This window comes from Bombina bombina, chromosome 6, assembly GCF_027579735.1.
Source record: "Bombina bombina isolate aBomBom1 chromosome 6, aBomBom1.pri, whole genome shotgun sequence".
Taxonomy (NCBI): domain Eukaryota; kingdom Metazoa; phylum Chordata; class Amphibia; order Anura; family Bombinatoridae; genus Bombina; species Bombina bombina.
Window position 1 is genome coordinate 501,647,322 of NC_069504.1, and position 576,716 is coordinate 502,224,037.

General features: G+C 40.4%; 3 protein-coding genes and 1 pseudogene across 5 annotated transcripts in view; 2 read left to right on the top strand and 2 right to left on the bottom strand.

Moving 5' to 3' along the window:
- Positions 1-24,353: 24,353 nt before the first annotated feature.
- Positions 24,354-262,412, bottom strand: TRIP4 (thyroid hormone receptor interactor 4). Of its 3 annotated transcripts, none has more exons than XM_053717377.1 (13): positions 262,048-262,412; positions 259,993-260,162; positions 259,039-259,181; positions 258,664-258,882; positions 248,682-248,760; positions 233,227-233,356; positions 232,750-232,965; positions 216,563-216,680; positions 165,423-165,604; positions 126,461-126,585; positions 58,877-58,971; positions 58,541-58,643; positions 24,354-24,707 (listed from the first exon to the last, which is right to left on the bottom strand). In XM_053717377.1, the coding sequence occupies exons 1-13, from the start codon at positions 262,125-262,127 to the stop codon at positions 24,592-24,594; spliced, it is 1,776 nt and encodes a 591-aa protein (XP_053573352.1). In that variant the 5' UTR covers positions 262,128-262,412; the 3' UTR covers positions 24,354-24,591. The 3 variants fall into 3 exon arrangements, with proteins under 3 accessions (XP_053573352.1, XP_053573351.1, XP_053573350.1); XM_053717376.1 differs by having other exon boundaries at positions 58,877-58,968; positions 216,560-216,680; positions 262,048-262,410; XM_053717375.1 differs by having other exon boundaries at positions 216,560-216,680; positions 262,048-262,410.
- A 46,699-nt stretch (positions 262,413-309,111) lies between these two features.
- LOC128664486 (leucine-rich repeat-containing protein 41-like) lies at positions 309,112-316,790 on the bottom strand (annotated as a pseudogene).
- Positions 316,791-364,988: 48,198 nt separating this feature from the next.
- PCLAF (PCNA clamp associated factor) lies at positions 364,989-384,643 on the top strand. The gene is made up of 4 exons (XM_053719882.1): positions 364,989-365,127; positions 383,904-383,990; positions 384,152-384,326; positions 384,425-384,643. Exons 1-4 carry the CDS (start codon positions 365,076-365,078, stop codon positions 384,477-384,479), a joined length of 369 nt encoding a protein of 122 aa, XP_053575857.1. The 5' UTR covers positions 364,989-365,075; the 3' UTR covers positions 384,480-384,643.
- A 150,096-nt stretch (positions 384,644-534,739) lies between these two features.
- The window catches only part of CSNK1G1 (casein kinase 1 gamma 1), a gene marked incomplete in the record, with an annotated part of 566,217 nt that continues 524,240 nt past the window's right edge, over positions 534,740-576,716 (top strand). Inside the window, 1 exon segment of the mRNA XM_053717378.1 lies at positions 534,740-535,443.

The following is a 576,716-nucleotide window of genomic DNA, read 5'->3' on the forward strand; positions in this document are numbered from 1 at the left end:
CACTGGAATTTACTTTTAATTTTCAACTCTTCCAAAATGTACTGTAGTTTTTAAATAGAAACTTCAGCTTCCAAAAGAACATAAAGAACAAAAATATATAAAGGAAAAACATATATAAACTATTTTAAAATTAATCATTAAAGGGTATAGTGGTAGTTATATCTGCCTAATGGTCCTATGTTGTGCTACAGATAACAAAGAAACATAACTTATTCACAAGCTTGTTTGTCTCAATGCTAAAATAAAATAAAGAAAACCACAGACGTTTTCTTAAACCACAATATATAATTTGTTTAAGCTATCATTGGTGTGCTGATTAAACCCATCAGCTTCTGCTCGTGCTATATTTTAATCCAGTTACAGTAGAGAACAACCAGAGGACTGCAAAGGATTGCTATACATTCCACTGTAGCCCTCTGTCATATGAAAGGGGTTAAACAGACAGGAAACCCCTAAACTTTCATTCATCATTTCGATAGAACAAAACAATTTAAAGAACTTTCAAATGTACTTTTATTATCAAATATGCTTCATTCTGTTGTTTCTGAAGAAATAGCATTGCACTACTGACAGCAAGCTGAACACATCTAGTTAGCCAATCACAAGAGACAAATGTGTGCAGGAACCAATAAGCAGCAAGCTCCCACTATTGTGGGATATGTGTGTATTCTTTTTCAATAAGAGATACCAAGAGAACAAAGCACATTTGAAAATAGTGAATTTAAAATGGTCTTAAAATGACATGCTCTATCTGAATCATGCAGGGCCACTAAATGTTTAAATATATATATATATATATATATACAGTATATATATATATATATATATATATATGTGTGTGTGTGTGTCCTATGAAAGTGGTTAAAATGGGCACTCAATGTTTTATTTATATATATATGTAAATGCTGGGTACATCGATGAAGATACTAAAAAACTTAGGGTTAAAAAGCAGTGTTGAGAGGTCCCAACGCTGCTTTTTAACTCCCGCTGGTATTACGAGTCTTAAAATGACAGGCTCACCGCTCACTTTTTTGGCCAGACTCAGAAATACCGCAAATCCACTTACGTCAATTGCGTATCCTATATTTTCAATGGGACTTGCATAACCCCGGTATTACGAGTCTAACCAAAAGTGACCGGTAGACCCTCTCCTGTCAAGACTGGTACCGCATTTTAAAGTCAGTTGTTAAGAGTTTTACACTACAACGCCGTAGCATAAAACTCTTAACTAAAGTGCTGAAAAGTACACTAACACCCATAAACTACCTATTAACCCCTAAACCGAGGCCCCCCACATCGCAAACACTAAAATAAAATTTTTAACCCCTAATCTGCCAAACCGGACATTGCCGCCACTAGAATAAACATATTAACCCCTAAACCGCCACACTCCCGCATCGCAAACACTATTTAAATATTATTAACCCCTAATCTGACGGCCCTAACATCACCGACACCTACCTACATTTATTAACCCCTAATCTGCCGACTCCAACGTCGCTGCCACTATATTAAATGTTTTAACCCCTAAATCTAAGTCTAACCCCCTAACTGAAATATAATTACAATAAATCTAAATAAAATTACTACAATAAACTAAATTATTCCTATTTAAAACTAAATACTTACCTATAAAATAAACCCTAAGATAGCTACAATATAACTAATAGTTACAATGTAGCTATCTTAGGGTTTATTTTTATTTTACAGGCAACTTTGTATTTATTTTAACTAGGTACAATAGTTATTAAATAGTTATTAACTATTTAATAACTACCTAGTTAAAATAAAGACAAATTTATTTGTAAAATAAAACCTAAACTAAGTTACAATTACACCTAACACTACACTATAATTAAATAAATTCCCTAAACTAAATACAATTAATTACAATTTTAAAAAAATATCTAAAGTACAAAACCCCCCCCACTAAATTACAGAAAATAATAAAATAATTACAAGAATTTTAAACTAATTACACCTACTATAATCCCCCTAACAAAATAAAAAAGCCCCCCCAGAATAAAAAACAACAACCTACCCTACACTAAATTACAAATAGCCCTTAAAAGGGCCTTTTGCAGGGCATTGCCCCAAAGTAATCAGCTCTTCTAGGGGTTAATAATATTTAACTAATGTTTGTGATGCGGGAGTGCGGCAGTTTAGGGGTTAATATGTTTATTATAGTGACGGTGATATCCGGAGCGGCAAATTAGGGGTTAATAAGTAGAATGTAGATGTTGACGATGTTGGGGCGGCAGATTAGGGGTTAATAAGTGTAAGATTAGGGGTGTTTAGACTCTGGGTTCATGTTAGGTTGTTAGGTGTGAACATAAAATGTTTCCCCATAGGAATCAATGGGGCTGCGTTACTGTGCTTTACGCTGCTTTATTGCAGGTGTTAGACTTTTTCTCAGCCGGCTCTCCCCATTGATGTCTATGGGGAAATCGTGCACGAGCACGTACGACCAGCTCACCGCTGACTTAAGCAGCGCTGGTATTGGAGTGCGGAATGGAGCACAATTTTGCTCTACGCTCACTTCTTCTCTTTTAACGCCGGGTTTATAAAAACATGTAATACCAGCGCTCTAGGCAAGTGAGCGGTGACAATAACGTGCAAGTTAGTACCGCACCCCTCATAACGCAAAACTCGTAATCTAGCCGTTCGTTGGGGGACAGCTGCCAAACAACCTATCACTATTTTGTACATGGTGTTTTTATATTCAGGATTACAATCAGTGGTTTCTCCCTGAGTGACAAGTATTGGAAAAACTTCCCTCTGAGAAGTGGGTGGTTATGGCCGGTTTTAGCTGGTCCCAGGGGATTTGCACTCGCACTACATATTCAGCCAGCTACCAGGGTGCCAAGTTATACAAAATATAAATAGCAAAACAGAACAACACTCACTGGATTTGTCAAAAAAGAAAAATATTTTTTTACATACGGTGATGTTATGGGGTTCACAAACCCCCTTCCTTAGACCAAGTCACAGAAGGATATCAGAAACTGACTCCTCTATAGATATCAGTGGGGACAGTCACTTTGTTCCATTTTTTTACTTATAATAAAGTATGCAATGATACCCTATATAAGGGTTTGTACAGGCAATTACTGGTAGAGAGCCCTCTACACAATGTTTACACTCCCTCAGACACCTAAATTATCTCTCAGTGTAGAAACAACTACAACCGTTTTGTAAATTAAGTAGCCCTTAAGTACCCTGGGGTGCTAAGGCCACCCCCTCTCCTATTTGGATTACTGTGTTTCCCACCAGTTCCCCTTTGTATGTTACAGTTATTGAACTTTGCCCTGAAAGAGCTGATCGCTACCTCGATTGGCCCCTTTCTGCCTTGCCAAGTCCCAGCTGGAATATTATGGAACTACTTGCCGACTAGGATCGCTACAGATTCCCACTGGACTTTAACCTAGGTCGCTCCCGAAGCCCTTTGCCCCAGAGCTCCGCTCTTTTGGGGACTTGTCATACCTTTGATGGGATATAAGATGGTGTGAGGAGGGACTTAAGCTCATCTTGAGAAAGCCTGTGTCAGCTGAAACGCGTTGGACTGTGTAAATTTCGGTATATTCCCATATTGAACTCCCTACCACAGAGGTGCTCTCTAACACTATTTTGGAGTTAACATAAGTGGTTCTGCAATTCAGTGCCATTTTGCAACATTGCATCATCTTTACTTGTCACATTGTATCCAGAAAACTAAGAGACTCACTTCCACTCAAAGCACCTGGTAATCCAGCTTCTAGAATGGTCAAGGACCCGTCATGTGACCCAGAAATAGCTACTGCACATTCCAAGGTACACACTACAATGCTGTAATTGCTTGAGATGTACAATTGGAGGGTCGATACGTGCAGATTGTAGGAGCCGCATTAGAAGTGGAGAAACCTATATCAGGGTGTTTCGTATTCCGGGTGAGTGTTCATTGATTGACGAGTCTTTGAAAAGTTTTTACTTTTGCACTTTCTACCGCAAACCACTGTATACCTCATACCAACGCATTATTTCGACATCTACCTACTGGTCAGTAGATAAACCTATTCTTTGAACGCCAACAAACAATGGACACCATTTATACTCTGAGCATCATGTTTTTATTTACTTAGTTTAATTTTCTCTTTTAGCATTTTTTTTGGCCATTTAGAATTATATGTGGTCTCTTATTTTATATTCTTTGCATTGTTTTTAAATAAATTCAAGTATATATTCACACATGTGTATCAGATCTTTCAATTAAACCTCTCTTTAGCGCGCCTTATTCACTGTGTTTAGATTTATGTTTTAAAGTATTACCTGGGATTATACTTTTCTAGGGCTGCTAAGCTAAGTTTTTACAGGGACTGTGTTTTTGACTTTATACCTTTGATGGGCATGGGTTGGGGTGATTACTAAGGGGGAGCTCACTTGGGAACCTGGGGTTCTGACACCCCCCACCTCAGACTATTCCTGAGTACCCTTTGCCAGGCTACCGCTTGGCCCCCCCAGCCACGGATCATGTTGCTTTTTGGACTGGGACATCTAGGGTCCCGGAGCTCTCCAACAGTGCCCTGAAATAAACGCCACTCCCTCGGATCATCCGAAACTACGTCCTAGCTATTGTGGGATCTATATGCACCTATGGCCCCAATGGAGGCAACAGCCTGTCTGGAGTGGCGATGCTCTCTTGATCAGATAAGGCTCTTATCAGATGGCAAATGTGTATATAAGCTGTGTGTTTTTCCCAATAAACTCTGTTCATGTTTCACCATAATACTGGTCTTGTCTGGTTATTAGGGTGGGCTACTTGCTATAATCACTTAACCGCTATACAGCTACAGATGCCAGGGTAAAGAAGAATCGTCTGGCGGAGATACCCAGTCTGGGTATCCGGAGTCCATCACATACCCGCTGGCAGCTCCTTTAAGGGTATTCACCCCCTTCCTGGGACTGGCAGGCACTTAAATAAAATTTTGGAATCTAGCACAATACAGTACAATTTCTAGCTGAAGAGACTCCGGACTGAAAATAAAAGCCTTGGTGCACTGAGAGTGTGGAGCCACCGTCAAGAGAAAAGCCTGTTGATCAGGGAATAAAAAAACTAAATTTATGCTTACCTGATAAATTACTTTCTTTTACGATATGACGAGCCCACAGATTTCATCCTTACTTGTGGGATATTAACCTCCTGCTAACAGGACGTGGCAAAGAGCACCACAGCAGAGCTGTATATATAGCCCCTCCCTTCCCCTCCACCCTCAGTCATTCGGCCGAAGGTATAGCAAGAGAAAAGGAAAGGCTAAAAAGACTTGTCCTATCGTAAAAGAAAGTAATTTATCAGGTAAGCATACATTTAGTTTTCTTTTACAAAGATATGACAAGTCCACGGATTTCATCCTTACTTGTGGGAAACCAATACCAAAGCAACAGGACACGGATGAAACGGGAGGGACAAGACAGGAACCGAAACGGAAGGCACCACTGCTTGAAGAACCTTTTTCCCAAAAATAGCCTCAGAAGAAGCAAAAGTATCAAATTTGTAAAATTTGGAAAAAGTGTGAAGGGACGACCAAGTCGCAGCCTTACAAATCTGTTCAAAAGATGCATCGTTTTTAAAAGCCCATGTGGAAGCCACAGCCCTAGTAGAATGAGCCGTAATTCTTTCAGGAGGCTTCTGTCCAGCAGTCTCATATGCCAGGCGGATGATACTCCTCAGCCAAAAAGAAAGAGAGGTAGCCGTAGCTTTCTGACCCCTACGCTTTCCAGAATAAACAATGAATAATGAAGATGATTGATGGAAATCCTTAGTTGCCTGTAAGTAAAACTTTAAGGCACGGACGAAGGGTTAGGACATAAGGAAGGAACAACAATTTCCTGATTAATATTCTTATTTGAAACAACCTTAGGAAGGAATCCAGGTTTGGTACGTAACACCACCTTATCAGAATGAAAAATAAGATAAGGGGAATCACACTGTAGTGCTGAAAGTTCAGAAACTCTTTGAGCAGAAGAAATAGCAACTAAAAACAGAAGTTTCCAAGATAACAATTTGATATCCATGGAATGCATAGGTTCAAACGGAACCCCTTGAAGAACTCGAAGAACTAAATTCAAACTCCAGGGAGGAGTAATGGGTCTATATACAGGCTTAATTCTAGATAGAGCCTGACAAAAAGACTGAACGTCTGGCACATTTGCCAAACGTTTGTGAAACAGAATTCACAAAGCTGAAATTTGTCTCTTTAAGGAACTCGCTGATAACCCTTTCTCCAATCCTTCTTGGAGAAAAGACAGAATCCTAGGAATCCTAACTTTACTCCATGAGTAACCCTTGGATTCACACCAATAAAGATATTTACGCCATATCTTATGATAGATTTTTCTAGTGACAGGTTTTCTGGCCTGTATCAAAGTATTGATGACCGAATCAGAGAATCCTAGCTTCGATAAAATCAAGCGTTCAATCTCCACGCAGTCAGCTGCAGAGAAATTGGATGTTGGAAAGGACCTTGAATGAGAAGGTCCTGTCTCAATGGAAGTTTCCACGGTGGCAGAGTGGACATGTCCACTAGATCCGCATACCGAGTCCTGCGTGGCCACGCAGGCGCTATCAGGATCACTGAAGCTCTCTCCTATTTGATTCGAGCAATCATGCGTGGGAGGAGAGGAAACGGCGGAAACACATAAGCTAGGCTGAACAACCAACGCACTGCCAAGGCATCTATCAGTTTGGCCTGAGGATCCCTTGACCGGGATCCGTATCTTGGAAGCTTGGCATTCTGTCGAGATGCCATCAAATCCGATTCCGGTCTGCCCCATCTGAGAATCAATGAGACAAATACCTCCGGATGAAGTTCCCACTCCCCCGGATGAAAAGTCTGTCGACTTAGAAAATCTGCTTCCCAGTTCTCTACTCCTGGGATGTAGATCGCTGACAGATGACAAGAGTGGGCCTCCGCCCAACTGATTATCTTGGATACCTCTATCATCGCTAAGGAACTCCTTGTTCCCCCCTGATGATTAATATATGCCACAGTCGTGATGTTGTTCGACTGGAATCTGATGAATTTGGCCGAAGCCAACTGAGGCCATGCCGGAAGCGCATTGAATATTGCTCTCAGTTCCAGAATATTGATTGGAAGTAGAGACTCCACTTGAGTCCAAACACCCTGAGCCTTCAGGGAGTTCCAAACTGCACCCCAGCCCAGAAGGCTGGCATCTGTTGTCACTATCACACACGAGGGTCTGTGGAAACAAGTACCTTGGGACAGATGATCTGGCGACAACCACCAAAGAAGAGAGTTTCTGGTCTCTTGATCCAGATTTATCTGAGGAGATAAATCTGCATAATCCCCATTCCACTGTCCGAGCATGCACAGTTGCAGATAAAAGCGAGCAAACGGAACAATGTCCATTGCCGCTACCATTAATCCAATTACCTCCATACACTGAGCCACTGATGGCCGAGGAATGGACTGAAGTACTCGGCAAGTATTTAGAATCTTTGATTTTCTGACCTCCGTCAGAAATATTTTCATTGCTACCGAGTCTATCAGAGTTCCCAAGAAAGGAACCCTTGTCTGTGGGACAAGTGAACTCTTCTCTATGTTCACCTTCCAGCCGTGGGTTCTCAGAAAAGACAACACTATGTCCGTGTGAGATTTTGTCAGATGATATGTTGACGCTTGAATCAGAATATCGTCCAGATAAGGCGCCACCGCTATTTCTCACGGTCTGAGAACCGCCAAAAGAGACCCTAGAACCTTTGTGAAGATTCTGGGTGCTGTGGCCAACCCGAAAGGAAGAGCCACAAACTGATGTTTGTCCAAGAAGGCAAACCTTAGAAACTGATGATTATCCTTGTGGATTGGATATGAAGGTAAGCATCCTTTAAATCCACGGTAGTCATATATTGACCCTCCTGGATCATTGGTAAAATTGTTCGTATTGTCTCCATCTTGAATGATTGAACTCTTAGAAATTTGTTTAGACACTTGAGATCTAAGATGGGTCTGAAAGTTCCCTCTTTTTTTGGAACCACAAATAGGTTTGAGTAAAACCTCTGTCCCTGTTCCAATTTTGGAACTGGACAAATTACGCCCAGAGTAGAAAGGTCTTTTACACAGCGTAAGAACGTCTCTCTTTTTATCTGGTTGCAGATAACTTTGAAAGATGAAATCTCCCTCTTGGAAGAAAGTCCTTGAATTCCAATTGATAACCGTGGGTCACTATTTCTAGTGCCCAGGGATCCTGAACATCTCTTGCCCAAGCCTAAGCAAAGAAAGAGGGTCTGCCCCCTACTAGATCCAGTCCCGGATCGGGGGCCGCCCCTTCATGCTGTCTTAGGAGCAGCAGCGGGCTTTTTGGATTGTTTACCCTTATTCCAGTTCTGATTAGGTCTCCAGACTGACTTGGATTGGGTAAAATTCCCTTCCTGCTTTAAGGAAGAAGAAGAAGCACCAGGGGGTCCTCCTTTAAATTTCCGAAAGGTACGAAAATTATTCTGTTTACTCCTCATTTTAACCGATTTATCCTGAGGTAGGGCATGGCCTTTACCTCCTGTAATATCAGAAATGATTTCCTTCAATTCTGGCCCGAAAAGGGTCTTACCTTTAAAGGGAATAGCTAAAAGCTTATGTTTTGATGACACATCAGCAGACCAAGATTTGAGCCACAATGCCCTACGTGCTAAAATAGCAAATCCTGCATTTTTTGCCACTAATTTAGCAATTTGAAAAGCGGCATCAGTAATAAAAGAATTAGTTAGCTTGAGAGCCTTAATTCTATCTAAGATGTCATCTAATGGAGTCTCAACCTTAAGAGACTCTTCTAGAGCCTCAAACCAAAAAGCTGCTGCAGTAGGTACTGGAACAATGCAAGCTGTAGGTTGTAAAAGAAACCCCTGATTAACAAATAATTTCTTTAGTAGACCCTCTAATTTCTTATCCATAGGATCTTTGAAAGCACAACTATCCTCAATGGGTATAGTAGTACGCTTAGCTAGGGTAGATATAGCTCCCTCTACCTTAGGGACCGTTTGCCATGAATCCCGAATGGTATCTGATATGGGAAACATTTTCTTAAAATTAGGAGGGGGAGAAAACGGTATACCTGGTCTATCCCATTCCTTTCTAATAATTTCCGAAATTCTCTTAGGAACCGGAAAAACATCAGTGTAAGTAGGTACTTCCAAATATTTATCCATTTTACACAATTTCTCTGGAGGAATCACAATAGGATCACAATCATCCAGAATAGCTAAAACAGTAAAAAAGTAACAGGCGGAGGTTTTCAAGCTTAAATTTAAATGACATAGCATCTGAATCTGTCTGAGGTAAAAGATTCCCTGAATCTGAAATTTCACCCTCAGACAGTAATTCCCTGATCCCCAACTCAGAACACTGTGAGGGAACATCGGAAATAGCTAATAAAGCATCACAGGATTCAGTATTTACATTAATACCTGACCTACTGCGTTTACCCTGTAACACTGGTAATTTAGACAATACCTCTGTAAGGGTAGTTGACATAACTGCAGCCATCTCCTGCAGAGTAAAAGAATTAGACGCACTAGATGTACTTGGCGTTGCTTGTGTGGGCGTTAAAGGTTGTGACACTTGGGGAGAATTGGATGGCATATCCTGATTCTCTTCAGATTGAGAATCATCCTTAGGCACACTTTCTTTATTTAAAATATGCTTTTTACATTGTAAGGCCCTTTCAGTACAAGAGTTACACAATGTTAGAGGGGGTTGCACAATAGCTTCTAAACACATAGAACAATGAGAATCCTCAATGTCAGACATGTTGAACAGACTAGTAATACCACAAAAGTCGTTTAAACAGTTATTTATTGCATAAAATAAAAAAAATTCAAAAATGATCAAATAGCGTTAAATTATCTCAAAATTTAACCTAAGATTGTTGGTTTATCCAAAAATTACTGCACCCTGAAACAAGGGCAAAAATAAGGCTCTAAAGTACTAATATCAACATTTAGCCAATTTATAGACAAAAATACCCTCTGCACCTCCCTGCCCCCAGGGTACTTTGAAATAACTTTCCAACACTTCAGACCAGCTTGCACAGTCCAGGAGCCACTGGAATCACTGCTTGCTGCTGCCTAGCCTGAAGGAAGTGCGCACCTGAGCGCGCGAAAATAGGCCACGCCCCTTAAGGTCGATGCCGAAGTAGGCCCAAACACAACCGCATGGAAAGCGGTTTCACACCTAAGTATAATCAGCTAGTGCCATACAACCCCTCAAATGCACCAGTAAATATATAAATATTTGAAAAAAACGTTATGTATCGTTTTTTATAATGCCCAGTGTCACACAATGCCCATAAGTCAACCATTAAATAAAATTAGGGATTCCAGTAATACCCTTTATATAACATAGGAATACTGCTTACCCCATTCCCATACAGGGAAATAAATGCCAGCCAGTTCTGATATATCAAGTCTCCTCAGAAAAAAAGGCTGGACATACCTTAATGGTGCTTGTAGCATGAAACCGGTCTCCACACTGAAGATGTCTCATGGTTACCTTCAGAAGTCTTGTAGGAACCAGTGTGGATCTTAGTTACAACTGCTAAGATCATAAACCTCAGGGCAGAAATCTTCTTTCATATCCCCCTGAGGAAAACAGTACTCACCGATACCATTTAAAATAAAAAAACTTCTTGATTGAAGAAACTAAAACTAACACCTCACTTTACCATGTCTTCCTAGTATAACACAGGTAAAGAGAATGACTGAGGGCGAAGGGGAAGGGAGGGGCTATATATACAGCTCTGCTGTGGTGCTCTTTGCCACTTCCTGTTAGCAGGAGGTTAATATCCCACAAGTAAGGATGAAGACTGTGGACTAGTCATATCTTTGTAAAAGAAAAACATAATTTATGTAAGAACTTATCTGATAAATACATTTCTTTCATATTGGCAAGAGCCCATGAGCTAGTGACGTATGGGATATACAATCATACCAGGAGGGGCAAAGTTTCCCAAACCTCAAAATGCCTATAAATACACCCCTCACCACACCCACAATTCAGTTTAACGAATAGCCAAGTATTGGGGTGATAAAGAAAGGAGTAAAAAGCATCAACAAAGGAATTTGGAAATAATTGTGCTTTATACAAAAAATATCCTAACCACCATAAAAAAGGTGGGCCTCATGCCAATATGAAAGAAATGAATTTATCAGGTAAGTTCTTACATAAATTATGTTTTCTTTCATGTAATTGGCAAGAGTCCATGAGCTAGTGACGTATGGGATAGCAATACCCAAGATGTGTAACTCCACACAAGAGTCACTAGAGAGGGATAAAATAAAAACAGCCATTTTTCACTGAAAAAAATTATTCCACACCCCAAAATATAAGTTTATTCTCATAAATGAAAAACTTAAAACATAAGCAGAAGAATCAAAGTGAAACAGCTGCATGAAGAACTTTTCTACCAAAAACTGCTTCCGAAGAGGCAAATACAACAAAACGGTAGAATTTAGTAAATGTATGCAAAGAAAACCAAGTTGCTGCTTTGCAAATCTGATCAACTGAAGCTTCAATCTTAAAAGCCCACAAAGTGGAGACTGATCTAGTGGAATGAGCTGTAATTCTCTGAGACGGGGCTTGACCCTATGTGCAGAATTATATAACATTATTTTTTAAAAACAAGAGAAAACAGAATTTATGCTTACCTGATAAATTACTTTCTCCAACGGTGTGTCCGGTCCACGGCGTCATCCTTACTTGTGGGAATATCTCTTCCCCAACAGGAAATGGCAAAGAGTCCCAGCAAAGCTGGCCATATAGTCCCTCCTAGGCTCCGCCCACCCCAGTCATTCGACCGACGGACAGGAGGAAAAATATAGGAGAAACCATATGGTACCGTGGTGACTGTAGTTAGAGAAAATAATTCATCAGACCTGATTAAAAAACCAGGGCGGGCCGTGGACCGGACACACCCTTGGAGAAAGTAATTTATCAGGTAAGCATAAATTCTGTTTTCTCCAACATTGGTGTGTCCGGTCCACGGCGTCATCCTTACTTGTGGGAACCAATACCAAAGCTTTAGGACACGGATGAAGGGAGGGAGCAAATCAGGTTACCTAAACGGAAGGCACCACGGCTTGCAAAACCTTTCTCCCAAAAATAGCCTCCGAAGAAGCAAAAGTATCAAATTTGTAAAATTTGGCAAAAGTGTGCAGTGAAGACCAAGTCGCTGCCTTACATATCTGATCAACAGAAGCCTCGTTCTCGAAGGCCCATGTGGAAGCCACAGCCCTAGTGGAGTGAGCTGTGATTCTTTCAGGAGGCTGCGTCCGGCAGTCTCATAAGCAAATCGGATGATGCTTTTAAGCCAAAAGGAAAGAGAGGTAGAAGTTGCTTTTTGACCTCTCCTTTTAGCAGAATAGACGACAAACAGAGAAGATGTTTGTCTGAACTCTTTTGTAGCTTCTAAGTAGAACTTTAGAGCACGGACTACATCTAAATTGTGTAGCAAACATTCCTTCTTTGAAACTGGATTCGGACACAAAGAAGGTACAACTATCTCCTGGTTAATATTCTTGTTGGAAACAACCTTTGGAAGAAAACCAGGCTTAGTACGCAAAACAACCTTATCTGAATGGAACACCACACTGCAGAGCAGATAACTCTGAAACTCTTCTAGCAGAAGAAATAGCAACCAAAAACAAAACTTTCCAAGATAATAACTTAATATCTATGGAATGTAGAGGTTCAAACGGAACCCCTTGAAGAACTGAAAGAACTAGATTTAGACTCCAGGGAGGAGTCAAAGGTCTGTAAACAGGCTTGATCCTAACCAGAGCCTGAACAAATGCTTGAACTCGTTTGTGTAGTAAGACAGATAAAGCAGAAATCTGTCCCTTTAGAGAACTCGCAGATAATCCTTTATCCAAACCTTCTTGCAGAAAGGAAAGAATCTTAGGAATTTTTATCTTATTCCATGGGTATCCCTTGGATTCACACCAACAGATCTATCTTTTCCATATTTTATGGTAAATCTTTCTAGTTACTGGTTTTCTGGCCTGAACCAGAGTATCTATCACAGAATCTGAAAATTCACGCTTTAATAAAATCAAGCGTTCAATCTCCAAGCCATCAGCTGGAGGGAGACCAGATTTGGATGTTCGAATGGACCCTGAACAAGAAGGTCCTGTCTCAAAGGTAGCTTCCATGGTGGAACCGATGACATATTCACCAGGTCTGCATACCAAGTCCTGCGTGGCCATGCAGGAGCTATCAAGATCACCGAGGCCCTCTCCTGTTTGATCCTGGCTACCAGCCTGGGAATGAGAGGAAACGGTGGAAACACATAAGCTAGGTTGAAGGTCCAAGGTGCTACTAGTGCATCCACTAGAGTCGCCTTGGGATCCCTGGATCTGGACCCGTAGCAAGGAACCTTGAAGTTCTGACGAGACGCCATCAGATCCATGTCTGGAATGCCCCATAATTGAGTCAATTGGGCAAAGATCTCCGGGTGGAGTTCCCACTCCCCCGGATGGAATGTCTGACGACTCAGATAATCCGCTTCCCAGTTTTCCACACCTGGGATGTGGATCGCAGATAGATGGCAGGAGTGATCCTCCGCCCATTGTATTATTTTGGTCACTTCTTTCATTGCTAGGGAACTCCTTGTTCCCCCCTGATGATTGATATACGCAACTGTCGTCATGTTGTCTGATTGGAATCTTATGAATCTGGCCTTTGCAAGCTGAGGCCAAGCCCTGAGAGCATTGAATATCGCTCTTAGTTCCAGAATGTTTATCGGGAGAAGAGACTCTTCCCGAGACCATAGTCCCTGAGCTTTCAGGGATTCCCAGACCGCGCCCCAGCCCACTACACTGGCGTCGGTCGTGACAATGACCCACTCTGGTCTACGGAAGCTCATTCCCTGGGATAGATGGTCCAGGGTCAGCCACCAACGAAGTGAATCTCTGGTCTTCTGATCTACTTGGATCACTGTATAGTCCCCATTCCACTGTTTGAGCATGCACAGTTGTAATGGTCTTAGATGAATTCGTGCAAAAGGAACTATGTCCATTGCTGCAACCATCAACCCTACTACTTCCATGCACTGAGCTATGGAAGGACGTGGAACAGAGTGAAGAACTTGACAAGTGCTTAGAAGTTTTGACTTTCTGACATCTGTCAGAAAAATTATCATTTCTAAGGAATCTATTATTGTTCCCAAGAAGGGAACTCTTGTTGACGGAGACAGAGAACTTTTTTCTATGTTCACCTTCCATCCGTGAGATCTGAGAAAGGCCAGAACGATGTCTGTATGAGCCTTTGCTTTTGAAAGGGACGACGCTTGTATTAGAATGTCGTCCAAGTACGGTACTACTGCAATGCCCCTCTTAGAACCGCTAGAAGGGACCCGAGTACCTTTGTGAAAATCCTTGGAGCAGTGGCTAACCCAAATGGGAGGGCCACAAACTGGTAATGTTTGTCCAGAAAGGCGAACCTTAGGAACTGATGATGTTCTTTGTGGATAGGAATATGTAGGTACGCATCCTTTAGATCCACGGTAGTCATAAATTGACCTTCCTGGATAGTGGGCAGAATCGTTCGAATGGTTTTCCATTTTGAACGATGGAACCCTGAGAAATTTGTTTAGGATCTTTAAATCCAGAATTGGTCTGAAGGTTCCCTCTTTTTTGGGAACTACGAACAGATTTGAGTAAAATCCCCTTCCTTGTCCTGTCATTGGAACAGGGTGTATCACTCCCATCTTTAACAGGTCTTCTACACAATGTAAGAACGCCTGTCTCTTTATTTGGTTTAAGGATAAGTGAGACATGTGCAACCTTCCCCTTGGGGGTAGTTCCCTGATTCCAGAAGATAACCCTGAGAAACTATTTCTAGTGCCCAGGGATCCTGAACATCTCTTGCCCAAGCCTGAGCAAAGAGAGAGAGTCCTGCCCCCTACTAGATCCGGTCCCGGATCGGGGGCTACTCCTTCATGCTGTTTTGTTAGCAGCAGCAGGCTTCTTGGCCTGCTTACCCTTGTTCCAGCCTTGCATAGGTTTCCAGGCTGGTTTGGGCTGTGAGGCATTACCCTCTTGCTTAGAGGATGCAGAACTAGAGGCCGGTCCGTTCCTGAAATTGCGAAAGGAACGAAAATTAGACTTATTCTTGGCCTTGAAAGGCCTATCTTGTGGAAGGGCGTGGCCCTTTCCCCCAGTGATGTCTGAGATAATCTCTTTCAATTCTGGCCCAAAGAGAGTTTTACCTTTGAAAGGGATGTTAAGCAATTTTGTCTTGGATGATACATCTGCTGACCAAGACTTCAGCCAAAGCGCTCTGCGCGCCACAATTGCAAACCCTGAATTTTTCGCCGCTAATCTAGCTAATTGCAAAGCGGCATCTAAAATAAAAGAGTTAGCCAACTTAAGTGCGTGAACTCTGTCCATAACCTCCTCATATGGAGTCTCTCTACTGAGCGACTTTTCTAGTTCCTCGAACCAGAACCACGCTGCTGTAGTGACAGGAACAATGCACGAAATGGGTTGTATAAGGTAACCTTGCTGTACAAAAATCTTTTTAAGCAAACCTTCCAATTTTTTATCCATAGGATCTTTGAAAGCACAACTATCCTCGATAGGAATAGTAGTTCGCTTGTTTAGAGTAGAAACTGCCCCCTCGACCTTAGGAACTGTCTGCCATAAGTCCTTTCTGGGGTCGACCATAGGAAATAATTTCTTAAATATAGGGGGGGGGGAACAAAAGGTATGCCGGGCTTCTCCCACTCCTTATTCACTATGTCCGCCACCCACTTGGGTATAGGAAAAGCGTCGGGGTGCACCGGAACCTCTAGAAACTTCTTTCATCCAGAGTAGATAACACCTCCTTAAGCAGTGCGCGGAGATGTTCTAATTTAAATTTAAATGTCACAACATCAGGTTCAGCTTGTTGAGAAATTTTTCCTGAATCTGAAATTTCCCCATCTGACAAAACCTTCCTCATGTCCACTTCAGATTGGTGTGAGGGTATGACAGAACAATTATCATCAGCGCCCTCCTGCTCTTCAGTGTTTAAAACAGAGCAATCGCGCTTTCTCTGATATGCAGGCATTTTGGATAAAATATTTGCTATGGAGATATCCATTACAGCCGTCAATTGTTGCATGGTAATAAGCATTGGCGCGCTAGATGTACTAGGGGCCTCCTGCGTGGGCAAAACTGGTGTAGACACAGTAGGAGATGATGTAGTATCATGTCTACTCCCCTCATCTGAGGAATCATCTTGGGCAATTTCATTATCTGTGGCAGTACTGTCCTTACTTTGTTTAGACGCTGTGGCACAATTATCACACAATTTTGAATGGGGAGACACATTGGCTTTCATACATATAGAACATAGCTTATCCGAATGCACAGACATGTTAAACAGGCTTGAACTTGTCAATAAAGCACAAAAACCGTTTTAAAACAAAACCGTTACTGTCTCTTTAAATTTTAAACAGAGCACACTTTATTACTGAATATGTGAAAAAGTATGAAGGAATCGTTCAAAATTTACCAAATTTTCACCAGTGTCTTAAAGCATTAAAAGTATTGCATACCAATTTTCAGAACTTTAACCCTTAAAATAACGGAACCGGAGCCGTTTATAAATTTAACCCCTATACAGTCCCAGTTACAGCCTTTGCTGTGACCTAACCAAGCCCAGAGGGGAATACGATACCAAATGACGCCTTCTAGAAACTTTTCCAAGCACTTTCAGGTCCTCACACATGCATCTGCATGTCTTGCTCTCAAAAACAACTGCGCAGTAATGGCGCGAAAATGAGGCTCAGCCTACAACTGGGAAGGCCCTCCCTGACTGGAAAAGGTGTCTAACATAGTGCCTGACGTTAAAAAACGTTCCCCAAGTTTATAAGTGTGAATTATCAGCATAAACATGTATAAAATGTCCAAATAAAGCAATCGATTTAGCCCATAAAAAGTGTCTACCAGTTTTATAGCCCATATTAAGCAATTTATTCTGTTTGAAACTAAGAAAATGGCTTACCGGTCCCCATGAGGGGAAATGACAGCCTTCCAGCATTACACAGTCTTGTTAGAAATATGGCTAGTCATACCTTAAGCAGAAAAGTCTGCTAACTGTTTCCCCCAACTGAAGTTACTTCATCTCAACAGTCTATGTGGAAACAGCAATCGATTTTAGTTACTGTCTGCTAAAATCATCTTCCTCTCACAAACAGAAATCTTCATCCTTTTCTGTTTCAGAGTAAATAGTACATACCAGCACTATTTTAAAATAACAAACTCTTGATAGTAGAATAAAAAAACTACATTTAAACACCACATACTCTTAACCATCTCCGTGGAGATGTTGCCTGTGCAACGGCAAAGAGAATGACTGGGGTGGGCGGAGCCTAGGAGGGACTATATGGCCAGCTTTGCTGGGACTCTTTGCCATTTCCTGTTGGGGAAGAGATATTCCCACAAGTAAGGATGACACTGTGGACCGGACACACCAATGTTGGAGAAAAGACAGATGCGCCACATGGCACAATATTGTTTGTTCCAGAAGGTATATGTAATGGTAATGTGTTGAGTTACACTCACGTGTATAGAAGCACTCCAAATAGTGCTGTGGGAGCAGTCTGGGATCTATAACAGTCACCCAGCAGACCGACCTCTTGGGAAAGGCAGATAATCTGTGATGTAAGGATATAAAAAGACAAAAAGGTGCCTATATGGCCTAGTACAGTTTGGACCCAGGAGTAGATAATAAAGATGGTATAATATATACTCAACTATAATAGTTGTAGCATCTCAATTGATGCTAGTGAGGCAGGAAGGGATCAATATAGTCACCCTACAGACTTAAGCAGGGCAATCAGCTAAGACCAATAATCCCAGAGCTCCAAATGAATGGATGTTGTTTCAAAAATACACAGTGCAGCAAGTGTTTTTGTAAAAAATAACAAACTTTACTTAAAAATGATTAAAAAGAAGCGACGCGTTTCTCAGCACTAGGCTGTTTCATCAGGCTTATCATTAACATTATTTTTTAGGTTTACTGACACTTTAAGGATCTCTTCAAAGAATTCTTAGGATTAGGACACAAGGAAGGGACAACAATTTCTCTATTAATGTTGTTAGAATTCACAACCTTAGGTAAGAATTTAAATGAAGTCCGCAAAACCGCCTAATCCTGATGGAAAATCAGAAAAGGAGATTCACAAGAAAGAGCAGATAATTCAGAAACTATTCTAGCAGAAGAGATGGCAAAAAGGAACAACACTTTCCAAGAAAGTAGTTTAATGTCCAAAGAATGCATAGGCTCAAAAGGAGGAGCCTGTAAGGCCTCCAAAACCAAATTAAGACTCCAAGGAGGAGAGATTGATTTAATGACAGGCTTGATACGAACCAAAGCCTGTACAAAACAGTGAATATCAGGAAGCTTTGCTCTTTTTGTTTTATTTCACAGAAAGATTGCTGAGATTTGTCCCTTCAAGGAACTTGCAGACAAACCCTTATCCAAACCATCCTGAAGAAACTGTAAAATTCTAGGAATTCTGAAAGAATGCAAAGAGAATTTATGAGAACACCATGAAATATAAGTCTTCCAAACTCGATAATAAATCTTTCTAGAAACAGATTTACGAGCCTGTAACATAGTATTAATCACTGAGTCAGAGAAACCTCTATAACTAAGCACTAGGCGTTCAATTTCCATAACTTCAAAATTTAATGATTTAAGATCCTGATGGAAAGACGGACCTTGAGACAGAAGGTCCGGCCTTAATGAAAGTGGCCAAGGTTGGCAACTGGACATCCGCATACCAAAACCTGTGAGGCCATGCTGGAGCCACCAGCAACGCAAACGATTGCTCCATGATGATTTTGGAGATCACTCTTGGAAGAAGAACTAGAGGCGGGAAAATATAAGCAGGTTGATAACACCAAGGAAGTGTCAACACATCCACTGCTTCTGCCTGAGGATCCCTGGACAGGTACCTGGGAAGTTTCTTGTTTAGATGAGAAGCCATCAGATCTATTTCTGGAAGACCCCACATCTGAACAACCTGAGAAAATACATCTGGATGGAGGGACCACTCCTCCGGATGTAAAGTCTGATGGAAGAGATAATCCACCTCTTAATTGTTTATACCTGAGATATGAACCGCAGAAATTAGACAGGAGCTGGATTCCGCCCAAGCAAGTATCCAAGATACGTCTTTCATAGCTTGGGGACTGTGAATCCCACCCTGATGATTGACATATGCCACAGTTGTTATATTGTCTGTCTGAAAACAAATGAACAGTTCTTTCTTCAACAGAGGCCAAATCTGAAGAGCCCTGAAAAATATTGATTGGTAATCTTGCCTCTTGAGATTTCCAAACCCCTTGTGCTGTCAAATATCCCCTAACAGCTCCCAAACCTGAAAGACTCACATCTGTTGTGATCACAGTCCCGGTTGGACAAACAAAAGAGGCCCCTTGAACTATACGATGGTGATCTAACCACCAAGTCAGAGATAGTCGAACATTGGGATTTAAGGCTATAAATTGTGATATCCTTGTATAATCTCTGCACCATTGGTTCAGCATACAATGCTGCAGTCATAAGGCCTAAAACTTCCATGCACATAGCTACTGAAGGGAATGACTGAGACTGAAGGTTCCGATAGGCTGAAACCAATTTTAAACGTCTCTTGTCTGTTAGAGACAGAGTCATGGACACTGAATCTATCTGGAAACCTAAAAAGGAGACCCTTGTCAGAGGAATCAAAGAACTTTTTGGTAAATTGATCCTCCAACCATGTTTTCGAAGAAACAACACTAGTTGATTTGTGTGAGATTCTGCAGAATGAAAAGACTGAGCTAGTACCAAGATATCGTCCAAATAAGGAAACACTGCAATACTCCGCTCTCTGATTACAGAGAGTAGGGCAACGAGAACCTTAGAAAAGATTCTTGGAGCTGTCGTTAGGCCAAAAGGAAGAGCGAGAAAATTGGTAATGCTTGTATAGAAATGAGAATCTCAGAAACTGATAATGATCTGGATGAATCGGAATATGAAGATATGCATCCTGTAAGTCTATTGTGGACATATAATGCCCGTGCTGAACAAAAAGGCAGAATAGTCCTTATAGTCACCATTTTGAAAGTTAGTACACTTACATAACGATTCAAAATTTTCAGATCCAGAACTGGTCTGAATGAATTTCTCTCTTTGGGACAATGAATAGATTTGAATAAAACCCCAAACCCTGTTCCTGAAACGGAACTGGCATGATAACCCCTGAAAACTCCAGGTCTGAAACACACTTCAGGAAATCCTGAGCCTTTACTGGATTTGCTGGGATGTGTGAGAGAAAATATCTTCTCACAGGACTCTTACTCTGAATCCTATTAGGTACCCCTGAGAGACAATAGTCAGAATCCATTGATTTTGGACAGAATTTGTCCAAACATCTTTGAAAAATCTTAATCTGCCCCCTACCAGCAGAGCTGGAATGAAGGCCGCACCTACATGCGGACTTGGGGGCTGGCTTTGGTTTCTTAAATGGCTTGGATTTATTCCAATTTGAAGAAGGTTTCCAACTGGAAACAGATTCCTTGGGGGAAGGATTAGGTTTCTGTTCCTTAATTTGTTGAAGGGAACGAAAACGGCAACAGGCAATGTACTATTACTGATGGACACATTCTTTGCATGTAAAAGTTTATCATGACAACTATTACAAACCACAGCTGAAGAAATAATAATCTCCACAAGTTTACAACAAATGTACTTAGCTTTGGTAGAACTGTTATCAGGCAGTAGGGTTCCAACAGTGATTTCTGAGACAGGATCAAATTTTGACATCTTGCAAATGTAAGAGAAAAAAACAACATTTTAAAGCAAAATGATCAATTTCGTTATATGGCAGTTTCAGGAATGAGAATAAAATGCAAACAGCATAGCCCACTGATAGAGAAAAAAAGGCAAGAGGCATATAGGAATGGGGTTTTAAATAATGAAAATATTTGGCGTCAAGTATGATGCACAACCAACAGAATTTCTTTTTTTTGGCGTTAACAACATCCGGAAATGACACACTCGCGTAATTGAAGTTGCAACACTATGAAAGGACTCGGCGTCGACTAAGACGCCAGAAATGACGAATTTGCGTCATCGAATGTAACTTCGCGCCAAAAATGACGCAATATACTTAGGCTTGCAAGGGCGCAAAATGACAAATTCTGCCCGCGAATTTACAATGACAGTCAATTGAAAAAAAAGACTATACCCCAGGTAAGAAATACATTTTTCCTAAAAAATGCATTCCCAGATATGAAACTGACAGTCTGCAAAAGGAAATATACTGAAACCTGAATCATGGCAAATATAAGTACAATACATATATTTAGAACTTTATATAAATACATAAAGTGCCAAACCATAGCTAAGCGTGTCTTAAGTAATGAAAACATACTACCAAAGACATCCATCCACATATAGCAGATAGCCAAACCAGTACTGAAACGGTTATCAGTAGAGGTAATGGAATATGAGAGTATATGGTCGATCTGAAAAGGGAGGTAGGAGATGAATCTCTATGACCGATAACAGAGAACCTATGAAATAGATCTCCCGTGAGGAAAACCATTGCATTCAATAGGTGATACTCCCCCTTCACATCCCTCTGACATTCACTGTTCTCCGAGAGGAATTGGGCTTCAAAATTCTGAAGCGCATATCAACATAGAAATCTTAGCACAAACTTACTTCACCACCTCCATAGGAGGCAAAGTTTTTATTAAACTGAATTGTGGGTGTGGTGAGGGGTGTTATTTATAGGCATTTTGAGGTTTGGGAAACTTTGCCCCTCCTGGTACGATTGTATATCCCATACGTCACTAGCTCATGGACTCTTGCCAATTTCATGAAAGAAATATCACTTTTTGTTCCTTAATAAAATAAGAATGCACCAAGCATCAAATATCCCATAAATTAATAAAATACTGTTCCCCTGCTGGAACACCTTACATGTGTCTTTAAGGAGGTATGGCCTATTGTCAACAGCCTTATATAACTCCTCCTCTACCAATTCACTTTGCTTAGTATTTGGTATAGGTGCTTACTCAGCATCTTAAGACTGTCCTACTCAAGACTTACCTAGTGGTGCTAATCCAGCACATACTCGTTGCCTGCCTAGAGCCTCTCCATCCTATTCCCGTTAAGGGTCTTTCGTGGTTTCTACAGGCTGATTCTGTCTCCTGCTCCTCACTGCAGTTTTCCTCCATCATTGCCTGTCAGCCAGCACACTGCCGGCTCAGATTGGCGGCTGATGTCATCAGTTATTGCCAGGCTCTCCTGTCTCAGTCGTCCTGCACTCCACTGCAGCGTCCTGCCTTGCAACCACCTCTACTGATCTGCTGTTCGCTTGCTACTCTCTCCACCAGCTGTCAGAGCTGTAGTTACCGGATTCTCCTTACCGCTAAAGTCTGCTTGCCATCTCTATCTCCTGCAAGCCTTATCGGACCAGTTTTCCTACAGCATCACCGTATCCATCAGGGACCAGGGAGTCTGACTAAGTCTTGCAGCACACATTATCTGTCCTGATATATCGGAGGGATTCTAGTAAAGTTTTACCTTTCTATACCTGTATATATATATATATATATAATATGTTATACCCACAATTATATCATAGTGTTAACTAAACCTGTCTAGTTATACACTAGATATAGTGGCATACCAATACTGTGTTCCTGACTGGATTCATTATTAGAGATTTTGTATTCACCGAGTTCACTGTTACACAAACTACTTACAGCTATTTCATCTAATCTATTCAAAGAGGTTCAGTAAATTGAGATCCACAGATCCTAGTTCATACCTATTACACAATAGTTTCAAGGAATATCTGAACAGGTTATTACACCTGCCTAACCAGAGACTACTCTTTTTTTAAAGGGCCATACACCTCATTTTAAAAAAAAAGTCCCCAAAAGTATCCCCAGAGTTGCCAGCGGGCTGCATAGGGTCATAGGCTTTCCTATGTCCTTGATAATGATAGGACATGTAGGGACCTGAAAAGGAGAAAAAAAGTGTCACAAGGAGAGTAGGTTAAGACCCCTGGCTATGCTGTACCTGTGTCAGAGTACCTACAAAAAGCCTCTGGGCTGTATGTGTGCTGTGTAAAGTCACTTACGTTATGCAGCACCCCTACACTGGCTTAGCAGGCATGTCAGTCCATGTCAATGCAGCTGTAGCAGTATCCAGTAGAGAACCCATCCAGTGTAGGTATCTAGTACCACAGAGGATTACAGTAGGAATACCCGAGTCCCACAGATGGAGGTTAGAGACAAATCCCTGCAAAACCAGAGTGTAGTTATGGCTGAAGTCCAATAGGGAAATACTGCACACATAACAGGTTATTCCTATGTCCCTGTATCATTCAGCTGCTGTGAAGATTATTTTCTGTCTTCTTTGTAAATTATACTCCCCAGGGACTCTGGGTCTCACATAGGTCTGAGCTCCCAATTTGTAATCCATAAGCAAGTAGCTGGAAACACCTCTATTCTAAACCAACTCCTACGATGCCAAGAACAAAACTAAGAGAGAGATGGGAGGGTTTTTTAACTCTGATATGGGTTCTTTATCTCCTCCTAGTGGTGAGAAACATATCCCATATATGGGATGGACTGTGGACCATCATCATTTTACGAAAGAAAACAGTACAAACTGCGCTAACAATATATAATTTTTTTTGATGCACATATAAAATAATACTTTAAAGCCCCTTTACATAGGTTTCTGTGTCTATACATTTATTGAGGACAGAAACAAAAAGGATAGAAACATACATCTTGCATGACCCTTTTAAAATGTGAAAGTGTGTGGTCAGTTATATAGAGGTAAACTGTAAGGGTGATACAAAAAAGTTACTGTTATTGAACAGTGTAATTGGTAAAGGATAAAGCAGATAATTCTATCACTTTAGAATCAAGACAAACCCGGTTATAAATACGCATTATAGATAATGGATTAATTCATTTTCTGATGAGGGATGTTTACATTGTTCATTAGCACAGTGCCTGACAAATATGTTTAAAAATTAGGAGCCAGTAAGAATATTTAGGTGCCAGGCATATTTTTAGGAGCCAGACAGTTAGATTTGTATATAGATATATGTAGAATAACCCAAAAAGTTAGGAGCCAGGGGTAAAATTCTAGAAGCCAGTGGCTCCCAGGCTCCTGGGTTTGTCAAGCCCTGCATTAGCATATTAAATGGGCATAAAGCCAAGAGGAGAACATTAATTCACTTGTGAAAAATCTTTGTACTTTTTTCTATTGTCATACAGAATTGTACATAGGACTAAAATATATAGAATTGTTTTAAAACTTTAATCTGAAGACCTTATTTAAATGCAACAAATAGAATGCTATGAGATTTGCAGTAACAATCTGAGTATATAATTTTCTTTACTTCAATAAATAAGTGACACCAGTTTTTCAACGATTCTTTTCATGTGTTAATAATGACTCGACAATTATGATTTAACAAATGTTTTTGTTTTTTTTATAGACTGATTACTTTAACAGTAGCACATTCTATCAGTTGACAGCATTATCTTAAGTTTCCTGATGGGCTCCGCTTGGCATTTAATGTGTTCTGTCCTGACCCTTCTCTCCTCGTCATTAACCCTTTTTTAGCTCCTTGGTGTATCTTAGAGTCAAGCTTCCCTGTAAAGACATAGACAAAAAACTAATTTCAATCTGTAGTGTTTAATTGGATATCATTTTAACAGCATTTTCTGAAAAGATTTAGTACTTATAAATAAAACATGTGGAGAGAAGAGTACTTATCCTGAACGTCGTAGCTGGAAGGATAAACATGAGGAGAATGTGGCATTGTCACACAAATTCAGAAAGTACCTTTTCAAAAGATATTGTAGAAACAAGTAACCCAGTAAAAGTGGAAAAAGAATGACATTACATCCCTTGCACCTTAGTTATTAACATATAATTTTTACATCAGAAGACCTAAGTATTAAGGGGAGGAGAACTATATCAAAGCTCCAATAAATTTATATTCTAAAATCCTCTAGAGTGAAACAGTATATTTTTTGGATAAAAGGTTAGGATTGATTGCACCTGTAATTTTATGAATAGTACATGCTTTTTCTTAAATCTTTTATAAGTCCATTAGAAGACAAAAAAGACCGTATCACAATCACACTTCAGAAACATATCAATAATACCAGCTTAAAGGGACAGTCTACAATATAATTTTTATTGTTTTAAAAGATAATCTCTTTATTAACTATTCCCCAGTTTTGCATAACAAACACAGTGATATTAATATATGTTTTACCTCTGTAAATACCTTGTATCTAAGCCTCTTCTGACAGCCCCCTGATCACATGGTTTTGTATTTATTATCTATTGACTTGAAGTTAGTACTGTGTTGTGATAAATCTTAAATAACTTCTCAGACATAAACACGTTATCTATATGGCCCACATGAACTAGCAGTCTCCTGTTGTGAAAACTTAAATTATGCTTCCCTGATAATTTTCTTTTCTTCTGAACGGGGAGAGTCCACAGCTGCATTCATTACTTTTGGAAAATACAGAACCTGGCCACCAGGAGGAGGCAAAGACACCCCAGCCAAAGGCTTAAATACCTCCACCACTTCCCTCATCCCCCAGTCATTCTGCCAAGGGAACAAGGAACAGTAGGAGAAATATCAGGGTGAAGAAAGGTGCCAGAACGATGAAGAAAAAAAGAATTTAAGGCCGTCCACAGAAAAAAAAAAAAAAAACGAGCGGGAGCTGTGGACTCTCCCGGTTCAAAAGAAAAGAAAATTATCAGGTAAGCATAATTTAAGTTTTTCTTCTTAAAACGGGGAGAGTCCACAGCTGCATTCATTACTTTTAGGAAAACAATGCCCAAGCTTATAGAGGACACTGAATGCAAACAGGCGGGAACAAAAAGGCGGCACACTCTGAGGGTACCACAGCCTGACACAACCGGATTCCAGATAAAAAACTACTTTAGCAGAAGCAAGAAAAACAAAAATATGGAAGAGGAAAAAGTAACTGCCCATCAATTAGAACCATAAGGATCCCAGTTAGAGATCACTCTAAATTCTGGACTATACTGAGCACAAAATCCTCTAAGGAGACCAAAGTCCCACTCCCTAGAAGCATACAAATAAAAACCTCTCCATGAACAATGGCAAGGGAAACAACAAACCAACTCCCACACCACATTCTCCCTAACTGAAAGAAGGGAAGAATCAGACAAGAAGGTCCGGAAAAAACCCCTCCAGAAACAATCCCCAAATAATCAAGGACAAAACAGAGAGAGAACACCATAGCATAACTCAAAGAAAAAGAAAAAAAAAAAAAAAAAAAAAAGAAGGAGCAGCTACTAGGCAGCAAGAGGACAAAGTCCCGTAGAAAATACTCTACCGACGGAGGAGAGCAAAGAAAGGAAAAAATCCAGATCACCTCCTACATGGATCTAAAAGGAAACCAATGTAAAGCCTTAATTAGACTCGAAGTTCCAGAAGGACAAAAAGTAAAACAAGACTACCTTACCATATCAGCTAACTAGCACAGAGAAAACTGAACACCCGTAGGTCAGAAATAAACCCCGGGAGTAGAACAGGACGGAATAGTAACATCCGTTTACGCCAAAAATGAAAGCCGCAGGCTTCCATCAAATAGGCAGTCAGACTAAAGGTCAAACAATAGTAACTAGCCAACCGAGTAGCTATCAAACTTGCACCAGAACATTCCTGAAAGAACAAGAGAAAAAACTCAGAAAGCAGGGCGGACCAACTCCTTCCTGTAAGAAAACGGAATAAGGTAGGACAACACCCTGACTATAAGGAAGAACCGACTACCCGCTAAGGGAAGGTTCCCGAACCCACTGCAAGGCCTCCCAACCCAAGTAAGGATCCTTCGGGAGACAAAATACGTGGTCGATAACCAAACAGAGCAGTCAGAAATCCTGAACAGTCCTATCACAGAAACGACTGTCAATATCCCAAAGGACAAAGAGATTAAAAAAAATCAGATAACGAATCTCCATCCACGAGTATCTCAGGAAAAGAAACAGGAAGGAGGCACCAACAGCCGGAGAGAATAACTCTGGATCCAGGATACCTATCCTCATTACCCCTCAGAAACCCGAAGGGAGGGTCCCTCGACCCACTCAACTCCTAGAGTTAGATGAGGAAAACTACCTCAGGAGGAGCCAACTGGAGAAACGCAGTAGACCAGATTATTCCAAATAAAAGGAAAAATTAAGAAAACCAGGAATATTCCAGTAAAAAAATTCCCAGGAAAAACTCCTCTCTCTCTCCTAAGAGAGAAAAAAAACTGCCCCATTAGGAACAAGGAGATTTCCCCAGGACAGGGGAAACAAGCCTGCTACTGAACGCCGGACAGTTCCAAGACAATAAAATCCTGAAAATAGAGTATAGAGTAACCAAAATGCCAAGTCAAAGACAAGGAATAGGTTAAAAAACCGGACCCCCAAAACCAGGTGCCGGATCAAGACCAAAAACCCTGCGGAACAACCACAAAGTTATCTAGAAACGAAATTTGAACCAAAGTTGATGCATGCCATACTCTTGAGCTCTGATCTCACATGATGTATCCCAGTGGTAGTCCACTCAGCCCCAAAAAGGCCTTCAAGATAACACCCACAGTCCGAAGATGAAGGAAAGACCCCAAAAGAGATCAGAACTCCAAGATTGAGAGATATGACAGTCTTGAAATATCATGTCTGGATAAACCCTCAGAAAACCTACAGCTCAAGGAATTAACGGTGAACGGTGAAGAGAGACTGCAGAACAATCCCCCAGATCCCCTTCAAAAGGGGATAAAGCAAAGACAAAAAACGGTCCCTAAGAACCTAGTCTCCGCAAGCAAAAGACCGAAGTCCTACCCCAAAAGGCAAGGGGAAACGGAAAGCATAGCCACCTTCTAAAAAGAGGAGAGAAACACTGGCGAAAGAGAACTGAAAATCGGACAATCCAATTCACAAGGAGTACCCCTGGGGGGGGGGGGGATAATCGCCCCTAAACACCAGGTACTGGAGATCTCCATGATCTGATCCTCCCCTCTCGGAAGGGAGGACACTAGTTCCTGTCCAAGGATTTCAGGAACTAGAAACGTACTGCCATAGCAGAATTCTTAAGCCCAGCAAACCACGTAAGTAATGCAGGGACTGGCCAACATCAGACGCTCCACCAAGATGATATAACTTAGGACCAACCTGATTTCAAGGATAGAAGGGCCTCCAATAACTTGTAGTAAACAAGAAAAAAACAACCTCGCAACTAGAGGGAAGCAAACTTAGTATCCAAACAGGGCCAGCCTGTTGTCAAGGATACAAAATATCTGATATAACCTCAACGAAACAGAGTGAACCAGTACCCAACCAGGACCAGCCTGCTGACTAGGGTACAAACTAACTGTTCAAGGGTTAACGGAAAGTCTAAACCTTAGCAGGTCTCAACTAAACAAACAAACAGCAGACAATAAAGGCTCTAAGGCTCAAACATTTGTCTTCTTAACAATTTTATTCAATTATTGTTTTCTTTTTGTGACTCTCCGCCGGAAGCAACAACCATCACGACCATAAATCGCTAGTATCAAAATCCAAGAAAAGAAAAGGTTTCCGTAAAGGAAAGGTACAACAGTCTCGAGCTCTGGAAATAAAAGAAACACATCCTAACCGGATCAAAAGAAGTAAGGCCGCACCCGCAGGTGAATGCCAAGAAAAAGAATAGAAACACTAACAGGGCCAGCCTGTCAGAGACCTGATTCCTCAAGAGCTCGTAACTGGGAATAGATACACAACAAAGACAATTAGGAGTATGATCGACATTCCTCCTCCTCTAGCGCGGTTCGCCATCAGAATCAGAATATTGAGGATCCGGTGGCAAATGAGGACTGAAGTCCTCCAAAGTCTCCAGTACCTGCCTCAGCAGTACACGCAGGCTTGTCAGACTGACTCTAAAGGCAAAACTCATCCTCGGCTTTGGGGGCCCCAATCCTGACGTCCGTACCCCTGAAGCCTCAGAGGGGAACCGCTCCCCCAGAGAAAGGCCCATCTCACTTGGCGCCCCAGTATAAGAGAACACGGATAAGCTCTACGCTGGTCCTCAAGAAGTTGTAAATGCGCTGTCAACAATATGGCTATGCACAACCGAGCAGCAACCTCTGGTAGAAAGAAGAAGAAACCTCCTTCCAGAGAAAGGCTAACGGTATTTGGGGACAACTGAGTGTGTAGGAACAGAAAAAACAGGGAATGCACCTCACGGGACACAGAATCCTCAGAGGCGGACGTCTCAGTGGTCTCTAATCTCTTCCCAGAGGGAGAGAAGAGCACTATATTACAGCATACGATGATTGGGCTGGATTACCCGGGCCTCTGTGCAATCTAAGCAGGGAACAGAATCTGAATCTGAGAAATCCTCCTTAGAAAAAACATAATTTATGTAAGAACTTACCTGATAAATTCATTTCTTTCATATTGGCAAGAGTCCATGAGCTAGTGACGTATGGGATATACAATCCTACCAGGAGGGGCAAAGTTTCCCAAACCTCAAAATGCCTATAAATACACCCCTCACCACACCCACAATTCAGTTTAACGAATAGCCAAGTAGTGGGGAGATAGAAAACGGAGTAAAAAGCATCAACAAAGGAACTGGAAATATAATTGTGCTTTATACAAAAAAAACATAAAAAAGGTGGGTTTCATGGAAAGAAATGAATTTATCAGGTAAGTTCTTATATAAATTATGTTTTCTTTCATGTAATTAGCAAGAGTCCATGAGCTAGTGAAGTATGGGATAGTAATACCCAAGATGTGGAACTCCACAGAAGAGTCACTAGAGAGGGAGGGATAAAATAAAAACAGCCATTTTTCGCTGAAAAAATTAAATCCAAAACCAAAAAATAAGTTTTTCTCATAATTGAAAAGAAAAAACTCAAAACATAAGCAGAGGAATCAAACTGAAACAGCTGCCTGAAGAACTTTTCTACCAAATTTAGTAAATGTATGCAAAGAAGACCAAGTCGCTGCTTTGCAAATCTGATCAACTGAAGCTTCATTCTTAAAAGCCCACGAAGTGGAGACTGATCTAGTAGAATGAGCTGTGATTCTCTGAGGCGGGGCCTGACCCGACTCCAAATAAGCCTTATGAATCAAAAGCTTTAACCAAGATGCCATGGAAATGGCAGATGCTTTCTGACCTTTCCTAGAATCAGAAAAGACAACAAATAGGCTAGAAGTCTTCCTGAAATCTTTAGTAGCTTCAACATAATATTTCAAAGCTCTTACAACATCCAGAGAATGTAAGGCTCTCTCCAAAGAATTCTTAGGATTAGGACACAAAGAGGGGGCAACAATTTCCCTATTAATGTTAGAATTCACAACTTTAGGTAAAAAAAAAAAAAAAATTCTCCTATTTTTGTTTTATTGAGGTTTTTTAGCAAAAGTTACATTACAAAAATAATTTGCCACAATTCAATATAAATAGGTAAAAAAAAAAAAATTTTGTAACATAACAAGAAAATATAATAATCAGTTAAAAATAAACCGAATGAGGAAAAAATACAAATTTGACTAACATTTCCTTTTACGAAAATGTATGAGCCTCCCATTAGAACAGTAGACTACACTTGAGTCTAAGCTAATATAAGCTAATATATATATAGTCAGGTTTTGGTGAGAATATAGTCACCGAGTATCGCAATATAGGTTCACCAATACAAACATTCATACAATGACGTATTATTCGAGGAATGATAGTCAAATACAGCTGAAACCTCCTTTTATATATTTATAGAAACCTCCTATTCTATAGGTAGGCCACTCTTGGACCTACGTGAAATAACTAGTATCAATGGAGGTAAACTAGAATGAGATATAGTTTTATAGCCCTCCCAAGTAATATATGGGCTACTCTTGAACCCATGCAATATACCTTGAATTGCTGGAGGTGGAAGAACTAGAATGGTATACGGTCACTTTTGGACCATGGCACATCCTATATAATAAAAGGCCAAGTGTGTTTGTCCGAAGCTGTCATGAGTAGTAAAGACTGCGCGAGGACAAAAACACCTGGCCTTCCAACTGACCTCCCTGGCGTTGTGTGGTGGAGTGGGCGTGGCCGGGCGGATGTGAAGTGGGCGTGGCCGCGCGCTACATGGCCGGACGGGTGCGACATGGGCGTGGCCGGTCGAGACGGGGTCGGGACCAGATGCAGGGGCGGCTGCAGAGAGACACAGAGAGCTCTAAAGAGGGGGGATAGAGAGAGCAGAAGAGGGTGGATAAAGATAGCAAAAGAGAGAGGGGGAGAGAGACAGCAAAAGAGAGGGGGGAGAGAGCGCAAAAGAGAGGGGGGAGAGAGAGCAAAAGAGAGGGGGGAGAGAGAGCAAAGAGAGGGGGGAGAGAGAGCAAAAGAGAGGGGGGAGAGAGAGCAAAAGGAGAGGGGGGGAGAGAGAGCAAAAGAGAGGGGGGAGAGAGAGCAAAAAGGAGAGGGGGGAGAGAGAGCAAAAGAGAGGGGGGAGAGAGAGCAAAAGAGAGGGGGGAGAGAGAGCAAAAGAGAGGGGGGGGGAGAGAGCAAAAGAGAGGGGGGGGGAGAGAGCAAAAGAGAGGGGGGGGGGAGAGAGCAAAAGAGAGGGGGGAGAGAGAGCGCAAAAGAGAGGGGGGAGAGAGCGCAAAAGAGAGGGGGGAGAGAGCGCAAAAGAGAGGGGGGAGAGAGCGCAAAAGAGAGGGGGGGAGAGAGCGCAAAAGAGGGGGGGGAGAGAGCGCAAAAGAGAGGGGGGAGAGAGCGCAAAAGAGAGGGGGGAGAGAGCACAAAAGAGAGGGGGGAGAGAGCGCAAAAGAGAGGGGGGAGAGAGCGCAAAAGAGAGGAGAGAGAGCAAACAAGAGGAGAGAGAGCAAACAAGAGGAGAGAGAGAGCAAACGAGAGGGGGAAGAGAGAGCAAAAGAGAGGGACAGAGACAGCAAAAGAGAGGGACAGAGAGAGCAAAAGAGGGGGAGAGAGAGAGCAAAAGAGAGGGGGAAGAGAGAGCAAAAGAGAAAGGGGAGAGAGAGCAAAAGAGAGGGGGGAGAGAAAGAGCAAAAGAGAGGGGGAGAGAGAGCAAAAGAGAGGGGGAGAGAGAGCAAAAGAGAGGGGGGAGAGAGAGAGCAAAAGAGAGGGGAAAGAGAGAAAGCAAAAGAGAGGGGGAGAGAGAGAGCAAAAGAGAGGGGGGAGAGAGAGAGAGCAAAAGAGAGGGGGAGAGAGAGAGAGCAAAAGAGAGGGGGGAGAGAGAGCGCAAAAGAGAGGGGGGAGAGAGAGCGCAAAAGAGAGGGGGGAGAGAGAGCGCAAAAGAGAGGGGGGAGAGAGAGTAAAAGAGAGGGGGGAGAGAGAGAGTAAGAGAGAGGGGAGAGAGAGAGCAAAGGAGAGGGGATAAAGAGAGAACAAAAGAGAGGGGAGAAAGAGAGAGCAAAAGAAAGGGGGGATAGAGAGAGAGCAAGGGGTGGGACCGCTGTACTGCAAAAAATGGCCTGTGTACACAGGCTTTAGGACTAGTAATTTATAATCTGATTAACTATCAAATGATATATAGAAAACAATTATACGCCAAGTGGTGAACATAGCACAAGTGATAGGGTTACTGTAAAATCTTAAGAGAGAGCATGGTCTCCTAACTCACATCATGGATTTCTGGAAGCTCATAAAACATATATACTAGTATGACTCATATCAGACTTGTAGGACAAATTATGGGAGAAATAACTGTGAATAAGTACTGGTCTTATATATATGTAGTCTTCAGACCTAGGGCATGAGCTTATCATATTAATACGCTCATTGTCAGCTGACTTCTTAATATCCATTAGTGGGACTTCAGAAGCACAAGGTATAAGCTTCTTACACCTCTAGTTTGTTAATTTTTTAAATTCCACCATCTATTCAAGTGTTACAGTAACCGCAAATACATAAATTGGAAGATATACTAGCGGGACCCCTAGTGCACACAGACTGCAGGTTGAATTTTAGTCTTAGTGAAATGTTCTAAACTGATAACATAACCAAGGAGGGCGTAGAGACAAGATTTAATATATAGGGGTACAAAGTATTAATTATATTTCCCTTTGGTCCTGTCTTGGATAGGCTAGCCGATACAGATTAATGAAAAAGGGCTATTATGATATGCTGGGGTTATCTACTACATGAGGATTAGTGAACCCGAAAGATGGCTCCGCTGTCTTTGCAGTAAGGCTAGTTACCATATACAGTATTTAACATTATTACTTGTCTTATCCATGGTTGAAATTATTAGTGAGAAAAATGTTAATACGCAGTTTATGTAAAAAGCATATACAAGTTGCATAATTGATGTATATATATTATGTAGGTATGGTTATTGTGGCAAGCTACAAAGCTACCAATACACAAATAACATTTGCTAACAGAGACCCCTAGTATAGACAATAAAATGTACCATGCTGTCTCGACCGCTGACAGCACAGCCAGGAGGAATTAATAAGGGGAGTCTCTTTAACCTAACAAGTATACTGGGTCTGTTTCAGTTCTAATAACGTAAATATGGTTAGAATAAGTCAATAAATTCCCCCATGTTTTAGTATAAGCTGTAGGGATAAGTAAAATTACTCTGCAAATAAATAGTAGGTAACCACAAATATAAGAAGTTCTAGTTATAATAATATGCATTTCTAGAGAAAGGGGAAAAGGGAGCATAATAAATGTATCTGTCAACTCTTCTCTTAGCAGAAAATCATATATATAACTTATCTGGATTTTGGACCGCAATATTTGTGAGATATAGTAACATGGTGACATGGTAATGGGGACAAATGTAAACAATATATAAACAGGCACATATCATATAAACTATTATATCTAAGGAGAAAAATAACCAACATAACTGCTAATATCCTAGGCTGCCAAATATCAGGCTCGGTCGCCGTCATTAGGGCAGAAGTTATTCTAGCCTGGAAGCAATTAAGAGTGACTTGATTGTCCTTAAAGAACAAGATATAAACGTAACAGTAAAGAGGTAGCATAGTAGGTAATAGAGTCTTATGTTCATTCGTGCCAGATTTCAGAATGTTTCTATACCATTTATGCTGTTGACATCCGCGTGCTGTGATAACTATTCATCCGATTCCGGCTTTAGACTGAACCTTAGTAGAAAGTCTCTGCAATAACCAGGGACCCTCAGTAGTGTTTCCGATTGTGAAAGAAAATACCAGGAGCCAAGAATCAAATTCCCTGATGATCCTCCATGTTACGTGCCTTTCTAAAAGGAAATCTGTAACTAACTGCTGTGGACAACGCAGCAGAGTGCTTTGCTCTTCTGTTAGAAATACAGAGTGTAAAAGCTCCAGACATTGCATCAGCCCTCCAGGAATATTTACAATTCGGGCGAAAATCAAAAGCCTCTCCTTCTTAGGAGTAGATTGTAGTTCCTATGCGGCTAGAATCTTAGAGCTGGTAGGTGTCCGGGATGAGCGACTTGTCTGGACCGCTTCTGATAGTTGAAGAGAGATCAGCTCCGCATCTTCAGTAAAGTCCCCTTTACAGTTCTTAAGTGCGATCTCTGGGATATGGCTATGAGCAGATGCGGTAGCCTTTTTCTTTTTCGCCAGGTCAGGAAAAGCCTCCTATGTTATTACAGTCAGCTCTTAATCCACATGTGATCCCCATGTACACTCCGGGGCCTCTACAGTCACCGGGTTCTCCTGTCTGCAATCTCTCCTCAGCGGCATGAGACCACCCCCACAATCATCTGCTGGCCAGCATGTTGCTACGGGTAAGGTCCTTTTCATGGGTCTTGTAGCTATGAGGAGATTGTAGAGCTCGAACTGTAAGGCCTGACGGTGGTGTTCCATAAGTTGTATCATTTTGCACTCCCACTTGTCTATGGCTTCCATATTCAGTGCTAGCTCTCAGCTTGAGGTGTATTAATTCTTTGTTGACGAGATGGATGGTTCTCTTCTGAACTTAAGAGAGGTGTTGCCCTAGACACGCGGCAGCTAAGCTAGTGGACTAGGTTTTTACGGGACCATGTGACAATAGGCCCGCGTGGCGTTCTGAAGAGCATAGGTCAGGTATGCAGTCAACTATCAACTCCAAAGCCTCACAAGTATTATGTCCTTGTTATCTATGCTCGTGTGGATAAATATTAGTTAGTTAATTTATTTCAGAATATTATATCAATATAATTGAGGCCAGGAGCTTCACCAAGACGCGTCCTGCCGCTTCAGAAGTTGGCTCCGCCCACAACTTTAGGTAAAAATGTAAATGAAGTCCGCAAAACTGCCTTATCTTGATGAAAAATCAGAAAAGGTGACTCACAAGAAAGAGCAGATAATTCAGAAACTCTTCTAGCAGAAGAGATAGCCAAAAGGAACAAAGCTTTCCAAGAAAGTAGTTTAATATCAAAAGAATGCATAGGCTCAAAAGGAGGAGCCTGTAAAGCTTTCAAAACCAAATTAAGACTCCAAGGAGGAGAGATTGATTTAATGATAGGCTTGATGCGGACCAAAGCCTGAACAAAACAGTGAATATCAGGAAGCTTAGCAATCTTTCTTTGAAATAAAACAGAAAGATCAGAGATTTGTCCCTTCAAGGATCTTGCAGACAAACCTTTATCCAAACCATCCTGAAGAAACTTTAAAATTCTAGGAATTCTAAAAGAATGCCAGGAGAATTTATGAGGAAAACATCATGAAATATAAGTCTTCTAAACTCGATAATAAATCTTCCTAGAAACAGATTTACAAGCCTGTAACATAGTATCAATCACTGAGTCAGAGAAACCTCTATGACTAAGCATTCAATTTCCATACCTTCAAATTTAATTATTTGAGATCCTGATGGAAAAACGGTCCTTGAGACAGAAGGTCTGGTCTTAAAGGAAGTGGCCAAGGTTGACAACTGGACATCCGGACAAGGTCCGCATACCTGAACCTGTAAAGCCATGCTGGTGCTACCAGAAACACAAACAAATGTTCCATGATGCTCTTGGAGATCACTATTGGAAGAAGAACTAGAGGCGGGAAGATATAAGCAGGTTGGCAAAACCAAGGAACTGCTAATGGATCCACCGACTCCGCCCGAGGATCGATCCCTGGACAGGTACCTAGGAAGTTTCTTGTTTAGATGGGAAGCCATCACATCTATTTCTGAACAATCTGAAAAAACACATCTGGATGGAGAGACCACTCCCCCAGGTGTAAAGTCTGACGGCTGAGATAATCCGCTTCCCAACTGTCTACACCTGGGATATGTACTGCAGAAATTAGACAAGAGCTGGATTCCGCCCAAGAAAGTATCCGAGATACTTAGCTAGGGGACTGCGAGTCCCACCATGATGATAGACATATGTCACAGTTGTGATATTGTCTGTCTGAAAACAAATGAATGGTTCTCTCTTCGACAAAGGCCAAACCTGAAGAGCCCTGAAAATAGCACAGAGTTCTAAAATATTGATTGGTAACCTTGCCTCTTGAGATTTCCAAACCCCTTGTGCTGTCAGAGATCCCCAGACAGCTCCCCAACCTGAAAGACTTGCATCTGTTGTGATTACAGAGAAAGATGAACATTAGGATTTAAGGATATTAATTGTAATATCTTTGTATAATCCCTGCACCATTGATTCAGCATACAAAGTCTCATATGAAAATAAACAAAGAGGATCGCGTTTGATGCTGCAGTCATGAGACCTAAAACCTCCATTCACATAGCCACTGAAGGGAATGATAGAGACTGAAGGTTCTGACAAGCTGAAACTAATTTCATTTGTCTCTTTTCTGTTAGAGAGTCATAGACACTGAATCTATCTGGAAACCTAAAAAGGTGACCCTTGTCTGAGGAATCAAGGAACTTTTATGTAAATTGATCCTCCAACCAAGTCTTTGAAGAAACAACGCTAGTTGATTTGTGTGAGATTCAACAAAATGTAAAGACTGAGCTAGTACCAAGATATCGTCCAAATATGGAAACAACACAATACCCTGTTCTCTGATTACAGAGAGTAGGGCACCGAGAACTTTTGATAAAATTCTTGGAGCTGTTGCTAGGCCAAATGGAAGAGGGACAAATTGGTAATGCTGGTCTAGAAAAGAGAATCTCAGAAACCGATAGTGATCTGGATGAATCGGAATATGAAGGTAAGCATCCTGCAAGTCTATTGTAGACATATAAATGTCCCTGCTGAACAAAAGGCATATAGTCCTTATAGTCACCATTTTGAAAGTTGGCACTCTTACAAAACGGTTCACAATTTTCATGAACTGGCCTGAATGAATTTTCTTTCTTTGGGACAATGAATAGATTTGAATAAAACCCCAGACCCTGTTCCTGAAACGGAACTGGTATGATTACCCCCCCCCCCCCCCCCCGAAAGCTCTAGATCTGAAACACACTTCAGAAAGGCCTTTGCTTTCACTGAATTTGCTGGAACATGTGAGAGAAAAAAATCTTCTCACAGGAGGTCTTACTCTGAATCCTATTCAATACCCTTGAGAGACAATGCTCTGAATCCATCGATTTTGGACAGAATCTACCCAAATGTTTTGGAAAAATTTTAATCTGCCCCCCACCAGCTGAGCTGGAATGAGGGCCGCACCTTCATTCAGACGTGGGGGCTGGCTTTGGTTTCTTAAAAGGTTTGGATTTATTCCAACTTGAAGAGGGTTTCCAATTGGAACCAGATTCTGTTGAAAAGAAGGAAAACGATTAGAAGCTTTAGATTTACCCTTAGATCTTTTATCCTGAGGTAAAAAACTCCCTTCCCTCCAGTAACAGTTGAAATAATTTAATCAAACTGAGAACCAAATAAATTGTTACCTTGGAAAGAGATAGTAATCTAGACTTAGATACCATGTCAACATTCCAATATTTGAACCAGAAAGCTCTTCTAGCTAAATAGCTAAAGACATACCTGTAGATTTAACATAATTTTGATATCAAAAATAGCATCACAGATAAAATGATTAACATGTTGAAGAAAACGAACAATGCTAGACAAATCAGGATCTGTTTCATGTTGTGCCAAGCTTTCCAACCAAAAACGTTGATGAAGCTGCAACATCAGCCATAGAAATGGCAGACCTGAGAAGATAGCCAGAATACAGACAAGCTTTCCTTAGATAAGGTTCAAGTTTCTTATCTAAAGGGTCCTTAAATGAAGTACTATCTTCCATAGGAATAGTAGTACGTTTGGCAAAAGTAGAAATAGCCCCATCAACCTTGGGGATTTTTTCACAAAACTCCAATCTAACTGCTGGCAAAGGATACAACTTTTTAAACCTTGAGGAAGGAATACAAGAAGTACCAGGCCTATTGCATTTGTTTGAAATCATATCAGATGGAATCAGGAACTAGAAAAACCCCTGGAGTAACCAAAGGAGGTTTATAAACAGAATTTAAACGTTTACTAGTTTTAGTATCAAGAGGACTAGTTTCCTCAATATCCAGAGTAATCAACACCTCTTTTAACAAGGAACGAATATACTCCATCTTAAAGAGATAAGTAGATTTGTCAGTGTCAATATCTGAGGTAGGATCTTCTGAATCAGATAGATCCTCATCAGAGGAGGATAATTCAGTATATTGTCAGTCATTTGAAATTTCATCAACTTTATGAGGTTTTAAAAGACCTTTTATGTTTATTAGAAGGCGGAATAGCAGACAAAGCCTTCTGAATCGCATCAGCAATAAAATCTTTTATATTCACAGGGATATCATATACATTAGATGTTGAAGGAACAACAGGCATTGTACTAGTACTGATGAATACATTCTCTGCATGCAAAAGCTTATCATGACAACTGTTACATACTACAGCTGGAGATATATTCTCCGCTAACTTACAGATACACTTATCTTTGGTAGAAATGTTATCAGGCAGCAGGGTTCCAACAGTGGTTTCTGAGACAGGATCAGATTGAGACATCTTGCAAATGTAAGAGAAAAAAAACAACATATAAAGTAAAATTTCAATTTCCTTATATGGCAGTTTCAGGAATGGGAAAAAAATGCAAACAGCATAGCCCTCTGAGCATAGAAAAAGGCAAGAGGCATATAGGAAGTGGGGATTAAATAATCAAATAATTTGGCGCCAAGAATGATGCACAACGCAAAATGGAATTTTTGGAGCAAACAAGAATGACGCAATAAATATCAGCATTTTGCGGCCTCGCGAGCCTAATTTGCACGCAAAATTAATGAAAACAGTCAATTTTTAAAGAAAAGACTAAACCCCAGGTAAGAAAAAATAACTTCCTAAATATGTTTTCCCAATTTTGAAACTGATAGTCTGCAAAGGAAATATACATAAACCTGAATCATGGCAAATTTAAGTACAATACATATATTTAGAACTTTATTAATACATAAAGTGCCAAACCATAGCTGAGAGTGGCTTAAGTAATGAAAACATACTTACCCAAAGACACCCATCCACATATAGCAGATAGCCAAACCAGTAGTGAAACAGTTATCAGTAGAGGTAATGGAATATGAGAGTATATCGTCGATCTGAAAAGGGAGGTAGCAGATGAATCTCTACGACCGAAAACAGAGAACCTATGAAAAGATTTCCCGCGAGGAAAACCATAGAATTCAATAGGTGATGGATACTCCCTTCACATCCCTCTGATATTCACTGTACTCTGAGAAGCGCGTATCACAGAAGAAAATTTAGCACAAACTTACTTCACCACCTCCATAGGGAGGCAAAGTTTGTAAAACTGAATTGTGGGTGTGATGAGGGGTGTATTTATAGGCATTTTGAGGTTTGGGAAACTTTGCCCCTCCTGGTAGGATTGTATATCCCATACGTGACTAGCTCATGGACTCTTGCCAATTACATGAAAGAAATCAGAATCCTCCATAACTTGACCGGGCAAATTTGGACAAAAACAAATTATACTTACCTGATAATTTTCTTTTCTTCTGATGGAAAGAGTCCACAGCTGCATTTATTACTTTTGGGAAATAAGAACCTGGCCACCAGGAGGCGGCAAAGACACCCCAGCCAAAGGCTTAAATACTCCTCCCACTCCTCTTAACCCCCAGTCATTCTGCCAAGGAACAAGGAACAGTAGAAGAAATATCAGGGTGAAAAGTGCCAGAAGAATAAAATAAGAACGTCTCACATAAAAAATTATGGGTGGGGAGCTGTGGACTCTTTCCATCAGAAGAAAAGAAAATTATCAGGAAAGCATAATTTATGTTTTTCTTCTTAAATGGAAAGAGTCCACAGCTGCATTCAATACCTTTGGGAAAACAATACCCAAGCTATAGAGGACACTGAATGCCAAGTCTGGAGGGCAACAAGCCTGAAACCACTGCTCACATAAAAACCCAGCTTCGTCCGAAGCTGAGAAAACTTTAAAAGGAAATAACCCAGAGGACACTGACCCGCAGGTAGTCCAGAGCCTAGCAATAGAGACTGCAAAATCGGACTCAACTGAGCCAACAGGCCTCCAGGAGACACCGTTGCCCAACAGTCCCTCACCTCTCACTAAAGAAGGGAACACCAGCCTAAACTCCCAAAGGGATAGGATTAGTAGAACGAAAAGAAAAAAACTGAAAGGTCACAAATCCCCCAGAGCAATCTCAGCTCTTAAGGGTCCCGACAGACAAGGGGAAACTACGCCTAGATTAGGAGAAACCAGCGGTAGAGAACCGAGCATAGGAACAGAGAAAACTTACTCTCAAACGTTGTGCAAAAGCACCAAAAGACAACAGAAGATGGAGTCCTCTCATAGTCTGAACTTGGAACACAGAAGTATTCCGCTACAAAAAAACATGTAACAGACCCAGACGAAAAACCAAGAACACGCCGCCATCCTCAGGATGACCCAGAGAATACATGCTGAGAGCAAAAGCGGCCAGCAAAAGAACAGATTGCAAAAGACAACTCCCAGACAGAGGGCACACTCTAGGCAATCCAAGCCGCCAGACCTACCCACAGGTCTTCCAAAAAAAAAAAGGGGGGGAATCATAACCTCCACGAGGTCCCCCAAGAAAGAGAAGTGACACCCAGAACCCAAGGTGGAGCAATCCTGGACCCTCTGCTTGTAAGCTTAGGGAGCTATCTACTATGCCCACCTAGATCCTGGAGATGACATCTTTCAGAACCCCCTCCCAGCTGGGCCAGCCCCAGAAATTGCAGGTCTGAAACAGGGGAACATAAGAACCCCAAAACCAGCTCAAAAACGAGCGGAAGAATTGCCACAGCCAATCCAACAGAGCACAGGTGCAACCCGATTTATTAGAACAGACAACAGGAACGTAGCAAAAAGGTCCAACCTAGTCTTGACACGGAGCCAGCAAGTCTCCAAATGGAACGTAACAACCCACAGAGAATGTCCCTCTCAGCTAGGGAACTCACAGGTCCCATCTCCTGATCCAGGAGAAGCCTTAAGAAAGGGGCCACATCTCCATAAAAGGGAGACTAAGCTCTCACCTAAAAAGGGAAAAAGGGCTAAAAGGCAGCACCTTTCACAAAGCCACAGGGTAAAGGAGAGATCAATCCCCAACTCAGAAGCCCTGAGAAAGTGATTCCCCGAAAACTAGCCTGCTAACACGCAACCAATGTGCAATAGTAGCAGCAGTGACACTGCAAGTCTATTCACCTGCAGATCAGTGAATTCAATGGATACTACAGCAAGCTGACCAAGGGAAACCGCCTAAGGTACAAAACAAGCCCAACGAGCAACGACACTCAGAAAACCTGGCCAATCAAGACCAGGTCAAGTAATTAATCCGAGTAAAAGGACATAGCCCACGTTTCCAGGAACTGGGGAACCCCGAACCAACCCTGGAGCCTATAGGTCCGGTAACAACCCACAACGGGATCCACAAGCGAAAATGCTGAATGAAACTCAGCAACCGGAAGCCCCAGGGAGAACAGGAGAGTGATGGGAGGGATTTTAAGCTCTGAAGGAGTCTAAGGCATCGGTCCCCGCGACACCTGTAGAAGGTTTGCGACTAACTCCTCACTGGGAGTGATTGTGCCACTGTCCAACACACCAATCTCCCCTCTCTTCTCTGAGGGGGAAAATGGGCCTCGAATAAGTCTGAGGACCCCTTTCAATGAAGGATCTGGACCACCTTAATTCTTCACCTTCCTCCTGTAGATGCAAAGAAAAGACTGGAATATCAGAGAAGTGAGAGGGATTAAGTGCTATAGAGCTTTGGGAATCTTTGCCTTCTTCTAGTGGCCAGGAGTTGAATCAATAAGTACTTGTTTGTGAGGACTCTCACCACCTTATAAAAAAAAAAAAAAAAAAGAATTTATGTTTACCTGATAAATTACTTTCTCCAACGGTGTGTCCGGTCCACGGCGTCATCCGTACTTGTGGGATATTCTCCTTCCCCAACAGAAATGGCAAAGAGCCCAGCAAAGCTGGTCACATGATCCCTCCTAGGCTCCGCCTACCCCAGTCATTTCGACGACGTTAAGGAGGATTATTTGCATAGGAGAAACCATATGATACCGTGGTGACTGTAGTTAAAGAAATTAAATTATCAGACCTGATTAAAAAACCAGGGCGGGCCGTGGAACGGACCACCAGTTGGAGGAATGTAATTTATCAGGTAAACATAATTCTGTTTTCTCCAACATAGGTGTGTCCGGTCCACGGCGTCATCCTTACTTGTGGGAAACCAATACCACAAAGCTTGTAGGACAACGGATGAAGGGAGGGAGCAAATCAGGTCACCCTAAATGGAAGGCACCACGGCTTGCAAACCTTTCTCCCAAAAAACAGCCTCAGAAGAAGCAAAAAGTATCAAACTTTGTAAAATTTGGTAAAAGTGTGCAGTGAATGACCAAGTCGCTGCCCTACATATCTGATCAACAGAAGCCTCGTTCTTGAAGGCCCATGTGGAAGCACAGCCCTAGTGGAATGAGCTGTGATTCTTTCAGGAGGCTGCCGTCCGGCAGTCTCGTAAGCCAATCTGATGATGCATTTAATCCAAAAAGAGAGAGAAGGTAGAAGTTGCTTTTTGACCTCCTCCTTTTACCAGAATAAACAACAAACAAGGAAGATGTTTGTCTAAAATCCTTTGTAGCATCTAAATAGAATTTTAGAGCGCGAACAACATCCAAATTGTGCAAACAAACGTTCCTTCTTCGAAACTGGTTTCGGACACAAAGAAGGCTCGGACTATCATCCTGGTTAATGTTTTTGTTAGAAAAACTTTTGGAAGAATAACAGGTTTAGTACGTAAAACCACCTTATCTGCATGGAACACCAGTTAAGGAGGAGAACACTGCAGAGCAGATAATTCTGAAACTCTTCTAGCAGAAGAAATTGCAACCAAAAACAAAACTTTTCAAAGATAATAACTTAATATCAACGGAATGTAAGGTTCAAACGGAACCCCCTGAAGAACTGAAAGAACTAAGTTGAGACTCCAAGGAAGAGTCAAAGGTTTGTAAACAGGCTTGATTCTAACCAGAGCCTGAACAAAGGCTTGAACATCTGGCACAGCTGCCAGCTTTTTGTGAAAGTAACACAGACAAGGCAGAAATCTGTCCCTTCAAGGAACTTGCAGATAATCCTTTCTCCAATCCTTCTTGGAGAAAGGATAGAATCTTAGGAATCTTTACCTTGTCCCAGGGGAATCCTTTAGATTCACACCAACAGATATATTTTTTCCATATTTTGTGGTAAATTTTTCTAGTTACAGGCTTTCTGGCCTGAACAAGAGTATCAAAAACAGAATCTGAGAACCCTCGTTTTGATAAAATCAAGCGTTCAATCTCCAAGCAGTCAGCTGGAGTGAGACCAGATTCGGATGTTCGAACGGACCTTGAACAAGAAGGTCTCGTCTCAAAGGTAGCTTCCATGGTGGAGCTGATGACATATTCACCAGATCTGCATACCAAGTCCTGCGTGGCCACGCAGGAGCTATCAAGATCACCGACGCCCTCTCCTGATGGATCCTGGCTACCAGCCTGGGGATGAGAGGAAACGGCGGGAATACATAAGCTAGTTTGAAGGTCCAAGGTGCTACTAGTGCATCTACTAGAGTCGCCTTGGGATCCCTGGATCTGGACCCGTAGCAAGGAACCTTGAAGTTCTGACGAGAGGCCATCAGATCCATGTCTGGAATGCCCCACAGTTGAGTGATTTGGGCAAAGATTTCCGATGGAGTTCCCACTCCCCCGGATGCAATGTCTGACGACTCAGAAATTCCGCTTTCCAATTTTCCACTCCTGGGATGTGGATTGCAGACAGGTGGCAGGAGCGAGTCTCCGCCATTGAATGATTTTGGTCACCTTCTTCCATCGCCAGGGAACTCCTTGTTCCCCCCTGATGGTTGATGTACGCATACAGTCGTCATGTTGTCTGATTGAAAACCGTATGAACTTGGCACTTCGCTAGCTGAGGCCCAAGCCTTGAGAGCATTGAATATCGCTCTCAGTTCCAGAATATTTATACGGTAGAAGAGATTCATCCCGAGACCAAAGAACCCTGAGCTTTCAGGGATCCCCAGATCGCGCCACCAGCCCATCAGAACTGGCGTCGGTCGTGACAATGACCCCACTCTGGGTCTGCAGGAAGGTCATCCCTTGTGACAGGTTGTCCAGGGACAGCCACCAACGGAGTGAGTCTTCTGGACCTCTGATTTACCTTGTATCTCGGAGACAAGTCTGTATAGTCCCCATTCCACTGACCTGAGGCATGACACAGTTGTAATGGTCTTAGATGAATGCGCGCAAAAGGAACTATGTCCATTGACGCTACCATCAAACCTATTAACTTCCATGCACTGCGCTATGGAAGGAAGAGGAACGGAATGAAGTGTCCGACAAGAGTCTAGAAGTTTTGTTTTTTTCTGGCCTCTGACAGAAAAATCCTCATTTCTAAGGAGTCTATTATTGTTCCCATGAAGGGAACCCTTGTCGACGGAGATAGAGAACTCTTTTCCACGTTCACCTTTCCATCCGTGAGATCTGAGAAAGGCCCAGGACTATGTCCGTGTGAGCCTTTGCTTGAGGAAGGACGACGCTTGAATCAGAATGTCGTCCAAGTTAAGGTACTACTGCAATGCCCCTTGGTCTTAGCACGCTAGAAGGGACCCTAGTACCTTTGTGAAAATCCTTGGAGCAGTGGCTAATCCGAAAGGAAGCGCCACGAACTGGTAATGCTTGTCCAGGAATGCGAACCTTAGGAACCGATGATGTTCCTTGTGGATAGGAATATGTAGATACGCATCCTTTAAATCCACCGTGGTCATGAATTGACCTTCCTGGATGGAAGGAAGAATTGTTCGAATGGTTTCCATCTTGAACGATGGAACCTTGAGAAACTTGTTTAAGATCTTGAGATCTAAGATTGGTCTGAACGTTCCCTCTTTTTTGGGAACTATGAACAGATTGGAGTAGAACCCCATCCCTTGTTCTCCTAATGGAACAGGATGAATCACTCCCATTTTTAGCAGGTCTTCTACACAATGTAAGAATGCCTGTCTTTTTATGTGGTCTGAAGACAATTGAGACCTGTGGAACCTCCCCCTTGGGGGAAGCCCCTTGAATTCCAGAAGATAACCTTGGGAGACTATTTCTAGTGCCCAAGGATCCAGAACATCCCTCTGCACCACAAGCTCTGAGCGAAGAGAGAGAGTCTGCCCCCCAACCAGATCCGGGTCCCCGGATTCGGGGGCCAACATTCATGCTGTCTTGGTAGCAGTGGCAGGTTCAATTGGCCCTGCATTTCCCTTGTTCCAGCCATTGCATTGGTCCTCCAGGCTGGCTTGGCTTGAGGAGTATTAACCTATTGCCTTAGAGGGAAGTCGCACTTGGGGCTGGTCCGTTTCTCACGAAGGACGAATAATCTAGGTATATTTTTGGCCTTGAAAGGCCTATCATGAGGAAGGGCAGTGGCACCTTACCACATGTGATATCAGAGATAATCTCCTTTCAAGTCAGGGCACCAAAGCGTTTTTCCCCCTTGAAAGGAAATGTTAAGTAGTTTGTTCTTGGTAAGACGCATCCGCTCGACCAAGATTTCAAACCCAAAGCAGCTCTGCGCGCACAATAGCAACCCAGAATTTTTCGCCGCTACCTAGCCAATTGAAAAGTGGCGTCTAGGGTGAAAGAATTAGCCAATTTGAGAGCACGGAATCTGTCCATAATCTCCTCATAAGGAGGAGAATCACTATCGAATGCATTAACTAGTTCATCGAACAGAAACACGCGGCTGTAGTGACAGGGACAATGCAAGAAATTGGTTGTAGAAGGTAACCTTGCTGAACAAACATCTTTTTTAAGCAAACTTCTAATTTTTTATCCATAGGATCTTTGAAAGCACAACTATCTTCTATGGGTATGTGGTGCGTTTGTTTAAAGTAGAAACCGCTCCCCTCGACCTTGGGGACTGTCTGCCATAAGGTCCTTTCTGGGGTCGACCATAGGAAACAATTTTTTAAATATGGGGGGAGGGAACGAAAGGTATACCGGGCCTTTCCCATTCTTTATTTACAATGTCCGCCTACCCCGCCTCTGGGTATAGGAAAAGCTTCTGGAGCCCCGGGACCTCTAGGAACTTGTCCATTTTACATAGTTTCTCTGGGATGATCAAATTCTCACAATCATCCAGAGTGGATAATACCTCCTTAAGCAGAGCGCGGAGATGTTCCAACTTAAATTTAAATGTAATCACATCGGGTTCAGCTTGTTGAGAAATTTTCCCCTGAATCTGAAATTTTCTCCCTCAGACAAAACCTCCCCTGGCCCCCTCAGACTGGTGTAGGGGCATTTCAGAACCATTATCATCAGCATCCTCATGCTCTTCAGTATCTAAAAACAGAGCAGTCGCGCTTACGCTGATAAGTGGGCATTTTGGCTAAAATGTTTTTGATAGAATTATCCATTACAGCCGTTAATTGTTGCATAGTAAGGAGTATTGGCGCGCTAGATGTACTAGGGGCCTCCTGAGTGGGCAAGACTCGTGTAGACGAAGGAGGGAATGATGCAGTACATGCTTACTCCCCCTCACTTGAGGAATCATCTTGGGCATCATTTTCAGTGTCACATAAATCACATTTATTTAAATGAGAAGGAACCCTGCTTCCCCACATTCAGAACACAGGTCTATCTGGTAGTTCAGGACATGTTAAACAGGCATAAACTTGATAACAAAGTACAAAAAACGTTTTAAAATAAAACCGTTACTGTCACTTTAAATTTTAAACTGAACACACTTTATTACTGCAATTGCGAAAAAGTATGAAGTAATTGTTCAAAATTCACCAAAATTTCACCACAGTGTCTTAAAGCCTTAAAAGTATTGCACACCAAATTTGGAAGCTTTTAACCCTTAAAATAACGGAACGGAGCCGTTTTTTAACTTTAACCCCTTTTACAGTCCCTGGTATCTGCTTTGCTGAGACCCAACCAAGCCCAAAGGGGAATACGATACCAAATGATGCCTTCAGAAAGTCTTTTCTATGTATCTAGAGCTCCCTCACCACATGCGACTGCATGTCATGCCTCTCAAAAACAAGTGCGCAATACCGGCGCGAAAATGAGGCTTGCCTATGATTAGGGAAAGCCCTAAAGATAAGGTGTCTAAAACAGTGCCCTGCCGATATTTTACCAAAATACCCAGATTACAATGATTCCTCAAAGGCTAAATATGTGTAATATATGAATCGATTTAGCCCAGAAAAAGTCGTACAGTCTTAATAAGCCCTTGTGAAGCCCTTATTTACTTTCTGAATAAACATGGCTTACCGGATCCATAGGGAAAATGACAGCTTCCAGCATTACATCGTCTTGTTAAGAATGTGTCATACCTTCAAGCAGCAAAAGACTGCTCACTGTTCCCCAACACGAAGTTAATTCCTCTCTGACACTGTCCTGTGTGGAACAGCCATGGATTTTAGTAACGGTTGCTAAATCATTTTCCTACTTACAAACAGAATCTTCATCTCTTTTCTGTTTCAGAGTAAATAGTACATACCAGCACTATTTTAAAATACAAACTCCTTGATTGAATAATAAAACTACAGTTAAACACTAAAAAAAATCTAAGCCCTCTCCGTGGAGATGTTGCCCTGTACAACGGCAAAGAGAATGACTAGGGTAGGCGGAGCTAGGAGGGATCATGTGACCCAGCTTTTGCTGGGCTCTTTGCCTTTCCTGTTGGGAAGAGAATATCCCACAAGTAAGGATGACGCCGTGGACCGGACACACCTATGTTGGAGAAAAGGGATACATGTATCTAATATTTTAATTTTCTTAACTTTTAATTTTTCTTCAATTTTTGTAGTGCATTTTTTATTTCGTTAAACTAGATAAATGGGTTATTAAAATATCTCCTTAACATGACGACTTTCCACTGCTTTGAACTCATTTACCCTTTACCGGTTCAATTCCTTAATCTGCTCCATTCAGTAATGATTTTTGTATAAACTATTCCCTTCCTGTCAAAGTAAGCTCATAAGCAAGACATTGGCAGTTGTAGCCCATAGTCTCCATCCATTATATAATGCCTTCCAAAAACTTTATATTCAGATATATGTGATTGCTAGACAACAACTTACATAATTGAGAATCAAATTACTAACACATTGGGGCCACACAACATTTTAAAAAACAGCAATTTATGTTTACCTGATAAATTTCTTTCTCCAACGGTGTGTCCGGTCCACGGCGTCATCCTTACTTGTGGGATATTCTCTTCCCCAACAGGAAATGGCAAAGAGCCCAGCAAAGCTGGTCACATGATCCCTCCTAGGCTCCGCCTACCCCAGTCATTCGACCGACGTTAAGGAGGAATATTTGCATAGGAGAAACCATATGGTACCGTGGTGACTGTAGTTAAAGAAAATAAAATATCAGACCTGATTAAAAAAACCAGGGCGGGCCGTGGACCGGACACACCGTTGGAGAAAGAAATTTATCAGGTAAACATAAATTCTGTTTTCTCCAACATAGGTGTGTCCGGTCCACGGCGTCATCCTTACTTGTGGGAACCAATACCAAAGCTTTAGGACACGGATGAAGGGAGGGAGCAAATCAGGTCACCTAAATGGAAGGCACCACGGCTTGCAAAACCTTTCTCCCAAAAATAGCCTCAGAAGAAGCAAAAGTATCAAACTTGTAAAATTTGGTAAAAGTGTGCAGTGAAGACCAAGTCGCTGCCCTACATATCTGATCGACAGAAGCCTCGTTCTTGAAGGCCCATGTGGAAGCCACAGCCCTAGTGGAATGAGCTGTGATTCTTTCGGGAGGCTGCCGTCCGGCAGTCTCGTAAGCCAATCTGATGATGCTTTTAATCCAAAAAGAGAGAGAGGTAGAAGTTGCTTTTTGACCTCTCCTTTTACCTGAATAAACAACAAACAAGGAAGATGTTTGTCTAAAATCCTTTGTAGCATCTAAATAGAATTTTAGAGCGCGAACAACATCCAAATTGTGCAACAAACGTTCCTTCTTTGAAACTGGTTTTGGACACAGAGAAGGTACGATAATCTCCTGGTTAATGTTTTTGTTAGAAACAACTTTTGGAAGAAAACCAGGTTTAGTACGTAAAACCACCTTATCTGCATGGAACACCAGATAAGGAGGAGAACACTGCAGAGCAGATAATTCTGAGACTCTTCTAGCAGAAGAAATCGCAACTAAAAACAAAACTTTCCAAGATAATAACTTAATATCAACGGAATGTAAGGGTTCAAACGGAACCCCCTGAAGAACTGAAAGAACTAAATTGAGACTCCAAGGAGGAGTCAAAGGTTTGTAAACAGGCTTGATTCTAACCAGAGCCTGAACAAAGGCTTGAACATCTGGCACAGCTGCCAGCTTTTTGTGAAGTAATACCGACAAGGCAGAAATCTGTCCCTTCAGGGAACTTGCAGATAATCCTTTTTCCAATCCTTCTTGAAGGAAGGATAGAATCCTAGGAATCTTAACCTTGTCCCAAGGGAATCCTTTAGATTCACACCAACAGATATATTTTTTCCAAATTTTGTGGTAAATCTTTCTAGTCACAGGCTTTCTGGCCTGAACAAGAGTATCGATCACAGAATCTGAGAATCCTCGCTTCGATAAAATCAAGCGTTCAATCTCCAAGCAGTCAGCTGGAGTGAAACCAGATTCGGATGTTCGAACGGACCCTGAACAAGAAGGTCTCGTCTCAAAGGTAGCTTCCAAGGTGGAGCCGATGACATATTCACCAGATCTGCATACCAAGTCCTGCGTGGCCACGCAGGAGCTAACAAGATCACCGACGCCCTCTCCTGCTTGATCCTGGCTATCAGCCTGGGGATGAGAGGAAATGGCGGGAACACATAAGCTAGTTTGAAGGTCCAAGGTGCTACTAGTGCATCCACTAGAGCCGCCTTGGGATCCCTGGATCTGGCCCCGTAGCAAGGAACTTTGAAGTTCTGACGAGAGGCCATCAGATCCATGTCTGGAATGCCCCACAGGTGAGTGACTTGGGCAAAGATTTCCGGATGGAGTTCCCACTCCCCCGGATGCAATGTCTGACGACTCAGAAAATCCGCTTCCCAATTTTCCACTCCTGGGATGTGGATAGCAGACAGGTGGCAGGAGTGAGACTCCGCCCAAAGAATAATTTTGGTTACTTCTTCCATCGCTAGGGAACTCCTTGTTCCCCCCTGATGGTTGATGTACGCAACAGTCGTCATGTTGTCTGATTTGAAACGTATGAACCTGGTCCTCGCAAGCTGGGACCAGCCCTGGAGCGCATTGAATATCGCTCTCAGTTCCAGAATATTTATCGGTAGAAAGAGATTCTTCCCGAGACCAAAGACCCTGAGCTTTCATGGGATCCCCAAGACGCGCCCCAGCCCTATCAGACTGGCGTCGGTCGTGACAATGACCACTCTGGTCCTGAGGAACATCATCCCTTGTGACAGATTGTCCAGGGACAGCCACCAACGGAGTAGAGTCTCTGGTCCTCTGTATTTACTTGTATCTTCGGAGACAAGTCTGTATAGTCCCCATTCCACTGACTGAGCATGCACAGTTGTAATGGTCTTAGATGAATGCGCGCAAAGGAACTAGTCCATCGCGCCACCATCAAACCGATCACTTCATGCACTGAGCTATGGAAGGAAGAGGAACGGACTGAAGTACGACAAGAGTCAGAAGCTTTGTTTTTCTGGCCTCTGTCTAGAAAGATCCTCATTTCTAAGGAGTCTATAATTGTTCCCAAGAAGGGAAACCCTTGTTGACGGGGATAGAGAACTCTTTTCCACGTTCACTTTCCAGCCGTGAGATCTGAGAAAGGCAGGACAATGTCCCCCGTGTGAGCCCTTTGCTTGAGGAAGGGACGACGCTTGAATCAGAATGTCGTCCAGGTATGGTACTACTGCAATGCCCCTTGGTCTTAGCACCGCTAGAAGGGACCCTAGTACCTTTGTGAAAATCCTTGGAGCAGTGGCTAATCCGAAAGGAAGCGCCACGAACTGGTATGCTTTGTCCAGGAATGCAAACCATCTAGGAACCGATGATGTTCCTTGTGGATATGGAATATGTAGATACGCATCCCTTTAAATCCACCAGTGGTCATAAATTGACCTTCCTGGATGGAAGAAGGATAGTTTCGAATGGTTTCATCTTGAACGATGGGACCTTGAGAAACTTTGTTTAAGATCTTGAAGATCTAGATTGGTCTGAACAGTTCCCTCTTTTTTGGGAACTATGAACAGATTGGAGTGAACCCATACCTTGTTCTCCTAATGGTACAGGATGAACTACTCCCATTTTTACAGGTCTTCTACACAATGTAAGAACGCCTGTCTGTTTATGTGGTCTGAAGACAATGCGACCTTGTGGAACCTCCCCCTTGGGGGAAGTCCCTTGAATTCCAGAAGATTAACCCTGGGAGACTATTTCTAGCGCCCAAGGATCCAGAACATCTCCTTGCCCAAGCTGAGCGAATGAGAGAGAGTCTGCCCCCCACCAGATCCGGTCCCGGATCGGGGGCCAATATTTCATGCTGTCTTGGTAGCAAGTGGCAGGTTTCTTGGCCTGCTTTCCCTTGTTCCAGCCTTGCATTGTCTCCAAGGCTGCTAGGCTGAGAAGTATTACCCTCTGCTTAGAGGACGTAGCAACTTGGGCTGGTCCGTTTTTTACGAATGGGACGAAATTAGGTATATTTTTTGCATTGAAGGGCCGATCCTGAGGAAGGGCGTGGCCCTTACCCCCAGTGATATCAGAGATAATCTCTTTCAAGTCAGGACCAAACAGCGTTTTCCCCTTGAAAGGAATGTTTAGTAGCTTGTTCTTGGAAGACGCATCAGCCGACCAAGATTTCAACCAAAGCGCTCTGCGCGCCACAATAGCAAACCCAGAGTTCTTAGCCGCTAACTTAGCCAATTGCAAAGAGGCGTCTAGAGTGAAAGAATTAGCCAATTTGAGAGCATTGATTCTGTCCATAATCTCCTCATAAGGAGGAGAGTCACTATCGAGCACCTTAAGCAGTTCATCAAACCAGAAATATGCGGCTGTAGTGACAGGGACAATGCATGAAATGGGTTGTAGAAGGTAACCCTGCTGAACAAACATCTTTTTAAGCAAACCTTCTAATTTTTTATCCATAGGATCTTTGAAAGCACAACTATCCTCTATGGGAATAGTGGTGCGTTTGTTTAAAGTAGAAACCGCTCCCATCGACCTTGGGACTGATCTGCCATAAGTCCTTTCTGGGGTCGACCATAGGAAACAATTTTTTAAATATGGGGGGAGGGACGAAAGGAATACCGGGGCCTTTACCATTCTTTATTAACAATGTCCGCCACCCGCTTGGGTATAGGAAAAGCTTCTGGGAGCCCCGGACCTCTAGGAACTTGTCCATTTTACATAGTTTCTCTGGGATGACTAAATTTCTCACAATCATCCAGAGTGGATAATACCTCCTTAAGACAAATGCGCGAGATGTTCCAACTTTAAATTTAAATGTATTACAATCAGATTCAGCACAATGTGAGAAATTGTTCCCTAATCTGTAATTTCTCCCTCAGACCAAAACCTCCCTGGCCCCCTCAGACTTGGGTTAGCGGGCCCTTCAGAGACCTATTAATTATCAGCGTCCGTCATGCTCTTCAGTACTAAAACAGAGCAGCACGCTTACGCTGACAAGGGTTCCATTTTGGCTAAAATGTTTCTTGACAGAATTATCCATTACTGCCGTTAATTGTTGCATAGTAAGGAGTATTGGCGCGCTAGATGTACTAGGGGCCTCCTGAGTGGGCAAGACTCGTGTAGACGAAGGAGGGAATGATGCTAGTACCATGCTTACTCCCCTCACTTGAGGAATCATCTTGGGCATCATTGTCATTATCACATAAATCACATTTATTTAAATGAATAGGAATTCTGGCTTCCCCACATTCAGAACACAGTCTATCTGGTAGTTCAGACATGTTAAACAGGCATAAACTTGATCAGAAGTACAAAAAAACGTTTTAAAATAAAACCGTTACTGTCACTTTAAATTTTTAAACTGAACACACTTTATTACTGCAATTGCGAAAAAAAATGAAGGAATTGTTCAAAATTCACCAAAATTTTCACCACAGCGTCTTAAAGCCTTGAAAATATTGCACACCAATTTTGGAAGCTTTAACCCTTAAAATAACGGAACCGGAGCCGTTTTAAGCTTTAAACCCCTTTACAGTCCCTGGTATCTGCTTTGCTGAGACCCAACCAACCCAAAGGGGAATACGATACCAAATGACGCCTTCAGAAGTCTTTTATAAGTATCAGAGCTCCTCTCACATGCGACTGCATTGCCATGCCTCTCAAAAACAAGTGCGCAACACCGGCGCGAAAATGAGGACTCTGCCCTATGCTTTGGGAAAGCCCCTAAAGAATAAGGTGTCTAAAACAGTGCCTGCCGATATTATTAACAAATAACTCCCAGAATAAATGATTCCTCAAGGCTAAATAAGTGTTATATATCAATCGATTTAGCCAAAAAAAGTCTACAGTTTAATAAGCCCTTGTGAAGCCCTTATTTCCAATCGTAATAAACATGGTTACCGGATCCCATAGGGAAAATGACAGCTTCCAGCATTACATCGTCTTGTAGAATGTGTCATACCTCAAGCAGCAAGAGACTGCAAACTGTTCCCCAACTGAAGTTAATTGCTCTCAACAGTCCTGTGTGGAACAGCCATGGATTTTAGTTACGGTTGCTAAAATCATTTTCCTCATACAAACACGAATTCTTCATCTCTCTTCTGTTTCTGAGTAAATAGTACGTACCAGCACTATTTGAAAATATAACAAACTCTTGATTGAATAATGAAAAACTACAGTTAAACACTAAAAAACTCTAAAGCCATCTCCGTGGAGATGTTGCCTGTACAACGGCAAAGAGAATGACTGGGTAGGCGGAGCCTAGGAGGGATCATGTGACCAGCCTTTGCTGGGCTCTTTGCATTTCCTGTTGGGGAAGAGATATATCCACAAGTAAGGATGACGCCGTGGACCGGACACACCTATGTTGGAGAAAAAACCTTAAAAGGGACAGTCTAGTCAAAATTAAACTTTCATGATTCAGATAGGACATGCAATTTAGAACAACTTCCCAAATTTTTTTTTTTTTAACATTCTTTTTATTAAAGAGACACAGGTACAAATAGATATTTGTATGCACATACAGGGTAGAATTATAAACATTTTATAATTCAAAATTTGGAATAAAAATTACATACCAAACACCACTGTGTTGTGAGCTGTGATACATTCGTTATTGCGGATTCCAAAGAAAGAGTGTAGATAATAATTATATGCGCTAAAAACAGAGATCAACCATTATAGTCCCTTGATACTGCACAGAACATATAAATCAATGTAATGAGAGGTATGTTAAAGGTAGTCAGGTGCCACCTCATGTTGAACCTGTGCCTCCTAATTTTATAATAATAACCAAAAAAAAAAAAAAAAAAAACAACTAATCTAAACATATAAACTAAGCATATAAAACTAAACAAAGCAAATCTCAGATAGGCCCAGAGGTATGTGAACGGCTTCCGCCATAGGAAAGAATCTAAGTTATACAATCCCCAGCCAAATATGTATGAAATATATTGATATACAGATTAGCACCATAGGAAATTTATGTGGGCTCTCCTTAGATCTATTATGAACTAGCAAAAGTGTTATATAAGAAAATATTCAGTCTGATTACTAGTAGTATAGATGAGATATGTGTGAGTTCCTCTCAGGTTTAGTGTTACTTAACAGGATTTTGATATCACATAACAGGAAATCCACATACAATTAAAACAAAGTAGGAAAAAGAGAAATCAAACAGATACATGAAGAATGTTGAAACCTATGTGTTTGCATACGAATATCAGGCTGTGCATAATCCTAAAATAAGTTGCTGTTAGATCGTATCACTGAACTAAGGTGTGATGTAATACTAAAGTAACCACTAGAGGTCCTCATAGAATAACAATCCATTCATTTTGCGATGAGTTGTAATGTAGAAATTATAATATGATACGTAGCACATTTTACAAGGCTGCCTTCTCAAAGATCCCATAAGAAATGTATATCTGTTGAATAAGGTGAAATCTATCATTGTTAATGAAAGGCTTCTCTAGGTTTCAGATATTTACTGCCTTAGCGTTTTCTACTGTTCTAGATAGTGTTAGAATGGGCTAATAGGGAAAAAGCAGAAACCCCTGTCTTATAATAACCCTAAGAGTGAAGGTCTCCATAAGTTGAACTTTGAGCCTGTCATCTCTGCACAGTGTATTCGCACCCCCAACAGTACCAACAGGAAAACTAACAAGTAACTGAACTAGCTCTTACCTAAATTATAACATTAGATGGATAAGTTTGGGAGGAAGATATGCGGGGAGCAGTCAAACATATCATTTACAAGGTGAATGAGTGATTGAGTCGTGTGGGGCACAGGACTAACACAACAAACCCAAAGCAGCCTCAAAGCAAATATATATATACCCAGAGGAGTTTTCATACGGACGCATCTAATCCACACACTGTTGCAGCGTTGTCAATTCAGGACAAACATATCAAGCATACAGATAATCTTCAATGACCGATAGCCATGAAGTCAAGGATTAATTATTTTGAACAGGCAAAAATAACTAACAACATAAACCAATGAACTTATTTACACACATTAGGGTCAAGAATGTTGCGCTTCATATATGGGTATAACAATCCAAATCAGATTCTCCCTCTGACGCATACTGTCAGCCCACTCCAGCCTTCGGCAGTTCTAGTCCAGCTACTAGTCTGAAGTGAATAACATGTCTGAGGCATTGTCCATTAGTAGCACTGAGGCGCCGTGAGATGTTAATTAATTGTAGGGAGTCTGTGATAAAGCTGTATGGTTCCAAGTTCACGCTGAGTGTCACGGCTCTTGAAAAATGATCAGCCTCCTCTAAAGTATAGTTCCCACTGTCGCCATCTTTTCCGTTTACCACATTATAGGTAGGCTCATGAGGTGTGGTGTCTTTTTTTCTCCATCTGGTTGTGGTATTGTTCAGCCGAGTCGGCTGAGTACAGTGGAAAGTTAACGGTAGGGGAGCAGGGCCAAAAAGGGTTTGGAACATATGCTGTGGAGTCATCAGCGCTCACAGTAATGCTGAGCGGCAAGAATTCTGTGCTCTGGTCTTGGTCCGTGAGGCTAGGTGTGGGGTAATTCTGAGTTATGATGCCAGTACCCAGAGTGTCCGCTCCCAGGGCAGTCAACAAGGTCTGCTGAGGGTAATTGAGACAGGTAGGAGCTGCCCTAGCGCGGTTAGGAGTGCAGTGACCTCGGACCTCACAGAGAAGTTCCCGCATAGTTGCCATAAGGGAATCCAACCGTGGTGTGAGAATTTCTATTAGGGTTTCAGTAACGTGCGCCATCTTGGTTATCAGGGTAAGCACAGCGTCTGTAGGCCCAAAGGCAAAATTTTAGACTATTAAATCCCCAATTTTTCTTTTATCATAAAATTTGCTTTGCTCTTTTGGTTATCTTTGTTGAAAGCCAAACCTAGGAAGGCTCATATGCTAATATCTAAGCCCTTGAAGGCCACCTCTTATCTCAGTACATTTTGACAGTTTTTCACAGTTAGACAGCGCTTGTTCATGTGTGTCATATAGCTAAGATTGTGGAGTTATTTAAGAGTCAGCACTGATTGGCTAAAATGCAAGTCTGTCAAAAGAATTGAAATAAGGGGGCAGTCTGCAGAAGCTTAGATACAAGGTAATCATAGAGGTAAATAGTATATTAATATAACTGTGTTGGTTATGCAAAACACGGGAATGGGTAATAAAGGGATTATCTATATTTTTAAACAATAACAATTCTGGAGTAGACTGTCCCTTCAAGGGCTGCACATATATAATTTCTGCATTTAATAGGCATAAATGTATTTCCTAAAAAATATCCATTAATGTTGCAGGGTACAGTCTATCTGTTGTTTTTCCTTCCAGAGGGAAAACAATGGAACACATTTTTGCTTTTTGTTGGCACTTTTTGCAAGGGGGGGGGGGCTTCACAGACCTACATTGAAGCAAAATTAAAATGATCTAATCAAAAGTAAGAGGCTAGCTATCGGTTTCAATATTGATGATAAATAGCTATATGCGTCTGAACATTTTACCCTCCCCCCTTATCAGGACATTAAACACTTCTTGCTTTTGTATAACATTTGTGCTTGTCCCACATGGAAAAGATAACCCTGTAACCTGCAAATGCAGCAAATCAAATAGTTGGATGAGGCAATTTACAGCATTTTGGAACTGAGGATAGATATTGCTTTTTGGCCTCTCTAGAGAGCATTAGGTAACGGACAGTGTTTACACTCTCTCCCCAACTCAGTCACATAACCTGAATTACTCTATATCCTAACAGAAGTTCTGATAGCTGATTTTTGATTGCTTTTCCTCTGGATTATAATTGATCATGCACAAGTACATCATGGTGATTGTTATGGTTTTACTTCATTACATCTTCGAGACTTCAAACTGTGAAACTGAATTCCAGGCACAAAACTCATAATCTAATAAAAGCCTTAGTGCCTGGACAGCTGATACCAAAGTATATGCCACTGTGAGGTCCCCACGCTGAGTCTGTTAAAATCCACAAATATATTCAGAGGCTAGAGTAGCCGCGGAGGAAGTGAGTGCCTTAATGCCTGCAAGGGTATTCATGATCAGTAATACTGGGCTATAACAATGGTGCCTATGACCCAAGTAGCAGTGTTGTAACAGCTGGGGTCTGCAGAAGCTTACCTGGCTAGTCATAAAGACCAGCACTATGGAGCTGAAAGTATGCTGGTCTGTTGTAATGCAGTCTCTAAAACTGAGCAAATAAACACAAATAGTAGCCAATTTTATGTAATACAAGTTTTTTGCCATTTAGTTAGCATATTGGGTCTATAAATATGTCAAGCTTGTGTGAATTCATTTGTAGTTATTCTAAGAATTGTAACAAAAAAAAGTGAATATATCTTAAGAAGCCGCCCAAACATTTGAGATGTCACTTTAGTGTCTACTTACAAATCTTATGCTGTCCTTTAATAGGAAATTTAATGAGCAATTCTTGCGGATTGGAGCAGACGAAGACAAATGGAGAGGCAGATTCCTGGCTCAGAGATGGATACTACAAAGAAAGAGCACACAATGAATAATGCATTAATTAATCCTAGAAATAATTTACTCAAAAATAAATGTTTATCGAATCAGAAACATTTATTCTAGAAAACATTGACCCATTTGACAAAATAATGAAGCATAAATTTGGCTTTTTATGAAAATAACCGTTACTGAATACAATTATAAATATATGTAATTGAAGATTTTATATATATATGCTTTACACTATCCATTCCTTACCTGTTCTTTAAATTCTTCCTGGGGCAAACAATCAACCACATCCAAACAACCCAGTATACACCCGGTAGGATAATCCTTGGGAAATGGAAGATCTACTAGAAAATGAAAAACGAGAAAATGGTTAAAACAGAGGATCCACTGAATGCTACCATTGGTCTTAACTCACTTTTGAAAGCCATGATTACAACAGAGTTAAAAACAAGATCTGCAACCAGAAAATTAAAAATAATATTGATGACAAAAATAGTCACATAGAATACTAGTTCATGTTCACATAGGAAATATATGCAAATATTTGCAGCAAAGTAAATGTTGTTTGATTATAAGAAAGGGTGCATTAAAACAAAAACAAAATGTATGCTTAACTGATAAATTATTCCCTTTCAGAATGATGATGGTCCACAGTCCTCCATAACATGACACATTTTGCGCCACTAGGAGGAGGACAAGATCCAATACCAATAGAGCTTTAAAACCCTCCCACCTCTCTCTTAGTTTTATGTATAGCCGAGAAGAGAATGGGAAGGAAAGGTAGGAAAGGGAAAGGCAAAGCAGGGTCTATGGAAGTGTCATTAGAACTGTCGCTCAAAAACTAAAAACAGGCAGGGCCTGTGGACCATCATCATGCCAAAAGAAAATAATTTATCATCAGGTAAGCATAAATTTAGTTTTCCTTCGAAAAATAATGATGGTCCACAGTCCTATGTTATGGAAAGAGTGGGACAATTTTTCTGGCAGTTCTTATTTAGCTGACACTGCAGCCTGAAGGACTTTCCTGCCAAAAGCTGCTTGCTAAAAAGCAAAACCTCAAGCAATAAACTCTAATAAAATTATGCAGAATCTGCTCCAAAGATGTAAAATCTTTCAAAAACCCACAATGTTGCAATTGCTCTTGAAGAAAGAGTTTTAATGCTCTTAGAAAGGTGACCTTCCAATCGTCAAGAAAGTCTTGAATCCCTTTCATATGATTTAAGAGGAAAACACTACCTTAGTGCCTTTCTGCCCCTTACTACATTTAGTAGTTAAAAAACAAACTAGAAGTTTGACTGAAAACTATAGTTGCTTGGAGATAGAACTTCAAAGTGTTTATACTATAATCAGGTATGTAATATCCGCTACCTAGAGTTAGCAGGATCTGAACACAATGAAGGAACAACCATCTTTTTATTTTCATTTACAAAGAAAATCATATTTAGTACAAAAGTATAGCCTTCACCTTGTGATCATAGTGAGAAATGTAGAATCACAGACAAGGTTAACGATTTAGAAACCCTTTATGCTAAAGAGATTGCTAAAAGAAAGAGTACTTTCCCAGCTAATAGACAATAGCGATGTAATGCAAAGGTTCAAGAGAAGAACCTTGTAATATATAAAAAGTAAGTCCAGATTCCAGGGTGGAGAAATAGGTTCCATCAGTGGGCTAATTCTAATAAACGCCTGAACAAAAGTCTGAACCTCAGAAAGTTTAGCTAACTTTCTATGAAAGAGAGAAAAGGCAGAAAATAGTGGAGAAACCCTTGACCAGGGCATCATGAAAACTGAAGGATTCTAGGAATTTTAAACGATACCAAGAAAACCCTATAGAAGAACACCATTTAAAGTATGGCTTCCAATCTTGTGTTAAAATATCTTCTGTTATAGGCATTCTGGCCTGCGTCAATGATTAAATGACTAAATCAAATAAATCTCTAATTTTCCATTAAATTAGAGATTTGAGATATTGATAGAAAAGGGAGCCTTGAGACAACAGAGTCTGTCTCAGAGGAAAGCAAAAGAACATATACACTAGATCCGCATACCAAGTCCTGCGGTTCAAGACTGGAGCAACTAATACTCTAAACTCTTAGAATAAAAACAAAGGAAACAGGTATGCTAGATGAAAGTCCCATGGACATACAAAGGTAACTACTTTGTTAACTTAGGATCTTGTGATTTTACACAGTTGCTTGGAAGTATGAGAATTAAGAGAGAGGCCTTTAGAACTATATCCTGTAAGCCCATTGGATCAATAAGCAATAAAAATGCTTAAAACAAAAGAAAGGAAAAAAAACAAAATTTATGCTTACCTGATAAATTTCTTTCTTTTGCGATGTACCGAGTCCACAGTTTCATCCTTACTTGTGGGATATTATCCTTCCTAACAGGAAGTGGCAAAGAGAGCACCACAGCAGAGATGTCTATATAACTCCCCCCTTAACTCCACCCCCCAGTCATTCGACCGAAGGCCAAGGAAGAAAAAAGGAGAAACTATAAGGTGCAGAGGTGACTGAAGTTTTCAATACAAAATACTATCTGTCTTGAATAGACAGGGCGGGCCGTGGACTCGGTACATCGCAAAAGAAAGCTTTAGGACACGGATGAAGGGAGGGACAAGACAGGAGCCTAAACGGAAGGCACCACTGCTTGCAAAACCTTTCTCCCAAAAATAGCCTCCGAAGAAGCAAAAGTATCAAATTTGTAAAATTTGGAAAAGGTATGAAGCGAAGACCAAGTCGCAGCCTTACAAATCTGTTCAACAGAAGCATCATTTTTAAAAGCCCAGGTGGAAGCCACCGCTCTAGTAGAGTGAGCAGTAATTCTTTCAGGAGCCTGCTGTCCAGCAGTCTCATAAGCCAAATGGATGATGCTTTTCAGCCAAAAGGAAAGAGAGGTAGCCGTAGCCTTTTGACCCCTACGTTTTCCAGAATAGACAACAAACAAAGAAGATGTTTGCCGAAAATCTTTGGTTGCCTGCAAATAGAACTTCAAAGCATGAACCACGTCCAGGTTGTGCAATAAACGTTCCTTCTTAGAAGAAGGATTAGGACACAGAGAAGGAACAACAATCTCCTGATTGATATTCCTGTTAGTAACAACCTTAGGGAGGAACCCAGGTTTGGTACGCAAAACCACCTTATCAGCATGGAAAACAAGATAAGGCGAGTCACATTGTAATGCAGATAATTCAGAAACCCTTCGAGCTGAAGATAGATGAGATAGCAACTAGAAACAGAACTTTCCAAGATAGAAGTTTAATATCTATGGAATGCATGGGTTCAAACGGAACCCCCTGAAGAACATTAAGAACTAAATTCAGACTCCATGGCAGAGCAACAGGTTTAAACACAGGCTTGATTCTAACTAAAGCCTGACAAAAAGCCAGAACGTCTGGGACATCTGCCAGACGCTTGTGCAATAGAATAGACAAAGCAGATATCTGTCCTTTTAAGGAACTAGCTGACAATTCTTTCTCCAATCCTTCTTGAAGAAAGGACAAAATCCTAGGAATCCTGATCTTACTCCATGAGTAGCCTTTGGATTCACACAAAATAAGATATTTACGCCATATCTTATGATAGATTTTCCTGGCGACAGGCTTTCGAGCCTGAATCAAGGTATCTATGACCGACTCAGAGAAACCCCGCTTTGATAAAATCAAGCGTTCAATCTCCAAGCAGTCAGTTGCAGAGAAATTAGATTTGGATGCTGTTACAGAAGCATTAGTTATTTTGTTGTGAAGAAACTTATTTCCCAGCAGCAATGCCTGAACCAGCCAAGCCAGCGCCTAAGAAGGGCTCCAAGAAAACTGTAACAAGTATCATTTCATAAAGGGTTAACTCTGTTCAGTTTTGAGAAAACTATTTTCTGAGGCAGGTTTCCTAGCATATTGTGTACTGTAATTAAGTTTGTGATAAGCATTCACTGCTAGGTGATAAGAAGGACTCAATTGTTTTCTTGTGTGTACTTGTTATCTGCGGTGGCCTGTCCAAGGGCTTTGTCTAAATGTGTGATGGGGGATTTTATGCTTCCCCCCCTGGGAGTGCCCTGTGTGCATGTAACCTAAATAAAAAGCAGGCTGGGCATCCCAGTCCTCAGTTCTTGGTTGTCCCTCAATCGCAGCGTTGACTCGTTTTTGTGGGCAGAAGGGTATCCTAGCTGTACTACAGCTAAGGGGGATTATTCTACATTTGCGAGACTCATATAGAATACTATGGAAAGCAGTTTCTCCCCTCTTCAGCAATAGGAATCCAGGCTACTAAGCGGTCCATCTCTCAGCGAGACTAAGGGTAACCGTAACATTTGGCGGCAGCGGTGGGATTTTTCCTGGATTTCCTAGGAGAGGTACAGAACGGATGGAGAGCGCTTACGAAAAATTGAAGCGTACAACCCTAAAGGATTTACTTGAAAGCAGAGGGGGGTACGCCAGCAACCGGCCGAGGAGAGAGCTGATCGCAGAATTGACCGAACTGGATCAGAGCTTCACAATGGCGGAAACACCGACCACGATTAGTGACGAAAAAACCAGGATTGTTCGGGAGAGGCTCTCACTGTACGGGCCGAACCCCTCCATGGAATTGGTACAGCAGTTGATGGCGGAAGCGGACAAGGATATACGAGAGACTCGAGCCCACGAACTCAACCTAGCGAACGCACACCGCAATGCTGAAGCCCCGCAGGTAATCATCCCTGTCGAAAATGCTGGGAGGCCCAAGATACCCTATGCGGCATTTCGACCCTTCCTAGAGAGCGAGACAGGGATTGATGAATATTTGGCGGACTTCGAAAGGCAATGTGCCCTGCACCAGATTCCCAACAGGGAGTGGCCCACGATGTTGTCTGGTAAACTATCCGGTCGAGCCCTGGAAGCCTTTCGTACTCTGGGTGCTGAGGAAGTGACACAGTATGAGCTAGTTAAAGAGACACTGTTGCGACGGTACGCAGTAACTCCGGACGCGTATCGCCGACAGTTTCGGGGCACGAAAAAGAAGCCTAACGATACCCATATGGAATGGGCGCACCGAATGCGGAGAGCGGCAAATCACTGGATGAGCGGAAGTAAAGCGGTGACTGGTGAGGAAATTTTACAATTGTTTCTCTTAGAACATTTTTATAATGGCATGGAACAGCAAGGGAAGGAATGGCTGCGAGACAGGCGACCTTCTACCTTAGAAGAAGCAGCCAAATTGGCCGATGAACATTATGACTCCCGTCTTCACGAACCCAGAGAGGTTTACCGTGCACCCCCTCGTGCTGAATTCCGAGCCCCGGTGCCCGCAGGGCCCGCCCGACACTCAGGACCACCCAATAACAGCTCTGAGCGTCCCAGACCGACTTGCCACCGATGCAAGCAACCAGGGCATTTCATGGCTAGCTGCCCCCTTAATACGCACCAGACACCCAGGAATTACAATTACCCCTCTGGGGCATATCGTCCGGCCCGGACCCTCTGTGTTAACCAAGAGGCCCCTATGGAGGAATATTTGGGGCCGCTTCACGAGGCGGACCCTGTATATGCTGCCTCAGATAACCGCCAGCACCATCAGCAGAAGGTATGGCTCGAGGGGCGATCTACCGAGGGATTGAGAGACACAGGGGCTACTATCACGCTGGTACAGAGTCATTTGGTGCCGGAGCACAAGCGATCTGGACAGACTGTGGCCGTTAGAGTGGCGGGGGGGGATGTGTACAAAATTCCAACAGCTAAAGTGCATCTTGATTGGGGAGCGGGAAAGGGGGCTGTGAACGTGGGCATAATGGATAATTTACCTGCCGAAGTACTACTGGGCAATGATTTGGGCCCCATGACTTCTGCCTATGCTCCAGTATGCAACAACGAGGCGGACCCAGTGACTACACGGGCCCAAGCCCGGACGGAGCGAGAACTCTCACCAGTGCGGGAGACACAGGTAAGACCTACCCCGACCTTGCCTGACATGTTAGGCCCCATACCCTGGGACACCCCAGATGCTTTCGAGACAGAGTCTAAGACTGACCCGACCTTACAAAAGTACCGGGAACGAGCAGAGACCGGAGGGGGCGGGGCAGATAATGAAACATTCTTATGGGAAAAAGGGAAACTATACCGCTGGACAGAGAAAAGGGGACAGCGTAGGCGACAGCTGGTAGTGCCCCACAAATACCGTCAAGAAATCCTCAAGATAGGCCACGACATCCCCTTAGCAGGCCACCTAGCTGTAACCCGTACCCTACACCGCATTACTCACACGTTCTTTTGGCCAGGGGTACACGCTGACGTTAGAACTTACTGTAACACCTGCGATGTGTGTCAACGAGTAGGAAGGCGAGGCGATCACCCTAAAGCCCATCTAGTAAATATGCCCATTGTAGAGGAACCCTTCAGCCGGGTTGCTATTGACCTATTGGGACCACTGGCTACCCCTAGTCCCTCCGGTAAGCGCTACATTCTTACCGTAGTGGACTACGCTACCAGGTACCCAGAGGCTGTCGCCCTATCCAACATACAAGCGGATACGGTAGCGAATGCACTAGTACAGGTGTTCTCCCGGGTAGGATTTCCAAAAGAAATCCTATCCGACCGAGGCACCCAATTTACGGCTGAATTGACCCAACAACTCTGGCAGGTTTGCAAAATTAAGTCCCTCCTGAGCTCCCCATACCACCCCCAGACGAACGGGCTGTGTGAGAGGTTCAATGGGACCCTCAAGCAAATGCTCAAGACGTTCACTCAGGAATACCGAGACTGGGAACGCTTCCTGCCGCACCTCCTTTTTGCTTATCGGGAGGTGCCCCAGGAAACGACAGGGTTCTCTCCCTTCGAGTTGCTCTACGGAAGAAAGGTACGGGGACCCCTAAACCTGATCCGGGAGCACTGGGAGGGAGAGATGGAGACTGACGGTGTCCCCATTGTGCCATACGTGCTGGAACTCAGGGACCGAATGGAGCAATTAGCCAAATCCGTGCGGGCTAATCTCCAGTCGGCCCAGAGAAGACAGAAAGTATGGTACGATCGGGGGGCCCGAAAGAGAATCTTTACCATAGGACAAAAGGTGTTAGTACTTAAGCCGGTGAAGACAGACAAATTGCAGGCGTCCTGGCAGGGCCCCTACCAGATCGTAGAGAAAAGGGGAGACACCACTTATGTGATAGCTAGCTGCCACGACAACAATCTTAGAAAGACATTCCATGTAAACATGCTCAAGGAATATTTTGAGCGACCAGAGAACGTGACGGCCGTATGTTGTTCCCCTCAGGAAGGCCCCGACAGTCTACCCATTCCAGACCTATTAGAAAAGAGTCTCCCCACAGGTATAGTGGCTCAGGTTCAGATAGGAGACCGACTTAGCCCCACTGAAAGGGAGCAGCTCAACCAACTCCTACAGTCCAAACACCTCACCTTCTCCCCGAAGCCAGGGTACACTACTTTAACCACCCACCAGGTAGATACTCCGGGACAAGCTCCCTTGCGCCAGGCTCCATACCGAATCCCCGAAGCAGTTAGGATAGGAATGAAGAAGGAGATCGATGAGATGCTCCAACTCAGGGTAATTGAGCCCTCCGATAGTCCCTGGGCCTCCCCAGTTGTCTTGGTGCCCAAGAAAGATGGGACCACACGGTTCTGCGTAGACTATCGGAGGCTCAATGAAAAGACCGTGACGGACGCTTACCCTATGCCCAGGGTAGACGAGCTACTCGATCGTATAGCCAGGGGAAATTACCTGACCACTATTGACCTCTGCAAAGGTTACTGGCAGATTCCCCTTGCCCCGGAGGCTATCCCCAAGTCGGCATTCGTCACCCCATTCGGCTTATATCAGTTTAGGGTAATGCCGTTTGGGATGAAGAATGCCCCAGCTACATTCCAGCGCTTGGTGGATAGGCTCCTGGATGGCTTCCAGAGTTTTGCTTGCGCCTACCTGGACGACATAGCGATCCACAGTGAGTCATGGGAGGACCACTTAGCTCACATAGGAATGGTTCTGGATCAGATCCGGGCTGCTGGCCTGACTCTGAAGCCAGAAAAATGCCACTTTGGGATGGCCGAGGTACAGTACCTGGGTCACCGGGTGGGGTGTGGAAAGCAGCGACCAGAGCCGGCCAAGATAGAAGCTGTCGCCAATTGGCCCACCCCCATCACTAAGACTCAGGTCCTAGCCTTCCTGGGCACGGCAGGGTACTATAGACGGTTCGTACCAGACTACAGCACACTTGCCAAACCCCTGACTGACTTGACCAAGAAGAACTTACCTCGACAGGTCCTGTGGTCTCCCCACTGTGAAACGGCTTTCCAGGCTCTCAAAAATGCTCTAATTAACGCTCCTGTCTTGGCGGCTCCAGCCCTTAACAAACGTTTTATCGTCCATACAGATGCTTCCATGTTCGGGCTGGGAGCCGTCCTCAGCCAAGTAGGCGAAGATGGAGGGGAGCATCCAGTTGCCTACATCAGCCGGAAGCTCCTGCCCCGCGAAGTCAGCTATGCAGCGGTCGAAAAGGAGTGTTTGGCTTTGGTGTGGGCATTAAAGAAATTGACTCCCTATTTATATGGGCAGGAGTTCACTCTGGTCACCGACCATAACCCGTTGGTGTGGCTGAACCGGGTCTCTGGAGATAATGGCAGGCTATTACGTTGGAGTTTATCGTTGCAACCCTTCAATTTCACCATTACTTACAGACCTGGGAAACAGAATGGCAACGCCGACGGGTTGTCCAAACAAACCGACCTCAGCCCCGCATAACCAGCGGTCTGGACAGCCTTAGTCTGCCCCGAAAAGGGGTCAGACTGTGTCTGCCAGAGTGTTCCACAGAAAGGGAGCACTGTTACAGAAGCATTAGTTATTTTGTTGTGAAGAAACTTATTTCCCAGCAGCAATGCCTGAACCAGCCAAGCCAGCGCCTAAGAAGGGCTCCAAGAAAACTGTAACAAGTATCATTTCATAAAGGGTTAACTCTGTTCAGTTTTGAGAAAACTATTTTCTGAGGCAGGTTTCCTAGCATATTGTGTACTGTAATTAAGTTTGTGATAAGCATTCACTGCTAGGTGATAAGAAGGACTCAATTGTTTTCTTGTGTGTACTTGTTATCTGCGGTGGCCTGTCCAAGGGCTTTGTCTAAATGTGTGATGGGGGATTTTATGCTTCCCCCCCTGGGAGTGCCCTGTGTGCATGTAACCTAAATAAAAAGCAGGCTGGGCATCCCAGTCCTCAGTTCTTGGTTGTCCCTCAATCGCAGCGTTGACTCGTTTTTGTGGGCAGAAGGGTATCCTAGCTGTACTACAGCTAAGGGGGATTATTCTACATTTGCGAGACTCATATAGAATACTATGGAAAGCAGTTTCTCCCCTCTTCAGCAATAGGAATCCAGGCTACTAAGCGGTCCATCTCTCAGCGAGACTAAGGGTAACCGTAACAGATGCTTGAACGGACCTTGAATCAGAAGGTCCCGTCTTAGTGGCAGAGTCCATGGTGGCAGAGATGACATGTCCACCAGGTCTGCATACCAAGTCCTGCGTGGCCACGCAGGTGCTATCAAAATCACCGAAGCTCTCTCCTGTTTGATTCTGGCAATCAGACGCGGAAGGAGAGGGAAAGGTGGAAACACATAAGCCAGGTTGAACGACCAGGGTACTGCTAGAGCATCTATCAGTACTGCCTGAGGATCCCTGGACCTGGATCCGTAACAAGGAAGTTTGGCGTTCTGACGAGACGCCATCAGATCCAATTCTGGTGTGCCCCATAGCTGAACCAGTTGAGCAAACACCTCCGGATTGAGCTCCCACTCCCCCGGATGAAAAGTCTGACGACTTAGAAAATCTGCCTCCCAGTTCTCTACCCCTGGGATATAGATCGCTGATGGCAAGAGTGAGTCTCTGCCCATCGGATTATCCTGGAAACTTCTATCATCGCCAAGGAACTCCTTGTTCCCCCCTGATGATTGATATAAGCTACAGTCGTGATGTTGTCCGACTGAAATCTGATGAATCCGGCCGAAGCCAGCTGAGGCCACGCCTGAAGAGCATTGAATATCGCTCTTAATTCCAGAATATTTATCGGTAGGAGGGCCTCCTCCTGAGTCCACAAACCCTGTGCTTTCAGGGAATTCCAGACTGCACCCCAGCCCAGTAGGCTGGCGTCAGTCGTCACTATAACCCACGCTGGCCTGCGGAAACACATTCCCCGAGACAGGTGATCCTGTGACAACCACCAAAGAAGAGAGTCTCTGGTCTCTTGATCCAGATTTATCTGAGGAGATACATCTGCATAATCCCCATTCCACTGTTTGAGCATGCATAGTTGCAGTGGTCTGAGATGCAGGCGAGCAAATGGAACTATGTCCATTGCCGCTACCATAAGTCCAATTACCTCCATACACTGAGCCACTGACGGCCGAGGAATGGAATGAAGAACTCGGCAGGTGGTTAAAATCTTTGGATTTCCTGACCTCCGTCAGAAATTTTTTTATGTCCACTGAATCTATCAGAGTTCCCAGGAATGGAACTCTTGTGAGGGGAATAAGAGAACTCTTTTTCCCCTTCACCTTCCACCCATGAGATCTTAGAAAGGCCAACACTAAGTCCGTGTGAGACTTGGCTAGTTGGAAAGTCGACGCTTGAATTAGGATGTCGTCTAGATAAGGCGCCACTGCTATGCCCCGCGGCCTTAGGACCGCCAGAAGGGACCCTAGCACCTTTGTGAAGATTCTTGGCGCCGTGGCCAACCCGAAGGGAAGAGCCACAAACTGGTAATGTTTGTCCAGAAAGGCAAACCTGAGGAACTGGTGATGATCTTTGTGGATAGGAATGTGTAGATACGCATCCTTTAAATCCACGGTGGTCATATATTGACCCTCCTGGATCATTGGTAAAATAGTACGAATGGTCTCCATCTTGAAGGATGGAACTCTTAGGAATTGGTTTAGTATCTTGAGATCTAGAATTGGTCTGAAGGTTCCCTCTTTTTTGGGAACCACAGATTGGAGTAGAAACCTTGTCCCTGTTCTGCTTTCGGAACTGGGCAGATCACTCCCATAGTAAAAAGGTCTTCTACACAGCATAAGAACGCCTCTCTCAATTGTCTGTAAACCAGACAAAAAGAAAGATGGAATCTCCCCCTTGGAGGAGAATCTTTTAAATCTAGAAGATACCCCTGGGTTACAATTTCTACGGCCCAGGAGTCCTGAACGTCTCTTGCCCAGGCCTGAGCAAAGAGAGAGCCTGCCCCCTACTAGATCCGGTCCCGGATCGGGGGCTACCCCTTCATGCTGTCTTAGTGGCAGCAGCAGGCTTCTTAGCCTGTTTACCCTTGTTCCAAGCCTGGTTAGGTCTCCAGACTTGCTTGGATTGAGCAAAGTTCCCCTCTTGCTTTGCAGCAGGGGAAGAGGAAGCGGAACCACCCTTGAAGTTTCGAAAGGAACGAAAATTATTTTGTTTGGTCCATGTCTTATTTGACTTATCTTGAGGGAGGGCATGACCCTTCCCCCCAGTGATGTCTGAAATGATCTCTTTCAGTGCAGGCCCGAATAGGGTCTTACCTTTAAAAGGGGTGGTCAAAAGCTTAGATTTTGAGGACACATCAGCCGACCAGGACTTAAGCCATAACGCTCTACGCGCTAAAATGGCAAAACCTGAATTATTTGCCTCTAACTTAGCGAGGTGAAAAGCGGCGTCTGTAATGAAAGAATTAGCTAGCTTAAGAGCCTTAATTCTGTCCAGAATATCCTCTAGTGGGGTCTCCACCTGAAGAGCCTCTTCTAGACCCTCAAACCAAAAGGCAGCCGCAGTGGTTACAGGAACAATGCACGCTATAGGTTGAAGAAGAAAACCTTGATGAACAAAAATTTTCTTTAGGAGACCCTCTAATTTTTTATCCATAGGATCAATGAAAGCACAACTGTCTTCAATAGGTATAGTTGTACGCTTAGCCAGGGTAGAAATAGCTCCCTCCACCTTAGGGACCGTCTGCCATGAGTCCTTTATGGTGTCAGAAATGGGAAACATTTTCTTAAAAACAGGAGGGGGAGAGAACAGAATACCTGGTCTATCCCACTCTTTAGTAACAATGTCCGAAATCCTCTTAGGGACCGGAAAAACATCATTGTAAAAAGGAACCTCTAAATATTTGTCCATTTTACACAATTTCTCTGGAACTACAATAGGGTCACAATCATCCAGAGTCGCTAAAACCTCCCTGAGCAATAAGCGGAGGTGTTCTAGCTTAAATTTAAATGCCGTCATATCTGAATCTGTCTGAGGGAACATCTTTCCTGAATCAGAAATCTCTCCCTCAGACAGCAAATCCCTCATCCCTACTTCAGAACATTGTGAGGGAATATCGGATACGGCCACTAAAGCGTCAGAAGGCTCAGCATTTGTTCTTAACCCAGAGCTACTGCGCTTCCCTTGCAACCCAGGCAGTTTCATAACTGAAGCCATATCTTGCAAGGTGAAAGAATTAGATGCACTAGAAGTACTTGGCGTCGCTTGTGCGGGCGTTACCGGTTGTGACACTTGGGGAGAACTAGATGGCAAAACCTGATTTCCTTCTGTCTGAGAATCATCTAATGGCAAACTTTTATAAGTCAAAATATGCTGTTTGCAATTTATAGACATATCAGTACAAGTGGGACACATTCTAAGAGGGGGTTCCACAATGGCTTCTAAACAAATTGAGCAATGAGTTTCCCCAGTGTCAGACATGTTTAACAGACTAGTAATAAAGCAAGCAAGCTTGGAAAACAGTTTATTTAATGAAAAAAACACAATTTGCAAAAACGGTACTGTGTCTTTAAGAGAAAAAAAGGCATACACAAACTGCAAAACATGTTAATATTGCTTCAATTTATCCGAAATTTTTACAGTGTACCCACTAAGCAATAAACCCTCAAATGAAAAAAAACAGATTGAAATTTGTCTAAAACCGGTTAAAAACCCCTATAAGCACCTTGCCACAGCTCTGCTGTGACCCTACCTGCCCTTAGGAACGATAATATGGGGTTAAAGCTTCAAATAGGCCCTCAGGAGATTAACAGGACCTCAGGAGAAGTTGCTTGCTGCTTGTCTGTAAAATTAAATGTGCAACTGAGGCGCGAAAATAGGCCCCGCACACCTCACTCGATGTTGCTGGGGCCTACACAAATCTAACAAACAGTTTTAAATTGATGTGTTCTCTCACCTTTATTTAATAAAAGATTGTCAAGTTTTTTTCTTCTACAATATTAACATTATTATTCTCATAGTTTTTGCTTAAAGGTTCAAAAAATTAATTTATCAAATCATTTTCTCAACCCATTTTTTCTATAAATATATTTTTTAATATGTCTCTTGATATTTCTTCTCCCAATCCCTTAACAGAGCAGTCTGTACAAAAAATTATAGATAGCTCTCTAGGTAAATTAATGTCCCATATGACTTCTCTCATGTCTAAAACCTCTGCAAAGAAAACAAAAAAAAGGAAAGCCCCTTCTAGTGCTTTTAAAGTAAGCAAAAAACTTGTCAGTAAATCAAAACATACTCTTGCAGAGTCCAACCTTCCTTGCGGCAAAGGAAGTAAAACATCTGCTAAAAAAAACCTTACTCCCAAGGGGAATAAAAAGGGAGTTTCAATGAAAAAATCAAAAATATTTTCCAAAGAAAAGGCTTAAGATTCTTCCACCTCATATAATTCAGACAATTTTTCTGAGGATTCAGATAATTCCTCATCTAACAATTTTGAATCAGACTTTTCCTCTGATTCTGAGCCTAAACGCAAAAAATTTAAAAAGCATACTAAAAAATCCAAACATCTTGACGAAGATGATTTTAATGTCACCGATGCCCTAGGTAACCCCCGCTTTAACGCGGACACTTTACACCACCCTCGGTCCTCCGAGTTGTTTCCCCCCATGGAAATTGCATCCTTTGTAGATTTCCAACTTAAAAAGTCCCTAAAGAAAAGGGCTAGAAACAATATGAGGGCCAAATGTCCCAGACCCCTTCTCCCCAAAACTTTTAATATTATCCCGGATATAGACCTCAAAATTCTCAAGTTTTCCCAAATGGAAGCTTGGAATGGGAGAGCTATTTTTGGGAAATCCCCAGATTTAATCATAGAATCCGATGCCAGTCTTTCGGGCTTGGGTGCCCGCTGCGGTCCATCCATTACCGGAGGGAAATGGTCCGCAGAAGAAAAAGGCCTTCATATAAACTGTTTGGAACTTTTAGCCGGGTCCTTTGCAGTAAAAGGTTTTGTAAAATCTCTAGCCCCTGCTTCTATCCTTCGGATGGACAACATTTCAGCTGTGAGATATCTCAATCGATTAGGTGGTACAAAATCCAGAAATCTGTCCAATATTACCAAGGATTTTATTCATCTTTGTTTAGACAAGAATATCTCTATCAAGGCAGAATATATTCCAGGTCTTTCAAATTCAGCTGCAGATTGGGGTTCTCGGTTTCTCAGGGACTCCAGCGATTGGAAAATTCACAGGAACATTTTCCTTTCCATTCAAACCCATCTGGGTCCTTTTTCTTTGGACATCTTAGCTTCTCGTCTCAACTGTCAACTTCCCCTCTATTTCAGTTGGCGTCCAGATCCCGAAGCATTAGCAATAGATGCTTTCCTTCAAATCTGACCGAAACAAGGAGCTTATGCTTTTCCCCCCTTTTCCCTGATAGCTCGGACGATTTCTGTGGTTCACAGGAACCTTCTATCCCTAACCATCATAACTCGCCTGTGGCCAACTCAAGCTTGGTATCCTTCTCTTCTAGAGATGTCCTTCAAACCCCCAATTCTCCTCCCAATACTTCCAGATCTTCTTCTGGATCCAGAGGACAATCCTCACTCTCTCATCCTCAATCAATCTCTCAGACGAATAACTTGGTCGATTACGGGGAACTCAGAAATCTCCTCAAACTTTCGGACTCAGCTAAAACTCTCATGCGAGATTCATGGGCCCCAGGAACCCACAAATCTTATCTTTCCGCATGGTCCAGATGGTCTGGCTGGTGCATGCTTAGGAATCTGGATTCCTTTTCAACTCCTCTAACCCAAATCCTAAATATCCTTTTTCATCTCTTCGACCTAGGCCTCGCATACAGGACTATCAATCTCTTCATATCTGCCATTTCTGCTAGACACGATTTTATTAATAATCTACCTATCGGAAAACATCCTTTAGTATGTTGTCTTCTCAAATCTATTAGATTAAAAAGACCTCCTACCCCTAAACACAATTCCTTTTGGGATGTAGATTTAATTTTCTCTCTTTTTAAATCTTGGCCTTCTAATGATCTTCTCTCATTAAAACAAATTTCTGCAAAACTTCCTACCCTGCTTTGCCTTATCTCTTTTCGCAGAGTGTCTGATGTCTGGGCTCTAGATTTCAACTCAAAATCTTTTTCGCCTGAAGGTGTCACTTTTCTCATTTCCCGTAGAACTAAGACCTTATCTTCTTCTATCTTCTATCCCTATTTTCCTTCTGAACCCACTCTTTGTGTCGTATCTTGTCTCAAATCTTATGAATCTAGAACTACAACTTTTAGAGATTCTGCTAACAACTAACTCTTACTGTCTTTTGTCCCTACTCACGCTCCTTTTTCTCCTACCTCTATAGCTAGGTGGATTAAATGGGTCATGTCCGAAGCTGGAATTGACCTTTCATTCACAGCTCATTCAGTTAGAGGATCGGCCGCTTCTAAAGCGCTTCTGAAGTCTGCCCCATTGCAAGACATTTTAAGGGCTGCGGACTGGTCCTCCGACTCTACTTTCAAACATTTTTACTTTAAACCCATTCAACATGCATCTCTCAATCTTTTTCAATAATTGCTTTAAACATGCAAATATGAAGTCTCTGGTCTTCTAATAAAATTCCGATTATCCTAGCTTTAGTGAAGGAATAATCTAGATTTTATTAAAGACACAGAGACGAATATTTCCCACCTCTTTTTTCTATCTTATCCCAACCCATACTGTTATTTAATATTATACTAATGTTTTATTATATTTTATTTTAGTTACCAACTTCTCAAATGTCACTAGTTAAATCCGGATTCGCTCCTACAATCACACCACCTATTTCTTCATGGAAGAACAGATGGATCTTCAGGTCTTCACACTCCTCTACTCAGCATTCCTTGAGTCAAAATTCCATAAAGATTGTTCAAATCCTCTGGTCCTGTTTTCTCCTATGTTTATTTCTTGGACTGTTGGGACTATTTTGTTCTATAAAGAGTTTCCTTATTATGAGCATCAAACAAGAAAGAGGAAGATGGGGTGCACATTGGTCGGTTTATGGCCAGTATGGTCATCTGATTGGTCCATTTTCTCCTTTGTCTCTAACCTAGCATTCTCATTGGCTAGCTATATAGACTCTTTTTTCTCTGTTTTATTTTAACTGTTTATGTGTTTTATGTACTTTTAAAGCTGCACACGAGTAGTAAAAGGAAGTAATGCAAATATTTGTCTCTGTGTCTTTAATAAAATCTAGATTATTCCTTCACTAAAGCTCGGATAATCGGAATTAACTGATTGAAAGTATGCACATGGAGTAGCACTTCTGTATCCCACTTGGACTATCACCTATTCTTAGGGGTGTGAAACAATGCTACTAATAAAACATATATTTTATTATAAAATAATATAAAAAGAAGTGTGGAGTTAAAAAACACAAATGTATTCTGTGAGACTCATCTTCAACAGTGATTCAATTAATAAAAAAATAGATATCTGGTCTGAACTCTAAATAAATTGTATTGCCAGTCTATATCCTTAGGGATATGTTTAAAATGACTATATCCCTTTAAATTAGTTTGTGGCGATGTTGGTTAACAACATGTATAGGGAATCATGTATAGTAGAATACTTATTTGATGCAACAAGTGACTATATCCCTTTAGATGTATCTGTTATTGATTCTCAGCACAAATATAAAAACATAATTTATACTTACCTGATAAATTTATTTCTCTTGTAGTGTATCCAGTCCACGGATCATCCATTACTTGTGGGATATTCTCCTTCCCAACAGGAAGTTGCAAGAGGATCACCCACAGCAGAGCTGCTATATAGCTCCTCCCCTCACTGCCATATCCAGTCATTCGACCGAAACAAGCCGAGAAAGGAGAAACCATAGGGTGCAGTGGTGACTGTAGTTTAATTAAAATTTAGACCTGCCTGAAAAGGACAGGGCGGGCCGTGGACTGGATACACTACAAGAGAAATAAATTTATCAGGTAAGCATAAATTATGTTTTCTCTTGTTAAGTGTATCCAGTCCATGGATCATCCATTACTTGTGGAATACCAATACCAAAGCTAAAGTACACGGATGATGGGAGGGACAAGGCAGGAACTTAAACGGAAGGAACCACTGCCTGTAGAACCTTTCTCCCAAAATCAGCCTCTGAAGAAGCAAAAGTATCAAATTTGGAAAATTTGGAAAAAGTATGAAGGGAAGACCAAGTTGCAGCCTTGCAAATCTGTTCAACAGAGTCCTCATTTTTAAAGGCCCAGGTAGAAGCCACAGCTCTAGTAGAATGAGCTGTAATCCTTTCAGGAGGCTGCTGTCCAGCAGTCTCATAGGCTAAACGGATTATACTCCGAAGCCAAAAAGAAAGAGAGGTCGCCGAGGCCTTCTGACCTCTCCTCTGTCCAGAGTAAACAACAAACAGGTTAGATGTTTGGCGAAAATCTTTAGTAGCCTGTAAGTAAAACTTCAAGGCACGGACTACGTCTAGATTATGCAAAAGACGTTCCTTCTTTGAAGAAGGATTAGGACATAATGATGGAACAACAATCTCTTGATTGATATTCTTGTTAGAAACCACCTTAGGTAAAAACCCAGGTTTTGTACGCAGAACAACTTTATCTGAATGAAAGATCAGATAAGGAGAATCACAATGTAAGGCAGATAACTCCGAGACTCTTTGAGCCGAGGAAATAGCCATCAGAAAAAAGAACTTTCCATGAAAGAAGTTTGATATCAATAGAATGAATGGGTTCAAACGGAACCCCTTGAAGAACTTTAAGAACCAAGTTTAAGCTCCATGGAGGAGCAACAGGTTTAAACACAGGCTTAATTCTAACTAAAGCCTGACAAAATGCCTGAACGTCTGGAACTTCTGCCAGACGCTTGTGTAAAAGAATAGACGGAGCAGAAATCTGTCCCTTTAAAGAACTAGCTGATAATCCTTTGTCCAAACCCTCTTGGAGGAAGGACAATATCCTAGGAATCCTAACCCTACTCCATGAGTAATTCTTGAATTCACACCAATGAAGATATTTACGCCATATCTTGTGGTAAATTTTCCTGGTGACAGGCTTTCGTGCCTGTATTAAGGTATCAATTACTGACTCGGAGAAGCCACGCTTTGATAGGATCAAGCGTTCAATCTCCATGCAGTCAGTCTCAGAGAAAGTAGATTTGGATGATTGAAAGGACCTTGTATTAGAAGGTCTTGTCTCAGAGGCAGAGTCCATGGTGGAAAGGATGACATGTCCACTAGGTCTGCATACCAGGTCCTGCGTGGCCACGCAGGCGCTATCAATATCACCGATGCTCTTTCCTGTTTGATTTTGGCAATCAGACGAGGGAGCAGAGGAAACGGTGGAAACACATAAGCCAGGTTGAAGAACCAAGGCGCTGCTAGAGCATCTATCAGTGCCGCTTCTGGGTCCCTGGACCTGGATCCGTAACAAGGAAGCTTGGCGTTCTGGCGAGACGCCATGAGATCCAATTCTGGTTTGCCCCAACGATGAACCAATTGAGCAAACACCTTCGGATGGAGTTCCCATTCCCCCGGATGAAAGGTCTGATGACTTAGAAAATCCGCCTCCCAGTTCTCTACACCTGGAATATGGATCGCTGACAGGTGGCAAGAGTGAGTCTCTGCCCAGCGAATTATCTTGGAGACTTCTGACATCGCTAGGGAACTCCTGGTTCCCCCTTGATGGTTGATGTAAGCCACAGTCGTGATGTTGTCCGACTGAAATCTGATTAACCTCAGTGTTGCTAGCTGAGGCCAAGCCAGAAGAGCATTGAATATTGCTCTTAACTCCAGAATATTTATTGGGAGGAGTTTCTCCTCCTGAGTCCATGAACCCTGAGCCTTCAGGGAGTTCCAGACTGCACCCCAACCTAGAAGGCTGGCATCTGTTGTTACAATTGTCCAATCTGGTCTGCGAAAGGTCATACCCTTGGACAGATGGGCCCGAGATAACCACCAGAGAAGAGAATCTCTGGTTTCCTGATCCAGATTTAGTAGAGGGGACAAATCTGTGTAATCCCCATTCCACTGACTGAGCATGCATAATTGCAGCGGTCTGAGATGCAGGCGCGCGAATGGCACTATGTCCATCGCCGCTACCATTAAGCCAATTACTTCCATGCACTGAGCCACCGTGGGGCGCGGAATGGAGTGAAGAACACGGCAAGCATTTAGAAGTTTTGATAACCTGGACTCCGTCAGGTAAATTTTCATTTCTACAGAATCTATAAGAGTCCCTAGGAAGGAAACCCTCGTGAGAGGAGATATAGAACTCTTTTCTTCGTTCACTTTCCACCCATGCGACCTCAGGAATGCCAGAACTATCTCTGTATGAGATTTGGCAATTTGAAAGCTTGACGCCTGTATCAGGATATCGTCCAGGTAAGGAGCCACCGCTATGCCTCGCGGTCTTAGGACCGCCAGAAGTGAGCCCAGAACCTTTGTAAAAATTCTTGGGGCTGTAGCCAACCCGAATGGAAGAGCTACAAATTGGTAATGCCTGTCTAGAAAGGCAAACCTCAGGAACTGATGATGATTCTTGTGAATCGGAATGTGAAGGTAGGCATCCTTTAAGTCCACTGTGGTCATGTACTGACCCTCTTGGATCATGGGTAAAATGGTTCGAATAGTTTCCATCTTGAATGACGGAACTCTGAGGAATTTGTTTAGGATCTTTAAATCCAAAATTGGTCTGAAGGTTCCCTCTTTTTTGGGAACCACAAACAGATTTGAATAAAACCCCTGTCCTTGTTCCGTCCGCAGAACTGGATGGATCACTCCCATTAGAAGATCATCTTGTACGCAGCTTAGGAATGCCTCTTCCTTTATCTGGTTTGCAGATAATCTTGAAAGGTGAAATCTCCCTTGTGGAGGAGAAGCTTTGAAGTCCAGAAGATATCCCTGAGATATGATCTCCAACGCCCAGGGATCCTGAACATCTCTTGCCCACGCCTGGGCGAAGAGAGAGAGTCCGCCCCCTACTAGATCTGTTGTCGGATAGGGGGCCGCTCCTTCATGCTGTCTTAGAGGCAGCAGCAGGCTTTTTGGCCTGCTTGCCCTTGTTCCAGGACTGGTTAGGTTTCCAGGCCTGCTTGGATTGAGCAAAAGTTCCCTCTTGTTTTGAAGCAGAGGAAGTTGATGCTGCACCTGCCTTGAAATTTCGAAAGGCACGAAAATTAGACTGTTTGGCCTTTGATTTGGCCCTGTCCTGAGGAAGGGTATGACCCTTACCTCCAGTAATGTCAGCAATAATTTCTTTCAAACCAGGCCCGAATAAGGTCTGCCCCTTGAAAGGAATGTTGAGTAATTTAGACTTTGAAGTCACATCAGCTGACCAGGATTTGAGCCATATCGCCCTACGTGTCTGGATGGCGAATCAGGAATTCTTAGCCGTTAGTTTAGTCAAATGAACAATGGCATCAGAAACAAATGAGTTAGCTAGCTTAAGTGTTCTAAGCTTGTCAACAATTTCAGTCAATGGAGCTGTATGGATGGCCTCTTCCAGGGCCTCAAACCAGAATGCCTAAAACCTTGTTGAATAAACATTTTCTTAAGGTAACCCTCTAATTTTTTATCCATTGGATCTGAAAAAGCACAACTGTCCTCAACCGGGATAGTGGTACGCTTTGCTAAAGTAGAAACTGCTCCCTCCACCTTAGGGACAGTCTGCCATAAGTCCCGTGTAGTGGCATCTATTGGAAACATTTTTCTAAATATAGGAGGTGGGGAAAAGGGCACACCGGGCCTATCCCACTCCTTACTAATAATTTCTGTAAGCCTTTTAGGTATTGGAAAAACATCAGTACTCACCGGCACTGCATAGTATTTATCCAGCCTACACAATTTCTCTGGCACTGCAATTGTGTCAATCATTCAGAGCAGCTAATACCTCCCCAAGCAATACACGGAGGTTCTCAAGCTTAAATTTAAAATTAGAAATCTCTGAATCAGGTCTCCCCGATTCAGAGACGTCACCCACAGACTGAAGCTCTCCGTCCTCAGGTTCTGCATATTGTGACGCAGTATAAGACATGGCTCTTACAGCATCTACGCGCTCTGTATCTCGTCTAACCCCAGAGCTATCGCGCTTGCCTCTCAATTCAGGCAATCTGGATAATACCTCTGACAGGGTATTATTCATGATTGCAGCCATGTCCTGCAAAGTAATCGCTATGGGCGTCCATAATGTACTTGGCGCCATATTAGCGTGCGTCCCTTGAGCGGGAGGCGAAGGGTCCGACACGTGGGGAGAGTTAGTCGGCATAACTTCCCCCTCGACAGACCCCTCTGGTGACAATTCTTTTATAGATAAAGACTGATCTTTACTGTTTAAGGTGAAATCAATACATTTAGTACACATTCTCCTATGGGGCTCCACCATGGCTTTTAAACATAATGAACAAGTATCCTCTGTTTCAGACATGTTTGTACAGACTAGCAATGAGACTAGCAAGCTTGGAAAACACTTTAAAGCAAGTTAACAAGCAATATAAAAAACGTTACTGTGCCTTTAAGAGAAACTAATTTTGACAAAATTTGAAATAACAGTGAAAAAAGGCAGTTACACTAACAAAATTTTTACAGTGTATGTAACAAGTCAGCAGAGCATTGCACCCACTTGCAAATGGATGATTAACCCCTTAATAACAAAAACAGAATAATAAATGACAAAAACGGTTTTTAAACACAGTCACAACTGCCGCCACAGACTACTGTGATTGTTACCCTCCTCAAACACGACTTTGAAGCCTTTTGAGCCCTTCAGAGATGTCCTGTATCATGCAGAGGGAAGCTGAATGTCTCTGTCAGTATTTTTATCTGCACAGAAAAGCACTAAAATAGGCCCTTCCCACTCATATTGCAACAGTGGAAAGCTTCAGGAAACTGTTTCTAGGCAAAAATCAAGCCAGCCATGTGGAAAAAAACTAGGCCCCAATAAGTTTTGTCACCAAACATATATAAAAACGATTAACATGCCAGCAAACGTTTTATATTACACTTTTATAAGAGTATGCATCTCTGTTAATAAGCCTGATACCAGTCGCTATCACTGCATTTAAGGCTTAACTTACATTAATCCGGTATCAGCAGCATTTTTCTAGCAAATTCCATCCCTAGAAATATATTAACTGCACATACCTTATTGCAGGAAAACCTGCACGCCATTCCCCCTCTGAAGTTACCTCACTCCTCAGAATATGTGAGAACGGCAGTGGATCTTAGTTACTTCTGCTAAGATCATAGAAATCACAGACAGATTCTTCTTCTAATGCTGCCTGAGATGAAACAGTACACTCCGGTACCATTTAAAAATAACAAACTTTTGATTGAAGTTAAAAAACTAACTATAATACACCACTCTCCTCTTACTACGTCCATCTTTGTTGAGAGTTGCAAGAGAATGACTGGATATGGCAGTGAGGGGAGGAGCTATATAGCAGCTCTGCTGTGGGTGATCCTCTTGCAACTTCCTGTTGGGAAGGAGAATATCCCACAAGTAATGGATGATCCGTGGACTGGATACACTTAACAAGAGAAATATAAATATAGTCTAACATCATTTATTTACATTATGGGCCCTAACTATATATTGGTCCTTTGTGCACAAATTATGTTTATTCCCCCCATTTTGAGGTAATTATACATGTTATTTCAATATTACAGCATAATATGCATAATATATGCCGTGTATAAAACGAAATTTATGCTTACCTGATAAATGTATTTCTTTCTCGACACGGTGAGTCCACAGATCATCATAATTACTATATATGCATAAGAAGAGAGAGTTGATCACACAATTCAGTGGGATCTAAAAGTCAAGGCAAAATAGCACCTATAAGACAATATTCTGTTAAGGTAATGAGGAAGGAGACAATACAAGTGATCTATGCAAAAATAATCAAATACATTTATTAAATATACATATATATGAGCAAATAAATATTAAAACATACAAGTCAGGGGTCCCCATGCGTGATTATGGCCACACTAAAGTGGTGCACCACTTGTGCTAAATAGCAATGAGAGGGATATCCAAAGGTTGCTTGGAACTGATAAGCGAAGCAAAAGGCATTAATGCATAAGTGTTAGCAGGCTCAGCAAAGTAGTCAATGCTAGTAAAAGTTCTCCAAGTTAGGCTGAAAAGCGTGATGCACAAAGCAAGAAATTATCAGCATGAAGCAAAGCAAATCCTCAAGCAGTTGTAAATCTTCAGACAACCTGACATATCCTTGCAAAGTCACAGTTAATAACCCTCAATATGTGGCACAATTCGGACATATATACTTCATTCATTCATTCCAAATGACAAAGGTGCTGCACTTTCAGATGGTGTGTAAACAGAACGCATCCAGCGTTTGCTCCGGTAAGACCGGTAAGGTGAATACTTATCCACATGCAGTATGTCCTCAGTAAAGGATGTCCCACAAGCCACAGAGGGTAAACGAAATAGGGAGGGGATCTCCCAGGCAAGTAGGAAAAGCGACAAACCAACGCGTCCCTGTGCGCGTTTCACTCCGCTCTCGTGGTCGCTTGGAGCTTCATCCGGGTTGTGACGTCACCCCAGCAAAGGTTGCTATTTATTGGATACAGGTGTCACATGGCACTCAGCAAACTGCCGGAATTTTTAAAGAGCCACTACAAAGTCACATCAATGGAACACTTATGCGGTCAATTTATTACAACCTTATAAGTGAGCGTCATACATCAAAAGGGATTACATATTCAACATAACATTACTAAAAATGGTTAGTACATTATTAGCATCCATACTATATATATAAAAGTGATGTTTCAAATGTTTGAAACAACAGGAACAAATTAATTATATTAAACATTCAAAATCAGTTTGTATTATACATTTATTCACCAAGTAATAATTACACGCAGACCGTTGGGATTTCCGAGGGGAAGAGCAGGAATACTGCTCAAAAGATAAAGAGAATGTATCTTTTACAGGATATCAGGTTAAGAATAGGCAAACTCTAATTTTTCATCTAACCCATTAGGTTGTACATCCATCTAGTCTCTTTTTGAAGAAGGATTATATCTATATTTCCTCCTCTTCTACTGACCTTTACTGATTCAATGCCAACAAATGTTACATCTTCTGTTTTTGACCTATGGTGCTGTGCAAAATGTCTTGCAATTGGGCTATTAATATTAAAAATCCTTGATATCGTCTCTATGTTCTTTATACGTGAACGAAATTCCCTATAGGTTTTTCCTATATAAAACAAGGCCCTACCGAGTGAGTCAGCAGATACGTGGACTTTTTCTTGCAGCCTTTTGTTAATTAACTTAGGACCTTTGTCCAAGACTCTACTGATGTAATCAAAAAATTAGATGGAATTACTGTAACCGACAATACTTTCTTTGGATGTTGAGTCTCTATACTCGTCTATCCCACATCCAGTGGGATTAAAGGCAAGTAAATGCTTTTTAGAGACTAGAGGGTCAGGGTATGAGAGACATACTCAATTTGTTATCAATTTGCTTGAATTTGTACTCCAACAACATTTTTCTGTTCAATGGCAAATATTACAGACAAAAATGTGGTACGGCCATGGGGGCCACATGTGCACCCACCTATGCGTGCTTACACCTGGGATGGTGGGAGAACAACATTGTGTTTAGTGAACATGCCGCATGGGTTGATGCACACGTGGCCCTCTGGATTCGCTACGTGGACGATATACTTATCCTATAAGAGGGAACAGAACAGCAGCTTCTAAAGTTTGTGTCTGTCCTCAATCAGAACGATTTAAATATTTTTCTCACATGCAGTTATGATATCAATGAGATCAGCTTTCTGGACCATCTTGTTAGTAAAACAGAGAATGCTATTGTAACTGAGGAATAACGGAAACCTACGGCATCCAACAGCATTTTGTTGGGATCTAGCCATCACACAGAGAACTTCAAAAGAGGTATTCCATATGGGCAATTTGTAAGATTGCGTAGGATTTGCACAAATGATTATACTTTCAACAAGCAGGCTGATGAGATGACCAGTAGGTTCATTTTATGGGGTTACTCCAAAAGATGTGTAAAAAGGGCTCTCTTTAAAGCTAGGAATAAGAATAGAAGGGATCTTCTATTTAAAAATAAAAAACAAAATAATGATGAAGCTGCCACTAAGATTAGATTTATCACCAAATTTAATTCCCACTGGAATAAAATTAAAATCATTTTGCAAAAGAACTGGCACCTGTTGTCCTTGGATCCTGTTTTACAGGAATATGTAGGGGATTATCCCTTTATGACGGCACGAAGAGCTAATAATCTAAAAGATTTTTTAGTTAAAAGCGAATTCAACCAGGTCAAGAATACCAATTGGTTAGAAACACATTCCCAAAAAATGTAGGGTGCTCCCCCTGCAATCATTGTGTTTGCTGTCAATTTGTTAAAAAAAACAAAAACCTTTGAAACCAGTACAAAAAAATGTTTACAAAATTAAATCCTTTATCAATTGTTCTACTACAGGTGTGATATACCTTTTATCATGCTCATGGCCCCTTGTTTTATATAGGAAAAAACTATAGGGAATTTCGTTCACATATAAGAACATATAGACGATATCAAAGATTTTAATATTGATAGCCCAATTGCAAGACATTTTCCACAGCACCATAGGTCAAAAACAGAAGATTTAACATTTGTTGGCATTGAATCAGTAAAGGCCAGTAGGAGAGGAGGAAATATAGATACAATCCTCCTTCAAAAAGAGACTAGATGGATGCACAACCTAAAGACACTGTCCCCTAATGGGTTAATGAAAAAATAGAGTTTGCCTCCTTCTTAACCTGATATCCTGTAAAATATACGTTCGCTTTATCTTTTGAGCAGTATTCCTGCTTTTCCCCTCGGAAATCCCAACGTTCTGCGAGTAATTATTACTTGGTGAATAAATGTATAATACAAACTGATTTTGAATGTTTAATATAATTAATTTGTTCCTGTTGTTTCAAACATTTGAAACATAATTTCAATATATATAGTATGGATGCTAATAATGTACTAACCATTTTTAGTAATGTTATGTTGAATATGTAATCCCTTTGATGTATGAAGCTCAGTTATAAGGTTGCAAATATGCTGTGTTGGATCACTTAATAGCAAAAAGGCGTAATAAATTGACCGCATGAGTGTTGCATTGATGTGACTATGTAGTGGCTCTTTAAAAATTCTGGAAGTTTGCTGAGTGCCATGTGACACCTGTATCCAATAAATAGCACCCTTTGCTGGGGTGATTGTCGCTTTTCCTACTTGCCTGGGAGATCTCCTCCCTATTTCGTTTACCCTCTGTGGCTTGTGGAACATCCTTTACTGAGGACATACTGCTGTGGATAAGTATTCACCTTACCGTTCTTACCGGAGCAAACGCTGGATGCGTTCTGTTTACACACCATCTGAAAGTGCAGCACCTTTGTCATTTGGAATGAATGAAGTATATATGTCTGAATTGTGCCACATATTGAGGGTTATTAACTGTGACTTTGCAAGGATATGTCAGGTTGTCTGAAGATTTACAACTGCTTGAGGATTTGCTTTGCTTCATGCTGATAATTTCTTGCTTTGTGCATCACGCTTTTCAGCTTAACTTGGAGAACTTTACTAGCATTGACTGCTTTGCTGAGCCTGCTAACACTTATGCATTAATGCCTTTTGCTTCGCTTATAAGTTCCAAGCAACCTTCGGATATCCCTCTCATTGGTATTTAGCATAAGTGGTGCACCACTTTAGTTATCCATTTGGCCATATCCTTGTACACAATCACACATGGGGACCCCTGACTTGTATGTTTTAATATTTATTTGTTCATATATATGTATATTTAATAAATGTATTTCATTATTTTTGCATAGATCACTTGTATCCTCTCCTTCCTCATTACCTTAACAGAATATTGTCTTATAGGTGCTATTTTGCATTAACTTTTAGATCCCACTGAATTGTGTGATCAACGCTCTCTTCTTATGCATATATAGAAACTTTCCTTCTAGGTTGCACTATGAGATATATGATATCAATTAATGTAAAGTGAGCATTACAGCCTTTATTTATTTATCATAATTACTGTTGGGAATATCACTCCTGGCCAGCAGGAGGAAGCAAAGGGCACCACAGCAAAGCTGTTAAATACCACTCCCCTACCCACAATCCCCCAGTCATTCGACCAAAGGGAAAGGAGAGAAAGGAAGTAACACAAGGTGCAGAGGTGCCTGAGGTTTATATAAAAAGAAACTGTCTGAAAATACAGGGCGGGCCGTGGACTCACCGTGTCAAGAAAGAAATACATTTATCAGGTAAGCATAAATTTTGTTTTCTTTCTAACGGATCATCATAATTACTGTTGGGAAACAATATTCAAGCTAGAGGACACAGATGATAAGGGAGGGACAAGACAGGTAAACAGAAGGCAGCACAGCTTGAAGAACCTTTCTCCCACAGGAAGCCTCAGCCGAGGCAAAAGTATCGAATTTATAAAATTTGGAAAAAATATGCAAAGATGACAGAGTCATTTGCAGCCTTGCAAATTTGTTCCACAGAAGCTTCATTTTTTAAGGCCCAGGAAGAAGAAATCACCCTCGTGTAATGAGCTGTAATTTTCTCAGGAGGTTGCTGTCCAGCAGTCTCTGCAACAAACGTTCCTTATGAGAAGAAGGGCTAGGACAAAAGGAAGGAACAACGATTTCCTAATTAATATTCTTGACCAAAACAACCTTGGGCAGGAAACCAAACTTAGTACGCAGAACCACCTTATCAGAATGAAAGATACAGAGAATCGCACTGAAGTGCCGAGAGTTCAGAAACTCTTCGAGCAGAAGAAATAGAAACGAGAAACAAAACTTTCCAAGATAATAACTTAATATCTAAGGAATGCATCGGCTCAACGTTGCCTGCTACAATACTTTAAGAACAAGATTAAGACTCCAAGGAGGAGTAACCGATTTAAACACAGGCTAGATTATGACCAAAGCCTGACAAAATGATTGCACACCAGGCACATCCGCCAAGAGCTTATGTAACGAAATAGAGAATGCCGAAATCTGACCCTTCAGAGTACTCGCCGGGAAACCCTTTTCAAGACCATCCTGGAAAAAGGACAAAATCCTAGGAATCTTGACTCTACTCCAAGAGTAACCCTTGGATTCACACCAATACAAGTATTTATGCCAGATCTTATAGTAGATCCTACGAGTCATAGGTTTACGAGCCTGGATCAAGGTCTCAATGACAGACTCAGAAAACCCATGCTTAGATACAATTAAGCGTTCAATCTCCAAGCAGTCCGCTTCAGAGAAACAAGATTTGGATGAAGTAAGGGACCCTGAAGTAGAAGGTCCTTCCTCAGAGGAAGTCTCCAAGGTGGAAAGGATGGCATTTCCACTAGGTCTGCATACCAGATCGTGCAAGGCCACATCGGGGCTATGAGGATTACAGACGCCCTCTCTTGCTTGATCCGTGCAATGACTCTTGGAAGGAGATTGAAAAGGAGGGAATAAGTATGCTAGACTGAAATTTCAAGGAACCACCACAGCATCTATCAGAACTGCCTGCGGATCCCTTGACCTTGAGCCGTACACCTCAGGAGCTTGGCATTCTGTCGAGAAGCCATGAGGTCCAGTTCTGGCTGCCCCCATTTGAGAGTGAAACTGGAAAACACCTCCGGATGAAGTTCCCACTCCCCGGGGTGAAAAGTCTGTCTACTCAGAAAATCCACTTCCCAATTGTCCACTCCTGGGATGTGGATTGCAGAAAGACAGCAGATGTGGGTCTTCGCCCACTGAATAATTCGGGTCACTTGTCATGGCCAAGGAACTCTGAGTTCCCCCCTGGTGGTTGATGTACGTCACCGAGGTTATGTTGTCCGATTGAAACCTGATAAACCGGGCTAAAGCTAATTGAGGCCAGGCCAGCAGAGCATTGAAGATCACTCTCAGCTCTAGAATGTTTATGGGGAGAGCCGACTCCTCCCGAGTCCATAGGCCCTGCGCCTTCAATGAGCCCTAGACTGCTCCCCAACCCAGAAGGCTGGCATACATTGTTACAATCACCCAAGAGGGCCAGCGAAAGCAAGTTCCCTGGGAAAGATGGTCCTGAGACAGCCACCAGATAAGAGAGTCTCTTGTTGCCTGATCCAGATCTATTCGTGGAGATAGATCCACATAGTCCCCGTTCCACTGTCATAGCATGCATAACTGCAGAGGTCTGAGATGGAACCGAGCAAATGGAATGATGTCCATAGAAGCCACCATCAGGCCAATCATCTCCATACATTGGGCCACTGACAGTCGAGGAGAGGCCTGAAGGGCTAGACAAGGGTTGAGGATCTTTAACTTCCTTACTTCTGTCAGAAAGATCTTCATCAGAAGAGAGTCTATTATGGTCCATAAAAACAGCACTCTTGTAGCTGGAGTCAGAGAACCCTTTTCTAGATTCACCTTCCATTCATGGAAGCGAAGAAAAGACAACAAGAACTCCGTATGAGATTTTGCTGGTTGAAAAGACAGCGTCTGAACCAGAATGTCATCCAAATAAAGCGCCAGTGCAATGCCCCGAGACCGGATAACTACCAACAGGGCTCCCAGAACCTTTGAGAAAATTCTAGGGGCTGTGGCAAGGCCGAATGGAAGAGCCACAAATTGAAAGTGATTGTCCAGGAAGGCGAACCTCCGAAACTTGTGATGATCCCCGTGTATGGGAACATGAAGGTACGCATCCTTTAGGACTATGGTTGTCATGAATTTACCCTCTTGAACCAAGGGAAGAATGGAGCGAATAGTCTCCATCTTGAAGGATGGAACCCTGAAGAACTTGTTTAGGCACTTTAGGTCTAAAATTGGTCTGAACATTCCCTCATTTTTGGGAACAACTTACAGATTTGTGGAGGAACAGGAACTATAACCCCCAGAGAGGCAAGGTCTTTGCCACAACGTAAGAACGCCTCTCTTTTTGTCTGATCTACAGATAATCTGGAAAGAAGAAACCTTCCTCTGGGAGGAAAGGTCTTGAAATCTATTCTGTACCCCTGGGATACAATGTCCACCGCCCATGGATCCTGGACATCTCGTATCCAAGCTTGAGCGAAAAAGGAAAGTCTGCCCCCAACTATATCTGCTCCCGGATCGGCGGACGACCCTTCATGCTGACAGAGTCAGCTGCGGGCTTCTTAGTCTGATTCCCCTTATTCCAAGACTGGTTAGGTTTCCAGGAAGACTTGGTTTGATCTTGCTTGGAGGAGGGAGAGGAGGGTTTACCTCAAAAGTTACGAAAGAAACTAAAATTACTCTGACGTCCTTTCTGCTTATTCTTTTCATCTTGAGGAATAAAGAAACCCTTCCCTCTTGTAATGTCTGAGATAATCTCAGACAAACCAGGCCCAAACAAGGTCTTACCCTTGTAGGGAATCGGCGAAAGTTTGGATTGAGATGAAACATCCGCAGACCAGGATTTCAACTATAGGGCACTGTGCGCTAGAACCGCAAAACCAGGTATCTTAGCTCCCAGCTTAATGACCTGTAAGGAAGCATCCAAAATAAAGGAATTGGCTAATTTGAGAGCCTTAATCCTGTCCTGGATCTCCTCAAGAGAAGTATCTGTACAAATAGAATCAGACAACGCATCAAACCAGTAAGCTGCAGCACTGGTGACAGTAACAATACACACTGCAGGCTGCCATTGGAGACCCTGGTGAACGTACATTTTCTTTAATAAGGCCTCCAGTTTCTTATCCATTGGATCTTTAAAAGAACAACTATCCTCTATGGGATTAGTAGTCCTCTTAGCCAAAGTGGAAATCGCCCCTTCCACCTTATGAACCGTTTGCCATGACTCCTTAATAGAGTCCGCTATAGGGAACATTTTCTTGAAAATTAGAGATGGAGAGAAGGGTATACCAGGTCTCTCCCATTCCTTAGCAATAATCTCTGTAGCACGTTCTGGCACAGGAAAAACCTCCACACTGGAGGGATCAAAATACCTGTTCAGTTTACTAGATTTCTTAGGGTTGACTATGACGGTTGTATCAGAGTCGTCCAAGGTAGCCAAAACCTCCTTAAGTAGCATGCAAAGGTGTTCAAGATTAACCCTGAAGGAGATAACTTCAGCATCAGAAGAGGGAATTATACTATCTGAGATTTCACCCTCAGACGCTACCGTGTATTCTTCCTCTGACTTATGTGAAGGAGCATCTTGGATAGCCACAACTTGATTAGATACTTTACTCACTGATTCCTTACATTTCCTTTTACGATTCCCCTGCAACATGGGAAAAGCACATAAGGCCTCATATACCACAGAGGATACCTGGGTAGCAATATCCTGCAAAGAAAATCCTACCGGGTTATTAGAGGAAACGCAGGGCACTGCATGTGGAGACTGAAAGGGATAGGACGCTTGAGGAGAAAGCTGCGGCATATCTAATACAGGAGACACCTGAACAGCATCCGCCTTAGCTAATGGTGGCTCATGGTTAAAAATGCTATCTCTGTAACTCAAAGTTCTCTCAATGCATGAGGAACAAAATGGTATAGGAGGTTCCACTTTAGAATCAAAGCACAGTTTGCAAAGCCTTCCATCTTGCAAAAGAAATGCACAAATAAAAATAAACAGTTTTTAATAAAAACTAAATTGAAAGTACTGTGTCTTTAAATCAATGTTTAATGTAGAAATTAACTCTGCAATAAAAACACCAGGCAACCCCAAACACCTCAGTAGCTTCACTGAGGTGCCTTGTCCTGCAGCCAGAGAACAAGTCTTACATTCAACAGCCGTTTCAGAACTATAACGGCTCAGAAATGATTTCCGCAACACGGAAAAGTCAGATAACTGCGTCACAGCACAGGCCGACAGCCCAACTGAAAGCGCGCCTAAAGGCTAGCCCACCTATCACAAGGACCCTCCTTTTAAGTTTCAGAGCGGTCCTAGTACAGGGAAAGATAAAAACATGGCAGCAATAATAAAGTAAAAGTGCTGCCCGGAATTCTACTGGAGCAAACACACAGCTGAGCCACCAATTTAAAATAAAAAATATCTCCTCAATGTCTCCCAGTGCCTGCCAAGCCGCCAAAAAATTAACCCTTCCTTAGCTGGGTAATATAAAGCGTTCTGTTAAAGCAGTAGTTAACTGCTGAAGTGCCAAATTTTTCCTGCTGTTCTACGGCAGCAGGACATCTCACCCGGTTTGAGAGGCTGTAAAACCTCACATGGACCTGTAGAAAAAGGAAAGAATCTGAGTAAACCTACTCAGGCTTTCTGATCAGGGCAGCAAAAACTATGGGAAAACGCAGAGAGGATTGTACCTCACAAGTTCCCAATTGCTCAAAAGTCACCACTGCCCTTCTGAATAGACTGAAGTGGACTAAGGCTAGACCCCAGAAGCGATCAGAGTAAACCTACTCTGCTCAAAAATAATAAAATCTTGATTGAAGAAAAAATCTTATCAGACACCTAAACTTCACCTCCTCCTTGCACTGTAGGCAAAGAGAATGACTGGGGGATTGTGGGTAGGGGAGTGGTATTTAACAGCTTTGCTGTGGTGCTCTTTGCCTCCTCCTGCTGGCCAGGAGTGATATTCCCAACAGTAATTATGATCCGTGGACTCACTGTGTCATTAGAAAGAAATATGTTTTTTCTATGTTGGTGGTATTCAATTCTAACAACACAGTTTCTTTTTGTTTATAAATTAATAAAAAAATTGTGAATAGCGATTCATAATTTCATGTATTGTTAGTATAAAGATTACTCATTGCAAAGAAAATAAGTATCTATATAGGGAAAAAATGACTATTAAAACACTGGGTTACAGGTTAGATCTCAGTAGTAATAAATGTTTTAAGTCCTGTTGAATTTAGAATGTGTTTCAACTGCTATATTGATACTTTCAAACTTTCATTGGTTAAACTGTATTGTTTTCTGTTTCTTCCAGGCAAATTGCCAGGTTTTGAGTTACTGCTTATGTAAAGGGAAACTAAACCAATTTTTTTATTTCATGATTCAGATAGAGCATGCAATTTTAAGCAACTTTCTAATTTACTCCTATTATCAATTTTTCTTCATTCTCTTGCTATCTTTATTTAAAAAAGCAGGAATGTAAAGCTGAGGAGCCAGCCCATTTTAGGTTCAACACCTTGGATAGCGCTTGCTTATTGGTGACTACGTTCAGCCAACCAATAAGCAAGCGTAACCCAGGTTCTGAACCAAAAATGGTCCGGCTCCTAAGCTTTACTTATATAACAGTATACAATGACAATATATAATAAACAGTACAGAGAAAACCTGTAAGAGAGCCCTCTACACTATAGTAATACTCACTCACACACTTATACAATCTCCCAATGTAATCAGCTTCATAGCCCCCATAAATAAGAAGATGCCGACATAAACCAGAGATAACTTGTGGCATACTGTTCTATATAACTATTTTCTCTCTGTTTAAAAAATATCATATGGAAGAGGAAGAACAGCTGAATCGAAAGATACCAAATGAAGTCATCTTCCCTACTGCTACGAACTATACAGACTACAAGAAGAAAGCGACTCAAATGGCGGCTTAAGGAAAAAAAGGAACATTAACAACACCCCCCCCAGTTCTCTGGGGTCAGCAGGTCTAATCCGCTATGGGTATATTTTATCATCGGGGGCTCTATAGATTCTTATTTGCTTCACGCCGCTGATCATACTGTTGTCGGAGGACAGAGGACTTTAAAAAGATCATACTATGGATGCCTTAGAAGCCGTGGACGCATGGGAGTGCGCAGTAAAGACCGCGATCACGCAATCCTATGAGCAGCTACTAAAGGATCTCAGCATGCTACTTTTCACTGCTGCAACTCACCATACTATTTTACTCACGGAGCCTACGGAATATTACCAATCGCAGGACATGGACATCCCTCTTTTGCAACCGCAAGTAAAGTCTGAGCATTCACACGCTCAAAACTACAGGGCCCATACTGCTACTGCGCCACAGGGTCTTACTGCAGGCCCGTATGATCCGGAGAGGGAGACAGCAGATCTGGCTCACTTACTAGCGGAATCAAGCTCTGAAGTGAAGGCATCAGGTAAAATTCAGCAGCTCAGACCCCTAGACTTGCAGATGCGTGGTCACAAGGATACCATGACAGGCTTTAATATTGTGGGCAATGACTTTAGCCGGCTGTTGAAGGGAAAGGCTCCCTGCACCTTAAAGATGGATAATTTAATTTCCCTAAGAGACTCTGTCTGCAAAGGCCTTTTTTAACTTCATATTCACTTGGGAGCTATAGCGACTTTGATTTCCCAGCTGGACATCTTTCATACCCGCACCAGGTTGGGGGTTGGGTAATATGAACAGCAGATGGGGGATCCAAGACACCCAGCCTAAGAGTTGATAGATCCCAGTATTCATTCTTATCTCACGCTGAAGTCTCATTGTTAAAATGTTTAAAGTTAACCTGTTATTGTATTGTATTGCTCAGTCCCATCTTTTGTCCTCCCCCAAGGTTTTCTATACATAGATATTCAGTGTATAATGCAACTGTGTATGTAGGGGTTCTATATTTTCTATGTTATTTAGCACAATGGGTTCGTGTTTCACTTTATAAATCAAGGGGGGGTCGCCCGATGCCTCATATAATAAACCCGTCTTCTGGCTTCGCTGGGGTTTAAGTTAATAGTCGGGGGTATATTAATTGTATTAGCTCTTAATTTGTTTATAATATGACTGTAATTTATCATAGATAGTCTGTTTGTCATGAATTGGGATACATATATATGGATAGATAATTCATTCCATTCTTAAGACAGTATGAGACTTGGGCTAGGCTCATTACATTGTTTGACCGATGTTAATATAATTCTCTGAGGTTCTTAACAGGGCCCTGGAATTGCTCGGCATCCACCCGCACTGCCTGCGGCCGAGGTGGTGTGGCATGCTGAGAGTTCTAGTCCCGAGTTGAAAGCTAGTACAGACTCCCTGCAGATCCAAGTTAGGTTTACTAGATATACAGAAAAAACATGGGCCCAAAGACCATGAAAGAATACACAAATAGCACTCTTGTAGTCCTCTGTGACACACTATGTGTGTATGTTTAATAGAATGATGGAGTACCAAATGGTGAGGGGAGTACGCTTGAATAATTAAAACATAACTTTTATTAAATACGCAAAAAAACAGGAGATAAAATAAAGGGATGTGCAATTAAAAACAGTAGCTACCTGGGGAGTGATAAATCCTATATCTTTTATCACTATAATGTCAAGATGTGACAGTTCGCGGTTGTTGTATAAATGGGGTATATACAATTAAGTATAAAGTATACTGACCCTCTGCAATTTTAAGGATAACACCTTTACTCCGTGCTTATTGTGTGCACACTAGAGTAGATTATTTAGTTTGTGTTAATCACAAGTTTATTGCAGAATAGGAATCCCAGTTGTTAGTTTGTTACCCCAAAATACCTTGTGAATCTTGGAATTTTTAATAATTATAGAGCATATAATTGAGGGCATGAAATGAATGGTTGGTTCAACAGTCAGTGTGCTTGATGCATACTTGAGTATTCATTTTTGTCTGTATATTATTACCCAGACTGCAACGTAATACCTTGACCAAGGATAGTATATATAACTGATCCTATGTTTATTAGGCGATTGGTTCAGATCACTTTTTCTTCATATGCAGTGATTATCAAATAGAGTTAATAATTCACCATTTGTAATACTTTGTTTAGTAAGGTAAGTATTGATACCTCTGCTGAAACTACTAACAGGATAGATTCATGTTTATACCACCCAGAGCAATTGCCAGCAAGAGTCTTGCAGACAGCTTCAATTAATTACATATATGTTATAGTTGCCACAAAGTTTCATTACTTAAACAAAAGCTTGTGTCTGCTTCTGTTCGCTGAGTATGCTGTCTGCGTGATTATAACACTGACTCTAGCTGTTTGTTTTAGCTGTTATAACGTTAATACTTAAATTCAATCATTGCTATATATATCTAAGGTTATTATTTATACTTATCCTCAGGTTTTAACAGTGTATGCTACAGCTAAATAGGTATACCGTGTATACAGTTATATCTTGCTGTTGTGAACCCTAAGGTTATAACCGTTATAAGAGTTCAGTTAATTGAGTCTGCAGCAGGGGTAATTGTATTGCTAACTCACAGCTGTGTTTCTTGTATCTGTGTGGTTAGTGCAGCAGTTAAGAAGTTTTTATGCAGATTATCTGCAGCGATATTTATCTAATAACTTTGCTTACCCACCAGAATTGAGCATTGCTCTGTTATTAAGTATTCAGTTATTTTATAAGTACAGCCTGTGTGTATAGCTGCGCTGCTGGTATTTAGCTGTTAGAATAATTTGTTGCGGTCACCATGCTATTTGAAACATAGTGTGTCTACAAACACCTAAGTCAAGGTCTCTAGTAGTATAGACAAGCGTATTTGTCTGTTCAAATGTAATCTATGTTGTGCTCCTCATTTATATAAGTCTGTACGATTATTATTAACAAGGTATTGTAATATCATAGTTCTGTAGTACCTAAACAGCGTCTCCTAACAATTCTAAGTAATGGTTGTTTATATATATTCGAGAACGCTAAGGTCTAACAAAGGAATGAATAACACCTATTGCCCCAGGTTGAAAGCTAGCCCTAACAAACACAGGAGCTCCCTGACTCCTCACCAGTTCCCTAACATGTTTCGCCGTGTTAATGGCTTTCTCAAAGGGGGTTGTGCGCGCGTCGCGCTGAAGGTGCCTTCTTATTGCGTGGCAGAAGCTGAGTGTCCGCCCCCTTCATGATGTCATCACTTGTCAAAACATTACACCTAAATGCAAGTAACTCTAGTCAATATTATCAACAAAATGCCATCGGATGGATTATCAATTTGTGTATGTATTTGGCATTGGATGCAATATCAGTCTGTGTATGTATCTAGTAGACATTACTTATGCAAGTAACGGCGAACAGCAGTTCTTATTATGATTCCACTATATATGAATAAGTATTCCTTGGGTTAATAATTAGATATATAAAGATAAACAATTTTACTACATCTTGTGACACGGTTCTAGTATGTCAGCAATATAGATCTTGGGTATCCGTATTGAGGAAAAACAACTTCCTTACTGTGTGCTTAATGTGTAAGTGTAAAGTGGCAATAATATAAGTCTAATCTATGTTATATCATTGATTACCACTATTATTTGCATAAGTGAGTATAAAAATAATAAAAATGGTGTAACAAAGTGCTAAAGAAAATAAGGTGGGGGGGGGGGAATATTTATTAAGTAATTCTCAAAAAAGTTTTGTATTTCAATTGTGACTTATCCTTTATTGGAAAAGTTTTTTTGTCAATCTGACAAAGTTGTGAACCTTAGGATTTCAACCTAAAATGTTATAAGAGACATTGAGTTGTGATGATGTGAAGTGTTCTCTTTGTGAGATTGTTGTGGAGTGTAACATTAACTATAATTTCATAATCATATTTATGAATAATTAGCATGAAGACTGTGTGACTAATAATACTAAGAATTTGGTTTGAGTGTTTGCTTATTCTTATTGGGTGCATAAGTTGTGTAGTTGTTTGTTCTCCATTATTTATGAATTCACAATTTGAATATTTATTTTCTGGATTATTATCGTTCTGACATACTCTCTTGTGTCTGGAGATGGATGGCACTTTAATGATATAAACTAGATGTTTATTCTTTAGTATAAATTTGATGTGTTTTATCCATCTTGATTCTTAGATTTTCATATTTGTGAACTTTTCATATTTGTGGAATTTATGCTGTCCTCACTTTCTGCTACGTAATATGACTTTTAGACTTGCTTTTATAGAAAGTGGGCATAGTTATTTTGTTCATTTAACCCTAGGGGATGAACAGAATTCAACAGAAATATCCACTTTGTTTCTGCTCTTAATAGAGCTTTCTCCTGGTCCCCACCTCTTATACCTAGGTTTATTTTCTGTAAACCAAAGCAATGTAGATCTGATTGTTTAGATCTGTGTACTGTGAGGAAATGTCTGGCGACCAAGGTGATTGTTTTGCCTGAGTTGCTATCTTTTTGAGCATTTTTAATATTTCTCAAATGTTCTTGCAACCTTGTACGTATTTTTCTAGTAGTTATTCCAACATAAAATAGGTTACATTTGCATATTAAAGCATAAACTACCCCTTCTGTGTGGCAATTTATATATGCATTTATTTTATGTGTTTTTCCAAATCTGTCCTTGATGGAATTTCTTTTGAGCATATGATTGCATGTACTGCATGTTCCACATTTGAAGGAACCATGGGTCAGTTTAGTTATTGTTTTTTCCCCGGTAAAATGACTAGGGCTGATCAGGTCTTTGAGATTCTTGGCTCTTTTGTAGCCCACTGATAGTTTGTCATCCAGAATAGTTGCTAGTATAAGATCTGCTTTTAGAATGTGCCAGTTCTTTTGTAATATTTCAATTACTTGATAGGTTTGTGGATTGTATGTAGTAACAAACCTAATTGTTTCTTTGGATTCCACATCTTGTTTCTTGGTTAGCAGTTTTTGTCGAGGTGTATGTCTGGCTCTATATTCAGCTTTTTTAATGGATCGCTTACTGTAGCCCCTTTGTAACAGTCTTTCTGTTACTTCTTTTGCCCGGTGTTTGTAGTTTTCTGCTGTTGAGCAATTGCGTTTCATCCTTAAGAATTCTCCTATTGGCAATGCTTTGGCTGTATTTGGAGCATGAGCGCTAGAGGAGTGTAATATGCTGTTTGTTGCAGTTGCTTTCTATAAACATCAGTGCTAATTTTTCCGTCGGGGTCTTTGTTAATCCGTAGGTCCAGAAATGTGATTTCAGTTAAGCTTGCTTCATATGTCAATTTGATGTTTAGATCATTTTTGTTCAGGTTTAACAAAAATAGATCTAGTTCTTGTTTATTGCCTTCCCATAGAAATAACACATCATCTATATAACGTATCCACAAGGGGATCAAAGATATGTGTTTAGAATTGGAATCTGAAAAGACTACATTGTGCTCCCACCATCCCAGGAACAGATTTGCGTACGTAGGCGCGCATGAGGTCCCCATCGCCGTACCCCTTGTTTGCAAGTAGAATCCATGGTTGAAGGTAAAGTAGTTGTGGTGAAGTACAAAGCTTAATAGTTGTAATATAAATTCATCATGAGAGATATCCTCATTTGAGCCCATTTTTAAGAAACTTTTCACTGCTTTTAAGCCCAGATCATGACTGATACTTGTATACAATGATTCCACGTCTGCCGTCACAAGCCAGGTATTGCTGTCAATTTGAAGATGTTCCAGTTGTTTCAACACATCTGGTGTGTCTTGAACGTATGATGATAGCTGAGATAGATATTCTCTTAGTCGATAATCGACATATTTGCTGGCTTTTTCAGTGAGGCAGTTTATTCCTGAGACAATTGGTCGACCAGGAGGATGGGTTTGGTTTTTGTGTTCCTTTGGGATCATGTAAAACGTTGCTACTGTTGGATTTTTCACTTCAAGGAATTTATATTCTCTCGGTGTAATTATACAGTTGGCCTTTGCAGTGTCAATCATATTCTGATATTTTTCCAGAAAAACATGAGTTGGATTGAAATGGAGTTTCTTGTAACAGCTGTTGTCTTTAAGTTGTTTATCTGCTTCGGATAGATACATCGAGATTGGCCAAATTACAACGTTGCCACCTTTATCCGAATTTCTTATTATTACATCTTTCCACTGTTGTAGGTCAGATAAGGCTTGTTGTTCTTTTGTAGATAGATTGCTGTCTATTTGATAGGTATTAAGATTTATAATTTCATTACATACCATATGATTGAATACTTCTAAATGATGATTGTTACTCATTTTTGGCATGAACTGGGATTTATTTTTTATTTTATTTCTCCACGAACATTCCTGTGGGGGTTCATTTTCTCTTAATAATTCTTCCATAGTTTCTATGGTGGACAATTCTTCCTCAGTCCAGAAATCATTGTCAATTTCATTTAAATTATTGTTAGATCTTGCATTATACAGCTTTTTTAATGCTATTTTCCTTATGAACAATTGCACATCCTTAATGACTTCAAATTTGTCATTTTTTGGAGTAGGGCAAAATGAGAGTCCTTTAGACTAGATACTAGATATACAGGTTCCCGCCGATAGCACAAACTTCTCACGGTTTGAGTTTATATATTTTGAGGGTCAAATAACTATTGTATCCCCTTTATTATTATTACTGAGGGACTCCCAGGGACCTAGCTACGCTCAAGTCTTATTGTAGTTCAATACCTAAAACAGGGACCCCCATAGCATTCCCAGTGTGGTAATCTCGCATAGCCCCTACACTTATGGCTCTAGCTTTAGCCTGCTTTGAGGTAAACAGATATAATAGTCCCCAGAGCGCTCTGTTTTATATATATATATATATATATATATATATATATACCATACGATATTTAACCTGCTATACCATCCCCCCTTTATTTCAAGGTCCAAGAGTGACCGTGAGTTACACTAGAGCACCTCCTATAAATTACTTAGTCTACATGGGTCCATAAGTGGCCTGTTGAAACATTAGAGGTGTATTTTCCTTATCTATAAAAGCAAAATAAAGTTCCATTTTCCAAGGTCCGTAGTGATTTGCTTAACAGATTTCCTCTAGCCTCTTGTTTTGTGACAGCTCTGTATTTTGTTATTCTTACAGACCTGAGTGTAATGACTTACTTAACCTATTATGTATTTGACGTATTTACTACTGATCTTCTGTCTGATGTTCATTATATGTATAACCTTAATAAAAATTATTTTTAAAAAAATAAAAAATAAGAAGAAGCCCTAACTACCCTCTGGCAGCTACTGTATGGGTACTTACCCCTTTCCTGGGTTTGGCAGGCACTAAAAGAAGATTAGAATCTGTTTAGAAGTAGGCCCCAACTGTTGTAGCTGAAATCTAGTCATAAAGGCTCTGAATTGAGAGAGAAAGGCCTGGGGAGTAAAGCTGGTGTCTTTGTATAATGAAAAAAACACTTTTGGCTATCTGTGAATAAAATATAGTGCACCAAGCATAATATGCATATAAACCCTGTCAAAATGTATTCCCCAGCCTAAGCAGAGCATGCACTACTGAACCACATCATGCACTAAGTTATTGCCGATTCTCTTAAAGGGCCATGCACATATTTTTTAAAAGTGCTCAAATAGAAAACCCTAAAGCTGCAAGAGGGTTAAAAAGGGTCAGATGCTTCCCTAATAACGTTCCCAATGCTAGTAGAATTGGGATATGATATTTAGAAAAAATTGTATCATGAGGGGAGCAGGTGAAGTCCCCTGGCTATGCTGTACCTGTGTCAAGAGCGCCTACAAATAGCCTCTGGGCTGTTTCTGAAGCATGTAAAGGCACTTTACCTTATCAAGCGCCCCTCAACTGGCTTACCTGGCATGTCAATGGTAATGCAGCTGCAGCAGTATCCAGTAGAGAGCATATCTAGTGCAGGTATCGAGTACTGCAGAGGATTGCAGTAGGAAATAGAGTCTCTCAGGGGGAGGCTAGGGATGCGTCCCCGCAATGCTTGAGGGTAGTTATGGCTGAAGTCTCCTTAAAGGACCAGTCAACACAGTAGATTTGTATAATCAACAAATGCATGATAAAAAGAAAATGCAATACCACTTAGTCTGAACTTCAAATAATTAGTAGATTTTTTTTCTGACAATTTTAAAAGTTATGTCAATTTCCACTCCCCCTGTACCATGTGACAGCCATCAGCCAATCACAAATGCATACACGTACCATGTGACAGCCATCAATCACAAATGCATATACGCTTATTCTGTGAATTCTTGCACATGCTCAGTGGGAGCTGGTGACTCAAAGTTTAAATATAAAAAGACTGTGCACTTTTTTTTTTTTTAACGGAAGTAAATTAGAAAGCTGTTTAAAATTGCATGCTCTATGTGAATAATGAAAGTTTAATTTTGACTTGAGTGTCCCTTTAAGGAAATGCTGGGACATAACAGGGGGTCAGCTGCTGTGAAGAGTCTTTTATCTCTCCTTTGTAAATGACACTCTCCAGGGACTCTGGGTCTCACATAGGTCTGAGCTCCTAATTTGTAATCGATAAGCAAGTAGCTGGAACAACCTTGATTCTCAACCATCTCCTACAAAGCCAAGGACAAAACTAAGAGAGAGATGGGAGGGTTTTAAAGCTCTTGTATGGGTTCTTGACTTTCCACTAGTAGCGGGAAATATATCTCATATGTTATGGAGGACTGTGGAAAATCATCATTTTACGAAAGAAAAGGACACTAAAACCCCACAAAATATTTAATGATTCAGATATACCATACAATTTTAAACAATTTTCTAATGTACTTCTATTATCAAATTTACTTCATTATATTGGTATCCTTTGTTGGAGAACAAAGCAAATTAGGTAACAGAAGTAAACTGGAAAATTGTTTAAAATTGCATACATCTGAATCCAGAAATTTTACTTTTGTGTTTACTGTTCCCTTAAATAAACACAGAAACAAGCTACTATATACAAGATTAATGGTTCTGTACTGATAGAAAGGGGGACTGTAAATCATTTAAATGTAAATATGAAAAATATTGCAAGAAAATTTGGAAGCAGTGTGCTAGGCTGTATAAAGGATGACTGACCCAATACTATAGATATAGTCTAAGGAATGGTAGCTAGCGGACATGCAGTTTACATGATAAATTGATTAATTTTGAAACTAAAGGAGTTTTAAAACTCAAATCATCACCTCCCTGGATTAAAATGGAAAAAAAAAATCTGCTTCTTCAAATTCTAACAGCATTAGCAAGGGCCCTCATTCCTTTCAATTATCATTAACAAACCCCACTATAAAACATTAAAAGATCATGAGAATCACAGAATCCCCAAAACTTATCTTAACAAAAAAGAGCACACATATATGGGGATTTGTTTCTGATTTCTGAAATATAATATGCAAGATCTAGAAGAAAATAGATAGAGGGCGCCACATGGTGCAGATCAAATGAGATAAGAGCAAAACAACAATATGAACAGAGGAATCCTACTCACAAGTTGTTGCGCACATCAAAGTGCAGTAATCGCAGTCCGGAACCACACGTCGTCCGGTAGACCACAATAGATAGATTTCACTGATGGAGGTCCTCGTCTCGCCAGGGAGAGTCCAGGGATACCCAAGATGATAAAGTGGATGTGGATCAGTACACCAAAGATCCAACAGGCAGTCCGAAAAGGTGCTTGAGAGGAGCCAAATGGAGATATCAGGCCAAAGCCCAACAAGGAAGAAATGTAGTCGGCAGCAAATGGAGAATTTAAAAAATGTAAAAATTTAATAACAATAAAAACAACAGCAACGCGTTTCTCAGTGTGACACACTGTTTCATCAGATCGATCAAGTTCATAGATGTGGCTCAGAGTTTGTCTCAGAACTCTTCCGAGATCAAGTAGTAAGGTGGAAGAGACCCCCACAAGATCATAATGGGGTCCGATAAGCTCGGCAGGTACAAACAAGTCTCCCATGTGAATTCTTGTTCCACCCCAGCTGGAGGCCATGTGAGTGCGGAAAGAATGCGGGTCTGCAGTGTATAATATGTCTTCTGCCCCGCTATCAAATAAAGTCTCAGTGTCTAGTGGCCTAGCGTGGGGGGACTCACCAGTGAGCTCTGAGGTATTCCGGTCACTAGAAGCTTCATCCTCCTGCAGAGCCAGCAGACCCGCGATCTGATGGGAAACCTCCCAGCCTCCGTGCTGTAGGGCTGTTTGTGGGGTTTGTGGAAGAGATCTGGCTAATTCCATAACCGCTAACAGGCTCTGCCGGAGGTCTGTAAAGTGATCATCCCATTGCTGGAGAATTGTTAACTCCCTCTCATCCATGTGCTCCATGTCGCCGGAAAAGCAATTTCGAATATGCTGAGGCCCAGATACCAGCAAGGAGAACAGAAAGGGGGGGGGGGAGGCTAGGGGGGATCAGCAGCTCCGAATGCACGGTACCGGATTTTAAGTGTCCAACAGGTTAAGATGTTAGAAGTGAGATAAGGAGTAGTCCGGTTGCAGGTCCAGATTTTCTCCCATCAGAATGACACCTGTTATTAGTTTTGTAAAGTTATATTCAGATTTGCTACCTTGCTACGTTGCAAAGTGAGGGTTAAAATGGCGTTGTGGTTTTGGGAGCTTCGGAGCTGCTTCATGTAGGAGCGCTGCACCAGATTTATATCTCTTGGGTGTCTGCTTAATGGGCTGAAGTGAGGTCGTACACAGGATATTGTTTTTCCCCTGAAAAAACAGCTTTTTAGTTATTTGGAATAGAACTTGGTCCAGGAGCTCTAAATGAAAGCGTCCATTCCAGTCGGCAGTTGGCTCCGCCCCCTGTTCTTTCTAATTTTAATTTTGTATCTATCAGGAGTGAGGATCTCTATTTTGTTACAAAGTATTGTTGCCTTATATAATTGTATACAGTACTTCATTATCCACAGCATTTACGGTAAATACTTTTCTCTAAATTGTACTATACTCAAGATTTTTATCGTGTCATATCTGCCCTAGGCGCCTCTTAGTAGTACTCTGGTGACGCTGGTGTCTCCAGTTGTACTAATTGTTGTCTTAATAATATGCAAGATATTTTTTTTGGACAAATAGGATTAATTGGATAAATAATAAGAATGATCTATGTTAAATGGTTCTGGTCAAACATTAAAGGGATAATAAACACAATTTTTTTCTTTAATGATTCAGAGCATGCAATTTTCAAGCAACTTTCTAATTTACTCTTATTATCAATTTTTCTTTGTTCTCTTGCTATCTTTATTTAAAAAAGATAGAATGTACAGCTTAGTAGTCGGCCTATTATAGGTTCAGCACCCTGGATAGCACTTGCTTATTGGTGGCTACATTTAGCCACTAATAAGCAAGCGTAACCCAGGTTCTAAACCAAAAATTAGCCGGCTCCTAAGCGTTACATTCCTGCTTTTTAAATAAAGATAGCAAGAGAATGAAGAAAAAATGATATTAGGAGTAAATTAGATTTGTTTTCTATGATGAGCTGAAGTACTCATCACTCAAGGAGCTGGCGGATTAGCATTTTGGATTCATTATTTTTGTATTATATGTGGATTATATATATATGATAGGTAATAAATACTATCGGACTGGTTACACATACTGTATGTAATTAACACAATTATATTTTCACAAAAACTTAAATTATGCTTGCCTGATAATTTTCTTTTCTTCTGACAGAAGGAGTCCACAGCGACATTCATTACTTTTGGGAATTCAGAACCTGGCCACCAGGAGGAGGCAAAGACACCCCAGCCAAAGGCTTAAATACCTCCCCCACTTCCCTCATCCCCCAGTCATTCTGCCGAGGGAACAAGGAACAGTAGGAGAAATATCAGGGTGAAAAAGGTGCTAGAAGAAACAAACAATACAACTGCCCCATATGAACAACGCGGGCAGGGAGCTGTGTACTCTTCCCATCAGAAGAAAATAAAATTATCAAGCAAGTATAATTTAAGTTTTTCTTCTTAAATGGGAAGAGTCCACAGCTGCATTCATTACTTTTGGGAAAACAATACCCAAGCTATAGAGGACACTGAATGCAAAACAGGCGGGTACAAAAGGCGTCCCCCCTTCTGAGGGCACCACAGCCTAAAACTCAAAACTCCCGACAGAAAAAAACTGCTTCACTGGAAGCCAAAGGACAAAAAGAAAAAAGCCTAGTTAACTGCCCAACAGTTAAAACCAGCAAGGCCCTAGCTAGAGACCGCTCAGGTTATTTGACTCAACCGAGCCAAAAACCTCTGAGGAGACTAGTTCCACAGGCACGCAGCCCGCCAAAATAAACTTGCCCCCGATCAAAAGAAAGAGGAACCATCCACATTGCCCCAGCGTGGAAGACGGAGGCTAAGTGAGACCGAAAGGACCCTCAGAACCCAAAGGGACTAGGACCCGAAGGGAACTCCAAAAGAGAGAACCAGGATGAAACAGGGCACCTATATAAAGACCCTGACGACCCAGCAAAGCAAAGTGAGGACTTGTAAAGCCCCCACTACCTAAAACAAAGGACCAAGAAATGTCCTGAGAACTTAAAAAGGAGGAAAGAAAAATCCCTCCCCTCCACAGAGCGCTCACTCGCACCCAAATAGAGCAACCGAAGACAAACCGTCCCCGGGAGCCGCTGAAAAAAACAACAGCATCAAAAATCTGAATAATCTCCTCCAAGCCAAAGGCGTCCTGCTACAAATAAGGACTTAATGACCACCAGTCGCCACCCTAACTATGAAAAAGCACAGAACCTTCTGCAGAAGAATTCCGAAACAGTGCAGGACAGGACCTTCCCAAAAAGGGACAGGAAAGGAGGAACAGAACCTGGTAGAAAAAACTACCTGCCGAGGAGGGATCCACCGCAAAGCCTCTCACTGAAAGAAGGGTCACAATAAGTATGATACGCGGCTAAGATCAACAGATCAGACAGATCCCCGACTCTCGCTCCGGTAACAGACCCAGCAACAAAGGGACTGATAATGTCCGAAAGACTTAGGGGTTAAAAGTACCCCGACTCATAAGATCTGCAGGAAGGAAAAAAGGGAGGGGACCAGCCCCCCCAAGAGCTTGGGTTCCATAACCCAGACACAGCCCCCTTTCTGACGAAGAAAGGTAAATCCAAAGTAGACCCTCTACCGAATTACAGTAAGACATATCACAAAATTCCATCCCTTCACACTGACATCCCGCACACAAGGCCGAGGGGGGCAATCCCACCGACAAAGGCATACAAGGTACCTCCAAACACCAGGCGGACACAGTAAGATGTCAAATCACCCCCAAAAAGAGGGAAAGAGAAACCAGAACTTAACAACATGTTAGCACACCATCCAGGTGCAAATAGTTGCAGCTAATTTTAAATTGTAAACTTTCCACTCACTAGATGGCTAAGTTACCATCAGACTAGAACAGTGGGGCTTTAGCATAAATCTGCTCAAAAGGTCAAATACCGAACGAAAAAACAGAACAGACCCGGCACCCGAAAACTCGGAGCTGGCTTAACTATTTAAAAACCCCTGAGGAACCGCTAGGTTACCCCATCCGGAGTAGACTTGCACCATAGGCGAAGCAATAACTGTCATAACCAAGACCACCTGGACATTGACCTCACACGAAAATGTCCCATACCCAGAGAGCTTAGGACACCCACAGCGGAATACAACTCCTCACAGAAGGGTGATAGGTAATAGTGAAGTCACACAGCCACTCTGGAAGGCCCTAAGGCCCTTGGGGCAACTTCCACTAAATCCAAAGACTAAGAACGTACGAGAAAAACAGAAAACTCTGCTTAGGACAGACTCACAAAACCAGTAACAGGAGCTTTACCTGGGTACAACCCACAACCTCCTGCTTCAGGAGCGGTGGAGCCAACCACTACGCCACATCTCCCATGCAAATCTGGTCACCTGCAAATCATGATTTAGGCGAGGATATATGTCACCCCTCAGTGAAAGGGCACTCGCTGTAAGGAACACCTAAAAACAGCTGGATTCGAACTCTTGACCCTCAGCTATGAAGGCAGCAAGGTTTACCACTAAGCCAACAAGAGGCACCATCTCTGACACCCGAACGGCTCGAGGATGGAAGACGGAACATGATTCCTAACCCCTAGCTGGAGACACCCAAAATGCCTAAGCAGGGGTGACACACTAAAGGTGGGAGACAACCATCTGAGAATCTCCCAAAGATAGGAGCAGACGAGATCCCGGAAGTAGAGAAGCCAAAAGGCGTTAATGGCCAGTAACAGATGACTCGAAGCCAAAAAAGGACAAAAGGCCCCTCACCTCAATCCGAAGGAAGAGGTACCGTCATCAAGGAAAAACAAATTCCAAAAGGGGCACCTCAAATAAGAAAATGAGGACAAATGCCCCGAAGATCCCTAGTAGGATCTGCCCGCACACGAGGAACAGGACAGTTAGGACCGACCCTGATGCCCCAAAAGGCTGAACGAGAACCAGCCTGACGTCAGTAAATGAAAGGCTTCCCCGTGTTCTTTTTTTTATATATATTAGCCTTGCATGGGCAGAGCCTCAAAAAATTATTGGAAGGTTCACTTCACGAAACTCTTAGCAAGAAGCAAAGCATTATTCAAACTGAAAAGACCCCAGAATAATAAACTCCTCATCCGAGTGAGTAACTCACCACCCAGGTCAGCCAGTTACACCGGCACCACGTGGATGATATAGACCGTAAAGAACAGAGATAGCGCCCTATCAGGACCAGCCTGCTACATGGGGCACTCCAAACTGACCCAGGTCACAGAAAATTGGAGACTCCCAACAGGAATCGACAAAAAGGATATAAAGACGTAACGATGTACTAACACCTTAACATGCAACTTCCAAGGAAGCGACCACAAAATAGCTAGTATCAGATTTCAGAGAAGAATATTTCCCAAGAGAAAAATAACAGACATGAGCTTCTTAAGTACAAAATAAAATACATTCTAACCGGATCAAAGAAAAAATAAAGGCAGCACCCACAGGTGAATGCCCAAGAAGAATGGGTACACCAACAGGACCAGCCCATCAGAGACCCCATTCTTCCCAAGCTCAGAACTGGAATAAGATACCCAAAAAAGAAAGGAAAATTGGAGACGACAAGGAGATTACTTCATCCCCACACGTCTAACCCAGCTTGCCGTCTGGAACAGAAGACCGAGGATCCCTCACCCTATTAGTGTACTAGGATCCTCCAGCACCACCAAAACATGCGGTAGTAGGACACAAAGGAGCGTCAGTCTATAACGAAACGCAAGACTATGCCTCCGCCGGGGCAACTGTTGACCACGACCCGAGGGTTGGGCCCCTGAATCTTTAGGAGGCAACCACTTCCCCGGATGGCTGATCCCCAGGCGATCCCTCGTTAGAAAAACACAGACAATGTAACAATGCAGGCCGCCGGTTGTAAAAGAAATCCCTGGTGAACGTAAACCTTCTTAAGAAGACCCTCTAACTTCTTATCCATGGGGTCTTTAAAGGCACAACTATCCTCGATAGGAATAGTAGTTCGCTTGGCCAGGGTAGATATAGCCCCCTCTACCTTAGGGACCGTCTGCCAAGAATCCCTAATAGCGTCGGCTATAGGATACATCTTTTTAAATACAGGCGAAGGAGAAAAAGGAATACCTGGTCTTCTCCATTCCTTTGCAATAATCTCTGAAGTCCTTTTAGGAACTGGAAAGACATCTGAGTAAGAAGGAACTTCCAAATATCTGTCTAACTTACTCAATTTTTCTGGCGGGACTATGATGGAGTCACAGTCATCCAAAGTAACCAAAACCTCTCTCAGTAATAAACGGAAGTGTTCAAGCTTAAACCTGAAGGAAACCACATCAGGATCAGTTAAGGGCAAAGCACTCCCTGCTTCAGAGAGTTCACCCTCAGAGAGTACCTCCGTACTTTCCAACTCCAACTTCCAATCGCCATCATGGAATCAGTGGCATACGTGCCCACATAGGTGTCCCTTATTGTACGCTTGCCATGCAAAATAGGAAGGTTGCATAACGCATCAGAAAGCGCAGAAGACATTACTGCAGCAATATCTTTTAATGTAAATGCTGCAGACACTGGGAAAATACATGACCCTGCTTGCGCGGGCGCTAAGGGCTGTGACGCTTGGGGAGAAAGTTGCGGCATACCTTGCATCTCATCTATAGACTCCTGAGAAGCATCTGTCTTAGGCAAAGGTTTATAGTGTAAGGCTCTCTCAAAACATGAAGGGCAAAGAGGAACTGGAGGTTCCACTTGGACATTCAATCACATAGGACAAGTTACAACTTGGATGTCATCTGAATCCATACTAACAGAAGCAATGTACAACAATAATAATGTAGTTAGAAAGTTGTCAGTAGTTAAAGAGAACTTTATTAAAAGTACACTGTCTCTTTAAGAAATAAACTGACAATTTTTCTTGCAAGCAAAACGATATAATAAAAACTGCAGAAAAAATTGTATTGTCACCAAAGCACCTTGCCTCAACAGCCCTGCTAAGGCGCCTACCTGCCCCCACGGTTCTCTGACCACTACTAGGAACAATCCGGAGCAGAGCCTATAACCCCTTGCTTTAGTCACAAACCATGCGGTCGAGGCGTTACTTGCAATGTGTCTCTATCAGCCGGTGACTTCCGGAGTAAGAGAAACTGCGCGGCAATTACTGGAGAGCGCGCCAAGTCAAAACTCCACCCATCGTGGGCGTCGCCAAATGCCACCATTAAACCCTGGGAAAATACATGTAACCGCCAAAAAAACAAAGTTAATCGGAGTCCAATAATCAGACTCTGGCAACATATCCCAGCGTCAGCCCAAAAAAGAAAAGCATTTAACAGCCGCTCCTGTTGCTTAAAGGGACAGTCTATACCAGAATTGTTATTGTTTTAAAAGATAGATAATCCCTTTTTTACCCATTCCCTAGTTTTGCATAACCAACAGTTATATTTATATATTTTTTACCTCTCTGATTATCTTGTATCTAAGCCTCTTCAGACTGCCCCTTATTTCAGTTCTTTTGACAGACTTGCAGTTTAGCCAATCAGTGATGGCTCCCAGGTAACTTCACGTGCACGAGCACAGTGTTATCTATATGAAAAACATGAACTAACACCCTCTAGTGGTGAAAAACACAATTTATGCTTACCTGATAAATGTATTTCTCTTGTGGTGTATCCAGTCCACGGATCATCCATTACTTGAGGGATATTCTCATACCCAACAGGAAGTTGCAAGAGGACACCCACAGCAGAGCCGTCTATATAGCTCCTCCCCTAACTGCTATATACAGTCATTAAACCGAAAACACGCAGAGAAAGGAGAAACCATAGGGTGCAGTGGTGACTGTAGTTTAAATGAAAAAATTACCTGCCTTAAAATGACAGGGCAGGCCGTGGACTGGATACACCACAAGAGAAATAAATTTATCAGGTAAGCATAAATTGTGTTTTCTCTTGTAAGGTGTATCCAGTCCACGGATCATCCATTACTTGTGGGATACCAATACCAAAGCTAAAGTACACGGATGAAGGGAGGGACAAGGCAGGTACTTAAACGGAAGGTACCACTGCCTGTAAAACCTCTCTCCCAAAAACAGCCTCCGAAGAAGCAAAAGTATCAAATTTGTAGAATTTGGAAAAAGTATGAAGCGAAGACCAAGTCGCCGCCTTGCAAATCTGTTCAACAGAAGCCTCATTTTTAAAGGCCCAAGTGGAAGCCACAGCTCTAGTAGAATGAGCTGTAATCCTTTAAGGAGGCTGTTGTCCAGCAGTCTCATAGGCTAAGCGGATTATGCTTCTTAGCCAAAAAGAAAGAGAGGTTGCCGAAGCCTTTTGACCTCTCCTCTGTCCAGAGTAGACAACAAACAAAGCAGATGTTTGACGAAAATCTTTAGTAGCTTGTAAGTAAAACTTTAAAGCACGAACCACGTCCAGATTGTGTAATAGACGTTCCTTCTTTGAAGAAGGATTAGGACACAAGGATGGAACAACAATCTCTTGATTGATATTCTTGTTAGATACCACCTTAGGTAAAAACCCAGGTTTGGTACGCAGGACTACCTTATCCGTATGGAAGATCCGATAAGGAGAATCACATTGTAAAGCAGATAACTCGGAGACTCTACGAGCCAAGGAAATAGCTACCAAAAAAAGAACTTTCCAAGATAAAAGTTTGATATCTATGGAAGAGGTTCAAACGGAACTCCTTGAAGAACCTTAAGAACCAAATTTAAGCTCCATGGGGGAGCAACAGATTTAAACACAGGCTTGATTCTAACCAAAGCCTGACAAAATGCCTGAACGTCTGGAACATCTGCCAGACGCTTGTGCAAAAGAATAGACAGAGCAGAAATCTGTCCTTTTAAAGAACTAGCTGACAATGCTTTTTCCAAACCATCTTGAAGAAAGGATAATATTCTGGGAATCCTGACCTTACTCCATGAGTAACCTTTGGATTCACACCAATAAAGATATTTACGCCATTATCTTATGGTAAATTTTCCTGGTAACAGGCTTTCATTCCTGTATTAAGGTATCAATGACTGACTCGGAGAAGCCACGCTTTGATAAAATCAAGCGTTCAATCTCCAGGCAGTCAGTCTCAGAGAAATTAGATTTGGATGGTTGAAAGGACCCTGACGTAGAAGGTCCTGTCTCAGAGGCAGAGTCCATGGTGGAAAGGATGACATGTCCACCAGATCTGTATACCAGATCCTGCGTGGCTACGCAGGCGCTATCAAAATCACAGATGCTCTCTCCTGCTTGACCTTGGCAATCAGTCGAGGGAGCAGAGGAAACGGTGGAAACACATAAGCCAGGTTGAAAGACCAGGGCGCTGCTAGAGCATCTATCAGCGTTGCCATGGGATCCCTGGACCTGGATCCGTAACAAGGAAGCTTGGCGCTCTGGCGAGACGCCATGAGATCCAGTTCTGGTTTTCCCCAATGATGAATCAATTGGGCAAACACCTCCAGATGGAGTTCCCACTCTCCCGGATGAAAAGTCTGACGACTTAGAAAATCCGCCTCCCAGTTCTCTACACCTGGGATATGGATAGCTGATAGGTGGCAAGAGTGAATCTCTGCCCAGCGAATTATCTTTGAGACTTCTAACATCGCTAGGGAACTTCTTGTTCCCCCTTGATGGTTGATGTAAGCCACAGTCGTGATGTTGTCCGACTGAAATCTGATGTACCTTAGAGTTGCTAACTGAGGCCAAGCCTGAAGAGCATTGAATATCGCTCTCAGTTCCAGAATATTTATTGGAAGGAGTGTCTCCTCCTGAGTCCACGATCCCTGAGCCTTCAGGGAGTTCCAGACTGCACCCCAACCCAGAAGGCTGGCATCTGTTGTTACAATTGTCCAATCTGGCCTGCGAAAGGTCATACCTTTGGACAGATGGACCCGAGATAGCCACCAGAGAAGAGAATCCCTGGTCTCTTGATCCAGATTTAGTAGAGGGGACAAATCTGTGTAATCCCCGTTCCACTGACTGAGCATGCATAGTTGCAGCGGTCTGAGATGTAGTCGTGCAAACGGCACTATGTCCATTGCCGCTACCATTAAGCCGATTACTTCCATGCACTGAGCCACCGAAGGGCGCGGAATGGAATGAAGAACACGGCAGGAATTTAGAAGCTTTGATAACCTGGACTCCGTCAGGTAAATTTTCATTTCTACAGAATCTATCAGAGTGCCTAGGAAGGAAACTCTTGTGAGTGGGGATAGAGAACTCTTTTCCTCGTTCACTTTCCACCCATGCGATCTCAGAATTGCCAGTACTACGTCCGTATGAGACTTGGCAATTTGGAAGTTTGACGCCTGTATCAGGATGTCGTCTAAATAAGGGGCCACTGATATGCCCCGCGGTCTTAGGACCGCCAGAAGTGACCCCAGAACCTTCGTAAAGATTCTTGGGGCTGTAGCTAATCCAAAGGGAAGGGCTACAAACTGGTAATGCCTGTCTAGAAAGGCAAACCTGAGAAACCGATGATAATCTTTGTGTATCGGAATGTGAAGGTAAGTATCCTTTAAATCCACTGTAGTCATATATTGACCCTCCTGGATCTTAGGTAGGATGGTACGAATAGTTTCCATCTTGAATGATGGAACTCTGAGGAATTTGTTTAAGATCTTTAGATCCAAAATTGGTCTGAAGGTTCCCTCTTTTTTGGGAACCACAAACAGATTTGAGTAAAAACCCTGTCCCTGTTCCTCCTTTGGAACTGGATGGATCACTCCCATAACTAGGAGGTCTCGTACACAGTGTAAGAATGCCTCTCTCTTTATCTGGTTTGCAGATAATTGTGAAAGGTGAAATCTCCCTTTTGGGGGGGAAGCTTTGAAATCCAGAAGATATCCCTAGGATATAATTTCCAGCGCCCAGAGATCCTGGACATCTCTTGCCCACTCCTGGGCAAAGAGTGAAAGTCTGCCCCCTACTAGATCCGTTACCGGATAGGGGGCCGTTCCTTCATGCTGTCTTAGAGGCAGCAGCAGGCTTTTTGGCCTGCTTACCTTTGTTCCAGGTCTGGTTTGGTCTCCAGACCGTCTTGGACTGAGTAAAAGTTCCCTCTTGTTTTGCATTAGAGGAAGTTGATGCCGCACCTGCCTTGAAGTTTCCAAAGGCACGAAAATTAGACTGTTTGGCCCTTGATTTGGACCTGTCCTGAGGAAGGGCATGACCTTTTCCTCCAGTGATATCAGCAATAATCTCCTTCAAACCAGGCCCGAATAGGGTCTGCCCCTTGAAGGGAATGTTAAGTAGCTTAGATTTTGAAGTCACGTCAGCTGACCATGATCTAAGCCATAGCGCCCTGCGCGCCTGTAAAGCAAAACCAGAATTCTTAGCCGTTAGTTTAGTCAAATGAACAATGGCATCAGAAACAAAAGAATTGGCTAGCTTAAGTGCCCTAAGCTTGCCAAGTATGTCATCCAATGGAGTCGCTACCTGTAAAGCCTCTTCCAGAGACTCAAACCAGAACGCCGCAGCAGCAGTGACAGGAGCAATGCATGCAAGGGGATGTAGGATAAAACCTTGTTGAATAAACATTTTCTTAAGGTAACCTTCTAATTTCTTATCCATTGGATCTAAAAAAGCACAACTGTCCTCGACAGGGATAGTAGTACACTTTGCTAGAGTAGAAACTGCTCCCTCCACCTTAGGGACTGTCTGCCATAAGTCCCGTGTGGTGGCGTCTATTGGAAATATTTTTCTAAAAATAGGAGGGGGAGAGAACGGCACACCTGGTCTATCCCATTCCTTAGTAATAATTTCTGTAAACCTTTTAGGTATTGGAAAAACATCAGTACACACCGGCACTGCATAGTATTTATCAAGTCTACACAATTTCTCAGGCACTGCAATTGTATCCCAGTCATTCAGAGCAGCTAAAACCTCTGAGCAGCGCGCGGAGGTGTTCAAGCTTAAATTTAAATGTAGAAATATCAGAATCAGGTATCCTACCTGAGTCAGAAACATCATCCACAGACTGAAGCTCTCCTTCCTCAGCTTCTGCATATTGTGAGGCAGTATCAGACATGGTTCTTAAAGCGTCAGTATGCTCTGCATTTCGTCTAACCCCAGAGCTATCTCGCTTACCTCTAAATTCAGGTAGTCTGGCTAATACCGCTGACAGGGTATTATCCATGACTGCCGCCATGTCTTGTAAAGTAATCGCAATGGGCGCCCTACATGTACTTGGCGCCATTTGAGCGTGAGTCCCTTGAGCGGGAGTCAAAGGATCTGACACGTGGGGAGAGTTAGTCGGCATAACTTCCCCCTCGTCAGATTCCTCTGGTGATAAATTTTTTAAAGACAGAATATGATCTTTATTGCTTAAAGTGAAATCAGTACATTTGGTACACATTCTAAGAGGGGGTTCCACTATGGCTTTTAAACATAATGAACAAGGAGTTTCCTCTATGTCAGACATGTTTACACAGACTAGCAATGAGACTAGCAAGCTTGGAAAACACTTTAAAACAAGTTAACAAGCAAATATAAAAAACGTTACTGTGCCTTTAAGAGAAACAAATTTTGTCAGAATTTGAAAAACAGTGAAAAAAGGCAGTTACACAAACAAAATTTTTACAGTGTGTATAATAAGCTAACAGAGCATTGCACCCACTTGCAAATTTATGATTAACCCCCTTAGTTCAAAAAACGGATCAAAAAACGTTTTTCAACAGTCACAACTAACTGCCACAGCTCTGCTGTGGCCCTACCTTCCCCAATAAACGACTTTGGAAAGCCTTTGAGCCCTTTAGAAATGTCCTATAGCATTCAGGGGACTTCTGAGGAAAGCTGGATGTCTCAGTCTGTAATTTTAACTGCGCAAAAAAGCGCTAAAAAAAAGCCTCAGGAAACTGTTTCTAGGCAAGTTAAGCCAGCCATGTGGAAAAAACTAGGCCCCAATAAAGTTTTATCACCAAAGCATATATAAAAACGATTAAACATGCCAGCAAACGTTTTATATTGCAATTTTATAAGGGTATTACCCCTGAGAGTAAGCATGATACCAGTCGCTATTAAATCACTGTATTCAGGCTTAACTTACATTAATCCGGTATCAGCAGCATTTTCTAGCATTTCCAATTCTAGAAAAAATTGTAACTGCACATACCTCATAGCAGAGTAAACTGCACGCCATTCTCACGCTGAAGTTACCTCTCTCCTCAGACATATGTGAGAACAGCAATGGATCTTAGTTACAACCTGCTAAGATCATAGAAAACTCAGGCAGATTCTTCTTCTATTTACTGCCTGAGATAAAATAGTACAATTCCGGTACTATTTAAAATAACAAATTTTTGATTGAAGATAAAAAACTAACTATATTTCACCACTCTCTCTTACTACCTCCATGCGTGTTGAGAGTTGCAAGAGAATGACTGGATATGGCAGTTAGGGGAGGAGCTATATAACAGCTCTGCTGTGGGTGTCCTCTTGCAACTTCCTGTTGGGAATGAGAATATCCCACAAGTAATGGATGATCCGTGGACTGGATACACCTTACAAGAGAAAACCTGTTAAAATGCATTCTTAAGAGGCGGCCTTCAAGGTCTAAGAAATTAGCATATGAACCTCCTAGGTTAAGCTTTCAACTAAGAATACCAAGAGAACAAAGAAAAATTGGTGATAAAAGTAAATTGGAAAATTGTTTAAAATTACATGCCCTATCTGAATCATGAAATTTTTTTTTGGACTAGACTGTCCCTTTAATAAAGAGTAAGGCTAAATGCTAACAGTGTCCCAAGTGTACTTTTATTAACACAAACACTCTCCGACACAAATAGACGTGTAGGTTAACATCCCCCATGAAACCCACACACTCTGAAAATAGGGAAGCCCTTTACTAAGAGCCCTGGTTCCCCAAATATGAAAGGAGTACAGCCAGTTCTGAGATATGCCTCAAAAGCCCCAGAAATGATGACTGCACTTACCTTAATGCTGAGTACCAGCATGACGAGTCTCACAGTGTAAAGAGGTCCTTTGTTCCCTTCTTCAGCTCTGTGAACACAGAAGGGCTTTAGTTAATATTGCTAAGACCATCAGTATACAAAGGGCAGCACTAGTATGGGAGGCACAGTACGGGTAAAACCCCACCAGTTCCCATTGCTTTAAAGCCACCTGTAGCTCTACTCTAGAGGCTGACAAGGAATACGGCTACACCCTATAGAAAAATAGCACACTTTGGTACAATTTTAAAAATAATAAACTCTTGATTGAAGAATCTTTACTAACACCTCACTTTACCTCTTCCTATCACTAACACAGGCAAAGAGAATGACTGGAGTGGGAGGGAAGGGAGGAGCTATATATACAGCTCTGCTGTGGTGCTCTTTGCCTCCTCCTGCTGACCAGGAGGCGATATCCCACAAGTAAGGATGAAATCCGTGGACTCATCGTATCTTGTAAAAGAAATGGGTACACCAACAGGACCAGCCCATCAGAGACCCCATTCTTCCCAAGCTCAGAACTGGAATAAGATACCCAAAAAAGAAAGGAAAATTGGAGACGACAAGGAGATTATTTCATCCCCACACGTCTAACCCAGCTTGCCGTCTGGAACAGAAGACCGAGGATCCCTCACCCTATTAGTGTACTAGGATTCTCCAGCACCACCAAAACATGCGGTAGTAGGACACGAAGGTGCGTCAGTCTATAACGAAAAGCAAGAATATGCCTCCGCCGGGGCAACTGTTGACCACGACCCCGAGGGTTGGGCCCCTGAATCTTTAGGAGGCAACCACTTCCCCAGATGGCTGATCCCCAAGCAATCCCTCGCCTGAGGAGCCCCGGTTAGAAAAACACGGACAATATCTCAGCAACACCTCCTCTGGAAGATGTAAATGCGCCAGGTCCATAGATATGGCTATGTGGAACCGTGCTGTAACCTTTTGGGAAAAAACAAGCCTTCCGGAGAAGGGGTAACGGCATTAGGGACACCTGCTTGCGTAGCCAAAGAAGGTTCTAGGGGATGCGCCGCGCGGGATATGGGATCCCCAGGGGTGGATGGCTCGGCGGACTCTAAGTTTCCTGTATCGGTAAAAGAGAGCACTCTAGAGCGGCCTTCGGAACATAACTGATGGGCATGAATTACCCGGGCCATTTCATACTCTTCACAAGAGGTAGAATCTGAATCAGACATCCGTCACCAAAAAATCAGAATCCTCCCTAACTTGGTATATAAAAATTATGGACACAAAAATAAAAAATGGCACCTTACATCCCCAATGGCTGGGGCACTCACCACCTCCTGAGACCCACTGAGACCCAAACATCTAGCGAAACAGATATTCTCTCCGTCGCCACACGGTCAGGAATACGGAAATGGAGCACAGAAGCGTGACCACGCCTCATCACAAGGTGCACCGTGCAGGCCATAGAAAGGTGCGCCAAGGCCTAGAAGGGCCGTGCAGCCTGACAAGAAAAGGTTGTTATGTTCCGATATAGCCAGGAGCCAAAGAGACACTACACATTAGCAGACAGAATCACATAACAAACATGATTAAAGTCCAGGTTGAGAGCTTCTCTTTTTTAATTTATGCAAATTATGACTCTTAGGGAAGTCTCCCTAAGTGTGATGCGGGAATCCAGACGTGGATCCGTTGCTCAGTGTGCCTAGAGGGATATGGCTGCACCTCACTGATGAGGCCCATACTAGGCCGAAACGTACGTCTGGGGTTTTGCCGTTTTCCTTGTTCAGAGAGGGATTGCCTGGTATTTCGGGGCTGGACTGTACTGTGAAGTCAGGATCAGACTGATATGCTACAGGAAAGTTCTTCTCTGTGAAAGGCACATGTTGAGCAAAAAGCCTGCTTCTTGGGTGGTAACTAGCCATAGAACAAGCTATTTTGCTATTGTTCGTTCCCAGGTTGAGCGCTTCTCTTTTAATTTATGCAAATTATGACTCTTAAGAAAGTCTCCCTAAGTGTGATGCGGGAATCCAGATGTGGACTCGTTGCTCAGTGTGCCTAGAGGGATATGGCTGCACCTCACTGAAGAGGCCCACAATAGGCCAAAACGTACATCTGGGGTTTTGCCGTTTCTCTCGTTCAGAGAAGGATTGCCTGGTATTTCGGGGGTGGACTGTACTGTTAAGTCAGGATCAGACTGATATGCTGCAGGAAATTTCTTCTCTGTGAAAGGCACATGTTGAGCAAAAAGAGGCTGCTTCTTGGGTTGTAACTAGCCATAGAACAAGCTATTATGCTATTGTTCGTTCCCAGGTTGAGCGCTTCTCTCTAAATTTATTATTAAAGTCCCCCCTGTTCAATAACTCCCCTCAGGAGATATTAACCCTTGATTCCTAACAAAGATAAAGGAGTCCCAATGAGACCCTGACTTCTTTGTTTACATTACTAATTTACTTATCACATCATCAAAGTAAAATGAAACGATCTTACCAGAATCAATGCCGTGGAACAGGAACACGGCCCTTCAAGTGTGACAGATAGTAGCCTCGCTTCTGACATGGACTTGAGAGAAGAAAGCAGGCAGTGAAACTCGTTAACGCTGATTGCTAAGGAGCTGTTAACATGAGTCGGGATGGTTTCGCAGAAAGACTCTCCCTGCATCTCCGGACTCTAACCTTCATCCATGCTCTCACTGAGAGTACCACCCTCCATAAGAGACTATCTAAAATCTTCTGACACTTCTCTGCCAAATTCCTGTGACGAAAGGCAAAGAATGACTGGGGGATGAGGGAAGTGGGGGAGGTATTTAAGCCTTTGGCTGGGGTGTCTTTGCCTCCTCCTGGTGGCCAGGTTTTGAATTCCCAAAAGTAATGAATGCAGCTGTGGACTCTTCCTGTTTAAGAAGAAAAAATGTGTTTGTACACACTGTTTTTATTTATTATAATGCCTCAATAGGTAGAATACATTCAATTTAATTATTTGGAACACCATTATTATCACTTAAGGTTATAGTTTGAGCTCCCCCTAATTTTGGGTAATTTATTTGAAATTTTTTTATATTAGAAAGTTGCTTAAAATTGCATGCTTTATCTGAATCACTAAAGAAAATGTATTGTGTTTAGTATCACTTTAAGTGACTAGTGTGCAATCGTGGACTCGCTCTACACACATAATTGTTTTGGACATATGATGTTAATATCATGTGTATACTGCTAGTAACCTGCATTATATTGCTATGTGTACTAAACAGATTTTTTCCAAGTGATCTGCGAATCACATTTGTAAAAAGCGGATAATGTATGGAACTTGAGTCAGCAATATATATGTTGTTTATTTCTTGATATGGTCTTTTAATAAAATAATACAAAAAAAAAAAAGAATGATCTGTTACACCTGGCTATATGCAGTCTTCAAAATGTATCTTTTTAATATTCCATGTGTAGAGCTTTAGGTTTGCAGAGTGTGAATAAAGAATAGCATTCAAGCCATAGAAGAAACATCTTGCATGTATCAGTGATAACAGCCTACAAAATGAGAAACATGACACACATCTCTAAAGCAAAAGGGGTAGTGTGTTGGATTTTAGGACAAAAACATAATTTATACTTACCTGATAAATGATTTTATTTCCTGGCATGGAGAGTCCACGAATCTATTCAATTACTAGTGGGATTTCAACTCCTGGCCACCAGGTGGAGGCAAAGAACATTATAGCAAAGCTTTAAGTATCCTCCCATTACCCACAATCCCCAGTCATTCAGCCGAGGAATTATGGAAAGAGAAGACACAAAGGGTATAGAGGTGCCTGAGGTTTAGAAAAATTACAAAAAGCTGTCTTAAAATAAGGGTGGGTCGTGGACTCACCATGCCAATAAAGAAAATAATTTATCAGATAAGTATAAATTATGTTTTCTTTCCAATGGCATAGAGAGTCCACGAATCCATTCAATTACTAGTGGGAACCAATACCAAAGCTAGAGTCCACAGAATGGAAGGGAGGGATACAGAAGACAGGGGAACCTAAACAGAAGGCACCACCGCTTGAAGAACTTTGCTCCCAAAAGAAGCCTCATCTGAGGCAAAAACATCAAATTTGGAAAAAGTATGCAATGATGACCAAGTGGCCACCTTGCCAATTTGTTGCATAGAAGCATAATTTTTAAAGGCCCAAGAGGAAGCGAGTCATAATTTTCTCTGGAGGCTGTTGTCCAGCTGTCTCATAAGCCAATCAAATAACACTTCTCAACTAGAAGGAGAGAGTAGAAGAAGTGAGCTTCTGACTGCTCCATTTACCAGAAAAGATAACAAAAAGAGCAGAAGATTGACGAAAATCTTTCGTAGCCTGTAAATAGAACCTTAAAGCACACACAACATCCAGATTGTGCAATAACCACTCCTTCTTAGAGGATGGATTAGGACAAAATGAAAGAACAACCATTTCTTGGTTAATATTGCGTTCCAAAACCAGAAATCCTAATTTAGTACAGAGAACCGCCTTATCCGCATGAAGAATAAGATAAGGAGAATCACACTCTAGAGCCGAAAGCTCAGAAACTCTATAGGCAGAGGAAATTGCCAGCAGAAACAAAACCTTCCAGGACAAAGACTTAATATCAACAGAATGCATAGGTTCAAAAAGGAGCCTGCTGCAGAACTTTAAGAACTAGATTAAGACTCCAAGGAGGAGCAATTGACCTAAACACAGGCCTGATTCTGGCCAAAGCCTGGACAAAAGATTGAACATCTGGCAAAATTGCCAGACGCTTCTGTAAAAGAATCGACAGAGCCGAAATCTGACCCTTTAGGGTACTGACTGATAAACCCTTCTCCAGGCCCTCCTGAAGAAAGGACAGAATACGGGAATTCTCACCTGACTCCAAGAAAAACCCCTAGATCTGCACCAATGAAGGTGTTTACGCCATACCTTATAATAACTTTCACAGAAAAACTTTGTCTGGACAAGACTAAGCGTTTAATCTCCAAGCAGTCAGCTTCAGAGAAACTAAGTTTGGATGGAGGAAGGGACCATAAAGTAGAAGATCCTTCCTCACAGGAAGTTTCCACAGGGGAAATGACAACATCCTCACTAGGTATGCAAACCAAGTTGTGCAAGGCCACGATGGAGCTATTAAAATCACAGAAGCCTGCTCCTGTTTGATACAAGCTCACCCGAGGAAGGAGGGCAACCAGAGGAAAACAGATAAACTAGACTGAAATCCCATGGCACTGCCAGGGCGCCTACCAGAGCTGCTTGAGGATCTCTTGATCTTGCTGCGAATCCTGGAAGCTTAGCATTTAGACGAGATGCCATCAGATTCAGCTCCGGAACTCCCTACTTGAGGGTTAACATCGAGAAAACTTCCGGATGGGGAGTCCATTCCCCTGGATGAAACGTCTGCCTGCTCAGATAATCTGCTTCCCAGTGGGATATGAATGGCAGAGAGATGCCAATTGTGAGACTCTGCCCACTGAAGAATGTGAGTTACCTCCTTCATAGCTAACAAGCTTCAAGTTCTTCCTTGGTGGTTGATATACGCCACCTAAGTGATGTTGTACAATTGAAATCTGAGAAACAGGACTAAACTCAGTTGAGGCCAAGATTGATAGAGCATTGAGAATTGCTCTCAATTCTAGGATATTTATAGGGAGGGCAGACTCCTCCTGAGTCCAAAGTCCCTGAGCTCATAGGGACCCCCAAACTGCTCCCCAGCCTAACAGGCTGGCATCCGTGGTCACAATCTCCAAAGAAGGTCTCAGGAAACAAGTGCCCTGACACAAATGGTCCTGAGAGATCCACCAAGACAAAGACATCCTTGTCTGAGAGTCTAAAACTATCCTATGAGAGAGATCCAAGTGGTCTCCTTTCCATTGATTGAGCATACAAAACTGTAGAGGTCTCAGATGGAAGCGAGCAAACTAAAAAAAATGTCCATGGATGCCACAATGAGACCAATTACTTCCATGTATAAAGCCACCGATGGACGAACAGAGGACTGAAGAGAAATACAGGCCTCCAGAAGCTTGAGTTTTCTGACCTCCGCCAAAAAAATCTTTATAGATACTGAGTCTATGATTGTCCACAGAAAACATACTCTGGTACTTGGCACCAAGTAACTTTTCCCTAGATTCACCTTCCACCCGTGGAGTGGAGAATAGCTAACAGAGAATCTGTATGGGATCGTGCTAACTGAAAAGATGGCACCTGGACTAAGATTTCGTCCAGGTAAGGAATTACTGCAATCCCTAGAGATCTGGCCACAGACAAAAGAGCCCCTATAACCTTCGTAAAGATTCGAGGAGCAGTGGCAAGGCCAAAAGGCAGGGCTACAAATTGGAAATGTTGATCCAAAAAAAGCGAACCTCAGGAACTTAAAATGTTCCCTGTGGATAGGCACATGAAGATATGCATCTTTTAGGTCTATAGTGGTCATAAACTGACCCTCCTGAGGGAGAATAAAACTAATAGTCTCCATTTTGAAGGACGGGACCTTGAGAAACTTGTTGAGAGACTTTAAGTCTAGACTAGGTCAAAAAGTTCCCTCCTTTGTGGGAACCGGGAACTACAAAAAGATTTAAAAAAATCCCTGACCCTATTTTGCTAGAGAAACTGGGATAATCACTCCCAGAGAAGACAAATCCCTTACACAGTTTAAGAAGGCCTCTCCTTTACCTGGCTTACAGATAATCTTGATAATAGGAATCTGTGCCTGGGGGGACAAAACTTGAATACTATCCTGTATCCCTGGGAGACTACATCCACTGCCCAAGGATCTGGAACATCGCAAATTCAAGCCTGCTGAAAAAAGGAAAGCCTGTCCCCTACCTGATCCAGAACTGGATCGGGGGCGGCGCCTTCATGCTGACTTAGCCTCAGCGGAAGTCTTTCTGGTTTGCTTTCCCTTGTTCCAGGGGTGGCTAGCTCTCAAAGAAGTCTTGGCTTGCTCAGATTTAGAAGATTAGGAAGATCTCTGTCCCTTGAAGTTAGGAAAGGAACGAAAATTAGAAGTCTGACGACCCTTGGGTCTATTGATCTTTTCCTGTTGCAAAAAAACTCCCTTCCCACCAGTAACCATGGAAATTATCCCTGCCAGACCAGGACCAAATAAAGTCTTACCCTTAAAAGGTAGAGACAGAAGCTTGGATTTAGAAGTCACATCCGCAGACCAAGACTTTAACCAAAGGGCTCTGCGGGCTAGTATCGTAAAACTAGAAATCTTGGCTCCCAGCCTAACAACTTGCATACTGGCATCACATATAAAAGTATTAGCCAGCTTTAGAGCCTTGATCCTATCCTGGATCTCCTCAATAGTAGTCTCCTCTGAAATTAGATCAGACAAAGAGTCACACCAATAAGAGGCTGCATCAGCAACTGTCGCAATACTAGCAACTGGTTGCCACTGCAAACCCTGATGAAGAAATATCCTTCTTAAATAACCCACCAGTTTCTTATCCATAGGGTCTCTAAAAGAGGAACTATCGTCGAGCGGAATAGTAGTTCTCTTGGCTAAGGTAGATAGAGCGCCCTCTACTCTAGGAACAGTGCGTCACAGATCTCGCACTGAATCAGCCACAGGAAACATTTTTAAACACAGGAGATGGGTTAAAAGGAACACCTGTCTTCTCCCATTCCTGAGATATAAATGTCAGACATGCGACCTACAACAGGAAAAAACTCCATAGATTTAGGTTTGACATCAAAAACTCTATTCAGTTTATTAGCCTTTTTAGGAGCCTCTGCAACAATTTCAGAGTCATCCAAAGTAGCTAAACCCTCCTTCAAAAGTAAACGGAGAAGCTCCAGTTTAAATCTAAAATTAACCTCCTCAGAATCTATTGTACTAGGAACTGCTGATTCTGAATTAGAGATCTCACCCTCAGAAGCTGCAGAGGAATGATCCTCGCTAGATAACTGAGAAAGACTAACCAAATCAGTCTTGGCGGAATCTCAGAATCCATAGAATGTTCTTAGATTTCCTCTTCCCTTTACCAGAACTAGGTAGAGCACATAGGGCTGCAAAAACTGCAGAAGTCAAATGCGTAGCAAAATCTTTAGGCAAACAAACACTCCCAGAAACTGAGAGGAACCACAGGGCACTGCATGTGAATCTGTCAAAGACTGGGACATGTTAACAGAAGGCTAAGACAACCCCTGAACAGCATTATTCTGAGAAAAAGAAGGCTCAGATAAGGATATCCTTATCCTTAGATAATAAAACCTTAATAAGACAAGGGGAACAAAATTGCACAGGAGGTATAACCTGGGCATCTGCACAATAAAGACATTTATCAAATGACAGAGAAAGCTTGGGTTCGGCTTCCATAGTAAATAAAATAGCCCTTTATTTCCCTTAAACTCTAATTTCAATATAAAAAGTTAGAATAAAATTCTTAGCATAGATAAATAATTAATTAAACCGGCACCTCTACACCCCAGCCATGCTGGAGAGACACACCCAACCGGTAACCAGGAATGCAAGTCACACCAGCAAATAAATCTTGTTCAAACTGCAGATCCTAGAAAGCTGCAATATTGCTAGAAAATCCGGTCTGTCTCCTTGAAAATCCGGCTTCCAAACAGCCGACTAGAAACAAACTGTTCAGCACTCAGGAAGTAACAGAGAAGTCACATGATTGCAAATTAAAAGTAAAGTGTGATCCAACAACTTTCTCAAAGAGATATTACTCAAACTAAATAAAAGGTAAACCTGTGCAAACAAATCCCCATAACCAAAATAAAAAAAAGCCTTCATGACAAAACAGTGTCCTGAACTGCTGCCCAATAAATCCCCAACCTTTATAAAGGGATATTCAGTCCCATAAGGATCCACCTTGTTCTCGAAGTATCGTTTATTTCTTTTCTTTTTTTCTCAAAACAAGGAACTCCTAAGTGCTGCATCCTTCTCACCTAGAATGTAAAAGCACTTACCTGTGGATCTGCTGTAGGGCAGGAACAGCAAACAGGTGTGACAGGATACTCACGGACATAGACTTGCAGATAAAGAAAAATCAGAGTAACCAACCCTGGTTTTCTATATAGGGGTAGCAAAAATGTTGGAAGGTAAGCAAAGACCACCTCGCCGTCTTCCAACTGCTAAAAGTCACCATTACTCTTACTAAAGAGAATTACATGGACACAGCATATCCCCAATCCTTGCTTGCAGGGAAAAGTACACAATAAAGGATTAACAACTTTATTTCTTCAGACAACTTCTTCACACATCACCTACGTTACACAGGCAAAGAATGACTGGGGATTGTTGGTAATGGGAAAATACTTAAAGGAACACTGTACCCAAAAATTTTCTTTCGTGATTCAGTTAGAGCATGCAATTTTAAGCAACTTTCTAATTTACTCCTATTATCAATTTTTCTTCGTTCTCTTGCTATCTTTATATGAAAAAGAAGGCATCTAAGCTTTTTTTCTTGGTTCAGCACTCCGGACAGCAGTTTTTGATTGGTGGATGAATTTATCCACCAATCAGCAAGGACAACCTAGGTTGTTCATAAAAATGGGCCGGCATCTAAACTTACATTCTTGCATTTCATATAAAGATAGCAAGAGAACGAAGAAAAATTGATAATAGGAGTAAATTAGAAAGTTGCTTAAAATTGCATGCTCTATCTGAATCACAAAAGAAAATTTTGGGGTACAGTGTCCATTTAAGCTTTGCTGGGGTGTTCTCTGCCTCCCCCTGGTGGCCAGGAGTTGAATTCCCACTAGTAATTTAATGGATTCTTGGACTCTCCATGACATTGGAAAGAAAATGTAAAATCACTTCTATAGGTGAGGGGGTGAGACAGTGCTGGCTTTTACAAAGAAAAGCAGCAGCGACACAGTAAGGAAAGGGGAAATAAAACCCAAACTCTTTCATGATTCAAATAAAGCAATTTTTAACAGCATTTAAATGTACTTCAATAATCAATTTGGATCAGCAATGTACTATTGGGAGCTAACTGAGCAAATGTCAAAGGGCATTTATGTGCAGCCCCCAATCAGCAACTAGCTCAAAGTAGTGCATTCTGCCCCTGAGCCTACCTAGATATGCTATTCACTAAAGGATACCAAGAGAACTACTCAAATTAGATCATCATGCATGCAGTTTTAAACAACTTCCTGTTTACTTCTATCTGAATCGTGAAAGTTTAAATTTTGACTTTACTGTCCCTTTAATGAAAATTAGGTGGGCAGATAAAATAAGAAAAAGCTGCAGACTTAGGTGAGGATAATGTAGTTTAAGAAGATTTCTAGCCAACTCAGAGCTGAACAAGAGGGTTATTATACAAGTACTGATTATTTGTTTTGTCATGCATACAAGATGTGTATTGACCAAATAAGGTCTGAGGTTTTAAAACCAATTAGGTAGACAATATATTCATATTTCAATAAGTAATGGTTGAGACCCCAATGTTATCTTTTTCTTAAACATAAAAATTAAAAGATCAGGGGAACAATGAGGGGGAAAAAAACCTGTGTGGATGTATTTTACATATGGCAGAGAAAAAAGTTACAATGGAGTAAAAAAATATTTCCAAAAAAATAAAATATTTAAAAGAAAGTGAACCATGAGGTAAAAGGTGAAATACAAATATATTAGATTTGTTCATTATGCACTATTTTTCTTATTTCAAAGTCATAAAGACATAAGAATTACAACCTTTCTGAAGCAGTACTTTGTATGAAGTTTCTAGCTCAGAGATCTCCTGCTGGGAAGGTCTTTTTGCAGCCGCTGCTATCCACAGACGTCCTCTGTGAGCGCTGTACCAAGTCCTGCCCTCCACTCTGCATGGAATTAAAATTGTGAAAAGGAATGTGGTAAATTTATGCACCAACAAGCAACCACAAAACATAGAAATGGAAAGCTGATACTCTCTAAAGCGATCAATGTCAGGGGTGGACAAATGTATTTCAGAAGTCAACAAGAACATTGAGAAGCCAGCCACTGACATTTTAGTAGCTAGACAAGGGTTTTGGTGTAAATATATATGTAGAATTTAGCAGAAACTCGGGGGCCAGAAGGCAAATTCTGGAAGAGTTAGCTCCCTGGCTCTTAGGATTTGTCAAACCTTGATCTATATACTTACGGTAAAAACAAAAAAATGTGGAGACTACACTACTATGCCAAGTAGAGGTATAATGCTTACTCTTGCATTTCTTGCTTATTTTTTCTTCTTCGAGAAATTCAGATTACATTGATAATAAATGGATTGCACAAACCACAATCATTGACCTGCTCAACCATAAATCAACCATAAATCCTAAATGAACCACTAGAAAACTTAAATTCTAGAAGAAAAAAACTAATTACCCTTTAAGGGGTACAATAATGTAAAATAACATAATTTACCTGATAAATTCATTTCTTTCATGGTGGCAAGAGTCCATGAGCTAGCGACAATATGGGATATACATTCCTACCAGGAGGGGCAAAGTTTCCCAATCCTCAAATGCCTATAAATACACCTCCCACCTCACTCATACCTCAGTTTAACGTATAGCCAAGTTAGTGAGGTGTAAAAGGAGTAAAAGCATAAAAAAAGAGGAACAGGATAAAGTGCTTTGCAGATTTAATCAACTGAAGCTTCATTCTTGAAAGTCCAAGATGTGGCAACTGATCTTGTAGGATGAGAAGTAATTCTCTGAGGTGGAGACTGCCCCTCCACCAAATAAGCTTTGTGAATCAGAAGTTTCAACCAAGATGCCAAAGAAATGGTAGAGGCTTTCTGACCTTTTCTAGAACCAGAAAAAATAACAAATAGACAAGAAGTCTTTAGTAGCCTCAACATAATAATTCAAAGCTCTTACCTCATCCAAAGAATGTAAATGACCTTTCAAGAGTATTCTTAGAATTAGGACACAAGGAAAGAACAATAATTTCCCTATTGATGTTGTTAGAATTCTCAACTGTAGGAAAAAATTTAAAGGAAGTCCGCAAAACAGCTTTATCTCGATGGAAAATCACATAGAGAGACTCGCAAGAAAGAGTAAACAATTCAGAAACTCTTCTAGCAGAAGAGATAGCCAAGAGAAATAACACTTTCCAAGAAAGTAGTTTAATGTCCAAAGAATGCATAGGCTCAAAAGGAGGAGCCTGCAAAGTCTTTAATACCAAATTATTAGACTCCAAGGAGGAAAGATAGATTTAATATCAGGTTTGATACGAGTCAAAGCCTGTACAAAACAGTGAATATCAGGAAGATTAGCAATCTTTCTGTGAAATAAAACAGAAAGAGCAGAGATTTGTCCTTTCAAAGTATTGGCAGACAAACCTTTATCCAAACCATCCTGAAGAAACTGTAGAATCCTAGGAATTCTAAAAGAATGTCAAGAATAATCATGAGTGGAACACCATGAAATATAGGTTTTCCAAACCTTGTGATATATTTTCCTTGAAACAGGCTTACAAGCCTGTATCATAATGTGAATCACAGAGTCAGAGAAACCTCTATGACTAAGGACTAAGCGTTCAATTTCCATGCCTTAAATTTAGAGATTTGAGATCTGGATGGAATAACGGACTTTGAGACAGAAGGTCTGGTCTTAGAGGAAGTGACAAAGGTTGGTAAACTGGATATTTGGACAAAGTCCGCATACCAGAACCTGTGAGGCCATGCTGGTGCTATCAGAAACACATAAGATTGTTTCATTATGATCTTTGAGATCACTCCCAGATGTGAAAAAATTTAAACAGATTGGTAAAACCATGGAACTGCTAGAACATTCATCAATTCTGCCTGAGGATCCCTGGACCTGGAGAGGTATCTGGGAAGATTCTTGTTTAGACAAAAGGCCATCAGATCTATGTCTGGAAGACCCCACATCTGCACAATAGACCACTCCCCCGGATGTAGAATCTGATGGCTGAGATAATCCGCTTCCAAATTGTCTACACCTGGTATAGGAATCGCAGTGATTAGACAAGAGTTGGATTCAGCCCAAGACAGTATTAGAGACACTTCTTTCATTGCTAGGGGACTGCGAGTCCCCCCTTGATGATTGACATATGCCACTGTTGCAAGACATTGTCTGTTTGAAACCAAATATATGATTCTCTCTTTTTTAGAGGCCAAGCCTGAAGAGCTCTGAAAATAGCACAGAGTTCTAATATTGATTGGTAACCTCACCTCTTGAGGATTTCAAACTCCGATGTCAGAGACCCCCAGATAGCTCCCCAACCTGTGAGACTTGCATCTGTTGTGATCACAGTCCAGGTAGAACGAACAAAGGAGGCCCCTTGAACAATAAGGTGATGGTTTAACCACCAAGTCAGAGAGAGTTGAGTGTTGGGATTTATGTACATCAGTTGTGATATCTGAGTATATCAACATGCAAAGCTGTAGAGGTCTCATATGAAAACAAGCAAAAAGGATCACGTCTGATGCTGCAATCATGAGACCTAAAACTTCCGTGCACATAGCCACTGAAGGGAATGATAAGAGACTGAAGGTTTAGACAAGCTGAAACCAATCTCAAATGTCTCTGATCTGTAAGAAATAGAGTCATGGACACTGAATCTATCTAGAAACCTAAAAAGGTGACCTTTGTCTGAGAAACCAAGAAACTCTTTGGTAAATTGATCATCCAAACTTGTCTTTGAAGAAACAACAGAAATTGTTTTGTGCGAGATTCTCTAAATGAAAAGATTGAGTTAGTACTAATATATTGTCCAAAAAAGGAAACACCGCAACACCCTGCTCTCTGATTACAGATAGAAGGGCACCTAAAACTATTAAGAATATTCTTGGTGCTGTTGCAAGGCCAAAACAAAAGAGCGACAAATTAGTAATGCTTGTTTAGAAAAAGAGAATCTCAGAAAACGATAGTGATCTGGATGAATCGAATTGTGAAGGTAAGCGTCCTGTAAGTCTATTGTGGGCATGATGTGTCCTTGCTGAACAAAAGGCAGAATAGTCCTTATAGTCACCATCTTGAAAACTGGGGCTCTAACAAAACGATTTAAAGTTTTCAGATCCAGAATTTTCCTTCTTTGGTAAAAGGAATAGATTTGAATACAAAAAAACAATCCTTGTTCCTGCTGTGGAACCGGGATAATTACCCCTGAAAGTTCTAGATCTGAAACATATTTCAGAAAGACTTGAGCTTTTACTGGTTTTTTTTTTTGTTACATGGTTAAGAAAGAATCTTCCCAAAGGAAGTCTTATTTTGAATCCTATTCGACACCCCTGAGAAATTATATTCTGAATCAACTGATTTTGGACAGAGTCTGTCCAAACTCTTTGAAATAGCTTTAGTTTGCCCCCTACCAGAAGAACTGGCTTGAGGGCCGCACCTTCATGTAGGTTTAGGGGCAGGATTTGGTTTCTTAGAAGGCTTGGATTTATTCCAATTCGTAGATGGTCTCCAATTAGAGCCAGAGCCTTAGGGCAAGGAGTGTTTTTCTGTTCTCTATTCTGACGAAAGGAACAAAAACGACTGGGAGATTTAAATTTACCCTTAGATTTCTTGTCTTGGGGCAGAAAAAATCCCTTACCCTCAGGAACAGTGGAGATAATAGAATCCTATTGTGAACCAAAAAACATAATTTATGTAAGAACTTACCTGATAAATTAATTTCTTTCATATTGCCAAGAGTCCATGAGCTAGTGGCGTACGGGATATACAATCCTACCAGGAGGGGCAAAGTTTCCCAAACCTCAAAACGCCTATAAATACACCCCTCACCACACCCACAATTCAGTTTAATGAATAGCCAAGTAGTGGGGAGATAGAAAAAGGAGTAAAAAGCATCAACAAAGGAACTGGAAATATAATTGTGCTTTATACAAAAAAACATAACCACCATAAAAAGGGTGGGTCTCATGGACTCTTGCCAATATGAAAGAAATACATTTATCAGGTAAGTTCTTACATAAATTATGTTTTCTTTCATGTAATTGGCAAGAGTCCATGAGCTAGTGACGTATGGGATAGAAATACCCAAGATGTCAAAGTCCAAAGAAGAGTCACTAGAGAGGAAGGGATAAAATAAAAACATCTATTTTCTGCTGAAAAATGAAATCCACAACCAAAAGAATAAGTTTTTCTTATAATTGAAAAAAAAAAAATTAAAACATAAGCAGAGGAATCAAACGGAAACAGCTGCCTGAAGATCTTTTCTAACAAAAACTGTTTCCGAAGAGGCAAATGCATCAAAACGGTAGAATTTAGTAAATGTATGCAAAGAAGACCAAGTCACTGTTTTGGAAATCTGATCAACTGAAGCTTCATTCTTAAAAGCCCACGAAGTGGAGACTGATCTAGTAGAATGAGCTGTGATTCTCTGAGGCGGGGCCTGACCCGACTCCACATAAGCCTTATGAATCAAAAGCTTTAACCAAGATGCCAAGGAAATGGCAGAAGCTTTCTGACCTTTCCTAGAACCAGAAAAGACAACAAATAGACTAGAAATCTTCCTGAAATCTTTAGTAGCTTCAATATAATATTTCAAAGCTCTTACAACATCCAGAGAATGTAAGGATCTCTCCAAAGAATTCTTAGGATTAGGACACAAAGAGGGGACAACAATTTCCCTTTTAATGTTGTTAGAATTCACAACTTTAGGTAAAAATTTAAATGAAGTCCGCAAAACTGCCTTATCTTGATGAAAAATCAGAAAAGGTGACTTACAAGGAATAACAGATAATTCAGAAACTCTTCTAGCAGAAGAGATAGCCAAAAGGAACAACACTTTCCAAGAAAGTAGTTTAATATCCAAAGAATGCATAGGCTCAAAAGTAGGAGCCTGTAAAGCTCTCAGGACCAAATTAAGACTCCAAGGAGGAGAGATTGATTTAATCACAGGCTTGATACAGACCAAAGCCTGAACAAAACAGTGAATATAAGGAAGTTTAGCAAGCTTTCTGTGACATAAAACAGAAAGAGCAGAGATTTGTCCCTTCAAGGAACTTGCAGACAAACCTTTATCCAAACCATCCTGAAGAAACTGTAAAATTCTACGACTTCTAAAAGAATGCCAGGAGAATTTGAGAAGACCACCATGAAATATAAAAGTCTTCCAAACTCGATAATAAAACTTCCTAGAGACAGATTTACGAGCCTGTAACATAGTATCAATCACTGAGTCAGAGAAACCTCTATGACTAAGCACTAAGCGTTCAATTTTCATACCTTCAAATTTGATGATTTGAGATCCTGATGGAAAAACGGTCCTTGAGACAGAAGATCTGTTTTTAAAGGAAGTGGTTGACAACTGGATATCCGGACAAGGTCCGCATACCAGAACTTGTGAGGCCATCCTGGTGCTACCAGAAACACAAACGAATGTTCTATGACGATCTTGGAGATCACTTTTGGAAGAAGAACTAGAGGTGGGAAGATACAAGCAGGTTGGTAAAACCAAGGAACTGCTAACGCATCCACTGACTCCGCCTGAGGATCCCTGGACCTGGACAGGTACCTGGGAAGTTTCTTGTTCAGATGGGAAGCCATCAGATCTATTTCTGGAAGACCCCACCTCTGAACAATCTGGAAAAAAACATCTGGATGGAGTGACCACTCCCTCAGTTGTTAAGTCTGACGGCTGAGATAATCCGCTTCCCGATTGTCTACACCTGGGATATGTATCGCAAAAATTAGACAAGAGCTGGATTCCGCCCAAGCAAGTATCCGAGATGCTTCTTTTATAGCCAGGGTTCTGCGAGTCCCACCCTGATGATTGACATATGCCACAGTTGTGACATTGTCTGTCTAAACACAAATTAATGGTTCTCTCTTCAACAGAGGCCAAACCTGAAGAGCCCTGAAAATAGCACAGAGTTCTAAAATATTGATTGGTAACCTCGCCTCTTGAGATTTCCAAACCCCTTGTGCTGTCAGAGATCCCCAGACAGCTCCCCAACCTGAAAGACTTGCATCTGTTGTGATTACAGTCCAGGTTGGACGAACAAAGGAGGCCCCTTGAACTATACGATGGTGGTCTAACCACCAAGTCAGAGAGAGTCGAACATTTGGATTTAAGGATATTAATTGTGATATATTTGTATAATCTCTGCACCATTGATTCAGCATCAGCTGGAGAGGTCTCATATGAAAATGAGCAAAGGGGATCGTATCCGATGCTGCAGTCATGAGTCCTAAAACTTCCATGCACAAAGCCATTGAAGGGAATGACTGAGACTGAAGGTTCCGACAAGCTTAAACCAATTTTATTTGTCTCTTGTCTGTTAGAGAAAGAGCCATGGACACTGAATCTATCTGGAAACCTAAAAAGGTGACCCTTGTCTGAGGAATCAAGGAACTTTTTGGTAAATTAATCCTCCAACCATGTCTTTGAAGAAACAACACTAGTTGATTCGTGTGAGATTCTGCATGTAAAAGACTGAGCTAGTACCAAGATATCGTCCAAAAAAGGAAACACTGCAATACCCTGCTGTCTGATTACAGAGAGTAGGGCACCGAGAACCTTTGAAAACATTTTTGGAGCTGTTGCTAGGCCAAATGGAAGAGCGACAAATTGGTAATGCTTGTTTAGAAAAGAGAATCTCAGAAACCGATAGTGATCTGGATGAATCGGAATGTGAAGATATGCATCCTGTAAGTCTATCGTGGACATATAATGACCTTGCTGAACAAAAGGCAGAATAGTCCTTAGTCACCATTTTGAAAGTTGGCACTCTTACAAAACGGTTCAAAATTTTCAGATCCAGAACTGGCCTTAATTAATTTTCTTTCTTTGGGACAATGAATAGATTTGAATAAAACCCCAGACCCTGTTCCTGAAACGGAACTGTCACAATTACCCCTGAAAGCTCTAGATCTGAAACACACTTCAGAAAAGCCTGAGCCTTCACTGGATTTGCTGGAACGGGTGAGAAAAAAATCTTCTCACAGGAGGTCTCATTCTGAATCCTATTCGATACCCTTGAGAGACAATGCTCTGAATCCAATGATTTTGGACAGAATCTGCCCAAATGTTCTGGAAACATTTTAATCTGCCCCCCACCAGCTGAACTGGAATGAGGGCCGCACCATCATGCAGACTTGGGGGATGGCTTTGGTTTCTTAAAAGGCTTGGATTTATTCCAACATGAAGGCTTCCAATTGGAACCAGATTCCTTGGGGGAAGGATTTGGTTTCTGTTCCTTATTCTGTCGAAAGGAACGAAAACAATTAGAAGCTTTAAATTTGCCTTTAGACTTTTATCCTGAGGTAAAAAAACTCCCTTCCCCCCAGTGACAGTTGAAATAATGGAATCCAACTGAGAATCAAATAAATTCTTACCTTGGAAAGAAAGAGATAGTAATCTAGACTTAGATACCATGTCAGCATTCTAATATTTGAGCCACAAAGCTCTTCTAGCTAAAATAGCCAAAGACATAGATTTAACATCAAATTTGATGATATCAAAAATAGCATCACAGATAAAATGATTAGCATGTTGAAGCAAGCGAACAATGCTAGAAAAATCAGAATCTGTTTCCTGTTGCGCTAAGCTTTCCAACCAGAAGGTTGATGCAGCTGCAACATCAGCTATAGAAATTGCAGGCCTGAGAAGATATCCAGAAAATAAATAAGCTTTCCTTAGATAAGATTCAAGTTTCCTATCTAAAGGATCCTTAAAAGAAGTACGATCTTCCATAGGGATAGTAGTACGTTTGACAAGAGTAGAAATAGCCCCATCAACTTTGGGGATTTTTTCCCAAAACTCCAATCTGGCTGCTGGCAAAGGATACAACTTTTTAAACCTAGAAGAAGGAATAAAAGAAGTACCAGGCATATTCCATTCCTTTGAAATCATATCAGAAATAGCATCAGGAACTGGAAAAACCTCTGGAGTAACCAAAGGAGGTTTATAACAGAATTTAAACATTTACTAGTTTTAATATCAAGAGGACTAGTTTCCTCAATATCCAAAGTAATTAACACTTCTTTCAACAAGGAACAAATATACTCCATCTTAAAGAGATAAGTAGATTTTTCAGTGTCAATATCTGAGGTAGGATCTTCTAAATCAGATAGATCCTCATCAGAGGAGGATAATTCAGTATGTTTTCGGTCATTTGAAAATTCATCATCTTTATGAGAAGTTTTAAAAGACCTTTAACATTTATTAGAAGGTGGAATGGCAGACAAAGCCTTCTGAATCGCATCAGCAATAAAATCTTTAATATTCACAGGGATATCATGTACATTAGATGTTGAAGGAACAACAGGCATTTTACTAGTATTGATGGATACATTATCTGCATGTAAAAGCTTATCATGACAACTGTTACATACTACAGCTGAAGATATAATCTCCGCTAACTTACAGCAGATACACGTATCTTTGTTAGAACTGTTATCAGGCAGCAGGAATCCAACAGTGGTTTCTGAGACATGATCAGATTGAGACATCTTGCAAATGTAAGAGAAAAAAAACAACATATAAAGCAAAATTATCAATTTCCTTATATGGCAGTTTCAGGAATGGGAAAAAAATGCAAACAGCATACCCCTCTGAGCATAAAAAAAGGCAAGAGGCATATAGGAAGTGGGGTTTAAATAATAAAATGATTTGGCGCCAAGTATGACGTGCAAAGCAAAACAAAATTTTTTGGCGCTAACAACATTCGGAAATGACGCAACTCGCATTACAGCAGACGCAACCTTGTGCAAGGAAACCTGGCGTCAACTAAGACGCCGGAAATTACGAATTTGCGTCACTGAACGTACCTTTGCGACAAAAACATAATTTATGCTTACCTGATAAATTTATTTCTCTTGTGATGTATCGAGTCCACGGATTCATCCATACTTGTGGGATATTCTCCTTCCCTACAGGAAGTGGCAAAGAGAGCACCCACAGCAGAGCTGTCTATATAGCTCCTCCCTTAGCTCCGCCCCCCAGTCATTCTACCGAAGGCTAGGAAGAAAAAGGATAAACTATAGGGTGCAGTGGTGACTGAAGTTTTTTAAATAAAAATATATTGCCTGTCTTAATAAACAGGGCGGGCCGTGGACTCGATACATCACAAGAGAAATAAATTTATCAGGTAAGCATAAATTATGTTTTCTCTTGTAAGATGTATCGAGTCCACGGATTCATCCATACTTGTGGGATACCAATACCAAAGCTTTAGGACACGGATGAAGGGAGGGACAAGACAGGGACCTTAAATGGAAGACACCACTGCATGTAGAACCTTTCTCCCAAAAATAGCCTCCGAAGAAGCAAAAGTATCAAATTTGTAAAATTTGGAAAAAGTAGGAAGTGAAGATCAAGTCGCCGCCTTACAAATCTGTTCAACAGAAGCCTCATTTTTAAAAGCCCATGTGGAAGCCACTGCTCTAGTAGAATGAGCAGTAATTCTTTCAGGAGGCTGCTGGCCAGCAGTCTCATAAGCCAAACGGATGATGCTTTTCAGCCAAAAGGAAAGAGAGGTAGCCGTAGCCTTTTGACCTCTCCGTTTACCAGAATAAACAACAAACAATGAAGATGTTTGACGGAAATCTTTAGTTGCTTGTAAGTAGAACTTTAAAGCACGAACCACATCAAGATTGTGCAACAGATGTTACTTCTTTGATGAAGGATTAGGACACAGTGAAGGAACAAAAATCTCCTGATTGATATTCCTATTAGAAACAACCTTAGGAAGAAACCCAGGTTTGGTACGCAAAACCACCTTATCTGCATGGAAAACAAGGTAAGGTGAGTCACAAGTAGATAACTCAGAAACTCTTCGAGCCAAAGAGATAGCTACCAAAAACAAAACTTTCCAACTTTCCAATGCATAGGTTCAAACGGAACCCCTGGAAGAACTTTAAGAACTAAGTTTAGGTTCCATGGTGAAGCAACAGGTTTAAATACAGGCTTGATTCTGACCAAGGCCTGACTAAATGCTTGAACGTCTGGGACATCTGCCAGACGTTTGTGTAAAAGAATAGACAAAGCAGACATTTGTCCTTTTAAGGAACTAGCTGATAATCCCTTCTCCAATCCTTCTTGGAGAAAGGACAATATTCTAGGAATCCTAATCTTACTCCATGAGTAACCCTTGGATTCACACCAATAAAAATATTTGCGCCAAATCTTATGATAAATCTTCCTGGTGACAGGCTTTCTAGTTTGAATCAGGGTATCAATGACCGACTCAGAGAAACCACACTTTGATAGAATCAGACGTTCAATCTCCAAGCAGTCAGACGCAGAGAAATTAGATTTGGATGCGTGAATGGACCTTGGATTAGAAGGTCCTGCCTCATTGGCAGAGACCACGGTGGAACCGATGACATGTCCACTAGGTCTGCATACCAAGTCCTGCGTGGCCACGCAGGTACTATCAGAATCACCGAAGCCCTCTCCTGCTTGATTCTGGCAACCAGACGTGGGAGGAGAGGAAACGGTGGAAATACATAGGCCAGATTGAAGGACCAGGGCACTGCTAGAGAATCTATCAGTACCGCCTGGGAATCCCGGTACCTGGACCCGTAACAAGGAAGTTTGGCATTCTGTCGGGACGCTATCAGATCCAATTCTGGTGTGCCCCATAGCTGAGTCAGCTGGGCAAATACCTCCGGATGGAGCTCCCACTCCCCCGGATGAAAAGTCTGACGACTTAGGAAATCCGCCTCCCAGTTCTCTACTCCTGGGATGTGGATTGCTGAGAGATGGCAAGAGTGATCCTCTGCCCATCGGATTATTTTGGTTACCTCCATCATCGCTAGAGAACTCCTTGTTCCTCCTTGATGATTGATATAAGCTACAGTCGTGATGTTGTCCGACTGAAATCTGATGAATTTGGCCGCAGCAAGCTGAGGCCACGCCAGAAGCGCCCTGAATATCGCTCTCAGTTCTAGAATGTTTATCGGGAGGAGAGTTTTCTCCAGAGACCATACGCCTTGTGCTTTCAGGAAGTTCCAGACTGCACCCCAGCCTAGCAGGCTGGCATCTGTCGTTACTATGAGCCACTCTGGCCTGCGGAAACACATTCCCTGAGACAGGTGGTCCTGAGACAACCACCAGAGAAGAGAATCTCTGGTCTCCTGGTCCAGATGCAGTTGAGGAGATAAATCTGCATAATCCCCATTCCACTGTTTGAGCATGCATAGTTGCAGTGGTCTGAGGTGTAGGCGGGCAAAAGGAACTATGTCCATTGCCGCTACCATGAGTCCAATTACCTCCATGCACTGAGCCACTGATGGCCGAGGAATGGAATGAAGAGCTCGGCAAGTGGTTAAGAGTTTTGATTTTCTGACCTCCGTCAGAAATATTTTCATTTCTACTGAGTCTATCAGAGTCCTAGGAAGGAAACTCTTGTGAGAGGGAAGAGAGAACTCTTTTTTAAATTCCAATAATTTTTATTAGTTTTCAATTTTTTCAAAACAATAGAACAAGTAGAAAAATACAGTTCACACAAATAACAGAAAACATCTGAGGTATATGGCATTCATATAAATAGCATTTCTAGATTCTCTAGATCCTTTATTTCACAAAATTTTTAAGCCACCACATTATTATCTTCTATCTGTATTGTTCTATCTTTAAGGGTTATAAAGAAAGGCAATAGTATGAGGGGAAGATTGGGGAGGGTGGAAAAGGGAGAGAATAAGAAAGTGTATCCAGTTCTCACCAGTGTATATCTAGTCTGAATGTGTGTTAAGCTAGGGTAGATACACCGTGTTCCCAAATAAAGAGTATATCATTAATAAAGTCGTGTTTGCCGATATAGATGTAGTGATATTTTTCTAGTGTTATAATATGGTCCATCTCAGCTAGCCATTGTGTTTGAGTGGGGATGTCTTTGCTCTTCCATAGACGTGGAATTAATCTTTTTGCACTTGTTAGCATCAATTGGAGAAGTTTTGTGCGGTAGATACAATGTATTGGTGGAAGGATGTTGAGCATAATATGTTTACTATTGAGAGAGATATTTGTTCCTAGTATTTTATTAATACACCTTTCTATATGTGACCAGAATTCCGTCAGAAGTGGGCAATCCCACCATATGTGGGTTAAGCTGCCTGTCCCACCACAGCGCCTCCAGCATGCTGAGGAAGTAGTCGGAAAAATGTATCTAAGACGCTGTGGTGTCAGATACCAGCGAGAGAGTATTTTATAGTTCAACTCGGTTAGTAGCACCGAAGTGGAAGCAGAATGTGTAGCTTTAAAACTGTTTTTCCAGTCCTCATTCGTGATCTCCTCTAGTCCCTCAGTCTCCCACTTCTTTAGAAAAGCAGGACTACGGTCAGGAAAAGACCCTCTCAGTAGCTTATATGTCGAAGAAAGAAGTGATCTTTTGTAGTCGGGATTAATACATATCTTTTCGAATACAGTCAATGGTCTAAATATGTGAGCTTTGTGTGTGTTGTTGTGAAGCGCGTGTCTTATCTGTAGGTATGAGAACCAACCATGAAAGGGTGCTCCTAGTTTGTCGTTTAACTCAGTTCTGTCCTTAAACTTTCCTGATTCCAGTAAAAGATATATTGGCAAGTTACATAAATGTTTCTCAGAGTTCCAATGGGTAAAGGAGACCTTTTCTAAAAATAGCCGGTTGCCTAGTAAGGGAGTGAGAGGCGATACTGGGGTGGAGATTGCAGTATCATGGGCTAAAACCGAATCCCAGATTTCTAGAATGGCCTTGATATAGGCGTTCTGGTATGCCTGTGGTGGTCTGTGAATTTTAGGTAACCAAGCTATATCTCTCATTTGGTCTATTCCAGTAAGGGAACTCTCAACCTGCACCCAAAGGTCTGATTGTCGGGAATGAGTCCAGGAGACCACTCTGGACAGGTGTACCGCCTTGTAGTAGTTTAAGAGGTTTGGCACACTGAGACCGCCATCCTCTTTATGCATGTATAGTGTGTGCTGGGAAACTCTAGGCTTTTTGTAGGACCATATGAATGAATTGATCATTTTCTGTTGCGACCTTAGATATGAGATAGGCAGGGCCATTGGTAGTGTCCGGAAGAGAAATAGATATTTGGGTATTATCATCATTTTAATAGTGTTCACCCGCCCGAACCAGGAAAGATGTCCCTGCCTATGCCATCCCTCCAGAAGGTTTTTGATTGTTTTTTGTAGACTGATATAATTACACCGAAAGAGGTCTGTGTTGTTCTGGGGAAGATTTAAACCTAAGTATTTAAGTTTGTCTGTAACACGAAATGGCGTATGTTTCCGTATAAAGTCTATATCTTGCTGAGGGAGGTTCAATAACATTATGCCTGATTTTTCCATATTTATAGAAAAGTTAGAGACCTGCCCATATTCCTCTAGGGTTTTTACCAGGGCAGGAAGGGTAGTAGTAGGTGACTGGAGAGTGAAGATCACATCATCCGCAAATAATAGGCACTTTTGGTTTACTTGATTATATTGCAAGCCTAGTATATCTTTGTTTTCTCTGATTTTTATTGCTAGGATTTCGATAGTTATTGCAAATAGTAAAGGCGACAGAGGGCAACCCTGACGGGTTCCGTTTGTTATATGAAAAGACTGTGAAAGGGTTCCGTTCACTCGGACTCTAGCTTGGGGGTTTGAGTACAGCGCCTGAATTCTTGTTATGAAAGCTTCAGAGAAGCCGAACTTCGACAGAGCCCCCCACATAAACTGCCAGTTGACCCTGTCGAAGGCCTTCTCAGCGTCAGATGACAGAAGCGCTAGAGGAGTCCCATTTTCTTTTGTGCACTGCAGGGATTGCAACACTCTAATTGTGTTGTCCTTTGCCTCTCTGCCCCTTACGAAGCCAACTTGATCTGGATGTATGATCTTAGGTAAAATTACATTAAGGCGGTTAGCGAGAATTTTTGCATAGATCTTTATATCAGTATTTAGAAGTGATATGGGTCTATAGTTACCCGCCAGGGTCCCCACTCTGTCTGCCTTCGGTATCACTGTAATTATGGCGTCTAGTAAGGAGGTAGAAAATGTCTCTCCACTATCTACAGATGTGAATAATGCATGTAGTGGGGAGCAGAGATGAGCCTGAAATAATTGGTAAAATTTGGCAGGTAACCCGTCGGGTCCAGGAGATTTACCATTTGGGAGTGCCTTAATGGTGTTTGCTATTTCTTGGGTAGTTATTGGGGCGTCTAGCACATGGCAATCTTCCTCTGAGATACAAGGGGTCTCCAGAGAAGCAAGATAATGAGAAATATTTTTAGTAGTCTCCTGGGTGGTGTTGGAGTTGATATTATAGAGCTTTGTATAATAGGAAACAAACGTGTCTGCTATTTCTTCGTGTTTGCTGACCAGCCCTCTAGCGGGATGTATGATAGTCCTAATAAATGAATTAATCTGTCTTCTTTTAAGGGATCTTGCTAACAAGCGCCCCGCTTTATTACTTTCTGCGAAAAACTTGGCTTTGGTTGTTAAAGCCCTCAGGTGGGCTTTTTGGGTTAGATAATTGTTAAGTCCTTCCCGTGCTAGCTTAAGGTCAGTGAGCTTTTGGTCTGAAGTTGGATCTACCTTGTGTGCTTTATCAGCTGCGTTCAAATTGTCAGTCAATGAGGTGAATTGAGCCTTCCCCAATTTCCGCAGTCTAGCGGTATATTTGATTAAGTGTCCTCTTATGAAGCATTTATACGCCTCCCAATTATTGCCTACAGATGTGTCTTCTGGTTTGTTATGTAAAAAAAACTCCTTAGTCGCTTTAGTTACTTCTTTTACTGTTTCTTGATTTGCCAGAATAGTTTCATCTAACCTCCAAGTCATTGTGTTTTTCGGTCTAGTTGTCCAGAGAAAGGTGGAAACGACCATACTGTGGTCTGACCAAGGTGTGTGTGATATAATAGACTGGGTCAGGCTAGTTAAGAGTGTTTGGCTACACATGATATAATCCAGTCTGGAGTAGGAATGTTGGGGGTGAGAAAAAAAGGTGTAATCTTTCTGTGTGGGGTGTGCAATTCTCCAGGTGTCAAAAAGTGAGATGGAGTGTAAGACTTCACAGTTGGCTTTCAGGGCTTTTTTACTAAGATATGATTTCCCTGTGGAGTTGTCTAAAGACGGGTGCATGGTAAAGTTGAAGTCCCCTCCCATTATAATTGGGCCTTTGGAGACGTCGAGAATAGCATTGGTAACCGATTTAAAAAAGTGGGGAGTGGGTCGATTCGGGGCGTATACATTGACAAAGGTGACCAAATTACCGTAGTATAGCCCTACAAGGATCAATAGTCTACCCTCTTTGTCGGTATATTTCTGTGTCAATTCAAAGGGGGTGCCTCGTTTGAACGAAATACCAACACCATTATGCCTACTTGTGCTTGAGCTGAGGAAGTGCTTGTCAAAGTGTCGTGTGGCTAGCTGAGGTTCATTTCTTTTCTTAAAGTGAGTCTCCTGCAGCATAATTACATCAATTCCCTTTTTAAAAAAATCAAAATAGGCAATTGACCGTTTGCCTGCTGACAAGAAACCCTTTACATTCTGGCTTGCTACTCTAATTGTATTCATTTTCAGCCCTAGTTGTAGCTAAAAAGAACGCTGGGTTAGTATTTTACCTTATTAGACTTGTGTGCCGGTGGTCTGGAAAAGAGGAAATAAACAAAGGTGGGGAGAGAAGGGAAGGAAAGATATAGTAGGGGGTAAGTGAACTATTACCTTTTAGATAGAGCAAATCTCGTCGTATTGTGAAGAGATACAGCAAACCGTATTTTAATTAACGAATACAGTACAATTATTTTAAATCTTGAAAAACTTTCAACAAACAAATGAGGCAGGATAACAGACCGGGTAACTATACACTTTACTGCCAATGTTTCAGCTGTTAATATCCTTAGCTATAAAATTCCATGCTAATCAACATAATATATAAGATATCAACTCACCATTTGTCTCCTATTGTTAATCTGAGACACCTCTGTGTAATCAGCCCTATGAACATTAACAACATTGTAAATCAATCTTTAAAGTGAACCTCCTTGTTACTTATGTAAGCTCCTCTCCTCGCTCATTCGGTATCAATGAGCTGTTAATTTACCAAACAAAAATATCTGACTGAGCTATCTGTTTACTTACTCTGGGTCAGTGACTTTCTAAGCCCCGCAACCTCTTTTCGCACCGATTACTGTGTTGTATTTTAGATTTATCTGTATTGGGGCCAGTTATTTTGGAAGTAATACTATGGGGAATACATCTCATTTTCTTTCAGGAGCCCTTATGTACTATTCAAGTCCCATATAGTAGATACTGCATTGAAACATAAACAATGTAATATAACCTAAACTGTTAAAGCGTGCCTAATACATGTAATATACAGTAGACATCTAAAGTACTAACCCTGTATACATTTAACATTCGTTCAGTTTAACTAAACCATTAACTGAAACAATAGAGCTTGATAAATAATATACTTGCCCAACTTATTCAGTATTATCCTCACTCAATATTTCTTCATACTATTGTAAAAATTTCTGATGTTAACTCATCAGCCTGAGAAATAAGCGTGAACAGATACTAGGACATGTATAGTAGACAACGGTCTTCAACAAACAAAGCAATATATCTAGTTCAACCTGGTTGTATAGAGTCTGTGTCCACTGTACTAGCTTGTTTCCTTTTAAGTTGAGCGCTGGTATTAATAGACCATGCTTTCCTCTGCTGTTTTGGAGCCAACTGATCTGGCAAGGCATTATGAGAAGACAGTTCAGCGTCCGGTGTGGGTGTGGGTATTCCTGCCATAGTACAGAATTTGCCAATATCAGATATGGATCTGCATTCAAGTCTATTGCCATTTCTCGAGACGATCACAGAGGTGGGGAAACCCCATCTATATGGAATGTTTTAGTCGTCGTAAATGAAGGGTTAAGATTGAAAAGTCTCTCCGTTTTTGCAAAGTCCTCGAGGAAAGGTCCTGGAAGATCTGTATTCTGCTTCCTTGATACATCACTGCTTGTTTCTTTCTAGCTAGATTGTAGATATCTTCCCTTTGTGGGTAACTTTGAAATCTGACAATAATATCCCTTGGTGGCGATTCCGCATCAGGTTTTGGGCGAAGGGCCCTGTGCGCTCTGTCTAGAGCCACATCTGTTAGCGTTATGCCCTCCTCACCGTTAGCCATTTCTGAGAATAGCCCCCTTAGGAATTCTTTTATTTCATTGTTTTGCACTGTTTCAGGGATCCCTCGAAATCGTAGATTGTTTCGTCTGGTGCGGTTTTCGAGTTCACCCAATTTTTCTTCCAGATCTGCATAGTTATGATGTTGATGTGATACCTTGGAAGAGAGATCTGCCATTTTCTGAGAAAAAACAAACTCATGTTCCTCTAGTGAATCAACTCTGCGACTAAGATCTGTTATATCTTTTTTTTAAATCAGCACATTCATTTTTAATGCATGTTTTAACTTGATCTATTAGCGCCTCCATGGCTCTGTAAGTGATAGGTGGTTCATCTATTGAATCAGTGGCTTCTGGCGTCGTGCATCTAGAATCCTCAGAGTCATCCATTTTTTCTTCTGAGACTGGAGGATGTAGAAGAGTGGATTCGTTTTTATTTTTGTGCTTTTCAGCCTGTTTAAAGAAGGCATTCACTGTCTCCTGGGATTTTTGGGGTGTTTTTGGATGTTTGTCTGCTTTTCCTGCCCTTCTCTGTGACATTGTGATATATTTGTATGGTGGTATGGCAGGAGTGACTTAGCAGCGTATTGAATGAGCCCTATCCCCCCGGGGCTTTGCTCTCACAGAGCGATCACGGGCAAGGGAAGGTGGATATGACCCACTGACACACGGGACAGCGGGAAAAGGGGGGGGGGGGAATAGGCTGTATTTATTGTATTGTTAGGGAGTTCTTCAAGTCACAGACCCAAAAATCCAGATGTGGCCCCCAATTTTCTTCTGTTGTGAGGTGCGATGAAATGCCTATTCTAGAAGTATAGGTGTTGGAATGCAGCAAGACAACCTAGGCATTGTTTCGTCTCTTGGTCTATTATCCTAAATTATGAGTTTGTGAGAAGCTAGTTGGGGAAGGTGTATAAAGTTCACTATTACAGCAAGGAATCCAAAGTAATCTGACCACTTTATGATATTGGATTAATCAAAGTTTCAGGCTCTGTAACAGTGGTGCGCTGATCGTTCAGGGTTTAATCTACTTTTGTTTCTGTGTAACTGCGTCACAACTCATACAAGGATGTCTGAATTAATGTCTCGTTTTAAACAATAGACAGATTCTCTGTGCCGGGGTTGTAATAGGCTTGTGGTATCATTTATGAGTATCTTGCATGGGAAAAGTTAAAGCAAAACAGGTACTAGGAGGCCCCTTTTTCCAAATATTAAAAATTTTTCCTTGGTCTTACAGTTCATTTATGGTTCTCTGCGGTCCAACAGTGAGATACAGCCGTTACTTAGTATCTGCGGTCAATATTACACATAAATCTTTGCATAGCACGTACAAGTATCATTGGGGCTACTTCTGTCTCCTTACCGGAATAAGATGGGTGCTGGTGGCTGGCAATGTCGTAACATTTTTATCGTTAGACGATTTCTCTTACACTTCTCAACGATGTTTTGGTTCTCCGGAGCATTTGCAAGCCGTCTTGAGTTAGAGTTTGAGCTGACTGGTGTTCGCTCGTCAAAGCGTTAAGGGCTTTAGGCAGATATCACCCGGACCTCTCTCTGATCTGCTACGTGACTAGGGTTTCACCCTGCCTTGTGGCGGTGTAACTCCCATGCAACTCCTTGCGGCTTATAGGCCTCCGTCGGTGCTGACTGTCAGTTCTTATGGCAGTACTCCGTGGGGATAGAAAAAGTCATACCAAGTGGTATCTTTGTGATCCGGATTATCTCCCCCAGCAAACTGCAGCTTTAGGATCTCAACAGTGCTGAATAGAATAGTTATATTTTGTATAGCTCCCGGTCCGTCGGAAGAGCTTTAGCTTGTTGCGGCCATCTTAGGAGACCGCACGCTCCGCCCCCATATATTGTGTCGAGAGAACTCTTATGTTCACCTTCCACCCGTGAGATCTCAGAAATGCCAACACGATGTCCGTGTGAGACTTGGCTAGTTGGAAAGTCAACGCCTGAATTAAGATGTCGTCTAGATAAGGCGCCACTGCTATGCCCCGCAGCCTTAGCACTGCCAAAAGGGACCCTAGCACTTTTGTGAAAATTCTGGGAGCCGTGGCAAACCCGAAGGAAAGGGCCACAAACTGGAAATTCTCTGTGAGTAGGGATGTGTAGATACACATCCTGTAAGTCCACGGTAGTCATATATTGACCCTCCTGGATCATTGGTAGAATAGTCCAAATAGTCTCCATCTTGAATGATGGTACTCTGAGGAATTTGTTTAGAATTTTGAGATCCGAGATTGGTCTGAAAGTTCCCTCTTTTTTAGGAATCACAAACAGGTTTGAGTAAAATCCTAGCCCTTGTTCCTCTTTTGGAACTGGGCGGATCACTCCCATGGTATGTAGTTCTTCTACACAGCGTAAGAACGCTTCTCTCTTTGTCTGGTTTGCAGACAATTGAGAAATGTGAAATCTCCCCCTTGGGGGGGAGTCTTTGAAGTCCAGAAGATATCCCTGGGACACAATTTCAGGAATCGTGAACATCTCCTGCCCAAACCTGAGCGAAGAGAGAGAGAGTCTGCCCCCTACTAGATCCGGTCCCGGATCGGGGGCTACCCCTTCATGCTGTCTTAGAGGCAGCTGGAGGCTTCTTGGCCTGTTTACCCTTGTTCAAAGCCTGGTTAGGTCTCCAGACTGACTTGGATTGGGCAAAATTCCCCTCTTGCTTTGCAGCAGAGGAAGCTGAAGCGGGACCACCCTTGAAGTTCCGAAAGGAACGAAAATTATTTTGTTTGGTCCTCATTTTATTTGTTTTATCCTGTGGGAGGGCATGGCCTTTCCCTCCAGTGATGTCTGAAATAATCTCTTTCAGTTCAGGCCCGAATAGGGTCTTTCCTTTGAAAGGGATGTTCATAAGCTTAGATTTTGATAGCACATCAGCAGACCAGGACTTAAGCCATAGCGCCCTGCGTGCTAAAATGGCAAAACCTGAATTCTTTGCCGCTAATTTAGCCAGTTGGAAAGCGGCATCTGTAATGAAAGAATTAGCCAACTTAAGGGCCTTAATTCTGTCCATAATATCCTCTAATGGAGTCTCCATCTGAAAAGCCTCTTCTAGAGCCTCGAACCAGAAAGCAGCTGCAGTAGTTACAGGAACAATGCACGCAATAGGTTGGAGAAGAAAACCTTGATGAACAAAAATTTTCTTCAGGAGACCCTCTAATTATTTATCCATAGGATGTTTGAAAGCACAACTGTCTTCGATAGGTATAGTTGTACACTTAGCAAGAGTAGAAATAGCTCCCTCCACCTTAGGGACCATCTGCCACGAGTCCCCCATGGTGTCAGATATGGGAAACATTTTCTTAAAAACAGGAGGGGGAGCGAACGGAATACCTGGTCTATCCCACTCCTTAGTAACAATATTCACAATCCTCTTAAGGACTGGAAAAACAACAGTTTAGACAGGAACCTCTAAGTATTTGTCCATTTTACACAATTTCTCTGGGACCACTATAGGGTCACAATCATCTAGAGTTGCTAATACCTCCCTGAGCAATAAGTGGAGGTGTTTAAGCTTAAATTTAAAGGCCGTCATATCAGAATCTGTCTGAGGGAGCATCTTTCCTGAATCAGAAATTTCTCCCTCAGATAACAAATCCCTTACCCCTACTTCAGAACATTGTGAGGGTATATACGATACGTCTACTAAAGCGTCAGATGGCTCAGCATTTGTTCTTAACCCAGAGCTGTCACGCTTTCCTTGTAAACCAGGCAGTTTAGATAAAACCTCTGTGAGGGTTGTATTCATAACTGTGGCCATGTCTTGTAAAGTAAATGAATTCGACGCACTAGAGGTACTTGGCATCACTTGTGCGGGCGTTACTGGTTGTGACACTTGGGGAGAGCTAGATGGCAAACCCTCATTCTCTTTTGTCTGAGAATCATCTATTGTAATATTTTTAAGTGCAAAAATATGCTCTTTATAATTTATAGACATATCAGTGCAAGTGGGACACATTCTAAGAGGGGGTTCCACAATGGCTTCTAAACACATTGAACAAGGATTTTCCTTGGTGTCAGACATGTTAAACAGGCTAGTAATGTAACAAGCAAGCTTGGAAAACACTTTAATCAAAGCAAATAACACTTAGAAAAAAATGGTACTGTGCCTTTAAGAGAAAAAAAGCCGCACAAACTCTGCAAAACAGTGTAAAAAAGCAGTAAACTTAACAACATTTTTACAGTAGCATCAGTAACTTTGCACAGCTATGCAAATAACCAATTAACCTCTTAATGTAAAAACCGGATTGACAAACGTCAAAAAACCGGTAAAAAAAACATTCAGCACCTTAACACAGCTCTGCTGTGGCGCCTACCTGCCCTTTAGGAACGATTTGTGGGGAAATAAACTTCTTTACAGCCCTCAAACACAGTAGGAACCTCTGTAGAAGCAGCTGGATGTCTCTGAGGAAAAGAAACTGTGCAACTGAGGCCTGAAAATAGGCCCCTCCCACCTCACTTGATGTTATGGGGCCTAAAAGAAACACACCAGAGTGTTTCTTAAACTAGCCATGTGGGTTAATAACCCTTAAACATGCCACAATGACCCCTTAAAGTCCCTCAAAAAAGGTTATATTTGCATTTTTTATAAATAAATAAAACTAATAAAACTAGTAACTAATGAGCCCTTAATGCAAGCTAGAATTCCTACTAAGTGTCTGAACACAGCTTACCCTTCCCTCATGGGGATATTGCCAGCCTTTTCTAGAATTAACACAGTCTGTCTAGAAAAAAATAGACTGAACATACCTCAATGCAGCTTAGCCTGCAAACCGTTCCCCCAACTGAAATTTTCCTGTACTCTTCAGCCCTTGTGAGAACAGCAGTGGATCTTAGTTACAAAGTGCTAAGATCATCATCCTCCTTGCAGAAATCTTCATCCCTTTTCTGCCAGAGAGTAAATAGTACACACCAGTACCATTTAAAATAACAAACTTTTGCTTGAGAAAATAAAAAACTAACATTTTTGTCACCACACTCACTTTACCCTCCCTAGTTACTTAGAGTAGGCAAAGAGAATGACTGGGGGGGTGGAGCTAAGGGAGGAGCTATATAGACAGCTCTGCTGTAGGTGCTCTCTTTGCCACTTCCTGTAGGGAAGGAGAATATCCCACAAGTATGGATGAATCCGTGGACTCGATACATCTTACAAGAGAAAAAATTATCGTGCCAAGAATGACACAATAAATATCAGCATTTTGCACCTCGCGAGCCTAAATTTTGCCTGCAAAAATTAATGAAAATAGTCAATTTTGAAGAAAAGACTATACCCCAGGTAAGAAAAATAACTTCCTAAATATGTTTTTCCCAATTTTGAAACTGATAGTCTGCAAAAGGAAATATACATAAACCTGACTCTTGGCAAATATAAGTACAATACATATATTTCGAACTTTACATTAATACATAAAGTGCCAAACCATAGCTGAGAGTGACTTTAAGAAATAAAAACATACTTACCGAAAGACAACCATCCACAAATAGCAGAAAGCCAAACCAGTACTGAAACAGTTATCAGTAGAGGTAATGGAATATGAGAGTATATCATTGATCTGAAAAGGGAGGTAGGAGATGAATCTCTTGACCGATAACAGAGAACCTATGAAAAGATTTCCTGTGAGGAAAACCATAGAATTCAATAGGTGATACTCCCTTCACATCCCTCTGACATTCACTGTACTCTGAGAGGAATTGGGCTTCAAAATGCTGAGAAGCGCATATCACAGAAGAAAATAAAGCACAAACTTACTTCACCACCTCAATAGGAGGCAAAGTTTGTAAAACTGAATTGTGGGTGTGGTGAGGGGTGTATTTATAGGCATTTTGAGGTTTGGGAAACTTTGCCCCTCCTGGTAGGATTGTATATCCCATACGTCACTAGCTCATGGACTCTTGCCAATTACATGAAAGAAAGATTTTTACCTTGAAAAGAGAGAGATAATAATCTAGTATTACACATTATGTCAGCATTCCAAGATTTAAGCCATAAAGCTCTTCTAGTTAGAATGGCTAAAGACATGGATTTGACATAGATCTTCCTAACATCAAATATAGCATCACAAATAAAATGATTTGCATGTTGAAGTAAAACAATAATGTTAGATAATTCAGAATCTGAAGACAACTGCTGTGCTAAACAGTCCAACCAAAAAGTAGAAGCAGCAGCATCATCAGCCATAGATATAACAGGTCTAAGAATATAGCCAGTATGTAAATATGCCCTTCTTAGATAAGATTCAAGCTTCCTATCTAAAGGATCCTTGGCTACAGGTAAAGGATACAATTTCTTAAACCTAGAAGAAGGGTTAAAAGAGGTACTAGGCTTAGACCATTCTTTAGCAATCACATTAGAGATAGTGTCAGGAATAGGAAATACGTCAGGAGTAATAACAGTAGTCTTAAATACAGAATTTAGACCAGTGCTTTCCAAACTGTGTGTCGTGACACATTAGTGTGTCGCCGGCAGTGTGTAGGTGTGTCCCTGCTTCAGCACAAATTTTTTTGAATTTACATTTTTGTTTAATTTTTTGGGGAGTTTCTGACATCCTACCTGCCTGCTACACATATCACATGGTTGACACGTGATTGATACCTAGTGGGTCACAGATCATCTTAACCTATTGGTGCAGCTCAGTGGGAACTGAAACTATTCCCATTGGCGGCTTTGGCGGCAGATTGGCTTCTGACTGCACATGTAGTCTAGTCTCCTCAATATGCTCATGACTGCATGTGTAGTCAGTGAGTGGGATAGCAGTCTGTTTGCAGCATGGGCAGTAGTCAGTCGGACTCACAGAGCTCTGAGGGTGGCAGCTTAAACGCTGAGCTGAAGTCAAAGTTTTTTTGTTTTCTTTGCAGCTAGCACCCCAAAGTGCATTGCTGCTCCTGCTCTTTATATATGGATAGGAAGTGGAAGCTTAAAAATTCAAGTTAGTTAACCTCCTGTTTGCTAGTACAACTGAATTACTGTGTCGCATAATGATGTAGGTCTAAAAAGTGTGTCACCAACATGAAAAGTTTGGAAAGCTCTGATTTAGACAATTACTAGCTTTATCATCAGGAGATTTAGACTTCTCAATACCCAAAGTAAACAAAACTTCCTTTAAGAGAGAACGAATATATTCTAACTTAAAAAAACAGAATTTATGCTTAGAGCAAAGAGCACAGCAAAAGCTGTCCATATAGCCCCTCCTCAGGCTCCGCCCCCCAGTCATTCGACAGACGGTTAGGAGAAAAAAAGGAGAAACTATATGGTGCCGTGGTGACTGTAGTGTATAGAGAAAGAAATTTTTCAAACCTGATTAAAAAACCAGGGCGGGCCGTGGACCGGACACACCGTTGGAGAAAGTAATTTATCAGGTAAGCATAAATTCTGTTTTCTCCAACATTGGTGTGTCCGGTCCACGGCGTCATCCATTACTTGTGGGAACCAATACCAAAGCTTTAGGACACGGATGAAGGGAGGGAGCAAATCAGGTTACCTAAACGGAAGGCACCACGGCTTGGAAAACCTCTCTCCCAAAAACAGCCTCCGAAGAAGCAAAAGTATCAAATTTGTAGAATTTGGCAAAAGTGTGCAGAGAAGACCAAGTCGCTGCCTTACATATCTGATCAACAGAAGCCTCGTTCTTGAAGGCCCATGTGGAAGCCACAGCCCTAGTGGAGTGAGCTGTGATTCGTTCAGGAGGCTGCCGTCCGGCAGTCTCATAAGCCAATCGGATAATGCTTTTCAGCCAGAAAGAAAGAGAGGTAGCAATAGCTTTTTGTCCTCTCCTCTTACCAGAGTAAACGACAAACAAAGATGAGGTTTGTCTAAAATCCTTAGTTGCTTCTAAATAGAACTTTAAAGCACGAACTACATCTAAATTGTGTAACAAACGTTCCTTCTTTGAAACTGGATTCGGACACAGAGAAGGAACAACTATTTCCTGGTTAATATTCCTGTTGGAAACAACTTTCGGAAGAAAACCAGGCTTAGTACGCAAAACGACCTTATCTGAATGGAACACCAGATAGGGTGGATTACACTGCAAAGAAGATAATTCAGAAACTCTTCTTGCAGAAGAAATAGCAACCAAAAACAGAACTTTCCAAGATAGTAACTTGATATCTATGGAATGTAAAGGTTCAAATGGAACCCCTTGAAGAACTGAAAGAACTAAATTTAGACTCCAAGGAGGAGTCAAGGGTCTGTAAACAGGCTTGATTCTGACCAAAGCCTGTACAAAAGCTTGTACATCTGGCACAGCTGCCAGTAGTTTGTGTAACAAGACAGATAAAGCAGAAATCTGTCCATTTAGAGAACTCGCTGACAATCCCTTATCCAAACCTTCTTGGAGAAAGGAGAAGATCTTAGGAATTTTAATCTTACTCCAGGAGAATCCCTTGGATTCACACCAACAGATATATTTTTTCCATATTTTATGGTAAATCTTTCTAGTCACAGGTTTTCTGGCTTGGACCAGAGTATCTATCACTGAATCTGAAAACCCACGCTTGGATAAAATCAAGCGTTCAATTTCCAAGCAGTCAGATGCAGAGAAACTAGATTTGAATGTTCGAATGGACCTTGTACTAGAAGATCCTGTCTCAAAGGTAGCTTCCATGGTGGAGCCGATGACATATTCACCAGGTCTGCATACCAAGTCCTGCGCGGCCACGCAGGAGCTATCAGAATCACCGAGGCCTTCTCCTGTTTGATCCTGGCTACGAGCCTGGGAAGGAGAGGGAACGGTGGAAACGCATAAGCTAGGTTGAACGACCAAGGCGCCACTAATGCATCCACTAGAGTTGCCTTGGGATCCCTGGATCTGGACCCGTAGCAAGGAACCTTGAAGTTCTGACGAGACGCCATCAGATCCATGTCTGGAATGCCCCATAATTGAGTCAACTGGGCAAAAACCTCTGGGTGGAGTTCCCACTCCCCCGGATGGAAAGTCTGACGACTCAGATAATCCACCTCCCAGTTGTCTACTCCTGGGATGTGAATTGCAGATAGATGGCAGGAGTGATCCTCCGCCCATTTGATGATCTTGGATACCTCTCTCATCGCCAAGGAACTCTTTGTTCCTCCCTGATGGTTGATGTAAGCTACAGTCGTCATGTTGTCTGTCTGGAATCTTATGAATCCGGCCTTCGCTAGTTGAGGCCAAGCCCGGAGAGCATTGAATATCGCTCTCAGTTCCAGGATGTTTATCGGGAGAAGAGACTCTTCCCGAGACCATAGACCCTGAGCTTTCAGGGAATCCCAGACCGCGCCCCAGCCTAATAGACTGGCGTCGGTCGTGACAATGACCCACTCTGGTCTGCGGAAACTCATTCCCTGAGACAGGTGATCCTGGGACAACCACCAACGGAGTGAGTCTCTGGTCATCTGGTCTACTTGAATCTTTGGAGACAAGTCTGCATAGTCCCCATTCCACTGATTGAGCATGCACAGTTGTAATGGTCTTGGATGAATTCGAGCAAAAGGAACTATGTCCATTGCTGCAACCATCAACCCTACTACTTCCATGCACTGAGCTATGGAAGGCTGCAGAATAGAGTGAAGAACTTGACAAGCGTTTGGAAGCTTTGACTTTCTGACTTCTGTCAGGAATATCTTCATTTCTAAAGAATCTATTATTGTTCCCAAAAAGGGAACTCTTGTTGACGGAGACAGGGAACTCTTTTCTACGTTCACCTTCCACCCGTGAGATCTGAGAAAGGCTAGAACAATGAGAAGACTGTATGAGCCTTTGCCTTGGAAAGAGACGACGCTTGAATTAGAATGTCGTCCAGATAAGGTGCCACTGCAATGCCCCTTGGTCTTAGGACCGCCAGAAGGGACCCAAGCACCTTTGTGAAAATTCTGGGAGCAGTGGCTAGCCCGAATGGAAGAGCCACGAACTGATAATGTTTGTCCAGAAAGGCAAACCTTAGGAACTGATGATGATGATCTTTGTGGATAGGAATATGTAGGTACGCATCCTTTAAATCCACGGTAGTCATATATTGACCCTCCTGGATTGTAGGTAAAATTGTTTGAATGGTGGAGGCGGAGCCAGCGCTCAACAATGGCGGCTGCACTTTAAGTGAGCTCCCGCCTTTGAGCCATGTAATTACGAATTGAAAGGACTTATACCCTATTCCAGCTCTCACAACTATTGCGGACTGTGTGCTGGCTGCGGTCATTACCTCACCGCAAAAGGAAGAAGATCCCAGAAGCCCCGGATTGTCGGCATCTCTAAAACAGGGATTAGGCCGCATATCAATACCGCGAAACCACGGAGCAGCGAGTGCGCAAAGGAAAATAGACGGACCACAGCTAAATTACCTGATCGCACTCAGCTGCAGCATAGGGGCAGATAGGAGACTTCAGAGCATCTTGAGCCTGGACCCGGTTGACCCCGGACACGCACCAGGGAAACAGGTGAGACCGCGCTTCACGCTGACAGCGCAACAAGTAATTCACACACAATTCTGCATAATACCACAGAGCTGGAGGGGTCCTAAATCTAACGATAGCTACATCTTTAAGCCCATAATCATAGCAAAATATATTTGGGGGCAGGCAAGACAAAACAAGAGACTGTCTATATCCCTAACTGCATAGGAAGAGCCTCTAAGGGGGTGAAAACGCAGAATGTCACCAAAGAAGGGAAAGATAAAGGAAATACAGGGGAAAACTGCCCTTACCAAAACACCTTCAGTTAATAATTTTTTTAAATCTCTGGATCAGCCCAACTCCTCTAATAAACAACCAGCTGCTATAAACCTGCAGGACACAGCGTTATCCTCAGAATCTGAGGAGGACAGTGCCCCAGAGGTAATGACCATCCCAAAAGCCCTTTTTAACTCCTTACCATCAAAAAAGGATTTCTCATCCTTAATTTCACAAGTGAAACAGTGCATAAGGGATGAATTACTGGGAATTAAAAAAGATCTCAATGACCTGGGTCACAGGATAGAAAAAATAGAGACTGATCAAGATTCACAGGCCACAACCATTACAGAAGTTCACACCCAAATGCTGAAACAAGGAGATTACATTCAAGACCTTGAAAATCGAATTGATGACATTGAGAATCGCAGTCGGAGGCAAAATATCAGATTTAGAGGGATCCCTGAAAACATTGAGGCTGCAGAACTGGAAAGTTACCTACAGGGCTTATTCACTTTTCTTAGGGGAGAGGAAACAGCTGACATAGTGGAGATTGACAGGGTTCACAGAGCCTTACGCCCTAAACCACTTGACACTCAACCGCCAAGAGATGTTATAGCAAAAATTACAAAGTATGCAGTTAAGGAAGAAATCATGAAGCTGGCGAGGGCAAAACAACCAATTAAATACGATGGCGCCAACCTGCAATTATTCCCAGACCTTTCGGTAAGAACATTACAAAAAAGAAAAGAACTAGCCCCTTTTACAAGTTTGCTTAGAAAGCAGAACATAGTTTACAGGTGGGGATTCCCATTTCACCTGCTGATTAGCTGGAAAGGAACCAGGATAGCATGCAGGTCATGGGAGGAAATCCCGGAAATCTGCAAGACCCTAGATCTTCCAGTACCTCCACCTCCTGAACTTCCTTCTCAGGCAGATCACCGAACGACACAGCGCCTTATGGATCCTCTTCCACAGAGACCGGAATGGCAGAGATCTCAATCAAAAAAACCACGTAGACAAGCCATGACCTCAAATAACACTCCTGGAGAGGGGACTTGAACAAATACGTCACATATCCTTTTCTTTTTCTGATTGTGTGCTGTTTTTTGTATCTCCACGATGCAGTTTGCTATGTGTTTTTTCCTTCTCTTTTAGGTGCAAGTAAGGGTGTCTTGAGATGTGGACACACCCTATCATTCTGAACTGTGCTTGACACCCTACATATTCAACAGGACAATGATATTCTCCCCTCAGGTGGAAATATAAAGGGGTAGTATCTATGTCTAGTTTAAATTACATATTTTGCTATCGTAGTACTACAAGTTTTTACATGGCAAAGAGGAAATGTTTCCTCAGTTCCATAATGTTACGATCTTTTACTGTTCATACTAATATAATTTTTAATAGTTGTGATATGTTTAGTTTTGAAGGTTTGTTTTACTGTTTTGGTTGCAGATACAGGACTCGTCTTAATGAGCAGGTCTTACAAGTGCTATAATATCCCTATCCAAATGCATGATACACAAGGGAAAACAATAACTATAATTTCACAAAACACAAAAGGACTTAACTGCCCGGCCAAGAGGAGGGCGGCTCTGAGGGACATACAAAATAGGGGGGGAAATATAGTAATGCTGCAGGAAACTCACTTCAAACTAGGTAAAATCCCTAAATATTTTTCCTCACATTTTACCCAACATTTTCACTGCCCTAACACAATTAAGAAGACTAACGGTGTGAGCATACTCCTTAGCAAATCCATGCCATTCACACTACTAAACTCAGACAAAGATAAAGAGGGTAGATATCTCTGTCTAGTGGGCCTTTTATTCGGCAAGCCAATCACTTTGGTAAATTTATATGTACCTAACAAAAATCAGGACTCCTTCATACAAAAAATTACCTCCAAACTAATACCTTTGATAAAGGGGCCTCTCATAATAGCTGGGGATCTTAATGTTACTCTTAATCCGCAAATAGACTGTTCCACCTCTGTTTCTAGGGTCCCTCAGGCAGCACTTGCATCTATCTGGCAAAACCTCAAGTTATTAACATTACATGACTCTTGGAGATATTTACACCCGGGGATAAGGGACTTCACATTTTTCTCCCATCCACAAAAAACATACTCCAGGTTGGATTATATACTAGTAGACCACATGGCACTCACATGGGTAGCTGGTGCAGATATCAAACACACTACCTGGTCGGATCACTCTATGACGACCTGTGACCTGCAATGGCCATCAGCGCCCTCTACAGCTTTTCATTGGAAACTAGACGAATCTATCCTTCTCGACTCTGACTCTAAAGAAAAATTATTTCAGCTCCTAGATTCCTATTTCGCTATAAATGATAATAAAGAAGTAGATTTGGGTACGGTATGGGAAGCCCACAAAAGTTACATTAGGGGGGAATTAATAAAATTAAAAGCTCAAAAAAATAAAAAAGACAGACAAGAATATAACTCTATAGCCCAAAGAGTATTAGAACTAGATTACCTCCACAAGACACAGCCGACTAATGAGAGTATTTTAAGTCAACTTAACGAATATAGATCCAAGCTAAACAAACACCTACATATGAGGGCACAAAAACAACACCTCTACTCCCAACAAAGATTTTATAGTGAAGGGAATAAGGCAGGTAAACTATTAGCTAAGGCACTGAAAAAACAAAAGGCTAAATCTTATGTACATTCCCTCACCAACGATACAGGGAAACATATTGAAGACACGGCTGGTATAGCGGATTTATTTAAACAATTCTATCATCACCTATATAATCTATACCCGGGTAGGGATCAAACAATTCATAAGAAGGCATGTGAGGACTTCCTGCAGGGTATTCCGGTGCCCATGGTACCGGAGGACATGCTGGAACCACTTACACTTCCAATTTCGGAATTAGAGGTTAAGGAAGCTATCAAGAACCTAAAAATAAATAAGGCCCCGGGCCCTGATGGTTTCTCGGGTCTATATTACAAGGTTTTCTCTGATCTTCTCTCCCCATATCTGACATGCCTGTTCAATCTCATCCCAGACCAAATTCACTTTCCAAATTCAATGCTACAGGCACATATCTCAGTATTACCCAAGCCAGGGAAAAATCCGGATGTTCCTGCAAACTTCAGGCCGATTTCTTTATTGAACGTCGACCTAAAGCTATATGCAAAGATTCTGGCAACCAGGATGAATCGCATTCTACCTATAATAATAAATCAGGACCAAGTAGGTTTTGTGCCGCAGAGAGAGGCAAAAGACAACACTATTAAAGCACTAGACCTTTTAGAACACATACAGACTAATAATATCCCAGCCATTTACTTATCTACGGATGCCGAAAAAGCCTTTGACCGTTTAGACTGGACATTTCTACAATCCACACTATACCATTTTGGCCTCCCTGACAAATTTATAAAACAAGTTGATGCCCTTTATCAATCACCGACAGCCCAGATCAAAGTCAATGGTTCCCTTTCCGAGCCGTTTGAAATTCGGAACGGTTCTAGACAAGGATGCCCTTTATCCCCCCTACTGTTTATATTATCCCTAGAACCACTGGCCATTAAAATACGACTAAACCCCAAAATTAGTGGAATATCGATAAACAGGGAAGCATATAAATTGGCAATATTCGCGGACGATATCCTAATGACCCTTACTAACCCAACCTTGTCTCTCTCTGCGGTACTAGAGGAACTATCCGGATTTGGGCAGGTATCTAATTTTTTGGTGAACCTTAAGAAATCGGAACTACTCACCCTGAATGTATCCCAGAAGACCATATCCGAAATCTTACAAATTTGTCCATTTAGACTGCAAAAAGAATCCTTAAAATATTTAGGCCTCCACATCTCCCCAGACCCTTCCACACTACGAAAACTAAATTATGGCAAATTGATAGGAGAATTCAAACAGCTCACCTCAAATTGGCTACCTAAACATCTATCCTGGCTGGGGAGAATACAAGCGGTAAAAATGACACTCCTACCAAAAGCACTGTACTTGTTACAAACCTTGCCTCTGAAAGGGGCATTACACGATATTCATACTCTACAAGCCATTATCAATGACTACATATGGAGACGTAGACCCCCCAGGATAAACAAACAAACTTTATACACACCAACTATAGAAGGGGGGTTGGGGGTTCCAGACTTGATAACTTATAAGCAAGCAATATCCTTACAAAAAGTGGTCGAAATGACCTCTAGTGCAGTTAATTGTAAGAAATGGACACTACTGGCAAATGACTTGACAAACACAAATAACTTGGGAGTTCTATGTTGGAACCCAGAGGTAGCACATAAATCTACAGTTTCACGATCTTCTATCATAAACATGACATGGTTAGACTGGACCTACTTGCGCAAAAAAATCCCCACATTGTCAACCAAATACTCTCCTTTATGCACCCTTCTAAACCTTCAGGAATTTTCTGTGGGTGGAGAAGCCCGAAAAGTAACTACAACCGAATTTTCTAGAGCACTTCCCATATATCTTTTAACCCATAATGGGAAACCCCTGCCCAAGGCTCAGATAGAACACTTAGGAGATGGTTTTCTGAAACCATGGATAAGATATCATCAAATGTACCACTTCATACACAGACATAAACATAGCAACAGCTTGACACGTGAGCTCACCACGTTCGAAAAAATCTGCGTTAGTGACACAGTTCCCAAGAGACTCATATCCATTATATATAAATTGCTCTTGAGCTGCAAAAATCCTGCACTACCTGGTTATGTTGCAGGCTGGGATAGGGAACTGGGGTCCCAAACATCAAGTAAAACATGGAAGACAAGATTTAAAGTGTTGGCAAAATCAGCCCACTCTTACAAAGCTCTAGAAACGAACATCAAGATCATGATGCGTTGGTATCTAACCCCCACAAGAATTCAATACATGTTTAGTAAGGCTAATGACAAATGCTGGAGGGGTTGTGGGCAGAAAGGGACTTTCTCACACATCTGGTGGCAGTGCAGCAGGCTAGTACCCTTCTGGGAAAAGATAGAACACAATATCAACTCCATTTTAGGCCTACAACTGTCTCTTAACACAGACATAACACTACTTAATGAAAAACCTCTGATAACATGTAAGGTAAGGAAACACCTCTTCCAAATTTTACTTAACTCAGCAAAACAGCTGATTCCAAGAAAGTGGAAAACGCCCATTATTCCCTCAGAGCAGGAATGGAATACGCTGGTAGATCATTGTTTATTGATGGAACGTTTTTATTATTTTAGGACAGGAAAATTAAACCTTTTCCATGATATGCTGTTCCTGTGGGAGTCCTACACACAGAAGGTAGCGGGTACGTGAAATGTATTATGTATGGTTTACTTGGTACTCCCAATAGATTAGGCGTCCTTATGTTATTAGATATGCAAAACACGTCCTACGACCTGATCCCTGATATGCTGCAACCAATGTTATGTGTTTTTGTTTTTGTACTGTTCATGATTGATTGTTTTGATGTTAAATTACCTTGAAAAGAGACATTTATCTGATTCATATGGGGTCAATGACCAATGAAGAAATGGACATTACTTGTGATAACTCTCCTAGAAGATGAGAGAGTGAGTTAATATCTAAATAATTGCTGGGACCTTCTGTTTGACTGGATAGGATGTCACCTGTCTTTTCATTTTCATTTTTTAATGTACAAACGCTACACATGTTTTCTTATTGATAATTGTCTCAATAATAAATAATAAAAAAAAAAAAAAATAAAAAAAATTGTTTGAATGGTTTCCATTTTGAACGATGGAACTCTGAGAAATTTGTTTAGAATTTTTAAATCCAGAATTGGTCTGAAAGTTCCCTCTTTTTTGGGAACTACAAACAGGTTTGAGTAAAACCCCTGACCTTGTTCCACAGCTGGAACTGAGTGTATCACTCCCATCTTTAACAGGTCTTCTACACAATTTAAGAATGCCTGTCTCTTTATTTGGTTTGAAGATAAGTGAGACATGTGGAACCTTCCCCTTGGGGGTAGTTCCTTGAATTCTAGAAGATAACCCTGAGAGACTATTTCTAGTGCCCAGGGATCCTGAACATCTCTTGCCCAAGCCTGAGCAAAGAGAGAGAGTCTGCCCCCTACTAGATCCGGTCCTGGATCGGGGGCTACCCCTTCATGCTGTCTTGGTAGCAGCAGCAGGCTTCTTGGCCTGTTTACCCTTGTTCCAGCCTTGCATTGGTTTCCAAGCTGGTTTAGTCTGGGAAGCGTTACCCTCTTGTCTAGAGGCTGCAGAGTTAGAAGCCGGTCTGTTCCTGAAATTGCGAAAGGAACGAAAATTGGACTTATTCTTAGCCTTGAAAGGCCTATCCTGTGGGAGGGCATGGCCCTTTCCCCCAGTGATGTCTGAAATAATTTCTTTCAATTCTGGCCCAAAAAGGGTCTTACCTTTGAAAGGGATATTAAGCAATTTTGTCTTGGAAGATACATCCGCCGACCAAGACTTTAGCAAACCCTGAATTTTTCGCCGCTAATCTCGCTAATTGCAAAGCGGCATCTAAAATAAAGGAATTAGCTAACTTAAGTGCGTGAATTCTGTCCATGACTTCCTCATATGGAGTCTCCATATTAAGCGACTTTTCTAGTTCATCGAACCAGAAACACGCTGCCGTAGTGACAGGAATAATGCACGAAATTGGTTGGAGGAGGTAACCTTGCTTAACAAAAATCTTTTTAAGCAAACCCTCCAATTTTTTATCCATAGGATCTTTGAAAGCACAATTGTCCTCAATGGGAATAGTTGTGCGCTTAGCTAGGGTAGAAACTGCCCCCTCAACCTTAGGGACTGTTTGCCATGTGTCCTTCCTTGGGTCGACCATGGGGAACAATTTCTTAAATATAGGAGGTGGGACAAAGGGTATGCCTGGTCTCTCCCACACCTTATTCACTATGTCCGCCACCCTTTTAGGGATCGGGAAAGCATCAGGGTGCACCGGGACCTCTAAGAATTTGTCCATCTTGCACAATTTTTCTGGAATGACCAAAGAGTCACAATCATCCAGAGTAGATAGCAGCTCCTTAAGTAATGCGCAGAGATGCTCTAACTTAAATTTAAATGTCACAACATCAGGTTCTGCCTGTTGAGAGATTCTTCCTGAATTTGAAAGTTCTCCCTCCGACAAACCCTCCCTCACTGCCACTTCTGACTGGTGTGAGGGTATGACAGATAAACTATCGTCAGCGCCTTCTTGCTCCACTGTATTTAAAACTGAGCAATCACACTTTCTCTGAAATGCTGGCATTTTGGATAAAATATTAGCTATGGAATTATCCATTACTGCCGTTAATTGTTGCATAGTAACAAGCATTGGCGCGCTAGATGAACTAGGGGTCGCCTGCGCGGGCATAACTGGTGTTGACACAGAAGGAGAGGATGATGAACTATCCCCACTACCTTCATTTGAGGAATCATCTTGGGCCACCTTATTAAATGTGACAGTACTGTCCTTACTTTGTCTGGACGCTATGGCACAATTATCACATACATTTGAAGGGGGGACCACCTTGGCCTCCATACATACAGAACATGTTCTATCTGAAGGTACAGACATGTTAGACAGGCTTAAAAAGGCTAATAATGCAAAAAAAACGTTTTAAAACAAAACCGTTACTGTCTCTTTAAATGTTAAACAGAGCACACTTTATTTCTGAATGTGTGAAAAACTATGAAGGAAATATCCAATCTTTACCAAATTTTCACCACAGTGTCTTAAAAGTATTGCACCCCAATTTTCAAGCTTTTAACCCCTTAAATGAGGAAACCGGAGCCGTTTAATCAAATAATCTTTAACCCCACTACAGTCCCAGCCACAGCGTTTGCTGCGACTTCACCTGTCCTTAGGAGTTATACGATACCAAATTAAGCCTTCCAGGAACATTTTCAATGATCACCAGACCCTCTCACATGCAGCTGCATGCACTGCATCCAAAACAAACTGCGCAATTATGGCGCGAAAATGAGGCTCTGCCTACTATAGAGAAAGGCCCTTCCTGACTGGAAAGGTGTCTAAACAACTGCCTGGCGTCTAAAAACGTTCCCCCACAATAAAAGTTTTATAAATTACCTCTAGATTTCATAAAAAACTTAAATAAAGCAATCGATTTAGCCCATAAGAGTGTCAACCAGTGTATAGCCTATAATAAGCCTTCATTCTGTTAGGAGTCTAAGAAAATGGCTTACCGATCCCCAAGAGGGAAAATGACAGTCTTCTAGCATTACACAGTCTTGTTAGAAAATGGACTAGTCATACCTTGATCAGAAAAGTCTGCTAACTGTTCCCCCCAACTGAAGTTCTCTGGGCTCAACAGTCCTGCGTGGGAACAGCAATTGATTTTAGTTACTGCTGCTAAAATCATACTCCTCTTTTAAACAGAACTCTTCATCCCTTTCTGTTTTAGAGTAAATAGTACAAACCGGCACTATTTTAAAATAACAAACTCTTGATAGCAGAATAAAAAACTACAATTAAACACCACATACTCTACACCATCTCCGTGGAGATGCTACTTGTTCAGAGCGGCAAAGAGAATGACTGGGGGGGGGGAGCCTGAGGAGGGGCTATATGGACAGCTTTTGCTGCGCTCTTTGCCATTTCCTGTTGGGGAAGAGAATATTCCCACAAGTAATGGATGACGCCGTGGACCGGACACACCAATGTTGGAGAAAAGAAGATTTGTCTATATCAGTCTCTGACGTGGCATCCACTGAATCAGAGGAGACCCCATCAGTAGAGGATACATCAATCAGTATGCTGAAGGTCAGGACAATTCACTAAGTTTAGGAAAATGTTGCAAAAACCTTTTCACATTTATTTTAAGGCAAAATAGCAGTCATAGCTATAGCTGCAGCAATAAAATCTTACATTTCTGCAGCAATGCTATGTACATTAGACTGAAATGGAATAACAGTGGGTGTATTTGTACTCGGATATATTTAACAATTTGTCAAAACAAGAGCCACATAATTGAGCTAAATAATTCAGGTCCGCTTTATTACAACAAACATACTTAGCTTTGGTAAATACGTGTTCAGGCAACTCAAATCCTATGGTAACATCAGAGGCAGGTTCAGTTTGAGACATAATTGCAAAAAAACTAAATTTGAAAAAAATAAATTAATTCTGCAAATTTATATCTATGCTCCTATATATGATATATATAACAATCTTGAGAGAATGGGAAACAGAGCGATTTTTTTTTAAAAAAAAAAAGATTCATAAAATGCTGCATGAAAGCTCTCTAAATGTTTTCAGAGAACACTGAATGAGCTGGGGGCGGAGCTTATAGCAGCAATTTTTGGCGCCAAAAAAAAAAAATGGCACAAAATGATGACATGTCACCCTATGACATAAACAGCATCATCACATGCGCAACATGCAAAGCTGTAGTGGATTTCTAATACACCTATCACTCTAAAAAGCAGGTGAGAATTTTTATTGTATATACAAAAAAACTAAATGTACCTAAATAAAGCCTAATGGATACTTCTATTATAGCTGCATAAAAGGTGATTATCAACATTCCATGAGACTAACATAATACTTAGCATCCCAATTTATAAATAAAATTATTAACTCAAAAAAAAAACCCTGTATGTTTCACAGACTCTACCAACCTTGACAAATATTTAGCCACAAATAAAGTCGCTAGAAAAGAGCACTGAATTACTGACTCAAGGCATGTATACAAACAATATATAACAACTTTAGTTAAAAAGTGCCTAATCCATAGCTGATAGTGTCTTATATAATAAAAGTATATACTTATCGTGTAAGACACCCATCCACATATAGCAGACAGCCAAACCAGTACTGAAACATATCAGCAGAGGTAATGGTACAAAAGTATATTGTCGATCTATAAAGGGAGGCAGCAGATGAATCACTGCGGCCGATTTACAGAGAGCCTTATGAATAGATTTCAAATAGGTGAAAACATGGTATCATCAGGCAATACTCCCTTCACATCCCTCAAACACTGAACTTAGACAGGAACTGGGCTTCACTATGCTTAGAAGCGCATTTCACTGAAGAAATCAAGCACATCATGCTTCCCCACCTCCTAAGGAGGCAACGTTTTTAAAACTGAGGTATGAGTGAGGTTGGAGGTGTATTTATAGGCATTTAAAGTTTGGGAAACTTTGCCCCCTCCTGGTAGGAATGTATATCCCAAACGTCACTAGCTCATGGACTCTTGCCACCTATATGAAAGAAATGTGTATTTTATTATTGCACTATTGCTTGCATACAACTATGTGTTTAAACCATGCAAAACTGTTAAACATATAGTTAATATATCTGCTCCAGAGAAGCAGCACAGAACTGGGAACTACCAGAACACATATAGGGCCTGATGATCAAAAACTCTCCTCCACGGAGAGTAATTAGTGATTTTTTTTAGACTTTGTGTTGTAATGTAGGTGTATTTCCTTCACATACAGAAGCCTACATAGTGACAAATATCTTTCAACATAAAACTTTGACCTCACCAAACTGACAAGACTTCTTAGATCATCCTGAGCAGAGAGCTTTAGCTCATTGGCCCCTAGTGAGCCGTTGACAAGATGCAAAGGCGTGTGGTCACCATAAGCCACGTATGCATGGTGAAAATCAGCCCCTGTAAATCTATAGCAGCAGTGCTATTAATCCATAGTGCTGTCATGCCCAGGGGCCATAAAAATAATACAAGTGTGCTGCTATAGATTTACCTACAGTGCGCAGTCTGTACTGCCCACTTGTCAGAAAAAAAAAAAACTTGCACTGAGGGTGGCTAGTGGCAGAAGCTTTAAGAGGCTTATTAAAAGGGTACAAAATGTGTTTTACAAAATGTTCTCTGCATTTGCATCAGCCTTATGTGCTTATTGGGTATTTTAATGTGGGAACAGATCTGTTTTATAAAACACAGAGGTGCACCAATACCATGATGGTATATAGATTCAATTGTGGTCTCTCCTCACCGTTTGATACCAGCAACTAAAAGGGAAGCCCAGGGTTGGTGCATGCTCAGACACATTCCTTGGTCACTGATCTCCTGAAGCTCCCGGTCCTGTATCCTCAGTCGATTCCGCTCTGTGCATTCCTCTGTATCCTGTAGGGGAGCTCTCCTGTTGTGTGTATGAGCATTGGTTTGATCCACCCACTATCACAAAAGAAAAATGAAATGAGAGGTACAAACTGTATATTACTCCCCTTGATCTAAATTCAAGACTTCCCTAAAATGGATATAAGAAACATATGCTGTAACTAAATGCTTGCTGTAAGTGAAGCACAGAACTAAAATAATTACCTATACAGTTTTTTTTCTTTGTTTGAAAGGAGCAAAATCACCGATACTGCACTCTGAATACTCATTCCTGTGCATGACTTCAATAATGCAAACTGGTAGCTGGGACAATCCCAGCCAATCAAAAAACAGTAAGAGTGTGTATCTGGTGGGCAGTAGAAATTGCAGGAGGCAATAGAATTTGTCACTTTCAACTTCAAAAAAAATAGTTTGCCCTATGTACAGAAGCAGATACTTTTTATACCTCAAATATGCTAAACATAGCAGATCAAGGCAACAGTAGAGTGAAAATGAAATTGTTTTTCATGTTTCACATAAATATTGTCTCACTATTAACAAAGGAAATATGAAATTTTTACAGAGAAAAATGAGAACGTTACTGTCCACAGTTACTAAGTATGATTTCAGGTGGTTGCAGTACAAATGGTAATTACCTGAAAAACTAGCCACATGGAAGGGGTTGATAAGGAACTCCTCCTTTTGAAAAAAGTTCATATGCCCCTAGCATACAGGTGATCACCATAATAATAATGATGATCACTTGAACTACTAGGAGAGGAACTCCTTCATAGCTCATATGAACCATACAGTGGGCATGAGAGCCTATTTTTGGAAGAGGTTAGTAACATTTTCTCCCATGAGTGTTCTTAGAAACTAATTTGACTAGCTTGTCAGTAGAATTTAAGTTTACTGTATTTGCTATATTTGTTAAAACCTCTCCTTGTGTTATAATTAGCTCCACAAATAGGTTATTTAAGCTGATCATATCTTGTTACTACTTAACATATTCTATAAGATAACAGTACAATTATGCTTTTAGAACTATTTACTAAGGCCTAGATTTTGAGTTTGGCGGTAGATGGGTTGTTAACGCTACGCAGGCTTTTTTCTGGCCGCATCATAAATTTAACTCTGGTATCGAGAGTCCAAAAAATGCTGCGTTAGGCTCCAAAAAAGGAGCGTAGAGCATTTTTACCGCAAATGCAACTCTCGATACCAGAGTTGCTTACGGACGCGGCCAGCCTCAAAAACGTGCTCGTGCACGATTCTCCCATAGGAAACAATGGGGCTGTTTGAGCTGAAAAAAAACCTAACACCTGCAAAAAAGCCGCGTTCAGCTCCTAACGCAGCCCCATTGTTTGCTATGGGGAAACAATTTCTAAGTCTGCACCTAACACTCTAACATGTACCCCGAGTCTAAACACCCCTAACCTTACACTTATTAACCCCTAATCTGCCGCTCCCGCTATCGCTGACCCCTGCATATTATTATTAACCCCTAATCTTCCGCTCCGTAAACCGCCGCAACTTACATTATCCCTATGTACCCCTAATCTGCTGCCCCTAACACCGCCGACCCCTATATTATATTTATTAACCCCTAACCTGCCCCCCACAACGTCGCCGCCAGCTACTTACAATAATTAACCCCTAATCTGCCGACCGCAAAGCGCCGCCACCTACGTTATCCTTATGTACCCCTAATCTGCTGCCCCTAACACCGTCGACCCCTATATTATATTTATTAACCCCTAATCTGCCCCCCTCAACGTCGCCGACACCTGCCTACACTTATTAACCCCTAATCTGCCGAGCGGACCTGAGCGCTACTATAATAAAGTTATTAACCCCTAATCCGCCTCACTAACCCTATCATAAATAGTATTAACCCCTAATCTGCCCTCCCTAACATCGTCGACACCTAACTTCAATTATTAATCCCTAATCTGCCGACTGGAGCTCACCGCTACTATAATAAATGGATTAACCCCTAAAGCTAAGTCTAACCCTAACACTAACACCCCCCTAACAAATATAATTTACATCTAACGAAATTAATTAACTCTTATTAAATAAATTATTCCTATTTAAAGATAAATACTTACCTGTAAAATAAATCCTAATATAGCTACAATATAAATTATAATTACATTGTAGCTATTTTAGGATTAATATTTATTTTACAGGCAACTTTGTAATTATTTTAACCAGGTACAATAGATATTAAATAGTTAAGAACTATTTAATAGTTACCTAGTTAAAATAATAACAAAATTACCTGTAAAATAAATCCTAACCTAAGTTATAATTAAACCTAACACTACCCTATCAATAAATTAATTAAATAAACTACCTACAATTACCTACAATTAACCTAACACTACACTATCAATAAATAAATTAAATACAATTCCTACAAATAACTACAATTACATAAACTAACTAAAGTACAAAAATTAAAAAGAACTAAGTTACAAAAAATAAAAAAATATTTACAAACATAAGAAAAATATTACAACAATTTTAAACTAATTACACCTACTCTAAGCCCCCTAATAAAATAACAAAGACCCCCAAAATAAAAAGTGCCCTACCCTATTCTAAATTACTAAAGTTCAAAGCTCTTTTACCTTACCAGCCCTGAACAGGGCCCTTTGCGGGGCATGCCCCAAGAAGTTCAGCTCTTTTGCCTGTAAAAAAAACATACAATACCTCCCCCCAACATTACAACCCACCACCCACATACCCCTAATCTAACCCAAACCCCCCTTAAATAAACCTAACACTAAGCCCCTGAAGCTCTTCCTACCTTGTCTTCACCTCAACAGGTATCACCGATCCGTCCTGGCATCCGGTGCTGAAGAGGTCCAGAAGAGGCTCCAAAGTCTTCCTCCTATCCGGCAAGAAGAGGACATCCGGACCGGCAAACATCTTCATCCAAGCGGCATCTTCGATCTTCTTCCATCCGGTGCGGAGCGGGTCCATGTTGAAGCAGCCGACGCGGATCCATCCTCTTCTTTCTGCGTCTCCCGACGAATGACTGTTCCTTTAAGGGACGTCATCCAAGATGGCGTCCCTCGAATTCCGATTGGCTGATAGGATTCTATCAGCCAATCGGAATTAAGGTAGGAATATTCTGATTGGCTGATGGAATCAGCCAATCAGAATCAAGTTCAATCCGATTGGCTGATCCAATCAGCCAATCAGATTGAGCTCGCATTCTATTGGCTGATCGGAACAGCCAATAGAATGCGAGCTCAATCTGATTGGCTGATTGGATCAGCCAATCGGATTGAACTTGATTCTGATTGGCTGATTCCATCAGCCAATCAGAATATTCCTACCTTAATTCCGATTGGCTGATAGAATCCTATCAGCCAATCGGAATTCGAGGGACGCCATCTTGGATGACGTCCCTTAAAGGAACCGTCATTCGTCGGGAGACGCAGAAAGAAGAGGATGGATCCGCGTCGGCTGCTTCAACATGGACCCGCTCCGCACCGGATGGAAGAAGATCGAAGATGCCGCTTGGATGAAGATGTTTGCCGGTCCGGATGTCCTCTTCTTGCCGGATAGGAGGAAGACTTTGGAGCCTCTTCTGGACCTCTTCAGCACCGGATGCCAGGACGGATCGGTGATACCTGTTGAGGTGAAGACAAGGTAGGAAGATCTTCAGGGGCTTAGTGTTAGGTTTATTTAAGGGGGGTTTGGGTTAGATTAGGGGTATGTGGGTGGTGGGTTGTAATGTTGGGGGGGGGGTATTGTATGTTTTTTTTTACAGGCAAAAGAGCTGATTTTCTTGGGGCATGCCCCGCAAAGGGCCCTGTTCAGGGCTGGTAAGGTAAAAGAGCTTTTAACTCTATTAATTTAGAATAGGGTAGGGCATTTTTTTTATTTTGGGAGTCTTTGTTATTTTATTAGGGGGCTTAGAGTAGGTGTAATTAGTTTAAAATTGTTGTAATATTTTTCTTATGTTTGTAAATATTTTTTTATTTTTTGTAACTTAGTTCTTTTTTATTTTTTGTACTTTAGTTAGTTTATGTAATTGTAGTTATTTGTAGGAATTGTATTTAATTTATTTATTGATAGTGTAGTGTTAGGTTAATTGTAGGTAATTGTAGGTATTTTATTTAATTAATTTATTGATAGGGTAGTGTTAGGTTTAATTATAACTTAGGTTAGGATTTATTTTACAGGTAATTTTGTTATTATTTTAACTAGGTAGCTATTAAATAGTTCTTAACTATTTAATATCTATTGTACCTGGTTAAAATAATTACAAAGTTGCCTGTAAAATAAATATTAATCCTAAAATAGCTACAATGTAATTATAATTTATATTGTAGCTATATTAGGATTTATTTTACAGGTAAGTATTTATCTTTAAATAGGAATAATTTATTTAATAAGAGTTAATTAATTTCGTTAGATGTAAATTATATTTAAGTTAGGGGGGTGTTAGTGTTAGGGTTAGACTTAGCTTTAGGGGTTAATCCATTTATTATAGTAGCGGTGAGCTCCAGTCGGCAGATTAGGGGTTAATAATTGAAGTTAGGCGTCGGCGATGTTAGGGAGGGCAGATTAGGGGTTAATACTATTTATGATAGGGTTAGTGAGGCGGATTAGGGGTTAATAACTTTATTATAGTAGCCCTCAGGTCCGCTCGGCAGATTAGGGGTTAATAAGTGTAGGCAGGTGTCGGCGACGTTGAGGGGGGGGCAGATTAGGGGTTAATAAATATAATATAGGGGTCGGCGGTGTTAGGGGCAGCAGATTAGGGGTACATAAGTATAACGTAGGTGGCGGTCGGCAGATTAGGGGTTAAAAAAATTTAATTGAGTTGCGGCGATGTGGGGGGGCCTCGGTTTAGGGGTACATAGGTAGTTTATGGGTGTTAGTGTACTTTAGGGTACAGTAGTTAAGAGCTTTATGAACCGGCGTTAGCCCAGAAAGCTCTTAACTCCTGCTTTTTTTCTGCGGCTGGAGTTTTGTCGTTAGAGCTCTAACGCTCACTTCAGAAACGACTCTAAATACCGGAGTTAGGAAGATCCCATTGAAAAGATAGGATACGCAATTGACGTAAGGGGATCTGCGGTATGGAAAAGTCGCGGCTGAAAAGTGAGCGTTAGACCCTTTTTTCAGTGACTCCAAATACCGGCGGTAGCCTAAAACCAGCGTTAGGAGCCTCTAACGCTGGTTTTCACGGCTACCGCCAAACTCTAAATCTAGGCCTAAATCTTTTGGTCAAAGGGGGCCCTATTTGCTTTATCCCTGATTAAAAATACCATTTTGAAGTGGGTGGTCCAAGAGAAGCCACTATGCTCCTTTGGGGGACGTCAGTTACTCTCCTCTTTTTATTTAATAATTGCTGTTGGGGACTATTCATAAGTTTTCTATAGATCCATTCCCTCCCACAGTTACAGTGTACTGCATTAAATGAGGTCCAAGAGAAGACTCAATAAGAATTTGGGAGGCTGTTTGTCACATAGGCAGTTGTGCTAATTGAGATGATGTAAGTCTATGTATGTACCATGCCTCTAGGAATCTTATACAAAAGAGTTTTCAAATGGTATCTTTTAGAATATTTTTGATACCTTTCATACAATTGTCTGCTCGTTTTGAGATCTGCGTGAGATTTTTGTGTTTATTAGATGGACAAGATGTTTGTTAATACTTCTCAATGTTCATGTATTTGTAGCTTAAACCTCAGTAAAAAATATGGATTTTAAGACAAAGGGATAATGAGAAACTGGTTGTGAAAATATAGAATTATTAGAAAAAAAGACTAGGCAAATTTTACAAGTAGAAAGTTCCTTACCAGTTAGTAATACCCCCACAATGCCAAACGTCTTTTAAAGTAGAACATAGCCTACATGGTATTGCTGATTTTATTTGAAAAAAAAGACACGTACTGTGTTGTATGTGTTGTTTAACTCAGTGTTTTTCAACCAGTGTGCCATGGCACACTAGTGTGCTGTGAGAGATGATCCTCAGGTGTGCTGCGGCAGACTGACAACCTCTTTCAGATTTTGAAATATTGGGAGGTATGTGACAGGCTCATCAGGTATCATTTACAACCATGACATTCATTCACAGACAATTATTATGATTGTTTGTGAATGAATGTCAATATGTCACGTATAGTTTGTAGGAGGCATGGCATGACAGCACAGTACAGTGTGTGTGTGTATGTGTATATATATACTGTATATATATCCTGTATTAGGCTACAATGTGTGATTTTGTAAAGTTTTGGGATGGTGGTGTGCCGCAGGATTGTTTAATGTAAAAAAGTGTGCCACGACAAAAAAAGGTTGCAAATCACTGGTTTAACTTGTAATTGTTTACTAGCTTAGAGCCTTTTTATAAGCCACTCTATAAGTATATCAAATAATACATTTTAAAATGTGAGACAGTGTGTGAGTAAGTAAGAAGCATTGAGATATAGGTTTGTCCCAAACAAAACAACATGTGGCACTCTATTTACTACACTATGTCCATAGTGTCTGCCATCTACCGGAGGCCAAGTGGGAATTTGAGTTGGATATGATACCACCTAGGGGACTGAACATACATACATACAGATATGGAGTTGCATATACCAGTGTTATCCCCTGGGCCTATTTAGCGGGTGCACCACCCAGCTCATCTTACTGGCCACCCAGCTAAAATTTAAGCCAATGATAAGCTAACATTAGTAAATATTAAATGTTATAATTTTTTACATTTTTCTATTGAGGAAACCTAATACAATAAAGGAATACATAAGAAATTACAAAAAAAGAGTTGCAAAGTTTGTGTAGTGCAAGTACTAAGATCACAAAAACACTATGGAAGATAATTTATGTGCAGAAGACTAGTCATACATACATAAGAATTATTGTACAAAGTGTTTGATACCAATCAAAAAAACATGTTAAGTTTTCTTCAAATACATTATTCAACTAGAAAATAGCAATAGCAATATTGAGCATAATCTATTTTCAATCTATCAAAATTTCCTCATTTTTTTAATTTTATATAAACTAGAATAAAAAAACAAAAACATACTTATAACTAGACCCATTGTCTGGGGAATCACTGAACTGTTAAATATGTACAATCTTTCTAAAGATGTTGCTTACACTGAAGTACTGTAAGAAGTTCTGTAACAGAAACAAAGAAAGAAAAAGAAGAGAGATACATAGAAAGTGGTGAAGCACATCTGTTTCTATACAAATGTCAGGATGAGCATATTCTTATGCTGCTAGAAAGTGAGATGCAATACTACAGTAACCACTAGAGGTCCTCATAGATTAACAATCTGTTTATTTTGTAAGGAGTTGGAAGGCAGAAACCCGTATTTTTCTATTTCCAATTATATCTGATAAAATAAATACTCTTCATCCAGTACAATACAACTCAACAAAAAAGAGAAAAGAAAAACAGTTCTTGTGGAGATGTCTTGTACAATTTATACAGAAGCTATCAAATGCTTATAAATTCTAGTATCCAAAGGGTTGTAAAAAGAAATTAGGCACAACTTACCAATTAGTGGCAAGGCTAGAAATAACTTTGGAAGACTCTATAACGGATCCAAGCCTATTAAATGAAGCCTTTCAAAACTAGCAGCCTCACCTGCCACATGAGCGCACACCATAAGAAAATTCTAAATAGAATAAATTAAAGGGACAGTATACCCAAAATTAAACTTTCATAATTCAGATAGGGCATGACATTTTAAACAACTTTCCAATTGACTTTTATCATTAAATTTGCTTTGTTCCTTGGTGGTATTTTTCAAAAGCTAAACCTAGGTAGGCTCAAATTGATTTCTAAACCGTTGAAAACAGCCTCTTAGCTCCGAGTATTTTGAAAGATTTTCTACAGTTAGACAGTACTTGTTCATGTGTGTCATATAGATAACATTGTTCTCACTACCCGAGGAGTTATTTAGGAGTATGCACTGATTGGCTAAACTGCATGTCTGTCAAAAGCACTTGGATAAGGGGGCAGTCTGCAGAGGCTTAGATACAAGGTAATCACAGAGGTAAAAAGTATATTAATATAACTGTGTTGGTTATGGGGAATGGGAATAAAGGGATTATCTATCTTTTTAAACAATAATAAATCTGGTGTAGACTGTTCCTTTAAGGCATGGCTAATTAAACATTATGCAAACCTGTAAGAAGTAACGACATGCCATCTCACACAGAGCACACAATAACTGCGCTAAATTCAAGTTAAAATTAAAGAACCAGAGTATACTAATTTGTGAAGCTGCACAATTTAGGATAAAACCTTACAAAATAGAGACAGCCAACAAGTGAGAACGAAAGCAAATATGATCAGAATGATAATATTACAAGTAAGTTGTATTAGAATGGGTAATCTTCAATGAGCAGATTACAGAAATTGAAATCAAGCAAGTAAAAGAGCATAATTATTTTGAAACATTCACTTGTTTATTCAAAAAGTGCAGGATTACTCGTTTCTGTTTTGATGTCAGATATGCCATGTTGAACGCTCTTTAACTCATTTATCCAATACCACACCGCTCTGGAGCCAGGGACAATGTCCATGAGGTTAATCCTTGCCAAGGTAAACGTATCTGCAGTGTATTATGCCAGAGTAGAATCAGATCTTCTACGATCGGCATCTTAACCTTATTCAGTGTTGTATTTGGATTTGCAAGAGACGGTGTCTATAACGGTCAGTGCAGCACTATTGCAGTCTAGAGTGTCCAGAGATCAGGGATTGCAGGAAAATCCAGGGTTATATTTCATCTGGCATGTTAACATTGGTACTGGGCTATATACTTGTTTCCTATCCATATGGTCAATCTCAGTTGTTTGCAAGGGAACACACAGCTGTGTTCCATGAAGAGCTGTAGGCTTACACGTGGCAGGAAGCTCTCCCATCGTTTGCTGGTTCGATTGATTCACTTCACACTGGAGAGATCTAAACTGCTGGAGAAGAGAATCAAACAATAGCATCCATTTTGGTCTTTAGTGGATGTAAGGTAGAGCTATTATGCAAAACACCTTTTAGGTGAGGTAGACGAGTAAGTCTCTAAGTTTTCAATATGCCTTCCGGGGTAGAAGAGATAGTTTGTCTTCTGTCTGATTAGGACACAAGGAAGGCACAACAATTTCCTGATTAATATTCTTATTAGAAACAACCTTAGGACGGAAACCAGGTTTGGTACGTAACACCACCTTATCGGAATGGAAAATAAGATAAGGAGAATCACATTGTAAAGCTGAAAGCTCAGAAACTCTGCAAGCAGAAGAAATAGCAACCAAAAATAAAACTTTCCAAGATAATAACTTAATATCTATGGAATGCATGGGTTCAAACGGAACCCCTTGAAGAACTAAATTCAAACTCCAAGGTCTAAACACAGGCTAGATTCTAGTCAGAGCCTGACAAAAAGATTGAACGTCTGGAACATCTGCCAGACGTTTGTGTAGGAAAATAGACAAAGCAGAAATCTGTCCCTTTAAGGAGCTTGCTGACAACCCTTTCTCCAATCCTTCTTGGAGAAAAGATAAAATCCTGGGAATCCTAACCCTACTCCATGAGTAGCCCTTGGATTCGCACCAATAAAGATATTTACGCCATATTTTACGTGCCTGAATCAAGGTATCAATGACCGAATCAGAAAACCCACGCTTAGATAAAATCAAGCGTTCAATCTCCAAGCAGTCAGCTGCAGAGAAACTAGATTCGGATGATGGAAGGGTGCCTGAATGAGATGGTCCTGCCTCAACGGAAGCTTCCACGGTGGCAGAGAGGACATGTCCACTAGATCGGCATACCAAGTCCTGCGAGGCCACGCAGGAGCGATGAGAATCACCGAAGCCCTCTCCTGTTTTATCCGAGCAATCACCCGGGGAAGGAGAGCAAACGGTGGAAACACATAAGCTAGGTTGAACGACCAAGGCACTGCCAAGGCATCTATCAGTTCGGCCTGAGGATCCCTGGACCTGGATCCGTAGCTTGGGAGCTTGGCGTTCTGACGAGATGCCATAAGATCCAGCTCCGGTCTGCCCCATTTGAGAATCAGAGTGGCAAAGACCTCCGGATGGAGTACCCATTCCCCTGGATGAAACGTCTGTCTGCTCAAAAAATCTGCTTCCCAGTTGTCCACTCCTGGGATGTAGATTGATGACAGATAACAAGCGTGAGCTTCCGCCCACCGAATTATCTTGGATACTTCTGTCATCGCTAAGGAACTCCTTTGTTCCTCCCTGATGATTGATGTAAGCCACAGTCGTGAAGTTAACCGACTGAAAACGGATGAATTTGTCTGAAGGCAACTGAGGCCAAGCCTGAAGCGTATTGAATATTGCTCTCAATTCCAGAATATTGATAGGAAGTTGAGACCACGGCCGAGTCCACACACCCTGAGCCTTCAGGGAATTCCAGACTGCACCCTAACCTAGTAGACTGGCGTCCGTTGTCACTATCACCCATGAGGGTCTGCGGAAGCACGTCCCTTGGGACAGATGATCTTGCGACAACCACCAAAGAGAAGAGTCTCTTGTCTCCTGATCCAGATCTATCTGAGGAGACAAATTTACATAATCTCCATTCCACTGCCTGAGCATGCTCAGTTGTAGCGGTCTGAGATGAAAACGAGCCAACGGAATGATGTCCATTGCCGCCACCATCAATCCAATTACCTCCATGCACTGAGCCACTGATGGCCGAGGATTGGACTGAAGGGCTCGACATGTATTCAGAATCTTTAACTTTGTGACTTCCGTCAAGAAAATTTTCATAGATATAGAATCTATTAGAGTTCCCAGGAAAGGGACCCTTGTCTGTGGAATTAGTGAACTCTTTTCTAGATTCACCTTCCACCCGTGAGTCCTCAGAACGAACAGAACCACGTCTGTTGAGAGTTGATAAGAAGACGCCTGGATCAGAATATCGTCCAGATAAGGCGCCACTGCAATGCCCGCGGCCTGAGAACCGCCAGTAGAGATCCTAGAACCTTTGTGAAGATCCTGGGTGCTGTGGCCAACCCGAAAGGAAGAGCCACGAACTGAAAATGTTTGTCCAGGAAGGCAAACCTTAGAAACTGGTGATGATCTTTGTGGATAGGAATATGAAGATATGCATCCTTTAAGTCCACGATAGTCATATATTGACCCTCCTGGATCAATTCCACAACAATTATTTTTTGCAACAATAGGGAGCACCATACAAGACTTAGCAAATATTGCTCTGTTTGTCCAGTTCAACTATGCATAAAGTTTAACAAAACTCTTGACACTTGCACCTCGCCACAGCTCTGCTGCGGCGCCTACCTGCCCCCAGAAAAACACTGAATCTTCCGTGAGCGGCGCTCCCAAGTCTATTTGTGAACTTGTATACACAAACTGACTTAGGCCACACCGGAGCCCAGAGACCTGCTGCCGATCGAGGATCCGGATGACTACTGCGTGGCTGAGCGCGCAAAACCAGACCCCGCCCATCGTGGGCGTAACTCAAGTCTAACAGAGACACCGCATGGGAAGAAAAAATATCGGTTTAACTCCCATAAACCAAATAAAGAGAACCGCCAATGTGCCCCTCTTAAAACACACACTCCCCTGACCAGTTATAAGTTTCTACAGATAACGTTAGTCCTTGGGGAACAATCCGCATCTCCCAGCGTCAGCCCACAACACAGTATACTGAAGCATAAGTTAACTGCACAAAAAACACAGTTGATAGCACCCAAAACAAAAAGAAAGGGCAATTCCAGGTACACCATTTCATTTTACACTGTGCATACTGAATACCCCTCCCCGGGAAAGGGAAAAAATGTCAGTCTGTTCTGATATATCTAGTTTCCCCAGAAGCAAATGACTGAACATACCTCAATGCTGAGCGCAGCATGACACGGTTCCACACACTGAAGATGTTCTTTTCATTACCTTCAACCGATCTGTGGGAACAAGCAGGATCTTAGATAATGTTTGCTAAGATAATCAACATCAGGGCAGAAAATAATATGTCTCCACTCCTCTTGGGAAGTTATGGACTGACGATTTCTCCCTGAGAAAAATAGTACTCGCTGGTACCATTTTAAAAATAAAAAACCTCTTGATTGAAGAATTTAAACTAACACCTCACTTTACCTCTTCCTATCACTAACACAGGCAAAGAAAATGACTGGAGTTGGAGGGAAGGGAGGAGCTATATATACAGCTCTGCTGTGGTGCTCTTTGCCTCCTCCTGCTGACCAGGATGCGTAATCCCATAAGTAAGGATGAAATCCGTGGACTCGTCATATCTTGTAAAAGAAATACAAGAAGATATGTGCTCAGATCGGCAACACCAAGCAAGCTTCTTACAATTGCAGGAGGTAGTGGTACAGAACCTCACTGAACACATTGAAGATCTAGAAAACAGGAGGAGGAATAACCTGCGGTTGCGGGAAATTCCTGAATCTATGAACCCCCCTGCCCTGCATAAATATATTCAAGACCTATTCAGATACATAAAGAACTCCCCGGTAGCTACAGATGTACAAATAGAATGGGCACACAGAGCACTGCGCCCCAAGCCACCCAACAGAACACGACCCAGGGATGTGATCATCAAGTTGCTATCTTTCAAGGATAAAGAAGAAATCCTCAAGCACGCCAGATCAAAACACCCTCTTGTATTTGAAGGTGCTGACATCCAGGTGTTCACTAACCTCTGCCCGGCAACCCCCCAGAAAAGGAGAGACCTGAGATACATCACCTCGGTCCTCAAAGAGAAACAAATTCCTTACAGATGGGGGTTCTCAACTAGTATCATCGCTAATAAATACAACTCCACAGCAGTTCTTAGAAACATCCTGGACCTGCCCGCCTTCAATCAAGCTTTAGGTATGGGAATAGACCCCCACCGGCAGCGTCTGGTGAAGGGGCAGACCCATCTGGAGCTGCTCCTCTTATAAATGTGAATCTGCCTGGCTGATAGGCTAACAAGAGGAGAGCAGTCTGTTTCACTTATCTGAACGAATGGAGCCCTGTTGGGCCCAAGGACTCATGATCGGACACTGAAAACAACACACCGTGGACGGCAGAAGCCTGCACAGATAAGTCTATGACTCTTGATTTGTACGTGCTTATTATGATCATTCTTTGTACATAGTTTCCTAACTAGCCCAAATTGTTAACTTCTATGTTATAGCACATGCAATACGGACTTTAAACACGCCACTACTTGCAGAATGGTATTAGCCTAGACAAAGGACCTCAAGGCCCAAAAAAATAACTAAATCCAATAGGAAAAGGGTCACATTAACAACAAAAACACATAGAATACCTATTGTGTCATCCTTTTTTGCTTTTCAGTTTGTAGGATTGGAAGCTATTACATGTGGTTGTAGTTTAGGGACCCTGATAAGATGAGCCCTTGATGTGGCATCTGGGCCTATCAACATTTGATCAAATTCTGCAACTTAATTTTGCTTTTAACTTAATTGTGTGCACAGATGAATATATTTTACATACATAACTAATGTAACTTGTTTCGTTCTCAAAATTACTTAAAGGGACATAAAACCCACAAAAAATATTCTTAATAAATGTTTAGCACATAAAATTGAAAAACAACAATTCTCTAAATACCTTATTTTAATGATTTTGTTCCGTTCTCTATTAATTTTAATTTGAAATACAACACTTTCCCCAACCAACAGTTTATATTATTATTAAAGACCTATAAACTCACTCTGCCTAGGTAGGTCATCTGTAGCGGGCTCCGGAGTTTCAAACATACACAAATACTTCCAATAGCATGAAATCCAATGCACCCTTCCTACTCTCATAGTGTGCAGCATTTAATACATGCACAGAAGCGCATACAACTTCTGGATGAAACTCAGTGTGAGTAAACTATATCTGGATAAATCTGCAGCGTTATGCTTCAAGTTAATATATGCGCAAGCGTGACACCGATTTTGCAACTGAGCATGAATTCGGGAGCACATCTTTGGGTTAATGAATTTGAAATTTATGTCAGAGAGATGCTATTGGCTCGCTAAGTATGAGCTAAGAATTGGGATTTCATTACGAGCATGAAAAGGTACATTTTAGACATTTTAAACATAACTTTTATGTCATTAACACTTAAATAAAATGTTATATACGAAACATAATACGAATGTTAAAAAGCAAAGTTTCTTAATTAAATGTTTTCTAAAACTTGCTGCTAAACTCCTTTTAACACATACGCAAACCTATAACAGTAAATTATTTGAAATACATTTGAGCATTCAGCCTTAATGAACTTGTGACCATACTGCAGTTACTTTAGGCATGCATTATCAGGTTGTAGAACACTCGTGCACACATCTGTGTGTTGTCTAGATGCACAGACACAACCATCTGGCTGCAGCAGATGCAGATTACTCTTGGGTTAGAGGCATCATTGTAATTGAGTGAGTCTTCGTTCATGCTATTAATCTGAAGTGTAGGTGGGGGGTTGTATTCTGCCACAAGACTGATAGCTTTGCAGGCAGTAAAGGCTTAACAGAATGACACAATTAACCATTATCTTCTAAAATGCCTCTTCTAAAATATTTATTGGCAAATGAAGGAAGAATAAAAGGAATATTCACAATCAAAATTTTATCAGGTTATTTTGCAATTATTAATTGTACACGTCCACATATTGTTTATAAACAGAATGAATTTATATTTTTGTTCTAGCGAATGATGAATTTATATTTTTGTTCTAGCAAATGATGAAATCCTCTCAAGGTAACTAGCCTTATGCAACCATATTTTGAAGATAGTACTTTAATTAAATCCATCAGCTTCACTCTTAAAATCCTTGGTTTAAAAGTCTTAATTTACTATTGTTTTTTTTTATTTAAAAAAACAACAAAGGAATGAGAGGACACTTATTCACCGTTAACAAAATATTAGATACTTAAAGGGATATGAAACACATTTTTTTTTCTTTAATGATTCAGATAGAGCATGCAATTTTAAGCAACTTTCTAATTTACTCCAATTATCAATTTTCTTCATTCTCTTGTTGTCTTTAATTGAAAAAGCAGGAGTGTAAGCTAAGGAGTCTGCCCATTTTTGGTTCAGCAACCTGGGTAGTGCTAACTAATTGGTGGCCACATTTAGCCACCAATCAGCAAGCGCTACCCAGGTGTTGAACCATAAATGGGCTTGCTCCTATGCTTACATTACCACTTTTCAAATAAAGATACCAAGAGAACGAAGAAAAAATGATAATTGGAGTAAATTAGAAAGTTGCTTAAAATGGCATACTCTATCTGAAATCATTAAAAAACAATACATTTGATTTCATATCCCTTTAATGAATTAGAAGAGGGTTAAAGAGCTGTTTGGGGGGGGGGGTCGGGGTGTTTGGGGGCTAAGGGGGATCCTACACAGCAGCATATGTAAATATGCTATATTAAAAAAAAGCTTTTATTTTAGTACTGGCAGACTTTCTGCCAGTACTTAGCATGGTGGGGACAATTGTGGGGTGGGGGAGGGAAGAGAGCTGTTTGGGAGGGATCAGGGGGTGTGATGTGTGAGGTGGGAGGCTGATCTCTACACTAAAGCTAAAATTAACCCTGCAAGCTGCCTAATTAACCCCTTCACTGCTAGTTATAAAACACGTGTGATGCGCAGCTGCATTTAGCGGCCTTCTAATTACCAAAAAGCAACGCCAAAGCCATATATGTCTGCTATTTCTGAACAAAGGGGATCCCAGAGAAGCATTTACAACCATTTGTGCCATAATTGCACAAGCTGTTTGTAAATAATTTCAGTGAGAAACCTAAAATTGTGAAAAATTTACCGATTTTTTAAATTTGATCGTATTTGGCGTTGAAATGGTGGCACGAAATATACCAAGACTGGCCTAGATCAATACTTGGGGTTGTCTACTAAACTACACTAAAGCTAAAATTAACCCTAGAAGCTCCCTACATGCTCCCTTAATAACCCCTTCACTGCTGGCATAACACACGTGTGATGCACAGTGGCATTTAGCAGCCTTCTAATTACCAAAAAGCAATGCCAAAGCCATACAAGTCTGCTATTTCTAAACAAAGGGGATCCCAGAGGAGCATTTACAACCATTTGTGCCATAATTGCACAAGTTGTTTGTAAATAATTTCAGTGAGAAACCTAAAGTTTGTGAACAATGTTTGTGAAATGGTGGCATGAAATATAACAAAATGGGTGTAGATCAATACTTTGGGATGCCTTCTAAAAAAAAATATATACATGTCAAGGGATATTCAGGGATTCCTGAAAGATATCAGTGTCCCAATGTAACAAGCGCTAATTTTGAAAAAAAGTGGTTTGGAAATAGCAAAGTGCTATTTGTACTTATTGCCCTATAACTTACAAAAAAAGCAAAAAACATGTAAACATTGGGTATTTCTAAACTCAGGACAAAATTTTGAAACTATTTAGCATGGTTGTTTTTTGGTGGTTGTAGATGTGTAACAGATTTTGGGGGTCAAAGTTAGAAAAAGTGTGTTTTTCCTTTTTTTCCTCATATTTTATATTTTTTTTTTATAGTAAATTATAAGATATGATGAAAATAATGGTATCTTTAGAAAGTCCATTCAATAGCGAGAAAAACGGTATATAATATGTGTGGGTACAGTAAAGGAGTAAGAGGAAAATTACAGCTAAACACAAACACCGCAAAAATGTAAAAATAGCCTTGGTCCCAAACGGACAGAAAATGGAAAAGTGCTGTGGTCAAGTAAGTAGTAATGAGCTGCGGTCAATGTGCAGAATTAAATATATTTGGTTGTGATGTACTATAATTATAGGTATACAAAGTAATTGTTAAATTCATTGAGTCCTTTTGGTTGTATGGAGTCTAATAGATATATCAATCTACATTCTGACTTTAAAAGTGCTTCTTCCAGATTTCCTTCTCTTATGCCCACAGAGATTATATGTATCACAGCATATTTCAAGTCAGTGATTCCACTTTTGTGAATTTTTAGAAAATGTTGTGCCACTGATGTGATAGTTTTATCTTTGGATACATCCTTTGTAGCATTTTTTATATTGGAATGCTCCGAAATTCTTACCCTGGCTTTGTGGGTTGTCATGCCTATGTAAACTTTCTTGCATGAACAAAAGAGAACATAGATCACTCCTGTCGACCGACATGTATAGTGTTGTTCTTATTTATTAATTTTGCCTGTTTTGTAAGTGATTTGTTTGATTTTAGTTACATATGTACCACATGGATACATTCCTGGGTCTTTTGGTGTTTTCTTTGGGATATGAATGTAGCGGCTTTGAACCAATTGATCTTTTAGATATCTGGGTATTTTGTACCCTGTTGTTATTTTATGCCCTATCATAGGTGCAAGTGTGGTATCATTTTGTAGTATGTGCCAATTTGTATTCATAACCCCAATTACCTGTTGCATTTGGGGATTGTATGTGGGAATTAATCTTGGACATATTTCTTCTTGATTTTTGGCTTTAGGTTTTAATAAGTTGTTTCTATAATGTTTTTATGCTGCCATTCTGGCTGATTTCACTGATCATTTACTATATCCTCTTTGGATTAGTCTCTCCATCATTTCAGTGCTTTCTTGTAAATAGGTTTGTACATTGGAGCAATGTCTTATGAATTCCCCTTCGGGTATTGCTTTGAGTGTACTTGGAGGGTGGGCACTGGTATGGTGCAATAAGGTATTTGTAGATGTTTCTTTTCGATACATTTGTGTGTCAATGCTGCCATCTTTATTTTTTCTGATGGTAAGATCTAAGAAATTCACTATACTTAAATCTGCTTGATAATTCAGTTTGATGATTTTATCATTAATATTGAGTATTTGTATGAATTTTTCCAATTCTGTTTATGTGCCTTCCCATAGGAAGAGCACATCATCAATATATCTAACCCATAAGGGTATTTGCTGTGTATATCGATTAATTTCCCCAGTAAATACATTAAAGGATTCCCAAAATTGGACTTGGAGATAATATCGATCCTTAAATGTAAGTAAGTTGTGTGTTAATACAAATTTTAGCATTTGAAGAATATGTTGTTGGTTGTTATTGATATTGGTGGATAAAAAATAACTGATTGCTTTTAAACCATCATTATGGCCAATGCTGGAATAAAGTGATTCAACATCTATAGTTACTGGCCAGGTTGTGTCTGTTACTTTGAGATCTTGTAGTACTTTAACACTTCCATTGGGTCACGAATGTAAGAAGGTAACATAGTTAGGTATTCTCTTACTCTCAAATCGATGTATTTTCTGGCTAGTTCAGTTAAGTTTGCATTTCCTGATTACTATGGGCCTTCCTGGTGGCTCAGATACGTTTTTATGTACTTTTGGTATGAAGTAGATTATGGCCATCTTTGGATTTGTTTTATTCAGATAATTTTTCTGTTTTAGTAATAATACCTTCTTTCCAAGTTTTTATTACCATTTTGTTGTATTGTTCTGTATAGGTTTCATGTGGATTGAACATAAATTGTTTATAGCATGTTGTATTATTCAGTTGTTTTTAGTGCTTCTGCTAAATATTTGTCTTTAGGCAATAGAATAATATTTCCGCCCTTGTCAGACGGTTTTATCACTACATCTGACCATGTTTTGAGTTCCTCAAGTGCATTTATTTACTTAACACTTTACTATCCAAGTATGCATACTTTGAAAGCAACAATACACAATATTTAATAATGCAATTCATTTGTGACACTCCATCACTAAGTTTTTCATATACTTCACATCCACTTCACTTTATTACGATAATTTTTATTTATGTGACCTACCTCTTTAACTATATGTGCACTCTTCTCTTCAACACACTTTTAAGTAACAAATTCATAGAAACTGACTTTCACATAATATTTGGAAACATCTATACCTGCACCCTTAAAATTCACACACACTAATGTGAACCCAATTAAACTATGTTCCTCTTCAAAACAGCACTGGTATCTATTGCCCTAGAAATTTATAAACAACCCACTTAACTGTAGAGAAATTCTAACTTTAATAGACACCATACCCCTATGACACTTAAAATACGTCAGAAATGGTATACACAGTGATCTACATGATCTTGCTTCTATCTTTAAAACATCTGTCACATGCTACTGATGTATTCAATACTTTCATTACAAATATCAACCTGTAATAAATAAATTGAAAACCCTGCATATGGTCCTATTACCAAACAATATATCTGTGGTATAATACAAAGTACACACCACAAGTAAAAGTATGTACAATAAAAAAATGTAGAACTTATTCTTCAGCAGCAACATAAAAAACTCCCTGATAAAGTAACATATATTATCGTAACTAACAAGCATAAGTTTGCAAAGTAACATATTATCGTAACCAACATGCATACGTTTGCAACATGTAACTGAGTATAGCATAAGGCTTTGAATGAAAAATGTATCCCCATTGGATACCTAAACATGATTGACATGCAATCATACCAATCAGAATCAAGATAATTCCTCATGATCATCCAATTCCACACACAAGGTTGGACTTATGAACCAGTAAATAGATTTAACAAACAGCTGGCGTGTAACCCCTCTGAGGAAACACCTGTCAGGGGTCTGGCTTCAGAGAGTTCATACTCTCATTTTTTAACCGCTTACTCCCTATGATAAATTGTTGAATGCCAATAGCTTGTAAATGTGTGTTATATTCTGAGATCAGACATTATGCTAAGATAGTAAAACAAATCAATTAAACGTTAATCTAGCCCCCACTATAGAAGGGGCTTAAAGGGGCACTGAACCCAAATTTTTTCTTTCCTGATTCAGAAAGAGCATGACATTTTAAGCAACTTTTGAATTTACTCCTATTATCAAATTTTCTTCATTCTCTTGGTATCCTTATTTGAAATGCAAGAACGTAAGATAAGATGCCGGCCCATTTTTGGTGAACAACCTGGGTTGTTCTTGCTGATTGTTGGATACATTCATGCACCAATAAAAAAAGTGCTGTCCCGAGTTCTGAACAAAAAAAAAAGCTTTGATGCCTTCTTTTTCAAATAAAGATAGCAAGAGAAAAAAGAAAAATTGATAGGAAACATTGGGTATTTCTAAACTCAGGACAACATTTAGAAACTATTTAGCATGCACAGCAGAAATGTAAAAAGAAAATGTATGCTTACCTGATAAATGTATTTCTTTTTTGACACGATGAGTCCACGGATCATCTTAATTACTAATGGGATATTCACCTCCTGGTCAGCAAGAGGAGGCAAAGAGCACCACAGCAAAGCTGTTAAATAGCTCCTCCCTTCCCCTCCCACTCCAGTCATTCGACCGAAGTTAGGAAGAGAAAGGAAAAGCCAAGGTGCAGAGATGTCTAAAGTGTACAAAATTCACAACCTATCTAAAGAAACAGGGCGGGCGGTGGATTCATCTTGTCAAAAAATAAATAAATTTATCAGGTAAGCAAGACAGGAAACCTAAACGGAAGGCACCACTGCTTGAAGAACCTTTCCCCCAAAAGCGGCCTCAGCCGAGGCAAGACAGTCAAATTTGTAAAACTATGAAAAAGTGTGAAGAGAGGACCAAGTTGCAGCCTTGCAAATCTGTTCCACAAAAGCTTCATTTTTGAATGCCCATGAGGAAGCAACAGCTCTCGTGGAATGAACCGAAACCCTCTCAGGAGGCTGCTGTCCAGCAGTCTCATAAACAAAAACGTATGATACTCTTCAGCCAAAAAGAAAGAAGTAGCCGTAGCTTTCTGTCCCTTACGTTTTCCTGAGAAAATCACAAACAAAGAAGAAGACTGACGAAAGTCCTTAGTCTCCTGTAAGTAAACCTTTAAAGCATGGACCACGTCTAAATTGTGCAAAAGTCCTTCTTTCTGAGAAGAAGGATTAGGACACAAAGAAGGAACAACAATCTCCCGATTAATGTCCCAATCAGAAACTACTTTAGGAAGAAATCCTAATTTAATACGTAAAACTACCTCATCTGAATGGAAAATAAGGTAAGGAGACTTGAACTGTAATGCTGAGAGCTCTGACACTCTCCGAACGGAAGAAATCTCAACAAGAAAACAAAACTTTCCAAATATCTAAGGAATGCATAGGCTCAAACAGAGCCCCTTGAAGAACCTTAAGAAGTAAGTTAAGACTCCATGGAGGAGTAACTGGTTTGAACACAGGCCTGATCCTGACCAAGGCCTGGCGTTTGTGTAACAAAATAGATAAAGCCGAGATTTGACCCTTTAGGGAACTCGTCGATAAACCCTTCTCCAAGCCCTCTTGGATAAAGACAAAATTCTAGGAATTCTAACTCTACTCCATGAGTAGCCCTTGAATTCACACCAAGAAAGATATTTACGCCATATCTTATGGTAAATCTTTCTAGTTACAGGCTTACAAGTCTGAATCATGGTCTCTATGACCGAGTCAGAAAACCCCCGCTTGGACAAAAATAAGCATTCAATCTCCAAGCAGTCAGCTTCAGAAAAACTAGTTTTGGGTGAAGGAAGGGCCCTTGATTAGAAGGCCTTTCTTCAACGGAAGTCTCCAAATCTACATACCAAATCCTGTGAGGCCAAGCCGGAGCAAAGAGAATCACCGACACCCTCTCCTGTTTGATTCGAGCAATGACCCGAGGAAGAAGCGCAAACGGAGGAAAAAAAGGTATGCTAGACTAAAAAGGTCTAAGGAACTGCCAGAGCATCTATCAGTTCCGCCTGGGAGTCCCTGGACCTCGACCCATATCTCGGGAGCTTGGCATTCTGTCGAGACGCCATGAGATCTAACTCTGGCTGACCACATTTGAGAATCAGGCTGGAGAGCACTTCCGGATGTAGTTCCCACTCCCCCAGATGAAAGGTCTGCCTGCTCAGAAAGTCCGTCTCCCAGATGTCCAACCCTGGGAAGTGGATCTCTGACAGATAGCAAGAATAGGCTTCTGCCCACTGAATTATCTTGGCTACCTTGGTCATCGCTAAGGATGCCCGACCGGAAGCTGATAAACTGGACCAAAGCTAACTGGGGCCAGGCCAGAAGAGCATTGAAGATCGCTCTCAGTTCCAGGATGTTTATAGGAAGAACAGACTCTGACTGAGTCCAAACTCCCTGAGCCTTTCGGGAACCCCAGACAGCTCCCCACCCTAGAAGACTAGCGTCTGTTGTCACAATCACCCAAGACAGTCTGCAAAAGCAGGTTCCTTGGGAAAGACAATTCAGAAACAACCGCCGTTGAAGCGAGCCCCTTGTCTCCTGCTCCAGGGTTTCTCGAGTAACTCCTTTAAGCGGCAGTTATTTCAGAACATAGGGAACAGAGACAAAATGACTTGTCAAAAAATAAATACATTTATCAGGTAAGCATACATTTTCTTTTCTTTTTTAAGACACGATGAGTCCACGGATCATCTTAATTACTAATGGGATTCAATACCCAAGCTAGAGTACACAGATGATACGGGAGGGACAAGACAGGAAACCTAAACGGAAGGCACCACTGCTTGAAGAACCTTTCTCCCAAAAGTGGCCCCAGCCGAGGCAAGACAGTCAAATTTGTAAAACTATGAAAAAGTGTGAAGAGAGGACCAAGTTGCAGCCTTGCAAATCTGTTCCACAAAAGCTTCATTTTTGAATGCCCATGAGGAAGCAACAGCCCTCGTGGAATGAGCCGAAACCCTCTCAGGAGGTTGCTGTCCAGCAGTCTCATATAAACAAAAATGTATGATACTCTTCAGCCAAAAAGAAAGAAGTAGCCATAGCTTTCTGTCCCTTACGTTTTCCTGAGAAAATCACAAACAAAGAAGAAGACTGGCGAAGTCCTTAGTCGCCTGTAAGTAAAAATTTAAAGCATGGACCACGTCTAAATTGTGCAAAAGTTGTTCTTTCTGAGAAGAAGGATTAGGACACAAAGAAGGAACAACAATCTCCCGATTAATGTTCCAATCAGAAACTACTACTAATTTAATACGTAAAACTACCTCATCTGAATGAAAAATAAGGTAAGGAGACTCAAACTGTAATGCCGAGAGCTCTGACACTCTCCGAACGGAAGAAATCTTTCTAGTTACAGGCTTCTGCCCACTGAATTATCTTGGCTACCTCGGTCATCGCTAAGGAAGCTGATAAATGGACCAAGGCTAAATAAGGCCAGGCCAAAAGAGCATTGAAGATCGCTCTCAGTTCCAGGATGTTTATAGGAATAACAGACTCTGACTGAGTCCAAACTCCCTGAGCCTTTCGGGAACCCCAGACAGCTCCCCACCCTAGAAGACTAGCGTCTGTTGTCACAATCACCCAAGCCATTCTGCAAAAGCAGGTTACTTGGGAAAGATAATTCAGAAACAACCGTTGAAGCGAGTCCCTTGTCTCCTGCTCCAAGGTTTCTCGAGGAGACAAGTCTGCATAATCTTTGTTCCATTGCCTGAGCATGCTTAACTGCAGAGGTCTGAGGTGGAACCGAGCTCTGATTTCCTGACTTCCGTCAGAAAAATCTTTATAGGTATGGAATCTATTATAGTTCCCAAGAAAGTCACCCTTGTATTTGGGACTAAGGAACTCTATTCCAAATTTACCTCCATGAATTCTCAGAAAAGATAACACCATGTCGTTATGGGATCTTACTTGTTGAAAAGATGGTGCCTGGACTAGAATATAGTCTAGATAAGATGCCACCCCAATGCCCCATGGCCTTAGTACCGCCAGTGGAGACCCCAGAACCTTTGTGAAGATTCTGGGAGCCGTGGCCAGACCAAAAGGAAAAGCCACAAACTAGAAGTGTTTGTCTAGAAAGGCAAACCTTATGAACTTGTGATGATCCCTGTGGATAGGAACATGTAGATATGCGTCCTGGAAATCCACTGTTGTCATAAATTGACCCTCCTGCATCAATGGAAGAATGGTACAAATAGTTTTCATCTTGAATGACGGAACCCTGAGAAATTTGCTTAGACTCTTGAGGTCTAAAAATGTTCTGAAGGTTCCCTCCTTTTTGGGAACCACTAACAGATAATGATCACAAAACCAAACTTGATTGAGAAGGAGAACCTGCCCCCTTACGGATCGGGTGCACGCCCCTCATGTTGTGTCAGCAGCAAGCTTCTTAAACTGATTTCCCCTATTCTAAGTCTGATAGGGTCTCCGTGCTTGGTAGGATGAATAAAAGATTTTCCCTGGAAATCTCGAGAGAAACGACATCTCTTATTTCCTTTTCACTATACTACATTAAAGGAGTCTACTCATTAAAGGCCCTTCTCCAATTCCTGTGAGAGGGGTGTCTGTCCCTAGAGTATGTTGCCGCACTGGAAACAGAAGTCACACCAACTGCAGGTTGACAATATAAAACCTCTAACTATTAATCATAGAGTCCTTCATCTGCATAGAGTCTTGAAGGAACTAATATTCTTTATGTTAAAATACTCTAGACAAACGTGGAGATTCCCATTTACCTTGGTTATCTCCTTCCTTCTAAGAGTAGGAGAAAAAAAGGGAGAAAACCCCTATAGCCCTATCTGGTACAGGAATACTTCCACCATTAAGGGTTTATCATAATATTAGAATAACCTACTGGTGTCGGAGGCACCCAGAGTAGCTAAAACCTCCTCAAGGAGCTCTTGATCAGATAAACGTATTTACCTCATCCGAGACTGCAAATTCCTTGTCCGGTGTTACCGAAATATCTTCCTCCTTAGTTACAGGGAAGAAACATTCAAAATAACCACAACTGAGTCAATCACACTATTCTGAGTAAATAAAACCTCATGCACATTTTAATCCAACAATGTATTAAAAACAGGGCAACTCCATGTGGGCTATAAATCTTTTTGGAACACCTTAGGAGAAATTTGTTGTATATTTGACCATTGTCACTAGGCTCTTAAGCAGTATGCGCCTAGAAGAAGTAGGTTTAGAACAAACAAGTCTATCCTTATCTTAGAGACTTCTCAATAAATGAGAAATAGAAGTGGATTGGTAGAACCACATTGAAATCCAAGCCTTAAACAAGAGACCTCTAGTAGGGTCTCTTGAACCACCTTGAATCATAAAGGATGAATTACACAAATAAACAGCTGGATTCTTTAAAAAAATTAGCATATAAAAAAAGTTACTGTCCCTTTAAATTTTAAAAGTAACTTTTATTTCTGTGTGCAGAGGTAAGCTAAAAGTAGCATGCAAACATTGTAGAATTTATCAGAAAACATTACTTCTTTGTTCACAGATATCGCCATGACATTAAAGAAGTGATGTCTTGTGCAACAATTCCAGAAAGAAATTGCGAGAAACCGCAGGGCACTGCATGTGTGTTAGAAAATTTAATCTATACATTCGGAATATATACTACTGTATTAGCAACATTTCCTCAAGCGATTTCCCTTCAGCATGGGAAAAAACAGACAATACAACAGATATCGCTTAAAAGATCCTATGAAACTTATGAAAGCGATGTCTGGAGAATAACTCCAGATGAAGTTTGTGAAGAAGCGCAGGGCACTGCATCTGTGGGCTATAAAAAAAAATTGTACATTTGCGAGAAAATATTTTATTCCTCTTGAAATAAATCTCTCACAAGATAGGGAACAGATAAAACAGGATTAACTAATTAAAAAGGTTTTTAATAAAAATTAACATATAAAAACCTTTGCTGTCTCTTTAAATTTGAAAGAGTAACTCCTTTATTTAAGTGGCAGTTCTTTCAGAACATAGGGAACAGAGACAAAATGATTAATCCAATAACAAACAACTTTATAATAAAATTGAACACAAAGACCGTTACTGTCTCTTTAAAAGTTAAAGAGTAACTTTCTTATCTGGGTGGACAGAGATGACTTAATAGGTCACATAACAGACTCTACTGTCTCTTTAAGTTTAGTTTAAAAGAATGACTTCTTATTCTGAGTTAAGCAGAAAAAGGGATGGATCGGTACACAAGGAATCCTTGTAAAGATTGCTACCTCAGCAAACCCCCTCTACAGCTTAGCTTAACGCAGCTAACCATCAGCACCAAATTCTGCTGCAACAGAAGCGCTGCTCTAAGCGCCACAATCTTAAACTAAACAGCTTCCGTCCTCTCCGTAGAACCGGAAAAAGAGGAACAGCTGCACAACTAAAATGGTGCCACGTAAGTACCGCCCATCGTGGGCGTAACAGTAACCCTCTGTCGCCATTACCAGTTTTAGAAATAATTGCGAAGTTCGTAATTATTAAAATACAAAAAAACCCTATGCACTGAGCCTGCTCTAATGCTCATGTAGCAGCGATCAACATGTAATCTCCCGGTCGGTTAAAATTATGTTATGAAACCGCTGGGAGATGAGGGTCATGTCGCCTTCAGCCCAGTGCCTGCGTCTAAGTTTACGTAGCATTTCCTAACACAATAGGAGAATCTATCAATCTTAAAGGGACACTGAACCCAATTTTTTTCTTTCACGATTCAGATAGAGCATGCAATTTTAAACAACTTTCTAATTTACTCTTATTATCATTCTTTCTTTGTTCTCATGCTATCTTTATTTGAAATAGAAGGCATCTAAGCTATTTGTTTGGTTTAGAACCCTGAAAAGCACTTGTTCATTGGTGGATGAATTTATCCAACCATTTCAGCAAGAACAACCCAGGTTGTTCACCAAAAATGGACCGGCATCTAAACTTACATTCTTGCATTTCAAATTAAGATACCAAGAGAATGAAGAAAATTTGATAATAGGAGTAAATTAGAAAGTTGCTTAAAATTGCATGCTCTATCTGAATCACAAAAGAAAAAATGTGGGTTCAGTGTTCCTTTAATAAAGGCTTAATAGAATAATAAAGCCCAAACTGTCAAAGTGTCCCCTAATACAATAAGAGTATTTATTCCTGAATGATAATGAGGCTTTGAATAAAATAATACAGTGGCCAAACTTTTTCTGAAATTCCCTTCTATCCCCAGACAAAAAGTTAGCACTTACCTCATCTTCTGCCTGACAGCAAGGCAGATCCCAGGTTTAAGATGTCCATTAAGAAGGCATACTGAGTAATCCTTTTCCTCAGACTTAAGGCATACAGGGCAGCAAAACACATGGGAGGCGCAGTGAGAATTATGTCCCACAAGTTGCCATTGCTCTAAAGCCACCAAAGCTCGACTGAAGAGACTGATATGAACTACGGCTACACCCTAGGACAAAGTAGCACACTGGCACTACTTTAAAAATAATAAACTCTTGATTGAAGAATCTAATCTAACACCTCACTTTACCTCTTCCTATCACTAACGTAGGCAAAGAGAATGACTGGAGTGGGAGGGAAGGGAGGAGCAATTTAACAGCTCTGCTGTGGTGCTCTTTGCCTCCTCCTGCTGACCAGGAGGTCAATATTCCATTAGTAATTAAGATGATTCGTGGACTCATCATGTCTTTAAAAAGAAAATAGCCCTGGTCCCAAACGGCAAGAACATTGAAAAGTGCTGTGGTCACTAAGGGGTTAAAGGGACAGGAAACCCCATTTTTTTCTTTCATGATTCAAATAGAACATACAATTTAAAAAAACTTTCCAATGTACTTCTATTATTCAAATTTGCTTTATTCTCATGTTATCCTTTGCTGAAGGAACAGCATTGCTCTACTGACAGCTAGCTGAGCACATCTAGTTAGCCAATCACAAGAGACAAATGTGTGCAGGCACAAATCGGCAGCTGACTCCATTAGTGAAATATATGTGCAGATTATTTTTGAACAAGGGATACCAAGAGTACAAAGAACATTTGAAAATAGAAGTGAATTTAAAAGGGTCTTAAAATAACATGCTCTTTTTGAATCATGCACGTTTAATTTTGACTTTCCTATCCCTTTAATAAAGGATAAATGTTGCGAGTTTAAAGGGATTGTAAACACCAAAAAGTTATTGTTTAAAAAGATAGATAATCCCTTTATTTACCATTCCCCAGTTTTGCATAACCAACACTGTTATAGAAATATACTTTTTACCTCTGTGATTACCTTGTATTTAAAGGGACATTAAACCCAAACATTTTCTTTCAGGATTCAGATAGAGAATACAATTTTAAACAACTTTCTAATTTACTTCTGTTATCTAATTTGCTTCATTCTCTTGATGTTCCTTCCTGAAAAGCATATCCAGTATGCTCAGTAGCTTCTGATTGGTGGCTGCATATATTTGCCTCATGTGATTGGTTCACCCATGTGCATTGCTATTTATTTAACAAAGGATATTTAAAGAATGAAGCAAATTAGATAATAGAAGTAAACTGGATATATTGTTTAAAATTGCATTCTCTATTCGAATCATGAATGGAAAAAAAAAAATGGGTTTAATGTCCCTTTAAGCTTCTGCCGACTGCCTCCTTATCTCAGATCTTTTGACAGACTTGCATTTCAGGCAATAAGTGCTGACTTTTAAATAACTTCACGTGCATGAGCACAGTGTTAGCTATATGAAACACATGAACTACTGTCCACTAGCTGTAAAAAACTTTTAAATGCATTCAGATGAGAGGCGGCCTTCAAGGGCTTAGAAATTAGCATATGAGTATCTGAATCATGAATGTTTAATTTGGACTTTACTATCCCTTTAATGTTTGTTTTATTGTATAAGGTCCTTCACAAAGTGTGCTGGAATTGTACTGAGCCTGATCTAATTGTGCCTCTTGATCCTAATCAACATAAATCTTGAACTGCCTTGTCTCGCTGCAACTACAATTAACCCCAAATCTTTAAATCTGTAAACTCTTTGGAGCAGGGTCCTCCTCCTCCTGTATTTGTTTTGTGTTTTATGTATCTGTGATATGCTCACCACAAATCTTTCTTATTGTATACGTTTTACTTATGTACACACACACACACACACACACACACAGACAGACACAGAAATGTACTGCCCATTCAAACCGGATCAGGTACACATCCTATAACCATGCAAAACACACAGCCCTGGGTGCTCAACAGCACTCACAGACAGCTGCACAACTTTCATGGACTCAGGAAGTTAATCCCAGACAAAGTTTGAGGTCACTTAGACATTTTATTTTCCATGAAAAAAAATAAATGAAATTAGTTTATAGGATATATAATCATTGAGAAGTTTAGAAATAGTATTTAAGTGAAATAAGAATTGTGTCCTTTAAAAACTTTGCTTTTGTCAAAGGATCCTCCATGTGCAGCAAGTACGGCCCAGAAGACCTTTGGCACTTTAGTTGTCAGTTTGTTGAGCTAAACTGAAGAGATTTCACCCCATGCATTTTGAAGCACCTCCCACAAGTTAGATTGGCTTGATGGGCACTTCTTATGCACCATACAATCAAGCTGCTTCCACAACAGTTCAATAGGGTTGAGATATGGTGACTATGCTGGCCACTCCATTAAAGACAGAATACTAGCGGACTGCTTCTTCCCTAAATAGTTCTTGCATAGTTTGGAGCTGTGCTTTGGGTCATTATCCTGTTGTAAGAGTAAATTGGCACAAATCAAGCGCCATCTTCAGGGTATGGCATTGCAAAATGGAGTGATAGCCTTCCTTCTACAAGTTCCCTTTTACCCTGTATAAACCTCTCACTTTACCACCACCAAAGCACCCCCAGATCACATTGTCTCCAATACGCTTGACAGATGGCGGTAAGCATTCCTCCAGCATCTTTTCATTTGGTCTGCATCTCATGAATGTTCTTCTTTGTGATCCGAACACAATCAAACTTAGATTCGACTGTCCATAACAATGTTTCCCCAATCTTCCTCTGTCCAGTGTCTGTGTTCTTTTGCCCATCTTAATATTTTTTTTTTATTGGCTAGTCTGAGATATGGCTTTTTCTTTGGAACTCTGCCTAGAAGGCCAGTATCACGGAGTCGCCTCTTCACTGTTGACAATAATGGCACTTACAGACTGGGGCAGATATAACAGGGTAGAAATTTTCCAAAACTGACTTGTGGAAAAAGGTGGCATCCAATGACAGTGCCACATTTAAAGCCATCAAGCTCTTCAGTTCAACCCATTGTACTGCCAAGGTTTGTCAATGGAGATTTCTCAGCATTGTGCTGGACTTTATGCACCAGTTAGTAATGGGTGTGGCTGAAACACCTTAAATCAATAATTAGTAGAGCTGTCCACATATTTTTGGTCATATTGTGGATGTATAGAGACATATGCTGAAATATTCTGATACAGTAAGCTGTGTGCTTTGTAACTCTAATAAAACAGGTGTTAGAATTTACAAAGGCTGATTTTTCTTGCTTCTTTAAAAGTGCACATACTGCTTAAAGAAGCAGAAGAAAAGTGGGAATATTTGAGCAATACAATTTTGATGCAACTGTAAACTGTATTAAAAAAACATGGGGGGGCGGGAGTCGACAGCTGAACAGGGCAGACGTGTTTATGTAGAGCTCCTGCGATAGACCCTGTTATAAACCTTTTATTTCAGGCTATGATAATCTGATCTGCCCAACTATGTGCCCAATACACTGAAGATCACTAGGGTTATGATTAGAGACCACTCAAACTTATGTTTGCATAAGGTGCATTTGCAGACCGCCATCCGGCCTCAGGAAACATCAAGGCTTCTGAGGCCTTCAATACAGTGGGCCCCGCTGGAGGTAATATGTACCGGAGAGCCTAAGGACCTAAACTTTGCATATACGCAGCCACGTTCACAACCAGAGGACTATGCCTAAACATCTACAGGTGATCACTGGGAGCCGCAATTTTATGGCATATGGATCACTCACTTTGTGGAACTTTTCAATAACTCGGCAGGCGCCATCTTGGCTACGCAGCGCTTAATACCGATGCAACAAAGTTGGCTCTGGCAACGCAGCGGAGCATCTGGACAAGGGACTGGTAAAGGCACAAGGTGGACGCCACTATCAAAGAACTAGCTGTTAAATGCGTGGACTTAAGCCCATTTGAAGGCTCAAACACTGACCTGCATTCGGGAGACTAGGCTGTCGGCTTTGTGGATCGGCTGGGGGAGCTCTGGCTGTACATCTCGTCCTGGCTATGGAGGAGACAACAGAAACAGTGCGCTTCTATCTTTATGAGACCTTAACAGCGCAGCCGAGTGACCCGCAAAGATCTTTGCAGACTGCAGCAATTCAGAGACTCAATCCTACAAAAGCTGAAAGCTTTGAGGAACAGGTAAATACAACAGAAACATATACTTCCCGCAGCTCTCCCTGAATCTAAGCATCGGCGCAAAGTCTGGAAGCTCAAAGACAGCTGATATTAAAGAAAATAGATGGAGAAGCGGTTATGCTAAACTACAGACTTTGCCTGCAGAGACTGCTGTTTTCAGGTCTAACTGTTCCTCTATTCATCCCTGCCTGGTAATAGAGCCCAATACTGACATGGAGAGATGGTCTCCTATTGTTCGAGTCGGTGTGGGGTAAAGATGTTATAGAGACACTGTGACGACTGTGGGGACATTTAGGCTTTGGGTCTGATATCCCTCCTGCTAAACGTTAGATATGTTTATTTGTTAGTTTATGCACTAAGTACTTAATCAGAATCACTATAATATGGTACTCTAGATCAGATTATACAGTTTAAATATCTACCTGATATATCTTTGGATGTTTGAGTTTATTTTGTTTGTAGTTTCTTTTCCTATGATCCTCAGAACCAGTAGAACATGGGTTTAAAAGTAGCTGTGTATAAGGCTTGGCTGGATAATGGTCAGGTTGGATAATATTCTACTTAAGTAGTGTGTGTAACCTGATAATAGGGGGACTAAGACCGTACCTAAGCCTACAAGAGAACCCCTTAACCTGGCGGACTGGGGTAGGCTGATGTTGACCATTAGATGTTGGTTCATGTTGCACCCCTGATCGCTATTGCAGCTAGAAAATATTATTGTGTATATCAATAAGCGATGTTCCCAATATGGTCTAGTTAATACTCTATATTCTATATTGTTTCCAATAAGCATGTTTTTCTTTTCTTTTTTTTTTTGCAGTTCTATAGAGATGCTGGGTGTGCTGTGTGTGCTGGGTGCCGTGTGTGCTGGGTGCTGTATGTGTTTGGTGTTGTGTGCGCTGGGTGCTGTTTGTGCTAGGTACTAAGTGTACTAGGTATTTCATGCGCTAGGTAGTATGTGTGCTAGGTACTATATGTGCTAGGTATTATGTGTGCTGGGTACTTTGTGAGCCAGGTATTGTGTGTATTAAGTACTATGTGTGCTAGGTCCTATGTGAGCTAGGTATTGCATGGCTAGGTGACGTGGAGTGGGTTAAATGTAGGTATGTTGAGATGGGAGTTAGGACCAGTTCTACATTTACTTACTCCTACACTGTATGAATGCTATATGGAAATTTATCATGTGTGCTGGGTATCATGTGTGCTGGGTATCATGTGTGCTGGGTATCATGTGTGCTGGGTATCATGTGTGCTGGGTATCATGTGTGCTGGGTACCATGTGTGCTGGGCACCATGTGTGCTGGCTACCATGTGTGCTAGGTACCGCGTGTGCTAGGCAAGGCGGGTGCTGGGTACGGCGTGTGCTAGGTATAACGTGAGCTAGGTACAGTGGGTGCTAGGTACCATGTGTGCTGGGTACCATGTGTGCTGGGTAGCATGTGTGCTGGGTAGCATGTGTGCTGGGTAGCATGTGTGCTGGGTAGCATGTGTGCTGGGTAGCATGTGTGCTGGGTATCGTGTGCTAGGTATCATGTGTGCTGGGTACCATGTGTGCTAGGTTCTACGTGTGCTAGGTTCTACGTGTGCTAGGTGCCGTGTGTGCTAGGCAAGGCGGGTGCTGTGGGTGCTAGGTACCATGTGTGCGAGGTACCATGTGTGCTAGGTACCATGTGTGCTAGGTACCATGTGTGCTAGGTACCGCGTGTGCTAGGTACCGCGTGTGCTAGGTACCGCGTGTGCTAGGTACCGCGTGTGCTAGGTACCGCGTGTGCTAGGTACCGCGTGTGCTAGGTACCGCGTGTGCTAGGTACCGCGTGTGCTAGGTACCGCGTGTGCTAGGTACCGCGTGTGCTAGGTACCGCGTGTGCTAGGTACCGCGTGTGCTAGGCAAGGCAGGTGCTGGGTACGGCGTGTGCTAGGTATAATGTGAGCTAGGTTCAGTGGGTTCTAGGTACCATGTGTGCCAGGTACCATGTGTGCCAGGTACCATGTGTGCCAGGTACCATGTGTGCCAGGTACCATGTGTGCCAGGTACCATGTGTGCCAGGTGTCATGTGTGCCAGGTGTCATGTGTGCCAGGTGTCATGTGTGCCAGGTGTCATGTGTGCCAGGTGTCATGTGTGCCAGGTGTCATGTGTGCCAGGTGTCATGTGTGCCAGGTGTCATGTGTGCCAGGTGTCATGTGTGCCAGGTATCATGTGTGCTAGGTTCCGCGTGTGCTAGGCAAGGCGGGTGCTGGGTACGGCGTGTGCTAGGTATAACGTGAGCTAGGTACCGTGGGTGCTAGGTATCATGTGTGCTAGGTATCATGTGTGCTAGGTACAATGTTGCTAGGTTCAATGTGTGTTAGGTACCGCGTGTGCTAGGCAAGGTGGGTGCTGGGTATGGCATGTGCTAGGTATAGCGTGATCTAGGTACAGTAGGTGCTAGGTATCATGTGTGCTAGGTACCATGTGTGCTAGGTATCATGTGTGCTAGGTATCATGTGTGCTAGGTATCATGTGTGCTAGGTATCATGTGTGCTAGGTATCATCTGTGCTAGGTATCATCTGTGCTAGGTATCATCTGTGCTAGGTATCATCTGTGCTAGGTATCATCTGTGCTAGGTGTCATGTGTGCTAGGTGTCATATGTGCTAGGTACAATGTTGCTAGGTTCAACGTGTGCTAGCTACCGCGTGTGCTAGGCAAGGTGGGTTCTGGGTACTGCGTCTGCTAGGTATAGCGTGAGCTAGGTACAGTGGGTGCTAGGTGCCATGTGTGCTAGGTATAATGTGTTCTAGGCACAGTGTGTGCTAGGTTCAATGTGTGCTAGGTACCGCATGTGCTCGGCAATGCGGGTGCTGGGTACGGCGTGTGCGAGGTATACCATGAGCTAGGTACAGTGGGTGCTAGGTATCATATGTGCTAGGTACAATGTGTGCTAGGTTCAATGCGTGTTAGGTACCGCGTGTGCTCGGCAAGGTGGATGTTGGGTACGGCGTGTGCTAGGTACAGCGTGTGCTAGGTTCAATGTGTGCTAGGTACCACGTGTGCTCGGCAAGGCGGGTGCTGGGTACGGCCTGTGCTAGGAATAGCGTGAGCTAGGTACAATGTGTGCTGGGTACAATGTGTGTTGGGTACAATGCGTGCTGGGTACAATGCGTGCTGGGTACAATGTGTGCTGGGTACAATGTGTGCTGGGTGTAATGAGTACTAGGTGCAGTGAATGCTGGATGTGACGAGTGCTGGGTGCAATGAGTGCTAGGTACAGTGGGTGCTAAATACAGTGTCTACTAGGTACAATGTGCATCTCACTTGTCTCTGGAATTTTTTGTTACCTGCATCACAAGATGTTGACAGACCCTGCTCCTTAATCTATATGGGCAAATCCATTAATACATATTACTGCAACTTATCCTGACTTGATCTTTGGGGCATTAAATTTATTTATAAGTATCACCTCCCGCCCCCCCCCCCCCTCCCTTATTCAGAGCCCACACCAGGGTTCAATCTTGGTGAACTATTTTCACCACAAATCCCTGCAATTTACTTATGATGTATCAATGTTTGTCTGCTATTGCAGCCGGACCTGCGTGTCCGATCCCTTTGTTTGTGTATGTTTGAACAGGGGTCCTGCGTGTCCCCAAGTGTTACCTTGCATTCTAAAACCGAATAAAAATTATTAAATATAAAAAAACAAAAAAAAACTATATTGGTATAAATAAATAATATCAATAAATAATAAAAAAAAAAAAACATTTCTAAGTTTTGTAAAAGAAAGAAGAAACCATTCTATTTATAGCAGATCATTAAGTAAAAACAGAAAATAGCTTCTAAAAATATACAGACACTAATATGAATATATAAAACTATAGAGAACACACAAAGAAAACCTATATTATGCTTTTTCTGAAGAATGCTAAGGATCACATGGTAGAGAAGATAACTATAAGTAAAAATTGTGACAAAACATCTTTAGATAAATTAGAAAAATTAAAAAAAAAACTCTGTAAAACTTGAGACAATGGATGGTAGATTTGTGGAAACAAATTTGGAAATAGAATTTCTAAACGATTACTAGGAATTCTTCTGTCTCCACACAGTACCTTTCACTGCATTCCTTCACCCCCCTTCTCTTTCCTTCTCATCTTTTGAGTTCATGCTGCCTCTTCTCCCCTCTAGCTCTTTGTGTTGCAGTTATCTACCGGCCCCCTGGCCCAGCATCACCATTTCTGGACCACTTTGAAGCCTGGCTTCCACATTTTCTCTCTTGTAATGTCCCTTCTCTCATCTTAGGGGACTTTAACAAACCCGTTGACAATCCTAACATGCCTGCTTCCTCTAAACTTCTATCTCTTACCACCTCTTTTGGCCTGTCCCAGTGGACAACATCTCCAACCTACTGTAAAGGCAACTGGTCTTCACTAATCTCTCTGCCGTTTCTAACTTCCTTAACTTCCCCTTTCCTCTCTCTGACCACCATCTACTAACTTTCTCTCTTACTCTACCTGCTACATCTTTGTAAGCCCCCAAGAAACTGCTACCTTACAGGAATTTAAATGACTTGAATCTCACAGACTTTTCCACTCAACTGAATTCTCTGCTCTCCGACATTTCATCCCTCTCTTGCCCAAACCTTGTGGCTTTACAGTATAATTCGGCACAAATATCAACACTTGACAAAGCTGCACCCTCCGCTGTTCGTCGTACATCAATCACTCGGCGGCAACCGTGGCACATCAAACAGACCAGATATCTTCAGCGATGTTCACGGGCTGCTGAACGGCAGTGGAGGAAATCACGCACCTGTGCCGATTTCCGGAATTATAAATCCATCCTTCAGTCCTACAACTCTGCGCTCAGCCTGGCCAAACAAGTCTATTTCTCCTCCATTGTGTCACATCTCACGCATCCAACCCCAGAAAGCTGTTCTCAACCTATAACTCCCTTCTACATCCGCCTGAATCCCCGCCAACTGCCAACCTCACTGCTCAGATTATTGCTGATTACTTCAAAAATAAAATTGACACCATTAGAAAATATATCTGCACCTCACACCCCTTAAACCCAGCAATCCTACCCACACCTCCTATTAACAAAACTCTATGCTACTTCCCTCCTGTAACAGAGGAAGAAGTCTCTGTACTCCTATCATTGACTCATCTCACAACCTGCCCACTTGACCCTATTCCTTCATAACTTCTTCCCTCTCTCTCTGCTTTACTAACCCCTATCCTAATTCATCTCTTTAACAAATCTCTCACGGCTGGCACATTTCCTGATACATTCAAGCATGCATCAATCATACCAATCTTAAAAAAGCCCTCGCTTGACCCCTCCACACCTTCTATCGACCGGTCTCCTTAATTTGCTTTGCTTTAAAATGATTGGAACGACTGGTCTATAATCGCCTAACTCAATTTCTCACAACTAACTCCATTCTTGATCTACTATAATCTGGTTTCTGCCCTAAACACTCAACAGAAACCGCTCTTGCTAAAGTAACAAATGACCTATTATCAGCTAAAGCAAAAGGCTTTACTTACTACTCCTTACTAATTCTTCTTGACCTGTCCGCTGCTTTTGACACAGTTGACCATCCTCTCCTCCTAAAAATACTACATTCATTTGGCATCCGAGAGAAAGCCCTCTCCTGGTTTGCCTCATATCTCTCAAACCGCTCGTTTTCAGTTTCCTTTAACAACATATCTTGTGATCCTATGCCTCTCTAAGTTGGAGTACCGCAAGGCTCTGTCTTGGGTCCCTTGCTTTTCTCTCTCTCTATACATCCTCCATTGGAAAACGTATAGCCTCCTTTGGATTCCAGTACCACTTATATGATGATGATATATATTTCCTCTCCTGATATCTCTTCCACTTTATTCAATAAAATTTCCAACTGCCTCTCTGCAATTTCCTCTTGGATGTCTTCACACTACCTCCAACTCAATCTGTCCAAAACCGAGCTGCTTCTTATTACCCCGACTTCGAGACATCCAACACCTGACATTTCTCTGACGGTTGGAGACTCTATTCTCAACACAGGTCCACTGTCGGGGTCACACTAGACTCAGAACTTACATTCAACCCACATATACAAGCGCTTACCAAATCCTGCTGTTCACACCTACACAACATTTCCAGAATTCCTCCCTTCCTTACTCAAAAAAACTACAAAAATACTTATTCATTCCCTCATTTTGTCATGCATTGATTATTGCAATCTACTCCTAAATGGACTTCTGAAACACCGCCTCTCCTCCCTCCAATCTATTATGAATGCTTCTGCTAGACTCATCCACCTAAGTAACCGATCTACATCATTTGCTCTGCCAGTCTCTACACTGGCTCCCCATACACACCAGAATAACATTTAAAGTATTAACCCTAACAAAGCACTCAACAGTCTAACTCCCAACTATATTTCCTCTTTCATCATGAAATATTCCCCATCCCTTTCCTCTTCGATCAACCTCTGACCTACGTCTCTCCACTCTTGTTATCTCTACGTCCCACTCTTCGCACATGCTGCTCCTGTCCTCTGGAACTCTTTACCCCGCTCCATAAGACTGTCTCCAATCTTGTATAGCTTCAGACGCTCCTTGAAAACATACCTATTCAGAGAGGCTTACCATCTCTCCTCCATCCCTCATCCAAACTAAACTAATACATGTACTGCCTGACTCACTGCTGCAACTACAACCGATGTGACAAGCTACCCCAACCTTATGTCTCTGCACCATAAACCTATAGACTCTGAGCTCTCTGGAGCAGGGCCCCTCTTCCTCCTGTACTAGATTTGTTTAGTTTTGTTATGTTTTGAATTTCATCACAAATTCTTGTCATTGTATACCCCTAACATTGTACCCAGCGCTACGGAATTTGGCGGTGCTATACAAATAAATTATAATAATAATAATACTTCTATTCAATCCCGTAAAGACACACTGTTGCAAAACTGTGTATATGAGCCATAAGACATATAATCACTTTCAGCTGTGTGCAACCTAAACAAACTGTTATTTTTTCAAATCGGTTTATAGTCTCACATGTATTGTTGCCACAACTTGGTTATTTGCAGGAATAAAATTGTTACAAAGTTCTTACTTATAACACTCTAGTTTCCGGGTGCATATAGAGTGTTAACTGTGTATATATTCAGCTGGGTGAGTTTTACACATACATTATTGAGTATTATGTTTCTCCTTAGTAGGTAAAGATATGTTCAGGTAACCTCCAAAACTTTCAGTGTTCCAGTATATTATATTGTATCACAGGTAAATAACGTGAAAAATATATTGGTGGTATCGAACAGACTTTATGCAATGGTAAACACATCAACCCAGGTTACTCACGGTTATCCGGCCCCACTATGCGGGCTGTTGGAAAGTGTTCAGGCACTCCTCCTACTCACCAGACAGCCGTTATCCAGTACAGAACTAGTAGCTTGAAAATCTCTGCGGTGTATCTCACACACCAAACAAGAATCCAATAATATCACAATTGCGAAAAAATAAGCAATCATAGACCGAGCTAAATCAACACTGTGTATTTATTGTCACATCGAAGAAAACAAAGGTTCCACCACTCCACACACAACAGCTACATCCAACGCGTTTCCTGCTGCTAAACAGCACTTCGTCAGGGATACTCACAGCTGTCTGATTGCACCTTTTATTCAGCTGCCACTCATTCCCAAAATTTAAAGGTATACTACCGCTTATACATTTAGCGGCATATTTGTAACCTATAAGCCATTCAATCTGGTGCATCAGTATCACATTACAATAAAATAACAATCTTAAATTTATATGTCACGAGTACATTGTATCTAAAAATATAGTTAGACTATTAACACATAAGGTGGGAAAAACAGCTAGTGCATTATAAACAAATACTTTTGCTGCATCCGCATTTTATATACCACTAAGCTATTACAGAGGTCACAAATATAAGGGCATATCTCAAATATAAGTATAGACACGTACTAGGACACAGCACAACATAATGGTAATTTATTACAATATCATAGATAACCTCTAGTTATAATAATATTTTGGATAACCTATCACTTTTGTTTATTGACGGTTTTATTTACATATTTATCCTCCTAGGGAGAAAGCTGGAATATTATTAACTATCGATTACACCTCAGTTACCTATATATAGTTTTACATCTGAATTCTCGTTTATGCCCAAAGGACTCCCTGTTTTTAAGGTATAAATCCAATATACTTCTCTCCTATTGAGCGTCTGAGACCTATTGCCACCTGTATTTAGTTTGGGCACATGATCAATACCTTGAAATGAAAATAAAGTATTAATATACTTTAGCTCACTTATATCAAAATTATCATTTCTCCTATGTTGGGCAAAGTGTTTCGCCACGGGTGTCTTTGGCACTTCACTCTCAAGGGACAACAGGTGCTCTCTCACTCTATCCTTGAGCATACGTGTCGTTCTACCAGTGTACTGAAAAAAGCAAAGTTTACAAGTGATAAGGTACACTATGTATCTGGAATTACAGTTAAGGTGATGGTTCACCATGTATATATTACCTGTTACTGTAGAGTTAAAAGTATCACTCCTAACCAGGTATTTACATGATTTGCATGGTGTGCCACCACATCTATAATTCCCATTTTTCTTTTTTAGCCACATTCTATCATCCTTTTTCTCTTTGATGGAAAAATTTCGTTTAAGATTATTTTCTATAGTTTCTGCTCTCCTTGATACACATCTAATCCCTTTATCTATGACTGTCTTTAGTTTAGGATCATTTTTTAATAGTGGGCTAAATTTCTGAATAATTTTACAAATTTCTGAATATTGCCTACTATATTTAGTGGAGAAAGTTAATCTATCCATACTTCCTGAGATTTTATCCTGTTTGTTTCTATCCTGCAGTAGAGATTTCCTGTCCATAGCCTTAACCTCTTCCATAGTTATTTCTAAATCTCTTTTCTTATAACCCCTATCCATCAGTCTGGTCTTCAAGATATTTGCTTGTACAGAATAATTTTCTTCACTACTACAGTTACGTTTCAAACGCATAAACTGGCCTTTTGGAATTCCCTTTTTCACACTATAGGGATGGCCAGAATCTGCTCTGAGTATGGTATTGCCTGATGTTTTTTTTCTGAATATTTCTGTTGTAATACATCCTTTATTTTTATCTCCTTTTATTGTCAAGTCTAGATAATCAACACTGCTCTCTGAGCAAAAAAATGTAAACCTCAAATTATTATTATTGTCATTTAAATATCCCATAAACTGTTCTATAGTTGAATCACCACTTTTCCAAACTATTAGCAAATCATCTATAAATCTAGTATAGAATAAAATACGATTTTGAAAAGGATTGCTAGTAGTAAATATTTTCTTAAGTTCAAAATAACCAAGATATAGGTTAGCGTACGAGGGGGCGAATTTCGCCCCCATCGCCGTACCCTGACATTGTACATAGAAGCAGCCCTCAAATAGAAAATAGTTATGGGTTAAAAGAAACTGAACAATGTCTACAATATATTCAATGAAGCAAGTCTCAAATTTAGTATACATATGTAACATTTCATTAAGGGCATTAAGTCCCTCCCTATGCGGTATACAAGAATATAATGATTCTACATCTATAGTTAAGAACAGAGATTCACTATCCCATCCTAGATCTTCCACCTTACGTAGTAGGTGTTTCGTATCCCTAAGGTAACCTGGTAAACTTTTTACTATGGGTTGTAGAAATTCGTCAATCCATCTCCCTAGATTTTCTCCTATGGTTCCTATGGTGGAGATTATGGGCCTCCCAGGCGGTTTTGATGCACATTTGTGAACTTTAGGGAGATGTTTAAATACAGTTACTGTAGGGCTGTCATTTATTAAGCATTCTGCCTGTGCTTGTGTCAAATATCCCTGGTGAACACCCTCATCTAACAATATTTTTAACTCATTATTAAAACGCTCTGTAGGGTTATATGTCAATTTGTGGTATGTATTTTCATCTGATAGTTGCCTTTCAGCTTCCAATACATATGCTTCCCTATCTTGTACCACGATAGTGCCACCTTTATCAGACTTAGAGACCACTATGTTAGTGTTGTCCCTAATTTCTTTTAGTGCTTTTCTTTCCTGGTGAGACAAATTATCCCTTTTATTCCTTTTTGTGTGTATGTCTTTTACTTTTGTGTTATAAAATTGTGTCAATTCTTCTTCTACCACTGCGTGAAATACTTCAATTAAATCCCCTCTTGCATGTATAGGATAGAAACTACTTGTGTGTCCTATCTTTTGTGTAGAGCTTGGAATGCTTAAATTATTAGGATCATATCTCAAGCTTTCACTACTTAAGATCCTTAAGCTATTAGTATCACACAATTCATTAAATGTAAGTGAATCTATATCTGTGCCCATTATATTACTCTCAACTGTACCCGTATCCACTATCTCACTATCATAAATGGAAGATGGATCCTCATTAAAAAAATGTCTTTTTAACGTGACCTTTCGCACAAACTTATTGAGGTCAACAATGGTATCAAATAAGTCCATATTTCTTGTTGGAGAGAAACCCATTCCTTTCGAGAGTGCAATCTTCTGTATGTTGGTTAATGGGACCGATGACAAGTTTATTATACTCTCTAATTCTGATCCTTCTTTTCTTTCGTTGCTCTGGTCAACCTGCTGGGGTATTTCGCCTTCTGATCTTCTTCCTTCTTCTTTTTTATTAAAAATTCGCCCCCTCGTACGCTAACCTATATCTTGGTTATTTTGAACTGAAGAAAATATTTACTACTAGCAATCCTTTTCAAAATCGTATTTTATTCTATACTAGATTTATAGATGATTTGCTAATAGTTTGGAAAAGTGGTGATTCAACTATAGAACAGTTTATGGGATATTTAAATGACAATAATAATAATTTGAGGTTTACATTTTTTTGCTCAGAGAGCAGTGTTGATTATCTAGACTTGACAATAAAAGGAGATAAAAATAAAGGATGTATTACAACAGAAATATTCAGAAAAAAAAACATCAGGCAATACCATACTCAGAGCAGATTCTGGCCATCCCTATAGTGTGAAAAAGGGAATTCCAAAAGGCCAGTTTATGCGTTTGAAACGTAACTGTAGTAGTGAAGAAAATTATTCTGTACAAGCAAATATCTTGAAGACCAGACTGATGGATAGGGGTTATAAGAAAAGAGATTTAGAAATAACTATGGAAGAGGTTAAGGCTATGGACAGGAAATCTCTACTGCAGGATAGAAACAAACAGGATAAAATCTCAGGAAGTATGGATAGATTAACTTTCTCCACTAAATATAGTAGGCAATATTCAGAAATTTGTAAAATTATTCAGAAATTTAGCCCACTATTAAAAAATGATCCTAAACTAAAGACAGTCATAGATAAAGGGATTAGATGTGTATCAAGGAGAGCAGAAACTATAGAAAATAATCTTAAACGAAATTTTTCCATCAAAGAGAAAAAGGATGATAGAATGTGGCTAAAAAAGAAAAATGGGAATTATAGATGTGGTGGCACACCATGCAAATCATGTAAATACCTGGTTAGGAGTGATACTTTTAACTCTACAGTAACAGGTAATATATACATGGTGAACCATCACCTTAACTGTAATTCCAGATACATAGTGTACCTTATCACTTGTAAACTTTGCTTTTTTCAGTACACTGGTAGAACGACACGTATGCTCAAGGATAGAGTGAGAGAGCACCTGTTGTCCCTTGAGAGTGAAGTGCCAAAGACACCCGTGGCGAAACACTTTGCCCAACATAGGAGAAATGATAATTTTGATATAAGTGAGCTAAAGTATATTAATACTTTATTTTCATTTCAAGGTATTGATCATGTGCCCAAACTAAATACAGGTGGCAATAGGTCTCAGACGCTCAATAGGAGAGAAGTATATTGGATTTATACCTTAAAAAACAGAATTTATGTTTACCTGATAAATTACTTTCTCCAACGGTGTGTCCGGTCCACGGCGTCATCCTTACTTGTGGGATATTCTCTTCCCCAACAGGAAATGGCAAAGAGCCCAGCAAAGCTGGTCACATGATCCCTCCTAGGCTCCGCCTTCCCCAGTCATTCGACCGACGTAAAGGAGGAATATTTGCATAGGAGAAATCATATGATACCGTGGTGACTGTAGTTAAAGAAAATAAATCATCAGACCTGATTAAAAAACCAGGGCGGGCCGTGGACCGGACACACCGTTGGAGAAAGTAATTTATCAGGTAAACATAAATTCTGTTTTCTCCAACATAGGTGTGTCCGGTCCACGGCGTCATCCTTACTTGTGGGAACCAATACCAAAGCTTTAGGACACGGATGATGGGAGGGAGCAAATCAGGTCACCTAGATGGAAGGCACCACGGTTTGCAAAACCTTTCTCCCAAAAATAGCCTCAGAAGAAGCAAAAGTATCAAATTTGTAAAATTTGGTAAAAGTGTGCAGTGAAGACCAAGTCGCTGCCTTACATATCTGATCAACAGAAGCCTCGTTCTTAAAGGCCCATGTGGAAGCCACGGCCCTAGTGGAATGAGCTGTGATTCTTTCAGGAGGCTGCCGTCCGGCAGTCTCATAAGCCAATCTGATGATGCTTTTAAGCCAAAAAGATAGAGAGGTAGAAGTTGCTTTTTGACCTCTCCTTTTACCAGAATAAACAACAAACAAGGAAGAAGTTTGTCTGAAATCCTTTGTAGCATCTAAATAGAATTTTAGAGCACGCACTACATCCAAATTGTGCAACAAACGTTCCTTCTTTGAAACTGGATTCGGACACAAAGAAGGCACGACTATCTCCTGGTTAATGTTTTTGTTAGAAACAACTTTCGGAAGAAAACCAGGTTTAGTACGCAAAACCACCTTATCTGCATGGAACACCAGATAAGGAGGAGAACACTGCAGAGCAGATAACTCTGAAACTCTTCTAGCAGAAGAAATTGCAACCAAAAACAAAACTTTCCAAGATAATAACTTGATATCAACGGAATGTAGGGGCTCAAACGGAACCCCCTGAAGAACTGAAAGAACTAAATTGAGACTCCAAGGGGGAGTCAAAGGTTTGTAAACAGGCTTGATTCTAACCAGAGCCTGAACAAAAGCCTGAACATCTGGCACAGCCGCCAGCTTTTTGTGAAGTAAAACAGATAAAGCAGAAATCTGTCCCTTCAAAGAACTTGCAGATAATCCTTTCTCCAAACCTTCTTGAAGAAAGGATAGAATCTTAGGAATTTTTATCTTGTTCCATGGTAATCCTTTAGATTCACACCAACAGATATATTTTTTCCATATTTTATGGTAGATTTTTCTAGTTACAGGCTTCCTGGCCTGAACAAGAGTATCAATGACAGAATCTGAGAACCCTCGCTTTGATAAATTCAAGCGTTCAATCTCCAAGCAGTCAGTTGGAGTGAAACCAGATTCGGATGTTCGAACGGACCTTGAACAAGAAGGTCCTGTCTCAAAGGTAGCTTCCATGGTGGAGCCGATGACATATTCACCAGGTCTGCATACCAAGTCCTGCGTGGCCACGCAGGAGCTATCAAGATCACCGATGCCCTCTCCTGATTGATCCTGGCTACCAGCCTGGGGATGAGAGGAAACGGTGGGAATACATACGCTAGGTTGAAGGTCCAAGGTGCTACTAGTGCATCTACTAGAGTCGCCTTGGGATCCCTGGATCTGGACCCGTAGCAAGGAACCTTGAAGTTCTGACGAGAGGCCATCAGATCCATGTCTGGAATGCCCCACAATTGAGTTATTTGGGCAAAGATTTCCGGATGGAGTTCCCACTCCCCCGGATGAAATGTCTGACGACTCAGAAAATCCGCTTCCCAATTTTCCACGCCTGGGATGTGGATTGCAGACAAGTGGCAGGAGTGAGTCTCCGCCCATTGAATGATTTTGGTCACTTCTTCCATCGCCAGGGAACTCCTTGTTCCCCCCTGATGGTTGATATACGCAACAGTCGTCATGTTGTCTGATTGAAACCGTACGAATTTGGCCTTTGCTAGCTGAGGCCAAGCCTTGAGAGCATTGAATATCGCTCTCAGTTCCAGAATGTTTATCGGGAGAAGAGATTCTTCCCGAGACCAAAGACCCTGAGCTTTCAGGGGTTCCCAGACCGCGCCCCAGCCTACCAGACTGGCGTCGGTCGTGACAATGACCCACTCTGGTCTGCGGAAGCTCATCCCCTGTGACAGGTTGTCCAGGGTTAGCCACCAACGGAGTGAATCTCTGGTCCTCTGATCTACTTGTATCGTCGGAGACAAGTCTGTATAATCCCCATTCCACTGACTGAGCATGCACAGTTGTAATGGTCTCAGATGAATTCGCGCAAAAGGAACTATGTCCATTGCCGCGACCATCAAACCTATTACTTCCATGCACTGTGCTATGGAAGGAAGAAGAACAGAATGAAGTACTTGACAAGAGCTTAGAAGTTTTGATTTTCTGGCTTCTGTCAGAAAAATCCTCATTTCTAAGGAGTCTATTATTGTTCCCAAGAAGGGAACTCTTGTTGACGGAGAAAGAGAACTTTTTTCTACGTTCACTTTCCACCCGTGAGATCTGAGAAAGGCCAGGACAATGTCCGTATGAGCCTTTGCTTGTGGTAGGGACGACGCTTGAATCAGTATGTCGTCCAAGTAAGGTACTACTGCAATGCCCCTTGGTCGTAGCACCGCTAGAAGGGACCCTAGTACCTTTGTGAAAATTCTTGGAGCAGTGGCTAATCCGAATGGAAGTGCCACAAACTGGTAATGCTTGTCCAGAAAGGCGAACCTTAGGAACCGATGATGTTCCTTGTGGATAGGAATATGTAGATACGCATCCTTTAAATCCACCGTGGTCATGAATTGACCTTCCTGGATGGAAGGAAGAATTGTCCGAATGGTTTCCATTTTGAACGATGGAACCTTGAGAAACTTGTTTAGGATCTTGAGATCTAAGATTGGTCTGAATGTTCCCTCTTTTTTGGGAACTATGAACAGATTGGAGTAGAATCCCATCCCTTGTTCTCCTAATGGAACAGGATGAATCACTCCCATTTTTAACAGGTCTTCTACACAATGTAAGAATGCCTGTCTTTTTATGTGGTCTGAAGACAATTGAGACCTGTGGAACCTCCCCCTTGGGGGAAGCTCCTTGAATTCCAGAAGATAACCTTGGGAGACTATTTCTAGCGCCCAAGGATCCGGAACATCTCTTGCCCAAGCCTGAGCGAAGAGAGAAAGTCTGCCCCCCACCAGATCCGGTCCCGGATCGGGGGCCAACATCTCATGCTGTCTTGGTAGCAGTGGCAGGTTTCTTGGCCTGCTTACCTTTGTTCCAGCCTTGCATTGGCCTCCAGGCTGGCTTGGTTTGAGAAGTGTTACCCTCTTGCTTAGAGGATGTAGCACTTGGGGCTGGTCCGTTTCTGCGAAAGGGACGAAAATTTGGTTTATTTTTAGCCTTGAAAGACCTATCCTGAGGAAGGGCGTGGCCCTTACCCCCAGTGATATCAGAAATAATCTCTTTCAAGTCAGGGCCAAACAGCGTTTTCCCCTTGAAAGGTATGTTAAGCAATTTGTTCTTGGAAGACGCATCCGCTGACCAAGATTTTAGCCAAAGCGCTCTGCGCGCCACAATAACAAACCCTGAATTTTTCGCCGCTAATCTAGCCAATTGCAAAGTGGCGTCTAAAGTAAAAGAGTTAGCCAATTTGAGAGCATGAATTCTGTCCATAATCTCCTCATAAGAAGAATCTTTATTGAGCGACTTTTCTAGTTCATCGAACCAGAAACACGCTGCTGTAGTGACAGGAACAATGCATGAAATTGGTTGTAGAAGGTAACCTTGCTGAACAAACATCTTTTTAAGCAAACCCTCTAATTTTTTATCCATAGGATCTTTGAAAGCACAACTATCTTCTATAGGGATAGTAGTGCGTTTGTTTAGAGTAGAAACCGCCCCCTCGACCTTGGGGACTGTCTGCCATAAGTCCTTTCTGGGGTCGACCATAGGAAACAATTTCTTAAATATAGGGGGAGGGACAAAAGGTATGCCGGGCCTTTCCCATTCTTTGTTTACAATGTCCGCCACCCGCTTGGGTATAGGAAAAGCTTCGGGGGGCCCCGGGACCTCTAGGAACTTGTCCATCTTACATAATTTCTCTGGAATGACCAAATTCTCACAATCATCCAGAGTAGATAACACCTCCTTAAGCAGAGCGCGGAGATGTTCCAATTTAAATTTGAATGTAATCACATCAGGTTCAGCTTGTTGAGAAATTTTCCCTGAATCTGAAATTTCTCCCTCAGACAAAACCTCCCTGGCCCCCTCAGACTGGTGTAGGGGCATTTCAGAACCATTATCATCAGCGTCCTCATGCTCTTCGGTATTTTCTAAAACAGAGCAGTCGCGCTTTCGCTGATAAGTGGGCATTTTGGCTAAAATGTTTTTGATAGAATTATCCATTACAGCCGTTAATTGTTGCATAGTAAGGAGTATTGGCGCACTAGATGTACTAGGGGCCTCCTGTGTGGGCAAGACTGGCGTAGACGAAGGAGGGGATGATGCAGTACCATGCTTACTCCCCTCACTTGAGGAATCATCTTGGGCATCATTTTCTCTAAATTTTGTGTCACATAAATCACATCTATTTAAATGAGAAGGGACCTTGGCTTCCTCACACACAGAACATAGTCTATCTGATAGTTCAGACATGTTAAACAGGCATAAACTTGATAACAAAGTACAAAAAACGTTTTAAAATAAAACCGTTACTGTCACTTTAAATTTTAAACTGAACACACTTTATTACTGCAAATGTGAAAAAGTATGAAGGAATTGTTCAAAATTCACCAAAATTTCACCACAGTGTCTTAAAGCCTTAAAAGTATTGCACACCAAATTTGAAAGCTTTAACTCTTAAAATAACGGAACCGGAGCCGTTTTTATATTTAACCCCTATACAGTCCCTGGTATCTGCTTTGCTGAGACCCAACCAAGCCCAAAGGGGAATACAATACCAAATGACGCCTTCAGTAAGCTTTTTCTATGTATCTGAGCTCCTCACACATGCATCTGCATGCCTTGCTTCCCAAAAACAACTGCGCAATAGAGGCGCGAAAATGAGGCTCTGCCTATGATTAGAGAAGGCCCCCAGTGAAAAAGGTGTCTAATACAGTGCCTGCCGGTTATTTTACATAATTCCCAAGAATAAAATAACTCCTCAAAGCTATGAAGTATTAAAAATGCTTATAAATCAATCGTTTTAGCCCAGAAAAACGTCTACCAGTCTTTAAAGCCCTTGTGAAGCCCTTTATTCTCATTTAATAAAAATGGCTTACCGGATCCCATAGGGAAAATGACAGCTTCCAGCATTACCACGTCTTGTTAGAAATGTGTCATACCTCAAGCAGCAAAAGTCTGCTCACTGTTTCCCCCAACTGAAGTTGATTCCTCTCAACAGTCCTGTGTGGAAACAGCCATCGATTTTAGTAACGATTGCTAAAATCATTTTCCTCTTACAAACAGAAATCTTCATCTCTTTTCTGTTTCAGAGTAAATAGTACATACCAGCACTATTTTAAAATAACAAACTCTTGATTGAAGAATAAAAACTACATTTAAACACCAAAAAACTCTAAGCCATCTCCGTGGAGATGTTGCCTGTACAACGGCAAAGAGAATGACTGGGGAAGGCGGAGCCTAGGAGGGATCATGTGACCAGCTTTGCTGGGCTCTTTGCCATTTCCTGTTGGGGAGGAGAATATCCCACAAGTAAGGATGACGCCGTGGACCGGACACACCTATGTTGGAGAAACAGGGAGTCCTTTGGGCATAAACGAGAATTCAGATGTAAAACTATATATAGGTAACTGAGGTGTAATCGATAGTTAATAATATTCCAGCTTTCTCCCTAGGATAAATATGTAAATAAAACCGTCAATAAACAAAAGTGATAGGTTATCCAAAATATTATTATAACTAGAGGTTATCTATGATATTGTAATAAATTACCATTATGTTGTGCTGTGTCCTAGTACGTGTCTATACTTATATTTGAGATATGCCCTTATATTTGTGACCTCTGTAGTAGCTTAGTGGTATATAAAATGCGGATGCAGCAAAAGTATTTGTTTATAATGCACTAGCTGTTTTTCCCACCTTATGTGTTAATAGTCTAACTATATTTTTAGATACAATGTACTCGTGACATATAAATTTAAGATTGTTATTTTATTGTAATGTGATACTGATGCACCAGATTGAATGGCTTATAGGTTACAAATATGCCGCTAAATGTATAAGCGGTAGTATACCTTTAAATTTTGGGAATGAGTGGCAGCCGAATAAAAGGTGCAATCAGACAGCTGTGAGTATCCCTGACGAAGTGCTGTTTAGCAGCAGGAAACGCGTTGGATGTAGCTGTTGTGTGTGGAGTGGTGGAACCTTTGTTTTCTTCGATGTGACAATAAATACACAGTGTTGATTTAGCTCGGTCTATGATTGCTTATTTTTTCGCAATTGTGATATTATTGTATTCAATCCCGTAAACAGACTGGGGAGACATAAAATCCATTTTTTTTCATTAATGATTCAGATATCATACAATTTTAAGCAACTTTCTAGTTTACTTCTATCTTTAAATTTGGTTTATTTTCTTGGCATCCTATGTTGAAGGACAGCAATGTACTACTGGGAGCGAGCTGAACACATCTAGTGAACCAATGCAACAACCAATCAGCAACAAGCTCCCAGTATTGAATTAGCCAGGTAGGCTCGAGAAGCAAAGCTTTTCAACAAAGGATTCCAAGAGTACAAAGCAAATTGTATAATAGAAATAAATTGGAAAGTTGTTTAAAATGACATGCTCTATCTGAATCCTGAAAGTTTAATTTTACTTCACTGTCCCTTTAACCCTTTGAGTGCTAATGACGGCTCTGAGCCGTTAGAGAGTTTCTCACTCTGGTGCTAATGACGGCTCAGAGCCGTCATGAGCACTCTCCCACCTTGAGGGAGATCTGGGGGCTCCTAACCGCTCCTACCCCGGCAATCGAGCCTGTAGAGTGATAGGCATCGCCGGGCATTCAGGTGATGCTCAGTGACGTCACTGCGCAACTTTATTTATACTTAACAATGTTAAGTATAGGAGGAGGGGGCATGCTGCTTAGAAGCCTGTATCTCAGGCATCTAAGCAGCTACAGATCGCATTACCTTTCCAACAGTGTAAGTCTTGGGGGTCTATAAAAAATAAAAAGGTAAAAAAAAAAGTTTTCAAAAATTAAAAAAAATGTAAAAAAACATAGAAAATATTAGCACCCAGGTGGGAAAGTGCTTAGCACTCAAAGGGTTAAGGAATGCTAAAATAACCTGTAATGTGGTTAGAAATTCTCTTTTTTGAGAGAATGACAATTTATTGACATTGCTACCAATAAAAGTAAATATGTTTCTTTGTTCCATACAATAATTAACCAAGGGATTTAATCTCTGCTAGTTGCATCATAAACTGATCTTTTTAATCAATGGCTGCTGGAGAGTAGTTGTTCCAGAGGACTGGAGAAACGTAGCATCTCTTAATGAAATAGACCAATTAGTTTGACTTCAGTAGTGGCTAAATTAAACGGATATAAAAACCCCAAAATCTTCTTTTGTGATTCAGACAGAGCATACCATATGTTCATGCTCTATCTGAATTATGAAAGAAAAAGTTTTGAGTTTCATATCCTTTGATGGGAACTCTAAAAAGAAAGAATTGTGTCTCTCATAAACTCAAGGCACTCAGAGGACCAAACACAGCACAGTTTTTCTGTAGGAAAATTATCCAGACAAATAGAGTAATCTAGTTGGTCTCTAACTGAAATGATAGACCAGGGTGGAACAGTAAATGTAAGACACCTGGCAAATAAACTGCATCTTTAAGTTCATTTCAAACCATCTCTTATATTAAAGGCATAATTCCCTAGCCACAACTACTCACCACTGGAGGGGGTAGCACCAGGCTGGGGTTCACCAAATGAAAATCCTGGGATCTCTCTCCCGATGTCATGGATGGCTTCACCACAGTCCCTGATTGAACAGAATGGATAGCCTCATCCAGCCTGCCAGAACAATGCAGAGAAACCCAATACAAATTAGACAGCTGAATATACAAAATAAAATGCTATATAATAGCACTCTTACCAAAGTGTATACATAGCATTACTAGGACATTCCACTGAAAATTTAAACTTGAGCTTTTCATGCATATGAAAGAGTAACAACTGAACATGAGGGGGGAAACAAAAGTTTATAAAGGAACGCAAGTCATATTTTTTCTTTGTTTTTAAATGTAGTAAACAAATGTTATTTTGTATGCTTTTGGAGGAGTATTCCTGTCCAACAACAGAACTGTTTAAGTTACCCTTACAAACCACTGAGCATAATTTTTAATGTGACGTGGAAATCAAAATTGTTCTTTCACGATTCAGACAGAACATACAAACTTGACATTCTGCTACTATAATCAAATTTGCTTTTGTTGAAGTACATACCTAGGTAGGCACAGGAGCATGCACTTTATGGAACACTATATGAAAGCAGTTTTGCCACAATGTCTTTAATAATGTCCGGGGAAAAAGGAAAACAAACAAATTCCAGACCCGCTCCTGCCGTGGTGTAAAAAAGGGGGGTTCTTTATTAAGAAAGATTAAAAAAACGCTTAATACACTAAATACAAAAGACTACTACACAAGTAAGCAACAACTGCTATCCTTAAAAACAAGCAAAAAAGCTACGACCAGGGGCCGTATAATGTCACGGACGCGTTTCAGGTTTCCCCGTAATCATAGTCACTCATACTATGCCTCCCTCTTGCTTTTAAACCGTAATGTACAGGTATAAGCCACATTTTGATCAAGGCTGCCAATTTCTAAGTAAAGAGCACAAGACAGTGTTAATACAAAGCCAATGGAAGCCACAAATCCTTAACTATTCTCCTTAGACCTGATATAAACAAATATAGTCAAAAATACATTGCAATTATTCTGTAATATCTATAAAGCCAACTACCAATTCAATGGCACCGAAAGTTAATAGCCCTAGTTTTATTTTAAACTTTAAATTTTAATTTATTTCCTAAAGTACAATATTAGGTTCCTATATGGTTAAAAAATCATCACCCTGTATGTACATTCATTAATGTTATTTTAAACATATATGTGTAAAATGTTTCTCACCTGGAGCACAAATATTATTGACACCCCCAGTACAAATATCTTTGTCAATATAATTTACAAGATGGGGATAAAGGGCTAAATTCCTAAGGTCCTATTAGAACTATAATTATTTGTAAAGGGACATTATGGAATGTTTATAAATAGGATGTTGTTAGACACATTGTTCAAATACTGCGGTCATCTAGTGCTTAAAAGTGTATAACAACTGCTACCATAGAGGTTTTAGAAATATGCAAACTCCTGAGCCTACCTACTTCCTTTCCAACAAAAGATACCAGATTAAATGGATAAATATCTATTTCCTGCTAGTTTCATTATCAATGTAATAGGTTTATGGACTAAACTAGTTTCATCATACAGCATATGCTGTATGTTTACTCCGGACGATACCATTGGGCTCTCACACACAGTATCAAGACAGTGAACCTGTACTCGGAAGTGATTCACCCTAGGAAACAGGAGGTGGACGAACAGAGAATCAATGAGTGGAGACGGCATGTTGTTGAAAAGCGAATTTGCAAGCGGTGAAGGAATATCGCTGTTGTGAAGGACTGTAAGCACCTATCCAGTTTATGTACCATCCCTATTTTACCTTACAAAGCTTGAGGGCGATTATCCGTGAAGAGGCTTCCTAGTGCTGTTACGCTGTTTGTTGAAACTGTAAACTAGTTTCATTCAAGAATAATTTTAACATTGCCACTATCTAACCTTGACTCACTATGACAAAATATGTTCAGCATCACTTTCAATTGAATATATATTAAACAGTATGAGATTGTAATATAAAATGCTAAGTTATGTATAGTTAAAAACTGCCAGTACCCAGTTTACTAATAAATGTGTCTTTTTTCCCTAAAACACCCCATTTTCTGTAGTGTAGTGCCCCCCTCAATACACTACCCCCCTCCCTGATTCCTTTACAAATGTTTTATTAACCCTCTCCCCCACTCCCTCCTTACACACTGTAAATGTATGCGCTTCCAAGCCCCACCTCCCGCGCAATACCAGACACACAGGAGCCGGATAAAGCAACAGCGATGGGCCGCCCACCCATCTCCCTGCTATGGCTCTGTATGATGGCTTGTGACCATCCATCTTCTTCTTAAATACAGTCCAGAGGTATTCAATAGGGTTCAGGTCTGGAGATTGGGCTGGCTATATGAAAAAGAAGAAATGGAGGCGCTTCATAGGGCGAGTATGTTAGGAAAAGTGAAATGCTGCAAGTAACAGACAGATGGCAACTCACGTGTTTGCAGGCACACCCAGTGGTGCCCCCAGCGAGACAAACCCGGGTTATTTCAGGAAGCTTGAGTGGAAACAGATCCCCAACACAGCATCAACACAGTTTTGCAGAAAGGATTCCTGCAGGGTGTCAGCTCAATTAGCTGAATGTGCAAACAGTTTAGCCAGACAGGCTGGAAGGCAGTGCAAAAGAGCAAAAGGTTACCAATTAGGCAATAAAAGGTGATAAAAAGTGTTGCTGAGATTGTATATAAAGTATACAATAAAACGATAGTTCCAGTTGAAAGGGGTTTATTTAAAAGCAACGCATTTCTCAGTGGGTATACCACTGTTTCATCAGATTGGGCTGGCTATGACAGGGTCTTGATCTGGTGGTCCTCCATCCACATCTTGATTGACCTAGCTGTGTGGCATGAAGCATTGTTATGCTGGATAAAACAATCCTCAGCGTTGGGGAACATTGTCAGAGCAGATGGAATCACATTTTCTTCAAGGATAACGTTGTATGTAGCTTGAGTCATGCGTCCTTCACAAAGCTAAATCTTCCAACTCCAGCCTTGCTGAAGCACCCCTATATAATCACTGATACCCCTCCAAATTTCCCAGTGGTTGCAAGACACTGTGGCTTGTACGCCTCTCCAGGTCTCTTCCTAACCATTAGACAAACAGGTGTTGGGCAAAGCTGAAAAGTGGACTCATCAGAGAAGATGACCTTACTCCAGTACTTCTACTGTCTAATCCTTATGATCTCTTGCAAACATCAACCATGGATCCTCTTTACTTTATATCTAAAATGTTTGGGGCTTGGTAAGGTGTCTGAAATTTTTTTTATTTAAAAATAAGCAAAATTATGCATTTTTACAAAAACATTCCCAGAAGGGCTATATAAATGGATTGTCTACAACAGTGTTTTTCAACCAGTGTGCATTAGTGTGCCGTGAGAGATCCTCAGGTGTGCCACGCAGACTGACAACAGTGTGACATATTTTTTAAACTTTGTTTGTTTTTTACTCCCAGTGCAGGGGTAGTTTGTAGGAGGCATGGCATAACAGCACAATACATACAGTATGTGTGTGTGTATGTGTATATATATGTATATGCTGTATTAGGCTACAATGTGTGATTTTTTAAAAATTTTGGGATGGTGGTGTGCCACAAGATTTTTTAATGTAAAAAAGTGTGCCACGGCAAAAAAAAAGGTTAAAAATCACTGGTCTACAAAACATTTATTCGAAGAGTGGGCCAAAATTCAATGTGAGAGACTGATAAAGTCATACAGAAAACCATTACTTTAAGTTATTCCTGATAAAGGTGGCTCTACAAGCTATTGACTCATAAGGTGTATTTAGTTTTTCACACATGGGTTTTCACAGAGGCTTCTCCTGGCAACCCTTCCATACAAACCATACTTGTTCAGGCCTGAAGAGTCTGAGATGTAACTCTTGGGTTTTTTTTGCAAATTCTCTGAGCATTGCATGATCTGACTTTTAGGTGAATTTGCTAGGACATCCACTCCTGGGAAGATTTGCAACTATCTTGAATGTTTTCCACTTGTGAATAATCTTTCTCACAGTAGAATGATGGACTTAAAATTGTTTGGAAATTGCCTTATAACCTTTCCCAGATTGATGGGCAGCAGCAATTGCTTCTCTAAGACCACTGCTGATGTCTTTCTTTCTTGGCACTGTGTTAACACCTGAATGCTCCAGACCAGCAAACTGCTAAAACGTCAGCCTTTATAGAGGAGGTCACACCTGCTGATGATCAATAATTCAAGAGCTTTTGATCAGCAGCACCTGGCTGCTACTTAGCCTCTTAATTCCTATGGAAGTAGTAAAGGAGTTTTTCACACATGGCTTATCCATTTTTGCTTTATTTTTGTTAAATAAATCATGACACTGTGTAATTTGTCATGTTGATGTTTAACTGAGGTTGTATTTACCTAATTTAAAGACTTGCGAAGGATCAGATGATTGTTTATATGTTCTGATACGTAAAAGCATAGAATTTAAAGAGGGTGTACTTTCTTTTTCACATCACTGTAGATTCCTCGTGTGATTTACTCACCTATGTGTATTGCTATTTCTACAACAAATGATATCTAAAGAATAAAAGCAAATGAAATAATAGAAGTAAATTGGAATATTGTTTAAAATTCCATTCTCTATCTGCATCATGAAAGAAAATGTTTGTGTTTTATGTTCCTTTAAGGTCTATAATAGGCATTAATTGACACTGTAGGTAGAAGTGTGCTAATTGATTTCAAATTGAAGGTAGGTACCCTTAGAATTTTTTTTTAAGGTGTTCAAGTCTAGGATGGTCTAAAAATCCTTTCATTCTTAGGAGTAAAAACCTTGAGCTAGTTGTGAGACAGATACAGGGACAAACACTGACATATCCTCCAGGTCCTGGACACAGTGGAAAAATGCAGCCCCCTTTGCAGATTTCTGGATACACTTTAAACCTTCAGCTTTCAGGCAAATTTAGCTAACCCCTAAGCCATCATAGGACGTTTCCCAAATGGGATTCAGGTGTGCTGGTCATGTAGGACTATGCTTCTAAGAGAAGGAAAACTCCCTATCTCTTGAAGGACAAAAGGAATAAATTCAGATATCCGGACTATTTTTTCCTGATGAATTCTGAAATACATAAACTTATGCATAAAGTAATACAAAGGTGATACTATACACATACAAAAATACTAAACAATACGTACATAGTTAGCATGTACTTTGGCCTGACTGACTAGACAAGCACTGCATATAGAAAAACAGATACTTGAAAATCCATGTCCAGAAAAAGCAGAGACTGCATATACTTTTACAAAGTGAGTGAATACACTATGTACATTGATCATGAATATTTTTCATCAGCAATGTTCAGTATCTGCATAATAAAACCTATGTGCATAGATGTACACTACACACATAGGGCTAGATTACAAGTTGAGTGCAAAATATTGTTTCCTCAAAAGCGATATTTGCGCTCAATTTAGTAATACTAGAGCACGCAAATGTGCGCTGCTATTACAGGTGAGGTGCTGTCAGGGTGCCAGGAATAAGACTGAGACGAGAAGTGCAAAAATAACCACACCTTTATTAATAGCAAAAAATAATAAAAAGTCCACAAAACAAATAACAAGCCAGGAATCAAAACCAGAGCTGGTAGTCAGACGAGCCGAGTCAGCAGCCAAAGCAAATAGTCAGACGAGCCAAGTCAGGAGCCAAAGCGAGTAGTCAGACAAGCCGGAATCAAAAACAAGGAGAACAGCAGAGTCAGGAACAAGCCATGGATCAGGAACCAGGAGGGACGTCAGACAGTCAGGTAATACACAGGAGCTCTCAGAAACAGGTCTGAGACAACGCAAGGGCAAAGCATACTGAACAGAGGCCCATTAAATAATAAGTGATGACATCACAATTCTGAGACTGAATCCTGTCTCACACTGATGATGTACACCAGTCTGGCTATAAAAGAAAGTGCAGGAAATGAGGAGCATCACACAGTATGCACCAGAGTCAGCAAGAGAGGTGAGTAAAATGGTTGCCAGCAGCACATGGAAAACAAAACAGGGAAAAAACCCTGACAGTACCCTCCCATCAACAACCCATCCCCCGCGGGAGGACAAAAGTCTTATTGGGGAAAATGGGCATAGAAGGCACGGAGGAGGGCGGGAGCATGAACATCAGAGGAGGGAACCCATGAACAAGAGTCAATAATGCTGCTGACCTCTTACTCCTCATGGTTGTCAACAAAGATAGGACAGGGACAAGGCAACACAACACAGTGGTAAACCGATTACAAACCTATGGTTTCAAGAGGGAGACATGAAAAACATTGGAGATGCGCATTGCAGGAGGAAGGTCTAGAGCGTAGGCCACAGGTTTGACCCGTCGGAGTATTCGAAAAGGACCAACATAACGGGGAGACAGTTTATTGGAAGGCACACGAAGGTTCAAGTTGTGGGAGGACAGCCAAACTCTCTCATCAACCTGGTAGGAAGGCGCGGGCAGACGCCTACGATCGGCCTGGAACATTTGGCGCTGCATAGAAAGATGAAGGCAATCCTGAATTGGCACCCACGTGGAACGGAGTTGCCGGAGATGCTCCTCCAAAGCCTGAGACACGAATGAATCGGCCATCAAGGATGGTTGAAACCCATAATTCGCCATGAACGGGGATAACTTGGAGAAAACATTAATAGCACTATTACAAGCAAACTCTACCCAAGGTAACAGTTCAGACCAATTATTGTGGTGATCTGAGACATAGCAACGGAGCAATTGTCCAGAGCTTGATTAGAATGTTCCGTAGCCCCATTGGATTGAGGGTGATATGTCGAGAAGAAGGAAAGCTGGATCCCCATTTGAGCACAAAAGGAACGCCAAAATCTGGAGACAAACTGGCTACCCCGGTCCAACACTATCTTCTTGGGTAACCCATGTAAACGGAAGACCTCCCGGGCAACAATTGAAGTAAGCTCCTGAGCGGTAGGCAACTTCTTCAAGGGAATGCAAGGTGACATTTTAGAAAAACGGTCAATCACCATAAGGATAACAGTATTGCCATTGGAAACAGGGCGCTCAACAATGAAGTCCATGGAAAGATGTGTCAAAGAACGCTCACCATTAGCAATAGGTTGAAGAAGACCCACAGGAAGAAATCGAGGAGTCTTATTCTGTGCACAAACTGAGCAGGAGGCAACATACGCAGCAACATCAGAACGAAGACCTGGCCACCAGAATTGTCGAGCGACAGACCAAATCATTTGGTTCTTGCCTGGGTGACCTGCGGCTTTAGGATAGTGGTAAGTGTGCAAAAGTTTAGTTCGAAGATTCTCAAGAACAAAACACTCACCACTAGGTTTCTCAGGAGGTGCATTGGTTTGTGCAGCCAGGATCTCCTCCCCCAAGGGAGAAGTCAAATTAGTACGTATGGTAGCCAAAATATGGTCAGGAGGTATAACTGGAGTAGGTACAGACTCCTCCTTGGACAGAGGTGAAAATTGTCGAGAGAGAGTATCAGCCCTAACATTCTTACTACCAGGCAGGTAGGAGACTACATAATTAAACCGAGACAAAAATAGCGCCCATCTGGCCTGTCGGGGCGACAAACGTTTTGCTTCAGATAGATAAGTTAAATTCTTGTGGTCAGTAAGAATGAGCACTGGCACACTAATACCCTCGAGAAGATGCCTCCATTCCTTGAGTGCCAAAACTGTGGCCAGTAATTCCCTGTCGCCAATTTCATAATTGCACTCCGCTGGAGACAATTTCTTGGAGAAGAAACCACACGGATGCAAGAAACCATCAGGCATAGGACGTTGAGACAAGAGGGCACCTACTCAAGTCTCAGAAGCATCGACCTCAAGAACGAAAGGCAGGACAGGGTTAGAATGAGCCAGAACTGGATCGGCAGCAAAGGCAGTCTTAAGACTATCAAAGGCCTTAATGGAAGTAGGTGACCAATGGAGTGGATCATTCTCTTTACGAGTCATGTCTGTGATAGGTTTGACCAAGGAAGAAAAGTTTTTAAATTAACTTTCTATAGTAATTGTCAAACCCCAAAAAACGTTGAATAGACAGAAGACCAACTGGGCCAGGCCACTGCAGATAACTTGTCAGGATCCATGGAGAACCCTGCAACGGCAATAACATAACCTAGGAAGGTTACTTGAGTCTAATGGAACTCACATTTCTTGAGTTTACAAAACATGCCGTTCTCACGTAGTCTCTGAAGAACCCGTGTAACATCACAACGATGAGCCTCAAGTGTGGGTGAGTGTATGAGGATGTCGTCTAAGTACACCACAACACACTGTTGCAACATATCTCATAGAACATCATTAATAAATTACTGGAAAACAGCAGGAACATTACATAGGCGAAAGAGCATTACAAGATATTCGTAATGCCCGCTCCTGGTGTTAAATTCCGTTTTCCATTCGTGGCCCTCCTTGATCCTAACAAGATTGTATGCTCCTCTCAAATCAAGTTTAGTAAAGACCGTAGCTCCCTTGAGGCGGTCAAAGAGTTCTGTAATGAGCGGAATAGGGTAAGCATTCTTAATGGTAAGACGATTAAGACCCCTATAATCGATGCATGGTCTTAACTCGCCACCCTTTTTCTTCACAAAGAAGAAGCCAGCCCCTGCAGGAGAGCAGGATTTGCGGATGATCCCCCGCAACACAGCATCGGCAACATACTCCTCCATAGCACAATTCTCTGCAACAGACAGAGGGTAAACCCGGTCCCGAGGAGGAATAGCTCCGGGTTGCAGGTCTATGGCACAATCGTAAGACCGGTGAGGAGGCAATGTACTGGCACACACCTTGTCAAAAATATCTAGGAACTCTCGGTACTCCTCTGGCAATTGAGATACCGAAGAAGTGCACAAGACTTTAACTGGTTTCCGAAGACAAGTGGAAATACATATGAAACTTAAAGTAGAGAGAAACTCTAACTCAACAGACTACATATATAGCACTCTCCTCTCAAAGAAACCAATTTGAGAACTCATCATAAATGGGAATCCTTTAGTGCACAAAAAACTCTTTCTATACATGTACATACTTCATATAAAAGAAATATAGAAAAATAGTAGTACATGTACAGAAGATTATAGCACAGATTAAAGAACCATAGGATATTATCAATTACTAAACACAAAGATCTATTCATATCCCAGAAAATAAAAAATAAAATCTCTTTTTAAGAATTAGGATACTGTAACTATCGGAAGCAATATGTAATATTCAAAATCTAATCACCATTCTCACAGAACACAATTTTCACATTATCACTTTGTATATTATCTAAAACACTTTTAAAGACTTATTCGCTTTTAATTAAGTTATATACACAGGATCAAAGTTAGCTTCACAAAACACAAGGGATATTATTGTGTTAGACTTTCACTCAATAATAGGTACTATCATTTAATAACATTGGTGTATATTTAAATAAAGAAACTCTTCCAAGAAAGGGTATTGGTATCCTTGAATTACTGTAAGTCACACTGTTTGATGAACACTCCCTTAAAAAAATAACACTATGCTTACTGGCACAGTATTTTCAAGCACAGTTAATTTCACAAACTTTAAACAAATACACCACTTATTTTATATTATTTTATTTTTCACTAGTTCACTCATATATAATCCTTAATGTTTATTTTGATATAGAGCACAGCAAACTTTAAGAGTTAAAACAGAATGTTACATAATTAATGATTGTCTTACACCATATGCCCAGAATAAAGAGATACCTTAGAGCAAAGAAAAGTCAGATGACTACAAGCTCAGTGCGTCTGACATTGAATAATAAATATACAAAGAAGGTACCCAGGGAAACAAAGCAATGGGAATCAACATTGTAATATTCAATATATGTTTTCCTTTACTCACAGGCCTTAGTAAACGGATAGATAATGTTGGAAGGAATCCAATAGTGTTTTCCAACCCGTTTAATATACCACATCGGCATATGAATAGCAACTAAATCACCACATCATGTAGTTCTCGTCAGTCAAGACATGGTGGTCCAATAGGAAGCAACCATTTGCAAGCAGGAGGATGACGTCATCCGAAAGGAGGGACCTGATACTTTTCAAATACCCAGCGGCGCACTCACCCTTTGAGAAAGCCGTTAGGGCGAAACATGTTAGGGACGTTAGGGAATTGGTGAGGAGTCCTGGAGCTCCTATATTTTTAGATTAGCCTTAGAATGCTGCAATAATAAACCTGTCTTAACTTATTAACTTACTAGTCAAAGTAGGCAGATTGTCACTGCCAGATTCCAATAACATTGGACCACATTTGCTTAATAACCAACAGACAGACTCATCTGGTAAACAATACGAGAGTAATATACTCAGGAGTGGGGCTCAATCTGGAGCAACCATTTGACATAGATTGTCGATTTTATACTTTATCTTATAAACCAGTAGTGTAAATACTAATTACTATTAGAGAATCTAACTAATACCGGGGAAGAGTGCATGTACTGCACCGGCTAAAAACCGAGCAGGGAGATTTATACCAGCGGTAGCCTGCAATCTGTATGTGTGCTGAAACTTGACAGCGTATGAGACTGAATGAGCTGCGCCTAAACCCAACCAATGAATATCCCTCTTATACATCTGAAAAACAAATATTATGCTTCAAACATAAGTTTATAACTAGCTTGTGTTATTACTAATAATATTTTATACTATACATAAATCCATTAGCTACAACTGAACTATTATAGCTTATTTTCTGTATGAGTGCTGAATTTTTACTTATTTAAGTGGGCACCGCTCCAATAAAAGGTACAAAAATCTTGCGCCAAACATATGTACTTATAATAAGTGTGCCATACTTTGAGGGGATACTGCTCAAATATATATGTTATATAAGTGTTGCACCAAACATATAAGCTGATAACCAATGTGCTGAATTCTGACTCATGTTAGTGGGCACTACTCCAATACATGGTACATCAATGGTATGCAAGACATAAGAACTTATAACAAATGTGCTGAACTCTGTCTCATTTTAGAGGGCACGGATCTGATACATGCCACACAAGCGTAACACCAAACATAAGAGCTGGAAACAAATGCGCTGAATTCAGACCTAGCTAAGTGAACATTGCCCTAACACACGGAACACAAGTACAGCGCCAAACATATGACCTTAAAATAAACCTATGTAATAACTGTAGCATTGTCTCAATTCATAGGATATAAGTGTCATATCAAACATAGGAGCCTACATTAAATCTAATAAGCTATTTTAGCATACCCAACTAACGGGTTTAAACAGAGTGTTAAGAGCTGACAAGTATTGTATGTGAATCACAACACTGAACATTCCACGTACATACGCAGAAGCCACCCATTAATTGTGGGTAACATAAATAATAATTACTGAATAGAGAAAGTGGCAACTTCCCTTTAGGTGGAATACCAAGTGGTACACAAAGATCAACATAGGGGGCAAATCCCCCAGCTACAACAGTATTAATCTTTTAGATATGATATATTGTACTCAAATTTCACTACTCCAATAGATAGAGTATGCTACCCTCAAGTAGATAGTATTGGGTTAAACCATAATGTTAGAGCTGTACCGACATATGGTTATTTTGCAACATGCAGGGACACTTGTGTATAATATAATATATAAATCGATACTTTACTAACATTACTATAAGTAGAGACTACAGAGTAACTTTTTTGTATATTTATATACACCCAATAATTTAATAAGACTTCTTGTTACAAGTGTGTATTTATTCAAACACACTTGATACAACTACACCACAGTAGTCTACAAGCACAATATATGACCTACTTTACTAGAATCTATTAAACGTTAACAGGTTAATTACTACTCCTCCAGCATCTGAGAGTGTTTTTAAATCATTTTCCAGGTTTCTATTTTAAATTTGACATAATAAAAGTTATGTTTTAACGTTGAACACGCAAGCTCACTAGACTATCAGTAACTCTGATTTGCCTTAAGGAATAGAATCTTGTGTACTTTTTACAGATGTACCCTACATCAACCCCTTAGAGTGCTATATATGTAGTCTGTTGAGTTAGAGTTTCTCTCTACTTTAAGTTTCATATGTTGAAAACTACATAGCACCTTTTCAAGCCCAAATATTTGTAAGGGAATAATTCCCACATGCACTAAGGGTGACAAGGGATTAGTAGGGAATCCTAAGTATTTAAGCTACATTAGGCTAGCAGTGCCGTTGATACCCCTCTTTTCCAGCAAGTGGAAATACATAGCGGAGACCACTACAAAATTTCGGACCTGCGCCAGTCGAGACTGGGATTGTGCTTTTGGAGCCAGGGATAACCCAGAACAACCGGAAAATTCGGAGAGTTTATCACCTGGAACTGGAGAGTTTCAAAATGGAAAACCCCAACAGCCATGGATAACGGAGCAGTTTCATGAGTAACGAGTGCGGGTTGAAGGGGCCTGCCATCAATGGCCTCAATAGCAAGCAGAACGGACCAAGGCAAAACAGGAATGGAGTGCTTTGCTACAAAAGCACTGTCAATTAAATAGCCCGCAGCACCGGAGACAACAAGAGCCTGGGTGACTATGGAGGAGTCCACCCAGGAAAGGACAACCGTGACCAAAGGTTTCTCATTTAGCGGTTCCAGGGACGAGCATAAACCACCCAAGGTCTGCCCCCGGGACCTTAGGTGTAAGCGTTACCCGGCCGTGTAGGATAAGATTTCAAAAGGTGGCCCTGTAACCCACAATAGAGGCAGAGCCCCTCCCTCCTCCTAAAGGCCCTCTCCGCCGCGGAGAGACGTGTGAATCCCAACTGCATCGGCTCAGCAGTACCTGGTGACTCGGTACCAGGAGGCATGGGTGGGAACAAGCACGTAGGAGACAGGAGGCTTCCGCAAGTGCTCCTTGAAAAAGGGCCTCTCACTTAGTCTGATGTCAATTAGGATCAAAAAAAGACACCAATGCTTCGAGATCTTCTGGTAAATCTCTGACAGCAACTTCGTCTTTAATCGCATCAGAGAGCCCATGAAAGAAGGCGGCAACAAGGGCTTCATTGTTCCAACCTACCTCTGCGGCAAGCATGCGAAACTCAATGGCATACTGAGCAACAGATCTTGTACCTTGCTGAATGGACATGAGTCGTTTAGCAGCAGAGGAGGAGTGAGGTGGAACATCAAATACCCTTCGAAAGGAGGCCACAAATTCAGGGTAATTTGAAATCATAGGTTTATTAGTCTCCCACAAGAGATTAGCCCAGGCAAGAGCGGTGTCAGAGAGTAACGAGATGAGAAATCCCACCTTAGCTCTGTCAGAGGGAAACGTCTGGATTAACATCTCAAAGTAAATGCCCACCTGGTTCAAAAACCCTCTGCACTGATTAGGATCGCCTCCATATCGCCGAGGTAGAGGTGCAGAACTGGACATGCTCCTGGTAGGACTAGGTGCAGCAGCTGGAACGGGAGCAGCCATAACTTGCGGGACACTTTGGTCCAAATGTGCAGAGCGAGTCAGCAGGGTTTGCAGGGCTAGTGCAAATTGATCCAAGCGGTGATCCTGTTCATCCATCCTGGAAATTATGGCAGGTAAAGGTGGATTATCAGCACCATCAGAATTCATGGCCCTTGCGTAATGTCAGGGTGCCAGGAATCAAACAGACAAGAAGTGCAAAAATAATCACACCTTTATTAGTAGCAAAAAAATTATAAAAAGTCCACAAAACAAATAAGCCAGGAATCAAAGTCAGACGAGCCGAGTCAGGAGCCAAAGCGAGTAGTGAGACAAACAATGCAGACAACATAAGAATGTACCTGAGGTGTACGGAAAAAGCCTGCATTTAGGACGTTATCAATCATGAACACTTAGGAATAAGTGATTATCCCTCTGATAACTACGATAAATAGCATATAGGACCTTATAAGCAGAGGTTAACAAGAGTATGAAACTCAATAGCTACTAAATATTCGGTCATATCCTTGCTCAAGCTATTTTTAAACTCAGGGGAAAAGCCATTTCATATAAAGGGATAGTCAACACCAGAATTTTTGTTTTTTAAAAAGATAGATAATACCTTTATTAACCATTCCCCAGTTTTGCATAACCAACAGTTATAATAATACATGTTTTACCTCTGTAATTACCTTGTATTTATTCCTCTGCAAACTGCCCCTTATTTCTGTTCTTTTGACAGACTTGCATTTTAGCCAATCAGTACTGACTCCTAGGTAACTTCACATGCATGAGCCCAATGTTATTTATATGAAACACATGAATTAACAACCTCTAGTGGTGGAAAAACTGTCAAAATGCTTTAAGATGAGAGGTGGCCTTCAAGGTCTAAGAAATTAGCATATGAGCCTACCTAGGTTTAGCTTTCAACTAAGAATAACAAAAGAACAAAGCAAAATTGGCGATAAAAGTAAATTTTAAAGTTGTTTAAAATTGCATGCCCTATTTGAAACATAAAAGTTTATTTTGGACTTGACTGTCACTTTAACTGCATGTAATAGACACTACTATAAAGAATATTATGCACAGATACGGATATAAAAATTCAGCATAAAACCTTTTAAAAATGTACATAGGCTATATTGGATACTCAAAGGGGATTCAGACACAAAAGAACTCTTAAGATTAGATAAGAGGTGAGAGGATGGGAGGAGATAGGAGACAAAATACCTACAGCAGGTCATGGAACGAATAAAGCAAAAGCAACAATTAACAAAATGGACTTTAGTGCAATTCTGACATTTTATTTATGATACATACATATATATATGTGTGTGTGTGTGTGTGTGTGTGTTAACCTGTATTTAGCTAATATTGAAAAAAAATTCAATGTTCTAATTTGATACGACGGTATGAATGACATGTTCATGTATATTTCATGTTTGGCTCTACAAAATGCTTCTATGGACTCAATAGAAGAGGAGATCTTTCTCCCAACATTTAGCTCAGGGATAAGGGACAATCTAGCGGAACAATATTATTATTCACACTATACAATCCGTATTCTTATCCAATGACAAGAAGTTCAAGAACTGGATTTATTGGAACAACTTGTACTATGTATACCAAAGGTACATTGTTTTTTGTTTTTTTATTGAATCAAAAATGTTTAATAAAAAAAAAGATTTAAACATAAAAATGTACCTAGATGCTTTCAATTTAGCACTGTTAATGAGTTTAGGCTGGGACACCCACTGAAAGGAGCTGAAAGCAAACCTTCCCCTCTCCCCTGCATATCAAAAAATTCATTATACAAACAGAAGCAAAACTTTGGGGCTTGGTTAGGAGTCTGAAAATCAGTTGAATGTTATTTAAAAATAAGCAAAACTAAACATTTTTACAAAAACACCCCCCAGATGGGCTATATAAATGTATCATCTACAAAACTAAAATATTTATGTACAAAAAGGGGCCTCTAGATAAATTTCCTAAGCATTCGTATATCCAGTACTCTTTCACTTCATTCGCTCTTCTAACATTTAACTTTTCCTTATATTTATAATGAGGTGCAGTAGTTGTAGTCTTCCTCATTTAAAAAGTGTAGCATGCACATTTCTATAGACTGTTTATTTCTATGCTGACAGCTATACGTTAGCTTTAGCTCAATTTTCTCTTTCTTTTTATAGGTTCATAGCAGTTATGTCTCTGTAAATATGTAAAGTTTATATGCTATATGGTATATATTATCACACCATAGATGTTCCAGATCAATTGAGCACAAATCCTTATTGTTTACAGTATTTTCTTTAGAAGTATATCATATGAGATCCAAGAGTGGTCTCCTTATTTCAGTACACCCCCTGCTGAATGGCCTATTGAGAAGTTTAGGTTTTCAGTTTAGGTGGTATATTATTAAAGGGTATTTTTATATAACTATTTCTTTAGACCATCTTCTACAAAATAGAAAAACAAAGTTTCCATTGTTTTGGTTGGTCAAATAGTGGATTACAGACATCCCTACTGGTTTATTGACTTGATATAAGTGACTCTTGATGTGTGCACGGTGTCCTCTGTATTTCTTATTTGTCTGTATGTTAAAAGCTTAAATGTCAATAAAAAAATACAAGAATAATAATAAAAATACAATTTTGATATAGTAAAATAGAGATCTTCTCCACATATACTGTATCTACTGTTACACTGGAAAGAGGTTCCCTTGTTACAAGTTCAACTTTTTTTTTTTAGTCTCACCTTTTATGGTAGGCTGACAGATCATCGCCCTCATCCAGAATTTTTCGCCCAGCAAAATCAATGGTGACCTTCCGGCTGAGACGAGATGCATGGCGCAATTCCAGCAGTTCCTGCTCCTTAATACGAAGAGTCTCACGCTCTGCTTGAGAAAGCCACTGGTTTGAGTCCGTAGAGAAGTAATCTGATTCATCATCAATCACATGAGTACGCCGAACACTGAAGGAAGTGTGTTTTAACATAATGCCAAAAAGAAAGAAGGAAAAGAAGGAAAAAAAAAGAATTACCTAATGGGTTAGGAAGTGTTTTTTCTGGTGGGGTCCCAATTATTGGGGCTTTACAGGGCTGTGAGGAGTTTAGGCGACCCCCAGTGCCATTGAATTAACTAGGTGATTTCATATTATAATGAAAATTTTTTTTGATTGCATAAGATCGATTATAGATCACAAATTATACTGCACTATAACCTGTGTAAGGTACCTTGTCTTGTCATACTCCAGGAGCTTGTCACGATGTTGCTTTGCTTTCTCTAAACCTTCCTTTAACCTTGCATTCTGTCGAGGAAGAATATCCATCATTGAACCCTCTGTCTTTAAAGAGTTCTCAGAGCCTATTAAGAAAAATATTTCTTATGAGATTTTTTTAAAGAGTCTTGATCAGTTTTTGGGAGCTTAGATACAGGTACAGAAATCTCCCTATCTAGAGAAATATACCCCCCTTTCATTCTGTGCTTCCGATCATTTGTATGCTTCTTAGCTAACAGGAACAGATAGCAAAGATTATCTCAGCAAAAAGTAGGTTTGTTTTTTCAACACAAAATTATTTTTCACCTTTTTCCCCACTATTTTTGCTTGGCGACATTAGAAGGTCCTATGAAAGATTTAGGGCCATATTACAAGTGGAGCGGTATTTAATGTTCCCGCTCAAGTGCTAACTCTGCCAGAAGTAAGCTTTTTTCATGCGTCAGGTAGCACTCCTATTACAAGTTGAAAGTAAACTGTTTTTGCTTGCGCTAACCTGTTGAGAGTAAAAAGCTCAACGTAGAATATCGCACGCGCAATAACATATTCCCTCAAAGAAGTTAATGGATTAACACCCTACTCGCGTGCAAACCCCATTGCATATTCTGAAGTGTGCTAACGCAACATGAAAAAGAAAATTTATGCTTACCTGATAAATGTATTTCTTTTTTGACACGATGAGTCCACGGATCATCTTAATTACTAATGGGATATTCACCTCCTGGTCAGCAGGAGGCGGCAAAGAGCACCACAGCAGAGTTGTTAAATAGCTCCTCCCTTCCCTCCCACTCCAGTCATTCGACCGAAGTTAGGAAGAGAAAGGAAAAGCCATGGTGCAGAGGTGTCTGAAGTTTACAATAACCCAAAACCCGTCTATAAGAGCAGGGTGGGCCGTGGGACTCATCGTGTTAAAAAATAAATTTATCAGGTAAGCATAAATTTTCTTTTTTAAGACACGATGAGTCCACGGATCATCTTAATTACTAATGGGATTTAATACCCAAGCTAGAGCACACAGATGATATGGGAGGGACAACACAGGGAACCTAAACAGAAGACACCACTGCTTGAAGAACCTTTCTCCCGAAAACAGCCTCAGCAGAGGCAAAAGTGCCAAATTTTTAAAACTTTGAAAAAGTGTTAAGAGAGGACCAAGTTGCAGCCTTGCAAATCTGTTCCATAGAAGCTTAATTTTTGAAAGCCCACGAGGAAGCAACAGCCCTCGTGGAATGAGCTGTAACTCTCTCAGGAGGTTGCTGTCCAGCAGTCTCATATGCAAAACGTATGATGCTGTTCAGCCAAAAAGAAAGAGAAGTAGCCGTAGCTTTCTATCCTTTACGTTTCCCTGAGAAAACCACAAACAAAGAAGAAGACTGACGAAAGTCCTTAGTCGCCTGCAGGTAAAACTTTAAAGCATGGACCACGCCCAAATTGTGCAAAAGTCTTTCCTTCTTAGAAGAAGGATTAGGACACAAGGAAGGCACAACAATCTCCTGTTTAATGTTCAGATCAGAAACAAACTTAGGAAGAAATCCTAATTTGGTACGTAAAACTACCTTATCCGCATGGAAAATAAGATAAGGAGACTCATACTGTAAAGCCGAGAATTCTGACACTCTCCGAGCAGAAGAAATAGCCACAAGAAATAAAACCTTCCAAGATAATAACTTAATATCTAAGGAATGCATAGGCTCAAATGGAGCCCCTTGAAGAAGAACATTGAGAACTAAAATTAAGACTCCATGGAGGAGTAGCTAGTTTGAACACAGGCCTGATCCTTGCCAAGGCCTGACAAAAAGATTGTACATCTGGGACATCCACCAAACTTTTGTGTAACAAAACAGATAATGCAGAGATTTGACCCTTTAGGGAACTCGTCGATAAACCTTTCTCCAAACCTTCTTGGAGAAAAGATAAAATCCTAGGAATCTTAACTCTACTCCATGAGTAGCCCTTGGATTCACACCAGTAAAGATATTTACGCCAAATCTTATGGTAAATTCATCTAGTTACAGGCTTACGAGTCTGAATTATGGTCTCTATGACCGAATCAGAAAACCCCCACTTAGATAAGCGTTCAATCTCCAAGCAGTCAGCTTCAGAGAAACTAGATTTGGGTGAAGGAAGGGCCCCTGAATCAGAAGGTCTTTCCACAACGGAAGTCTCCAAGGTGGTAGAGATGTCATCTTCACCAGATCTGCATACCAAATCCTGCGAGGCCAGGCCGGTGCTATGAGGATCACCGGGGCCCTTTCCTGCTTGATTCGAGCAATTACTCGAGGAAGAAGAACAAACGGAGGAAACAGGTATGCTAGGTTGAAGGTCCAAGGGGCCGCCAGAACATCTATCAGTTCCGCCTGGGGGTCCCTGGATCTCAACCCGTATCTCGGGAGCTTGGCATTCTGTCGCGATGCCATGAGATCTAATTCCGGCTGACCCCACTTGAGAATCAGGCTGGAAAACACTTCTGAGTGAAGTTCCCACTCCCCCGGATGAAAGGTCTGCCTGCTCAGGAAATCTGCCTCCCAGTTGTCCACCCCTGGGATGTGGATCGCCGACAGACAACAAAAATGGGCCTCGGCCCATTGGATTATTTTTGATACCTCTGTCATCACCAAGGAACTCCTCGTTCCCCCCTGATGATTGATGTAGGCCACTGATGTTATGTTGTCCGACTGGAACCTGATAAACTGTGCCAAGGCTAACTGGGGCCAGGCCAGAAGAGCATTGTAGATCGCTCTTAGTTCCAGAATGTTTATGGGTAAAGCAGACTCTGACTGAGTCCATATTCCCTGAGCCTTTAGAGAGCCCCAGACTGCTCCCCACCTTAGAAGGCTGGCATCTGTTGTCACAATCACCCAACAAGGTCTGCGAAAGCATGTTCCCTGGGAGAGATGATCCAGAGACAAGCACCATCGTAGAGAGTCCCTTGTATCCTGCTCCAGGAGAAGACGAGGGATAAAGTCCAAATAATCTCCTTGTGAATGGGAACATGTAGATACGCGTCCTTTAAATCCACTGTTGTCATAAATTGACCCCCTTGGATCAATGGAAGAATGTAACGAATAGTTTCCATCTTGAAGGACGATACCCTGAGAAACTTGTTTAGACTCTTGAGGTCTAGAATTGGTCTGAAGGTTCCCTCTTTTTTGGGAACAACAAACAGACTGGAATAAAACCTCAGTCCCTGAATTGGAACGGGAACAATCACTCCCAGAGCGGAGAGGTCTCCTACACAGTGTAAGAACGCCTCTCTCTTTGTCTGGTCTGCAGATAATCTTGAAATTAGAAATCTGCCTCTGGGAGGAAAAACCTTGAACTCCAATTTGTATCCCTGAGACACTATTTCTATTGCCCAGGGATCCTGGACATCCCGAACCCAGGCTTGAACAAAGAAGGATAATCTGCCCCCTATCTGATCTGGTCCCGGATCGGGGGCATGCCCTTCATGCTGTCTTGGAATCACCAACCGGCTTCTTGGACTGCTTTCCCTTGTTTCAAGACTGGCTGGGTCTCCATGTTGGTTTGGCCTGTTCCTGCTTAGAAGAGGAAGAGTTTCCCTTGAAGTTGCGAAAGGAACGAAAATTACTCTGTCGTCCTTTTTGTTTAATTCTCTTGTCTTGCGGGAGAAGATGACCCTTACCTCCCGTGACATCTGAGATAATCTCCTTCAGATCGGGTCCGAACAAAGTCTTCCCCTTGTATGGAATGGCTAGACGTTTAGACTTAAAAGACACATCCGCAGTCCAGGGCTTTAACCATAAGGCTCTGCGGGCCAAGATATCTTCGCTCCCAATTTGATAACTTGAAGGGAAGCGTCCGAAATAAAGGCATTTGCAAGTTTAAGAGCCTTTATCCTATCCTGGATCTCATCCAGAGAAGTCTCAGTCCTGAAGGCCTCAGATAATGCATCAAACCAATATGCCGCCGCACTAGTAACGGTGGCAATGCACACAGCCGGCTGCCACTGCAAACCCTGGTGTATATAAATCTTCTTGAGTAACTCCTAACTTTTTATCCATAGGGTCTTTGAAAGCACAACTATCCTCTACGGGAATAGAAGTTCTTTTAGCAAGGGTAGACACTGCTCCTTCTACCTTAGGAACCGTTTGCCAAGCCTCCTTAACAGTATCGGCTATTAGAAACATTTTCTTAAAAATGGGAGAGGGAGAAAAAGGGATACCCGGTCTCTCCCACTCCTTAGAAATGATTTCAGTAGCTCTTTTAGGGACTGGAAATACATCAGTATAGGAAGGAACCTCAAAATATCTGTCCAGTTTACTAGATTGCTGAGGGACAACCACCACTGTGGAGTCATTGTCCAAGGTAATCAAAACCTCCCTAAGAAGTAAACAAATGTGTTCCAGTTTGAATCTGAAAGATACCACCTCCGAGTCAGTCAGGGGTAATAAACCCTCTGAATCTGAAATTTCTTCCTCAGAAGCTACTGTAGCAATCTCCTCTTCAGGCTGTTGGGAGGATACGTCTGAAATTGCGACAATGGAGACCGATACCTTGCTTACCGACTGTCTGGCCATTCTCTTACGCTTACTCTGTAACATTGGAAAGGCAGACAAGGCATCAGAAATAGTTGACGACATAAGAGAAGCTATGTCTTGTAACAAAATCTCCGCAGGGACTATAGCGGAAGTGCAGGGCACTGCTTGTGAGGGCGGTAAAATTTAGGACGTTTGGGGAGAAAGCTGCGGCATAAATTGACCTTCAACATTAGACTCTTGGACAACATCTGCCTTAGAGGAGATTGGCTCTGAAAAATTGTTATTTCTATAACTTAAAGTCCTTTGAATACATGAAGGACAGAAAGGGATTGGTGGTTCCACATTAGCATCAAAACATAAAGCATAGGTAACATCTTGTAAGTCCCCTTGGTCCATGCTTGCACATAATTTTTCAATATCCAATAAAAAATTTACAAACTAGATTGAAAATTTTATTGTAAAAAAACATTACTGTCTCTTTAAATTTAAAACGGTTACTTTTCCTATTTGCTGCAAAAATGACAAATTAACTTTTCCTATGTATATAACAAGCATTATCTTTGTCCCAAAAAACAAAATAACAACCTCAGCTGAAGTGCTCCTACCTGACCGGAATATCGTTAGTAAGCTCTCAGAGCGATGTTCTTTCTTTCAATAATGCTTGAAATATAAGTCCTGCAAAACGATCCTTTACTTGCAAGAAAAGAACAACTCCGTGTCTGCACTACAAACGCATGACTCTCATGCGACTCTAGGCCAGACTGGGTAAACTGCGCACTGAATCAGCCCTGATAGCTCTACTGAATGGCACCAAAAAAAAAAAAAAACGGAAGGACCGCCCATCGTGGGCGTGTCCTAATATCACTGTGAAACCACCGGAGCCAAAAAGAAAACCCTCAGAGTAAAACACCGCTTTCTCTAGCCCCAGTGCCCTGTTCCTCAAACTGCCCCAAATAACTTTCTTACCGGAAAGCAACCATGTCCCCACATAAAGCACTGTCAATCTTAAAATAGCCCTTTATGTATGTAATGTGCTATAAAAAAAAAAAAAAATAATTCTGAGTCTTCTGCCTGGCAGTAAAGGCAGCTCTCAGGCTTGAGAGGTCCTGTCTCTTACATTAACCTGAGGAAAACAAAATGCTGAGTGAGCAACTACCTCAGACTGAAGGATTAGGGCAGGAAGTAAGTTCTGGGAGGTGCAGTGAGAATTATGTCCCACAAGTTCCCAATGCTTTAAAGCCACCAAAGCTCTACTGTAGAGACTGATATGGACCACAGCTACACCCTAGGACAAAGCAGCACTCTCTGGCACCACTTTAAAAATAATAAACTCTTGAAAGAAGAATCTTATCTAACACCTCACTTTACCTCTTCCTATCACTAACGTAGGCAAAGAGAATGACTGGAGTGGGAGGGAAGGGAGGAGCTATTTAACAGCTCTGCTGTGGTGCTCTTTGCCTCCTCCTGCTGACCAGGAGGTGAATATCCCATTAGTAATTAAGATGATCCGTGGACTCATTGTATCTTAAAAAAGAAATATGAATATTTCACATTCCAATGTTCCTCACACAGCAGATTATGTTCTATTTATTCAGAGGCAACTTCAAAAACACCATGGAAAGAAAAACCTTTGAAATGAAAATGATAATGCACTTCAACTTGCTAAATTCTGGACTAAATGTGGACTCTGGTATTATCAATACTTTTTGTAATGTACTTTCATATACTGTAGTCAATTACATTGTATATTCCACCCTCTCTATGCATAGGTACGCAGGTAAGCCTATGTCCACACTTTTGTCATTATTATTATTCCCCTTTGTTTTCCCTTTCTCCTTTTTTGACTATCCTATATTCCCCTGTTTACATAATTTCACATCTTTATACATATTGATTCTGTGTTGATATATAACTTTATGTCAGTATATGCTTTGTGTATAACCATATATTTCATCTGTCTATTATCCTTTACTGACACTATCTACCCCTAAACCCATATCATGATGTTTACAACCCCCCCCCCCCCCCCCGCATTCAGACCTCTGTAACACTTTCTGTCTTTATAGCCATCCTATGTTTTAAGATATAATCTGTAAATTCCATCAAATTGGTCAGTATTGCTTCAGACTTGAAAAAGGAAGACATTCTTCCGAAAGCTTGTCATCTTATAAATGTATAGTTAGTCCAATAAAAAAGTATCATTGCTCGATGCAATACTCGTTATTTCTAAATCTCTGGACTAAAAACGGCTACTCCAATCAACGTGAATATATCTTTTTTTAAAATACAAAGAACATACTCTGCTATAAAACATTGGAATGTTAAATAATTAAAGTAAATACACAGTATAACAATTTATTAAATAAGAATATTGCATAAAATATGCTTTTTCATGTTTTCATCTACTTAAAGGGACATATTACTCATATGCTAAATCACTTGAAACTGATGCAGTATAACTGTATAAAGCTTAGAGGAAAATATCACCTGAGCATCTCTATATAAAAAAGGAAGATATTTTACCTCACAACTTCCTCAGCTCAGTAGAGTAAGTTCTGTGTAAAAAGTTATAGTCAGCTGCTGCCCAGCTGCAGGTAAAAAAATAAAAAATGAAGAAATGAACAGCAGCCAATAAGCATCAACGGTGCTGAGGTTATGAACTCTTTTACTGTGATCTCATGAGCTTTCACTTAACTCTCATGAGATTTAATAGTAAACTTCCTTAAACCGAATAGGGAAATAAGATGACTGTTCATGAAGCTCACTCCCTTAGCTGTCCCGGGACAGACATACTGATTTGCTCCTTAGAAGTCCTTTACAATGGGATGTGGCTACTGAGGAACTTTTGAGGTAAAATATCTTTCTTTTTTTCATAGAGATGTTCAGGTGATATTTTCTAGTCAGCTTTTTACAGCTATGCTGCATCATTTTTAAGTGTTTCAACATTTGGGTATCATGGCCCTTTAACTGCAAAGGGCTCTAATGCACTTATATGTGTATATATGTCTGTAAATATTTTTTCCCTAGCACCTGAGACCTCATATCTTTGAGCCTTTATATCTTTTTTTCTTAAGCATTTTCTTTTATTAAAGGGACACTGAACCCCAAAACAATTTTGTGATTCAGATAGAGCATGCAATTTTAAGCAACTTTCTAATTTACTCCTATTGTCAATTTTTCTTCCTTCTCTTGCTATCTTTATTTGAAAAAGAAAGCATCTAAGCTAAGGAGCCAGACAATTTTTGATTCAGTACATTGGACAGCACTTGTTTATTGGTGGGTGAATTTATCCACCAATCAGCAAGAACCCAGGTTGTTCACCAAAAATGGGCCGGCATCTAAACTTACATTCTTGCTTTTCAAATAAAGATACCAAGAGAATGAAGAAAATTTGATAACAGGAGTAAATTAGAAAGTTGCTTAAAATTGCATGCTCTATTTGAACCACAAAAGAAAAAATTTGGGTTCAGTGTCCCTTTAATAATTTTTATTAGATAGGATTATGATTGAAACTGTACTTTTTTAATGTATTTTTGATGTGTTTTGTGACACTTTTTTGTTTTGGGAAACAGTTAACCAGAGCTCCAAGGGCGCGGTAATCATTCTAGCATAAATTGCGATTGCGCTCACGCATTCACTTTCAACCGCGATAAACCCATTTTCGCTTGCACATAACTTAACTCGCCCCTCGAAATCTTGCCCTTAAAAGGGACATGAAAACCAAATTTTTTCTTTCATGATTTAGAGAGAGCATACAATTATAAACAACTTTCGAATTTACTTCTATTATCTATTTGCTTCATTCTCTTGATATTCTTTGCTGAAAAGCATATCTAGATATGCTTAGTAGCTGCTGATTGGTAGCTGCACATAGATGCCTCCTGTGATTGGTTCACCGTGTGCATCTCTATTTCTTAATTAAAGTATATCTAAAGAATGAAGCAAATTAGGTAATAGAAGTAAATTGGAATGTTGTTTAAAATTATATTCTCTACCTTAATCATGAAAGAAAATGTTTGGGTATAGTGTCCCTTTAATCGTTGATGAATGAAGATCTTAAAAAGGGACATAAAACCAAAAAAAATTCTTTCATGATTCAGATTTTAAACAACTTTCCAATTTTATTTTTTTTTTTTTTTTTGTTGTCCTTTGTTGAAAAGCAGAAAGGCAAGTTCAGGAATGTGCACGTCTCTGCAGCATTATATGGCAGCAGTTTGGCAACAATGTTATACATTAGCATGAGCACTAGATGGCAGCACTTTATCCTGCCATGTAGTACTCCAGATATGTGCACACTATCTAGATATCTCTTCAAAAGAGAATAACAAAAGATCAAAGCAAATTTTATAATAGAAATACATTGGAAACTTTAAAAACGTATAATCTCTATCTGAATCATGAAATAAAAAATTCTGGGTTTCATGTCCCATTAATGCTTCTGTTTTTTTTACATATGCGTGCATTAACTTGCATCTCATATGTTTAAAGTGGTACAGGAATAAGTGACAAACTAAACAAAGAATAATATGAAGAGAATCTTGCACAAAATGTTAAATATTGGTTCAGTTCCCTATGTTAAAGTTTATAAAGTAAATAAAAGTGGAATCGCAAACACAAACTCCCAAAGTAAAATCTCACAGCCGAGAATCCTGGAAACACCTGAAAAACAGAATTTATGTTTACCTGATAAATTACTTTCTCCAACGGTGTGTCCGGTCCACGGCGTCATCCTTACTTGTGGGATATTCTCTTCCCCAACAGGAAATGGCAAAGAGCCCAGCAAAGCTGGTCACATGATCCCTCCTAGGCTCCGCCTACCCCAGTCATTCGACCGACGTTAAGGAGGAATATTTGCATAGGAGAAACCATATGATACCGTGGTGACTGTAGTTAAAGAAAATAAATTATCAGACCTGATTAAAAAACCAGGGCGGGCCGTGGACCGGACACACCGTTGGAGAAAGTAATTTATCAGGTAAACATAAATTCTGTTTTCTCCAACATAGGTGTGTCCGGTCCACGGCGTCATCCTTACTTGTGGGAACCAATACCAAAGCTTTAGGACACGGATGATGGGAGGGAGCAAATCAGGTCACCTAGATGGAAGGCACCACGGCTTGCAAAACCTTTCTCCCAAAAATAGCCTCAGAAGAAGCAAAAGTATCAAACTTGTAAAATTTGGTAAAAGTGTGCAGTGAAGACCAAGTCGCTGCCCTACATATCTGATCAACAGAAGCCTCGTTCTTGAAGGCCCATGTGGAAGCCACAGCCCTAGTGGAATGAGCTGTGATTCTTTCGGGAGGCTGCCGTCCGGCAGTCTCGTAAGCCAATCTGATGATGCTTTTAATCCAAAAAGAGAGAGAGGTAGAAGTTGCTTTTTGACCTCTCCTTTTACCGGAATAAACAACAAACAAGGAAGATGTTTGTCTAAAATCCTTTGTAGCATCTAAATAGAATTTTAGAGCGCGAACAACATCCAAATTGTGCAACAAACGTTCCTTCTTCGAAACTGGTTTCGGACACAGAGAAGGTACGATAATCTCCTGGTTAATGTTTTTGTTAGAAACAACTTTTGGAAGAAAACCAGGTTTAGTACGTAAAACCACCTTATCTGCATGGAACACCAGATAAGGAGGAGAACACTGCAGAGCAGATAATTCTGAAACTCTTCTAGCAGAAGAAATTGCAACCAAAAACAAAACTTTCCAAGATAATAACTTAATATCAACGGAATGTAAGGGTTCAAACGGAACCCCCTGAAGAACTGAAAGAACTAAGTTGAGACTCCAAGGAGGAGTCAAAGGTTTGTAAACAGGCTTGATTCTAACCAGAGCCTGAACAAAGGCTTGAACATCTGGCACAGCTGCCAGCTTTTTGTGAAGTAACACAGACAAGGCAGAAATCTGTCCCTTCAGGGAACTTGCAGATAATCCTTTTTCCAATCCTTCTTGAAGGAAGGATAGAATCTTAGGAATCTTAACCTTGTCCCAAGGGAATCCTTTAGATTCACACCAACAGATATATTTTTTCCAAATTTTGTGGTAAAATCTTTCTAGTTACAGGCTTTCTGGCCTGAACAAGAGTATCGATAACAGAATCTGAGAACCCTCGCTTCGATAAGATCAAGCGTTCAATCTCCAGGCAGTCAGCTGGAGTGAGACCAGGTTCGGATGTTCGAACGGACCTTGAACAAGAAGGTCTCGTCTCAAAGGTAGCTTCCATGGTGGAGCAGATGACATATTCACCAGATCTGCATACCAAGTCCTGCGTGGCCACGCAGGAGCTATCAAGATCACCGACGCCCTTTCCTGATTGATCCTGGCTACCAGCCTGGGGATGAGAGGAAACGGCGGGAATACATAAGCTAGTTTGAAGGTCCAAGGTGCTACTAGTGCATCCACTAGAGCCGCCTTGGGATCCCTGGATCTGGACCCGTAGCAAGGAACTTTGAAGTTCTGACGAGAGGCCATCAGATCCATGTCTGGAATGCCCCACAGTTGAGTGACTTGGGCAAAGATTTCCGGATGGAGTTCCCACTCCCCCGGATGCAATGTCTGACGACTCAGAAAATCCGCTTCCCAATTTTCCACTCCTGGGATGTGGATAGCAGACAGGTGGAAGGAGTGAGACTCCGCCCATAGAATGATTTTGGTCACTTCTTCCATCGCCAGGGAACTCCTTGTTCCCCCCTGATGGTTGATGTACGCAACAGTTGTCATGTTGTCTGATTGAAACCGTATGAACTTGGCCCTCGCTAGCTGAGGCCAAGCCTTGAGAGCATTGAATATCGCTCTCAGTTCCAGAATATTTATCGGTAGAAGAGATTCTTCCCGAGACCAAAGACCCTGAGCTTTCAGGGATCCCCAGACCGCGCCCCAGCCCATCAGACTGGCGTCGGTCGTGACAATGACCCACTCTGGTCTGCGGAAGGTCATCCCTTGTGACAGGTTGTCCAGGGACAGCCACCAACGGAGTGAGTCTCTGGTCCTCTGATTTACTTGTATCCTCGGAGACAAGTTCGTATAGTCCCCATTCCACTGACTGAGCATGCACAGTTGTAATGGTCTTAGATGAATGCGCGCAAAAGGAACTATGTCCATTGCCGCTACCATCAAGCCTATCACTTCCATGCACTGCGCTATGGAAGGAAGAGGAACGGAATGAAGTATCCGACAAGAGTCTAGAAGTTTTGTTTTTCTGGCCTCTGTCAGAAAAATCCTCATTTCTAAAGAGTCTATTATTGTTCCCAAGAAGGGAACCCTTGTTGACGGAGATAGAGAACTCTTTTCCACGTTCACTTTCCATCCGTGAGATCTGAGAAAGGCCAGGACGATGTCCGTGTGAGCCTTTGCTTGAGGAAGGGACGACGCTTGAATCAGAATGTCGTCCAAGTAAGGTACTACAGCAATGCCCCTTGGTCTTAGCACAGCTAGAAGGGACCCTAGTACCTTTGTGAAAATCCTTGGAGCAGTGGCTAATCCGAAAGGAAGCGCCACGAACTGGTAATGCTTGTCCAGGAATGCGAACCTTAGGAACCGATGATGTTCCTTGTGGATAGGAATATGTAGATACGCATCCTTTAAATCCACCGTGGTCATGAATTGACCTTCCTGGATGGAAGGAAGAATTGTTCGAATGGTTTCCATTTTGAACGATGGAACCTTGAGAAACTTGTTTAAGATCTTGAGATCTAAGATTGGTCTGAACGTTCCCTCTTTTTTGGGAACTATGAACAGATTGGAGTAGAACCCCATCCCTTGTTCTCCTAATGGAACAGGATGAATCACTCCCATTTTTAACAGGTCTTCTACACAACGTAAGAATGCCTGTCTTTTTATGTGGTCTGAAGACAACTGAGACCTGTGGAACCTCCCCCTTGGGGGAAGCCCCTTGAATTCCAGAAGATAACCTTGGGAGACTATTTCTAGCGCCCAAGGATCCAGAACATCTCTTGCCCAAGCCTGAGCGAAGAGAGAGAGTCTGCCCCCCACCAGATCCGGTCCCGGATCGGGGGCCAACATTTCATGCTGTCTTGGTAGCAGTGGCAGGTTTTTTGGCCTGCTTTCCCTTGTTCCAGCCTTGCATTGGTCTCCAAGCTGGCTTGGCTTGAGAAGTATTACCCTCTTGCTTAGAGGACGTAGCACTTTGGGCTGGTCCGTTTCTACGAAAGGGACGAAAATTAGGTTTATTTTTGGCCTTGAAAGGCCGATCCTGAGGAAGGGCGTGGCCCTTACCCCCAGTGATATCAGAGATAATCTCTTTCAAGTCAGGGCCAAACAGCGTTTTCCCCTTGAAAGGAATGTTAAGTAGCTTGTTCTTGGAAGACGCATCAGCTGACCAAGATTTCAACCAAAGCGCTCTGCGCGCCACAATAGCAAACCCAGAATTCTTAGCCGCTAACCTAGCCAATTGCAAAGTGGCGTCTAGGGTGAAAGAATTAGCCAATTTGAGAGCATTGATTCTGTCCATAATCTCCTCATAAGGAGGAGAATCACTATCGACCGCCTTTACCAGCTCATCGAACCAGAAACACGCGGCTGTAGCGACAGGGACAATGCATGAAATTGGTTGTAGAAGGTAACCCTGATTGAATAATAAAAACTACAGTTAAACACTAAAAAACTCTAAGCCATCTCCGTGGAGATGTTGCCTGTACAACGGCAAAGAGAATGACTGGGGTAGGCGGAGCCTAGGAGGGATCATGTGACCAGCTTTGCTGGGCTCTTTGCCATTTCCTGTTGGGGAAGAGAATATCCCACAAGTAAGGATGACGCCGTGGACCGGACACACCTATGTTGGAGAAACCTGCTATTATAGAAAGAAGATAGTGGAGGATATAATACAAATGATCCTGCATAAAATAGAGAGATCGACAGTGCTGTGACTTATCACCAGATGATAGCATAGGTCTCTAAATATTGTTCTGGATATTGTTGTTTTTGCAAATAGTCATGCTGCAGATTATATATATTTCCTTATTATATTAAGTAGTGTCTAGGTTCAGAACTTTGGATTGGACTGAAGTTCTAAAAGGGATAGGAACGTTAAATTAAACTTCAATAATTCAGATTGCACATGTAATTTTAAGACACTTTTATTTCCAAATTTACTTTGCTCTCTTGGTATCCTTTGTTAAAAAGGGATATGTACATATTCTACAGCAGGCTGGTGATTTGTGGCTACACTCAGTCTCTTGTCATTGGCTCACCAGATGGTTTAAAAAGGGACATGAAACCCAAAAGTTTTCTTTCATGATTCAAATAGAGCATGCAATTTTAAATAACTTTCCAATTCACTTCCATTATTTTATTTGTTTTGTTATATTGGTATCATTTGTTGGAAAGGATACCTATGGTAGGCTAAGTAACTGCTGATTGGTGATTGCACACATATGCCTCATGTTATTGGCTCACCTGGTATTCAGCTAGCTCCTAGTAGTGCATTGCTGTTTCTTCAACAAAGGACTCCAAAAGAATTAAGAAAATTAGATAACAGATGTAAATTAGAAAGTTGTTTTAAAGTGTTTGCTGTATCTGAATCATGAAAGAAAAAATGTGGGTTTCATGTCCCTTGAAGCTGGCTCCCAGTAGTGCATTGCTATGAAGAACAGGCGATCAGACAAGGAACTGCAAGAATGATAGTTTTGCAACAACATAACAGTCTACTCCAGTAAGTAGTCCATACTGACTCCTTCAAATAAGGCAACTGGTGGAAGCATTTTGCCCATTGAAAAACAATTGCAGCAAAAAAGGTTCAAACAATCTGTCTGAATGTTAATTTACTGCAACACTACACTAAAGTCTTGTAATTACAAAGTGTTTAATGTTTTCCTGATTGTTATTTTTGACTTGCTTTCCCAATTTAGCATGAAGGCTAATGACCCCTTTGATATTTTTTTTAAAAATAAATACAAAAATAATAGCATAACATTGATGGCAGTGGTAAAATATAAATATATTTTTATTATTTAAAAGGGCCATATTAATGAAATAAAATTACATTCTCTAATTTGTTAAACCAAATAATTTTATCACTAGCGACATAAACGCTATGTACTTAATCTCCGCAAATGGGTTAAAGTGCTGCTCACAAGCTGCTGAGCACTTGTTCCCAAACAAAAACTACCACTGAGAAAATAATGTTTAAAAACACAGATGAGTATTAATACAAAATAAGTAAATAAAAGTGAATTAAAAAAAAAATCAACAATAATACACTGTGCACATAAAACCTATTTAAATTAAACTGTATTTGAAAAGAGGAAATCCACTATATTTAATGTCCATAAATGAATGGATCTTCTTGTTCATTCAACCTCAAAAGAAAGAGAGAGATATCTCCATAGTGCAGCTGTAAATTTATATTGAAAATTGAACCAGTACTCACATGGAATAGAGCTATGTTAGTTCCAAGTATTGCACTCAGTTAAAGATGAAAAATCAGGTAAAAGCGATGACCACTTTATTGCCACAATGTTTAAAACAATGTTAAAAACAATATACAATCACTCTGGGGTTTGGATACTCTTTAAAAACACATACTGTGTATCATTTAGCCTCCAGCATACAAATTGTCCTTATAATGATACAATGTAGCAGCTTGGTTTTTAGAAGTGTCTTTTTTTTTTTTTTTTTTTTTTTTTTTTTTTTAATAGAGTCCGCCCCTCCTCGTGATGTACTGGCGTGTGATGTATGTTTCCTTTACCTTTGTCAAGCCAATTGGCGAAACGTAGGTCAGACATCACACGCCATTACGTCACGGGGAGGGACAGACTCTTTTTTTGACACTTCTAAAAACCAAGCTTGAGAGGCATGTACTGGCACTGGGAAAGAGAAGAGATAGGACTCAAAGGCTATAAAACACTAGAGGTGGAATAGGACTAGAAATCTGTAATTTTAGCAAATTGTACTTTCACCTGCAAAGAGCTTCTTGCGCAGTTTCTGGCTTTTATTTGAATCACGCAGCAGAATATCCTGTTCTTCATTTGTACAAACCTATCAAAAAGTAAAGTAGAACAATGGTGAAAAGGGTATCATACAAACTTCCCCAATATAAAACATCTCATACCAAACTAAAGAAAAACAAAGCATGTAAAAAAAAAAGCATTCAGGGGTCTTTATGACCGGTTCAATTTGCACCGTTTCAGAATAACAACCTTTTTTTCAGTCATGTGACTGCTATTGAAAAGCAGTGCATTGATTAAAATAGCCAGTAGGTGGAGCTGTCCGCTTGTGTTGCGGCAAGGATATGCAAGCCAAGCAAGCTGAAATTAATCAGTTTAACCAGACCTGAGCTATCGAGCAGCTTGCAAAGGAACAAGATCTTCCCGTCTATAAATCAGTCCAAATTGGAATGCATAGAAAGAACTGGTTGCAGAAAAATGCAAGTAAAGTCTGTGTTGTATGATTATTTTATTAGGTTTATAATGCTGTTTAGCAAATGTTTTTGTTCATTTAACTGAGGGCTACCTGTATATATACACACATACATACATATATATAATACAACTCTCAATGTTAATCCGCCCTCCAAGAGTCAACCACCTGCCAGTTCTGTGTTAATATACAACCTTCTCAAATGACAACAACCAGACAGGATTTCTTCAAAAAAGGTCAAATTTATTGACGTTTCAGGGAGTAAACCTCCCCTTCTTCAGAACATACAGTGTACACTAACACACCACCTTAAATAAGCAAACCATTACACAGTAACCTCCTATTTCCTGTTCAAAAAAGGCGCCAACATTGCATCACAACCGGTTCCTCTATTCTCACCCGGAAGTGCACAGACCAATTACTTCCTGTCTGTGTTTACATACCAGTTAATACTAAATATTTTATTTTTTGTTCTAAACTTACAAAACATCATATCGTGCCCAACTTGTGTTTAATCATTGTGTCTCAAGTATTCAAATAACTTCACTTTATCTACACAATGCTCCAATTTGACCTTTTTTGAAGAAATCCTGTCTGGTTGCTGTCATTTGAGAAGGTTGTATATTAACACAGAACTGGCAGGTGGTTGACTCTTGGAGGGCGGATTCACATTGAGAGTTGTTGGATAATACATTTTGGGAAGAGCCCCCATTTGATAGGTCTCACAGGACATCTCCTTCCTTTTTGTCCCTGGATAATTTGTCTTGGACTTTGGGGATTTTGTGTTATTTTCTGACAAGGAAAGCTTATCATAGCACACAGTCAGTGTCTACCAACACACACTTCACTGCATATATATCAAGAGGGTCTGTGTAACAGAGGTGAATATGCCAGAAGGAACCACGGATGTGTTCAAGTGAAGCAAGCTCAATCAGGTACTGTGTCATTTACTACAGAGGATGCAGCCTGGATTCTATTTGCACCAATTTTGCGTACAGTAAGTGAGACCCCTACAAATTTATATTTCTCTCTATTAAAATTGAAAAAGAGGGAGGTAGATCTGTCTTTACATGGCAGCTACCCCTCTGAATACTATCGTACTAGCCAGATACCCAGAGGTTTCAGAGTTAGGAATGTACCAACGTTTGGTAGAGACAGTATATAATTTAAGAGAAAGTGGTGTAACATTCTGAATAAATGTTAGTTTGATCTTATGTTGTTGGTGGTGGAGGAGGTGACATCCTTACTACAATTAGTAAGAACTGAGATTAGAGCTTTTGAAGAAACATACAACAAACACTTATAGAAGACACTAGGGAAGACTGGATACATAAACTAGGCACGCAAATTGACAAATATAAGAACGAATTGATTGTATTTAAAAACAGAAAACTTGATACTGTGAAAACTAATTACGACAAGGGGAGAGTGTATAGGTGGTTGACGTATAGTAACGAGGGACGACCCCAAAGGAACAGGGCCAGACGGGTGACTTTTGATACTGTTGATTCCAGTGGGGCAGACTCTACTGATACAGAGAGGGAAACCAGTACAGTGAGACTAGATAGCCCTGAAACACATACTTATAATCGTAGGACTGATACTGATAGTAGATCTTTTTTAGGGGTTCAGACCTGGTCACGAGGGGGAGGAAGTGGAAACTACCTTTTCTCAGGTCGCCAAAGGGTTGGCCACAGACCTCCAAGCAGGGGCAGGTAATTGAACAAACGGATATAGTCATTAATTTGAGCTTGCATACCCTTAATGTACATGAAAGGAGCTTACTTAATAAAGGGCTTTCCTTTGTTCCAAACAAAAGGTTCAGCGAACTTGATTTTATGATTGATATGCATAGATTCACCAGACAATTGAAGGTGAAAGAATTCTTCCAACACCAAGAGAGAGCAGTTGGTAGAGGTTTTCACATTTCAGGACGTGATTCCAAATTTGAACCCCCAAATTGTAGTTCTAGAATCAAAACATTTGTCAGAATGGTACAAGAACATGAGCTAGAGAGGTTTCCATTATTAAAATGGAAGGACAATATGACTAGGGATCAGAGTGATGCAATTCAAAGCCTACGAGAAGACAGCACTATAGTAATCCGCCCTGCTGATAAGGGTGGTGCTATAGTGCTGTTGGATTATGTTGATTACCGTGATGACATTTTGTCACAACTACATGATCTTAACACGTATCAGAAGTTGACCTTTGACCCTACTGACAATTTAAGAAGAAACTGCAGGACCTGGTGGACACGGGAGTATCACATGGGTATTTAACGGAATCATTGGGTAAACAGATGATTACTGCTTCCCCGGTTATTCCAATTTAGTATACGATACCCAAGATACATAAGTGACCTGACCGCAACTCCCTTTTGATGGCACAAAGTTATCATCCTCCTTCATTGGTCAAAGGTATCATCAAATCTCAATACATTAGGGCTATTAGGAACAATTCTAGTAGAAAGAAGAGGGAGTCACAGGTGTGTGAGATGCAAACTAGATTTGCCCAAAGGGGGTATCCGGCCACAGTACTGGACAAGGGCAAAGCACAGACACAGGATGTGATGCAAGACATACTACTACAGAAGAGTAGGAAGCAAAAGGACCCGGACACTAAGATAATCTTTACAACTACTTTTGCCCCCAAAACCTCGAAGTTTGGAAAGACTTTAAAAAACCTCTGGCATATTCCACTCTCAGACCCGAAACTCAAATTTGTACAGAATGCTCGTCCTCTGGTTGGCTACAGACGTAACACTAACTTAAGGGATCTTTTAGTCATCTCGGATCCAACACAGATTTAATTTGTTTTCAGAGTGGTTTAAAGTAGATTACCTGTTCAAAATAGAAAATGTGCACCAACAATATTAAGTAAGATCGCTTGATGTACCCGGAACCGGAAGTGACGTAACTACCGGAACTGGATATACGCTAGCAACACATGGTGGTCAAGGGGCACTTTCGAGCACTAAAAGTATTTTGTATTTAAGAGGTGTGTATTTGTGAAACACTGAAGGATTGTTATAGTGTGTAATATGTCATCTTAGGCCAATATGACACTTAATGATAGTGTTTGTCATACACACAGAGAGTTGTAAATACATACCGGAAGAGTTTGATTAACTTCCGGATCCGGTTAAACGGCAATAGCGGTAACTAGATACCGCAGTGTTAACTTGAGCATTGTGTAGATAAAGTGAAGTTATTTGAATACTTGAGACACAATGATTAAACACAAGTTGGGCACGATATGATGTTTTGTAAGTTTAGAACAAAGAGTAAAATATTTAGTATTAACTGGTATGTAAACAGAGACAGGAAGTAATTGGTCTGTGCACTTCCAGGTGAGAATAGATGAACCGGATGTGATGCAATGTTGGCGCCTTTTTTGAACAGGAAGTTACTGTGTAATCGTTTGCTTATTTAAGGTGGTGTGTTAGTGTACACTGTATGTTCTGAAGAAGGGGAGGTTTACTCCCCGAAACGTCAATAAATTTGACCTTTTTTGAAGAAATCCTGTCTGGTTGCTGTCATTTGAGAAGGATAGATATATATATATATATATATATATATATATATATATATATATATATATATATATATACACACATATACACACACACACACACATACATATACACACACATATATACACATACTATATGAGTGAATCAAAATCATGGAACATTTAAGTCAGCAAATGGGCATTTATCAGCATAGGACCAGATTTAACAAAGTACGAGTGGACAGGGGCATACATCTTCGCCCCTGACCGTATGGCATTGCGTTAGTGATGCACCGAAATGGAAATTCTGGACCGAAACCGAAAATCCAGGATGCACTTGGCCGAAGACCGAAACCGAAAATGTATTTTTTTTTTATTATTTTCATTTTTTTTTTTACATAATTAGACTATTTAATGAATGAATCTGAATTGAAAACCTTTAGGCCAATAAAAAAAAGCCCACACTTGAAAGTAACACACTTAAATTGGACAAAAATATCTTAAAACAATAACAATAATATTCTACACAATTTTACCAAGAAAAAAAAAACAGGCAAAAAATGCCATTTTCCTAAATGTTTCTGCGACCAAAATGTAAGTGCATCCCTACTTAAAGTAATATTAAATATCAATATACTGTATTATTGTTTATTTAGTTCTATGTAACAGAATCAGATTTAACAGGGTTTTTTTTTTTTTACCAATTATCCAAATAAAGTATAGTCATATAAAACTTATTTATATGCAAAACAGTAAGTCAAGTAATGAACTTAAACAGCAGCTCTAGGCTAGCATCAAATTTGAAACATGCTACACAATAATTTTACCGAAAATAACAGGCAATATAACCGAAAACCGAAATAGCCCAAAATGGCATTTTCGGCTGAAACGTTTCTGCGGCAGAAATTTCGGTGCATGCCTACATTGCGTCATTTATCATTGCCAACTACGGTTAGTAGTGCAACTCCGCCCCCTACACGAAAAAGTTAGGGGGTTAAAATATGCCACATAACAGATAGCGAACCACTGCTTCTTAAAGGGACATGAGACCCACATTTTTTCTTTCATGATTTAAAAAGAGAATGCAATTTTAAACATCTTTCTAATTTACTTCTATAATCTAATTTGTTTTATTCTCTTGATATTCTTTGCTGAAAAGCATATCTAGATATGCTCAGTAGCTGCTGATTGGTTGCTGCACATAGAAGCCTCATGTGATTGGCTCACCCATGTGCATTGCTTTTTCTTCAAATAAGGATATCTAAAAAATGAAGCAAAATAAATAATAGAAGTAAATTGTAATGTTGTTTAAATTTTTATGTTCTATCTGAATCATGAAAGAAAGATTTTGGGTTTAGTGGCCCTTTAACTCTCGGCTGCGCTCCGAAAGCAGCTCATATAGGAGCATCATAAATGTGGCCCATTGTCTGTGCACCTTCTAGTCCATACAGTTTACAAAAATTAATTGTATGCCAGTTAAAGACAATACTCTGGAAATTGCATAGTTACACCATTGCTATGGTTATTGATGGTATAAGCATTAAAACTACAGACATAAGCAATACCTTCTGTGAATTTAATTATTAACTATCTGTAAAAAAATAAAATATCTCTACCAGTTAGGTGTAGTACTGCGATCTGTTTCAAGGTCAGGGTGGTGAACAAAACAACATTTTTTCCGAAATATATAAATAAAAAAGTTTATTTTTATATAAGCATTCTATCACAATGTTCCCTTTTATCAAAACATAATGTATTTCTATTGCTTTTTATTATATATATTAGTATAACATAGACTAAGAGCCTGATGACTGAAAACTTACCAGAATAGAAAGAAGTCATGCAAAATATCTGGGGGTCTTTTTTAGCACTATATTGTAAATGTATGTGTCTTTTCCTCACATCCAAATCCTTGCAATGCTACATAAACAGCTCTCAAGCTAAAATTTGCCTTTATAAATTTTTTTGAGAGACCTCGCCATACTAACGAGACTTCTTAGATAACCTTGCCAGAACAGCTTTAGAGAATCAGGCCCAAATAACTGCTACATTCTGACATCACAACCCTAGCACCTTTTATATCACGTTGGCATCATGGGACAATTAATGTATTCTTTTACCTTACTGTTATTTATAGTGTCTTGTCTCTAGGTAATTTCAGACATATGATGTAACTACACGATTTATACTCCCTTTCTATAGGAATTAACCTAGTACACATACATTCACGGCTTATAACACACATCTATTGTTTACAGTACTATGAAAAAATCTAAAGTTTTGGAAAAGGGAATCTATTACACAGATATATTAACATGCATGGAGGTTGTTTACTAAGTGATCTAAAAAGGGACATTACATTAAAATTAAACTTCATTGGTTAAAATAGACAGTCATTTTATAAGACTTTTCAAATTTACTTTGAACTCTTTTGTATCCTTTGTTGAAATGCATACCAAGGCTGGCTCAAGAGTAGCAATGCACTACTGGGAGAGTTAGCTGGTGATTGGTGGCTACATACTTATGTCTCTTGTTATTGGCTAACCAGATGCAATCAACTAGGTCCAAGTAGTGCATTGCTGCTCGGAAGCAGGGGTTTTAAAGGACCAATTCATAATCAACAAATCCATAACAAAAGGGACAATACAAAAACACATGGGGCCCGATCCGATATGCAGCGTCGCCTGCAAAAGCCGGCGACGCCAAATTTTGTGCGGGCTTGGTATCCTATATACAGCGTAACCTAGAAGTTACGCTCGTATATTTATGCCTTCGGCCGTAGTTTTTTGGCCCATAGACAGGTATACCAAACCCGCGCAGTTTGGTATCCAATATACAGCGTAAGGACTTACGTGGCGAAAATTGAGAAATCTTACTCCATTTTCACCTCGCCACAAAATGTAGGCGTAGTAAGCCTTACGCTGAGTATTGGAGCCCCATAACTCCCTAAACTACCTGCAAAATAAAACCTAACACCTAATGCATGCGCAATGTCTATCTACCTGTCAACCGAAATCCCCCGTCGCAATCCCTTATAAAGTGCTTAACCCCTAAACCGCCGCTCCCGGACCCTGCTGCCACCTACATTAAATGTCTAACCCCCTAATGTGATCCCCCTACACCGCCGCCACCTATATTATATATCTAACCCCCTAATGTAATCCCCCTACACCGCCGCCACCTCTATTAAAATTATTAACCCCTAATGTAATCCCCCTACAACTCCGCCAGCTCTATTAAAATTATTAACCCCTAATGTAATCCCCCTACACCGCCGCCACCTCTATTAAAATTATTAACCCCTAATGTAATCCCCCTACACCGCCGCCACCTCTATTAAAATTATTAACCCCTAATCTAATCCCCCTACACCGCCGCCACCTATAATAAATGTATTACCCCCTAAAATACTAAAGTGTCCCTACACTGCATTGCCCCAAAGTAATCAGCTCTATTACCTGTAATCTGACCCCCCTACACCGCCGCCACCTATATTAACCCTAATTATATTAGGGTTAATATAGTTATTATATTAACTATATTAACCCTATCTAACCCTAACACCCCTAACTTAATTATTATTGCAATAAATCTAAATAATATTAATATTATTAACTAAAATATTCCTATTGAAAACTACTTACCTGTAAAATAAACCCTAAAATAGCTACAATATAATTAATAATTACATTGTAGCTATTTTAGGGTTTATATTCATTTTACAGGTAACTTGGTATTTATTTTAACTAGGTACAATAGCTATTAAATAGTTAATAACTACTTAATAGCTACCTAGTTAAAATAATTACCAATTTACCTGTAAAATAAATCCTAAAGTTACAAATACACCTACACTATCAATAAATTAAATAAATAAACTACAATTATCTAAACTAAAATATAATTAAAAACACTAAACTAAATTACAAAAAATAAAAAAAGATTACAAGAATTTTAAGCTAATAACACCTAATCTAAGCCCCCTAATAAAATAACAAAGCCCCTCAAAATAAAAAAATCTCCCTACCCTAAACTAAATTACAAAAAGTAATCAGCTCTATTACCAGCCCTTAAAAGTGCCTTTTGTGGGGCATTGCCCCAAAGTAATCAGCTCTTTTACCTGTGGAAAAAAAGAACAACCCCCCCCCATTACAACCCACCACCCACACACCCCTACTCTAAAACCCACCCTATCCCCCCATAAAAAACCTAAGTCTAACCCCGAAGTAGTCCTTACCTGTCCTGAAGACCGGCGGAGAAGGTCCTGTTCCAGGCGGAGAAGTCTTCTTCCAGTCGGTGACCTCTTCTTCTTCCAGGAACCAGCCGGCGCGGAGCGGAGGAGTTGAAAACCGATGACCACGGAGCTGAAGACCGGCGATGCAGGAACTGAAGATCGGCGACGCTGGACCTGAAGACCAGAGCCATGGAGCGTGGAGTATACTCTTCATACGATCGCCGCCGTACACTGAATAGGAATTCAAGGTACACGATTAAAAATGGCATCCCTTGAATTCTTATTGGCTGATTTGAGCCTTCAAATTCAAATCAGCCAATCAGATGAGAGCTACTTTAATTCTATTGGCTATTCAAATCAGCCAATAGAATTAAAGTAGCTCTCATCCGATTGGCTGATTTAAATTTGAAGGCTCAAATCAGCCAATAGGAATTCAAGGGACGCAATTTTTAATCGCGTACCTTGAATTCCTATTTAGTGTACGGCGGCGATCGTATAAAGAGGATCCTCCACGCTCCATGGCTCCGGTCTTCAGTTCCAGAGAGGACGGTCTTCAGCTCCGCGGTCATCAACTCCTCCGCTACACGCCGGCTGGTTCCTGGAAGAAGAAGAGGTCGCCGCCTGGAAGAAGACTTCTCCGTCTGGAACAGGACCTTCTCCGCCGGTCTTCAGGACAGGTAAGGACCACTTGGGGGTTAGACTTAGGTTTTTTTAAGGGGGGATAGGGTGGGTTGTAATGGGGGGGGAGTTGTTCTTTTTTTCCACAGGTAAAAGAGCTGATTACTTTTTGTAATTTAGTTTAGGGTAGGGACATTTTTTTATTTTGGAGGGCTTTGTTATTTTATTAGATTAGGTGTAATTAGCTTAAAATTCTTGTAATCTTTTTTTATTTTTTGTAATTTAGTTTAGTGTATTTAATTATATTTTAGTTTAGATAATTGTAGTTTATTTAATTAATTTATTGATAGTGTAGGTGTATTTGTAACTTAGGATTTATTTTACAGGTAAATTGGTAATTATTTTAACTAGAGAAAAAAAAAAAAAGAGTATCCAGTGCTAATCCAAGGAAAGGGATAAAGAGTCACTCCAGTTCCATATGTTAAAAAAATGTTAAAAAGCCTTTATTTAGAAATTTCCATGGGGTAAAACGAGTCACAAAATTATCTTAGCATAGAGAACATGAAAAAAGTCTGACCGGTTTCGGCACCAAGTGGCCGTAGTCATAGACTGATAACAGGTGTTCAAAAAAAGAGCACCTGATATACCTGTTAACCACTCCCCAAGTTATTCAGTTTTTTTATGCGGCTGCAGTTTCTAAAGTGCTGTAAGTCACCGGCGACTCCAGAAATTTGTACTTACGCAGATTTCTGGACATCGCTAGTTTGTCAGACTTACGGCACTTTAGCAACTGCCGGCGCCGTATATGAGATAGCTCGATGTGCGAGCTGAAACTACGGGCGGCGCAGGTTTCCACGCTTGAGCCAAAACCTGCGCCGTATATTGGATCGTGCCCATAGTTTGCATTTAAAAAAAGCAGTTACGTTTTTTAATAATGGATGTAAACTGTATATTATTATTTTTTTTATTTCAAATACTCTATATAAATCATGAAAGTTTAATTTCGACTTCAGTGTCCCTTTAAACAAACAGATATATTCAAACAAAAGTGCAATAATAAAATGGTCTGACACATTTGATCATTTTTTTCTTTTTTGCACTTTTATGTCCCTTCAAACATTTACACAAAATACAAAAGATAGCTTTATTCCTCTTACCAGACTCCCACAGAAGAGGCAGGGACCAGACCCTTCCTGCTCACAAACAATGCGCCCACATGTCAAGCAGTTGTTAATGAGCTGATGCCTCTGAGCAAGGCAATCACACGGGTGGCGTCCGGGGATCAGCACCGTCAGTTTGTCCTGACCCTCTTTTGTATACAAGTTAACAAACTTTTGCTTCTTCTTGGAGGATGAAAGGCTGCTAGTTTCCTGTGCCTGATCAGAGATGAAACGTATATATTTTAAATACAGTAGTAGTGGCAATACTAGCAACTCAGTACAACCAGAGAGTAACCAATTGATTTTTTGCACAGACATTATTTTCTGTGGTGAGAGTAGTACTAAGAATAAGACTTATGTATACAAACCAACCTTTGCTAAGTCCATAGGTGTCTTGACTTCCTCAGTGACACTGTCAGCTGCCCCATAAGCTGGAAGAGACTCCAGCTTGTTTCTTCCTTTACGTCTCCCTCTTTTACTTTGCTCTCCTGACAAATGCTGAGCGGGTACAACATCTGATGATTAAAATACAGGGGGAGGGGAGGATAAATTTGCCTTTAGTGACAAAAGGTAAAAAATATGATTACTTCTATTATCGTATTTGCTTCTTTCGCTTGGTATCCTTTGGTTAAAAGCAAGTTAGCGTCTGACTGTTGGCTGCACATATATGCATTGGCTCACCCGATATGTTCAGTTAGGTTCCAGCAAAAGATACCAAGAGAATAGAGCAAATTTGATAATAAAAGTAAAATGGAAAGTGGTTTCAAATTGCATGCTGTGAGTCATGAAATAAATTGTTGAGGTTTGTATGTCCCTTTAAGTTTGTAAAGATAAGAAATGAAACAGCTACTGTGAAGTAAAGTGTTAAAGGGACATGAAACCCAAACATTTTCTTTCATGATTCAGATAGAAAATACCAACTTTCTAATTTACTTCTATCATCTAATTTGTTTCATTCTCTTGGTGCACTACTGGTTTCTAACTGAACACATGGGGGAGCCAATGACAATCGGTATATATATATATAGCCACCAATCAGCAGCTAGAACCTAAGTTCTTTGCTGCTCCTGAACTTGCCAATATAAACTTTTCAGCAAAGGATAACAAGAGAAGGAAGCAAATTAAATAATAGAAGTAAATTGGAAAGTTGTATTAAATTGTATTCTCTATCTGAATTATGAAGAACAATTTTGGGTTTCATGCCCCTTTAAAGAGGAATTAGCAATCATAGGAGTTGGAGAAAAACTTAATCCAAATCAGAAATGTAACAGATAACCACATCTGCTTCAGAAAGAGCTCTGATAGCATAAGATGTTCCCTACTGACCTTCTTTCTTACATAATGTTGGAGCTAAGTGAGGGCTGGGATGGTGCCGAGCCCTCTGCCACCGAATCTTCAGCTCCTTGACAAAGAGATTCTTTCTCTCCTCAGAGCCCTGGATAAGGTCATTCATATAGTCTTCAATCTCCTCCTCTGAATCAATTGAGAGGATGTACCTATGATGCACAGTAAGAAGCTTACAATCCTAGTGTCAATGCTGTGAAAGGACTAAATTATAGAATTATTTATTTCCCTTTTTTTCAAGCATGTAAGTCACATGCACACCAGTGTATTAATATATTTCAGCAACCTTTAAAGAGACATTAAACACTCAAGATAAAATAACATACCACCCGCATTTTATTCACATCCACACTAATCCATTCCTGTATTTTAGAAATCCTTAAAGAGACATTAAACACTGAGATATTGTTATTAGTTACAAAAAAATATTCTTTCATCATTATTTTGTCCCTTTTTCCTGTATTTTAATGCTTAAAGGGACATTGTACACTAGATGTTTCTTTGCATAAATGTTTTGTAGATGATCCATTTATATAGCCCATCTGGAGTGTTTTTGTAACAATGTATAGTTTTGCCTATTTTTTTTTAATAACATTGTGCTGATTTTCAGACTCCTAACCAAGCCCCACAGTGCCAGATGTATACATGCGTTTACAGACTGCTACCAGCTCCTGTTTATATTATCTGTCTTTTCATATGCAAGGAAGGGGGGGGGGGTCTTCTCTTATTGTTTTTCCAGTCCCTTTCAGTGGGTGCCCCAGACTAACCTAATCAACAGTGCTAAACTGGGAGCTTCTAAGCAAGTATTTAAAAGGTTTTAAACTGGATTTTTAGATCAGCATCTGTGCATATTTTTATTTATAGAAGTGTCTATTACATGCAGTTATATGAAAAATGGAGTGCACTGTACCTTTAAAATTTAGGCTTTTCCAACATTTTGTAACGTAATGGGCCCCATGTTCTAACTTCAATGTTTACACTTAAATGCCTATTCTTCTTAAAGGGACAGTCTACTCTAGAATTTGTATTGTTTAAAAAGATAGATAATCCCTTTATTACTCATTCCCCAGTTTTGCATAAACAACACAGTTATATTAATATACTTTTTACCTCTGTGATTACTTTGTATATAAGCCTCTGCAGACATTCCCCAGTTTTGCATAAACAACACGGTTATATTAATATACTTTTTACCTCCGTTATTACTTTGTATATAAGCCTCTGCAGATTGCCCCCTTTTTTCAGTTCTTTTGACAGACTTGCATGTTATCTAATCAGTGTTGACTAAAATAACTCCACGGGAGTGAGCAGAATTTTATCAATATGGCACACGTGAACTAGCACTGTCTAGCTGTGAAAAACTGTAAAATGAACCGAGTTAAGAGCCGGCCTTCAAGGCCTTAGAAATGAACATATTAGCCTACCTAGGTTAGTTTTCAATAAAGAACACCAAGAGAACAAAGCAAATTTGATGATAAAGGTAAATTGGAAAGTTGTTTAAAATTGCATGCTCTATCTAAATCATTAAAGTTTTATTTTGACTAAACTGTCCTTTTAACTCACATTACCTGCTGAGATCCAAATGAGCTAAAAAGTAACACTAACTGTTCTTTGAATAAGATATTAGATAAGGGACCTATGTTGCATGCTGGTGTCCAGTAATTTATAGAAACTAAACCTATACACATATTACTTTAAATATTTCAACAACGAATACAATTTAAAAAAAAAAAAAAAAAAAAAAAAACACATCTACTAATTACTTTTAAGCTAACTTTTTGCTTTGAATATATTTCTAGCATTCAATGAATGTTTAATATCCCTTTAAGATAAAGATACAACCACTTATAAATTAACACCGTTTTCACATAAAAATGCGTACCTCTCTTATTTTTCCTATAGCCCCTCAATCCCCTCCACACAAGTGCAAGTCCCACTTCCACATATCATAATATATATCAAGCTTTACTTTTTTTCCTAAGTTTTGTACACTGGAAAATCACTACACCTGAGCTCCCCTATGCGCCATATACTCACTGGACTACATCTTCGCTATCGCTTAGCCCGAACCGTTTCTCCAGCTCTTTCACACACCAGGTTAGCAGATCAGCTGCCATAACAGAAACAAATATGCTCAATCCTACGGTACAAATCCGGAAGTATCTAAGCCTGAATTGACTTGGAATATGTCCATACTGAGATATGTTCCCTCCAGAAACAAACACAGAATTTTGAGTTCCTCTAAGAATATTTGCCTTTTTAGCATAATTACGTATTCATGTGCATTATAAATAGCAACGATTCGTTTTTGCTATTTTATCTAATTTATGGTAGAATCTGAGTTTAGCGTTGTAAGTTATTAATTTTAGTTTTGGGCATCTAATTCCATACTGTTTAGAAAATCAATAGCAGATAAGGTCGAGAGGAGCTATGGCTGAGGGGTGTAACGTTTAATAGGCAGTTCAGCAGATTCGAGTAAATAATTGTTTACTCTTATTTTAACAAATTTGAAATGCTTTAAGTATATCAAAAATAAAATAATTTGATTTAAACGTGTCCTTAAGATGCAATATATTTTTCTGGGATGTACTAAAAGGAATGACAAGGGTGAATGACAAAATGGAATGCCCATAGACTTTAATTTTACATCCCATTAAAGTCTATGGGCATTCCATTTTGTCATTCACCCTTGTCATTCCTTTTAGTACTGTACTGACATATAAAAGTGCCATAAAACATTTTGAGTTATGAGCATATTATAAAAAGTCTCAACTGAGGTAAAATAGTGTGCTTATAAGTATATTTTAATAAAATTTAAAAAAATCTGCAAAATTACATACACTTTACTGATGCCAAATACAGCCTGCTCCACCCCGTTATCAGTGTCCTACTCCAAACCTTGTATCAAATAACCTACTCCTATATAATTCATATGTGAGACGCTTCTATTTGCATGCAATGTTTCTAATACCTTTTAGTATTAGAAATATTGTATGCAAATAGAAACGTCTCACATATGAATTATATATGTGTACCCCATTATCGTGCAGTAGATCCCTTTGCGCATGCAAACGTTTATTATAAGCTCCCTTACTTATGAAAGTATTATTACATTTACAACACTTATTTATAATTATATATATATATATATATATATATATATATATTTATTTCATGTGAGTGGCAAGAGTCCACAAGCTAGTGACGTATGGCCCATGGGATATACATTCCTACCTGGAGGGGCAAAGTTTCCCAAACCTCAAAATGCCTATAAATACACCTCCCACCTCACTCATACTTCAGTTTTACAAACTTTGCCTTCGTTGGAGGATGGTGAAGCAAGTTGTGCTTGATTTCTTCTGTGAAAGGCGCTTCTAAGCATTTTGAAGCCCAGTTCCTCTCAAAGTACAGTGTTTGAGGGATGTGAAGGGAGTATTTGCCTAATGATGCCATGTTTTTGCCTATGGGAAATCTATTCTAAGGATCTCTGTAAACTCAGTCGTGGGTATTCATCTGCCACCTCCCTTTACAGATCGACATTATACTCCTCTACCATTACCTTTGCTGATATGTTTCAGTACTGGTTTGGCAGTCTGCTATATGTGGATGGGTGTCTTCAGGTAAGTATATATCTTTTGTTAATACACTCTCAGCTATGTTTGGCATTTTATATTTTTAAAGTTTTAAATATATATTGCATATATTTGCCATGAGTCAGGTCTATGTTTATTTCCCTTTGCAGTCTAACAGTTTCAGCATGGACAATTATTTTTGGGAGAAATTTAGTATATGTTTTTACTTACCTGAGTTTTCAGCTAGTTGTAACTTTGGTCTGTTTTTTCCGTGACCGGACTTTTAGCCGATGGACATTTGGCCGACGGACATTTGGCCGAAATACAAGTGGCTGTCAGATAACAGTCCGGCCACGAGATAGATTTGATAGATAGATAGATACATAGATTAGATAGATAGATCAATAGATGCGATAGATAAATTTGATAGATATGATAGATAGATTGATTTGATAGATAGATAAATAGATAGATTTGATAGATAGATAGATAATTTCCCAGACAGAGAATTACAAGACGTGAGGGCTGGGACCCATGGTAAGGTTCCCAGAGGCAGTTGCGGCGCCCGAGGCTCTGATTAGAACAGAGCACTCTGGAACGTATCTGCCCTCGGCCGAAATCGGAACATTCTTCGGCATTCTGTCCGTCGGCCAAATGTCCGTCTGACAGAAGGCTGTCTGCCAAATGTCCTTCTGCATTTTGTCAGAGCACCGTTTTTTCAAATGTTCGCGGGCAAATTAGGCTCACGATGGCGCAAAATACTTCTATTTATTGCGTCATTTATGGCGCAATTTTTTTGGTGCAATGGTTGCGTTTGTTGTGACGCGAGTCACGTCATTTCTTGCGTCTTTGTTGACGCAATTTTTTTGTTATATTAAGTCTCTCCTTCTTTTGCTCTCTGCTTTAATTTGTTACAGAGGGCTATGATATTTCCTTTTATTTTTCATATAAGCATTTTTTACCATTCCTGAAATTATTTTGAGGAAATTGGATATTTTGTTTAAATAGTGTTACATGTTGGTTTCAGGAGGGGGGGTGTCAGTTCAGGACTGGGCATCGGGCACACCATACCAGCTGGAAATTAGCACTTATCTGTTCAGGACGTCCAGGAGAATAGATTTCAGACCACGCAGCTATGATTCCAAAAGCTATCCTGTTTATTACCAGTTGTTAGGCACTTTTATAGCCAAGAATTACAGCATATAGGTTTAACAAGTGACGTATTCATAATTACATCATTTCACATAGTATTTCTATAAGAACAAAGAAACTCATTTAAAATATAATTGGAAGAAAAGGAGTGTTAGGGAGTCATTTCTACAGAAATACCTAACTACAGATAAACAGTAACTGGGCCTCCTAGCCCAGCACAAATCACAGCCGTTTGACATCTTGTAGAGATAACAATGCATCCAAGCACATCGTCAGGGTCATTCTCAGGGCTATTATATCTATGCAAGTCTCCCTAACATCAGCATATTTCTTACTACATAATAAACCACTATAATAAAAGATTCATTACCCAAGATGGATGCCTAAGACAAAATGGTGGCGAAGAACAAGATGGCGCTAGTCATGCTAACAATAATTCCTAACAAATAGTATTTTTATTTTTTACTTTTTTAAAGATGTCTCAAACTGATCCTGCCTCTGATGTTACTGTAGGAACCAAGTTGCCTGAAAACAAATCTACCAAAGCTAAGTGTGTATGATGTAAATTGGCTGATCTTCCTTCTTCAGCTCAAGTATGTGGCACTTGTTATGAGAAATTGTTTCATGCTGATAAAGTTTCTATAAGTACAAATACATCTACTGTTAAACCTTCACAGTCTAATGTACATGATATTCCTGAAGATATGAAATATTATATTGCTGCAGCCATGTAAAAGGCTATGGCTGCTATTCCGCCTTCAAATAAACGTAAAAGGTCTCTTCCTAATTCTCATAATTCTGATGAAGTTTGTATTGACCAACAGCATACTGAAGTATTGTCTGCTGATGAGGACTTCTCTGGCTCAGAGGATCCTACTTCAGACTCTGAAATTGATAAATCTTCCTTTCTTTTTAAGATGGAATATATCCGTTCTTTGTTAAAGGAAGTATTGTTTACTTTGGGTATTGAGGAATCTAGTCCTCTTGATAACAAGAATAGCAAACATTTGAATTCTGTTTTTAAAACTTCTGAGGTTACTCCTGAAGTTTTTCCTATTCCAGATGCTATCTCTAATATCATTACTAAGGAATAGTCTAAGCCTGGTACTTTTTTAAATCCTTCTTCTAGGTTTAAAAAATTGTACCCTTTACCTGTGTCTAATTTAGAGCTTTGGGAGAAAGTCCCTAAAGTTGATGGCGCTATTTCTACTCTTGCCAAGCATACTACTATTCCTATGGAAGATAGTACTTCTTTTAAAGATTCCTTAGATAGGAAGATTGAATCGTATCTTAGGAAGGCATATTTATATACTGGCTATATTCTTAGACCTGCTATTTCTATAGCCAGGGCCGGACTGGGAAATCAGGCCGGCCCTGGAAATTTGTATAGACCAGACCAGCCCCCTCCAGCAAAGCCACGCCCCCTCCAGCACAGCCACGCCCCCAGTTCCGGCTCTGTTCCCATTGTATAAAACACAGCTAGATTGGCAGATTTGAATGAACAAACAATACATAAAATACAAAATACCCATGCATAAGCTAAAAAACGTAAATGCCTAGCACAGCAGCCTGTAGAACTCAGCATCTCGTTAGGTTTATATCATGGCAACCACATGTTTTGCAAACACAATTTAGGGAGAAAAAAACAAACACAAAACAAAACAGTATATTCTATTTCTATGCTTATAAACCCCAAATAGGCTGTTCTTTATGATGCAAAAATGCTTCTAACTACTTAGAGCAGGCAGTAAAAAAATAAAATAAAATCTTAAATCCCTTTCAGGATTATTAATGTCTGTATACACTGTCCAGGGATCTCATCTGATCTGTCTGTATATATAATGCATACAAACACAAACCTCCATACTTATTCTAAAGGCTGCCTGTTGTTGCCCATCCTTGCATTAGATTTACTTACACACATATATATATATATATATATATTGTGACCATGTTTTTTTTTTTAAATGAAATAATGGCTATACACAGCATAAATGTAGTATCTAACTGCCAAAACAGTACAGTTAATAAACTATTTTAAAACAGCCCTTGAACTGTAGTAATTATTAATTACATACGTTATTGGCAATTTGCCAAGTTATGCATGATGGGAAATTACAATTGTAAAGACTAAAACAGCCAAGTAGGGAAACACCATTTAAAATAATATAATTGTATCTAAAGCTGATATAAATATATGTATCTACAGTTATAGCATATGAAATTGAAGAAGCTTACAGTACAAATGCACTGAAGAACCATGGATATGTCATTAAATGCTAACAAAAAAACTCTCTTGCTGTATATGGATATCATATGGAAGCTTATCACACTTATCTACTCTCCTTTGTTTAAAGGGACAGTATACACCAATTTTCATATAACTGCATGTAATAAAAACAACTATAAAGAAGAATATGCACAGATACTGATCTAAAATCCAGTATAAAACCTATAAAAAAAATACTTGGAAGCTCCAAGTTTAGTACTGTTGATGAGGTTAGCTGAAACACACAGTAAAATGGGCTGGGAGCAGACACTCTCCGCCATACTCCTTTCCTGCATATGAAAGACAGATTAGACAAACAGGAGCCAACAGTAGTCTGCAAACTCATGTATACATATGACACTTTGGGGCTTGGTTAGGAGTCTGAAAATCAGCACAATGTTATTAACAATAAGTACAATTTTACATTGTTACAAAAACACTCCCAGATGGGCTATATAAATAGATCATCTACACAACATTTATGCAAGGAAAAATCTAGTGCACAATGTCCCTTTAAACATTTTGTTTTTTAAATTTTCAATCTAGACTAATAACTGTCAAGCTATTTGAGTCATACCACAAGATACACAAACATGCAGCCCCTCAATTGATAGATATCTTTGCATCAAATACAAATTTGTTTTTTGATCTAGTATGGCTCATTGAGGGTAAACGTTCCTGTGTTGAACATTTTCAAGAGTTTTTATAGTTTCTGTATAAATGAGTCAAGGAGCTGAAAAGTAATAGTTTTAAAAAAAACGTATTACATATATATATATATATATATATATAAATTATGCACGGCAGATGTGTTATAGTATGCAATTTACCCAAAAGTACAGCTATTATATATAGCTATATATTGTCATCTACCTCTAGAGCATACTGGAAACAACCCATTTAATGCTAAATATGTTCAGAAAAAAAATAGTGAACGGATCATATACATTTATTTATTTTTAAAGGGCAGTTTGAAAGCTGAGAAAAATCTGTCTGTGAACCAGCAAAAGGGGCAGATGATAACTGCTCTCCACACACCATCTGTGTGAACTCGTGCCTGTCCCTCCTAGGTTATGTACTTACAGTCTAGCACGATCTGCATCTCCTTGAAGTGGGGACATGTAAAAGGCAGTATATATATATATACAAATGCGTTATGGCTGTGAGTACAAAATGAGACAGGTGTGAGAGTCTATAACAATTAGAAATTAAAATAACAATGCAGTGGATTTGTTAATTGATTTACTTCATTAGTATTCAGATCATGGATAAATAATAATAAAAATAGCAATGTGCAGGCTGCCAGTGTGTCCAGCATTCAGGAGGGTAGGGGAGAACCTGTGCACTTGTGGGTAAATTGCAAACTATAACTCATCAGCCGTGCATCAAGGGCAGAAATGCTCAGACTTCATTTCAAAAGCCATTCAAGTGAAAGTATTGCGTTTTGTTCTTTGTTCCATCTAATAACGTCCATAGAGGGCAAGAGGGGCAAACGCTTTCCATTTAAATCATGAGGCGAGCTGGTGGTACTCACATCAACAGACAACAGACTTCACTTCTCTGAGACTCTGCCTCTGCATTTTTTTACCGGCCGGCGTGTTTGTATCCCTACCACACGTGACCCGGCCCCATGGGGCCTGCAACTCAAGGCTCACTGACGCTCCCATGCCAGGCTCCCTCCACAGTCAGTCAATTCAGTCTTGGTGTGACGTGACGTCACATAAGCCGGGGCAGGCTGGCCCGGCCCACCCCCACATTCCAATTTCCTCCCTGGCCTCATGCAGATGCAGCCACAGACTGAGCTGAGCGTGTTAATGACAAACAGACACAGACTCAGTCTGAATGGCTTGTGGTAGTAGAGCGGGTTAAATTGCGTTGTGGGCCGGCCAGAGGGGTTATTAATATTATTAGACTGTTAGTATTATACCACCCGTAATCACAATATATACAGTATATCCTTGTCGCATTATCAAAATATTTGCTGCTAAATAATTTCTGCTCTCTACTGCAGCAGCTGAGCCAGCTTGAGGCTGAGCCCAGCCCAGGGCCAGCTGAGCTGCCGGCCCACCGGGATTTTTCCCGGTATCCCGGCTGCCCAATCCGGCCCTGTCTATAGCTAATGTTGCTGCTGCTTTAACTTTTTGGTTGGACAATTTAGCAGAGCAGCTATTGGATCCTGATTTGTCTAACATTGTTGTTTTACTTCAACATGCTAATTATTTCATTTGTGATGCTATATTTTATATTATTAAGATTGATATTAAATCTATGTCTTTAGCTATTCTATCTAGAAGAGCTTTATGGCTTAAATCATGGAATGCAGATATGGTGTCTAAATCTAGATTACTATCATTATCTTTTCAAGGTAATATTTTATTTGGTTCTCAATTGGATTCTATTATCTCCACTATCACTGGAGGTAAGGGAGTTTTTCTGCCCCAAGATAAGAAATCTAAGGGTAAATTTAAAGCTCCCAATCGTTTTCGTTCCTTTCGTCAGTCTAAGGAACAAAATAACACTCCTTCCCCTAAGGCCTCTGGTTCTAATTGGAGACCATCCACAAATTGGAATAAGTCCAAGCCTTATAAGAAACCAAATACAGCCCCTTAAACTGCATGAAGGTGCAGCCCTTAATCCAGTTCAACTGGTGGGGGGGGGGGGGGGGGGCAGACATTTGAGCAGATTCTGTCCAAAATCAGTGGATTCAGGATATTGTTTCTCAGGGGTATCAAATAGATTTCAGAATAAGACCTCCCATGGGAAGATTCTTTTTTTCCCATGTTCCAACAAACCCTGTAAAGACTCAGGCTTTTCTGAAGTATGTTTCAGACCTAGAGCTTTCAGGGGTAATTGTTCCAGTTCCTCTACAGGAACAGGGTTTGGGTTTTTATTCAAATCTGTTCATTGTCCCAAAGAAGAAGGATTCATTCAGACCAATTCTGGATATGAAAACTTTAAATCATTTTGTAAGAGTCCCAACTTTCAAGATGGTGACTATAAGGACTATTTCTGCTTTTTGTTCAGCAAGGTAATTTCATGTCCACAATAGACTTACAGGACACTTATCTTCCTATTCCGATTCACCCAGACCACTATCGGTTTCTGAGATTCTCTTTTCTAGGCAAGCATTACCAATTTGTCGCTCTTCCATTTGACCTAGCGACAGCTCCGAGAATCTTTTCAAAGGTTCTCAGTGCCCTTCTATCTGTAATCAGAAAGCAGGGTATTGCTGTGTTTTCTTATTTGGACAATATCTTGGTACTAGCTCAATCCTTTCATTAGCAGAATCTCACACGGAACAACTTGTGTCGTTTCTTCAAAGACATGTTGGAGGGTCAATTTACAAAAGAGTTTCTTGATTCCTCAGACAAAGGTCACCTTTTTAGGTTTCCAGATAGATTCAGTGTCCATGACTCTTTAACAGAAAAGAGACGAATGAAGTTAGTGTTAGCTTGTCTAAACCTTCAGTCTGTATCATTCCCTTCAGTGGCTATGTGCATGGAAGTTTTAGGTCATAATTGCAGCATCGGATGCTCTCCGCTTTGCTTGTTTTTATATGAGACCTCTTCAGCTTTGCATGTTGCACCAATGGTGCAGGGATTATACTCAGATATCACAGTTGATATACTTAAGTCCCAACATTTGACAATCTCTGTCTTGGTGGTTAAATCATCACCTTATTGTTCAAGGGGCCTCCTTTGTTCGTCCTTCCTGGACTGTGATCACTACAGATGCAAGTCTTACAGGTTGGGGAGCTGTCTGGGGGTCTCTAACAGCACAAGGGATTTGGAAGCCTCAGGAGGCGAGGTTACTAATCAATAATTTAGAACTCTATTGAAGAGAGAACTTTATATTCAATTCCAGACAGACAATATCACTACAGTGGCATATGTGAATAATCAAGGGGGGACTCACAGTCCTTCTGATACTTTCTTGGGCGGAATCCAACTCTTGTCAAATTTCTGCAATTAATATCCCAGGAGTAGACAATTGGGAAGCGGATTATCTCAGTCGTCAGACTTTACATCCGGGAGAGTGGTCTCTCCATCCAGATGTGTTTTTTCAATTCGTACAGATGTGGGGTCCTCCAGAAATAGATCTGATGGCCTCGCGTCTGAACAAGAAGCTTTCAAGATATCTTTCCAGGTCCAAGGATCCTCAGGCGGAGATGGTAGATGCTCTAGCAGTTCCTTGGTTTTACCAACCTGCTTACATTTTTCCGCTCTTCTTCCAAAGGTGATCTCCAAGATCATAATGGATTCTTATGTGTTTCGGATAACTCCAGTTTGGCCTCTCAGGTTTTGGTATGCGGACCTTGTCAAGATGTCCAGTTGCCAACCTTGGCCACATCCTTTAAGGCAGAGACCTTCTGTCTCAAGGGCCGTTTTTCCATCAGATCTCAAATCTCTAACGCCTAGATTTAGAGTTCTGCGTTAGCCATCAAAACCAGCGTTAAGGGGTCCTAACGATGCTTTTACCGCCCGCTGGTATTTAGAGTCAGCCAGGACAGGGTCTAGCGCTCACTTTCCAGCTGCGACTTTTCCATACCGCAGATCCCCTTACGCCAATTGCGTATCCTATCTTTTCAATGGGATCTTCCTAACGCCGGTATTTAGAGTCTTGGCTGAAGTGAGCGGTAGACCCTCTACCGACAAGACTCCAGCCGCAGAAAAAAGTCAGGAGTTAAGAGCTTTATGGTCTAACACCGGTTTATAAAGCTCTTAACTACTGTGCTCTAAAGTACACTAACACCCATAAGCTACCTATGTACCACTAAACCGAGCCCCCCCCCCCCCCACACATTGCTGCCACTCTAAAAAAAAAATGTAACCCCTAATCTGCCGACCGGACACCGCCGGCACCTACATTATCCCTATGTACCCCTAATCTGCTGCCCCTAACATCGCCGATACCTACATAATATTTATTAACCCCTAATCTGCCCCCCCAACGTCGCCGTTACCTTACCTACACTTATTAACCCCTAATCTGCCGACCAGACCTCGCTGCCACTATAATAAATGTATTAACCCCTAAACCGCCTCACTCCCGCCTCGCAAACCCTATAATAAATTTTATTAACCCCTAATCTGCCCTCCCTAACATCTGCGACACCTAACTTCAAGTATTAACCCCTAATCTGCCGACCGGACCTCGCCGCTACTCTAATAAATGTATTAACCCCTAAAGCTAAGTCTAACCCTAACTCCCCCCCCCTAAGTTAAATATAATTTTATTCTAACGAAATAAATTATTTCTTATTAAAAAAATTAATCCTATTTAAAGCTAAATACTTACCTGTAAAATAAACCCTAATATAGCTACAATATAAATAATAATTACACTGTAGCTATTTTAGGATTTATATTTATTTTACAGGCAACTTTGTATTTATTTTAACTAGGTACAATAGCTATTAAATAGTTATTTACTATTTAATAGCTACCTAGTTAAAATAATTACATAATTACCTGTAAAATAAATCTTAACCTAAGTTACAATTAAACCTAAAACTACACTATCAATAAATTAATTAACTAAACTACCTACAATTACCTACAATTAAATCAACTAAACTAAATTACAAAAAAAAAACACTAAATTACAAAAAATAAAAAAAAATTACAAAAACTAATTACACCTACTCTAAGCCCCCTAAAAAAATAAAAAAGCACCCCAAAATAAAAAAATGCCCTACCCTATTCTAAAATAAAAAGTTAACAGCTCTATTACCTTACCAGCCCTTAAAAGGGCTTTTTGCGGGGCATGCCCCAAAGAAATCAGCTCTTTTGCCTGTAAAAAAAAACATACAATACCCCCCCAACATTACAACCCACCACCCACATACCCCTAATCTAACCCACCCAAACCCCCCTTAAAAAAACTAACACTAAGCCCCTGAAGATCTTCCTACCTTGTCTTCACCCAGCCGGGTACCATCCGATCCCCCGTTTTTTAAGGGGGGTTTGGGTGGGTTAGATTAGGGGTATGTGGGTAGTGGGTTGTAATGTTGGTGGGGGGTATTGTATGGTTTTTTTACAGGCAAAAGAGCTGATTTCTTTGGGGCATGCCCCGCAAAAACCCCTTTTAAGGGCTGGTAAGGTAATAGAGCTGTTAACTTTTTATTTTAGAATAGGGTAGGGCATTTTTTTATTTTGGGGGGCTTTGTTATTTTTTTAGGGGGCTTAGAGTAGGTGTAATTAGTTTAAAATTCTTGTAATCTTTTTTTATTTTTTGTAATTTAGTGTTTGTTTGTTTTTTGTAATTTAGTTTAGTTGATTTAATTGTAGGTAATTGTAGGTAGTTTAGTTAATTAATTTATTGATAGTGTAGTGTTAGGTTTAATTGTAACTTAGGTTAGGATTTATTTTACAGGTAATTTTGTAATTATTTTAACTAGGTAGCTATTAAATAGTAAATAACTATTTAATAGCTATTGTACCTAGTTAAAATAAATACAAAGTTGCCTGTAAAATAAATATAAATCCTAATATAGCTACAATGTAATTATTATTTATATTGTAGCTATATTAGGGTTTATTTTACAGGTAAGTATTTATCTTTAAATAGGATTTTTTTTTTTAATAAGAAATAATTTATTTAGTTAGAATAAAATTATATTTCATTTAGGGGGGTGTTAGGGTTAGGGTTAGACTTAGCTTTAGGGGTTAATACATTTATTAGAGTAGCAGCGAGGTCCGGTCGGCAGATTAGGGGTTAATACTGGAAGTTAGGTGTCGCAGATGTTAGGGAGGGTAGATTAGGGGTTAATACTATTTATTATAGGGTTTGTGAGGCGGTTTAGGGGTTAATAAATTTATTATAGTGGCGGTGAGGTCCGGTCGGCAGATTAGGGGTTAATAAGTGTAGGTAAGGTAGCGGCGACGTTTGGGCGGCAGATTAGGGGTTAATAAATATAATATAGGGGTTGGCGATGTTGTGGGCAGCAGATTAGGGGTATATAGGTATAATGTAGGTTGCGGCGGTGTCCGGAGCGGCAGATTAGGGGTTAATAATAAAATGCATGGGTCAGCGATAGCGGGGGCGGCAGATTAGGGGTTAATAAGTGTAAGGTTAGGGGTGTTTAGACTTGGGATACATGTTAGAGTGTTAGGTGCAGACTTAGAAACTGTTTCCCCATAGGAAACAATGGGGCTGCGTTAGGAGCTGAACGCTGCTTTTTTGCAGGTGTTAGGTTTTTTTTCAGCCCAAACTGCCCCATTGTTTCCTATGGGGGAATCGTGCACGAGCGCGTTTTTCAAGCTAGCCGCTACCGTAAGCAACGCAGGTATTGAGAGTTGAAGTGGCGGTAAATATGCCTCTACGCTCCCTTTTTGGAGCCTAACGCAGCCCTTCAGAGAACTCTCAATACCAGCGTTATTTAAAAGGTGCGGGGGAAAAAAACACACGTAGCTAACGCACCCCTTTGGCTGCAAAACTCTAAATCTAGCCGTAAATGTGATGGCATGGAAATTGAACGCTTAGTGCTTAGTCATAGAGGTTTTTCTGGCTCAGTAATTAGCATTATGATACAGACTCGTAAGTCTGTTTCCAGGAAAATGTATCATCGGGTTTGGAAAACCTATATTTCTTGGTGTTCCTCTCATAATTATTCTTGGCATTCTTTCAGAATTCCTAGGATTTTACAGTTTCTTCAGGATGGTTTGGAAAAAGGGTTTGTCTGCAAATACTTTGAAAGGACAAATGTCTGCTCTTTCTGTCTTATTTCATAGAAAGATTGCTAAACTTCCTGATATTCACTGTTTTGTTCAGGCTTTGATTCATATTAAACCTGTTATTAAATCTATATCTTAACTTGGTTTTGAAAATTGTGCAGGCTGTTGAGCCTGTGAGCCTTTTGAGCCTATGCATTCTTTGGATATTAAATTACTTTCTTGGAAAGTGTTATTTCTTTTGGCTATCTCTTCTGCTAGTAGAGTTTCTGAGTTGTCTGCTCTCTCTTGTGAGTCTCCTTATCTGATTTTCCATCAAGATAAAGCTGTTTTGCGGATTTCATTTAAATGTTTGCCTAAAGTTGTGAATTCTAACAACATCAATAGGGAAATTGGTGTTCCTTTATTATGTCCTAATCCTAAGAATACTCTTGAAAGGTCTTTACATTCTTTGGGTGTGGTAAGAGCTTTGAAATATTATGTTGAGGCTACTAAGGATTTCAGAAAGACTTCTAGTCTATTTGTTATTTTTTTCTGGCTCTTGGAAAGGTCAGAAAGCCTCTGCCATTTCTTTGGCATGTTAGTTGAAACTTTTGATTCACAAAGCTTATTTGGAGGCGGGGCAGTCTCCACCTCAGAGAATTACAGCTCATTCTACTAGATCAGTTGCCACTTCTTTAGCTTTTAAGAATGAGGCCCCTATTTATCAAAGGCCTGATCATGTCCGACAGACCTCACTGAATGCGGAGAGCAATACGCTCTCCGCATTCAGCATTGCACCAGCAGCTCTTATGAACTGCTGGTGCAACACTGCCCCTGCAGATTCGCGGCCAATCGTCCGCTAGCAGGGGTGTGTCCAACCTGATTGTATTCAATCGGGTTGAATTGCGGCGATGTCTGTCCGCCTCTTCAGAGCAGGCGGACAGGTTATGGAGCAGCGGTCTAAATAACTGGTGTTTCTGGCGAGCCTGAAGGCTCGCCAGAAACACGAGGCTTCAAGCTCCATACGGAGCTAGATAACTGGGCCCCTGAAGCTTCAGTTGATCAAATTTGCAAAGCAGCAACTTGGTCTACTTTGCATACTATTACTAAATTTTACCATTTTGATGTGTTTGCTTCTTCGGATGCAGCCTTTAGTAGAAATGTTCTTCAGGCAGTTGTCTCAGTTTGATTCGAATGCCTTTGTTTTGATTTTTTCTGACTTTTTAAAGAAAACTTTATTATTTTTTTGGATTTAATTTCTCTAGTGACTCGTGGATTTCCACATCTTGGGTATTATATCCCATATGTCACTAGCTCATGGACTCTTGCCACTTACATGAAAGAAAACATAATTTATGTAAGAACTTACCTGATAAATTCATTTCTTTCATAGTGGCAAGAGTCCATGAGACCCACCCTTTTTTGTGGTTATGATTTTGTTTTGTATAAAGCACATTATTTTTTCCAGTTCCTCCTTTTGGATGCTTTTTACTCATTTTTTACTCCTCACTTCTTGGCTATACCTTAAACTGAAGTATGAGTGAGGTGGGAGGTGTATTTATAGGCATTTTGAGATTTGGGAAACATTGCCCCCTCCAGGTAGGAATGTATATCCCATACGTCACTAGTTCATGGACTCTTGCCACTATGAAAGAAATTAATTTATAAGGTAAGTTCTTACATAAATTATGATATATATATATATATATTCTGATATATATAAATATAAATAAGTGTTGTAAATTTAATAATACTTTCACAAATCAACATGATTTTTTTACATTATTGTAAACATGGCAGCCTCCATGAGCAACACGTGTGTATATAAATATATATATATATATATATACACACGTGTTGCTCATAGAGGCTGCCATGTTTACAAGCGTCTGAGTTTGCTCTGAAAAGTCCCAGCTTAACCAGCATGCTGGAAACGCTGGGACTTTGTCATCAGAGCACTGAGCAAACGCCCAGCGCCTCGCTTTCAAATCTTCACAAAACGCTCCAAGCGAGCAAGGATTCGCTTGGAACACTTGCCGAGCGCGGCTTAAGTGTGCATGTGAGTATAATTACTTTTGCAAGCAAGGAGGGGTTGAGAAGGGAAAGCCGGTACTTCGAGGCTTGCTCGTTTGCATGGGTATAATGTCACATGCTTTGTGGAAGTTTCAGCATTAGATTGTGCACTGCTCAGTCACTGCTGTCAGGTGTCATGTGACTCTGCCCCCTATCATGCACATGCGCAAGTGCATTCTGCAGAAGCTATGGCCTGAATAGCACCTTTCATATGTGGAAATGCCCAGGGGGAGCTTGCTGCAAACAAAACTATGCCTGAATTAATGGGGGTTAAAACAGAAACCGTTTTCCAGGTAAGCTTTGGCTGCAACCTCTGCAGCTGAGAAACGCTTTGCTTGTTTTTAATGTATTAATAAATGTAAGTCTTCTATCTTACACTTGCTATATATTAATTTGAACACATCCCCCATCCAACTCTGACGAAATTTCCAGAGGATTGCTGCTTGCCCAGCTGGTGATTTGCGGATCATTCTGTTGGACGACTGTGAGGTTCAAGCCTGCCTGATTTGCACCCTTTGTCACTGGTGCAACACCAAATGTGGGTGTTTTCTACCACTATTACATGCTATCACATGTCATCAAACATGTTCTAGGCCATGTGGCTCCCCTGTTTTTGTTTGCCACCTCAAGATATTGAAGGGACATTCCAGTCAAAATTTAAATGCACATAGATTATCTACATCTTTGAATAGAAACATATTTGTAATATACACGTATTGGCAAAAATGCTTCAAGTAAAAGTTATCACTGTTTTAGTGGTAACATTTGTCTCTGCATGTGCATGTGAAGCATAGCAAGATATTGTTACTGCAAGATATTGTTACTGCAGCCAAGATATTGTTACTGCAGCAGGGTTTGATCTAAAAAAAAAAGAACACATTGAAAGATGGGAAAAGGCTTTAACAACTTGTTCATTCACACTAATACAAATCCTAATAGAAGCAGATGAAGATGAAGTAGCTTCCTTGGAAGCAGAAATAAAAACTTACAATGACAATTTAAAATTTTTTGAAAATTTAGAGAAATTCACAAATCTCTATACACAATATCAATCGGAGTTAGATAAATTAGAAAATGAACTTATACAAACAAAAAAACAAAAATACCAAAGAGATCAAAGTGACTACTTAAACAAAAGAGTGTATAAATGGCAGAAAAGATACAACACTCGCCCACGAAATAATAATCAGTATCAAAATATAACTCCACAAAATGACAGCGAAAGTGAAATCTCTGATTCTGACACTTCTATAGAAAGCATTAATAGTGAAATGAACACCCAACCCAGATTATATACAAGGTTACAAACACAAGCCTTAATTCATAATGACCCATCAGCTCCTTCAACATCCACTGGCCCTTCCTCTTTTTTAGGTATAACAACGGACAGGCAGCGCACAGTACCGGGCAGCAACCCGATACAAGAATCAAGACCCAACAAGCGCAAACCACAAACAACTCCTCAAAGGGAGACAAGAAGGAGACAGCCAAGCCCATTCTCAAAGATCAGGATGGGAACTTGAAAATTGTAAATTTAACAGACCATGTTCTAGATCAGGCCCACATCTCTGTCTTATCAAAAGGCCTTAGCTTCTGTCCTACAAACAAATTAAACAAATTTGAAGTTGTTAAAGATATTAATCTGTATACCAGAAAGCTTCTGTTGAAAAAATTATATGCTAAAAAAGAACTTGGAGATGATTGGACAATCACAGATCAACTGGCATTACAAGATCTACAAGACTTGTTAAATGACAATTCAGAAATTACATCCCCAGAAACTGACTGGAGACAGCAAATCAAGAACAAATCGAAATACATTCCTCCTAACTATTTATCACCTCAGATTCAAGTGTTCAATTAAATAGTTTGTGATAAAATAGAGAAATTACCTGACTTTAAAACAAGTCTCAATCTCACAAGACAAGAACAAAAAGCATTAAAAGAAATCCACACATGGCACGATACCATCATAAAGCCATCGGACAAAGGTGGCAACATAGTTTTATGGGATAAAAACATGTATCTAGAAGAAGCCACCAAACAACTAGACAATGTGCATTGTTATAAAAAACTATTTGGCAATCCTACTGCCATGTACAGTGAAAAGTACAATAAGATCATAGATAAGGCTTATAAGGATAAAATTATCAACAATACTGAGAAATAGTTTTTATCTCAACAACATCCAACCACGGCCACATTCTATATGATCCCAAAAGTACATAAAGATATTCACAAACCCCCAGGCCAGCCTATAGTGTCAGGCAATGGCAGTCTTACTGAAAAACCTAGTCAGTATATAGACCAGCGACTGAGAGAATATCTGTACACGTTACCTTCGTACGTTAAGGACACTATGGAGGTGTTGCAAAAATTAAACAACATGATATTATCCCCTAATTCTTTCATTGTAACAGCAGATGTGGAATCATTATACACTAACATAAAACATCATTTGGGTGAACAAGCAATCTCTTATTATTTGAGCACAAATGAAAAAGATAATCATGATCATAATCAGTTTATCAAAGATCTATTACATTTTGTGCTTCATCACAACTATTTCACATTCAAAGATCGCTTTTTTCTACAAACACAGGGTACCGCAATGGGTACAGCATGCGCACCTACGTATGCAAATTTGTTCTTAGGGTGGTGGGAGAATCTAACAGTATTTAAAAGTGACAATGACAGATATATGCAGTATATCCCCTGTTGGATTCGGTATATAGATGACATCCTGTTTATCTGGGATGGCCCAGAATCAATATTATTGGAGTTCATGAATGTCTTAAATAATAACATGCTAAACATCAAACTCACATATGAATACAGTCAACAATCAGTCAACTTCTTGGATCTACAAATACAAGTAGATCTAGAAGGTAGAGTGAGTACAACTATATACAGAAAGAAAACGGCTACCAACACCCTATTATATCATACCAGTGCCCATGCCCCTTGTACCCTTAAGGCTATTCTAAAAGGAGAATTTACAAGGCTGCGAAGAAATTGCTCTGATTTAAGTACATTTAAACAAGAGGCATCTAAATTGTCCAACAGGCTCCAAGACAGAGGCTACAGTAAAAGGTCCATAAAAAAAGCTAAAACACAGGCCTTACAAGAAGACCGACAACGTTTATTACAACCACGTCAGAAAAAGATGGATAACAAACCAAGATTAATTACAACATACAATCCTCAAATAAAACAGATAACAACCATCATAAATGACCATTGGCATATTTTAAAGAATGATCCCCTACTAGCAACCCAGATTGGTGAAAGAGTCTCAATTGGATTTAAAAGACCGAAAAACCTGAAAGACACATTGGTCACAAGTCACTATACTCATATGCCAAAAAGAACTCGCCAGTCAAAAGGAATTTTCCCATGTGGTACATGTAGCACATGTCCTAAGGTGTGGAAAATCAAAAACATCGATGACAAATATGCAAACAAACATGTATTACCTGATCATTTCTCCTGCACTACAGTAGGAGTTGTTTATGTTCTCCAGTGCCCATGTAAATTGTTCTATGTCGGAATGACGACACGTCAAGTAAGAACAAGAATAATGGAACATAGCAGGAACATTAAAAATGCTCATAAGGAAATGGAGAAAAATAAACTCATAACCAGTGTAGCTAGGCACTTCTATCATAAACACAACAGTAATGACTCCTTGCTTAAATTTTCAGTACTACAAAAGGCTACTTTAGGCATAAGAGGAGGCAACTTGGAGTGTAGGTGGATACACTTATTGAATTGTGTGAAACCTCATGGACTCAATGATAATAACAACTATCATGTATATCTGGAATAACCATTTGAGGCTATTTCTAAATTATATCATACAATCTGAATAACAATAAAATTAGACATACAAGGTTTAAATACATATTTTCTTAAAATACATAGTACTATTATACACGTAATCATAATAATAACTATTTTTTTTTTATTTTTTTTTATTTTTTTTATCATACCTTTACGTAGCACACTATATTATATTATTTCTATGTAGTAATAAGGCACCTACCTTAATTCCTATCACACCTTATTTCTTCATACCACTTCTACATTATAATTCACGTAAATGCACCCTAGTTTTCACTATTTAATATAAGTTTAATAGTTTAGTTCATAAAGATAACCAATACAACACTTAAAGTGAAGGTAAAGTTCAATCGTTTTGAATTAAATCCTATACATATAAGGAAAAAAAATGGCACTTTCATTCATTAAAATGTATATTTTTACATTGATCCTGTGTTGTCTTCGTTTTTATTTTGCATCTCGCTATATCAGAAATCAACCTTTTTTTTCTTCTTTTTTTTAACATGCTGGTCACGTTATTTCACCAGCCAACTGACTTTCAGGCCGTTAGGCGGCCGTCATTTGACGTCAGCATTGTCTTATACGCTATGCGCATGCGTTAGTAGTTCTCTCTCACACTGGCAAGGCGAGCGCGGCCCCGTTTCGCGCATGCTTAATACAAACTTTGTATTTCAGAGAGGGTTACGTAACATTATTATTCAGAGAAACTGCAACAGTATCAAAGCCTGCAACAATTGTATATTCAATTGTAATAAGCGCATCTTTGTCTGGCATTTACTTTTAATAAACTAAGTTCATAAGCAATGTAAATGTCTGCCGCAATTCTCTATAATTCTAACAACATATTATTTATATAATTTAAATATTTATAACATAATATTAATATGAAATCTTAGAATAACTATGAATATTAATATGTTAATATGGATTACTCTTTGCATATAAATCGTTATCATATTGTCTGTTAAACGATATAAGAACATATCATATATAGTACTATTGTAAAAGACAATAGCAATCTTATACAAATAACTTACATAAAATCCAACCAAAAATTTTTTTTTAAATCTATGATTTAATCAATTGGTGTGTAATAAAAACTATTTTTAAACTTGAAATTAATTAATTAAATCCATTCATTGGATATGCTTTCACGCTACTTATAACACATTCTATCCATTAATTTATACATATAGTTTTGTATTCAATTCAATATAAGAATATCAAAAACATATTTAAAAACGTATTGCATTTTATTTCAGAAAAGAACTATAATAGTAAGAGATATAAAACATGGTACTCAATTAAAACTTAGGTTTTAACTCTATTTATAGTTATAGTATTAAATTATAAAATGAAATTCATGTTTTGGCAGACATAAAACTTGAATAATGTTTAACGGACCAAAAACATAGCTATTGATCTTATAATTTCTTACAACCAACTTGAAATCAAACATAGTAATACAAAATACATAATATAAAATGACAAATATATATTTTTTTTTAAATAATGTATTGATAAATCAGCAACCGTGCCTTCTGTAAGTGCTGATAAATTAGCACATTAAAGCTAATAAACATAATAAATAATTATTTAATATCTATGATAAACAAAAAATAATAACTGCAGTGTAAAATATAAATAAAAAATTTAGAAAATGCTAATGATTTTGCGGTCAATAAGATCATTGCAAACGGCTGTATTAACTATTTGTTTAGCAAAAAAATCGTGCAAATCAAAAAACTGTATTATAAGATTTGCAGAGGTAATTCTCTGCAGCTTTTAGATTTATACTGGATTTTGAATCGTTATACAGCTTAATTCTAGTGTTAACTAGTAGTGATCACTGTGGGAATTACTGGGCTGTACAGTGTAACAGTCTATTAACTGTCTGTGGGAAGGATAGCAGTTGCTTATTAGCATTCAGTAAGTTATTGCAAAGGTAAAATATAACCTTTGGTTATTATAGGATTTCGTATATCCTTGTAATATATTATTAATGTATTGTGGTACTTCAGAAAAAATATTCTTAAAATTACCAGATATACAGAACTTTCTTTAACTTGTCTACACAGGTTGTATCAAGTAGACTGTATTTCTATTAATATGCTCCTTAGAAACTGTAGTTTAAAATTCTTAAGGCAATATGCCTTTATATACTGTGTATAAATTTACAGCCTTATACTGAAATTATCTTTTTATATTTATAGAGTATAATATAGTATGATTAAATTGGTTCAATATTGCCACAATAGTAATGATCCAGCGTTTTCAGACTGCACAAGTTCGATGTAAGGTCTTGCAGCTAAGAATAAGTGGGTAATAAATTTATTTAGCATATATCATAAGTAGATTACTTAGATATTTTATATCAAAGTTAGCCCCTTATTCTTGAGGCAATCTGACAGTTACTATTACTTATTTGTATTACCACCAGTTTTTGTTACTAAGACTGAATGTTAGTTATACAACTGAGAGAGACAGCGCAGTAGAAAACAATTAGCTGTATCTTACAGCAGCACAGTCTGATCCACAATGCTGCTGCTAATTGGCGTATGTCAATATTGTTAGAGGTAAGATGATCTTAAAAACTATTGATCCTTATAATAAAGCATACTTTGAGACTTAAAAGGGATATTAATACTACATGTAACAATTGCTTAAATAAGCATATTTCATCAAAAAAATCTTTTTTACATGATTAGGCATCACACAATCACTAATTTTTATTTTGAAGCATTAATATTTCAAAAAACAATTTTTCACAGTTTTCGTAAATAATTTTTTTCACATAAGCAATTGTTATTTTTCAACTAACTCACTAGTTCACCCATTTACTTCCAGCACCTTATTTATGTTTATAAAGCACAAAATCATTCTGTTTGGACAAACATCTAATTTTTATGTCACTAATCTCACACTTAATAGTACTATAGTTAGTACAGTCAATATTTTCACCATTATATGTAATTGAACATGTCTTTATACTCATCCTGAATAAACATTTCAGATATAGTTTGCGATTTTAACATCCTAATAATAATTAAGATGCGCCTGTATAATTTGACATATGAGTCCAGTCTAAAATGTGTATCAGAGAGTCAAATTATTGTTTAACATAATAACGTTTGCATTTTACTATCTAATAATAACGCCTTTGTTACATTGTAACCATGACATTCATACGCTGTCTCCACGGCAAGTATAGTGACATCACAAATCCAGTGATTGACACAAGCTCCTCCAATCGGCATTACCACTCTAGACCAATCAGGTTCTAGAGGTGGGAAATTAGAAACCCATATATCTCCGGATGTATGCGGGCCCGCGTAACCCCTCTGAGGATGCGTTAGTGAAACGCTGCGTCAGGGGTCCTCTTTTTAATTGCCTCTCTTGTTGACAAAATTATAAAGAAAACTTTAGCATATAACTTTCTCTAAATAAGCACTTAGCGGTTTAGGCTCCTAACAGGCACAAACAGTAGTTTCTGTTATTTACCTCAGCTCTAATGATTTTTTAACTGTTGGCGTATCTATAGAATAATTTGGTTAATGCTGAACTAACTTTAACTAATAAGAGTACTAAGATCCCAGCTCAAACTTTTGTGAGCAACGCTTGTTATAATCATATTGTAGTTAAATGATCTGTTAAGTATAACAGCAGCAAGTACTAGCTAATTTATGAGTTTAAAAGGTGTCAAACACATGGTTTATAATCATAAAGGTATAAGGAACCCATGTTAAAGAAATGTGTTAATTTAACCACTACAGAGTGGATTAGATCATATATGCACATGAATTTACCGGCTGTCCTGCACCAACATATGCTTCAATGTATTTGATACATCACATCAGCTATTAGAAGTTGACATTTGGTAACATTGTCACACGATTTAAGTATTGGCAATAAGACATATTATAAATACTCATACTGCATAAGGCTGTTATCAGCTAAATTTAATAGAAGCATTTATTTGATACACATATTGCAAGCTTTTCTTAAATCTCATTACCTATTATGATGCTCAATGGAAACCGCTGTATATAACTAGTTGTAGCATTCACAAGTGCAGAAAATCTAAATAAAATATCAGCACATGGTTTGCAATCCACCTGCAGTTGTCAACACTCATTTATTTAGATTTAAGCCTAACAAGACTGATTGATATGCCAAAATAATATCAATATATCAGCCCTGTACTGTAAGTTACTTACAATCTAAAAATCTACAATACCTAGAGCGATATATATATATATACTACCAGTATTATCTTAAAGTGTTCAGTTATCTTATGTAGGCATATAAGGTGATACATCTATATTTACACAGCAGATACTCAAATAAAGAGCTGTGTCACATATTGTTGTTTAAGAGTTGCTAAAGTTAAGAGCCATAACCCTAGTAAACTGACAATAACAAATCACAGAGGTACATTATTATAGATATAACGTACTAATATTTCTAAGTGGTAATCTATGTGACTGGCCAGTCATAAGGCCACATAGACCCACAGTAGATTAATAGATATTTATATAACTATAATATATTCTGTGTCTCATCACTTCATTCCTAAGTGCTCTATATATTTAGCATTGATACATGCTGAACACTGAATAACCAACAGAGAGAGTGTTTTTAACATTTTTTAGGCTAGCATACACACATACTTTATGCTGTCTTTTTAATTTTATCAATAAAGGTTATATTTTATTTTTGTTATCTTAGTGCTCCAAGTTCCAGTAATCAACAGAAATAATTTACATAATACAGTAACAGTGTATAAAAGCATTTCTTTTTTTTGGAACTGACTTGCTGACGAAGCAGGTACAGTCCAATTTTGTAAATATAGTCTTCCATATGCTTACGCACTGCTCCTTAAGTGTTCAGTTATAAATCTCAAATATAATTACTCAAAGCAAAAATTAATTATAAGAGACAAAACACTTAGGCAGATAACTTTTGAAGCCCTTTATAACAAAGGTTCCAAACTTCTCTCTAAACACATTTTAAATAATGCAGCTGCTCAGATCATCACCGGGGCTTGTATCATGTCAGCAATTAACAAATTGTGTCATTACCAGATGGTAGAAGCATCTTAGGCTCTCTGAGCAAGTGCTGTGTTTAAAATGCTGGTGCACGGTTCATACTTAAATACACATTTGAAACAGCTATAACTTTTATTTTAAAGCATTTTTGCTAACTCATGTCTATTACAAAATTGCTTCTGTTCAATACCAAAATGTACCCATGTGGTTTCCAATTTTGGCTGGAATATCCCTTTAATATAAATTGTTTATTTACGTATAGTAAAACAACTTTGAAATATTTTAATTATTTATTTTGTTTTCCTTTCCTGTAATTTAATTCTCAATATTGTGGGCTTTTCAATTCATGTTAAACACAGTCCACACAGTCATTGGTTGCACACTCTAGTAAACCATTTATAACCATTCCTAATTGGCCTCAGCAGAAAAGGTAACCTAAATTACAATATGGTGGTGCCCACTGCTTTATGGACATTAACTTTATCCTTATTTTTTCAATATTTATACAACTAATATACGCCTAGATTACGAGTCTTGCGTTAGCCTTAAAAAGCAGCGTTGAGTGGTTCCAATGCTGCTTTTTAACGCCCGCTGATATTACGAGTCTTGCAGGTATAGGTGTACCGCTCACTTTTTTTCCCGCGACACGAACATACCGCAAATCCAATTACGTCAATTGTGTATCCTATATTTTCAATGGGATTTTTCCTATTGCCGGTATTACGAGTCTTGGAAAAAGTGAGCGATACAGCCTCTCCTGTCAAGAATCCTACTGCATTTAAAAGTCAGTAGTTAAGAGTTTTATGGGCTAATGCCGTAACATAAAACTCTTAACTAAAGTGCTAAAAAGTACACTAACACCCATAAACTTCCTATTAACCCCTAAACCGAGCCCCCCACATTGCAAACACTTAAATAAAATTTTTAACCCCTAATTTGCCGACCGGACATTTCCTCCACTTTAATAAATATATTAACCCCTAAATTGCCGCACTTCCGCATCGCAAACACTAGTTGAATTTTATTAACCCCTAATCTGCCGTCCCTAACATCGCCGACACCTACCTACATTTATTAACCCCTAATCTGCCGCCCCCAATGTCGCCGCCACTATATTAAATGTATTAACCCCTAAACCTAAGTCTAACCCTAACCCTAACACCCCCCTAACTTAAATATTATTTAAATAAATCTAAATAAAATTACTATTATTAACTAAATTATTCCTATTTAAAACTAAATACTTACCTGTAAAATAAACCCTAAAATAGCTACAATATAACTAATAGTTACATTGTAGCTAGCTTAGGGTTTATTTTTATTTTACAGGCAACTTTGTATTTATTTTAACTAGGTACAATAGTTATTAAATAGTTAATAACTATTTAATAACTACCTAGCTAAAATAAGTACAAATTTACCTGTAAAATAAAACCTAACCTAAGTTACAATTACACCTAACAATATAATTAAATTAATTACCTAAATTAACTACAATTAATTACAATCAAATTAAATAAACTAAAGTACGAGAAAAAAAACGCACTAAATTACAGAAAATAATAAAATAATTACAAGTTTTTTAAACTAATTACACCTAATCTAATCCCTAAAGCCCCCGAAAATAAAAAAAATCCCTACCCTATACTAAATAACAAATAGCCCTTAAAAGGGCTTTTTGCGGGGCATTGCCCCAAAGTAATTAGTTCTTTTACCTGTAAGAAAAAATACAATACCCCCCCAACATTAACCCACCACCCACACACCCAACCCTACTCTAAAACCCACCCAATCCCCCTTAATAAAACCTAACACTAACCCCCTGAAGATCACCCTACCTTGAGAAGTCTTCACCCAACCGGGCCTAAGTCCTCAACGAAGCCGGGCAAAGTGGTCCTCCAGGCGGGCAGAAGTCTTCATCCAAGCCGGGCGAAGTGGTCCTCCAGACGGGCAGAAGTCTTCATCCAAACGGCATCTTCTATCTTCATCCATCCGACGAGGAGCGGCTCCATCTTGAAGACATCCGACACAGAGCATCCATCCAGACCGACGACTACCCGACGAATGAATGTTCCTTTAAATGACGTCATCCAAGATGGCGTCCTTTGAATTCCGATTGGCTGATAGAATTCAGTCAATCGGAATTAAGGTATGAAAAATCTTATTGGCTGATGCAATCAGCCAATAGGATTTAAGTTCAATCCTATTGGCTGATCCAATCAGCCAATAGGATTGAGCTTGCATTCTATTGGCTGATTGGAACAGCCAATAGAATGCAAGATCAATCCTATTGGCTGATTGGATCAGCCAATAGGATTTTTCCTACCTTAATTCCGATTGGCTGATAGAATTCTATCAGCCAATCGGAATTCAAGGGACGCCATCTTGGATGACGTCATTTAAAGGAACATTCATTCATCGGGTAGTCGTCGGTCTGGATGGATGCTCTGTGTCGGATGTCTTCAAGATGGAGTCGCTCCTCGTCGGATGGATGAAGATAGAAGATGCCGTCTGGATGAAGACTTCTGCCCGTCTGGAGGACCTCTTCTTCCCGGCTTGGATGAAGACTTCTGCCCGTCTGGAGGACCACTTCGCCCGGCTTGGATGAAGACTTCTGCCCGTCTGGAGGACCACTTCGCCCGGCTTCGTTGAGGACTTAAGCCCGGTTAGTTGAAGACTTCCCAAGGTAGGGTGATCTTCAGGGGGTTAGTGTTAGGTTTTATTAAGGGGGATTGGGTGGGTTTTAGAGTAGGGTTGGGTGTGTGGGTGGTGGGTTTTAATGTTGGGGGGGTATTGTATTTTTTTTTTAAAGGTAAAAGAGCTGATTACTTTGGGGCAATGCCCCGCAAAAGGCCCTTTTAAGGGCTATTTGTAATTTAGTATAGGGTAGGGCTTTTTATTATTTTGGGGAGCTTTTTAATTTTAGTTTAAAAAACTTGTTTTATTTTATTATAATGTTTTAACTTGTTTATTTTATGTTCTATAATTTAGTGTTTGTTTTTTTCGTACTTTAGTTTATTTTATTTAATTGTAATTAATTGTAGTTAATTTAGGTAATTAATTTAATTATAGTGTAGTGTTAGGTGTAATTGTAACTTAGGTTATGTTTTATTTTACAGGTAAATTTGTACTTATTTTAGCTAGGTAGTTATTAAATAGTTAATAACTATTTAATAACTATTGTACCTAGTTAAAATAAATACAAAATTGCCTGTAAAATAAAAATAAACCATAAGCTAGCTACAATGTAACTATTAGTTATATTGTAGCTAGCTTAGGGTTTATTTTATAGGTATTTAGTTTTAAATAGGAATAATGTAGTTAATAATAGTAATTTTATTTAGATTTATTTAAATTATATTTAAGTTAGGGGGGTTAGGTTTAGGGTTAGACTTAGATTTAGGGGTTAATAACTTTATTATAGTGGTGGCGACGTTAGGGGCGGCAGAATAGGGGTTAATAAATATAATGTAGGTGTCGGCGATGTTGGGGCGAAAGATTAGGGGTTCATAGGTATAATGTAGGTGGTCACGGTGTCCGGAGCGGCAGATTAGGGGTTAATAATATAATCTAGGTGTCTGGGATGTCGGGGGCGGCAGATTAGGGGTTAATAAGTGTAATATTAGGGGTGTTTAGACTTGGGTTCATGTTAGGGTGTTAGGTGTAGACATAAAAAGTATTTCCCCATAGGAATCAATGGGGCTGCGTTAGGAGCTGAACGCTGCTTTTTTGCAGGTGTTAGTTTTTTTTCAGCTGGCTCAGCCCCATTGATTCCTATGGGGAAATCGTGCACAAGCAAATTTAGCCATCTCACCGCTACCATAAGCAGCGCTGGTATTGAGGTGAGATGTGGAGCTAAATTTTGCTCTCTGCTCACTTTTCTGCGGCTAATGCCGGGTTTGTAAAAACCTGTAATACCAGCGTTGTCTTAAGTGAGCGGTGAGAATAAAATGCTCGTTAGCACCGCAAGCCTTAGCGACAAAAACTCGTAATCTAGCCGATATTTTTTAAACATACCTGTGAAAATTATTCTATAATCTTTGCTCTGAATACATAATCCAAGCAATGATTTATTTAGTGTTTTATGTCCCTTTAAGTTTAGCAGCATCTAGTAATGGTTAGAAAAACTAAGCCCTAAAAGTGCGGGCCAGGTAGCAGTGTAGACCCTGTAGTTACACCCCTGCACAGCTTTGTTGTTTAAATAAATATTAAAGTGATGCATTCATAGGACCCAGCAATACAATAAGAAAATGTTGTAATTTGAAATAACATTTTCCTATTACAAGAATGTCCTTTGCTAGCAATGTGTTAAACTCCTGCATTGGGTTAAACACATAGTTAAAGGGACTGTTTACCCAAAAACTTTCTCTACTTTAATTTGTTCCTGAATATCTATTTTACCTGCTGGAGTGTATTAAGTTGTTTATAAATTGTTTACAAATAGCTCCTTAGCCTTTATATTGGCATTTGAAATAGCTGATTTAGCCAGTAGTATCCCTACCTATACTGAAAGTTTCTATACCTAGGTATAGGCTATTGAGTAACTATCACCTAGATTTAGAGTTTTGTGTTAGAAGGGGTGCGTTAGCTACGCATGTTTTTTTCCCCCCGCACCTTTTAAACAACGCTGGTATTTAGAGTTCTCTGAAGGGCTGCGTTAGGCTCCAAAAAGGGAGCGTAGAGCATAATTTACCGCCACTGCAACTCTAAATACCAGCGTTGCTTACGGACGCGGCCAGCTTCAAAAACGTGCTTGTGCACGATATCCCCATAGGAAACAATGGGGCAGTTTGAGCTGAAAAAACACCTAACACCTGCAAAAAAGCAGCGTTCAGCTCCTAACGCAGCCCCATTGTTTTCTATGGGGAAACACTTCCTAAGTCTGCACCTAACATCCTAACATGAACCCCGAGTCTAAACACCCCTAACCTTACACTTATTAACCCCTAATCTGCCGTCCCCGCTATCGCTGACCCCTGCATATTACAGGGAGTGCAGAATTATTAGGCAAGTTGTATTTTTGAGGTTTAATTTTATTATTGAACAACAACCATGTTCTCAATGAACCCAAAAAACTCATTAATATCAAAGCTGAATAGTTTTGGAAGTAGTTTTTAGTTTTAGCTATTTTAGGGGGATATCTGTGTGTGCAGGTGACTATTACTGTGCATAATTATTAGGCAACTTAACAAAAAACAAATATATTCCCATTTCAATTATTTATTTTTACCAGTGAAACCAATATAACAACTCAACATTCACAAATATACATTTCTGACATTAAAAAATAAAACAAAAACAAATCAGTGACCAATATAGCCACCTTTCTTTGCAAGGACACTCAAAAGCCTGCCATCCATGGATTCTGTCAGTGTTTTGATCTGTTCACCATCAACATTGCGTGCAGCAGCAACCACAGCCTCCCAGACACTGTTCAGAGAGGTGTACTGTTTTCCCTCCTTGTAAATCTCACATTTGATGATGGACCACAGGTTCTCAATGGGGTTCAGATCAGGTGAACAAGGAGGCCATGTCATTAGATTTTCTTCTTTTATACCCTTTCTTGCCAGCCACGCTGTAGAGTACTTGGACGCGTGTGATGGAGCATTGTCCTGCATGAAAATCATGTTTTTCTTGAAGGATGCAGACTTCTTCCTGTACCACTGCTTGAATAAGGTGTCTTCCAGAAACTGGCAGTAGGACTGGGAGTTGAGCTTGATTCCATCCTCAACCCGAAAAGGCCCCACAAGCTCATCTTTGATGATACCAGCCCAAACCAGTACTCCACCTCCACCTTGCTGGCGTCTGAGTCGGACTGGAGCTCTCTGCCCTTTACCAATCCAGCCACGGGCCCATCCATCTGGACCATCAAGACTCACTCTCATTTCATCAGTCCATAAAACCTTAGAAAAATCAGTCTTGAGATATTTCTTGGCCCAGTCTTGACGTTTCAGCTTGTGTGTCTTGTTCAGTGGTGGTCGTCTTTCAGCCTTTCTTACCTTGGCCATGTCTCTGAGTATTGCACACCTTGTGCTTTTGGGCACTCCAGTGATGTTTCAGCTCTGAAATATGGCCAAACTGGTGGCAAGTGGCATCTTGGCAGCTGCACGCTTGACTTTTCTCAGTTCATGGGCAGTTATTTTGCGCCTTGGTTTTTCCACACGCTTCTTGCAACCCTGTTGACTATTTTGAATGAAACGCTTAATTTGTTCGATGATCACGCTTCAGAAGCTTTGCAATTTTAAGAGTGCTGCATCCCTCTGCAAGATATCTCACTATTTTTTACTTTTCTGAGCCTGTCAAGTCCTTCTTTTGACCCATTTTGCCAAAGGAAAGGAAGTTGCCTAATAATTATGCACACCTGATATAGGGTGTTGATGTCATTAGACCACACCCCTTCTCATTACAGAGATGCACATCACCTAATATGCTTAATTGGTAGTAGGCTTTCGAGCCTATACAGCTTGGAGTAAGACAACATGCATAAAGAGGATGATGTGGTCAAAATTCTCATTTGCCTAATAATTCTGCACTCCCTGTATTATTAACCCCTAATCTTCCGCTCCGTACACCGCCGCAACCTACATTATAGCTATGTACCCCTAATCTGCTGCCCCTATATTATATTTATTAACCCCTAATCTGCCCCCCCCAACGTCGCCGCTACCTAACTACACTTATTAACCCCTAATCTGCCGACCGGACCTCGCTGCCACTATAATAAATGTATTAACCCATAAAACGCCTCACTCCCGACTCAAAAACCCTATAATAAATAGTATTAACCCCTAATCTGCCCTCCCTAACATCGCTGCCACCTAACTTCAAGTATTAACCCCTAATCTGCCGACCGGACCTCGCCACTACTCTAATAAATGTATTAACCCCTAAAGCTAAGTCTAACCCTAACACTAACACCCCCCTAAGTTAAATTTAATTTAAATCTAACTAAATAAAATAAATCTTATTAAATAAATGAATCCTATTTAAAGCTAAATACTTACCTGTAAAATAAACCCTAATATAGCTACAATATAACAAATAATTATATTGTAGCTATTTTAGCATTTATATTTATTTTACAGGCAACTTTGTATTTATTTTAACTAGGTACAATAGCTATTAAATAGTTAATAACTATAATAGCTACCTAGTTAAAATAATTACAAAATTACCTGTAAAATAAATCCTAACCTAAGTTACAATTAAACCTAACACTACACTATCAATAAATTAATTAACTAAACTATCTACAATTATCTACAATTAAATCAACTAAACTAAATTACAAAAAAAACAAACACTAAATTACAAAAAATAAAAAAAGATTACAAGAATTTTAAACTAATTGCACCTACTCTAAGCCCCCTAAAAAAATAACAAAGCCCCCCAAAATAAAAAAAATGCCCTACCCTATTCTAAAATAAAAAGTTAACAGCTCTTTTACCTTACCAGCCGTTAAAAGGGCCTTTTGCGGGGCATGCCCCAAAGAAAACAGCTCTTTTGCATTTAAAAAGAACATACAATACCCCCCCCCCAACATTACAACCCACCACCCACATACCCCTAATCTAACCCACCCAAACCCCCCTTAAAAAACCTAACACTAAGCCCCTGAAGATCTCCCTACCTTATCTTCACCACGCCGGGTATCACCGATCCGTCCAGAAGAGGGTTCGAAGTCTTCATCCTATCCGGCAAGAAGAGGTCCAGAAGAGGGTCCGAAGTCTTCATCCTATCCGGCAAGAAGAGGACATCCGGACCGGTAGACATGTTCATCCAGGCGGCGTCTTCTATCTTCATCCATCAGGCGTGGAGCGGGACCATCTTGAAGCAGTCGACACGGATCCATCCTCTTCTTCCGGCGACTCCCGACGAATGAAGGTTCCTTTAAGTGACGTCATCCAAGATGGCTTCCCTCGAATTCAGATTGGCTGATAGGATTCTATCAGCCAATCGGAATTAAGGTAGGAAAAATCTGATTGGCTGATTGAATCAGCCAATCAGATTCAAGTTCAATCCGATTGGCTGATCCAATCAGCCAATCAGATTGAGCTTGCATTCTATTGGCTGTTCCGATCAGCATGCCCCGCAAAAGGCCCTTTTAAGGGCTGGTAAGGTAAAAGAGCTGTTAACTTTTTATTTTAGAATAGGGTAGGGCATTTTTTTATTTTTGGGGGCTTTGTTATTTTTTAGAGGGCTTAGAGTAGGTGTAATTAGTTTAAAATTCTTGTAATCTTTTTTTATTTTTTGTAATTTAGTGTTTGTTTTTTTTTGTAATTTAGTTTAGTTGATTTAATTGTAGATAATTGTAGGTAGTAATTGTAGGTAGTTTAGTTAATTAATTTATTGATAGTGTAGTGTTAGGTTTAATTGTAACTTAGGTTAGGATTTATTTTCCAGGTAATTTTGTACTTATTTTAACTAGGTAGCTATTAAATAGTTATTAACTATTTAATAGCTATTGTACCGAGTTAAAATAAATACAAAGTTGCCTGTAAAATAAAAATAAATCCTAAAATAGCTACAATATAATTATTTGTTATATTGTAGCTATATTAGGGTTTATTTTACAGGTAAGTATTTAGCTTTAAATAGGATTAATTTATTTAATAAGATTTATTTTATTTTGTTAGATTTAAATTATATTTAACTTAGGGGGGTGTTAGTGTTAGGGTTAGACTTAGCTTTAGGGGTTAATACATTTATTAGAGTAGCGGCGAGGTCCGGTCAGCAGATTAGGGGTTAATAAGTGTAGGTAAGGTAGCGGCGACGTTGGGGGGGCAGATTAGGGGTTAATAAATATTATGTAGGTGTCGGCGATGTTAGGTGTCAGCAGTACATAGGGATAATGTAGGTTGCTGCGGTGTGCGGTCGGCAGATTAGGGGTTAAAATTTTTTATTAGAGTGGCGGCGATGTGGGGGGACCTCAGTTTAGGGGTACATAGGTAGTTTATGGGTGTTAGTGTACTTTAGAGCACAGTAGTTAAGAGCTTTATGAACCGGCGTTAGCCCATAAAGCTCTTAACTCCTGACTTTTTTCTGCGGCTGGAGTTTTGTCGTTAGAGTTCTAACGCTCACTTCAGCCAAGACTCTAAATACCAGCGTTAGGCAGATCCCATTGAAAAGATAGGATACGCAATTGACGTAAGGGGATCTGCGGTATGGAAAAGTCGCGGCTGGAAAGTGAGCGTTAGACCCTTTCCTGACTGACCCTAAATACCAGCGGGCGGCCAAAACCAGCGTTAGGACCCCTTAACGCTGGTTTTGACGGCTAACGCAGAACTCTAAATCTAGGCGTATGTAAACACAGCCAGCAGAAGAAATTACACTCACAAGTTCTAAAATTTTAATTTTCAATTGTCGTTTCTAAGTATTGAGCAAAGGCAGAGATAAGGAGGGGAAGCATTTGAGTGGTAAAATAACAAGATCTGATCTCACTGCAAGCTTAGCCAATTCTGATGGGCTGTGGTTTTAAAGAGAAAATACAGCTACAGTATTTCTTTTGCAAAAAAAGTAGAATAAATTAGCAATTTCTCATATATTTTATATACTGCAGCTGGTATAACAAGTCATGCGGAATACATTAAAAGAAAAACTATTTTACAGTGAACGTCTACACCTTAGTCATCTTAAAGTCTTACCTTAAATTAAGCCGCAAATAGTCTTCTGCGCCTTTTCTATATCATGCAGCAGGAATGGTACAAATAAAGCTCCGCCCACTAGCGACATCACAATCTGGGATGCATATGGCATCCAATAACAAAAAGCTTACTAGTTGGATTCAACAGACTGTCAATGCTATTCAGCAGAGAACCTACATGTAGCCCAGAAACCACTTACACTAGCATCAAAATTAGCACCCAGTATGGTCTCAAATTTAAAACAGAAAAGAGGCTATTCATGGCTAGGGAGTCATGGCACTTTCAGGCGTGGATTCAGGACATGCTTAACCTGTAGTATGATAGAGGTGTCTAAGCAGTTTAGATCAGCTGTTGATAATATGACTTATGATATAAAGTTTTATGCCAATTGCAAAAAGACGTTGGCCATTTATCTGTTAGAGTGCAATATTTGCCACGTTAAATACATTCGTAAAACAACAAGGGAAGTCAATGTACGTATACGTGAACACGTTAACGATGTAAAAAATTATGGCAAAGACTCCACAGTTGCCAAGCATTTTAAAAATATGCATTTCACAAGTATAGCAGATTTCAGTGTAAAAATCATTGATGTGACTAGAATGCCTCCACGAGGAGGGAATAAGATCCTTGGAAAGAAGGAATTATACTGGATGTATAAATTGAATACTAGGACCCCATTGGGGTTAAATCTCGAATGGGATATTAGTTATTATGTGCAATGATTTAAATTTGATGTGATAAAATATTGCATAATTTAGTATGCATATTCATCTAATTTTGAAATTTGTATTAAGTTATTTTGAAAATGATATATGTGTACAAAAATAATATACTGTTACAAAATATACTGTTACATTGTATTATCACCTCAAGTTTTTTTCAGGAGCTAGCATGAATCGTATCAGGAGCTAGCATGAATCGTATGTTTTATTTGTTTTATCTGTTGTTGTTTTTATTGTTAGATAGACACATAGGTGATTAAGGGGTTAAATCAGGTGGGAAGTTGTATATTCCTTTATAAGGAGGTTGTAGGCTCACACCTGCAGTCTATGATTAAGCACCTTTAGTGGTGCAAAACATGTCAGACTGCGACTCAGTCCATTGCTTGTAATGTAAGTTGTGCCTTCAATAAATTGTATTGTGTTTTTTGATCCACTGTTGTGCAGCCGGTTCTGTTTTTCATTGGTAGTTTTTACAGCTTGGTTCGCTGCTTCATCGGTGTATTGCAACCTGCTTGTGTATTTTTCATGGTTGGCGTCTGACGTCATCATCTGGAGCTGAAGCCAGTCGCGGTAGTAAGTTTGGAGCGGCCACTGTGGATATTTGCATCTTTAGAATCATGTTCCTGTTGAAAATGTTTGGCTATGGGTGTATTGCTGTCTGGATGTTTAATATCTCTTAGATGTTGTAATATCCTGTCTCTTAGAGCACTTTTTGTGCGCCCAACGTATTGTTTGTTACATCCTTTGCATGTAAGCAGGTAAATAAAATGTGTTGTGTTACAGTTAATATTAAACCTAATGTCATATTCTAATACTGTGACTGATGAAACAAATCTGTTTCCTGTCTTTAAATATGTACATGTCTTACATATGTTCTCATTACATTTGTTGCACCCGACTCTACTAGGAAGCCATATGCGTTGCTGACTTTTAGGTAGCCTGGACGGTGATAGCAAATTCCGTAGTGTCTTAATCCTACGGGTGTCATGCCAGACCGCTCTGGCTGTTGCCAGGGACCCGGCGGTTGTTGCTCTGGCTGTTGCCAGGGATGCGGCGGTTCTTGGGAGCGTGCGGCGATGACGTCATTGCTGCATGTCTCTCCCCCTCTGAAACTGGTCCGGATCTCCTGTGGCGCGAATCCTTCGCCTATGTAAGTCTTTCACTTACTATCTTCACTGCCCAATTATAGGTGTTGCTTAGTGTGCTCCTGGGTGTTGTATTACTTGCTGGATTTCTATACTGTTGCTGAACTCTGCTTGTCTGACCACTCTGCCCGCTTAACCCCTGAACTGCTGGATTGCTATACATTTTCTGAACTCTGCCTGTCTGACCACTCTGACTGCTTAACCCCTGAACTGTTGCATTGCTATACTGTTACTGAACTCTGCCTATCTGGTCTTTCAATTGGTTTACCCCTGAACTGTTATACTGCTGGATTTCCTTTTGTGCTGACTCCTGCCTGTTCCTGGTCCTTCAATTGGTTTACCCCTGAACTGCTATACTGCTGGATTGTCTTTGTGTTGCTGCCAAGGGCTACCCTGCCTACTGTGAGTACTGCTTACCTTATTTTACAAACTCTCTCTGCTCTGGGATATTTCTTATCATTCCACTTGACGCCGGGATAAGAAGACTATGGCCAACTTTGGTCTGATAGAGGAACATCCCATGTGCATTACAACGGGTTGAAAAATTGCAACCGTTAGAAATTATGTGACTTAATTTATTGTCTCCTTTTAGAATGAGCAAGCAATTACAGATAATATTACATATTTTGGAATAATCACGACTATAGGTTGTGATAAAAGTAGGTTTTTGTCTGTGTATTGTCTGTCAGCAACTTTATGTTTTAACAACTCACTTCTTGGTTTCTGGTTTATCCTTTTTACAGATTCTTCGAGTAGCTGAGTATCATAACCTCTAGCTTGTAATCTCTGATATGTGTCTACTGAGTGTTTTTTATATGTGTTCTCTTGTGAACAAATCTGTTTGGTACATACGAATTGCCCATATGGTATGGACTTGATAGTGTGTTGTGGGTGACAAGAAGTGGAATGTAGTATATATAGACAGTATATATATATATATATATATATATACTCTCTTCCGCCTCTCCCCCCTTCAATCCATCCTAATTGTCTCTGCCAGGCTAATCCACCTCTCTCAACGCTCTGTATCTGCTGCACCTCTCTGTGAGTCCCTTCACTGGCTCCCCATTTGTTCCCATAGGCAGCACTGTGGAATCTGTTGGCGCTTTATAAATAAAGAATAATAATAATAGTGACATCCACTAATATTGGCACCCTTGGTAAATATGAGCAAAGAAGGCTGTGAAAAATTGCCTTTATTGTTTTAACCTTTTGTTCAAAACATACACAAAAATACTCTGCTCTAGTAGATATAAAACAATTGCAAACACAACGCAGGTTTTCCAAAAATAAATAAATACATCTTTGTTAAATATATGTGTGGCATGAAGTATATTCTCATTGATACTTTTACATTTTTTAGTACACCTGGGTGACTAAGAACAGGAAATTGTTCAACTATGAATTCCTGTTTCACAGGGGTATAAATATGAAGTAACCCATAGGCCAAATTCTCTTAGTCATTCATAACAATGGATAAGACCAAGAAATATAGCTGTGATGTGCGGCAAAAGGGGAAGTGGCTATAAGAAAATAGCAAAAGCATTGAAAATGCTAATTTCTACAATCAGGGTAATAATTAAGAAGTTCCAGTCAACTGAAAATGTTATGAATCAACCTGGAAGAGGATGTGTGCCTATATTGTCTCAAGGCCCTGTGAAGAGGATGGTTTGAGTGGCCAAAATATCTCCAAGGATCGCAGCTGGAGAATTGCAAAAGTTAATGGCATCTTGGGGTCAGAAAGTCTCCAAAACTACTATCCGATGGCACCTACATCACCACAAGGAAGGGTTTCAAGAAAAAAGCCTCTACTCTCATCCAGAAATAAACTCAAGCATCTTCAGTTTGCCAGACACTATTGGAACTTCAAATAGAATCAGGTTCTATGGTCAGATTTAACCAAAATACAAACACTAGAGGTGGGTTTGGCTCACACAGAGAAGTAGCCATATGGAAAAGTACCGCATGCCCACGTTTAAATATGGTGGTGGTTCTTTAATGTTTTGGGGCTGTTTTTCTGACAGAAAGCTTAAAGTGGCCCGTGGTTGGATCTTCCAGCAGGAGAATGATCCAAAACATACTTTAAAATGAACACAGAAATGGTTTACTGACCACAAAATCAAGGTCTTACCATGGCCATCCAAGTCCCCTGATTTGAACCCCATAGGAAACCTGTGGGGTGAACTGCAGAGAGTCCACCAGCATCAACCTTAAAATTTGAAGGCTCCTGAGAGATTCTGTATAGAGCAATGGTCTCAGATATCTTGCCATGTATTCTCCAACATCATCAGGCATTATAGCAGAAGACTCAGAGCTGTTATCTTGGCAAAGGGAGGTAGCACAAAGTATTGACTAAAAGGGTGCTAATAATTATGGCACACATATATTTAACAAAGATGTGTGTGTGTTTTTTTTTATAAACCGGTGTTGTGTTTGCAATTGTTTGATATCGATCAGAGCAGATTATTTGTGCATACTTTTTGAAAAAAGATGGGACAGTATACATGGATTTTCATATAACTGCATGTAATAGACACTATTGTAAAGAAGAATATGCACAGATACTGATCTAAAAATCCAGTATAAAACCTTTTAAAAACTTACTTAGAAGCTATCAGTTTAGCAGTGTTAATGAGGTAGTCTGCGACACCCACTAAAAGGGGCTGGGAGAACAAAAATAGCAGACACTCCCCAGCTCCCCTCTTCCTGCATATGAAAAGACAGTTAACATAAACAAGAGCCTGCAGGAGTCTGTAAACGCGCGCATACATCTGGCACTGTGGGGCTTGGTTAAGAGTCGAAAAATCAGCACAATAGTCTTAAAAATTAAGCAAAACTATAAATTGTTACAAAAACACTCCCAGGTGGGCTATATATAACTGGATCATCTACAATCATTTATGCAAAGAAAAATCTAGTGTACAATGTGCCTTTAAACAATATATACACATTTCCAAAGCCTTCTTTGCTCATATTTACCAAGGGTGCCAAAATTTTTGGAGGGCACTGTAATATATATATATATATATATATATATATATATATATATATATATATATATATATATACAGTATATATAAGGCAATACAGACCAGCAATCCCAAACTTTAACTTTGCAGCTTCCAGGGTGTGCTTAAACAACTGCATATATTCCAAGATCACAAAGAAACTCTCAGGTATTGAATCAATCAGGTTTTTATTAGGTGACATTTTGAGGTGTTGTCCCTTCCTCAGATCAAAAAACAGAACAAAAATTACAGTGACATACCCCATTATATACTCCTTATCACCGTGCAGCTAAGTCCAGACGGCAAAACCCGTTTGCGATCCATCGGTGCAACTGGGCATACACCTCTGGTGCACTACGGGAATATCATCAGGACAATTCTAAAAAGCAAAGTAAGAGATATATCATGAATATCGTGCACGCATATCAAGTAGAGTGTAAACAGACATAGCGATATTATCTATTCAATCACAATATACATACATATAAAGTAGTAGAACTCACTGAACTAGCGGTCTTACTTCTAATCGGATCGTAATCATTGACTCAATCTGTCTATAGTAGTTTTATAAAAACAGTAATGGCAACTACAAACTGACTTATAAATAGAAAAAGATCACCTTACAATATGATTGTTAGTCTGATTGCTAGTACACCTCTTATATTCTTGAGCTTAATTATTGAAATATACCATAAGCAATGGACGTCCTATCATCTCTGCCAGGGGATCTTTATTACAACCTCTGGCAAGCTTTGTTAACAGCTTTTTATAGCCTATAGTCAGGAACATTCCTTAATTTCTACTTGGCTCAATTGAACTGATCACACTACTTAAAAAGGAAGATCAACTTGTTGAAGAAAATGATATACTTGTAACTCTGGACATTACAAGTCTATATACAGTGATTCTGCATGATGAGGGTCTACTAGCTGTACAGAAGCATCTGAATCACCATCCATATATTGGCCCCCATTCTGAAATCTTACTACAGCTATTGGAACTCTGTCTGACACAGAATTACTGTAATCCCTTAGTGACCAGAGCCCATTTCCAATTGTTGACCGTTTGGGACCAGGGTTATTTTTACATTTCTGCTGTGTTTGTGTTTAGCTGTAATTTTTCTCTTACTCATTTACTGTACCCACATATATTATATAATGTTTTTCTGGCCATTAAATGGACTTTCTAAAAATGCCATTATTTTCATAATATCTTATAATAGGGAAACCCCCCACTTTTTCCAACTTTGACCCCCAAAATCTGTTACACATCTACAACCACCAAAAAAACTCCCATGCTAAATAGTTTCTAAATTTTGTCCTGAGTTTAGAAATACTCAGGGGGGTAGTTATCAAGCCGTCAACCTCAAATACGCTGCGTATTCCGCAGCGTATTTGTGGCGAGGCTGATACGCCTTAGTTATCAAAGGCTCGAGACCGGCAAAAGTAGAATTTTGTGACGTCAGCTTCGATCCGCCGGACTCAGTCCGACATAGATCGATTCTTACGTCACTCCAGATGTTCCGCACACAAGTGCGGCACATTCTCACTACTTTTGCTAGCTATCAAAAAACTAGCAGGTACGCTCGGCACTTTTACGGCCCAGCGTACCTGGTTTTCAAAGCGCCAGCCTGGAGGCGGCGGATCCCATAGGAATCAATGGGAGTCTGACCATAGCGAAAGTACAAGTTCGCTGCTGACAGACATCCCATTGATTTCTATGGGAGCTGTCTACACCTAACACCCTAACATGTACCCCGAGTCTAAACACCACTAATCTGACCCCCCCTACACCGCCGCAACTAAATAAAGTTATTACCCCCTAAACCGCCGCTCCCGGAGCCCACCGCAAGCTACTCTATACATATTAACCCCTAAACCGCCGCTCCCGGAGCCCACCGCAACTATAATAAATGTATTAACCCCTAACCCGCCGCTCCCTGAACCCGCCGCAACCTATATTAAATGTATTAACCCCTATCCTGCCCCCCCCTACACCGTCGCCACCTATAATACATTTATTAACCCCTAATCTGCCCCCCCTACACCGTCGCCACCTATAATAAATTTATTAACCCCTATCCTGCCCCCCACTACGCCGCCGCCACTGTAATAAAATGATTAACCCCTAAACCTAACCCTAACCCTAACGCCCCCTAACTTAAATATTAATTAAATAAATCTAAATAAATTAACTCTTATTAACTAAATGAATCCTATTTAAAACTAAATACTTACCTTTAAAATAAACCCTAATATAGCTACAATATAAATAATAATTATATTCTAGCTATCTTAGGATTTATTTTTATTTTACAGGTACCTTTCAATTTATTTTAACCATGTACAATAGCTATTAAATAGTTATTAACTATTTAATAGCTTACCTAGCTAAAATAAAGAGAAATGTACCTGTGAAATAAATCCTAACCTAAGTTACAATTACACCTAACACTACACTATACTTTAATAAATTATTCCTATTTAAAAATAAATACTTACCTGTAAAATAAACCCTAAGATAGCTACAATGTAATTAATAATTATATTATAGCTATCTTAGGATTTATATTTATTTTACAGGTACCTTTCAATTTATTTTAACCATGTACAATAGCTATTAAATAGTTATTAACTATTTAATAGCTTACCTAGCTAAAATAAAGAGAAATGTACCTGTGAAATAAATCCTAACCTAAGTTACAATTACACCTAACACTACACTATACTTTAATAAATTATTCCTATTTAAAAATAAATACTTACCTGTAAAATAAACCCTAAGATAGCTACAATGTAATTAATAATTATATTATAGCTATCTTAGGATTTATATTTATTTTACAGGTAACTTTGTATTTATTTTAGCTAGTTAGAATAGTTATTAAATAGTTATTAACTATTTAATAACTACCTAGCTAAAAGAAATACAAAATTACCTGTAAAATAAATCCTAACTTAAGTTACAATTAAACCTAATACTACACTATCATTAAATTAACTAAATAAACTACCTACAAAGAACTACAATGAAATACAATTACATAAACTAACTAAAGTACAAAAAATAAAAAAAGCTAAGTTACAAAAAATAAAAAATTAAGTTACAAACATGTTAAAAATATTACAACAATTTTAAGCTACTTACACCTAATCTAAGCCCCCTAATAAAATAACAAACCCCCCCAAAATAAAAAAAATCCCTACCCTATTCTAAATTACATAAATTTCAAAGCTCTTTTACCTTACCAGCCCTTAAAAGGGCCATTTGTGGGGGCATGCCCCAAAAAGTTCAGCTCTTTTGCCTGTAAAATAAAAATACAACCCCCCCCCCAACATTAAAACCCACCACCCACATACCCCTAATCTAACCCAAACCCCCCTTACAAAAACCTAACACTAATCCCCTGAAGATCATCCTACCTTGAGTCGTCTTCACTCAGCCGAGCCACCGATGGAACTGAAGAGGACATCCGGAGCGGAAGAAGTTAATCCTCCAAGCGGCGCTGAAGAAATCTTCCATCCGATGAAGTCATCATCCAGGCGGCGCTGAAGAAGTCTTTGATCCGGCCGATGTCATCTTCAAAGAGGCGCTGAAGAGGTCTTCTATCCGGGCGAAGTCATCTTCCAAGCCGGGTCTTCAATCTTCCTTCCGCCGACGCGGAACCACCTTCTTCACCGACGGACTACGACGAATGACGGCTCCTTTAAGGGACGTCATCCAAGATGGCGTCCCCTCAATTCCGATTGGCTGATAGGATTCTATCAGCCAATCGGAATTAAGGTAGGAAAATCTGATTGGCTGATGGAATCAGCCAATCAGATTGAGCTCGCATTCTATTGGCTGTTCCGATCAGCCAATAGAATGCGAGCTCAATCTGATTGGCTGATTGGATCAGCCAATCGGATTGAACTTGAATCTGATTGGCTGATTCCATCAGCCAATCAGATTTTCCTACCTTAATTCCGATTGGCTGATAGAATCCTATCAGCCAATCGGAATTGAGGGGACGCCATCTTGGATGACGTCCCTTAAAGGAGCCGTCATTCGTCGTAGTCCGTCGGTGAAGAAGGTGGTTCCGCGTCGGCGGAAGGAAGATTGAAGACCCGGCTTGGAAGATGACTTCGCCCGGATAGAAGACCTCTTCAGCGCCTCTTTGAAGATGACATCGGCCGGATCGAAGACTTCTTCAGCGCCGCCTGGATGATGACTTCATCGGATGGAAGATTTCTTCAGCGCCGCTTGGAGGATTAACTTCTTCCGCTCCGGATGTCCTCTTCAGTTCCATCGGTGGCTCGGCTGAGTGAAGACGACTCAAGGTAGGATGATCTTCAGGGGATTAGTGTTAGGTTTTTGTAAGGGGGGTTTGGGTTAGATTAGGGGTATGTGGGTGGTGGGTTTTAATGTTGGGGGGGGGGTTGTATTTTTATTTTACAGGCAAAAGAGCTGAACTTTTTGGGGCATGCCCCCACAAATGGCCCTTTTAAGGGCTGGTAAGGTAAAAGAGCTTTGAAATTTATGTAATTTAGAATAGGGTAGGGATTTTTTTTATTTTGGGGGGGTTTGTTATTTTATTAGGGGGCTTAGATTAGGTGTAAGTAGCTTAAAATTGTTGTAATATTTTTAACATGTTTGTAACTTAATTTTTTATTTTTTGTAACTTAGCTTTTTTTATTTTTTGTACTTTAGTTAGTTTATGTAATTGTATTTCATTGTAGTTCTTTGTAGGTAGTTTATTTAGTTAATTTAATGATAGTGTAGTATTAGGTTTAATTGTAACTTAAGTTAGGATTTATTTTACAGGTAATTTTGTATTTCTTTTAGCTAGGTAGTTATTAAATAGTTAATAACTATTTAATAACTATTCTAACTAGCTAAAATAAATACAAAGTTACCTGTAAAATAAATATAAATCCTAAGATAGCTATAATATAATTATTAATTACATTGTAGCTATCTTAGGGTTTATTTTACAGGTAAGTATTTATTTTTAAATAGGAATAATTTATTAAAGTATAGTGTAGTGTTAGGTGTAATTGTAACTTAGGTTAGGATTTATTTCACAGGTACATTTCTCTTTATTTTAGCTAGGTAAGCTATTAAATAGTTAATAACTATTTAATAGTTATTGTACATGGTTAAAATAAATTGAAAGGTACCTGTAAAATAAAAATAAATCCTAAGATAGCTAGAATATAATTATTATTTATATTGTAGCTATATTAGGGTTTATTTTAAAGGTAAGTATTTAGTTTTAAATAGGATTCATTTAGTTAATAAGAGTTAATTTATTTAGATTTATTTAATTAATATTTAAGTTAGGGGGGCGTTATGGTTAGGGTTAGACTTAGGTTTAGGGGTTAATCATTTTATTACAGTGGCGGCGGCGTAGTGGGGGGCAGGATAGGGGTTAATAAATTTATTATAGGTTGCGGCGGGTTCATGGAGCGGCGGTTTAGGGGTTAAACTATTTATTTAGTTGCGGAGAGGTGCGGGATCAGCAGGATAGGGGTTAATAATTTTATAATAGAGGGCGACGGTATAGGGGGGCAGGATAGGGGTTACTAGGTATAATGTAGGTGGCAGCGGTGTCCGGGAGCGGCGGTTTAGGGGTTAATACATTTATAAGACTTGCGGCGGGGTCTAGGAGCGGCGGTTTAGGGGTTAGTAACTTTATTTAGTTGCGGGGGCCTCCGGGGGCGCCGGTATAGGGGGTAGAACAGTGTAGTTTAGTGTGAGTGCTTAGTGACAGGCTAGCAATAAAGCTGGGAAAAAGCCGAAGGGCAGCGAGATCGGATGAGTGATAACTGTCACAGTCCGCTGCTCATCGCCCCGCGGCTTTTTGACAGCTTTATTTGATAACTTAGGCGAACGTATTCAAGGTCCGCGGCGGCGAAGGTAGGCGAGCTTAGGCGGACGTATTGGGCCGGCGAAGCCAGAAAAGTAGACGGCTTGATAAGTAGCCCCCTCAATGTTTACATGTTCTTTGCTTTTTTTGCAAGTTAAAGGGCAATAAGTACAAGTAGCACTTTGCTATTTCCAAAAAAAAATGTTCAAAATTATCGATAGTTACATGTGTATATTTTTATTAGTAGACAACTCAAAGTATTGATCTAGGCCCATTTTGGTATATTTCATGCCACCATTTCACTGCCAAATGCAATCAAATAAAAAACATTGTTCATTTTTTCACAAACTTTAGGTTTCTCACTGAAATTATTTACAAGCAGCTTGTGCAATTATGGCACAAATGGTTGTAAATGCTTCTCTGGGATCCCCTTTGTTCAGAAATAGCAGACATATATGAAATGGCTTTGCATTGCTTTTTGGTAATTAGAAGGCCGCTAAATGCCGCTGCACACCACACGTGTATTATGCCCAGCAGTGAAGAGATTAATTAGAGAGCTTGTAGGGTTAATTTTAGCTTTAGTGTAGTGTAGTAGACAACCCAAAGTGTTGATCTAGGGCCAGACCCATTTTGGTATATTTTATGCCACCATTTCACTGCCAAATGCGATCAAATAAAAAACAATGTTAACTTTTTCACAATTTTAGGTTTCTCACTGAAATTATTTACAAACAGTGCAATCATGGCATACATGGTTGTAAATGCTTCTCTGGGATCCCCTTTGTTCAGAATAAGCAGACATATATGGCTTTGGCATTGCTTTTTGGTAATTAGAAGGACGCTAAATGCCGCTGCGCACCACACTTGTTGTATGCCCAGCAGTGAATGGGTTAATTAGGTAGCTTGTAGGGTTAATTTTAGCTTTAGTGTAGAGATCAGCCTCCCACCTGACAAATCCCATCCCCTGATCCCTCCCAAACAGCTCTCTTCCCTCCCTCACAATTGTCCCTGCCATCTTAAGTACTGGCAGAAAGTCTGCCAGTGCTAAAATAAAAGGCTTTCAATTTTTTTTTTTATATTTTCCTTATTTATTTTGCACTTTTGAGTTGAAGATAGGAGTGAGCTTTATTGAATCAACTGCATAGAATAACATAAGTACAGATGCTTATGGAGATAGCTTTAGTGAATTGTGGTCAGTGATTCCTCCCCCTCTCAGTCATAAAGCTGAATATTATGTGCTCTAAGACTCTGCACACATTTACTTACTCCTTGTTGAGTTAAAGCCAATATATCTATGTATTGGGGCGGCTGCCTATGACATCACTAAGTAGGAGCTTCTTTTACACCCCTTGATGATCAAGTCTATGCTCAAGGAGGGGTCAAGTCCAGCAGGTACACATGGGAACAGAGTCCCTACACTATTTTTGTAGGTGGAACTAAGTTCCCCCTGGATAAAGACTAAAAACATTTCAGTAAACACTGCTGCTGGTGGGAGGAGCTGGAGCACAGTCTTGTTAGAGGGATAGTGAGAGCTTCTAGTAATGGGCAGTAACACTTCCTAAAATACATTAAATGCAAGCCTGTCAGCGGTCCTGCTGTGTGATCAATCCCCCACTGTGTGGTGCTTACATATCTATGTGGCTTGCTCGGGGGTTATGTAGCTCCCCTCAGCAGAAATAGGACTATTGCACTTTAAGTGGATAACAAAGTCGTTGTCTCAGGCCCAAAGGCAACCAGTCAACCCTTTATTGGTTTTATTAACCAAAGTGTATAGATTATATACATATAAATACAGTGTGTTTATATGTGTGTGTGTATAAAACAATATTAATTGTGATGGGGGTGGAAGTCTTGGTGATTTCCCACACTTTTTTTTGTAGGACTTGACCCCTTGGTCTCCATATGGCCACTACAAATCTTCCCTCTGCACATTTTCATATGCACCCTTACAGCTGTACGTCCTGTCATACTGTAATTGCAAGGACCAGTCCCAAATGACACTATTTTCCCCTCAGTCTGGAAATCACTAGATTGGCAGAATAATAATCATCACCAGAAGTGTCAGCCTTACTAGCTGGGATAAACTGAACTCAGAACAACACTGTATAAGAGCATCAGATTCACTCGTTGAGCAGGAGAATCAAACAGCCGCAAGACAGGCTTGCAACTCATCCTCAGTATAATAATATAAATACAGACCACAGGAAGTCACATGATACCTCCTCATACTAGTACTGTGGTGAAACAACAGGGTGGGGATCAGGGACTGGTCTATGGTCTAACATAGTTTCACAAAAAAAAAACAAAGAACCCCCATGAATCTGCAGATTTGTGAAGGTTCCTTTATTTTTTTTCTTTGATGATAAACAACCTCAAGGAACTTGATCACTTAGGAATTCCACTGTCCCGTAAGGGCGACTCTGGCTGCTTGTTTGTTGGCCCTCTTGCTAATTTTCCATCACAGCACCATGGCTCTGCTCTCTAAACAGTTCCATTAAGGAGATGATGATCTCTTTATAAACATGATATGGCTAAGACTTGAGTATTATTTGCAGACTAACACATAGTTATGAAAATTGGACCCATTGAAGCTAGTTAGTCTTTGCATAGTAAGTGCCGGTTGCTCTACCATAAAACTACCCCATCGGTGTGAGCTCTCTCTTTTTTCAAATTGATCTCCAGGCTTAGCTAACAAGGGCTCAGAGTAAAGTGGACAGCACAGGGAATGGTCATTGGAATGGTGGTCCTTATTACTATACAGTACATAAGTATTCCTGTGCATCACGCATAGCTCTGAGTTGCAAGGGGTTTTCGGATATGCTCAGCTAGCTCACAGGAGTGCATGTTACTTGTGTTTATCCCTTTTACAGAGGTGCAATAGAAATAGAACAGCATTTTCTTTTTGCAGTTATTTGTCCCTTAAGAGCAACACGGGTCTGTTGCGGCTGCTTCACAGAAATTAACTACGTTCTCAGGGTAAAAACCAACACTTATAATAATAATAAAACACATTTATAGGTCATATGATCACTTTTCAAAGGAAATTTAACTGCTATGGAAAACCTCAGAGCATATTTAGATAATTCCGCAAAACATTTTAGTGTTCAGTTCAGTTTCTTCTAAATCTTGAGGACAACAGTGTAAAAATCATTCAAATTATTTTCAATGAAAATGTAAAAATTATATTTACAGATATATCTACTTGTAACTTGGGCAAACCATGCTAACTCAGCAAATGATTCTGTTTTTACAACGTGTGTCTGGTCTCTTTGTCGCACCGCTATAAGCAAGCGTAGTTTGCAGGCATACCTGATTATTTTGAACTTTAGAATAGTAAGAGAATATTTACATTTCTTTTTATAAAAGTGGGTAAACAGAGGAAAAATCCAACACATGGGAGCCACAGCAGCAAGTTCTGGGGGATTTCTGATTTCCCTATAACCATTACTTATGTCCAATGCTTTTCCTTCTTCTTTGCCAGAAACACTAAAAATAAAGTCATACAAATCTTCTGGCTCTGATCTGAAGTTGCCCTGGAAGTTTGCAGTCAGATTTTTTATTGAGGAAGATTCAGAAGCAGTGGAAGGCAGCGAAGATAAACGACATCTCACTTTCTGGGTCTGGGAATTTCCAGGTACCCTTAGCACTGAAGACTGGGTCTCTCCAACAATGTTGCAATGTTCTGGCTGATGTTAAGGGGCTGTAGGCTTTGCAAGGCACTTTGACTGCTCACCGCCTCTTCCACACGCTGACCAGAATGTATTCCAGAGAAGTTTGTAGTGCAGGCAGCTTGCAGAAGGTCGGTGTCTAGTCTCTGCTCCTGGGCAACCTCGCTGCTTCCGTTTCTTGGTTTCTTTAAGCAAAAAACACACTGGGAATTTCTTTCATGTAATTAGCAAGAGTCCATGAGCTAGTGACGTATGGGATATACATTCCTACCAGGAGGGGCAAAGTTTCCCAAACCTTAAAATGCCTATAAATACACCCCTCACCACACCCACAATTCAGTTTTACAAACTTTGCCTCCTATGGAGGTGGTGAAGTAAGTTTGTGCTAGATTCTACCTTGATATGCGCTCCGCAGCAGGTTGTAGCCCGGTTTTGCTCTCAGCGTGCAGTGAATGTCAGAGGGATGTGAGGAGAGTATTGCCTGTTTGAATTCAATGATCTCCTTCTACGGGGTCTATTTCATAGGTTCTCTGTTATCGGTCGTAGAGATTCATCTCTTACCTCCCTTTTCAGATCGACGATATACTCTTATAAATATACCATTACCTCTGCTGATTTTCGTTTCAGTACTGGTTTGGCTTTCTACAAACATGTAGATGAGTGTCCTGGGGTAAGTAAGTCTTATTTTCTGTGACACTCTAAGCTATGGTTGGGCACTTTTTTAATAAAGTTCTAAATATATGTATTCAAACATTTATTTGCCTTGACTCAGGATGTTCAACATTCCTTATTTTCAGACAGTCAGTTTCATATTTGGGATAATGCACTTGAATCAAATATTTTTCTTACCTTAAAAATTTGACTTTTTTCCCTGTGGGCTGTTAGGCTCGCGGGGGCTGAAAATGCTTCATTTTATTGCGTCATTCTTGGCGCAGACTTTTTTGGCGCAAAAAATCTTTTCTGTTTCCGGCGTCATACGTGTTACCGGAAGTTGCGTCATTTTTGACATTCTTTTGCGCCAAAAATGTCGGCGTTCCGGACGTGGCGTCATTTTTGGCGCCAAACGCATTTAGGCGCCAAATAATGTGGGCGTCTTATTTGGCGCTAAAAAAATATGGGCGTCGCTTTTGTCTCCACATTATTTAAGTCTCATTTTTTCTTTGCTTCTGGTTGCTAGAAGCTTGTTCCTTGGCATTTTTTCCCATTCCTGAAACTGTCATTTAAGGAATTTGATCAATTTTGCTTTATATGTTGTTTTTTCTCTTACATATTGCAAGATGTCTCACGTTGCATCTGAGTCAGAAGATACTTCAGGAAAATCACTGTCTGGTGCTGGAACTACCAAAGCTAAGTGTATCTGCTGTAAGCTTTTGGTAGCTGTTCCTCCAGCTGTTGTTTGTATTAATTGTCATGACAAACTTGTTAATGCAGATAATATTTCCTTTAGTAATGTACCATTACCTGTTGCAGTTCCATCAACATCTAATGTTCAGAATGTTCCTGATAACATAAGAGATTTTGTTTCTGAATCCATCAAGAAGGCTATGTCTGTTATTTCTCCTTCTAGTAAACATAAAAAATCTTTTAAAACTTCTCTTTATACAGATGAATTTTTAAATGAACATCATCATTCTGATTCTAATGACTCTTCTGGTTCAGAGGATTCTGTCTCAGAGGTTGATGCTGATAAATCTTCATATTTATTTAAAATGGAATTTATTCGTTCTTTACTTAAAGAAGTACTAATTGCTTTAGAAATTGAGGATTCTGGTCCTCTTGATACTAAATCTAAACGTTTAGATAAGGTCTTTAAATCTCCTGTGGTTATTCCAGAAGTTTTTCTTGTTCCTGGTGCTATTTCTGAAGTAATTTCCAGAGAATGGAATAATTTGGGTAATTCATTTACTCCTTCTAAACGTTTTAAGCAATTATATCCTGTGCCGTCTGACAGATTTGAATTTCGGGACAAAATCCCTAAAGTTGATGGGGCTATTTCTACCCTTGCTAAACGTACTACTATTCCTACGTCAGATGGTACTTCGTTTAAGGATCCTTTAGATAGGAAAATTGAATCCTTTCTAAGAAAAGCTTATCTGTGTTCAGGTAATCTTCTTAGACCTGCTATATCATTGGCTGATGTTGCTGCAGCTTCAACTTTTTGGTTGGAAACTTTAGCGCAACAAGTAACAGATCATGATTCTCATAATATTATTATTCTTCTTCAACATGCTAATAATTTTATCTGTGATGCCATTTTTTGATATTATCAGAGTTGATGTCAGGTTTATGTCTCTAGCTATTTTAGCTAGAAGAGCTTTATGGCTTAAAACTTGGAATGCTGATATGTCTTCTAAATCGACTCTACTTTCCATTTCTTTCCAGGGTAACAAATTATTTGGTTCTCAGTTGGATTCTATTATCTCAACTGTTACTGGTGGGAAAGGAACTTTTTTTACCACAGGATAAAAAATCTAAGGGTAAAAACAGGGCTAATAATCGTTTTCGTTCCTTTAGTTTCAACAAAGAACAAAAGCCTGATCCTTCATCCTCAGGAGCAGTTTCAGTTTGGAAACCATCTCCAGTCTGGAATAAATCCAAGCCTTCTAGAAAAGCAAAGCCAGCTTCTAAGTCCACATGAAGGTGCGGCCCTCATTCCAGCTCAGCTGGTAGGGGGCAGGTTACGTTTTTTCAAAGAAATTTGGATCAATTCTGTTCACAATCTTTGGATTCAGAACATTGTTTCAGAAGGGTACAGAATTGGTTTCAAGATAAGACCTCCTGCAAAGAGATTTTTTCTTTCCCGTGTCCCAGTAAACCCAGCGAAAGCTCAAGCATTTCTGAAATGTGTTTCAGATCTAGAGTTGGCTGGAGTAATTATGCCAGTTCCAGTTCTGGAACAGGGGCTGGGGTTTTATTCAAATCTCTTCATTGTACCAAAGAAGGAGAATTCCTTCAGACCAGTTCTGGATCTAAAAATATTGAATCGTTATGTAAGGATACCAACGTTCAAAATGGTAACTGTAAGGACTATCTTGCCTTTTGTTCAGCAAGGGCATTATATGTCCACAATAGATTTACAGGATGCATATCTGCATATTCCGATTAATCCAGATCATTATCAGTTCCTGAGATTCTCTTTTCTGGACAAGCATTACCAGTTTGTGGCTCTGCCGTTTGGCCTAGCTACAGCTCCAAGAATTTTTACAAAGGTTCTCGGTGCCCTTCTGTCTGTAATCAGAGAACAGGGTATTGTGGTATTTCCTTATGTGGACGATATCTTGGTACTTGCTCAGTCTTTACATTTAGCAGAATCTCATACGAATCGACTTGTGTTGTTTCTTCAAGATCATGGTTGGAGGATCAATTCACTAAAAAGTTCATTGATTCCTCAGACAAGGGTAACCTTTCTGGGTTTCCAGATAGATTCAGTGTCCATGACTCTGTCTTTGACAGACAAGAGACGTCTAAAATTGATTTCAGCTTGTCGAAACCTTCAGTCACAATCATTCCCTTCGGTAGCCTTATGCATGGAAATTCTAGGTCTTATGACTGCTGCATCGGACGCGATCCCCTTTGCTCGTTTTCACATGCGACCTCTTCAGCTCTGTATGCTGAATCAATGGTGCAGGGATTACACAAAGATATCTCAATTAATATCTTTAAAACCGATTGTACGACACTCTCTAACGTGGTGGACAGATCACCATCGTTTAATTCAGGGGGCTTCTTTTGTTCTTCCGACCTGGACTGTAATTTCAACAGATGCAAGTCTTACAGGTTGGGGAGCTGTGTGGGGATCTCTGACGGCACAAGGAGTTTGGGAATCTCAGGAGGTGAGATTACTGATCAATATTTTGGAACTCCGTGCAATTTTCAGAGCTCTTCAGTCTTGGCCTCTTCTGAAGAGAGAATCGTTCATTTGTTTTCAGACAGACAATGTCACAACTGTGGCATACATCAATCATCAAGGAGGGACTCACAGTCCTCTGGCTATGAAAGAAGTATCTCGAATTCTGGTTTGGGCGGAATCCAGCTCCTGTCTAATCTCTGCGGTTCATATCCCAGGTATAGACAATTGGGAAGCGGATTATCTCAGTCGCCAAACGTTGCATCCGGGCGAATGGTCTCTTCATCCAGAGGTATTTCTTCAGATTGTTCAAATGTGGGAGCTTCCAGAAATAGATCTGATGGCGTCTCATCTAAACAAGAAACTTCCCAGGTATCTGTCTAGATCCCGGGATCCTCAGGCAGAAGCAGTGGATGCATTATCACTTCCTTGGAAGTATCATCCTGCCTATATCTTTCCGCCTCTAGTTCTTCTTCCAAGAGTAATCTCCAAAATTCTGAAGGAATGCTCGTTTGTTCTGCTGGTAGCTCCGGCATGGCCTCACAGGTTTTGGTATGCGGATCTTGTCCGGATGGCCTCTTGCCATCCGTGGACTCTTCCGCTAAGACCAGACCTTCTGTCGCAAGGTCCTTTTTTCCATCAGGATCTCAAATCCTTAAATTTAAAGGTATGGAGATTGAACGCTTGATTCTTGGTCAAAGAGGTTTCTCTGACTCTGCGATTAATACTATGTTACAGGCTCGTAAATCTGTATCTAGAGAGATATATTATAGAGTCTGGAAGACTTATATTTCTTGGTGTCTTTCTCATCATTTTTCTTGGCATTCTTTTAGAATTCCGAGAATTTTACAGTTTCTTCAGGATGGTTTAGATAAAGGTTTATCCGCAAGTTCTTTGAAAGGACAAATCTCTGCTCTTTCTGTTCTTTTTCACAGAAAGATTGCTAATCTTCCTGATATTCATTGTTTTGTACAAGCTTTGGTTCGTATAAAACCTGTCATTAAGTCAATTTCTCCTCCTTGGAGTTTGAATTTGGTTCTGGGGGCTCTTCAAGCTCCTCCTTTTGAACCCATGCATTCATTGGACATTAAATTACTTTCTTGGAAAGTTTTGTTCCTTTTGGCGATCTCTTCTGCCAGAAGAGTCTCTGAATTATCTGCTCTTTCTTGTGAGTCTCCTTTTCTGATTTTTCATCAGGATAAGGCGGTGTTGCGAACTTCTTTTGAATTTTTACCTAAGGTTGTGAATTCCAACAACATTAGTAGAGAAATTGTGGTTTCCTCATTATGTCCTAATCCTAAGAATTCTAAGGAGAAATCGTTGCATTCTTTGGATGTTGTTAGAGCTTTGAATTATTATGTTGAAGCTACTAAGTCTTTCCGAAAGACTTCTAGTCTATTTGTTATCTTTTCCGGTTCTAGAAAAGGCCAGAAAGCTTCTGCCATTTCTTTGGCATCTTGGTTGAAATCTTTAATTCATCATGCCTATGTCGAGTCGGGTAAAACTCCGCCTCAAAGGATTACAGCTCATTCTACTAGGTCAGTTTCTACTTCCTGGGCGTTTAGGAATGAAGCTTCGGTTGATCAGATTTGCAAAGCAGCAACTTGGTCCTCTTTGCATACTTTTACTAAATTCTACCATTTTGATGTATTTTCTTCTTCAGAAGCAGTTTTTGGTAGAAAAGTACTTCAGGCAGCGGTTTCAGTTTGAATCTTCTGTTTATGTTTTTCATTAAACTTTATTTTGGGTGTGGATTATTTTCAGCAGGAATTGGCTGTCTTTATTTTATCCCTCCCTCTCTAGTGACTCTTGCGTGGAAAGATCCACATCTTGGGTAGTCATTATCCCATACGTCACTAGCTCATGGACTCTTGCTAATTACATGAAAGAAAACATAATTTATGTAAGAACTTACCTGATAAATTCATTTCTTTCATATTAGCAAGAGTCCATGAGGCCCGCCCTTTTTTGTGGTGGTTATGATTTTTTTGTATAAAGCACAATTATTCCAATTCCTTATTTTATATGCTTTCGCACTTTTTTCTTATCACCCCACTTCTTGGCTATTATTTAAACTGAATTGTGGGTGTGGTGAGGGGTGTATTTATAGGCATTTTAAGGTTTGGGAAACTTTGCCCCTCCTGGTAGGAATGTATATCCCATACGTCACTAGCTCATGGACTCTTGCTAATATGAAAGAAATGAATTTATCAGGTAAGTTCTTACATAAATTATGTTTTTTATACTTTTGCCAAAATCCAGCACTAATACTGAGGGTCTGAACTAGGAGATTGGTGTCAGGAGAAGGCCAGGAGAGCAGTGACACCTTGTTGACCTGGCCATGGTGGATAAGACGGTGCAGAAGTGACCTCAATGATTTTTGGGTGGTCAAGTCAGAAGAACGCAGGTGAAGGAATTTCAGGGTTTCCATAGACTGAGCAAGGCTCTCCAGTACTGCTGGTGTCAGTTCAGACACCCCTTGCAGCTTGTTACACTTCTATGCAGAGTGGGATATCAGCACAGCTGTTACTGGATAATGCATGAGTGACAGGGTATAACTGCAATACTCCTGTGTAATTAATCACAAACTTTGAGTCACCAGCACTTGGATGATTTATTAACATTTAATAGGAATTGTTTAAAACAGCAATGTTTCGGGGTTTTAACCCCTTAGTCATAACCCCTTAGAGCATGACTAAGGGGTTAAAAACCCCGAAACGTTACTGTTTTAAACAATTCCTATTAAAGGTTAATAAATCATCCAAGTGCTGGTGACTCAAAGTTTGTGCAGCTTGTTACAGATGGTAAGCTCAGACACATGACGGGAACTGTGCCCCAGAGAGAAGTGATGATCACTGAGATGCCGGTCAGAAGAAACATCAAGGATTCCATGCAGCACGTTATGAAAAAAGGCTTCCAAGAACTTCTTCCGCCAACATACAGTCCCAAGTCTTGATGGCTTGCATTTCATGACATCATTCCAGAGTTTGCACCAGATAGACTGAGTTGAAAGACCTTTCTTAACAGCTGCCTGTTCTATTCTCTCCAGATAGTAAATGTTTAACAGAGGCAGAATTTCCTGTAGGATCACAGCCGGCAGCCCGCTCAGGGGTCTCAACTCTCAATGTTAGTTGTCACTGCCCTAGCACAGTATGTATTGTGTACTCCCTGCCACCTCACCCCAAACATCCTGCTCTAGGGTCTCTATGTTGGCTGTCACTGCCCTGGCACATAGCTAAAACAGGGTGGGTGTCCCTCCAGCATATTCCACCGATTCCTCCATGGCCTGGGGTCCCTTGATTACTGCCAGCAGATCATATCAGGGGAGATCTGAAACCGAGAGCGATGGACAAGACAGAAAGAACAGAGCTGGACGGGGACTGATCAGGGAGGGCAGGGGGGCGCCATCTTTGCATTTTTTTATATATATATTCAGCAGTGATGGATCCCCCCTTAGCCCCTAACCTCCCTGATCCCCCCAAACAGCTCTCTAAACCTCCCCCTGCAACCTATTTGCACCCATCTTGGGTACTGGCAGCTGTCTGCACCGATGGAGCACAAACGGGTTTTGCTGCCTGGACATAGCTACACGGTGATAAGGGGAATATAATGGGATAATTCACTGTAATTTTTGGTCTGTTTTTTGGTCTGAGGAAGGGACACAACCCCGAAATGTCACCTAATAAAAACCTGATTGATTTAAACCGGAGAGTGCCTTTGTGATCTTGGAATATATATATCTATATATATATATATATATATATATACTATAATCGCATTTGTAACGCGTCCGTCGCAGCCACCTAGGCACGAGACAGCATCAGGAGCTCCAGCTCTCAGCTGTAACATAGCCAGATACCTGATCGTTACCGTCTGTAACAATCTTCTGCTAGTGCCGGCGGGAGGTGTTGGTGGGTCACAAGTGGGTGGCTCAGCAGGGAAGGGAGTGCCCTAATATAAAAAAAAAGGACAGGGGGAGAGAGAGAAAAAGAGAAAGGAGAGAGAGAGAGCAAAAGAGAAAGGAGAGAGAGAGAGCAAAAGAGAGGGGAGAGAGAAAAAGAGGGGAGCGAGAGGGGAGAGAGAGCAAAAGAAAGGGGAGAGAGAGAGCAAATGAGAGGGGAGAGAGACAGCAAAAGAGGGGAAGAGAGAGAGCAAAAGAGAGGGGAGAGAGAGAGCAAAAGAGAGGGGAGAGAGAAAAGGAGGGGAGTGAGAGAGCAAAAGAGATGGGAGAGAGAAAAAGAGGGGAGCGAGAGAGCAAACGAGAGGGGAGAGAGAGCAAATGAGAGGGGAAAGAGAGAGCAAAAGAGAGTGGAGAGAGAGAGCAAAAGAGGGGGAGAGAGAGAGCAAAAGAGAGAGGAGAGAAAGCAAAAGACAGGGGAGAGAGAGCAAAAGAGGGAGAGAGAGAGCAAAAGAGAGGAGAGAGAGAGAGCAAAAGAGAGCGGAGAGAGAGAGCGAAAGAGAGGGGAGAAAGAAAGCAAAAGAGGGGGAGAGAGCAAAAGAGAGGGGAGAGAGAGAGCAAAAGAGAGGGGAGAGAGAGAGCAAAAGAGAGGGGAAAGAGAGAGCAAATGAGAGGGGGAAGAAAGAACAAAAGAGAGGAGAGAGGGAGAGCAAAAGAGAGGGGGGAGAGAGAGCAAAAGAGAGGGGGAGAGAGAGCAAAAGAGAGGGGAGAGAGCAAACAAGAGAGGGAGAGAGAGCAAAAGAGAGGGGGGAGAGAGAGCAAAAGAGAGGGGGAAGAGAGAGCAAAAGAGAGGGGGAAGAGAGAGCAAAAGAGAGGGGGGGGAGAGAAAAAGAGAGGGGGAGAGAGCAAAAGAGAGGGGGAAGAGAGAGCAAAAGAGAAGGGGCAGAGAGAGCAAAAGAGAGGGGGCAGAGAGAGCTAAAGAGAGGGGACAGAGAGAGCTAAAGAGAGGGGGCAGAGAGAGCAAAAGAGAGGGGCAGAGAGAGAGCAAAAGAGAGGGGGCAGAGAGAACAAAAGAGAGAGGGGCATAGAGAGCAAAAGAGAGGGGAGAGAGAGCAGAAGAGAGGGGAGAGAGAGAGTAGAAGATAGGGGAGAGAGAGAGCAGAAGAGAGGGGGAGAGGGAGAGCATAAGAGAGAAGGGAGATGTAGCATAAGAGAGAACAGAGAGAGAGCAAAAGAGAGGGGGAAGAGAGAGCAGAAGAGAGGGGGCAGAGAGAGCAAAAGAGAGGGGGCAGAGAGAGCAAAAGAGAGGGGGCAGAAAGAGCTAAAGAGAGGGGGCAGAGAGAGCTAAAGAGAGGGGGCAGAGAGAGCAAAAGAGAAGGGGCAGAGAGAGCAAAAGAGAGGGGGCAGAGAGAACAAAAGAGAGGGGGGCAGAGAGAGCAAAAAACATAATTTATGTAAGAACTTACCTGATAAATTCATTTCTTTCATATTAGCAAGAGTCCATGAGCTAGTGACGTATGGGATATACATTCCTACCAGGAGGGGCAAAGTTTCCCAAACCTCAAAATGCCTATAAATACACCCCTCACCACACCCACAAATCAGTTTAACGAATAGCCAAGAAGTGGGGTGATAAGAAAAAAGCGTGAAAGCATAAAAAATAAGGAATTGGAATAATTGTGCTTTATACAAAAAAATCATAACCACCACAAAAAAGGGTGGGCCTCATGGACTCTTGCTAATATGAAAGAAATGAATTTATCAGGTAAGTTCTTACATAAATTATGTTTTCTTTCATGTAATTAGCAAGAGTCCATGAGCTAGTGACGTATGGGATAATGACTACCCAAGATGTGGATCTTTCCACGCAAGAGTCACTAGAGAGGGAGGGATAAAATAAAGACAGCCAATTCCTGCTGAAAATAATCCACACCCAAAATAAAGTTTAAATGAAAACATAAGCAGAAGATTCAAACTGAAACAGCTGCCTGAAGTACTTTTCTACCAAAAACTGCTTCAGAAGAAGAAAACACATCAAAATGGTAGAATTTAGTAAAAGTATGCAAAGAAGACCAAGTTGCTGCTTTGCAAATCTGATCAACCGAAGCTTCATTCCTAAACGCCCAGGATGTAGAAACTGACCTAGTAGAATGAGCTGTAATCCTCTGAGGCGGAGTTTTACCCCGACTCAACATAGGCATGATGAATTAAAGATTTCAACCAAGATGCCAAAGAAATGGCAGAAGCTTTCTGGCCTTTTCTAGAACCGGAAAAGATGACAAATAGACTAGAAGTCTTTCGGAAAGTCTTAGTAGCTTCAACATAATATTTCAAAGCTCTAACAACATCCAAAGAATGCAATGATTTCTCCTTAGAATTCTTAGGATTAGGGCATAATGAAGGAACTACAATTTCTCTACTAATGTTGTTGGAATTCACAACCTTAGGTAAAAATTCAAAAGAAGTTCGCAACACCGCCGTATCCTGATGAAAAATCAGAAAAGGAGACACAAGAAAGAGCAGACAATTCAGAGACTCTTCTGGCAGAAGAGATGGCCAAAAGGAACAAAACTTTCCAAGAAAGTAATTTAATGTCCAATGAATGCATAGGTTCAAACGGAGGAGCTTAAAGAGCCCCCAGAACCAAATTCAAACTCCAAGGAGGAGAAATTGACTTAATGACAGGTTTTATACGAACCAAGGCTTGTACAAAACAATGAATATCAGGAAGATTAGCAATCTTTCTGTGAAAAAGAACAGAAAGAGCAGAGATTTGACCTTTCAAGGAACTTGCGGACAAACCTTTATCTAAACCATCCTGAAGAAACTGTAAAATTCTCGGAATTCTAAAAGAATGCCAGGAAAAATGATGAGAAAGACACCAAGAAATATAAGTCTTCCAGACTCTATAATATATCTCTCTAGATACAGATTTACGAGCCTGTAACATAGTATTAATCACAGAGTCAGAGAAACCTCTTTGACCAAGAATCAAGCGTTCAATCTCCATACCTTTAAATTTAAGGATTTGAGATCCTGATGGAAAAAAGGACCTTGCGACAGAAGGTCTGGTCTTAACGGAAGAGTCCACGGTTGGCAAGAGGCCATCCGGACAAGATCCGCATACCAAAACCTGTGAGGCCATGCTGGAGCTACCAGCAGAACAAACGAGCATTCCTTCAGAATCTTGGAGATTACTCTTGGAAGAAGAACTAGAGGCGGAAAGATATAGGCAGGATGATACTTCCAAGGAAGTGATAATGCATCGACTGCCTCCGCCTGAGGATCCCGGGATCTGGACAGATACCTGGGAAGTTTCTTGTTTAGATGAGAAGCCATCAGATCTATTTCTGGAAGTTCCCACATTTGAACAATCTGAAGAAATACCTCTGGGTGAAGAGACCATTTGCCCGGATGCAACGTTTGGCGACTGAGATAATCCGCTTCCCAATTGTCTATTCCTGGAATATGAACCACAGAGATTAGACAGGAGCTGGATTCCGCCCAAACCAGAATTCGAGATACTTCTTTCATAGCCAGAGGACTGTGAGTCCCTCCTTGATGATTGATGTATGCCACAGTTGTGACATTGTCTGTCTGAAAACAAATGAACGATTCTCTCTTCAGAAGAGGCCAAGACTGAAGAGCTCTGAAAATTGCACGGAGTTCCAAAATATTGATCGGTAATCTCACCTCCTGAGATTCCCAAACCCCTTGTGCTGTCAGAGACCCCCACACAGCTCCCCAACCTGTAAGACTTGCATCTGTTGAAATTACAGTCCAGGTCGGAAGAACAAAAGAAGCCCCCTGAATTAAACGATGGTGATCTGTCCACCACGTCAGAGAGTGTCGTACAATCGGCTTTAAAGATATTAATTGAGATATCTTTGTGTAATCCCTGCACCATTGGTTCAGCATACAGAGATGAAGAGGTCGCATGTGAAAACGAGCAAAGGGGATCGCGTCCGATGCAGCAGTCATAAGACCTAGAATTTCCATGCATAAGGCTACCGAAGGGAATGATTGTGACTGAAGGTTTCGACAAGCTGAAATCAATTTTAGACGTCTCTTGTCTGTCAAAGACAGAGTCATGGACACTGAATCTATCTGGAAACCCAAAAAGGTTACCCTTGTCTGAGGAATCAATGAACTTTTTAGTGAATTGATCCTCCAACCATGATTTTGAAGAAACAACAAAAGTCGATTCGTATGAAATTCTGCTAAATGTGAAGACTGAGCAAGTACCAAGATATCGTCCAAATAAGGAAATACCACAATAACCTGTTCTCTGATTACAGATAGAAGGGCACCGAGAACCTTTGTAAAAATTCTTGGAGCTGTTGCTAGGCCAAACGGCAGAGCCACAAACTGGTAATGCTTGTCTAGGAAAGAGAATCTCAGAAACTGATAGTGAGCTGGATGAATCGGAATATGCAGATATGCACCCTGTAAATCTATTGTAGACATATAATGCCCTTGCTGAACAAAAGGCAGGATAGTCCTTACAGTTACCATTTTGAAAGTTGGTATCCTTACATAACGATTCAATATTTTTAGATCCAGAACTGGTCTGAAGGAATTCTCCTTCTTTGGTACAATGAAGAGATTCTAATAAAACCCCAGCCCCTGTTCCAGAACTGGAACTGGCATAATTACTCCAGCCAACTCTAGATCTGAAACACATTTCAGAAATGCTTTCGCTTTCGCTGGGTTTACTGGGACACGGGAAAGAAAAAATCTCTTTGCAGGAGGTCTTATCTTGAAACCAATTCTGTACCCTTCTGAAATAATGTTCTGAATCCAAAGATTGTGAACAGAATTGATCCAAATTTCTTTGAAAAAACGTAATCTGCCCCCTACCAGCTGAGCTGAAATGAGGGCCGCACCTTCATGTGGATTTAGAAGCTGGCTTTGCTTTTCTAGAAGGCTTGGATTTATTCCAGACTGGAGATGGTTTCCAAACTGAAACTGCTCCTGAGGATGAAGGATCAGGCTTTTGTTCTTTGTTGAAACGAAAGGAACGAAAACGATTACTAGCCCTGTTTTTACCCTTAGATTTTTTATCCTGTGGTAAAAAAGTTCCTTTCCCACCAGTAACAGTTGAGATAATAGAATCCAACTGAGAACCAAATAATTTATTACCCTGGAAAGAAAGGGAAAGTAGAGTCGATTTAGAAGACATATTAGCATTCCAAGTTTTAAGCCATAAAGCTCTTCTAGCTAAAATAGCTAGAGACATAAACCTGACATCAACTCTGATAATATCAAAAAATGGCATCACAGATAAAATTATTAGCATGCTGAAGAAGAATAATAATGTTATGAGAATCATGATCTGTTACTTGTTGTGCTAAAGTTTCCAACCAAAAAGTTGAAGCTGCAGCAACATCCAAAGATATAGCAGGTCTAAGAAGATTACCTGAACACAAATAAGCTTTTCTTAGAAAGGATTCAATTTTCCTATCTAAAGGATCCTTAAAGGAAATACCATCTGCCGTAGGAATAGTAGTACGTTTAGCAAGGGTAGAGATAGCCCCATCAACTTTAGGGATTTTGTCCCAAAACTCTAATCTGTCAGACGGCACAGGATATAATTGCTTAAAACGTTTAGAAGGAGTAAATGAATTACCCAAATTATTCCATTCCCTGGAAATTACTTCAGAATAGCACCAGGAACAGGAAAAACTTCTGGAATAACTACAGGAGATTTAAAGACCTTGTCTAAACGTTTAGATTTAGTATCAAGAGGACCAGAATCCTCAATTTCTAATGCAATTAGGACTTCTTTAAGTAAAGAACGAATAAATTCCATTTTAAATAAATATGAAGATTTATCAGCATCAACCTCTGAAACAGAATCCTCTGAACCAGAAGAATCATTAGAATCAGAATGATGATGTTCATTTAAAAATTCATCTGGATAAAGAGAAGTTTTAAAAGACTTTTTATGTTTACTAGAAGGAGAAATAACAGACATAGCCTTCTTAATAGATTCAGAAACAAAATCTCTTATGTTATCAGGCACACTCTGAACATTAGATGTTGATGGAACTGCAACAGGTAATGGTATTTTACTAAAGAAAATATTTTCTGCATTAACAAGTTTGTCATGACATTTAATACAAACAACAGCTGGAGGAACAGCTACCAAAAGTTTACAGCAAATACACTTAGCTTTGGTAGTTCCAGCACCAGGCAGCGATTTTCCTGAAGTATCTTCTGACTCAGATGCAACATGAGACATCTTGCAATATGTAAGAGAAAAAACAACATATAAAGCAAAATTGATCAAATTCCTTAAATGACAGTTTCAGGAATGGGAAAAAATGCCAAAGAACAAGCTTCTAGCAACCAGAAGCAATGAAAAATGAGACTTAAATAATGTGGAGACAAAAGCGACGCCCATAATTTTTTAGCGCCAAATAAGACGCCCACATTATTTGGCGCCTAAATGCTTTTGGCGCCAAAAATGACGCCACATCCGGAACGCCAACATTTTTGGCGCAAAAGAACGTCAAAAAATGACGCAACTTCCGGCGACACGTATGACGCCGGAAACAGAAAAGATTTTTTGCGCCAAAAAAGTCTGCGCCAAGAATGACGCAATAAAATGAAGCATTTTCAGCCCCCGCGAGCCTAACAGCCCACAGGGAAAAAGTCAAATTTTTTAAGGTAAGAAAAAATGATTGATTCAAATGCATTATCCCAAATATGTGTAATGCTGCTGAGCTAGATGGTTATGGATCACAACTGCAGAGTAAAATCAAATAATATATTTGTATCACTTTGGCAATGGACTATTGTACAGCATAGACCAGGCTGCTTACAGTGAAGAAATTTAATCTCAAATAATTAAATTGCAGAATAAGGTTTAACTTCTTATAATGAAAAGAAAGTCTGAGTTGCTGTTATAGGTCACAACAAAACAATAACCTTTGGTTAGGGTATGGAGGAGAAACAAATAGCAAACCAATACTTATTTGTTGGAGGTTAAAGTTCATTCAGCTCATTTAAAGTAAGAAACAAGTTGATAAGCCACAGTGCGAGTGAGTTGTCACAAATGCAGTTAGCATAAACTGAATGGAGTCCGCAATAGTTAACTCAGTCCACAAGGTTGCTTGTCAGGATTGCGGTAAGTAAAACGATAATGTATAGTACTAGACAGCGTTAACTTGAACACAGCAGTTGTATGTTGTTTAAGGCTTACCCCCAGCCAGCCGTAGATGTCAAACTGAAGTGGAGCGGCTTATCTAGCTTCCTGCTGTATGTTCCGTAGCAAGCTGTGTGAGCTGCGGTTGCGCTCAGTTGCGGCAGATGGGGGGAGGAGACCGGGAAGACTGGAGCACTTCAGAGCCTTAGTGATTGCAAGACTTGCACAGGAAAAGTGAAACAAGCATACAGCAGCTGCAGGTAGGAGAGTTATAGCATAAACGCTGAATAATAAAAAGTCTCTTTATTGTTGAAAAGGTGCGGTTGTAACCGTGATGGCAGAGCTTGGTTTGTAATCACTCCCAGGGAGCAGACACGCTCCGGTTTAGATAGAAAGTTGGAGTAGCTTGATATGAGAAGCACAACAATTAGGTATGTCAGGCCTCAGATGCAGCCTAAAGTTTTAATAATCAAGCACCTGTCTGCAGTCAGGTGATGCCTTAAGTACAGGTAAGCCTGAGTCAGGTGTCAGGGAAAAGGTGAAAACAAAAACACGGAGTGGAATCCTTACAATATGAAACTGACTGTCTGAAAATAAGGAATGTTGAACATCCTGAGTCAAGGCAAATAAATGTTTGAATACATATATTTAGAACTTTATAAAAAAAGCGCCCAACCATAGCTTAGAGTGTCACAGAAAATAAGACTTACTTACCCCAGGACACTCGTCTACATGTTGTAGAAAGCCAAACCAGTACTGAAACGAAAATCAGCAGAGGTAATGGTATATATATAAGAGTATATCGTCGATCTGAAAAGGGAGGTAAGAGATGAATCTCTACGACCGATAACAGAGAACCTATGAAATAGACCCCATAGAAGGAGATCATTGCATTCAAATAGGCAGTACTCTCCTCACATCCCTCTGACATTCACTGCACGCTGAGAGGAAAACCGGGCTCCAACCTGTTGCGGAGCGCATATCAACGTAGAATCTAGCACAAACTTACTTCACCACCTCCATAGTTTGTAAAACTGATTTGTGGGTGTGGTGAGGGGTGTATTTATAGGCATTTTGAGGTTTGGGAAACTTTGCCCCTCCTGGTAGGAATGTATATCCCATACGTCACTAGCTCATGGACTCTTACATGAAAGAAAAGAGGGGGCAGAGAGAGCAAAAGAGAGGGGAGAGAGAGCAGAAGAGAGGGGAGAGAGAGAGCAAAAGAGAGGGAAGAGAGAGAGCAAAAGAGAGGGGAGAGAGAGAGCAAATGAGAGGGGGGAGAGAGAACAAAAGAGAGGGGAGAGGGAGAGCAAAAAATAGTGGAGAAAGAGAGCAAAAGAGAGGGGGGAGAGGGAGAGCAAAAGAGAGGGGGAGAGGGAGAGCAAAAGAGAGGGGAGGGAGAGAAAATGAGATGGGGAAAGGGAGAGCAAAAGAGAGGGGGAGAGGGAGAGCAAAACAGAAAGGGGGAGAGAGAGCAAAAGAGAGGGGGAGAGGGAGAGCAAACAGAGGGGGGGGAGAAAGCAAAAGAGGGGGGAGAGAGAGAGCAAAAGAGAGGGGAGAGAGAGAGCAAAAGAGAGGGGAAAGAGAGAGCAAATGAGAGGGGGGAGAAAGAACAAAAGAGAGGAAAGAGGGAGAGCAAAAGAGAGGGGGGAGAGAGAGCAAAAGAGAGGGGGGAGAGAGAGCAAAAGAGAGGGGGAGAGAGAGCGTAAAAGAGAGGGGGAAAGAGAGAGCAAAAGAGAGGGGAGAGAGCAAACAAGAGAGGGAGAGAGAGCAAAAGAGAGGGGGAGAGAGAGCAAAAGAGAGGGGGGAGAGAGAGCAAAAGAGAGGGGGGAGAGCAAAAGAGAGGGGGTGAGAGAAAAAGAGAGGGGGAGAGAGAAAAAGAGAGGGGGAGAGAGCAAAAGAGAGGGGGAAGAGAGAGCAAAAGAGAGGGGCAGAGAGAGCAAAAGAGAGGGGGCAGAGAGAGCTAAAGAGAGGGGGCAGAGAGAGCAAAAGAGAGGGGGCAGAGAGAGCAAAAGAGAGGGGGCAGAGAGAACAAAAGAGAGGGGGGCAGAGAGAGCAAAAAAGAGGGGGCAGAGAGAGCAAAAGAGAGGGGAGAGAGAGCAGAAGAGAGGGGAGAGAGTAGAAGAGAGGGGAGAGAGAGAGCAGAGGAGAGGGGGAGAGGGAGAGCATAAAAGAGAAGGGAGAGATAGCATAAGAGAGAACGGAGAGACAGCAAAATAGAGGGGGAGAGAGAGCAAAAACATAAATTATGCTTACCTGATAATTTTCTTTTCTTCTGACAGGAAGAGTCCACAGCTGCATTCATTACTTTTGGAATACAGAACCTGGCCATCAGGAGGAGGCAAAGACACCCCCAGCCAAAGACTTCAAATACCTCCCCCACTTCCCTCATCCCCCAGTCATTCTGCCAAGGGAACAATGAACAGCAGGAGAAATATCAGGGTGATTTTAAAAAAAAGATGCCAGAAGAACAAAAATGTACTGCCGCCCCATAGATAAAGCGCGGGCGGGAGCTGTGGACTCTTCCTGTCAGAAGAAAAGAAAATGATCATAAAGCATAATTTATGTTTTTCTTTTTAAACAGGAAGAGTCCACAGCTGCATTCATTACTTTTGAGGAAAACAATACCCAAGCTGAATGCAAACAAAGGGTGGGTACAAAAGAGGCGGCTCCTTCGAAAGGCACCACAGCCTGAAATTACTCAACACCCTAAAAAAAACTATAACGACAAGGGAAAAACCGGAGCCCAGGTAACCACTCATCAGTTACACAACCTACAAAGCCGTGCTAGAGACCACTCAGACCCAGAGTCTGCTGAGCATAAGGCCTCCGAGGAGTCAGCCCAGCGGCACTCAACTCCCACAATTCCAAAACCGAAAAACCTCTATCAACCCCCGAGAGGGAGAGTAGAGCAACCCAGGAGATCCAAAGGACCATCCAAAATGGACTTACATAAAAAAACTGGTCAAAATCTATATCTACCCCTGAGAGGGAGAATAGAGGCCCCGTGAGACATCTAAAAGAGGACAAGGACCAGAAGATAAGTCCATAGTCAGGAAAAAATGTTACTAAGATGACTGGAAGGCCACTCTCAAATCCCTGACACAGCACCATACCACTATGGTGTTCCAGAAACCCGCGAGTTCCCCCTTGTAACCTAGACAAGACCTGTTAGGTTACGCATAGACAAGCAGAGACAGGAAAACCTTCACAGCAGCCTAAAAGAGCTCTCCAAGAGGGCACAGAGCCACCTGTGAGCAAAACTCGCGATGACCCATCCACAGGCCACAAAGCCGTCTTAAGCCATTGTGGGACTCATCCCACTGAAAAGCACTGAAAAATCTCGACAACAGCTCCCAACCAGGAAATTCCGGATCTAAGGAGCGATCCATTCTGGCAACAGCCGCCGCTGGTAGAGAGATGGGCACTAAGAGTCCCCCCAACAAAGGGGAGGACAGATTCATAAAAGTAAATGGTTCATGCTGCAAAAGCAGACTGATCCCTGACCTTCCTTCCAGGATAACGGTCCCAGCCCCAAGGCTGGTGAAAGACCGTTTGCAGACAATAGTCTCAGACCTTCGGAAGAAAAAAAGGATGGATCTACGAGGCATCAAAGCCCCAGAGAACTCTGACTACTACTAAAAAATTAGCATGCTACCCTGAACCATGACAGGAACCTCATGCTCGGGTACAAGGAACCCTACACTGCAGCCTTCCATAAGAAGGAATACTCCTCAAGGGAAGAAGCACTTCCGAGATACTGAGAATGCAAGAGAGGGAAAAAACCCTATGAGGCGAGAAAGACAAGGACCCATGGGATCCCTGATGAAGTGCTTGTTGTAAAGCAGGAAACGCGTCGGATGCAGCACCTGTGTGCTGAGGTTGTATGAATAACAATAATGTGCCTTCCATAACTGGAATTTTAACTAAATTTTCAATAAATACTTAATTTTATTACTACTAATATTGGTACAGCCTGCAATTTCTTTCCAAACCCCTTTGCATGGACTGACCCATGGGCCCCTTACAGATACTCAGGTACTTCCAAACCCAGGAGAACACGTAAAAATCCCTTCCCCACCCTATGTGAGAAGAAGATTAATCAACATAAAACACACTACTAGAGGCTACACCCTACTAGAGGCCAACCTCTCAACCAATATTGTCAGCCCAGTTGGATAGCAACTGGAGCCTACCAGGAAGCATCAGATGTCCCAGCAGACAAGTAAGGACCCGTCATAAAACCTCAAACTGAAGCCTCAGGTTGATATTAATCTCTCATAAGAGTCAGAAACTCCCTGCCCCCTCCAAAGGGACACGTGGGAGAACCAAACCCTTGGGTTAAGCAGAACCATCCATACCCTTTCCAGGCAAGAGACATGGTCCTTAGCCAGAGTCCTCGAAAAACGGGACTGATCCGAAGATCTGAAGCCCCTGAGGAACCCATAAGCTGCCTCCTATGGTTAGGAGCGAACCCAGACAGAGCCTTCCGCCATCTAAAGTCCTTAGATGTAAAGGACCTAACAATATCCAAAAACCCAAGAGTCTGAAAAGAACTCCCGACCAGGTTAAGGAAGGGCCTTGGATCACAAGGTAATCCATCAGAGGTGTAACTAGAAACCACAGAGCTCAGGGGCAAGAAATCAATCCCATCTCCAGACTTCCAAATGAATGGAAACCCACGGTTCCGAGTCCCCAGGGAACCTAGAAACCATGATGACATCTGAAAAAGTCGGTCACGCATCTCAAGCAATATCGCCAGAAAAAAACAACTTATATCGGAGCACACAACCCTCCTACCAGAAGCATCTTGCGTTCCCCCCCCAGGCCCCAAGCTTTGTTGTTGGATCCGAGTCCGGAGTCCATAACACTAGTCCTTAAGAGACACATTTTTTATTTATTTTTAAAGCCGACGGGCTAATCAGCACCACAAGGGTGACATGAACCCAAGAAACAGCAGATAGCGCCCGACCAGTACCTGCCTGGTACAAGAGCACTCCAGAATCTGTCTAAGGTCCAAGAAAAATGGACCGAAGGTTCGATAATATGAACTAGAAAACATAACCTCAGACTTAAAGGGACAGTAAACCTTAAAAAAAATGTTATATAATTCTGCACATAGTGCAGAATTATATAACATTATATTAGCGCAAACATTATAAAACATAATTTCCCCTTTGAATTTTTTAAAAAAAACTGCTGTTTTACAGACCCACTCTCTGTGATCTTCTGAGCGGGTCTGTTTTTTTCAAACAGCGCATCGGGGCAGCTGTATAGTCACAGCCCGGCCTGACCGCGCCATAGCACTAAGTGCAGCTCGCTCCTGCTCTGTCAGACTATACAGCTGGCCCGATGCGCTGTTTGAAAAAAACAGACCCGCTCAGAAGATCACAGAGAGTGGGTCTGTAAAACAGCAGTTTTTTTTTTTTAAATTCAAAGGGGAAATTATGTTTTATAATGTTTGCGCTAATATAATGTTATATAATTCTGCACTATGTGCAGAATTATATAACATTATTTTTAAGGTTTACTGACACTTTAACCAAAGTGCGCAACTTCTGAGGAAGTGCCCATGTGACCACAAAATCGCAAATATCGGTTCCAGAGAAAGAACGTTCTCAAAACGAAAGTTATATCAGCCATGAGCTTTATACAAAATAAATCAAATACATCCTATCCTCATCTAAATTAAAAGTAAGGCAGCACCCGCGGGTGAACGCCAAAGGGAAAAAAAGGTTAAGCACAACCGGACCAGCCGATCAGAAGGCCCCCTTCACCCAAGCTCAGAACTTGAACTGATACATAAAATAAAGAAAAATGGAGATGACAAGGAGATTAGCTTCATCCCCAAAACGTCTATCCAGGTTTCCATCCGGCATATAAGGCCTCAAATCCCTCTGCCCAATAGGACTGGGATCCTCTAGCAACGCCAAAATATGTCTTAGTAGGACACGAAGACGTGCCAACCTATAACGGAAGGCAAAATTATCCCTTGTCGGCCTCTGAGGCCCCTAAAGCCTCAGAGGCCCCCGCTTCCCCAGGAGGCCGAACTGAATTGGGCAATCCCCCGCACAGCGGGCCCTGGTTGACAAAACACAGACAGTATCTTAAAAATATTTCACTTGGGAGATACAAATGAGCCAAGGCCGCAGATATGGCCATGTGGAACCGTGCCGTAACCTCTGGAGGAAACAGGCCACCTTCCGGAGAAGGAGTAAAAACCAAAGGGATACCTGCTTGCGTAGCAAAGGGAATTTCTGGGACATGCGCCTTGCAGGATCTAGCATCCTCGGGGGCGGATGGCTCAACGCACTCTGAGGACCCTGAACCAGAGAAGAGAGTACTCTGGAACGGCAATCGGAACATAACTGATAGGCATGGATAACCCGGGCCATTTCATATTCATCACAAGACGCATTCTCCGCATCGGAGACATCCGTGTCTAAAAAGTCAGAATCCTCATTCATGGGATTACAAAAATGACAAATGGTAACTGACACCTTCTTTACACCCCCAATGGGGCACTCACCACCTCCTGTGAACTAGACAACTCATGAGCAGACTCTCTCTGTCGCCACACGGTCAGCATACGGAAGTGAAAATTTACGTAACTGCACCCGGTCACAAGGTGCACCATGCAAGTCATAAAATAGCACGCAAAACTAAAGATCGCGCCAAATGACGATAAGGCCGTTAATGTTCCGAAAGCCATGAGCCTAAAGTATTACTACACATCAGCAGATAGAACCACATAACAAACATGATTAACCACTTAACAGCACTGACAATACATCACTAGATAAGGCTGATATGATAGCTATAAATGACTTAATTAGTCTTTTGGGAGACAATGATGATGATACCACTAATACTACCACTATTAATACTAGGTGGAGGGATATATTGAAAACCAAATCCAGGTTTATACCACCCAACAGTATATCACATAACGCTGTCACTTTTTTAGATCTGGTTTGCAAAGACATCCTCAACTTATCTGAGGAAATAGACTCACAATCTCTAAACCTCTCTGTTGAGGAAAAACAAGCTCTCACTGAATTAAGTCAGTGGCCAGACGTACAAATCAAATTAAGTGATAAGGGGGGAAACGTAGTTCTATGGCCTACTTCAATGTATTTGGAGGAAGCGAAAAAACAACTCCTTAACAAAAAGAACTACATAAACCTTTTCAATAACCCGACTGAAAACTTTTTGAAACAATACAATAAACTGATATCATCTGCTTTATCCCATGGCATCATTGATGATACTGAATACAAATTCTTGGAGGTTAAACAACCTAAGGTCGCCACCCTATACTTACTTCCAAAGATTCATAAGAATCTAACTTGCCCTCCGGGGCGACCGATTGTATCGGGTATAGGGTCACTGACAGAGAAAGACAGTAAATACATTGATGCCAGACTACGTCATATAGTCGAATCATTACCCTCATACACAAGAGATACAACTCACATACTGAATAAAATCAATGACATCTCTATAACTACCAATTCTATCCTTGTCACATGTGACGTAGAGTCTCTCTATACTAGTATTGATACCATATGGGGATGCAGGGCCGTATCTCACTATCTATCTAAAGAGACTGATCTATCTAATGAAAACAAGGAATTTATGATTGAGTTATTGGAGTTTGTCCTTAGACACAACTATTTCGTCTTCGACGATAGATTTTATTTACAGACTTGTGCGACGGCAATGGGGACTTCATGTGCCCCTACATATGCCAATCTGTACCTGGGCTGGTGGGAGGAAACCATAGTGTTTCATGAATCTATGTCTAGATTCACATCCTGTATCTCCCACTGGTCCAGGTACATAGACGATATCTTCTTTGTATGGGAGGGATCTAGTGAATTACTGTCAGAGTTTGTGTCAGTATTAAATCAAAACCCCCTAGGACTATACCTCACTATGAACAGTGACAATTTAAAAGTGGAATTTCTGGATCTCACTATTAATAATGTTGATGGTCATCTTATGACTAAAACCTATAGAAAACCGACATCAACTAACAATATTTTAAGGGCTGACAGTTTCCATCACCCCAACACGATCCGGAGCTTACCATATGGAGAGTATCTGAGAATGCGACGCAATTGCTCAGATATAGACTCCTTTAAGGTAGTTGCTAAAGAATTAAAAACAAGATTACTACAGAGGGGGTATTCTAAGAAAGCACTGGCAAAGGCCTACAATAGAGCACTTAGTAAAGACCGAAGTGAACTTCTAAAACCAAATGAGACTAAACCATCTAACCCACTCAGATTCATATCTACTTACACGAGCCAGAGCCAAAAAGTGTCTAGTATAATCAGTAAACATTGGCACATCCTTAAAAGTGATGAGGTACTACACACTATAATTCCTGATAAACCTCTCTTCACGTACAGAAGGGCTAACAATCTTAGGGACTGTCTTACCACTAGCCATTTTAATCGCAATGCTAAAAAGGCACCATTATATAAAGGATCTATAGCATGCGGACATTGTAGCATATGTGTATACATGCAAAAGAAGAAATATGTAATGGATAGATTTGGTAAAAGATGGTATATTAACAGTCATATTAATTGTAAAACCATGAATGTGGTTTATTGCCTATCTTGTGAATGTGACAAATTATACGTGGGTATGACCACTAGAAGCTTAGGCACTAGGATGACTGAGCACCTCAGCAATATCAGGTTGGCAGCTCGAGATGTTGAAAATGGTAAAAAGGTTACCAGTGTAGCTAAACATTTCTTAGAACAACACAATGGTAAAACCCAAGGATTTAAATGTTGGGCACTTGAAACCATTAAAGTAGGAATTAGAGGTGGGAACACCGAGGATACACTTCTTAAGAAGGAAGCCAAATGGATCTTTAGACTTAATACAGTAATGCCATTTGGTATGAACGAATACAATAATTTCTGGGTGTACTTGTAATATGTTAAAATATATTTGAGGATATGGTACCATTTTCTCTAGAATTTGTGAATATTTTAACTTGGTAATACCACTCTATTTTTAACATATCAATAATGATTAATAAGTACACCCTAGAAACATGTGCACCCAGAATAGGGGTAATCTCTTAGTATCTTAAGATACAGTTTTACAAAATGTTGATACAACTATACCTGGGTGATCTGAAATACATTTGATTAGCCCTTCTTATGTGTGTTATTTTTGAACACCCAAGTTACATGGATGTTCTTTATAGTGAATTGGTGAGCACAAGGTGATCAGGTGCTATATTGTATCCCACTATAATATTAATACACATATTAAAAATTAATTCAATAGGTTTACATTTATAAATGTATCGTCATTTCCTGTCATTTGTCCACCCATGTTTTATTCACTTTAAGCATATCCAGATTTTCTACCTTTGTAGAGCATGCTCTCCCTCCCTAATTATTTGTCCTCCTACAACAATAATAATGTCTATATTATGATCTGTTGACTTTATATATAAACTTTAGGTTAGTTCTTATGAATTAGGGGAGGTGTTAAAACTCTCTATCTGGTGGGGCATAACACATATCACTATGGAGTTACTATATCTGTCCAATGATGTTTGGAATTTAGTTATGCTTACATTAGTATCCCACACAATCAGAATAGAAAATGAGTGTAATTTGAACACACACCACACTTCACTCATTCATTATCTTTTTAAATGTGTTACAAAGTCACATAAAAAATCATTATCTTAGCGTGAAAATATGTAAACAATATGTCCACATATTTCATTTGTAGCCTGGGGTCGTGGACAATGTTTTGAAAATGTCACGATTTATTTACAGACAAGATAGGCGTGTCAATAGCGATACTATCCAATGAATTTTTGATTCTCCTGTTGGTATTAACCAATGGGAGCTAAGGACATTTTCCATGTTTCACCTAGTTGTACATTATTATTTGCTTTGAGGACCAAGTACATAGATGTTTCGGTGTTTAGTTTGAAACTCTAACTTGATGCTTTTAATATGTATCAGAAAGAGTATTTTCGAACTTGCCGAACTATGTCACTATAGAAGCGGGATCTTGCTTTCTATGTTTGGGGAAGATCGGTACATGTTCAAAACTATACCTTCAAGATTTTAATCTGATAATGCTGATCTGGGACCTGTATCATTAATATTGACAGCTCACTACGTGCGATGAGGTTACATGCGCACTCTCACTGGTATAACTGTGTACTCATAACAAAGGGCGTGTATGCAAGAGGGTGTTTAACTCATACACCAATGAAGCAACGACCGGTCTGTGTGTTTAACCAATTATGAATAATGTATCCGAGTGACATCTTCACCACATATGCATTATAACGCCCCTTGAAGATTATACTACACTAGTGTAGAAAGGTAGAAGTAATCACGATTTTGATCGTCTTACTTTTTTATCTACAAATGTACTATTATAATTAAGCAGTATTTGACTAAGTTAACGGTACTTGGTTTGGGAGTAAGGCATACTTTGCCCAATAGTAGGGAGGTGGTCCTACGTCATACAACAATCTGATTGGCAAATAACAGAGGTGTGTTTTGTACTGGGCTTGGATTGGATAACTAAAACATGGGTAGGAGTTAAAAAGAAGCCGCTCTCGGTCACTAGGCTTGAAAACTTTTGCAGTAAACATTGAGAAAGGCCGGCTCTACGGCCGAAACGCGTTTGTTTGGGGTCTTTGAACCCACGAGATCCCTTGTAACTTAGGGATATTTTCTGTCTTTGTATTCAGCCTTACGCACCAATTCTCTGCCTTGGGGTTGTGCTCCTGTCACCTGAAGCCAACGTATCCAGTTATTGGCCAGGAATACAGGGGAGCATATACCACAGGGCTTTGGTACGTGTTTTAGGCTTAGCTCACATAGGTTGTTTTTATATTACTATCTATCTTTACACAGTCTTGTGTGTAGAGGACTGTGTGGTCCTTACTAGTTTTTTAAATTAACCAATTAAACTTTTCTGTTTTTATTACCCTATCACATTACTTTATCCATGGTTTTGATACATGGCATTACTTTAAAAGGAATGAGAGTGCTACAAACCCCTCTAATTGTCCCTGCTTTTTCCCCTTCCCTTATCTTAGTCTAACCACTTAACGACCAAGGACGTGCCAGGAATGTCCTACAAAAAAACACCCTTAACGACCAAGGACGTTCCTGGCACGTCCTCTGGGGTTTGAAGCGATCCTGATCACTTTCAGCAGCTTCCAGCGTATTGCAGTAATGCCTCGATATTCAGGCATCACTGCAATACCTTTTTTACCCCACCGATGCAGAGAGAGCCACTCTGTGGCCCTCTCTGCATCGGCAATCGATGGGGCCGATCGTTGGTGGGAGCTGCACCTGGGAGGCGGGTGGGCGGCCACTCGATGGACACAGCAGGATCATCGTCCACCGGTTATGCATGTCCCGATGTTGCGGGGGGGGGGGGGGGGCGCAAGGGCGTGCGCAACGCATTTACCGGCAATTTCATGTAAAGTAATGGGAAGCAGGGAAGGTGTGATAAAAAGTGCTGGGGAAGGGATCTAGGAGGGGGAGGGTGGGTAGGGTATTGAGGGGGGGGCAGCTACACTACAGAAAATATGAATTTCTAAATTTAAAAATAAACACTTTTTTGGGCAAATTGGGTACTGCCAGTACCCAAGATGGCGGCAAATAAATAGAGGAGGGAGGTTTAAAGAGCTGTATGGGGGGGGATTGGGGGCTAAGGGGGATCCTACACAGCAGCATATGTAAATATGCTAAAAATATATATAGTTTTAAAAGATACCTTTTATTTTAGTACTGGCAGATTTTCTGCCAGTACTTAAGATGACGGGGACAATTGTGGGGTGGGGGAGGGAAGAGAGCTGTTTGGGAGGGATCAGGGGTTGTGGTGTGTCAGGTGGGAGGCTGATCTCTACACTAAACCTAAAATTAACCCTGCATGCTCCCTACAAGCTACCTAATTAACCCTGTCACTGCTGGGCATAATACAAATGTGGTGCGAAGCAGCATTTTAGCGACCTTCTAATTACCAAAAAGCAACGCCAAAGCCATATATGTCTGCTATTTCTGAACAAAGGGGATCCCAGAGAAGCATTTACAATGTGGCCCTCTCTGCATCGGCAATTGATGGGGCCGATCGTTGGTAGGTGGGAGCTGCACCTGGGAGGCGGGTGGGTGGCCCCTCGATGGACACAGCCGGATGATCTTCCTTTGAACCGGTTATGCATGTTCCGAGGTTGCGGCAGGGGGGGCGCAGGGGCGTGCGCGTCGCATTTACCGGCGATTTCATGTAAAAGCAATGGGAAGCAGGGAAGGTGGGATAAAAAGTGCTGGGGAAGGGATCTAGGAGGGGGAGGGTGGGTAGGGTATTGAGGGGGGGCAGCTACATTACAGAAAATATGAATTTTTAAATTTAAAAATAAAAATAAACACTTTTTTGGGGCAAATTGGGTACTGGTAGACAGCTGCCAGTACCCAAGATGGCGGCAAATAGGTAGAGGGGGGAGGGTTAGAGAGCTGTATGGGGGGGATCAGGGAGATTGGTGGCTAAAGGGGATCCTACACAGCAGCAAATGTAAATATATATATTTTTAAAAGATACCTTTTATGCCAGTACTTAAGATGGCAGGGACAATTGTGGGGTGGGGGAGGGAAGAGAGCTGTTTGGGAGGGATCAGGGGGTGTGGTGTGTCAGGTGGGAGGCTGATCTCTACACTAAAGCTAAAATTAACCCTGCAAGCTCCCTACAAGCTTCCTAATTAACCCCGTCACTGCTGGGCATAATACAAGTGTGGTGCGCAGCGGCATTTAGCGACCTTCTAATTACCAAAAAGCAACGCCAAAGCCATATATGTCTGCTATTTCTGAACAAAGGGGATCCCAGAGAAGCATTTACAACCATTTGTGCTATAATTGCACAAGCTGTTTGTAAACAATTTCAGTGAGAAACCTAAAATTGTGAAAAATTTAACTTTTTTTTTATTTGATTGGTGAAATGGTGGCATGAAATATACCGAGATGGGCCTAGATCAATACTTGGGGTTGTCTACTACACTAAAGCTAAAATTAACCCTAGAAGCTCCCTACATGCCCCTAATTAACCCTTTCACTGCTGGGCATAATACACGTGTGTTGCGCAGTGGCATTTAGCGTCCCTCTAATTACCAAAAAGCAACACCAAAGCCATACATGTCTGCTATTTCTGAACAAAGGGGATCCCAGAGAAGCATTTACAACCATTTATCCATAATTGCACAAGTTGTTTGTAAATAATTTCAGTGAGAAACCTAAAGTTTGTGAAAAAAAATGGTGAAAAAGTGAACAATTCTTTTTATTTGATCGCATTTGGCGGTGAAATGGTGGCATGAAATATAAGAAAATGGGCCTAGATCAATACTTTGGGATGTCTTCTAAAAAAAATATATATACATGTCAAGAGATATTCAGGGATTCCAATGTAATTAGTGCTAATTTTGAAAAAAAGTGGTTTGGAAATAGCAAAGTGCTACTTGTATTTATTGCCCTATAACTTGCAAGAAAAGCAAAGGACATGTAAACATTGGGTATTTCTAAACTCAGGATAAAATTTAGAAACTATTTAGTATGGGTGTTTTTTGGTGGTTGTAGATGAGTAACAGATTTTGGGGGTCAAAGTTAGAAAAATTGTGTTTTTTTTTTTCATTTTTTCCTTATATTTTATAAAAAATGTATAGTAAATTATAAGATATGATGAAAATAATGGTTTCTTTAGAAAGTCCATTTAATGGCGGGAAAAACGGTATATAATATGTGTGGGTACAGTAAATGAGTAAAAGGAAAATTACAGTTAAACACAAACACAGCAGAAATGTAAAAATAGCCTTGGTCCCAAACGATCAGAAAATGGAAAAGTGCTCTGGTCACTAAGGGGTTAAAGCCCCGCTGTTCAATAACCCCCCTTAGGGGATATTAACCCATGATTCCTTATTTTAAGATAAAAGGAGTCCCACTGGGACCCTACCTTTACGTTAACATCACATTCCCATAATGAAGTAAAATTAAACGATCTTACCAGAATCTACGCCGTGGAACTCTCCCTGCATCTCCGGACTCTAACCTTCATCCATGCTCTTACTGAGAGGCTGACAGGATTACTTAAAACTCCAGTACCATTTCAAAGAGTACTACCCTCCATAAAAGACTTAACTCGAACTTCTGACTCTTCTCTGCCAAACTCCTGTGACGAAAGGAAAAGAATGACTGGGGAATTAGGGAAGTGGGGGAGGTGTTTGAAGCCTTTGGCTGGGGTGTCTTTACCTCCTCCTGATGGCCAGGTTCTGAATTCCCAAAAGTAATGAATGCAGCTGTGGACTCTTCCTGTTTAAGAAGAAAAGAGAGGGGGGAGAGAGAGCAAAAGAGGGGGGAAAGAGAGCAAAATCCACCTAGATGCAGCATAAGCTGCATTCAGATGGATTCCAAAAATGGCAGGGTGATAAAATAATCCACCTGGATGCAGCTTAAGCTGCATCCAGGTGGATTCCAAAAATGGCAGGGTGGTAAAAGAATCCACCTGGATGCAAAAATGGCAGGGTGGTTCCGTCACCACAATAGACTGCCCTTACGAAAATGTCAGGGTGGTTCCGTCACCACAATAGACTGCCCTCTGGGCAGGCTTTCCCACTAGTATATATATATATATATATATATATATATATATATATATATATATATATATATACTGTATATATATATATATATATATATATATACCCATAGGCAAAAAAGCAAAGGCTAATTTCCTGTTAAATCCAGTGATAGCAAAAATGTTCAACATTCCCTGGTACCTGTGGCAACATTTTCACCAAACTCTCTGTTCATTAAAGGGATAGAAAGGTCAAAATTGAAATGTGCATAAATGCATTTCAATTTGAAATACACACATTTTTGCAATACACTTCCATTAGCATAAATGCTTCTAGTAAAAATTATTACTGGATTTTTTTTTGTGTGTGTGGCATACACACATATCCTGAGGTCCTCTGCACCAGTATTCAAGCTCACAGAGCTGAAGATGGTGTGTATTGCTTCTGTGGAGATTTATTTGTGTCACACAAGCCACCATTGACTCTGAGAAGGTGTGGTGTTTGATTACTGGTACACGGGCCCTCACAGGATACGTGCGCATCCTGCTGAAAAAAAGTAATACATTTACCTAGAAACATTTTTGCTAATGGACATATATTGCAAAAATGCTTCTATTTTACACGTTGAAATGTACCCAAGCACATTTCAATTTTGACCTTTCTATCTCTATAAGGAATTAAAAATTGTAACTGAAGAACACTGGAGCAGAATCTAGGGCCATTAGTACCCATACTAAAACGAATTACAACACAAACCATTAAAGGGACATAATACTCAGATGCTAAATCACTTGAAACTGATGCAGTATAACTGTAAAAAGCTGACAGGAAAATATCACCTGAGCTTCTCTATGTAAAAAAGGAAGATATTTTACCTCACAATTTCCTCAGCTCAGCAGAGTAAGTTCTGTGTAAAAAGTTATACTCAGCTGCTCCCAGCTGCAGGTAAAAATAGAAAAAAATGAAGAAATGAACAGCAGCCAATCAGCATCAGCAGTGCTGAGGTCATGAACTCTTACAGGCCCATTTATCAAGCTCCGTATGGAGCTTGAAGGGCCGTGTTTCTGGCGAGTCTTCAGACTCGCCAGAAACACAAGTTATGAAGCAGCGGTCTAAAGACCGCTGCTTCATAACCCTGTCCGCCTGCTCTGAGCAGGCGGACAGGAACCGCCGGAAATCAACCCGATCGAATACAATCGGGTTGATTGACAGCTCCCTGCTGGCGGCCGATTGGCCGCGAGTCAGCAGGGGGCGGCGTTGCACCAGCAGCTCTTGTGAGCTGCTGGTGCAATGTTAAATGTGGAGAGCGTATTGCTCTCCGCATTTAGCGAGGTCTTGCGGACCTGATCCGCAGTGTCGGATCAGGTCCGCAAGCCCTTTGATAAATGGGCCCCATTCTGTGATCTCATGAGATTTGACTTAACTCTCATGAGATTTCATAGTAAGCTTCCTTTACCTGATTGGTGAAATAATATGAGAGTGCACGATGCTAGTCCCTTCAGATGTCCCGGGACAAACACACTAAAATGCTGCTTAGAAATCCTTTACAATGGGATGTGGCTACTGAGGAACTTTTGAGGTAAAATATCTTTCTTTTTTACATAGAGATGTTCAGGTGATATTTTCTAGTCAGCTTTTTACAGCTATGCTGCATCACTTTCAAGTGTTTAAACATTTGGGTATTATGGCCCTTTAACTTTTGAAAACTGTTTAGGGTCCATTTTAATTGTTCTTTTTAATATGTTTAACAAAATTCTGGGGTTAATATATCAAGATAAATTATTGCAGAATTCAGCGAAAAACATGAATTTCACTGTATTTCCACATATGTTTAACATTTAATTTTGCTGTTTTTAAAGATATACAACACAGATAATTATTCTTATCTGCTTACAGCTTAAAGGGACAGTATACACCAATTTTCATATAACTGCATGTAATAGACACTACTATAAAGAATATGCACAGATACTGATCTAAACATCCAGTATAAAACCTTTTAAAAACTTATTTAGAATCTCCCAGTTTAGTACTGTTAATGAGGTAGTCTGGGATACCCACTGAAAGGGATTGGGTAAACAAAAAGAGCAGACACTCCCCACATCCCCCTCTTATTTGTATATGAAAAGACAGATAAGATAAACAGGGGCCTGCAGGAGTCTGTTAACGCGTGTATACATCTGACATGGGATTTGGTTAGGAGTCTAAATATCAGCACAATGTTATTAAAAAATAAGAAAAACTATACATTTTTATAAAAACACTACCAGGTGGGCTATAGAAATGGATCATCTACAAATCATGTATTTCCAAGTCCTAGCTATAGAAAGTTTTATTGCTGAGAAGAGATAAATGCAGAGATACCCTTGGTGTTTGGGTAATTTGCATGTGCCTAAATGGAGTAGAGCTGTCTCAGGGGTCCTATTCAGAATGCTCCCCAGACTAAACAGAGTAGTAAAGGCAGTGTTCCAGAGTGGCCTAAGCTTGGGGCAACTCCACCATATGTGTGTCATGTCACCTACGTGGTCACAATTCCTCTAGCAATTTGGGGTGGTTGAGGGGAACATGTTAGCTAATCTGGCCGGGACATAGTATCAATGTGTAATAATTTTAAAATATGTTTCATAAATTGTGATACAGTAGAGAGCTTTCTTTGTCAATAGCAGTCTTGCCAGTCTTTAGTTGGGATCAGGGGCGTATTTAGGTTTTGTGCTGCCCTAGGCACTCAAAATTCTGCTGCCCCCCCACCCCACCCCAGGTTTAAGGCCTTTTTTTAGACATAATATTTTTGGGGCAGGGTGTAAATTTTTTTTTTTTTTAAATGTCTTTTTAAGTAGATGTTCATCAGGGTTTGCATTCACTCTGGTCACACACACACACACACACACACACACATATATATATATATATATATATATATATATATATATATATATATATATATATATAAAAAGACATTATTTTTCAAGTCAGATGATTAAAGTGTTTATATCAGAAAACAATATCCTTCACTGTATGATAGTTTGTCAGTAGGTAGTTGTTTAACCTTAAACATCTTCTTTGGTGATTGACAGTTATTTAAGCAAAATATCTGCTTGGATAAATATGTAATGAATATACAAACTGGCCTTTAAAAGTACTTAAAAAATACAACAGTAGTTATGATAGGTTTAGGAATTTTATCCTAGGGGATAAAGTCACATGATACAATCATAATAAAGTATATACTTGTATTGTTTCTGAATGTATTAAATGCATACAACATATTTTCAGTTCTGTTTTAAGTCACATAGTTGTATAGATTCAGCAATAAATACTTATTCTTTGCATGTATGACAGATAGACAAACAATAAATATACAAGTATTTAGTGACTAATCTGTTTAAGTATTTTAATGCCTAATGAAGATGTATTGAAGGGAGAAAGGCATATGCTGTTTCACAGTGGTCACGGTGTAGTGCACACTGCACTGTGTAGTCTGTGTGAGTCTCAATCACGCGGTGGAGCCATGAAGAATACCGCATTCCCTCTCAGTCCAGGCCAGACTCCACCTCCACTGTCAACCCAACATGTGCATCCACATACAATCCCAAAGGATAACAATAGCCGGGCCAGCCATTTAAGTCATTTGTAATTGGTTGATTTAGCCACCCGGCCCTGAGTTCAGTAGTGTGGCCCTAGGGACTCAAAATTCTGCTGCCCCTTAAATCTGCCTCCCTAGGCACCGGCCTCGTTGGCCTATGCCTTAATATGCCCCTGGTTGGGATAGATATATATAGTTTCTGTTCCCACTTCATGATGTTGTTAGGTTTTTCTACTGGTGTCGCTCCTTCTATTAAGCTATAATGTATGGACATGGGTTTCCCTAACTTAAGTCCCTGTTGCCATCTAGTTTCCCATAAGGTAAGTTGACGTGAAGAAGAGGGTTTAAAGCCCCACCCAGCCAGGAAGCTTATCACCCTAGTATACTCAAAGATCATAAAGGGTGGTAACGGCGCCATGTTTTTAATTTGATCAAGTGTGATAAAGGTACCTTGTTGGTTAGTAGACCACATATCTGCCACCCTTTCCAAACCTAAGCGTATCCATGTGGTGGCGTGCGAATTGGGTAAGCCTGTGAGGAGACCTAATATGGTAGTAATGGGGGAGGGGTGGGGAGCTATTTGTTTGTAGTGCCTGAGCTGCTCCCAAATAGCAAGGCATTCCATTATGATGGGGTTGCCAATTGCCAGATTTCTCCTGCAGTGGGGGGGAGGGTCCAAATAAGGTCCCTAAGAGGGATGTGAAAGGGTAAAGATGCCTGTTCTAAATCCCTCCATTTACTGTTAGGATTCGTAACGCCCCATTGTGAAATATGGGTCAGCATAGCCGCCTCAAATACCTGATTATAGAGGGGGAGGTCACCCCCCATGTACTCTAGGGTATTGTAGAATTTTGTGAGCTATCTGCTGGGATTTACCCTGCCAAATGTATCTAGTGCATTTACTCTGGAATTGCAGAAGCATATGCTTGGGTATGCGAATCGGTAGATACCTAAACAGATAAGTCAGTTTAGGTAAGAAGCTTATTTTCAGGGCTGTGATTCTCCCCAACTAAGGGATAGATTTAAAGTGTCATTTTTGTTTGAGAGTTTGAAGTTAGGCTAATAAGGGCCGGTAATTAAGGTTAATAATTGTGGGGAGATCGCTTGCTAGTTTGACCCCTAGGTGGGTGAAACAGGTGTCTTTGACAACAAATTTGTACTTGTCATGCAATTGCTTTGGTAGTTCAGGGGGGAATCCTTTTAAGTATATTTCCATTTTGTTCTGATTCAGTTTATAGAAGGAAAGACTACTGAATGTCTCCAAAATCCCTAGCAATCTAGGAATGGTTTGCAGTGGATTGGATGAAAAGATTGTAGTATCATCCGCGAATAGCGCTACCTTATGAGTCGTACCGTGTAAAGTTATACCCTCCATGTTACTATCTTTCCTAATCTGAGCTGCTAAGGGCTCGATTGCCAGCTCAAAGAGCAAGGGGGACAAAGGGCAACCTTGCCGCGTGCCATTAGAGATGGGGAAGATTGGTGACCTAAATCCCAGGCCTCAGATGGTGTGATATACCTTTAAGGTATATCCCGCCTTTAACAGGTTACTCCCTATTTATAGCACATTTGGGTCAGGCATTCCTTGTCTGGAAATTGCTGTTACTAGAGTGATTTTGTTTTTCTCTAGTTAATTTTGCTACTTGACTTTTCTCTCGTAATATATACTCATTATTGGACTGTTACTTTCTCCCTGGTATTCATTATCTCTTATCATTTGTTGTAACAAACTTTTCATCTTGCAACCTGTCTGTTCTTACGGACTTAACTTGCTTTTTGGATCACGAAGCCGCCGGAACTACTTACCGCAATCCGGAAGCCGCACTCACACTGAAGACGCCGACCGGACCGGTCGTCAGGTACAAGTTCTCTCCGCTCAAAAACGCTGCATATAAAAGTATCCTAATTCCATGTTACTTACCTCAGGAATCTAAAATCATTATCTCAAAGTTTGCCTATACTTGACGAAAGGATATGTGAATGGACTTGTATATATTTTAAGGTTGTATGAGTGAGTGCGTGAAGAGGATTCATAATTAACAGAAGTTATATCTCGTCTGAAGTTAACTCATTAATCACCTGTGTGATCATATCTCATTCTGATCTGTTCTTTATCATTACTTGTATTGTTGATGTACTTATACTATCTAATCTGGAAAGACAATTCAGATTTAGACTCTGCGCTTAAATCTATAACAGTAATTCTCACTACTGACTAGTCAGGTTATTAAGACCATATTGCTTGACTATATTCAGGAAAAGAGAAACAAACTTAATATTTTCACTGCAACAATATCTGCTACAGCAGATCATCACATAATTTCCAGACTACAGTGAATTAAGTTGTATACTGTTATAGATTTTCATACAATGGATCCAACTGAAATAAAAAATCAGTTTACTAATATCCAACAAAAATTAGATTATCTTGCAAGAGGGTTAACTGAGGTTCAAGCAGAAAATGCAGCACTAAAAACTATAGTCAAAGACTATGTAACTGCTAAACCTGACATACCAGAACCCCACATACAATACCCTCAAACTTTTACAGGCAAGAGACATGAATTCAGAGAACGTGGGCAAACAGATATTATGAGAACAATGATCCCATACTGGATTCATTACAAGAATTTTTCCAAGCCATGTCTAACTTATATGTAGATACTGACACACAGATAATAGCTGAATCCAAGTTACGCTCACTTAAACAAGGGAAGCATACAGTGGAGGAATATACTACTGACTTCCAAATGTGGGCAGTAGATTCTCAATGGAACCAGGTTAGCCTTAAAAATCAGTATAGGCTCGGTCTTTCTGAAACATTAAAAGATGAGCTTTCACGTCAGGAGTTGCCAGATACTTTACCAGCTCTAATAAAATTAAGTACATCTATTGATAGAAGGCTTAGAGAAAGGCGTGCTGAAAGGGTCTCATATGACTCATCAACAAGGCGAACCATCACTTATAATTCAACTTCAGAAAAACCACAATTATATTCAACACCTATGGAAATTGGAGCGATTAAAGGACCTCTCACTCATGAAGAAAAGATAAGGAGGAGGATAGAAAAATTGTGTTTATACTGTGCAAACAAAGAGCACTCTGTATCTGAGTGTCCAATACTTCAGAAACAAAAGAAGGGTAAGCATAAAGACCCAAATCACATTTGTCATATCTCGGATGATAAACAATTGACATTAACTCTCTCTTTACAGTGGGATCAGGAAAATATCCTAACCAGGGCGTTGATTGATTCCGGGGCATCAGGAAGTTATATTGATTCTATGTTTGTTGAAAAAAATAAAATACCCTTAGTGTGCAAGCAAACACCTGTGTATGTTAAGTCTATTGATGGAACTTTGATTAAAAAAGGTCCTATTACACATCATACTGTACCTTTACTAGTTAAATCTAATACAGGTCACACAGAATACATAAAATTTGATGTAATACCTATTGCATTACATAACTTAATCTTAGGGTATACATGGTTACAACTACATAATCCGGTAATAAACTGGAAACACTCAGAACTTACACTAACCTCTTCCTATTGCAATAAAACTTGTTACCCTCATACTGTTATAGCTTCACTTGAAGAAGGAATACCAGGTTTGTATCAGGATTTGGCAGAGGTTTTCAATCTAAAGGAAGCAGAAAATTTGCCCCCACATAGGAGTTTTGATTGTCCTATAGACCTTGTTCCAGGGTCACAGATACCACATGGGAAAATTTATCCACTATCACAAGAAGAACTAAAATTCCTGAGGACATATTTGGATGAGAATTTAAGAAAGGGATTCATTTCTCATTCAACTTCCCCAGCAGCAGCAGGCATGTTTCTAGTTAAAAATAAAGATAAATCGTTAAGACCTATAATTGACTACAGGGCTCTTAATGCCATTACAATAAAAAACAGATATCCTTTACCATTGATTCCAGAGCTCATAGAGCGATTGAAAGGAGCAAACATTTACACCAAGCTAGATCTGAAAGGTGCGTATAACCTTATTAGGATCAAAAAAGGGGATGAGTGGAAGACTGCATTTAGGACCAGATACGGTTTATATCAATACAATGTTATGCCATTTGGGTTAACCAACGCCCCAGCGACCTTTCAGCATTTCATTAATGAAATATTCTATGATTTACTGGATGTTTGTGTCATTGTATATCTAGATGATATACTTATTTACTCAAAGAATCCACAAGAACATGAAAAACATGTTCGATGGGTTTTAACAAGATTAAAAGAGCATAAATTATACGCAAAGCAAGAAAAATGTCTTTTTCATGTGAAGAAGATAAAGTTCCTAGGTTATATCATAACACCCAACAGGATTCAAATGGACCCCGAAAAATTATCCGCTATATTGCAATGGCCTATACCAAAATCAATACGAGCTCTGCAAAGATTTATCGGATTCGCGAATTACTATAGAAAATTTATTGATAATTTTTCTAACATCGTTAAACCTTTGACTGAACTAACCAGTAAGAAACAAAGGTATAAATGGACAGAACAGGCACAGATAGCTTTTGATTCCTTAAAAGAAAAATTTTCTAAAGCTCCACTACTCCACATACCAGATAACAATCTTCAATATGTACTTGAAGTAGACGCTTCCAGTTCTGGAATTGGAGCCATCCTTTCACAATACAATAAGGAACAGACAGAGATGAACCCAGTTGGTTACTACTCCAGAAGATTTTCTCCTGCCGAAATTAACTATAGCATAGGAGATAAGGAGTTATTAGCCATAAAAACTTCTCTTGAACAATGGAGGCATTTATTAGAAGGAACTGAGAAACCATTCAAAGTGTTCACAGATCACAAGAATTTAGAATACTTAAAGAAAAGCAAAACCTTGTCTGCTCGACAAGTAAGATGGTCTTTATTTTTGGACAGATTCAATTTTATAATTACTTACAAACCTGGACACTTGAACGTAAAGGCAGACGCTCTATCTAGAATACAAGAAGAATCACATCATGATGAAATAGTTCCAATTATACCAGCTGAAAGATTCATTGGAGTACTAACTCCTCTGGAGAAGGAAATAATAAAGGTAATACAGAAAGAGGATGATTATCCTAAGAATTGTATTAAAAACCCAAAAACAGGTCTTTATTATCACAAAGACAAGTTATATGTTCCGGAAGTAATGAGAACCCATGTATTAAAAAACACTCACGACGAACCCTTATCTGGACATACAGGCATACAAAAAACAATAGAAAAAACAAGAAGAAGTTTCTGGTGGCCACAAATGGATCAAGACATCCAACAATATGTTACTTCATGCGATACTTGCGCTAGAAATACAATTGATCACAGGGGACCAATTGGATTGTTAAACCCACTGCCAGTTCCTGATAGGCCTTGGTCCACAATTTTAATGGATTTCATTGTAGACTTACCTTTATCACACCGATATAATACAATATTAGTAGTGATAGATCACTTAACAAAAATGGGACATTTTATACCATTGAAAAGCTTACCTAACGCTTACATCACTGCCAATGTTTTTCTAAACCATATTGTAAAGTTACATGGGCTTCCAACAACTATTATCACAGACAGGGGTACACAATTTACTTCAGCATTCTGGAGATCCTTATGTAAGTTGTTGAAAATAAACTCCAGGTATTCAACAGCATTTCACCCACAAACTAATGGAATGACAGAAAAATTAAACCAAACCTTAGAGCAATATCTAAGGTGTTACGTATCCCATCTTAAAGATGATTGGATTAATTATTTACCTATGGCCGAGTTTTCATATAACAACTCAATTTCAACATCAACAAAAATGACTCCTTTCTATGTAACTTATGGATATCATCCAACTAACATATTGATTACCAATACTGAGGTGAATTCAACAGTTGCCAAAGACTACTCAAGTAAGCTACAGGAACGTTTAGCGTTGGTTAAAACTCACCTCATGGAAGCCAAGAATTATCAGAAACGGTATTATGACATGCATCATAGACCTAGTCCTCTATATAAAATTGGTGACAAAGTTTTATTATCGATTAAAAACCTAAAGGTGCATGTACCTTCAAAGAAATTAGCAAACCAATTTATTGGCCCTTTTGTGATAGACAAAATTGTAAATCCTTCTACTGTCAGATTGGTATTACCACCTTCCTATAAAATACATCCCACATTTCATGTATCATTAATAAAACCATACAAAGCAACAAATAAGGATGAAAACCTTAAACCCCCTGCTATTCAAATAGATGATCAGGAGGAATATGAAATTGAGAGGATTTTGGATTCAAGAATTCGTGGTCGTCATCTGGAATACCTTCTGAAGTGGAGAGGTTTTGGACCTGAGGATAATTCATGGCAAAGACAATCTGAGATCCATGCACCACGTTTGATACAGTCTTTTCACAAACGATACCCTTTGAAACCAACCATTGCTGATGTGGGGAGACCTTGAAGGGGGGAGTGTGTGATATACCTTTAAGGTATATCCCGCCTTTAACAGGTTACTCCCTATTTATAGCACATTTGGGTCAGGCATTCCTTGTCTGGAAATTGATGTTACTAGATTGATTTTGTTTTTCTCTAGTTAATTTTGCTACTTGACTTTTCTCTCGTAATATATACTCATTATTGGACTGTTACTTTCTCCCTGGTATTCATTATCTCTTATCATTTGTTGTAACAAACTTTTCATCTTGCAACCTGTCTGTTCTTACGGACTTAACTTGCTTTTTGGATCACGAAGCCGCCGGAACTACTTACCGCAATCCGGAAGCCGCATTCACACTGAAGACGCCGACCGGACCGGTCGTCAGGTACAAGTTCTCTCCGCTCAAAAACGCTGCATATAAAAGTATCCTAATTCCATGTTACTTACCTCAGGAATCTAAAATCATCATCTCAAAGTTTGCCTATACTTGACGAAAGGATATGTGAATGGACTTGTATATATTTTAAGGTTGTATGTGTGAGTGCGTGAAGAGGATTCATAATTAACAGAAGTTATATCTCGTCTGAAGTTAACTCATTAATCACCTGTGTGATCATATCTCATTCTGATCTGTTCTTTATCATTACTTGTATTGTTGATGTACTTATACTATCTAATCTGGAAAGACAATTCAGATTTAGACTCTGCGCTTAAATCTATAACAGTAATTCTCACTACTGACTAGTCAGGTTATTAAGACCATATTGCTTGACTATATTCAGGAAAAGAGAAACAAACTTAATATTTTCACTGCAACAATATCTGCTACAGCAGATCATCACATATGGAGGCCGTGGGGTTAGAATAAAGTGCCCTGATGGCCCTAATCGTTTGTTCAGGAAACTGGAAGGTTTCCAAATCCCTCCATAGGTATTCCCATCGCACCCGATCAAAAGCCTTCTCGGCGTCAAGAAAGATTACCGCTACAGGCTTATTTAGTCTATTGGCTTCCAGCAGGATATTTAACAGTCTTCTAGTGTTGTCTGGGCCTTCCCTCCTTGGGATAAAAACCACCTGGTCAGGATTAATTAGGGTGGGGAGCAGTTTTGATATTCTATTAGCTATAAGCTCGGAGTATATCTTAACATCAATATTAATTAAAGAAATAGGCCTATAGTTAGAACAATACAAGGGATCTTTATCTGGTTTTGGAATTGCGATAACAGAGGCTTCAATGAATTCTCTCTGAAATTCCCCTTCAGTATTGGCCATGTTAAAAAATTTCTGAAGAAGAGGTAGGATTTCATGTAAGTTTTATAGAATACTGCTGTGTATCAGTCAGGGCTAGGGGCTTTGAAGGATTTTAGACTTTTAATAACACATTTAATTTCTAGAAGCGAGAAGGGACTAGAAAGGGACTCTTTTTGCGCAGTGTTGAGGGTAGGTAGCTCCAGAGAGCTCAGGAAAGAGCTAATGGCCTTAGGGGGGACTGGTTTAATGGGCTCCTTGTCCTGTATGTTATAGAGTGCAGAGTAAAATTCACTAAATTGTTGGCCTATTAGGGAGAGCAGCCCAAAGGTTTGAGTCCCACTTTTAATTGTGTGGATCCTAGAGGTCCCTAAGCACTGTCTCAATCTATTAGCCAGGATAGTATCCGCTTTATTGCCCTTTGAGTATAGGGTTTGCTTCAACTTAAAAATATTATATTGGGTTTTCTTAAAGGACCAGTCAATATAGTAAATTTGCATAATCAACAAATGCATGATAAGAAGACAATGCAATAGCACTTAGTCTGAACTTTAAATGAGTTGTAGATTTTTGTTAAAATAAATTGCAAAGTTATGTCTATTTCCCCTCCCTCTGTATCATGTGACAGCCATCAGCCAATCACAAATGCATATACGTATATGCTGTGAATTTTTGCACATGCTCAGTAGGAGCTGGTGACTCAAAAAGTGTAAATATTAAAAGACTGTGCACATTTTGTTAATAGAAGTAAATTGGAAAGTTGTTTAAAATTGCATGCTCTATCTGAATCATGAAGTTTAATTTTGACTTGAGTGTCCCTTTAAGTTCAATCTGGCTAATATGGTGTCTAACTTCTTTAATTTTATCTCCAATGTCTAAGGTGTCAGATGTGCGCTGTAGGTATTCTAACTCTCTTACTGCTAGATTACGAGTCTTGCGTTAGCCTTAAAAAGCAGCGTTGAGAGGTCCCAACACAGCTTTTTAACACCCACTGGTATTACGAGCCTTGCAGGTACAGGCGTACCGCTCACTTTTTTGGCCAGACTCGAAAATACCGCAAATCCACTTACGTCAATTGCGTATCCTATTTTTTCAATGGGATTTGCCTAACGCCGGTATTACAAGTCTTCCAAAAAGTGAGCGGTAGACTCTCTCCTGTCAAGCCTGGTACCGCATTTTAAAGTCAGTAGTTAAGAGTTTTATGGGCTAACGCTGTAGTATAAAACTCAACTAAAGTGCTAAAAAGTACACTAACACCCATAAACTACATATTAACCCCTAAACTGAGGCCCCCCCCACATCGCAAACACTAAAATAAAATTTATAACCCCTAATCTGCCGAATCGGACATCGCCGCCACTATAATAAATATATTAACCCCTAAACCGCCGCACTTAAACCGCCGCACTTTCCCCTCGCACACACTTGTTAAATTTTATTAACCCCTAATCTGCCGTCCCTAACATCGCCGACACCTACCTACATTTATTAACCCCTAATCTCCCGCCCCCAACTTCGCCGCCACTATATTAAATGTATTAACCCCTAAATCTAAATCTAACCCTAACACCCCCTAACTTAAATATAATTTAAATAAATCTAAATAAAATTACTACAATTAACTAAATAATTCCTATTTAAAACTAAATACCTATAAAATAAACCATAAGCTAGCTACAATATAACTAATAGTTACATTGTAGCTATCTCAGGGTTTATTTTTATTTTACAGGCAACTTTGTATTTATTTTAACTAGTAGAATAGTTATTAAATAGTTATTAACTATTTAATAGCTACCTAGTTAAAATAAAGACAAATTTACCTGTAAAATAAAACCTAGCCTAAGTTACAATTACACCTAACACTACACTATAATTAAATTAATTCCCTAAATTAACTACAATTAAATACAATTAAATACTATTATCTAAAGTAAGAAAAACCCCCACTAAATTACAGAAAATAATAAAATAATTACAAGTTTTTTTAAACTAATTACACCTAATCTAATCCCCCTAATAAAATAAAAAAAGCTCCCCAAAATAATAAAAAGCCCTACCCTATACTAAATTACAAATAGCCCTTAAAAGGGCCTTTTGCGGGGCATTGCCCCAAAGTAATCAGCTCTTTTACCTGAAAAAAAGTACAAAACCCCCTCAACATTAAAACCCACCACCCACACACACCCAACCCTACTCTAAAACCCACCCAATACCCCCTTAATAAAACCTAACACTAACCCCTTAAAGATCACCTTACCTTGAGAAGTCTTCACCCAACCGGGCCGAAGTCCTCAACGAAGCCGGGCGAAGTGGTCCTCCAGACGGGCAGAAGTCTTCATCCAAGCCGGGAAGAAGAGGTCCTCCAGACGGGCAGAAGTCTTCATCCAGACGGCATCTTCTATCTTCATCCATCCGGCGCAGAGCTGGTCCATCTTCAAGACAACCGACGCGGAGCATCCTCTTCATCCGATGACTCCTGACGAATGAAGGTTCCTTTAAGTGACGTCATTCAAGATGGCGTCCCTTCAATTCCGATTGGCTGATAGAATTCTATCAGCCAATCGGAATTAAGGTAGGAAAAATCCTATTGGTTGATGCAATCAGCCAATAGGACTGAGCCTGCATTCTATTGGCTGTTCCTATCAGCCAATAGAATGCGAGCTCAATCCTATTGGCTGATTGGATCAGCCAATAGGATTGTACTTCAATCCTATTGGCTGATTGCATCAGCCAATAGGATTTTTCCTACCTTAATTCCGATTGGCTGATAGAATTGTCTGGAGGCCTTGGGTAGTACCCTTTTGGCAAATTGGGGCCTACAGATGGATCAAGCACATCAGGAGGCAGCTCCCCCTCAAGACTGAGGGTCTCAGCGCTAGAATGGACACTTAAACAACAGTCTGAAGCGCCAAAAATCCAGCCTACAAGATCACTCACTAAGACCTCAGGCCCTACCGACATGAAAAGTATCTACCCTTTTAGTAAGGAAAATTTGAGTTTATGTTAATGTTGATGTTGTTTTGCACAGTATCTGTTGTTATTGTTATTAGAAGTAACTAGTTTATACTTGGGTGCTTGTATATGAGAGCGGGGCTGAGCATATTAGCCTCAGCATCTTTGGTTCACATCCACTCCCCCCCCCCAAAAAAAAATATTGGTGCCCACACTAGGGTCCTACATAGGTGGACTACTTCCACCAAATTCCCCGCACAGATTTTCCCCTCTCCCTCAACCCCCATACACTTACCTAGTTTACAAACCTCTTTCCTGCAACCAGTACCTTAGGATAAATACCCTTATACAGATAGTTTGGTGAAACGAGAATGTCAGCTTTCCCTCTCAGATAATGTCAGAGGATTAAATACTGTAGGGAAACGGAGCCTTTTGGCCAGATCCCTTAGGTTTCACAGAGCCAATGTCGTGTTTTCTCCAGGAAACGCATCTTCTGCGTTTTGGTTGTCTTTGGTTATTATACGCTTAGTAGGAAAACCCCACCTATACTTGATGTTAGTCTTCTTCAGCTGCATTGTCAAGGGTGCATATAATCTCCGTTGTTGCAGAGTGTGGGCAGACAGGTCTGGTAATAGTTGGATATCTTTGTACGTGTCCGGTAAGGCCGGTTTGTTGAAGGCAACTTGCATTAGGTGATCCTTGAAGGTGAAGTTGTGAAAACATACTATCACATCTCTAGGTCTATCTGATGGCATGGTCTGAGGTCTCAGAGCTCTGTGGGCTCGCTCCATGGTATGTGAAGTACCCTCCAGAGGGCCCAATAGCGCCCCAAAAAGACCCTTGAGAAATTCTTGTAGATCACCTGCCGAAACAGTCTCTGGGATGCCTCGAAAACAGACATTGTTTCTCCTGGCTCTATCTTCTACATCAGCCAGTTTTAGTTCCAGTTGGGTGATTTGTTCAGCCAGATTCTCAGCGTACGAGAGTAGGTTCGAATGATCTGTGGCTAAGTCATTGTGCTGTCTCTCCAGCGTATAAACTCTATCATCTATCTCCGCTTTATCCTTTCTAAGCTCAGCCGAGTTATGTTGAATCTCAGCCGTGATGGACTTTGTTTTTGCAGCCAACATTTTTTGCATAGTATTCTCTGTGATATAGTGCTGCAGGTGGGCCGTGGACTGTACACTGGACTGGGAACCCTCATCTTGAGATTCCTGATTACTTAGGGATCTCCCAGTGGGATCTGGATTTTTGGTCCTCTGGGAGAAATGATCAAGCACAGTTTTCTTAACAATTGCTGGAGTCTTGGAATGTCGTCTCGTTGTATGTGGCATTATTACCAGAATTAGTGGCAGCCAGTGTCACTCAAACACAGAACCTCTTTCGTTCCTTCAGGCCCTGTAAAAGTAAGATACAGAAAAAACAATAGCTGTCTGTCTATTGTATGGGTGTTCCACCAACAGTTAGCATAAGAGTAAGAGCGGGGATGGCCTCTGCCGACCCTTTTAGATTAATTCATCCTTTGTCTGGACAGTACCTGAATTTATACTCAAAAGTAAAATGCTCCCAGGCAGAAAAATATCTCTCAACGTGCCACTGATGGTCCTCTCTCACCTCGGGGAAGAAACGGGATACAATCTGACGGAAGGGGAAAAGGGAAGGGGAGGTGACCAACCCAGACAAGCTGGGCTGGAAAGGGAAGGTGAGAGAAGGCCCTCACCAGGCAAACGCACAGTTCTAAATTACAATTAAACCAGGTCAAACAGAATTATACACCTAATCAATATCACTAAATTGGAGAGTAAGTTAAGATTCGGTTTACAGTATTTCCAGAGGCTTATAAATAATAGCACTATGACTTAAGCTTGACCTAATATTATACAATCACAACTTACTGTTGCAATATACACCTCTCAGACCCCCTTGGGATGTGGATTGCAGTCTCCAAAGGCACTACTGGGGTGGGGTATAATAAATCTATGGTGAAATTCAAGTACAGGTACTCTTAGGTTGTATGTTTTCTATAGGAGGTTTCTATACCCTAAGGGAAACCTCTCCGGCCTCAAGGAAGGCACATGGATAGAGTAGTTGATGCCCAGGTCTAGTAATAAGACTCTTATATGGATATACCGGCAGGTATAACTCGCTCTTGTTAAGGTGTGGTAGGGGTTCAGAGCTCAAATTATAATAGGTGCTCAGAATAGCAGTCCAAGTCGCTGAAATGAATATCAATCTGGGGCCCCAGAGTTAACCTTATCAGGGTGCCTTATATCTATCAGGGAACTTTTAGCATTAGAAAATGTGGAAACTGGTATCTGGGTGTTGCGTTGTGTAAAAGTGAGGAAATTATCTTACCCCTTTGGGCCACGTGGCCAGCTGTTCCCACTGTTGAATTAGTCAGACAGGTGTAAAGGACTGGTTTAGAGCAGTCCCCAGTGTTGGGTGTAGTAAATACAATGAGGCTGGTCTCACTCTGGGGGGATTATCTATGCTTCTAAGTGTTGGCATCTCGCTCACTGTGCAAAAGAGATGCAGGCCCAAGATGGCGTCCGTTCATGACACTCTATGGCACGCTTCAGATCTGGATTAAGGAAAAATTTTCTTGGAGAATCCCTCGGTCTCCTGGTTATCATCACTATCCCCTGATGGTATTTGCCATCCCCAGCGTCTCCCTCCATACTCTTCAGGCTCACCTAGGCCCCACATGGCTGCACTGAGCAAGGGTGAAGCGGTATCTCTCCGTTCGCCTGATCAACCCTCAATCTGCCAGTAACACTGCTGAAAACTGGTTTAGTTTCTCCGGAGCGGAGCCCCGACCCTCCGGAGCAGGAACACTAAATAGAGGGGGGTGTGATAAGGTAGGGGTGTGATAAGGTAAGTGTCGGCAGGCAGCAGGTCTTCATGTAGCTCCTCTTTAATGGGCAACTTTTGACTATTTTTCCCTAAATATGTGACATTATAGTGATATGACCCTGCATATTTTGGAACTATATATATTTTGCAACCTGAAGGAGTCGATAAATTGCTGTTACTAGGTCAGGATTGGCTTCAAATCTTTTTACTGAGATCGGGCAGCGTGAGTACTGCTCTTAAGATGGCGGAGGTGGCCACGTGGGGAACGAAAGTGCGACATGGTCTTGAACTCTGCTTACAGAGAATTGAGCAGAACCTAACGGCTGAGATAATATCTGTATTCGCAACGGCTGTTTGGGACGAAAACAGCCTAGTGCCACATAGCGCAGATGAGGGGGCCGGTGCGCTGCAGCTGACCTGGGCTGAGGGAATGACCTCACAGACATTTGACTCTTCTACCTACATTGGAGCAGATGATTGCCACCGGAGCTCTACATCCTTGAGCTCTGTACTGAGTTCCCGGGAGATATGCGTAGAGTCGGCTCTGAGCTGTCCGATCGAGGTGACTTCTCTCCGGTGGTCCGAGGATGAACTAGAAGAGAACTGCACAAGTCCTGGGGTGCCGCTGATTAAAGTTACCAAAGCCGGGTTCTCAGATGGCGATGTGAGTCATCCTTCGGCTATCCACGCTGACACATTGTTGGTAGAGGTTGTGGATCTTATGTTTTTGGAAAAGCGGTGGCAACTGGTTGGTGGTAAAGGGAAGCTCCCACACACAATCCACGGCCCTACAAGATTAGAGACTTTACAACCAATGTCCTGCTCACTTTACATTAGGCCCCAACGAGGACGCTTAGGAGTCGGATAGAGTTAAAGAAAATATGGCACCCCACGCCATTCATTCTCTCTGGGACCTATATTACCCAGTAACATGGACATTAAGGTGGTTATGAAGCTGGCATTGATACGTTGAATTTTGAGACAAGCACAGGACTATATTATAGAGACTATTGATATAACCGTGTCTGATAATACTAGGTTTTGTTGCATGACATACATGGTTTTCTTTTCCATAATTGTACTGTGAGGGGTAGAGAGGTTCCTAAACCAGGGACACAATTTATTTGTACAGCACACACCTCTGACGCATGGTAATCTACACTCTTTATATTTAGGTTTTCATAACCATGTGTATACATATTATAGTAAGTGCTAGGTTTATTTCAGGTAAAATTATACTGACAGTCAGGGTAGAGTTGCGTTCACCACTGAAGGAAATTATATGCAACTGGGTTTTCTACTAGCTGACATTGACCAGTCTCTGGCAATTCTATAAAATGAACACCACAATAGTTTTAGCTATTACTATTGCTAGATACTACCAGTATTGTCATGCTCAATCTCACAAACTAGAATAGATCATAATATGTTTGGGAGCAGGCTCAATATGTTTGAAATATTATTTATATAAGTAGTCCTTATGTTTACTGCAACTGCCCTTTTATTATGCGATACTCCACAACTAAGTTGAAGGTCCACCCATTGGTGTTAGTATGTCACGATACCAGTTCTGATGACATGAAATATGTAGGGCACAACAAGTTACAAAGTTAAACAAATAGTTAAATTTATTTCTAAGCAGTTACTCCCCTGTTGTTACGTTTGTACTCAGTTATATATAACTTCATGGGCTAGAAATATTATGTTTGTCAGGTTATATACTCTTCAAAGAAGGGGAATATGATTATCCTTAGCTCACCATTATAGACAGCTTGAGATATATGGAAAGGCTCCTCCACCTAAACCTAGCAGGATATGCGACATGGTTTGCTTATTAATAATACCTCTGTTATTCCCTTTACGCCTTTCCTGTCGATATTGGGAGTGTATTTTTCTATGTATAGCTTAATGTACTTTCAAGTACATTAAAAGGTTTAGTAAAACTGAGGCTGTGGGTATTTTACATAAAATGGAAAATTCAAGAACAAGGGGTCATGAGCTCAAGCTAAAGGGTAGTAGATTCAGGAGTAATTTGAGGAAGCACTTCTTTACAGAAAGGGTGATTGATTTATGGAATAAACTTCATCAAGAGGTAGTAGCAACAAACACTGTGGGGGACTTTAAAAATGCATGGGACAAGCATAAGGCTATCCTACGAACTAGATAGGTTTATACTGTTAGGTAAGGTCGGGCAGACTTGCTGGGCCTATGGCTCTTATCTGCCGTCAATATCTATGTTTCTATGTATTAATTTACATATCCTATATGTCGTATTATAATATACCTATTGGCATATCGCTATAGATAATATGTTTATACACATTTGGAGTATTAGAGAGGGCTAACATAGCTAGGCTGAGACTCCTATAGGTAGTGGTTGTCCTGCTGTGCCGTCAGCGGCCGAGATGGCGCAGCCTAGATCATAACTATAATTTTTAGGAGGGAGCCCTAAACTTTTTTAATCTCTTCCTGCCCTAATAGACACTGTTACATATTAATCTACACTAGTACTCCTGTAACCCTTTTTGGAAGTAATTTGTAGCCCCAGTTGAGAATACAGTTCCTGTGGGATAAATGACAGATGATAATGACCTCCTCATATAATTGTAAATGTTTCTGGTATAATATGGTAGGATCCTGTACACTATTGTTATTGTTCATATAAGGTCAATAAGATGTATTCTGATGACTCTTATTTTATTTGATCCACTTTTTCCTTATTTATACCTATTACTGATCTGGACTTAAGGCAAATTGTATATATTGAGGGGTTCAACTGAGTATAGCACTTACTGTCTAATGTAGACCCATAGCACAAGGAACACTCTTAATGGGTTATATTCTGGCCCTTAACTTACCGGACTACATTGCCTCTACTGATATTACTGTGCAAGCCTACTCTCCCTCTCCCACATTGGGCTTACTTGGTAAGCGCAGGAAACTGCATCCCCTAGAACAAGACAGTAGCTATATTATTTATTTTTCTGCCTCATAAACACTATTCTCTGGCCCCGTGGGACATTTTCAAGTATGTGTTTGCTTTACTTACGTTAGTACATAGGTTTTTATCTAATACAATATCCCGTTTTATGGTTTATAGGGATAATAGATCTTATATTTTCCTGCCGACTGTATCTCCCCTCATCCTTTCCCGCTCTCCATTTGAGAGCGGGTCATATCCACTACCCCTTACCCGTCTGTGTCCAGTGGCGATAACAACCCCAGAGGGGAGATATTACATAAGGCCTTTTACCATACAGATCCAATGGTGCTATATTCCTTTATTGACCAGGTCCTAAACTTATATTTCCTTTTTTTTTTTTTTTTATTAAAGCCTCACTCCCTTTGATTTTACTCCTGTTCCTCCCCCCCCCCCTGACACCATTGAGCCTACTTCGTAGGCAAAGGAAAATGAATCATGGTCCAAGAGTGGCCTACTGTTTTCAGAGGAGGCATATACAAAATATATAAAAATGAGGATATCGTTATTTTTGCCCATTATACTTTGAATCTGTATTTCCTTGATTATGCATTATCTACTACTGTGAACGATATTCCAAGGTGTGTAATGTTCAAGCTTTGGCAATTTTTCATACGCTGTATATGTTTATAATATCCTCAATAAAAAATAAAATTGAAAAAAAAAAATATATTTTTTATTGCCAGTAAATAGCTAGTTAAGTGTTCCTAGAGCGGAGCTTCTCCAAAACATTTCAGTATGGCAGTTAACTCTGCCCACCTCCTAATTTATATTTAACCCCTTAACGACCGACGACGTGCAGGGTACGTCCTCCAAAAAAATACCCTTAACGACCAAGGACGTAGGTTGTCGGTCTGGGAAAGCGGTGGAAGCGATCCTGACCGCTTCCAGACGCTTTCCGGTTATTGCAGTGATGCCTTGATATCGAGGCATCCTGCAATAACCTTTTTAAGCCCTCCGGTGCACCAGACAACGATGGCCGCAATCGTTGGTGGGTGGGAGCCGACGTGGGAGGCGGCCATCGATGGCTTCAATGATGCAGAGGGGGGCGGGATCGTGGGTGGGTTAACTGGGGGCACGCACAGATGAGAATTTTTTTTAATGTAAACTGGGTACTGGCAGACAACTGCCAGTACCCAAGATGGCTCCCAATAAGTTAGAGGGGGAGGGTTAGAGAGCTGTTTGGGGGGGATCGGGGAGGTTGGGGGCCAGTACTTAAGATGGCGGGGACAATTGTGGGGTGGGGGAGGGAAGAGAGCTGTTTGGGAGGGATCAGGGGGTGTGATGTGTCAGGTGGGAGGCTGATCTCTACACTAAAGCTAAAATTAACCCTGCAAGCTCCCTACAAGCTACCTAATTAACCCCTTTACTGCTAGCCATAATACACGTGTGATGCGCAGCGGCAAATAGCGGCCTTCTAATTACCAAAAAGCAATGCCAAAGCCATATATGTCTGCTATTTCTGAACAAAGGGGATCCCAGAGAAGCATTTACAACCATTTGTGCCATAATTGCACAAGCTGTTTGTAAATAATTTCAGTGAGAAACCTAAAATTGTGAAAAATTTTACGTTTTTATTTATTTTATCGCATTTGGCTGTGAAATGGTGGCATGAAATATACCAAAATGAGTTGTCTACTACACTACACTAAAGCTAAAAATAACCCTGCAAGCTCCCTACAAGCTACCTAATTAACCCCTTCACTGCTAGCCATAATACACGTGTGATGCGCAGCGGCATTTAGCGGCCTTCTAATTACCGAAAAGCAACGCCAAAGCCATATATGTCTGCTATTTCTGAACAAAGGGGATCCCAGAGAAGCATTTACAACAATGTGTGCCATAATTGCACAAGCTGATTGTAAATAATTTCAGTGAGAAAAATTGTAAAAAAAAATTAACGTTTTTATTTATTTTATCGCATTTGGCTGTAAAATGGTGGCATGAAATATACCAAAATGGGCCTAGATCAATACTTTGGGTTGTCTACTACACTACACTAAAGCTAAAATTAACCCTACAAGCTCCCTAATTAACCCCATTCACTGCTGGCCATAATACACATGTGATGCGCAGCGGCATTTAGTGGCCTTCTAATTACCGAAAAGCAACGCCAAAGCCATATATGTCTGCTATTTCTGAACAAAGGGGATCCCAGAGAAGCAATTACAACCATTTATGCCATAATTGCACAAGCTGTTTGTAAATAATGTCAGTGAGAAACCTAAAGTTTGTGAACAAATGTGTGAAAAAGTGAACATTTTTTTTTATTTGATCGCATTTGGCGGTGAAATGGTGGCATGAAATATACCAAAATGGGCCTAGATCAATACTTTGAGATGTCTTCTAAAAAAACAATATATACATGTCAAGGGATATTCAGGGATTCCTGAAAGCAGAGGCGTAACTAGAAACCACAGGGCCCAGGTGCAAGAATCTAAGAAGACCCCCCCCCCAAAAAAAAGGTGAATTTGATACATATCTTTTTTTCTTCTTTTTTTTTTTACATTTAACACAGAAAAAAAAAAGTGAATCAGATTACATGTCTGCAAAAGGAGGTACCCTGTGCCCACAGTCTGTGAGATGGTCTGAAACCCTATTACTGTATATAGTGACACTGTTTAACCCACCAGTACTGTATAAAGTGAGTTAGTGGCACAGTCTGTAATCTGCCGGTGAGATGGCTGGTCTGACCCTACCCGCCCCAGTACTTTATAAAGTGACCACAGTAGTCAGTGACATGGTCCAGCCCCCCCTGTACTATATATTAGGGTTGCACCCATCCCTTAAAATACAGAACACTTATTAGTTACACATGCTGCAGTGTGTGCAGGGAGGAATATGAATAGTGCTGTCCAGAAACACAATACATGTTCCTCCCTGCATACCCTGCAGCATGTGTAACTCATAAGTGTCCAGGAAAACATGGCTGAGGTGGCAACCCTAACTGTATATAGTGGTACTATATAGTGACACTGTTACCCCCTGCCCCCCCATGCTGTAGTAACAAGGTCTGTGAGTTGCTGGTTTTACAAACATACACATACATGCATAAATACACACACAGTCACATACATACATACATACATACATACATACATACACACATACACATAAACAAAAAAAAAAAAAAATACTAACCCCTGTAGTCAGAGACAGAGACACTAGTTAAGCAGTATGTCACACTCACATGATATCAGTGCAGGCAGTGGCAGGTCAACATTTTTTATTGAATTTTTTTTTTTAAGCTGGCCCCCCACCCTCAGGGGTCCAGTCGCAGTTGCGCCCTCTGCACCCCCTATAGTTTTGCCACTGCCTGAAAGATATCAATGTTCCAATGTAACTAGCGCTAATTTTGAGAGAAAAAAGAGGTTTGGAAATAGCAAAGTGCTACTTGTATTTATTGCCCTATAACTTGCAAAAAAAAAAGTAAAGAACATGTAAACATTGGGTATTTCTAAACTCAGGACAAAATTTAGAAACTATATAGCATGGGTGTTTTTGGTGGTTGTAGATGTGTAACAGATTTTGGGGGTCAAAGTTAGAAAAAGTGTGTTTTTTTTCTCCATGTTTTCCCTCATATTGTATCATTTTTTTATAGTAAATTATAAGATATGATGAAAATAATGGTATATGTAGAAAGTCAATTTAATGGCGAGAAAAATGGAAAAGTGCTGTGGTTAAAGGGACAGTAAACCTTAAAAATAATGTTATATAATTCTGCACATAGTGCAGAATTATATAACATTATATTAGCGCAAACGTTTTAAAAGAAAATTTCCCCTTTGAATTTTAAATAAAACCTGCTGTTTAACAGACCCGCTCTCTGTGATCTTCTGAGCGGGTCTGTTTTTTTCAAACAGCGCATCGGGCCAGCTGTATAGTCTGACAGAGCAGGAGCGAGCTGCACTTAATGCTATGGCGCGGTCGGGCCGGGCTGTGACTATACAGCTGGCCCGATGCGCTGTTTGAAAAAAACAGACCCGCTCAGAAGATCACAGAGAGCGGGTCTGTAAAACAGCAGGTTTTTTTAAAATTCAAAGGGGAAATTTTGTTTTAAAACGTTTGCGCTAATATAATGTTATATAATTCTGCATTATGTGCAGAGTTATATAACATTATTTTTAATGTTTACTGATACTTTAAGTCTTACTGAAAAAGATAATTTTATTACATACATTGTTTTCCCATTATTATTGCTCAAAATGAGGTAACATTGGAAATCTATTTTAATTTCTAAATAAACCTTTATTTAACAATATTTAGTGTTTGCTAACTGTATTTCTACATTTATTATGCTTTATTCTGAGAAAAAACTAATAAAGTTGCAAATTCCAGATGTGTAGATTGTATGTATACATATATATATATATATATATATATATATATATATATAAACACACATGCATCGATTGAGGTTGTGTTCTTATGATACATAAGGGCCGATTTATCAGTTTGTCTGACATGATACAGTGTAGCGTATCATGTCCGACAGACATCACTGAATGCCAACAGCATATGCGGTCGGCATTTAACATTGCACAAGCAGTTCAATAGACAGCTAGCAGTGGGTGTCAATCGTATAGGATAGAGTGGGCTGCGGAGCAGTTATTGAGCAGCGGTCTTAAAGGAACACTTAACCCAAAAAATGTATTTCATGATTCAGAAAGAGAATGCAAATTTAAATAACAATCCAATTCACTTCTATTATTTATTTTGCTTCATATTTTAGATATCCTTAGTTGAAGAAAAAGTAATGCACATTGGTGAGCCAATCACATGAGGCTTCTAAGTGCAGCAACCAATCAGCAGCTACTGAGCCTATCTAGATATGCTTTTCAGCAAAGAATATCAAGAGAATAAAACAAATTAGATAATAGGAGTAACTAAGAAATTTGTTTAAAATTGCACGCTCTTTCTATATCATGAACGAAAAAAATGGGTTTCATGTCCCTTTAAGACCACTGCTTCATAGCTGCTGTTTCCGACTTGTTAAATTGGCCCCATATACACTCACATTTTTAACATACTACATTTAAACTATTCGTTTATTAAACCTAGTACAGTACTTTTAATTTGACTGAACCACATCACGTGTCACATAAGTGTAACATTTATGTAGATTCCTACACAAGTACAGTCTGGATTTTCATTTTATACCGTGACTTCCCTGATCCACAATTAGTAGAGAAAAGACCTCAGTGTGACAACTTCATCGTGTTACTTGACAGATCTGGTACAGTACCGTGATGAAACTTTGTGACTTCATGTAATATAAAATGTATTACATATTATAAAGTATTTTCAAGTGTCAGTAGATCAGTATATGAATTTTTGTTTCTAAACCAGGTGCAAGTCTTTACAAATAAAAGATTTTCTATCTTCTACGAGCTATATTTACAAGCACCCGCCGTTTTCTCTCCTATTGTCTATAACGCAAATACTGCGTTCCGTAAATAGTTACTAATGCTACTATATCAGGCAGGTACTGCTCTCAGCTCTGCTCTCTCTATAACAAAACAAGCGGGAATTCGGGAAACCCAGTAGCCAATTTAATCCTTCCCCTTGACCAATGACTAGTACGAACGTCACGCCTATCAAGCAATAGTTGAATGAGCGGGAAATTAAAAATACTCCCTCAGCTGTCGAATGCCTGACTACTATTGGATAATGTGAAATGGCGGGTCATAGTGTAATAGACGTTGTCCAATCAAAAGAGATTAGGTTTTCTGTCACTCTAAGCTGTCAGGGCGGGAAGTTTAAATAGCTCATCTTAAAGGGTTAGAGTGTTTTCATTGTTAGTCTACGTGTGATAGAAGGTGCTTGCCTTGTGGTAAAATGGTGCGCACTAAGGCTGACAGTGTTGGTGGCTCTGGCAGCTATAGAAAAGGTGAGTGTTCATTAAAGGCACGTGATGAATGTTAATATGCGAAATTGAGTTATACCGCAATATTATCAAAAGCTGTGTTATATGTCCGTGAGCTGATTGGTTTGGCGCCAAGTTAAAATATGCGCGCGCCAAATCTTGTCTGCTAATGTATTAGTAGGACTTCAGTGTATGTATAAGGAACGCGTGGATGCATATTTGTTATGTTGTTATATTTCTTATGTCTGTCGTTATGTTAGAAACTTTATGGTGACTGAGATGGCCCCATATAAGATTATGTAGGGTGAAGGCTATAAGGAAACAGCTGCAATATTTAATATGCAAGGGCATTAAGAATATAAAGCTATACTGCACAAGCAGAGAAAAGTTAATACTAAAATGGTTTACTTTTTTTTAGAATAATTGATATATTCCCATTGACTTACATTATAAACTGGGTTGCAATTTACAACCATTCCTTCTGGAACCTGAGGGCTACCTGTATAGTAAAAAAAAACCGAAGATAAATTAATAGAGCAACTGTCTAATTTACTCCTATCTAAATCATGAAAGATTAATTTTTGGCTGGACTATTCTTTTAATTGTATATTGATTATCTCTGCAATAAAATATAACATTTATTTTTTAGCTTAAAGGAACATGAAATTCATGCTAAATCACTTGAAACTGATGCAGTATAACTGTAAAAAGCTTACGGGAAAATATCACCTGAGCATCTCTAGGTAAATAAGGAAGATATTTCACCTCCCAATTTGCTCAGCCAAGTAGGTCCTGTGCAAAAGTTATACTTAAAGGACATACATGTTTTTTTTGTTGCATAAAGGTTTTGTAGATCTATTTATATAGCCCATAATTCTTTTTATTTTTTAATGGATAGTTTTGCTTATTTTTAAATAACACTGACTCCTAACCAAACCCCAAAGTTTTAGAATACTGACATATACCTACTCCAGCTTTCTTCTGTTTGTGTAAAGGGTTTTTTCATATGCAGGGGGGGGGTGTTATATTTCCTCCTTGCAGTAGCTGTTCCAGTAACCTTAAACGGCTAAACTGGAAGCTTCTAAATAAGATTTTAAATGGGTTTTATACTGGATTTTTATATCCATATCTGTGCATATTCTTTATATTAGTGTCTATTACATGTAGTTAAAGGACCATTAACCTAAAATGGGTTCTAAACTCATACATACTTTCAAATGGTTATTTTCCAATGTAGCCCAATTTTCCACATTATTTTGTTGGCATATAAAGACTTACTATTTTCAGCTGTGCTGTTCAAAAATGTCTGCCTCCCCCTATTTCATCACCAGTCTGTGCTTGCATTAACTTTTCTATTCTACACGCTCCCGGCGTATGTGCAATGTGCTGATTTTAGTCAAGGGGGTACTTTTGAATCCAGAACTAAAAGTAACCGCCCAGTACACAGCTTGTACCCCCTTGACGAAAATCGGTGCCATGCACAAGCGCCGGAAGCTTGTAGAATAGAAAAGTTAATGTAATCAGACTGGTGACGAAATAGGGGAGGGGGCAGGCGGACATTTTTTAAACAGCACAGCTGAAAATAGTCTTTTTACATGCTAACAAAATATTGTGGAACATTGGACTACATTGGAAAATAATAGTTTGAAAGTCTATATGTATGAGTTAGAACCCATTTTGGTTTGACTGTCCCTTTAAATGAAAATTGGTGCATACTGTCCCCTTAAAGGGACACTGAACCCAAAAATTGTTTCAGATAGAGCATGACATTTTAAGCATCTTTCTAACTTACTCCTATTAAATGTTCATTCTCTTGGTATCTTTATTTGAAATGCAAGAATGTAAGTTTAGATGCCGGCCCATTTTTTGTTAAAGGGACACTAAACCCAAATGTTTTTAGATTTAGAGAGCATGTGATTTTAAACAACTTTCTAATTCACTTCTATTTATTTTGTATAATTCTCTTTATTTGTTGAAAATCATATCTAGATCTAGTCTTAGTAGCTGCTGATTGGTGGCTGCACATAGATGCCTCATGTGATTAGCTCACCCATGTGCATCACTTTCTTCAGTTAAGAATATCTAAAGAATAAAGCAAATTAGATAATATAAGTAAATTGGAATATTTAAAATTCTATTCTCTACCTGAATCATGAAATATTTTTTTGGGGTTTAGTATCCCTTTAACACACTTTAAGTTCTTGCTGATTGGTGGATAAATTCACCCACCAATAAAAAAAATTCCATGGTTCTGAACCAAAAAATAGCTTAGATGCCTTTTTTCAAATAAAGAAAGCAAGAAAACGAAGAAAAATTAATAGGAGTAAATTAGAAAGTTGCTTAAAATTGCATGCTCTATCTGAATCACAAAAGGAAAAATTGGGTTCAGTGTCCCTTTAAGCTGCTGTCCAGCTGCACTTAAAACAAATTTTAAATAAAGGAATGAACTGCAGTCAATCGGCATCAACAGTGCTGAGGTCATGACCTCTTACTGTGATGTAGTCATGAGATTTCATATTAAACATCTTTAAAATGAATAGGTAAATGAGTGCATGAGGCTCACTCCCTTGCCGGTCCTTGGACAGACATTAGATTTGCTGCTTAAAGTCCTTTACAATGGGTTGTGAATATTTTAGGACATATTGAGGTAAAATATCTTTCTTTTTTACATAGAGCTCTTCAGGTGATATTTTCTAGTCTGCTTTTTACAGCTATGCTGCATCACTTTTCAAGTGTTTAAACATTTGGGTATCATGGCCCTTTAATATTGGTTAACATTTTAACCACATTCCAATAGCCTCACACCATTGCGTTGTTACACACACACTATATAATTCCCCCATCTTCACTATTTTTTTTTTTTCCTCTTACCTGGGGTTCAAGTGGTGCAAAGTCCCTTTTCTAAATCTAATTCCCTGAGGTTCACTTGGGATGGATGCCAGAGTATCGGTGTTGTACCCCCCACTTGAAGCCCCAGGCAGATGGGGGGGGGGGGGGTAGAGATTACACTGAAAAAATTAGGAGCCAGGCCGTTGTATTTGTATATAGACATATGGAGAATAACCCATAAGTTAGGAGCCAGGGGTAAAATTCTAGGAGCCAGTGGCTACCAGGCTCCTGGGTTTGTCGAGCCCTGCTGTAGAATATAAATGTCTGGTTAAAGGGATACTAAACAAATGTTTTCTTCCATGATTGAGAGAGCATGCAACTTTCTAATTTACTATTTTTCGTTGTTCTCTTGCTATCTTTTTGAAAAACAGGAATGTAGTAAGGTTAGGAGCTGGACCATTTTTGGTTTAGAACCTGGGTAGTTCTTGTTTGGTGGTTACATGTAGCGCTTGCACAGTGAGTGACTTTGGTCAGATTTGTGTCACAGGAAGTGATGCAATTGGCTGATCTTTTATAACAGAGTGGTCTAAAATCAGCCGGGTGGTGCACCTACTAAAGGTCCTGGGGAGAACACATCTATCATCTTGCAATGTATGCAGAAAATAAGTAGGTATGAAGTATCAATACAAATTACATACATTTTAAACTACTCAAAATTCTGGTTTCCCTGAGGGGTTACTCTTTGGCAATGTATGCCTGGTCCTGTCTAATCACTCAGAATTGCAAAAACTATTAAATCTCTACACAATGAATGATCAATATGGCTGTAGGTAGCAGCAATTGGCGCCTTTCAGAGCTGGATTTCTTTGTGTGAAAGTGGTACTCAGATCTATGTAAATGCAGATATTTGTTGCGCTTTCACAAGAAGAAATCTGGATCCAATTGCCGCTGTCCGCGGATACATACGGCTTTCATTGTGCACCAGTTACATATTTATCATTCAAACATTGTTGTATGAGCCCTAACATCAACGGTTACAACAAAAACGTGGCTAGTGGTTACTGCCGGTGTCTAGTCTTACTATGGTTACTTCATAGCTCTAAGGGCATGAAAGCCTTATAGCCCTTAGAAAATGTATTATGTTCTCACCATAATGCTTTCAAATAAGGGGTTCTCAACTTTATGTATTGTGTGCAGCAACATGAGAGATCCTTCTTGATTGATCCATATGATCACGACTGCTCGGACTATATAGTCCAGCATGGTATGAGTTTTGTCCCTTTTTAGAATCATTAAACTTTTTTTAAAATATAATAATTTTTTTTAACAATGTTTACATAGCTAAAGGTGCTGATCTCATGCTTAGCTTTGTGAGTGCATGGTCTGTACATTCCAGTTCTCAAATTTCTTGACTCGGAACTAGCTGAGGGTATGAGCAACTCATGCTCCAGGGCTTGACAAGGAGCATGGAGAAAATTCACAAGTCCCCCCCCCCCCCCCCCCCCCCCAAAAAAAAATATTAAAATGCATACCACCATATTTTATTTTAAGGCATCTGGACGATATTCTTATCCAGGCGTCTTACCAACTGACAATCTCATACAGACATGGTTCTGTCCTTTCTGAGGACTCATGTGTGGAAGGTGAATCTCTAGAAAAGAGTTCACTAATTCCACTGACAAGGGTTCCTTTTTTGGGAACTCTAAGACTCTATATCCATGAAGATTTTCTTGACGGAAGTCAGAAAGTTAAAGATTCTGAATACATGGAGAGCCCTTCAGTCCAATCCTCGACCATCAGGTGGCCCAGTGCATGGAGGTGATTGGTTTGATGGTGGCGGCAATGGACATCATTCAGTTTGCTCGCTTCCATCTCAGACCACTACAACTGTGCATGATTAGGCAGTGGAATGGAGATTATGCAAATTTGGATCAAGAGACTCTTCTTTGGTGGTTGTCGCTGGATCATCTGTCCCAAGGGACCTGCTTCCGCAGACCCTCTGGGGTGATAGTGACAACGGATGCCGGTCTCCAAGGCTGGGGGGCAGTCTGGAATTCCCTGAAGGCTCAGGGGGTATGGATGCGGTCGGAGTCTCTTCCAAGCAATATTCTGGAATTGAGAGCGATATTCAATGCGCTTCAGGCTTGGCCTCAGTTGTCTTCGGCCACATTTATCCGATTTCAGTCGCACAACATCACGACTGTGGCTTACATCAGGGAGGAACAAGGAGTTCCTTAGCAATGACAGAATAATCCAAGCTCACTCTTATCTGTCAGCAATCTACATCCCAGGAGTGGACAACTGGGGCGCTGACTTTTTGAGCAGACAGACCATTCATCCGTGGTAATGGGAACTCCATCCTGAGGTCTTTGCCACTCTGATCCTCAAATGGGGCAGACCGGAGTTGGATCTTATGGTTTCCCGTCATTATGCCAAGCTCCCGAGATACGGATCCAGGGATCCTCAGGCCGAACTGATAAATGCCTTGGTCGTTCAACCTACCTTATGTGTTTCCACAGTTTGCTCTCCTTCCCCGGGTGATTGCTCGTCTCAAACAGGAGAGAGCTTAGGTAATTCTCATCGCTCCTGCGTGGCCTCGCAGGATTTGGTATGCCGACCTGGTGGACATGTCCTCTGCCACGTGGAAGCTTCATTGAGGCAGGACCTTCTCATTCAGGGACCCTTCCATCACCCAAATCTAATTTCTCTGCAGCTGACTGCTTGGCGATTGAATGCTTGATTTTATCTAAGCGGGGGTTCTCTGATTCGGTCATCGATACTTTGATTCAGGCACGTAAGCCTGTCACTAGAAAGATCTACCATAAAATATGGCGTACATATCTTTATTGGTGCGAATCCAAGGGCTACTCATGGAGTAGTTAGGATTCCCAGGATTTTAACTTTTCTCCAAGAAGGATTGGAGAAAGGGTTGTCAGCAAGTTCCTTAAAGGGACACATTTTCTGCTTTGTCAATTTTGCTAAATAAGCGCCTGGCGTATATGCCAGACGTTCAGTCTTTTTGTCGGGCTTTGACTAGAATCAAGCCTGTGTTTAGACCAATTGCTCCACCCTGGAGTTTGAATTTAGTTCTTCAAGGGGTTCTATTTGAACCCATGCATTCCATAGATAAGTTATCTTGGAAGGTTTTATTTTTTGGTTGCTATTTCTTCTGCTCGCAGAGTTTGAGCTTTCAGCTTTACAATGTGACTCTCCTTATCTTTTCCATTCTGATAAGGTGGTTTTCTTCCTAAGGTTGTTTCTAATAGGAATATTAATCAGGAAATTGTTGTTCCTTCATTGTGTCCTGATCCTTTTAAGGAGGAGTGTTTGTTGCATAACTTGGACGTGGTCCGTGCCCTGAAGTTTTACTTGCAGGCGACTAAGGAATTTCGTCAATCATCTTCATTGTTTGTTTTTTCTGGAAGACGTAGGGGCCAGAAAGCTACGGCTACCTCTTTCCTGTTGGCTGAAGAGTATCATCCGTCTGGCATATATGAGACTGCTGGACAGCAGCCTCCTAAAAGAATTACGGCTCATTCCACTAGGGCTGTGGCTTCTTCATCGGCATTTAAAAACGATGCTTCTGTTGAACAGATTTGCAAGGCTGCAGCTTGGTAGTCTCTTCACTTTTTTTTTACAAATTTGATACTTTTACTTCTTCTGAGGCTGTTTTTGGGGGAGAGGTTTTTCAAGCAGTGGTGCCTTCCGTTTAGGTTGTCTTGTCCCTCCCTTTCATCAGTGTCCTATAGCTTTGGTATTGTATCCCATAAGTAAAGATGAAATCTGTGGACTCTTCATATCTTTATGCTTACCTGATTTATTTCTTTTACAATATGAAAAGTCCACGGCCCACCCTGTCATTTCTAAGACAGGTATTTATTTTTGTTAAACTTCAGTCACAACTGGCGTTTCCTTTCTCTACCTAACTTTGTTCGAATGACTGGAGTGGGATGGAAGGGAGGAGTATTTTTGCTAGATAATTGGTTCCAACCAGCTTTTCAAAATTTGGAATCTGATTCACAGCACACAACCTTGATTTGTGAATTATTTTGGCTCGTTTTACACATGGACAGTTCACATATATGTATTCCCAAAGTAACATGAGATTTGTGCAGCAAACTCACCCCCCCCTGGCATTTTTGCCTTAAATATGAATATATTTTTGGTATCCCGACATCTTGATTTGTTTTTTCTATTAAAACTGAGTCATTCTTCAATTCAATTGGTTCTATTTGTAAGGAAATAGGAGCTTTCTCGACATTGACAGGTCAGTGTGAATATTTTTTTAAAGGGACAATTTACTCAAATGTTCTCCCCTCATTCATTCCCAATGATCCACTTTACCTGCTGGAGTGTAAAATTGTTTACAAGTATTTCCTTTACCCTTATTTTGTCTTTTGAAAGTTGATTTAGCCTGTGGAAAATACAGTATACACAAATTGTAATATAACTGCATGCAATAAAGAGTATTAAACCTTTTAAAAACCTAGAATCTCCCAGTTTAGCACTGTCGAGGTTAGTCTGGGACACCTGCTGAAAAGGGCTGGGAAAAGCAGGAAGCGCAGACACTTCCCCAATCCCTTGCATATGAAAAGGCCACACAGTGCTGGAAATTGAGTGAACCTGAATGCTAAACTGTTGGCTTTTGTGTTCTGTTTGGGAGGGGGAAATGTGGGTGTTTACACTCTTGTATGCACCTAGGAAGACTTGTGGTCACTTTCTCCTGACACTGCTGTATGCCTTTTTGATAACATCACTTTTAGCAAAGATATGTATGCACTTCATATTTTTGAGTCAATACTTATGATTTTTTTTCCTGCAGCAATATTTATCTATTCTAAAGCAAACGGGCAGTAGTTGGGAATTGTTCTCCCTAGAGCCTTTTTTTTTAGCAGATGCACCACCCGGCTGATTCTACTGACCACCCGTCTAACATTTTTAATACTGGCTAATATTTAGCTAATATGTTAAATTTTTATTGCACAAATTATCACGTTAAATTATGCAAATCAGTTTTGGATAGCTGAAAACTATATACTAGGAAACTACACTGCCCCCACCCGGCTACTTAAAATGCGACCTGGCTGGCAACAGCCAGGTTTTTAATGCGGTGTTCAATAGCCAGACTCCAGTCAACTTTTCTTGATTGTAGGACCCACAATAGTCTTTAGTCCAGACAGCAAGGCTAGCCACTCTCACCGTTGGTATAAAATGCATTGTTTATTTTTATGTAAAAGTATGGAGCTGTGAGCCTTGAAGTTATCAGGGTGCACTTCAATTGGAGAATAAGGTTCTGTTCAATCTTCAGTTAAATTACTTGAAAAGGGAAAAAGTTATGTAGCATCGTTATGCAAAACTAAACTTTTGCCTGATTATATAACACCCACTGCTTTATTGGTGGAAGGTAACATGCCTAATAGTTTCTTCCTGGGTAGACTTTTTTTTTTTTTTTTTTAAGACATGGAGAGTCCACAACGTCATTCCAATAACTAGTGGTATATTCACTCCTGGCCAGCAGGAGGAGGCAAATACAACCCAATCAAAGCTAAGTGTCACTTCCTTTACCCATAACCCTAAGTCTTTCTCTTTGCCTCTGTCAATGGAGGACGTGAAGTTGGTGTCTGAAGATTTATATTTTAATGGGTACTTTTCCCTGCAAGCAAGGATTGGGGTTTAGATGTGTCCATCTCAATCTCTTGAGTAAGAGTAGTGGTGGCTTTTAAGCAGTTACAAATCAAGGAAAACCAACTTTCTAACATGATTGCTACGCTAGTTGTAGAAAGCCAGAGTTGGTTACTCTGTTTCTTTTTCTACAGGTCTCTGTAAGGAGTGTCCTTTCATGCCTTGTGAGCAGTCTTCCTGTCTGACAGAAGACAAAAGCACTTAGCTGCAAATATAGCTGAGTATGGGAGACTTGCACTTGGGAAAATTATTTCTGCATTATTAATTTGGGATATATGTAATCCTTGGGGCAGTGTGCAGACACTTGTGTGGGGAGACTAAGGGGTTAATAGCTTCCCTTACTGTGTTTGGGACGGTATCTCTGGGGCTCAATTTTATATTTATTAGATGGCAGTTTAAGTATCATTTCTCAGCTATTTTGAAGGAAGAAAATGTGACATATTTACCTCTGTTAGTATCTGAGGGATTATAAGAAATGCGTGCTTTTTACTTTGCTGCAGTTTCTTTTCCCGCCGGTCAAGTGATTTCCCGCCCTCCCATTTGAGATTCGGAGCAGCATCTCTGAGCTCTCTTCTGTAACGGCTCGTTTGACCTATCTGCAGGGGAGTTTGTCCAATATTGGTGAAGGTTCAGGTAGGGCATCTCAGGCTGGCTGAGGTGTAGATGCATACTTTGTGTGTGTGTGTGGGGGGGGTTCCCTGAGTTTTTACTGCTTTTGTGCTCTTTAAAGTGACACCAGTTTTCGAGTTATCTTTAATTCTGTTTCTTTTGTGGATTTATCCAAGCTATGGACTCTGAACAAGTCTTTCTCATAATGTTTACTGTTTGGAGGCCCAAAATAAATTACTGACTTCTCAGCCTAATGTCTCCCAGGATGATGCTGTTAAGGATATGCCACAGCTTTCTCCTCAAACATCCCAAGTTAATGGCTTCAGTGCCCTGTGGTTCCTCTCAGCCTCCTGGAGGAGTTTGTATTTGCTAATAGATTTTACTGCAGATATCTTCTGCAGGCTTTTCACATGAGGAGGAAGCGCAAGAGGAACTAAATTTTTCTTATAGTAAGGTGTCCCATCTTCTGTTGTGAGGGTTGACCTTCCCCATAAGTCTGAGGATACCTCGGTAGTTTCTCAGGGTGAGATCTCAGATTCGGACAGAATAAATCCTTTGATGCTGCAGAAGTAAGCTTCAGATTTAAGCTTGAACACCTTTGTTTACTTCTAAAGGAGGTACAAGCTACTTTGGACGACTCCGGTCGCTGTCAACCCTAAAATCTAGTAAGCTTTATAAATACTATGATTCATCTGCCGTGGAAGTATTTCCTGTCCCAGACCATGTCTGATTTTTCAGCAATGTGATAAGATGGGGTTTACCCTTCTCAAGATTTTTTTTTTTTTTCTTTCTGTTGCTGACTCCATTAGGGACTCATGGTGCATTGTGCCTAAAGTAGGAGGAGATATTTCCACTCTGGCCAAGAAAACCACGATTCCTATAGAGGATAACTGTTTAAAGATCCCATGGATAAAAAGTTGGAGCCTTAATTAAAGGGACAGTCTACACCAGAATTGTTATTGTTTAAAAAGATAGATAATCCCTTTATTACCCATTCCCCAGTTTTGCATAACCAACAATTATAATACACTTAACCTCTATGATTATCTTGTATCTAAGCCTCTGCAAATTGCCTCTTTATTTCAGTTCTTTTGACAGACGTGCAGTCTAGCCAATCAGTGCCTGCTCCCAGATAACTTCACCTGCACGAGCACAGTGTTACCTATATGAAATACATGAACACCCTCTAGTGGTGAATAACTGTTAAAATGCATTCTGAAAAGAGGTGGCCTTCAAGGTCTAACAAATTAGCATATGAACCTCCTAGGTTAAGCTTTCAACTAAGAATACCTGGAGAACAAAGCAAAATTGGTTCTAAAAGTAAATTGGAAAATTGTTTAACATTACATGCTCTCTGAATCTTGAAAGTTTATTTTGGCCTTGACTGTCCCTTTTAAAGAATGTATGTTCATTAGGGATTTCAATGGTAGCCTGCTGTTTGTGTTGCTATGGTAACAAAGGCAGCATCTTATTGGTGTGATGCTTTGTCTGAGCTAATTTTAGAAAAGACTTCATTAGAGGCGATCCAAGATGGGGTCAAGGCTCAAGCTGGCTAATTCCTTTATCTCTGATGCCAACATGCAAGTCATTAGACTGGCAGCCAAGATGTATGGTTTCACTGTTCTAGCCTGCAGGGCTCTGGTTAAAATCTTGGTCAGCTGATACCTCAAAGTCCAAGCTGTTGTCGCTACCTTTCAAGGGCAAGACCCTGTTTGGCCCTGGTCTGGCGGAGATACTTTCTGAAATTACAGGTGGAAAGAGTCTTTTCAGCCACAGGACAAGAACAGACCAAAGCAATGTCAAAATTCAAATTTTCATTCCTTTCGTAACTTCAAGGGTCAAGGCTTCCTCTCCCTCCAAGCCGGAGCAGTCCAAGTCCTCTTGGAGACCCGATCAGACTTGGAATAAGGGGAGGCCTTCATCTGAGACTAAGTCAGCATGAAGGGTCTACCTGGTCCGGTAGTGGATCAAGTGGTGGCAGACTTTCCTTGTTTAGTCAAGCTTGGATACACAATGTCTCAGACCCTTGGGCTGTGGACATAGTATCTCAGGGTTACTAAATAGAATTGAACTCGTCCTCCCAGGGGCAGATTTCTCCTAAAGATTATCTGCAGATCAGGTAAAAAAAAGGCATTAAGATCCATTGAGGATCTTTCTTCCCTGGGAGTGCTTGTCCCTGTTCCAGTAAATGAACAGGGTCTAGGATTCTATTCAAATCTGTTTGTGGTTCCCAAAAAAGGGAACTTTTTGACACATTGTATACCTGAAATGTCTGGTTTCTCAAGGTACCGTCCTTCAAGATGGAGTACATTCTTCCTTTGGTCCAAGAGGGTCAGTTCATGACCACCATAGACCTGAAGGATGCGTATCTTTATGTTCCCATTCACAGGGATCATTACCAGTTCCTAAATTTTGCTTTTCTAGGCAAGCACTTTCAATTTGGTGCTCTTCCGTTTTGGCCTTGCCGCGGCTCCCAGAATTTTCAAAGGTTCTGGGGGTGCTCTTGGCAGTAGTCGGGTCTCAAGGAATTGTGGTGACTCCTTACCTGGACGACATCTTGGTTCAGGCGTCATCTTTTCAACTAGCAAAATATCATACAGATCTTGTCTTATCTACATTCCCACAGATGAAAAGTAATCTGGAAAATAGTTTCCTTGTACAAGGGTGTTTCTTAGGGACCATTATCGATTCCCTATCTTTGAATGTTTTTCTGACCGATGTCAGAAAATCCACTTTCTCTTGTTAAGTGTATCCAGTCCATGGATCATCCATTACTTGTGGGATATTCTCCTTCCCAACAGGAAGTTGCAAGAGGATCACCCACAGCAGAGCTGCTATATAGCTCCTCCCCTCACTGCCATATCCAGTCATTCTCTTGCAACTCTCAACAAAGATGGAGGTAGTAAGAGTAGAGTGGTGTATTATAGTTAGTTTTTTAACTTCAATCAAAAGTTTGTTATTTTTAAATGGTACAGGAGTGTACCGTTTCATCTAAGGCAGCATTAGTAGAAGAATCTGCCTGTGATTTCTATGATCTTAGCAGAAGTAACTAAGATCCACTGCCGTTCTCACATATTCTGAGGAGTGAGGTAACTTCAGAGGAGGAATGGCGTGCAGGTTTTCCTGCAATAAGGTATGTGCAGTTAATATATTTCTTGGGATGGAATTTGCTAGAAAAATGCTGCTGATACCGGATTAATGTAAGTTAGCCTAAATGCAGTGATTTAATAGCGACTGGTATCAGGCTTATTAACAGAGATACATACTCTTATAAAAATGTAATATAAAAACGATTAACATGCCAGCAAAACGTTTTATATGTTTGGTGACAAAACTTATTGGGGCCTAGTTTTTTTTCCACATGGCTGGCTTGATTTTTGCCTAGAAACAGTTTCCTGAGGCTTTCCACTGTTGTAATATGAGTGGGAGGGGCCTATTTTAGCACTTTTCTGCGCAGCTAGAATTAGACACTCGGCTTCCTTCTGCATGATACAGGACATCTCAAAAGGGCTTCAAAAGTCGTGTTTGAGGAGGGTAACAACCACAGTAGACCTGTGGCAGTTGTTGTGACTGTTTAAAAACGTTTTTGTCATTTATTATTCTGTTTTTGGTATTAAGGGGTTAATCATCCATATGCAAGTGGGTGCAATGCTCTGCTAACTTGTTACATACACTGTAAAAATTTCGTTAGTGTAACTGCCTTTTTTCACTGTTTCAAATTTTAGCAAAATTTGTTTCTCTTAAAGGCACAGTAATGTTTTTTATTTTGCTTGTTAACTTGGTTTAAAGTGTTTACCAAGCTTGCTAGTCTCATTGTTAGTCTGTACAAACATGTCTGACACAGAGGACACTACTTTTTCATTATGTTTAAAAGCCATGGTGGAGCCCCATAGGAGAATGTGTACTAAATGTATTGATTTCACCTTAAACAGTAAAGATCAGTCTTTATCTATAAAAGAATTGTCACCAGAGGGGTCTGTCGAGGGGGAAGTTATGCCGACTAACTCTCCCCACGTGTCGGACACTTCGCCTCCCGCTCAAGGGCCGCACGCTAATATGGCGCCAAGTACATCAGGGACGCCCATAGCGATTACTTTGCAGGACATGGCTGCAATCATGAATAATACCTTGTCAGAGGTATTAGCCAGATTGCCTGAATTGAGAGGCAAGCGCGATAGCTCTGGGGTTAGACGAGATACAGAGCGCGTAGATGCTGTAAGAGCCATGTCTGATACTGCGTCACAATATGCAGAACCAGAGGACGGAGAGCTTCAGTCTGTGGGTGACGTCTCTGAATCGGGGAGACCTGATTCAGAGATTATTAATTTTAAATTTAAGGTTGAGAACCTCCGTGTATTGCTTGGGGGGGTATTAGCTGCTCTGAATGACTGTGACACAATTGCAGTGCCAGAGAAATTGTGTAGACTGGATAAATACTATGCAGTGCCGGTGAGTACTGATGTTTTTCCAATACCTAAAAGGCTTACAGAAATTATTAGTAAGGAGTGGGATAGACCCGGTGTGCCCTTTTCCCCACCTCCTATATTTAGAAAAATGTTTCCAATAGATGCCACTACACTGGACTTATGGCAGACAGTCCCTAAGGTGGAGGGAGCAGTTTCTATTTTAGCAAAGCGTACTACTATCCCGGTTGAGGACAGTTGTGCTTTTTCAGATCCAATGGATAAAAAATTAGAGGGTTACCTTAAGAAAATGTTTATTCAACAAGGTTTTATTTTACAGCCCCTTGCATGCATTGCGCCTGTCACTGCTGCGGCAGCGTTCTGGTTTGAGGCCCTGGAAGAGGCCATCCATACAGCTCCATTGACTGAAATTATTGACAAGCTTAGAACACTTAAGCTAGCTAACTCATTTGTTTCTGATGCCATTGTTCATTTGACTAAACTAACGGCTAAGAATTCCGGATTCGCCATCCAGGCGCGTAGGGCGCTATGGCTCAAATACTGGTCAGCTGATGTGACTTCAAAGTTTAAATTACTCAACATTCCTTTCAAGGGGCAGACCTTATTCGGACCTGGTTTGAAAGAAATTATTGCTGACATTACTGGAGGTAAGGGTCATACCCTTCCTCAGGACAGGGCCAAATCAAGGGCCAAACAGTCTAATTTTCGTGCCTTTCGAAATTTCAAGGCAGGTGCAGGATCAACTTCCTCTGCTTCAAAACAAGAGGGAACTTTTGCTCAATCCAAGCAGGCCTGGAAACCTAACCAGTCCTGGAACAAGGGCAAGCAGGCCAGAAAGCCTGCTGCTGCCTCCAAGACAGCATGAAGGAACGGCCCCCTCTCCGGCAACGGATCTAGTAGGGGGCAGACTTTCTCTCTTCGCCCAGGCGTGGGCAAGAGATCTTCAGGATCCCTGGGTGTTGGAAATCATATCTCAGGGATATCTTCTGGACTTCAAAGCTTCTCCTCCACAAGGGAGATTTCACCTTTCAAGATTATCTGCAAACCAGATAAAGAAAGAGGCATTCCTAAGCTGCGTACAAGACCTCCTTGTAATGGGAGTGATCCATCCAGTTCCGCGGACGGAACAAGGACAGGGGTTTTATTCAAATCTGTTTGTGGTTCCCAAAAAAGAGGGAACCTTCAGACCAATTTTGGATCTAAAGATCCTAAACAAATTCCTCAGAGTTCCGTCATTCAAGATGGAAACTATTCGAACCATTTTACCCTTGATCCAAGAGGGTCAGTACATGACCACAGTGGACTTAAAGGATGCCTACCTTCACATTCCGATTCACAAGAATCATCATCGGTTCCTGAGGTTTGCCTTTCTCGACAGGCATTACTAATTTGTAGCTCTTCCCTTCGGGTTGGCTACAGCCCGAATAATTTTTACAAAGGTTCTGGGCTCACTTCTGGCGGTTCGAAGACCGCGAGGCATAGCGGTGGCTCCTTACCTAGACGACATCCTGATACAGGCGTCAAGCTTTCAAATTGCCAAATCTCATACAGAGATAGTTCTGGCATTCCTGAGGTCGCATGGGTGGAAAGTGAACGAAGAAAAGAGTTCTCTATCTCCTCTCACAAGGGTTTCCTTCCTAGGGACTCTAATAGATTCTATAGAAATGAAAATGTACCTGACGGAGTCCAGGTTATCAAAACTTCTAAATGCTTGCCGTGTTCTTCACTCCATTCCGCGCCCCACGGTGGCTCAGTGCATGGAAGTAATCGGCTTAATGGTAGCGGCGATGGACATGGTGCCATTTGCGCGCCTGTATCTCAGACCGCTGCAATTATGCATGCTCAGTCAGTGGAATGGGGATTACACAGATTTGTCCCCTCTACTAAATCTGGATCAGGAAACCAGAGATTCTCTTCTCTGGTGGTTGTCTCGGGTACACCTGTCCAAGGGTATGACCTTTTGCAGACCAGATTGGACAATTGTAACAGATGCCAGCCTACTAGGTTGGGGTGCAGTCTGGAACTCCCTGAAGGCTCAGGGTTCATGGACTCAGGAGGAGAAACTCCTCCCAATAAATATTCTGGAGTTAAGAGCAATATTCAATGCTCTTCTAGCTTGGCCTCAGTTAGCAACACTGAGGTTCATCAGATTTCAGTCGGACAACATCACGACTGTGGCTTACATCAACCATCAAGGGGGAACCAGGAGTTCCCTAGCGATGTCAGAAGTCTCCAAGATAATTCGCTGGGCAGAGTCTCACTCTTGCCACCTGTCAGCGATCCATATCCCGGGCGTAGAGAACTGGGAGGCGGATTTTCTAAGTCGTCAGACTTTTCATCCGGGGGAGTTGGAACTCCTTCCGGAGGTGTTTGCTCAACTGGTCCGTCGTTGGGGCAAACCAGAATTGGATCTCATGGCGTCTCGCCAGAACGCCAAGCTTCCTTGTTACGGATCCAGGTCCAGGGACCAAGAAGCGACGCTGATAGATCCTCTAGCAGCGCCTTGGTTCTTCAACCTGGCTTATGTGTTTCCACCGTTTCCTCTGCTCCCTCGTCTGATTGCCAAAATCAAACAGGAGAGCGCATCGGGGATATTGACAGCGCCTGCGTGGCCACACAGGACCTGGTATGCAGACCTAGTGGACATGTCATCCTTTCCACCATGGACTCTGCCTCTGAGACAAGACCTTCTAATACAAGGTCCTTTCAATCATCCAAATCTACTTTCTCTGAGACTGACTGCATGCGTGGCTTCTCCGAGTCAGTAATTGATACCTTAATACAGGCACGAAAGCCTGTCACCAGGAAAATTTACCACAATATATGGCGTAAATATCTTCATTGGTGTGAATCCAAGAATTACTCATGGAGTAGGGTTAGGATTCCTAGGATATTGTCCTTCCTCCAAGAGGGTTTGGACAAAGGATTATCAGCTAGTTCTTTAAAGGGACAGATTTCTGCTCTGTCCTTTTACACAAGCGTCTTGCAGAAGTTCCGGACTTTCAGGCATTTTGTCAGGCTTTAGTTAGAATTAAGCATGTGTTTAAACCTGTTGCTCCTCCATGGAGCTTAAACTTGGTTCTTAAAGTTCTTCAAGGGGTTCCGTTTGAACCCCTTCATTCTATTGATATCAAACTTCTATCATGGAAAGTTCTTTTTCTGGTGGCTATTTCCTCGGCTCGAAGAGTCTCAGTTATCTGCCTTACATTGTGATTCTCCTTATCTGATCTTTCATTCAGATAAAGTTGTTCTGCGTACAAAACCTGGGTTTTTACCTAAGGTGGTTTCTAACAAGAATATCAATCAAGAGATTGTTGTTCCATTATTATGTCCTAATCCTTCTTCAAAGAAGGAACGTCTTTTGCATAATCTAGACGTAGTCCGTGCCTTGAAGTTTTACTTACAGGCTACTAAAGATTTTCGCCAAACATCTAACCTGTTTCTTGTTTACTCTGGACAGAGGAGAGGTCAAAAGGCCTCGGCAACCTTTCTTTTTGGCTTCGGAGTATAATCCGTTTAGCCTATGAGACTGCTGGACAGCAGCCTCCTGAAAGGATTACAGCTCATTCTACTAGAGCTGTGGCTTCCACCTGAGCCTTTAAAAATGAGGCCTCTGAACAGATTTGCAGGGCTGCGCCTTGGTCTTCGCTTCATACCTTTTACAAATTTTACAAATTTGATACTTTTGCTTCTTCGGAGGCTGTTTTTGGGAGCAAGGTTCTACAGGCAGTGGTTCCTGCCTTGTCCCTCCCATCATCCGTGTACTTTAGCTTTGGTTTTGGTATCCCACAAGTGATGGATGATCCGTGGACTGAATACACTTAACAAGAGAAAACATAATTTATGCTTACCTGATACATTTATTTCTCTTGTAGTGTATTCAGTCCACGGCCCGCCTTGTCCTTTTTCAGGCAGGTCTAAATTTTAATTAAACTAGTCACCACTGCACCCTATGGTTTCTCCTTTCTTGGCTTGTTTCGGTCGAATGACTGGATATGGCAGTGAGGGGAGGAGCTATATAGCAGCTCTGCTGTTGGTGATCCTCTTGCAACTTCCTGTTGGGAAGGAGAATATCCCACAAGTAATGGATGATCTGTGGACTGGATACACTACAAGAGAAATAAATTTATCAGGTAAGCATAAATTATGTTTTTCTCTTCTTGCCTCTCTCTAGAGTCTGTTCGGCCATCAGTGGCTCAATGCATGGAGGTAGTTGGTCTGATAGTCGCTTCCATGGACATCATTCCATTTGTGAGCTCTATTATGCATGCTCAGGCAATGGAATAGAGACCATTCAGATCTTTCGAAACTCTCTGCTCTGCAGTGTGATTTGCCTTACCTTTAATTTTTCATGTGGATAAGGCGCTACTTCGTACGTTAGAATTTCTCCCTAAAGTGTTTTCGAATCTTAATCAGGATATTGTTCTTTGTCCTAATCCTAATAAGGAATGTCTTTTGCATAACTTAGATGTTGTGCATGCTCCTTTAAATTTTCCTTCAAGGGTACTAATAATTTTCGCCAATCTTCAGGTTTTTTTTGTTTTGTTGGCAAGCAGAAGGGCCAGAAGACCTCTTCTACTTATCTTTCCCTCTGGTTGAGAAGTATTAGTTTTGCTTTTGAGACTGCTGGACAGCAGCCTCCTTAGAGAATTACGGCTCATTCTACTAGGGCTGTCTCCTCCTGGGCTTGCAATTTTTTTTTTTTTTTTGTTAAATGGCGGCTACATGGACCTTGATTATTTTTACAAATGTTATACTTTTGCCTCAGCTGAGGCTTGCTTTGGGAGAGAGGTTCTTCAAGTGCTGGTGCCTTTGGTTTAGGCCTGCTGTCTTGTTCTCCCTCCCTGTTCATTCAGTGTCCTCTAGCTTGTGTATTGGTTCCCACTAGTAATTGGAATGACGTTGTCGACTCCATGTCTTCAGAAAGAAAATAAATTATCAGGTAAGCATAAATTTTGTTTTATTTCTTGACATGGAGTCCATGACCCCACTTTTTTTCTTTTTTTTTTTTTTTTTTTTGGTTAAACCTCAGGCACCTCTACACCTTATCATCTTTCCATTTCCCTTTTGCTGAATGAATGGGGACTGTGAGTAAGGGAAGTGACACTTAATAGCTCTACTGGGGTGCTCTTTGCCTCCTGCTGGCCAGGAGTGAATATCCCACTAGTAATTGTAATTATGTTGTGGACTCAATGTCTGGAAAGAAATTTAGTGTGTTCCAAGGATAATTTTTTTTTTTTTTTTTTTTTTTTAAAGCTGTTGCAGCCAGAGCTCCACGAAAAGCATTTGGAAGCAGCTCCAGTTCCTCAAACAGTGTGACGTCTCCAACAAGTGGAAAAAAATGTAAGTTTTTTTTTTTTTTGTACACTTTGTAAAGTTAAATAGTGACTGTTGCATGAAAACAGTATAGCTTCTCCCTTTGTCCGATGCCATGTAGTGTTTTTGATATCTCAACAAATTCTAATACACTTGTTTGGGGTTTTTTTTTTTTTTTTTATATATAGCTGAAAGCAAGTATGCTGGAGGCAATCCTGTCTGTGTTCGACCCACACCCACATGGCAGAAAGGCATAGGAGAATTCTTTGGGAATCCATCCACAAGTCAACCTGAGAAAGAGAATTGTGTGCCCTCTGATGATGAAGAGGCTGGTGGCAGTGGAGTTGGAAAAGCACCCAGAAAGTAAGAATTACAGCTATACCTAAAAATGAAACTTAACTCTGTCATCTACCTAGAGTACAGTTACATTTCTAAAAAAATTTTTATTTTTTTTTCTTCAGATCACGTCCTTTGCCTCAAGATCCTTCAGATGATGCTGGCTCTGATGATGAGTGAGACATTCCATGAACAATATGTCAATTTTGTATATTTGTAAATAAAGTTTATATTCTTAGCTTCATGTACATATCCTTGAATATATCTTACAGAACATGTCACTAAACTTATGGTTCAACATCCTGTCTTTTTTTTAATAAAATTTCTAATCTGTTAATACATTCTATCTGACCTAGTATTTATAACTCAGTGCTATATCATAAAGTGTAATATTACAAAGAAATTTACAAATGAGAGCCTTGATTAAGCTGTGAGAATATTTTCTAGACCTGCATCCTATAACCATTTAATTACATGTCTTTATGCATGTGCGAACAATTTTTTTTAAAAATAGCTATAAACAAGCAGCAATCAACCAAAAATAGTGGGCTAATTGATGTCCCCTTGCAATACTCAAATTATAAAGGACACTATCCAAAAAGGAAAATGTCATGTAAGTTACATTCTTTGTTAAGTTTCATTAAAAGCATTAAATCCTTGTCATATTCATTAATCTAAGCATTGCAATGTTTTAGTTTTAAAATACATGTTAGTTGCCCATGGGTGTTAAAAAAAAAAAAAAATTGTGCCCCCTCCCAAAAAAATAAGATATGAGGTAAGGCTATGTAGAGTCCAGAGGAAGGACCAGAATAGTGTCCCAAAATGTCTTGATTGTAGACTAATGATGTGGTGGTCTTCACACACCTCACAGCAAAGAAAGACACAAAATATTGATGTCTGTTTGGTAATATGACCTCACTAAAGAGGACTAGTACTCAACTTTTTTGAGCTATGAATAAGCTTAGTTGATATGCAGATTGGTATAAAGCCCCAATATTCTAAAAACATAGGACAGAAATACTTACAAGGTAATGGCATGCAAGAAACTGATCTTGAGTCGAGGCCAGCCTGGTACAAAGCAGGCCTACTAAATGGCAAATACAATATGCTATAAAAAAAAACATTCCTTGGGTCTCAAACAAAGGTTGGAGTAGAAACCCTGATGAATATTGTCCAAAGAAAGAGGGCACATTTGGCCCCATTCTGCATCTAAAGGGCCTCAACCAGTTTGTAAGGGTTGTGCCCTTCAAAATGGAAACGGTCAGATCCATCCTTCCCCTTGTTCAATTCCAACTTTCATATAATATACAGAGGTTGAGCTCTGTTTCCTATGATCAAAAAAAAACCTTCAGGCCATAAATTGTGAGTTAAGCCACACTACCATTTTATATACGCTTTGTGACTGTACAAAAAGATGCATGCACATTGTTTAGGTTTCCCAGTATATTTAGACTGGTATCCTTAGGTTGCCCATCATGATTCTCAAGTAGCTGCTGCAAGTCAGTGTTCAACTAAGCAGATGGCAGATCGATGTAGCATAGTTGGTTTATTGCTCTCGGCTTTGCCAATTCCAATATGATCTTGGGGGTTCTTGCTAGTGGGCTGGTTATTACAAGTTCTATCAGCAGAGATATCCTATGGCCTTCCGAAGCGATGGTTGCTTCCTCCTGATCATTATCCGGTCCTGCAGCAGAGGATTTGTCAGATGTCACCAGACAGGTCGACGTGTGGTCTTTGGTAGCCCATCTATCTGCCACTTGTGCATTAGAGAACCTCACTCTTCTCACAGCTGTGAGTAAATAGTAACTGAAGCCTCTCATATCAGGCAGTATAGTCAGACCTCCTCATAATCAGTCTTATGAAAGTGTAAATCTGTGTTAAGCCTATCCAGGTAGGAGGTGAATGTACTACGATATATATTGGCAAGGCAAACCCCTATGGGGATAGCACACAAGACCTTACAGTATCCTATACAGCATGGTGGAGTAGCCTCCCCATCCATTGTAAGATATGTGGCAGCATTGCTCACATCTACCAAAGGGAGCTCTAAAAGTTCTTGAGCAAGCCTCCCTGCCCTTCCATATCAGTCTTCAAGACCTGATCTGGACCCCCCACTGTTGTAGAAACCTCTCCATTAATAACCTTATAATTCTAGAATGCCTCACCACTTGGGGCAGAATTAGACACTACCAATCAGTAGCACCACACTCTTCCCCCATCACCTCACTGCCAGGATTACCCACAGGTCTCCCTAAGTCCCATCCTAATAAATGGGCACGTCTAGGAATCCAGAAGATATCAGACCTCTGGTCTACCTCCCCACAGGGTCACTTCCAGACACTGGACCAAATCAGGGGCTCCTCTCAAATCCCACCTTTTCTATCCTTTGAATATGCCTGTGTTATATAGTTGGGCTTTAAACCTACATCCCCCTGTCAGCTCCCTCTTTGGGAATCTAGATAGAATCAAGGTGACAAACTATACCGACCACTATCAACCCACTACAACTTAATGGAAAGGGCTCTCCGTCCAGATAAAGCCCCACATCTATTTAGGTGGGTGGGCGGGCCACTTTATACATTTCAATCCCCTGGCAACGTTAATGTAATGTGTGTAACTGACTGAATTACCAAAATCTTTCCCCAAAAAGAGATTGAGGGGGTGCTCAGTGTAAATAGACAGTATATATGTAAAGAAAAAAATACACCCTAAAGAGCACTCGCTTGGCATAGATTACATAAAAAGATGGCAATGACGTGAAACGTAAGTAAATAAAAATAACTTAATAATTAATAGCTAAAATTATACATATCTGGGGATAACCCCCAAGCCATAAAAACATATAGGGGTTGACAGTACTATATGCTGTGAACCTAATGTATGCAGTACAGTGAGGTACGTAAACCTCTAAATCAGATACTAACTGCAAAAGGGTAATATAGCCTAAAGCCACTTAAAGGAGGGACTAGGAGAGAAATATATACTTAAAGTAGAAATTGGGACACAATCCCAGTTGTGACAGCGGTACCGCACAGCCCCTCAGAGAAACGGTTAAATTAAAGTATCAATAATGCTAGTATATGTGAAACCTTTTTAACACATTTCTTTACGCTATACATCAGATAACGGTCGCCTGATGCGCGTTTCGCCTCGGCTTCTTCACAAGGCGACTTACCATCACGCTCACTAACAAAAAAGCCAGTTATTTTGCCTTATGAGACCTACTTCCAACTTCTCACACACTGGTACTATGTCCCCACACGCATAGCCCAAATGTTCTCCAGCACTTTGCACAAATTCTGGCAAAACTGATTACATTGGAGACGAGACATACCTGGTGGGAATGTCCCAAACTTAAAACCTTATGGAATACATGTTTTCTCACACTATCTAAAATAGGGATATCTCTTCCCCAAGTCACCAGCTTCGGCCGTTCTGCACATTGTCACACATACCCTACACAAACATCAAGGTTTTTTTTTTTTTGGTTTTTATTAAATTGTGTTTATCTCCTGATAGTGGTAAAGATATCCATAGCAAGATCATGGGAAAAAAGACTTCCCCTCCCCCCATGGACCACATTAGTTAATACCATGCCCTGTATATACTCCATGGAAAAAAGCATTTTCTACTCCCTCAAACTGACCTTTTTCTAAATTATCTGGGCTGACTGGAAATCTACTCATTTCACCCTATGGCTACCTAATACTGACTTATAAACCTATGGGAGTGTACCCCTATTAAACCTGCAGCCCCAATGTAAATTACAGGCGTGCTCCACTAGTAACCCCCCATTTACCAGCATCCATCACCCTAACCTACCTTCCCTAATCTCCCCCTTTCAACCTATGTCCCACTTAATAGGACTCTAAAACTTTCATGTTTCTGATTACATCGTTATCAACACATGTAATGTAAGGGACTTGCAAGTCCCTCTTCTTTTGGAATTATGTTTGTGTATGAATCTACTTTCTTTTCTTCTAAAAATAAAACAAATTTGAGAAATAAAATAAATATATTCTCCCATCTCAAAAAAAAAATGCATTCTACATGAAAATGCATATCATTTAAACATTGTATAGAAAATGTATCAACATAGCTCCTATAGTTATAATAGAGAGTTGTGACTTTATTAGCCAGGTATAGCAAAGACTTTGGAGCATATCTATTAAGCTCCGTATTTCTGGCAAGCCTTCAGACTTGCCAGAAACGCCAGTTATGGAGCAGTGGTCTTATAATATCTGAGGGATATTACTCAGTATTTCTTCTGTTAAGTGTGATCAGTCCACGGGTCATCATTACTTCTGGGATATTAACTGCTCCCCTACAGGAAGTGCAAGAGGATTCACCCAGCAGAGCTGCATATAGCTCCTCCCCTCTACGTCACTCCCAGTCATTCTCTTGCACCCAGCAACTAGATAGGTCGTGTGAGAGGACTATGGTGATTATACTTAGTTTTATATCTTCAATCAAAAGTTTGTTATTTTAAAATAGCACCGGAGTGTGTTATTACCTCTCTGGCAGAGTTTGAGGAAGAATCTACCAGAGTTTTGCTATGATTTTAGCCGGAGTAGTTAAGATCATATTGCTGTTCTCGGCCATCTGAGGAGTGAGGTAAACTTCAGATCAGGGGACAGCGGGCAGATGAATCTGCATAGAGGTATGTAGCAGTTTTTATTTTCTGACAATGGAATTGATGAGAAAATCCTGCCATACCGATATAATGTCATGTATGTATACTTTACACTTCAGTATTCTGGGAGAATGGTACTTCACTAGAATTACACTGTAAGAAAGACATAAAGCTGTTTAATAACTAGAGATTATGTTTAACGTTTTTGCTGGAATGTAAAATCGTTTTCATTTGCTGAGGTACTGAGTGAATAAATGTTTGGGCACCATTTTTCCACTTGGCAGTTGCTTAAATCTGTTTTTTCTGTCAGTTTCTGTTCTCCCTCACTGCTGTGTGTGTGGGGGAGGGGCGCTTTTACTATGCATCAAATATTTCAGTCAGCAACTCATTGTATTCCCTGCATGATCTGGTTCATCTCTACAGAGCTCAGGGGTCTTCAAAACTTATTTTGAGGGAGGTAATTTCTCTCAGCAGAGCTGTGAGAATTATAGTTTGACTGAAATAAAAACTTTTATTCTGTAATTTGTTTCCTGCTTTCAGAAATTGTTATCTTTGCTAATGGGATTAAACCTTTGCTAAAGTTGTGTTGTTTACAAGGATTGAGGCTATAACTGTTTCAATTTATTAATTTTTAACTGTCATAGATCTTCTGTGCTTCTTAAAGGCACAGTACGTTTTAATATTATTCTATTTGAATTGTATTTCCAAGTTGCAAGTTTATTTGCTAGTGTGTTAAACATGTCTGATTCAGAAGATGATACCTGTGTCATTTGTTGCAATGCCAAAGTGGAGCCCAATAGAAATTTATGTACTAACTGTATTGATGCTACTTTAAATAAAAATCAATCTGTACAAATTGAACAAATTTCACCAAACAACGAGGGGAGAGTTATGCCGACTAACTCGCCTCACGTGTCAGTACCTACATCTCCCGCTCAGAGGGAGGTGCGTGATATTGTAGCGCCGAGTACAGCTGGGCGGCCATTACAAATCACATTACAGGATATGGCTACTGTTATGACTGAAGTTTTGGCTAAATTACCAGAACTAAAAGGTAAGCGTGATCACTCTGGGGTGAGAACAGAGTGCGCTGATATTAGGGCCATGTCAGACACTGCGTCACAGGTGGCAGAACATGAGGACGGAGAACTTCATTCTGTGGGTGACGGTTCTGATCCAAACAGACTGGATTCAGATATTTCAAATTTTAAATTTAAACTGGAAAACCTCCGTGTATTACTAGGGGAGGTGTTAGCGGCTCTGAATGATTGTAACACAGTTGCAATACCAGAGAAAATGTGTAGGTTGGATAAATATTTTGCGGTACCGACGAGTACTGAGGTTTTTCCTATACCTAAGAGACTTACTGAAATTGTTACTAAGGAGTGGGATAGACCCGGTGTGCCGTTCTCACCCCCTCCGATATTTAGAAAAATGTTTCCAATAGACGCCACCACAAGGGACTTATGGCAAACGGTCCCTAAGGTGGAGGGAGCAGTTTCTACTTTAGCTAAGCGTACCACTATCCCGGTGGAGGATAGCTGTGCTTTTTCAGATCCAATGGATAAAAAGTTAGAGGGTTACCTTAAGAAAATGTTTGTTCAACAAGGTTTTATATTGCAACCCCTTGCATGCATTGCGCCGATCACGGCTGCAGCGGCATTCTGGATTGAGTCTCTGGAAGAGAACATTGGTTCAGCTACTCTGGACGACATTACGGACAGGCTTAGAGTCCTTAAACTAGCTAATTCATTCATTTCGGAGGCCGTAGTACATCTTACTAAACTAACGGCGAAGAATTCAGGATTCGCCATTCAGGCACGCAGGGCGCTGTGGCTAAAATCCTGGTCAGCTGATGTTACTTCTAAGTCTAAATTGCTTAATATACCTTTCAAAGGGCAGACCTTATTCGGGCCCGGGTTGAAAGAGATTATCGCTGACATTACAGGAGGTAAAGGCCATGCCCTGCCTCAGGACAAAGCCAAGACTAGACAGTCTAGTTTTCGTTCCTTTCGTAATTTCAAAGCAGGAGCAGCATCAACTTCCTCTGCACCAAAACAGGAAGGAGCTGTTGCTCGCTACAGACAAGGCTGGAAACCTAACCAGTCCTGGAACAAGGGCAAGCAGACTAGGAAACCTGCTGCTGCCCCCAAAACAGCATGAATTGAGGGCCCCCGATCCGGGATCGGATCTAGTGGGGGGCAGACTTTCTCTCTTCGCCCAGGCTTGGGCAAGAGATGTTCAGGATCCCTGGGCGCTAGAGATAATATCTCAGGGATACCTTCTGGACTTCAAATACTCTCCTCCAAGAGAGAGATTTCATCTGTCAAGATTGTCAACAATCCAGACAAAGAAAGAGGCTTTTCTACGCTGCGTACAAGAGCTCTTGTTAATGGGAGTAATCCATCCAGTTCCACGATCGGAACAGGGACAGGGGTTTTACTCAAATCTGTTTGTGGTTCCCAAAAAAGAGGGAACTTTCAGACCAATCCTGGACTTAAAGATCCTAAACAAATTCCTAAGAGTTCCATCGTTCAAGATGGAGACTATTCGGACAATTTTACCTATGATCCAAGAGGGTCAGTACATGACCACTGTAGATTTAAAAGATGCTTACCTGCACATACCGATTCACAAAGATCATTACCGGTACCTAAGGTTTGCCTTCCTAGACAGGCATTACCAGTTTGTGGCTCTTCCATTCGGATTGGCTACAGCGCCAAGAATCTTCACAAAGGTTCTGGGTGCTCTTCTGGCGGTACTAAGACCGCGGGGAATCTCGGTAGCTCCATACCTAGACGACATTCTGATACAAGCTTCAAGCTTTCAAACTGCCAAATCTCATACAGAGTTAGTGCTGGCATTTCTAAGATCACATGGATGGAAGGTGAACGAAAAGAAAAGTTCACTCGTTCTACTCACAAGAGTTCCCTTCCTGGGGACTCTTATAGATTCTGTAGAAATGAAGATTTACCTGACAGAGGACAGGCTATCAAGACTTCAAAGTGCTTGCCGCACTCTTCATTCCATTCAACACCCGTCAGTGGCTCAATGTATGGAGGTAATCGGCTTAATGGTAGCGGCAATGGACATAGTACCCTTTGCACGCTTACACCTCAGACCACTGCAACTGTGCATGCTAGGTCAGTGGAATGGGGATTACTCAGACTTATCCCCTTCTCTGAATCTGGATCAAGAGACCAGAAATTCTCTTCTATGGTGGCTTTCTCGGCCACACCTGTCCAGGGGGATGCCATTCAGCAGACCAGACTGGACAATTGTAACAACAGACGCCAGCCTTCTAGGTTGGGGTGCCGTCTGGAATTCCCTGAAGGCTCAGGGACTATGGAGTCAGGAGGAGAGTCTCCTGCCAATAAACATTCTGGAATTGAGAGCAGTTCTCAATGCCCTCCTGGCTTGGCCCCAGTTGACAACTCGGGGGTTCATCAGGTTTCAGTCGGACAACATCACGACTGTAGCTTACATCAACCATCAGGGAGGGACAAGAAGCTCCCTAGCTATGATGGAAGTATCAAAGATAATTCGCTGGGCAGAGTCTCACTCTTGCCACCTGTCAGCAATCCACATCCCGGGAGTGGAGAACTGGGAGGCGGATTTCTTAAGTCGTCAGACTTTTCATCCGGGGGAGTGGGAACTTCATCCGGAGGTCTTTGCCCAAATACTTCGACGTTGGGGCAAACCAGAGATAGATCTCATGGCGTCTCGACAGAACGCCAAGCTTCCTCGTTACGGGTCCAGATCCAGGGATCCAGGAGCAGTCCTGATAGATGCTCTGACAGCACCTTGGGACTTCAGGATGGCTTACGTGTTTCCACCCTTCCCGTTGCTTCCTCGATTGATAGCCAGAATCAAACAAGAGAGAGCATCAGTGATTCTAATAGCACCTGCGTGGCCACGCAGGACTTGGTATGCAGACCTGGTGGACATGTCATCCTGTCCGCCTTGGTCTCTACCTCTGAAACAGGACCTTCTGATACAGGGTCCCTTCAAACATCAAAATCTAACTTCTCTGAAGCTGACTGCTTGGAAATTGAACGCTTAATTTTATCAAGACGTGGGTTTTCTGAGTCAGTTATTAGTACCTTAATACAGACTAGGAAACCTGTTACCAGAAAGATTTACCATAAGATATGGCGTAAATACCTACATTGGTGTGAATCCAAAGGTTACTCTTGGAGTAAGGTTAGGATTCCTAGGATATTGTCTTTTCTACAAGAAGGTTTAGAAAAGGGTTTATCTGCTAGTTCATTAAAGGGACAGATCTCAGCTCTGTCCATTCTGTTACACAAACGTCTGTCAGAAGTTCCTGACGTCCAGGCTTTTTGTCAGGCTTTGGCCAGGATTAAGCCTGTGTTTAAAACTGTTGCTCCACCATGGAGTTTAAACCTTGTTCTTAATGTTTTACAGGGCGTTCCGTTTGAACCCCTTCATTCCATTGATATAAAGTTGTTATCTTGGAAAGTTCTATTTTTAATGGCTATTTCCTCGGCTCGAAGAGTCTCTGAATTATCAGCCTTACATTGTGATTCTCCTTATTTGATTTTTCATTCGGATAAGGTAGTCCTGCGTACTAAACCTGGGTTCTTACCTAAGGTAGTTACTAACAGGAATATCAATCAAGAGATTGTTGTTCCTTCTTTATGCCCAAATCCTTCTTCAAAGAAGGAACGTCTACTGCACAACCTGGATGTAGTCCGGGCTCTAAAATTTTACTTGCAGGCAACTAAGGAATTCCGACAAACGTCTTCTCTGTTTGTCATTTACTCTGGGCAGAGGAGAGGTCAAAAAGCTTCCGCTACCTCTCTTTCTTTTTGGCTTCGTAGCATAATTCGTTTAGCTTATGAGACTGCTGGACAGCAGCCCCCTGAAAGAATTACAGCTCATTCTACTAGAGCTGTGGCTTCCACTTGGGCCTTCAAGAATGAGGCCTCTGTTGAACAGATTTGCAAGGCTGCAACTTGGTCTTCGCTTCATACTTTTTCCAAATTTTACAAATTTGACACCTTTGCTTCATCGGAGGCTATTTTTGGGAGAAAGGTTCTTCAGGCAGTGGTTCCTTCTGTATAAAGAGTCTGCCTATCCCTCCCGTCATCCGTGTACTTTTGCTTTGGTATTGGTATCCCAGAAGTAATGACCCGTGGACTGATCACACTTAACAGAAGAAAACATAATTTATGCTTACCTGATAAATTCCTTTCTTCTGTAGTGTGATCAGTCCACGGCCCGCCCTGTTTTTAAGGCAGGTAAATATTTTTTAATTTATACTCCAGTCACCACTTCACCCTTGGCTTTTCCTTTCTCGTTGGTCCTTGGTCGAATGACTGGGAGTGACGTAGAGGGGAGGAGCTATATGCAGCTCTGCTGGGTGAATCCTCTTGCACTTCCTGTAGGGGAGCAGTTAATATCCCAGAAGTAATGATGACCCGTGGACTGATCACACTACAGAAGAAAGGAATTTATCAGGTAAGCATAAATTATGTTTTTGTCCATGTCCACAGGTCCATGTGAGGAATAGGACCTCGCAAACCTGGGAGCTGCCTTTGCTGTCGGGCAGAATGAGGTAAGTGCTGACTTTTATTTCTGGGGACATAAAGAAAGAACTCAGAAGAAGTTGGGCACTTACTCTGTATGGATGGGATTTATAAAGAAGCCCTTAATGGATGGGCACTTTATTTTTATTTTGCATAAATTCTCCCTGATACTTAGATTATATGTGACAGCTAGCGCAGGCATGACGATGGTGGTAGTAACATCTCCCGGCGGTTACTTAAAGAAACATGCCGGCCGGAAGATGACTGTATTGATAGGCTTAGTCTCTGAGGCACTTTATCTAATCTCCCGGCTGTTACATAAGAAACATGCCGCCCGGGAGATTTCTGTTCTAACATCTCCTTAGGTGGGTAAAAGAGCTGATTTATTGGGGACAATGCCCTGCAAAAGGCCCTTTTAAGGGCTATTGGTAGTTTAGGTCGGGCTAGGTTTTTTTATGTTGATAGGGCTATTAGATTAGGTTTAATTAGTTTAAAGATCTTGAAATTTTGTTTTCTGTGATTTAGTCTTGTTTTTGTAATTTAGGTAATTGTATTTCATTTATTTAATTGTATTTCATTTAGGTAAGTTATTTAATTGAATTGTAGTGTTAGGTGTTAGTGTAACTTAGGTTAGTATTTATTTTAGCTAGGTAGTTAGTAAATAGTGAATAACTATTTAGTAACTATTCTACCTAGTTAAAACAAATACAAACTTAGCTGTAAAATAAAAATAAACCTAAGATAGATACAATGTAACTATTAGTTATATTGTAGCTAGTTTAGGGTTTATTTTACAGGTAAGTATTTAGTTTTAAATAGGAATAATTTAGTTAATGATAGTAATTTTGTTTAGATTTATTTAAATTATATTTAAGTTAGGGGGGGTTAGGGTTAGACTTAGGTTTAAAGGGTTAATAAATTTAGAATAGTGGCGGCAACATTGGGGACGGAATATTAGGGGTTAATAGGTATAATGTAGGTGGCGGCAGCGATGTTGGGGGCAGCAGATTAGGGGTTAATAAGTATAATGTACATGGCGGCAGATTAGGGGTTAATAATATTTAACTAGTGTTTGCAATGCGGGAGTGCAGCTGTTTAGGGGTTAATATGTTTATTATAGTGGTGGCGATGTCAGGAGCGGCAGATTAGGGGTTAATATTTTTATTTTATTGTTTGCGATGCGGGATGGCCTCGGTTTAGGGGTTAATAGGTAGTTTATGGGTGTTAGTGTACTTTTTAGCACTTTAGTTATGAGTTTTATGCTACAGCTTTGTAGTGTAAAACTCATAATTACTGTCTTTAAAATGCATTGGGAATCTTGGCTGTAGAGGGTGTACCGCTCACTTTTTGGCCTCCCAGGACAAACCCGTAATACCGGCGCTATGGAAGTCCCATAGAAAAAAAAGACACTACAAAATTTACGTAAGTTGATTTGCGGTAAGGCCAAAAAAGTGTGCGGTACACCTATAACTGCAAGACTGGTAATAGCAGTGGGCGTAAAAAAGCAGCTGTCACGGATACCAGGCTGCAAGGGTTAAACCCCTACCCCCCTATAACCTTCCCCCTGTTGTTATCTAGACTATGTGTAAAGTGTCTTTCTGTTAATTGTATGAGTCATCCATTTGTCCCTTTTGTAAGTCAGGATGTGATTAGAATCACTAACCATTGTCTGATGTTTGTCCCATTGTATAATATTTGTTTCTATTTGTGTAGTAACTAAATCCCCATGTGTTGGAAATGTATAAAAGCTGTGTTTCTGTGCAATAAAGCAGTTCTATTTTAACCTGAAGGCTAGTCTGTATAGTCATTTAGGTGGGCTCCTGCTAGAATCACTTTCCTGGGCTACATAGCAGTTTGTTCCAGACAGTGGAAGGACCCGTTTGGCGGAGCTACCCAGTCGGGGTAGCGGGGTATCCGTCACATTGGTTGGCAGTGGTGGGATGCTTCCGTCTACCTGGAACGTCCAAACCACCAACTGAAGATCTTGCCGGATGGAGCAGTACCATGGGCTCCGGAAGGAAGAATTGAGAACGTTGCTGCAGACTAGAGGGAAAGTCGCCAGCAACAAGACAAAGGCAGTGCTCGTAGCCGAACTGATGGAGGACGATCGGGCTAGCAAACAGGCTGGTGGGTCGGACAGCGACCAAAGCGGAGGACAGCCCAATACAGACTCCACTCAAGGGACTATGACATCCGACAGACAGCGGAAGGTACAGTGGCAACTGGCCTCTCTATGGACCTAACCCCCCCCCCCCCCGAGGAGGTCATTACTCGGATAGTGACTGACACCAACAAGATACACATGTTGGAGCTTCAGAAGTCTATAGGGGGGTCATGCCAGATTCCCTGGAAACCCCTTCCCGGCCCAAGAAACTACCTCACGGGGCTTTCCAAACTTTCCAGGATGATGGGAGCGAGGATATCGACCGCTACCTACAGCTGTTCGAGACCCAGTGCCAGATGCATGGGGTCACTAATGCCAATAGGGTTACTATCTTAATTGGGAAACTATGCGGTAGGGCCCTGGAGGCTTTCCACACTGTCCCCTCCGAAGATCAAGGCAACTATGACCGGGTTAAGGAGCGCATCCTTGCTCGGTATGGACTCACCCCGGAGGCTCACCGGCTAAACTTCAGGGGACTACAAAGACAAGAGGAGCAGCCCTATACCGAGTTTGCCCACCGCTTAGCTAGATCCTTGAACTCCTGGGTGCCACATCACCACCCTTGACGAAGCTGTTCAACTCATCCTCCTAGAGCAGTTCTACAACCGCACCCCAGCAGAGATAAGGGACTGGGTAAAAGACAAGGGACCCAGAACAGCCGATCGGTATGTGGATGCCAGTCGGCCACAGACTCCCGGCCAGCAATCCGCCCCAGACCCGACCGCCCCCTGTGTACCCGGCTGGAGGCAGCAATTCCCGGGGGTGTTATGGGTGTGGACACCCTGGCCATGTGGTACGGAACTGCCCAAAAAGACAAAGAAACCCCCCAGCCATCAAGGGACCCTGCACCAACTCTGTGTGGGACTCCTCAAGGCCGCATCTACCAGGCCGCCGGCCATTACGCGCATACAGTGAGCTCCGACCCATATGCTAAGTGGACAGGAGAAGAAGTGGGTGTCTTGCACCACGTTAGCTTAGTGGGCCAAGACAACAGACACCAACATCGGCAAGATGTCTGGGTCAACGGGCAGGCAGCTCAAGGAATGAGAGATACAGGGGCCACCAACTCTTTGATTCAGCCTCACCTTGTTCCCCCCCTCTGGCTGCACTGGACGGACCCTCGCTGTAGGGGTAGCGGGAGGTGCTGTTCTGAGGGTTCCTACTGCCTGGATCCATTTGGACTGGAAAACCGACGCCTGCAATGTAGAAGTGGGGGTTATGCAAAACATCCCTGCCGAGGTCCTTTGTCTCTGCCTTTTTGGGGAATTCCTCTCCGGACACCTGCCCTGTGACTACCCGCCAGCAGGCCAGATGCCAAGCCACCTCACCGACTCCGGGGACCCAGGTAAGACCTACTGCCCCGATTCTTACCCTTACCCCGAATAACCGTCCCCACTAAACCCGAACTTGCCGACACCCCCTCCTGGGCAACCCCTTCCGACTTTGCCAAAGAGACCTTGAGCGACCCGACCATAGCCCCTTACCAAGACCGAGTAGGTGCTGCCGCCCAGGGCCCCGGAGACTAACGGTTCCAGTGGGAGGGCGAGCTCCTGTACCGGAAAGGGACCGGTGCCCAAATGCCAGCTGGTCGTATCGAAAAAGTTTCGGTCCAACCTGCTGAAAATAGGGCATGACATTCCCTTAGCTGGCCACTTAGGAAAACAAAGGACCCACCACCGCTTGACTCAAACCTTCTTCTGGCCAGGCATTACAGCTGATATTAAGGAATACTGTAAATCCTGTGAGGTTTGCCAGAAGGTAGGAAAGACGGGAGATCATACGAAAGCCCCCCTCCATCCCCTGCCCATTATTGATGAACCCTTTAGCCGAGTAGCAGTAGACATCGTGGGGCCATTAGCTTGGTGCAGCCCCTCAGGGAAGAAATACATCCTTACGGTGGTAGACTATGCCATCCGATACCCAGAGGCAATCCCCTTGGCCAATATCCAGGCAGAGACCATAGCAGATGCGATGCTCAGGATATTCACCAGGGTAGGCTACCCTCGGGAAGTTGTTTCCGATCAGGGAACCCAGTTCACTGCGGAAATCACTCAACAACTTTGGAAGTTGTGCGCGATTAAACCCCTGCACAGCGCCCCTTACCATCCCCAGACAAATGGGCTGTGTGTTTAACGGGACCCTAAAGCAACTGCTTCGGACGTTCTCGGCCACTCACAGGGACTGGGAAAAATTCCTGCCACATCTCCTTTTTGCATATCGAGAGGTGCCTCAGGAATCTACATGTTTTTCCCCCTTTGAACTACTCTATGGTCGAAAGGTTAGGGGCCCGCTAGATTTGTTACGAGCCCATTGGGAGGGAGCCACAGTGGGAGAAGAGCACTCTGTTGTGGGGTACGTACTCCAGCTCAGGGACCAGCTGCAGGACCTGGTAGCCCAGGTCCGTGAGAACCTTCAGGCCTCTCAGCACAAACAGAAGCGATGGTACGATCGTAATACCCGAACCCTGATAGTGGGACAGAAGGTCCTCGCCCTGAAGCCTGTCAAAACAGACAAGCTACAGGCCTCTTGGCAAGGACCCTACCAGGTTGTGGAACAACTGAACAACACCACATACCTGGTAGCGAAGTGTTCAGATGAAAGGATCCGTTGGACCTTTCATGTGAATATGTTGAAGGCATACATAGAAAGACCCAGGGATGTGGCCGCTATCTGTGCGCCGGCAATGGAGGACTCTGAAAGTCTTCAAATGCCGGAGCTGCCCGGACCTACTGACACCCCCCAGGGGGTGGATGACATATCCCTAGACGACAGGTTAGAGCCCGGACAGAAAAGGCAGGTCCGGCGACTCCTAGAACAGAGAAGTGAAATGTTCTCTACTGTCCCTGGGTTTACCACCACAGCCATCCACCGGGTGGAGACCCCAGGACAGACCCCCCTGCGACAGGCTTCCTACAGGGTCCCAGAGGCCCGTCAGGGAAAGTATGCACCGGGACCTCTGTGTCATTGAACCATCCAAAAGTCCCTGGGCCTCCCCGGTAGTGTTAGTACCCAAAAAGGACGGAACTACCCGGTTCTGCGTTGACTACCGTAGACTCAATGACAGAACCACCACTGACGCCTATCCCATGCCCCGAGTAGATGACCTGTTAGATCGAATCGCCCGGGGCCACTTCCTGACCACCCTCGACCTATGCAAGGGTTATTGGCAAATTCCCCTCGACCCTGAATCCATCCCTAAGTCTGCCTTCATCACTCCTTTCGGCTTATACCAGTTTAAGGTCATGCCGTTTGGAATGAAGAACGCCCCAGCCACTTTCCAAAGATCGCTATCTATAGTGAGACCTGGGAGGACCATCTGATCCACCTAGGCGTTGTCTTAGATCGTCTTCGAGCTGCCGGACTAACCTTGAAGCCAGGTAAGTGTACTATTGGGCGCTCGGAGGTTCAATACTTGAGCCACCGAGTCGGCTGCGGTAAGCAGCGACCCGAACCGGCCAAAGTCGAGGCAGTGGCTACCTGGCCCACCCCCAGGACCAAAACCCAAGTCCTTGCCTTTCTGGGTACTGCAGGCTACTACCGGAGGTTTGTCCCCAATTACAGCACCCTCGCCAAACCCCTGACTGACCTTACCCGTAAACGACTTCCCCGACAGGTCCTGTGGTCCCCCGAGTGTGAACAAGCCTTCCAGAGTCTTAAGTCAGCCTTAATCTCTGCTCCAGTACTGGCCGCTCCTAACCCAGCCAAACGCTTTTCTGTCCACACAGATGCCTCCATGTTTGGGTTGGGGGCAATACTAATTCAGGCAGACGAGGAAGGAAGGGACCACCCCGTTGCCTACCTCAGTCGAAAACTGCTACCCCGGGAAGTAGGCTACGCAGCGGTCGATAAAGAATGTCTGGCGCTGGTATGGGCTTTGAAGAAGTTGCAGCCCTAACTATATGGAAGACCCTTCACCATCCTCACTGACCATAATCCCCTTGTATGGCTCAACCGAGTTTCCGGGGACAACGGGAGACTGTTGAGGTGGAGCCTAGCCCTGCAGCAATTTAACTTTGACATTCAGTACCGACCGGGAAAAAGCAATGGGAATGCTGACGGACTTTCCCGGCGGACTGAAGTGGCATAAATTCCGCGGACATCCCCAGGCCGACCCGTATGTGGATCTAGCTGGGTCTGCCGAACTGGAGGGGGGGAGATGTCACAGATACCAGGCTGCAAGGGTTAAAACCCTACCCCCCTATAACCTTCCCCCTGTTGTTATCTAGACTATGTGTAAAGTGTCTTTCTGTTAATTGTATGAGTCATCCATGTGTCTCTTTTGTAAGTCAGGATGTGATTAGAATCTGTTTAACTAACCATTGTCTGATGTTTGTCCCATTGTATCATATTTGTTTCTATTTGTGTAGTAACTAAATCCCCATGTGTTGGAAATGTATAAAAGCTGTGTTTCTGTGCAATAAAGCAGTTCTATTTTCTCCTGAAGGCTAGTCTGTATAGTCATTTAGGTGGGCTCTTGCTAGAATCACTTTCCTGGGCTACATAGCAGTTTGTTCCAGACAGTGGAAGGACCCGTTCGGGGTAGCGGGGTATCCGTCACAGCAGCGTTAGGACCTGTTAACGCTGCTTTTTTACCTTAACGCACAACTCGTAATCTAGCCGTAAGTCTTTTAGCTAATACAGAGGAAGATAGCTCTGTTACAGCTACATCCATCTGACACCAGCAGAGATACTCGCCTCTAGTTATCAAAGTCTGGCGGACCTGATCCGAAAGTGTGGATCAAGTCCGCCAGACTTCGCTGATACGGCGAGCAATACACTCGCCGTATTCAGCATTACACCAGCAGCTCACAAGAGCTGCTGGTGCAACACCGCCCCCTGCAGACTCGCGGCCAATGGGCCAGCAGGGGGGTGTCAATCAACCTGATTGTACTAGATCGGGTTGATTTCCGGCGATGTCTGTCCGCTTGCTCAGAGCAGGCAGACAGGTTATGGAGCAGCGGTCTTTGTGACCGCTGCTTCATAACTGCTGTTTCTGGCAAGCCTGCAGGCTCGCCAGAAACACGGGGCATCAAGCTCCATACTGAGCTTGATACATATGCTCCATTATCTCTATTTCTCTTCATGGACTTGAGAATTTGCTACCTTCTACATCACCAAACAACTTATCCAGAGATGCGATATTAGCTACTATAGAGGGATTCCACTCGTGTTTGGTAACTAGCTATTACTAATAGCACTCACAAAGGATATCACTTCCACAATCCTTAACGGATAAACACAGGCTTTTTACAAATCCACAAAGTATATGTTATAATCAGACGGTTCAACGAACTGTATAGAACATTGATTTTACATAAAGATTGCTAAACATCTACAAGGATTGCTAACATCTTTATTATCTGCCAAGTATTTGGAAACATCAGGGCTCAACAATTCTGCCCAATCAGCTTTTGGTATCTTTTCTGCAACTACTAGTGACCCACTACTATCCGTGATCCGGAAATGCGGTTTGAATACTCCTCTCACAAATTCACTAGGACAATAGCTAGCAACACAAGGTAACTCTGTAATGGCTTCTCCGCACACGGAACCTCAAAGTATACAGCCGTTTGAACACTAAACATTTCCTTAAGTCAAGGTTTGCTTGCTTTTTTATATTAAAGCACTATCCAAAGCTAATATGTGCTTTTATCCACTGCAGTGTGATATGTTTTTACCCTTATTTTACTTTTTATACTGTTTGAGCTCATTAGTTACTTTTTACGTAGCGTCTACTGGTTATATCTTTATGTAGCGCTCCCACTATATCATTACATTATTGTTACTTATTATAGATATTTTCAGTTACTTATTATTGTAACATATTATTGCTACATTCATTCACTGCTACATTTCTTGCAATTGTTATTTACTGCAGAACCCATCATGATGTTATACAGCTGATATTATTATATATGTTTAATAATTGTATAGCTTTTAGTCACAATTGTTTTAACCTAACTCTTTATATTACGCTAGTAAAATTTATTTTTAAAATCAATTTATTTAAATATTTTTGTGCACGGAATTACACATTCTTATACAAACAGACCCCCTAACTAAAAAAAAACACAAAAAAACACACAAAAAACATACAATAAAGCTGCACTTCTCCACTTATTGGCATAAAATGTATATTGAGACGATGTTGTAATGAGCAAAGAATGCTCTTTTAATATTTTATACCAATATACGGGAAATTCAGGTATCTCCACCCAATGAGTACATATATATGAGGTAAACAGTAAAACACTCAAAGTAAATGTTTAGATAAAATCAGAAGAAGGAAGCTTTAATTATAAACAAAATAAAAATATTTCCCAACTTTAGATGAATGCGTGGGTGCTGCTCTGGTACGGATGTCAGGGCTGTGCTCCTGCTCCTAGGAACAAATTGTAGAAATACAAAAAAGAACAGAGCGCATCCCACTCTAAGAGTAATATTGTTTAATTAGGACACAAGTAAAAGCGCAATAAATTGCACGTACTAAATGTTAATAGGCACAATCACCACATCACAAAGTTCTTAACCGGTTACGGTAGGTCTGCAATCGGTCACCCTGTCCTTGCGCTCATCTGAGGGACTTCTGGAAACTCTACAGGAAATTGCGCCGGACCAGGGGATACGCCAACGTGAAAACCCGGTATCACCAGGGACGTGATAGAGCCAAAAGGAGAGTGTCTACGCGTTTCATCAGGTAACATCCTGACTTTCTCAAGAGTAATATATAAAAAGTACACCGCTGATGCTTTTTGAAAGACCCGGGCTTGGCACACCTCCAACACATAGCGGCACGTCATTGGCTCCAGTTCATTAGGGGTCCCGGGATTGGCTGATTAATGTATAGTACACAGACAGTCCGCATCAGCACTATAGCTACATAAAACACACATATAAAACATATATAAAATATACACGTAAAAATATATTTAACATTTTATCGGAAATTCATTTAGTAAAAGTAATATATACACACGGATAACATTAGATTAGATCTATACTCCGAATAAAATTCAATAATGAATTTAGACCATCGAATCTTAACAAATAGCACAGGGCTTAGATACTATGTTAGGGTACTTGTACATTAATAGTAATAGCCCAGCATCTAAAATGTTTCAAACTTGTAACAGCTAACAATAAAAACTATGAGCAACAACAAGACCAGCAAGTGAAAGAATGATTGCAATACTCGATGTAATAGGGGAAACACTACAAGATTTAGAGACCCCTATAGTACGGGGGCTTATACATAAGTTACATCTGGTCAACCATTAGACCTAAAACATACATATGTGTTAAAATAAAGTATAATCACTGTTAGTGTGTAGAAACATAAAAATATTATACAATAGGGACCGCCGGTATACATGAATTCATGAATGGAATCTATTTGGAGCGAAAAACAAGAAGAAGAAACAATCTCATATTAGATGGAAAAAAATTATATATATATATATATATATAAATAAATATATATATAAATAAATAAGAGGATATACGTGCTGACATTGAGAACAAAATTAGCCATATGGTTCATTACATAAAGGCCTGTAGGTCTAGGTCGATGTTAAGAGTTTGTAGCTCGTGAATCCAAAATGTTTCACATTGCCGTAAGCTCTTAAGTCTATTTGTGCAACTATTTGGTGGAATCCAATCCAAAATCATAATTTTTAATCCTAATGGATTAGCATTGTGATGTTGGTTAAAATGCATGGGTACACTGTGATTCTCTATTTTATTTTTTATATTACATAGATGTTCATTTAATCTATTTTTTATATATCTTTTAGTGCGCCCTATATAGAAACATAGGCAGTCACACTTCAGGAGGTATACCACAAAGGTGGATTTACATGAAAACTTATGTTTTATTTTCTAAGATTTAGAATTATTCACGTTATAAAAGGTATCACCTCTGATAATGCGACTGCACATGTTACAATTTTTAATTCCACAGGGCCAGGTCCCATTTTTTCTGCTAAGCCAATGATTTTTATTTTTTTGGGTTGGTTCCTGCACTGATTTTAGTTTAGATGGTGTTAACAAATTCTTCAAATCCTGATTTTTCTTAAAGGTTATCGTTGGTCTCTCTGGTAGAGTTCTGCCTAGTATAGGGTCAGAGGTGAGAATCTTCCAATGTTTCTTTAGGATGTTTTCGATCTCTCTACTTCCCTGGCTGTAAGTAGTGATAAACCTTATATTATTTTGTTCAGGCTGATTTTTGATGGTCTTAAATACAGGATTTAAAATAGTATCTCTATTCATATTTGATACCTTTTCTTTCACCGAATTGAGAAGGGTTATGTCATATCCTTTTTCTTTAAACCTATCATCTAAAGCAACAGACTCAACAGACTCTGCCAGGAAATTCTCAAAGTGTGTACAGTTTCGACGTATCCTCTGATACTGTCCAAGTCGAATGTTCTTTTTCCACCTCGGCAATTGTCCACTTTTGGCACTTAGGAAGCCATTCTTATCTGTAGGCTTCCTATAATTTCTAACTGCAACTTTATTATCCCTATCCACAAACAATAGCAAATTTATGAGATTTGCTAGTGAATTTGAGATTCATGGAATTCCTATTTATATATTCCATGAAATTGGCAATTTGGTCATCCTGACCTTTCCAGATGATGATAACATCATCTAAATACCTGAAATAGTTGATTAAATGACAATTGTAAGGATTTTGGGACCAGATATACTTATTCTCAAAAGAACTCATAAATAAATTAGCATAGGATGGGGCAAAAGTTGTCCCCATCGCTGTGCCTTGTAACTGTAAATAAAATTGTGAATTGAACTCAAAATAGTTAAAGGTACAGTCTAGGCCAAAATAAACTTTCATGATTCAGATAGAGCATGTAATTTTAAACAATTTTCCAATTTACTTTTATCACCAATTTTGCTTTGTTCTCTTGGTATTCTTAGTTGAAAGCTTAACCTAGGAGGTTCATATGCTAATTTCTTAGACCTTGAAGCCCACCTCTTTCCGATTGCATTTTAACAGTTTTTCACCACTAGTGGGTGTTAGTTCACGTATTTCATATAGATAACACTGTGCTCGTGCACGAGAAGTTATCTGGGAGCAGGCACTGATTGGCTAGACTGCAAGTCTGTCAAAAGAACTGAAAAAAGGGGCAGTTTGCAGAGGCTTAGATACAAGATAATCACAGAGGTTAAAAGTATATTATTATAAATGTGTTAGTTATGCAAAACTGGGAAATGGGTAATAAAGGGATTATCTATCTTTTAAAACAATAAAAATTCTGGTGTAGACTGTCCCTTTAAGTTTTAAAATAAAATCAATACTTTCCAAAATAAACTTAACTTGTATAAGTGGAAGATTACTATCTAACATGCTATCCTCGACAGCTTTAATACTGAGGTCGTGGGGAATACATGTATATAGTGATGTTACATCCCATGTTAACCATAGATATTCCTGCTCCCACTTTATCCCCTCAAATGTTTTGATAGTCTGTGTGGTGTATTTTAAGAAAGATCTAGTTGTTTTAACTAGGGGTTGTAAGAAGTGGTCTATATAAACCGATAAGTTACTAGTCAGGGATTTGATCCCCGAAATTATCGGCCTCCCCGGAGGGTCCACCAAAGTTTTGTGGACTTTAGGGAGGTGATAAAAAATCAGGATGGTGGGATCTCTATCCCGCAAGAAATATAATTCTTCATTATTAAGGATAACATTGGATTTAGCATTCGTGAGAATAGTATTCAGTTCTTTAGCAAATGTACTTGTAGGATTGTATGATAGCTTCTTATATGTCATATGATCATCTAAAATCCTTGTGGCCTCCTTTAAATAATCTGATTTATCCTGGACCACTACCCCACTCCCCTTGACTGCTTTCTTGATTATAATATCAGGATAATTTTTTAAAACAGATAAAGTATTCCTTTCCTGTGAAGACAGGTTGTCATTGTACCTAATGACCCACTTATCATTTTTATCCTCCCATAGTTTAGAAAGATCTGCACTTACTAATTTATTGAAAATCTTTATATGTTCTCTCTGGGCCCCTACCGGGAAAAAAATAGATGGTTTCCTGAAATGTGTATGTCTAATATTATCTTCCTCAATGTCTTCATGAGTACTGAATTTAGTTTGAGATTCATTTACAATGGAGGTCTCACCAGGATTCAAGGATGTGTAAAGTATTCATATCATTTCCATTTAGCTGTTCAACTACACACCCATTTTTAACACTATTATTTACAATTCAAAAGATTTTGACCCCTAAAACACAGTACACTGGATATTTTATATAGTTTCACCAAACAGCAAATAAATATTTGCTACACTTCACTATCATTATTTAACCTTACCATATTGATCCCTAACACTTTCAACCAGCTTTTTAGAGCTCCCCTATATTGTCTTTAAGTTTAATAAAAACACAACCCTTCCTCCCATTTAAGGTAAGAACAGAGTTAACTGTTTCATTGCAGGGAAAACTTTATCACAGTATAAAAAAATGTCTTTATATATATATATATATATATATATATATATATATATATATATATATATATGTATATATATATATATATATATATATATATATATATATATGTTCAAGTATGTGTGGGGACCAGGTGACAACAATTTCATCATATTCCATCCTTAGCATGCATATTTATACAGGTATAAATCAAATAAGGGCTAAATACATATCTCAATTTCTTAAATGGTCGCTTATTCAGTTGTCCCATATAAATCAAAAGGTAGCTACAAAGTATCAACAAGGCAGAAAGTTAAACATAATTACCAATGCATAAGCATTCAGAGGCAACATATACACATATATATTACCCTAGTACATATTAATGCTATATTAGTAATATAATTCACTTTAAAATCCACTGTAGATTATTATTATATTATTATTCCCAAAAATTGATGATATAATTTTCAGAGTTAAATCCATTGGGAGTAAGTGTGCACATTTTGTTAATCCAATAGACCTCCTGTCTGGCTAAAATTGGCCACTTGTCTCCACCCCTGGGAGGACATCTGGGGGCATTTTTATCAAAGCGTCAACTGAAAATATGCTTGAGTTCTGCATTTTGTATTTGTTGCGAGATTGATCCGCTGTAGTTATCAAAGCATCAAGATCGGCAAATGTTGAAATTTGTGACGTAATATATGCCCCCGCGATCTCAATCCGACGCAGATCGATGCTTGTGTTATTCGAGTTGAAAACAGTGGTATTCGAGCGGAATTCTGATCATTCACCCTCCTAATCGACACTATTTGAACCTCTCACTAAGTTATCAAAAATTCTACATTCACGCTCACGTCTATTCCGACGCAGCGTACCTATCGTTCAAACTGCCACCCCCGAGGCCGCGGATATTTTAAATAGCATTCCCTTTATAAGTCATGTTTTGCAATGGTAATACTCTATGGGGCCCATTTAACAAGCTCCGTATGGAGCTTGTGGGCCCGTGATTCTGGCGCCAGAAACAGCAGTTATGAAGCACGCTGTCCGTCTGCTCTGAGCAGGCAGACAGGAATCACCAGAAATCAACCCGATCAAGTACGATCGGGTTGATTGACACCTCCCTGCTGGCGGCCGATTGGCCGCGAGTCTGCAGGGGGCGGCGTTGCACCAGCAGCTCTTGTGAGCTGCTGGTGCAATGCTGAATGCGGAGAGCGTATTGCTCTCCTCATTCAGCGAGGTCTTGCGGACCTGATCCGCAGTGTCGGATCAGGTCCGCAAGACCTTTCATAAATAGGGGCCTATATTATTCTTCAATTCACTCTGCAAATATTTTCCAAAGAAGGATAGCAAGAGACTGAAAACTGTTGCATGCCAAATACATGCAAAATACATTTAAAATGCATTCTACATCCCACAAAGGATAGCAAGAGACTGAATTACATTCCAATATGTTAAAAATTGCATTCCCTTTATAAGTCATGTTTGGCAATGTTAATACACCAAATTATTCCTCAATTCGCTTTTCTAATATTTACCAACAAAGGATAGCATTTAGTTAATTGCACAAACAATATACCTGCATTTATTACAGCTGTTGAACTCACCTGGATGGTATAATTCAATACATCAGTGTTTTTCAACCAGTTTGCCGTGGCAAACAGTGTGACTTATTTTTTAAAATTTGCTTGTTTTTTACTCTGGGCATGTATGTATGCTTGTGTGTGTGTGTGTATATATATGTATGTATGTGTGTGTGTGTATATATATATATATATATATATATATATATATATATATATATATACACATATATACACTCACTGTGCTCCACAGATAACACTTTTCCCAGTGCGGGGGTGTCCCTATATATATATATATATATATATATATATATATATATATATATATATATATATATATATGCTGTATTAGGCTACAATGTGTGATTTTGTAAAATTTTGGGATGGTGGTGTGCCACCGGATTTTTTAATGTAAAAAAGTGTGCCACGGCAAACAGATGTTTGAAAATCACTGCAATACATATTACTCGTACAATGATGACGCATATACAAATGAAGCAATAATATACTTTGTGCTCGTCAAATGACGCAATAATACAGAAATTATGCCATTAATTTGTTATGTAATGTGTGGTGCAAAACTTATGAAATCAATTACTGTAATCATTTACAGCTGTAGAACTTGGCATTATAAAAAGGGGTTTCAATCCACACACTTAAAGGGACATGAAACCAAAAATATTTCTTTCATGATTCAGATAGAGAATACGATTTTAAACAACATTCCAATTTACTTCTATTAAATAATTTGCTTCATTCTTTAGATATCCCTTGTTGAAGAAATAGCAATGCACATGGGTGAGCCAATAACAAGAGGCATCTATGTGCAGCAACCAATCAGCAGACACTGAGCATATCTAGATATGCTTTTCAACCAACAATATCACGAGAATGAAGCAAATTAGATAACAGAAGTAAATTTGAAAACTGTTTAAAATAGCATGCTCTTTCTAAAGCATGAAAGAAAGTTTTTGGCTAGAATGTCCCTTTAATTTCATTATTATTTGGCAATGGACATACTCAACAGTCTAAACTTTGTCCTGTTTTTACAGAGACGCAGGAAAAGACGGGTGTTGATGGCTGTGGAGCATCAACGAAGATGCCAGCGGGTGCCAAGGGTTTTCCTGCCTAGGGTTGGTCTCCATGCCCTCAGTGATCGAGAGGTAATCAGTCGATTTTGACTCAATAGGGCTTCTATTGAGAGGCTCTATGTCAAAATCAAGGACTCTCTCGAACCACTCACTGCAAGGACTAGGGCAATCCCTGGGATGGTAAAATTACTATCGGTCCTCTATTTTTTGGCAACTGAATCATTCCAGGCTGTGACAGATCTAGGCATAGGTATGAGGCAGGCAACCCTCTCCCGTCATCTGAAGGTTGTTCTTTATGCCTTGCATCAATGCCTAGTCCATCATGTCCACTTCCCCAATACACCTGAGGAGTGGCATGCTGTCAAGCTCCAGTTTTATCATCTTGCTGGGGTGCCAAGAGTATTGGGGGCCATAGATTGTACACATATATTGGTGCAGCCTCCCAGGGGTAGAGAGGAGACATACCGGAAAGCATAACCACTCGCTGAATATCCAGGTCATCTGTGATGCCAGGTTGAGGATAATGAGCGTACACTCTGGACTCTCTGGTTCCAACCACAATTCCTTCATCCTCTGGTATTCTGCCATCTACCATCAGTTCCATGAAGAACAAATGCCAGAGGGAATCCTCATATTATATATTTACACATATGTATATTATAGATTTTATTCATTCTAAATGCTAATATCAATGCTCTATTATTTTTTTCTCTTATAAGCTTAGTATTAATACAAACTTGTGGGGGAAATGTATAGGGGATATGTATCAAGTAACAAACATAGAGGGCTGCTTTTGGACCCTTGGAATTATGTATAATATAATAGAGTAAATAGAGCCACTCTTGGACCCTTAGAGCTATATGGTAAAACAAGTAAAAAAGTAAACTTCCAACACAGATGAACTATACTTGCACAAATACATTTACATAAATGAGCACTATAAATCAAAAGCCGTAAGGAAATATTAAAATAATCATGGAGAAAATGTATATAGAAAATAGAAATCCCAAAATCAATAAGCAATGTACACATAAAATACAAGAGCGTACCAATATGTTGCCTTAATAACTGTTTTGTATAACAAAGACTAGAATTATAAATGTCAACCTTTAACCATTATCTAATAAAGAATTCTCCAAGAAAATTCCCTAAGAATGTGAGGAGCGATTAGCAAGTTACATAAGGAGGTGCATTGTATAATCATTTCTCCCCTAAAGCTCTTTTGTAGGGCTAGGAAGGAGCTATGTGTATATTCTCCCAGTGGGTTATACTAGAGAGGTCCTGTGTTAATGTAAAATTTCATATTAGGTAGTAATTAGGCTCCCACGTGTATGTAATAGAATAGAGACATGTGTTGGTATAATTTTATATTTAGAAACCAGAGAAGGTGGTACAGATTTCTCAGATGGCTAGATAGAAAACCGTACACCAGGAGTAGCTACCATAGTTAAAAGAGTATGCACACCAGGAGATAGCTATAGGAAATGTGTTTGGTACAGTAAAAGTCTCCCAGCTTGTGAAACAATGGGGACGGTGTTTTATAAAAATAAAGATCCCTCATATCAGTCTAAGTGTTAACGTTTGCACTATCCAGCTAATGGTAGATACATGAAACAACCACTACCTTAATCCCACTCATTAACCAGCCACATGTACAAGAAACAACAAATTGTCCCACAATGAACTAGAATAGTTTCATACGGCATATCTTAGTAGGGCCCTACCATGGAAATATGCCAGACTCAGGGGAATATCCTTAAAAAGAAAAGCGTATCAGTCCTATGTAGAAGTCCCACATAATTATGAGTGATCTTAAAATCACTGAAGCAAAACAGTACTTAGCCTATGCCTGCTGGGTCCAGTATAGGTAGAAGAAATGGTACGATGTGACCCTTTGTTAAGAGCAAACAAACCAGCACCGTATCAAAGATGATCTGACCATCGGCACACACACTTACTCCAAACATGGTAAGCTCTGCTGTAGCGTGTCTCACCACATCGTGATAAGCTTTGAGTTGAGAGTATTTGAAGACTATAGGCTCCATTTGCTCAAGTATCCGCTCTAGAGTCTTTGCTTTTTCATAATCACTGACAATCCGTGTCCTCAGACGGCCCTGGGAGACAGAAGACCCCCGATGCACAGGTATCTCTCCATCTTCAGTTCCCACGAGGGGGGCAAGACCGGTATTTCCTCAACTGTCCCGGCTATCCAACCTCGCCTACCCGCTCGCAAGTTGCGCTCCTCGTGTGCAGCCAGCTGCTGACCAGTGAGTGACTCCGGTAGGATCGGTGCAGTCACAAATGTATTCAGGCAGGTCAGGGTATATACCTCTTGCGTTGCTGTCGATGTCGTGTTTTGTTTTGAGTAAGCCCCAGGGACCGCGCCAGCTAGCGATCCATTATCCGTGTCAGACACGTTTAGCATCTCGGTTCCCTGCGGGGACCCTGGGGAGATCGGCAGTTGTAAGATCCTCTGGAGCTCTTGTTCCAATTCCTCAAAGTGCCTCCGAATGAAAGACTGCATCTCCATTCCCCATGCATCAATAATAGCCGTTAGTGGTTCCATGGCGGTCCTCAGCCAAACTAATATCCACTGCTTCCCATTTAGTTGTACGTAGGTGCCAAGACTGTATATTTAAGACTGTAGCTGCTCCAATGATTTCAGTTATGACTTCCCTCAAATTACAGCTCAAGTTAGCTGTTATACCCGGATAGACCGGGGGGTTAGGTGAAGGCCTCAGACACACATGCGTCGCCACTGCAGGCCTACAATTCCGGTACCTTAGTACAAGAGTATGAGGCTTTTTATAGATCAATTAGCTCAAAATTATATAACAGTTCAAATCTGACATACAGTAAGCGTAGATGAAAAATATATACACTGATAAGCAGCGGATTCATCAGTGAGCCCTCAGAGCACTAAAGTAAGTCGGCCATCTTGGTCGCTGCCCAGAAGCATCCCTGCTCTATTTCTTTTACGCAGGTGATTCTGGATATTTGTGTCTTCTGTGGCTGTTCACACCCATCCACAACCCCAAAATAGTGGAAGAGGTGCACTACAATGATGCCCACATCACCACATGATCAGTGGTTGAGCGTGCCTTTGGCTTATTGAAGAGCCGTTTCTGCTGCTTGGACATCTCCGGCGGGGTTTTTCAGTATGCCCCCTCTAAAGTCTCTTTGATTTTCCTTATATGCTGTATGTTGCACAACATTTGAGTGCAAAAATATGAAGCAACACACAAAGTTTCTTCGAATAAAAATTAACATTTATTTGTTCATCTTAAAAGCATATATATATACAAGCCTCCAATACAAACGGTCTTCAGGAGCGCAGCACAATGGCTTACGCGTTTTGGGTATTACCCGTAGTCATAGCCTACTATGTGCACCTCCTATCTTGCTTAAAAATCACATACTCGTAATTAATTGGTTTAAAAATAGAAAAGGGAGTTGCGCTAAACTCAAGATACACCTGCAGTGCTAGCACGTATTTACCTGTCAAAACACTATTTAATCTATTGTAAATCGCTAAGATAAATCAGATAAATGTATGTTAACAAGGACATTTTTAACAAGGACATTTTTAACAAAGGACATTTTTAACAAATGTGACCCTTAACAAATAATACATGTATGTAAACAAACAACTTCTATAAAGAACACTGCTAGTACCAATAAACATACTCAAATACAGCCTTGGACTATATGCGTGTGTCAAGCTGTTAGTACTGGTGTTCCAATATGACCCATAAGGAAAGTAAAAATCATGCTATGCACTGTTGTGCTTTGAAAAGATTCCAACTGGGTTAAAAATATACAAAGTTTTTGTTTGCATAATAATCGAAGGGACACCATATAAATGGTGTGACCTACTGTATAGTGGTATAGAAGTATAATGATATTAAGCAATATCAAGGTAAGTTAGAATAACCTATACTTTAAAGCAATATTTGGTAAGGAATAAGCTTAGCTGTTCAATAGGTCACATTTAGACATTTGCTATAAGGCCAAAATAAAGTAAGGAATCAAACTTACCAATAGGTCTATCTAGATATCCTAGGGCCTATAGACTCTGATACATATACGTAATTTGTTAAAAGTCCTATTGTGGTTACACTTACCTAATGGGATACAAAACAAAACAGAAGAAAACAAAGCACACTTAGTCAATGAATAATCCAATATACATGATTCATAAAACTATATTAGTCAAAACAACTAAAAAAACATAGGTATAAGAAATATACTGTCTAGATCTAAAAAACATGTATAGTAATGTTATATGTTTAGGCAAAATGTAGTGTGAACTTGTATAGGTGCTAAGGATTTCTTTTTCTTTTTATTCCTTCTGGGTATCTGGTCTTGAGTTTGAACATCCAGAAAATTTCTCTCTTGGCAAGAAGTTTGTCCATATCCCCCCCTCTATTTGTTATTTTCACTTGTTCAATCGCACACCACTTCATCGTATTAAGGTTGCCATTGTGAATTTCAGAAAAATGTCTGATTAGGGGGGTTGAGGATTTACTTCTTCCAAGAGTAGAAAGATGTTCCCTCATCCTAGACTTAATATCTCTAGAGGTAAGTCCTATGTACTGGATGTTACATTGGACACATCTGATCATGTAGATGACATTCTTGGACATGCAATTCATAAAAGATTTTATTTGAAACACCTCTCCAGTCACACAAGAACTATACTCTTTTGTTCTATCAAGATATTCACAGGGCTTGCACTTATTGTGCCCACACCCATACATACCTGTACTTCTCAACCAAGTACTATTGTTTTGTGTCTCCTGCTTCAAAAGTGTTGGTGACAGAATACTGCCCAAAGTAGGACTTCTTCTTGAACTACATCTAACTCCCTGTTTGACTATGTCAGTTAGTTTGTCATCGGCTAACAAAGAGATAGTTGTTAAGAACTCAGACAAGGGCAGGACTGTAGTTGTTCTTGACAGAACTGACTACTTAAAAGAGGCCCACAGACAACTTAGCAATTAGGATAATTACCTTGAGCTAAGTAGTAATCCTACTAAAAATTTCAGCTATGAATTGGCACAAATTGTGGACTATGGTCTAGAAGTGGGCTTTATGGATGTCAATACTGCTAATTATATTATGGTGAAAAATCCTAGAATTTCTCTTTTTTACCATCTTCCTAAAACCCACAAGTCCCTACTAGAGGTCAAAGGTAGACCAATAGTGAGTGGCATAGGTTCTTTGACAGAACATTTGTCCCAATGGCTAGATTCTATCTTGCAGCCACTGGTGGTGTCTCTACAATCCTATGTAAGAGACATCAAACATATTCTTAACATTCTAGACAACATGGAGTGGCAAGAAATATATAGTTGGGTTACGGTGGACGCAGTGTCCCTATACTCCTCTATACCACACGAGGAGGGTATAAAAGCAGTCAGCTTTGCTTTGCACAATTTTACTGAGTACACCTCAGATTTTCAATTGTTTATACTTAAGGTGACAAGATTCCTTCTGACACACAACTTCTTTCAGTTTGAGGGGGTGTTCTATCTCCAGAGATGTGGAACGGCGATGGGGGCTAAATTTGCCCCATCATACGCTAACCTATTTTTAGGGTGGTGGGAGCACATCCACATCTTTGGAGATAGAAACACATTCAGACAGGACATTGTCATGTATAGGAGATACATAGACAACCTCTTATTTATTTGGAGGGGGTAACATGATGATGTCCATGCCTTTATGGTTTATATCAATGACAATCAAATTGGATTGAGTTTTACTTTTGAGATACACACTGATAGAATCAATTATCTTGACCTTACTCTGATAGGTACAAAAGAAGGTACCATAATTACTAAGACATATAGGAAGCCCATTTCAGGAAACTCTCTCCTGCATGGGAAAAGCTGTCATCCAAAACATACACCAGCAGCAGTGGCTAAAGGCGAATTCATTCGCCTGAAGAGAAACTGCTTGGATGAAGCTGATTTCCAGAAACAAGCAGATGATTTAACACAAAGGCTTTCCAAAAGGGGCTACCACAGAAACATCATTACTAAAGCTAGAAAACAGTGTAATGAGAAACAAAGATCAACACTCCTAAAAGATACAAACAAAACACAGAGAAGTTTCAAGGGAGTAAATTTTGTCACAAGCTTTAGCTCACCGTATCAACAAATAACACATATAATCAAAAAACATTTTCCAATTCTAGCAGCTGATGACAAACTAACTGATATAGTCAAACAGGGAGTTAGATGTAGTTCAAGAAGAAGTCCTACTTTGGGCAGTATTCTGTCACCAACACTTTTGAAGCAGGAGACACAAAACGATAGTACTTGGTTGAGAAGTACAGGTATGTATGGGTGTGGGCACAATAAGTGCAAGCCATGTGAATATCTTGATAGAACAAAAGAGTATAGTTCTTGTGTGACTGAAGAGGTGTTTCAAATAAAATCTCTTATGAATTGCATGTCCAAGAATGTCATCTACATGATCAGATGTGTCCAATGTAACATCCAGTACATAGGACTTACCTCTAGAGATATTAAGTCTAGGATGAGGGAACATCTTTCTACTCTTGGAAGAGGTAAATCCTCAACCCCCCTAATCAGACATTTTTCTGAAATTCACAATGGCAACCTTAATACGATGAAGTGGTGTGCGATTGAACAAGTGAAAATAACAAATAGAGGGGGGGATATGGACAAACTTCTTGCCAAGAGAGAAATTTTCTGGATGTTCAAACTCAAGACCAGATACCCAGAAGGCCTTAATTCAAAATATGACAATCAATTTCTGGGAATAAAAAGAAAAAGAAATCCTTAGCACCTATACAAGTTCACACTACATGTTGCCTAAACATATAACATTACTATACATGTTTTTTAGATCTAGACAGTATATTTCTTATACCTATGTTTTTTGAGTTGTTTTGACTAATATAGTTTTATGAATCATGTATATTGGATTATTCATTGACTAAGTGTGCTTTGTTTTCTTCTGTTTTGTTTTGTATCCCATTAGGTAAGTGTAACCACAATAGGACTTTTAACAAATTACGTATATGTATCAGAGTCTATAGGCCCTAGGATATCTAGATAGACCTATTGGTAAGTTTGATTCCTTACTTTATTTTGGCCTTATAGCAAATGTCTAAATGTGACCTATTGAACAGCTAAGCTTATTCCTTACCAAATATTGCCTTGCAGTATAGGTTATTCTAACTTACCTTGATATTGCTTAATATCATTATACTTCTATACCACTATACAGTAGGTCACACCATTAATATGGTGTCTCTTCGATTATTATGCAAACAAAAACTTTGTATATTTTTAACCCAGTTGGAATCTTTTCAAAGCACAACAGTGCATAGCATGATTTTTACTTTCCTTATGGGTCATAGTGGAATGCCAGTACTAACAGCTTGACACACGCATATAGTCCAAGGCTATATTTGAGTATGTTTATTGGTACTAGCAGTGTTCTTTATAGAAGTTGTTTGTTTACATACATGTATTATTTGTTAAGGGTCACATTTGTTAAAAATGTCCTTGTTAACATACATTTATCAAATTTATCTTAGCGATTTGCAATAGATGAAATAGTGTTTTGACAGGTAAATACGTGCTAGCGCTGCAGGTGTATCTTGAGTTTAGCGCAACTCCCTTTTCTATTTTTAAACCAATTAATTACGAGTATGTGATTTTTAAGCAAGATAGGAGGTGCACATAGTAGGCTATGACTACGGGTAATACCCGAAACGCGTAAGCCATTGTGCTGCGCTCCTCAAGACCGTTTGTATTGGAGGCTTGTATATATATATATATATATATATATATATACAGAAAAAGTCCAGCACTCACTCACAAGCTCTCAACTAAGATAAAAAGCAGCAATGGAAGAATTAGTTACCGCATCTGGCCAAATGGGAAAAGCCCAGGTACCTCGTCAAGGTTTCTTCCAATAAACCTGGGTCCCTAACCAGCCACACAATGCAGGCTCACAATCAAACAACTGTGAAAAAAAAGCAACTGTGAAAAAATGGAGGGTGCACAGGCTTATGTAATTTCCCCAAACATATACAAAACACGGGGGTGGGGTCAGCACTCTCATGCCGGACCGGGTACACATCCTATGACCCTGCAACATGCACAGCCCTGGGTGCAAACCAGCACTCTCAGGAAGCTGCACTGTTACCAGAGCCACAGGCAGTTAACCCCAGTCAGGCCTGGGTGCAAGGCCCAAACAGGGAAAATTACAAAAAAATATTTTAATATAAACACACAGAAAAAGTCCAGCACTCACTCACAAGCTCTCAACTAAGATAAAAAGCAGCAATGGAAGAATTAGTTACCGCATCTGGCCAAATGGGAAAAGCCCAGGTACCTCGTCAAGGTTTCTTCCAATAAACCTGGGTCCCTAACCAGCCACACAATGCAGGCTCACAATCAAACAACTGTGAAAAAAAGCAACTGTGAAAAAATGGAGGGTGCACAGGCTTATGTAATTTCCCCAAACATATACAAAACACGGGGGTGGGGTCAGCACTCTCATGCCGGACCGGGTACACATCCTATGACCCTGCAACATGCACAGCCCTGGGTGCAAACCAGCACTCTCAGGAAGCTGCACTGTTACCAGAGCCACAGGCAGTTAACCCCAGTCAGGCCTGGGTGCAAGGCCCAAACAGGGAAAATTACAAAAAAATATTTTAATATAAACACACAGAAAAAGTCCAGCACTCACTCACAAGCTCTCAACTAAGATAAAAAGCAGCAATGGAAGAATTAGTTACCGCATCTGGCCAAATGGGAAAAGCCCAGGTACCTCGTCAAGGTTTCTTCCAATAAACCTGGGTCCCTAACCAGCCACACAATGCAGGCTCACAATCAAACAACTGTGAAAAAAAGCAACTGTGAAAAAATGGAGGGTGCACAGGCTTATGTAATTTCCCCAAACATATACAAAACACGGGGGTGGGGTCAGCACTCTCATGCCGGACCGGGTACACATCCTATGACCCTGCAACATGCACAGCCCTGGGTGCAAACCAGCACTCTCAGGAAGCTGCACTGTTACCAGAGCCACAGGCAGTTAACCCCAGTCAGGCCTGGGTGCAAGGCCCAAACAGGGAAAATTACAAAAAAATATTTTAATATAAACACACAGAAAAAGTCCAGCACTCACTCACAAGCTCTCAACTAAGATAAAAAGCAGCAATGGAAGAATTAGTTACCGCATCTGGCCAAATGGGAAAAGCCCAGGTACCTCGTCAAGGTTTCTTCCAATAAACCTGGGTCCCTAACCAGCCACACAATGCAGGCTCACAATCAAACAACTGTGAAAAAAAGCAACTGTGAAAAAATGGAGGGTGCACAGGCTTATGTAATTTCCCCAAACATATACAAAACACGGGGGTGGGGTCAGCACTCTCATGCCGGACCGGGTACACATCCTATGACCCTGCAACATGCACAGCCCTGGGTGCAAACCAGCACTCTCAGGAAGCTGCACTGTTACCAGAGCCACAGGCAGTTAACCCCAGTCAGGCCTGGGTGCAAGGCCCAAACAGGGAAAATTACAAAAAAATATTTTAATATAAACACACAGAAAAAGTCCAGCACTCACTCACAAGCTCTCAACTAAGATAAAAAGCAGCAATGGAAGAATTAGTTACCGCATCTGGCCAAATGGGAAAAGCCCAGGTACCTCGTCAAGGTTTCTTCCAATAAACCTGGGTCCCTAACCAGCCACACAATGCAGGCTCACAATCAAACAACTGTGAAAAAAAGCAACTGTGAAAAAATGGAGGGTGCACAGGCTTATGTAATTTCCCCAAACATATACAAAACACGGGGGTGGGGTCAGCACTCTCATGCCGGACCGGGTACACATCCTATGACCCTGCAACATGCACAGCCCTGGGTGCAAACCAGCACTCTCAGGAAGCTGCACTGTTACCAGAGCCACAGGCAGTTAACCCCAGTCAGGCCTGGGTGCAAGGCCCAAACAGGGAAAATTACAAAAAAATATTTTAATATAAACACACAGAAAAAGTCCAGCACTCACTCACAAGCTCTCAACTAAGATAAAAAGCAGCAATGGAAGAATTAGTTACCGCATCTGGCCAAATGGGAAAAGCCCAGGTACCTCATCAAGGTTTCTTCCAATAAACCTGGGTCCCTAACCAGCCACACAATGCAGGCTCACAATCAAACAACTGTGAAAAAAAGCAACTGTGAAAAAATGGAGGGTGCACAGGCTTATGTAATTTCCCCAAACATATACAAAACACGGGGGGGGGGTCAGCACTCTCATGCCGGACCGGGTACACATCCTATGACCCTGCAACATGCACAGCCCTGGGTGCAAACCAGCACTCTCAGGAAGCTGCACTGTTACCAGAGCCACAGGCAGTTAACCCCAGTCAGGCCTGGGTGCAAGGCCCAAACAGGGAAAATTACAAAAAAATATTTTAATATAAACACACAGAAAAAGTCCAGCACTCACTCACAAGCTCTCAACTAAGATAAAAAGCAGCAATGGAAGAATTAGTTACCGCATCTGGCCAAATGGGAAAAGCCCAGGTACCTCGTCAAGGTTTCTTCCAATAAACCTGGGTCCCTAACCAGCCACACAATGCAGGCTCACAATCAAACAACTGTGAAAAAAAGCAACTGTGAAAAAATGGAGGGTGCACAGGCTTATGTAATTTCCCCAAACATATACAAAACACGGGGGTGGGGTCAGCACTCTCATGCCGGACCGGGTACACATCCTATGACCCTGCAACATGCACAGCCCTGGGTGCAAACCAGCACTCTCAGGAAGCTGCACTGTTACCAGAGCCACAGGCAGTTAACCCCAGTCAGGCCTGGGTGCAAGGCCCAAACAGGGAAAATTACAAAAAAATATTTTAATATAAACACACAGAAAAAGTCCAGCACTCACTCACAAGCTCTCAACTAAGATAAAAAGCAGCAATGGAAGAATTAGTTACCGCATCTGGCCAAATGGGAAAAGCCCAGGTACCTCGTCAAGGTTTCTTCCAATAAACCTGGGTCCCTAACCAGCCACACAATGCAGGCTCACAATCAAACAACTGTGAAAAAAAGCAACTGTGAAAAAATGGAGGGTGCACAGGCTTATGTAATTTCCCCAAACATATACAAAACACGGGGGTGGGGTCAGCACTCTCATGCCGGACCGGGTACACATCATATGACCCTGCAACATGCACAGCCCTGGGTGCAAACCAGCACTCTCAGGAAGCTGCACTGTTACCAGAGCCACAGGCAGTTAACCCCAGTCAGGCCTGGGTGCAAGGCCCAAACAGGGAAAATTACAAAAAAATATTTTAATATAAACACACAGAAAAAGTCCAGCACTCACTCACAAGCTCTCAACTAAGATAAAAAGCAGCAATGGAAGAATTAGTTACCGCATCTGGCCAAATGGGAAAAGCCCAGGTACCTCATCAAGGTTTCTTCCAATAAACCTGGGTCCCTAACCAGCCACACAATGCAGGCTCACAATCAAACAACTGTGAAAAAAAGCAACTGTGAAAAAATGGAGGGTGCACAGGCTTATGTAATTTCCCCAAACATATACAAAACACGGGGGGGGGGTCAGCACTCTCATGCCGGACCGGGTACACATCCTATGACCCTGCAACATGCACAGCCCTGGGTGCAAACCAGCACTCTCAGGAAGCTGCACTGTTACCAGAGCCACAGGCAGTTAACCCCAGTCAGGCCTGGGTGCAAGGCCCAAACAGGGAAAATTACAAAAAAATATTTTAATATAAACACACAGAAAAAGTCCAGCACTCACTCACAAGCTCTCAACTAAGATAAAAAGCAGCAATGGAAGAATTAGTTACCGCATCTGGCCAAATGGGAAAAGCCCAGGTACCTCGTCAAGGTTTTTCCAATAAACCTGGGTCCCTAACCAGCCACACAATGCAGGCTCACAATCAAACAACTGTGAAAAAAAGCAACTGTGAAAAAATGGAGGGTGCACAGGCTTATGTAATTTCCCCAAACATATACAAAACACGGGGGTGGGGTCAGCACTCTCATGCCGGACCGGGTACACATCCTATGACCCTGCAACATGCACAGCCCTGGGTGCAAACCAGCACTCTCAGGAAGCTGCACTGTTACCAGAGCCACAGGCAGTTAACCCCAGTCAGGCCTGGGTGCAAGGCCCAAACAGGCTTTTCCCATTTGGCCAGATGCGGTAACTAATTCTTCCATTGCTGCTTTTTATCTTAGTTGAGAGCTTGTGAGTGAGTGCTGGACTTTTTCTGTGTGTTTATATTAAAATATTTTTTTGTAATTTTCCCTGTTTGGGCCTTGCACCCAGGCCTGACTGGGGTTAACTGCCTGTGGCTCTGGTAACAGTGCAGCTTCCTGAGAGTGCTGGTTTGCACCCAGGGCTGTGCATGTTGCAGGGTCATAGGATGTGTACCCGGTCCGGCATGAGAGTGCTGACCCCACCCCCGTGTTTTGTATATGTTTGGGGAAATTACATAAGCCTGTGCACCCTCCATTTTTTCACAGTTGCTTTTTTTCACAGTTGTTTGATTGTGAGCCTGCATTGTGTGGCTGGTTAGGGACCCAGGTTTATTGGAAGAAACCTTGACGAGGTACCTGGGCTTTTCCCATTTGGCCAGATGCGGTAACTAATTCTTCCATTGCTGCTTTTTATCTTAGTTGAGAGCTTGTGAGTGAGTGCTGGACTTTTTCTGTGTGTTTATATTAAAATATTTTTTTGTAATTTTCCCTGTTTGGGCCTTGCACCCAGGCCTGACTGGGGTTAACTGCCTGTGGCTCTGGTAACAGTGCAGCTTCCTGAGAGTGCTGGTTTGCACCCAGGGCTGTGCATGTTTCAGGGTCATAGGATGTGTACCCGGTCCGGCATGAGAGTGCTGACCCCACCCCCGTGTTTTGTATATATATATATATATATATATATATGCTTTTAAGATGAACAAATAAATGTTAATTTTTATTCAAAGAAACTTTTTGGAGTGTGTTACTTCATATTTTTCACTCATTGTGACCGGCAACACACGCTCCTCCACTGCTGTTCGCAAGTACCTTGGGATTGGATGTTTGTTGCTGTACATCATATCCCCATTCCGGAAGAGTAGTACTACGGCGGTTGCTGTGTGGAGATGAAGACAGAGACGACTTGGAGACGCAGAAGTCCGAGTGGATCAGGCAAACCTCAGATATTTGAACCGTATGCCTATATTGCACTAAGAAGCCAGGATATTTGGGACTGTGGTATTATACATAAATGTATTAGACTAAGAAAGTCTGTCACCTAGTCCGCATCGATTGCGAGAGGGAATATATCCCAGGGTGAATACTGTGTTACCCATATCCAGTGCCTATCTCCCAGCACCGCCATACACTCATGCCACAAAAGGGGCTAATATAACATCCTTCCTATAAACAATAATAGACCTTTACACGAAAATCTATAGTATTGAGTGGGGCCTGCTACTTTTTCATTTAACTTGTTGCACAACATTGCCATTAAAATCCATGATAAAGATCTGGAGAGCTTGGATGTCCCAGAGTATGGCGAACAAGGGGAGTCCAAGCTCGAGAAGACTATATTCAGTCGGTGTTTGGACAATAATGTTGACAGTGCAACATACAGTATTTTTATTTCTTCAATATTACTTTACTCTATGGTTTTTATTTCAAAAGCTGATATATTTTGGAAGTTTTTTGCAATTGTTGTCATTTAAATATTGCCAAGATGATATTGTATATCCCCTTGCTATTGATTGAAAGTGGTTAATTTTGTCTATCTTACAATTGTTCATTGTAAAGGTTTTTCAAAACAGATCTTTAAAGGGAAAGTCAAGTTAAAAAAAAATGTCATGATTTAAATAGGGAATGTAATTTTAAACAACTTTCCAATTTACTTTTATCACCAATTTTGCTTTGTTCTCTTGGTATTCTTAGTTGATAGCTAAACCTAGGATGTTCATATGCTAATTTCTTAGACCTTAAAGACTGCCTCTAATCTGAATGCATTTTTACCACTAGATGGCATTAGTTCATGTGTTTCATATAGATAACATTGAATTCATGCACGTGAATTCACACTGGAATGAGCACTTATTGGCTAAATGCAAGTCTGTCAAAAGAACTGAAATAAGGGGGCAGTTTGCAGAGGCTTATATACAAGGTAATCACAGAGGTTAAAGGTGTTTCTTTCATGTAATTGGCAAGAGTCCATGAGCTAGTGACGTATGAGATATACAATACTACCAGGAGGGGCAAAGTTTCCCAAACCTCAAAATGCCTATAAATACACCGCTCACCACACCCACAATTCAGTTTTACAAACTTTTCCTCCTATGGAGGTGATGAAGTAAGTTTGTGCTTGATTTCTATGTTTTCTTCTATGATAAGCGCTTCTAAGAATTTTGAAGCCCAATTCCTCTCAGAGTACATTGTTTGTCAGAGGGATGTGAATTGAGCATCGCCTATTGATTTTCTGGTTTTCCTTACGGGAAATCTTTTCAAAGGTTCTCTGTTATCGGTCATAGGGATTCATCTCCTACCTCCCTTTTCAGATCGATGATATACTCTTATATACCATTACCTCTGCTGATACTTTTTCAGTACTGGTTTGGTTATCTGCTATATGTATTTTACTTATATTTGCCATGAGTCAGGTCTATGTATATTTCCTTTTGTCAGTTTCAGTTTGGGAAGCATGTTTAGGAAGTTATTTGTCTTACCTGGGGTAAAGTCCTTTTTTCAAATTGACTGTTTTTTCTTTTACTTTCGCGGGCAAAATTAGGCTCGCAAGGGCGCAAAAAGCTGTTATTTATTGCATCATTCTTGGTGCGAGAATTTTTTTGGCGCGAAGTTACGTCTTTGATAATGCAAGTTCGTAATTTCCGGCGTCTTAGTTGATGCCAGGTTTCCTTGCAAGAGGTTGCGTCTGTTATTATTCAAGTTGCGTCATTTCTGGATGTTGTTGGCGCCCAAATTTTTTTTTCAACTTCATTTTGCGTTGTGCGTCATACTTGGCGCCAAAAAAATTAGTTTATTTTTTACCCCACTTCCTATATGCCTCTTGCCTTCTATGCTCAGAGGGCTATGCTGTTTGCATTTTTCCCCATTCCTGAAACTGCCATATAAGGAAATTGTAAATTTTGCTCTAATTTTTGCATTCAGAAAACGTTTCCATCAGTACTAGTACAGTTTCTGTTGTTCCTTCAACATCTAATGTACATCATGATATCCCCCTGTTGATATGAAAAATTATATTGCTGCTGCGATACAGAAGGCCTTGTCTGCTATTCTGCCTTCTAATAAACGTAAAAGGTCTTTTAAAACTTCTCGTAAAATTTATGACATTTCTAATGACCGACAACATACTGAAATAGCCTCCTCTGATGAGGATCTCTCTGATTCAGAAGATCCTACCTCAGACATTGACACTGACAAATCTACTTATCTTTTCAAGATTAAGTATATTTGTTCCTTGTTAAAAGAAGTGTTGGTTACTTTGGATATTGAGGAGTCTAGTTCTCTTGATATCAAAACATTTAAATTCTGTTTATAAACCTCCTGTGGTTACTCCTGAGGTTTTTCAAGTTCCTGATGCTATTTCTGATGTGATTGCTAAGGAATGGATTAAGCCTGGTACTTCTTTTATTCCTTCTTCTTGGTTTAAAAGGTTGTACCCTTTGCCAGTGGCTAGATTAGATTTTTGTGAAAAAGTCCCCAAAGTTGATGGGGCTATTTTTACTCTTGCCAAACATACTACTATTCCTATGGAAGACAGTACTTATTTTAAAGATCCTTTAGATAGGAAACTTGAATCTTATCTAAGGAAAGCTTATTTATATTCTGGCTTTCTTCTCAGGTCTGTCATTGCTATGGCTGATGTTGCGGCTGCATCAATCTTTTGGTTGGATAGCTTAGCGCAACAGGAAACAGATCCTGGTTTGTCTAGCATTGATCGTTTGCTTCAACATGCTAATCATTTTATCTGTGATGCTATTTCTTTCATGTAATTAGCAAGAGTCCATGAGCTAGTGACGTATGGGATATATATTCCTAACAGGAGGGGCAAAGTTTCCCAAACCTCAAAATGCCTATAAATACACCCCTCACCACACCCACAAATCAGTTTTACAAACTTTGCCTCCTATGGAGGTGGTGAAGTAAGTTTGTGCTAGATTCTACGTTGATATGCGCTCCGCAGCAGGTTGGAGCCCGGTTTTCCTCTCAGCGTGCAGTGAATGTCAGAGGGATGTGAAGAGAGTATTGCCTATTTGAATTCAATGATCTCCTTCTACGGGGTCTATTTCATAGGTTCTCTGTTATCGGTCGTAGAGATTCATCTCTTACCTCCCTTTTCAGATCGACGATATACTCTTATATATACCATTACCTCTGCTGAGTCTCGTTTCAGTACTGGTTTGGCTTTCTACTTCATGTAGATGATTGTCCTGGGGTAAGTAAGTCTTATTTTTGTGACACTCTAAGCTATGGTTGGGCACTTTTATATAAAGTTCTAAATATATGTGTTTAAACATTTATTTGCCTTGACTCAGGATGTTCAACGTTCCTTATTTCAGACAGTCAGTTTCATATTTGGGATAATGCATATGAATAAATCAATTTTTTTCTTACCTTAAAATTTGACTTTTTCCCTGTGGGCTGTTAGGCTCGCGGTGGCTGAAAAAGCTTAATTTTATTGCGTCATTCTTGGCGCAAAATTTTTTTTTCTTTTTTTCCGGCGTCATACGTGTCACCGGAAGTTGCGTCATTTTTTGACTTTTTTTGCGCCAAAAGTGTCGCTAAAAATTATGGGCGTCACTATTGTCTCCACATTATTTAAGTCTCATTATTTATTGCTTCTGGTTGCTAGAAGCTTGTTCACTGGCATTTTTTCCCATTCCTGAAACTCTCATTTAAGGAATTTGATCAATTTTGCTTTATATGTTGTTTTTTCTATTACATATTGCAAGATGTCCCAGATTGACCCTGAGTCAGAAGATACTTCTGGAAAATCGCTGCCTGGTGCTGGATCTACCAAAGTTAAGTGTATTTGCTGTAAACTTGTGGTATCTGTTCCTCCAGCTGTTGTTTGTAATAAATGTCATGACAAACTTGTTAATGCAGATAATATTTCCTTTAGTAATGTTACATTACCCGTTGTTGTTCCATCAACATCTAATGCTCAGAGTGTTCCTGTTAACATAAGAGATTTTTTTTCTAAATCCATTAAGAAGGCTATGTCTGTTATTCCTCCTTCTAGTAAACGTAAAAGGTCCTTTAAAACTTCTCATTTTTCAGATGAATTTTTAAATGAACATCATCATTCTGATTCTGATAATGATTCCTCTGGTTCAGAGGATTCTGTTTCAGAGGTTGATGCTGATAAATCTTCATATTTGTTCAAAATGGAATTTATTCGTTCTTTACTTAAAGAGGTCTTAATTGCATTAGAAATAGAGGATTCTGGTCCTCTTGATACTAAATCTAAATGTTTAAATAAGGTTTTTAAATCTCCTGTAGTTATTCCAGAAGTTTTTCCTGTCCCTGATGCTATTTCTGAAGTAATCTCCAGGGAATGGAATAATTTGGGTAATTCATTTACTCCTTCTAAACGTTTTAAGCAATTATATCCTGTGCTATCTGACAGATTGGAGTTTTGGGACAAAATCCCTAGAGTTGATGGGGCTATCTCTACTCTTGCTAAACGTACTACTATTCCTACGGCAGATAGTACTTCCTTTAAAGATCCTTTAGATAGGAAAATTGAATCCTTTCTAAGAAAAGCTTACTTATGTTCAGGTAATCTTCTTAGACCTGCTATATCTTTAGCGGATGTTGCTGCAGCTTCAACTTTTTGGTTAGAAGCTTTAGCGCAACAAGTAACAGATCATAATTCTCATAGGATTGTTAATCTTCTTCAACATGCTAATAATTTTATTTGTGATGCCATCTTTGATATCATTAGGGTTGATGTCAGGTATATGTCTCTAGCTATTTTAGCTAGAAGAGCTTTATGGCTTAAAACTTGGAATGCTGATATGTCTTCTAAGTCAACTTTGCTTTCCCTTTCTTTCCAGGGTAATAAATTATTTGGTTCACAGTTGGATTCTATTATCTCAACTGTTACTGGAGGAAAAGGAACTTTTTTACCACAGGATAAAAAATCTAAAGGTAAATTTAGGTCTAATAATCGTTTTCGTTTCTTTTGTCACAATAAGGAACAAAAGCCTGATCCTTCACCCTCAGGAGCGGTATCAGTTTGGAAACCATCTCCAGTCTGGAATAAATCCAAGCCTTTTAGAAAACCAAAGCCAGCTCCCAAGTCCACATGAAGGTGCGGCCCTCGTTCCAGCTCAGCTGGTAGGGGGCAGATTACGATTTTTCAAAGAAATTTGGATCAATTCAATTCACAATCTTTGGATTCAGAACATTGTTTCAGAAGGGTACAGAATTGGCTTCAAGATAAGGCCTCCTGCAAGAAGATTTTTTCTTTCCCGTGTCCCAGTAAATCCAGCGAAGGCTCAAGCATTTCTGAAATGTGTTTCAGATCTAGAGTTGGCTGGAGTAATTTTACCAGTTCCAGTTCTGGAACAGGGGCTGGGGTTTTACTCAAATCTCTTCATTGTACCAAAGAAGGAGAATTCCTTCAGACCAGTTCTGGATTTAAAAATATTGAATCGGTATGTAAGGATACCAACATTCAAAATGGTAACTATAAGGACTATCCTGCCTTTTGTTCAGCAAGGGCATTATATGTCCACAATAGATTTACAGGATGCATATCTGCATATTCCGATTCATCCAGATCACTATCAGTTTCTGAGATTCTGTTTTCTAGACAAGCATTACCAGTTTGTGGCTCTGCCGTTTGGCGTAGCAACAGCTCCAAGGATTTTTACAAAGGTTCTCGGTGCCTTTCTGTCTGTAATCAGAGAACAGGGTATTGTGGTATTTCCTTATTTGGACGATATCTTGGTACTTGCTCAGTCTTCACTTTTAGCAGAATCTCATACGAATCAACTTGTATTGTTTCTTCGAGAACATGGTTGGAGGATCAATTTACCAAAGAGTTCGTTGATTCCTCAGACAAGGGTAACCTTTTTAGGTTTCCAGATAGATTCAGTGTCCATGACTCTGTCGCTGACAGAAAAAAGACGTCTGAAATTGGTTTCAGCTTGTCGAAACCTTCAGTCTCAATCATTCCCTTCGGTAGCCTTATGCATGGAAATTCTAGGTCTTATGACTGCTGCATCGGACGCGATCCCCTTAGCTCGTTTTCACATGCGACCTCTTCAGCTTTGTATGCTGAACCAGTGGTGCAGGGATTACACAAAGATATCTCAATTGATATCTTTAAAACCGATTGTACGACACTCTCTGACGTGGTGGACAGATCACCATCGTTTAGTTCAGGGGGCTTCTTTTGTTCTTCCGACCTGGACTGTGATTTCAACAGATGTAAGTCTGACAGGTTGGGGAGCTGTTTGGGGGTCTCTGACAGCACAAGGGGTTTGGGAATCTCAGGAGGTGAGATTACCAATCAATATTTTGGAACTCCGTGCAATTTTCAGAGCTCTTCAGTCATGGCCTCTTCTAAAGAGAGAATCGTTCATTTGTTTTCAGACAGACAATGTCACAACTGTGGCATATATCAATCATCAAGGAGGGACTCACAGTCCTCTGGCTATGAAAGAAGTATCTCGAATACTGGTTTGGGCAGAATCCAGCTCCTGTCTAATTTCTGCGGTTCATATCCCAGGTATAGACAATTGGGAAGCGGATTATCTCAGTCGCCAAACTTTACATCCAGGCGAATGGTCTCTTCACCCAGAGGTTTTTCTTCAGATTGTTCAAATGTGGGGACTTCCAGAAATAGATCTGATGGCTTCTCATCTAAACAAGAAACTTCCCAGGTATCTGTCCAGATCCAGGGATCCTCAGGCAGAAGCAGTGGATGCATTGTCACTTCCTTGGAAGTATCATCCTGCCTATATCTTTCCGCCTCTAGTTCTTCTTCCAAGAGTAATTTCCAAGATTCTGAAGGAATGCTCGTTTGTTCTGCTGGTGGCTCCAGCATGGCCTCACAGGTTTGGTATGCGGATCTTGTCCGGATGGTCTCTTGCCAACTGTGGACTCTTCCGTTAAGACCAGACCTTCTATCGCAAGGTCCTTTTTTCCATCAGGATCTCAAATCCTTAAATTTGAAGGTATGGAGATTGAACGCTTGATTCTTAGTCAAAGAGGTTTCTCTGACTCTGTGATTAATACTATGTTACAGGCTCGTAAATCTGTATCTAGGAAGATATATTATCGAGTCTGGAAGACTTACATTTCTTGGTGTCTTTCTCATCATTTTTCCTGGCATTCTTTTAGAATTCCGAGAATTTTACAGTTTCTTCAAGATGGTTTGGATAAAGGTTTGTCTGCATTTTACTTGAAAGGACAAATCTCTGCTCTTTCTGTTCTTTTTCACAGAAAGATTGCTAATCTTCCTGATATTCATTGTTTTGTACAAGCTTTGGTTCGTATAAAGCCTGTTATTAAGTCAATTTCTCCTCCTTGGAGTTTGAATTTGATTCTGGGGGCTCTTCAGGCTCCTCCTTTTGAACCTATGCATTCACTGGACATTAAACTACTTTCTTGGAAAGTTTTGTTTCTTTTGGCCATCTCTTCTGCTAGAAGAGTTTCTGAATTATCTGCTCTTTCTTGTGAATCTCCTTTTCTGATTTTTCATCAGGATAAGGCGGTGTTGCGAACTTCTTTTCAATTTTTACCTAAGGTTGTGAATTCTAACAACATTAGTAGAGAAATTGTGGTTCCTTCATTATGTCCTAATACTAAGAATTCTAAGGAGAGATCTTTGCATTCTTTGGATGTAGTTAGAGCTTTGAAATATTATGTTGAAGCTACTAAAAATTTCCGATAGACTTCTAGTCTATTTGTTATCTTTTCCGGTTCTAGGAAAGGTCAGAAGGCCTCTGCCATTTCTTTGGCATCTTGGTTGAAATCTTTAATTGATCATGCTTATGTTGAGTCGGGTAAAACTCCGCCTCAAAGTATTACAGCTCATTCTACTAGGTCAGTTTCTACTTCCTGGGCGTTTAGGAATGAAGCTTCGGTTGATCAGATTTGCAAAGCAGCAACTTGGTCTTCTTTGCATACTTTTACTAAATTCTACCATTTTGATGTGTTTTCTTCTTCTGAAGCAGTTTTTGGTAGAAAAGTACTTCAGGCAGCTGTTTCAGTTTGATTCTTCTGCTTATAATTTCAGTTTTTTTCATTATAAGATTTAAACTTTATTTTGGGTGTGGATTATTTTCAGCGGAATTGGCTGTCTTTATTTTATCCCTCCCTCTCTAGTGACTCTTGCGTGGAAGATCCACATCTTGGGTATTCATTATCCCATACGTCACTAGCTCATGGACTCTTGCTAATTACATGAAAGAAAACATAATTTATGTAAGAACTTACCTGATAAATTCATTTCTTTCATATTAGCAAGAGTCCATGAGGCCCACCCTTTTTTGTGGTGGTTATGATTTTTTTGTATAAAGCACAATTATTCCAATTCCTTATTTTTTATGCTTTCGCACTTTTTTTCTTATCACCCCACTTCTTGGCTATGCGTTAAACTGATTTGTGGGTGTGGTGAGGGGTGTATTTATAGGCATTTTGAGGTTTGGGAAACTTTGCCCCTCCTGGTAGGAATGTATATCCCATACGTCACTAGCTCATGGACTCTTGCTAATATGAAAGAAATGAATTTATCAGGTAAGTTCTTACATAAATTATGTTTTTTGATATCATCAAAATTGATGTTAAATCTATGTCTTTAGCTATTTTAGCTATAAGAGCTTTATGGCTCAAATCTTGGAATGCTGATATGGTATCTAAGTCTAGATTACTATCTCTTTCTTTCCAAGGTAACAATTTATTTGGTTCTCAGTTGGATTCAATTATTTCAACTATCACTGGGGGGAAGGGAGTTTTTTTTGCCTCGGGATAAAAGAACTAAGGGTAAATCTAAAGCTTCTAATCGTTTTCGTTCTTTTCGTCAAAACAAGGAACAGAAAAACAATCCTTCCCCTAAAGACTCTGGTTCCAATTGGAAACCTTCTTTAAGTTGGAATAAATCCAAGCCTTTTAAGAAACCAAAGCCAGCCCCCAAGTCTGCATGAAGGTGCGGCCCTCGATCCAGTTCAGCTGGTGGGGGGCAGAAATTATTCCAAGACATTTGGGCAGATTCTGTTCAAAATCAGTGGATTCAGAGTATTGTCTCTCAAAGGTATCGAATAGGTTTCAGAGTAAGACCTCCTGTGAGAAGATTCTCTCTCTCTCACGTTCCAGTAAATCCGGAGAAGGCTCAGGTTTTTCAAAAGTGTGTTTCAGATCTAGAGTTTTCAGGGGTAATAATACCAGTTCCGTTTCAGGAACAGGGTCTTGGGTTTTATTCAAATCTATTCATTGTCCCAAAGAAAGAAAATTCATTCAGGACAGTTCTGGATCTGAAGTTTTTGAATCGTTTTGTAAGAGTCCCAACTTTCAAGATGGTGACTATGAGGGCTATTTTGCCTTTTGTTCAGAAAGGTCATTATATGTCCACGATAGACTTATAGGATGCATATCTTCACATTCCGATTCATCCAGACCACTATCGGTTTCTGAGATTCTCTTTTCTAGACAAGCATTACCAATTTGTTGCTCTTCCATTTGGCCTAGCAACAGCTCCAAGGATCTTTTTGAAGGTTTTCGGTGCCCTTCTATCTGTAATCAGAGAACAGGGTATTGCAGTGTTTCCTTATTTGGACGATATCTTGGTACTAGCTCAGTCTTTACATTTAGCCGAATCTCACACAAATCAACTAGTGTTGTTTCTTCAAAGACATGGTTGGAGGATCAATTTACCAAAGATTCCTCAGACAAGGGTCACCTTTTTAGGTTTCCAGATAGATTCAGTGTCCATGACTCTGTCCTTAACAGACAAGAGACAAATGAAATTCCAGCTTGTCAAAACCTTCAGTCTCAATCATTCCCTTCAGTGGCTATGTGCATGGAAGTTTTGGGTCTCATGACTGCAGCATCGGACACGATCCCCTTTCTCATTTTCACATGAGACCTCTGCAGCTTTGTATGCTGAATCGATGGTGCAGGGATTATTCTCAGATATCACAATTGATATCCTTAAATCACAACATTCAACTATCTCTGACTTGGTGGTTAGACCATCATCGTTTAATTCAGGGGCCTTCTTTGTTCATCCAACCTGGACTGTAATCAAAACAGATGCAAGTCTTTCAGGTTGGGGAGATGTCTGGGGATCTCTGACAGCATAAGGGGTTTTGAAACCTCAAGAGGTGAGGTTACTAATCAATATTTTAGAACTCCGTGCTATTTTCAGGGGTCTTCAGGTTTGGCCTCTGTTTAAGAGAGAACCATTCATTTGTTTTCAGACAGACAATATCACAACTGTGGCATATGTCAATTATCAGGGTGGGACTCGCAGTCCCCTAGCTATGAAAGAAGTATTTGGGCAGAATCCAGCTCTTGTCTAATTTCTGCAGTGCATATCCCAGGTGTAGACAATTGGGAAGCGGATTATCTCAGCGTTACATCTATGGCTGATGTTGCGGCGGCATCAATCTTTTGGTTGGATAACTTAGCGCAACAGGAAACAGATCTTGGTTTGTCTAGCATTGATCGTTTGCTTCAACATGCTAATCATTTTATTTGTGATGCTATTTTTGATATCATCAAAATTGATGTTAAATCTATGTCTTTAGCTATTTTAGCTATAAGAGCTTTATGGCTCAAATCTTGGAATGCTGATATGGTATCTAAGTCTAGATTACTATCTCTTTCTTTCCATGGTAACAATTTATTTGGTTCTCAGTTGGATTCAATTATTTCAACTATCACTGGGGGGGAAGGGAGTTTTTTTTGCCTCGGGATTAAAGAACTAAGGGTAAATCTAAAGCTTCTAATCGTTTTCATTCTTTTCGTCAAAACAAGGAACAGAAAAACAATCCTTCCCCTAAAGACTCTGGTTCCAATTGGAAACCTTCTTTAAGTTGGAATAAATCCAAGCCTTTTAAGAAACCAAAGCCAGCCCCCAAGTCTGCATGAAGGTGCGGCCCTCGATCCAGTTCAGCTGGTGGGGGGCAGAAATTATTCCAAGACATTTGGGCAGATTCTGTTTAAAATCAGTGGATTCAGAGTATTGTCTCTCAAAGGTATTGAATAGGTTTCAGAGTAAGACCTCCTGTGAGAAGATTCTCTCTCTCTCACATTCCAGTAAATCCGGTGAAGGCTCAGGCTTTTCAAAAGTGTGTTTCAGATCTAGAGTTTTCAGGGGTAATAATACCAGTTCCGTTTCAGGAACAGGGTCTTGGGTTTTATTCAAATCTATTCATTGTCCCAAAGAAAGAAAATTCATTCAGGACAGTTCTGGATCTGAAGTTTTTGAATCGTTTTGTAAGAGTCCCAACTTTCAAGATGGTGACTATGAGGGCTATTTTGCCTTTTGTTCAGAAAGGTCATTATATGTCCACGATAGACTTATAGGATGCATATCTTCACATTCCGATTCATCCAGACCACTATCTCTTTTCTAGACAAGCATTACCAATTTGTTGCTCTTCCATTTGGCCTAGCAACAGCTCCAAGGATCTTTTTGAAGGTTTTCGGTGCCCTTCTATCTGTAATCAGAGAACAGAGTATTGCAGTGTTTCCTTATTTGGACGATATCTTGGTACTAGCTCAGTCTTTACATTTAGCCGAATCTCACACAAATCAACTAGTGTTGTTTCTTCAAAGACATGGTTGGAGGATCAATTTACCAAAGATTCCTCAGACAAGGGTCACCTTTTTAGGTTTCCAGATAGATTCAGTGTCCATGACTCTGTCCTTAACAGACAAGAGACAAATGAAATTCCAGCTTGTCAAAACCTTCAGTCTCAATCATTCCCTTCAGTGGCTATGTGCATGGAAGTTTTAGGTCTCATGACTGCAGCATCGGACACGATCCCCCTTTCTCATTTTCACATGAGACCTCTGCAGCTTTGTATGCTGAATCGATGGTGCAGGGATTATTCTCAGATATCACAATTGATATCCTTAAATCACAACATTCAACTATCTCTGACTTGGTGGTTAGACCATCATCGTTTAATTCAGGGGCCTCCTTTGTTCATCCAACCTGGACTGTAATCAAAACAGATGCAAGTCTTTCAGGTTGGGGAGATGTCTGGGGATTTCTGACAGCACAAGGGGTTTTGAAACCTCAAGAGGTGAGGTTACTAATCAATATTTTAGAACTCTGTGCTATTTTCAGGGGTCTTCAGGTTTGGCCTCTGTTAAAGAGAGAACCATTCATTTGTTTTCAGACAGACAATATCACAACTGTGGCATATGTCAATTATCAGGTTGGGACTCGCAGTCCCCTAGCTATGAAAGAAGTATTTGGGCAGAATCCAGCTCTTGTCTAATTTCTGCGGTGCATATCCCAGGTGTAGACAATTGGGAAGCGGATTATCTCAGCGTTACATCCGGGGGAGCGGTCTGTCCATCCAGATGTATTTTTTCAGATTGTACAGATGTGGGGTCTTCCAGAAATAGATCTGATGGCTTCTCATCTAAACAAGAAACTTCCCAGGTACCTGTCCAGGTCCAGGGATCCTCAGGCGGAGATGGTGGATGCTTTAGCAGTTCCTTGGTTTTACCAACCTGCTTATATCATTCCGCCTCTAGTTCTTCTTCCAAGAGTGATCTCCAAGATCATCATGGAACAATCGTTTGTGTTTCTGATAGCACCAGCATGGCCTTAAAGGTTTTGGTATGCGCAACTTCTTCGGATGTCCAGTTGCCAGCCTTGGCCACTTCCTCTAAGACCAGACCTGTCTCAAGGGCCGTTTTTCTATCAGGATGTCAAATCGTTAAATTTGAAGGTATGAAAATTGAATGCTTAGTGCTTAGACATAGAGTGATTAATACTATGCTACAGGCTCGTAAGTCTGTTTCAAGGAAGATTTATTATCGAGTTTGGAAGACCTATATTTCATGGTGTTCTTCTCATAAATTCTCCTGTCATTTTTTTAGAATTCCTAGAATTTTACAATTTCTTCAGTATGGTTTGGATAAAGGTTTGTCTGCAAGTACTTTGAAGGGACAAATCTCTGCTCTTTCTGTTTTATTTCATAGAAAGATTGCTAAGCTTCCTGATATTCACTGTTTTGTTCAGTCTTTGGTACGTATCAAGCCTGTTATTAAGTCAATCTCTCCTCCTTGGAGTTTTAATTTTGTTTTGAAGACTTTGCAGGCTCCACCTTTTGAGCCCATGCATTCTTTGGATATTATAAAAAGAAATTCCTGAGGAGGAAAAACCTAAGAGGATGCGCTTGGAACACAGGTTATCAAAGTAGGACCTATCACTTTGTGATTGGGTTTGTACCCGTATGCATTAATAAATATAAACAGCACAGTGTTTGGTATGTGTGAAAAATTAATAATAATGACGAAAATAAATTGTGAATAAAAAAAGTGCTCAGGACAATTTGTGTATAAAATTAGTGATACATTGAAATAATCAGATAATCACAGATAAACAATGATATTTGTGGCAATAAATAAAATATATAAAAAGTACTTATCAATGTCCCAAAAAATGCTGTGATGTAAAAAATAAGTGTCCAATCCTAATATGTGAACGGTGATGTGTTCAGGTGTTTGGCGTGCTCCTCTTGTGTCCCGCGGTGCGATGGGTCAGGGTGTCTAGAATGGAAGATAAACAAGGGGCGCCAACATAGTGTAAATCGTTAAAACAATAAATATAAAATTGATGTGCAGAAAACTACTCACAAGGAAAGTGGCACCTTAAATGAATAAGGTGCGATAAAGCAGGCTGACATTCAATTTCCAGCAGTCAGTACGCTGGAGGTCTCACCCAGAGGACCTGTGGAATCCAGATAGGCGTCTAGAAAGTAGCACCCACGTTTTTTAGGGCCAATGGCCGGACCAGGTGAGCTGCAAGCTGATAGATGTTCTCCTGCTGCACTCACGCCGCCAAGACTTTTCTCCAAAACTGACAGTGTCAGTGTATGAAAGGTTCCGTGGTAAATGTCCTGTTTCAAAAACAAGTGGATCGTGGAAAGAAGCAAAAATACCGGGTCGTGGTACAAAACAAACAGTATTTATTTTGCAACGCGTTTCTCAGTCTATTCCAGACCGTTTCATCAGGCATAATCATAGTTAACAATAGAGATCTATTTAAACCCACAATGACCCGGAATTGAAACAAAAGGTCAACTCTATTAACAATGTTGCAATTGCAAAAAACATTTAACTTTTGATACATTGTATAAATTGATTTGAACATTTGTGACCGCACAGATAACACTTAAATAAAAAGTATATAAAAAAAGTATATAAAAAAATCCTATTCGCAATTACCAAATATATCTGGAAAAAAAATATATCATAGTAAACTGGACATATATTAACATGTGTGTATATGTATATCTCATCTCCTGGTTGGATTCAAACTCAGGACCTAATGTGTGCTAGGCAATGGATAAATCCAAAAGGCTACCTTTATGTCTTGTTTAAATTTCTTGCAAAAAGGATTAGTAACTATTGATATAAAATATATAAATTTATCTACATGTCTCACAATGTCTAGAAGATAATCTTATTTGGTCTTTTTAATAAATGACTCTAATTTTTAAAACCAAACTAAAAGGAATTTTCTTATAAATATAAAACTAAAAAAGAAATGTTCGTGACAAATGCTTACTATAAATAACATATAAAAATGATAAAAAATGATAAAAAATATATATGTATATATATATTTTTTTTATGGCTCCACTGGACTCGAACTTGGGACCTTCTGTATGTTAAGCGAGCATGAAATTGGTAAGGCTATCTTGAAGGCCTATTTTTACATTATATATTGGAGCAGAAATATGTTAGGAATTATGTTATTAATAATATGTATATATATATTTGGGACTCCACTGGACTCGAACTTGGGACCTTCTGTATGTTAGGCGAACATGAAATTGGTTAGGATATCATGAAAGTTTATGTTACATATTGGGGCAGAAATATATTAGGAATTATGTTATTAGTTGTTTCCAATCATATACAACAACCAAATAGACTAAAAAGTGTATCCAGAATGTATATAAACAATTGTAGGTGTATGTGTTGATGAATAATAAAACATTCAAAAAGATGAAATGTGCAAAATTGTGTATCGTGAAAAATAATATAAATCAGGTATGTAAAATATAATATGAAACTATATGGGTGCTTGGACTATTAGGTTTAGAACCAGATAGACAGGTGCATACATATACACATCTATGTGGACATGCTCGTCATGGGCATATACACATAAATATAAGTGTATGGAAATATAACATATTCTATATGTATCTAAATTGCATTAATGCAATATATTATTGAAGACTGACAAATAAGAGAAAAAGAAATAAGAAAGATATAATGTAGTGGTATCGACGTATGGTAGTATTTGTTAATGTATATCAAAAAATATAAGAAAATATGATGTACTAGACCCTAAAAGCTAAATCTCAAGTTAGATACAAATGTAACCTGTATAAAAGTAATAATTTATGTGAAGGCTGCCAAATCTACATTGGCATTTAAGCCTAATGGATATAAGGTTTTGAGTTTATGTATCCAATATGTTTCTAATTGCCTGAGTTTAATCAGACGATCATAATCTGTGGAAGGTGGTACATGATCAATAGGGATAATTTTATAGATATCTGAACTCCTGTCGTGTATCGTTTCGCAATGGTTGGGGACACTATGGTTGGTTTTAGTTTTTTTAAAATTTTTACAATTTCGATGATGTTCACCCCAACGGGTACGGAGATTTCTAATAGTGCGCCCTACATACTGGACGCCACAAATACAATTAAGGAGATACACTATATATTTAGATTCGCAATTGAGACGATGTGTGATTTGATAAGTTAAACCAGTAATATTGGATTTAAAAGATTTTTGTGAAATTGTAAATTTGCACATGTTGCAACCTCTTTTGCCACATTTGAATGATCCATGGGAAGCTAAAAAGTTTAAAGTTTTGGTTTGTTTATTGGACCGAAATTGGCAATGTTTTACTCTTTTACTGGGGGCTAATTGATTCCTTAAAGTGGGAGCTCGTCTATATACAATTTTGGTTTTTTCACCAACTATATCTTTAAGGAAAGGATCCTTTTGGATAATGTTCCAATGTTTATGTAGTATGTTTTGAATTTTGTAGTGGTTGTTATTGTATTGTGTAATGAAAAGTGGTTCACAAACAACATTGTTTGTGGATTTCTTTTTGGTTTGATTGTTGGTGCTATTTTGGACTTTTTCAAAGATTAATTCTCTATCTAGATTGCATGCTTTTTTAAGACATTGATTTAGTAGATCTATAGGATAACCTTTGTCTACAAAGCATTGGTAAAGAACCTTGCTTTGAATGTCAAAAGATTCTAAATTGGAGCAATTCCTGCGTATTCTCTTAAATTGGCTGTATGGGATGTTTCTTTTCCACCCTATATGGTGGTTACTAGAGAAGTCTAGATAGCTATTGCTATCGACTTTTTTGAAAAAGGTTTGAGAAATGATGTTACCTTGATTATCCCAACTTAGTAATAGATCCAAGAATTCTATTGAAGATTTTTGTATATTAGCTGTGAAGGTTAAACCCATCTGATTCTAATTTAAGTGTTCTATTAGTGTGTTAGCTAGCTCGTGGTTCCCTCTCAAAATAAAAATCAGGTCATCTATATAGCGGCCATAGTATACCAGGTTCGCCCAAAAGCTTGAGGAATAAATATATCGGTCTTCAAAGATTCCCATAAACAAATTTGCAAAGCTTAGGGCGAACCTGGTACCCATGGCCGTCCGTTTATTTTCTTTGTCAGTCTTCAATAATATATTGCATTAATGCAATTTAGATACATATAGAATATGTTATATTTGCATACACTTATATTTATGTGTATATGCCCATGACGAGCATGTCCACATAGATGTGTATATGTATGCACCTGTCTATCCGGTTCTAAACCTAATAGTCCAAGCACCCATATAGTTTCATATTATATTTTACATACCTGATTTATATTATTTTTCACGATACACAATTTTGCACATTTCATCTTTTTGAATGTTTTATTATTCATCAACATATACACCTACAATTGTTTATATACATTCTGGATGCACTTTTTAGTCTATTTGGTTGTTGTATATGATTGGAAACAACTAATAACATAATTCCTAATATATTTCTGTCCCAATATATATCATAAACTTTCAAGATAGCCTTACCAATTTCATGTTCGCTTAACATACAGGAGATCCCAAGTTCGAGTCCAGTGGAGTCCCAAATATATATATACATATTATTAATAACATAATTCCTAACATATTTCTGCTCCAATATATAACATAAAAATAGGCCTTCAAGATAGCCTTACAAATTTCATGCTCACTTAACATACAGAAGGTCCCAAGTTCGAGTCCAGTGGAGCCTTAAAAATATATATATACATATATATTTTTTATCATTTTTTATAATTTTTATATGTTACTTATTTATAGTAAGCATTTGTCACGAACATTTCTTTTTTAGTTTTATATTTATAAGAAAATTCCTTTTAGTTTGGTTTTAAAAATTAGAGTCATTTATTAAAAAGACCAAATAAGATTATCTTCTAGACATTGTAAAACATGTAGATAAATTTATATATTTTATATCAATAGTTACTAATCCTTTTTGCAAGAAATTTAAACAAGACATAAAGGCAGCCTTTTGGATTTATCCATTGCCTAGCACACATTAGGTCCTGAGTTTGAATCCAACCAGGAGATGAGATATACATATACACACATGTTAATATATGTCCAGTTTACTATGATATATTTTTCTTCTGTTAAGTGTGATCAGTCCACGGGTCATCATTACTTCTGGGATATTACTCCTCCCCAACAGGAAGTGCAAGAGGATTCACCCAGCAGAGCTGCATATAGCTCCTCCCCTCTACGTCACTCCCAGTCATTCTCTTGCACCCAACGACTAGATAGGATGTGTGAGAGGACTATGGTGATTATACTTAGTTTTATATCTTCAATCAAAAGTTTGTTATTTTAAAATAGCACCGGAGTGTGTTATTATCTCTCTGGCAGAGTTTGAAGAAGAATCTACCAGAGTTTTTGTTATGATTTTAGCCGGAGTAGTTAAGATCATATTGCTGTTTCTCGGCCATCTGAGGAGAGGTAAACTTCAGATCAGGGGACAGCGGGCAGATGAATCTGCATAGAGGTATGTAGCAGTTTTTATTTTCTGACAATGGAATTGATGAGAAAATCCTGCCATACCGATATAATGTCATGTATGTATACTTTACACTTCAGTATTCTGGGGAATGGTACTTCACTAGAATTACACTGTAAGAAATACATAAAGCTGTTTAATAACTAGAGATTATGTTTAACGTTTTTGCTGGAATGTAAAATCGTTTTCATTTGCTGAGGTACTGAGTGAATAAATGTTTGGGCACTATTTTTCCAATTGGCAGTTGCTTAATCTGTTTTCTGACAGTTTCTGTTCTCCCTCACTGCTGTGTGTGAGGGGGAGGGGCCGTTTTTTTGGCGCTTTTACTATGCATCAAATATTTCAGTCAGCAACTCATTGTATTCCCTGCATGATCCGGTTCATCTCTACAGAGCTCAGGGGTCTTCAAAACTTATTTTGAGGGAGGTAATTTCTCTCAGCAGAGCTGTGAGAATTATAGTTTGACTGAGATAAGAAACGTTTATTCTGTAATTTGTTTCCTGCTTTCAGAATTTGTTATCTTTGCTAATGGGATTAAACCTTTGCTAAAGTTGTGTTGTTTACAAGGATTGAGGCTATAACTGTTTCAATTTATTAATTTTCAACTGTCATAGATCTTCTGTGCTTCTTAAAGGCACAGTACGTTTTAATATTATTCTAATTGAATTGTATTTCCAAGTTGCAAGTTTATTTGCTAGTGTGTTAAACATGTCTGATTCAGAGGATGATACCTGTGTCATTTGTTGCAATGCCAAAGTGGAGCCCAATAGAAATTTATGTACTAACTGTATTGATGCTACTTTAAATAAAAATCAATCTGTACAAATTGAACAAATTTCACCAAACAACGAGGGGAGAGTTATGCCGACTAACTCGCCTCACATGTCAGTACCTACATCTCCCGCTCAGAGGGAGGTGCGTGATATTGTAGCGCCGAGTACATCTGGGCGGCCATTACAAATCACATTACAGGATATGGCTACTGTTATGACTGAGGTTTTGGCTAAATTACCAGAACTAAGAGGTAAGCGTGATCACTCTGGGGTGAGAACAGAGTGCGCTGATAATATTAGGTCCATGTCAGACACTGCGTCACAGGTGGCAGAACATGAGGACGGAGAACTTCATTCTGTGGGTGACGGTTCTGATCCAAACAGACTGGATTCAGATATTTCAAATTTTAAATTTAAACTGGAAAACCTCCGTGTATTACTAGGGGAGGTGTTAGCGGCTCTGAATGATTGTAACACAGTTGCAATACCAGAGAAAATGTGTAGGTTGGATAAATATTTTGCGGTACCGACGAGTACTGAGGTTTTTCCTATACCTAAGAGACTTACTGAAATTGTTACTAAGGAGTGGGATAGACCCGGTGTGCCGTTCTCACCCCCTCCGATATTTAGAAAAATGTTTCCAATAGACGCCACCACAAGGGACTTATGGCAAACGGTCCCTAAGGTGGAGGGAGCAGTTTCTACCTTAGCTAAGCGTACCACTATCCCGGTGGAGGATAGCGGTGCTTTTTCAGATCCAATGGATAAAAAGTTAGAGGGTTACCTTAAGAAAATGTTTGTTCAACAAGGTTTTATATTGCAACCCCTTGCATGCATTGCGCCGATCACGGCTGCAGCGGCATTCTGGATTGAGTCTCTGGAAGAGAACATTGGTTCAGCTACTCTGGACGACATTACGGACAGGCTTAGAGTCCTTAAACTAGCTAATTCATTCATTTCGGAGGCCGTAGTACATCTTACTAAACTTACGGCGAAGAATTCAGGATTCGCCATTCAGGCACGCAGGGTGCTGTGGCTAAAATCCTGGTCAGCTGATGTTACTTCTAAGTCTAAATTGCTTAATATACCTTTCAAAGGGCAGACCTTATTCGGGCCCGGGTTGAAAGAGATTATCGCTGACATTACAGGAGGTAAAGGCCATGCCCTGCCTCAGGACAAAGCAAAAGCCAAGACTAGACAGTCTAATTTTCGTTCCTTTTGTAATTTCAAAGCAGGAGCAGCATCAACTTCCTCTGCACCAAAACAGGAAGGAGCTGTTGCTCACTACAGACAAGGCTGGAAACCTAACCAGTCCTGGAACAAGGGCAAGCAGACTAGGAAACCTGCTGCTGCCCTTAAAACAGCATGAATTGAGGGCCCCCGATCCGGGATCGGATCTAGTGGGGGGCAGACTTTCTCTCTTCGCCCAGGCTTGGGCAAGAGATGTTCAGGATCCCTGGGCGCTAGAGATAATATCTCAGGGATACCTTCTGGACTTCAAATACTCTCCTCCAAGAGAGAGATTTCATCTGTCAAGATTGTCAACAATCCAGACAAAGAAAGAGGCGTTTCTACGCTGCGTACAAGAGCTCTTGTTAATGGAAGTAATCCATCCAGTTCCACGATCAGAACAGGGACAGGGGTTTTACTCAAATCTGTTTGTGGTTCCCAAAAAAGAGGGAACTTTCAGACCAATCCTGGACTTAAAGATCCTAAACAAATTCCTAAGAGTTCCATCGTTCAAGATGGAGACTATTCGGACAATTTTACCTATGATCCAAGAAGGTCAGTACATGACCACTGTAGATTTAAAAGATGCTTACCTTCACATACCGATTCACAAAGATCATTATCGGTACCTAAGGTTTGCCTTCCTAGACAGGCATTACCAGTTTGTGGCTCTTCCATTCGGATTGGCTACAGCTCCAAGAATCTTCACAAAGGTTCTGGGTGCTCTTCTGGCGGTACTAAGACCGCGGGGAATCTCGGTAGCTCCATACCTAGACGACATTCTGATACAAGCTTCAAGCTTTCAAACTGCCAAGTCTCATACAGAGTTAGTGCTGGCATTTCTAAGGTCACATGGATGGAAGGTGAACGAAAAGAAAAGTTCACTCGTTCCACTCACAAGAGTTCCCTTCCTGGGGACTCTTATAGATTCTGTAGAAATGAAGATTTACCTGACAGAGGACAGGCTAACAAGACTTCAAAGTGCTTGCCGCACCCTTCATTCCATTCAACACCCGTCAGTGGCTCAATGCATGGAGGTAATCGGCTTAATGGTAGCGGCAATGGACATAGTACCCTTTGCACGCTTACACCTCAGACCACTGCAACTGTGCATGCTAAGTCAGTGGAATGGGGATTACTCAGACTTATCCCCTTCTCTGAATCTGGATCAAGAGACCAGAAATTCTCTTCTATGGTGGCTTTCTCGGCCACATCTGTCCAGGGGGATGCCATTCAGCAGACCAGACTGGACAATTGTAACAACAGACGCCAGCCTTCTAGGTTGGGGTGCCGTCTGGAATTCTCTGAAGGCTCAGGGACAATGGAGTCAGGAGGAGAGTCTCCTGCCAATAAACATTCTGAAATTGAGAGCAGTTCTCAATGCCCTCCTGGCCTGGCCCCAGTTGACAACTCGGGGGTTCATCAGGTTTCAGTCGGACAACATCACGACTGTAGCTTACATCAACCATCAGGGAGGGACAAGAAGCTCCCTAGCTATGATGGAAGTATCAAAGATAATTCGCTGGGCAGAGTCTCACTCTTGCCACCTGTCAGCAATCCACATCCCGGGAGTGGAGAACTGGGAGGCGGATTTCTTAAGTCGTCAGACTTTTCATCCGGGGGAGTGGGAACTTCATCCGGAGGTCTTTGCCCAAATACTTCGACGTTGGGGCAAACCAGAGATAGATCTCATGGCGTCTCGACAGAACGCCAAGCTTCCTCGTTACGGGTCCAGATCCAGGGATCCAGGAGCAGTCCTGATAGATGCTCTGACAGCACCTTGGGACTTCAGGATGGCTTACGTGTTTCCACCCTTTCCGTTGCTTCCTCGATTGATTGCCAGAATCAAACAAGAGAGAGCATCAGTGATTCTAATAGCACCTGCGTGGCCACGCAGGACTTGGTATGCAGACCTGGTGGACATGTCATCCTGTCCACCTTGGTCTCTACCTCTGAAACAGGACCTTCTGATACAGGGTCCCTTCAAACATCAAAATCTAACTTCTCTGAAGCTGACTGCTTGGAAATTGAACGCTTGATTTTATCAAGACGTGGGTTTTCTGAGTCAGTTATTGATACCTTAATACAGGCTAGGAAACCTGTTACCAGAAAGATTTACCATAAGATATGGCGTAAATACCTATATTGGTGTGAATCCAAAGGTTACTCTTGGAGTAAGGTTAGGATTCCTAGGATATTGTCTTTTCTACAAGAAGGTTTAGAAAAGGATTTATCTGCTAGTTCTTTAAAGGGACAGATCTCAGCTCTGTCCATTCTGTTACACAAACGTCTGTCAGAAGTTCCTGACGTCCAGGCTTTTTGTCAGGCTTTGGCCAGGATTAAGCCTGTGTTTAAAACTGTTGCTCCACCATGGAGTTTAAACCTTGTTCTTAATGTTTTACAGGGCGTTCCGTTTGAACCCCTTCATTCCATTGATATAAAGTTGTTATCTTGGAAAGTTCTATTTTTAATGGCTATTTCCTCGGCTCGAAGAGTCTCTGAATTATCAGCCTTACATTGTGATTCTCCTTATTTGATTTTTCATTCGGATAAGGTAGTCCTGCGTACTAAACCTGGGTTCTTACCTAAGGTAGTTACTAACAGGAATATCAATCAAGAGATTGTTGTTCCTTCTTTATGCCCAAATCCTTCTTCAAAGAAGGAACGTCTACTGCACAACCTGGATGTAGTCCGTGCTCTAAAATTTTACTTACAGGCAACTAAGGAATTTCGACAAACGTCTTCTCTGTTTGTCATTTACTCTGGGCAGAGGAGAGGTCAAAAAGCTTCCGCTACCTCTCTTTCTTTTTGGCTTCGTAGCATAATTCGTTTAGCTTATGAGACTGCTGGACAGCAGCCTCCTGAAAGAATTACAGCTCATTCTACTAGAGCTGTGGCTTCCACTTGGGCCTTCAAGAATGAGGCCTCTGTTGAACAGATTTGCAAGGCTGCAACTTGGTCTTCGCTTCATACTTTTTCCAAATTTTACAAATTTGACACTTTTGCTTCATCGGAGGCTATTTTTGGGAGAAAGGTTCTTCAGGCAGTGGTTCCTTCTGTATAAAGAGCCTGCCTATCCCTCCCGTCATCCATGTACTTTTGCTTTGGTATTGGTATCCCAGAAGTAATGATGACCCGTGGACTGATCACACTTAACAGAAGAAAACATAATTTATGCTTACCTGATAAATTCCTTTCTTCTGTAGTGTGATCAGTCCACGGCCCGCCCTGTTTTTAAGGCAGGTAAATATTTTTTAATTTATACTCCAGTCACCACTTCACCCTTGGCTTTTCCTTTCTCGTTGGTCCTTGGTCGAATGACTGGGAGTGACGTAGAGGGGAGGAGCTATATGCAGCTCTGCTGGGTGAATCCTCTTGCACTTCCTGTTGGGGAGGAGTAATATCCCAGAAGTAATGATGACCCGTGGACTGATCACACTACAGAAGAAAGGAATTTATCAGGTAAGCATAAATTATGTTTTTTTCCAGATATATTTGGTAATTGCGAATAGGATTTTTTTTATATACTTTTTTTATATACTTTTTATTTAAGTGTTATCTGTGCGGTCACAAATGTTCAAATCAATTTATACAATGTATCAAAAGTTAAATGTTTTTTGCAATTGCAACATTGTTAATAGAGTTGACCTTTTGTTTCAATTCCGGGTCATTGTGGGTTTAAATAGATCTCTATTGTTAACTATGATTATGCCTGATGAAACGGTCTGGAATAGACTGAGAAACGCGTTGCAAAATAAATACTGTTTGTTTTGTACCACGACCCGGTATTTTTGCTTCTTTCCACGATCCACTTGTTTTTGAAACAGGACATTTACCACGGAACCTTTCATACACTGACACTGTCAGTTTTGGAGAAAAGTCTCGGCGGCGTGAGTGCAGCAGGAGAACATCTATCAGCTTGCAGCTCACCTGGTACGGCCATTGGCCCTAAAAAACGTGGGTGCTACTTTCTAGACGCCTATCTGGATTCCACAGGTCCTCTGGGTGAGACCTCCAGCGTACTGACTGCTGGAATTTGAATGTCAGCCTGCTTTATCGCACCTTATTCATTTAAGGTGCCACTTTCCTTGTGAGTAGTTTTTTGCACATCACTTTTATATTTGTTGTTTTAACGATTTACACTATGTTGGCGCCCCTTGTTTATCTTCCATTCTTTGGATATTAAACTACTATCTTGGAAAGTGATGTTTCTTTTGGCTACCTCTTCAGCTAGAAGAGTCTCCAAATTGTCTGCTCTCTCTTGTGAGTCTCCTTTTCTGATTTTCCATCAGGATAAGGCTGTTTTGCGGACTTCGTTTAAATTTCTTCCTAAGGTTGTGAATTCTAACAACATTAGTAGGGAAATTCTTGTTCCTTCCTTGTGTCCTAATCCCAAGAATGCTCTTGAAAGATCTTTACATTCTTTAGATGTTGTAAGAGCTTTGAAATATTATGTTGAAGCTACTAAAGATTTCAGGAAGACTTCTAGTCTATTTGTTGTCTTCTCTTTCCAATTGGCCTTTCCAATTGTCTTTGATTAACAATCAACTTAATTTAGTGGACTCAGCTGACTGCCCTGCCTGCATATATTTCCCACTAGTTTGGGCTGTGCATTGCACTGACCTGTGCATTGCTACAACAACATATGTTCACATTTTCAAAGTGAACATTTTATAAGTGAGGCATTAGCAATAGAATTATACAAGAATTAAGTGAACATTTTATAAGTGAGGCACTAGCAATAGAATTATACAAGAATTAAGTGAACATTTTATAAGTGAGGCACTAGCAATAGAATTATACAAGAATTAAGTGAACATTTTATAAGTGAGGCATTAGCAATAGAATTATACAAGAATTGAACAAGGATTGGGCAAGGGGCAAGACACAGGCAGGTACTTTTGTAATATTATGTTTAATATACCTTACTGTTTTCTTATGCAATTGCTACTGTAATACTGTGTCTTATGTGTTTAACTGGTTCCCTCTTTTGTAAAAATGCCTACTATCTTCATATTCCTTTTTGCTGCCTTTTGTCTCTATAACAAACTACAAAATTTAATTACTCCTTCTCCCTCTACACCTGCACTGTTCAATAGCCCATCTCTCTTAAACTCACCTTACTTTTGTACTCACAAACTTTAACTATTCCTAAACAATCTCTCTCCCCCCTGCACCTTGTCTCAAAAGCAGTCTCATTACTGCAAATCTGTATCTCATCTTATGCCACTCTCCCTCTTGCTTTTACTAACTGCTGGTGACATCTCCCCTAATCCTGGTCCCCAACAACTGCCTAGCCGTGCACATCCATGTGTACCGTCCCACAGACTCAAAAAACAAAACTCTGACAACCTTACTCACATTCCTCTTGCATCAAAAGCTACTACCCCTTTCACTTGTGCACTTTGGAACTCTCGCTCTGTTTGCAACAAACTCACTTCTATACACAACCTCTTTATCTCCCACTCCCTCAATCTTCTGGCCCTAACAGAAACCTGGCTCTCTCCCCTAGACACAGCATCCACTGCTGCTCTGTCACATGGGGGTCTCCACTTCAGCCACACTCCTAGGTCTGGTAATAGACAAGGAGGTGGTGTAGGTATTTTACTTTCCTCTCGTTGCACCTTTCAACAAATACATCCCATCTCTTCCCTCACATTTTCCTCATTCGAAACCCATATAATTTGCTTATTCTCTCCTCTTTCAATACGTGTTGCAGTCATATACCGTCCTCCTAGCTCCTCAACTCAATTTCTAGATCACTTGGCTGCATGGTTACCTTATTTCCTTTCCTCAGACACCCCTTCCCTCATTCTTGGTGACTTCAACATCCCTCTTGACAATCCCACTGCCTCCTCTGCAAAACAACTTCTGCAACTCACTTCCTCTTTCGGTTTGTCACAATGGACTGATTCTCCCACTCACAAAGATGGTCACTCCCTTGACCTGATCTTTAGCTATCGATGCACTTTCTCAAACTTCACAAATTCCCCCTTTCCTCTTTCTGACCACCATCTCCTTACTTGCAACATATCATCCCTCCCTACAACTCTCCCTCCTTCTGCTCCTCACACCAAACTTCACAGAAGCATTATGTCATTAGATCAACAACAGCTTTCTAATTCCCTCAAACCTCTCCTCTCATCCTTCTCCTCCTTTTCCTGCCCTGACAAATCTATCTGTCACTATAATTCCACCCTTACATCCGTCCTTGACAATCTCGCCCCTCTTACCATAGCTCGGAAATATAACACTCATCCTCAGCCCTATCATACTCCTCTGACACGATACCTACGCAGATGTTCCCGTACTGCTGAGCGGCACTGGAGAAAATCTAGGAGTTCAGCTGATTTTCAACATTACAAATTTATGTTGAACTCCTACTATTCTGCCCTTAATTTCCATAAGCAACACTACTTCTTACTCTTAGCTCTAATCTTTCTTCAAACCCAAAACGTTTGTTGTCCACTTTCAATACTCTTCTCCGCCCTCCCCCACCTCCTAATACAATTTCTCTGTCAGCTCAAGACTTTGCCAACCACTTCATTAACAAAATCGACTCCATCAGAAATTAAATCAGCTCTCAACACAATTCCATTCTCTCACCCCCTCAAATGCTCTCAACCAACCACAACCCACATAACCTTAAACTTAGCTCATTCTCCCCTGTTACTGAGGAAGATTTTTCGGCACTTATACTGCGCTCTCACCTGTCCCCTTGACCCTATCCCCTCACAGCTACTCCCCTCCCTCTCTGCTACCCTTACCCCTATACTCACACACACTTTCAACCTCTCCCTCAGCACCAGTATTTCCCTCATCGCTGAAACATGCACTGGTCACACCTATCCTCAAAAAACCTTCCCTTGATCCTACCTCCCCATCCAACTACCGCCCTATTTCCCTCCTCCCTCTTGCATCAAAGCTTCTCAAAAAACTAGTTTATGCACGCCTATCCCATTTCCTTACAATAAACTCCCTCCTTGACCCATTGCAATCTGGATTTCGTCCCCATCACTCCACAGAGACAGCAATTGTTAAGGTTACCAACAACCTACTTACAGCAAAATCAAAAGGCCACTTCTCTCTGCTTATCCTCCTTGATCTGTCCGCAGCCTTTGACACTGTTGACCACCCTCTTTTGCTCCAAGCCCTCCAATCCTTCGGCATCTGTGACACAGCCCTCTTGTGGCTCTCTTCCTATCTGTCAAACCGTACCTTTAGTGTAGCCTTCTCTGGGGCCTCCTCTGCCCTGTCACCACTTTCTGTCGGAGTACCACAAGGCTCTGTCCTCGGTTCCCTTCTCTTCTCAATCTACACGTCATCACTAGGTTCCCTAATAAAGTCCCACGGTTTACAATATCATTTGTATGCCGATGACACCCAAATCTACTTCTCTGCACCAGACCTATCTCCTTCCTTGCTAACCCGTGTCACTAACTGTCTTTCTCACATCTCTAACTGGATGTCCTCTCACTACCTCAAGCTAAACCTCTCAAAAACTGAGCTCCTTATTGTCCCCCTTCTTCAAAACTCTCCACCCCCAATCTCTCTATAACTGTTGACAACTCCATTATTACCCCTACCCCGCATGCCCGATGTCTCGGGGTCACATTTGACTCAGATCTTTCTTTCACTCCTCACATTCAGTCATTGGCTAAAGCCTGCTGCTTCCACCTTAAAAACATCTCTAAAATTAGACACTTCCTTACACAAGACATAACTAAGATTTTAATCCACTCTCTCATTCTTTCCCGCTTCGATTACTGCAACTCTGTCCTCTCTGGTCTCCCCACCTGCCGCCTAGCTCCTTTAAAATCCATAATGAATGCCTCTGCCAGACTCATCTTCCTTACACGTCGCTCTTCATCTGCTGCACCTCTCTGCCAATCCCTTCACTGGCTTCCTCTTGCCTCTAGGATCAAACACAAAATTATCATTCTGACATACAAAGCCCTCAACTGCGCTTCTCCCCCCTATAACTCAGACCTTGTCTCCAGATACTCTCCCTACCGTCCCCTTCGCTCTGCTCACGACCTCCTACTCTCCTCCTCTCTTGTCACCTCATCACACTCCCATTTACAGGACTTCTCCAGACTGGCTCCCAACTTGTGGAACTCTCTGCCTCACTCCACAAGACTCTCTTCTAGTTTTAATAGCTTCAAGTGCTCCCTAAAGACTCTACTGTTCAGGGATGCATACAACCTATGCTAACCTTCCTTTATTCCACTTCATTTCCTCCATTGCTATCCCCTGATCCCCCTTAGCATGTAAGCCTAAGAGTCCAGCTGTTTGTAGATCACCTTCTTAAGAGCTGACTACAACAGTGCAACTCTTGGCAGGGCCCTCTACCCATTTGATCCCTATAATTGTTTTGTTTTACTCCGCCTTTGTTTATAGCGCTGCAGAATCTGTTGGCGCTCTACAAATAACCGATAATAATAATAATAAATAATTCTCTGGTTCTAGGAAAGGTTAGAAAGCTTCTGCCATTTATTTGGCATCTTGGTTAAAGCTTTTAATTCATAAAGCTTTTTTGGAGGCGGGACAGTCCCCACCTCAGTGGATCACAGCTAATTCTACTAGATCAGTCTCCATTTCTTGGGCTTTTATGAATGAAGTTTCAGTTGATCAGATTTGCAAAGCAGCAACTTGGTCTTCTTTGCATACATTTACTAAATTTTACCATTTTGATGTATTTGCTTCTTCTGAAGCAATCTTTTGTAGAAAAGTTCTTCAGGCAGCTGTTTCAGTTTGATTATTTTGCTAATGTTAAGTTTTTTTTCTTTCAATTTTTGGGAAAAACTTATTTTTTTGTGGATTTAATTTTTTCAGCGGAAAATGGCTGTTTTTATTTTATCCCTCCCTTTCTAGTGACTCTTCTGTGGACTGCTAGACTGCAGGACTTCTGTCGTGCAGCACCTATCCTCTGGAACACTCTCCCTCATCCTGTCAGGCTTTCCCCTAATCTTTCTTCTTTTAAATGCACCCTGAAGACATTTTTGATCAGAGAAGCATACAACCCAACTCAATATTAAATTAATTTCACTCACCTAACATTTCCCTCATCTAACGCTGCATTAAAATCTTGGGTATTTCTATCCCATACGTCACTAGCTCATGGACTCTTGACAATTGCATGAAAAAAAAACATAATTTATATAAGAACTTACCTGATAAATTCATTTCTTTCATATTGGCAAGATTCCATGAGACCCACCCTTTTTCTGGTGGTTTATGATTTTTTTGTCTAAAAGCACAATTATATTTCTCCTGTTAAGTGTAGTCAGTCCACGGGTCATCCATTACTTATGGGATTATATCTCCTCCCTAACAGGAAGTGCAAGAGGATCACCCAAGCAGAGCTGCTATATAGCTCCTCCCCTCTACGTCATACCCAGTCATTCTCTTGCACCTAACTAATAGATAGGACGTGTGAGAGGACTGTGGTTGTTAAACTTAGTTTTTATTTCTTCAATCAAAAGTTTGTTATTTTAAACAGCACCGGAGTGTGTTGTTTTTTTCTCAGGCAGCATTAGAAGAAGAATCTACCTGAGTTTGTGTATGATCTTAGCGGTCGTAACTAAGATCCACTTGCTGTTCTCGGCCATTCTGAGGAGTGAGGTAACTTCAGAACAGGGGACAGCAGGCAGGGTTCACCTGCAAGGAGGTATGTTGCAGTAAATTATTTTCTAAGGAATGGAATTGACTGAGAAAATACTGCTAATACCGATGTAATGTAAGTGCAGCCTTAAATGCAGTAGTAGCGACTGGTGTCAGGCTGATATGTATGTATGTTTACACTGAGGTATTTCTGGGGAATGGAACTTCACTAAGAAAATACTGTATACATTTAAGTTATATTTGAGCCTCCACTGCAGTGAAAGCGACTAGCAGCAGGCTTATTAATAACATTTCATAATTTTATTTTAAAACGTTTACTGGCATGTTAATCGTTTTTTTCTGAGGTACTTGGTGATAAAACTTTATGGGCATGATTTTTACCACATGGCTGTCGTTTGTTTCTGAATAAAATCAGTTTACTGAGCTTCCCCACTGTTGTATTATGAGTGGGAGGGGCCTATTTTAGCGCTTTATTGCGCAGTAAAAATTCAGTCACAGTCTTCCTATTTCTTCCTCCATGATCCAGGACGTCTCTACAGAGCCCAGGGGTCTCCAAAACTAGTTTTGAGGGAGGTAATCACTCACAGCAGACCTGTGAGAGTGTGTTTTGACTGTGATAAAAACGTTTTTATTAAATTGTTATCCGTTTTTGGGTACTAAGGGGTTAATCATCCATTTGCTGGTGGGTGCAATCCTTTGCTAACTTAATGCATTTACTGTGAAAATTTGGTTGCTATAACTAATTTGGTTCATTGTTATTTCAACTGTGACAGTTTTTTGTGCTTCTTAAAGGCACAGTAACGTTTTTTATATTGCTTGTAAATTTATTTGAAAAGTATTTTCCAAGCTTGCTAGTCTCATTGCTAGTTTGTTTAAACATGTCTGACACAGATGAATCTCTTTGTTCAATATGTTTAAAGGCCAATGTGGAGCCCAATAGAAATTTGTGTACTAATTGCATTGATGCTACTTTAAATAAAAGCCAATCTGTACATGTAAAGAAAATTTCACCAGACAACGAGGGGGAAGTTATGCCAACTAACTCTCCTCACTCGTCAGTACCTTCGCCTCCCGCTCAGGAGGTGCGTGATATTGTGGCGCCAAGTACATCAGGGCGACCCTTACGAATCACTTTGCAAGACATGGCTAATGTTATGACTGAAGTACTATCTAAATTGCCAGAATTTAGGGGTAAACGCGATCACTCTGGGGTAAGAACAGAGTGCGCTGATAATAATAGAGCCATGTCTGATACTGCATCACAATTTGCAGACCATGAGGACGGAGAGCTTCATTCTGTGGGTGACGGATCTGATCCAAGTAAACTGGACTCAGACATTTCAAATTTTAAATTTAAGCTTGAGAACCTCCGTGTATTACTAGGGGAGGTATTAGCGGCTCTGAATGATTGTAACACGGTTGCAATTCCAGAGAAATTATGTAGGCTGGATAGATACTATGCGGTACCGGTGTGTGCTGACGTTTTTCCTATACCTAAGAGGCTTACAGAGATTATTAGCAAGGAGTGGGATAGGCCCGGTGTGCCCTTTCCCCCCCCTCCTATATTTAGAAAAATGTTTCCAATAGACGCCACCACACGGGACTTATGGCAGACGGTCCCTAAGGTGGAGGGAGCAGTTTCTACTCTGGCTAAGCGCACCACTATCCCGGTGGAGGATAGCTGTGCTTTTTCAGATCCAATGGATAAAAAGTTAGAGGGTTACCTTAAGAAAATGTTTGTTCAACAAGGTTTTATATTACAACCCCTTGCATGCATTGCGCCTGTCACGGCTGCGGCTGCATTCTGGTTTGAGTCTCTGGAAGAGACTCTTAGCTCAGCTCCATTGGATGAGATTATAGACAAGCTTAAAGTCCTTAAGCTAGCTAATTCATTTATTTCTGATGCCGTAGTACACTTAACTAAGCTTACGGCTAAGAACTCCGGATTCGCCATTCAAGCGCGTAGAGCGCTGTGGCTTAAATCCTGGTCAGCCGATGTGACTTCTAAATCTAAATTGCTTAACATACCTTTCAAAGGGCAGACATTATTCGGGCCCGGTTTGAAAGAAATTATCGCTGACATTACTGGAAGTAAGGGCCATGCCCTGCCTCAAGACAGGGCCAAACCAAAAGGCTAAACAGTCTAATTTTCGTGCCTTTCGTAACTTCAAGGCAGGAGCAGCATCAACTTCCTCTGCTCCAAGACAGGAAGGAACTGTTGCTCGCTACAGACAGGGCTGGAAACCTAACCAGTCCTGGAACAAGGGCAAGCAGGCCAGAAAACCTGCTGCTGCCCCTAAGACAGCATGAAGTGAGGGCCCCCGATCCGGAAACGGATCTAGTAGGGGGGCAGACTTTCTCTCTTCGCCCAGGCTTGGGCAAGAGATGTCCAGGATCCCTGGGCGTTAGAGATCATATCTCAGGGATATCTTCTGGACTTCAAAGCTTCTCCTCCAAAAGGGAGATTTCATCTTTTAAGGTTGTCAGCAAACCAGATAAAGAAAGAGGCGTTTCTACGCTGTGTACAAGACCTTTTACTAATGGGAGTGATCCACCCAGTTCCGCGGTCGGAACACGGACAAGGGTTTTACTCAAATCTGTTTGTGGTTCCCAAAAAAGAGGGAACCTTCAGACCAATCTTGGACTTAAAGATCCTAAACAAATTCCTAAGAGTTCCATCGTTCAAAATGGAAACTATTCGGACCATCTTACCTATGATCCAAAAGGGTCAGTACATGACCACAGTGGATTTAAAGGATGCCTACCTTCACATACCAATTCACAAGGATCATTACCGGTATCTAAGGTTTGCCTTCCTAAACAGGCATTACCAGTTTGTAGCTCTTCCCTTCGGGTTAGCTACAGCTCCAAGAATCTTTACAAAGGTTCTGGGCTCTCTTCTGGCGGTACTAAGACCGCGAGGAATAGCGGTAGCTCCGTACCTAGACGACATTCTGATACAAGCGTCAAGTTTCCAAACTGCCAAGTCTCATACAGAGTTAGTTCTGGCATTTCTAAGGTCGCATGGGTGGAAGGTGAACGTAGAAAAGAGTTCTCTATTGCCACTCACAAGAATTCCCTTCTTGGGGACTCTTATAGATTCTGTAGAAATGAAAATTTACCTGACAGAGGACAGGTTATCAAAACTTCTAAATGCTTGCCGTGTCCTTCATTCCATTCAACACCCGTCAGTGGCTCAATGCATGGAGGTAATCGGCTTAATGGTAGCGGCAATGGACATAGTACCTTTTACACGCCTGCATCTCAGACCACTGCAATTGTGCATGCTAAGTCAGTGGAATGGGGATTACTCAGATTTGTCCCCTATGCTAAATCTGGATCAAGAGACCAGAGATTCTCTTCTATGGTGGCTTTCTCGGCCACATCTGTCCAGGGGGATGCCCTTCAGCAGGCCAGATTGGACGATTGTAACAACAGACGCCAGCCTGCTAGGTTGGGGCGCTGTCTGGAATTCCCTGAAGGCTCAGGGATCATGGACTCAGGAGGAGAGACTCCTTCCAATAAACATTCTGGAATTAAGAGCAGTTTTCAATGCCCTTCTGGCTTGGCCTCAGTTAGCAACTCTGAGGTTCATCAGGTTTCAGTCGGACAACATCACGACTGTGGCTTACATCAACCATCAGGGAGGGACAAGGAGTTCCCTAGCGATGATGGAAGTCTCAAAGATAATTCGCTGGGCAGAGTCTCACTCTTGCCACCTGTCAGCGATCCACATCCCAGGCGTGGAGAACTGGGAGGCGGATTTCCTAAGTCGCCAGACTTTTCATCCGGGGGAGTGGGAACTTCATCCGGAGGTGTTTGCCCAACTGCTTCAGCATTGGGGCAAACCAGATCTGGATCTCATGGCGTCTCGCCAGAACGCCAAGCTTCCTTGTTACGGATCCAGGTCCAGGGACCCGGGAGCGGTACTGATAGATGCTCTGACAGCACCTTGGGTTTTCAACATGGCTTATGTGTTTCCACCCTTCCCGATGCTTCCTCGATTGATTGCCAGGATCAAACAGGAGAGAGCATCGATAATTCTAATAGCGCCTGCGTGGCCACGCAGGACCTGGTATGCAGATCTAGTGGACATGTCGTCCTGTCCACCTTGGTCTCTGCCTCTGAGACAGGACCTTCTGATTCAGGGTCCTTTCAAACATCCAAATCTAATTTCTCTGAGGCTGACTGCATGGAGATTGAACGCTTGATTCTATCAAAGCGGGGATTCTCGGAGTCAGTGATTGATACCTTAATACAGGCTAGGAAACCTGTTACCAGGAAAATACTTACATTGGTGCGAATCCAAGAGTTACTCATGGAGTAAGGTTAGGATTCCTAGGATATTGTCTTTTCTACAAGAAGGTTTAGAAAAGGGTTTATCTGCTAGTTCGTTAAAGGGACAGATCTCAGCTCTGTCTATCCTTTTACACAAACGTCTGTCAGAAGTTCCAGACGTTCAGGCTTTTTGTCAGGCTTTGGCTAGGATTAAGCCTGTGTTTAAGACTGTTGCTCCGCCGTGGAGCTTAAACTTAGTTCTTAACGTTCTGCAAGGTGTTCCGTTTGAACCCCTTCATTCCATTGATATCAAGCTGTTATCTTGGAAAGTTCTGTTTTTAATGGCTATTTCCTCGGCTCGAAGAGTCTCTGAGTTATCGGCCTTACATTGTGATTCTCCTTATCTGATTTTTCATTCAGACAAGGTAGTTCTGCGTACTAAACCTGGGTTCTTACCTAAGGTAGTCACTAACAAGAATATCAATCAAGAGATTGTTGTTCCATCATTGTGCCCTAACCCTTCTTCAAAGAAGGAACGACTTCTGCACAATCTGGACGTCGTCCGTGCCCTGAAATTTTATTTGCAGGCAACTAAAGATTTTCGTCAAACTTCTTCCCTGTTTGTCGTTTATTCTGGACAGAGGAGAGGTCAAAAAGCTTCGGCTACCTCTCTCTCTTTTTGGCTTCGTAGCTTAATACGTTTAGCCTATGAGACTGCTGGACAGCAGCCTCCTGAAAGGATTACAGCTCATTCTACTAGAGCTGTGGCTTCCACTTGGGCCTTTAAGAATGAGGCCTCTGTTGAACAGATTTGCAAGGCTGCAACTTGGTCTTCACTTCATACTTTTTCAAAATTTTACAAATTTGACACTTTTGCTTCTTCTGAGGCTGTTTTTGGGAGAAAGGTTCTACAGGCAGTGGTTCCTTCCGTGTAAAGATCCTGCCTTTCCCTCCCGTCATCCGTGTACTTTTAGCTTTGGTTTTGGTATCCCATAAGTAATGGATGACCCGTGGACTGACTACACTTAACAGGAGAAAACATAATTTATGCTTACCTGATAAATTCCTTTCTCCTGTAGTGTAGTCAGTCCACAGCCCGCCCTGTTGTTTACGGCAGGTCTAAAAAAAATTTTTATCTTAAACTCCAGTCACCACTGCACCCTATAGTTTCTCCTTTCTCGTTTGGTTTCGGTCGAATGACTGGGTATGACGTAGAGGGGAGGAGCTATATAGCAGCTCTGCTTGGGTGATCCTCTTGCACTTCCTGTTAGGGAGGAGATATAATCCCATAAGTAATGGATGACCCGTGGACTGACTACACTACAGGAGAAAGGAATTTATCAGGTAAGCATAAATTATGTTTTCCAGTTCCTCTTTTTTTGTATGCTTTTTTTACTCCTTTTTCTATCACCCCACTACTTGGCTATTCGTTAAACTGAATTGTGGGTGTGGTGAGGGGTGTATTTATAGGCATTTTGAGGTTTGAGAAACTTTGCCATTTTGAGGTTTGAGAAACATAAATTATGTTATTTCTATAACAGTGTTGGTTATGCAAAACTGGGGAATGGATAATAAAGGGATTATCTTTCTTTTTAAACAATAAAAATTCTGGTGTTGACTGTCCCTTTAAAGGGACACTCAGGTTAAATTAAATTTTCATGATTCAGATACAGCATGTCATTTTAAACAACTTTCCAATTTACTTCCATTAAAAAAATGTGCACAGTCTTTTATATTTACAATTTTTGAGTCACCAGATCCTACTTAGCATGTGCAATAATTCACAGACTATACGTATATGCATTTGTGATTGGCTGATTGCTATCACATGGTACAAGGGGAGTGGAAATATACATAACTTTGAAATTTGTTATAAAAAAATCTACTACTCATTTGAAGTTCAGACTAAGTGCTATTGCATTGTCTTGTTATCTTGCATTTGTTGATTATGCAAATCTAATGTGTTGACTGGTCCTTTAAATAAATATCTTCATATAATTGTTTTTGGGTACACTTGACTCTGTTTTTCATTTTAAAGTTATAGAAATACACTTTTTAACTCTGTGTTTACCTTCTATCTATGCTTCTGCAAACTGCCCCCTTATTTCAGTTCTTTTGACAGACAGTTTCTAAGTCTGCACCTAACACCCTAACATGAACCCCGAGTCTAAACACCCCTAACCTTACACTTATTAATCCCTAATCTGCCGCCCCCAACATAGCCGACACCTACATTATATTATTAACCCCTAATCTGCCACTCCGTACTCCGCCGCAACCTACATTATACCTATGTATCCCTAATCTGCTGCCCCCAACATCGCAGACACCTACATAATATTTATTAACCTTTAATCTGCCCCCCCAACGTCGCCGCTACCTTACCTACACTTATTAACCCCTAATCTGCCGACCGTATTGAACTTGAACCTGATTGGCTGATTCAATCAGCCAATCAGATTTTTCCTACCTTAATTCCGATTGGCTGATAGAATCCTATCAGCCAATCGGAATTTGAGGGACGCCATCTTGGATGACGTCACTTAAAGGAACGTTCATTCGGCGAGTAGGCGTCGGGGAAGAAGGATGGATCTGCGTCGGCTGGAAGAAGATGGCTCCGCTCCACTCCGGATGGATGAAGATAGAAGATGCCGCTTGGATGAAGATGTCTGCCGGTCCGGATGTCCTCATCTGCCCAGATAGGATGAAGACTTCTGCCGCTCCGGATGTCCTCTTTTGGTCCATCGGTGCCCAGCTGGGTGAACACGACTCAAGGTAGGGAGATCTTCAGGGGGGTAGTGTTAGGTTTATTTAAGGGGGGTTTGGGTTAGAGTAGGGGTATGTGGGTGGTGGGTTGTAATGTTGGGGGTGGTATTGTGGGTTTTTTTTACAGGCAAAAGAGCTGATTTCTTTGGGGCATGCCCCGCAAAAAGCCCTTTTAAGGGCTGGTAAGGTAATAGAGCTGTTAAACTTTTTTAATTTAGATTAGGGTAGGGAATTTTTTTTATTTTGGGGGGCTTTGTTATTTTATTATGGGGCTTAGAGTAGGTGTAATTAGCTTAAAATTCTTGTAATCTTCTTTTATTTTTTGTAATTTAGTGTTTGTTTGTTTTGTAATTTAGTTTAGTTTATGTAATTGTAGGTAATTTATTTAATTAATTTATTGATAGTGTAGTGTTAGGTTTAATTGTAACTTAGGTTAGGATTTATTTTACAGGTAATTTGGTAATTATTTTAACTAGGTAGCTATTAAATAGTAAATAACTATTTAATAGCTATTGTACCTAGTTAAAATAAATACAAAGTTGCCTGTAAAATAAATATAAATCCTAAAATAGCTACAATATAATCATTCGTTATATTGTAGCTATATTGAGGTTTATTTTACAGGTAAGTATTTAGTTTTAAATAGGAATACTTTAATTAATAAGAGTTAATTTATTTCGTTAGATTAAAATTATATTTAATTTAGGGGGGTGTTAGGGTTAGACTTAGCTTTAGGGGTTAATACATTTATTAAAGTAGCGGCGAGTTCCGGCCGGCAGATTAGGGGTTAATACTTGAAGTTAGGTGGTGGCGATGTTAGGGAGGGCAGATTAGGGTTTAATACAATTTATTATAGTGTTTGCGAGGCCGGAGCGTGGCGGTTTAGGGGTTAATACATTTATTATAGTAGCGGCGAGGTCCGGTCGGCAGATTAGGGGTTAATAAGTGTAGTTAGGTAGCGGCGACTTTGGGGGGGCAGATTAGGGGTTAATAAATATTATGTAGGTGTCAGCGATGTTAGGGGCAGCATATAAGGGGTTCATAGGGATAATGTAGGTGGCGGTGGTGTGCGGTCGGCAGATTAGGGGTTAAAAAATTTATTATAGTGGCGGCGATGTGGGGGGACCTCGGTTTAGGGGTACATAGGTAGTTTATGGGTGTTAGTGTACTTTAGAGCACAGTAGTTAAGAGCTTTATAAACCGGCGTTAGCCCAGAAAGCTCTTAACTACTGACTTTTTTCTGCGGATGGAGTCTTGTCGGTAGAGGCTCTACCGCTCTCTTCAGCCAAGACTCTAAATACCGGCGTTAGGAAGATCCCATTGAAAAGATAGGATACGCAATTGGCGTAAGGGGATCTGCGGTATGGAAAAGTCGCGTCTTGGAAGTGAGTGTTAGACCCTTTCCTGGCTGACTCTAAATACCAGCGGGCGGTAAAAAGCAGCGTTAGGAGCCCTTAACGTTGCTTTTGACAGCTAACGCCAAACTCTAAATCTAGGTGAGAGAAAGTCCAGCACTCATTTACAATCTCTCATCTAAGATTAAAATAAAAAAATAGAAGGTTTATTTACCTGTGCACCCTTCACTTGTTCACAGTTTGTTGGACTGAGAGCTTACATTGTGTGGCTGCTTTTGGGGGACACAGCTTTTGGAAGGGACCTTGACGGTACCTGTGCTTGTCCCATTTGTCAAAATGCGGTAACTAACCCATCGATTTTTTATTTTAATCTTAGCTGAGAGATTGAGAGTGAGCTATGTATTTTCTCTATGTGGTTTTTTTTTAAATAATTTATTTTGTAATTTTCACTATTTTCTTTGCACCCAGGCCTGTCTGTGCTTAAAGGGACAGTCATCACCAGATTTATTTTTGTTTTAAAAGATAGATAATTCCTTTTATTACCCATTCCCCAGTTTTGCACCACCAACACTGTTATATTAATATACTTTTTACCTCTGTGATTAACTTATATCTAAGCATATTCTGACAGCTCCCTGATCACGACATTTTCTTTATTATCTATTGACTTTCATTTTAGCCAATTAGTGCAGTGTCTGCCACAATCCACGGGCGTGATCACAATGTTATCTATATGGTTTACATGAACTAGCTCTATTGCTATATTAATACTCTGTTGTTGAACTCTGCCTGATTGACTACTCTGCTTGCCTTAACCCCTGAACTACTGGATTGCTATACTGATACTGAACTCTGCTTCTGCTTGCCTTAACCCCTGAACTACTGGATTGCTACTTTGTTGCTGAACTCTGCCAGTCTGACCATTCTATTGGTTTACCCCTGAACTGCTATACTGCTAGATATCCTTTTGTTGCTGACTCCTGCCTGTTCCCGGTCCTTCTATTGGTTTACCCCTGAACTGTTATACTGCTGGATATCTTTTTGTTGCTGACTCCTGCCTGTTCCTGGTCCTTCTATTGGTTTACCCCTGAACTGCAATACTTCTGGATTACCTTCCTGTTGACGCTGAGTACAGCCCTGTCTGCTGTGAGTACTGCTTACCTCATTTTACAAACTCTCTCTGCTCTGGGATATTTACTATCATTCCACTTGACGCCGGGATAAGAAGACTACTGGCCAAGTTTGGAATATCCCAGCATGCTGTGAGAAGCTTCAGTATTGAAAATGCTGTTGCGCTGAGAATATCTAGCTCTGATCCACATGGACGTGCATGCAAAAACGTTACCAATAAAAATAGTTAATTGAGGTATATATATAGCGCTGCGGAATCTGTTGGCGCTCTACAAATAACCGATAATAACCGATAATAATAATAATAATGCGATAATGGCAATGTTTGCAGAGGCTAAAGCGATATTCTATTAAAAATAGAAGGTTAATGATTGTGATAGAGCTTTTGAAGGAACTTTCTAAATAAATCCAATTAACATTTTTATTTTGTTCTCTTCTCTTGTTAGATTGTTTTAAATGTACGCTTAGGAGATGTTCTGTGTTTTGTTAAGCACATAGGTAGAACTTGATGATTGGTTTTTAAATGTAGCCAAACAATCATCAAGTAATACACAGGTGATGATCCAAACCTGTGATTCCTTCTAAGCTTAAATTATTGTTCAAATAAACATAATAATAGAAAGAAGAATATTCAACAATAGGACAATTTTTATAATGTATATATAAATTGCATGGTCTATGTAAATGATGAATCTTTTATTTTGACTATACTATTCTTTGAGATACTATTAAATCACAGATTCTATCAAAGATCAATGTAATTTAACATTCTTGTTTAATACTATGATATTCTTCAGTAATACCATTTTAACTTTAAAATTATGGCATTGACTGTCCCTCTTATGTGAGCACACATAACATTAATGTTTGATCTTGTTTTTGTTACCTGTAGAGGAGATTGAAGATGTTGGAGGGTGTCCCAAAGCCCTTCGTATATACAGAGTTAAAAATCAATTTACAATCATACGAGTAAGAGCATTTTAATTAAACAAAATCTAACATTAAAAAACATACCTGTTGTTCGGCCAATGCTTGCTGCTTCAGGGGTGCTGCACATAAGGTCAGGCTGTGTGGCTGCCAAGGAGAAGCTGTGGCTGGACTCTGACTGTGACTGATGGCTAATGGTAGTGTGTCATCACCATCAGTGGCAGCAGCAGCACTGGTAGATGCTGGAAAACAGATAAATTAAAAAATGAGTACAAATATGATTGCATATAATAAAGTCAATAAAACAAAAGGCCTATAATTTAAAAAAAAAAAATTTGCGACATGAAGAATGCATGTCATAGAACTTTCATTACCTGCCAACTTGTCAGTATCATGCCCGACCAAATCCAGACCGAGTGTCATATTTGCCCCCAACTTCTCCATCAGCTGAGTCTTGTATTAAGAGAGTTCAACTGTATACGGCTCACCACTGCCTGTAGTGCGTGCAGACTGCCTCTCCATGGCCAGCTTGGCCTTCAAGATTCTCTTGATGTCAGAGAACCTTTTTTTACAGTCCTCCACTGATTTTGCATGAGCGCCTTCGACGGAGACACTGCCAGCTATTTCTCTCCAGATCTGTTGTTTTCTAGAGAGGGTGGTCTGTTGGGCCTTGGAACCAAAAATATAATCATATGCCTAGATTACGAGTTTTGTGTTAGGAGGGGTGCGTTAGTTACATGTATTTTATATCCTTTGCGCGCTTTTCTTAACGTAGGTATTACGAGTCTCAAAACAACCTTGTAACGCGTCGCAGTAACAAGACTACAGCGTTTATTTAAGAAGCGTAATCAGGGCAGCGTTAAACATTATCCCATAGAGATCAATGATAAATGAAAGAAGCACGCATTTTTCAGCTAACACTCAATCTTGCGAGAAATACACACTGCTCTGTCATATTACGTATACCACATAATGCATAACAAAAACACAACTCAAATGCACTAACAACAATCACGCAACATAGCACATACGCATTACACATTCACAATCGGAAACCAAAAAGAATAAACATGAATTACACTAAACGAGGAATACATAAATACCTTACGATCTTGCAACACGGAACAAAACAACACGAAAAAAGATTTGCACACTCATACACAAACAAAACATTCACATTCAAGATTACGGAACATTAGTACAAAGAAACATTTACACCACTTCACAAATACGACACCATCTTAAATATGTATTTACATTTACAGATACATTTTTGGGACAATGTTATGCAAAACGATCACTATGACATCATCGCATTATACACATTCCACAAATACTAACTCAATATGAGCATGCACAAATTCACACAACTAATACACACTGCACACATACTAATTACTAACAAAGCGGCAGTGAACGAGAGTTGGTTTGGGTGAGTGTGCGAGTGGTTTTTCTGAATTCACATTTACACGCAAACACATTCAATACATACATACACTTATCAATAACACTACATACACTTCATACCCCATCCCTTCTCATACTACACTCCATATCCCATTCCCTGTAATCCCATTCTCTTTCATCCCATACCCCATTCCCTTTAAGAGCCCATATCCCATTCCCTGTAAGCCCATACCCATCCCATAGTTAGATTTTGTTTACTTATCCTCGTTTTAGTTTTTTTTATACATTTTTGTCTGTTTAATACTCCTTACCCTATTTTATTTATATCCCTTTCACACTTTGAGCACTTTTTTTTTTTTTTTTGCATTTTTCTTATTTATTTTGACCCCCTTTCATTTGGGCACATTCACTTTTGTTTGGAGTATGTCGGGAGGGGGGATAGGGGGCAGATTAACATGCAGCTATTAGAGTTCCTCAATAATCAGTTTAGGGAAGAGATTATAGAGGAGGTCAGGCAGGAGGTTAGTCATGAGAGAGGGAGGGGGAGAGGGAGAGGAACAAGACAGGAAGGGGGGAAGGAAGCGGTGGGTGGACCTGGCCACTTTGTTCAAGATGAACAAGTGGCTGGGCCCAGTGGCAGCCAGCGTAGAGCTTCACAGTCCAGGAAAACAGAGGCTCACATCACAGGAGAAAGCCAAGCTGACAAGGAAGGCGAGATATACTATGGAGGAGAAGGAGGCCCTCATAGAGGCTTATATGGAGAGGGCTAGGAGGCTGAAGGCCACCCCTAGGGAGAAGAGAAAGCTATGGCTGGAGATCAGGGATGCTGTTAATGCAGTGGGGGTCCATAACAGGGATGTCGAGTCTATAAAGCATCGCTACCGGGACTGCAAAAGGGAACTCAAAAGAAAGCTCTCGAGGGAGAACCAATATCTAACAGGGACCGGTGGCAGTCCAGAAATGATTGTGGAATATTCCCGATGGGAGGAAATGTTGCGTCCCAGCATCTCCGAGGTGGCCATAGTCGGGATCGAAGGAGTCGATACCGGGAACCTGCCATTCTCATCTTCTGGTAAGCTCATTTAATAATCTATTTACATCAAAAATAAAAAAATTATTTAAGGATATGATTAATGCTATTACGCTTTTTTAGACATTATTACGTAAACGCATTCACAATTATCTTGCGAAAGTTGCATTTCACGAAAAGCCATCACATTAGTATCTAGTCTACAGGTTAGGTGTGCATTTAATCAGACTGAAAACAAACACAAAAACACCTTCAGATTGACCATATAGATATCAGAACCACGGTTTGTAAAATGTGGAAATCGTATTGATTGTTATATTTGAAAGTGGATTAAAGGATTACTTTCTGTTATAATTTTTAAGCTAAACAAATTAAAGTTAATAAACATTAATTAAAACCTACTGACCTATATTTTCTCCAAAACGAAGTTTCATAACGTTCTAAAAGTTATATATTTTCTTCGCCGATGATGTCACGTTATCCTGCCCACTATTTTCAGCACTGCATGTTCAAAATACTTAAACCAATAACTTTGTGTTTAAAGCGCCATTTTGAAACCTAGGTATTGTAAACGGATTGGTACAGAGCAAAGGATACCCACGGAGTGGGTTTGGAAAACAATTAAATTTGCAGACAAGATTTCTGATATACGGTAGAGATATGTTAATGAAATGCGATTGATAAAAAGCGTATTTGGGGTAGTTAGTTAGTAACAGGCATAGAAAATATTTACTTACAGTGGCCCTTTAATGAGGCTACATTTGTAATTCTATTGTAAGCAAAAGCATTTACATCTTTATTTGGAACTGTGCTAATATATTGATTTCTTTCTTTTTACAATATACAGAGTCTGAGCCCGGGGAGGAGGCAGCACAGCAACCACAGGCTCCTCCTTCACCCAGGTATGAGAGTGGTGGAGATGACTCGCCACCTCGGGGAGACATGGAAGACATCCCTCTATCCTCATCCTCGGAAGAAGCCCCCACTGCAGAAGAGATCCCTGCAGCAGCCCCTCCTGCACCAGCAGCCCGCCGTGCACCAGCAGCCCGCCATGCATCAGCAGCCCGCCATGCTCCAGCAGCCCCTCAGGAGGAGATAGCAGAGCTGCAGATATTAAGAGATTTTCTGGAATAGATGCGTGCCTCCCGGAGGGAAAATGTGGAAAGCAGAATCCAGCTGACGGAAGCAATTAATGACATTCGACAAGACCAAAGACAGCTTATCCAAGACCAAAGAGAGATCTTGCATACTCTGAAAGATATACTGCAGGCGCATAACGGGCCATCTGCTGCTGGCCCATCTGATCCTGGCCCTCCTCCATCTCCTCCTCAATCTCTTCCTCAGCCGGGTGATCCCAGTACTCCTCCTTCCCCTCTTCCCCAAACATCTCCGATGAGAACTCGTCGGAGGGGGGCAGTTGCCCCCCCAGAGCCTCAGTCTCGTGGGAAGAGGGGAAGGAAGAGGAAGTATTTTTTGTTTTATATATATTTAGTTATTTAATGTGTAATGGATAGGTATGTGATGATGTGATCTTCTTACACTTGTGAAGCACACTCTGTATATAATCTGCTTCTATGGGACTGGGTCCATGGAGGCAGATTGTTTGCAGAGTGTGTTTTACAAGTGTGTGGAGACCACATCATCACATACCTATCCTTGTTGATCACATTGATTGGTTTCTGTGATGTGATGTCCAAGCTGTTTCCCTAATCTCAGACAAAATGACCATTACAATTATACATGATGGCATATCACTGTTTGGATGCCAACAACACAGCTTAAAGGGACAGTCATAACATTAATTATTGTTGGTTATAAAGAAAACACTTTATTACAAATGATCAAGTTGGTTAAAACAAGACTTAGAGAAATACACGTTTTACTTCTGTGATTAACCTTGTATCTATGCCTCTGAAATATGACCACTTATTTCAGTTCTTTTGACAGACCGCCATTTCAGCCAATCACTGATCAATCCAGGATAACTATACTGCATGAGCTCAATGTTTTCTATATGAAACACAAAAAATAATGCCCTCTAGTGGTCAAAATGCATTCAGATTAGATGCACTCTTCAAGGTCTAAGAAATGAGCAGATGAACCTCCTAGGTTTAACTATCGACTAAGAATACCAAGAGAAATAAGAAAAATTGGTGATAAACGTTTGAGATATAATTTATACAAATTGCATTTTTGGAGATTAAAATCATTACTGTTTTGCTTGACTTGACTGTCCCTTTAAACAATAACATATGCTAACATATACTAATCCATAGGGATTGTTGGTATATCTACATGTACTTGTTCAAACAAGAAAATATTTGAATAGGATACTAAGCCTGTATGCAATATTTCTATAGACGTGTTAAATAAAGTCTATTTTCTTAACGATACATTATTGTGTTTGAATTATTTAAGAAAGACATTTCATTTAGAAGGAATCTGGTTTCATGTCCTTTTAAGAGTTACATTAGAAAACAAAATTTATGCTTACCTGATAAATTTATTTCTCTTGCGGTGTATCCAGTCCACGGATTCATCCATTACTTGTGGGATATTCTCCTTCCCAACAGGAAGCTGCAAGAGGATCACCCACAGCAGAGCTGTCTATATAGCTCCTCCCCTAACTGCCACCTCCAGTCATTCAACCGAAGACAAGAAAGAGAAAGGAGAAACTATAGGGTGTAGTGGTGACTGTAGTTTAAAAATAAAAAACACCTGCCTTAAAATGACAGGGCGGGCCATGGACTAGATACACCACCAGAGAAATAAATTTATCAGGTAAGCATACATTTTGTTTTCTCTTGTAAGGTGTATCCAGTCCACGGATTCATCCATTACTTGTGGGATACCAATACCAAAGCTATAGGACACGGATGAAGGGAGGGACAAGGCAGGCGCTTAAACGGAAGGCACCACTGCCTGTAAGACCTTTCTCCCAAAAATAGCCTCCGAAGAAGCAAAAGTATCAAATTTGTAGAATTTAGAAAAGGTATGAAGCGAAGACCAAGTCGCCGCCTTACAAATCTGTTCAACAGAAGCCTCATTTTTAAAAGCCCATGTGGAAGCCACCGCTCTAGTGGAATGAGCTGTAATTCTTTCAGGAGGCTGCTGGCCAGCAGTCTCATATGCTAAGCGAATTATACTTCTTAACTAAAAGGAAAGAGAAGTTGCTGAAGCCTTTTGGCCTTTCCTCTGTCCAGAGTAGACAACAAACAATGCAGATGTTTGACGAAAATCTTTAGTAGCTTGTAAATAAAACTTTAAAGCACGAACCACGTCAAGATTGTGTAATAGACGTTCCTTTTTTGAAGAAGGATTAGGACACAGTGACGGAACAACAATCTCCTGATTGATATTCTTATTAGATACCACCTTAGGAAGAAACCCAGGTTTGGTACGCAAAACTACCTTATCTGCATGGAAGATCAGATAAGGGGAATCACACTGCAAGGCAGATAACTCTGAAACTCTTCGAGCCGAAGAGATAGCTACCAAAAACAGAACTTTCCAAGATAAAAGCTTGATATCTATGGAATGAAGAGGTTCAAACGGAACCCCTTGAAGAACTTTAAGAACTAAATCCGCCAGACGCTTGTGCAAAAGAATAGACAGAGCAGAAATCTGTCCCTTTAAGGAACTAGCTGACAATCCCTTCTCCAATGCTTCTTGGAGAAAAGATAATATCCTGGGAATCCTGACTTTACTCCATGAGTAACCCTTGGATTCACACCAATGAAGATATTTACACCATATCTTATGATAGATTTTCCTGGTGACAGGCTTTTGAGTCTGAATTAAGGTATCAATGACCGATTCGGAGAAACCACGTTTTGATAAAATCAAGCGTTCAATCTCCAAGCAGTCAGATGCAGAGAAATTAGATTTGGATGGTTGAAAGACCCTGAAGTAGAAGGTTCTGCCTCAGCGGTAGAGTCCATGGTGGAAGGGATGACATGTCCACCAGATCTGCATACCAAGTCCTGCGTGGCCACGCAGGTGCTATCAAAATCACCGAAGCTCTCTCCTGCTTGATCTTGGCAATCAGATGAGGGAGCAGAGGAAACGGTGGAAACACGTAAGCCAGGTTGAAAGACCAAGGCGCTGCTAGAGCATCTATCAGCGCTGCCTTGGGATCCCTGGACCTGGATCCATAACAAGGAAGCTTGGCGTTCTGACGAGACGCAATGAGATCCAGTTCTGGTTTGCCCCAAAGTTGAATCAACTGTGCAAACACCTCCGGATGGAGTTCCCACTCCCCCGGATGAAAAGTCTGTCGGCTTAGAAAATCAGCCTCCCAGTTCTCTACTCCTTGGATATGGATAGCTGATAGATGGCAAGAGTGAACCTCTGCCCATAGAATTATTTTTGAAACCTCCAACATTGCTAGGGAACTCCTTGTTTCACCTTGATGGTTGATGTAGGCTACAGTCGTGATGTTGTCCGACTGAAATCTTGATGAACCTGACCGCAGCTAGCTGAGGCCAAGCCTGAAGAGCATTGAATATCGCTCTTAGTTCCAGAATGTTTATCGGAAAGAGTGTCTCCTCCTGAGTCCAAAAGCCCTGAGCCTTCAGGGAGTTCCAGACTGCACCCCAGCCCAGAAGGCTGGCATCTGTCGTTACTATTGTCCAATCTGGCCTGTGGAAGGTCATACCCTTGGACAGATGGACCCGAGATAGCCACCAGAGAAGAGAATCCCTGGTCTCTTGATCCAGATTTAGTAGAGGGGACAAATCTGTGTAATCCTCATTCCACTGATTGAGCATGCAAAGTTGCAGTGGTCTGAGATGTAGGCGGGCAAATGGAACTATGTCCATTGGCGCTACCATTAATCCGATTACCTCCATACACAGAGCCACTGACGGACGAGAAATGGAATAAAGAGCACGGCAGGGAGTTAGAAGTTTTGACAACCTGACCTCTGTCAGGTAAATCTTAATTTCTACAGAATCAATCAGAGTTCCTAGGAAGGAAACTCTTGTGAGAGGGGATAGAGAACGTTTTTCTTCGTTCACTTTCCACCCATGCGACCTCAGAAATGCCAGAACAATGTCTGTAGGGGACCTGGCGATTTGAAAATTCGACGCCTGTATTAGAATGTCGTCTAGGTAAGGGGCTACTGCTATACCCCGCGGCCTTAGGACCGCTAGGAGTGACCCCAGAACCTTCGTAAAGATTCTTGGTGCCGTAGCTAACCCAAAAGGAAGAGCCACAAACTGGTAATGCCTGTCTAGGAAGGCGAACCTGAGAAACCGATGATGATCTCTGTGTATCGGAATGTGCAGATAAGCATCCTTTAAGTCCACGGTAGTCATATATTGACCCTCCTGGATCATAGGTAGGATGGTTCGATTAGTCTCCATCTTGAAGGATGGGACCCTGAGAAATTTGTTTAGGATCTTGAGATCTAAGATTGGTCTGAAGGTTCCCTCTTTCTTGGGAACCACAAAGAGATTTGAATAGAAGCCTTGCCCCTGTTCCTCCTTTGGGACTGGGTGGATCACTCCCATAACTAGGAGGTCTTGAACACAATGTAAGAATGCCTCTCTCTATATCTGGTTTGCAGATAATTGTGAGAGATGAAATCTTCCTTTAGGGGAAGAAGCTTTGAAGTCCAGAAGATATTCCTGGGACACAATTTCCAACGCCCAGGGATCCTGGACATCTCTTGCCCAAGCCTGGGCGAAGAGAGAAAGTCTGCCCCCTACTAGATACGTTACCGGATCGGGGGCTGATCTTTCATGCTGTCTTAGAGGCAGCAGCAGGTTTTTTGGCCTGCTTTCCGTTGTTCCAAGTCTGGTTAGGTCTCCAGACCGGTTTGGACTGGGCAAAATTTCCCTCTTGTTTTGTATTAGAGGAAGTTGAAGCTGCGCCACTCTTGAAGTTTCGAAAGGCACGAAAATTAGACTGTTTGGTCCTTAATTTGTTGGACCTATCCTGAGGAAGGTCGTGACCTTTTCCTCCAGTAATATCAGAAATGATCTCCTTCAGTCCAGGCCCGAATAGGGTCTGCCTTCTGAAGGGAATGTTAAGAAGCTTAGACTTTGAAGTAACGTCAGCTGACCAGGATTTAAGCCATAGCGCCCTATGCGCCTGAATGGCAAAACCTGAGTTCTTAGCCGTTAGTTTGGTTAAATGAACAACGGCGTCAGAAACAAATGAATTGGCTAGCTTAAGGGCTTTAAGCTTGTCAAGGATATCATCCAATGGGGTTTCTACCTGTAGAGCCTCTTCTAAAGACTCAAACCAGAAGGCCGCAGCAGCAGTGACAGGGGCAATGCATGCAAGGGGCTGGAGAATAAAACCTTGTTGAATAAAAATTTTCTTAAGGTAAACCTCTAATTTTTTGTCCATTGGGTCTAGAAAAGCACAACTGTCCGCAACAGGGATAGTTGTACGCTTCGCTAGAGTAGAGACTGCTCCCTCCACTTTAGGGACCGTTTGCCACAAGTCCCGTGTAGCGGCATCTATGGGAAACATCTTTTTAAAAACAGGAGGGGGAGAGAACGGTACACCTGGTCTATCCCATTCCTTAGTAATAATTTCTGAAAACCTCTTAGGGATTGGAAAAACATCAGTGTAAACAGGCACTGCGTAGTATTTATCCAATTTACACAATTTCTCTGGGACTACAATGGCGTCACAGTCATCCAGAGTTGCTAAAACCTCCCTGAGCAACATGAGGAGGTGTTCAAGCTTAAATTTAAATGTAGACGGGGGGCGGAGCTAACCGCCAAGCTAACAAGACGTGCCACTAAAGAGCTCCTGAAAGCAGAGTGTTAAAACTAACTTTTATGGCATTCTAAATACCTAAATAGCCTATACTCTGATTCTAGCATAACTCTAGGGCATGGACTTCAAGTTTGGACTCAAGATATCCCAGCTAATATAGAAAGCTACTTGTCAGCTACACCCGCACAGGGGTGCTCGCTATCAGGACTGTCAGATACCCGTTGGTCGGACTAGTCTAACGCCTGGTCCCTCATCTAGCTGACTATTCATCCTATTACCCTATTCTCAAAATGGAGGAGATCTCAGCAAGCCTTATAACTTTACTGGAAGACATGTGCAGGAACTTCCTCGGCTTAAAGGCTACCCTTATTGAAATGCGCAACAAAGATGGCGCTGATCCCTTGACTGCCTATGACACCCCTGGGGAACATCAGATGGACGGCTCGTTGCCTGCTAGGCAACTACATCAACACACTCAGGAGGAACTACCTGCTCGTGTCTTAACTGGCACGCTCCGGGAGACAGCAAGTGGAGACCCGTTACCCCTGCATCCTGAGGCGCCATTCTGCGTTACGGCTGCAATCGCAGATACTACAGGGTCCATCTGGATTGATACCGGGCGACACCTTCAGCTCTCCTCCCCTCACTACCTAAACTCCCGAGCAGGTTTGCCACTAGACTTGATCAAAATTCTGGGAGGTGCGGACGATTGCTGCGGGAGCTCACCGGCGACTACCCGCATCCTAAATAGGATACACAGTTTGACAGCGACGGCACATAACCGCCTTGAAACTGGGAAGACTGACTCTCTTAGAGGCCCTCCTGTAACTGTTGAATACCCAGGAAATGCTTCCACACTATCGGCAGTGATGGGCAAACATTTCAGAGAAGGAACTGCAGCGCATATGTGGGACCCTGGAGGCTGCCACTTTGCTATTTTAAGGGCTCAGATAGAGGGTCTTTGGACATCTAGAGACGCTGAAAAGTCTCCATCTAACTTTCTGCAGTCAGACGTCTCATCTACAAATGCAAGCCTTAGTGTCTTACCCGGCAGTGTTGAGCCGATACCGGACCCCCTGGAGCTGCGGCCAGTGGAGAAGAGGTTCCGGTTAGGCTTCCTCTCGATCCATCCTGACATCTTTCTGCCAAGTACAGCTGAGAGCTGGTCCATGAGTGAGCCGCCGGTATCCTTAAGTATTTTGCCACCAACTGCAGGACATTGCCTAGGGAATAGTCAGCATTCTAGAGGTGAATCCATGCTAACAAGCACTTGCAGCTTATTTACTGTATGTGGCATAGGTTGATGAGGGGACACCACGCATCTTCTGTTTACTCTCCCTAAGGCAGATGAAAGCGATATACATGCCGTTTGTAGAGTTTTTTAGTTATTTACTAGCCCCACTGACCACCGTTAATGAAGACATAATTAAGCTGTTTGATGTGGTGTTTTTTTTTTTTTTTTTTTATTTAGTGATCCTGGGGACAGCTTTCCTTTTCCATTTAGATCTGAACTTGTCTGGACCATGGAACTGTTTATTTTACCACAGTTTTCATAGCATTTTTTAATTATGCTGATTGGTGTATTAGTGTGTCTTATATTTATTATCTTCATACATTGCTGTACAAGGTCAGTACTTCATTTCCTATATGTTATGGCTAGGGGTCTGGCTTATCACTATGTTCTCACAGTTCTGTATGAATGAGCTCTGTGGTCCAGTTATCTGATCTATTTAGCACCACATGCTTCTTTCCTTTGGCAAGATAGCCTTTATAGTTAACTTATCTAGGTTCTAGTAAAATTTTTCCACACAAGATTTTATTATATGCTCACAGTTAAAGGAACTTATCCTTTTTTTTTTTTTCTCGTAGGAGGTCACACGAGTACACTCATAGCTAGCTAGGATTAACTACTTCTCATACCACTTGTCTTTGAGACCTTCTTCCGTATCCTTTTATATATAATCTCTATACTAGCTAGCACAAGCCTTTAGTGTCCCACAGTTAATCTCTTAGTAAATTATACTGGTTCTGAATTGCTGTTTCAGTTATTAAATATACTACATACAGGGGTTAGACGATTTGCCACATCTACAGGGTACTAATATTGCCAAAAAGATAGTGTCTGTTAGTATTTTCATTTATGATATCTGCATCTTAAAGGAGAATTAAATAGGCCTTTAAAGTATTGGTTCCCTTTATCTTTATGTATATATTCCCAATATGTAGTAAGTTCCCTTGTTTTATTGCAATGCCAGATGTTGCTCCAATTCATAGAAAATTTACTTTTGCATAGTGTTGTCTCGCTGTAAAATGGGTGATAACTCCTACTTTATTTCATAACCAAACTTATTTAAAAATACAATAATTGCACTCTCCAGTACTCTTTGCTCTTCTAATTGTTTATGGAATTACGCTATACCTCTGCTTTATTATATTTATGTTCCTAGGATATGACATTGCTTATGTTGAATTTAATATTAATACAAAATTTTCGGCTCTGGTGGGCTCCTCCCCTCCCTTTCCCGCCGGTACTGGTTGCCTGCGGGTCATACCCCTATTCCTTCTCCCACATCGCCTATAGCTGGTAACTCCCTAGGGGAGGGGCCCACCTGGAAATCCCCCATGTACCATACATACTAATGTCCCCCTCCCCGCTTAATGGTGCTGGGAGTTACCCCTATACATTTTATAGAAAGTCAATTCCTAATGTTGGTCATGATACCGTTGTGTTTTGTCTTTAATTCTACTCTAGTCCTCATATCCCTTGTCCCAAGATTCATTCTGGTATATAAAGCACCGTCTTTAGGTCATAATGAGACTGATGAGGGCTCACCACTATATCCCTTTAATTATCTACTCCAATTTATACCCTATCTAGATATTCTTAAGAGTTTACTTAGCAATTAAAACTAATGCTCATTTAGGGCCCTGATAATAATTAATATAAGATTTATATCCCGGCTGGCTCCGCCCTCCATCCCCCCCATCCCCCCCTCCCCCCCCTCCCCCTATTATATTTCGAGCGGCTCTTGCCCGCTGCATCCCTCCCCTTCCCTTTTAAACTATAAAGCTAATCCCCCCTGACCCTAATTGTATCTGAGTAGATATTCCAATTCGCCTGCTATATGGTCCAGGGAGGACAATTTCTGTTTCATTGTAATTTCCTTTATTATAAAACTGAAGTCTCATTGTAAACTGCCCAAATTTTATAACATTACGTGTGCTGTATGGATACATTATACCCTTACTGTAGGGTTCTGATTGTAACATTTATCTAACAATATTGTATATGCACTCTTCTGTAAATGTTTTGGGGCATAATTTTTGGTTGTATCTGTTTATGACTTCAATAAAAAATATATTTAAAAAAAAAAATAAAAAAAAATTTAAATGTAGACATATCAGAATCAGGTTGAGGTGTCTTCCCTGAGTCAGAAAAATCACCCACAGATAGAAGCTCTCCTTCTTCGGCTTCTGCACATTGTGAGGGTATATCGGACATAGCTACTAAAGCGTCAGAGAGCTCTGTATTTTTTCTAGTCCCAGAGCTGTCTCGCTTTCCTTGTAACCCTGGCAGTTTGGACAATACTTCTGTAAGAGTATGATTCATAACTGCCGCCATGTCTTGTAAAGTATACGCAATGGGCGCGCTAGATGTACTTGGCGCCTCTTGAGCAGGAGTTAAAGGCTCTGACACGTGGGGAGAGTTAGTCGGCATAACTCCCCCCTTGTCAATTTCTTCTGGTGATAAATCTTTTAAAGCCAGAATATGGTCTTTATAACTTATAGTAAGATCAGTGCATTTGGTACACATTCTAAGAGGGGGTTCCACAATGGCTTCTAAACATAATGAACAAGGAGTTTCCTCTATGTCAGACATGTTTAACAGACTAGTAATGAGACCAGCAAGCTTTGAAAACACTTTAATTAATGTGAAAAAGCAGAATATAAAAAACGGTACTGTGCCTTTAAGGGAAAAAAACAAACACAAAAACTGCAAAACAGTGAAAAAACTCTATGAAATTTTTACAGTGTATATAATTTATACTAGTGTATATAATAGACTAAAATAGCATTGCACCCACTTGCAAATGGATGATTAACCCCTCAGGTTCAAAAACGAAGCAAAAAAACGATAAAAACCGTTATAACAGTCACAAGCAAACTGCCACAGCTCTACTGTGGCTCCTACCTTCCCATAAAATGACTTTTTTAGGCACAAAAACCCTTTACAGAGGTCGAATATGTCAGGGGACTCCTTCAGGGAAGCTGGATGTCTCAGGATGTAATAAACAACTGCGCAATTAGAGCGCAAAAATAGGCCCCTCCCACCATGCACTCAAAGTCAGAGGGCCTTAAAAACTATTCCTAGGAGTAAAATAACAGCCATGTGGAAAACTAGACCCCAAATAAAGATTTATCATCTCAGTAAAAAACGTTTCTTATATATATAACGTTTAACATACTAAGCCATAATAGAAAGTAATATGAAAATTACCCTTTACTGCAAGCATGATGCCAGTCGTTATTAAATCACTGCAATCAGGCTTACCTTAAATATATCAGGCCCTGTCAGCATTTTCTAGTTCTTATCATCCTCTAGAAAAAAATATACTGAACATACCTCAGGGCAGTTAATTCTGCAGGCCGTTCTCCCAGCTGAAGTCTCCCATACTCTTCAGTTATGTGTGAGAACAGCAATGGACCTTAGTTACAACCTGCTAAGATCATCAAAAACCTCAGGCAAATTCTTCTAATCTCTGCCTGAGGTAAAAAAACAGTACAACGCCGGCACCGTTTAAAAATAACAAACTTTTGATTGAAGATAAACTACACTAATTCACCACATCTCTCTAGCTACTTCCCTTGTCGAGAGCTGCAAGAGAATGACTGGGGTGGCAGTTAGGGGAGGAGCTATATAGACAGCTCTGCTGTGGGTGATCCTCTTGCAGCTTCCTGTTGGGAAGGAGAATATCCCACAAGTAATGGATGAATCCGTGGACTGGATACACCTTACAAGAGAAATATATGCTCACAGTAAAATATTTGGAGATTAACAATGTGGAACTCATACATGACACAATACTGAGCATTGACATTAAAGGGACAGTATACACTCATTTTCAGAGAACTGCATGTAATAGACACTACTATAAAGAACAAGATGCCCAGATACTGATAAAAAAAATCCATGACAAAACGGTTTAAAGACTTACTTAGAAACTCTCAGTTTAGCTATGTTGAAAAGTTAGCTGGAAAGCCCATTGCAAGTGTGAAATAAAACAATCCCCCTTCTTTTGCATATGAAAAGACCCTTTACACAAGCATGAGCAAGCTGGAGAAGGTAGCTGATGGCTTTGAGGCTTGGTTAGGAGTCAGAAAATCACAGCAATGGTATTTAAACATAAGCAAAACTATACATTTAAAAGAAATAAGGACTATATAAATAGATAATCTGCAAAACATATATGCTAAGAATAAATGAGTGTATAATGTCCCTTTAAGAAAAAATAACACGACATAACATCTAGAATAAGTAGGCATCTCATATATTTAGCATATGATAAAGGTCAATGCATATTGATTACTTGATTCAAATACAATAGCGCATCTTTAGGAATTAGATATGTAGAAAATTCAACACAACACAGTAATTATTTATACAGGGAGTGCAGAATTATTAGGCAAGTTGTATTTTTGAGGATTAATTTTATTATTGAACAACAACCATGTTCTCAATGAACCCAAAAAACTCATTAATATCAAAGCTGAATATTTTTGGAAGTAGTTTTTAGTTTGTTTTTAGTTTTAGCTATTTTAGGGGGATATCTGTGTGTGCAGGTGACTATTACTGTGCATAATTATTAGGCAACTTAACAAAAAACAAATATATACCCATTTCAATTATTTATTTTTACCAGTGAAACCAATATAACATCTCAACATTCACAAATATACATTTCTGACATTCAAAAACAAAACAAAAAACAAATCAGTGACCAATATAGCCACCTTTCTTTGCAAGGACACTCAAAAGCCTGCCATCCATGGATTATGTCAGTGTTTTGATCTGTTCACCATCAACATTGCGTGCAGCAGCAACCACAGCCTCCCAGACACTATTCAGAGAGGTGTACTGTTTTCCCTCCTTGTAAATCTCACATTTAATGATGGACCACAGGTTCTCAATGGGGTTCAGATCAGGTGAACAAGGAGGCCATGTCATTAGATTTTCTTCTTTTATACCCTTTCTTGCCAGCCACGCTGTGGAGTACTTGGACGCGTGTGATGGAGCATTGTCCTGCATGAAAATCATGTTTTTCTTGAAGGATTCAGACTTCTTCCTGTACCACTGCTTGAAGAAGGTGTCTTCCAGAAACTGGCAGTAGGACTGGGAGTTGAGCTTGACTCCATCCTCAACCTGAAAAGGCCCCACAAGCTCATCTTTGATGATACCAGCCCAAACCAGTACTCCACCTTGCTGGCGTCTGAGTCGGACTGGAGCTCTCTGCCCTTTATCAATCCAGCCACGGGCCCATCCATCTGGCCCATCAAGACTCACTCTCATTTCATCAGTCCATAAAACCTTAGAAAAATCAGTCTTGAGATATTTCTTGGCCCAGTCTTGACGTTTCAGCTTTTGTGTCTTGTTCAGTGGTGGTCGTCTTTCAGCCTTTCTTACCTTGGCCATGTCTCTGAGTATTGCACACCTTGTGCTTTTGGGCACTCCAGTGATGTTGCAGCTCTGAAATATGGCCAAACTGGTGGCAAGTGGCATCTTGGCAGCTGCACGCTTGACTTTTCTCAGTTCATGGGCAGTTATTTTGCGCCTTGGTTTTTCCACACGCTTCTTGCGACCCTGTTGACTATTTTGAATGAAACGCTTGATTGTTCGATGATCACGCTTCAGAAGCTTTGCAATTTTAAGAGTGCTGCATCCCTCTGCAAGATATCTCACTATTTTTGACTTTTGTGAGCCTGTCAAGTCCTTCTTTTGACCCATTTTGCCAAAGGAAAGGAAGTTGCCTAATAATTATGCACACCTGATATAGGGTGTTGATGTCATTAGACCACACCCCTTCTCATTACAGAGATGCACATCACCTAATATGCTTAATTGGTAGTAGGCTTTCGAGCCTATACAGCTTGGAGTAAGACAACATGCATAAAGAGGATGATGTGGTCAAAATACTCATATGCCTAATAATTCTGCACTCCCTGTAAACATGAAAATATTGTTGACAAACATATTAAACAATATGGAGTATATTAATGGATTTGCACTTGCCTCAAAATATAGTATGCATGAAAAACATATTGCTTTCATTCGTTTCTTCAACGAGACAGCCATCAAAAGAGATTTTTGTGTTCTTTATCAGCTATGGTTCAACAATGTACATGATTGACACAATCCATACTCGCCATGGTTTTAAACTTGTCTTCTCATTCACAAACGTGGGTTACGTGCAAAATCAAATATTGCGGGACTACGTAAGCAAATCAGATGGATTTAACACCTCGGCATGTGACGTATTAAGCAACATGGCGCATCCGAGATCGCGTAAAAACGTCAGCCAATCAAAGGCACATCCAAGATCGTGTAAAAACGGCATCCAATCCAAGAACTAATTTTACAGCTTGGCATGTGACGTCTTAAGCAACATGGCGCATCCGAGATCGCGTAAAAATGTCAGCCAATAAATGGACTAATTTTACACCGTGGCATGTGACGTATTAAGCAACATGGCGCATCCGAGATTGCGTAAAAATGGCATCCAATCCAAGGACTCATTTTACAGCTTTGCATGTCAATAAGAAACTTATTTTTATTTTAAAAACTAGTATGTGCTATATTGTTAGCTATGAAGGTCACGCTAGATAACGTAATACTGTGATATATGAAATAGAACCCATTGTTGGTAATAAGGATATATTTCATTAGAATTGGAGGATTATTAACTATTTAGCAAGCATTTTATGTTACACAATTATGTACGACATTGCAATTTGAACTTCATTTTCAAATTTAAGTTTAATCTTTTGATGACATGTGTTTAGAGGTAATCTCAAGAGCAGAAAAATATGATGTTCTAAATGCTGATTGTTGGCTACATATATATACCGATTGTCATTGGTTCGCCTATGTGTTGATTTTGAAAACAGTAGTGCCCCGCTGCTCCTTAAACAAATGATACAAAGAGACTGAAGCAAATATGTGAATTTATTGAAAGAAACTTCTTAAAAAATAGTATGTTATACATAAATGAGAAAATAGATTGTGTTTCATGTCCCTTTAAATCAGACATAATGCTACGAGATACATTATGAAAATAGGGATTGGTTAGACATTATATGTTACCTATAGCTATGTTGTTCCATCTTTACGCTTTAAAAAGGGACAAATAAGAAATACATATGTCAGGGATGTTTTCAGATATGTTTAAAGATTTATTTGGAATAAGAATAATGACACATGTATTTATCAGATATGTCACTTATTCAAGTTGAAATATGGTCAGCCTACCTATAGCAATATATATCGTTGGATCATTAAACAGAAACAATAATAAGAGAAACATATTAATCAGCTAAAATATGCGCATTACACACAGTGATTGCTTTTAAAAAAATATTATATGTCTATGTTGATGTAAAAAGGAAAAAAATACATTAGAAATGAATATACATTCCTTAAGAATTGTGGTCAGCATCACTTAAAGGGACATGAAATAAAAACAATTAAGTTCAGGATTCACAGAGAGGATACTATTTCCATCAAACTCGTAATTTACATAGATTATCTCATTGTAATAATCCAGGGATCATTTGTTAAAAGTGCATCAATTCACAAATAGTTTATAAATGAATACATGGATGTTCCCCAAAAAAATAAAAAATATATATACAACCAACAATATACATCTAGAACCTCAGTTCTCTGCTAATCATGATCTTACAAAGATAAACCTTTCAGAAAAGTATATCAAGAAAATGAAGCAAATTCATATTGATAAATCAGGCCCATTGGAGCCATCTGACAAGGTGCCCTAGTGTATCACAGTCCTTGGAGGGAGTTGACAAGGGCCAACACAGCCCCATTGGAGCCATCTGACAAGGTGAAAGAGTGCATCACAGTCCTTGGAGGGAGTTGACAAGGGCCGACACATCCCCATTGGAGCCATCTGACAAGGTGAAAGAGTGCATCACAGTCCTTGGAGGGAGTTGACAAGGGCCAACACAGCCCCATTGGAGCAATCTGACAAGGTGAAAGATTGCATCACAGTCCTTGGAGGGAGTTGACAAGGGCCAACACAGCCCCATTGGAGTCATCTGACAAGGTGAAAGAGTGCATCACAGTCCTTGGAGGGAGTTGACAAGGGCCAACTCAGCCCCATTGGAGTCATCTGACAAGGTGAAAGAGTGCATCACAGTCCTTGGAGGGAGTTGACAAGGGCCAACACAGCCCCATTGGAATGATCTGACAAGGTGAAAGAGTGCATCACAGTCCTTGGATGGAGTTGACAAGGGCCAACACAGCCCCATTGGAGCCATCTGACAAGGTGCCATAGTGTATCACAGTCCTTGGAGGGAGTTGACAAGGGCCAATACAGCCCCATTGGAGCCATCTGACAAGGTGAAAGAGTGCAACAGGCACAACAACAAAAAAGCTAAAAAGGCCAAATGGCAACAATAAATACTAACAAACACAAACTAACATGTGGATGGAAGATTCGTATCTGCGCTCTCGTAGCATCTCTGGATCCTTCACTTATTGGGCCTCAGCGTCACCCTCATCGTCCTGTGCATTACCAGCTGCGGATTCATGCATTGGCCTCTAGTTATCAAGCCGTCAACCGCAAATACGCTGGAATTGCGCAGCATATTTGCGGCGAGGCTGATTCGCTGTAGTTATCAAGCCCTACAGCCTGGCAAAAGTAGAATAATAGTGACGTAACATTCGATCCGCCGGACTCAGTCCGACACAGATCGGTGGTTACGTCACTCCAGATGTTCCGAACGCAAGTTTGGCACAATCTGACTACTTTTGCTAGTTATCAAAGAACTAGCAGGTACGCTCACCACTATTACGGGCCAGCGTACCTGGTTTTCAATCCGCCGCCCTGGAGGCGGCGGATCCCGTAGGAATCAATGGGAGTCTGACAGCAGCGAGAGCTCATGTTCGCTGCTGCCCGATATCCCATTGATTCCTATGGGAAGTGTCTGCACCTAACACCCTAACATGTACCCCGAGTCTAAACACCCCTAATCTGCCCCCCCTACACTGCCGCCACCTACATTATACTTATTAACCCCTAAACCGCCGCTCCTGGACCCCGCCGCAACTATAATAAATATATGAACCCCTAAACCGCCGATCCCGGACCCTCTGCCACCTACATTATACCTATTAACCCCTAATCTGCTGCCCCTATACCGCAGCCACCTACATAAAGTTATTAACCCCTATCCTGCCGATCCCGGACACCGCCGCAAATAAATTAATTTTTTAACCCCTAAACCTCCGCACCCGGAGCCCTCCGCCACCTACATTACATTTATTAACCCCTATCCTGCCCCCCTACACCGCCGCCACCTACATTACATTGATTAACCCCTAATCTACCCCCCTACACCGCCTCCACTATATTAAATGAATTAACCCCTAAACCTAAGTCTAACCCTAACACCCCCCTAACTTAAATATTATTTAAATTAATCTAAATAAATATTCCTATAATTAAATAAATTAATCCTATATAAAATGAAATACTTACCTATTAAATAAACCCTAAAATAGGGTATTTTAGGGTTTATTTTTATTTTACAGGCAACTTTGTAATTATTTTAACTAAGTACAATAGCTATTAAATTGTTATTAACTATTTAATAGCTACCTAGTTAAAATAACTACACAATTACCTGTAAAATAAATCCTAACCTAAGCTACAATTACACCTAACACTACACTATCATTAAATAAATTAAATTGATTAACTTCAATTACCTAATATTAAATACAATTAACTAAAAATAACTAAAGTACAAAAAAAATTCTAAATTACAGAAAATAAAAAATAAATTACAAGAATTTTAAACTAATTACACCTAATCTAAGCCCCCTAATAAAATAAAAAGCCCCACAAAATTCCCTACCCTAAAATAAATTACAAATAGCCCTTAAAAGGGCCTTTTGCGGGGCATTGCCCCAAAGTAATCAGCTCTTTTACCAGCCCTTAAAAGGGCTTTTTGCGGGGCATTGCCCCAAAGTAATCAGCTCTTTTACCTGTAAAATAAAGAAATACAATACCCCCTAACATTACAACCCACCACCCACACACCCCTACTCTAAAACCCACCCAATCCCCCCTTAAAAAACCTAACACTACCCCCTTGAAGATCACCCTACCTTGAGCCGTCTTCACCCAGCCGGACACAAGCGGTCATCCGATCAGTCCAGAAGTCTTCATCGAATCCGGGCAGAAGAGGTCCTCCAAGCAGCAGAAGTCTTCATCTAAGCTGCATCTTCTATCTTCAATCAGCCGACGCGGAGCCATCCTCTTCCATAGACGTCCTAACACCGAATGAAGGTTCCTTTAAATGACGTCATCCAAGATGGCGTCCCTTGAATTCCGATTGGCTGATAGAATCCTAATTAAGGTAGGATAAATCCGATTGGCTGATGCAATCAGCCAATCGGATTGAGCTTGCATTCTATTGGCTGTTCCAATCAGCCAATAGAATGCAAGCTCAATCCGATTGGCTTATTGGATCAGCCAATCGGATTGAACTTCAATCCGATTGGCTGATTGCATCAGCCAATCGGATTTTTCCTACCTTAATTCCGATTGGCTGATAGAATCCTATCAGCCAATCGGAAATCAAGGGACGCCATCTTGGATGACGTCATTTAAAGGAACCTTCATTCGGTGTTAGGACGTCTATGGAAGAGGATGGCTCCGCGTCGGCTGGATTCAAGATGGCTCCGCTCCGGTTGATTGAAGATAGAAGATGCAGCTTGGATGAAGACTTCTGCCGCTTGGAGGACCTCTTCTGCCCGGATTCGATGAAGACTTCTGGACGGATCGGATGACCGCTTGTGCCCGGCTGGGTGAAGACGGCTCAAGGTAGGGTGATCTTCAAGGGGGTAGTGTTAGGTTTTTTTAAGGGGGGATTGGGTGGGTTTTAGAGTAGGGGTGTGTGGGTGGTGGCTTGTAATGTTGGGGTGGTGGTATTGTATTTCTTTTTTTTACAGGTAAAAGAGCTGATTACTTTGGGGCAATGCCTCGCAAAAAGCCCTTTTATGGGCTATTTGTCATTTAGTTTAGGGTAGGGAATTTTATTATTTTGGTTTTTTTTTTTATTTTATTAGGGGGCTTAGATTAGGTGTAATTAGTTTCAAATTCTTGTAATTTATTTTTTATTTTCTGTAATTTAGATTTTTTTTTTGTACTTTAGTTATTTTTAGTTAATTGTATTTAATGTTAGGTAATTGTAGTTAATTAATTTAATTTATTTAATGATAGTGTAGTGTTAGGCGTAATTGTAACTTAGGTTAGGATTTATTTTACAGGTACTTTTGTAGTTATTTTAGCTAGGTAGCTATTAAATAGTTAATAACTATTTAATAGCTATTGTACCTAGTTAAAATAATTACAAAGTTGCCTGTAAAATAGAAATAAACCCTAAAATAGCTACAATGTAATTATTAATTATATTGTAGCTATCTTAGGGTTTATTTTATAGGTAAGTAGTTTTAAATAGGAATTATTTATTTAATTATAGTAATATTTATTTAGATTAATTTAAATAATATTTAAGTTAGGGGGGTGTTAGGGTTAGACTTAGGTTTAGGGGTTAATTAATTTAATATAGTGGCAGCGGTGTAGGGGGGTAGATTAGGGGTTAATCAATGTAATGTAGGTGGTGGCGGTGTAGGGGGGGCAGGATAGGGGTTAAAAAATGTAATGTAGGTTGCGGTGGGCTCCGGGAGCGGCAGTTTAGGGGTTAAACAATTAATTTATTTGCGGCGGGGGCCGGGATCGGCAGGATAGGGGTTAATAACTTTATGTAGGTGGCGGCGGTATAGGGGGCAGAAGATTAGGGGTTAATATGTATAATGTAGGTGGCGGCGGGGTCCAGGAGTGGCGGTTTAGGGGTTCATATATTTATTATAGTGGCGGCGGGGTTTGGGAGCAGCGGTTTAGGGGTTAATATATTTATTATAGTTGCGGAGGGGTCCAGGAGCAGCGGTTTAGGGGTCAATAAGTTTATTTAGGTGCGGGGGGCTCCGGGAGCGGCGGTTTAGGAGATAAAACAATATAGTATAGTGTGGGTGCTTAGTGACAGGCTAGCAAGAAAGTTCCGTACTTGGTGCGCGGCTTCTTGACAGCTTTCTTGATAACTTTGGCAAACGTATTCAGGTCCGCGGCGGCGATGTTAGGCGAGCTTAGGCGAGCGTATTGGGCCGGCGAATGCAGGTAAATACGGAGCTTCATAACTAGAGGCCATTGACTCTAAGCGCAGAACGCGCTGTAGAGTCAAGCACTGCATCCACAGCTGGTTATGCATGGTGTCGTACATCCTTCCCAGCAACAGACTGTTCCTCCGCATGGTCTGCTCTATACGTGCTAGAGCCTCTAGCGTTAACCATGCTGAGTCACAACCTAAAAAAAAAAGTATGAAAATTATTGTTCATTCAAGCACATAATAAAAAAAGAGCAAAGAGACATTGTAATAATAAAAAGACAATTCATTATTATTAGTAAATATTCTATATAGAATATTTACACATTAAATATGTTCTTTATAGATAAACCATTAAAGGGACAGTTTACTCAAAAATGTTCTCCCCTTTAATTGGTTCACAATGATCCACTTTACCTGCTGGAGTGTATTAAATTGTTTATAAGTATTTCCATTGTCCTTATATTGGCATCTGAAATAGTTTATTTAGCCTGTGGTATCCTCACCTATCCTTAAATATTTTGGACTCGAGGCCAAGCTGTGTAAACACAGTAAGCAGAAGAAATTACACTCCCAGTGGGTTATAGAAGAGATAAGGTAAGAAAAAGTTAATTTACAATTGTTCTATCCAAGTATTGGTGATAGGTATATGGAGTGATATGAGATAAAGAAGCATGTATATTTTCTAAATGGATTAAATAATGAGAACCATACGGACTAATGCACACTGTGTAGTTTTACCATGGAAAGTATATTCATATACCTGTTGCTAAATGGGATAACTAATAATTCACAACACTACCAATCTCCAATAGTGTATAGATTTTAGCAGGTATGTATTCAGGATAGGAAACCAATACCGGGTTCTTCACTCTAATACAGTACTTGTAATGTTCAGCAAGTTAAGTCGTCATAACAATAGGCTCAGTGCATAATAGGTAAATATAATATACTCAAAGATGCAACCCACACTTCAGATTTTCAAGTATAAAATCTTGTATCACACGTAATTATGTAGAAGTTATAAATGTGTTGCCTAGAGTCAGCCTCCGTGAAATGAACAAACCGACAAACCAGGTTACTCACTGTTATCCGGCCTCACACATGCAAGATGGCGGAGAGATACCTGTGTTCCACCTCACCAGACAGCGTTACCTGTAAAGAACCTGTGACTGGAATTTCTTCCGCAGCAATCTCCAATGCTGCAATGCTTTACAAATAATTCCAACGAAAGTAGAAATAAAAGTCCATTAAGAAAGAGCTTTAAATCGTTGCAGTAGATTTATTCAAATACAAATACAGGTGATCACCACTCCACACACACCTCAGCCACATCCGACGCGTTTCCTGCCGCTAAACGGCACTTCGTCAGGGAGTGCCGTTTAGCGGCAGGAAACGCGTTGAATATGGCTGAGGTGTGTGTGGAGTGGTGATCACCTGTATTTGTATTTGAATAAATCTACTGCAACGATTTAAAGCTCTGTCTTAATGGACTTTTATTTCTACTTTTGTTGGAATTAAATTAATGAGATCTGATAATACCTACAAGTTAAAAGCATTTGATTAGGTTGTGGCTTCAAAAATCAAAATCAGCTAATTCATATACACAAAGAAGCCTTAACAAGCAAATTGCATACATTTTATACCCTGCAGCTGGTACAAAAAATAATTGTAAACACATTAAGGGAAAAACTATATAATAGTATACTGTCCCTTTAAGATCTTAACACAAATCAAAACCCTCTCAATCTTGAACAAATAATTCTTTGGTTTATGACACACTGTGAAAAGGGCAGTGATAACAAATACAAAATATTGTCATATATACAGAATACATATACAACATCTAAGCAATATCATTTCTATATTCAAAAATGTGGATGTTGATGTCACAAAACTGAAGATCGTAAACATTTAGATTAATCAAATAAAGAAAATATTTTTTAAAAATATTTTCTGTAAAATATTAATTTATGTCTAATTATATCACTATAATGTCCCTTAAAGAAAGTATGTAATAATGTGGATTTGTAATGATACTTACATCTGTGGCTGGGAAGGATAATCTGACACCCAGGACAATGAAGGTGGGGATTGGGGTCAAAGTCTGGACCGGGAGGGGAGGGATGGGACTTGGCTGCCACTCTGGGACAGCCCGTACAGCTGGGGAGTCAGGGACCTGTTGAATTGGGGGCTGGGCAGGTGGGGGAGCTGTACGGGCAGAAATAAGGGGAGAGCGGCGAGGGGGGGGCAAAGGGGTGTTTTTTGGGAGGGACAGGACGGGAGGAATGGGAAGGGCCGGGAGTGGTTTGGGGCTGGGGAGGGGCTTCTGACTGGGGAGGGGCTTCTGGCTGGGGGAGGGGCTTCTGACTGGAGAGGGGCTTCTGACTGCGAAGGGACAGGAGGCTGAGGCCCAGAAGTGGAAGGTCCATCTGAAATATAGAAAAAATAGACAGATATGATATCAATAAATATTATTATTTTGAAAGAAATAAAGATTATACATTAGTTAAAGTCTGGATTATTGTTATCATAAAATATTGATACAAAGTCACAATAATGACTATGTTTTAAGTTATTGATTGATTTGAATCAAATATAATTACTTAGAAGATTTAATAGATACTTTAAACTCAGAATGTTCACTGTTATTTTTCATGTAACATTTCATGAATATATTAAAAATCATATTTATCAAAGGCAACATTATGTGCTAATATTTATGAATTGATAATATATTTATCTTTTGTATAATTTATCGGTATGCATGCATGCATTTGAGATTGAAATTTAATAGAGTTCTTTTAGACACATGCCGTGGATTGATCTCAGAATATTCAAACATTGAATAATATGGGAGTGTGTAATATTATGAAATTGAAATGGCCACTCCACCTAGCATTTTAAACCATGTAAACACTGATTTACATATATATTTTGGTGAATGCCTTTGTAATCTTTATTGGTCTCATTTTCAGCTTGATGCTTCAATCAATTACTCTTCAAAATATATACACAGTAGATACTACCATTTATATTATCGATTAACAATATAGGGGGGTAGTTATCAAGCCGTCTACTTTTCTGGCTTCGCCGGCCCAATACGCCCGCCTAAGCTCGCCTACCTTCGCCGCTGCGGACCTGAAAAAATACGCCTAAGTTATCAAATAAAGCTGTCAAAAAGCCGCGGGGCGATGAGCAGCGGACTGTGACAGTTATCACTCATCCGATCTCGCTGCTCTTCGGCTTTTTCCCAGCTTTATTGCTAGCCTGTCACTAAGCACTCACACTAACTACACTGTTCTATCCCTATACCGGCGCCCCCGGAGCCTCCTGCAACTCAATAAAGTTACTAACCCCTAAACCGCCGCTCCTAGACCCTGCCGCAACTCTTATAAATGTATTAACCCCTAAACCGCCGCTCCTAGACCCTGCCGCAACTCTTATAAATGTATTAACCCCTAAACCGCCGCTCCTAGACCCTGCCGCAACTCTTATAAATGTATTAACCCCTAAACCGCCGCTCCTAGACCCTGCCGCAACTCTTATAAATGTATTAACCCCTAAACCGCCGCTCCCTGAACCCGCCGCAAACTATATTAAATGTATTAACCCCTATCCTGCCCCCCCTACACCGTCGTCACCTATAATAAATTTATTAACCCCTAATCTGCCTCCCCTACACCGTCGCCCCCTATAATAAATTTATTAACCCCTATCCTGCCCCCCACTACGCCGCCGCCACTGTAATAAAATTATTAACCCCTAAACCTAAGTCTAACACCCCCTAACTTAAATATTAATTAAATAAATCTAAATAATATTTCTCTTATTAACTAAGTTAATCCTATTTAAAAATAAATACTTACCTATAAAATAAACCCTAATATAGCTACAATATAAATAATAATTATATTCTAGCTATCTTAGGATTTATTTTTATTTTACAGGTACCTTTCAATTTATTTTAACTAGGTACAATAGCTATTAAATAGTTATTAACAATTTAATAGCTTACCTAGCTAAAATAAACTGAAATTTACCTGTAAAATAAATCCTAACCTTACAATTACACCTAACACTACACTATACTTTAATAAATTATTCCTATTTAAAAATAAATACTTACCTGTAAAATAAACACTAAGATAGCTACAATATAATTAATAATTATATTGTAGCTATCTTAGGATTTATATTTATTTTACAGGTAACTTTGTATTTATTTTAGCTAGTTAGAATAGTTATTAAATAGTTATTAACTATTTAATAACTACCTAGCTAAAAGAAATACAAAATTACCTGTAAAATAAATCCTAACCTAAGTTACAATTAAACCTAACACTACACTATCATTAAATTAATTAAATAAACTACCTACAAATAACTACAATTAAATACAATTACATAAACTAACTAAAGTACAAAAAATAAAAAAAGCTAAGTTACAAAAAATAAAAAAATAAGTTACAAACATGTTAAAAATATTACAACAATTTTAAGCTACTTACACCTAATCTAAGCCCCCTAATAAAATAACAAACCCCCCCAAAATAAAAAAATGCCCTACCCTATTCTAAATTAAATAAAGTTCAAAGCTCTTTTACCTTACCAGCCCTGAAAAGGGCCATTTGTGGGGGCATGCCCCAAAGAAAACAGCTCTTTTGCCTGTAAAAGAAAAATACAACCCCCCCCCCCAACATTAAAACCCACCACCCACATACCCCTAATCTAACCCAAACCCCCCTTACAAAAACCTAACACTAATCCCCTGAAGATCATCCTACCTTTAGTCGTCTTCACTCAGCCGAGCCACCGATGGAACCGAAGTGGACATCCGGAGTGGAAGAAGTTAATCCTCCAAGTGGCGCTGAAGAAATCTTCCATCCGATGAAGTCATCATCCAGGCGGCGCTGAAGAAAAGTCTTCTATCCGGGCGAAGTCATCTTCCAAGCCGGGTCTTGAATCTTCCTTCCGCCGACGCGGAACCTCCTTCTTCACCGACGGACTACGACAAATGAAGGCTCCTTTAAGGGACGTCATCCAAGAAGGAGTCCCCTCAATTCCGATTGGCTGATAGGATTCTATCAGCCAATCGGAATTAAGGTAGGAAAAATCTGATTGGCTGATGGAATCAGCCAATCAGATTGAGCTCGCATTCTATCGGCTGTTCCGATCAGCCAATAGAATGCGAGCTCAATCTGATTGGCTGATTGGATCAGCCAATCGGATTGAACTTGAATCTGATTGGCTGATTCCATCAGCCAATCAGAATTTTCCTACCTTAATTCCGATTGGCTGATAGAATCCTATCAGCCAATCGGAATTGAGGGGACGCCATCTTGGATGACGTCCCTTAAAGGAGCCTTCATTCGTCGTAGTCCGTCGGTGAAGAAGGAGGTTCCGCGTCGGCGGAAGGAAGATTCAAGACCCGGCTTGGAAGATGACTTCGCCCGGATAGAAGACTTTTCTTCAGCGCCGCCTGGATGATGACTTCATCGGATGGAAGATTTCTTCAGCGCCGCTTGGAGGATTAACTTCTTCCGCTCCGGATGTCCACTTCGGTTCCATCGGTGGCTCGGCTGAGTGAAGACGACTAAAGGTAGGATGATCTTCAGGGGATTAGTGTTAGGTTTTTGTAAGGGGGGTTTGGGTTAGATTAGGGGTATGTGGGTGGTGGGTTTTAATGTTGGGGGGTTGTATTTTTCTTTTACAGGCAAAAGAGCTGTTTTCTTTGGGGCATGCCCCCACAAATGGCCCTTTTCAGGGCTGGTAAGGTAAAAGAGCTTTGAACTTTATTTAATTTAGAATAGGGTAGGGCATTTTTTTATTTTGGGGGGGTTTGTTATTTTATTAGGGGGCTGTAATGTCCCTTTAAGACATTCCACTTCCACCTTTTCACCTGCCTATAAAACCTCACTTCCTGAGATCTACTTTGCTTGATTATTTTGTTTGTTCTGATTGGAATACTTCACAGAAATCAAGTCACTCCTGCTATCATCTCAAACTGAGTGATATTGAACTTTTGCTTATTTGAATTTAACCCTCAAAAAGGAACTTTCTAACTAATTGCTGCTTTCTACTAAAGACACTTAATCTGCACAGCCATCTGAATCCATTTCATAGATTGCCTGTCAGTCTCTCTCCTAAAGTGTAGCTCCACCACAGTATTACAGAGGATTTTCTCCCATCTCCAGCTGCAGCTGATTCATTCACCTGCTTCGCTAGGACTTCAACTCACCTTCCTTCCGGAAGCTACAGAACAATCTCTCAGCCTGACCAGTACTGCAACTAGCCACTCAGCTCTCAGGAAGAACTCCAGTCTCACTCCGCCATTACAGCGTTCCATGCTGCAAGGGAAAGCCAAGCACAGGCTACCGCAAGTATAACTCTGCTAATCAGATTCTCTCAAGTTGTTTCTAGTTCATATTATCAACCGTACTTACTCAGTCTTTATATTAACAATTGATCTTATGCTAAAGAACTCTATTTTTGATCTAGCTATCCATATTTGCCTCTGTGAATTTATCAGACTTGCACACTTGTTTGTCTGAATAGAATCATATTTGTCTAGCAGCATTTCCTGTGAGTTCACTCTTATCAAAACGCTTGAAGCATATTGCCAGGTTATAATTTGTATCTCTTGGCGTTTGCAACTAGCAACACACTACAATTCTAAAAGATACAATTTATCTTACAGGGGCTTAGATTAGGTGTAAGTAGCTTAAAATTGTTGTAATATTTTTAACATGTTTGTAACTTATTTTTTTATTTTTTGTAACTTAGCTTTTTTTATTTTTTGTACTTTAGTTAGTTTATGTAATTGTATTTAATTGTAGTTATTTGTAGGTAGTTTATTTAATTAATTTAATGATAGTGTAGTGTTAGGTTTAATTGTAACTTAGGTTAGGATTTATTTTACAGGTAATTTTGTATTTCTTTTAGCTAGGTAGTTATTAAATAGTTAATAACTATTTAATAACTATTCTAACTAGCTAAAATAAATACAAAGTTACCTGTAAAATAAATATAAATCCTAAGATATCTACAATATAATTATTAATTATATTGTAGCTATCTTGGTGTTTATTTTACAGGTAAGTATTTATTTTTAAATAGGATTAATTTATTAAAGTATAGTGTAGTGTTAGGTGTAATTGTAACTTAGGTTAGGATTTATTTTACAGGTAAATTTCAGTTTATTTTAGCTAGGTAAGCTATTAAATAGTTAATAACTATTTAATAGCTATTGTACCTAGTTAAAATAAATTGAAAGGTACCTGTAAAATAAAAATAAATCCTAAGATAGCTAGAATAGAATTATTATTTATATTGTAGCTATATTAGGGTTTATTTTATAGGTATTTAGTTTTAAATAGGATTCATTTAGTTAATAAGAGTTAATTTATTTAGATTTATTTAATTAATATTTAAGTTAGGGAGGCGTAAGGGTTAGGGTTAGACTTAGGTTTAGGGGTTAATAATTTCATTACAGTGGCGGCGGCGTAGTGGGGTGCAGGATAGGGGTTAATAAATTTATTATAGGTGGCGACGGTGTAGGGGGGCAGATTAGGGGTTAATAAATTTATTATAGGTGGCGACGGTGTAGGGGGGGCAGGATAGGGGTTAATACATTTAATATAGGTTGCGGCGGGTTCAGGGAGCGGCGGTTTAGGGGTTAATACATTTATTATAGTTGCGGTGGGCTCCGGGAGTGGCGGTTTAGGGGTTAATATGTATAGAGTAGCTTGCGGTGGGCTCCGGGAGCGGCGGTTTAGGGGGTAATAACTTTATTTAGTTGCGGCGGTGTAGGGGGGACAGATTAGTGGTGTTTAGACTCGGGGTACATGTTAGGGTGTTAGGTGTAGACAGCTCCCATAGGAATCAATGGGATGTCTGGCAGCAGCGAACTTGTACTTTCGCTATGGTCAGACTCCCATTGATTCCTATTGGATCCGCCGCCTCCAGGGGTGGCGGTTTGAAAACCAGGTACGCTGGGCCGTAAAAGTGCCGAGCGTACCTGCTAGTTTTTTGATAACTAGCAAAAGTATTGAGAATGTGCCGCACTTGTGTGCGGAACATCTGGAGTGACGTAAGAATCGATCTGTGTCGGACTGAGTCCGGCGGATCGAAGCTTACGTCACAAAATTCTACTTTTGCCGGTCTCGAGCCTTTGATAACTAAGGCGAATCAGCCTCGCCACAAATACGCTGCGGAATTCCAGCGTATTTGAGGTTGACGGCTTGATAACTAGGCCCCATAATCTTCTCTATCTGATTCAAATTTCAGATTAATGTTGTGAATCTCTCTTTTACATTAGGATTAAATGTATGTCATCCCAATATTAATAGACACATTCATCAATGCATGCTTTAATTTTGAGGAATATTAATGTTTGTTGGATTGAAATGGACAGTCTACACATAAATATATTTTAAATATATTTACATCTCATACATCATGAAATTAAAACAAGGATTTTAAACATGATTATGTTTTATGTATACTTAGAAGTGGTTTACAATTTATAAACAATGATGACATAAGGATATGGTCTGCATCTAGGCACTCAGATGAATAGCAATAACTGTCTGGACAATCAGAAGCGGATTATTGTGGTTTTGCATGGAATATGCATGTGACATCATGATGTCATTAATGACAAATCATACATAAATTTAAGAAAAATACAAAAATGTGTTCATGCAGCATGATATAGAAAGGGGGGCAGTAGTGTATTTGAAAAATAATTGAATAATATATTTTAAAGGGACAAAGCTGTAGACTTTCTTTTTCTTCAAGAGAATGATTTATAAACAATAATACATGTTCGATACATGTTAGATATATTTAGACATACCATCAGACTCCAAGGGAACCATTTCCTCCTCAATCTCTGTAAAACATAACATGTTGTGTACATGTTAAAATCCGATATTCTAACATATGTTACTGTTGGTCAAGAACACACATAAATGTTGCATTAAAGAGATACTGATCCAAAGTTAAGAATTACATAATTTTGATGGAGCATACAAATGAAATTAGATTTGTAATTATCGATGAGTAATAATTACATTTTAGTGTCTGTATTTTGAAAATATTCTTAAAAGCTGAGTACATGGAACATTTAAGAGTTCTCATGTGTGTATCACTTGATGATTGTTGTCTAAATTTATACTAAAAAGAAACATATGCTAGCCATGTTCTGAAGCACAAAGGTGTAGACTAAGAAGCTTTGAAATCTTAATCTTAAAATATTTTAAAAATATATATAATCAGAGGAGTAAATTATATGTTTGATTCAAATGGAATGCTTCATCAGAATCATGATCATAATATTTATTAAAAATACCTACCAGAACCCTGCAAAGGCAGGTCACCATTGCTGCTGGATCTCTCTATGCTCGCCACAACAACATCTATTAATGATATTAAAATATATTAGTGAACACAGTTTGGACATCACTAAACAACATTGGTCGAGAATCTAACAAATAATATACCTAGAAATGTGAAGAATAGAGCACTAATATGAACCAGAAATTTATGAGTTAATCAAGGTTTGATTGTAAAGAAAATTATGTATTTCACATATGTTTGATTTCTTACTATCAGACAGCCAATTCTTCACATATGATTCTATGGCATATATAAATATAAGTATTGATCAAAGTTTTTTAAAAAATACACACACACAACACTTGGAATAACAACTGGTGACAAATCGAATCGAAGCCATGTGGACATTGATCCATTTGTGCAATGTACAGTAATCTGTTTTAGGATACAACACATATTTATCGCAATGCAAAACAGAAGATATTTGTAAAAATATGTCATAATGGTGCTGTTAGAGTATGCAATATAGATGCAATATAGATATCAATATTGGTTCATCCAAACAGTGTAAGGATTAATGAATATATTTATTATTAAAGGGACACTGAACCCATATCTTTAATTTTGTGATTCACATAGAGCATGCATTTTTAAGCATATTTCTAATTTACTCCTATTATCAATTTGTCCGCGTTCTCTTGCTTTCTTTCTTTGAAAAAGAAAGCAGCTAATCAATATTTTGTTTCAGAACCCTGAAAAGCACTTGTTTATTGGTCGTTGAATGTATACACCAATCAGCAAGAACAACCCAGGTTGTTCCCCAAAAATGGACCAGCATCTAAACTTACATTCTTGCATTTCCAATAAAGATACCAAGAGAATGAAGAAATTTTGATTATAGGAGTAAATGAGATAGTTTATTAATATTGAATGCTCTATCTGAATCACAAAAGAGAAAATTAGTGTTCAGTGTCCCTTTAATATTAAATATTAAAATATCTTTATTTGACAATGTCGCTGTTAATGAATTGTCTAGTCTATATGTTGATGTAATGAATGGGATGGAGCATGCAACTACAATCAAATATGTAATTCAGGGATCTCATCAGGATTCTTTAATTATCCTTTGCTCTTAAAGGGACATGAAACTCCAAATGTGTCATTGTATTAATTTGCATGATTCCAATCCAGCATGTGATTTTTACAAAATATCAAATATACTTTCTGTTTTCTAGTTTGTCTTTAAAAGTTTTATTAAGGTGCAACTATGCACTACTGTTATCTGAAGACATGTGTTGAACAAATGAAAATAGGCAATTTTGTGCATCAAACAATCAGCAGGTTACTCCCAGTAATGCATTGCTGATCCTGAGCGTACCTAGATATGATTTTCAACTAAGGATAACAATAGACTGAAGCAAGGTAGATAATAGAAGAAAATTATAAAGGTTTTTGAAAATCACATGTTGTGTCTAAATCATAAAAGTTAAATGTTGGTTTTCATGTCCCTTTAATGATAATAATAAATTATCAAAGCATACGAGAAGTATATTTCTCTAATCTGCACATATGTAAAAATGTGTTGATGTTGTGTAAATATAGACAAAAAATGTAAAATACTACCCAGGGGCAGAATATAAAATGGCCATGACTCTAAGATTACATTAAAATGAAGATATCAATACTCATAAATTGAGATTTGGATTACAATGGAATCCCAAATGTGATTCATGATTCTTCTTTGAAAATAACAACACAAGAGAATTAGAGTATCACTATGAATATAGATCAATATGAATGGATTATGTAATGTTATGTCCAAGTTTGTAAGACAAAGGTAAATTAAAATGAGACATACCATGCTGTGACGAACACGGGCTTGAGGTTCCAGCAACAACATCCATATCTGTAAAATATTCAATCAGGATTGGATATCATTAATACAAATCAGGCCATGGACACAAACAATCAGATTTTTATATTCTAATTGACAAACTAAAAACATAATTTATGCTTACCTGATAAATTTATTTCTCTTGTGGTGTATCCAGTCCACGGATCATCCATTACTTGTGGGATATTCTCCTTCCCAACAGGAAGATGCAAGAGGATCACCCACAGCAGAGCTGCTATATAGCTCCTCCCCTAACTGCCATATCCAGTCATTCGACCGAAACTAGCCGAGAAAGGAGAAACCATAGGGTGCAGTGGTGACTGTAGTTTAAAATTTAGACCTGCCTTAAAAGGACAGGGCGGGCCGTGGACTGGATACACCACAAGAGAAATAAATTTATCAGGTAAGCATAAATTATGTTTTCTCTTGTTAGGTGTATCCAGTCCACGGATCATCCATTACTTGTGGGATACAATACCAAAGCTAAAGTACACGGATGAAGGGAGGGACAAGGCAGGTACTTAAACAGAAGGGACCACTGCCTGTAGAACCTTTCTACCAAAAATAGCCTCCGAAGAAGCAAAAGTATCAAATTTGTAAAATTTTGAAAAGGTATGAAGCGAAGACCAAGTCGCCGCTTTGCAAATCTGTTCAACAGAAGCCTCATTTTTAAAGGCCCAGGTGGAAGCCACAGCTCTAGTAGAATGAGCTGTAATCCTTTCAGGGGGCTGCTGTCCAGCAGTCTCATAGGCTAAGCGTATTACGCTCCGAAGCCAAAAAGAAAGAGAGGTTGCCGAAGCCTTTTGACCTCTCCTCTGTCCAGAGTAAACAACAAACAGGGAAGATGTTTGAAGAAAATCTTTGGTCGCATGTAAGTAAAACTTTAAAGCACGGACTACGTCCAAATTATGTAAAAGACGTTCCTTCTTTGAAGAAGGATTAGGACACAATGATGGAACAACAATCTCTTGATTGATATTCTTGTTGGAAACTACCTTAGGTAAAAACAGGGTTTTGTACGCAGAACTACTTTATCTGTATGGAAAATCAGATAAGGAGAATCACATTGTAAAGCTGATAACTCAGAGACTCTACGAGCCGAGGAAATAGCCATCAAAAACAGAACTTTCCAAGATAAAAGTTTGATATCAATGGAATGAAGGGGTTCAAACGGAACTCCTTGAAGAACCTTAAGAACCAAGTTTAAGCTCCATGGAGGAGCAACCGGTTTAAACACAAGGCTTAATTCTAACCAAAGCCTGACAAAATGCCTGGACGTCTGGAACCTCTGCCAGACGCTTGTGCAAAAGGATAGACAGAGCAGAAATCTGTCCCTTTAAAGAACTAGCTGATAATCCTTTATCCAAACCCTCTTGGAGAAAGGACAATATCCTAGGAATCCTAACCTTACTCCATGAGTAATTCTTGGATTCACACTATTGAAGATATTTGCGCCATATCTTATGGTAGATTTTCCTGGTTACAGGCTTTCGTGCCTGTATTAAGGTATCAATGACTGACTCAGAGAAGCCATGCCTTGATAAAATCAAGCGTTCAATCTCCAGGCAGTCAGTCTCAGAGAAATTAGATTTGGATGATTGAAAGGACCTTGTATTAGAAGGTCTTGTCTCAGAGGCCAAGGTGGAAAGGATGACATGTCCACCAGGTCTGCATACCAGGTCCTGCGTGGCCACGCAGGCGCGATCAAGATCACTGATGCTCTCTCCTGTTTGATTTTGGCAATCAGTCGAGGGAGCAGAGGAAACGGTGGAAACACATAAGCCAGGTTGAAGAACCACGGTGGTGCTAGAGCATCTATCAGCGTCGCTTCTGGGTCCCTGGACCTGGATCCGTAACAAGGAAGCTTGGTGTTCTGGCGAGACGCCATGAGATCCAATTCTGGTGTGCCCCAATGATGAACCAATTGAGCAAACACATCCGGATGGAGTTCCCACTCCCCCGGATGAAAAGTCTGACAACTTAGAAAATCCACCTCCCAGTTCTCTACACCTGGGATATGGATCGCTGATAGATGGCAAGAGTGAGTCTCTGCCCAGCGAATTATCTTGGAGACTTCTAACATCGCTAGGGAGCTCCTGGTCCCCCCTTGATGGTTGATGTAAGCCACAGTCGTGATGTTGTCCGACTGAAATCTGATGAACCTCAGTGTTGCTAACTGAGGCCAAGCTAGAAGAGCATTGAATATTGCTCTTAACTCCAGAATATTTATTGGGAGGAGTTTCTCCTCCTGAGTCCACGATCCCTGAGCCTTCAGGGAATTCCAGACTGCACCCCAACCTAGAAGGCTGGCATCTGTTGTTACAATTGTCCAATCTGGCCTGCGAAAGGTCATACCTTTGGACAGATGGACCCGAGATAGCCACCAGAGAAGAGAATCTCTGGTCTCTTGATCCAGATTTAGCAGAGGGGACAAATCTGTGTAATCCCCATTCCACTGACTGAGCATGCATAATTGCAGCGGTCTGAGATGTAGGCGCGCAAATGGCACTATGTCCATCGCCGCTACCATTAAGCCAATCACTTCCATGCACTGAGCCACCGAAGGGCGCGGAATGTAGTGAAGAACACGGCAGGAATTCAGAAGCTTTGATAACCTGGACTCCGTCAGGTAAATTTTAATTTCTACAGAATCTATCAGAGTTCCTAGGAAGGAAACCCTTGTGAGGGGTGATAGAGAACTCTTTCCCTCGTTCACTTTCCACCCATGCGACCTCAGAAATGCCAACACTATGTCCGTATGAGATTTGGCAATTTGGAAGTTTGACGCCTGTATCAGGATGTCGTCTAGATAAGGGGCCACTGCTATGCCCCGTGGTCTTAGGACCGCCAGAAGAGACCCCAGAACCTTTGTAAAAATTCTTGGGGCTGTAGCTAACCCGAAGGGAAGAGCCACAAACTGGTAATGCCTGTCTAGAAAGGCAAACCTTAGGAACCGATGATGATCTTTGTGAATCGGTATGTGAAGGTAAGCATCCTTCAAATCCACTGTGGTCATGTACTGACCCTCCTGGATCATAGGTAGGATTGTCCGAATAGTTTCCATTTTGAACGATGGAACTCTGAGGAATTTGTTTAAGATCTTTAGATCCAAAATTGGTCTGAAGGTTCCCTCTTTTTTGGGAACCACAAACAGATTTGAATAAAATCCCTGTCCTTGTTCCATCTGTGGAACTGGATGGATCACTCCCATTATTAGGAGGTCTTGCACACAGCGTAAGAATGCCTCTTTCTTTATCTGGTTTACAGATAATCTCGAAAGGTGAAATCTCCCTTGTGGGGGGGAAGCCTTGAAGTCCAGAAGATATCCCTGAGATATAATCTCCAACGCCCAGGGATCCTGAACATCTCTTTCCCACGCCTGGGCGAAGAGAGAAAGTCTGCCCCCTACTAGATCTGTTGCCGGATAGGGGGCCGTTCCTTCATGCTGTCTTAGAGGCAGCAGCAGGCTTTCTGGCCTGCTTGCCTTTGCTCCAGGCCTGGTTAGATTTCCAGGCCGGCTTGGATTGCGCAAAAGTTCCCTCTTGTTTTGTAGCAGAGGAAGTTGATGCTGCACCTGCCTTGAAGTTTCGAAAGGCACGAAAATTAGACTGTTTGGCCCTTGTTTGGCCCTGTCCGGAGGAAGGGTATGACCCTTACCTCCAGTAATGTCAGCAATAATTTCCTTCAAACCAGGCCTGAATAGGGTCTGCCCCTTGAAGGGAATGTTAAGTAATTTAAACTTTGAAGTCACGTCAGCTGACCAAGATTTAAGCCATAGCGCCCTACGCGCCTGGATGGCGAATCCAGAATTCTTAGCCGTTAGTTTAGTCAAATGAACAATGGCATCAGAAACAAAAGAATTAGCTAGCTTAAGTGTTCTAAGCTTGTCAAGTATTTCAGTCAATGGAGTAGCTGTCTGAAAGGCCTCTTCCAGAGACTCAAACCAGAACGCCACAGCAGCAGTGACAGGAGCAATGCATGCAAGGGGCTGCAGGATAAAACCTTGTTGAATAAACATTTTCTTAAGGTAACCTTCTAATTTTTTATCAATTGGATCTAAAAAAGCACAACTGTCCTCGACAGGGATAGTGGTACGCTTTGCTAAAGTAGAAACTGCTCCCTCCACCTTAGGGACCATCTGCCATAAGTCCCGTGTGGTGGCGTCTATTGGAAACATTTTTCTAAAAATAGGAGGGGGGGAAAACGGCACACCGGGTCTGTCCCACTCCTTAGTAATAATTTCTGTAAACCTTTTAGGTATTGGAAAAACGTCAGTACACACCGGCACCGCGTAGTATTTATCCAGTCTACACAATTTCTCTGGCACTGCAATTGTGTCACAGTCATTCAGAGCAGCTAAAACCTCTCCAAGTCAAAGGGTCCGACACGTGGGGAGGGTTAGTCGGCATAACTTCCCCCTCGTCAGAATCCTCTGGTGAGAATTCTTTTAAAGATAACAGCTGATCTTTATTGTTTAAAGTGAAATCAATACATTTAGTACACATTCTCCTATGGGGTTCCACCATGGCTTTTAAACATAATGAACAAGGAGTTTCCTCTATGTCAGACATGTTTATACAGACTAGCAATGAGACTAGCAAGCTTGGAAAACACTTTAAATCAAGTTAACAAGCAATATAAAAAAAACGTTACTGTGCCTTTAAGAGAAACAAATTTTGCCAAAATTTGAAATAACAGTGAAAAAAGGCAGTTAAACTAACAAAATTTTTACAGTGTATGTAACAAGTTAGCAGAGCATTGCACCCACTTGAAAATGGATGATTAACCCCTTAATACAAAAAACAGATTAACAAAACGAAAAATATGTTTTTTAAACAGTCATAACAACTGCCACAGCTCCTAATTTTGAAGCCTTTAGAGCCCTTCAGAGATGTCCTATAGCATGCAGGGGACTGCTGAGGGAAGCTGAATGTCACAGTTTGTAATTTTAACTGCACCAACTGTAACTTTTATACTATAACAGTGGAAAGCCTCAGGAAACTGTTTCTAGGCAAAAATAAAGCCAGCCATGTGGAAAAAACTAGGCCCCAATGAGTTTTATCACCAAAGCATATATAAAAACGATTAAACATGCCAGCAAACGTTTTATATTGCACATTAATCAGAGTATATACCTCTGATAGCAAGCCTGATACTAGTCGCTATTTAACTTACATTAATCCGGTATCAGCAGCATTTTCTAGCAAATTCCATCCCTAGAAAAACTTAACTGCACATACCTTATTGCAGGATACCCTGCACGCCATTCTCCCTCTGAAGTTACCTCACTCCTCAGACATATGTGAGAACGGCAGTGGATCTTAGTTACTTCTGCTAAGATCATAGAAAAACGCAGGCAGATTCTTCTTCTAAATGCTGCCTGAGATAAAATAGTACACTCCGGTACCATTTAAAAACAATAAACTTTTGATTGAAGAAAAAAACACAATTTATGCTTACCTGATAAATTTATTTCTCTTGTGGTGTATCCAGTCCACGGATCATCCATTACTTGTGGGATATTCTCATTCCCAACAGGAAGTTGCAAGAGGACACCCACAGCAGAGCTGTAATATAGCTCCTCCCCTAACTGTCATAGCCAGTCATTCGACCGAAAACAAGCCGAGAAAGGAGGAACCATAGGGTGTAGTAGTTACTGTAGTTTAAATTTAAAAATTACCTGCCTTAAAATGACAGGGCGGGCCGTGGACTGGATACACCACAAGAGAAATAAATTTATGAGGTAAGCATAAATTGTGTTTTCTCTTGTAAGGTGTATCCAGTCCACGGATCATCCATTACTTGTGGGATATTAATACCACAGCTAAAGTACACGGATGAAGGGAGGGACAAGGCAGGAACTTAAATGGAAGGAACCACTGCCTGTAAAACCTTTCTCCCAAATATAGCCTCCGAAGAAGCAAAAGTATCAAATTTGTAAAATTTTGAAAAAGTATGAAGCGAAGACCAAGTCGCCGCCTTGCAAATCTGTTCAACAGAAGCCTCATTTTTAAAGGCCCAAGTGGAAGCCACAGCTCTAGTGGAATGAGCTGTAATCCTTTCAGGACGCTGCTGTCCAGCAGTCTCATAGGCTATGCGGATTAAGCTTCTTAGCCAAAAAGAAAAAGAGGTTGCCAAAGCCTTTTGACCTCTCCTCTGTCCAGAGTAGACAACAAACAAAGCAGATGTTTGACGAAAATCTTTAGTAGCTTGTAAGTAAAACTTTAAAGCACAGACCACGTCCAGATTGTGTAACACAAGGATGGAACCACAATCTCTTGATTGATATTCTTGTTAGATACCCAGGTTTGGTACGCAGGACTACCTTATCCGTATGAAAAATCAGATAAGGAGAATCACATTGTAAGGCAGATAGCTCAGAGACTCTACGAGCCGAGGAAATAGCTACCAAAAAAAAAAAAAAAAAAGAACTTTCCAAGATAAAAATTTGATATCTATGGAATGAAGAGGTTCAAACGGAACTCCTTGAAGAACCTTAAGAACCAAGTTTAAGCTCCATGGTGGAGCAACAGGTTTAAACACAGGCTTGATTCAAACTAAAGCCTGACAAAATGCCTGAACGTCTGGAACATCTGCCAGACGCTAGTGCAAAAGAATAGACAGAGCAAAAATCTGTCCCTTTAAGAAACTAGCTGACAATCCTTTTTCCAAACCTTTTTGGAGAAAAGATAAAATCCTAGGAATCCTGACCTTACTCCATGAGTAACCCTTGGATTCACACCAATAAAGATATCTACGCCATACCTTATGGTAAATTTTCCTGGTGACAGGCTTTCGTGCCTGTATTAAGGTATCAATAACTGACTCAGAGAAGCCACACTTTGATAAAATCAAGCATTCAATCTCCAGGCAGTCAGCCTCAGAGAAATTAGATTTGGATGGTTGAAAGGACCCTGAAGTAGAAGGTCCTGTCTCAGAGGCAGAGAACATGGTGGAAAGGATGACATGTCCACTAGATCTGCATACCAGGTCCTGCGTGGCCACGCAGGTGCTATCAGAATCACCAATGCTCTCTCCTGCTTGATCTTGGCAATCAGTCGAGGGAGCAGAGGAAACGGTGGAAACACATAAGCCAGGTTGAAAGACCAGGGCGCTGCTAGAGTATCTATCAGTGTCGCCTTGGGATCCCTGGACCTGGATCCGTAACACAGACGCTTGGCGTTCTGGTGAGACGCCATGAGATCCAGTTCTGGTTTGCCCCAACGGAGAATCAGTTGTGCAAATACCTCCGGATGGAGTTCCCACTCTCCCGGATGAAAAGTCTGACGACTTAGAAAATCAGCCTCCCAGTGCTCTACACCTGGGATATGGATAGCTGATAGGTGGCAAAAGTGAATCTCTGCCCAGTGAATTATTTTTGAAACTTCTAACATCTCTAGGGAACTTCTTGTTCCCCCTCGATGGTTGATGTAAGCTACAGTCGTGATGTTGACCGACTGAAATCTGATGTACCTCAGAGTTGCTAACTGAGGCCAAACCTGAAGAGCCTTGAATATCGCTCTTAGTTCCAGAATATTTATTGGAAGGAGAGACTCCTCCTGAGTCCACGATCCCTGAGCCTTCAGGGAGTTCCTGACTGCAACCCAACCTAGAAGGCTGGCATTTGTTGTTACAATAGTCCAATCTGGCCTGCGAAGGTCATACCTTTGGACAGATGGACCCGAGATAGCCACGAGGGAAGAGGATCCCTGGTCTCTTGGTGCAGATTCAGTTGAGGGGCCAAATCTGTGTAATCCCCGCTCCACTGACTGAGCCTGCATAGTTGCAGCGGTCTGAGATGTAAGCGTGCAAACGGCACTATGTCCATTACCGCTACCATTAAGCCGATAACTTCCATACACTGAGCCACCAAAGGGCGCGGAATGGAATGAAGAACCCGACAGGAATTTAGAAGCTTTGATAACCTGGACTCCGTTAAGGTAAATTTTCATTTCAACAGAATCTATCAGAGTCCCTAGAAAGGAAACTCTTGTGAGTGGGGATAGAGAACACTTTTCCTTGTTCACTTTCCACCCATGCGACCTCAGAAATACCAGTACTACGTCCGTATGAGACTTGGCAATTTGGAAGTTTGACGCCTGTATCAGGATGTCGTCTAAATAAGGGGCTACTGCTATGCCCCGCGGCCTTAGGACCACCAAAAGCGACCCTAGAACCTTTGTAAAGATTCTTGGGGCTGTAGCTAATCCAAAGGGAAGAGCTACAACTGGTAATGCCTGTCTTGAAAGGCAAACCTGAGAAACCGATGATGATCTTTGTGTATCGGAATGTGAAGATAAGCATCCTTTAGATCCACTGTAGTCATATATTGACCCTCCTGGATCAGTGGTAGGATGGTACGAATAGTTTCCATCTTGAACGACGGAACTTTGAGGAATTTGTTTATGATCTTTAGATCCAAAATCGGTCTGAAGGTTCCCTCTTTTTTGGGAACCACAAACAGATTTGAGTAAAAACCCTGTTCTTGTTCCTCCTTTGGAAATGGATGGATCACTCCCATAACTAGGAGGTCTCGTACACAGTGTAAGAATGCCTCACTCTTTATCTGGTTTGCAGATAATTGTGAAAGGTGAAATCTCCCTTTTGGGGGGGAAGCTTTGAAGTCCAGAAGATATCCCTGGGATATAATTTCCAACGCCCAGGGATCCTGAACATCTCTTGCCCACGCCTGGGCGAAGAGTGAAAGTCTGCCCCCTACTAGATCCTTTACCGGATAGGGGGTCGTTCCTTCATGCTGTCTTAGAGGCAGCAGCAGGCTTTTTGACCTGCTTACCTTTTTTCCATGTCTGGTTTGGTCTCCAGACCGTCTTGGATTGAGCAAAAGTCCCCTCTTGTTTATTATTAGAGGAAGTTGATGCCGCACCTGCCTTGAAGTTTTGAACGGCACGAAAATTAGACTGTTTGGCCCTAGATTTGGACCTGTCCTGAGGAAGGGCACAACCTTTTCCCCCCTTGATATCAGCAATAATCTCCTTCAAACCAGGCCCGAATAGGGTCTGCCCCTTGAAGGGAATGTTAAGTAGCTTAGATTTTAAAGTCACGTCAGCTGACCATGATTTAAGCCATAGCGCTCTGTGCGCCTGTATAGCAAAACCAGAATTCTTAGCCGTTAGTTTATTCAAATGAACAATGGCATCAGAAATAAAATAATTGGCTAGCTTAAGTGCTCTAAGTTTGCCAAGTATGTCATCCAATGGAGTCTCTACCTGTAAAGCCTCTTCCAGAGACTCAAACCAGTACGCCGCAGCAGCAGTGACAGGGGCAATGCATGCAATGGGCTGTAGGATAAAACCTTGTTGAATAAATATTTTCTTAAGGTAACCTTCTAATTTTTTATCCATTGGCTCTAAAAAGCACAACTGTCCTCGAAAGGGATAGTAGTACGCTTTGCTAGAGTAGAAACTGCTCCCTCCACCTTAGGGACTGTCTGCCATAAGTCCCGTGTGGTGGCGTCTATTGGAAAACATTTTTCTAAAAATAGGAGGGGAAGAGAAAGGCACACCTGGTCTATCCCATTCCTTATTAATAATTTCTGTAAACCTTTTAGGTATTGGAAAAACATCAGTACACACCGGCACTGCAAAGCATTTATCCAGTCTACAAAATTTCTCTGGCACTGCAATGGTATCACAGTCATTCAGAGCAGCTAAAACCTCCCTAAGTAACACGCGGAGGTGTTCAAGCTTAAATTTAAATGTAGAAATATTAGAATCAGGTATCTTTCCTGAGTCATTAACATCACCCACTGACTGAAGCTCTCCTTCCTCAGCTTCTGCATATTGTGAGGCAGTATCAGACATGGTTCTTAAAGCGTCAGTATGCTCTGCATTTTGTCTCACCCTAGAGCTATCTCGCTAACCTCTAAGTTCAGGTAGTCTGGCTAATACCGCTGACAGTGTATTATCCATGACTGCCGCCATGTCTTGTAAAGTAAACGCTATGGGCGCCCTAGATACTGGTACTTGGCGCCATTTGAGCGTGAGTCCCTTGGGCGGGAGTCAAAGGGTCTGACACGTGGGGAGAGTTAGTCGGCATAACTTTCCCCTCGTCAGATTCCTCTGGTGATAATTTTTTTAAAAACAGAATATGATCTTTATTGCATAAAATGAAATCAGTACATTTGGTACACATTCTAAGAGGGGGTTCCACCATGGCTTTTAAACATAATGAACAAGGAGTTTCTTCTATGTCAGACATGTTTATACAGACTAGCAATGAGACTAGCAAGCTTGGAAAACACTTTAAATCAAGTTAACAAGCAAATATAAAAAACGGTACTGTGCCTTTAAGAGAAACAAATTTTGTCAGAATTTGAAAAACAGTGAAAAAATGCAGTAAATCAAACGAAATTTTTACAGTGTATGTAATAGGTTAGCAGAGCATTGCACCCACTTGCAAATGGATGATTAACAACTTAGTTCAAAAAACGGATTAAAAAAAAACAAAAAAACGAAATAGACTTTTTTTTTTTAACAGTCACAACCAACTGCCACAGCAAGCTGTGGTCCTACCTTCCCCAATAAACGACTTTGGAAAGCCTTTGAGCTCTTTAGAGATGTTCTATAGCATACAGGGGACTCCTAAGGGAAGCTGGATGTCACAGTTTGTCATTTTAACTGCACCAACTGTAACTTTTATACTATAACAGTGGAAAGCCTCAGTAAAACTGTTTCTAGTTAAAATTTAAGCCAGCCATGTGGAAAAAACTAGGCCCCAATAAAGTTTTATCACCAATGCATATATAAAAACGATTAAACATGCCAGCAAACGTTTATATTGCAATATCATAAGGGTATTACCCCTGGGAGTAAGCATGATACCAGTCGTTATTAAATCACTGTATTCAGGCTTAACTTACATTAATCCGGTATCAGCAGCATTTTCTAGTGTTTTCCATCTCTAGAAAAAATTATAACTGCACATACCTGATAGCAGAATAAACTGCACGCCATTCTCTCGCTGAAGTTACCTCATCTGTGTAATCCCCTCAGACATATGTGAGAATAGCAATGGATCTTAGTTACAACCTGCTAAGATCATAGAAACCTCAGGCAGATTATTCTTCTATTTACTGCCTGAGATAAAATAGCACAACTCCGGTACTATTTAAAAATAACAAACTTTCGATTGAAGAAAATAAACTAACTATATTTAACCACTCTCTCCTACAACATCCTAGCTTGTTGAGAGTTGCAAGAGAATGACTGGCTATGACAGTTAGGGGAGGAGCTATATTACAGCTCTGCTGTGGGTGTCCTCTTGCAACTTCCTGTTGGGAATGAGAATATCCCACAAGTAATGGATGATCCGTGGACTGGATACACCTTACAAGAGAAACTAACTATATTTTACCACTTTCCTCTAACTACCTCCAGCTATGTTGAGAGCTTGCAAGAGAATGACTGGATATGGCAGTTAGGGGAGGAGCTATATAGCAACTCTGCTGTGGGTGATCCTCTTGCAACTTCCTGTTGGGAAGGAGAATATCCCACAAGTAATGGATGATCCGTGGACTGGATACACCTAACAAGAGAAATGATATTTGTATTCACGTGAGTTCATTGTTTACTAAATTAATGGATAAATAAAGAGATCATGTATTCCTATTTTCTCTCTTTTATGTTGTTGACTGTAACTTTAAGTCATTATGGCCTAGATTTAGAGTTCGGCGGTAAAAGGGCTGTTAACGCTCCGCGGGTTTTTTTCTGGCCGCACCATAAATTTAACTCTGGTATCGAGAGTTCAAACAAATGCTGCGTTAGGCTCCAAAAAAGGAGCGTAGAGCATTTTTACCGCAAATGCAACTCTCGATACCAGAGTTGCTTACGGACGCGGCCGGCCTCAAAAACGTGCTCGTGCACGATTCTCCCATAGGAAACAATGGGGCTGTTTGAGCTGAAAAAAAACCTAACACCTGCAAAAAAGCAGCGTTCAGCTCCTAACGCAGCCCCATTGTTTCCTATGGGGAAACACTTCCTACGTCTGCACCTAACACTCTAACATGTACCCCGAGTCTAAACACCCCTAACCTTACACTTATTAACCCCTAATCTGCCGCCCCCGCTATCGCTGACCCCTGCATTACACTTTTAACCCCTAATCTGCCGCTCCGTAAACCGCCGCCACCTACGTTATCCCTATGTACCCCTAATCTGCTGCCCTAACATCGCCGACCCCTATGTTATATTTATTAACCCCTAATCTGCCCCCCACAACATCGCCGACACCTACCTACACTTATTAACCCCTAATCTGCCGAGCGGACCTGAGCGCTACTATAATAAATGTATTAACCCCTAATCCGCCTCACTAACCCTATCATAAATAGTATTAACCCCTAATCTGCCCTCCCTAACATCGCCGACACCTACCTTCAATTATTAACCCCTAATCTGCCGACCGGAGCTCACCGCTATTCTAATAAATGTATTAACCCCTAAAGCTAAGTCTAACCCTAACACTAACACCCCCCTAAGTTAAATATAATTTTTATCTAACGAAATAAATTAACTCATATTAAATAAATGATTCCTATTTAAAGCTAAATACTTACCTGTAAAATAAATCATAATATAGCTACAATATAAATTACATTTATATTATAGCTATTTTAGGATTAATATTTATTTTACAGGCAACTTGGTATTTATTTTAACTAGGTACAATAGCTATTAAATAGTTAAGAACTATTTAATAGTTACCTAGTTAAAATAATTACAAATTGACCTGTAAAATAAATCCTAACCTAAGATATAATTAAACCTAACACTACCCTATCAATAAAATAATTAAATAAACTACCTACAATTACCTACAATTAACCTAACACTACACTATCAATAAATTAAATAAACACAATTGCTACAAATAAATACAATTAAATAAACTAGCTAAAGTACAAAAAATAAAAAAGAACTAAGTTACAGAAAATAAAAAAATATTTACAAACATAAGAAAAATATTACAACAATTTTAAACTAATTACACCTACTCTAAGCCCCCTAATAAAATAACAAAGACCCCCAAAATAAAAAATTCCCTACCCTATTCTAAAATACAAAAATTACAAGCTCTTTTACCTTACCAGCCCTGAACAGGGCCCTTTGCGGGGCATGCCCCAAGAATTTCAGCTCTTTTGCCTGTAAAAAAAAACATACAATACCCCCCCCCAACATTACAACCCACCACCCACATACCCCTAATCTAACCCAAACCCCCCTTAAATAAACCTAACACTAATCCCCTGAAGATCTTCCTACCTTGTCTTCACCATACCAGGTTCACCGATCCGTCCTGGCTCCAAGATCTTCATCCAACCCAAGCGGGGGTTGGCGATCCATAATCCGGTGCTCCAAAGTCTTCCTCCTATCCGGCAAGAAGAGGACATCCGGACCGGCAAACATCTTCTCCAAGCGGCATCTTCTATGTTCTTCCATCCGATGACGACCGGCTCCATCTTGAAGACCTCCAGCGCGGATCCATCCTCTTCTTCCGACGACTAGACGACGAATGACGGTTCCTTTAAGGGACGTCATCCAAGATGGCGTCCCTCGAATTCCGATTGGCTGATAGGATTCTATCAGCCAATCGGAATTAAGGTAGGAATTTTCTGATTGGCTGATGGAATCAGCCAATCAGAATCAAGTTCAATCCGATTGGCCGATCCCATCAGCCAATCAGATTGAGCTCGCATTCTATTGGCTGATCGGAACAGCCAATAGAATGCGAGCTCAATCTGATTGGCTGATTGGATCAGCCAATCGGATTGAACTTGATTCTGATTGGCTGATTCCATCAGCCAATCAGAAAATTCCTACCTTAATTCCGATTGGCTGATAGAATCCTATCAGCCAATCGGAATTCGAGGGACGCCATCTTGGATGACGTCCCTTAAAGGAACCGTCATTCGTCGGGAGACATCGGAAGAAGAGGATGGATCCGCGTCGCCTGCTTCAAGATGGACCCGCTCCGCACCGGATGGAAGAAGATAGAAGATGCGGCTTGGAGAAGATGTTTGCCGGTCCGGATGTCCTCTTCTTGCCGGATAGGATGAAGACTTTGGAGCCTCTTCTGGACCTCTTCAGCACCGGATTATGGATCGCCAACCCCCGCTTGGGTTGGATGAAGATCTTGGAGCCAGGACGGATCGGTGAACCTGGTATGGTGAAGACAAGGTAGGAAGATCTTCAGGGGATTAGTGTTAGGTTTATTTAAGGGGGGTTTGGGTTAGATTAGGGGTATGTGGGTGGTGGGTTGTAATGTTGGGGGGGGTATTGTATGTTTTCTTTTACAGGCAAAAGAGCTGAACTTCTTGGGGCATGCCCCGCAAAGGGCCCTGTTCAGGGCTGGTAAGGTAAAAGAGCTTGTAATTTTTGTATTTTAGAATAGGGTAGGGAATTTTTTATTTTGGGGGTCTTTGTTATTTTATTAGGGGGCTTAGAGTAGGTGTAATTAGTTTAAAATTGTTGTAATATTTTTCTTATGTTTGTAAATATTTTTTTATTTTCTGTAACTTAGTTCTTTTTTATTTTTTGTACTTTAGATAGTTTATTTAATTGTATTTATTTGTATCAATTGTGTTTAATTAAATTATTGATAGTGTAGTGTTCGGTTAATTGTAGGTAATTGTAGGTAGTTTATTTAATTATTTTATTGATAGGGTAGTGTTAGGTTTAATTATAACTTAGGTTAGGATTTATTTTACAGGTAAATTTGTAATTATTTTAACTAGGTAACTATTAAATAGTTCTTAACTATTTAATAGCTATTGTACCTGGTTAAAATAATTACAAAGTTGCCTGTAAAATAAATATTAATCCTAAAATAGCTATAATATAAATGTAATTTATATTGTAGCTATATTATGATTTTTTTTACAGGTAAGTATTTAGCTTTAAATAGGAATAAGTTATTTAATAAGAGTTAATTTATTTCGTTAGATGTAAATTATATTTAAGTTAGGGGGGTGTTAGTGTTAGGGTTAGACTTAGCTTTAGGGGTTAATACATTTATTAGAATAGCGGTGAGCTCCGGTCGGCAGATTAGGGGTTAATAATTGAAGTTAGGTGTCGGCGATGTTAGGGAGGGCAGATTAGGGGTTAATACTATTTATGATAGGGTTAGTGAGGCGGATTAGGGGTTAATACATTTATTATAGTAGCGCTCAGGTCCGCTCGGCAGATTAGGGGTTAATAAGTGTAGGCAGGTGGAGGCGACGTTGTGGGGGGCAGATTAGGGGTTAATAAATATAACATAGGGGTCGGCGATGTTAGGGGCAGCAGATTAGGGGTACATAGGGATAACGTAGGTGGCGGCGATTTGCGGTCGGAAGATTAGGGGTTAATTATATTAAGTAGCTTGCGGCGACGTTGTGGGGGGCAAGTTAGGGGTTAATAAATATAATATAGGGGTCGGCGGGGTTAGGGGCAGCAGATTAGGGGTACATAAGTATAACGTAGGTGGCGGTCGGCAGATTAGGGGTTAAAAATTTTAATCGAGTGGCGGCGATGTGGGGGGACCTCGGTTTAGGGGTACATAGGTAGTTTATGGGTGTTAGTGTACTTTAGGGTACAGTAGTTAAGAGCTTTATGAACCGGCGTTAGCCAGAAAGCTCTTAACTCCTGCTATTTTCAGGCGGCTGGAATCTTGTCGTTAGAGCTCTAACGCTCACTTCAGAAACGACTCTAAATACCAGCGTTAGAAAGATCCCATTGAAAAGATAGGCTACGCAAATGGCGTAGGGGGATCTGCGGTATGGAAAAGTCGCGGCTGAAAAGTGAGCGTTAGACCCTTTAATCACTGACTCCAAATACCAGCGGGCGCCCAAAACCAGCGTTAGGAGCCTCTAACGCTGGTTTTGACGGCTACCGCCGAACTCTAAATCTAGGCCTATGTGTCTTCTTGCATTGTCATCAATTGATCGAGATTGTTCTTTTTTTTTAATATTGCTAGTATAGCTTTTACAATGTAGAATATTGTAAATAAGGATACTGTATTCTTCACATATATACTAATTCACGTATACATTTTAACAACAAGTCTAAAGTTATGCCACTGTTACAGCAAACACATGTTCATGTGTGTGCGCAATTCTATCTTTCGTGATCATTGCGCAATGATTCAAAGCGGAATTGCGCATCTGTGCTTTGACCAACATGTCTCAAGCAATGCCACTGTTCCAGCAAACACATGTTCACATGAATGCGCAATTCTATCTTTTGTGATCATTGCGCAATGATTCCAAGCAGAATTGTGCATCCGTGTTTTAACCAATATGTCTAAAGTGATGCCACTGTTCCAGCAAACACATGTTCATGTGTGTGCGCAATTCTATCTTTTGTGATCATTGGGCAATGATTCAAAGCGGAATTGCGCATCCGTGTTTTGACCAATATGTCTAAAGTGATGCCACTGTTACAGCAAACACATGTTCACGTGTGTGCGCAATTCTATCTTTCGTGATCATTGCGCAATGATTCAAAGCGGAATTGTGCATCCGTGATTCTGAATTGCTTTGGATATATTAGTGTGATGAGTATCATTTCTAAAGACCTCAAATATATTTCCAATTGGGTGTATTACGAGATTCCAATCGTATATTTGTTTATATTGAATGATAACAATTAATATTTAGAACTGGGGTATGATTCGATATTCAATGTATGAAATGGTGGATGATAGGGATTTCACGGTTGCGCAATTTCATTTTCGCTCTGTGACGCATATTCTGGAGAGCGCAAGAAACATCATCCCTATTTCATGTGTGACGATTCTAAATTCTGATATCTAAACATCATATTTGTTGTGAGATCTATATAGGTTGAATATCTGACTATATACACATTGCTTAAATATATTCTCAAATATTAATATATAATATGAAGTCTGATATTTACGTGGTTCAGCCTCTCGACTTTCATCTCCCAGGCCACCGGACAGAGAAGCAGATGCATTGGTCTCCGGGTCAGGACTTTCAGATCCAGCAGCTGGGAGGGAAGAAGAAGAAGCAGCCGAGGAGCGATAGGATCTAAATCTGCAGGGGACCCGGAGATTGAGGAGGTTGCATAAAGTCACCTCATAAGTTAGTAGGTACAGTTTCCGTGGGGGTGGAATTTTCTTTCCATCCCTCCGACGGGCTTGTACCCACTCCCTTATGAGGTCGACTTTCTTGCTTAGACGCAACCTCATTTCCCCGAACCTCCGCATGATTTGATCCGTGGTCCTCTGGATGCCACACACCAAATTAACATCATTGGTGATAGACCCCCAGAGGGCCTTCTTAATGCTCTGCTTCGTTGACCTCTTCTTACTCCCAAACAGCTGCGGATAGAAGTCCTCGACGGCGTTGACCAGTGCTGCACTCTCCGTCTTGGTGAACCTGGAAGACGTCATGCCTGCTAGGTTGTCTAATATAATATAATATTAATATTAATATCTTCCAGCAGGCATTAGAGAACTGACAAAAATGGCAACGTGTAATGGACTTTTTTATGGTGAAGTAAACATGAGATGCACCATGGGACATGGTATCTGTACATCTGATTGGATAAAATATTGAAATTTTGTTATCATGTCTGTGAGACCATACTGACTCAAGTTATGTTTGTGTGATGAACTCTGATTGGCCGTTCCTTAATGTTTCATATCTTAGTAACTTCCATACACATACCTCCTGGGGGTGCTGTTACTACATTTTTCATGTAGACTTATTTGTAATTCATGGGACTGTTATGTGGATATGTGTGACGCAGATGTAATATACGTGATCCATTAAATATTAATATATTAAGGGCTCCATGTACTAAGCCGTCAATTCATCCGTCATTTTAGACGCGGATAAACTCGCCGTTACTCGCCGCGGGTGAAATGGTGTCCGCTGTCACTATGTACTAATAATCCCCCAATAAATAGACAAGTCTAGCCCGCCGCGAGCAGTGGCGGATTATTGATAAATTTGACGTCTCGCTCGCCGCGACTAAGCTGATGTACTTTTAACTTTCAGTTGAATTGTCTGGCCAATTATTAACACGTGACATGCAAGGTGTCACGAACATCATAGTAGTCGCGGGAATAGAATTTTGCTCCTATAAAAGTTCAGCTTATCTAAACAACTTTATTATTGTTCTAAATTTTTTGAAGAGTGATAACAGCGTTATTTTTGTAATATTTATTTACAATTTGGATATGGCTTCATCTGGATCTGATAATATATAAATATTAATATAAAAATAATTATAAAGATTGACAACTATACAATACATATTTAAAATATAGATTACTCTTTAATTACAGTCGACAAATTTGGCGCAATTTATGTACATGGAAATGAGAGACAAATTAGACACCAGTTATGCTGTACAATGCTGATATTACTGCCTTTTATATATGTCTAGACTGGCGTCTAGATTGACTTTCCTATTGTTTTGTACCTTGCCCGCCACCTAAAAGGTGGCGAGGCAAAAATAACGAGGTGGGAGCGGAAATTGTAGCGAGCGGACAAATAGATTTTTTAGTACATTCGTTTTTGGCGAGTTGGTGGTCAAATGTGTCTAATTACAGTGAAAAATGGAGCGGTAGCGAGGTTTGGCGGATAAGTACGCTCGCAATTTTAAAGATGCGAGTTTTAACATAATTGACGGCTTTGTACATATCAGTTTGCAAATTTTGACGCGAGATTTGTTGCGGGTAGCTCGCTGACTGCTTAGTACATGGAGCCCTTAGTCTACATTTTGTTTTTTGTAAATATAATCCAGTCACATTAGTAATATGTGAAGTTAACATTGTAGAAATAAACTAAAGGGGAATTAAAATACCTATAGATATGTGATATCTATCCAACAGGTAAGGAGTATAATTGCTAGAAATTATCTTTGGATATATCTATAGTTAACTGACCGTTCAAATGACTCAACTAGAGCTGAAAAGTAATCAATATGGCATACAATAACTAGCTTGGTATAAATGTGAAATTAACTTACTTTTCATTTACAGATAATTTCAAACATATTACCTAAAAAAATAATTAAAGCTGAATAACCTATATTTAGTGTAATAATGTTTTTGGATACCTAAGGAAGATTACAGAGATTAGAATGTAAATCTAACATTCAACTACACTGTCACTTTGATGTAAGTTAAACACTTTCATTTCTTAAAAGTGAAATGAACAAAGTTGTTCTGTATAATTTAGACAACATATCCTTATCATAAACATTTTTTGATTTTAACATCTATGAATCACACAATAGAAGCATAGATAGATGTATTTAACTACAAATTAAATTTTGTAAGATACTTGACTTTAACATTATCTGAATAAGCTGTGTTGATAATTTACATTCAATACATTAACCAAAATTAGTATATTTTATATCAGGCATGTGCTTGTCAAATAGATGACTTTAACAGTCATGGGACTAATATTTTGTTTACATGTCAGAATATTAGATGGATATATTTCTTCTTACCTTACTGTGATAGAGATATGTCTCAAAAAATATGTATTTTTATAGAAAAATATATAGTATGAAAATAAATTTATATAAAAAAAAAGGTAATTCATCACAGATGAAACTGAAAAAGAAAGAAGAAAAATATTAAAAACATTAGTCATTTAGGTTATTTAATGAACACATGTCTTAAAATATTCATTAAATCTAATAATTGTTAAATCATCTTGTGTCTATGCTCTAACATGTATTTTTTTGTCTTGATATTAAAAACAGATTCAAACATGAAATCTAAATCTATTCATAATTTGAAATTAATACCATTATATTGTCTAATCAATATTAGAATTAAACATTAGCATTTAAAATTAGACAGAATAATGCATATCACATTTTATAAATATTTTTATATTGTATTGTATGAGGAACATAATTGAATGTAATATTTCATGTCCCTTCAAATAATTATTATTATCGGTTATTTCTAGAGCGCCAACAGATTCCGCAGCGCTAATATACCTCTATATCAACTATAAAATGTATCCCTTTGTCTGATTGGTCAGAATCTGAGTTCTCTCTAGCACAAAGTAGGGGTAATGTATCTAAAATAAACATATTCTAATATAGGACATGTATATATTCCTAATTCTTTTAACATTCTTCCTCCTGTGATTCTTAAATAGCATGCATTGTGCAAACTAACCTGGATGTATGGTCTTTGAAAGGCAATTATCTTCAAAATATCAGTTTATCTTCATTAGGTGTCTTATTCATCATTTTCAAAATAGAGGATTGTGAAAAACCATCTAAAAAAATAAAATAAATCTAAGTGTCTCCAATAGGATGCATCCACAGTCTTGGTCCATAAAATTGTTGCCACTTACCATGTGAATGTGTCTTTGTATGGTTTTCAAGGTCAGCACATTTGAAAGACAATGCCAGACATGATTACATTGGTATTGGTATTGGTATTCATCACTTTCAGTCTGGGATTATTCACTTTCAGTCTGGGATTCTTCACTTTCAGTTTTGAATTCTTCACTTTCAGTCTTGAATTCTTCACTTTCAGTCTTTAGATGAAGTAATCTCCCTAATGGCAGAAAAAGTGTAAATCAAATAATTAATAGAAGTGTGTGACTTAGTTCTGCACCCCCCCCCATTTCTGAAACTATTTATATCACTAGCTTACTAAGCCTGTGTAGCATCTTGTGTTATGTTCTATCAATCAAGTGTGAAGATGAGTCATACATTCTGCAGATCTAACCTCTGATGTGTGACTTTGAATATGACTTTGAAGCATATAGTCTTGCTAGAGGATCCCTTTCTGAGTATACAAAAATCTAGTAATGTGTAAACTAAATACTACTTTTTAAAATGTATGCCATATGATGGCTGATTGTGCAAAATTCCCACCAGCCATAGTCCATACATTGTTTATACTTACCAGCGGATGTTGTCTTTATAAACCAGGTGGCGAAATAATTACAGGACTCAATGCCAGAATCATCTGATGTATGAATTACCTATAATAATAACAAATATTTTTTATATTCATTTGATGAACAATCATAACATGTTTGTACAATTCTCTACTTCTCATTTCTCTAAAATTCACACGTATTCGCAATACTCTTGAAGTGGCGGTTGATGATGTTTGCTCTGACATTGAGCCCCTCGTCCCGGAATGGCCCCTCTAGAACAGGCTCGTTCACCTCATCTTGGAGGAGGTCTCTGGGCGCCTGGACGGCCTGCAGCATCCCAGCCCGCTGTGCAATGTTATGCAGGACACTGCAGGCTATAACGATCTTCGCCACCTTACTAGGGCTGTATTGGAGGGCTCCTCCAGACTAGTCCAGGCATCTTAGTATCATTTTGAGAAGCCCAAACATCCTCTCCACTACAGGACCTAGTCTGCTTGTGCGCCCGATTGTAGCACTCATGGGCCTCATCTGTGGGGTTACGTAACGGCGTAATGAGCCAAGGGCGGCTCATGTAACCAGCATCCCCTATAAATAATGAACATAACAAAATGACAAATATTAAAAATATAGTTCAAATTATTATATTAAAATACAATTCATTTGTGACACGAAAATCCCCTAAAATAAACATTTTCTATAAAAAAGAATTATATGTTTAAATCGCATTCTCTATCTGCCCATTTAAGCTAAGACATGCTACATATGCGTATTTCGCATAAACTAGACATTTGCTAAAAGAGACAGAAATGGTTAAATTGCATTCTCTATCTGCCCATTTAAGCTAGGACATGCTACCTATGTGTATTTCACATAAACCAGACATTTGCTAAAAGAAAAAGAAATGGTTAAATTTTATCCTAGAGCTGCCCATTTAAGCTAAGACATGCTACATATCTGTTTGGAGCTAAAACTAGACATTTGCGGAAAGAGACAATTACATGGTTAAAGCACATTCTCTATCTGCCCATTTAAGCTAAAACATGCTACCTATGCGTATTTTGCATAAACCAGACATTTGCTAAAAGAAAAATGGTTAAATTGCATTGTAGAGCTGCCCATTTAAGCTTAGACATGCTACATATCTGTTTGGAGCTAATACTAGACATTTGTGGAAAGAGACAATTACATGGTTAAAGCACATTCTCTATCTGCCCATTTAAGATAAGAGATGCTACCTATGCATATTTCGCATAAAGCAGACATTTACTAAAAGAGAAAGAAATTATTAAATTACATCCTAGAGCTGCCCATTTAAGCTAAGACATGCTACATATCTGTTTGGAGCTAATACTAGACATTTGTGGAAAGAGACAATTACATGGTTAAAGCGCATTCTCTATCTGCCCATTTAAGCTAAGACATGCTACCTATGCATATTTCGCATAAAGCAGACATTTGCTAAAAGAGAAAGAAATAGTTAGATTGCATCCTAGAGCTGCCCATTTAAGCTAAGACATACTACATATCTGTTTGGAGCTAAAACTAGACATTTGTGGAAAGAGACAATTACATGGTTAAATTGCATTCTCTATCTGCCCATTTAAGCTAGGACATGCTACCTATGCGTATTTCGCATAAACCAGACATTTGCTAAAAGAGAAAAATGGTTAAATTGCATCCCAGAGCTGCCCATTTAAGCTAAGACATGCTACATATCTGTTTGGAGCTAAAACTAGACATTTGTGGAAAGAGACAATTACATGGTTAAACTGCATTCTCTATCTGCCCATTTAAGATAAGAGATGCTACCTATGCATATTTCGGATAAAGCAGACATTTGCTAAAAGACAAAAATAGTTAAATTGCATCCTAGAGCTGCCCATTTAAGCTAGGATATGCTACATATCTGTTTGGAGCTAAAACTAGACATTTGCTGAAAGACAATTAAATGGTTAAAGCGCATCCTATAGCTGCACATTTTGCACATTACACAAACACAACTGTTTTTTAAGACTACAGTCGCAATTGTCTAACTAATTAACCATGTTGTGCACAAGTACTCACCAATGAGCCACCCAGGGGGAAACTGTCTGGCCTCAAACTGTCACCACAGGGACGACTGTGGATGCGGGCATCATGAGAAGCCCCGCAGAAATTCGCACACACCTGCATAATCCGCATCCGTGCATCACAAACAAACTGCACGTTGAGACTATTGAAGTGTTTGCGATTTCGGAAGGGCTGGTCATCTTCTGGAGCATGCAGCGCAATGTGGGTGCAATCTATTGCTCCCAAGACATTAGGCATTTGAGCTATTGCAAAGAATTCCCTCTTCAGGCGCCTCCAATCACCATCATTTTGAGGGAATCCTATGTAACGCTTACTGACTCGTACTCGTACCACAGAGAAGGCACCCTGAGCCAGCCCATGCATGTACCCCTCTCCAGATTGAAAACTCCCGGAGGCCAGGACGTGTATGCAACTTAGCATCTTGGTCATACCAGGGATTGCAGTCCGCATACGTCTACGTGGCTCCATATGAGGTTTAAGAACATCGTAAAGGCTAATGAGCTGTTCACGATTGAGCCTATACTTGTCATAAACCTCGAAGTCACTCATGTTATCCAAGGTGGGCCTCACCCTGTGAACATTAGGACCTCTAACCAGACGAGCCCTACGTCTCGATTTGATACAATGTCGATCACAAGGGATGCTTTGGCAATGTTGTTTGAGGGATTTATAGTGCAATTAATTCAATGGTAGTGTGTTCGTAATGATTGCTGATTGTATTCACTTGTTTGTATGTGAGCGGCGCGAATGCTTTCTAAGTGGGCGGTTTTTTTAGGTGTTTGCTGAAATTTTGTTTACCCCCAATGAATCGCAATATGAAAGTGTAAAATCTAACATATACAGTGCACCTTCGTAATGTTTATTCATATACATAATAAATACTTATAAACGTGATCTTATAGTAAAAAGCACACGTCCACGCTAACATGAATGAAAGTGCATAGTTGTGTATAATGTGCATAGACATGACATAGAATCTGATCGATCAATGTTGCTGCAATATTGTTTCTAAACGATAAAGTAACTGCTGACATCTGTAATCTTCTATATATATATATAGTGATTTGCGAGATGTCAATATTTTACGCGTCCCATTAAAATCGTAATAACAATGAAGATCTTCCGGCTGACATCTATAATATTGTAAATATAAGTGATTTGCGAGATGTCAATATTGTACACGTCCCATTAAAATCGCAATAATAATGAAGATCTTCCGACTGACATCTATAGTATTGTATATATAAGTGATTTGCGAGATGTCAATAATGTACACGTCCCATTAAAATAGCTATAATAATGAAGATCTTCCAAACTCTCGTTTACATATATGTAGTATTGTAGTATTGAGTGAGAAACTTCTGAAAGGGGCGGTACAGTCCTAAAGCTGTAATCTGTATGGTTGAATCTTATAATGATGTCATCATATTAGCAACCTCCCTGTCTAGTTATCAAATCTTCATTCTGCTGTTGTATTTTACTACATTGTTATTGTGTGCTGATTAAAAATATAAATGTGTGCTTTGTTGTTGTGTGATGCGTGTTATGTACATATACGTATGTATGGTGATTCTCTCCCACATATGCTGACTTATATAAAGCAGTATAGCATTGTTGTTCCTTCCAAAAAAGTGACAGCTGTAATCTGTTCTAATGATCTGTTCTTATTGTACGTAATTCCTAATGGTATATTCTGAGTGAATCGTGATGTTAAAGGGACAGTAAATCCATATTTTATGTTTCATGATTCATAGAGAGAATCTAATGTTAAGCAACCTTCCAATGTAGTTGTATGATGTAAATGTGTTCATTGTTTATATGTGTTTTCCCCCCAGAATACCAATGCACGTGTAGGAGTCAATGACAAAAGTCATGTATGTGCATCCATTAATGATCATGTGTTAAGCCTATGTAGATATGCTGTTCATGCAAGCATATGAGTTGAATAAATTAAATGCTATAATAGAGGTAAATGAGACGTGTTTCCAATTGTCTACTGTTTGTGAATAATGAAATGTGAAAATTATTTTTCTGTCCATTTAAATATGATGTAATTTATCAAAAAGATTTTGTATTGTTGATGGTGATTTGTAGTTGATGTAATGTAAATTTATATAACAATTTGATGTTGTAGTGAATTTCACACAAGTAAAAGCCATAAGTCCATAGGGAACTAGTAATTTCTTGATCTATTTGTCATAGCGGGACTAACGCAAGAAAGAATGAGTTTGTTTCACAATTGTAACATGGGTATTACGTGTTTTCTTGTCTACGCTTTTTACGTGCGTTAGGTAAATCTGCCTGTCACGTGCACAAGCATGTCTTCCCCATAGAAGTTGATAGAGGAGAAGAATTTGTTGAGAAATAAAATCCAACACTTGTTTTGTGCGTAAAGTGAGTGACGTCATGTTCTGGTGTGAAAAAGTAGCTAAATCATGTTAATTTCCTAATAAAAACCTGATTTGTGTAGGTAATGTAGTATATATTGTTTGTATGTATCGATTAGTGTATGTATGTGATAATATTTGTAGTTAGATGTAGCTATATGAGTGTATGTTCCCATCTGTTTATGTAAGTCAATGGAAAATGATTTTGCATGACTTTTTTTTTTCAAACACCCGAGATCTCGTATCTTCGATCCGTTCTATTTTGACATGAAAATATAAAATCTTAAAAATAAATATTGTGTAGTGTTTGTATGAGTGTAAGTGTAGTTTGTGTAATGTTTTTTGAGTGATTCGTGGATGTTTTTGTTAGCGGTATATGGTTAACTCCTGGGTCTGGGTTTACGTTAATGATTTGAGCGGAGATGGATATTTTTGTGGCGTTACGGAAACTCGTAATACCAGCCGGCGTTAAAAAGCAGCGTTATGACCGGCCAACGCTGATTTTTAACCCTAATGCAAAACTCGTAATCTAGGCGATAGTTATCCAAAACCTTTGTGACTAGAACTCTGTTCTGTTCAAAATTGAACTGTATATTGCGCCCGGATACAGCCCAATAAATAAAATACAAGAAAGTCGCACAAGCTTAGTAAGAAACACGTATTAGATTCCATTTTCATTCCCCTTTTATAGTTAATTAGTCAATACGTAAACAATCAGCCATTAACAATTATACAATCATCAATTAAAATTTGTTACAGTATTAGCTTTATTGACGCAGTTATTCAATTATTTTAGTACATCCTAGTCATAAAACCGTCATTGGTGACGCATATAATATTAAATGTTCACATAAGTGATTTTTAAAATGAACTTGTTTTTTAATAAAATTATTATTGTTATATATTCAATAACTTCATCAATCCAATTAGTCAACATTGATTCAATATACTTATTTATTTGTTTTATACAAGGATCATTAGCGAAGGAGAACAAAATATATTGTTACAGGATATACTTTTTATAACTCAGTCAGTGGTGACACATCTATACTATAATCGTGTTTGGAATGCATCCGTCGCTGTTTTTTAACAAAGCACATCTTTTTTTCTGTTCCTTTTTTATGGGGTTTTCTTACTCCTTTTTTTACACCTCACTTCTTGGCTATATGTTAAACTGAGATATGAGTGAGGTGGGTGGGGTATTTATAGGCTTTGAGGTTTGGGAAACTTTGCCTCCTCCTGGTAGGAATGTATATCCCATATATAACAAATTGTGGACTCTAGGCACCATTAAAGAAATTAATTTATCAGGTAAGTTCTTACATAAAGTATGTTTTTTTGTATTTTCCTAAAAAGTGCCTTAAACTGTATGTAGTGATATCTGGTGTATGTAATTATAGATCCAGGCTATGTGAATCCTGTATACATGTTCATTCTAATAGCTTGCGGGTTATGTGAGTAGAAGTACCTACTTACCTGTTACCATTCACTCTATTGTGCTAACTACGCTGCAGGCAAAGGCGTAACTAGAAACCTCAGGGCCCTGGCGCAAGAATCCATGAAGGGCCCCCCAAAAAAAGCATGATTTTGATACATTTACTTTATTTATTTATTTATTTATTTATTTAAAACACAAACATAAGAGCTGGATAGCCTAGTCCGGGATTACCAGTGAATTAACTAACAACAAACTTAAACTTTATTACTCCCCCCTTTTCCCATTAAACAACTGACAACACAACAGAGATGGAGTAAAGACCAACAGGTCCCATTTATTAAACATAAATTATAATTTAGTACAGTCACGCTCAGGAGGATAACTTGGTAACCGACTGGCATATTTAGACATGCATGGCAGACATGAGTCCCTAATAGTACTCCTACATTAGAAGGTAACTGCCTGGATTTAGAATTGGACATGGTGGAGCCCCCCCGGATGACTCCACCCAATCAAATGGTAAGCTAAGGGGGTAAGCAGGAGGCGTAACTAGAAACCTCAGGGCCCTTGTGCAAGAATCCATGAAGGCCCCTCAACAGAAAAAAGCATTATTTAGATACATTCACTTTATTTATTTAAAAACACAAACATAAGAACTGGATAGCCTAGTCCGGGATTACCAGTGAATTAACTAACACCAAACTTAAACTTTATTACTCCCTCCTTTTCCCGTTAAATAACTGACACCACGACAGAGATGGAGGAAAGACCAACAGGTGCCATTTATTAAACATAAATTATAATTTAGTACGGTCACCCTCAGGAGGTTAACTTGGTAAACGACTGTAAAATTTACATATGCATGGCAGACATGAGCCCCTAATAGTACTCCTACATTCTATCTATCTATTGGGTACTTATAGAGTGCATACTAATCACCTGTGAGGGTCTCAAGGCGCTGGATTGGGAGGTAACGACCTGGATTTTAGATTGGACATGGCGGAGCCCCCCGGATGACTCCACCCCATCAAATGGCAAGCTAAGGGGTAAGCAGGAGCTTTTCTGGTCTGCCTACCTACAAGGAAAGGCACCCTAGGCCAGGTCCTAGTCTCATCGCCAGTCCTACCAGCCTGACCATCACTCAATGCCAAAGCTGCAAAAAAGGCTGCTACCTCTCGCCACTAGCAATATATTAAACAAGAGACTCTTGCCACCACCTCACATGCAAGTTATAGTTGGGTGGCTAGAGCCATTCTCAAATTCTTCAAATATAGGTCTAAACCCAAATCAGACAAGTGTACCCCATCAGAGTGGTATAAGACCTCCCTGTCGGCCATCAAATTTAGAGTGACAAATTACAAAGCCATGCGACCCGCATACGGCCTTCCCACCTCTCTGTTCACCTTCTTACGCACACAGAATCTTGCCCCAGCTGAACTCAAATGCTTCCAATGCAGCCTCGCTAGAATGTTGGACAACCCAATGCAAATACCCGGGCACCACACTCGCATCCAATTAATATCTGCCTAAATGGTCCTGATGCGATCCAAAACAGGGATCTCACATAGATCATTCGATCATTCCCCCCTAAATGTAAAACTACAATCTGGGGTCTACCCCATCTCCTGTGTGCATCCCTCAACAGTGCCGGCAGCTCATGCCAGTGCATTCCCCTCCTTCCCAACCACCTAATCGATGCTCTGGCTGAAGGGAAACCAAGCTTCTGACCACCTGAAGACGCAGCTGCACGAATGGACGCCCAGTGTACATATTAATGTCCCACTATCTATATAAGCACAGAACCTTGAGCAGAACCTGAAAAACAACAATGAAACTCAACTAACAACTCCAACTACATACTGTAAAAACAACTACTGAGGCAACGGCCTAACATACAATTTATATCTATTGGAGCACCACCTCCCCAACCGCCTAATACCTTCTGCCGAATGACCCTTGGCTGCTGCTGAGGTCGATGCACCTATTCTGAAGGAGTGAGTCCCTATCCTACGCGGATTCAAGCCTGCACTGCTCGATGCTACCTGCAAAACCTTCTTAAACTGATAGGTGGACAGAGAGGAGCCATCTGCGTGTATTAAAAATTCCTCCTCCACATCTGGGCAGATCTTCAAGAACTCAGACAACACTCTAACTGGGTAAGCAACGCCCCTGCCCCCCATGGCTAATGTCATCCATGTTCCCTTGCTATCCTGAGCCGTCTTAGACCGGGGGATAAACAACAATACTGCAGACTAATAAACTCTCACATGACTGACCTGCATCCCTTTGCTAGCTAGATGAGCTGCCAGCACCACCAACTCGATTACTCGTAATGCTTCAGTGAACGCCAATGCAAACACTGCTTGAAACAAAACATTTTCATACGTGGAAGTGTATACTCCCTGCAGCGCAACTAACAGTTTTTCCAGATGCTCACTTGTAAAGGGTTCTCTCATGTCAGGCACTCTAATCTTAGAACGCCTCCATCCGTTCGCTTTACTAGAAATGACCTGGCCGGATCAGCCAAACGTGACTGAACAGCCCCTTTCCACATCCCATTCGCTCTTAAGACAGCTAACCATTCAAGCAAAGTTACCTGTGAACCATCCCCGACAGGCACTTAACAACGCTTGCAAAACTCCTCCGAAGATCTCCCGTTAGATAGGCGGCCCAAGTAGCAGGGGCCAATGCAGAGCGTTCTAGCAGAAGAATGGTGCCCCAAAATTCTGCAAGCTGAGAAAATGAGGACAAACCAGTCCTACTGCTGCAGCATCTGTAACTAAGCTTCTGAAGTGCTCCCACCTAAATCAGGATAATGCGTCCCCACAACATTATCCACTACTGGCACATGGCGCGTCGAGAAGTGAATATTGTCCTGAAGGCAACGCAAGACCAGGAATCGCAGATATCTCAATACCACAGGGGACGAAGCCAACAGATTATTAATGGCATGCATCACGCTCAGGTTGTCGGACCAGAACGTGACCACTCTGTCGTGTAGACGCTCTGCCCACAGTTCAACTGCTACTACAATAGGAAATAGTTCTAGCAGGGTCAAATTTTTTGTCAGACCCTGTTCCTTCCATGCGACGAGCCATGGCCCCGCACACCATTCCCATTCGAAGAAGGCACTGAACCCAAAATGCCCCTGCCACATCTGTAACTAACTGCAACTCCTGACTCATCACCCTTTGTGCTGGCCACAAGCAAACCGTTAAACCCAGTTAGAAATCTTTTCCAGACCTGCAAGTCCTAAATCTTGTCTAGCTGACCCTAACTGGGCCTTCAGACGCCTATTAAATATTCTACCAAAAAAAAGTTTAATAAACCCAAAAGGGACTGTAACTTTTTTATGGGGATCCATTCTCCTACAGCAGCCACTCGAACTGCTTCCAGGAGTTTTTGCAACATAGTTTAGCCATTGTGTCGATTTAAATTCCCAAAAACGTCAAGCACGTACAAGGGCCTTGGGTTTTGTCCTCCGGCAGCGGGACCCCAAATTTAGTAGTTAGCATTTTCATCAACCCCATTAACCTCTCACAGCCACCTGACTGAGGTGCGCCTACCAGGAGAAAATGATCTAAATAGTGAGCCACTGCTTTGTCCCCTGCTACCGCAATCACCTTCCAGTGCAAAAAAGGAATTTAAAATTTAAAATAGTGCGCAAGACAGCAAGAAGCCCATGGCATCTACTTATCAAGCAGTCAACCGCAAATACGCTGGAATTCTGCAGCGTATTTGTGGCGAGCCTGATTCGCCTTAGTTATGAAACCCTACAGACCGGCAAAAGTAGAATTTAGTGACGTAACATACGATCCGCCAGACTCAGTCCGACACAGATCGATGCTTACGTCACTCCAGATGTTCCGAATGATAGTTCGGCACAATCTGACTACTTTTGCTAGTTATCAAATAACTAGCAGGTACACTCTGCACTTTTCTGGCCCAGCGTACCTGGTTTTCAATCCGCCGCCCTGGAGGCGGTGGATGCCATAGGAATCAATGGGAGTCTGAAAGCAGCGAAAGCTCATGTTCGCTGCTGCCCGATATCCCATTGATTCCTATGGTAATGTCTACACCCTAACATGTACCCCGAGTCTAAACACCCCTAATCTGCCCCCCCTACCCCGCCGCCACCTACAAAATACTTATGAACCCCTAAACCCCCGCTCCCGAAGCCCACCGCCACTCTAATAAACTTATTAACCCCTAAACCGCCGTTCACGGACCCCACCGCAACTAAAGTGTTTAACCACTAAACCACCGCTCCCGGAGCCCACCGCCACCTACTTTATATTTATTAACCCCTAATCTGCCCCCCCTACACTGCCGCCACTATATTAAATGTATTAACCCCTAAACCTAAGTCTATCCCTAACCCTAACACCCCCTAACTTAAATATAATTTAAATAAATCTAAATAAATTATTCCTATTTAAAACTAAATACTTACCTATAAAATAAACCATAAGATAGCTACAATATAACTAATAGTTACACTGTAGCTATCTTAGGATTTATTTTTATTTTACAGGCAACTTTGTATTTATTTTAACTAGGTACAATAGTCAGCGCATATGAATAGACCGGTCCGGTCGCCAATGGCGAATAAAAATTCCTGCGGGCAAGTAAAATTTACAGTTTACCAGCCCGGCTGGCGATCTCACCATTGGCAGCTTTGCACTATTTTTTGGGGGGCAAAATGTGTTCTTTTTTATTCATACTGCAGCCGCACTATTTCCCGCACTATTTTTGCAGCGCCTTAATACTACTACTAGCAATACTAGCGCAGCGCATTAATTCCATCTAGCTTGCGCAGCGCATTAATTCCATCTAGCTTGCTTGCTTGTCCGTTGTTAGTGATGTCACATCAGGGCGTACAGTATTTTTAGGGAGCATACGCACTTTTATTTGGGAGCATTGATACAAGCTTGTGTTCCGGATGATACATTGATGTCACACCTTGTTAGCGATGTTGCAGCTGATGCACAATTTTGTATGGACTACAATAGCAGCGGAAATAATGAAAGAAAGTGCTGCTCAGGTTTGCATTACTGTATATTTTTCTGACATTCCGACCATGCTTCTGGAAGTTACCTTAGCAATGTCACAGCATACGCACTATTTTTTTGGGAGCAGAATACCGGTAGCAGACACTGCAGCTCAGGTACTGATTAATCCTGTTCCATTTCAAAGTGATGGCTATATGATGTGGCGCTATCTTAATAATGTCAGTGAACCATCAAAGAAGAAGAAGGTAGATGATGCAGAAAAGAGAGAAAGGGCCAGACAATATGAAAAGGAAAAGAGAGAGAGACAATTCAAAGACAGCTGGATGATTAATGATAAGGGGGAAAAGAGAGAGTGGCTTGTGTACAACAGCTCAAAACAGATTATGCTATGTAGTGTATGCAAGGCATTTTCAAACAAACGGAATGCATTTGTGGAAGGTACCAGCACAATGAAACTTGAAGGTATTCGATCACATGAGCTTTCATCAGGGCATCTGTGGAGTGTCCAGTGTGAGTCAAACCGAAAATTAAAGCAGACTGAAACACCTGCTGGACAGGCAATCGCTACCATGACAAAGGCACAGACAGAGAAACTAAAACTACTGTTTTGCAACGCTCATCTCCTTGCCATTAAATCGAGGCCTTTCTATGACTTTCCAGATTTGTGCAAGTAAGTAAAGTGTATGTTTTTATTTGTTTGGCTTTTCCCTAACTGTGTGCTTGGTTTATATTACTTTTTTATATCCCAAATGCTAATTTTTATCTCTTGACTATTTTGTTTCTACAGACTTGACAAAATGAAGGGTTTGGATGTGGGAGATACCTATCTTAATGCCATATCAGCACGGTCATTTGTACACTTTATTGCACAGGAAGAAAGAAAACATACAAAAAGAAAATATGCAGCTGCCAAGTTTGTTGCAGTCTTGTGTGATGGTTCAGTTGATAGTGCAGTGGTGGAGGAAGAAATTATTTATGCTAGATTTGCAATAGAAGGCAAGGTACACACAAGATTTGTGGCTTTGCAGTCAGTTGAAAAGGCTGATGCTGAAACCATTTCTCAGGCAGTAAATGCAGCAGTTACACAACACCTTGACCAGTCGTGGAAGGAGAAACTAGTTGCAATAGGCACTGATGGAGCAGCAGTGATGCTGGGAAAAAATGGAGGAGTTGTGCAGAAGCTAAAAGGACAGAGAAAGCATGTTGTTGCAATTCACTGCATGAGTCACCGCTTGGAGCTAAGTGTCAGGGACACAGCAGCCAATAATGAGAGTCATCAGAAGTTAAAGGATCTACTTCTAGGGTTATATTTATTTTATCACAAGTCAGCACTCAACCGTGCAAATCTTAAGAACAGCTATGCTTCTTTGAAAATGAGGCCACTATTGCCTACACGAGCAGATGGGACACGATGGGTAGGCCACTTCTGGCGTGCACTTGACCATTTCCTCAAAGGTTACAAAGCAATAATACAACATCTTGATCAGGTATGTAGACCTCTGCCCCTTCCCTCTGCTATCTCTATCTCTCCAGCCTTCCCTTGCTTTCTCCCCATGTCTCTCAAGCCCCCTTTCTCTCCCTCCATTTCACCCTCCCCACTCCTGTTCCTCCCTATCTGTCCCTTTCCCCCTACCTCTTATTCCTTTTATCTCTCCTGTGCTGCTGTCATTCACTCTCTCTGCCTTTCTCTAGCTCTCCCTCCCTCTCTCTGTCTCTCAAAATTGAGAAACCAAATCCCAGAGAGAGAGAGAAAAAGAAAGAATAAAAAATGAGAGATAAGCAGGGCAATTATGTATTGTATACTACTTTATTTCTAGGTCCAATCTCCTGATGCAAAAGGTGTGAGAGGAGAACAGCAAGCAAAGGCCAGATGCTTTTACAGAGCTGCTACAAGTCTGTCAATGGTCCAGTATGCTTGTTTCATGTATGATGTGCTTTTACAGCTATGCAACTTGTCCAACACTCTTCAGAACCGAAATGCAAGTGTTGCAGATGTCCACAACAGTTTGGAAGTGACCAAAAAAATACTGATCGCTCTGAAAGAGAGGTATGTACTTTTTTGTTTTGTTGTTTTGTTCTATAAGAGGTTTTGTTCTTATGTTCATATATGTTCCAGGCCTGTACCTGGGTCACTTCTTCATTCTATTCAGTATGATGAAGAAGGCACAGCAAGGTTTGAAGGAGTTGAGTTGAAAGGAAAGAATGATGCCTTCAAGAGTTCAAAAAAGAAGTTTCTGGAAGCAATACAGTCCAGCTTTGAAGATCGCTTTGAAGACATTGAAGAAGGAGTTCTTCAGGCAACATCGGTGACATCCTTCAAAACATGGCCTGACAAAGAAAACTCAGAAGGTATTTCTACATTTAAAATGTAATTAGAGATGTTCTCTAATCATGTAAAATATTATTAGGACATATTAAACAAAAATATATCAATATGAATTACATATATTTTGTTTAATATGAAATATATGAATATTACATATATTTTGTTTAATATGTCCTAATTAGTATAGTTTATTTTAGTACTAGAGCAAAAAAAATATGCATCAAACATGTTTGCAAGGTATTTCTTGTTTTCTTTCTTCCAGACTTTGGCAATGAAGACATTGTAACTCTGACCAGTCAGTTTCAACCAGTACTGGAGGCACAGGGTGTTAGTTGTAGGGAAATAGTGAATGAATGGACAGTTCTTAAGACTAGTTTGTATAACAAGAATGACTGGGAGAAGAAGCTGAAAACGGTCACCTGGCCTGAACTCAACAGAGAATTCGGAGATAAATGTGGCCATCTTCTGAGTTTGATGGACTTGATCCTAACCTTGCCAGTCAGCACATTAGAATGTGAAAGAGGCTTTTCCAAAATGAAGATGATCAAAAGTGACTGGCGCTCCTCCCTCATAACTTCAACATTGTCAGATTTAATGATTGTAAACCTTCATTCTGCACCAGTAGATCAATTTGATCCAAGTGATGCAGTAAGGCATTGGGCAACAGCAGGACCAAGAAAGAGAAATGTCACATACAAAAGGTCTACAAATGAAACATCAAATTTAGTAATTGCTGAGGTTGCAGAGGTTCCAATCCCTTTTGATCATCTTGCAAATGATGAGGAGCAAGCAGAAGAGTTTGAGGTGTCAAGACTTAATGAGGTTTATGATTGTGAGTTGAACTTCCCAGAGCACTCTGACTCAGATTGACATCTGTTAACAGTTTCAACAATGTTTCATGTGCAGCATAGATCAGTTACTTTCTGTATTGACTTCAATACAATGGCTGAGGCTCAGTTACTAATTTTATTTTCAAATTTGCTTAAAATATATCAATACTAGTTCACTAAAAGTCTAATTTTGCACTATTCCATAGTTCAATGATTGTATAATTGGACCAATGTCAGGAATGTATACAAAAATAAAGAATACAGGTTTGTGAGATTATAACAACAAGGTGTCTTTTGTCCTTTTTAATGTATAATGTACACATATGCAGAATGCGCACGGGCGAGTAAATTTTCCTGCGGGCTGGTAAGAGGCAGGCAGTTCAACTGCTTGAAACTTGCATATGAGCCTACCTAGGTTTAAAGGGACAATAAACAACAGAATGTTTGTTGTTTAAAAAGGTAGATAATCCCTTTATTACCCATTCCCCAATTTTGCATAACCAACACAGTTAGAATAATATACTTTTTACTTCTGTGATTATCTTGTATCTATGCCTCTGCAAACTGCCCCCTTATTTCAGTTCTTTTGACAGACTTGCATTTTTAGTCAATCAGTGCTGGCTCCTAGGAGCTTCACGTGCCTGAGCTCAATGTTATCTATATGAAACACATGAACTAACGCCCTCTTGTGGTGAAAAACTGTCAAAATGCTTTGAAATTAGAGGCAGTCTTTAAGGTCTAAGAAATTAGCACATGAACCTCCTAGATTTAGCTTTCAACTAAGAATACCAAGAGAACAAAGCAAAATTGGTAATAAAAATAAATTGGAAAGTTGTTTAAAATTACATGCCCTATTTAAATCATGGAAGATTTTTTTTTTACTTTACTGTCCCTTTAACTTTCCACAAAGAATACCAGCAGAGAAAAACAAATTTGATGATACAAGTAAATTGGAAACTTGTTTAAAATTGCATGCCCTATTGGAATCATGAAAGATTAATTTTGACTAGACTGTCTCTTTAAGGTAACTTATTAGGATAAGTTAGTTAATAAGGCAACTTGTCAGGGAGCAGTGTGAAGAGTGCAAACTATCTACTCACTGCACAGACTAGTCTGTTGTTGAGGTAGCCCTGTACAAGCATGGTGTTCAACTACAAATCAGGTCTATCAGATTCAAAAAGACAGCTTTTGGTTCATTTTGTTGTGTCCTTGCACTTACTTACTAATGTAAGATAGAAAACTGCTGCCTTCTATGGCAGTGTTTTTCAACCAGTGTGCCGTGGCACACTAGTGTGCCGTGAGAGATCCTCAGGTGTGCCACGGCAGACTGACAACAGTGGGACATATTTTTTAAACTTTGCTTGTTTTTTACTCCCAGTGCAGGGGTAGTTTGTAGGAGGCATGGCATAACAGCACAATACATACAGTATATATATATGCTGTATTAGGTACAATGTGTGATTTTTTTAAAAATTTTGGGATGGTGGTGTGCCACAGGATTTTTTAATGTAAAAAAGTGTGCCACGGCAAAAAAAAAGGTTAAAAATCACTGTTCTATGGTATACAATACATAATCCTGTGCACAGCTAGTGCTGTCTGGCAGATGAGTATGTGGCTCTGCACATGTGTTACAGCTTGAGAGAAAGCATAGGAAAATAGCTGTTTGGAAAAGGAACAATACAGTATTTTCTCAGCTCATAACAGGAAATGAGAATAATTGAAAGTTTACAAAATTTTAACATCAGCTTGACAAAAAAAATACATGTAAACTGATTATTTTTTTTTTTAAAGTCATCCTTTTTTTAAATATCGCCCATTCTTTTTTTACTGCATTGTCCCTTTAAGTCTTACAAAATGTTATTAATCTTGATTAACAAAGATGTATTTTCGCTAGATTAAAAAAAACAGAGCTAGAAACTACTTTGTATGTTATTGCTTTCTCTATTTAAGGTCACATTTTGACATCAGTTATAGTGTGTGTGTGTGTGTGTGTGTGTGTGTGTGTGTGTGTGTGTGTGTGTGTGTGTGTGTGTGTGTGTGTGTGTGTGTGTGTGTGTGTGTGTGTGTGTGTGTGTGTGTGTGTGTGTGTGTGTGTGTGTGTGTGTGTGTGTGTGTGTGTGTGTGTGTGTGTGTGTGTGTGTGTGTGTGTGTGTGTGTGTGTGTGTGTGTGTGTGTGTGTGTGTGTGTGTGTGTGTGTGTGTGTGTGTGTGATATACCACTTTGCAAGAGGGAGCCTATGCATATAGTTTAGGATATATGTAAGCCACTTCCGCATGGTAATAACACGCTGTTTCTATGGAGATTCACAATATACACCCGTGGCGTAACCAGGATGTGACCAGCTGCTGATCACCATCTTTTAAATGGGAAACCCTATTTTATAGCTTGGTAAACAGCACGGTTAAACGAGCGGTCAAATAAACCGCATAAATCATCTGTATGAAATAGAAAATAATGCGATTCACAGCACTTTGTCTATAAGAATTGGTGGTTCGTGAGCCCATATTAGCTGAACTACAAATACGAACATCTAGTATCAAACGCCATAAACAAAAATGGTGCAATTTGTTGCAAATCATGTGACGTTGTACAGTTCCCTTTCCCATCAGACACACCTCTTTCCTTGTTGTGTATTAACGTTGGGAGGAGCCGCTATTAGCGCTTCCGGTCCTACTCCACCGTGCTTGAGCGAAGGAAACGGGGGCACGGTAGGAGGAGTAAGAGACCGGAAACACCAGGATTCCAGAGGGTACTGTAATACCGGGAGAAGCAATGATAGGTGGATAAGGTACTAATATCAAGGCGTAGATAAGATCTGTTTCGTGTGCTGACAATAGGCTCTCCTTGGTTCCGTGGAGTTGCCACCGCCCCTGGTTGTAAAAAGACATCACCTCTTTAAGTGTAGATACTGCTCTTGGGATTTTCTGCCTTGGGAAGTCCCCGAGGAATTGTCTGCTAGTTGTGAGGTCTCAGTAGATGTGGTCAGTTGGAGCAACGGTGACGCACAATAGTCAAACATAAAGCAGCCACAAAGGACACCGGTCAATGCATACAATAATACAGACTAAGGTAGTTATCTCAGAGGACTTGTAGAAAAATAGGACACTGACTGGTAAATTATTACTACAAGGGACACCATTGACAAGGTGTCACAAGGAACGTTGGTCAGAGTGAGCAGGTGTACTACAAGAATCACTGGCATTTTAATAACCACTGAAGAGGTCTCTCCAGTGATAACAGCTTTAGATTCTTGGAATCCAACAAATACTATTAAAATAAATAAATCAAGAGGATTAAGATCACTGGAGAGCATTTGACTCAAACAAGTGCCCCCCTTCAGAAAAAAAGGTGAGGACAATCACAAAAAAGGTGCAGAATCCATGATTTGTTCTATAAGATTGATGTTTAGTTGTATAAATAACAACCACAGGAAAGCAGTTTTACTGAATGTGTTCTACAAGGCCACTTACAGGTTCCACATTATTTGTGTTTAATATATGGTGAGAGCGTGCGTTCCAGGAACAGTAGATTGAGCACATGTTTAGTGGCATTTAATTGATTTCTCCCCCCCCCCCCCCCCTCTGTCAGTAAGTATGGGAGATCCTTTCTTACTGAGTCTAGAAGATAGTATGTGGGCTACTGGAAAATCCTGCTATTGCTTCTCATGGGTTACCACCAACCATAGCTAATAAAGTTGAAAGAGTTTCCCAGTCTAAACAAACTGGAGACTTCTCAAGAGTGTCATAGAGGTGGTATATTACCGTTTTGGCCTTAAACACCCATATTACCCATAGTACAAATTCCACAATGTAGTCCCAGTTGTTAGAAACTGTAGATATTTTTATTGGTTGAGTAGTTTCTTGTGGCCATGTGAAAGGTACCATAATTTTAAAGGGACAGGGAACCCACATTTTTCTTTCATGATTTGCATAGAGCATACAATTTAAAACAAACTTCCAATTTAATTCAATTACCAAATTTGCTTCATTCTCTTGTTACCCTTTGCTGAAGCATCAGCATTGCACCACTGGCAGATGAACACATTTAGTTAGCCAATCACAAGAGAGAAGTGTGCAGGCACCAATCAGCAGCTCGCTCCTACTAGTGTAGGATATGTGCGTATACTTTTTCAAAAACGGGATACCAAGAATACGAAGCACATTTGAACACAGAAGTGAATTAAAAAGTGTCTAAAAATTACATGCTCTATCTGAATTATGCAACTTTCTTTTTGACTTCCCTATCCCTTTTAACTATAGACTTTTTATATAGTAAATATGGCTTTGTATTCCATGGACATAAAATAAGCCATAGGCATTTTTAAATGAACAATGAATGTAATTCTATACCTTTGAGTAGATTCATTTTCATAATGCAAGTCTCTTTAATTTTGCTTGGTTTTGTTATAATTTTCTATTGATATGAATCCCCTTTCTACTTTCCCTTTTGACTTGTACATCCTTGCCAATAAGCATTGTATGGTAGCACTTGCATCTCGCTCATGCATGTGCAGTAGACTGACTTTTACTGCTAGTTATTAACTTTGTATGTTATAGTAAATGCTTGTTTACATCCAGTGCTTCACCATACAAGTGGCTACAACGCAATTAAGAGAGTTTATACAAATAATTTTTAAAATATTTTGTACTGCACATTTTTTTTTTTTCTTTACACACCAAATGTTAATAAAATTGTAGATGGAAAAATAGTATCAAAGAGAGAAATATTTGTCATTACCATGGAGCTTACCCTGTAAGTGGAGAAATGCAGAATCAAGGCCATGGCCATAAATTAAGTGGTGGTAGCCAGTGGCATATTTAGGTTTTGTGCTGCCCTAGGCACCCAAAATCCTGCTGCCGCCCTACCCCCACCTCCCTAGTTTTTAGGCCTTTTTTGGCCATAATATTTTTTTGGTGAGGATGTAACGTCAGTTTTTTTCCCCTCATGGCATTTCAAATGTAAATGTTCATACATACATACATATATGTATATATGTATGTGTATGTGTGTATATATATATATATATATATATATATATATATATATATATATATATATATATATATATATATATATATATATATAATGTGTTAGGCTGCAAGATTTTAATTAAAAACATATCATGTTAAGGCATAGGTAAATCATTGTCAGTGGCAACTAACTTGCTTTTCCTGAGCTGCTGGATGGACTTCTGGCTAGGCACACATGCGATCCTGGCAGTGCCTGCTGGGCACGGTGACTACACACGATCTTTAGGGGCCAGCATTGTGCAGGTATAGAGCCCGGCGGCAGTGATCTATATTTTGCCATGCCCCCACCCAACCTGTAAAATTAAATACTTTAGGTTGAGAGTGCCCCCATACCCCCTAGATCCTGTGAATCATGTAATTTGTTTGGGTGCACTCAGACTTTTGCTTAACCTATTAGTTTTTTTTTCTTTCTTGCCAATATTTTTTTTATTTATATAAGCACACTAAACAGCTTGTTCCTCCCATGGGCTAAGTTTGGACCTCAAGGCAGGCTACACAGAGTACAATAAAGTTGGAACTTAGATTATCTGTAGAAAATCACCCCAGTGTCCCCAGCAATCTGGGCAATCAATATCCATACTCTGTGCCACTGGACAGGAGGCAACTGACAGCTCTTCAAAACCAAGATTTTTAGTGCACTTTTATATAAAATAAAAAATATTGGCAACAAAAAAAACTACTGGGTTAAGCAAAAGTCTGTTGTGCACCCAAACAAATGACATGATTTACGATCAAGAGCCCTGGGTATATGGGGGCACTCTCAACCTATAGTATTTCATTTTACAGGTGGGGGCATGGAGGTGCCTAATATAGATCACTGCCGCCGGCCTCTGTAAAGCAGAGCAGTTACCTGCACAATAATTGCAGAAGTGGCAGCTGTTAATGAATCTGCTGGCCAACGGCATTGCAGAAGGCCAGGCAGCAGCGGGCCCCTCCAGAGTGGTGGACCTCCAGGGCACTGTCGCAACCGCACCTGTTGCGATCCTGGTTGTTCCGCCCCTACTTTGGGGCCTAAAGGACTCCTTGCACTCCCTGCTGAATTCCGTCCTGAGTACTAGCACAGTGCAGCTGGCAAACTACTTTCTCGTGGGAGATCTATAGGTGGCGCCTTTGCGCTTGTGCAGGCTCAATTCCCTTATGGGAAATGTAGTTTACGACAACTGTAGGGGTAGCAGTCACTGTCACTCATGTTTAATCCAACCTCTGAAAGAGCGGCAGCTGAATTACCTTTTTAGTAGAATTTAGTACTCATATAACAATTAATACAAAGTTAATTCAGCTGCCTCTCCTTCAGTGACTGCAAAAAGTGCCGCCATTCTCAATCTGCCGCCCTAGGCCTGGGCCATGTTGGCCTAGGTAGTAATACGCCCCTGGTGTTAGCGCCACAGCTTTCCAGCAGTCCATTCAGAATTTTTTAAAGAGTGAAACTCTCTGAAACCTTGTAGAATGTTTGATACCAAAATAGTTTTTTTATTTAATCATATGCATTACTTGATATTTTTGTTTTAATGGAATACCAGTTTTAGCAGAAAAAGTGATGCAAAAGTATAACATTTCTGTTCAATATCTGACTTCTTTGTGCTTGCTGTGAGGACAGTTCTTGGTGTCCCCTAAATACACGGGACTTAATCAAGCTTCTAAAGAAGAGGTTCTGTGTAAATTTTTCATGCATGTTTACATTTGATTTTTTAGTCTAACAAATTAAATGTAAAAATGCATGAAAACAGACGATTGGCCGTTTTATCTTGTATTGAAACAGAAGTGTGTGTACTCAAGTTTCTTACAGGGTAATCAGTTTTAAAATATATGGCATTTCATTTTAAACCATTTCCCTTCCCATAGTTTAATGGGACACTGAACCCATATTTTTTCTTTCGTGATTCAGATAGAGCATGCCATTTTAAGCAACTTTCTAATTTACTCCTATTAGCAAATTTTCTTCGTTCTCTTGCTATCTTTAATTGAAAAAGAATGCAGCTAAGGGTTTTTTTTTGGTTCAGTACTCTGGACAGCACTTTTTTTTTATTGGTGGATGAATTTATGCACCAATCAGCAAGAACAACCCAGGTTGTTTACCAAAAATGGTCCGGGATCTAAACTTACATTCTTGCATTTCAAATTAAGATACCAAGAGAATGAAGAAAATTTTGATAATAGGAGTAAATTAGAAAGTTGCTTAATATTGCATGCTCTATCTGAATCACAAAAGAAAAAAAATGGGTTCAGTGTCCCTTTAACTACGGCATTCCCAATCACATGTTAAAAACATGGAAAGTATAACATTACAGCCCAAAAATTCCCTAATCAAATTATATATATATATATATATATATATATATATATATATATATATATATATATATATATATATATATATATATATATATAGCAAAAAAGTGTGTGTAGTTTGATTTCCAGCCTATAGCACCATACAGAACAATAATTTATACAACTCCCTCAATTGTCTGCTATTGAGCATATCTTAACTTTTATTTTTAAACCACACCTTTTCCCCACCATTATAAAAGATAAAAACAGCTACTAGAATATAAAATCTATCTGCATACTATATTTTATAAAGGGTCATGCAGTGTTTTTTGTTGTAGGTTTGGCTAATCATTAAAGGGATAGGAAAGTCAAAATTAAACTTGCATGATTCAGATAGAGCATGCCATTTTAAGACACTTTTAAATTCACTTCTATTTTCAATTGTGCTTCATTCTCTTAGTATCCCTTGTTACAAAATGAATACGCACATATCGTACACTAGTGGGAGTTGCTATTAATTGGTGCCTGTACACATTTATCTCTTGTGATTGGCTAAATAGATGTTTTCAGCTTCCTGTCAGTGATGCAATGCTGTCCCTTCAGCAATGGATAACAAGAGAATTAAGAAAATTTGATAATAGAATTAAATTGGAAGGTTGTTTAAAATTTTATGTTCTGTCTGAATCATAAAAGAAAATTTTGGGGTTTACTATCCCTTTTCAGTGATGATAAAAAATACATATTTCCACATCTAAAAACTCTAAACATACTTTGGTAATTTACTTCAAATGTTCAGGATTTTCAGTCATCAGGCCCACAAAGCTACTACATTTCAAAGTATTTTTTTTTTTTTTAACCCGTAAGGACTGGGCGTTTCAGACTTTAGCATTTTTGCCATCACTGCATTCAAACACAAAAAGAGCAGTGGTTTTTTTTTTTTTTTTTTTTTTTAAACTTTATTTAACCTATCAAAACTATATATTGATCTAAGTCTATTTTGGTATATTTCATGCCATCATTTCACCTTCAAATGTGGTCAAATTATTTATATATATATATATATATATATATATATATATATATATATATATATATATATATATATATATATATATATATATATATATAGAAATTATTTACATACCGCTTGTGCAATTATTGCACAAATGGTTGTAAAAGCTTCCCTGGGATTCCATTTGTTCAGAAATAGCAGACATATATTGCTTTGCTATTTCTTTTTGGTAATTAGAAGGCCGCTAATTGCAGCTGTGCAACACTTATTGTTTTCAGCAGTGAAGGGGTTAATCAGGTAGCTTGTAAAGTTAATTTTATCTTTAGTGTATAGATTACCGCCCTACCTGATCCCCCCCCATTATATTAGCGGTAGCTTTATAAATCCAAAAGCATTGCAAGATTTTTTTTTTTTATTCCAAAACTGGGTTTTCAAAAGCGCTTCGCAGGCTCTATGTGCAGAATTATATAACATTATTTTTGAGTTTATTGTCCCCTTAAGTACTGGCAGACAATCTGCCAGTATGCAGTTTTAGACCTTTTTTACAATTTCTTTTTTTTTTTTCCTTTTTTTTTTTTTTTTTCTAAAGTGTAGGATAACCTCCTTAGCTTCCCACCTTCCTGATCCCTCTGAAAAAGCTCTCTAACCATTGCCCCTCTAACTAGTATCCACCATCTTGGGTACTGGCAGCTTTCTGCCAGTACCCAGTTTTCTATTCTATTTTTATTTAATAAACCCCCCTTTTTTTTCTGTAGAGTAGCTGCCCCCCCCCTCACTTACCCCACCTCCCTCCCCCTCTCAGCCTTTATTTTTTCTGTAGCGTAGCGGTCCCACCCGTTTACCCCCCCCACCAGCGATGGGCCACCCACTGCCTCCCTCCTAACTCTCCCACACCAACAAGGGCACCACCGATGCACAGAGGGTCACAGAGTGACCCACTCTGCAAATCTATTTAGAGCATGCAGAGAGAGGCCCAGGAAAGCAGTGTCGTACAGGGTATGGCGCTGGTCCTTCAGTGCTTAATGTTGTTAAGGGGTTAATGGAATCCAAAGTTACAAGCACATGAAATCCGAGTTAAACACTGAATAGTTGTATGAGCTTACAGGACATAAAATCCAAACATTTTCATGATTGAAATACTTTCCAATGTACTTCTATTACATTTTGTTTGTTTAGCCTTAGTTGAAAAGCAGGAAGGTAAGTTAAAGAGCAGAACATGTGTGCAGCTGTTTTGCAAAAGTGTTATTTGTTAGGAAACCTTTTTAAATGGTATGCTCTGTCTGAAACATAGAAGGAAACATTTGGGGTTCATCTCCCTTTAAGAGGACATTAACCCTTTGAGTGCTAATGATGGCTCTGAGCCGTCACAGAGTTTCCCACTCTGGTGCTAATGACGGCTCAGAGCTGTCACTAGCACTCTCCCAACTTGAGGGAGATCTGGGGGCTCCCACCCGCTCCTACCCCGGCGATCGTGCCTGTAGAGTGACAGGCATCGCCGGGGCTTCCCGTTTTGTGTGGTGAAGTCACGCGCAATAACGTGATGACGTCACTGCGCAACTTTATTTATACTTAACAATGTTAAGTATAGGAGCAGGTGGCATGCTGTTTAGAAGCCTGTATCTCGGGCATCTAAGCAGTTACAGACCATTGGAAAGGTAATCGCCTAACCTTTCCAACAGTGTAAGCCTTGGGGGTCTGGGAAAAAAAAAAATTGTTAAAAAATAAAAATAAAAAATAAAAATAACATTAAAAAATCTTAGCACTCAAAGGGTTAAAAACTTTTGGCTTTTATGTAAAAAGTGTGCGTTTCCTATACTCCCTAGGAGACTAAAAAAGCAAATGTAACCTGAAAATGCTGCAAATCAGATAACTGGTTTTAGTTAATTTGCAGGTTACAGATTTTCCATTTTTGTCTCTTTAGGGAGTGTGGGACAAAGCGGTGCTTAAATGACCAGTGAATGCAGCAGAACAGCATAATCAACAAATACATAACAAAAGCACAACAATAGCACTTACTCTGAATTTTAAGAGTTGTAGAGGTTTCTGCCAAATTTTAAAAGTGATTTCCAATTTGCTGGTCTCCTCTATCACGTGACAGCCATCAGCCATTCAGAGTCTCATACACTGACTGAACTCTTCCACATGCTCATTAGTAGCTGGTGCAACAAAGTGTGCATATAAAAATATGTTTTGATAATGGAAGTAAAATTGACACTCTTAAAACTGCATGCTCTATCTGGATCATGAAAGATTAAAGGGACAGTCTAGTCAAATTTAAACTTTCATTAAATTTGCTTTGTTCCCTTGGTGGTATTTTTGAAAGCAAAACTTGGGTAGGCTCAAACTGATTTCTAAACGATTGAAAACCGCCTCTTAGCTCAGAGTATTTTGAAAGTTTTTCACAGTTAGAGAGTAATAGTTTGTGTGTCATATATTAGATAACATTGTGCTCACCCCTTGGAGTTATTTAGGAGTCTGAACTGATTGGCTACACTGCATGTCTGTGTCAAAAGCACTGAGATAAGGAGTCAGTCTGCGGAGGCTTAGATACGAGGAAATCACAGTTAAAACATATTGATATAACTGTTGGTTATGCAAAACTGGGGAATGGGTAATAAAGGGATTATCTATCTTTTTAAACAATAACATTTCTGGTGTATGCTGTCCCTTTAAAGTGAAAGTAAACTTAGCTCTTCAGCTCTGCAGATTTACATAAATCCTTAAAAAAACATTAGCACTTTCATTCGTGATTTTTTTAATTGTGTACATAAATACCCTTTTCGCTGCATGTAACCGCATAATTTTGGTATCTTCAATTCAGCCCGTTGTTGACGATTCACTTTATTTCCTGGTCACGTTTTTGGAAGTTACCAATTGACTTTCTGGCCGATCGGCGGCCAGAAAGCTACGTCACAGCCTGCTTGCATCGAATGCGCATGCGTGGAGTACAATAAAAGCACGGTGATGTCAGTCGCGTGTTCACAATTCGCGCATGCGTATTCCTGATTATCATTTGCTGCCAAGATTTTCAGCGTCCTAGACGGCTTCCGCCACTTCAAACGAAATAAGCGGTAGTAAGTAATTACTAGAATATTGCAAACAAATAATATATATATATATATATATATATATATATATATATATATATATATATATATATATATATATATATATATATATATATATATATATATACATACACACAGAGAGAAATGCACTCACAGGAACGAACAACCAGCTCAATACCATTGTTAGCCTGTTCTATGGCGATTTACCACCTGGGTGCAACTTCTTTTAGCCCAGCAATGCTTTTCACAGAGTAGAACTTTCCTGTAGTATATCAGTCTGGTCCCGCCTATTACGGTCAGTCCAGCGCCGAAATACCAGGCAATTCCTCTCTGAACAAGGAACACAGCAACCCCAGACGATCGTTTCGGCCTTCATTGGGCCTCGTCAGTGAGGTGTAGCAGTATTCCTCTAAGCATACTGAGCAAGGAGTCCACGTCTGGTTTCCCCTTTTTCCCATAGGGAGACTAAATACACACAGAGAGAAATGCACTCACAGGAACGAACAACCAGCTCAATACCATTGTTAGCCTGTTCTATGGCGATTTACCACCTGGGTGCAACTTCTTTTAGCCCAGCAATGCTTTTCACAGAGTAGAACTTTCCTGTAGTATATCAGTCTGGTCCCGCCTATTACGGTCAGTCCAGCGCCGAAATACCAGGCAATTCCTCTCTGAACAAGGAACACAGCAACCCCAGACGATCGTTTCGGCCTTCATTGGGCCTCGTCAGTGAGGTGTAGCAGTATTCCTCTAAGCATACTGAGCAAGGAGTCCACGTCTGGTTTCCCCTTTTTCCATAGGGAGACTAAATACACACAGAGAGAAATGCACTCACAGGAACGAACAACCAGCTCAATACCATTGAAGGCCGAAACGATCGTCTGGGGTTGCTGTGTTCCTTGTTCAGAGAGGAATTGCCTGGTATTTCGGCGCTGGACTGACCGTGATAGGCGGGATCAGACTGATATACTACAGGAAAGTTCTACTCTGTGAAAAGCATTACTGGGCTAAAAAGTTGCACCCAGGTGGTAAATCGCCATAGAACAGGCTAACAATGTTATTGAGCCAGTTGTTCGTTCCTGTGAGTGCACTTCTCTTTGTATGTATTTAGTCTCCCTATGGGAAAAAGGGGCAACCAGACGTGGACTCCTTGCTCAGTGTGCTTAGAGGAATATAGCTACACCTCACTGACGAGGCCCAATGAAGGCCGAAACGATCGTCTGGGGTTGCTGTGTTCCTTGTTCAGAGAGGAATTGCCTGGTATTTCGGCGCTGGACTGACCGTGATAGGCGGGATCAGACTGATATACTACAGGAAAGTTCTACTCTGTGAAAAGCATTACTGGGCTAAAAAGTTGCACCCAGGTGGTAAATCGCCATAGAACAGGCTAACAATGTTGTTGTTCCTGTGAGTGCACTTCTCTTTGTATATATGTATATATATATATATATATATATATGTGTGTGTATATATATATATATATATATATATATATATATATATATATATATATATATATATATATATATATATATATATATATATATATATATATATATATATATATATATATATATATATATATTCGCTACCGATTAGCGCATGCGCAATATAGATCAATATCGGGAACGAGCTTTCAAGCCTACGTGTAGAGCGGGTGGGACCGCTCTATACGTAATGACTACAAAATCCAGGAAGAGGAGGGTGGGAGGAGTAAAGCCAAGAACGGTAGGGAAATAAATAATAGAAATAGAAACGATTAGATTAAAGTAAAGGAAAAAAAAAACATGCGAAAATGTTATATTTAACATATAGATTATTATGATATATTGCAATGAGGAATAGTTTACTTTCACTTTAAGTTTGACTTTAATGTTCCTTTTAAGCTTTCATAATTCAGACAGAGCATGTCATTATAAATTTACTTTCCAATTTACTTATCAAATTTATTTTGTTATTTTGATATCCTTTGTTAAAGAGCATACATTAGTAGGCTTAGGAGCAGCAATGCACTGCTGGGAGATAGCTAATTGGTAGCTGCACATATGTCTTGCTTTTGGCTCACCAGATGTGTTCAGATAACCCCCAATAAAGCATTGCTGCATGCATCTCTTATTATAGAGAACTAACCTCAACCACTGTGTATGTTCTGCTTTTTACTTTGTGTTGCATGGTGTTTCTAACTGTAAAAATCCTGTTTTGTAGCTCCTATTAGCTCTAAATTAAGTGAGTGTTATACTATTCAAATTGACAATTATAAATAATGGGCATACTTTATTCATATCTATTTCTTTCATGTAATTAGCAAGAGTCCATGAGCTAGTGACGTATGGGATATACATTCCTACCAGGAGGGGCAAAGTTTCCCAAACCTTAAAATGCCTATAAATACACCCCTCACCACACCCACAATTCAGTTTTACAAACTTTGCCTCCGATGGAGGTGGTGAAGTAAGTTTGTGCTAGATTCTACGTTGATATGCGCTCCGCAGCAAGTTGGAGCCCGGTTTTCCTCTCAGCGTGCAGTGAATGTCAGAGGGATGTGAGGAGAGTATTGCCTATTTGAATGCAGTGATCTCCTTCTAAGGGGTCTATTTCATAGGTTCTCTGTTATCGGTCGTAGAGATTCATCTCTTACCTCCCTTTTCAGATCGACGATATACTCTTATATATACCATTACCTCTGCTGATTCTCGTTTCAGTACTGGTTTGGCTATCTGCTATATGTAGATGAGTGTCCTGGGGTAAGTAAGTCTTATTTTCTGTGACACTCCTAGCTATGGTTGGGCACTTTGTTTATAAAGTTCTAAATATATGTATTCAAACATTTATTTGCCTTGACTCAGAATGTTCAACTTTCCTTATTTTTCAGACAGTCAGTTTCATATTTGGGATAATGCATTTTAATTTAACATTTTTTACCTTAAAATTTGACTTTTTCCCTGTGGGCTGTTAGGCTCGCGGGGGCTGAAAATGCTTCATTTTATTGCGTCATTCTTGGCGCAGACTTTTTTGGCGCAAAAATTCTATTTCCGTTTCCGGCGTCATACGTGTCGCCGGAAGTTGCGTCATTCTTTGACGTTATTTTGCGCCAAAAATGTCGGCGTTCCGGATGTGGCGTCATTTTTGGCGCCAAAAAGCATTTAGGCGCCAAATAATGTGGGCGTCTTATTTGGCGCGAAAAAATATGGGCGTCACTTTTGTCTCCACATTATTTAAGTCTCATTTTTTATTGCTTCTGGTTGCTAGAAGCTTGTTCTTTGGCATTTTTTCCCATTCCTGAAACTGTCATTTAAGGAATTTGATCAATTTTGCTTTATATGTTGTTTTTTTCTTTTACATATTGCAAGATGTTCCACGTTGCAACTGAGTCAGAAGTTACTTCAGGAAAGTCACTGCACAGTGCTGGAGCTACCAAGCTAAGTGTATCTGCTATAAACTTTTGGTATCTGTTTCTCCAGCTGTTATTTGTATTGCATGTCATGTCAAACTTATTAATGCAGATAAAATTTCCTTTAGTACTGTTACATTACCTTCATGGTTGGAGGATCCTGATAACATAAGAGATTTTATTTTTTAAATCCATTAAGAAGGCTATGTCTGTTATTTCTCCTTCTAGTATACATAAAAGTCTTTTAAAACTTCTCTTTTTTTCAGATGAATTTTTAAATGAACATCATCATTCTGATACTGATAATGGTTCTTCTGGTTCAGAGGTTTCTGTCTCAGAGGTTGATGCTGTTAAATCTTTGTATTTGTTCAAGATGGAATTTATTCGTTCTTTACTTAAAGAAGTGTTATTTGCATTAGAAATAGAGGATTCTGGTCCTCTTGATTCTAAATGTAAACGTTTAAATAAGGTTTTTAAATCTCCTGTAGTTATTCCAGAAGTGTTTTATCTCCCTGATGCTATTTCTGAAGTAATTTCCAGGGAATGGAATAATTTGGGTAATTTACTCCTTCTAGACGTTTAAGCAAATTATATCCTGTGCCATCTGACAGATTAGAGTTTTTTGAGACAAATATCCCTAAGGTTATGGGGCTATCTCTACTCCTGCTAATGTACTACTATTCCTAGGGCAGATAGTACTTCATTTAAGGATCCTTTAGATAGGAAAATTGAATCCTTTCTAAGAAAAGCTTACTTATGTTCAGGTAATCTTCTTAGACCTGCTATATTTTTAGCGGATGTTGCTGCAGCTTCAACTTTTTGATTAGAAGCTTTAGAGCAACAAGTAACAGATCATAATTTTATAGCATTATTATTATTCTATAACATGCTAATAATTTTATTGGTGATACCATCTTTTGATATCATTAGAGTTGATGTCAGGTATATGTCTCTAGCTATTTTAGCTAGAGAAGCTTTATGGATTAAACTTGGAATGCTGACATGTCTTCTAAGTCATCTTTGCTTTCCCTTTCTTTCCAGGGTAAATAATCATTTTAGTTCTTTTCCTTACAAGGAACAAAAGCCTGATCCTTCATCCTCAGGAGCGGTATCAGTTTGGAAACTATTTCCAGTTTGGAATATATCCAAGCCTTATAGAAACCTATAGCCAGCTCCTAAGTACCTATGAAGGTGCGGCCCTTATTCCAGCTCAGCTGGTATGGGGCAGATTACGTCTTCTTCAAAGAAATTTGGATCAATTCCGTTCTTAATCTCTGGTTTCAGAAACATTGTTTCAGAAAGGTACAGAATTGGCTTCAAGTTAAGGCCTCCTGCTAAGAGATTCTTTTCTTTCCCGTGTCCCAGTTAACACAGCAAAGGCTCAGCATTTCTGTAATGTGTTTCAGATCTAGAGTTGGCTGGAGTATTTATGCCAGTTCCAGTTCTGGAACAGGGGCTGGGGTTTTATTTTATCTCTTCATTTGTACCAAAGAAGGTCAATTCCTTCAGACCAGTTCCGGATCTGTCATTATTGAATCGTTATGTTAGGATACCAACATTCAAGATGGTTACTGTAGGACTATCCTGCCTTTTGTTTAGCAAGGGCATTATATGTCTACAATAGATTTACAGGATGTGTATCTGCATATTCCGATTCATCCAGATCACTTTTAGTGTCTGAGATTCTCTTTTTAGACAAGCATTACCAGTTTTGTGGCTCTACCGTTTGGCCTAGCCTCAGTTCCAAGAATTTTTTTCAAAGGTTCTCGGTGCCCCTTTTTTCTGTAATCAGAGAATAGGGTTTTGGTATTTCCTTATTTGGACGATATCTTGGTACTTGCTCAGTCTTCTCATTTTCGAAGAATCTCATACGAATCGACTTGTGTTGTTTCTTCAATTTCATGGTTGGAGGATCAATTTACCATTCAGTTCATTGATTCCTCAGACAAGGGTAACCTTTTTAGGTTTCTAGATAAATTCAGTGTCTATGACTCTGTCCTTGTCAGACAAGAGAAGTTTAACATTGATATCAGCTTGTCAAAACCTTCAGTCACAATCATTCCCTTTGGTAGCCTTATGCATGGAAATGTTGGGTCTTAGGACTGCCGCATCAGATGCGATCTCCTTTGCTCGTTTTCACATGCGACCTCTTCAGCTCTGTATGCTGACCCAATGGTGCAGGGCTTACTCAAAGATATCTCAATTAATATCTTTAAACCAATTTTACAACACTCTCTGACATGGTGGACAGATCACCATCGTTTAGTTCAGGGGGCTTCTTTGTTCTTCCGACCTGGACTATAATCTCAACAGATGCAAGTCTTACAGGTTGGGGAGCTGTGTGGGGGTATCTGACGGCACAAGGGGTTTGGGAATCTCAGGAGGTGAGATTTCCGATCAATATTTTGGAACTCCGTGCAATTTTCAGAGCTCTTCAGTCTTGGCCTCTTCTCAAGAGAGAGTTGTTCATTTGTTTTCAGATAGACAATGTCACAACTGTGGCATACATCAATCATCAAGGAGGGACTCACAGTCCTCTGGCTATGAAAGAAGTATCTCGAATTTTGGTTTGGGCGGAATCCAGCTCCTGTCTAATCTCTGCGGTTCATATCCCAGGTATGGACAATTGGAAAGCGGATTATCTCAGTCGCCAAACGTTGCATCCGGGCGAATGGTCTCTTCACCCAGAGGTATTTCTTCAGATTGTTCAAATGTGGGAACTTCCAGAAATAGATCTGATGGCTTCTCATCTAAACAAGAAACTTCCCAGGTATCTGTCCAGATCCCGGGATCCTCAGGCGGAGGCAGTGGATGCATTATCACTTCCTTGGAAGTATCATCCTGCCTATATCTTTCCGCCTCTAGTTCTTCTTCCAAGAGTAATCTCCAAGATTCTGAAGGAATGCTCGTTTGTTCTGCTGGTAGCTCCGGCATGGCCTCACAGGTTTTGGTATACGGATCTTGTCCGGATGGCCTCTTGCCAACCGTGGACTCTTCCGTTAAGACCAGACCTTTTGTCTCAAGGTCCTTTTTTCCATCAGGATCTGAAATCCTTAAATTTAAAGGTATGGAGATTGAACGCTTGATTCTTGGTCAAAGAGGTTTCTCTGACTCTGTGATTAATACTATGTTACAGGCTCGTAAATCTGTATCCAGAGAGATATATTATAGAGTCTGGAAGACTTATATTTCTTGGTGTCTTTCTCATCATTTTTCTTGGCATTCTTTTAGAATACCGAGAATATTACAGTTTCTTCAGGATGGTTTAGATAAGGGTTTGTCCGCAAGTTCCTTGAAAGTTCAAATCTCTGCTCTTTCTGTTCTTTTTCACAGACAGATTGCTATTCTTCCTGATATTCATTGTTTTGTACAAGCTTTGGTTCGTATAAAGCCTGTCATTAAGTCAATTTCTCCTCCTTGGAGTTTGAATTTGGTCCTGGGGGCTCTTCAAGCTCCTCCATTTGAACCTATGCATTCATTGGATATTAAATTACTTTCTTGGAAAGTTTTGTTCCTTTTGGCCATCTCTTCTGCCAGAAGAGTTTCTGAATTATCTGCTCTTTCTTGTGAGTCTCCTTTTCTGATTTTTCATCAGGATAAGGCGGTGTTGCGAACTTCTTTTGAATTTTTACCTAAGTTGTGAATTCCAACAACATTAGTAGAGACATTGTGGTTCCTTCATTATGTCTTAATCCTAAGAATTCTAAGGAGAAATCGTTGCATTCTTTGGATGTTATTAGAGCTTTGAAATATTATGTTGAAGCTACTAAGTCTTTCTGAAAGACTTCAAGTTTATTTGTTATCTTTTCCGGTTTTAGAAAGGCCAGAAAACTTCTGCCATTCCTTTGGCATCTTGGTTGAAATCTTTAATTCATCTTGCCTATGTTGAGTCGGGTAAGACTCCGCCTCATAGGATTACAGCTCATTCTACTAGGTCAGTTTCTACTTCCTGGGCGTTTAGGAATGAAGCTTAGGTTGATCAGATTTGCAAAGCGGCAACTTGGTCCTCTTTGCATACTTTTACCAAATTCTACCATTTTGTTGTATTTTCTTCTTCTGAAGCAGTTTTTGGTAGAAAAGTACTTCAGGCAGCGTTTTCAGTTTGAATCTTCTGCTTATGTTTTTTCATTAAACTTTATTTTGGGTGTGGATTATTTTCAGCAGGAATTGGCTGTCTTTATTTTATCCCTCCCTCTCTAGTGACTCTTGTGTGGAAAGATCCACATCTTGGGTAGTCATTATCCCATACGTCACTAGCTCATGGACTCTTGCTAATTACATGAAAGAAAACATAATTTATGTAAGAACTTACCTGATAAATTCATTTCTTTCATATTAGCAAGAGTCCATGAGGCCCGCCCTTTTTTTGTGGTGGTTATGATTTTTTTGTATAAAGCACAATTATTCCAATTCCTTATTTTATATGCTTTCGCACTTTTTTCTTATCACCCCACTTCTTGGCTATTCGTTAAACTGAATTGTGGGTGTGGTGAGGGGTGTATTTATAGGCATTTTAAGGTTTGGGAAACTTTGCCCCTCCTGGTAGGAATGTATATCCCATACGTCACTAGCTCATGGACTCTTGCTAATATGAAAGAAATGAATTTATCAGGTAAGTTCTTACATAAATTATGTTTTTTCATACATTAATTTACAGTATCCCACAAAAGTGAGTACCCCCCCCCTCACATTTTTTGTAAATATTTTATTATATCTTTTCATGTGACAACGCTGAAGAAATGACACTTTGCTACAATGTAAAGTAGTGAGTGTACAGCCTGTATAACAGGGTAAATTTGCTCTCCCCTCAAAATAACTCCACACGTAACAGGGTAAATTTGCTCTCCCCTCAAAATAACTCCACACTCGGCTATTAATGTCTAAACCATTGGCAACAAAAGTGAGTACACCCCTAAGTGGAAATGTACAAATTGGGCTATTTTCCGTCCCCAATGTCATGTGACTCATTAGTGTTACATGGTCTTGGGTATGAATGAGGAGCAGGTGTGTTAAATTTGGTGTTATCGCTCTCACACTCTCTCATACTGGTCACTGGAAGTTCAACATGGCACCTCATGGCAAATAACTCTCTCTGAGGATCTTAAAAAAAAGAATTGTTGCTCAACATAAAGATGGCCTAGGCTATAAGAAGATTGCCAAGACCCTGAAACTGAGCTGCAGCACGGTGGGCAAGACCATAAAGTGGTTTCACAGGACAGTTTCCACTCGGAAAAGGCCTCGCCATGGTCGACCAAAGAAGTTGAGTGCACGTGCTCAGCGTCATATCCAGAGGTTGTCTTTGGGAAATAGACGTATGAGTGCTGCCAGCATTGCTGCAGAGGTTGAAGGGGTGGGGGGGTCAGCCGGTCAGTGCTCGGACCATACGCCGCACACTGCATCAAATTGGTCTGCATGGCTGTCGTCCCAGAAGGAAGCCTCTTCTAAAGATGATGCACAAGAAAGCCTGCAAACAGTTTGCTGAAGACAAGCAGACGAAGGACATGGATTACTGGAACTGTGTCCTGTGGTCTGATGAGACCAAGATTAACTTATTTGCTTCAGATGGTGTCAAGCGTGTGGGGCGGCAACCAGATGAGGAGTACAAAGACAAGTGTGTCTTGCTTACAGTCAAGCATGGTGGTGGGAGTGTCATGGTCTGGGCCTGCATGAGTGCTGCCGGCACTGGGGAGCTACAGTTCATTGAGGGAACCATGAATGCCAACATGTACTGTGACATACTGAAGCAAAGCATGATCCCCTCCCTTCAGAGACTGGGCCGCAGGGCAGTATTCCAACATAACGACCCCAAACACACCTCCAAGACGACCACTGCCTTGATAAAGAAGCTGAGGGTAAAGGTGATGGACTGGCCAAGCCTGTCTCCAGACCTAAACACTATTGAGCATCTCTGGGGCACCCTCAAACGGAAGGTGGGGGAGCGCAAGGTCTCTAACATCCACCAGCTCTGTGATGTTGTCATGGAGGAGTGGAAGAGGACTCCAGTGGCAACCTGTGATGCTCTGGTGAACTCCATGCCCAAGAGGGTTATGGCAGTGCTGGAAAATAATCGTGGCCACAAAAAATATTGATACTTTGGGCCCAATTTGGACATTTCCACTTAGGGATGTACTCACTTTTGTTGTCAACGGTTTAGACATTAATGGCTGGGAGTTATTTTGAAGAGACAGCAAATTTACACTGTTATACAGGCTGTACACTCACTACTTTACATTGTAGCAAAGTGTAATTTGTTCAGTGTTACATGAAAAGATATAAAAAAATATTTACAAAAATGTGAGGGGTGTACTCACTTTTTTGTGGGATATTGTAGCTATTTGAGCACAACCATTTTCCTTCCATAACAGTTGTTCTAAATGCCATGTGTTCATCTGCCTGAATTTTAAGGGACAGTAAACCATATGTTACACTACAGTGTACATTAGACATTGCAGTACATAGATTTGCTATCTCCTTAAACAGTTTAAATTGCATTGCATATGTTTTGCATCCTTGTGGGTACATATTTATCCAACTAACCGGCTGTTGTTTCTTCACTGACATGGCAGGTGGCACAGGTGAATTGGATTTTGTACCCCCCCCCCATTGCATCTAATGAGGCCTGCACTGTTTTCTTCTACCAGACTACTGGTCTTCAAACCTATCCTTGGGCCACATTTTGAGGATATCTGAACTGGAAAACAGTTGAAATAATCAGCTGATTAGTAAACATGGTTATTTTACCTGCTCCCATCCAAGGTAATCCTAAAAACCTGGCCTGTTGGGGAGGCCTGATGACAGGTTTGAAAACCATTGTACTAGACTGATCATACATATTGGGCTTCAGGACCCAGCATACTGCTTTTTAGTCAAGTTAAAGCGGATACTGAGAGCACTGTAGTTGGATTTAATAGTTTGGGTGGAACAGCATCTGATTGGCTGTACCACCCACAATGTTAGTGATAAAACAGGCTTTTCAAAGGGATGGCTGGTAAATTTAGATAAATAGAACTCCTGTGGGTGCATATTTTCAGATATATCTACATCTATCAGGACTTGATAAACCCAGGGGCTACTGGCTCCTAGAATTTTACTCCTGGCTCCTAACTTTTTTTTTTTTTTTTTAGTTATTCGCCCTATATCTCTATATAGAAATACCACTGTCTTGCTCCTAAATATTCTTACTGGCTCCTTTAAACAGATTTGTTGACCCCTATATAGTTATAATATATAAATACACTGTATGGATGTATGTATATATTTATTTATTAGGGCTGTGCAATTAATTGCATGATGCAATTAATCGCGATATGAGGCTATGCAATATCTAAATCGCACGAGGCTGCAATTTCTTTATCAAAACAAACCACAACAAAAAAGTCTGAAATGTCAGTCACACAAATGCTCCAGTCCAGCCTAGCAAAAACACTGATCACTTTTCCAGGGGGTCGGACCAAGAAGTGACACGTCTGTGTCACAGCACATAACACAGTTCTAAAAAAAAAATCACCGCCATTTTATCACCTTATTGTGTAGTTGCGGGAGCTCCAGCAACAGGTGTGGCAGAACTGGCTACTGTGTAACCACAGCGCAAGCAGCTAATTTAGTTTAAACTAGTTCTGTTTGTATTTTAATGCTCTCAGCTTGTATTGAACAATGAGAAATATGTTTAAAGTGGTCAATTTTGATGAATTGGTGCCTGGTTTTTAATAATCCTATTAAAAACAAGGGCACTTTTATTAATCAAAATTGACATTTCACTAGTTTTTCTTCAAAAACTTACCTTTCAATCCTGGCAGTCGGGCACTAATTCATCAAAATTGACCTTCACTTTAAGCTGCTTTATAGTTTAATGCATTTTTTTTTTAATTGAGAAATGTATGTTTGTTATTTAAAAAAATAATTGCGATTAAAATCGCATTAGCGATATTTCATTGCCAAAAAGCGATATCTGTTTTGTATGTATGTATCTTTCACTCCCTGCGGGGTGTTGTAAGTAGCAAAGTTAGCACATTTAATTTGCAAAAATTACACACATTTTGGGTTATGTGCTAAAAATATCTGAATGGACATTTTATATATCCATGAAAGGTTATTCCTTTAGAGATGGACCTCATTAGTGCTTAGACTATTACTTCTGAGAGAGTAAACCAGGGTAGAGAGAGGGATTGGAGAGGAAAACTGAAAGTTGAGAGAGTGGAGAGAAAAAAAGAAAGAGAAAGTATCTGAGAGAGGTGAGAGTGTAAAGAGAATATATTTCCTGAGAGAGAAGGGAGAGGGCAAAAAAGACAGATTGAAGAGGGGAGGGAGTGTAGAAAGAGTTAAAGGGACAGTCTAGGCCAAAATAAACTTTCATGATTCAGATAGGGCATGTAATTTTAAACAATTTTCCAATTTACTTTTATCACCAATTTTGCTTTGTTCTCTTGGTATTCTTAGTGGAAAGCTTAACCTAGGAGGTTCATATGCTAATTTCTTACACCTTCAAGCCCACCTCCTTTCAGATTGCATTTTTACAGTTTTTCACCACTAGAGGGTGTTCACGTATTTCATATAGATAACACTGTGCTTGTGCACGAGAAGGAACACCCACTGCAAGTGGGAAATATCAGACACTCCCCCCCCCCCCCTGCATATGAAAAAAATATGTCGGTGTTCTCCTAAAACTTTGGAGCTTGGTTAGGAGTCTGAAAATCAGAGCTATGTTATTTAAAAATAAGCAAAACTATACATTGTAAAAAACAAACCGTATGGGCTATATATATATATATATATATATATATATATATATATATATATATATATATATATATATATATATATATATATATATATATATATATATATATAAATGGATCATCTACAAAACATTTATGCAAATATGTTTTCTTTTACAAAGATATGATGAGTCCACAGATTTCATCCTTGTGGGATTTATCCTCCTGCTGACAGGAAGTGGCAAAGAGCACCACAGCAGAGCTGTATATATATAGCTCCTCCCTTCCCCCCCAATCCAGTCATTCTCTTTGCCTATGTTAGTACTAGGAAGAGGTAAAGTGAGGTGTTTTATTTTCTTCAATCAAGAATTTTTTGTTTTAAAATGGTGCCAGTGAGTACTATTTTTCTCAGGGAGAAAATTGTCAGTTCTTCCTAAGAGGAGTGGGGACATTTGATTTTCTGTACTGATGTTGATGATCTTAAAACGTTATCTAAGATCCATGATGGTTCCCACAGCGACTGAAGGTAGTGAAAGAAAATCTTCAGTGTGGAGAATGATGTCTTGATACAAGCAACTTTGAGGTATGTTCAGTCCTTTTAGTTTCTGGGAGACTTGATGCACAGAACAGGCTGACATTTTTACCTTATGGGTAGGGGTAAGCAGTATACACTATGAGTAAAGTATTGGTGTACCTGGAACCCCTTATTTTCTCTTGTAAGGTGTATCCAGTCCACGGATCATCCATTACTTGTGGGATATTCTCATTCCCAACAGGAAGTTGCAAGAGGACACCCACAGCAGAGCTGTAATATAGCTCCTCCCCTAACTGTCATAGCCAGTCATTCTCTTGCAACTCTCAACAAGCAAGGACGTTGTAGGAGAGAATGGTTAAATATAGCTAGTTTATTTTCTTCAATCAAAAGTTTGTTATTTTTAAATACTATCGGAGTTGTGCTATTTTATCTCAGGCAGTAAATAGAAGAAGAATCTGCCTGAGGTTTCTATGATCTTAGCAGGTTGTAACTAAGATCCATTGCTTTTCTCACATATGTCTGAGGGCATTACACAGATGAGGTAACTTCAGCGAGAGAATGGCGTGCAGTTTATTCTGCTATCAGGTATGTGCAGTTATAATTTTTTCTAGAGATGGAAAACACTAGAAAATGCTGCTGATACCGGATTAATGTAAGTTAAGCCTGATTAAAGTGATTTAATAACGACTGGTATCATGCTTACTCCCAGGGGTAATACCCTTATGATATTGCAATATAAAACGTTTGCTGGCATGTTTAATCGTTTTTATATATGCATTGGTGATAAAACTTTATTGGGGCCTAGTTTTTTTCCACATGGCTGGCTTAAATTTTGACTAGAAACAATTTCCACTGTTGTAGTATAAAAGTTACAGTTGGTGCAGTTAAAATTACAAACTGTGACATCCAGCTTCCCTCAAAGGCCCTCTGAATGCTATAGGACATCTCTAAAGGGCCCAAATGCTTTCCAAAGTCGTTTATTGGGGAAGGTAGGGCCACAGCTTGCTGTGGCAGTTGGTTGTGACTGTTAAAAAACGTCTATTTCGTTTTTTTGATCCGTTTTTTGAACTAAGGGGTTAATCATCCATTTGCAAGTGGGTGCAATGCTCTGTTAGCCTATTATACACACTGTAAAAATTTCGTTTGATTTACTGCATTTTTTCACTATTTTTCAAATTCTGACAATTTGTTTCTCTTAAAGGCACAGTACCGTTTTTTATATTTGCTTGTTAACTTGATTTAAAGTGTTTTCCAAGCTTGCTAGTCTCATTGCTATTCTGTATAAACATGTCTGACATAGAAGAAACTCCTTGTTTATTATGTTTAAAAGCCATGGTGGAACCCCCTCTTAGAATGTGTACCAAATGTACTGATTTCATTTTATGCAATAAAGATAATTTTCTGTCTTTCTTTAAAAAATGTATCACCAGAGGAATCTGACGAGGGGGAAGTTATGCCGACTAACTTTCCCCACGTGTAAGACCCTTTGACTCCCGCTTAAGGGACTCGCGCTCAAATGGCGCCAAGTACATCTAGGGCGCCCATAGCGTTTACTTTACAAGACATGGCGGCAGTCATGGATAATACACTGTCAGCGGTATTAGCCAGACTACCTGAATTTAGAGGTAAGCGAGATAGCTCTGGGGTGAGACAAAATGCAGAGCATACTGACGTTTTAAGAACCATGTCTGATACTGCCTCACAATATGCAGAAGCTGAGGAAAGAGAGCTTCAGTCAGTGGGTGATGTTAATGACTCAGGAAAGATACCTGATTCTAATATTTCTACATTTAAATTTAAGCTTGAACACCTCCGCGTGTTGCTTAGGGAGGTTTTAGCTGCTCTGAATGACTGTGATACCATTGCAGTGCCAGAGAAATTGTGTAGACTGGATAAATACTTTGCAGTGCCGGTGTGTACTGATGTTTTTCCAAATACCTAAAAGGTTTACAGAAATTATTAATAAGGAATGGGATAGACCAGGTGTGCCGTTCTCTTCCCCTCCTATTTTTAGAAAAATGTTTCCAATAGACGCCACCACATGGGACTTATGGCAGACAGTCCCTAAGGTGGAGGGAGCAGTTTCTACTCTAGTAAAGCGTACTACTATCCCTGTCGAGGACAGTTGTGTTTTTTTTTTTTTTTAGATCCAATGGATAAAAAATTAGAGGTTACCTTAAGAAAATATTTATTCAACAAGGTTTTATCCTACAGCCCCTTGCATGCATTTCCCCTGTCACTGCTGCTGCGGCGTACTGGTTTGAGTCTCTGGAAGAGGCTTTACAGGTAGCGACTCCATTGGATGACATACTTGGCAAACTTAGAGCACTTAAGCTAGCCAATTCTTTTATTCTGATGCCATTGTTCATTTGACTAAACTAACGGCTAAGAATTCTGGTTATGCTATACAGGCGCGCAGAGCGCTATGGCTTAGATCATGGTCAGCTGACGTGACTTCAAAATCTAAGCTACTTAACATTCCCTTCAAGGGGCAGACCCTATTCGGGCCTGGTTGAAGGAGATTATTGCTGATATCACTGGAGGAAAAGGTTATGCCCTTCCTCAGGACAGGTCCAAATCTAGGGCCAAACAGTCTAATTATCGTGCCTTTCAAAACTTCAAGGCAGGTGCGGCATCAACTTCCTCTAATAATAAACAAGAGGGAACTTTTGCTCAATCCAAGACGGTCTGGAGACCAAACCTGACATGGAAAAAAGGTAAGCAGGTAAAAAAGCCTGCTGCTGCCTCTAAGACAGCATGAAGGAACGGCCCCCTATCCGGGAACGGATCTAGTAGGGGGCAGACTTTCACTCTTTGCCCAGGCGTGGGCAAGAGATGTTCAGGATCCCTGGGCGTTGGAAATTATATCCCAGGGATATCTTCTGGACTTCAAAGCTTCCCCCCCAAAAGGGAGATTTCACCTTTCACAATTATCTGCACACCAGATAAAGAGAGAGGCATTCTTACACTGTGTACGAGTCCTCCTAGTTATGGGAGTGATCCATCCAGTTCCAAAGGAGGAACAGGGACAGGGTTTTTACTCAAATCTGTTTGTGGTTCCCAAAAAAGAGGGAACCTTCAGACCAATTTTGGATCTAAAGATCTTAAATAAATTCCTCAAAGTTCCGTCGTTCAAGATGGAAACTATTCATACCATCCTACCACTGATCCAGGAGGGTCAATATATGACTACAGTGGATCTAAAGGATGCTTATCTTCACATTCCGATACACAAAGATCATCATCGGTTTCTCAGGTTTGCCTTTTAAGACAGGCATTAGCAGTTGTAGCTCTTCCCTTGGGATTAGCTACAGCCCCAAGAATCTTTACAAAGGTTCTAGGGTCACTTATGGCGGTCCTAAGGCCGCGGGGCATAGCAGTAGCCCCTTATTTAGACGACATCCTGATACAGGCATCAAACTTCCAAATTGCCAAGTCTCATACGGACGTAGTACTGGCATTTCTGTGGTCGCATGGGTGGAAAGTGAACTAGGAAAAGAGTTCTCTATCCCCACTCACAAGAGTTTCCTTTCTAGGGACTCTGATAGATTCTGTAGAAATGAAAATTCACCTGACTAAGTCCAGGTTATCAAAGCTTCTAAATTCCTGTCGGGTTCTTCATTCCATTCCGCGCCCTTCGGTGGTTCAGTGTATGGAAGTAATCGGCTTAATGGTAGCGGCAATGGACATAGTGTCGTTTGCACGCTTACATCTCAGACCGCTGCAACTATGCATGCTCAGTCAGTGGAGCGGGGATTACACAGATTTGTCCCCTCAACTGAATCTGGATCAAGAGACCAGGGATTCTCTTCTCTGGTGGCTATCTCGGGTCCATCTGTCCAAAGGTATGACCTTTCGCAGGCCAGATTGGACAATTGTTACGACAGATGCCAGCCTTCTAGGTTGGGGTGCAGTCTGGAACTCCCTGAAGGCTCAGGGATCGTGGACTCAGGAGGAGTCTCTCCTTCCATTAAATATTCTGGAACTAAGAGCGATATTCAAGGCTCTTCAGGTTTGGCCTCAGTTAGCAACTCTGAGGTACATCAGATTTCAGTCGGACAACATCACGACTGTAGCTTACATCAACCATCAATGGGGAACGAGAAGTTCCCTAGAGATGTTAGAAGTTTAAAAAATAATTCGCTGGGCAGAGATTCACTCTTGCCACCTATCAGCTATCCATATCCCAGGTGTAGAGCACTGGGAGGCTGATTTTCTAAGTCGTCAGACTTTTCATCCGGGAGAGTGGGAACTCCATCCGGAGGCATTTGCACAACTGATTCATCGTTGGGGCAAACCAGAACGCCAAGCTTCCGTGTTACGGATCCAGGTCCAGGGATCCCAAGGCGACACTGATAGATGCTCTAGCAGCGCCCTGGTCTTTCAACCTGGCTTATGTGTTTCCACCGTTTCCTCTGCTCCCTCGACTGATTGCCAAGATCAAGCAGGAGAGAGCATCAGTGATTCTGATAGCACCTGCGTGGCCACGCAGGACCTGGTATGCAGATCTAGTGGACATGTCATCCTTTCCACCATGGTCTCTGCCTCTGAAACAGGACCTTCTACTTCAGGGTCCTTTCAACCATCCAAATTTAATTTCTCTGAGGCTGACTGCCTGGAGATTGAACGCTTGATTTTATCAAAGCGTGGCTTCTCCGAGTCAGTTATTGATACCTTAATACAGGCACGAAAGCCTGTCACCAGGAAAATTTACCATAAGGTATGGCGTAGATATCTTTATTGGTGTGAATCCAAGGGTTACTCATGGAGTAAGGTCAGGATTGCTAGGATATTTTCTTTTCTCCAAGAAGGTTTGGAAAAAGGATTGTCAGCTAGTTAAGCGTCTGGCAGATGTTCCAGACACCATGGAGCTTAAAATTGGTTCTTAAGGTTCTTCAAGGAGTTCCGTTTGAACCTCTTCATTCCATAGATATCAAACTTTTATCTTGGAAAGTTCTTTTTTTGGTAGCTATTTCCTCGGCTCGTAGAGTCTCTGAGCTATCTGCCTTACAATGTGATTTTCCTTATCTGATTTTTCATACGGATAAGGTAGTCCTGCGTACCAAACCTGGGTTCTTACCTAAGGTGGTATCTAACAAGAATATCAATCAAGAGATTGTTGTTCCATCCTTGTGTTACACAATTTGGACGTGGTCCATGCTTTAAAGTTTTACTTACAAGCTACTAAAGATTTTCGTCAAACATCTGCTTTGTTTGTTTTCTACTCTGGACAGAGGAGAGGTCAAAAGGCTTCGGCAACCTCTTTTTCTTTTTGACTAAGAAGCTTAATCCGCTTAGGCTATGAGACTGCTGGACAGCAGCCTCCTGAAAGGATTACAGCTCATTCCACTAGAGTTGTGGCTTCCACTTGGGCCTTTAAAAATGAGGCTTCTTTTGATCAGATTTGCAAGCGACGACTTGGTCTTCGCTTCATATTTTTTCAAAATTTTACAAATTTGATACTTTTGCTTCTTCGGAGGCTATATTTGGGAGAGAGGTTTTACGGGCAGTGGTTCCTTCCGTTTAAGTTCCTGCCTTGTCCCTCCCTTCATCCGTGTACTTTAGCTTTGGTATTGGTATCCCACAAGTAATGGATGATCCGTGGACTGGATACACCTTACAAGAGAAAACACAATTTATGCTTACCTGATAAATTTATTTCTCTTGTGGTGTATCCCCTGTCATTTTAAGGCAGGTAATTTTTAAATTTAAACTACAGTAACCACTGCACCCTATGGTTCCTCCTTTCTCGGCTTGTTTTCGGTCAAATGACTGGCTATGACGGTTAGGGGAGGAGCTATATTACAGCTCTGCTGTGGGTGTCCTCTTGCAACTTCCTGTTGGGAATGAGAATATCCCACAAGTAATGGATGATCCGTGGACTGGATACACCACAAGAGAAATACATTTATCAGGTAAGCATAAATTGTGTTTTCTTTAGAAAAAAGGCGCTTGAGAGGTGACATGATTACTTTATATAAATATATTCAAGGCCCATATACAGAGATGGCAGAAGCTCTGTTTATTCCAAGAAAATTGTTTCTGACAAGAGGTCATAATTTAAGGTTGGAGGAAAGGAGATTTAATCTCCTGCAACGGAAACGTTTTTTCACTGTAAGAGCAATAAAATTGTGGAACTCATTACCAAAGGAGGTAGTGAATGCCAATACCATAGATACATTTAAAAATAGTCTGGATAAATTTCTGTATATAAACAAAATTCATGGATATGATTGCTAGTATTAAATGGGTCACATTTTAATGGGGTTATTTAAGCTTAACTGGAGCTTTTTGAAAGTATTTTAGATTTGTATAGGTTGAACTCGATGGACTTCAGTCTTTTTTCAACCTTATCTACTATGTTACCCTTAAAGAGGTATTATCTAAGTTGCCAGTGTTACAGGGTAGACGCAGTAGGTCAGAGGTCAATGTGAATACTGAACCTTCTAATGCTTTATTGGCTATTTGTGATGTACCCTCACAGGGATCTGATTTTGGGGTCAGGGAACTCCTGTCTGAGGGGGAAACTTTCCAATTCGGGAAGTGTTACCTCAGACTGACTCGGACGTCACGTCCTTTAAATTCAAGCTTGAACACCTCCACCTGTTACTTCGGGAGGTCTTAGCGACTCTGTATGACTGTGACCCTATTGTAGTGCCTCCAGAGAAGTTGTGTAAAATGGAGAAATATTTAGAGGTACCCGCTTACACTGTTTTTCCGGTTCCTAAAAGAATCTTGGAAGTTATTAAGAGGGAATGGGACAGATGGGGTATTCCGTTCTCACCCTCTCCTAATTTCAAAAAAATGTATCCCATATCTGACACCGTTCGGGATTCTTGGCAAACAATCCCTAAGGTGGAGGGAGCTATATCTACCCTGGCTAAGCGTACAACTATTCCTATTGAGGACAGTTGTGCTTTTAAAGACCCTATGGATAAGAAATTGGAGGGTCTTCTAAAGAAACTGTTTATTCATCAGGGTTTCCTTTTACAACCAATAGCATGCATTGTGCCAGTTACCACTGTGGCAGCCTTCTGGTTTGAGGCTTTAGAAGAGTCTCTTAAGACTGAGACTCCGTTAGAGGATATTTTAGACAGAATTAAGACTCTTAAGATGGCTAATTCTTTTATTACAGATGCCGCTTTTCAGATTGCCAATTTGGCTAAGAATGCCTGATTTGCTATTTTAGCGCATAGAGCGTTATGGTTAAAATCTTGGTCTGCTGATGTGTCATCTAAGTCGAAGCTTTTGGCTATTCCTTTCAAAGGGAAAACCTTATTTGGGACTGATTTGAAAGAGATCATTTCTGACATTACGGGAGGTAAGGGTCATCTCCTACCTCAGGATAGAACTGCTAAAATGAGGGGTAAACCAAATTTTCGTTCCTTTAGGAACTTTAGGGGAGTCTCCTCTTCTTCCGCCAAGCAGGAAGGGAATTTTGCTCAGGCCAAGTCCGTCTTGAGACCTAACCAGGCTTGGAACATATGTAAACAACCCAAGAAGCCTGCTGTTGCTACCAAACAGCATGAAGAGGGGGGGGGCCACCGATCCGGGACCGGATCTAGTAGGGTGCAGACTTTCTCTCTTTGCCCAGGCTTGGGTAAGAGATGTTCAGGATCCTTGGACACTGGAAATTGTGTCCCAAGGGTATCAGCTGGAATTCAAAGGTTCTCTCCCAAGGGGGAGGTTTATTCTTTCACGATTGTCTGCAGACCAGACAAAAAGAGAGGCGTTCTTACGTTGTGTAAAAGACCTCTCAATTATGGGAGTAATTCGTCCCGTTCCAAGACTGGAACAGGGACAGGGGTTTTACTCAAATCTTTTCGTGGTCCCCAAAAAGGAGGGAATGTTCCGACCCATTTTAGATCTAAAGAGTCTAAACAAGTTTCTCAGAGTCCCATCTTTCAAAATGGAGACTATTCGAACAATTCTGCCATTGATCCCGGATGGTCAATATATGACTACCGTGGACTTGAAGGATGCATGCCTTCATATGCCTATCCACAAGGATCATCATCAGTTCCTAAGGTTTGCCTTCCTGGACAAAATTTTTCTTTTTGTGGCTCTTCCCTTCGGGTTGGCCACAGCACCCAGGATCTTCACAAAGGTTTTAGGGTCCCTTCTGGCGGTTCTTAGGCCGCGGTATTCCAGTGGCACCTTATCTGGACGATATTCTGATCCAGGCGTCTTACCAACTGACAAAGTCTCATACAGACATGGTCCTGTCCTTTTTGAGGACTCACGGGTGGAAGGTGAATCTAGAAAAGAGTTCATTAATTCAACGGACCAAGGTTCCCTTCCTGGGAACTCTAATAGATTCCATATCCATGAAAATCTTCTTGACAGAGGTCAGAAAGTTAAATATTCTGAATACATGCCGAGCCCTTCAGTCCAATCCTCGGCCATCAGTGGCCCAGTGCATGGAGGTAATTGGATTGATGGTGGAGGCAATGGACATCATTCAGTTTGCTCGTTTTCATCTCAGACCACTACAGCTGAGCATGCTCAGACAGTGGAATGGAGATTATACAAATTTGTCTCCTCAGATCGATCTGGATCAGGAGACAAGAGACTATCTTCTTTGCTGGTTGTCTCAGGATCATCTATCCCAAGGGACGTGCTTCCGCAGACCCTCATGGGTGATAGTAATGACAGACGCCAGCCTTCTAGGTTGGTGGTGCAGTCTGGAATTCCCTGAAGGCTCAGGGTGTGTGGACTCAGTCTGAGTTACTTCTTCCAATCAATATTCTGGAATTGAGAGCAATATTCAATGCGCTTCAGGCGTGGCCTCAGTTGGCTTCGGCCAAGTTCATTTTCTTTCAGTCGGACAACATCGCGACTGTAGCTTACATCAATCATCAGGGAGGAACAAGGAGTTCCTTAGCTATGACAGAAGTATCCAAGATAATTCGGTGGGTGGAGGCCCACTCTTGTTATCTGTCAGCAATCTACATCCCAGGAGTGGACAACTGGGAAGCGAACTTTTTAAGCAGACAGACGTTTCATCCGGGGGAGTGGGAGCTCCAACCGGAGATCTTTGCCACTCTGATTCTTAGATGGGGCAGACCGGAGTTGGATCTGATGGCATCTCGTCAGAATGCCAAGCTTCCAAGATATGGATCCAGGTCAAGGGATCCTCAGGCCGAACTGATAGGTGCTTTGGTCGTTCAACCTAGCTTATGTGTTTCCACCGTTTGCTCTCCTGCCTCAGGTGATTGCTCGGATCAAGCAGGAGAGGGCTTCAGTAATTCTAATCGCCTGCGTGGCCTCGCAGGACTTGGTATGCTGATCTAGTGGACATGTCCTCTCTGCCGCCGTGGAAGCTTCCATTGAGGCAGGACCTTTTCATTCAGGGACCCTTCCAACACCCAAATCTAGTTTCTCTGCAACTGACTGCTTGGAGATTGAACGCTTGATTTTATCTAAGCGGGGGTTCTCTGATTCGGTCATTGATACTTTGATTCAGGCTCGTAAGCCTGTTACTAGAAAGATCTACCATAAGATATGGCGTAAATATTTTTATTGGTTTGAATCCAAGGGCTACTCATGGAGTAGAGTTAGGATTCCCAGAATTCTGTCTTTTCTCCAAGAAGGATTGGAGAAAGGGTTATCAGCAAGTTCCTTAAAGGGACAAATTTCTGCTTTGTCAATTTTACTACACAAACGTTTGACAGATGTTCCAGACGTTCATTCTTTTTGTCAGGCTCTGACCAGAATCAAGCCTGTGTTTAGATCAATTGCTCCACCCTGGAGTTTGAATTTAGTTCTTAAACCCCTTTAAATTATTCCCAATGATCCTTTTTAACCTACTAGAGTGTATTAAATTGGTTACAAGTAGCTCCTTTATTCCTATTTCAGCATTTGAAATAGCTGATTTATCCTGTGGTATCGCCACCTATACTGAACAAATTAATACTTGAGTATAGGCAATTGAATAGCCTAAGTATACACAGCCAGCAGTAGAGATTACACTCTCAGTGGGATGCAGGATAGTTAAGTAATAAAATGATAATTTTCCATTGTTCTCTCTATGTATTGAGCTTTGGTGTTCCAGCCAAATTAAAAGATAAGGAAGCAAGTCTGTTTACACAAACTTAGAACATAATGAGATCTGATATCACCTTTAAGTTCAACCCATTGTAATAGGCTGTGGTTTCAAAGCACAAAATCAGCTACTTCATATACACAAATAAGCATGAAAATGGAATTTCTCAAATATTTTATACTCTGCAGTTGTTATAACAAATAATTTAAAATACATTAATGGAAAAACAATTTTACAGTGTACTGTCCCTTTAAGGTTCTTCAAGGGGTTCCGTTTGAACCCATGCATTCCATAGATATTAAGTTACTATCTTGGAAAGTTTTGTTTTTGGTTGCTACTTCTTCTGCTCGTAGAGTTTCTGAACTTTCAGCGTTACAATGTGACTCGCCTTTTCTTATCTTTCATTCTGATAAGGTGGTTTTACGTATCAAGCATGGGTTCCTTCCTAAGGTTGTTTCAAATAAGAATATTAATCAGGAAATTGTGGTTCCTTCATTATGTCCTAATCCTTCTTCTAAGAAGGAGCGTCTGTTACATAACTTGGACGTGGTTCGTGCCCTGAAGTTTTACTTGCAGGCGACTAAAGAATTTCGTCAATCATCTTCATTATTCATTGTGTTTTCTGGAAAGCGTAGGGGCCAGAAAGCTACGGCTATCTCTCTTTCTTTTTGGCTGAAGAGTATCGTCCGTTTGGCATATGAGACTGCTGGATAGCAGCCTCCTGAAAGAATTATGGCTCATTCCACTAGGGCTGTGGCTTCCTCATGGGCTTTTAAAAACGATGCTTCTGTTGAACAGATTTGCAAGGCTGCAACTTGATCGTCTCTTCACACTTTTTCCAAATTTTTCAAATTTGATACTTTTGCTTCTTCTGAGGCTGTTTTTAGGAGAAAGGTTCTTCAAGCAGTGGTGCCTTCCATTTAGGTTCCTGTCTTGTCCCTCCCTTTCATCCGTGTCCTATAGCTTTGGTATTGGTATCCCACAAGTAAGGATGAAATCCGTGGACTCGTCATATCTTTGTAAAAGAAAACTAATTTTATGCTTACCTGATTTATTTCTTTTACCATATGACGAGTCCACGGCCCACCCTGTAATTTTTAAGACAGGTATATATTTATTTTTATTAAACTTCAGTCACCTCTGCACCTTTGGCTTTTCCTTTCTCTTCCTAACTTCGGTCGAATGACTGGATTGGGAGGGAAGGGAGGAGCTATATATATACAGCTCTGCTGTGCTGCTCTTTGCCACTTCCTGTCAGCAGGAGGATAAATCCCACAAGTAAGGATGAAATCCGTGGACTCGTCATATCGTAAAAGAAATAAATTTATCAGGTAAGCATAAATTTCCTTTTTTTTTTGTTGATCTATACACTGTGTGTGTGTGCGTTAAATCCTAAAAAGAAACAGATTGTTTTGCATTGTTTGCAGTTTTTGTTGTCTTGCTAAATGAGCACTATTTGAGAGAGAATAAGGTGTACCAATGGCACTACTTATGAATGCATAGACAATTCCCTCATGTATTAATTATATGATACTATGTTGGGGGTTGGTGCTTTGTACTATACAGTTTAGAGGTTATTCCAACAAGGAGTTGGGGGGGGGGGGGGGGGGGGGAGTACAATTTGTAGCACTCAATGTCTGATATATCAAAAGTGTATCTAAAACAGAGAGGTGTTAAAACGTAACCTTTATTATGTATATAGATAAAAATAATTGTGAAATTTAAACACGCAAATGTCTCCTTTTTTATAATTGTATTTGTAATTTATGATTAAAGACAAAATAAAGTATCAGACAGAGTCTGTATGCATATAGTAAATATTATTCACTAGATTCGTTGGCTTAAATCAATTTTTTAGATTGCCTTTCAACACGACATTAAAATGAATTTACACTGTAATTTTTTTTATATTAATGTATTTTGAATGGCTTGTTATATCAGCTGCAGAGTATAACATTTATGAGAAATTGCATTTTCAGGTTTATGTATATGAAGTAGCTGGTTTTGTGCTTTTATGTTATCACTTAAGTACACACACTTGCTCCCTTATCGTATATTTGTCTGGTAAACCAAAGCTCAATATTTAGAGAGAACAATGGAAAATTATAATTTTATTACTTAACATTTTATTGCCAAACTCCTTGTTGGAATAACTTCTTAAACTAGATTCTTATTTTAGCCTCTGCCTGTAGCTAGATAAGAGAGCTGCCATTGCATGACTTAAGTTTTACTGTCCCATGATTCTGCAGAAAAAGTTTTGTACTGAGCATGGGCAATAAACTGCAGCTACAACAGATGTCTCCAAGCAATCAATTCAAAGTAATAGCTGCTTCTTTGCGTGACCACAGCCCCCATGTACTGCTGTGACAGAAGTAATGAACCCTTTGCAAATTACATAAAAAACAAACAAAAAAAAAACCTTTTAAAATGATGAATGCATCCGGCTCCAAAAATAGCCAAACGATGCTACCAGTGGCTATTTTCTGCATTCATTTATACAGATGACTACCTAATTACTGAAGGTGCGCGTCTACTGGGTAGGGATTTATGGGAAGAAGTACTATAATGCTTTTCCTGTAAAGTATACAGTTCTTTAGACATGCCCCCTGCTTTGAGTATCCTCCTGCCAGAGATTATCTATATAGGAATGCATGGTTAACTTGATGTTATCGATGAACCTTGCTGAGTTATGTTGGCATAACAAACTAATGTTAATTTTGACGGCAGATTTCGTTTTTGTCTTGACTAAAATGCCGTTTTAATTGTATTTTAGTCATCTGAATTGGTTTTAGTTTTAGTCTAGTTTTAGTCGATTTAATCTCCAGTAGATTTTAGTCAACTAAAATCTAAGGGGTTTAGTTAAAGTGTAATGCATTATTTAAGCATTTCTCTATAATTTCCAAACTTATTATATACTCTAGGAGTAAACATAACTCCTGTTATCATTTATAAACATGCAATATAGACACAGATTTAGCCGTTGTGATATATATATATATATATATATATATATATATATATATATATATATATATAACATCTTTATTAAACTTCTAGTTAAATAAAACCAAGATTCATAAACAAACAGAAGTGCAACTTTAAAATATAAAAAAAAACAAAAAACTGTAAACTGTATTGCACATATTACCCAATATAAAAACTTTAACTTTTCTCTGTTAATAATTTAACACAAGTATCAAGTAACTCAACACCACAAAAAACGTTTCTGCAGCTGGCACAGCATAACATAACTTAAACCCATACTCGTGGGTTATGCTTATTTCTATAGAAAGAATCAATTGATCACAGATTAGAAAAAATTTCAGCAACGATATTAGCACTGCTCTAGAACTTCCAAACTCATTTATATACTCCTGGAGTAAAGGTTTATTAACCTGTTTTTATTTATGGTATTAAAGTTTGAAAGCACAATACAGATTTAACTGTTGTGGTATATAACATGTCTTTATCTTAAAATTTAATAAAATTTAAGTTTCGGAAATTTTACAAAAGAGCAGTAATTAGATATGTATTGATTATAACACCTTGCATAAAATGTTTTTGTCAGAAAATTTTGATTTAGTCAGCCATTTGACTAAAATGCATTTTAGTTTTAGTCGTATTTTATGCACGAGTCTTGGCGCGAGTCACCATTTTCCCCATCTTCATTACCACTGCTCCTTGCTCAGCTTGCCACGTAGGGACAGCATTGGTAACACAAAGGGCTGGAGAGTATTTGGCTGACTACTCTGACCCCTGCATTAACAGTAGGACACAACATTAGGGGGGTTATTTAAAGCTACCCACCCCATATACATTTTGAGTGGACCTCCCTATTGCATTGCATTAATACAGGACAGACATACAGCACATGACTTGGCCATTTAGAGACCCTTCTGACCTGATTTGAGGAGCAAGATACCACAGGTGGAAATACCATTTGACTGCCAGAGAGACTGCATAAGGTTTTAAGGGAGCTGCAGTGGGACACTGTTACTGAAAGGTACTTTGGCACTCTTCCCCTCCTTTCCTGCTGAGCGTAGTATTAGTGGGTCATATCCCAGCTCCTTTTGCCCTCCTGGTCCAGTGGTGACACCTGCCCTGGGGAGTAGTGCCTTCATCGGATATCATCTGCACTAACACACTTGGGCATAGGTTACAGTAGACCGTCTTTGATCAAAGATGGCTCATTCCAATAGAAATAAAGCAACAGCAGAGACTTACTGAGGGCCCCAAATGCACAGTTGCTGATCACTTTAACAGCAAGATGCAGCTGGACAGACGGCTCAGAAGATGATTCTAGGGAATCCTATCTGACATACAAAGATATACCAGACATGGAATCCCCAACTAGGGCAAGATCATCACATTCAGATTCACAAGTCCTTGAATCCTTAAATGCATTATCTTCAAAAAAAAAAAAATATCCACTATTATTCACTCAAAAATGAGATAAGAAACTCTGTAGCTGAATTACGGAGAGATCTGAATACACAGGGCGAAAGAACAGAGGCATTAGAAAGGAAACAAGAAGATCTTGCTATAGACCAAGCAAACTTGTTATCATCCGCTCAAACTCTAGCGGAAAACCTAGCAGATCTAGAATCCAAAATAGCTGATATAGAAGATCTCGTTGCAACAATGTGCAAATCCGGGGTATTCCTGAGGATATCGGCACTGCAGAATTAACTGCATATCTCATGAGCTTGTTTAAGGAACTTTTGGGCCCCCTGCAGGATTCGGAAGCCTTGAATAGATAGGGCTCATAGAGCACTTTGGCCTAGATCAGCGTCCACGGATCTACCTAGAGATGTCATCATAAGACTCCATTACTTCACCTTCAAAGAGCGCTTACTCAGAGCAGCATTCACCAATAAGTCATTTTTTAGAAAAAGTTGCAGACATCAAGTTGTTTCCTGACCTTTCTTCGTTCACGCTTGCAAAAAGATCATTTGCTCCTATCACACAGAATTTAAGGAAATCAGGGATAAAATACAGATGGGGATTCCCAGTGAAGCTGTTCTTTCAGCATGATGACACGAATTATGTTGCTGCTTCATTGGATCAAGGACTGAAGTTGCTGTCATCCTTGGGTTTGGGTGCACAGGCCCCTCATCCAGACATGGCTCCTGAAACATCAAAGAACCTCCTAACAAAGAGGCCAAACAGACAGCAAGACAGAGCGAATTTAGACACTAACGGGGATTGAGAGTTCCCCTGTCACTTCATTTGTTCTAGTTATATTGCTAAATCCCACAGTTGTCTCAGTATGGGATAGTCATTATGCAAATTTACAAAAGAGGAGGTGGTAAGATCGTAACCTTCACTGAACTTACCTTCCTTAAACAGCTAATTACAATGTTTGTTTTTAGCTAAGTTGTGCGTTAGTAAACGCTTTAAGGAGAGCTTGGTTGTAGCTCTCGTATAAAACGGCTCTGGTTACATGTAAAACTCAGTTACCTATTCTCATTGTCTCCAGAGTTTTTAGTTACCCAGCAAGACCTGGATGCATGGTGGGAGCGTAGATGTTCCATGATTGGTTATAAGTTAACTTTATATTCCTATTTCTAGAGTGGGAAGTGTTGGGTTTTCACTAGGGCTATTGAATCTACACATTAAAGGAAGTCTGATCAGTTCCTGAGGGAGGAAGGCCTAAGTGGGATATTAACATTAAAAAAGAAGGGGAAAAAGTAATGGGGGACACAATCTAGTATGTTATTTTTCCAATGTTTTATGCTCTATTAAAAGTTGCATTTTAATGATGGTAAAGACATTACTGATAAGTAATAGACAGTTAAAGGGACAGTCTACACCAGAATTGTTATTGTTTTAAAAGATAGATAATCCCTTTTTTACCCACTCCCTCAGTTTTGCATAGCCAACAGTTATATTTATATATTTTTTACCCCTGTGATTATCTTAAATCTGAGCCTCTGAAAACTGCCCCTTTTTTCAGTTCTTTTTACAGACTTGCAGTTTAGCCAATCAGTGGTAGCTCCCAGGTAACTTCACGTGCATGAGCACAGTGTTATCTATATGAAATTCATGAACTAACACCCTCTAGTGGTGAAAAACCTGTTAAAATGCATTCTTAAGAGGTGGCCTTCAAGGTCTAAGAAATTTAGCATATGAACCTCCTAGGTTAAGCTTTCAACTAAGAATACCAAGAGAACAAAGCAAAATTGGTGATAAAAGTAAATTGGAATATTGTTTAAAATTACATGCCCTATCTGAATCATGAACGTTTATTTTGGACTAGACTGTCCCTTTAAGATAAGCATAATTTTAAATTTTTAGATCTTGCTTCCAAGAAATATATAAAAAAAGTTGGTAACCAGTTAAGTTAATTGGATTCTTGCTACCTAATGTGTTATGAAAAATGTACTAGCCTAATATAAGTAATTTATGGACTGCAAAATTTAATTGTTGGGACACTATATCCCCTACACTAAGCCCCCCTTCTAATGTTACTGATAAAACTTATAATTTATCACAGACTTCCTCACCTATACAATGCAAGAATTTCCGCAACTTTAAGGTATACGATTTTAAACTATAAAAATAAAACTACTCTATAATTTGCACTTTTCTCACCCCCCCCTCTCTAATTGATTCACCCATTTTGGTTAATTCAGTAGCGGAATAAACCAGCTTTTCAGTCAGCATCAATATAATTTGAGTCCACAAAATTTATGAGCCTACGACTTGAGAATATATATAGTAGTTTATACATATGTAAACAAGATTTCCAAAAATAAGGGAGACAGTGATTCATCTTATATATTGTAAACACTTGCCGTCTGACTCCCTCTGATGTATATCCCAAATTTGACATGGGCAACTTGAATGAATCAGTATTCTAGATTGTTGACATCTTATGCAATTAACCACATCTCATCATTTTTCAGAACTCTCATGGAAGATATCATCCTATAAGGCGATATAATTTATCGGGGAGTAAGATTTTATTTTTCTAATGTAGATTAAAAAAGGTATCCTATTTCTATGCATTTTGAGATTTATTTAGATATAATAGAATATCTGTTTGAAAGGTATCTTACGATATATTGTCGGTAATCTCCAAAAATGTTTTGCAAAACGTTCTTATACGAAGAAGTATGTAACAGTTAACTTTACTTTATTGTTATTTTAACCCAATAATGTGAGATCGTCAAATATGATGTATGGAAAACTTGTAGTTACAAAAACAGAAAAAAAAAAGTATATGCAAAGTGGTGTTATTCGAAATACCTCAATAAAAAACTTTGATTTTAAAAAACCAAACCAAAACAAAAACTCCTTTTCTCTTGTTAAGTGTATCCAGTCCACGGATCATCTATTACTTATGGGATATTAACTCCTCCCCAACAGGAAGTGCAAGAGGATTCACCCAGCAGAGCTGCTATATAGCTCCTCCCCTAACTGCCATTACCAGTCATTCTCTTGCACCCAACAAATAGATAGGATGTGTGAGAGGACTGTGGTGATTATACTTAGTTTCATACCTTCAATCAAAAGTTTATTTTATAATAGCACCGGAGTGTGTTATTCCTTCTCTGGTAGAATTTGAAGAAGAATCTACCTGAGTTTTTCTATGATTTTAGCCGGAGTAGTTAAGATCATATTGCTGTTTCTCGGCCATCTGAGGAGAGGTAAACTTCAGGGGACAGCGGGCAGATTAATCTGCAAAGAGGTATGTAGCAGCTTATTATTTTCTGACAATGGAATTGATGAGAAAATTCTGCCATACCGATATAATGTAAACTCAGCCTTAAATGCAGTAGCAGCAACTGGTATCAGGCTGTCATGTATGTATATTTTACACTTCAGTATTCTGGGGAATGGCACTTCACTGGAATTATACTGTATGCATAAAACTTTAGCCTAATTTGCAGGGACTAGCAACAGGCTTTTTAATAACACTCAATTTATTAATGTTAAACGTTTTTTGCTGGCATGTAAAATCGTTTAATTTTCTGAGGTACTGGGTGAAAAAATGTTTTGGGCACTATTTTTTTCCACTTGGCAGTCGTTTTATTTAATTTATGACAGTTTACTGATCTCTCTCACTGTTATGTGTGAGGGGGAGGGGCCTTTTTTGGCGCTTTTGCTACGCATCAAAAAATTCAGTCAGAAGTTTATTGTCTTCCCTGCATGATCCGGTTCATCTCTACAGAACTCAGGGGTCTTCAAAACTTGTTTTGAGGGAGGTAATCACTAACAGCAGAGCTGTGAGATTGTAGTTGACTGTGATAAAAAAACGTTTATTTCTGTATTTTTTTTTCTGCTATCAGGGTTAGTTATCCTTTGCTAAAATTGTGTTTTTTACAAAGATTTGATGCTATAACTTTTCAGTTTATTAATTTTCAACTGTCATAACTTTTTCTGTGCTTCTTATAGGCACAGTACGTTTTCATATTATAGTAAATTACTTGAAAAGTATTTCCAAGTTGCTAGTTTATTTGCTAGTGTGTTAAACATGTCTGATTCAGAGGAAGATATCTGTGCTATATGTGCTAAAGCCAAAGTGGAGCCCAATAGAAATTTATGTACTAACTGTATTGATGCTACTTTAAATAAAAGTCAATCTGTACAAATTGAACATATTTCACCAAACAACGAGGGGAGAGTTATGCCGACTAACTCGCCTCACGTGTCAGTACCTGCATCTCCCGCTCGGGAGGTGCGTGATATTGTAGCGCCGAGTACATCTGGGCGGCCATTACAAATCACATTACAGGATATGGCTACTGTTATGACTGAAGTTTTGGCTAAATTACCAGAACTAAGAGGTAAGCGTGATCACTCTGGGGTGAGAACAGAGTGCGCTGATAATATTAGGGCCATGTCAGACACTGCGTCACAATTTGCAGAACATGAGGACGGAGAGCTTCATTCTGCGGGTGACGGTTCTGATCCAAACAAACTGGATTCAGATATTTTAAATTTAAGCTGGAAAACCTCCGTGTATTACTAGGGGAGGTGTTAGCGGCTCTGAATGATTGTAACACAGTTGCAATACCAGAGAAAATGTGTAGGTTGGATAAATATTTTGCAGTACCGGCGAGTACTGACGTTTTTCCTATACCTAAGAGACTTACTGAAATTGTTACTAAGGAGTGGGATAGACCCGGTGTGCCGTTCTCACCCCCTCCGATATTTAGAAAGATGTTTCCAATAGACGCCACCACACGGGACTTATGGCAAACGGTCCCTAAGGTGGAGGGAGCAGTTTCTACTTTAGCTAAGCGTACCACTATCCCAGTGGAGGATAGCTGTGCCTTTTCAGATCCAATGGATAAAAAGTTAGAGGGTTACCTTAAGAAAATGTTTGTTCAACAAGGTTTTATATTGCAACCTCTTGCATGCATTGCGCCTGTCACGGCTGCAGCAGCATTTTGGTTTGAGTCTCTGGAAGAGACACTTGAATCAGCTCCATTAGATGAGATTACACACAAGCTTAAAGCCCTTAAGTTAGCTAACTCATTTATTTCAGATGCCGTAGTACATTTAACTAAACTTACGGCTAAGAATTCCGGATTCGCCATTCAGGCACGCAGAGCACTGTGGCTAAAATCCTGGTCAGCTGAAGTTACTTCTAAATCTAAATTGCTTAATATACCTTTCAAAGGGCAGACCTTATTCGGGCCCGGGTTGAAAGAAATTATCGCTGACATTACAGGAGGTAAAGGCCATGCCCTTCCTCAAGACAGAGCCAAACCTAAGGCTAGACAGTCTAATTTTCGTTCCTTTCGTAATTTCAAAGCAGGAGCAGCATCAACTTCCTCTGCACCAAAACAGGAAGGAGCTGTTGCTCGCTACAGGCAAGGCTGGAGACCTAACCAGTCCTGGAACAAGGGCAAGCAGGCCAGGAAACCTGCTGCTGCCCCTAAGACAGCATGAATCGAGGGCCCCCGATCCGGGAACGGATCTAGTGGGGGGCAGACTTTCTCTCTTCGCCCAGGCTTGGGCAAGAGATGTCCAGGATCCCTGGGCGTTAGAGATCATATCTCAGGGATACCTTCTAGACTTCAAATTCTCTCCCCCAAGAGGGAGATTTCATCTGTCAAGGTTGTCAACAAACCAAATAAAGAAAGAGGCGTTTCTACGCTGCGTACAAGATCTTTTATTAATGGGAGTGATCCATCCGGTTCCACGGTCGGAACAAGGACAAGGGTTTTACTCAAATCTGTTTGTGGTTCCCAAAAAAGAGGGAACTTTCAGGCCAATCTTGGATTTAAAGATCCTAAACAAATTCCTAAGAGTTCCATCGTTCAAAATGGAAACTATTCGGACAATTTTACCCATGATCCAAAAGGGTCAGTACATGACCACAGTGGATTTAAAGGATGCTTACCTTCACATACCGATTCACAAAGATCATTACCGGTATCTAAGGTTTGCCTTTCTAGACAGGCATTACCAGTTTGTAGCTCTTCCATTCGGATTGGCTACGGCTCCGAGAATCTTCACAAAGGTTCTGGGTGCTCTTCTGGCGGTACTAAGACCGCGAGGAATTGCGGTAGCTCCGTACCTAGACGACATTCTGATACAAGCT

What these genes read in the sequence shown, in the direction of transcription:
- TRIP4 (XM_053717375.1), bottom strand. Translation starts at nt 262,127, where the DNA reads ATGGCAGCTGATCTGCTAACCTGGTGTGTGAAAGAGCTGGAGAAACGG. An exon ending in GATAGCGAAGATGTAGTCCA is followed by an intron (nt 260,163 to 262,047) that starts GTGAGTATATGG and finishes TGTGCATCATAG; the next exon opens with GTACATCCTCTCAATTGATT. An exon ending in AGGAAGAATTTAAAGAACAG is followed by an intron (nt 58,644 to 58,876) that starts GTAAGGAATGGA and finishes CTTTCTTTGTAG; the next exon opens with TATCCATCTCTGAGCCAGGA.
- PCLAF (XM_053719882.1), top strand. Translation starts at nt 365,076, where the DNA reads ATGGTGCGCACTAAGGCTGACAGTGTTGGTGGCTCTGGCAGCTATAGA. An exon ending in CTCTGGCAGCTATAGAAAAG is followed by an intron (nt 365,128 to 383,903) that starts GTGAGTGTTCAT and finishes TTTTTTTTAAAG; the next exon opens with CTGTTGCAGCCAGAGCTCCA. An exon ending in GTTGGAAAAGCACCCAGAAA is followed by an intron (nt 384,327 to 384,424) that starts GTAAGAATTACA and finishes TTTTTTCTTCAG; the next exon opens with ATCACGTCCTTTGCCTCAAG.